Source organism: Mus musculus, chromosome X (assembly GCF_000001635.26).
Source record: "Mus musculus strain C57BL/6J chromosome X, GRCm38.p6 C57BL/6J".
NCBI classification, from domain to species: Eukaryota; Metazoa; Chordata; class Mammalia; order Rodentia; family Muridae; genus Mus; species Mus musculus.
Window position 1 is genome coordinate 157,795,207 of NC_000086.7, and position 576,716 is coordinate 158,371,922.

At 37.0% G+C, this 576,716-nt stretch overlaps 2 protein-coding genes and 3 pseudogenes across 8 annotated transcripts; 4 read left to right on the forward strand and 1 right to left on the reverse strand.

Moving 5' to 3' along the window:
* Positions 1 to 23,228: 23,228 nt before the first annotated feature.
* Positions 23,229 to 25,854, forward strand: Klhl34 (kelch-like 34). Its single transcript, NM_001081667.2, has one exon. The coding sequence runs from the start codon at positions 23,229 to 23,231 to the stop codon at positions 25,161 to 25,163; it is 1,935 nt and encodes a 644-aa protein (NP_001075136.1). The 3' UTR covers positions 25,164 to 25,854.
* A 369-nt stretch (positions 25,855 to 26,223) lies between these two features.
* Positions 26,224 to 249,252, reverse strand: Cnksr2 (connector enhancer of kinase suppressor of Ras 2). 7 transcript variants are annotated; one of them, NM_177751.3, is made up of 22 exons: positions 247,571 to 247,991; positions 201,315 to 201,478; positions 198,525 to 198,727; positions 194,902 to 194,989; positions 166,048 to 166,089; positions 150,091 to 150,210; positions 144,790 to 144,849; positions 139,434 to 139,502; positions 124,540 to 124,686; positions 114,911 to 115,044; positions 111,464 to 111,675; positions 94,877 to 94,966; positions 93,192 to 93,406; positions 76,899 to 76,947; positions 76,439 to 76,611; positions 71,385 to 71,458; positions 70,624 to 70,695; positions 65,363 to 65,430; positions 61,354 to 61,454; positions 57,889 to 58,429; positions 31,151 to 31,347; positions 26,367 to 28,630 (listed from the first exon to the last, which is right to left on the reverse strand). In NM_177751.3, the coding sequence occupies exons 1-22, from the start codon at positions 247,632 to 247,634 to the stop codon at positions 28,415 to 28,417; spliced, it is 3,099 nt and encodes a 1,032-aa protein (NP_808419.1). In that variant the 5' UTR covers positions 247,635 to 247,991; the 3' UTR covers positions 26,367 to 28,414. The 7 variants fall into 7 exon arrangements, with proteins under 7 accessions (XP_006528924.1, XP_017173996.1, NP_808419.1 ...); XM_006528861.4 differs by lacking the exon at positions 94,877 to 94,966 and having other exon boundaries at positions 26,224 to 28,630; positions 247,571 to 249,252; NM_001310719.1 differs by lacking the exon at positions 124,540 to 124,686.
* Positions 354,584 to 356,155, forward strand: Gm8659 (predicted gene 8659; annotated as a pseudogene).
* Gm15170 (predicted gene 15170) lies at positions 379,620 to 382,278 on the forward strand (annotated as a pseudogene).
* Positions 453,576 to 454,181, forward strand: Gm8662 (annotated as a pseudogene).
* Positions 454,182 to 576,716: the final 122,535 nt, after the last annotated feature.

The following is a 576,716-nucleotide window of genomic DNA, read 5'->3' on the forward strand; positions in this document are numbered from 1 at the left end:
TTTCCAGCTTCTGGCTATTATAAATAAGGCTGCTATGAACATAGTGGAACATGTGTCTTTGTTATATGTTGGAGGATCTTTTGGGTATATGCCTAGGAGTGGTATAGCTGGGTCCTCTGGTAGTACTATGTCCAATTTTCGGAGAAACCATCAGACTGATTTCCAGAGGAGTTGTACAAGTTTGCACTCTCACCAGCAATGGAGAAGTGTTTTGCTTACTCTACATCATTGACAGCATGTGCTATCCCTTGAGGTTTTTTTTTTTTTGCCATTATGATGGGTATAAGATGGATTCTCAAGAGTTGTTTGGATTTGCATTTCCCTGATGATTAAGGATGTTGAACATTTCTTTAAAAGCTCTTTGGCCACTTGAGATTCCTCTGTTGAGAGTTCTTTTTATATCTACACCGCATTTTAAAATTAATTAATTAAGTTTTACTTCCCAAAAGCTGCCCCTCCCAGTTCCCTTGTCATAAGTCTCTCCCTCCATCCCCTCTCCCTTTCCCCATTTTTAATTGGGTTATTTAGTTTGCTGATGTCTAGTTTTGTTGAGTTCTTTATATATGGATATTTTGGATATAATCTCTCTGGCAGCTATCTCCAGTAATCAGAAAAGACTTTCAGTGAAGGAATTAAGACACCAAACCAGCCACAAAATCTTCAACCCACAATTTCTCCCGTCTACAGGAGGTGCAGGGGTAAAGATGGAGCAGAAACTGAAATTCTAACCAATGATGGTCTCAGAGTGAAACCCATGCCATGACAGAAAGCCCACCCCTGATACTATTGCCTAGAGGCTTCACCCAGTAACTGATGGATGCAGATGCAGAGACTCACAACCAAACATTAGGCAGAACTTGGGGAATCCCATGGAAGAAGGGGAAGAAGGATAGAAAGAGCCAGAGAGATCAAGGACACACAAGAAAACCTATAGAATCAACTAACCTGGGCCCATATGAGCCCTCAAAGACTGAACTACCAACCAGAAAGCATGCATGGAATGGACCCAGTCCCTCTGCACATATGTAACAGTTGTGCAACTTTGCCTTCATGTGGAATTCCTAACAGAAGGAGCAGGGGCTGTCTCTGACTCTGTTACCTGCCTTTGGATCCCTTTCCCTAAATGGGGTGCTTTGTCTAGTTTCAATAGGAGAAGATGTGCTTAGTTCTACTGCATCTTGATATGCCAAGATGGATTGATATCTATGTAGCATCCCCCCTTTTCTGAGGGGAAAGGAAAGACTGGAGAGTGGGGAGAGAGGAAGGTAGATAGAAGGACTGGGAGGGGAAGAGAGAGGGAAAGCTATGATCAGGATGCAAAGTAGATAAATGAATTAATTAAAATAACTACTAGTCATTGTCAGTAGTCATGGAAGAAAGACCTGCCTGCTGAATATGATAAGTGATTGGCCATGTGGAATGAGAATCTAGGAAAGCTCCAAGGATTTGAACATTTTGTGTCAGAACTAGTCATGCAGATACTCTTCTACTGACATGTGCAAATGCAGGGCCTTTAATTTTGGGTTTTTGAGTTGCCCTTTGAGGTTTATACCTACAGAAGTTGAAGCTGTTCAGATGTAAGCCTTGTGTAAATTCTAAATATTCTCCTTGTAAAAACTAAGTAAATGTCAACTTGGAAGTTTCTGGCATTGCAACATTTTGTCTGAAGAAATGTTAAGCTTCTCATAAAAGGAATTCTTTGGAGAAGAAGAAACCCATTCTGTTCTATTTTGGAAGATGGCTGAGAGCTGTGAGAAGGATTTCATCATAAGTGGATGTTAGAGCATAATGGTATCAATAAAGAATCCCTTACATATATTTATGGCTTAATACATTGTTTCACCATGGAGGAGTAAATCAACTGAGAAAATGAAATGTATCAAACAAAGAGAATTATTTTGTAAAAAATCCCAGCACTCATATCAAAAGCATGGCAGATTTATGATAGCAGATGAAAAGTGTGTTCTTGTAACTAATCACTAAAGTATTTTGAAAATGTGATATACTGCCTGGAGAGGGTACCAAGGAGCCAGCCCAAGCCTCAGAAACCATTCTTTTGCTAAATTTGCTAAGTTCCACTATCAATTGCAAAGGAAAATTTGGATCAGTTTTCCCTTAGGCAAGGTCTCGTAGGGAATCTCAAGTCCCCACAGAATGCTCAGTGGCTTCCTAAACAGAGGACTAGCTGTCTTAGTTAGGGCTTTACTGCTGTGGACAGACACCATGACCAAGGCAAGTCTTATAAGGACATTTACTTGGGGATGACTTACAGATTCAGAGGTTCAGTCCATTATCATCAAGGCAGGAGCATGGCAGCATCTAGGCAGGCATGGTGCAGGAGGAGCTAAGAGTTCCACATTTTCATCTGAAGGCTGCTAGCAGAATACTTCCTTCCAGGCAGCTAGGGGTAGGGTATTAAAACCCATATCCACAATGACACACCTACTCCAACAAGGTCACACCTCCTAATAGTGCCACTCCTCTGCCCAAACATATACAAGCCATTACACTATCTCTAACTTCCTATTTGGTGGTAGAAATTAGTTACAGAAATCCAGATACTTAGTAGTTTTGAAAAATGTAGTCTTTGCATTAAACCAGTTCTCTAACATGCATTGCAATGCTCTAGCAATGATTTCTTCTCTGCTTTTGGGGGCATTGAAAAAACAATCCAGCTTACTAGTTAACATTAGTTTAAGGAATGGGCAGGTGGCTATTATTAGATACTGAGTCTGCAGGTTTCCCCTATGTAACAGGTCACTTGTCCAATCATGAATCTTTCATTGTGCCTCTCTCTTCCTATGTTGCTTTTTGTTGGGAGCCGCCCCCACATTCGCCGTCACAAGATGGCGCTGACATCCTGTGTTCTAAGTGGTAAACAAATAATCTGCGCATGTGCCAAGGGTATTTTACGACTACTTGTACTCTGCCTTTCCCGTGAACGTCAGCTCGGCCATGGGCTGCAGCCAATCAGGGAGTGATGCGTCCTAAGCGAAGGATAACTCCTCCTTAAAGGGGACGGGGTTTCCGCCATTCTCTCTCTTTTCTCTCTCTGGCTCTGGCGCCTGCTCGCTTGCTCCTAAAGATGTAAACAATAGAGCGCGCTCTGCGCTTTGGCGCGCCGGAGCTCTGGCTCCTAAAGATGTAATTGGGGTGGCTTTCGCTTTTGGGGCTGGGGGTTTGCGCTCCTGGCTCCTGAAGATGTAAGCAATAAAGTTTTGCTGCAGAAAATTCTGGTTTGTTGTGTTCTTTCCTGGCCGGTCGTGAGAACGCTAATAAGAGCTTTTAAGTAGATTCTCTCTCAAAACACAAGAAAATCAAGAAGAAGAAAGACCAACGTGTGAATACTTCATTCCTCCCTAGAACAGGGAACAAAATACCCATGGAAGGAGTTACAGAGACAAAGTTTGGAGCTAAGACAAAAGGATGGACCATCCAGAGACTGCCCCACCCAAGGGTCCATCCCATAATCAGCCACCAAACACAGACACTATTGCATATGCCAGCAAGATTTTGCTGAAACCCTGATATGGCTCTCTCTTGTGAGGCTATGCCAGTGCCTGGCAAATACAGAACTGGATGCTCACAGTCAGCTATAGGATGGAATACAGGGCCCCAGTGGAGGAGCTAGAGAAACTACCCAAAGAGCTAAAGGGGTCTGCAACCCTATAGGTGGAACAACAATATGAACTAACCAGTAACCCGGAGCTCGTGTCTCTAGCTGCATATGTAGCAGAAGATGGCCTAGTTGGCCATCATTGGGAAGAGAGGCCCCTTGGTATTGCAAACTTTATATGATCCAGTACAGGGGAATGCCAGGGCCAAGAAGTGGGAGTGGGTGGGTAAGGGAGTGGGGGGGGGAGGTATGGGGGACTTTTGGGATAGCATTTGAAATGTAAATGAAGAAAATATCTAATAAAAATTTTTAAAAAGTAGATTCTCTCTCCTGTGTTATTTTCATGTGCATATGCTATTTCTCACTCATTCTGTCAAATCTTTCTCTGATTCATTACTTGCTTCCTTCTACACACTACCTTTACCTATATTGTTAGGGATCAAGGGTATATACTATTGGTGTGTCTTATTCCAGCCAGAGCCACCATTCTCCCCCGTTTTAATATTTTTATAAAGGCATATTGTATAATAAATTTGTAGCCACATTTTTAACGACTGCCTAAACGTCTGTTTGCTCACTGGGTGATTCTCTAAAACCATGAAGGACACAAAGATAAGTCATCTATGAGGCTTGAATTAATGGTTCCAGTCTGTTGGGTATAACCTGGGCTAGCCAAGGGATTTAGGAACAAAGCAAGCTCCGTGGGTAGAGGTAGAGGTCTGATCCCCAGTGTGCAATGTTAGGGGCCATGTACAGGATTGACTCTCAGGCCCACAGATTTTTACCCAGAGTAACCCTGTCCTGCTCCCATGCCGTTTTTCCCGGGGGAAGGACCCTAGGGCACTCAACCTTCATGCAATCAGACATGCCTCTCAGAGACTGTCTAACAGCTTCCAGACTAATATCTGTGCAGTGCTTTAGCCTTAAAACTCTCACGGGCGACGGCTTCAAGTTCCAATTTTACGATGTGTCTAGCCTGGGATGACTGTTTAGTTTCCAATGTGGCGAGAACGTATATTACCATGTCGGAAGCACAGACTACGGCAATCTATAAATGATTCATGGCATGAGACTGATGGCCGAATTTAGGGGAAGGGGAATGATCTTACTTAAGCATTTTATGGAAATTGAGTCTCTCTCCCCGAGATGAGGGTGATGAAGCGGTATCCACGTCTGCCTCTTCTCCAGTAACCTGCTTGTTATCGCCAACGTCCAGCCGATGGTAATGAACTGAAACAGATGCGCTTGAAAGAGATGAATCAATTTGAGATTTAACAAATCGGGTCAATTTCTGAAATGCCCAAGGACCGAAGGAAATCAATAATAGGAGTCCCAATAGGGGCCCCAGAAGGGAGGGCAACAAGGTCGAAAGCCAGGGGGAGGTTGAAAACCAATTTTGATATCATGACTCTTGTTGTTCTCTCTCTCTTTTTCTTTTTTCTAAACTGGCAGTAACCTTGGCAATGCTATCTTTAACTAATCCAGTTTTATCAACATATATGCAGCATTCTTCCTTAAGTGCAGTGCATAAGCCTCCTTGTTGTAGAAAGAGCAAATCCAATCCCCTTCTATTTTGAAGGGCAACTTCTGAAAGGGAGACCAAGGAATCAGTAAGACCATCTAGGCCCCTTTTTATATTCTCTATATCTTGGCTAATAGCCTCATTGAGCAGGTGGTAATTGAGCACATTCTGTTGAGATGACACAAGGGCTGCGATTCCGGTCCCGGTCCCAGCAGCACTCAGGCCAAGAAGAACCACAAGGGTCACCGCTCAGATACGCTCTCTTTTGTGGCAGGATGGCAAGGAGGCACCTCGGTCCCAAAACTTCAATAAGTCATCTGACTCATGAATACTAAAATTTGGAAAAAGCTGAACCAAGATACAATAATCTCTATTATTTATAAAATCTTGTATAATAATGTACTGTGTAAGGCCTGTGGAACATGCCAAAAAGGTATCATTTGGGGCAAGAAGATAAGAAAACCCATTTTTATTTACTCTAAACGTGTTATTGCAAATCTCTAGCAAGGGCTGTGGCAGAAGCATACTTGGGCCCAACACACAACTTTCCATCCCAGAGAGTTCTGTCAAGGTAAGCTGAACTGACTCGAAAGGAAGCTGCCTAGCATCTGAAAGCAGGGTAAAATCTCCAAATAAGGCTATGCCCTCATAAAAGGGCGGGGAAGCAGAAAAGCACATCCAACAATCTTCAAATTCTGACGCATTATCTCTTTGTGTCTTATCCAACAAGGCTAAAGCAGAAGCATTCAATATAGACCACAGTAAATCAGTGGAAGAGGGGGGGCCCGCGGGGAGAGTGGGCTGAAACAGGGTCGTAGCACGCCCTGGGGCAGGAACAGGGGGGCAGGTACCTGGAAGTCCGGACTTGTTTGGGGGTTTAGGGTGATGTAATTGGGGATTAGGTCCTATGGATGCTTTATGATTGTTAGGGATGGTTTTAAGAAGCTGAACCTTAAAGGTCAGGCCATTATCATAGTTATCTTGATACAATCTTAGGCCCCAGGCGAGAGGGTGAGAACTTTTCCAAGCCTCTAAGTTCTTCCCCATAGATTCACAGGAAGACCTTTAACCACAAAGGGTTGAACAGTTCCAGTATTGTTTTCTTTGTCATTAAAATTCATCTACAACTATTACTCCTTCTTCCCTCCTAACTTCTGTCCTTTCTCAAATTCATGATCTCTTCCTTATTTATTGTTGTTATGTGTACGTACTTACATATCAGAATTGTGAGTTAATACTTTTGAAAAAGCCTGAGAAAGACAACCATTTCCCCCTTGATAGATTTTTTTTTTTGCTATTTTCCTGCATATTTAATTTTGTTTCTGGTACTTTTTTTCTGAGATGGGTTCTTTTGGTGTGTAGCCCAATTCATGATGTACTGTCATAGAATTCACTATGTAGCCCTTGAGCTTGTGGCAACCCTTCTTCTTGTGCCTCCGGAGTGCTGGGATTATTGGTACCAAGTTACATACAAGTACAGATTGCACTTGTGCGGACTCTTTCACCACTTCTCATTTCCCTTTTGTCACCACTTTCACTCCTAGGAGTTCCCTTTGTGTCCCTCTAAGTTTCACTTTTGCTTTCATGCTATATTATGTATCTATATAGCATCTAGAAGTCACAAATGAGAGAAACCATATCCTTTGGAGATAGGCTTAATTTGCTTAAAATGATTATTTCCAGTTGCATCCTCTTTACCAAAAATGACACAACTTTGTTCTTTATGGCTATAAAACCTTCCATTGTATGTGTATATTTCATTTTCCTTACCCATTCCTCTGCTGTTGACCACTAAAGTTGATTCTATAAGTTAGTTTTTCTAAATAGTGCTATAATAAAGATTCATATGCAAGTATGTGTGTGATGTGTTGACTTGGTTGTAAATACCCAGTAGATGTAGAACTGGGACATACAGAAGATCCATTTTCAGTTCTTGACAGCTCCCATACACTGACTTCTAGTGTGGCTGGATTAATTTACTTTCCGACCAGCATTATGTAAATGTTCCCCTTTCCCATCATTCTTCACCAACATTTGTTGTTTGCTTAATGACTGCTATTTACACTGGGGAGTAAGGTGGGATATTAATGTAGCTTTAATTTGCATCAAATTATGATTGACAAGTATGTCCAAAAACTAAAAACAAAGGACAATATTTTTCAACAAATATTTGTAAAGAAGGATACCCATGAGTTAAAAAAAATAAAATTGGGCACTTTCTACCAGGATTATCTTCAAATAGGTAAAGCTTATAAATTTAGTTACATCTATAAAAAGTTTTATGATCTTAAATTTAGCAATGATTTCTTAGATACAGCATCAAAAATACAACATATAAAAGAAAAAGAAAAGCTGAATTTCATCAAAATTAAAAGCCGTGTGCACCTAACAATGGAGTGCAAAGGCTGCACAGAGTAGGGAGAAATATTTGTAATAATGTATCTGAAAAGAATAAATATCCAGACAATAGTAAATGTAAGTAGTAAATAGTAAATTTCCAACCCAACCATAATAAGGTGAATAATGTAAAAAATGGTACAGTTAGCTGGGAGTGGTGGCACACGCCTTTAAGCCCAGCACTCGGGAGGCAGAGGCAGGCAGATTTTTGAGTTCGAGGCCAGCCTGGTCTACAGAGTGAGTTCCAGGACAGCCAGGGCTATACAGAGAAACCCTGTCTCGATAAACAAAACAAAACAACAACAACAAAACAAAACAAAACAAAACAGAAACAAAAAATGGTACAGTTATTCATAACATAGGATGTAGCGATTCCACTTCTGGGTATATATACAAAACTGAATGCAGGGACTGGAACAGATACTGATACTCCAATGTTCACAGCAGCATTATTCACAATAGGCAAGGTGTATTATTCAGAATTAGGAGGGAATACTGTGAATAAATGTTGAAAAGATTGTTATGTGGCTAAAAGCAGACACAATAGCTATAACATCCTATGAGTCACTTATATGAGATATCAGGAATAGTCAAATTAATAGAGATAGCAGAATGGTGCTCTGTCTGGCTGGGAAGAAGGGAGCATGAAAATTTTGAATGAAGATAGAGTTTTGGGTTCAGTTGATGATGACATTTTGGAAATAGAAAAATGTACTTAATGCCACTGGACTGTCTATTCTGTATGGTTAAAATGCTGCTGTTCATGTTATATATATATATATATATATATATATATATATATATATATATATATATATATATTTACATGCTCTATTAGGTTTGGCTAGGCAAAGCCAATTAGGAAAAAGAAAGCTGAAGAGCTTTAGACAGCAAAATGCCTTATGTTGTTGGGGTTTCTGGGATCAGTCTTAGAAAGAGGATGGTAGTGGCCAGTAGAGAAGAAGAAAGGAAAAGAGACAAGGCCAGGCCAGGCGAGGCCAGGCCTATAGATTCATTGTTTCTGTGGAGAATAGCCCAGTAATTTAAAAAGTGGTGCATGGTCCTTCTCCGATGGGCTGGCTCTGGAAGCACTGCTCTTGCTGTGTCCTCACATTCTGGGATTAGTGTCCTTTTTATAGGGCAGTACAGATCTGGTTCATTTAGTGAGACATGGCTCCTGCTTGGAATTCAAGCAGAGTCCTGAGTGACATCATTAACTGTTACTTGAAGAACAGTAATTCAAACTGTTATGGTATCATGACCATTGTTTGCTCACGATGATACATGTGTTTTAGTCACTGTTCTATTGCTGTGAAGAGACACTGTGATCACAGTAACCCTTATAGAGAAAAACATTTATTATTGGGCTGGCTTACAATTTCACAGGTTTAGTCCGTTATCATCATGGCAGCATGGTGGCACACAGACACAGTGTTGGAAAAGGAGCTGAGAGTTCTACATCTGAATCTGCAGGCAGCAGGCAGAGGACTGACTTTAGCATCTGAGACCTTAAAGCTCCCCCCGCCCCCCCCACCTTGACACACTTCCTCCAAAAGGGCCAGACCCCCTAATCCTTTCAAATATAGTCAGCACTCCCTGCTGACTAAATATACAAATGTATGATTATGGGGGGGGCATTCTTATTCAAACCACCACAACAGTATAACTCTTTTAAACAATTTCTAAAGAAAGAAAACACCAAATACCAGATTTTGACAAGCAACAGCACACGCTGGGGAGGATGTGGAGAAAGAAGAACACTCCTCCATTGCTAGTGGGATTGTAAACTGGTACAACCACTCTGGAAATAAATGTGATGGTTCCTCAGAAAATTGGAAATAGTTCTACTTGAAGACCCAACTATATCACTCCTGGGCATATACCCAAAAGATGCTCCACAGTATCAAAAGGACATGTGCTCCACTGTGTACATAGCAGCCTTATTTATATAATAGCCGGAAGCTGGAAAGAACCCAGATGTCCCCCAAAAGAAAAATGGATATAGAAAATATGATTCATTTACACATTGAAATACTACTCAGCTATTAAGAGTGAAGACATCATGAGTTTTGCAGGCAAATGGATTGAACTAGAAAATATCATCCTGAGTGAGGTAACTCAGACTCAAAAGGACATACATGGTATGTACTCACTGATAAGTGGATATTATCCAAAAAGTTCAGAATACCCACAATACAACTCACAGACCATATGAAGCTTAACAAGAAGGAAAGTCCAAGTGTGGATGCTTTAATCCCACTTACAAGGGGCAACAATATAATCTAGTCGAGGCAGGGGGAGGGAGGGGCCTAGGTGGGAGAGGGAAAAAGGGGGACAGGGTCAGGTATGAGGGAGAGACAGGAGAGAAGCCCAGAGGGCCAGGAGAATGAGTAGAAATATGCAGCAGTCAGGGGTGGGCAGGTGGGACCTCTAGAAAGTCCCAGATACCTGGGGTGTGAGAGGCTCCTGTGACTCAATGGGATGACCTAAGATGAAGTGTCCAACAGTGGGGAGGTGGACCCTAAAGAGACCACCTCCAGTAGATAGATATATCTCTCATTTGTGGCATGAGACCACCCACCTATCTTCAAAATTCTTGACCCAGAATTGTTCCTGTCTAAAGGAAATACAGGGACAAAAATGGAGCAGAGACTGAAGGAAAGGCCATCCAGAGACCAGCCAAACTTGGGATCCATCTCATGTGCAGGCACCAAACTCTGATAGTATTACTTATGCCCTGTTGTGCTTTCAGGCAGGAACCTAGCATGGCTGTTTTCTGGGATGCTCTAGCAGCCGCTAACTGAGACAGATGCAGATACTTACACTGATACAGTCAACCATTGCACTGAGGTTAGGGACCCCTATACAAGTGTTAGGGAAAGGACTGAAGGAGCTGAAGGGTATTGCAACCCTAAGAACAAAGAGCATACATAGGCTGGTCCATGGCCCCTGTTACACATGTAGCAGAGGACTGCCTTGCCTGGCCTCAGTGAGAAAGGACACTCTTAATCCTATAGAAACTTGATACCCCAGGGAAGAAGAATGCTAGTGGGGTGAGGTGGGAGTGGGTGGGTGGGGGAGCACCCTCTCAGGAGCAAAGGGGAGGGGAATGGAGGGGAACCAAGTAGGGGACAGCATTTGGAATGTAAATAAATAAAATAATAAAAGAAGTTAATGAGCTATAGTATGACTGTGTTTTACTTTACAGCTAATGTGCATTAATGAGTGAGTACATACCATGTCCATCTTTCTGGGTCTGGCTTATCTACTCAGGATGATTTTTTTCTAGTTCCATCCACTTGCCTGCAAATTTCATGATGTTATTTTTTTTTAACAGATGAGTAATACTCCATTGTGTAAATGTACATTTTCATTATCCACTCTTCTGTTGAGGAATATATCAGTTATTTCTAATTTCTGGCTATTATGAACAAAGCTGCTATGAGTATATAGGGGTTGGGAATACCAACCCAACCAAAGACCTTCAACCTACAGTTTGTCCTGCTTGCAGAGTGTTCTAGGACTGGAGTCTAGAAGAATCATCAAAGAGACCAGAGAAACTTCATTCAGCTACTGATGGAGGCAGATGGAGAGCACCACAGTAAATCTTTAGGCATAGCTCAGGAAGTCCTGCAGAGGAGGGGAGGAAGAATGAAAGGAAGCAGAAGGTTCAGGGACACCATGAGAACATGCTCACAGAATCAACTGACTAGGATCAGGGAGTCTGACCTAGGTCCTCTGCATATATGCTATGGCTGAGTAGTTTGGTGTTCTTGTGTGATTCCTAATAATAGGAATGGGGACTAGCCCTGGCTTTTTTTTTTTTTGCCTACTTGTAGGATCCTTTTCTGGGTTGCCTTTTCCAGCCTTGATATGATGATACATGCCTGGTTTTATTGTATCTTGTTATGCTGTGTTTGGTTAATGTCCCTGGAAGGCCTGCTCTTTTCTGTGGGGCAGTGTTGGGGGATGGATCTTGGTGAATGGGGGTTGGGGAGAGACTGGGAGGGAGGGGAAGGAGAAAAACCTGTGTTCAGGATATTAATATATGAGAGAATATAATAATAATAATAATAATAATAATAATAATAGAAGCTAATTAGTGGTTGTGAGCAAACTACCTGATTATCTTACCCTTGTTGGGGAAAACCATGCTTAGAAATTTTCCCTGTTAGTCACTGACCTGCATTATTAGAAAGGGGTTCTGAAAACAACCCCCTCATTGGTACTGCTGACACATTGGTCATCTATACAAAGAGACAGCTCAGGAAAGGGTATAGTGTATCCTTAGAAGAATAGTAGGGGGAAAGCAATTGTTTTCTTTCATTTATAGTTCCTAGATTTTATAAAGATACACAAAAACCATGGATGTAAATAAGACATGAAAGTCAAAGTGAAATTGTCTAGAACAAAAGGGACCAATTGGAAGTGGGAGGGACTGAGAATAGGGAAGGTAGGATACAAGGGTATATGATCAAACATATAATAATATACAGTCTTATGAACAAAAAAGTTTTGAAAGCATTTGAAGTCTTGCACTTGCTCTAGACTTCCAGGTATCAGAGGAGACATTTAGACTTTATGATTATTCCTGAGTATATGTAGTGGTTTGAATGTGCTTGACCCAAGGAGTGGCACTATTAGAAGGTGTGACCTTGTTGGAATAGGTGTGGCCTTGTTGGAAGTGTGTCACTGCATAGGTGGACTTTGAGGGTTCCTAGTGCTCAAGCTCTGCCCAGTGTGAGTCTCTTTCTGGTTGCCTGAAGACCAAGAAGTAGAACTCTTAGCTCCTTCTCCAGCACTGTGTGTGTGTGGATGCTGCTATGCTTCCCATTATGATGATAATGAACAAAACCTCTAAAAGTGTAAGCCAGTCCCAATTAAATGTTCTCTTTATAAGAGTTGTCTTGGTCATGGTGTCTCTTCACAACAATGAAACCCAAACTGAGATGATATATTTGTCTGATTGTCCACAGAATACATACTTAGGTGACTTCATTATATTATGATATGGTTAGAATATGTTACCATATTGAAAGATTCTTGAGAAACTGATGTTGAAGTCAAAATGATTTTTGTTGTTGTTGTTTGGTACATCTTTCTGAAGAATATCTACCCATCAAAAATCTGACAGGGGCCTGGAATAGCTGTTCCCTGAGAGGCTCTGCCAGAGCCTGACTAATGCAGATGTGGATGCTTGCAGGCAACCATTTGACACAGGGACCCCAGTGGAAGAGTTAGGGGAATGACTAAGGGAACAGAAGTGTATTGCAACCCCATAAGAAGAACAACAATATCAACTAACTGGACCGCCCCCTCCTCCAGAGTTCCTAAGGACTAAACCACCATCCAAAGAGTACACAGGGAGGGACCCATGACTCCAGATGCATATGTACCAGAGGATTGTCTTATCTGGCATCATTGGGAGGGGAGGCCCTTGGTCCAGTGGAGGCTTGATAATCCAGTCTAGGCGAATGCCACCACCAGAGTTTTAGGAGCTCTAGGTGCAACTGTAGATCTGCCTCTCTAAAAAGGTCTCAGGTGCTGCTCTTGGTAGTTAGCTGACTTGCTGACAGTACTGCCTTGGTGTGAGTGAGACCACCTGGAAACCCTGTTAAAAAGGCAGTCACCCCATTCCCACTAGGCCTAGGTTTCTGATCAAGTTGGGGAGAATAGGGCCCCAAAAGCTCCATCTAAGCTAGTTCTTCAGATTCTGGTGTCTCCATGACCATTGCTTGCTGTCTCAAGCACATCTCTAAGAGAACTGCCACTGATACATATCAGTCTGATTCAGAATGTTCGTAAAGTCTCAAAGTGACCCCTGGAAAACCAAGCCTAGCATGAAACTCAGTGCTGTATTGAACATACGTGAAGATAAAGCTTGAGGGACAGGCTTTTGTAAAGTGAAGAAAAATTCATGGGACCATTCCATGAATGCAGTGGGAACTATCAGATTCTAGTGGTAACTAGGAGAATCTGAGCCAGCTTCAAGCCATGTGAAGTATGGGGAGAGGCTGGGCTTGTGCAGAAAAAGCTCCTAGCCAGAGATGGATGAAAAATGATAGCAACTATGGACCAGGATTCTGGGAAAGAGGCTGTGACTATGAGAGCTAATTGCCCGATTAGAACTTCAATGTTGTAGAGAAGTCAGAATGTTATAAAGCCATAGTCAAATTATCTTGGGGTACCTTTAATTCCCTTAACAGCCATTTATTGTCCTCCTCTGTAATGTCGTTTGGTAAATCCTTTGGAATATATGAACAGAACCCTTGTTTCCACTAACCAAAGGGACAAAAATGCTTTCAGATAGTGTGCAAAGTCTAGAGGGTGAGTCCTGCATGGCTGCTGCAGAAGGGATGATGTGACATAGTTTCTGCCTCTGGAGCAGAGCTAGCAGGGCATGGGCCTCCATGAGTGTGGATTGTTGCTGTGGGTGTGGGGGTTCTTTGTATAATGTACACAATTTACTTTATGTTCCCCCTTTGGGAAATCTTCTCCCCACCACAGTTATCAGGGAACGTTCTCCCTGACAAGGTTAATGACTCCATGGTACTTAGAAGCAGCAGGAATCTGGGATTCAAGGGCATATCTATGTATCAGCAAAATGGCAAATATTGTAACCTTCAAGATAGCTCTTAAGTCTGTGGAAAAGAACTCTGAACACATGAATTCAAGAATGTATAATTTCTCAACTATGCAAATATAAGGATGCAATATGAATTATGTGAGGGGCTTCATGAACCTTAAACAACAGAGGTGGGGGTTGGAGAGATGGCTCAGTGGTTAAGAGCACTGACTACTCTTCTGAAGGTCCTGAGTTCAATTCCCAGCAACCACATGGTGGCTCACAACCATCCGTAATGAGATCTGATGCCCTCTTCTGAGACAGCTACAGTGTACTTACATATAATAATAATAATAATAATAATAATAATAATAATAATAATAATAGAACAGAGGTAGCCGCACTATGAGCCAGCATGTCAGGAAGATATAAAAGGAGATAAAGAAATTTAGGAAGTGCTGATTACAGGGCAAGATTCCACCCAGCTAAGTTTATTGTTTGTGCTTTTAAAGGCAGGCAGGTTCCTGAGACAGAGCAAGTTTAGGCTCAGGCTTGGTAGGAGCGCTGGTTTCTGAGTGAGATCCCACCCAGTTAGCATAATGTCTGTGCTTACAGAGTCAGGTAACTCTCTGAATTCATTTGTCACTTTGAAAATAAATGCACTTGTTGTCTTCTTTTAAGAATCAATGGGCTAAGGTCATAAAATGCTGATTCCTAGGATAATCAAAAGGGAACCTGGAGTAAATTTATTTGCATTGATATGCAAATAAAAGACTGGTCTTTGGTCTGTAAGAGAGAGCCACCCAGAAAGAACTGTGGAGAGGGAACACAGCTCCTTTAGAATTTTCCTATCAGCATTTCCGACTTTGGAAAACCCAAGTTTTTTTTTTTTTTTTTTTTTCTAGCAGTTTCCCTGACTTTCAGAAAAACTAAGTATTTTTTCTAGCAAGTTTTCTGACTTCAGTTGAAAAACCCATTTGTTATCCAGAGAGTTTTAGAATTTTTTCCTAGCAAGAGCTTAGCTGTCTGGAGATCTCTGGGAGAGCTATTGACAGCAGAACACAGAGCTTGTACCCACAATTAATTTCAAGTCCTTTTTTTTGCTGTTCCCCAACAACCCTTCCTCAGAATTCCTAGAGTAGAATTTTCCTTTTTGTTGAAACCCACCCACCTACCTACCTACCTGATGTGCCCACCAAAGTGTTCGGTCCTCTATCACTTTTTTTTGTTGATTGGAACTTGGGGAAACCTAAATTTTTGTACCTGGGCTGTGGTCATGCAGATTTAGTCTTAGATTCAACCATTTCTTCTAATTCCCCTCAGATTAAACCATCTCTTCGATTTCTTTTAGGCAAGAGCTGTTTCTTTCATTGACATAGCATAAATCAATCCAGTAGAAGAAAGACTTTAAGTAAATCATGCATATAGTACCTGTAAATAAGTCTTAAGAGAAAAATAGTGTCGTGTGCATCTGAAAATACTCGAGTTCATTTTGTCTTCTAGAATAGCACTGAAAGACTGATAGGTTGGGGAGAGAGAGAGAGAGAGAGAGAGAGAGAGAGAGAGAGGGAGAGAGAGGGAGAGAGAGAGAGAGAGAGAGAGAGAGAGAGAGAGAGATGCCTTTTAGTGTGAGGCTGTCTTGACTCTCAGGTGTAGGTGTGTCATTGGCTCCATATGCCTGCACAGATGGTATCCAAGGCATTCGTCTGTCCAGGGGATAACAGATGTTTGCCTCCCCCTTCTTCAAAGTTTCAATGCATCTTGGGTAGGGTTTTGTAATGATGTGTATTCTACCATAGTTCTGAGAAAGTAATTTAGTAGGACATAGTCCCAGAAAAGGGAGGTATGAGCAAGTGAGGGGAGGCAGAAATCAAAATCATGCGACATCAAGCATGCTCCCACAGAAAGTAATTATGGCTGAGTCCAGCAGGTGAGTTCAGGGAATGGTATGAATAACTTGCACAGGGAACTTTCTACATACTGACCACCGTCCAGCCTATCAATAGTTGAGGGTGGCTCCTGGGAGAGGCACAAACGAGGGGAGGGTTCATGTAGCCAGGGCCTTCTGCTCATAAGGGGATACAAGGAAATCTCTGGGATCATATGAAACCCTGAAGTGATAAAGAGATGGAAGAGTCACATATGTGGTTCCAACTAGATTTATGAAACTAAACTGTGTTCCCTTGGACAAGTTCTCTATGTTCTTCAAGCTTCATATAATCTACCTTATGGCTCAGCATTTTCTATATCTGTTTTGCGCCAATATTCTAAATTGTCATTAGGTTCTATAAGTATGTGATGGCAATGTAAAATCCAATTGCTAATTCTGCACTCTGGCCAGGAGATTATCTCTGCTTTCCTCTTGCTCTTCTGAAAGTTAAAATTCATGGTTATTGACTCCTAGGGGTTCTCTCTCTCGGTTTGAATCCTCTAGCTCCTTTACCTACTCCATATATGAGAAAAAATTCTTCCAGACCCGATATCCTTTGATTAGCTTCTTTGGATATTTAATGATTCATTCAAGAGCCTTTGAAAATAGGGCATCTAGATAGGAAATGGGGACTACTGCCAACTTCAGAGTTGAGAATTCAATCAAGTGCTTTTTACGTTATTTTACATGTGGGTTAATGGGTCATAATCTGCTGTGTCTGCTTATAATAATAAGGCATTATCAACACTGTCCTCCAGTGAAGATGAGAAAGGCAAAAATAAGAGCTCCTATTTTGAATCTGTATGACAAGGAGCAGAAGTCACTAATCTTTCTTCTTTGGGTTGGAGAACCTCTGGTCTTTACAATAAATGAGCTTCATCCCATATGGAGCCACCAAACCCAGTCACTATTGCTGATGCCAAGAAGTGCTTGCTGACAGGAGCCTGATATAGCTGTCTCCTGAGAGGCTCTGCCAGAGCCTGACAAATACAGAAGTGGATGCTCGTAGCCATCCATTGAACTCAGCACAGGGTCCCCAATGAAGGAGCTAGTGAAAGGACCCAAGGAGCTGAAGGGGTTTGCAGCCCCATAGGAGGAACAACAATATGAACTAGCCAGTACCCCCAGAGCTCCCAAGGACTAAACCACCAACCAAAGAGCACACATGGTAGGACTCATGGCTCCAGCTGCATATGCAGCAGAGGATGGCCTTATCTGCCATCAATGGGAGGGGAGTCCTTTGATCCTTTGAAGGCTTGATGCCCCAGCACAGGGAAATGTTAGGGTGGTGATATGGGAGTGGGTTGGGGAGCACCCTCATAGAAGCAGGGGGAAGGGACAGTCGGATAGGGGTTTTTGGAGGGAAAACCGGGAAGGGGGTAACATTGAAATGTAAATAAATAAAATAGCCAATAAAAAATAAATGAGTAACAATGTATTCATAATTAAAAATAAATGGGCTTCCTCCTTGCTGTGATTGGGTTGTCTCCATAGGTATCGGTTATTGCATATTAATCCCGATGGTGAAGTATGATATCGTGTTGTTGGCCAGATAAAAATGGATGAAGACAGCCCTCTCTGGGGAAAACATTGAAATCAAACCCAGAAAAACTTATTATTCAGAATAGTAAACTCAGGATATAGTAGAAATTTGGGACGACTTGTTAGACAGAACACAGGCCCCAGGCCTAGAGTTTCTAATGGGCTGAGAAGGACTGCTTCTTTTATCAATAGACTCAATTTATTTTGATTTTATGTGTATGGGTGTTTTGCCTTCACATATGCCTTACATGTGTACAGTGTCCAAGGTCAAAAGGGTTTCAGATCCCCTGGAAGTGGAGTTACAGATGGTTTTGAGGCATTATGTTGGTGTTGGGAATCAAACCCAGATCTTTCGAAAGATCAGTTAAATGTACTTACTCCTGAGCCATCTCTCGTGCCCTAAAATGTCTGGTTTTTAACTTTTTCTCATGTGATAGTGCAGGAAAACTACTCCTTTATTACATTTTCTTTTTTTTTTTTTTTAAATCTGGGAGATAGCTTTCTTTATTTTTTTCTTTTAAAAAGATGTTTATTTTACTTTTATGTACTAGGGTTTGCCTGTACATACACAGATACATGTCCAGCCAAGTACCAAGTGCATGCAGTGCCCAAAGGAGTCAGAAGAGGGAATCGGAGCCTCTGGAAGTGGAGATATAGATGCCTGTTAGCTGTCATGTGGGTGCTAGGAATTGGATTCTGGTATTCTAAAAGGGCAGCCAGTGCTCTTAACCTCTGAGCCATCTCCAGCCCTGGTACTGCGAGTTTTCATAAGGTTTAAGAGATGGAGAAGATACTTGCTTTACAGTATCACCTTTTTTTTTTTTTTCTGGAATTGCATATCACAAAGAAAACACATTTCATAGACACAAAAGTCGTTTCAGGAAAAAGGTGAAAACCATATGGGAGTTTTTTTTTTTTTAATTGCATGTGTGTTACTGATTGTTATTGTGTTTTTCCACAATAAACTTAGTGTGTCAATTTCTAATAATAGGCTTTCCATAGAAGTTGCCAAAAACCATGTGTTGCAAGGAAGCATGTGTGATTGAAAAGGGCCAGTGATAGTAAATGAGAAGAGATAACCTTTTAGTAACCTTCACATGGATGAATTGGATGGTATTTTCTATATTAATTATAAAATTATCTTAATTTCATCTTAAATTTGCTTCCTGAAAGATTACAGTAATATCTATAACATTTTGGTGTGTATGTGTGTGTGTGGTGTATGCATGTTTTTGTAGGTATGCGTACATACGTTTGGAGGCCAGAGGTTAATGTCAAGTTGCTTTCTTAATTGCCTTCACATTATATTTAGAGATAGGGTTTTTCACTGAACTCGGAGCTCACCAACTTAGAAAGTCTAGCTGCTTAGTGAGCTCTAGGGCTCCTCCTGGCTTGACATCCCAGCGCTATGACTTCAGGAACATATCAGCAGGGCTCGTCCCCGGGTTTTTGTTGGTTTTGTTTTTTGTTTTCTGACAGGTTAGCTCAGGGCAGTGGAGTGCTGGGGGTAAGTAGCACTGCAGCTTGAAGTGTGCTTGAGAAGGGTGCTTGAAGAACTTGAGCTCTCTGTTTTCTTACAGAGATGAAGATGGATGGAGCGAATTGGTAACAGCAGTTAACAGGCCTGCCTCGCAGTGGAAGGTTCAGAGAAAATAGCAGAGTTTCAGTGGGCATGCTGAGGAATGGAGCTAGGTTTTCAGTAGAAACTTGGCCACACTAAGTCCTTGGGGTACTCTGTCTCAGTAAGGTGGGCAGTAGTGCATGTGAGAGCCATGTAGGTTTGTTCTGATTCAAGGGTCGGGGCAAGAGAGCAGTACTAGGTGGTATACAAAGTAATAATGCCCTCTCAGAAGGGTCGCATCCACTCAGACTCCGTAGCCAACACCATCTGTGGTCACTTGTTTGATTCTTATGGCCTTACTGAGAAGTGTCTTGGACCACAGCTGTGCAAGAGGGTAGAGAGCAAAACCTTCAAGACTTTCTCCTCCCCTCCCCCACCACATTTGTTCAACACAACACTGTGGCAAAGACCAAGACAAGTTCAAGAAGCAGCCCCCACTCTGAGGAGTTGGTAGTCTAGTGCGGAGAGGACAACTCATGGTTCCTTTTTCAACTTCCCATCAGCACTGTGTGTTCAGGTTGGATTACAAGGCAAGCTTTTGGGAAACCCTATTGTTCTGGTCAGAATATATGTGTCTTCCCAAAATTCAGATGTAGGAGCTTAGTATTCCAGCATAATACCTTTGAGAAGGGTGGTCTCTGGGAAGTGAGTAGGCTACAGGGCTCTGCCCTGATGATGGGATTAATGCCGTCTGTCTTTCTGCCATGTAAGATACAGCAAGAAGGTACCATCTCTACACAGTAGAGAGTCATCACTAGACACTAAATGCACTGGTGCCTTGAATGTTGACTTCTTAGCTTCCAGAACTGTGAACAAGGAGTTCTTTTTGTTTATACAGTATCCCCTTTAAGTAACAGACCAAGATAACAATTTAAGACACACATCTATCACAATTTAAACACAGAGAGACTAAATTTTATTTAATATTACTTAATATTGCACAGAAATAAAAATACCAACACTATACAACTGCTACTTAAATGACAATGATTTTCTTGTGTTGACAGTTACATTTTCTAAACAAGATCTTACAAGCACACATAATGTAAAAATGTCTTCAGTTAACACACGCCGTCACATCTTCTCTGGCAAAACGTGTTAGGTTGGGCCAGCAATTAAACACAATATTTTTATGCAAAACTGGAATTTTGATGTTGAGAGTTTTAAGAGTTTCTACAGCATCTTTACTTTTGTAATGTGACATTTTGAATATCAATGCACTGTCATGGGCAGTTCTGATGGGTGGGGTTCAATACAGGTGGGAACAATGTGCTCTTCAAAAACCACTTGAAGTCTTTTAAGGTTAGTAAGAGGCTGAGTAAAGCATGTTGCAGGATTTGATTGTTATCATACATGAGGTCACATAATAGAGTAGAAAGGCAACCCTGGGTTCTTGGCCAAACTATACATCAATATTCAAGCCATCCAGACAAAGCATTCTTTCTTTGGAGCGCATTTGCCACATTTGTGTAAAAAGAAACCTGATTTTGGAGGAAAGGATCAAGGTTTGGTTTAACACTCCCCCAAATTCCTTCTAGCAAAATTTGACTAGGTTGAGTGAAGGGCATTTACATTTAAAATGGAGAATTGTGTGAAATAAACCATAGTCATATTTCACCTTTTATTTTGGATAGGATCTCACTGTGCAGGGTTGGCTGGCCTAGAAGTCGGTATGAAGACCAGGCTGGCCTCAGACTCAGAGATCCACCAGCCTCTGTCTCCTGAGTGCTAAAAGTAAAGGCAACGTGCCGCTGCACCAAGTTTATATTTCACTTTTGAACCACACATTTTAATGCCATCCTCCATCTCCATAGGAGCAACACTCTCCCTGAATCCATTTGTACCTCTAACATTAGGATTTTCTGTTGGAACTTTTTTTTTTAAGAGTACAACCCCAGCCCTACCTACACTCCATAGTTTGGCAATTTAAGTTATAGCTTAATTCTGTCTTTGGCAGCAGTATCACGTTTTAAAATATTTATTTTTATTTTATGTGTATGAGTGGTTTGCTTGTGTGTGTCTGTGCACCACTTGTGTGCCTGCACAGAGGCCAGAAGAGGGTGTTTGTTGGATTCCTTGGAAGTAGAGTTAGAGATGGATGTGAGCCACCAGGTGGGTTCTGGGAACTGGACCCAAGACCACTGCAAGAGGAGCAAATGCTCTTAAGTGCAGAGCTATCTCTTCAGCTCAGCAGAATTTTTTACTAATATTTTATGAAATTAAAAAATCATATGTAATCGGAGACCCGGCTGGCCAAGTAGGAAATGACAGCCTTTTTATCTTTCCTAGGACTGTTTTTGTTTTTGTTTCTTTTTTTTGCTTCTGTGAAATAGAACTTGGTCTGAAAGACTCATCTAGATCAGGACTGCTGGAGGGGCCACTTTCGAAATCCAGGAAGACAAACTCTAGCTGGAAGCAAAACAAAACTGAAGCCTGTAATTTGGCAAGAAAGAGGGCTTAATGAACTCCTAATGCGAGAGCAGGATTCGGGCAACCAATAGGGTGCTCTTAGTCACCATTTCTGTTTGGTGTTTCTTATAAAAATCACTTTGTAGGGAGGGGCCCCAGAAACCACAACTGTCCTGAGCCTTGCAACTTTACTGCCCATTGTCTTGTCTTGGCATTGAGAATGTGGCAGCCAGTCATTAGATCAGAGCATGGGAAAGCAGAGAGGAAACTAGAAGAAATTACATTTTTTTTTGAGGAGTTGTCATTCAAAGAAAGAAAACTCGAGTTAGTTATAACTTCTTTCTCTGCATTGCAAAGAGATGGTTTTCATAAGCGCAAGAGTACCCAAGAGAGCTAGCTCCCCTGGGGTCAGAGGGCAGGGGTTGGAATGTAAAACCAGGCAGCTTGGGAGACTCTGCCTGCCTTAGGAAGGGCAAGTGCCCCTGAATTTCACACAGGGCACAAGAACTTGGCCCAGAGCTTGGGGTTCTCTCTGGTTTAGCTCTTCCTAGAGTCTTCTCTGAGCAGAGGCCTCCTCTTAGGTGTCAGTGCGCAAAATTGCCTCTTAATCCCAGCTTGCTCCCGACTAATTAGAACTTCTTCAAAGCCAAAAGATGAGCCTGAGGCTCCTTTTCCCATGCACAGGGGCACCAAAAGGGCCTCCAGCCTAGCCAGGTATCCCTGTCAACACATTACCAGGACAAGAGTCCCAAGGGAATTGGGCCCTTCCTTAGCTTTTGCCACCCCTCCCTCAGCTCAGCATTCCAAGGGACGCCCCCTCCCTGCGGTTCCTGGAGGCCAGTCAGGTCACAGAAGTCATTGCCCTGGCTCAGGAAGCTTCCTGCTGAGCCTTTGTGCGCTTCGCAGCCAGCAGCTGGGACGCAGGGCGGGGCGGGTCGCCCGAGAGCCAGCCGGCCAAGGCGAGCACTATTCCTGTCGCTGTGAGCTACCGGCTTGTTATGTACAGCGCCCAATCACGCTCCCAATCCTCTAAGCTGACCTGCTCTCCCCCCAGTGCCACAGGCTTTGATTTGATCGTTCTCTCAGAACAAGCTCACCCCCCAGCCCCCTAGCCAGTTGTCCTCGGACTGTGCGAGTGTCTACGGAGCAGCCACGATCAGAGCCACCATCCTGCTGTCCTGGGGCACCCACAATAGGGCCACATCCACGCATCTGGCCTTCTGGAGATTCAGTACCCTCGACCTCTCCAGGTGATGGTGCGCGGCCACCGCCGCCCCTGGTGTGCAAGTGTGGGTTCCCCAAATTGTGTAGGGGAGGCGGCTTTGGGCAACGCGCTGTCATGCTCACCAGCTGAAAACAAGTCTAGCAATACCGAGAAGACTCCGAAATCCACACCCTCTGCTACTAGAGGCTTTTGGAAATTGTCTCTACATCTTACTTTGTCTGAGAGGGGCACGGAGCAACAGCCAAATCTGGATGAAGGAACCTTAGGTTTTAAGCTGAGCAGGCAAAAATCAGCCTTTGCTAGGGGCTCAGCAGCTGGACAGCGGAGGTGGGGGTTCCGTGTTATGGGATGCCTCCAGCCGCGCTGGGCTGGCTCCATCCCAGCTTCCCGCCTTGGGCATCATGAGTTACTTCCTGTCTTACTGCAAAACCCACGGCAGCTCTCTTCTCACTGGCTACCAGGCCCTACGCGCTGAGGGCTTCTTGTGCGACGTGACACTGGAGGCCGAGGGCAGTGAGTTCCCAGCACACAGGTCACTTCTGGCGTGCTCCAGCGACTACTTCAGGGCCCTGTTCAAGAGTCACACTCAGGAATCGCGGGCTCGCGTAATTCACCTGCGTGTGCCTTCAGCGGCCGGCCTACAGCGCCTGCTGGACTTCATCTACACTGCCTGGCTGCCCCTCTCCATGGACACTGTGGAGGACACTCTGGAGGCTGCCAGCTACCTGCAAGTCACCGAGGCCTTGGGACTGTGTGCCCACTACTTGGAACGCCAGCTTGCCCCAGAGAATTGCTGTTTCATTGCCAATGTGGCAGCTCGATTTGGCCTGGCCCGCACCCTAGGTGCAGCGGAGTGCTGTATTGTACGCCACCTGGGGGGCCTGTTACTGATGGGCACTGGCCCCTCGGGGCTGTTGGAACTCAATCCTATATCAATGAAAGCTGTGCTGGGCGCCCCTGACGTGGCACGGGTGCCTGAGACGCGGCTGCTGGGCCTGGCACTAGCCTGGCTGCAGCAGGAACCCAAGGTCCAGCGCCTGGCACATAGTTCAACACTGCTTGGATGCATCCGCTTTGGCCTGGTGCCTGCTGGTGTGCTGCGGCGCATATACTCGGGCTCCGGTCTTATATTACCTACTAGGATCAAAAGCCTCATCATCCAGGCCCTCAATTACCATACAGCACCCTCCAGCCAGCCGCTTCTGCAGGGAGAACAGACTAGTGTTCGGAGTCCCCAGACCCGTATCTTGCTAGTTGGTGGTCTCAGAGCTAGGGAGATGGTTACCGAGGAGATCATGGGCCTACCAGAGGTAGTTCAGAATCGGCACCCTGCACCTCAACCAGAGGAAGAGGAGGGACAGGAGGAGGAAGAGATGGAGGAGAAGGAGTGGGAGCTCACCCAGGATGTGGTGTCCTTCGACGTGTATAACCACAGCTGGCACAGCTTGACACAGCTGCCCACACCACTGCTAGGCCACAGTGTATGTACCACTGGCAACTTCCTATTTGTCCTTGGAGGGGAGAGCCTTCCTGGCAGCCCATCTAGTTCCCTGGCTGCCGGCTCAAGGTCAATCACAGCCTTAGTGCACCGTTATGACCCGCGCTTCCACACTTGGACACAGGTGCCTGCCATGCGAGAAGCAAGGGCCTACTTCTGGTGTGGTGTGGTAGGTGAGAGTCTCCTGGCTGTCGGAGGCCTGGGCATCTGTGGTGAGGCACTGGCCTCAGTGGAGATGTATGACCTTCGCAGGGACCGCTGGATGGCAGCTGGACAGCTACCTCGGGCAGTACATGGTCACGCAGGTGCTGTCGGGGATCATGGTGTTGTGTACATCTCCGGGGGCAAGGCTGGGAGAGGTGAAGGAGGCACAAGTAGCCTCCGGGATATGTACTCCCTTAGCCCCGGAGAGAGAGTGTGGAGCAAGAGGGCACCCATGGGCACAGCTCGCTATGGGCACTACCTTGTGGTGCTGCGAGGTGCAGTGTTTGCCTTTTTGGGGAGATATGAGCCCTTCTCTGAGATTGAACGCTATGACCCCTGCACAGACCAGTGGACTCGGTTGCGGTCGCTACCCTATGACCGCTTCTGCTATGGACTTGCTGTGGTGGAAGAGACAGTGCTGCTGCTGGGTGGTCTCAAGTGGCGGGACTCACGCCAGGTGCCAACCCGGAACGTAGTGGGCTATGACCTGGACCTGGACCGTTGGGAAGATATAGGCTGTGTGCTGCCCTGGGCATGGAGTGGCCTTCAGTGTGCAGTGCTGCAGCTACCCGAGGGTAGGGAGGAGACAAGGGAGGGAGAGACTGGAGAGGTGCCAGATTTAGTGTTGGATTGAATAGGTGAGTCCAGGCTTCAGAGGATCCAAGGGAAAGTTGTTCTTGACCTTGCCTGAAGAGCACTGCTTTGTTCCCTTAAGAGGACTTTTATAGAGTAGTTCTGAATGGTAAGGAGGTGAACAAGGCCTTGGCCAAAGAATAACTATTCCCCTTCAACTGCAAATGTCAGTCAGGAATGGTCAAATGCAAAGATATGAGCCAGCTTTAGTTAACTGAAGAGGTTTCAGAAAGACAGACTCATTCTGGCCTAGAGGTGGAATTTGAAAATAAAATAGGACCTTATTTCTCTCCATAAAGTGTTTTTCAAGTACCTGTGAATATTTTCATGTCTCCCAAACAATGTACAACTAATTACACACAAACCACAGAAAACTGTTGGCTACAATAGCTGTAATAATAGGCCCAGTAGACAGTATTTGATGAAACTGTGAAGGGGCGTGTGTGTGTATGTGTGTGTGTGCACATACACACACCTTCATTAAACAGTATGGAATAGTTGTACCGAGAAAAATGGTAAAAAAAATGAAAAAAATGAGAAAAAATGAAAAAAAATTATGGTGCAGAGCCATGGTTATAGTTCTGCTTTGACAGTTTCGTATTGACATGGAACTGAGGGAAAAACAAAACCCAGAAAAAGCATTTCTTTGAGGAACAACTCTTGGTTATTAATTTTTCTGTCCTGTCCTCATCTGCTTTTACACTGGCAGCTTATTAGTTTATATATATTTCACTTAACCACAATATACTACATTTGTAAGAAGAAAATTAGCTTGGTTTTGGTGGTTTCACTCTTAGTTCCCCAAAGGCTCACAGAAAAGGAATGGGTAGGTGAAGTTTTTAAGGTTAGGTCAGGTCAGTGGGAAGATAGCTTGAGGTTTCAAGGTTTCCGAGGAGACCTTGGTAAGCTCTGAACAGGTGTTACTTCTGGCTAGTGCTATCAGTGAGGTGGCAAAGTGAGAACTTGTGACTGGGGTGGTGGTAGTGAGGGTGGCTGGATGATTAGGTCACAGAGAAATGTGGTAAGCCCTTTGCATGAATAAAGTCGGTGCTTTACAGGGATTCATTAAGAGCTGGATTTATTTGACTTCAGTTTACAGTGCTGCCTCTCTCCTAGATTTGAAACTAATGCAATAAAATGTACAGATATATATTGTTAAAAGGTCTCTTTCATGCTAGGCTAGTCTTATAACTCACCAGTCTTATAAAATTCATTAGTTTAATTTTTTTTTTTACCAGTAAAACAACAGCTGACTTTACAAAAGTAGAAGCTGCATACTAGTAACAGAGCTAGCCTTCCCACCAACTGCCTGTTGTTTGCAGGCTGTTTGTCCACTGTATACGTGACGCATCCATCATGTACAAATAGTTTTAAGTGAAGATACACCACATTGGTCTAGTGAACATCAATATGCCTAAACAACTGTAACAAGCACACTTCATTTTATGACAAGAGGGGTTTTGTTTGTCTGTTCTTTCTCTCTCTTTCTTTTACATATACAAAATCCCACAAATTTAATGTTTGTCAATAACCATGCAGTAAATAAATGTTTTTACAAATAGGGTATTCTAAATGATAAAAATATTACACTGGACCCACAATTCCATACAAACATTAATGCATGTTTCTCATCCATTTTGACTAAAGATAGGATTACTGAAAATGTGCTGTAGAAAGGCCACTCTCCTGTACACTTGTGCAAAGTCTGCAAAACGATAGTGATTTAATGTGATTTCAAAAGCAAAGAAAAAGATCCCGCTGTGTAGTTTTTACTTTCTTCTCTACAGCAAAAATATTCACTGGCATATATCTGAACTCTTAGAGATGTAAATACATTCACTGAGCTGTACAGGCAACAGGATAAAGCTGATCAGAAGTAGATTTCAGGATATAGAATAGTAAAGGAGGATCTATCCCTCCTGAAAAAACAGCAAATTGTGACTTGTATATTATGCAGCCACACACTAAAAAGCAGCAAGTCACTTTCATGCTGTGGTCACTTTCCAAAACTAGACACATAAAAATGGCAATATGTCAAGAGGACTTTTTCATAGACTCCACCTATAAACAGTTCAGGATTCTAGGAAAAACCTCTAAGTGTTTGATCTCAGGCCACTCAATGTAATAACTCCCTGAATGACTGCCATCCTCTGCTCCTTAGTAGAGAAACCCATTAAGGTTTTTCAACATTATTTTCTCTACTGCAACTTCTATCTGCCACGACTAAATGCATTTTACTCCCTTGCCTGATGTATAATTACAGAAGTTTAGTTACAGACCAAGGGAAAATTGCAAAATGCCTGGAAAATGGACTCATTTCAGTGTATACCTTGTCTTTTAAGAGTTCAAAAAACACGAGTTTGGGCTGAAAGTGTGTGTGTGTGTGTGTGTGTGTGTGTGTGTGTGTGTGTGTGTAGCTGTTAGCTGCCTTTCTGGGTGAGTTAAGTCTGTTTTAAAAAATCCATTCTTAAATTCTTCTGTACACAATCAGCATTTCATCACTACAAAAATAAAGGAAGATTTAAAGCAAGAAAATAAAGCAGCTCTATGTTCAATTTTGGTCTCAGTTACAAAAGCATCTCACAAAGCTTTGCCCTGATACGCCGCGCAGTGCTCGCATGGGTTTGCAATCGTGCCTCCCTTAACCAGTCGGCACAAGTTAATAGACTCTTAAGACAGATATTAGACCTGAACTTTTCGTATGTTCATGCTCTTCTAGTTTGCTTAACTCTTTTATACGCACCTACATTTCATAAAAATAAAACTACAGCATTAAACTTTGTGCAATGTTTAAGAAAATTCTTAGAACATTTTAATAAATATAAAAAGGTTTAAATTCTTTCCCACCCACAAGGATGTCTGCACCTGAAAAAATTGTGATTTACGGTTGAAGTTTCATTATATATAAAATGAACTTAAAGGGAGAAGAGATGACCTCAGATAGAAAACTGCCTTTTTGTAGTTTTTCTACTTGAAGATCATCTGTTTTCAGAATTGTCTGCAAAAGTTAATTTAAGTCATTAAAGATAGTTGATTCTGCATATGGTAACATAAGCTGAGCACTGACTGCATATAAAACATACAAATGCTCTTTAAAGACAGTGGCAATGTGACCATGTATGCTTTGTTTCATATAGTTTGGTAACATTAAAGTAGAGCTTGTCAAGTATCCAACACACTGATAAAAAAAACTACCTTATCCACTGATTCAGAGTACCGTCAGGTACTAGGTGACCTCGAGGCCGAGTGCACTTACACATGTGTCTCAATGTATGAGTGAGTGTGTGTTAGAGAGGAAGTGAGAACATCTACTTCAGAAGAGATACTTAGTGGGTCATTTGAGGTGGTGCTTTGACAGATATCCAAGAAAAGGTCGAGGTACATCTGCTTCCATTGTTGGAATTCTTTAGAAGTCAAGTCTGGATTGTCTAGGACTTTATCAATAATGGCTACTTCCCCTTCTCTGGCCTGAAAAGCAAAAGAATTCAATAGTTAAAATGGGGAGGGATTAAATTTTATCAAAATTTAAAACAAGTGCCAATACATTCAGACGCCTCTAAGAAACAGATTTGTCGTTCGTTTGCCATCTCTGATTATGCAGACCTTCATGGTTTAAGAAAACCTCCCCCAACCTGTAAGATTCCTCAACCTTCAAAGTCTCTCATTTCTTCAACACCCTTCCTTAAACACTCAAAGAGAAGCTGATCTCTATCTGTTTCTGTTAATGTTCTACCATCGCCAACAAGTGTATTTACCACCGTCTATCTCTTCAGTTACTCTGGAACTTGTCCCGCCTCTCCTTCATGGCTAACTCCTCATGCTCCAGTGACAGAAAACAGGACCCCTGTTATTGCAAATACAGAATACTTGCCCTGTGACCATTAAGAATCCCATCCCATAGCACACGGGCCCTAGAATGAACAAAGCCTTTCCCTTCACACTGGCGGCTGCGATTCACCTGATGACTAAGCATCACTTTGGTATGACTCTCAGAAGCACAACTATCAACTGTAGAAGAAGAGAATTTCTTCTGTTGAAGGTAAAATAGAAAAAGGGTTAAGAGACTTTGAGAAAACCATTCTTTTCTTTTATGGATCTAACAAAGGGCTAAGAGAATCTTGGAAATGTTCTGCCAGAAACAGGAGGGAAAGAAGACAACAACCCGTATAAGAAGCGCTTCTGGCCAGTGAGGAGACAAGATATGAAATGGGTATGAGAGTGATGATGCTGGCAGTTGCCTATGGTGGGATCTGAGAGCTATTCTTGGGTGCATTTAGTTATTCTTCTGTAAAGGAAGATTTTATAACCTATTACTTTTCTAGGTCCCAAAGGACAGGGCTCTGTAGCTCCCCATCATTTTTTAACCATCAAGGGATTTTCTTTTTAGTGTTTTCTTTATCCTAGAAGACCAGAAGAGTCTAACAGCATGACATATTAGGATCCTTCTTGAACTCAACATTTACAGTGGCATTTCATTGTCATAGGACAAAAATATTGTAGGGTATTTACTGAGCATATAAGACAGGAAAAGAGAGAAGAAGAGGAGGAAGTAGGACTGTAAGGGAAAAGAAGAGGAGAAAGGGGGAGGGAGGAAACACAAGAAGCAGGTATTTAAGATATTCACATATGGCAAAGAGGTGAGGGACAAAAAATAAACACGGTATTTCTGCAGACTGTCTCATATTGCTTTGTTTTGACGTTTTTTGTCTTATTTTCTTTTGCTTATATATTTTCGTTTCAGATTTTGTGTTTCTGTGAGTTTGTGTGTTTCTTGTTTCTTTGCTTTTAACAGAGAGAAATGGTGTGGAGTTGGGTGGGGAGTATCTGGCAAGAGTTGGAAAAGATGAAAAGCAGGATCACAATAAGTTATATGAAAATGTTTCAACAAAAGAAGGCACAAAGTAAGTTAGAAAGCCAAGGATATCTTTCAACTAGAATGGATCAACAGAATTACTCTTATGGCTATTGTAGCTTCCCCCCTTGTAGACTTGTAGCATTAGCTACCAGTCCTTTAATAGTCCCATGGCTTCAGATAGCATCTGCACATAACTGACACCAAATACTTTGTTGTTATTACCTGAAGACATTTCGAATCATTGTTTTTTTTTTCTATTGTTTTCGTTTATTTAACACTCATCTCTATTCCAAAACTACAATTTTAGCAGGATGCCAAAACACTTCTCACAGAAGTCTTTTGATGTTTTGTGTTTTGGAATTACTGTGCTCCACCTTCTGTATGACAGTTCTTGTTTGTTTGTTTGTTTGTTTTGGTTTTGTTTTCACTTTTTGTGCGATACAGGACCTGCCCAGGGTGCTTTGTAAGATAAGTCTTATCCTCCCTTTCCTCATCCTCATAGTAGAAAATCTCCTGTATCAACCTCCTTCAACTTCTGCCTCTCTGTTCCCCTGTCCTTACCACTCTATATACCCAATCTGGCCATGGCACAGGAAGAATGAAAAGAGAGTTAAGCACTTACAGAAGTACATAATGGGAAAGTAATGTATGCATTAGGAACTGATGATGCAAACAGAACAACAGTTATGCCATTTCTACATGGAACATGATGACTCTAGCTTCACTCCACACGTTGTAGTTCATTCACAAAACATTTCAAGTGCTTTTAACATTTAACATACAAACCAAGGGCCTTTAATATCTTTTATAATTGTAGTACATGGTGAACGTCTCTTAGAAAGTCAAAAAAACTGAGGAGTAACACCAACCCTGCCCCTTTTAAAAAGAAGTCTTAACCACATCCTGATTTCTCCTAAGACTAAGTCATGTAATGTTTAGTCGGTGTCTTAGTAATTTCAATGAAGACCTGACCGGATTCCTTTGCAATCACCGTGCTGCGCGTTCTTCCTAGCTGCCCTTCCCTCCCCATAGCTCCCTGTTTTGTTCCACTCAGCCTGTAGTATCTGGAAATCTAGTTTCAGTCCAAGAATAAATCACCCCAAAGGAATTTATATGTTTGTTCCATAGCTTACCTTTAAAGTGCTTTTAAGAATTCTCAGCCTGTGCAGTTTCTCATTCATCACAGGATCATTACACCGTTTTATGAATGATAGTTTGTATTCCATCTTGGTTGAAATGCGATGTTCTCCTAGTGGTGACAGACTGGCTTCCTCCAGTGCCCTGTATAAATCTTGCAAGGAGTCTCCTAATTTTTCTTCCCTGTTTTCATCTGAGAGACAGAGGAGTGGGAGTGGGGTAAAGGATGAGGAGAAGAGAGGGAAAGAGACAGATATGCAGTTTAATACACATTATTTCTGCAGTTTGAAAACTCTAAAAATTGGATTGTCTGAAATATAGTCTAATGAATGATTAGGAAAATAGTCTAATACTTAAATATCTCTCAAAAATAAAACAAAACAAACAAAATACCTCACAAATTCTAGTTAGATGGGATTATATAATTATGGATAGCCAATTATTTTAAGAATTTGATTCAACAAATAGCCTCTTGAGAGAAAAATACTCACATATTTTGAATTCAATGAACTGAAGTATAACATGTACATAACATGAAAATTCTGCTTCATAATGTTTAGTATTTTAAGACAACAATTAAACACAGAAATGCTATTTAATAGAGTTCTCCTGGTTAATTAATACTTAATGATTTCCATTTTTTAAGATTTCCTAAGATGGAATGGTATTTGCTGGCATTTTTGATTATGATCGTCCAGTTATCTAATAGACTTTTAGATTTCATGCGACTGCTATAGCAGTGCCTAGTACATCAGCAATACAGGAACTGATCAGAAGTTATTATCAAAAATAATGTCTTTGAATTTCAGGCAGGAGCTCACTGTGTAGGCTAGGGTGGCCTGCAATTCATTATGTAGCCCAGGCTGTACCCTGCAACACATGAGGCTGGCCTCCAATTCATGGTAATCCTTTTGCCTCTGCTTCCCAAGTGCTGGGATTACAGGTATATAAGCCACCATGCTCAGCAATAATAATGTTTTAAATTAAATTAAAATGAATCACATGGATATATTCATAAGCAAATATAAGGACACTTCTGACATGTACGAACAGAATTGATAACATTTAAAAATTGTTAAGAAAATATTTCACTTCAATATTTTTGAGGAAAATTAAGACAGTTACAAGTATGGATTTTTGATCTAGATGATCAAATGAAGGTCTTATTTTACTTTAAAATTGTATGAATAATGATGTTAAATCAATTAGAAACATATCTGTTTGTTTGTCATAAATATAGTGATAAAAATGAACTGGATTCTTCTTTGGGTAGCAAGGGTCTTATTTGAGGAATACTTCTTAAACTAGTCCAAGGCATAAATATAGAACATTATTCATTCCACCATCGATCATGCAATATTAAGCTTTCAGATATAGTTTTAAAAGTAGATTCCCTAATTAACGACAACACTAATGAACATTAACTTGTGCCAGACAGTAGGGTAAATGTCTAACATACGTGATTTCATTTGATCTTCACATGATACTAAGAAATCTTCAATTTATATCAGGGGAGGTCTTTGCTCAAGGCCATAATCTTATATAAATGGGGAAATTAGAACTTAATTATTTAGTGTGCATTTAATTAGAGGTACCAGTTAATGTGAGACTCCTTCAAAATGCATCATTCTAAGCATTTATTGCATGCTTTGCATGCAATTTTTAATAGAAATTACTGTGCTTTCCACAGAAAAGGTTTTCAATGGGATACAAACTATAAACAGACTGTACGACTTTACTAAGTTGAACTACACAGAAATATTTCTGTATGCTCATAATCTGGCAAAGAAGATGAATGTCAGAGATAGAACACTTAAGGGGGTGACAAGTTATACCCATGATTTGTGTCAAGTATGACCTCCACCCCTTGGGTTATGCTAAGGATGCTCTAAACATGTTTTAAAAGAATACAGCTAAAACTGCCCCCAAAGTCTAAAATAACACCTTAATTTTTAAGGATTCACCTTTAGGATTAAAAAGTTGTTTTGTTTAAATTCTGTATTTAACTGAGAATAGTTATGGTCATTTGTTTTCACTAGAAAACCCCTTCTCATCTGTCAGCACATGCTATCAGTGTGTTCTAGAATGAGTTCTAATGCCTAAACATCTCTCTCTTAAAATAGGAAAATTCATTTAAATAAAATCTTTAAAAAATGCTCTGTTTCATCCATGAACAGTTTTCAGCACATAGAGGAGTTTGATGGATGGGTGGATGCAAGCCTATGAAAAGAGTGGATTTTCAAGTTACAAGCAAGATAGATCCATTATGGAGAACTTCAAATGAGGATGCCTAGGAAGAAGAAAGGCACAAAAAATAGTCACTTATGGTCACTAAATGGAGTTGTACAAATAAAGACACATTTGAACAGAATAATTCAATTTTATAAAATCATAATTCAGGAAAGGGCACTGGGAAATTATTTAATAATTATTCCATTTGCTTCAGGGCAAGATTGCATGTAGAGACAGATGCAATTTCTGAAAGTAGGGGTTTGGGTACCAGTAAGAAGCCTAACAGATAGGAATTATAGTAGTTAAGGTATCAGGTGGCATAATGTACTATTACTTTTTCAGTTCTAGAAAGGAGGTGAAAGAAAAAAAGGATCTAAATTATAGATTTACAATTTAAGGAGGGTAGACTTATTTTCACACAGTGAATTTTTAAAGAGAAATCTTTCTCATATTACCTAATACTGTAGGGCATATATATCTTGTTACAGTTTGATCTAGCCTGTTCTCTTTCTCTATTTCTTTGTGTCTCTGTCTCCCATTTCACTGCTGGGGATCAAATGAAGGGTCTTGTAAATACTAGGCAAACATTCTATCATTGAACTACATCTCAACCCAACCCCTTTACCTTAACTTTTAATATCGTGGACTACTGCAGAAGCTTTAATTTTATACAATATCAGTGAAGTTTTACTTTAAGAAGACTAAGCAAAGATTAAATATAAAAATATAAATAACTATATAAAAACAAAAAGCCTCTCCCCTGGCCCCTTCTTAACATTATTTGAGGCAAAAAGCATCCAACCAAAAGACAACATAATTCTACAAGGTATTTGGTTTGACAGTTGTACAAAAAGCCAAGCATAGGTCTAGCTGGGCAGCACGTCTGAACAAGGAATCACAATGACACAGAACATGGAAACATTTTGAAGTAGTAGTTGGATGGTGTGGCTCCTATCAGAGATAAGAAAGTCCCCACTTAGTCCTCTATACACCATACACATATGCAACACTTCACAAGACACAGTAGTGGAATGAGCAAGGACGAGGGACTGAGAAGCCAGGCTACCACAAAATGTCACCAATGATATAACATTCTAAGACTACACAAAGAGTCCTTTTATTTTCAAAAGAAGGGAGTGAGGGGCTGAGTCATATTATAAATCTGATTCACTGTGTTCAACAGTCAAAACAACACAGAACTCAACATTAAAGACAAAAACAGACCTTTATTTTCTTTTTTAGTTTTCAATTGGTTTTCTTGATTTTTCCCAGATGAATCTCAATTAAGTCTACAGGGCTACTGTTGCAACCGCAAACATGAAAGCACCTTTATTTTCTTCTCTCTTTGCCCTCTTCCTCTTCGTCTCCTTCACATTTCCCTTCAGGGTCCTCTCTCTTCTCAAACTTTGCTTTTTCTTCTTTTAGAAGAAGCTTGCCTTGGAAGATGAGGCAAACACTTGGTGAGGCCTGCTTCTCAACTGTTTTTTTTTTCAGTGTGGCAGTTCAGCCATTGGAACACTGGCTAAAAACCAGCTCGTTTGCAATTTGAGGGAATGTTTCTGAAAATTGGCAAAGTGTAGCACATTCAAATAGAAGGACATATATAGGAACCTTCTGTGATTCCCACCGAGGATGTGTAGCATTGCTGAAATGACATTTTAATTGGCGTCTAATTTATTCATGAAAGCTGGAACTATGAAGGAATAAAACTTTCCCCAAATTATATTTACATTTGTAGCATAAAAATTAGGTCTGTGTTAGATCACGCATTAAAAAACAATTCATTCCAGTAAAGCAAAGAGCACTTATAAGTTCCCCTTTTTATATGAAATTTCATTGACTGGTGGATTTGAAGGTCAAAATGAAGTAATCGATTTGCATTCTGTGCCAAGAGATGATCATATCTGGCTGTGTCAGAATTGGCAGGAGGGAAAAACTCCCCTTTGGTATCATTCATACATTAGGAATCTAGGAACACGGTGAGCATCATAGTAATTCATTGGTTCTCTGCATAGGGTTACCAGGTCATTAAACAAAATAAAGAAAAGCTCAAATAAAAGATTAGCTAATAAAAAATACCAGGTTGTTGCGATGTCTTGAGCAGATTAGAATGTATTCCTCAATTGCTCCAAAATTTTCAGTTAGTGAATTCTATGCATTTAGGTGCAGTGGTTTGTAAACATTTTTTCAACTGTTCACCCTTATAGGCTAAAACACTTGTGTTGTTCATAATTCAAACACATTTAGTAGTCTATCCATATATGCTATAAATATTCAGAAACAAACTGAAAAAGATGAGATATAAAGCTCAAGGAGAAAATCTAATTATTTTCTTCCTGTATGTTAATAGATTCTCCTTCAAACATCTATAACTGTGACTTCTATAAGGGGAATTTGTGTTACTGACATCTGCATTTTCCATTGTCTATCTACCATAATGCTTCAAAGGCTCTCAACAAATTCAAATGGAGTGATAGTTTACTTTATTAATAACACACTTCAAAGAAGATTCCCATTAGGTGACTGTGTGATTACTGTTCATGTTTCTTTGGTAGAAACTAAAGACAATAAAACCTCACTCTTGTCTTCTGATTTCCCTGCCACTGCAATGGCATTGTTAAAGCAGAGTAAAAGATGAAAACAAAACCAAGAAATACATCAATTGGACTCTGCAAACAACAATGGGGAATGGATTCTTGGTACTTGTTTGGGAAGAGAATTATATTCTTTTAAAAACTGGACAATGATGTCCCCGTGGAAACAGTTGTTTTTTCTACAACACAGCTGTGTAATGAGCACAGAAGGTTGGGAAAGGTTAAAGTACAGATGATAGAGAAGGCTAGACATAGTACTATTAGTCACCAGTCAGTTCTGAGTGGCAGTTGTTCTTATACAACCAGAAAGCACTTTGAGGCTTCTGGGCTAATCATATCAAGTATGTGGGACACTATTTTTGTCCCAAAGGGCAATTGTCATTTGCATCGAGACCACAGGACTATTTTTATGAATACTGATTTACTATCTTGTCACGGAGAACAATTTCTTTATGTGTAAGGTGACAAACTTTTAGTGGATTTACTATCTTTGTAAGTTTTATATTAAAGGTGATTAAATAACCTAAGGTTAGTACTATAACTCGAATTGTTTTATAGTTTAAAACACTAGCTATTTCAATCCAGGCCTTTATATTAAACAACTTGCTATATCTAATTTTGTAGAACTAGGGAGGAGGGGAAGGCAGCTTGTTGTATTAGAAAAGATTTTACAAGTTAGCTTTTAGTTTTTTCCTTTGCAGCCAATTAGTTATTTAATAATTAAAAACCATGTATTCTCTTTTAGGCAAAATAACACTTAAACATTACCATTAAGGCAACTGTTTCTCAGAAGGAAAAAAAATTAATTTTAACAAGTAAAATCCCTTTCTTTAAAGAGGACCAAGCAATTGGATATATCTACATTGATACAGTTTTCTATTCTTTTTAGATCAGGTAAATCCTGTACTTATAAATTAAGTGTGTCCAGTGGCTATAACTGTCAATTCTTTTACAACGGTAAAGCTTACTTCCATAAGGCCGTGATGGAAATACTTAAAGCTAATGTTTATTCTACACCTGTTTTTTTCTGAGTACTTCTGCCATATTCAGTAGTTTAGTAAGAACTATATGACAGTGGTTGTCTGTTCAGGATACGATAGATTTAAAAAAATTTTTTTTTCTAGTGATGAAGAGTTCAAATGACAGAACACTGGCCTCCCTAGCACTGCTTTCCTAAGCTCTAAGAAAGGAGGGTTCTTTGAGAGGCAAACACAGAAATGATTGACAGAATTCAGATTTACCCACAGAATTTAGAAAATGTAACCAATAAAAGTGGAAGTCTAAGGCAGAAATTTATAATAGGGACAGTTTCAAAGCCAAACTAAGGGATTTTATTTGAAAATTAATACATAGTCACCACACTCATTGAGGGACCCCCCTAAAATTCTCCAGATCATAAAGTTTTACTAGGATTTAAACAGGGAGCATGATCCAATAGAATTTCATTAATATTAAATGCCAATAAAATAAATATGACTTATTTCTATATACCAAGAACTACCATTCTTTAGTTATCCTTAAAACACATGAAAATGTTTGGAGAACAGAGGCAGTTCTAAGGCAGATCAATGTGATTTTTATTCACAACACAAATTTCATTTGTGAGAAATAAGCATAGATTTTTTTCATTAGAAAGATATTTGCTATCAAGCATACTTAGCAAATTATTTAGCTTTCTAAAAAGATCTGGTACCAACTGGTAATATTTTTATTTTTAAGCAATTTATATTTTTACAGGTATTCATATTATGCAATACCACACACTGCAGCAACAGGAAGAAAAACATTTCATAATACAATATTAAATTACTTTTTCACCGCACAGTATGAAATATCCATTAATTAGCATTAAAATCATTACAGTGTATCTTACCCAACTAAAGGAAATTTCACATCTACCACAGAAGAAAAATAAGCAATATTGAGCCACAGGGGGCCCAGTTACATAGTATTATTAAATAATATCTGAAGCTAGTTTGAAAGACATCCAGACAAAATACTTTTTCAAATATGGAAAACCACAGCCTATAGATTGGAATATTCTACAGAAAAAGAATAGCTCATTCCAGCTTATGAGGCAACATCACTTCTATGTAAGTGCCAAGGAAAAGGAGAAAGTTAGGAGTTTTCACTGAGGAATCTAATAAAGCCTGGCATGAGCAATTTCCTTCATTCGTGTCACTGAAAGCAGTCTGCCTTACACCTGAATATGCTTTAATAATAGAATAAACATAGTGAGTTTCAGCGCAGGGTGTGTACACCTTGCCTTAATAGATTACACTTAATTTAGTACAATACAGCATGTCAAATTTTAAAAATGCAAATACACTTAACACAGAATCTGCTTCCGCTGCTTTGCCTTAACCGTTAAGAGTCCATTAAACAGATAAATTATTAAATAAATAAATTAAATTATTGGTGCTGATCCCTCTCTTCCTGATGTCAGGAGAACACAACTGAGGTGTCGCCACAGAGCCCTTCCCCACGCAAGACCCTTTTACCCTCTGTTCTCCCATAAAAAGGGCAGTTTTCGGCTACCGTGTTCCATCTTGATTGGTTTTGATCTTATGCTAGTCCCACTGTCGAAAGCTCGAATTCTTCTTAAGAGTGGCCTGCCCCTCTTAATATCCCTTTATGGAGGCCCCAAATCCACAACACTTGATGATCTAAGCTTTTTACAAGTCTGTTTTCTGTTATAAACATCAAGGACGAGGCCATTTTAGTTGCTTGCAAGAGGTTGATGTTGAGTCTGCGCCGTGCCACCTCTCTTCCATCTAAATTCTCTAAACATTAGCTTATCAATCTGTGATTCCAATGGGTTGAGTGCCAACAGAAGTGGATCCGATTTGGCATGGAGAGGTTCTACCAACTCTCGCAGTGTATTAGCCTAATATAATAAAGCAGTGATACAATATGATGAAAGACCTGCGAGTGCCATTATTCCAAAGCACATCAGTATTTGTATTAGAAATACCATCATGCAGTACCCATGAAGAGAAACTAGAAAAAAATATGTCTAGAATTGCATATGGTTTTAATACTATAATGTCTTTCTGTTGGCATGCAAGTCTACTTGGTCATAAATGGGACCAATTTTGATTTAGTTTGTTTGGAATGCCAAGCTTCCAATCATATACAATAACAAACAGACAAATCTTTTCCCACCTCTAACTTGCACACACATACACACACATCTATGGTTTGAATCAGAAAAGTTGGCTATTCTCCACACAGATGCAAAACCATCAGTCTTTTTAAAAAATCCAAATGTATTTCTAAATGTTTCCTCCTTTTCACTCAGTCAGAAAGTATGAAGAAGGGTTTTCTGGTCTTTGACCAGAATGCTGTCTTATTACCTTCACACAAACGCTACTGTCTTGACTCAGAGGAAGTAGCCTAGCTAGTACTATTCTGATGAGGAGGCAACACAGTAAATGACACAAAGTGAAAAGAAATGAAAAGCTACAACAATAAGCATGACAAAAAGATGATTTTATATCTGTGCCTTAGCCACACACCAAGGAGTTTAGAAACTGGAAGAGAATAATGTTTTTGAATGATGGGAAAAGTGAGGACAAGTTCAGATATAATCTAGTCTCTCTTTTTGTTCATTTTTATTTCGTATCTTCAGGAATTCAAATGTCAGCAGGCACATATTAGCAATGTTTGTCATCTGTAACATAAGGTCGAATTTTATCTGCTGCATCGTGTCAATGTATTTAGATATATACCCAGAACAAAGGGAGAGAAAGATTAGAGAAAGCATTCTGTCTATTGCTACATCCTATAGAAAATGCAAAGGGGAAATAACTGATATATAGAAAATGAAAGAGTATATTTCAATAACCAGAAGAAGCAATTATTTATCACATCACACTATGTGCAGAAAGGGAGATGAGAACTAAGTAATTTTTCTATGTAGGTCAAGTGAAATAACATGTAATACCTCATCATTTAAAAGATTATAATGCTGGAAACCTATTTCTAGGTCCTATCACTGTTTAATAAGTATTGTCTGGTATGGGCTTTCAAGCTCGAAAAATCAGAGGCAATCTAACCTGGAGTATAAAGTCATATCTCAATTTAAACTGTCCTGAATTTTCTATATAATTATTTTCTAAGTTTTGGACACATTCATCATTTCCTTGTAGAAATAATATTCCATGGATATTTCATTCCTAGGCTATCCCCTAATGCACATTTACTTCATACTAAACTTAACTAGAACCCTAGTAATCAAATGGGGTTAATTATGCAATATTGTTTCTATGAGATTACTGGATTTTATACAAGACACTGAAAAATATCTCCCTAGTTTAGAAAAGATTATGGGGGAGAAGCACTATTTCACAATGGTAGGAGCTCATTACCAGTCTGTTAATATTAGCATAAAAGAAAGTAACTCCCTAAGGAAAGGTATCTATCTCCCCAACTATTTGTGGTACCCACCACTGACTAGAGACTCTTAAGGATGGAGGAGTTCATTAAGCACTCATTTCTAGGTGGTGCTTCTCACCTACTGGATCAGGATTTCAGAGTATGGAATGCTGGAATTTGCAGTTTACACAAGTGATGTCTTTTCTACTCACTGCAGTTTGAGATCTACTTTAGGACAGTTGGACTGGCACAGGGTACCAGATGGGTAGAATTGGTTGAACTAATATCAATGGCTACCCTATAAATACAAGTAGTTTCTAAGTCATGGGCCTTGAGGGGGAGATGTTATTAGCATTTAATTGCAGTCCTTCCATCAGTGGAACACTATCGCTCAGCTAAGTCAAGTTCAAGATTTTTGCTGAAGAAGGTGTTGGACATATCTGGGTCTCCTGAAATTATGAAAAACGAAAAAGGTCTTGATAAGCTTATTGAATAAATTCTCAATTGCTAAGATTTTTTTTTATAGTATAGAGTAGGGGAAGGGAGTCAAGAGGGGAGCAGAGGCAGGGGAAAGCAGAGACAAGGAGAGAGTAGAGAAGCAGAGGCCGGCCATGGCCACATTGGGGGGGAGGGAATGGGTAGAAAGGGGGAGCAAGGGGGCAAGAGGCAAGAGAACAAGGAGGAGGGGGTAAAGCAGCCCCTTTTATAGTGGGCCAAGCCTACCTGGCTGTTGCCAGATAACTGTGGGGAGGAACATACCTGGCTGCTGTCAGGAACTGTGGGGGTGGAGTTTAGACAGAATATCAACATTCCCCCATTTTGGTTTAGTTAAAAAAGAAAAAAATTAGAAAGAGGTGATAGTGAAGCAGGAATAGGGTCATTGTGATATCTGGCTGCTTCATGCTGGCATTGGGGCGACTTGTCTCTGGGGAACCTAGAGGAATGGGCATGGCCGGCGTTGGTCCAGTCTTAGGAGAGTTAGCTGTTTCCTTGCTGTCCAGGGTCTGTGGAGCCATCTGAAATTTATGTCGAGTAAAATAATTTCTATTTATTTTTGAGGCAAATAGAACAACTACAAAGATACTCCTAGACTCAGCCCAATTGAACCAATTGTATGGTTAGATATGTGCATTATGGATGTAAACTAAAAGCACTGGCCATCCAGTTCAACAGGTAAAGGCACAAAGGGCTAAAGGTGTGTGCCTCACCTACAAGCGTAACATCATCTCAAACATAAAAAGACCCACTTCAGAGTGAGACTACCCTATAAGTCTAACTTTGACACTGAGAAACATTGTGGTCTGAGAACATAGAACACATTATCAACTAACCAGGGATCATAGGGGCTCATAGAGACTGAAGCGAGAATCAGGGAGCCAGTTTAGGTCTGACCTGAGCCCTCTGCATATATGTTATAGTTGTGTTGCTTGGTGTTTTATGAGACTCCTAACAGGGAGTGGGGGCTGTTTCTGACATTTTTGCTTGCTTTTGGGACTCTTTTCCTCTTACTCAGCTGTCTAGTCTAGCCTTAATAGGCTATGTGCCTAGACTTACTGTAACTTGTTATGCCATGTTTGATGGATATTCTTAGGAGGCCTGCCCCTTTTTTGAAGGGAAACAGAGGAAGAGTGGATCTGGGGGAGAAGGTAGATTCGGGAGAGACTGGGAGGAGAGGAGGGAAGGGAAACTGACGTTAGAAGTAATATATAAGAGAAGAATAAATAAATAAATAACCATAAATGTGATTCCTCCATTATCATCTATTACTATTTTTAGATACTTCATTTGAGTAATGGAGAGATTTTCATAATTAATGAATACTTATTTTAAAATAAAGTCTTTAGTTTCTGCTGGAATCGCTAAAGTAGCATAGTGGCTAAATTGTGAGTGACGAACCCACTACATGGAAAGCAAAACTTCCTCGATACTTTCTAGAGAAGAATAATGTATATTTTAAATGTTAGAGATTTAAACTTTATAGTGACTTTATGTTTCTATCAAAAGGAAGTAATTAGATAATGTGATGTTTGGTGTGAAATAACTTAGTGATGAGAACTGAAAGTCTGGTGAATACATGAGTCACTCCACACTTTATGTGTCAACATGTATGGCTTTGCCAAAGTGAAAAAACTGGAATTATCAATATTTAAGTTTGTTTGTTTGTTCCTATTTATTTATTTATTTATTTGTCCTGGCTGTCCTGGAACTTGCTCTGTAGACCAGGTTGGCCACAAACTCAGAGATCCACCTGTCTCTGCCTCAGGGATAAAAGCTACTGCCACCTGGCTTAAGTTTGTTTCTAAATCATTTCATTTAATAGTTCCAGTCCTACTATGATACTTCTTTTTAAGACCTCATAAGTACTTTGAAATGAAGTTTTTCTTGACCTGAACTTCAGTCCACTTAAATGATCAGGTGGTAAAAATGTCTTTAAAGTCCTGATTACATTTTCATCTCAGAAGCTACTGAATATGACCATCGCACTTGACTTGGTTTCTCCAAGAAATTGCAGTAGGATAACAGCTAAGTTAACTGGGGAGATGGGGTACTGAAGTAAAATGTTATATGTCTTCTTTTTATGTTCTTTGACCAATTTGCTGATGAGATAACTTGAACTTTATATAGTAAATGTTGAAGCTGTGGAAAGCATAGCTTTCCTGCCCATCTTCATTAGTGGCAGTCAGTGGCTGAACTTGGTAATTATTCAAAACATAGTTTAAAAATAAAGGAATATGTTTGTCTTTTCTAACTCAACAGCAGTATCTTTCCAAGTACTATCTAATAGATATACCCTATAGCTATTTCTTTGGGCTCTCCTTCACCTCTGTGGCACAAGGACTGTATCCAGAGTCTCATGAATGGTAAATGTGCAGTCTACCTCTGAGCTACCTTCTCAGCCCGACTCTACTCTATGCTTATTCTCATACTGAATTTTAAACTATCCTCAAAGTTCTGCCATATGGTAAGAGCACTATTATTTTTAAATAATGTCATTCAGTGTCAGCTCCAGCATCATGTCATTCTAGGAAAGCAAAGGGCTGCAGGGGGAGGGGGGCACTTAATCTGAAAGTTGCTGAAATTGAACTTATTTTCAACAAGAACATAACAGGTGGTGGGGGGGCAGCAGTGAAAATATTGTAGGAGAGTAAGAAAAGCAGTTTTTCATACTCTTAAAATCTAAAGATTACTTCCTCTCAAACTACATGCTGCCTTGATTGTAGAACTTAGGAATGAGTTTTTGCTTACTGTTTTTGAGAGAGGAATTCTTAAAACATAGCAATATTGATTTTCCCTTTTCAATAACTTCTAAATGTTAATGCTTTATTAATAACCTCCTTGGCATGCCAGTCTGACATTTGGGATCATTTACTCATTAACAACTCTGGCAAGGAGATCAGCTGCTTTGGGGGCACTGCCAATTGAGTTTCAGGACCATCAAAAATATCTTCTCCAGCAAAGCAAGTGCCAAGAACAAGCAGAAAATTCAAGAACATGTCACTTTTCACTAATATTTTTCTTTACTTCAAATCTGTTATATAGCTAATGTAACATTTTCATATACTTTTTATATTCTAATCTATAATTATTATATCATAAAGCTCCTTTGTTTAAATAGTTTCACGATTCAACATTGAAATTCTATTTTAGTGATATGTATTATGTCCTTTCCATGAAACTATGTGGTAAAAATCACTGCGAAACTGTAGAGATAAGAAATGTACCATGGATGAAACCAATTAGCACAACTGTTCATCTTAATTAAAAACCTGAGTTAATGAGTATTCATATTCAATTTTATCTGTCTTAAAAATGAATGGTTATTAGATTTTATACCAGTAAACTCATCTAGTATTTGGGATAGAAAAGTACAGAGTCTAGCAACCTATGGGGAGTATTCCATTTAAAATATTACATTATATATGAGTTTCATTTCTCCTTCTGAACAATATTGTATAGAACTGCTCTTATAAAGAAAATTAAAGTTTACTTAAATGTTACAAAGATGCAGACTCTCAGTGTTCTTAGGTAAACATATGAATGGCTTTAGAGCTATTGTTTGAGGCTGCCATGCCTGTGTTTAACATTTATTATCACATGTTGAATTTTACACTCATCAGGATAATTACAGAAAAGTGGACTCATACATGAGCTTAACTAAGGTGAGAGTTCCTTTTATAAAATTCAAAAATTTGAAATGTCAGAAGGTTCTCCTAAACTTAAAATGTAATTTGTATTGAAACATGAAAGAAATTTAATCTTAGTACATTTGTTTCTTGTCTGTAAATTAATCAATTTTATAGTGGTTTATGGGGTTGCATGTAATACATTTCAAAAAACAAGAACTCTGTATTTCACTGATTTAAATATTTCTATGCATTAGATTTTATTTATAAAAGACTATGCTGCCTTCTCTAGCATAAAAATAGGCAACTATTAAGGAAAAAGGCTGTTTCAAGTCATTTTGTATTGCATAGGGATATGCAAAAAGGGGTGTTATTTGGGATTTCCAAATTTCATTTAAAACTTCATTACCAGTTGGTTTGATTACTTTGTGGGGTAAGGGAAAAGCAAACCAATGATAGCTATGGAGCAGTTTACCAAAGAACTCCATGACAGTGGTCTTATTTATTTTATGTGTCTATGTGTTTATGTTATTAGCATCATTATTATATATATAAATATAAAAACACACATAGGACTACAGTTTAAGAGTTCTTTGATACATATATACATACTACTATCACAAATGTCTGTATGTACACATATACACATACACATATATGAACACATTGTAAAACATACCGGTTTTTATATTTTTGAAGAGCTACTTCATCAGACATCAACATATGATGTTATATCTAAATTTATTATGAAATATTACATCAACCTCTTCTTAAATCCATGAATACTACTAATCAAGTTTCTAGAACAATGTATCTCTTGATTTGGTTAAGGGCACAAGTAATCTAAAAGACATCAATCTTGGATTTTGAAGCAATTCAGAAAATCTCAAACTTAATTAAAAGTAGCTTCAAACCACCAACAAGTAGTATATCAATCACATGTGCTTAGTACTATTTAGGAAGGCTGTCAAATAGTTTAAAGTAAGACATTATTTCTCGGCAATTGACTTAAGCAGAGTACACACCATGAATAGACATAAAACCAGAACCTGGCTAAAAAAAAAATATATCAGGATGACATTTTTTTCTTCCTTATTGTAAATCTTCAGTACAACACTAGAGAGCCCATTTTCCCCTTTGTGGAAAATCAATAGATATCTCAAAAGTATAAGTAGCAACTTTTCTTTAATAATATATTTTAATTAAAGAAGGCCTTGACAACCAAGACTTTAGTTTTAGCCATACTAGCAATGATTACTGATCTTACTGTGTGGGCAGATTGGTTACCATGGTGACAAAAAAGTCATCCTGGGAAGTATACACTACATTACATTGCTCCCCATAGAAAAAGTCCATCTGAAATCAAATGCAGCGTCTAGATTTAGTATGGCCAAACCTTGAAGTTCCAAAGAACTGATACTTTGCCTCAGGAGTTGCTAAAGCAACTTACCAAAAAAGGTGAGTTACAGACACCCACACCATATTGTCATTAAGATGTCAGATCTAGTCTTGTGTGGTGGCAACTATATGCAATTTCAGCACTTGGAAGGTGATGGCAGAAGGATCTCTGGACTTTTCAGGCCTAGGGTATGGTATACAATGAGACCCTGCCATTTTATTTTTAAAGACATTTCCCTTGGATAAAATTTCTCATTTGTGATGGATTCTCTTGATAAGACTTCTTCACACTCTTAAGCACGTGCCTTATGTGCTCTTTTCAATGTTTTAAAACTCTTGTCTGACCAGTGAGTACTGCACGAGATAGGTGCATATATTTGTTATTGGCATTATTTAAATGTCAAATACTAACATTCATGAAGTTTCTCACTTCGGCTTACTTACTGCTACCTGGCAGGCTATTTAATGAGTGCTATATTAGCTAACAGATTCCCCTAGGAGGCATGCTCTAAGCATACATTATACTGTTAAATTCTCATTCCCTACTTGTTGGTATTGGTTTTAGCAGGTTAGTTTATCTCCATAGATAAATGGTAATGTTCAATGGAGGGAGGAGCAGATCTTAAATTTAAATAATTAGAACAGTTTTCTAAATGGCCTCTCCACACTTATTCTTCTTTATCAATATATCTACTTTGCTGAAGAGGGGTCTTTCTGATACGTATATTGGATTATATTATATGTTTATATGTATCTACTGAAACCCTTATGTTCTTTAAGAGATCATGCAAACCTTCAGGCATGGCATGTTAGGATCTTCAGAATTTAGTTCCAAGACAATTCTTCTCATAGTTCTACTTGTCTATACTCCCAGGCCAAATGTCTCTAGATTATTTTTGTTTTATCTGTATCTATGTTTGCTGACAATATTTTAAACTTTTAAAATTATGTCCTAGTGTATATGTTTGTGTACATGAGTGTCAATGCTTGTTGAGGTCAAAGGATTTCCCTGGAGCAGGCAGTTATGAGCTACCCAATATGTGGGTTCTGGAAACCGGACTCGGTTTGTCTCAAAGACCAGTACACACTCATCTCCCTTGTTCCAATTTTAATTTTTTCAAACCACATAAAAAGATCCTTCATTTTCTTTCTTTGAGGTGAAATCATCTAGCTTAAATGTGAGGCCCTGTGTGTGAAATGTTACAGGGTAGAGCTAAATGAGCTCTTTACATTCTTTCACTGAAATTAAATTATTATTAAGTGCTCAATTTTAAGAATACTTGGGATACTATACTATTAGAATGTTTTTGCTTTTCTATTAGATGATAAATTCACTTTGCAATTTAAGGTTGATTTTCTAGTACTTGCTAGAGTAGAGACTTAGGACACGGGTGGGTGCCTCCAAAAATATTACTTGATTGTATTAAATTACCAAACTGTTTTCATTCAATATTAAAGGCCATGGGGTACAAGTTGTACATTAAATACCCATCTTAAAGTACTGCTTGGAATATTATACCTCAGTAGAATTTCAACTGAAGTAAGAAAATATGCTTTAAAATCTTAAATGTGAAGTATATGGCAGAAGTGAAATTTTGGGGAAGATAAGAGTCTGAAATCACAAGTGTTATTTTTGGTTTCCTATGTCAAGGAAGAATGACTTAGGTCTTATGTGAAGTAATAATATAACCACTACTATAGGGATTTCCTTTGAATGGACTATGGTGCCAAGTTATTTATATGTCATTAATATTAGGAATAGATAAAATGATAGAAGGCAAATAAGTTATCAATACAGCTCACAAATAAATATTCTGTAATGGCTCTTTCTTTATTAACAGAGGCTGATTAAAAACAGGAAATATCTTAAGTACATTGCTGCCTTGGGGCGGCTGTTGATAGGCAAATGCTTGATAGGGTAGGCTTATTGCTATATTTGCAACTTGGTCCTTTAACTAGTTTTTGAGTGGCTCCTTTCCCTTTAATGCTGTATGAAACAGGAAAATAGGTATCATTGTAACATAAGCATTAGTTATTATAAGAACTTTAAATGTCATAGTATAAACCTACTTACATCTTTTTTCCCCTAAACTACCATGCCAGACTGGATGTTGCCATGTTCATGCCTTGATGATAATGGGCTGAACCTATGAACCTATAAGCCAGTCCCAAATAAATGTTGTTCTTATGAGAAAAAAATGTAACAGAGTAGTCAAGTTTCATTCATATGTTTGAGCCATTTACTTATTCATTCATTACTTTTCAGTTTTCGTAGTATAACATGCTTTTTATAAAAATTGGGTTCAGATAATTTTAAGTCTACATTATCAGTTTTTAATCATTAATAAGATCTGATTTCTTATGTCACTGGTTCAATTACAGTTTTTCTAAAACTCCAATATTTTAATTAGCCATAATTAAAAAACCATAATAATTAGTATTCTTTTGAATTTAATTTTTTGCAATAGTACAGATAATTGCTTAAAAAGTGTTCACTAATGTGATTACAGAGATGGCTTAGTGGTCAAGAGTGGTTAAAATGACTACTCTTCCAGATGATATCATTTGGCTTCCAGCACCTGTATCAGAGGACTCCCATTCTCCTGTACTCTAGCTAAATGAAATACATTGTCCTCTTTTGTTCTATCTGGGCACCTTCACTTATATATACATATTCCCCCATATATACACATATGTGTAAAATATATAATAAAACTAAATCTTTACATAAAAGTAAGAATTCTTATTCTATAATACTTAAGCTTAATGGTCACTTGCACTTTGATTTAATTGGGTTACACAGTCACCTGAATTATGAGCTACTGGGGGTAATGCACAATTATGTCAGACAGTCTCAATTTAAGACAAGCTCTGGCTTTAGAAATCAAGCAATAAGCCGAATAAAAGTTTGGTCAAGTATATTAATATAACAAGTTTCTAACTGCAATGAAACACGTCATGATGGAAAACTTGGGAACACTATTCTTTTTCACATCATAAAAATTCCAGATTGCTCCTAGTGTTTACCGATAATAATTCTGCCATTACAGGAAAAAGTTTCATCATTTTAGTGCCTCCACACTCCACTGAAATAGTTTATCAACTGGTTAAAGATACCTTGTCTGATATCAGTGACCTTAATATGCAAAAAGTAGTTCTGAGTATCAGCAGTGGACTTCCTTACACTTTTCAGAAACTCAAGACAGATTTTGTATCATCACTAGAATACTCTAGGGTAACGTTTGGACAATAAATCATTTGTGTGATTTGGCTGTCACATTCCATTATCAGTGTTCAGAGGTCTTTTTATTAAACTGGAAGAATAAGAAAGTCATTTGTGAACACACTGCTAAATATAATGGAGGAAGTGCTAAGATTTACCAGAACTTTAAAGCAGTATTTATTTTATTTGCCTTTTTGATCACATAACAATTTATCAGAAACCAAATTTTGGAAATCTACATATTTCTTTCCTCAACAATATACACTATTATGTACATATAATTATACACATATATTATATGTATGATATTCTTTAAAATGATTTTATTTATTATTTATTCATTCTGGGATCTCTGACAACATATACACAGTTTTATACCCTATTTAATACATGCTTAGGGACTTAGGCAAATAATGTTTTGAAAGGCAGCTTTTTAAAATCAAGCTTACATGGTGATTTCTGACATCAGATAAGCTACATTAATAATTCAGTTGGAAAAGACATAACATTGGCTATGTTACGCAAGGCAGCTTAGAGTACAAGTATGTGCCACCAAATCTCATATCAGTCTCTGTCTTGGACTCCAAGTATTGAAAATCCATTAAACACGAGACCAGTCTCTTTACTTATGGGCAAGATAAAATTGTGTACCTTCCACCTACTGTGCTCTCTGGACTTTCAAAACTATCTTATTCGTTCTTCCATGTGACCAGATTTAAACAATTTGCCGTTTTTTCCTTTGAAATCTAATTTGCTCATTTCAGTTTCACAAAGAATATAAAATACTCAGAAATTTAAGTTTGTGTAAATACAAGGAAGAACTTTTAAAATGAAATGTCTTTTATTTTTGGATGCAGAAGCTCTGAAATCCTAAAATATTCAAACAGAGGCTTGATAATAAATTTTCTGAAATATAAAAGGCCTTTCTTTTTTTTTTTTGGGTGGGAAGGTGGATAAAAACTGTCTTAGAATTCTTAAACTTAATGGTGAGATAGTCATTATTTGTAGTTAAATATACCATGACATATTCTATGTTTACCTTAACAAAAACAACTAATGAGTTGAACCCTCCTTACTATAAATCATTTTGCAATGGACTCTGTAGTATTACCAGAGAGAAAAACTGATAGAAACACATTAAAAAAGGATACATCCTACTGATTTTCAAAGCAGCATTCAAAGTAAGTTAAAGCTTACTTCACTTAATTATTCAGCATTTGTATCGATTTATCTTTGGAACTGTAAACCCTTTCCTGCCTTCAATGCCGAGGCATGATTCTAATTAAGTTAACAAAAGCATATCATAAGCCTCAGTTCCCAAAATGCAAAAATCTATAGAAGACTTCCCAGTGACTATATACAGTGCACAAAGACAATGTAGTGCAAAAGTGAGGGATGAGGCTTGTTGTCAGATTTGCTAAACAGTTATATTAAACACACTGATTCCATGCTGTTCCTCTTTTAGGGGAAAAACATGTAAATGCCTGAATTCGACATAATTAAAGGACAATGAAAAATAGCAGACATGCCAAGGGGAAGAAGATAGAGAGTAAATTTAGCGACACTAAAATCCTAAGTTATTTTCTCGCACTAAGAATCACAGGGTACATGCTTTAAAACATCCATTTCACAGATCATAGGATAGACTTTGTGATGATAGGGTAAAGTATCACAAATTTAAGCAAAATTTGAAAAGAAAAGACATATAGAGGCATGGACGACAACATTTGGAAGGTCTCATATATTCTGTGGGTGATTTATCCAAAGGCAATAGCACAATAAAACATTAGATTTTAAAATTGTGGGTTAAAGATTTTAAATGGGGAAGAAAATTCAAAATCTTTAAAATGGGAAAGTTAAATGTTTTTGATAACACTATTTCACAATAATTATAAAATTATGAAGCATGTTCTTTCTAAATGAATGAAATATTTATCCATAGCCTGTAGAATATATCTGTAGTCTGTAGATTCTATCTACTTTATTGTGTTATACATTTGATTTGTAATTGATCAGAACCGCTGAGCAACCAGAATGCTTATTTCTAAGCCATGACTTTGAAGGAGTGAGCTAAACCAGACACAGATATTAAGGTAAACTCACCTCCAGTCTTGCAAAGTTTGCACAAATTATAAATAAATTAAAATGACAATAGACTACATTGTGCTATTTCTCTAAGAATCAATTTTGCAAAATTGTTAACTGGATATGAGAGAAAATTATTGGCACAAATTAAAAAATTCACTATGTATTTTGAATTACTAAGTTTTTCCTTTTATTTGATATTCCTCTTATTTGATATGTGAACAATAAATACCTATGAAGGAATGGGCACAAGTTTAGAGCTAGTTGGTTCATATATTTTTATAGTAAAGGAGAATTATAGGACATTTAGTTTATATATCAGTAAGTAGATCTAGACATTGAAATGTTATAGAATTCATGATTGGGAATATTAAATAATATGTAAATTATCTGAAATGACAACTTTAGCCACAGTATTAAATTACATTATAATTTCTGTGAAATAATTCAATGCATTTATATTATTGGCATACCTATATCTTGTGTTGGTATCAGAAATACATTTACATGAAACTGTCATATTATACTACATAGGAAAAAATTCTAGGATTTCTGAAATATGAAGCTTAAACATTATAACAAAGTGTCAACTTTACAGTAGAACATACACATATGGGCACTTGTCCTTTAGTGAAAAACATATTACTAAGAACCTTTTCCCATTAAAGGAGAATTCTCAGAATATAATTGAGGTGTGTGTGTGTGTGTGTGTGTGTGTGTGTGTGTGTGTCTAACTGAGAGAGAGAGAGAGAGAGAGAGAGAGAGAGAGAGAGAGAGAATGCTACCCATGGGCATAGTGTTTGTAGAGGCTGGAAGAAGATGTGAACTACTGGATGTGGGTTCTCTGGGGACTAACCTTGGGTGCTCTGGAAAAGCAGCAAGTTCTCTTAGACACTGAGCACTCTTTAGCACCCATACCCTTCTTAAGAACAAATCTTAGAATCTGGCCTGGTTGTTTTATCCCAGAGCTTTGAGATAAGCTGACAGTTTTAGAAAGTCTCCATAAAGAAGAGAAAAAAATTTAAGCCCTGAGGGATTAGATAAGCAGATAAGAGAACTTCTGATATATAAATTTAGGGTAAAGAAGGAAAAGCAGGCTGAATTTAAGGGGGGTTTCTGTACGACATGCTGGAAACTACTCCAATTGAGAAGCTAACAATAAGTCATTACTGAATTGAAAAGTCATTTGCTTTTATGAATTGTGAACATAGTAAGAAGCAACATCATGACTGAATCTGATTATCTATTTTGGCAAAAATGTAAATCATAACTTGTCTTAGCTATGATAATGGTAGGTTGTCATTCTGTTATGTGAGTTTAAATTTTACCTGGCTGCATCTTCTGCTGGTGTAACTGTGTAGCATGTAGAAGTCTTTTTTCCCCCACTGAAAACTGGTTTTATTACTTTGAACATCACTTTATTTACTAAACTACAAGAGTCATTATTAATACTTCCCCCAAACTAATTAAGATGGTACTAGGTGATAAATGACTTTTTAGGAAGACCCAAGGCTGTGAAACAAGCACACAGTTAATCTGAGTCGCCTCTTTCCATAAGCCATGGATTTTGTTGGAAGGACAATAGCCTAGAGGTGGTAAAAGATCTGTTTCTAACTAGATTATGAAAATGAATTAATCACTTCATATGTCACATAATTGTGACATTTATATTCGAAATGTAATTATACAGAAGAGGATTGTTTCACCCATAAACAATCATGCTCAATGTGACTGAAAATGGAGGGCAAAAGAGCTGTAATTCTAGTTACTAGCATCCCAGGATAAACAGGGCACACTCAACACTTGCAAATTTTGCCTTTAAGTAATGCCTAAAATAAATAGATGAACAATGTTTTGTTTTCTGGTTCATGTCTTTAGTGGTTAATAATTGTTTACAACATGTAAGGAAAAAGCGAGGCTTATGTGATTTAAAATGTACCCTCTATCAGCATTAGAATTCTAGACAGATTATTTTCCACATAATCACCAGTGTTTGTATTTCTTTACAGTTTTATACATCAGACAACATGGGATTGGGATTTCCTCCTAGATTTCCTGTGTTCTTTGCTTGTATTTACTTGTCTAAGCAGCCAAGGATGGTACCTGCAACTTTACGGAAGTGATATATTTAAACTGCTCTGCTATTCTTTGACCTTTTTCATGTTATTACTGTTTACATGTGTTCTTTGGATTTCAGCTGTAATTTCACAGATTATTTATGATGCTGTTCTTACCAAATTATTTACTTGTGTGCAAAATTTACATTAGTCTCCACTTGTTCCATCCTGCTAATCCTGCCTTTAATATAGGTTTGTATTCAAATTATATAATTTTCTTGCCTGCAAGATACCTGGATGCTCTTAAAGATAAAACATGCACCTTTGGAGCCTGACAATAACTGAACACACTGAGGGCATCTTCTCTGCACTGTATTAGTAGTCATGATCAGCCTCTCTGCCTAGATAATTCCAGGCATTGACTATGTAACTACAACATAACCTGCACAGCTCCAAAACTGCCAATGACATGCAAAGAATGTTATATTTTAAAATATAACTTTAGCATGTATTTTTTCAGAGGTTCTAGTTTGAAAAGCATAAATATTATACCGAGATAGCCTGATGTATATTGTAGTTGCATGGTAATAGATTGGATCTCTTTCTGCTCAGGCTGAAAGACTGAGATTTTGTTTTAGCTTTCTAAGACTCAGTTAATACATGTGTAAATTAAAGGAAAATGCTGATGGGTAATCTCCAAAATAGTGAAAAAGAGAGCATTATGAAACTATTAAAGAAATGAGTGCACAAAGAATGTGTAACTGGAAAGGCTATCTTATGACAGCCAAGAAGGAAATCGGCAGGATCAAGGGATAAATCTTTTGAAAATCTCACCTAAAGAACCTACCATTACAAAGGTGTAATAGACACTCTCAGCCAACTTTAAGCCCTATTAATCAAGACAGTCTTTTAGTGTTATAACAAATAATTTCTGAATTAAGTATACTTTTATATTGTCTTATACTTAAATGATTCATACCTCTTAAAAGTTGTAGAGGCTGACATAATTAATCCTTTAATTTAAGGACACTATTAAAGGCCCACACCTCAGTAAGCGTTGACAGCACTAATTGGGATAATAGGAAAGTCTTTTCCCAAATGTCAGTGAAGTAGGTCAGCATAATTAATATGCATGCTGACTTTTCAGTCAAAGGAAAACAAGACAGGTTTCATCTGTGTACTTTTAGTACCATCTATTTCAGACTAAAATGATTTCAACCTGAGAAAATTGTCACAGAATGACTCAGTTAAATAACTGAATTTCAAATAAGACAAAAGGTAGTTCAACCATGGGCACAGAGATTGCAGTCTGTTCTATGGAAGGCTAAATTTCACAACCAGGAGGAAATAAAAAATGGTTCAGGGTTATGGATTTAGGTACCTCTTGTTCCTTGAAGCTCACTGCAAACATGTATCATTACATGAGGTGAGACAAAATAAATGATATAAAAGGAGTTTGGTTAACAATACTTCCTCATGCTTAAGTTATAAAGCAGTTTATATTTTCATGTTTTCTATTACCCACTTTGGTCCCCTGCTAAGCACTTCCTATTTTTAAATTTTTAGGCAAAAGTAAAAACAAATATTTTGAGTCAGAGATATAATACCCACTTTCCCTGCACAGGAATAGCACACATTTCCTTTACTAGCTCAAGCTGAGTGCTGGCCCGGGGCAGGAGAGCACTGAGAGACTGAGTTTTGCGAGTTTGCTTTGCTTGTCAATCTGTGTGTCTACATAAAAGAGTGCTCTGTGTGAGAGTATATACATATATGTGTGATGCTGACATCATGGCCATGGCTTTTTGTTCTGTGCATAATTTCTGTTTCTGGCACAATACCCAGCAGTTTGGTTTGAATAAGCAGCCTTCATGGTTATTTCTAATGACCAATTCACACAAGGCATGATTATGACATTCTCAAAGTAGATCCTAAATAGACTGAGCCATTACACAAAGAACATACACAGGCTGGAACGAGGCCACCAGCAGACATGCAGCTCAGTCTCCATGGCTGCATTGCCTGACCTCAGTGGGAGAGGATGCACCTACCCTGGCAGACTTAATGCACCAGGGTGGGGGGATTCCCAGGGGGTCTGCTCTCTCAGAGGAGATCAGGATGGGTCTCTGTGAAGGGGGACTGGGAGGGGATAGAGTAAACAGAAAAATGGTCAAGTTATCTGTCTTCTAAAAGAAATAACTGATTTTAAAGTGAATCTTTTCCAAATGAAACATTTATCGTGTTATATAATTCTAAATATTTAGAATGCAACAAAAAAATCAGTCACCATGAGAAAGGTGAACATATATTGCACTGAATATGAAAAATCTTCCAGGCAAAATGGGATGCAGTGCTCCATACAGAACAGTTTGTAGTGCAGGAAAAAATTAAGTGAGGAGATTTACTGAGTACTCAGAAAGAAATAGATGGGGCCTCAAAAATACTACTTGACCATTTTTAGTGAGGCTAATCATAATGGAATTGCATGGACTGCCCCCACAATATTGAACTATGATGACAAAATGTGTAATATTAATTTTATTGACAAACTCATTCGAACTGTCCTGCCTTGCCATGTTTATTTTGCAAAGAGACATGGAAAACGATGGACAGCATCAAATAATTATGCAATTAATGCATCTGTAGCCCAAACTTAAAAAACGCCATCAACCTAGGGGTGTATCTGAAGAGAAATCCTATACAAAAACAATAAAAAGAGGACCCTTGACAAAAAAAAAATCAAAAGCCATCTAACTAGAGACGCTCTGTGGCTTTGGAAACCTAAAGAAAGGATCGGTCTGATCCCATGTTCTAGACATGATTACTCCTTCCTACCTCTTCCCCACATGATGACCAGGACAAAATAAATCACTTAAAAAAAGACAGAACTGTTGACTTTGCCTATAAAATTGATAGAAAGTTTTATGAACAGAATTCCTATTTCAGAATTTAATACTCTTTAATTGGCTGAGATGGAGCATTTTCCCTCCCCAGGGTTTACAGAATAATAAGCAAACCCTATATATTTATGTATAGCTGTTGTAAAGCACCTGGGTGAGAATAAAACAAGTTTTCGAACCAACACTTAAAACTGAGAAAAGTTTGTTAATTCTGCTAGTCATTAGAGTATTAAGCATGTATTAGGCTTGCCAGAATGCCTATAAAATCCTAGGATGAGTCTTAAATACTCTTTTCATAAGAGTCTGCTATAATGTCTGATAGATAAAGATGTTGGGTGGTTTGGCAGGTGATGGGTGCTAATTATCTTTTCAGCACTGACTGCCATATCTTTTGCAATGTTCTCATGGATACTGGATAATATGTACTTTATACAGAAAACGTCTAAATGTGAATTTGGTGACAAATGATTCTTATATTTTATTGGTGGAAGATATAGAATTCTCATCAAGTCATGTGAGCAGAAGAGGCTCCTTGCTAAAGAAACCAAGTGTCACATTGACAGAGCTCTGACCTGTTAGTAACTTGTAAGCTATAAGTTGTTGATTTTTCCACTAGTAGTGATGAATAACTTATGCTAATGTAACCTATAATCAAAGTCCCTTACTGACAGGGTGCATATTACATTTTATTTGTATCTTCAAAAAGAGGAGGCCAATCCATTAAAAAAAGCAAATAAATAACTGGTTCAAGCATTATTGGTTCCAGTCATCTATACTAATTTGCTTAATTCACATAATGTTATTCACCTACAATCTTTTCATTTTACAGTTAGGACTTAAAGCCAGACGTTTGACAATTTAAATAACTGAGTTAAGGCATTTCCCTTAAATAAATCAGGGTTCTGGACCAGTGTTTTATGGTAGTTATAAACAGAAGCTTCGTATTAGCATGTTGCATAACAAACTTGATAGCTAGTAAATATATTCAGCTTTTTTTTTTGAGACAGGGTCTCACATAGTCTGAATTAACTCTGAGCTTGCTATGCACCTGATGATGATCTCAAATTCCTAATCTTCCTGTGTCTAAATTCCAAGTGTCTGTGAGTGTGTGTATATGCACCACTATGTCTGTCTAAAAACATATTTTTAAGGTAAAACACCCCAGAATTACTAGAAAAGTGACTGAATTATCTTCTTTTCCTTTTGAGTTGATACCCATACCAATGTACATCAACAAAATAACTGGATTCTTCCAGCAAATTGGTTTCTAGAAAAAGCCAAGCAATTTGGAATGACATGCTATATGAAACTTCTTTTAGGGGAAAAGTGCCTTTTGAACTTTTTCCCTGACAGTGAGAGGAAAGATAGGAGTGTAAATGTTGGTATGCAGGTGTGTAGTCAGTTATGCAACCAGGGTTTTGTTGACACTCTACTCAAAACATTTATAATTTCTTGACCCAAACTCAGGGGACAATCAGTATGGACTGGCAGGATCTATGCATGAAAGTAAGAAGAAAGTAGGGAAGAGAAGAAGGTAAAGAAATGAGAACTATTAACCTCAAAAAGCAAGCAGGGAGCTGGGAGAAAAAGTATTTTAGTGGCATTTGTCCTGGCTCATAAATTAGGGAGGCCTAACTTCCTATCCAGCATGACCACTATTTTATTTTAAAGGAAAACAACCTTCAAATAAGAAGTTAAAAGTCTATTACTGTGTACACAGGCTAAGAATTTCCACAAACATACTTACTTTTCTCTCCAACGTTTTCTCCTGCTGCTTCCTCTTCTTCCTCCTCCTCTTCTTCCTCCACCTCTGGTGGCTGTATGTCATCTTGTGGGTCACAGGCACTAACTGGTGTGTTCAGACAGCAATGGTTGAACCCGCTATCTCGAGGCAGAGTAAAACTTCGAGGCTTGCCCCCATTGCCGTTTAACACTTGCATCCTCTCGCTCTCTGCTAAAGGGTATGGGCCATAATGATCCTGGAGGTGGCACTTCTGAGTTGGAAGAGTGGACTGCCGCCTGTGCTCAGGGGAGATGGCTGCTGAATCCGAGAAGACAGAATCTTCCAGAGGCAGAGTCTGAAGATAGTGTAAGCCTGAGCTTGTCAGCGGTGTCTCGATTAAATCCTGCCAGGAGCGGCGCTGACTGGCTGTCTTGCGAATGGGAGACACAGCACTGCTCCCAGTGACTTCCTGGCGGAACTCCTCGTGTGAAGACTGAGACTGAGAGGTCTCTGTGGAGGAAAGCCGGCTGTGTTTTGCTTCCACATAAGGACTGGCACAACTCATCTGTGGAAAGAAGCCCCTGATCAGTTTCCACAGAAATAGCAGACTATTCAGATTGTCAAATACCATTCTTTTTGATTTTTACCACCATGTATTTACTTGGATAGAAATCTTACACAGTCAAGTAACAATTGCATAGTTTCGCAGACATCTTTTTTTTAATTAGATATTTTCTTTATATTCAAATAAAGCATTTTATTTCAAATGCTATCCTGAAAGTTACCTATATACTCCCTCTGCCCTGCTCTCCTACCCACCCACTCCCGCTTCTTGGCCCTGGCATTCCCCTGTACTGGGGCATATAAAGTTTGCAATACCAAGGGGCCTCTCTTCCCAGTGATGGCCGACTAGGCCATCTTCTGCTACATATGCAGCTGGAACACGAACTCTGGGGGTACTGGTTAGTTCATATTGTTGTTCCACCTATAGTGTTGAAGACCCCTTCAGCTCCTTGGTTGCTTTCTCTAGTTTCTCCATTGGGGGCCCTGTGTTCCATCCAATAGCTGACTGTGAGCATCCACTTCTGTATTTGCCAGGCACTGGCATAGCCGCATACAAGACAGCTATACCAGGGTCCCTTCAGCAAAATCTTTGTGGCATATGCAATAGTGTCTGGGTTTGGTGGCTGATTATGGGATGGATCCCTGGGTGGGGTAGTCTCTGGATAGTCCATCCTTTCGTCTTAGCTCCAACTTAAAGTCTATAGGCCCCAGCTTACCCTTTAAGAGTTAGGAATTCAAATGCCTTGAGAAATAGATATAACAGTTGTCCATGAAACATCCATTGATACAATAGTACAAACCTGATAATAATGAAACTATTAGAAACTGTAAATGTTTATGTAATAAAGATTCTGCAACTAAACAATTTAAAAATGTTTACATCTTTTGAAATTCTAAAGGAACAGTCCCCATAGATTCTTATTTCTGTATTTTAAGCAGCTTAGGGGGTGAGAGAAAGAGAGAGGCTTTTGTATATGAGAAAAAATTGTCTATAAACAGAGTAACTTTTCTGCTTCTTCATAGGTAAGTGTCTATCTCTATGGGTCCCACAGAGTCTTGTGGTTTTGTCAATTCTATAATAATTTCCGGAGAACTGAAAATAGGGATGTGAGGGTAGAGGGACATCCATCCTTTTGGAGATGATGAGGAATGGGATGAGGAACTGTTGGAGGGTAGAATGGGGAGAATAATGACTGAACTGTAAAAAAAGATTAAAGATAAAAAAAGGAAAATATGGGTGGGATGAAATCATAGTTTGTTGGGGATTAGCATATAGGCACTATATAGAGTATATAAAAAGGACTATATTTTGTGTATGAATTTAACTTTGGGAAAATATACTATAGCATAAAAGACAAACAAGAAGAAAGACTAGCATCAATAAAATGCTGTAAAAAATGTACAGAACCACGCTCTACCTGGCACAAGCCTTACTCTCCAGCTCTAAAGGCTAGCAGGCTACCCCAGGTGCCTTTCTGCAAGTAGCTAAGCTACACTTATTAATCACTAATGGGGTTGAAGTGTCCCTAGAAGAAATTTGGCTGAGATGAACATGTCACCCCACTTGGAAAAGGAAGAGAAACTATATAGCATCATCCATGGGTAAATTATTATCTTTTAACATATTGAGTGGTATATTGAACTTAATAATATGAATAGTTTCTTTCCAAGATGCTACTGTTATGCAAACAAAAGAGGACACATTAAGCAGAAGAGCAGTGGAACACTGGGGGTGCAGAGGGAATACTGGGTATTGAAAGCTTTAAGTGGGGCTGAAGGCAGGAGGGTTGGGGAGAGTAGGGTTAAGCAAAAATAAGGATATATTTTAAAAGACACATGAAAACCTACTTCGTGGTAAGGTAATTAAAAATAATTAAAAAATAAAACATGGTTCTCCTCTTATCTTTTTAAAACATTCCAAAGGAATTATTCAGATCCTGGTATTTTTTTTCTAAGAAAGTGAAAGTATTAATTACTTGGAATAATACAAAGAGACTGAATTAAGTTGACCTGTGTTACATAAACTAGCTTTCTTTTTCCTTTGTCCCAAGATACAGAGAACTGACTACTTTGGTAACATTACCATTACATTCAATAGCTACACTGACATACTCTCAGTAACTCCTATGGGAAACAGACACAAGCTGGCAGAGTCTTTAAAAAAGTTGGATAATTATTTACCTCAGTAGAAGATTTATACATAAGGTGATTTATAGATTTAAGCATTCTGTAAGAATTCTGGAGCACCATAAACATATACATTAAAGCTGACAGCTTGGCGATATAAAGTACTTCAGCAAGCACTCACAAGCTAAAGTCATCTGGGAAGAATACCAATAGAGAAAATAACCCCATCTAATTGTCCTGTAGGCAAGTTTGTGGGGCATTTTCTTGATTAATGATTGATGTGGGCGGGCCCAGGACATTGTGGGTGGTGCCATCTCTGGGCTGCTGCTGAGCAAGCCAGTAAGCAGAATGCCAGCATGGCCTCTGTTTCAGTTCCTGCCTCTATCCAGGTTGCTGCCATGCCTGAGTTCCTGCCTTGGCTTCCCTCAATGATAGATTATGATCAAGACTTGTAAAACAAATTAGCCCTTTCTCCCCCAAATTGCTTTCAGTTTTGATATTTTCTTACAGCACTAGAAAGCAAACTAAGATAGCACAGGATATCTGTTACTGAGCTACACCCTAGCTCTTTTCTGTTGTTTTTAATTCCTTTTAATCTGGCAAACTCCTGCCAAAATTTAGGGTGATTGTTTACTTGATTAAATATTCCTTGTAAACATAAACATAAACATATTTTCCTCCTGATTTCGGATGACAATTTTTCTTTTCCCCAGGAAATCTTGTTTCACATACAATTTACGATAGGCTTCTCGTTCAGAGCATCTTGCTCCGTCCTGAGCACACTGCTAGTGAACTTACAGAGGGAGGCCGTGGGTATGTGTCATAGGGGGGCGGAGGGCTGTCTTGTTTTGGTGTCGATGGAGTATCTGCTTCTTCTTTGTCACTCTCGCTCCAGTAATCTGAAAATTTATACATTTTATAAGTACTTATAGCCATATTTCTCAAGAAAAGATAAAACCACTTAACCAAAAAGATTTACATTTCTTTACTACAGCATGTCTGTTATCATTGTCATACCCAAGAGTTATCAGTTTCATTTTGGAGAAGGACAAAATAACCTAATCACAATCTCATTCAAAATTAATGATAAATAGGAAGTCTTAATATGGTACTCTATAAGTCAAATCATGTTTAGGATACATTTGATTTGAGATCAAAGTACTCAGAATTCTTAATTAATAAATACCACAGGATGTTTCTTAAAGTATGTCCCATTGCTGTGGTGACTACTCAGAGAGAAAAGCAATATACCATATGCCGCTGTATAGCTATACCAATATAAACACCTCCAAAATTAATGTTCTAAATCCCCCCTTTCTGGCTTCAATTCCCTGGTTTTCTAACAATTGCTGCTTTCTAGAGTCAAGCTGACATACTCCCACCTCTCCTTGGAAAGACATGGCAAACCCTAAATCTTACCAAACACACACACACACACACACACACACACACACACACACACACACTGCATGTCACCTAAATTGAGCTACAAGTACCAAATTTCCAAAATTACCTAAAAGGTAGGAAATATAAGCCAGTAGACAAAGTTACTTAGCAGAACTGAGACAAGAGGGAAGATAAAGAACTCTAAGAGTTCTTTTGTTCATATTGTTAGTTAAATCCAACAAAAGACCAACAATCAGAATCACTTTTACTATATTAGTCATAACTGTTGTGTTGATTCTTTATGTGAGTTCCACACAAAGAGCTGGGGTGACTCCAATAGCAATTTCAGGTGAGATAATAGGTATAAAAAGCAGAGGAAATTTGTCTGAAAATTGGGATTCTAAAACAACCAGCACAAGGCTCAAGAAGTATTCAGATTCAAGTGAAAACCACAGTACATATTTTTGTAGGAACCCTTCTCTTTCCAGAAATTCTCAATTGCAATGTTTTTCCTATAGTGCTATCTAAAAGTGAGTACAACTAACTTTTTCAGAAATTGTTACATTCCATGTAGGAAATAATAGAGCTGGATTAAAACTAAGGCATCGCCTTGATCCAAAGCTCTGCAGATTAAATTTCTGGGTCTTTTGCTTGACATATCAAGAAGTTTAATGTTAAGTATAGTGAGGTTATTTAATCTCCCTTACCCACTTCTGAGTTTTAACTCTGGTTACTGTGAATAGAAAGTCTCTATCAATGGATATTGGATATAAAATAAACTGCCCATTCTATTCAGGCCTTAAAACTCAAGGATCCACTGAGGAAAAAAAATATGTCAATTAATCTTAATTAGATATCTGTTTCCCCCTCCCCTAATTAAAAAAAAATCAATGGGAAACTGGTCATGGGAGCATACAACGATAACTCCAATACTCAGGAGGCTGACCCAGGATTTAAAGTTTGAGCTAGCTAAACCCTACCTAAAATGTCCAGTGGAAAATAATAATGGAGATACTGGACAATGATTACCACTATAACTAAGGCCTCCCTCAAAGATTGACATAGATGCTCAGAAACAGCTAGTAAATGATGGTGGACAAAGCATGACTCATATTCAGAAGCAATTCTTCACTATACAACGTCACCAGACATCTATGGTCTTAGTGGCATTATTTAACTTTGTTGGGTCTATTTTATTATCTGTACAAGTGTAACTAATAATAATAACTGACTTTCCGAGTTGTATTCATGTGAGTACTAAACAAAGTAACATAGATGAAGCACTTTGTACTGTGACCACATTCAAGAAGTATTAGGAGGCATTTCTCTTCTTGGGTACATTTTAGATTTTATGCCAGGTCAGACATAGACCCCAAAGGCAGTAAATATCTGATGTTCATTTTTATACACACTCTTTTTTTTCTTTTGTAGCATTTTTGAACAGTGAAGAATGAAATCTAGAGTCCCAGGGTCTGTGCAGTTTTGTGAGAGCCTGAAAAATTCCTGGGAAATCAATGCTAGCATTCATCTCTCCACATATGACACAAAGTGAGCTTGCTAAGAGCTTTCTACCCTTATCTATCCCAGTTTCCGATAATGCTGTCTGAGTTTATCCTCAATGTTTGCATTGACACCTTGGGGTCTTGGTGCACTAATAGCTCAAGTGGTCCTCATTAGCACACTGGAAAAGAGATGATTAACATTTTATTCAGAGCTCCATAGCTGCTATCATATGTAAGAGATCTCAAGTGTTTATTTTTATTCCTCAAATTAGGAAAAATGCTAATATCAATTTGACATAATTCTTGGCTTGTTAAAAAGTAATAGCAATATAAACATTTGTTGGTTTGCTTAAGAAAAGGTGGAAATACTACTCTACAAATTAACTTCTTGTGCTAAGCTATGGGAAAGGGAAAAAACAATGATATAAAAAAAGGCAGCAATGAAAACTTACTCGACTCTTTGGGAACATTTGAACATGGGAACATCATATCTTAGTGGATGAAACTAATCTGATATTTTTCTAAGAGCCAATAGATTTTAGCTCTTAAAATTATATAGATATATATTTTAATGAGTCTTACAATGATAGAAAATTTTGTTATTATGAATAAACATGGCCATCATCAGAAGAAGGAAACTCCTTTTTTACTGTTTTATCTTGACACAAAGGACATATTTTTTCTCTTTTTTTTTAATTAGGTACAAAGGACATATTTTTAAAACTTGCTGTTATTTTGAACTGTTAAAGAAACACAATACAGGTCATTGACTTTTATGTGATTAAAGCTTTATAATGACCTTAAGGAATTATCATTTTTATGGTAAAACATTAAAATTCCTTTTTTCTAGATTTCTGAGGATATAGATTTATGATTTATGATCATTATCTCTATCCATCTTGCTGTCAGTAGTCCACAATAACTTTTACTCTTTACTCGTATCTAACTATAACTCAGTACTTGCTCATTACTTTGTTTACTACCCACTTAATTATTCATAGCCTTCAGTTACCACTACTCTATTTTTAACTTCAAAGAGCTGTATTTTGTATGAAACCTAATTTCTGTACTAAAAATTATACTCAGGAGATGTCAAATAGGTATAGAGGAGTGGATTTGACATACATATTTCTCAGTTCCCAGTAGAAGACCAAGGAACTTAATCACATATTAAGTAGGTAGTCTATTATGTTTCTGTGATATTTTTCTACGTATGTATTACCCATATTTCCAGCTCTTATGTCTTTAAGCAGCCAGGTAAAATAAGCTTTAAAGAGTTACTTAGTAGGTTTTCAAGACATGTGAAAGGGAAGGCTGATATATTTTTAGTATTCTTACCACAGAAATTAAGATGTAGAAATTGCACCAGGCATAAAGTTGAGGAAGTTAAAACACTAAGTCACATTTACTACATCATAGTCTTAGATGAGGTTTGCCTGTGCATAGTGATTTCATGAAGATTGCTTCTACATTATTTGTAGAATTGTGCAACCCGCTTCCACTCTGTAGATTAGTTACTGCCTTCAGTCCACATTATTTTCACTGTGCAGTTCAGAAAGCAGAGACAGACAACCAAAAGTCTTTTGCCATTCCCTTCCCGGGAGGATGCCGTTTATCCTCGTTTCCTGGAACCTGTTTTATGTTACTATGTTCATGTTCTCCATTGCACTAAAACTACCTTTTTGAGCAGAACCCAGTATAGTTGCTGGATAGGTGCTTACATTTTCACACAATGGTGCCATTGAGGGTTTTTTTTTTTGCCAAAATAATTCAATAAAATATTTTATCTTTCTGTCCGTTATCAATATTATACCAAAATTCACTTCAAAATAATTTTCTTCAAAAGATTTTGCCTCATTAGCCCTGCCTTTTTATGCAAAATGTGCAACATAATAATAAAATAAAAGGTATTTCTTTACCTTGTTCTTGTTTAATCCTCTCTCTTTCTGCATATCCTGCAGTCAGCATGTTAATTCTGTTAAGCCACCTGGAAAAATAAAGAAAAAAAATGACAATTATACTTGTCAGAAACACTTATTGTAAAATATCTTAAAAGAATAATCCTACATATAAAATATATTCTTTATTAAACTTGAAATAGTTTAAGTCTTCAATAGGCAATAGTCTACTGTAGAACAAATTGTTCCCACACTGAAGATGTAATTCCAATGGAACAGTTATTTAAAGCTGTTAGTATGTGCAATACAAAAGGTTTTGAAATGGCCAAAGCCCTAACAATTCTTTTCCTTCAAATGTATAAATACTTCAATTATGCCTGCTCTTCTTCTTCTTCTTCTTCTTTTTTTTCAGATAAAATGCTCCTTTGGAGACACTTATAATAGCCAGTCTAATTTATACAGATAGGAGAAAAGTTTTAGGACTTAGCTATAAAAATAATAGTTACCATGAAATAAGTCTTGATTACAGTAGAAACTGGGGAGAACTCACATTTCAAACTACCATGAATAACTTTGGAATTACTGTTAGAGTTAATGTCATTATATTGTGAAATAGTCTGATCTAGAAGTATTTTAACGAAACCTGTGTTTGACAATTTTTCTCTTAAAATCCTATATCCGTTTTAACCATAAAATAAGTTGGTTTAACTGAATTACATAATTAACAATTTTTCAAGTTGTGTTATGTGTATATCATATACCTAGTAAATTTTGAAGAGGGAAAAGTTGTATCTCTGATGGGCATCTATTGAAATCTAAACTGCAATTTTAAGAAAACATTTAAATACAAACCAGTTCAGCAAAACATATCAGGTATATATCATCCTAAAGAATATATGGAAAGTGAAGAGAAGACTGGAGTCCTAACAGTATAGAGTAAAATATTCACTAAAATTCAACAATATATATTATATTTTATACTCATATTCCAGTAGATTATAAATTATAAATCAAAATTCATGGTAAAGCCTTTGAAATGACTAATTATTAGGAAAATATTAAAATAAAATTTAATATATAGTTCATTTGTAGTGAGAAAGGGGTTGCATTTGTATTATAGGGTAAATCCAATTACTTTTGGGAAAAAGAGTAGACTGATGCTGTTAGGTAAAAAGGATGATGATAACAATAAAAATTCATGGACATTTAATCCACTACTATGCATTTACTTCTTGAAAAACGCCGAGCTTTCTATCAGAATTCTAAAGAAAATGAAGATTCTTGGGAGGTGAACTGAGAAACTGAAGTCTTCTTCAGTTTTTCAACTCATCGTTTATTAAATATCTATTTGTGTTTCTGAGATATGGAAATGTATAAGGCATAGCCCTTGCTTTCCCTGGCTCTAGATTGCTAAAATTCTTAAGACAACTTGGAATTTAAGCTATTACTAGGAAAAAATTCTGTTCATAATAAAAACTCTTAAGCGAGTGTATGAATATCTGCAGGCTGCTGTGTCCAGCCTAAAAAGAAAGAATATTGTATAGCTGTTGTTGTGTCTTGGATATTCTTGTCCTTAAGCTATAGCTGGGACAACCTAACTTACTGATATACTTGGTATCAGTATTATTAGTTGATCTCGTAGGTTGTTCTGAGAGCAAATATATATGTGTTAACTGAATCCAGAAGTATTTATTGAGAACCTGTATGTGTCAGACATGGTTCTAGACACACAGAATATATAGTATATAAAACAAAATACCTAATTTCATGATGCCTGAATCTTAACAATGGAGGCAGATGACAAATAGGGATACAAGTAAGCATCTATGAGGAGCACATGCCATTTTTTAAAGCAGCAAGAAAAGTCTAATTTAGAATGTTAGAAGTTGCTGGGGAGTAGGGGAGTCTATGTTAGTTTAGGAGGTCAGGGATACATAGATTCAATTTACAATCTTTTCGAGGACACTGATGTAGAAGATTTTTAATATTAATCCTATCTTCTGATGCTTTAGAACATGAACATATAAGTAAGGGAATATACTTAGAATGACACAGAATAATGCAATGAGATAGAAATAAGTTAAGAATCATGGTAGAAATATAGAATACTAGTTAAAAAAACAAATGAGTAATTTCTCACAGTTACAAGGATACACATACACATACTTAAAAATGAATATATCTGTGTACACAGACTTTATCAAAAACTGAATTTAAGGAATGCTTTTATAGCCTTATTAGTAGTTGGTCCTGTTACTACTGGATTTACATATTTTTTAAAATCTAGAATATATATATGTATATATACATACATATATATATTTACAAATTCAGCACTATGGTAAATTTAATGCAAAATAGAAATAATAGTGCCTTAAAGTAAAAAAATAATCAGATAAAGCATGTATTACCTATAATTATGTTTATTTAAGAATATATCCCATTGAATTAGGCATGCTTTCAAAGATAAACAAATATGTAAAGGGGTGCCTTTCCATAACACTAATCCTAGCTGCAGGTTTCTGGCACTGATTATTTTATACTGTTAACAAGTATTTTTTAATTTCTTATTGAAAGTAAATACTAGGAATAAGATTATTAGAGAAATAAAAACTAGGGTAAACAAAGATATATTATGATTCTATTATTAAATTCATAGTTTATGTCTGTAATTCTGAGATATACAGTATATAAGGGCAAGTCTTATATAAAACAAGACTTGTAGATGTATATTGCAGTGCTGATATTTTGGATTAGTTGTTTCTTTTCTTTTATCTACTACTTTAAGTAAGGAAATAAATGACATGGGTTTGGTTTCGTTTCTTCTTTTCTTCTATGGCATTTAGAACCCTAGAAGTATAAGGGAAGAACAGTGATCGCGAGATCCTTTTGAATATACTGTGAACATAGAATAGCAAACGAAGGCTAAGAAAGGTTTTACAATTGATAAAATGCATGGACAATGTCTAAGCTAAAATGATTACAATTAGCATGTACCAGGAATGATTAAATTATTTTAATTCTTACAGGGAGTCAAATGGTACCTAATGCATTCATCTTGTAAGAGCTACTCATTTATTTTTTAAAAATTTTTTATTAGATATTTTCTTAATTTACCTTTCAAATGCTATCCCAAAAGTCCCCTATACTCTCCCTCTGCCCTGCTCCCCTACCCACCCACTCCCACTTCTTGGCCCTGGCATTCCCCTGTACTGGATCATATGAAGTTTGCAAGTCCAAGGGGCCTCTCTTTCCACTGATGGCTGACTAGGCCATCTTCTGCTACATATGCAGCTAGAGACATGAGCTCTGGGGGTACTGGTTAGTTCATAATGTTGTTCCATCTATGGGGTTGCAGACCCCTTCAAGAGCTACTCATTTATATCAGTATTCTTTATTTGGTTTTAATACAAACCCTTCACATATATCTACAGGTAACTGAATTTCTTATCATTTGGCTAAACTATCATGGGCATAGAACTATAGAATTATAGGATAATTATAGCTCCAAAATTGGAACCTCAAGTCCTCCATTATATACAGGTGAATAAACATTTTTGCTTTTAGAGTAAGGAGAAAAATCTCTGAAAATTCTTAGTGCTGGTAAGAAAATTTAAGTATAGTAAATTATATAAATCATGAATGAGGACATTTCCTTTCTCTGCCACTTCCTTTTATACATCTCTTCTTTTCAAAAGCCATGACTGTACTTCCAGTTGTTAAATAATTGATTTACAAAAGTAGCTTAAGTGTTCATTTCCTGTGCTTAAGCGTATTCATAAAGCAGCACAATTTTTTGTGCCTTAAATATTTGGATACTTCTTTTTTGAGACATCTAAAGAAAAGTAAATGAGGTAAGAGAACAAAAGTATGTAAATATTAAAACTTATTGCTACTGAACTCTTACATAACACTTGAAACTTGAAAACCTCTACTGAGAGAGTTTTTCTCATTTTATAAAAGGGTCAATTCTTTAGTACAGAAAGGTCAAGTTTCTTGTATACAGTTACAGAGCAAAGAAGTTGGAAAGCTGGGATTTGTTTTGTCTAAAGGGCTACAGTGCTGATCACTAAGCTTAAGCTTTGCTGCCTCTTCCAAGTGTTGGAAAATTATATATGCAATGTGCATTAGTTTCTGCAATTATAACAAGGAGAACATTTTGATTTTTAAATCCAATTTCTATTTTATTAAACAGAGAGGGGAAAATGAAAGGAGCAAAAAAAAAAAAAACTAACTAAAAAATGGGTGTACTGGCTAGTTTTGTGTCAACTTGACACAGCTGGAGTTATCACAGAGAAAGGAGCTTCAGTTGAGGAAATGCCTCCATGAGATACAACTGTAAGGCATTTTCTCAATTAGTGATCAAGGGGGAAGGCCTCTTGTGGGTGGTGCCATCTCTGGGCTGGTAGTCTTGGGTTCTATAAGAAAGCAAGCTGAGAAAGCCAGAGGAAGAAAGCCAGTAAGTAACATCCCTCCATGGCCTCTGCATTAGCTCCTGCTTTCTGACCTGCTTGAGTTCCAGTCCTGACTTCCTTGGTGATGAACAGCAGTATGGAAGTGTAAGCCAAATAAACCCTTTCCTCCCCAACTTGCTTCTTGGTCATGATGTTTGTGCAGGAATAGAAACCCTGACTAAGACAATGGATAAGTCTGAAATGTGAAACACTGTGGTATATGAAGAGGAAAATATGTGTATGTTTTCCTTTAGCCATCCAAACCCCACAGAGCCATCAAATCAGGTGGCTATATAATCCTGTCCCATGACAGATGAAAGGAAGCAGGAGGGGTTACTACACTTGCTCGACCTAAACTATTGAAATGGATATTCTATTAAATATACTTCGTTCTTAAATAAGGCAGGTTTTTGCGCACCTTTTTTGGCATCTAGAAATACATGTTAAGGCATATTCCTCAAATTAAACATGTAAAAAATCTTTTTTGTGGTAATATTTTAGATTTATATGGGTTTATGGTACTTTTGATGTAAAACTGACAGTCAAAAGTTTGACTGTCAATTTTGTTTAAAATACACATTTAAAAATGTTATTCTTTATTATTATTTATCTATAAGTTGTATTATACATAGATGGAACTTAGAACACATATTAAGCAAATACTATTTTTAAAAATTAGGCATGATCACATGGGAATATAGTTGGACTAGTCAGCTTTTATTCAACTCATGCAGAATCTACAATAAGATTCCTTAAAGATTGCTGAAGAAGAGGCTGGGAGCTGGCACTTTAGGACTAGTTAACTAAGTCACTTGAGATGTCGCTTACCTGTTCATGTCATCAAGATGTTCAGCAGCAAAATAAAAGCTTTTGATTTTAGGATGGCAGGCTTTGAATGCACTGTGAACAAAACCACAACGAAAGTTACATTTATGTTTTTGCAAACCGGAAAAAAGGTTCTAATTCATATACCTTTCAAAAAATTATTAAAGTTGAGAGAGGGGAAGGAAAAAAATCAAAATATGTTGTATAAAAATTCAAGCTTTTAAGCTGGGTTTGGCACACACTTTTAAGTCCAGCACTTGAGAGGCAGAGACAGGTGAATGAATCTCTTGAGTTTAAGGTACGTTCTTAGACAGCCAGAGCTTGACAGTGAGACCTTTTCTATTTTTATTGGTAATTTAAAAGACATTCTATGCTGTTTATTTATTATTAACATCATCATCACTTGTGTTTCTATGTGTGTGCACAGATCAGAGGGGGGGAAACTGAGAGCTGATTCTCTCTATCCACGGATTCTAGGATTGAATTCAGATTATCAGGCTTCCAAGTAAAGTGCTTATCTTGTTGCCCCAAACTAAATTTTTATGGATAAAATTACTACAATGACTAACTTAAATTCACACATGTAATGCTTCTATCACAATGACAGAAATCAGTAAAATTTCATGTTATATCCTCAAAACTGCTTTCTTATAATGCCAGTTTGAAAGCACCACATAAACAACCTATAACATTAAAACTAGAAAATTACAAAATAAACTATCCAAACCCCCATCCCCCACACTCCCCATGTAAGATTAACTTACTATTTCTTGCGGCATTCACTGGCTCTATCGATTTTAAATTCAGGCAGACTGATGAATCCTTCTGCTTTTTCATCCTAAAGAAGCAAGATTTCTATTTAGTATATCATACCAAAGAGGTCTGAAGCTAATTATTCTTTGCAAGTATGGCTTAAAGATATTTCCAGTAATAAATGTATTGCTCATTTATTTTGTAATTCCACTTATGCTCCATAAATTCTACATACCCATAAAGCAAAGGAATATTTGAAAGCTTATAATTTTTAAAAATTAAAAAAATCCCTGACACTATTAATGATACTCTGTTATTCTTACAGATTCTAGCATAACTGTCCTCTGAGAGGCTCTACCCAGCAGCCAATGGAAACAGATGCAGAGACCCACAGCTAAACATTAGATGGAGCCCAGGGACTCTTGTTGAAGAGTTTGGGGAAGGATTGAGGGACCTGAAGAGGACAGGGACTCCACAGGAAGACCAACAGAGTCAACTAACTTGGACCCTTAGGGGCTCCCAGAGACTGAACCACCAACCAAAGAGTATGCATGGGCTGGACCAAGGCCCTCTTGCACATATTTACCAGACATGCAGCTTGGTCTTCAAGCAGGTTCCCCAACAGTTGGAGATGGGGCTATCCCTGAATCTGTTGCCTGCCTGTGGATCCCATTTCCCCAACTGGGCTGCCTTGTCTGGCCTCAGTGGGAGAGGATGCACTTAGTCCTGCAGTGACTTGATGGGCCAGGGTGGGATGATGGGGGTGGAGGGCTTCTCCTTTTCAAAGGAGAATGGGAGGGGAAATGGGGGAGGAGCTGTGTGAGGGGGAACTGGAGGAGAGGGGAGCTTCGATCAGGATGTAAAGTGAATAAATAAATTAATTGATGGAAAAAGAGAAAAAATATTATTTTATATTAAAATGGGAATATAAATAATTTTCAAAATAAAACATGTTTTATAAAAATTTTGCAGGCTATGGAAGTAGTTTAGTGGTAGAGTACTCATTTGTGCAGGATGTATTGGGTTTTCTGTTAGAATGTAAACAACAACAGTAACAAAACCAAAACCAAAAATAACAAAAAGAGGTAAAAGAAAAGATCATTTCAGGCCAGATATACAAAATAACTGAATATTTTAGTGTAAAATTTTCTATCATTTTAAAAAGCTTCATTTATTTCATGTCTGACTAATGGCAGAATGTATGTATGAGTATCATGCATATGCTTGTTGCCTAACAGAGGTCAGAAGATAGCATTAGATCCACAGAAACTGGAGTTACAGATGTTGTAAGCCATCATATGGGTGTTAGAAACAGAATAAATGCTCCAAGTGCTGAAAAACCTCTCCTGGCCCATTATTTATTATTTTTAATATTTTGATAAAAATATGGAGGAGGTGTTTACCAATTAAAATTTTCATTTCATTATAATAATTTGCTTATCAGTTTTGATTTTTGCTATATAACAATTATTTGGTGAATTCAATAGTTTAGAAATTAAGTATGTCAACTTGATTGTCGACTGTGTGGCTTCAGATATATCTCTCTCACTCAGAAACACACCAGTTTTCATTGGAAAAATTTAATAAAATTCATAAATCTTTATTTCTTTAATACTGGTTATAAAACAACATAGGGGAATTATCCAAAACATATTTGTCTCATGTTAAAGCAAGTATAATGTGATTTGTTGGCAAAACTTTCAGTTACTGTGTCCCTTACCTTGTTAATGACGAAGCTTGATAGACTTTTACTATTCCAAACTTTTTCCATACCTCCTTATTTATCAAATTTATGTAAGATTACTCCCCCTCTGCTGTATATGTGTTGGGGGTCTCATATTAGGTCGTGTAGGCTGCCTGGTTGGTGGCTCAGTGTCTGAGAATAGAAGATTCACCTAACCCTCAAGAGACCTGAGGCCTCAGGGAGTGGGGAGGTCTGGTGGGGTAGGGGTAAGGGGTGGGGACACCCTCTTGGAGATGGGGGAAGAAGTATGGGATGAGGAATAGTAGGAGGGTAGACCGGGAGGGGGAAACCGCCTAGATTATAAAAAGAGATAATAATAATAATAATAATAATAATAATAATTTAAAAAGACTATGTTATATGCAAAATGAAACCACAATACATATTTTTTGGTTTTGTTGTTTTCATATTTTTGTATTTTTATTGAGACTATATTCATATGTACAGGAATAAGAATAAGAATATATGTTAACTATATATATGTGTGTGTGTGTGTGTGCATATATACACACATATATATATTATATATATAATATATGTATATGTGTATATATCCTCATGTTTTTCTTTAGGTACAGGTTACACATACCTAAGGCATGTGAATGACACTCTTCTGCTATTTTGTTAACGTGACACAAGTTAGAGTCATGAGAGAGGAGGGATCCTCAATTGAGAAAATGCCTTCACAGAACCAGAATTTTTTTTTTTTGCCCACAATGTAATATTTTTATTGATTTTTTTGGGAGTTGCACATAATGCGCTTCATCACACTCACTTTCCAGCCCTCTCAGGTCTACCTCTCTGCCTTTGTTACTTCACCCCTCAAAAGAAAGGAAGAAGGAGGAGGAGGAGGAGGGAGACAGAGAGGAAGGAGAGTGGGAGGAGGAAGAGAAGGAGGAGGAGGAGTGGGGGGAAGAGAAGGAGCAGTGGCAGCAACAGCAGCAGCAGCAAGTTCAATTTTTGTCTATATAGTCACTGGAGCATGATCAAACTCCCAGTGGCCAGACCCTTAAAAGCAAGTGCTTCCTTCCCCACCTCTACCCCAACTGTGGAGAGCTACATTTCAGCATACTTGTGGCAATTTAAAAGAGAATCTTTGATGGCTTCCAGTCTAGGTTACCTTTTTTTGGGGGGGGGGGCAAAGAGGTACGGGTTGTCACGGAAGCCTTCTATGACTCTTTTTCTCAACTCTGAGTCTGCAGTCATTGATACCACTGCAAAGGAAGCTTCCTCGCCCTTTACAGTCTCTGGGAGCATGGATCACGGACTTCCACATGGTTTCTGGTGACTGCATGGACTACAGACATCCACATGACCTCCAGTGTCAGCAAATGCCATGGACCTCATGGTCTCTGGTGACAGCCTAGGCCACCAACATCAACACGGACCTCAGACGCCATCATGGTCTTAGAAGAAGCCCACCCAGACCATGGACATACAATACATCTTTACTGAATACCTTTCTACTTGATTTTTAGTCAGACCAAAATAAAAACAAAAAAGAAAATGGAGAAAAAAAGATTACTCTCCCTCTCACTATTTTGAAGAAAAGCACTACTCTCAGCTCTCTTTCTGTGTACTTGTGCGTGTGTGAGTATGCATGCATGTATGTATGTTTGTATTTTGTGCATCTGTGTTATTTCTATCATTAATGAACTATGCAAAACTTCTAATTTTGAACTTTAGACAGCAAGTGGAATTTGTATGCTAGATACAGAAGCACTCTACATTTTCCTTGAATGTTTTTCAGTGTGAAGCTCTATTCTGACTTCCACCTTATGGTACTCCTGTCATCCTCAGTTTCCATCTAAAATGTTTGTGGAGTATTATCTTTTCATAATGATGGAGCAGGAAATACTATATTTCCTCTAAAATAACAAGAAGGCTTTCCTGGAAATATATATTGCACATGGGTAACAGTAACAACAACTTGCCCAAGACTAAAATATAGGCACTATTTAATAAAACAGACAAAAGATTTTCATCTCTTATAGTTTGAAAGCCAGAGTATAAATTAGTGTACGCAGACTTATCTATAACTGAATTGAGATACTGCATCTTGATACCCCCTGATTAGCACAAAAATTTTAGTATATCTATTAAACAAAAATGTTTTTATATTTGTTTACTATAACTAGACAGGATATACTTACTGAAACAGATTTTATTTTATTTAACTCTATGACTGCCACAAAATATCAAAACAAAATAACTAAGTATATTGAAGCATATAGAAAATTATTAATTTATGATCTTCTAAACAAGCCTTCTATTAATGAACAGTAAATACTAAGCATTTTGTAAGACATGGTTCTAAGTTGTGTAACAGTATTTGATTCATGTCTAAGAAAGCTTAGTAAGATATGCATCATGACTTTCATTTTGGAGAGGAAGCTATAAGCACAGTCTCTCAAGTAGTATAATCCCTGAGTCTACTCTGTACTCATGATATAAGATAGCGGCATAATAGCTTGTTCAGGGAACATGAAATTTTCTAGATAATGTATGTTATAATCAAACGTCTAATAATGACAGTAACTTTTAGCAATTACTCTTCAAATGCAAACTGATTAATGTCTTAGGATACTATTTGTATAAAATCTACAAACCAATTATATATATATATATTTATATATTTATATATTTATATATTTATATATATACATACACATATATATGTGCTAACAGCCAAATTATTGTTTAAAAAGTCTAGTAAAGTGAAGTAATTGGTGTAACAATCAAGTCAAAGCAGTGTCAGGGGAAAACAAATCAATGAATAAATTACACATTGGCACATTTGGTGAGACATGATTTTGATTGGGATGATATGTTGTACCAAAAAGTAAAACCTTATACATGTCATAAGAACAATTAAAATACACTAAACATGCCCCTCCCCTCAAGCTGGCCAAAAGTAATGGATACTTAAAATTTTCAAAGTTAGTCTACTACTTATTTTTTTCTTCAAGAGAAACTGAAGTAAATTGAAACAATATTGAATTACTTAAGTTGCTAAGTTGTCCCCTCCTCCAAAACAGAATAAACCCTATAAAACTTTGAGTAAGAGTTTTTTAAAAAAATCTATATGATTTCTTTAAACTACTATATTAGTTATTTGGTATTTTTAGAAACAGATAACTTCACTATATTTTAAGTATGCCTAAGATATGTTGCTACATTAGAAAAATGGAGCAACCGTTCTTTCCAGAACTCTGAAGATAGATTCTGCATTGGCATGAGGGTGATATGATTTATAAGAAATGGCTCAGGTGTTGAGACTTTTGTTAGAGATGGATGAGAGCACCAATTGCTCTGTCTTACCTCTTCATTAATATACCAGTATAGGGATGCATCCTTTAGGACAAACCAGTACTTCTTCCATTTCTGTGAAAAATAGCTCTTTGCATCTTTCTTTTTCCAAAGCCATCCTTCACAGTCACCACGGCCAAGATCCTTGCAAGAAATTCTTCTTTTGCTCTTGCCTGATATAGCTCCTAAAGAGAGTGAGTGGTAATACTTTATACATTTTGGAAAATGCAAAGAATTAAAGAATAATCTGTAGATTCTGAAAGCAAGTCAGATACTTATTATTCATAAAAGTATCATTTCTGATTATGTAATCCTCATCTCAAGACTTTTTGAGACCATCTGTTATCAAAGATATATGCATGGCAACTGATCTAAAACCACGTTGACTTCAAGACAATGAGAGGATTAATGAAATGTGCTGGGGAATATCACTGTACAAAAGCAAGTTTAAAGGTTCATTTTCTTTTATTACCTTTGTTTTTCTTCTTTGATTTGTGCTGCAGAGAGGACTGTTGAAATGTCTGAAATGAAAGACAGGGGAGGTTAGTATGCTCAGAGTGTGATACAGAAAACTCATAGGGTTACAACAATGACTCTCAGTCCAGGTTAGAGAAGTCATTTTCCCATTAATATTTCAAACATTACTTTATTTTCCCATCTCCCTTGAAGCAGGAGAAGGCCTATGTGTCCTAATTTTGTTGGCAGATTCTAGAATAAGACACATTGTGAAACTAAGTGTTCTTAACCCCTCCCCCTGACACACATACACAACTGTTCAATTTGAGAGATTTATTGTGTTTCCAATACATCTCGTCGTATTCTCACATAATCTGATGAACTAGAAGGCAAAATGATTCTTTCTTGTTTATGTATCTAAATATATAAACACTTGGATCAATATCATGTCACACCTACTTATACCAGTATTATTGGCTAATCTTCATGTCAACAATTATCAGCACCTCAGCTCATCTCTTCTTTGAACATATGTACTTTCCCACTCCTCAATTACCTACCCCTACAACTATGTTTGGTATCTTGCCATTGCCTGTAGTATTTGTGGATTATAAAGCTTAATACCACTGTCCTATCAATGAAAAAATGTTATGTCATCTAAATCATTGACCATACCACCCAATTATCCTTGTATTGCTGTCCTACCTAGTTTCCATGGAATATCATTATAATTGTTCTTTTGCATTGTTCTCTATATCTATATGTATTTAACTGTTTACTATGCATTGAGAAAAAGCCAGAGCTGTAGTGATCTAACTTTTCAAATAGTGACTATAAATCACTGGTTCTACTCAGATAATATATTCATATACACTGTTCACTGGTATAATAAGATGAATTATGATTAGCTAATCAAGAGAGATTAGAGATTGCATGCGAGTTTTAAAGTCACAGACAAGTCTTTGAAGTGAACCTTCTTTGGAGTAACAGATTTTTCTTTTTCTACACAAACATATAATGGTTAAATAGATTTTCTTTATATAAAATTTTCTGATTTAGATGTAGAATAAATTCATATCACTATTTAATGTATTTCCTCCTTAAATAGTATATTTATATAAAACATTTTGTTCTTGTATGAGTTATAAACATCTAGTACATATAAAGATAACAGTAATCTCTTGATATAGTGTAATCTAGAAATAATAAACACCCAAGTTTCAAAGTACCATAAATATCTCTTTGTGTTATATTCATATATATAAACACACATGTGTAGATACACTTACATTATATATATGTATATATATATTATAGAAATCATAGCTATACAAATTCACAATTAGTTTTTGAGAGCATCAAAGACAAAATTTATTATGCTGTATGGGTAGTTCTGACTAGTGTTTAAGTATACTTAATTTACACATAATTATTTTACATATATTGTTTGCCATGAAATTACTGATATAGCTTTTTCCTTTTGTGTTCTCAAGCAATCATTATAGTTTTATAGTTCATTATTTTGAAACATGACAAAGATGAGAGATGCCTGTTTTTTTTTTCAGAAGCTATCTACATTAATAGCAGCTTATAAGAATTGGGTTATTTAGTGTGTTATATCTTTTACATTCACTTGTTTAGTTTATTATGGTGCTAGAGATCAGACATAGAGTTCTATCACTGGTCCTAGGTGGAGACATTACATTCCAATCTCTTCCAAGGAATATACTATTACAACCCCCTCCCTTTCCCATACCCAATGAAGTTATCTATAGACATTTACCGCTAAGCATGCCCATTTGTCTGAGATACAGTTTGAAGCTAACATTTTTTCTCTCTATTACTTCTTCCGATACTAAAGTATTTAAGGTAAACCTATAAGAGGTAAAGCTCAGTAAAAGCAGTTCCTTTTTGTCTCAAATTCAAATTATATGTAAATCCTTACATTTTAGTTAGCTTCAGAAAATAGTCACAGAACTATTTGTTTTTATTAAGAACAAATCACAAACAAATTCATATACATTTTACATAGGTCTGCCAATCATAACAGTTACTAGCACATAATGAATTAGGAAAGGAAGTACAAGAATAAAGTGTTCAGAAATTTCTTACTTAGCTAACTTTAGAAGTTCCAGGTGTCAGATTGTGGTTTTTGCCCCACTGCTATATTAGAAACAATTCTATGTTACAGCTGTCTCTACAGTGTACCAAAGTAGTAAAGAATATATTTTTTTAATTAGGTATTTTCCTCGTTTACATTTAAGAATATTTTTATGGTTACATAAATCATGGTTTCATTGTTTCTTTATCTCAAATGATTCAACAGAAACCAATGGCTCAATAAGAGTCCCCAAACTTTCCTGTCACATGGGAAATAGCCCATATAGTTCAATAGATTTTAAAATTTGCTTTTAAAAACCTTCCATATCAGCAAGGTCTGGCCAACAAATGGGATTATTATATTATAGGCTTGTTCATTGAAGATAACTAGTAACTCTAGAAAGTTAGACCTCATAGCTTGAATAAGTCAAGCCAGTTGCCCCCTTGAACTGATAGATTCCAATGATGAGGATTAAAATAGATATGTCTCTGCTTCAAGAAAGAAAACCGAAGCCAAAGTAGACCTAACCATGCCTTCACTAAAGCCTCTGACTGCAGAAATATCAGAGTGAACTTTCTTCACCTCTAAAAGAGCTTTCTTTCACAGTGGTCACTACGTAAGTGCTTCTTAATTATAATAGTTTTTGAGGCTGGAGAGCTGCCTCATGGAAAGAGTGCTTTTTATATTCATGTGGAGGGCCTGGCTTTGATTTGTAGCATCCACCTGATGGCTCATAACCATCAATAACTACAGTTCCTACGAGTCTGACATTCTCTTCTGACTTCTAAGGGTACAAAAAAGGAAGATAGTGTACATATATGCATTCAGGAAAAAGAAAACACCCATACATATAATATCAATAAATTAAAAACAAACACATAAAGCAATAATAGCCCAAAGAGCTTAACAAAAGCACCCCCAAAGACTAAGCTGTTTATCAAATGGTAACTGCTCTATAAGGTTCAAAAGAACCACAAATTCCTCAAGAACAACAACAACAAACAAACAAACTGAAAAACAAAACTTAAGGTGTACCAACTGGGGAGAAACTTCTCAAGTTTTTGAAGAAACCAAGACAAAGTCCAAATACTTGTTTTTTCTGCAAACAAAGTAAAGATAAAAACCAACAGACATTTAAATGTGGACAGGGAAAGCCCATGAATCCTCAACCCTATACAAATAACTATAGGAACCTGAGGAATGCTGGGAGCAAGAGAAAGTCTGCTCTAGGGAAGAGCACACCAACTGGCCATCCAATAATACCAAATGGTCAGCCTTGAAGGCATATATACAAATAACACTATAGAGCAGGTTTCATACATACACACACACACACACACACACACACACACACACACACACCAGCAATTCATGGAAAAAAGAGGCCATGAATTTGAAAGATGGCAGAGGAGTATATGTATGTTCTTTAGACCTTTCCTCTGGGAACATATGTCTTCTTTAGCATTAGTCGCACTGAGAATATCTTAGTGAATTTAACAGATTAGATTCAAGATGTGGTTGACCAAAGTACATTAAATCTGTGTTAAAAGATATTTATGCAAATAATTACATGATGAATTATGAATAGATGTGTTGAATTGTAATCCTATCCAAAAAATAGAATGTGCTAAAATAAAAAGCCATTATGAAAGTACTGTTGATCCTCTTCTTAACCATGGTGATGCATGCAATAGGATTCTGTTTGCCTATAAAAGATCCCTTTTCAGAATTTGCCTGAAAAGACCGTTTGTTTTTCATTTGCCCACAGATGTTCTCTTCAAACTCCATTCTCCCGTCTTTTGGATGAAGAAGTGGGGGTTGGTAATTTGGGTCATTCTTATCCTGAAAATTTCAGAAGTACTTATTTTAATTGTAGAAGAAAATGACAGTTTCTGTATTGCATTTTGAAAGCTCAGCTACTATTAAATTCTTCTCAAGTTGCAAATTACTGCACTTATGGAAAAATTTGCAATCAAAATACTCTCTTGTTGCAATATAGCAACTTTCTTTCACTGTAATTTTCCACAAAGTTCCAAGATTTCTTCGTGACTAGCCAAGCCAATACCATCCTTCATCTACATAAGAAAAGAAGGTGCTTAGCAATTTGAAGTACTTGGATAAATGACAACTACTTCTACAATTCAGTTTCTCAAATAAACAAATAAACAAAATTATTTGAAGTTTTAAATATTTTAGAAAGTAAAAGACTTTCTTTCTTACTAATTATTATATTTTGGCAGTAAAAGAGTATGAGTAAGTGGAGTATGAGCTACAAGTACTAAGCACTACATCAAAAATCGATCAGAAATTGCCCAGCACGTAACTGGGCTGCTGCTGGTGGTGATGCTCACTGATGAAATACATGAAGTAGAAGAGGTGAAACACAGGGAGTGGAAGATATAACGCTGACCTAACAGATGCTTCAGTTCAGCAGTTCTCTCGGCTGCTCATGAATCTAACCAGTTTTTACTTAATAAAAACTAAGTTTATTTGAGTCATTAATCTTGACTCAAAATCTGTGCTTTGAAAACATTATGAATGAGGACCCAGATAAGAATAAAGTGACAGTTGAGCTAAGTCTACATGCCCTTTAAAGTACTTAGATTAGGCAAAGTATATGGTTCCTAAGAAGAATAACTTGTTTTCTAGCTTCCACAGGAAAGAACGTGACTGAATCTTATGCAATATCCTACCATGTAAATCTTTTTTTTACTTATTATACTTGTAAGGTATGGAGAAGAGGAGTGATTAATGAATACTAATAAGAATTACCCCATTGGAAAATAGAAATCATTATTCTGCGATCATAATAGATATTTATCTACTGAGGGATTATTCTGTATTAGGCACCATATTGGAAACTTTCTGTAAGTTATCAATTTTCATTCTTAATAAAACTAAACAAAACCAACAACGACAACAACAACCAACTGTAAAGAGGTTATCATTGACAACGTAGTAAGGAAGAGAAAACGGAGACAACATGGTAGACTGCTTCTTCAGGATTACAAAAGTAAGGGCAGAGTCAAATTCAATTCTATGTCCGCCAACTCTGTGCTCCTAACTACCACACACATTACTGCCTTGAAAGTAAGCATTCTATTTAAAGGAGAAGAAAATTGTCACAAATGTCAGAAAATGACACAAGGCATTCATCTATGATTGCATTCTGACACATGATACAAGTTCACTGTTATGTGGAAAGAAAGGGCTTTTATAAATTGGAAAGGGGAATAATTTCATGTTAGTGGAGATAATTTAAATCGGTAACAGCTATATCCAAGTTTATGCTTCATCAATTTATTTAGAAAGTTACATTGCTCTGTGGGTCAGAAAGGATGACTTACACTTCTTTCACGACACAAAAGGTCATGTTAACATCTCAGTTTTGTAAATGAGACTGAACTTAAGGTATGAAAGGTCCTAAAACTCAGCCGAAGTAGACAGTTATGATACTGTAGCCACACTTGATCTTAAACCTATTAATTGTGTTAAACGAAATCTGCAGTTTAAAAACCTCATGCCAATACAGGAATGAGGACTCATAGATCCAAACAAGAGCCTACATTTGTACTAGTTCTTTATGCTGGAGAAACCTCTTGGAGTTCATTCACCATTATGCAATCTTTTCACTAGCGCCATTCCTAATTAATTAAAAATCATTGAAATTACTTGGTTCAGTGTCTTATGATGTATTTTTTTGCCTACTGTAGTACTGTTTATTAAGGCAGAAACCATTTGCTTTGGTCACTAATGAATCCTGAGCTACTCACACAGTACCTGTTAAAAACATGAATCAAATAGTTACTGGGCACCTGAGTGTGCAGGGAACTAAGTTACAACATTTCGCAGAAAATCTGTCAGTACCTTTTGACAACTTATCTTCAAAACATATTCACAGCTCAATTCTGTTCACGAATTTTACTTTAACATGTAGGCCTAAGCTACTCTCATTTCTCACTTGAATTGACCCCATCCTATCTTATTTTCCTACTTCAACTTTTGCCCTTGGTCCCTTCAGTCTAATTTCAATATACCAGCTGATGTGATACACTTAGAATATTTATTTTCATTAGTAATGTAATGCACAGTTCCAGTGGAGCAATACTTGAGAAGGAACCAGGACATCTGACTTGTAATTCTCCATATTGTAGTTACTATTTCTGCTCTATGACTACGGTTACATCATTAAACTCTTTAATTTTTTCTTTTTATGTGCAAGCTCAGGAATTTGAATCAGAGTCTCTTGGAATATTTCATAGACTATTAACTTTATTTGAATGTCATTTATAACTGAATGCAAATAGGAGCTAATTAGTCTCCATATAAATTTAATTACTGATGATTTAGGATTTATATACACCTGTTTCAATACCAAATGCTAGATGGTTCTTAAAAACCTGTTTAAGCTCCACTATACATGGAAATAAGACCAGCCATATTGGGTACAGTTATTCTTGGGCATCTCACTGATATGTACAGTTAACATGTATTTTATTCTGAAACAGAAGCAGAAAAACTTTAAATGGTACAAAGCAGAATTGGCAGCTCCTGTTCTTAACCCTTCTGTTACGAACACAAACGGCTGACATACAGTTATCAAAGAAATCAGGAGAGGCTTGCCAGTCTTTTGTGCCCCCCCCAAATGGGTGGGGGGAACCAAGTGATTTGACACCTTGGATCAAAAGACAAGGAAATAAGTTAGATATAAAAGGAAGTCCTCTTAATCTATGCTGCCCAACTCTTCTTTAGGCTTACTTTACGGTGTTGGTGTGATAAAAACCAAACTATGGCATCTCTCTCCATGAATGGATTGCAGATGGTGATTTTGATAACTTCAAAAAGTTTGCTCCCTTGTTTTCTTTAGAAATATTTAAAATAAATATTCTTATTTATTGGCTATTTTAATTTATTTTATTTATTTTAATTTTAATTTATTTATTTACACTGCAAATGTTATCCCCCTTCCTGGTTTCCCCTCTGCTAAAAACATATTTCTATTAAGAAAGAAACTCCAGATCAAGAAAACTAATGTCCATGGGACATTCATCAGGATAAGACCCTATCTTGGGCCATAAAACAAACTTTAATTTTAAAAGAAAAGAAATAATACAAAGTATACACTGTTGAACTTAAAAATAAAAAAAAGAGAAATCAGTATTAAAAGGAAATAAGTAAGTATCCAACTACTTGGAAAGTAAACAGCATACTTCTGAATAAACATTAGGTAAGAAAGGGAGTCTCAGGAAAATTAAACTGAATGGAAATAAAAACAGCATATGCTTAGAGGAAAAATTATAGCAATACATTCTTCTATCAGGCCAGGATATTGTTACACACCTGCAATCCTAGCACTTGGTTTCTTTTCTCTTTTCTTTTCTTTTCTTTTCTTTTCTTTTCTTTTCTTTTCTTTTCTTTTCTTTTCTTTCTTTTCTTTTCTTTTCTTTTCTTTTCTTTTCTTTCTTTTCTTTTCTTTTCTTTTCTTTTCTTTTCTTTTCTTTCTTTTACTTTCCCTTCCCTTCCCTCCCCTCCCCCCTCTCCTCTCCTTTCCTTTTATCTTCTTTTCCTTTCTTTCTTTTCTTGTTTTTTTTTTAATTTATTTTTTACACTCCATATTCCATTCCCCAGCCCTCTCTATCCACCCTCCGACTGTTCCACATCCCACACCTCCTCCCCACCCCCCACCCCATCTGACTGTTAAACTCCCTGGGGCCTCCAGTCTCTTGAGTGTTTGGTGCATCATGTGTGAATGAACACAGACCTGGAAGTCCTCTAATGTATGTGTGTTGGGGCCCTCATATCAGCTGTCCATTTGGTGGTCCAATGTTTGAGAGATCTCGGGGGGTCCAGATTAATTGAGACTGCTGGTCCTCCTATAGGATTGCCCTTCGCCTCAGCGTCTTTCAGCCTTCCCTAATTCATTCTTCTATTTTGGAACTCAATTATTTGGTATATTTAAATGCAATATTGTTGTGTATTCTTTGTAACTAAGTGATTTTTCTGCGGGTGGTAGAGGAGGAAAGCATGATTTTTCATGCTTGTTTTTTTTTTTTTTTCTGTTACAATAGGACAGGCATTGTGGAAAGGGTTTGTGTCATATTGGACTACCTCTTCTCTGGCCCACTGGTTAAAGAGAAGGCTTTTTTTTTTTGAGCCATATAATGTTTGTTCCTATTATGCTTTACAGGTGTCACAGAGTCATCTTTCAACTTGACACAAATCACCCAGGCAAAGAAAACCTTAATAGAAGAACTACCCCCATCAGTTTGGACTGTGGCCATGTGTAATAGGTATTTTCTTAATTGCTAATTAATTCAGGAGGGCTAAACTCACTCTGAAAAGTATTATCCTTAGATAGGTAGGCCTAAACTTGGCAAGCCAGTAAGCAACATTCTTCTATCATCTCTTCTATACTTCTTGTTTTGACTACCCTTGATGATGACCTATACCTTGTAAGCTGAAAGAAGCCTTCTTCCCAAGTTACTTTTGATGAATGTTTTATCATAGTTACAGAGAAGTAGACTGGAACACTATATTACAGGCCAGGTTTCCAAAATCAGGGCCAGTTTATGCAATAGGCAGGAAAAAATACTGAGAATATACTACTACACTCTACTTCAGGTTTGGAGGTCTCTAGCCTTCCCTTCCTTTAGGATTTCAAGCAGGTGAGCTGATGTATTTTTTCCAGGTTTTTTGTTTTGTTTTATAGAGAGATGAGGGTTGTGATTTCTTGGGAAGAAATGGATGTCTGAACTATATCTATTAGAATTTGTGAATCTTTAAATTCATAAAGTATTTTTATTCTCTAGTCTAACAAGTCCAGTTATAAATATATCAGTTTATGTACATAAAATGTGTACATAGGGGTACTTATAGGTATGGGAAAACAAAACCAGGTGTGGTAGCTCTGTTCTGTAACCTAGCTTTCCAAAGGCTGTTGCCAGAGGACTGCTACAAGTTCAATACTTGTAACTCCATAAAACAGAAACAACCAACAACAAAAGACAAGTCTAGAACCCTTCCTAGTATGGAGTCAAAACAATTGTTAGACTACCTGAGTCAGGGAAATACAAATAAGGTTTATTTTCAGATTTCTTCATGGTCTAGCATTCAATAAAACTGTCATATTTATAAACAATTACAGCCCAAATGTCTTTTCTCCCCCTTTAAAAAATATATCTACACCTAAGACAGTGAATCTCAATTATTTTTTTTTTCTGTGACCTGCTAAGACACATCAACAGATCCCTTGGGTCCTCATATCCCTGTGCCCATACTGTCCAGTGGGGGAAATAAGCAGTGTAAAGCAATGCAGTATTAATGTATAGGTACTGGTGTATGTGAATGCTTACAGCATCATCCTTAGACAACCGTCATAAACTATGAAGCACTACATATTAGAGGAGGAAGTTATTAACCTACAACAAACTCTAATTGTTAGTGAGGAACTCTAATGATAATTTATAATGGGAAAGAACAGCAACTAAAACAATCAGTAACTAAAAAATTCTAATGATGTATGAATGGAACCTTTTTCCTGAAAGCCATGCAAATCAGAACCATCTACACGTGTGCTTTGCTACTTTATCATGGTTGTTTGGATACCAGGTTTACAAAAAAAAAATCTCACAGAACTCAAATATTTAGGAAAATTTATTCAAGTATTATTTTATAATTTTCCAACTTAAATCTATAATTATACAGCAGGGAATGGAGGGAGGGTTCACTGGTTAAGACTAATTACTGCTCTTGCATAAGACGCAGTTTCTGTTCCCAGCATCCACATTGGGTGGCTCATAGCCACCAGTAACTCAAGTTCTAACCCCCGTGGGCCACTTACACACATGCAGGCAAAATATGTGCATACACATAAAACAAACCATGTTCTGAAGGCTAAACGAAGTATGTGAGTGTATCTGGTACATAAATAAATCTCATTCAGATTTGTCTATCAAGTTTAAAAAAAAAATCATCTAGTGCAGTGGTTCTCAGCCTGTGGGCCATGACCCCTTTGAGAATGACGTGAAAGAACCCTTTCACAGGCGCCTCACATCAGCTATCCTACAAATCAGAGATGTTTATATTATGATTCACAACAGTAGCAAAATTACAGTTATGAAGAAGGCAATGAAATAATTTCATGACCAGGAGTCACCACAACATGAAGAAATGTATTAAAGGGTTGCAGTGTTAGGAAGGTTGAGAAGCACTGATCTAATAGGTTGGTCATAGATGACAATGTTATATTTCACTTCTGCTCCTTTGAAACTCTTATTTGGTGCATAAACATAGAAAATTGAAATTACTAGTTGTCCATAAAAATCAAGGACAGGATTCTCATTTCTGGGTCAAACCCAAAGCATTAGCTCATTTCATCAGGGATAGCCCATACTTAGAATCACTGCTCTGAAGAAGTCGACTGCTGACAGATCTAGTTCTTACTACTGACTGTTGAATGAGGCTTTATCAGTTCTACTATAATTTGACTTAGTAAATATTTGGTTTTAAAATAACCAAGGCATCCATAGAAACCAGAATAAACACAAAAGGAAATATCATAATATTTAAAATAGATACTTCTCATGCTTGCATGATGCTTGGAAACCTGTCACAATTGAAGCCATTTTCTAGGTGAGTAAAGTCAAATGGAGTAAAATTAGTTGTAAACAACGGTGGGCTTGCAGATTGCTTCTTTGAACTAATCCTAATTGTCCTCTTATTTTAGTTACTGTGATCAGGAAACAATATAGTTAAGTAAGATAGCTACTAGGCAGCTTGAAATTCAGATAATTTAATAATTAATGCTTATATGCTGATTTTAGAAAACCATAGTTTTCTCTTACTCATTAGAGGACCTGTGTGAGAGGAGGACCAGGAGGTCAGGATGTGTGATTGGGATTTAAAGTAAATAAATAAATTAATGAATGAAAAATAAATTAAAAAGAAAATGGCTTTATTTACTTAAAGATTGGGATTTTAGACCCAACTCTGGTACTTTTTACCTCTATATAAAAAGATGACTCTCTGTACCTTTAGTCCTACATACAGAAATAGTATTAACAATACCAATATTATAGGGTCTATTTGAAGATTTAACAATAATCTATATGTTTCTGGTACATAAGTAATTAGGATATGTTAGCTACTATTTAGTTATAGAAGAGATAATGTATTTATCAGCTTCTCTATATTCTGTAACACTTAGACTGGAGATTGGTTGCATTTACAGATAGTGAACACTACTAGAATTGTTAAATTTCTGCTAAAGTTAGGTTTGTTTTGAAGAGTTGTTAAAATGCTAATGAAGAGTTAGAACACTGATGTTCAAACCTCAGTTCCTGGGATACCAACCCAGCCACAGAAACCTTCAACCTACAGTTTTTCCTGTCTGCAAGACATGTTGGAGTAATGGTGGTCTAGAACTTGTGGGAGTGGCCAACCAATAATGGTCCAACTTGAGGTCCACCCACAAGAGGGAGCTCACGCCTGATACTGTCGAGACCAAAGGCTGGACAGCCCAACCTAGGATAGATCCAAATACAACTGGCAAAAGCCCAATTGTCATTAAAGGGGCTTCATCCAGCAACTGATAGGAGCAGAAATAAAGACCTACAGCCAAACACTAGGTGGAGTTCAGAGAATTCCAAGGAAAATGGCAAGAAAGGGTTGTAGGAGCTAGAGGGGTCAAGAACACTACATACAGGAACATGGCTTCCATAATCAACCAAGCAGGGCTCATAGAGGTTCACTGAAGTGGCAGTCACAGAGCATATGTAGGTCTAAGCTTGGTCCTCTGCATATATGTTATCGTCGTGTAGCTTTGTGTTCTTGTGGGACTTCTAACAGTCGGAATGAGGGTTGTATCTGACCCTTTTGCTTGAGGTTGGGATCCTTTACCTCTTACCTTGTCCAGCCTTCATATGAGGATATGGGCATAGTTGTATTATAACTGTATTGGTTGATATCCTGGGAGGTCTGCTTGTTTCTGAAGGGAAATAGAGAAGGAGTGGATCTAGGGGAGAGAGGAAGTAAGGGATGCTGGGAGGAGAGGAGGGAGGGGAAACTGGTTGGGATGTAATATATGAGAGAAGATTAAACTAAAAAACTCAGGTCCATAATGTAACTACTTTTAGATATTTCTGCCTCGGCTTCTTAATCTGTAAAATGAGTTTAATACTAGTACATTCTTCATAGGTTAATGGGGATGAACTATTAATATTTATAAAGTGATTTGTATAGTGCCCTTTTCAGGTTAATTGCTTGTTAGAACGAAAGAAGAAAAAAGTAACAACTGTACACTGACCTTTTAGCTTTATAAAATATTTCCTCACAAATTTATCAGAATGGCTAAATCTACTTATTAGGAACAATATGACAGCTAAATGTTTACACATACATCTTGAAAAATAAGATGGATTACAGAAATGTTGAGATGTTAGGAAAGGACTTAACAGATTTTTAATACCTACTCAAAATCTGTTTAAAAAAACTATATTTAAAATTACATTATGAAAGTATACCAGCATGGTACATGGATACATAATCAGATTTTTACCCATTCTGGTATATGCATATAGATTTTAATTAATTAATTAAGTTAGTTAATTTGTTGCACTTATAATGAAGCAGCATGTTGTTATTTACATATTGTACTAAGCAAAAGTTTATACTCTGATTTCTTTTTGGGGGTGGGGTGGTGTAGTCCTGGCTGTCCTGGAACTCACTGTGTAGACCAGGCTGGCCTTGAACTCAGATATACTCCTGCCTCTGCCTCCCAAGTACTGGGATTAAAGGCGTGCGCCACCAGTGCCTGGCTCTGATTTTTTTCCTAATATACCTCACTAAATAATGCCCTTTGGAAAGGTAGAAACATTTTGTTCTCCTCTAAGATTGAAAGATGAGATTCAGGGCAATCCAATTAATCTTTATCTTCATAAAGGATTCTTAATACATTTAGATTTCATAATACATACAACCCTGCCTATCTTTCTTTGTGTGCTCTAAGATCAGCTAACAATGTGTGCATTTTCAGACACAGAATTTACCTAATTTACCTACAAGTAAAAATAATGTTAGCAATTAGAAAAAATGTTCAGCTGATGACGTGGGCATAGTGGGGTGTCTGTAATAAGGTAACCAAGCAGGGAAGAAGCAAGGACTGGATGGAACTAAAGTTCTGCACTACAGTATAAAAGGTATGGTGTGACAAAAACTCATCTTGCTGCCATCCCTGGGACTATAGTAATAGTACATGAGGAAAAGATCTCTTTCCAAGTTGAAAATAGGTGAAATGCACTAACATTGGAGTTCACTGTCACTTACTTATAAGTGGAGTTATTCACTACAACTTACAAGGTATTATAGTACTATAAAATTCTGATATAATCCTGCTATTAAATTAACACATTTTAAATCAGAAGGCAAACACCTTTAGACAGTATAGAATTCGTACTATAGCAGAGATAATGTTCTATGATACTCAATATTTAATCTTCCCCTTATGTTCTATTGTACCAAAAACATCCATGGTTTATAAGAATCAGGAAAAATGAAGATGATCATTTTGTCATGAAAGTGATTAAGTTACATATTGGTACTGACCTTGTATTTTTGAAGAAACTATAACATAAAGAAAATTTCTTTCATTTTAAAATGAGCCTCTAGAAATGGAATTACTCAACAAACAAATGCTCTTTGGAAAAGTGGCAACAATTTCTAAACCTAGGTAATATGCAATATTCTTAGCATTTTTACTTCGTTTTCATTGACTCCCTTTTGTCAATTCTTCAAAAATTCCCACCTTCATTCTTTATTTTCTTTTCCTAGTGCACACAAGTCTTTCCATGCAAAACATAAGGAACACACTATGTATATAAGTATGTGTTTGACCGATCATCACTCTTCTAATGCTAGATCCCAACTTCCTACCAGCTAACCTACTTGAAATCAAAGTGGCCTCTTGATATCCCTCCAGCTTCATCTCTAACTAACAATTCTGCTCATGAATAGGGTGTCTGTCTCTCATCTTGGGAACTTTGTATACGCTGCTATTTATAATTAAAACCAGACTGTTTAGGAAGTTCATTGATTAGATGGCTCTTCTCAATTGTGATAACAAAAGTGGACCCATTCACAGGTATCGAAGGATACTGTTTTTAGGTTTCCTTCAGATGTTGCTGGGAAGAATAATGATTTACCAGCTACTTAATGGGTTATGATGGTACATTCAAGTCTCTTGTACAGGAAGAGACATGGGATATGGACCTGGGAGAAAGTAAGTTAGGCACTGAAGCTAATGAAACTCTAATCAACATAATGAAAAACAGTTTTTCTAATCTAGTGTTATGAGAATAGGAATGATAACTCAAGATATTGACTCTGAGAAACAGTTCAAGTACAAATTTATTAACTCTTTCACATCTTGTATACTGAGATGGTATACCTTTTAACAATATTGTAGATTTGATACTTTGAACATTAAGTTCCATTTGTTCACCTACTAACTGAAGGTCTTGTAATCTTTACATGTTCATATGTGTACCCTTGTGTGTGAGCTTGTGCATGTACATCTGTAGAAGCCAGAGGTTCACTTTGGGTGGGTGTCTTCCTTTGTCATTCTCCCCCTTATTTTTAGAGGTAAGGCTAAACTAGCTGTAGCAAGCCAAGGAGGTCATCTGTCTCCACGCCTCCTCTGTGCTGGGGTTACACGTGTGCTTCACCATGCTTGACTTTAGGTGCTAGGGATCTGAACTCTGGTCCCATGACTTTAGTGACTGAGCAACCTCTTCAGCTTCGTGTGGTCTATTTTTAATGGTTCTTAAGTGGAAGCTACACTTCTATTGTTAAAAGCAAACTTTATTTAGCCAAAGTAGTAGAAGACATGTTGATGCTTTAAGAGAATATTATGATTAATAGGATTTTCAGCTTCCACATGGCTAATGTTCTGGTTCCTCACCATCCATCTGGCATGGATTTAATGGCCCTGGCTTTGACCTCTCAAGTAATATTCTTTCATTAGAAAGCTACTACATGCCAATGTGATCATATGTTTTCAGCTCAAATTCATCAATAAACTCTTGATTATTGTAGGAGTCTCAAAACTCCTGTGATGATTAGCATTCACTTTGTCACTCGGCTCAGCCGCTGCCCAGAATGAAGGTTTTTCTTAGTCTCCTTGAAGTGGAAGACTACTTTTCCTGTTGCTTCTATACCTTTTGCATCCTCCCATATATAACTTAAATTAAATTGGCAATCTCAGTATACAATGCTGTGCTTTTGCATATGAACTTGTGTGTGTGTGCATATGTATATGTCAAAGTCAAAGGCTGACTTCGGATATTTTCTTCTTCCTGTCTCCTCCTTAATTTAAAACACGCATGCATTCATTCATTCATTCATTCAATGTGGATGGTGTTTTGTGGGCACTTATGTTTATGTGCCATGTATGTGCCTGGTGCCTGCAGAGGCAAGAAAAGAGTATTGAAATCCCTGGAACTGGAGTTGCAGAAGGCTGTCAGCCTCCATGTGGGTACGAGGAATTTATGCCTCATTTTCTCGAAGAGCAGTCAGTGCTTTTGAACACGGAGATATGTTTTTAGCCCCTTCACCTTACTTTTGCAAGAAGGTCACCCAGTAAATGTGGAACAACCGATTCAGTTGGGTTAGCTAACTAGTCACTTCTGAGTATCCTCTCGTGTCTTCCTCCCCAGCACTAGGAATAAAGGCAAGCACCGCTATGCCTAACTTTTTCCTATGTGCTGGGGATGGAAACTTGGTCCTCACACTTGTGCAGCAAACCTGTTTCCAAATGAATCAGGTCCCCAGCCCCGATGCAGTCAGTTCTTTGTTTTCCCGGTTTTACTAGCACATAGTGGATGCTCCTTTTAAGGAAGAGTCATGAAATACTAAACATTCTATTTCTAATGCTGATTTCTAAAGCTGCCCAAGCACCGTGTATTAAAATACAAATGAGTAATTACCTAATTACTGTTCTCTGTTACTATTGTGCCTATTAAGTTATTTCAATAAGAGAGAGGTTTCTATTAAATATGAATATTTTGATCAAATGAACAAATCAATCTTCAATAATTTTATTTCAGTTTCTAAATTCTAATGTTAGAATATTTTATAAAAACTGGATTTTATGAACTAAAGTAATTTGCCTTGCAAGAAAGTAAATTAATTTAAAAACTTTTTGAGTTTACTTACATGGTACAGTGTGGTTTCTGGCACTGGTGTGCCCATGATGTCTTGTCTCAATGCATCCATTTGCAAACTAGGCAGCAATGAGTAGTGGGCTGGGCTATTACTCTTATCACCCTTCTTTTTTGACTTCTTCCCTGTGTCTTTTTTGCTGTTTCTCTGAAACATGTATTCTTCTTGAGCAATTTTTTCATTGCTCATGTATCGAAGTAGAGAGTTTTCTACATAAAAAGAGAAATATACTGATATAAATATGCAAATATTTGAAATGTACCATTCTTTCCAAATTGTGCTATAAGATTTCATTTCAGTACTTTAACTTATAAAATATGCAGTAACAATACAGTAGGACTTAATTATTTGGAACAAGACAATAAGACATATTTTTGGGTTATTTCTTCTGTTTTTCCCTCTGAAGATTTAACATCAAAATCACCTGTAGAACTTAAATTTGAATGGATGGACCTTACAGTTTGAAGCAAGTTTCTCAGAAAGATTTTCCTATACCTTAATGACAATGTATAGCCTGCAACATTTTAGGTAGCACTCTTGGAGAAGTTGAAGTCCATGTTATAAACTTAGTTCATAGATTCTTTCCTTAAATCAGTAGTCAGCTTTTAGTAGTTAATATATGAATTTCTCCCAGGATGTCACTATTATAAGAAGTCCCAAAGAATAACTTAGAGATGGCATATGATAAACATTTACTTTTTTTCTTGATTTATTCGATTAAACTATAATAAGATTAGATACTAAACTTTGATATGGAATTAACACATAAATGTAAAGAAAACTGAAAGTGTTCTTGAACTTCTCAACATTTTGGAAAGGCTCACTCCGCAAAACATATGTTAAGAAGACTAATGAAGCAGACATTAGCTTGCTTGCCTATGTGATCTGTGGATGTTTTACAGTTCACTGGGTAGAAATGATAAGTAAACGGCTCAACCATACCATAAAGGAAGCTTAGTCAACCATACCATGAAGGAACAATTTCGGTTTGGTTATCCATCTACATTTTATGGCTCTCTCCTGCAAGTGGAAGTAGCAGTATCAACAGCCATAGCTACACTTGGTTAAAGTCTACTAAGCCATGAAGATTTCACTTACTTCGGGTAGGTACTTCAAAAGTAGCCCAGTCCCGTGTAAGGGAAGAACAGTGAACAGCAAATAGAATAGAGAAAACACAAAGCACCCTTTCCCTCCACTTCTCTATGGTTACTGTTAAGAGTCACTGGTCCAGTTTCCATTATACATCTGCTTTACACCTATGTGCTTCAGTGCTCCTTACGAGATTTCATTGAACAACAGGGTTTCACAAAGGAGTAAGTTTCATTGCAGATTAATTGGGATTGATAACAAAACTGTTTTTTATTTATTGAACTGAAATGAATTCTTTTATGCAGTTTCACACTTCTGACCTTGTTTTCAAAATATGAACTTTCAATTTACAAATATATATTAATCTTTCTCTGTGTAATTATCTGCCCAGAATCTCTCAGAAGGCATACATGTAAGATACCTATTACTAAAGGGTCAAGAGTCAACTGTTGAACTGACTTCATTTATTTTTACTGTCAGTTAATGATGGAGTAAGTTTCTGCTGAAGCCATAATAATCTATTTAAAGAACATTTATATTTGCTTATTATTCAAATAACCCATCCTACACTGAAATTCTAGAACACTTACCTCTTCTACTATCTCTCTTCATCTTATTTGGATCTTCATAGTCCCCCACCCAATTATATTCCACTGGCATAGATATAGGTCGTAGCTTGCCTAAACACAGAGAACAAAGTTCACATCACATTGTTTTTCTTCCCCAGGTAGGCTTATACTTAAACTGATTTTCAGTTACAATATGCAAAACACACTCTCATATGCAACGTTATGGTTGGCATGTGTGGATGAAGAAAATGTGTGTTTTGAGCCAGAAGGTGAAACTGCCTCTGAGAACTCTCCAGATAATACTAGTTTAAGGTACTTATTCTAGATAATAAAGAGTAGCCCATGTTTGCTCTCGTTAGAGTCCTGGATAGAAAGGTATATAATATTTTACCAAAAACCATTTTTCATATTTTTTCATTTTATTAACTGATTTCAGTTTTATTCCCTAATGCCTATGAATCTTTCTCTTGCTAGTCTCTTTTAAGGTGACAGGCCCTTGCATTTAACCTTATTATCAAGGATCTTAAACTACTGTTTCATGGTATACTATCACAAACTAATTTAATTTTTTTCTAATTGATATCATCATGCATTTGAATACTACCATGTTGCAGCAATATGGGGCCTTAAATCTACTTGTATATAGTTTTTGATATAATAAGCATGTCTTGTTTATAGAATCAAGTATTCTCTTCTTTGTCCAATATCCTTCTATTTTCACTAAACATCACTTTGATTTAGCGAGCAGCAGCCATAGCAAAGGCTTTAAGTATAACACTCTGGTAGAGAAGTAATCAATTATTTTGTTCAACTTAAATTTCCTGAAGCACAGAATAGTCAATGAAAACCAAATAATCCAAGCTTTTAAAAATACACAACATCTGGTATACAACAAATAGTAGTATTTTAATAAATTCTGAATGAATGAAAACTGGGAATCTGCAAGGCCTAGATCATAAGAATGGCACAATACCCACCGCAATAAAAGTGCCTATAAGCACAACCTGTAGGACAGAGAACTTCCTGGAGTTTGATTACTATTGGATCATTAAATCCTCATGCTTATGAGAATTAATGCTTTTAGTAGGAGGAAACTGTTAAGTAATGGGCCTAAGGAAACACAGCTGCTCAATGCCTAATATCAGCATTCAAATCAAGGCATCTGCATGCCAGTTGTAAACATTTTTCATTATATTTTTATACATGCAGATAATATATTTGGATCATATTTGCTTCTGCATCCCTAGAAGCCACCTTTTTTTTTTCATGTCTTTTTAAATGTGTTGGTCAAAATGTTACAAAATTTTGTGGGAGATTTTAATTCTACTCTTAAGGAAAATATACCAAACGTATACTTCCTAATTATCTGCACAGATATAATTTATTTAGTATATTTTACTAGGCTATTTTAAAGTCTGAGAATAAACTACACATGATAGTAACATGTTATGATTTAATGACTTCTTTCCAAGGTGTGCAACTACCTTTATAAATGGAGATTTATGATTGTAACATTCTTATGTAATTTATCTCTCTTCTTTTTCACAAAAAGAATGAATGAGATGATGCAATTGAATGTATTCTGCCCACCACAGTTGGTGTAAGCATGTGAGGAATAGTCTCTGAAAAATTTCTATTCCGTTGCTTTATGAATCGGTTCTCCAAACTTCTGATTTTATAAGTGCTATATTTTCAAAATACCCACAAGTAATTATTTTAGAGTTTAGTTTTAAATATAAATTCCATGTTAGCATGTGCATCAAAACTAAATCAGCTAACAGCACCTTTGCATATCACCAAAAAATCTTTTGAAGAATAAAAATCTAATAAATAAGAATTATTCATCTATCAAAAAAACAGTCATTTGATAATTAAAAACGTGTTTGGTGGTTTTAAAAAGCATTAGTTGTCTGGAGCCGAGTATCTGCACAAGACAAGCAGAAATGTATTTCACAGATAGCATGGAAATACATAACTATTCATTGAAATTTGTTAATAGCTACAATTAGAACAGAATTAAGTCACTGATATAGGAACAAAACTAAATATGACTTTTTATGCTGATTTTTCTGGGCATCATCATTTAACTGTGCAATGTTAACCCAGAATTTAAGGAAAATTACAGTGACTTAGAAAAATGCTCAGAAAAAATAATTTATTTTTGTTTTTGGAGAAAATCATATGTGTTGGCTGGATTGTGTAAACTTGACACAAACCTAGACATATTTGAGAAGAAGAAAAAACTTTTTTGTTTGTGTTTTATTTTTCTGTGTGCAGCTCTGGCTATCCTGTGACTCCCTTTGAAGACCAGGTTTGCCTATAATTCATATAAATACCACCTGTCTGCCTCTGCCTATGGAGTGCTATCAATAAAGGCATGTGCCACCATACCTGGTGCAAGAAGAGAGAAATCTTTTTTCTTTCCTTTAAAAATTACCAAATATTTATTGGAGTTTTACTACATTTTTTACTAGTGTTTTACTTCAGCGGACAACTTCAGTGGGTACAATGAATGCCTCAGATTTTAAGTCAATCAGTCAGAAAGTTTATTCTTACAGAAATAAAAATGAAAAATATTAAATAAAGGTGAGGACAGAGCTAACCATTCACAGAAGCTGGGAACAAGTGTGGATCCCTCACACAAAACTGACAGGAGGCGAGAAGGTTCAGACTGATGTGCAAATCAAAACAGGAAAGTAAAGAAAAAACAAAACAAAACAAAACAAAACTCAGTTCTGTTCAAGCTACTGGTTCTTAAGAATTCAAACTTCAAACTCCCTAGCTCTCTCCCACCCTAAAGAGAGAAATCTAAATTGAGACAATGTTCCCAAAAGTTTGGCCTGTAAACAAGCCTGTTGTTTTTGCCTGTTTATTTGTCATTTTTTGTTTTTTGAGGATTGGTGTGAAGAAGTTCAGCCCACTGCCATCTCCGGGCAGGTGGTCCTCTGATGTGTAAGGAAGCTACTGTAGAAGCTACTAAGCAGCTTTCTTTAGTGACCTGTTCTTCCACCCCTTCTTCCAGGATCCTGCCTTGAGTTCCTGCTCTGACTTCTGTTAAAGATGGACTGTGATGGAGATAAGAAAACTGATCTAAATTATTTTCTACCCTCGTTCCTTTTGGTCATAGCGTTTAATCATAGCAATACAAATCAGGATTGTGCTATTAGAAAACAAATAAGGCATTGACACTTTTTACAAAGTTAAAAATTAGGTAGATCGCTGGCTTAGGTAAAATAAATAATTTTTGTTGTTGATATTACTACCACTACCACCACTACTACTACCTTACTACCTCTTCTGTTTTTTTTTTTTTTTTTTTGGACAGGGTTTCTCTGTGTAGCCCTGGCTGTCCTAGAACTTGCTCTGTAGACCAGGAAGGCCTCGAACTCAGAGATCCACCTGCCTCTGCCTCCTAACTGTTGGGACTAAAGGCATGCACCACCACTGCCTAGCCTTAATGCCATTTTTAAATGTTGCACTATGTTAAAATACTGAAGCAGATTTGTTTTCACGAGATAGTAAAGTTCAAGTGATAAAAGAACTTCATAGTTTGCTATTAGAGTGTTGGTGAAACTAAAAATAAAAGAGTATTGTAAGCATTCTAGTGTATGTAAATATATACTATAATTTATTACATGTATCTAAGCTCACATGACTTAAGAATTCAATAGAAACGTTGGTTCAAAAATTGAACACATTTGATCCACCATTATATAAATGTTTATAAATCTATGAAAAATATTGTGGAAATGTACTGACTTTACATAGTGATGCATGAATTTTTTTAGGTTGTTGTTAGTAGAATTTCAAGAGAAAAACTGACAGCCAAAACAGCTGTCAAGAAAAATGAGAACTATAGCTCTTCTAAAGTTTTTGTTATCTATTTCCTCTTAGAGTAAAATTTTGTTTCTGAAAGCTTAAGGCATTTGTTACCTCTAGAGTTCACTTTGAAATGTTATCCAGGAGCCTTGTAATATTTCCATGCTAATGCCTAAGTCTAAGCACTGTTTTGCTATTTAACTGTTTATATTTGTTGCACATCTGGAGTTTTCTGACTGGAATCATCATAGTAATGAAAAAAAGAAAGCATCTTCAATAAATGGTGCTGGTCTAACTGGCTGTATGTATGTAGAAAAATGAAAATAGACCCATATTTGTCACCTTGCACAAAGCTCAAGTTCAAGTGGATCAAGGACCTCAACATAAAACCAGATACACGGAATCTAATAGAAGAGAAAGTGAGAAAGAGCTTTGAACTCATCAGCACAGGGGGAAATTTCCTAAACAGAACTCCAGTGGCTCAAGGTCTAAGATCAAGAATTGATAAATGGGACCTCATGAAACTGGAAAGCTTCTGTAAAGCAAAGGACATAGTCAATAAGACAAATAGGCAACATGCATATTGGAAAAAAAAATCTTAACTAACCCCACATCTGATAGAGGGCTAATATCCAAAATAAATAAAGAACTCAAGAAGCTAACCACCAACAAACCAAAAACCCAATAAAAATGGGGTGCAGAAATTAACTGAGAATTCACAGCAGAGAAATCTTGAATGGCTGAGAAGCACCTAGAGAAATATTCAAAGTGATTGGAGAAATGCACATCAAAATGACCCTGAGATTCCACCTTACACCCATCAGAATGGCTAAGAACAAAACCTCAGGTGACAACACATGTTGGCAAGGATGTGGAGAAAGAGGAACACTCTTCCACTGCTGGTGGGATTATAAACTGGCACAACACTATGGAAATAAATCTGGAGGTTCTTCAGAAAATTGGACATAGAAGACCCAACAATACCACTCTTGCGGATATACCCAATAGATGCCCCACTATGCCACAGGGGCACAAGTTCCACTATGTTCATAGCAGCCTTATTTGTGATAGCCAGAAGCTGGAAATACCTCAGATGTCCCATGAGAGAAGAATGGATACAGAAAATGTGGTTCATTTACACAATGGAATACTACTCAGCTATTAAGAATGCGGATATCCTAAGTTTTGCAGGCAAATGGATGGAACTAGAAAATTTCATCCCAGGTGAGGTAACTCAGACTCAGACAGACATGCATGGTATGTACTCACTAATAAGTGGATGTTAGCCAAAAGAGGAAAAAAGAAAATACTCAAGATACAGTCCACAGAACTCAAAAAGCTCAACAAGCTGAAGGGCTCAAGTGAGGATGCCTCAGTTCCACTTGGGAGGGAGAAGAAAGCAATCACAAGAGGACGGAGGGACCTGGGATGGAAAGGGGACAGGGTCAGGGGTGGAGAGGGAAACATGTTAGATGGGGGGAGGGGAGGACTGAAGCCCTGAGGGCCAGCAGAAAGAATGGAAACAGGCAACCTCAGGGGCTAAGAGGTTGAAACTAGAAAGCTCTCCAGAATGTGCCAGAGACCTGGGAGGTGAGAGACTCTCAGGACTCAAAGGGAGAGACCTTAGATAAAATGCCCTACAGTGGGGAGAGGGAACTTGTAGAGCCCATTTCCAGCAGGAAGACAGAATATCAAGTGGTAGATGGCTTTGCCATCCCACAGTCACAACTCTGATCCATAATTATTCCTGTTTGAAAGAACTGCAGGAATGGAAATAGAGAAGAGCCTGAGTAAAAGAAGGTCCAGCCACGGACCCAAAGTGGGATCCAGCTCAAAGGGAGGTCCCAAGGCCTCACACTATTACTGAGACCATGGAGCACTCACAAAAAGGGACCCATCATGACTCCATTCTGGAAGACTCAACAAGCAGCTGAAAGAGTCAGATGCAGATATTTGCACCCAAACAATGGACAGAAGCAGCTAACCACTGTTTTTGAATTAGGGAAGACTGAAAGAGGCTGAGGAAAAGGGCGACCCTGTAGGAGGACCAGCAGTCTCAACTAACCTGGACCCTGAGATCTCTCAGATACTGGATCACCAACCAGGTAGCATATACCAGCTGATATGAGGCCCCCAACACACATACAGCAGAGGACTGCAAGGTCTGGGTTCATTCAGAGATGATGCACCTAATCCTCAAGAGATTGGAGGTCCCAGGGAGTTTAGAGGTCAGGTGGGGTGGGGCTAAGGGGACATCTTCAAACAACAACAACCAACCAACCAACCCCCCAAAAAACCCCACCAAAATTAAACAAACAAATGAAAAAATAACTAGGGTTTTCTCCATGCACTGCACCACCAAAACTCCAAATGACACCTTAGTTTTGTATTTCCATAGTTTTATTCCCCTTCCTGTCTTTTCCATCCATCCAACTTAGTGTATAACACTGATCCCCCAACTTTATTTGAAACAATTTTTAAAAAAATATTTCTTTATTTCTGTGAGAGTCTGCCATGTACATATATGTGTGGGTACCCAGGGAGGTGGGAAGACAGCTTTGAATCTCCCGGAATTTGAGATACAGGTGTCAGTGAGTATTCTACATTGATGCTGGAAACAGAACTCAGGTCCTCTGGAAGAGCAAAACTTGCTCATAATGGCTTATGAAAAAAAAAAAAAAGCCAAATTGAGCTTTGCAAAACTGCTTGTAAGTCAAGTCAGAACTACGAGTCCTATTTTCTGATTTATCTTCTAACAAGTTTCCATGAGTAGCAATCTGTTGAAACACTAGTGAGCTGTTTCCTTTCCAGTTTTCTCATTCCCCTTTCCAGCTCTCCATGCCAAACTCATTAGGTTTCAGCATAATAAATAGCACCTGTGTAGCAATAGTCCTTTCATAGTTGGCAAAGGTTAAGAAAACGGCAGGGAAAGTCTTCAAAAGTCTGACATACTATTTAATGCTCACAGAAAGTTTTCTCCAGAGGCTGAAAGTTACATATGTATGCATCTAAATATTTCAGCCAATATTTTGATGAAAATGAGTACAATAAGGAATGCTTGAGCTATAAGTTTGCTATAGAAACCCATGAAACTCCTCACATACCAGACAGAAAAATTACTTTCAGATGGTTGACTGCATCAGTAGGAAAACATCCTGGGGTCATTTAAGGTAGAGAGGCACACATTGAAAGATCAAGTAAAAGTGAATTAAATGTAAAGCCAGTACATTTTTGAAGGAGAATGGAAGTATATCTGGATCTAATAAAATACCTATGAGAGAGCACTTTCATCTTTAGTATCACATTTAAAGTTTTTGTTTTTAGGTAAAAGACCTTTAGAAAAATTGACTTGTAAATATTTCAATGGGCTGTTTTTTTTTAAAGAATGGTTTAGAAAATAATACATATAAACAACAAAAAGCCAATGTAAGCTGAATTTGTTAGTAGATTTATACTTTACAGTTTCCTTACTGAGAAACCAAAAACAACTGAAATCTTTTCTAAAAATAGGTTACATTGTGTTTGTGTTTAATCTTGCTTTATAAAATCATCTATACTTTAATTGAGGAATGATGTAAGTGTGGAACACAGGGTTAACATCATATGGTCATTTTAATGCTTGATCTCAAGGATAACTTTTAAAATCAAATTATTTTTTACAATATATATATAATATTCATGTGTGTATGTAATTAGTGAGTTTGCCATATATTTACATGAACTTGAGTGAAGTCAGTATTTCTTATCTTAAATTTTGCTGCTGTCCAGTGACAATCACACAATAATTGTGGAAAGAATGAGGAAGTATTAGGATAGATAGAAGAATTCTGGGCCATCCTTTCAAAACTATGGAGGGCATAAAAAAAAATTTGAGAAAATACATTTGCCTCTTACTACACTCAGCTTAATACAGACCTGATCAAGAAAGATGATATGGGCAAGCAACATTATTTGTTTAATGCCTTAAGTTAACTGCAAATTAAAGCAATTAAAAAATCTTAGTGGAAAAGTATATTGAAACCCCTATCAATATCTAGGAGGCATTTATGTTTCCTCAGAAAAGTAAAATGACTATCAATTTAAGATTCACATTTAAATACTAATGGCATCCTATAACAATTTTATAACATCGTTGTTAAATCCATCTCTTTGGAATCATACTCTTGAAGTTAGTGAAAAGGTTAGGTGAAAACCTGGCCAACTTTCTGACACTGTCTTAGGATTTTGCAGATAGTAGAATGTCCTGACTCAACAATCTCCTGTTCTTATCCTAGTGCTTTCTCCAACCCCCCAAATATCAAGATGCTTCAGTGACAGATAATTAGAGACCACATATGAAAAGAGAAATCGAGCTTGTTTCCTCTAAAACAATTTGTTAACTTGTGAGATCTGTAGTTTTTGTTTTAAGTGTCTTTACAGTGAATTTACAACTCTTACAAATATTGTGAAGGTTAGATGAAGAGTTAAAGAAGAATTGGAGCATAAATTGTGAATGAAGCTCTGTGATTTGTCTTAGACCAATGGTGAATATATTGACATTACAGGGCATGTTACCCATAAAACAATGACAGGTTATCACATTGACACTTTCAATTTGTCGATCATTGTTTTAATTATTTGCACTAATGTACTTAAGAGTCATTACATGACCAGAATATGACTTCTATCCACCTACTCCTGAAAAATATTGAATACAACACTCAATATTTTCTTTTCTATGATCTATTTTCTTCTATAATTTCTAAAATAAACCATTGTGCAATGAAATCAGTAACTCTGCAAGTATAGATTACAGAACGCAGTACACTGATCTTTCTACTTAGTTTTTATTACTTTGATTTGGCATTTTATCACAAATACAATTTATTCTATAAATAGATTTCATCTGTTTTTTCTGCAAAATAAAAATTAATGAAGACATCTAACAAGTTAACTGGGGCAGATAGCAACTTTTCTGTTTGGATTTTTTTTTTGTCTTTTGGGCTTTTTAATTTTTATTTATTCATTTATTTTTAATTTTTGCTCCCAGGAATGTTTGAATCTTAAAATACGACAAAATTTTTTTCATTGATACCAAAGATTTGAGGCATTTGAGCCAAATTACAAGTCTTTCAGTATTTCGCAAATATATTCTATAAGGTGTTTGTTAAACTGGAAATTGATACATATTTTGTGACCCCAAAAAGAAAGATTTGATGTACAAATACATTGCAGAAACACTGGATATAGTTCAAATGCAACACACATTCAATGCTCTTTGCATTTATCTACAAGAGGAGTATAAAATACATAGATACCCCAGGCTTATAAAATCACCTAACTTTTCTTTAATGGACTTTCAAAACCAGAGATCTGAAGAAAATAAGACAATGTTAGATTACTTAATTCACATTATGGTTTTTAAGCTAACACTAACAGCTCTATTTATCTGTTTACAAATGCTACTTGCTACATTTTCAATAAAAGAGAAAATGTATTCTAATTTCAACCAGGGAAATAATGTATCATATCTTGCTCCAGAGGATGTCATAGTTTATTTGTTTAATTGTGGGACAGACTAGATAATTACAGACAGTCACAATCTCATAACACCTATGCTCAGAGAATATACTAATAATGAAGAAATATATATATATATATATATATATATATATATATATATATATATATCCAGAGTGATAATTTCCTAGGTTCTTTTAGTTAAAAAACAAGACAACCATCTCTGTATTATATGAGGTCTCTACCTGATTCTTCCAGTATCTGTCTCTGTAAATTTGTTCTTAGGATAGTCAGGGTTTCTCAACAACAGAATTCTGGACATTCTTTACATTTGGACACTTTCAGTGCATTGCAAAATGCAGATTAGCAATCTTATCTTCTACCTGACACACTGGGTGCCACTAACACCCTGCATCCTTTACTCTGCCATTATTGCAATCCCATAAAAATATCCAAGAAAATGACAAATGTCCTCTAATTGGAAGGACTGTCTCCACATGAGAATTCTGAAGTAACTTCCTATTCTTAGTTTTTCCATTCTGTCTGTACTAGAGAGCACTATTTCATCTGTATCGCACCATTCCATTGAAGAAGTTGTGTGAAGGTTTTGTTGTTCTGATAAGTGAAGTAAACATCCAATCTGACATAGCCATCTTTACATCTTCTCTCTATACTAATACTCCACAGCCTTACCAAAAGTTCCCTTTCCTTTACTGTTTTCTCTCCTTGAATTCTTTCAGCAAAACCTTTCTTCCAAGGGTTGATTTATTTAAGAGTTTACAACACTTTTATTTTTCACATTATTTTATCCTTTATTTTTGTAGCAATTCATCTAAAACTTTAAGAAGGTGTGAATGCCAAGTCATTTTTGGATTTCTGTAAGTGACCCAGAATTCAACCTGATGTTTTCTACAGTGGATATTAAGCGTTGGATAAACACAGTTTGCAGTATTATTAGCAGTTTGCATGCTCTTCCTTTTTCATTAACAATACTTCATCCAAATTAACTAAAATGTTATGCTTATATTTTAATTGTTATACTTAAATAGGCAGTTACTGCTTTACTAGAGAGGCCAAACATGAATATCTAATTTTCCTCTTTTAATCATTTACTAGGTCCTGTGGAAGGAAGGGAATTAAATGCTAATATGATTTATAAGTAGTTGAAATTCTTTGTCACATTTGATTTATGAGTAGCAACCACTTACTATGCCATTACAGTACCATTTCTTAAGAACATCCTATGTGGTAAACATTGTGCTAAGTGATGATATATATTATCATGTTTATTCTTTATGGTTACAGTAGTAATAGATTGTCACTCCATTTTTTTCCAGACAAAACCCTGACTTATAAGTGTAGTCTCAATTAAGCTCAAGTGTTAAAAGCCAAGCTGTGACACCAAATTCAAGTTCATCTGACCTGAAAACTAATGCTTTTCTATTTTAACAATAAAATTGTACAAATTAAGAAAGAGAGCTTTCCCAAGATGATTACTCTAATTTTCACATTAATAATAAAGTTTTCTATTTTTATGTCAAAATATTGTTGAACTGCTTTCCCTTTAGTTACACAGTGCCTCATCACCATTAGCTCGATGTCAAAAACTATTTTCTGAAGCTAATCAACATACAGTTATTTACAAATTATTTTCAAAATTCCAAAAGTGTAATAATATGAGCAAAGTTTACATTTCATATTTCTGATTCATTAAATTCTATGATTGTTTCTTTGGGAACAGTTCTTCTTACTTGAATATAGATATACACTGTGGATGGTACCACGTTTTCTTTTCTCTCTAGGACAGCTAATGAATTAAACCTGGATTTTACCTGCTAAGAAAGTTATTTATAATAAAAAGTGACAAAAAGGAGAGCAGGCATCTATTCAGAAATGAAAGATGTGTAAGTATATTAAAACTTTTGGGAAATGTTTGAAAAATAATATTAATTATAATCCCACTTCCTCAAAGAGAATAAGTTTTTAAGGCAAAATGAACAGTAATTTGTTAGTATGCTAACAAACTTGGAAACATCCAAATACCATTTTTATTTCAAAGCTACAGAACTTTGCCCTTCATCATGGCAAATAGAACATTAAAGCCAATCACTGTTTAGGTGCATAAAGGGGAGAAAGTATTTGATTTTCTTTTACCAGTCAGCTTCGGAATGTCTAGGTATAATATTCTAGACACAAAATTTACTCACTGCATAGTATTTACAAGTAATACTTAGGAGAATAATGTTCCAAATACTACATATTTATTTATTTGTGTGCTTTGCTTGAGCTACTGGATTTTCAATCAAGCAGGAAAGAAATGGATTCCCATTTCCCAACTTACAGTCCTTGTGATACTTTAGATTGTTTCCCTGCTTTTCCTACAAAATTTGACAACTTGTGGCCACAAGGGGATTCAGCCTATATTTTAGCTGAATTTCTATGCATAAACATGTGCTGGAATGGTGGGCTGGAAAGGAAGAGGCAAGGAATGCACTAATAAAGGAAGCGGTGGAAAGAAGCACTGCTCTAAATTGAACCTTTGCATTTGAAGCCTGAGAAGATGAGACCACATTTTGGAAGTGATTTAATTTATTTTCATTTTTGTAATGACAATATTGAAAATTAATATTCAATATACTGGGTACTGAAGCAATTTACAGTACATTGTCACTAAACTCTCACCAAAACTCTATGAAGTAGAAATGATCTTCATTTAATAAATGAGAGAATTAAGGAATATAGTAGTAACTTGAGGGTCATTCTGGGGCCGTTAGATGATAGACAAGATCCATGGATATGGCTGATGCCACAGAGAATAATGGTAAACCCAAATCTACGCTGTTTCTGTAAATAGTATTTATTCCTGCAAATAGTCTCAAATTAGTTTTCTTTTTATTCTAGAAGAGTGAAACAAATTTTATCCTGGTTTAAAATGATAAAACATGCAGTTGTTCCTTACCTACAATATAGCAAGCATTTATTTTATTTTATTTTTTTAATTTAATTTAACTTTTAATTTATTTTTTTACACTCCATATTCCATTCCCTGCCTCACCCCCCCACCCCATCCTCCATCTGTTCCACATCCCACACCTCCTCCACACCCCACCCTGTCTCCACATGGATGTCCCCATCCCCCACCCCACCTGACCTCTAAACTCCCTCGAGCTTCCAGTCTCTTGAGGTTAAGTGCATCATCTCTGAATGAACACAGACCTGGAAGTCCTCTACTGTATGTGTGTTGGGGGCCTCATATCATCTGGTGTGTGCTGTCTGTTTGGTGGTCCAGTGTTTGAGAGATCGCAGGTGTACAGATTAATTGAGACTGCTGGTCTTCCTACAGGATCGCCCTTCTCAGCTTCCTTCAGCCTTCCCTAATTCAAAATAGGGGTCAGCAGCTTCTGTCCATTGGTTGGGTGCAAATATCTGCATCTGACTCTTTCAGCTGCTTGTTTGGTCTTTCAGAGGGCAGTCATGATAGATCCCTTTTTGTGAGCGCTCCATAGCCTCAGTATAGTGTCAGGCCTTGGGACCCCTCCTTGAGCTGGATCACACTTTGGGCCTGTACCAGCTTTTAAAACACTCTGTCAGAGTTCTATCTATGCAAATGAATGTTGATTCATATGTGAGTCGTTATAAAACAACATATAAACAAAGATATAGACCTATTTATACTTGCTTGAGATAAAATGTACATATTTGGAAGAAGTAATGCAATGTCCTGAAATTATTTTTTCTTTTTAATATTACTTTTATTATTATTAATATTACCATTTAATAACACCACTTTAAGGATCAACAGACATCCATGGATAATGAAGTTCAGCTCTACTACTTAGTAGCTGGGCAAATTTAATCCCTCTGTGTTTCAGAGTTTTCAGGTATGAACAGATATTTTATTTGTATAAATTACTCATTGTTGTTGGGATGCTTAAATGGGTGAATCTTGTAAATACTCACAACAACATTCAATAATTAAAAGCTCATAGGCATTATTAGTTTTTAGATGAGCTGCCCCCTGCCCATCCTTACGTATATGTACAGTTGCTTATGTGAATGCCTATATTTTTAACTCATTCATTTAAAATGACTGAGCAGATAATATAAGATGTTGACCTTGGCTAAGTAATTATGTTTTATACCATACAACTAGAAAAAGTTCAAATATCTGTCTCTAAATCTATGCTTGATTATCGCTGTCTGGGGCATTTAATACTATAAATTTAACAGGATCTACAACTATCTAAGAGACAAACCTCTGGGCCTGTTAGTACGAAATTGTGTAGATCACACTAATTGAGGTGGAGAAGAACCACCCTAAATGTAGTGGTACCATCTCCAGGGCTAGGATACCTGATTGAAGGAGAAGGAGAAATCGAGCCGAGCAGCAGAATGAATCTCTACCTCCTGACTGTGGGTGCAATGTGAGCAGTTGTCTCAAGCTCCCACCCTCATTCATTTCCCTTCATGATAGCCTGCACTCTCAAACTGTGAGCCAAAAAAAAAAAAAATCCCTTTCTTCCTTAGGGTGCTTTCATCAGATATTTTGTTGCAGCAAGGAGAAAAGTAACCAATATGATATAAAGAGAGCTCCCCATTTTCATATATACATGTATGATCCTTTAAAACACAAACGCAGTAAGACATATTCAACCAAAAGTACATCTGTGTTCTATGAACTGTGTTAGGTCTCTAAAGATTCTCCAAGTTCATGTGAAGTTTTCTGATGTTTTGTTTTATCTGAGAGAATGTTTTCCTAGGCTTACCCACATCCCCTGCTTTAGGCCCGGCTGAAATGGGAACTCCCAGTCCACATGCCTCAACCTCTTGGCTGTTGGGAGTACAGGTGGGCGCCATCCCACTCAGCCTACAGTCTAAGAATCATAACTGCTGGCTTAATTTACATACTTGAAAATGGGAGTATCTGTGACTAAGAATGAAAGTGAATATTCTCAGTATAAACAACTTATACAATACATCTGAGGTACCACACAAAAGCCAGTAAGTTGACTATCATTATTTGTTGAAAAATATGAAGTGCTCTGTATTGGAAACTTTGAGGTTTTGGCTTAAAGATTTATAGACACCCTCAGATTCTCAGGGTTTGAAAAGTACCATGTGTTTGGGCCTGACAGGCACTTAGATACCCTGGATAAGTGTTTAACATTTAAAATCAAATATAAATGTAATGCTTTTTTGCTAGACTTCCGTGGCTCCAATTCCACAGCTAACATGTTATATACATTCTTCTACTTACCTGAAGTTACTACAACTTTGATAGTGATTTTGACCTTGGGGTTATGCCTACCTTACAGGGAAAATTTCAGTTTTACTCCCCTCATGTCCCCAGTGCCTGGGTGACTTTATATGTGTATATAGCAAATATTAGCTGAGTCAATTAACTATGAACTAGTTTTGAGAAAAAATCGTGGAAATAAATTTCCTGTAACTGATAAGTGCATTTCATCACTTAAAATCTGGCCTTGAAAGAGGAAATACACTAAGCTATTATTTACTTGGAACAATCTTCGTGTTGTATCTGAAAAATCTCCATGGGACTATCTATAATTACCCACACTGAAAATATAGATTAAATCATATACAGTACGATTATAGTTTTGAAGTTCAGCAATTACAAAAAAGAACTTTGTTGACTTTCTTTCTCTTTTGCTTAAACATGTACCATTAATTTTTCTCAGCTATTACATATAAATAACAGGAATCTATAGACTAATATATAAAGTTTTTAAAGTTAAGGTATTTTATTTTATTGGGGAAGATGTGTTTTGTGGAACACGACAGAACCAGGTTCTTTAAACTGCAATGTGAAAGGAGTAACAAGTTGTAGCTATTGAAGTAAGAACTCATATTTGACTATATTTGGTAGTGATAATTTCCCCTTAAGTATATCATTTATCTAATTTGATATGTATATAAAATCCAAGGATGTGAGAAAATAAGATTAGATGTACTGAACAGCCTATCTAACAACTTTTGGTCAATATTTACTTCTGAAATACATAAAACTTTTATATCATCTCATGGGTCTGGATAAAGAGGGATAACAAAGACAACACACCTCTATACTTCAGGGTTAAAATGTAACAGAAACAAAAAAGGGTTCAGATGCGTACAGTGTGTGACAGCTCAACATAAGTGCAACCATAACAGTGTCGTTAAGATGTTATGTTAAAAATGACATACTTATTCTTATGATAAAGAGGCATATGCGCAAAGATGAACACAAATGAAGCTAAGTGCTCAGGCTCTTTTACTTTTTTTTAAATTATCATCAGAATTTGTGTACGTATGTGTGTGTACGTGTGTGTTACGTGTGTGGATGCCAGAGGCTGGCTTCAATGGGCTCCCGGATTATACAGCATGAACTTTTCTCTGTGGAGCTACCTTGCCCACCTTGGTTGCTATTCTTTAGGTTAAGTTTTGACAAAACTTAACATATATAATCGTGCCAAATAGTTGTAAGAAAATTAAGCATGTGTAAGAGGAAATGACTGCTGTTTTGGGAACAGAGGATGAAGCCATGCTGAAACATTCTATGGAATAATCTTGCCTTTCCCAAAGTATGTGCTTCTCACTCTTTACTTTGAAATTGGACAGGGAAAAGCAAAGTCTTCCAATGAAATCTATTCATTTTACATGTGAAGCACCTTCACGTGCAAATCTTAGAGATAGAGCATATCACTTTCAACCATTTGTGATTATGTTAACTTCTTGGTTATACATGAGTCAATAATTAAAAAAATCCTAACAAAGCAACTCAATGTTCATCTATGACCTAAATAAGCTTAGTCCTTTCTAGGTAAGAATTTCTTTTACTCAAACATAAGATCAATTGTACAACTTCTTAAAAGAATATAAAGCCTTATATATACTTTCCTCAGAAAAGACTACCTAAAATTGTCTTTACAAATCCTTGTGAATTAAGAAAATGATTTCATTTCAAAGAAGTCATGTTAACTATGAGTATTTATACTTATATAAAACTCTTGAATTATTTTATTTTTGTCCTCTGTCAGAGAAGATATACATGTGATTCTAATATTTTACATGCCATTGAATTAAAATGTTACCTGTTCTTTAGAATATCTAGAATAGTTTCTAGTATCATGTCTTAATTGTCGCTAGTCTACTCAGAAGTTCACAGAGTCACTGAAGAATTTGAAATAATCAAGAACAATCAAGTCGTTTTACAACTGAAAGTCTATGAAAGGTAATTGAGAAACTCATGGCAGACACAGCTTTTATAGAACATAAGAGAAGAACTCTCACCATAGGTTGGTGTGCTTTCCCGTCTTCCTTGACTACTTGATCGTCCCTTTTCATATTCATAGCAATATAAGACAGTATCTTCTTCAACAATGTTAAACCTCTTTCGATATTCTTGGTCCAGAAATGAATTTGGGGATTCAGACCCCTTATGAACTGGCTTGCCCACCATATGTCCTCTGAGGTCTTCACAAGGAAGGTTTCCTTTTTCATCCCTAAGGCAATGTGAAGGTAGAGATGAGCATATTATTAGGGCCATACAAAATTACAGGGGCCTTAAAATAATAACAATATCATTCCCTTATAATGTATCTTCAGATCTCTATAAAATTTCTTTGAGAATTATAGGATAAGCTAAAATTCTTATTTTCTTCCACATAATGTTGAGTCCAAATGTTTAAATAACTGGCTTCAGTGTCATAGAGATAACTGACAGCTAGAAACACATTGTACTGGCTAGTTTTGTGTCAACTTGACACATCTGGAGTTATCACAGAGAAAGGAGCTTCAGTTGAGGAAATGCCTCCGTGTGATATAACTGTAAGGCATTTTCTCAATTAGTGATCAAGGGGGAAAGGCCCCTTGTGTGTGGAAACATCTTTGGGCTGGTAGTCTTGGGTTCTATAAGAGAGCAGGCTGAGCAAGCCAGGGGAAGCAAGCCAGTAAAGAACATCCCTCCATGGCTTCTGCATCAGCTCCTGCTTCCTGACCTGCTTGAGTTCCAGTCCTGACTTCCTTTGGTGATGAAGAGCAATGTGGAAGTGTAAGCCGAATAAACCCTTTCCTCCCCAACTGCTTCTTGGTCATGATGTTTGTGCAGGAATAGAAACCCTGACTAAGACACACATCATGGAGCTTCTAACTTCTGTTCTAGTCCAATATTCACTGGGTCATGTTATAAGAGGAAGAACTATTTCAGCACATAGATTGGTTTTAGGTAAAGGATAGATACTAATGGCTATACAGAAATTAAACATTAGCAATGTTTCTTACGGAAAGAGGGTAGAAAATAAGGTAAAATATAGATATGGAATTTAGGAATGGGATTTGAGAATTAATTTTTTCATCTGCAATAAGGAGAAAATTTCTCAATATTTTATGAGATCCCTAAATCTTCTTTTAGCTATTGAAAAACATTTCTTTTCATTTTTTTTTGGTTTCTGTACAGTAATTTCATTTTACATTGTATTAAACACTTCCTGTTTGTTCAGTGCATTTTTATAATATCCATCCCTTGCTCTTGTGCTCCTACTTCTCTGTGTCCCCCCCTCCCCCAGTCCCCTCCAGTCCCCTCCACTGCTATACCATTTCTTGTTTTTCCACCTCTATAACCCTGTGGAAATTAATGGGTCGTCTGAGGTACAAGGCCATTTTTTAAAGAAAGTAATGGGTGACTGAGCTCATAACGAAAGCTTCCTTCTAGGATTAAGTAAAGAACACCTTGTTTATCGTATGAAATCTTTCCCTGGCTATCTGTGAAAATTTATTCTAAAAAATTGTCTACTAGATATGACTATAAATGTAAATGCAATGTTTTTCCTCTCATGAATCATTGTGCTTCATTGGTAATAGGTGTTCCTAGTTATCCTAAAGAATACCACAAATCAGCACTATCAAATATGAACACATTCATTTTATGTCAAAATATGACTAAAATCTTGAACTTGAAAATAAACTGAGTCATATTTTAATTATCTCCCATTAGACTTTATAAAATGGTGATGAATTTATAAAAATCTGTCAATTTAATAATTATGAATCTTAGCCTACCAAAAAATTGTATTTATCTATTTAAAAAGGAAATGTTGAAATGTCCAAAGTAGAGAACTATAATCCAGATATTTTAATGATGTAGAAAGCAATAAATAATATTCTCAATGTTGATTCAATCAGAAAGTTGTCTTATTAATGTATTTCCTCACAAGATAGCTACCATATACATAATCATTTATTTTTTTTTACCTCTTAAAACAAATATATTGTTTAGTACTGAACTATAAATATATAACTGGTCCTGAAACATGAAGAATACAAATATAAATCTCAATGCAAATTTCATTTTTAGTTAGCTGAAAGCTCTTCTTAAACTAATTGCCTGTTAGTTTTTCTTACTGTTAGCCCTCAATTGAAAAGAAATTGACATTGCAATTAGCTTGGAAACAGCCCTAGTGAACTCATGACACTAGAGGAAGGCTATGTTTATCTGTACAATTGCAGATTTCTCCATGAGGCTTGTGACATGAATACGAATGCAGCTTGTACCAGAAGGTGAGTCAGACCTATTAGTTTATCATGTTATATTTATATAGACATTCTCTATGAAAGAAATTTATAAGGGCTCGTATTTTCTATAATACAGTATTATGGAGAAGCAGCCTTTTATCAACAGGTCAGCTAAATTAAACGTGACTATAGTGACTATATGGAATATACTGAATTATGTAAAATTGAGAAATGTACCAAGGAAAACAAAAATGTCCAGTGTAATAAAGTAATGATATATACAAATATGTATATGTATGTATGCATTCATAGTATGAGTTTTCTGAAGAACTTGACGTATTCACTGTAATAGAAACACTTTCACTTTTCTTAAATTTATATGTGCATATGCAAACAGCAAATCTATAGTTATGCTCTAGATTTAAGGAGACAGATCATTGCCCTAGTGGATATTCTTTATAGTTAATGAGACAACTAGGTTTATGAATTAGTTATTATAGCTTAAAATTGCTTAAGGAGCTATAAAGTATTTATTCACACCAGAAAGAAAGAAATTTGGTTAAGTACAAAATATCACTTGCAGTGTAAGACTGTATATACAGTCAAAAGACAATCAATTTATGACTATTTTTTAAAGAGAACAAAGCAAAATTTCCCTTAAATGTTTTCAAATAATGTAGTTGTGTGAGAAATTTTAATTCAACTAGTCTGCCTTTTCCTCTTTTTTAAGGTAAGAAAGCATTTTATCATGTATAACTGTAATCAAGTACACAATGTATGTTCTATATACTACCAAAATTCCTATCCTAGGAAGGATTTGTTTATAATATTCCTTTAATGAGCATCTAAATTTTGAGATGGTCTTATTACAACTTTCCACTTTTATTTAAGAAAGTATAAGAAATATCTCTAAATTCTCCATTTAAATACATATGAAATGCTTTGTATGGAACTGACATTTCTAGTGGCTTCACAGTTTAAAATCCTCTCTAATTATTTACCTTGTAAAATAATCTTGGTTATCGAATATTACTCTCCTATTATGTGAGGTAACTGTTGTTATTAAGAAGAGCACATTTGCTTTCCTAAGAATTACTTTTTAGAATGTGTTCAGAATGCCTAAGAAAAAATATTCAAATTGTTCAAGAACTGACTTCATAGTGTAGAAGCTGTTAGATTAGTCTTTAGTTAGAAGCTGCCGAGAATAACAACCTGGATAGTTTCTACCTGGGAATATATGGTTCTGCAGGAGGAGGGGGGATGTAGAGATCCTGGAGAGCAGAACTGTCTCTTTTGGTGGGTGTACTGATGGTGCTGGAGGGCGTGGCAACGCTGCTTGTGGGACTTCTAGGTATAAGAGGCTGGTTAAAATGAAAAAGAAAATACATACGCACACAAACAACACAAAACAACAACAATGACACATAGTTATCATTTAAAAATTATCTGTTTGTTCAAAGTTTTGAACTTGGCTGAAATCAAGAAAATGTTATTTACTATATTGATATTCCTTTGGGTTTCCCCAAACGAATAATAAACAATAATGTTTGCCATGCAGTCCCCAACTCACCTTTTCTATGGTTTAACCAACCAAAAGCTATTTATAAAGGAAAAGTACCATTCAATGATTTGTAATGAGAAGAGTATGTCACTTAAAAATGAGAAACTATTTAAATTAAATTTGCAGGAATCCCATTTTTGAAAGCTAATAAAAATAATTCATAAAAGATTTAGCTTACTCGCATCCTGACTGACATTTGACAAACCATAGTTTTATGTTAGTAAGAATGTGACAGAGGTTCAGAGAAGGTAACAAAAAATAGAGATCAACACAGGAGAGTATTTTCTATGAAAATATAGTTCTTGTCAACATAAACACAGAGCTGTCTCTTCAAAGCCATTTTCTATTACATCTTCAAAAGTATAGCGATTAAGGTGACACAATCATTTGATCTTTCACAAGCACACGGATTTTTCTATTATTTAAAACTTATCTCTTGTTCCATGTCTATAGATCTCTTTTATTTAAGTATTAAATAGAGGTTGCTTTCTAAACATACTGTATAAACTGAATTAATCATATATGAGGATGTCTTAAGAGCATTCCCAATTCTAAGATTCACAGAATGTTAGAATAATCTTGTGGATGGAAAAATTATCCTAAATTGGAACTAAAGTTCACAATTTTTTATATTTATCTTACATATCTGATTAAGTATACATACAATTAACATTAAAATGTAACCCTCAATGCAATCTCAAACACAAACGTAATGATCACAAAATGAATTGCATCTTCCCATGACAAAACGGTGTTATTTTAGCCTGTATGAAACACATTTGGCATATCTAGATAAACTCACAATTCTACTACTTCAACATGCATTGCTGGACACTCAAATAAATGTATATTACAACTATTTCTATTGTAGCATTACTTTCATACAGAAAACAGAACATTTTTGAAAGCCAGGCATAAATACAATGGAAATTACAATGTAGGTCACTGGGATAAGCTACACAATTTGGGACTCACTTAATGATTTTGACCTTCCTCAGATCACAGCTAATCTTAATAGCTTCAAATCACACTTCTTCTCAAAAGGACAGTTAAGTTTAATGTATGTGAAATAAAAATAAATAAATAAAAAGAGAGGAAAAAGAATGGCAATGTATGAAATCTTAATTTTCTATAATATATGATGATTTAAAAGTGTCATAAACTTTACATATTAATTAACGAATTTTAGACATTATGACAGTATGTAATAAAGAGTTCTCTGTCTACCAATATTATTCTTTTTTGGGATAGGATGTACCTAATGTATGCCTGTCCCATAGAAACTAAAATCTTGGCAATGAGAAACTCTGAGAGTATACAGATTAGAGGAGTCATTTGTAATGATGAATGCCATGAAGCCCAAGATAATAAAAAATGAATTCTAAGTGCGTTTCCTGCCTCTATGATGTTTGAATGAAAGATTCAGAGATACATACACATGCACACACACTCACACCAGTATGTATTGCAATATGACAGCTTACAGTTCTTTCATTCTTTGGTGTTATATTTTGGCTCAAAATACAACAACCCTAATAGAAATGCAATAAAATAAGAACTTAATATCCAGTATATTAATTTCCGATACTCTAAAATCAATTTACTATGAAGGAAGAACAAATAATTGGTATGTTTTTCAATATACTTTAATTTTAAAATATCCTAACAGTAGAAATGAACTTCAAAACACTTTCAAATAATACAAGTTTTTAATAAAAAGTAATCTTAAATTTTATTGTTTTTCTTCTACTTTAAGGTTACTAATTATACTTTAACTTTGGTAATCTATATAGATTTTGTTTGTTTGTTTATTATTTACTTTCTTTCCCCAACACCTGAAAACAAGGAAAAAAGGAATTGCAGTCAACTTTTTACAAGAATATTTAAATATGCCTTAAGTACGAGGTAAAGACTAATAGAATTTTTATTTTTCATGAACAATCGCCCAAAACTGTGAATTTCTTTTCTAGTAGATTTAAGATTAGCTATGCCAACTTCCTTCAAATTTCTATTACCTCTATATTCCTATTTTCAAGAAGGAGTTGCTATTAATATCATCATTTAATGTGAGTTACTATATTGGAAAATTAATATAAGAAAAAAAGTGTATCTTTTTATTTCTATTTTCAACAAGGAGTTGCTATTAATAAGAGTTAATGTGAGCCATCATGCTACAAAACTAATATAAGAAAAAGGCTTAAAATGTTCAAATAGATATCAGGCTAGGTTATGTTACCCTGGTCCAATTAACTGAACTGCTATAAAATAGATACAACTTGTTCTTACAGAGCAAGGAAGAATGTTTCCATTACGTTGCTAAATTCAACTGTTTATTTTATTGATAAATAAACTAGAGGAAGTTCTTCAAGGGGTTTATTGTGTGGATGCTATCTGGCTTATACAAATTAAAGCTCATAGTACATATTCAATATATATGTAATATATTCTGTACTGTTTCTGCCATTATTGTCAAGCTAAGCAGAGTTAGAAAGAATAGATTTATTTTGAGAATCATATTAAAATATCAACTTGGTAGACCGGGAGGGGTATAAAATCTGGAGTGTAAAAAAAAAAAAGATTAAATAAAATTTAACAAAATTTCTGGTCAAGAATTGAAATAGCATAAAATTAAATGATTAAAAACATTTAAAAGTCATTAAGAAACTGTAGGAAGACGTGTAACAGAATAGAACAAATAATGAAATTAAGCTGAAATCATTGAAAAAATTTTAATTGTAAAAAGTTGTAATCAAATAATCTACCATTAGTATGAAAATACATGGGAAATGACAAATTTAGTGTTCTTTGATTACAAATTAAGGATATTTCCCAATTCAATTTAATTTTAACCTATATATGTATATGTATATATATATGTATATATATGCATATATGTTATCTTTTGACTAAAAACCTCAAATAAGATAATTTAATAAAACTAAACTATACCTTCTCTTATCTTAGAGACATTTACTGTAAATCATTTATTTATGATATAGCATCAGGAAAATAGTCATGGTTGTACCAGGAAGAATTTGCACTTTAAACAAAAAGTAGATTTATTCCTATTCTTTCTTTCATGACTTTAATATCTTTGGTAAAATTATTTGGCAAAAACTACTATCAGTGATTAAGGGTATTATTTTAAGGCTGCATATTATCCTAAAACTTCACTATAACATGGTGCTATGGCATGCTATTAAGTATGATTTAGATCCATTTTGAATTTGACTTCAAAGGAGTTTATTTGGAAGGACCTAGTCATATCACCCAATATTCATTTCTAAATGGTTATTATACCAAAAAAAATCCCCTTTCCACAAAATGAACAGCACTACATTAGAAAAGACTATTTGTATGTGTATGTGTGCATGTATATATGTATTTTACTCTTAGAAATCAAGTCTGATATATTATTATAGATTACTGTTATTTTTCTCTCTAAGTGTTAAATTCAAAATCATATACAGTTCTTTAATACATTAAATGCTTAATGAGTAGTTGCAATGGTCAACCAGACTCAGAAATCTTCTACTTAGAAGTCATACATGCATTTCAGTGTCACTTTAAAGTATATAAATACCTTAAAGACATACTCTAAAATATAGTATGGTATAAATCATTCTGAACTATGAGTGAAAACTTTAGCAATAACATATTACCCATCAGCTTACATATTGATGGAGGGTTGTAATGGTCAAAGAAAATTTTTAGCTTTTCTTCTTTGTGTCCTCTAATTCTAATATCACAATATCACAAACAAAACATTGGCAAAGATATACATCTGTGTATATATATATATATATATATATACATACACACACACATATATATGTATATATCACTTAAGAAACTAAATTTTAATTTTAAGTTTTACTTGAAATACTTTAAAATCTTGGTCAAGCATGTCTTAATTTAGTTGTCCTTCAGTTTAGTAACTGATCTACCAAAGTTAGAGATAGAAATTTCTTCAATGAAATCAATGACATAGAGGCAGCCCCAATATTGAAATGTTAAACACTGCAATAATACTATTTGTAAAAATCACTTATGTGAAATTCACACGAAAACTTGTTTTTCCCTTTCAGGTTGAAAATATCAAATGAGATACAAATGATTACATTAAGTATATATAACTTAGCCATTCATTTTATTTATTCTTAGAAGTAATCACAGACTTAAATTGATCACAACACCCCAAAGTTCTAGCATGGAACAGTATTTAAGTTCTTATACAGTTCAGGCACATTCTTATTAAATTCACAATACTGGTATCACTAGTACCAGAATATTGCTTTATATTAACAATTATTTTCTTGATCATCTCAACAAATGGTCCAGAGAAAATATATTATGGGTATTGAAAGAAGAATTTTCATACAATCTTATACATTTCTTGACCACATAGAAAATGCTAGCTATAATTTCAAAACATGATGTGTACATTTTTACTTGGCCAAGCCTTTTCTATGTGGATAAATTATTTGAGAAGAGCTTAAGCAAAATAATTGTGTGTTTAAAAAGTTCTCCCTCAGTTTCTCAGCTTCTATTAGAATACAAAGTTATAGAAACAAAAATTATGTTTTCTTCTATAAGCATGTAAATTTTCTGTTTTACTTACTAGACTATAAAGAAAACAAGCTTCTTTCAGACCATGGATATGATCAGGAGACCTTATATTCTTAAATTTAAAAGGCACAAATATTTGGACATAAAATATGTATGCTATTACACAATATATTATATAACATTTGGAGTCATATTACAAAATAGCTATTCCCACCAAATCACATTGTACTGATGATAAGACTAGTGTATGTAATTTTGTGCTGTTTGATCTTATGTGCACAATTAAATGACAATATTAAATTTGAAGTCACATGTCCCAAAATCTAGTTAACATTAATCTAAGATATTAACAGAATGAAATTAACAGAAATGGGATGTTGAGGTTTTACTTGAAACACTTTATTTTTAAGATTTTTGAAAAGCATTAAGCTTAGCTTAATTGCTGTTTGGCAATGTCTAACACCATATGCTATTATACATAGTGTTAAAACTAAAAGCATTTGGCTCAAACCCACAAATGTTATTTAGATTCTTCATTTGATTGCTTAAACACTGATGAACTTCAATGTGATATGATAGTTTCTTGCAAGTCACTTCCTAATTTGAGCATATAGAACATAGAAATGCCACTGTTGTCTAGCTAGCATAATTATATTTTTACTGAAAATTATACCTCAAATAAAAGGCTTTCCTCATAATATGTTTTTAAAACAAGACTCAGTAAAATGTATAAACTTTCACTAATGTTTATTTAATAACATTAAATTGTATCTAATTGTATCTTAGATACTGAAATAAAATGTATTGCTTTTGGTTTGACTTTTACATGACTTTAATCATTTAAGCATATTATTTTAAATTTAATGTGCTCGCCATTCTACAGTTGTTATACCAGTCTATATAAAAAAACTGACTGCTGTTGATAATTTTCTATTTCACATCTATTTAGTCATTACAGGACTGTAAACTTCCATCAATAAAGTAAAATTTAAGTACAAAAATCACAAACCAACACTACAGTATCAATATAATAGACTTATGGGGTAGAAAATAGTTTAGGAATATAATGCTATTCATATAAATTAGTGCTAATTTATATAAAATGTGTTGAGCAATATCTAAATTGGCATTAGTTCATCTGAGATATATTTCTCCACCAAAAGCTGTGTTCTTCAAGCATTTTAAATAATCATTGATTCCCAGTCATGATTTAAGGAAATTTCTTGGCAGTGTCCAGTTATTTCTTCCATACATCTCTTGTAAGAAGAAAATGATTGCTCATATGTTCTTGTTGTAATGCATCCATTGCATTTAGTACGACAAACGTCTAGTCATCTAATTGTGGTCTACCGAGCACTCCCTGGAATTCATTTTATTAATAGAAGAATGACCGTATGCAATCACCATGCTTACCCACATCCTGGAAATTAGCAGAGTGCCACTAAGGAGATGTTTTGAAAGCAACTCTTAGGAGGCAAGCCACCCCAGGTTACCTTAGAATAAAAGACTGTATCTCATAGACAGACATCTTTGCTACTGATGACCATATACAGATGACAACAGAATTCAAATTTTCAGACGTAATTAAATTTGGTCATTGTATCTAAGGGATCTTCAAGTCCTTCAGTTCTATCATCCAATGTTTGAGAAGATAGAATTTTATCCAAAGAGCTGCCAAGTTTCATGAAATGTGCTGATGAAATTGCTCTGTAAGCATGAAGTTGAATTGTATGCTTTTGCTTATTTGGGTATGAGTTCCAAAGAAATTCCAAATCAAAATCTACCATTATAATTTATTAATATTAAATGGTCCTATCATTTTAATCAGTTTAGAAGTAAAATACTTCACCTTAGGATACATATACTTTATTGGCATAAACAAAAAATCAGTACCATATTTGTTTAAATCATTAGGTATGGAAAATGATGTATACAATACTTTTGGCCTTCATGTTCAGTCAATTGATACTTTTATTTGAAAAAAGTTAGTAGATAGATTGAGCCTGGTGTAAAAAAAATAGAATACACATGCTGATTTAAATACACCAATTTCTTTGTATAGCTTCTAATTAAGCTAATTCTTATTAGATTACTGGTGTACTTTAGAAAAAGAACCAACATAATTAAAACTGCCAAGTTTCAATATTGATGATTTATATTTAATGCTTATGATTTAATAGGCATTCTGGTTCCAGCTAATCTGTATGGATACCAGAATTAAGAAAACAATAATAATGACACCTGTGTCTACACAAAGGACTGTTGGCTGCAATAGTTTTTGCGCTTCATGTGTGAGGCTGGTTCTCAGAAAATATGACCTCCAACAAAGCCATGGAGTAATCCACAACTGCCATCAAACCTCACCCTGCGATTTGACATTTCTTCTCTGGAACAGCCTGCATTCCAATTCTCCAGTTTGAAATCTTAGGGCATTACACCTTAACTTGAACTCAGTTTGTTTTCTATAAAAATTCTGATAGTTTCCATTAAGCTTCAGGGTGTATGGATTTTAGCACAGGCTAAAGCCTTAAGATCAATAAAGAACTCTATAATGATATCATTTCCAGTCCTCAAAATAGGTTATAAGAACACATGGCAGTCGGTAGTGGCGCTGTTGTAAAATTATAGAACGCATCCACCCTTAGTGTTAAGAATCAGTTTTAGCACCACTAGGAAGAATTTAATTAAAACCAATTTTCCCCCTTTTCTGTGTTAAAGTTTGAAGCAGTTTTCAAAGATGTTAAAAATAGTTTTGTTTTCCTTAACAGCCTTGCTTATCTAGAGATGGTGAATTTCAGATAATACATTTTAGGTTACCCAAATTTAGTTGAAATAGCAAATTTCCAAATGTGTTGATATATACACATGTACTTATTTAAATTATTTTCCTTTCTCCAAATTTTAGTATTATGAAAACATAAATTCACAAAATATTCAGCATAAACTAGTAAGTAATAAATATAATTAATAATTTGATAATATTTATAGCTTTTAAATAATGGACCTAAAATAGTACCTTAAATTTTTATAATTGTATTATAAGGATTGATGGAGTTAACTTTTAAAAGGTTTTTGTGCCCTAACTTGGAACAAATATCAACTGTATGTATAACATAAGTAATACTAATGTCTGGATTTCTTTACTTAGTTATGTAAGTGACTTTTAATTGCTTTAACATTAATTTTTCACTTCAGGTTATACTACTGGCCAAAGATCTAACAATGGAATAAATAATCATTTGAGTTTCTAGACATACTACTTCAGAGAATATGAATCAACAAAAACTAGGATCTTTTTGGTGTTTTAAGTTCCATTATGAATTGCTATAGAAAAAGGAAGAAATGTACACATATTTAAAGAGAACCATCTAATAACTGAAAGCATGGGGACTCTTCTATGTTCTCATTCCTTTAAGCTTTGAAAAAGGATCTTTGACATACAAGTGTCAATAGAAAATTCCAGAGTAGAACAAAGCAATTTATAATGCAGTAAGACAAAAATTATGTGATAGAGAATTTTGATCTGGTGACCTACTAAGGAAAATAGCCTATGGACTTTAGCAATCATTAGATATTTTTATATAAATAGATATTGTAAGTCAACTGCATTTAGACATATTAATATAATTTATTGAAAAATACAAAAATCTTCACATTAAAGATATAAAGTTATTAACATTGAAACGTTTTATGTGCTTTAACATTATCCAAATATAATTCCAACTTTGGACCTGGTAAGTGGTAAAGTTTTAGACACTGAAAAAAATTATAATTCATGAGACCAGTTTAATAGAGAACTTATTAGAAAAACATCTGTGACTTGTAAAAAGCATTAATAGATTATCAAATTTTACATAGGAGGGGAAATATTGAAGCTTTTCTTCTTAATCTGAAAAATGGTCAGTATTCTAAATTCACTGGTCATTAATCTGAAAAATGGTCAGTATTCTAAATTCACTGGTCAATTACTTAAAAACAACCAAACAACTAGACTTCTACAAAAAGGTAATAGTCGGTTGACTTAAAAATAGAAGATTTGTGAAAAAATTTCAATATCTTTTCAGGATTCTATCCTGATTGAAATAAAATGTACTATCTTTTTTCTTTGTCCAACCACAAAATTTTATATCTTTCAAAATAACTTTATATACTTTATTGCCATCTAAACTAATATTTTATAATGAAGTTTCATAATAAAGAAAAATGAAAAACTCCTAATGTAGCACTTCCCCTGATGGACAAGTGAAAAATGAAATATTCTGTGAAATAGATTAGTTAAATTTTAATTGCTAATTTGAAAATTAAATTCCCACTCTTTATAAACTACAAGTTTATATCTTGATTTAAAGTAGTTTTTTAAACTATCCACTACTTTCTTTCAGAAGTGCAGGTGATTACAACTTATAAAATATAAGGTTATAATACAAAAACAAACCTCTTACTTTGTTCTCCATATTTTGACATGGAATAACTTGTGAATTTTTAGAATTATGCTTAAAGTTTTTAAATGAAATTAGTGTTATTCTTTGGGTTTTAGTTATTGTCTCAGATTTCATCACAATTAAGTCTATAAGGATAAGAGGTGAAGAGATAATTTCACAAACAAATTTTCAAAAGCATACAAGATTAATTCATATGCTGCTGAGATGAGGCACAAAAAAGAAGCATTACTGAGATAATCTATGGCTAAAATGATGGTGTATGACTTATGATTAAGCTTCATTACCTGCAGAGCAAGGGGCTTCCATCTCATATTTTTCAGTAAAGCTGGTGCTGAGGTAAGCATGCTCTGAGGTCGCTTTTTCAAAGTTAAGATAACACCACTCGGGTCCTCTCGTAGTGCATTCACCAAATTTTTCAACTGCCACCCCACCTGGTAACCAGCAAAATCATTACAATAAAATTGAGGTACAGTACTCAATGATCTCATGTTCTCCCCCTTTAATAAGATTAGTTAGAAAAAAGAAATCACATAATTGGTGTATCATCCTACCTATTTTCAGGAGAAATATATTCAAGAAAAAGTTTTATATTTGTTGATTAACCATATTATTGCATTAGAGTCCATAAAATTATGAGACAACATAATGGACATTTACCATATCAAAGCGGAGACTAAAGTATTTCTTGTCATTCAAGTGATTTGGAATGTAAAGAAATTATATCACCATTAATACTGCTTAGCTGCTAAGCCTAGGTCCAAGCTGTCTTCACAAGTACAACGGAAAAGTCCACATGCCAGAAAACGAAGAGTTGGCAATGCCCTGAGCTAACAAACCACACCATATGCTTTCTCATCACCATCTTTTAGAGATGGGTGGTTACAAGTGTCTTTAATTAGACTGACACTGTGCTGCCAATAGCAGGTACTGACACACCAAGGAAACATTCTGATGCAAGGACAGCAGCATCAGTGAAATGAACCTTTTATCATATTATAAAGATAAATTTAAAAATGACATGGCAATGTTATTCCAGTGCAGCATCTACTGGAAAGGTGTTCCAAATGACCCTATAAACTTACTATATTATATGCTAAATATAATTAAGCCATTTTATTAAATACCTGCTCAAAAAAACTGGCTCAATGAATACTCATGATAAATTATTTCACTAATCATCTTTAAAAATTTTTAAACATAGAACTTTTGTTTGCTTTTAAAATGGATTAGTGGTGTAGTATCAGGTAACTAAGGTTGCAGTACTGGGTAGGTAAAACTGAGAGTTTAAAGGAAACATTAAAACTCATTTATTATTTGTTTAAAAATATATTTCATATTAATGTATTCATATTAATGTTAAAACAGAAAACCTTTTTATCTTAAGTCTAATGAAGCTGTATACAAATATAGTGGCTTAAAATTTAAGTTGGATTGAAAAAATAATTTACCAAATGTTCTAAATAGTGATGTAGTTATGTTTTAGGCACCTAAGACTAAAGAGAACAGATGTCTTTTGTGTGTTCTTCATCATGTTTTTGCCTAGCGTATATTACTCAAGCTGGAGAGAATAAACAATGCCATCAAATGAAGCAAAGATCTTAGGAGACTGTGAAGAAGTAACCGAGAATGTATCCATTAGAGTTTCATGACTGAGTTTTGGTATATTTGTTGAACATTCTCTTACTGATAAACTCAATTGCAGATGAATTCAGTAAAGACAAAAACCAAAAACCAAAACCAAAACCAAAACCAAAAAAAAAAAAAAAACCAAGACAAAAAAATGGGGCCAAGGTACTATGATGCACAAAATCATGAATATCTTGGCTATGAATCAAAATGACCACAATAATACTTAGCTAGTATAAATAAGAGGACGCTTCTTTTGAAAAAGAACATTAATGCAGATCAACTGTAATTATTGAACTGGCCATATGCCTCCTATCTTTATCTAAGAGGGGGTTATTATATATCTTACACCTACTCGGACCCCTCTGATAGCTAAGTAATATCCTGATAGCCATTTGTCCAAGCTAAGAGGTAACAAGGTGAAGGTGAATCTGGGTATTCATATTCTTGCCCTTAATGAAACCTATGATTGAATAACAAACTTGAAGAAAGGCATGTTCTTCATACAAAATTTATAAACAACTTGTAAATGATAACCATACCTAAATTATTAAATTAGCGATTAAAACAATCAATGAAGAACTGAGTTTTCAACAATTAATTACATTTATAATATAATTATAAATAATTTAATATATTTATTTACTTATTCATTTTTGATGCATGTGTTGCTATGTAGTTCTGGGTAGGCTTAAATTTATGAACTTTTGTTATTTTTGCTTTTGCATCTCATGTAGTTGAATTACAAGCATGTGACCAAGCTGGGTTTAAATTGAAGACTTTTAAAGTAGCTTGTTTTCTTGCGAAATGTTTAGTTCAACGTAATTTGTCCTTTTCTGTATATTTTTTTGGGTAAACTAACAAAAATAGAAATACTTGTCCACAAGAAAGTGGAATTGTTTCTGACAATAAAGTTAACTTGAATATACTTTAATTTTACCCCTGAAGGTTATTTAATAGGAGAGTACCTGGATATATAATTTAACTATGTTTTAACCAACCTGCTTACTATCATTTCACATAATGTCACCAATGCTTTCAACAAAAGCAAACAGACATTTATCAAGAATCACGTTTAGTAAATATGTCTGGCTCTCAAATTCTATTTTCAATATTAAAATTAAATGACAGGACAAATTGTAACACATTTGAATTAAACCAATATTGTAAATTATGTAAATGTTCATATGAAGGAATATATAATTATGTGTGTAACAAAATAATTCTCATGGTGGCAAAAAACTTGTTTTTGTTAAAAATTGATATAGTATTGAGGCAGAATGAGATGCAATATCATTAATGATCACTGCATTAAGGCGAAAAGTAATGGCATTGCATTTTTAAATGACTAGTGAAAGTAATTAGAAATTTATTAAACAGGTGTGTTCAATAGAAACTAGATTGCTTTTTTTACTCCATGACTGATTTTGAGTAAAGCATTAGGTCCATTTCACATAATAATTCTGGAAATGCTGAAATGGGAATGAAGTTTGAAGAGTAACTACATCCATGCCTAACCTTTTTCTTTTAATAAGAAAGGTAGGTTTTAGCTATAGCAGCTCTCTGTTTATACTTGCATACAGCTTCATTGTAACTGGATGGGTTATCATTTGAATGTTCCTTTCCTTGGTCTTTTGAACATCTTAATTGAGGTAATTTCAAATTATTCCCTATCTCTAGTGCCTATCACTTTATATTGTCATATTTAACCCTTAATTGTATCAGCAAATGTGATGTATTTGTACAAGTTTAGGCAAAATGATTCCCATATAGAGTTCTGTGGTATCACCACAGTCTTGCAGTCATACAATGAGGTACAAAGAATTGTTGAAATAGATTTATTACCCTTTACCTTATTGAGATACTTATAGGTGACAGATAGGAGAACATGGCTGAAGGTGTGATAAAATGAAGCATATTAGAGCACACAGCTCTAAGAAGGTTGTAAATATAAGTGTAAAAATGTCAAAATAGATAAAATACACACAGTGAAGGTAATCATTTTTTCAAGATTAATTTTCCATTTTTTCCTTTATGTTTCTGGCTAGGTTTAAAATGCCAAATACGATGGACTTAAGTGATGTAAATACTTAAGAGTAACATGGAAAAGCGATGGCATTCTTTCCATTGGTTTCTACATTTTCATGCAGTAAGAGACAGAGAATGCTTGAAGAAATGAAGGGGGATGATGACATCCTTTTCTCTGGCTTCTAAGTTTTCATGCAGTAAGAGACAGAGAGTCCAAAGAAGTGAAGGGAAGACATCTTTATGGCTAAAATTTTACCAACAGTATGAGCCACCAATGTGAAAGGAATCAAACTATAAAGTTTGGAGATACTATACTATGAATAAACATGGAAAATACACTAAAAAAATTAAGCTACCTAAAAAGAGATTGCTTGACTTTTGAGACAGAGAGCTCAATCAACATCAAGAGCTGTTTTCAGTAGTTTTGCACAGTTCAAACAATTGCAGAACTTCCATTTTAAAGCATGGAAGATGATAGTGACAAATAAACTTGTGTAGATGTAGATGGTCCTGCTGTCTTTCTTCTCAGTGTCTGCAGGAGCTAATAGTTCATGTTTTCTTCTTACAATAATCTCTTCTCTGTCAATAGTTTCTATTTGCAACTTCTTGAATAGGACCCTAAAGTCTTCCTAACCATTTCTGGATCCTATTGAGGGCTTCAGTCGTATACTCTAACAGTGGTGCTAATGCCTACTTAATAATAAAACATTCATATGAAATTGTTTTAATTTTTATTTCCCTTCTTACAACAGCTCAATGAAGCAAGGCATTGAGATAATTTTACATGTAAAGAAATGAAAATAAAAATTGATGGGTTGGGGACATGATTACAAAGATATTAAATGCCATAGATAGAATTTACATTTGAGTCTGTTCAATTGTACAGCAGAGCACCTCCATTTAAATATCTTCTGGCATCTCCAATAAAATCAGTATTAAAAACACAACTTTATTATCTGATTTTTTTTTTATTCATCACCACTACCAACAATTCCCATATAATTCTTTTAGGTTTGGAGTCACCTAAAGGTATGTCCCCCACTTTTAATCCATTTTTGCATCATAAAAAGATCTTAGCGATGAATCTTTCTTTGGATTGTTATATTTCTAGAGAGGGTGCTTATTTTCTAGAGTCATAACCTATCTTCCTTCTTCTAGTCTTTTACATTTCCATAGTACTACTATGTGCAAATGTTTTCTTCCTTTCAAAGTTTTCAAGGTTTTCCACGTTAGAGCTTTTCTTCTCCTAAGTTTGGCTCTCAAGGATGAGTTTATATTAAAATTAACTACAAAGGTAGCTTCAAGTAACATGGCTGCTGAATTTCACTCCAGAGATTCTGACCCAGCACTTCTGAGGTTGTGGCTGGACAATTAATGTGCTTTCTAAATCCAATTTCCATATGCTGATCACCCTATGGCTCTCTGTCTGGGCATCATATTTGAAAATTGCTATAATAAATGATGAGCTCCATGAAGGTGAGGACTTGCCAATGCTCAAATTTTTTATATGATCTTAAGACCACTCATAATAACTGAAGTTGTATTGTTTTGAGGACCTTAGAGTATGATTACAATAGCGTAGCACAATCTATGGACTGTTAAAGAGCATAATGACCAGAGGAAGAGATGAACACATGAACAAATATTTAGAATAACATGAAGGAAATTCTTCATTACAGCAAGTACAGCACTTTGAAAGTGGGCAACACAACCCATTCCATCCTTAGAGGTTGGTGGGGGAGTTTTTAATTAGTCTCACCTGAAATCTTATCATTCGGAGTGAACAGCACACAGAAATTCAGTGGGTGAAGAAATCTGTGCAACCAATCATCGTAAGTTTGAGCAACTTTCAAGAGTTTAATGAGCATGGATGACAGAACAGGGGAAAGAGAGAGAGGTAGAGGTAGTAGAAAGAAGCAGATCACTATTACAGGATTTTGAAAGTGAAAAATTATGTAAATATGTGTGCCTCAAGCTTCATGATTTACTCTTAGCTGTGTTTTGTAAAAACATTTGTCCCTCTGCTTGTACTTTTTATGTCACTTCTAAAATCTTACCTATTAATAAATGATCGTCTTCTTGCAATACCCATCATAATATGCCTCTTTTACAACCAGAGCCCTATTTTCTTCATGTGAATCTTGCAATACTGTATCTCACTAGTGAAATTTTGCCTTACTATCTTTCTCTATTTACCATCACAAGAATGGCTTTTGAGTAAAAAGCAGAGTATCGTGTTTAGATATACCCTTCAATAAATAATACACTTGACAACAAAATAGACAATTAGCATGTTAAGTTGATTGATGAGATGATATGGTAATATGAGAACTAAATGTTTCAATGACAAAATGCTCTGAAACTCCAAAAAGGGCTTAGTAATATTATAAAATCAAGATGTAGCATTAAAATTTTATTAAATATAATACACTTAAAATTTGCTATATAAAATAAAAGGTTAAGTGACCTTTCATCTAGAAAAAGTAATATACATGCTACTAACCAATTATAGATAATATTTACCCTCAAAGAAGCAATAGAATTTACCTCATAAATAAACATTTGAAACATTATTTTATATTAACTATTCTAGAATTACATCCATTTTAATGTGATTATGACAAATAATAGAATAGTGGTCAAAATTTTTACTTGTCCTGTAATATTTTACAACTAGAATAACCTTTTAAAATTATTGTATTTGTTTTACATAGCGTGTCTGTCTGATTATTAATATAGATAACGTTCACATATGTTGAACTAATGCCATCAATTTCATTGGACAAGTTCTGAAGAGTGGCTAATCTTATCTCACTGATTTGTAACCGACCCCTAACACATACTTCAAGGCATATTTTATGTACCACACAAACAAGATTAAAATTTCCCAAAGTCACTGAGATTCTGAGTATCAGAAGCCAGAAGTTCTGGTTTCTTGCAGAGGGAGGCTTTTAAGCAAATTTTCAGGGCTGAAGCAGTCAGCAGGTGTTCCTGGGTAAAAGAAACGTAAGTGGGGACGTTCTGAAGAAATGGTTGCGTGGAATGAGAACACAAATGTTTTTGGTGCTGTATAGACTAGAGGTTTTGATTCCTATGGGCACAGAGAAAATAAGTGGACTTTAGAATATTTCCTGGCCTATCAGTTTTTCAAACGCATGGTGAATAATTTAACCAAATTATGAAATGGCAGATATTATTCTTTGACCCAAGTAGTAAAACTTACAAATACTCATAAATTTAAAAATTTAAGACTATCATATCAATCTAGAGATTTTTCTTTTTCATGGCTGCCTGTGGAGTTACAGAGAAAGTATGATTATTTCTTAAAATAGTTAAAAAATGTTAGCCTTCAAAAAGAAAAAAGTTTCATTTTCAACATTTATATATGCGTGTGTACAATTCCATTCTTACCTCCCCAATGGTAATGTATAAATGATACCTTTACTCAAAGAAAATTTCAAATAAACTATATAAATATGTGATGTTAGGAGTTATTCTACAGTCAAATATCTTCCTATCTTTTGAAAAACACTGAGGAGACCAGACTCTGTACAAGTGATCACATGGTGACTAATGACTCTCAACCTTAGCCAATAATTTTTGTACTGATGTGTTTATTATACTATTGTTTCTTAGAGTTATTAACACATTCCCGAAGTATCTAATGATACTTTGTGCCAGTGACTTCCTTTTACTTTAGCAAAAGAAGCTCCTAGAGGAAATGTCATAGTAACGAACATTTCACAAGTGTCGAACTCTGACCTATCCTGTTTTCCAGAGAACGGAGAACCAGTAAGCCTGAATGCACACAACTCACCTTCACTCACACTTTCACAAACTGGGAATGAAAATCCCACAATTTTCAAACAATTGGAGATACTATAATCTTTAAATGTAAGTAAGGAATTATTCATGGTTCAAAGATAAACTAATGTGCATAACAGAATTAACAAAATATATTTATATAAGTGATTTTAAGTTCTTCCATGAACTTCGAAAGGTAAGTGAGAGCAGTCTGAGACATTCTAAGTTTTATCCATTCTAAATAAAACTTTAGTATGAATAGTTTACACAGATAATTAGAAAGATAGTCTTGGGATAAGATAAAATAAACAGATATTTGAAAATATGAATATGGGAATTAAATATTTCATTTTCATTAGGGGATACATCTCTACAATTTTATGTTTATTGAATAACTCTTCACTTTACTCCTCTATAATGCTAAAAGGCAACTCCCCAGTACGACATGAATATTTCAAGGCATATGTGGTTAGTATTCAAAAGGGCCTTTGTTTCCATGTGGCTTAATTTAAAACTTAGACTATATTAATTTACACATAATTTAAATGCATATACATATTTAATACTTAATATTTTCACATGAATTTTAAAGTCTTGTATGTAAAATATGTGTATATATAATGTGTGTCTAGATCTGAGTTTCAGTACTTAACAGGGACATTTCTAAAAGATAACAATTTCTTATTGCCAAGATAGAGGAAAAAAAAATAAAGCAAGCCAATGTATGTACTCTAAGAAGTTATAACTCCCTCATCTCTGCCCCTTAGAATCTGTTCACCAGTCATTTAGAAGTTCTGGGCTTGCATCTTGATTATGCAATTTGAAATTTGGATGAAGAAAATAGCAATTGTGGCTTCCCCCTTTAATGACTCTCCCACGCATTTCTATTTCTATAAAATATCACTTATATTAGGCGTACCCTTTGTGTCAGCATCTTTGCATTGGTAAGGCAATCCCAAAGCTGTGGATATAGTTCAGTATCTTGTACACATTGCTGTCTACCTATTCCCATTTCAACATGGCATTTGGTAATGTAGTCTCTGAAGGCCAAAGATTATCTTGGAGGCTTCATAGTATTCATGCATACATGCAATGAAAACTAAATCAAAGCAAAATTTATTTTCATTTCACTACCATTTGTAATGCCCTTTAAGTTCTTTAAATTGTAAAATTAACTGAGTCTAAAAAGTATTGCTAGGGAAAGAAGAGAAAGAAGGAAATCATGTTACAGAACACAGTGAAACTGTGCAGAGAACGTTTAACTATATAATACAGAACATTATTCCTAAAAAACACTTGCGTATTTTAAAGAAAGACAATAATACAGACCTTAAAATTTTTATAACAATATTTTTATGATTAAAAAAGTTCAGAACGATATTATGTCTACATATATTTGAAGTCATTCTGTTTCAGCCACTCCTTCCTATAGTTAAGTTTTCTTCTTAAAAATACAATGGAAATATTTATCTAAAATAAAGATAATACTCCCAATTACCAAAGTTAGGAAATTAAACAATACTTCATTATCTTAAAATCTCAAATTTTCATTTATGTATTTTTGAAAAAATACTCATACTCCTAAAAAAATCAGGCTTAAATTTAGTTTAGGAGCCCAAATATCAAAAATCAATAAAAAAGCAATCCAAACCTCTGTATTAGAAAGTAACATACATACAAATGTGTAACTGGTTTGAATAATTTTAAAAATGTCATTTATAAGTAAATACTTAAATGTATGACTATTTAAAAATATTTCTAACTATTGTAATATGTGTATATTACAATACATAATAAAGCAAGTGTATATGTGCATGTTTAGTTAACTAAATACCATTCTAAATATTTATTAGTAAAAGTTCTACTTTAAAATTTGCACAATGTAGAAATTGTCTTGAAACTCGTTTTTATCAGAACTCTTGACAACTGACACAAAAGTGGCAGCTCAGTGGCAGCCCTCCATTGCTGCCGTCATCTGTATACGCCATATATTACAATTAAAAAATAGCCTCCATTGCTGCCGTCATCTGTATACGCCATATATTACAATTAAAGTGGCAGCTCAGTGGCAGCCCTCCATTGCTGCCGCCATCTGTATATGCCATATATTACAATTAAAAGCAGCTTCTCCTGCCCACTCTGAAGAGAAAATGTAGAAAGAAGATAATGTGAGAGGAAATTAAAATAAGAAATAATGGCTGATCATATGTGAAATTTTACCTGCAATGATCAACAGAATTTACTCATGATACTGAATACTGGGGATAAATATGCTAAAATAATTTCCAACTAATGTTATTGTTTCTTTAGTTTTCTACGATCTGGTATTCAATGGTATTTTTTTTTCATGTACTAATTTTAACAGAAAGGGAAATGCTATCCAGTAATTGCCCAACCCTATTTTTCATAGGAAGGAGTAGATGAGGTTACTGTGACTGACAAGTTCGAAACGTGCTGAGAGTATTAATGCTAATTTGCAAATGGGATACACATTGAAACTAAGTATCTAGGGTATGTAAAAATATATGACACTAGATATATTTCAAGCATACAAAACAATTACTTGTAAGTAGATTAAAATTTCTTGTAGTAACTAGACTATTTTTTAACTGTACATTTGCACTTAAAGGTATTCTAATAATAAAAGGAAGTTATTGCAACCACTTAAATAAACAAGTATACTCTTCACAGAGAAGCTAGTATTAACTGTACAAATAAGAAAGTAACAAATCAGATGTTTGCAAACAAAAAATGGTTAATAGGAAGTTATCTTTATTAAGGCACAACATAATTAATTTCTTTTATGTGAGAATTTAATGGAATGAATTCTAGTTTTATAATAGAAAGACAATGAAATATTATGGTGGATGATGAAGTAATGAGTTGATTATTCAAAATAAATGATACAATTTATGTCAAAAAAGTGGCACTTTAAAACCAGTTTGTACACAATTTAATGAAGATGTTCAACTTAAAAGCTAATATCTTATAGACTACTATACAAGATGAATAACAAATATTATTATGAATAACAAATATTACTTTGAATAACTGAAATGTGTGATACATTGTTTAATTTTGTCTTGTATAAATTATAGCATTTCACTCACTTTGTTTTACAATACCTCTTCTGGAGAATCCCAATATTGTTCTCATAGGTTATTGTAAGATTTACTTATTCATGAATATGTTACATAACTTGCTAATATATTAATCACGATAGTCTAGTAATGTGTGACTATATGAATATTATATTGAAAATACTGCCTTTTGAGGGCTTAGTTTTCAATATTTTGGGGCATAAGGGATTATAAGATAACCTCCTCTGAGAAAGGGAATAAGAAGAGGCAAGAATAAAGAAAATTGAACAGAGCAAGAATGGAGGAGAAATAGTTATGTGAGAAGTGTAGTATTTAATGAAGGAAAGAAAAAGAAATGGGAGAGGAAGGAAAACTAAAACTATAAAGACAAAGTTTACTTAGAAAACTGAGGGCAAAGTACATCTAATGTTACACGGTATCATGATGATATACATGCCACTAAATGACATCCAGGAAAGTGGTTAGGGTTAAAGGGGAACTGACAGAATTTGAGCAATAATATATTCTCATTATATTGACTTCTTCCAACTTCAACAATGTTCTCTTTTTCTGTGTCTTAAGAACAAAAAGGTGAGCTAATAGCCAGAGATAATCAGAGAGGCACAACCACAATTAGAATGAAGTTCCCAGGTAATTCAAAAGTCATTCAGTCTGTTTCCTTTGCTTTAATCCCCCCCCCTTTTTTAATCCCCTTCTTTTTTTATTTACCAGACTCACTCAGTAATATTTACCATCTTGAGAATAAAAATGACACTATCTTATGTTTTTCTTCCATCTCTCAGTAATTGGTGATCATGATAAATCTATCGTGTGCAGTCTATCTTCTTGACATCTCAACCTGGTTATTCCATTTAGGTAGCTTCGATAACCAAATATATTGAACCACATTGGCCAAAATACTCATGAAATGCCAAGAAAACCTTTCACAATCACAATGAATATGTTTTAGTATTAACACAAAATTGAAGGAACTTTCCCCAAATGCTAGATCAGTTACCGTACATACCCCATTCTTTGAAATGTTATACCTAAAAAGAAAGTGTATGCTTTCAATATGGACAAAATACTTCGAACACTCATACCAACAAAAGTATTAACCTGTAGATTTGTTAGGAATGTGCCCAGATGTTTTTGAATAAGTACATTATCATCAGCAAAAAAACATGTTTAGACTCCATCATGAGGGAAGAGTTCCTAGTTCAAACGATGTCAAAGTGGTAAGGAGAGGGGGAGGAAGAGGGATAAGGAGAGTGAAATGGAGAGGAAGAGGAAAGGGAGACAGAGAAACAAAAAGGGGGAGAGAGAGCATTAGACAGACAGAGAGAGAGAGAGAGAGAGAGAGAGAGAGAGAGAGAGAGAGAGAGAGAACTAGAGACAGACAGAATGAATGTGAGGCACTTTCAGCAGCCTTTCAGAAGTTGATCTTCAGTGGCAGGGAGGACATGCAATAGGAATTCTGCTTTGCTTGGATGCTCATGAGTTTTTTCTTCTTCCTATCGGGCAGTCAGTTTCTCAGCCACAGAGGTATGCTGATGTGAAAAGTTTAAAGGCTTATAATGAAGAATACAGCAAGATGAAAATGGACATGTAACTTCCAGTTTCATTTCAAGTAACAAAATATTCATTTTAATAAAAGAACATAGGAGAATCACACACATCTAATTGGACATGCTAAAAAGATAAGAGAGGTAAGAATGTCAATTGCTATTGAGTATATGAACCACAATGGCATTCACATGCCCTTGTGATTCATTTATCTTTCATTGACCCTCATGGAAATATTTAAAATTGTTTTTCAATGAAATTCATATAAAGAACATGAGCAGATTTTTATATTGTACAATGTATTGTATACAACCTGCAGTAGTACGGTTTTAAAATTATAGAAAACTATTGATATAGTATCATGCCAAACAATAAGATTTAGCATCACCTTTTCCTAATTGTTGAATCTGGAATGGTATAGGCTAATTCTCATAATATCATCATTCTGGTAAATTAATGAATAGATTACATCATTTATATTATGTTTTTCAATCTATTACACTATTTATTGCACCATCATAGCCAAGCACTGCTCTCCATTTTAATGATTATAGAAGATAGAAGGGCAATTGCAGACCACAAATAATTCATGCTTATTTCAAGTAATTCATCCACCTACCCATGCTTTAGCAGTATGAAAACTCAGATAATTTTTATTCTACTCTCACATAGGTAACAATAAAAAAGAGGAAAGGGTAGTTTACATTAAATTAAAAACATCATGCATAAATAAGCCTTTTACTTCAGCACAAAGAAGAAAATTAGGTAACTAATCACACTATTAAATTGTTTCACAATCTCAATATTGCTTCCTTTTTCTGTTTTAATCCAAAACCCATTTGTTAGGTATAATAGCAGTCTACCATGAAACAGGACTCCAAGAGGTTCAACTACAGTATTAGGTAGAAGGATAGAAGAGAGGAAGGGAGGCCAAGTGCTATCAAGTGTCTAATGTGTACCGTCATTTGTGATAGGCATTTTACTTATTCAGTCTATCTGAAGGAAACGAGTTTCCTGAGAAATGGCAGTAAAGATGAGATTCAAACCTAATTCAGGAAATTTCAGGAAAACTGATTCACTACTCCAGTTATGTAAATTCTCTCTCTCCTCTTTCCTAATACATGGTTCCACTGAATGTCTCAATGAATCTTGAGATTTACTCACACGATTATTAACTTATTAGGATTCTTACTCCTTTGTCTGACAATTTTATAAGTTGAATTATAGAAAGGTACAATAAGATTGAAGTAAGAGTCTGGGTCTTGGAATCAGAAAGTTATGAGATGTTGATGAATTAAATACTTTTTCTGAGTCTCAATTTCTACAGCAGCTTTTCAGCAGGATTTATTATAAAGAATAAATGAAATATTAAATATGTGACATATTTGTATTTAGAGTTACATGCTAAGTTTCTGCTATAGTTAATATTTCTAGAAAGGTAAACTACACTGACACTATTAGTCACTTAAGGCCATAAGAAAATTTCAGAACACAAACTAGAACTATTTCCCCCAATCCTCATTCTGTGCAGTTTTCAAAAAATAAATTGTAATTATTCCTGTGATGAAAATGTGTATGCACATTCTCATAACATTTAAATGTCACCAATTCAGACAGATTTTATTAGATCTTCTGTAAATATTTAAACTTTGATATTCATTTAATGAATGTCAGATAGGAATACTCTTTAAACAATGTTTTTTCTTTACTAGAAACTAACTTCCATCTTAAACTCTATCAGGTAGAATTTCACACAGAAACAATACAAGAGAAGGTCTACTTGCAAAAGTCTCTGGTCCAGAAGGAACCAATATGAAGAAAAAGCTGCCAGGGTACTGAAATAGCTGCTTTATCCCCTTACTCAAATTCTCATTCTATGGGTCTAGAAATTTCTAAAGGGCAACCACTTTGAACAATTTTTTATAGTGTGAAAATACAGTCACCAGGCCTATCAAGGGATAGAAAGCCTTTGTATATTATTAGTACTTTATTGTTCAGTATCAGCCACGCATCAATATATCTCATTTAAGATTTTCTATCCACTTTTATATCAGGTAGACAATGAGCTCACTGAAGAAACATTTTAACTTTCATGAGCATTGGGAACCTTTCTAAACTTTCTTGATGAAAAACCAGTCTTCCCAAATTTTCACTAGGCCATGCAAAAGCAAATTTAGCTTATCAGCATGAGCAGGAAATGGTCATTCATCCTGAAGTTAGTAAATAGCGTAAAATGTTTGTTTGTTAAAAATCTCATACTTCTAAAGATGAAGACTATTATATTAATAATCTCAGATTATTTTAATTTCAAATTTCAACATCAGATTTCATGCTTGTCAAAGAGAAGAAACAAAGCAAATCATCTGAGGCATATGAAATAATCAGAAACAAATAGCATTCATTTCCTAAATCTTTGAAAATTTATCATCACATTTTTATTAGATATTTTCTTCATTTACATTTCAAATGCTATCCTGAAAGCCCCCTATACCCTCCCCCAGCCCTGCTCCCCAACCCTCCCACTCCTGCTTCCTGGCTTATCATCACATTTATCACAGGCTACCATTCATAGTTCTGTGAACAGATTTGTGAACTGTATAGGACAAGAAAGCTTTCTGAACTTATTTAACATAATATTTTTTAGAAGTAAAACTATAGTTCCTCTTGGCAAGCCAAGAACCAAGTTAGCTACTTAAAAGCATAATTTTTACAAAAATGTACACTTAAATTATGCCCAAATCTTCCACACATTAATAAGTCAGTGTTCCAGCAGATAAATGAATGTATGTTTATTACAATTATATATAATATATATGACATATATATTATATATATATAAGCTAATTCACAAACCTATGAAAATGAAAACGAACTTCCATCAGGAAAAGTCAAATTTGTAACCACCAATATTCTGCCATGTTTTAAACAGTCATGCCTTAAATTCCATCAAACAATTTGGAAGATTAATTATTCATTTTGAATAAGTTCTTCAATGGTCTTGTATAAACCCTGGTGTCTAATTCACGAGTCTCTCCCTTAGCGTCCCCACCGGCTCTTGAGGTGATTATACATACCACAGTCTGATGGTTCACTTGGATTACTTCATCACCAGCATGGATTTTCTTACAGCGATCTGCAGGTGACTGAATGTAACATAAAAGAAATAATATCAACATCAACAGCCTTTTCTTTTCTCTGGAAACATTGCAACAATCCATCTATTTAATTAGATTTTAAAAAATTAATCATAGCCTTCAAGTAATTATTATAATTGCTTACTGATAGGTAACACATGGATTGATTTCTCTATATAGGTAATGACAAATGAAATGCAAAGTAATAGATATTTACACTAGAAAACAAAAACATCTTTCTGAAAGCATTTAAGGGCAATAATAACTGCTACTAAACTTGGCAAACTTAATCGAGAACACCCTCTAAGTACTACTAGGCAACAGGCTTTTAAATATCTTTCACAAACAGACAAACTAAAAACAATTAACACAAAGCCAACAAACAAATAAAAAAGAAGTAGGAGAAAGACAAGGTGAGGATTTGGAAGGTGGAGAAGTATTGTATGAAGAAAATACTTCAATAAAAATGTAAAAATGTATATGCATATTTTATAATACTTTCACAGATTTACTTAGGTCTTTCCCATTTAATATAAATAATCCATATTAAGATAAATGGATCAATATTTTCAAGTATATTCGTATAATTAGCATTAAACTTCAAAGCCTGATATTTAAGTTGATAATTTATTTCACTATTAATAAAGCCTATTCTGAATGATACAGAAAAGCAAATTAAAACAAAGAGCAATTACATGAAGTCTGCATTATATAACATTCTAAGTATCTAATTACAAGAGCATATAGATGCTCTTAACAAACCACAATAGATGAAACAAAATGTTAACACTACAGAACATAATAATTCCATGACTTTACCCTTTTAATACAAAACAAAAACAAATAAAGCCAATTTGATAACTTAATATTTATAAAATTTAAAATGTATAAAGGAAACTAAAATAAGATTCGTAATGGAATCTTTTTAATTCTCCAGGTGTTATAATAGATTTTATATAGACTTATTTTCCTAGTTACCACTGATTAATAATTATATATATTTTAGGCATCTTTATTTGGCAATAAACTCTTGTACATTGACTCTACAGATGGATTTTTATAAAACGTTAATCTATTAAAATCATTTGCTTAGGCTCTGATACTACTCAGTACCATCTATTAAAAAACAAAGAAATTGAGTAGTGTGGTGACAGGATCAGAAAATAAAAGATTGCCTTTGATACCCAGGAATGGAATGTACTATAAAAGTGATTTCTAGTTATTTTGTGCTATTTTGTTTTATGTTTATGTGGTGTGTGTGTGTGTGTGTGTGTTTGCACATGTGTCTAGGCCAGGTTGACGTCAGGAATCTTCCTTAAATTGTTTCACCTTATTCACTCTTTCTTTTTAGACTGAGGTCAAGGACTCCAATGGAAGAGCTAGAGGAAGGATTGAAGGAGCTGAAGGGGATGGCAACCCCATAGGAAGACCAACAGTGTCAACTATCCTGACTCAGAGCTCCCAGAGACTAAGCCACCAACTAAAGTTCCATGGCTCCAGCTACATATGTGGAGAGGCCGGCTTTGTCTGGCCTCATTGGGGAGGATGTGCCTAATCCTGTAGAGACCTAAGACCCCAGGAAAGGAGGATGTCTGGAGTGGGGGTAAAGGAAGAACCCTTCTCAGAGGCAAAGGGGATGGGGAATAGGATGAAGAACTGTGTCAGAGTAGACCAGGAGGGGGGCAACGTCTGGAATGTCAATAAATAAAACAATTTTAAAACAGGGAAAGACATTTCATTCATTCATTTATTCATTCATTCATTCATTCATTCATTTAATTTGTGCGCAAGCTTGCAGCATGGTGCTATGTGTGGAGATCAGAACAAATTTTGTGAGTCACTTATTTTCTTCCATGTGGCTTCCAGGGGCAGAAATCAGATCATGCTTTGTGACAGTGCCTTTACCCATGTTACATGCCTCTTTGAATTTTATTTTTACATTTACTTGGTATGAGTGTGCATGGGGCAGAAGCATACACACACCATAGCATGCCTATGGAATTCAGTGGATAACCTTAAGGAGTTCGTTCTTTTTATTTACTGCACTGGCAATGGCTCCAGGGAATGAACTTAACCTGCTGTCAGGCCTGGCAGCAAACATCTCTACCTGCTGAGCCCTCTTGGTGACTGCACCACCTTGCCTTTTGAGACAGTTTCTCTAAGTGAACCTGAGCTCATGGATTAGGTCTCCTGACTGGCCAGCCAGCCTAAGGGATCATCCTGTCTGCTCTCCCAGCACTGGTGTTACTAACATTCTCTAGGGTACCTGGCTGGGAATCACATTCAGGTCCTTGCCTTTGTACCACAAACCCAGAATGTCATCAGGCCGGTTACTTTTTAAAAGCTCATTCCCAATTTCTAATTATTTTGAAAACATAGAAGACTTGAAACAATACTGGAATTTTTTTTTTAGCCCACAAAAAATTTGCCATAGGCTAAAATTCAAGATAAGATAATATTTCATGGAGTATACCATTATTTAATGAACTAACGATACTGTTAGGGATTCACCTGAGTTATGAACCTTATTCAAAAATACAGTATATTTCAAAGTATTTTTAGGAAGTGGCAAAATTACTATATTAGACCATCTGTATGTAACAATTCTGAAAGGATTATAAATCACTACTTTAATAGTGCCAGTCACTTGTACAATTTGACTCAAAACTGATCTTTTTAAAGAGGGATAGAAAAAAATCAATCATACAACTCTGGTCAGGATGTAAAAAAAAAAAAAAAGAATGGTTTGCACACTTATAAAGAAAAAAAAAAAGAAAAGAAAGAATGAAAAGAAAAAAAGACATGTTTTGCATAGGAAGGGAAAATCCAAGTAAGTCATACAAGTTATAGACGCTCCTTGTGGAGCTGGATCTCAGAGGTCATGTCCCCCCAGTCCTCATCTCAAACATAAAAACCAAAGAACTAGGGCACAGCAAGCAAAATATAACTTACCGACTTTAGTGAACAGCTTTACTAAGACTCAATTCAGAACTAATTACAAATTATGTAGGATTCCCAAAATATTAAAATAGTATTGAGAAGAAGAATCAAAGGATAAACAATGATTAGGTGATTGATATGTAAAACTATGGCCAGAGTCAAACAGTCCTTTGATGTATTTACGAACTTTCACCAAGTAAGTAAAGCACAGAAAGTGTTATTTTCACAAATGTCAGCTAACAGACATCCAGTCGTACAAACACATCATGAGACAGTTCAAAAGCACCATTTTCGTGATTTTTTTCCGATTTACTTGATCGCATTTATTAGCTTTTCCTTTGTTTAATCAAGAAATTCATAATACCTGTCCACATAGTTGAATCCCTACATATTCGCTATTTCTCAACAGACAAAAACCCTAGCTTATTATAAATGCCCTTGCAGTGCTCACTACCTTGTCTGGAACACAGTGGATAGAGTAGGGTTTGCTACATGACCAATGAGTATATAAGTCATCTAATGGATGCACAAGTAAATTAGAGAATGACAGCAAAAGTGTAGTGAATAGTGTCTTTCTGAATTTCAGATTATGAAATATTTCATTGCATGCATTTTGTTGATTTTAGATGTCCCTTTTAATGTCAAATATGATGTTACTATGCCATTCCAATAACAGTGTTTCATTTTCAATAAGAAACCAAGAAAAGAACTTGAATCAATAATTAATTAGTTAATAGGCATATTAATTGAAAATATTGATTTCAGAGGAGAAAATATTGGTAAACCACTGAGATCAATGATAATTAAAATTAACTTAATTCCACCAGAGTTTTCTGCAAAAGAACACAGCATACCTATGTAATTTCTCTGACTCTCTAAAAGAAAATAACAACAAAATCAAAAATTATCACCTGCTTATGTAAAAGAGGAGAGACCTGGGATAATTCATATTATGCTAATTATGTTAATGCATGGCTTAACATATGCATACTTCTATTTTTAGAGCACAGCTATAGTTCTGTGGGACATTATCTTTAACTTGTTTACTTGATTTTAAAAACAATCTAGAATGAGATGTACTACTGATAACCTTTTTCCAATTTATACTTAGAGTACCCATTAGAATACTTTTATTAATGAATGATTCTGGGTTGGAACCTGAGAATTTAAATTTCTAGCAAAGCTTTCAAAGTAGGTTGATGCTATTAGCTCAGGAATCTCAGTGTTAAAACCATTTATCTACACCTCTAATGGACTGAGCCAAATTATGCTGCAAGTATCCAGAAAGCCTGAGTGAGCTGATGTTTCTCATACCAGTTATGTTTCTTAAAATAACTAAACTATTTGACAGAAGTAGATTATTTAGTTGTCACAATAACTTGTCATAAGCTAGAAAGTATTTGTCAAATTAACTCTCTGGCTCCAAAAAGAAAATATACGATTTTTTTTTGACTGTGGTAGAGGGATAGGGTTGCCATCCCACAGTCAAAAATTCTGACCCAGAATTGTTCCTGTCTAAAAGAAGTTCAGGGACAAAAATGGGGAAGAGACTGAGGGAAAGAAGGTCCAGTGACAGGCTGAAATTGGGATCCAGCTCAAGGGGAGGCTCCAAGGCCTGACACTACTACTGATGCTATGGTGTGTTTACAGATGGGAGTCTAGTATGGCTGCCCTGGCCCAACAAGCAGCTAAAAGAGTCAGCTGCAGATACTTACACCCAATCAATGGACAGAAGCCAGGGACTCCTGTGGTTGAATTAGGGAAAAGCTGGAAGAAACTGAGGAAGAGGGTGACCCCATATTAAGACCAGCAGTCTCAACTAAATGCGACCCTCGAGATGTCTCAGACACTGAGCCACCAACCAGGCAACATACACCAGATGATATGAGGCCCTCAACACATATACAGCAGAGAGAGGACTGCCAGGTCTGGCCTCAGTGAGAGAACCCTAACCCTCAAGAGACTTGAAGCCCCAGGAAATGGGAGGTCTGGTGGGGTGGGGGTGGGGGATGGGGACATCCTTTTGAAGATGAGAGGGGAGGGGCGGAGGAGGGAGGAGGAGGTATGGGATGAGAAACAGTCAGAAGGCCGACTGGGAGAGGATAATGACGGGACTGTAAAAGAAGATTAAAGAATATTAAATAAAAAGTGTTTAACAATCAAAATAGAAAACATCTGAATTTCTCTAAATAACTATTTAAATAACTATTCTAAACTAAAGAGCAAAATTGTAATGCATCCAGAATCTACTTAGTATGTATTTTTATATACAGTGATCATATGCTATTGTAGTCAACATTTTACTTCAATCATGTGAAATGCACACAAATGCCAACTTAATTGTTTTCATACTTACATTTTCTGTGGTCCCGGTAATTACATGGAGGCCATCATATGTGGATTTAATATACATACCCTAAGAAAAAGACAGGGTCAGTAAAAGGGAAGCAACTGACTCATTTTCAAGCATAATATAATTTTATTCATGAGATAATAATGCTGAGTTAAAACTAGTAAAAAAATAATTACTATGTGTGAATGTTCTGGTTTCTTAAGGCTATCTAAAGAAGCTTATACTCAATCAAGTAACTACTTGAAAAGTGAAATTGCCATAAAGACATAAAATTCAGCACAGTATTTCAATATACTAAACATAGCTTAATTTTCTAAAATTCATACTAACATTACGTGGCAAATTTGTGTATATGTTTTAGTCACCTATTATACTGCTATAATTTTACAATTTAAAGTAGCCATCAATAGAAATATTCTATCTGCAATTAGCTTTTATCTGTAATTAGCTGGAGGTGAAACAGTAATAAAATCTTACTTATATAAACTTTCTTTTTTTATATTGTAGCATTCTGCATTTTCCTCCTTTATTTTGTAGTATTTGTAGTATTTTATATTTTCTTATTCCTTGTCTGATATACAAGAGATTTAACAATAACCAACACAATATCTGCAGAAAAGTATACATTTAAAATTATACAATGAAATCAATTTCTATATTATTTTCTCATACTTTTATGTTTACTATATAATGAGATACCCAAATATCCCTGTGATTTCAGTGAAAAGATAAAAGAAAAATGAAGCAGAAAAGTTAATGGTTTGGAATGACCAAGAAAATGACAAGGTAGTTCCTTCAATTTTAAAGTCATTTCCAAATGTCATATATGAAAAGCTAATAGTTCTGAAAACTGCTGAGCAAAGCACTAAATGGGAAATGAAATTAATGTTACTTTAAAAGAAGGTTGTTTACCAGTGAACTACAGTTTCTTAAATGAAATTTCACAGTTTAATATAAAATAAATAACCCAAACAAAAGTATTTATGGAAAAATATGGCCATAACAATATGGCAATCTTCAACCTTATGTTGGTGACTGTGTATGTCATATGCAGTTTTGAGTTTATATTCATCTCATTACTTATTGGGAAGCAAATAATATTAAAAACATCAAAGAAGGGCTGAAGAGATAGCTCAGTGGTTAAGTGCACTGACTGCTCTTCCAAAGGTCCTGAGTTCACTTCCCAGCAACCACGTGATGGCTCACAACCATCTGTAATGGGATCCAATGCCCTCTTCTGATGTGACTGAGGACAGCTACGGTATACTCACATACATAAAACAAATAAATCTTTAAAAAAGTAAAAAAAAAATCAAAGAAAATGATTGGTGCTAATGCTTCTACCTTAGCTAATAAAAAATTAATAAAAGGACTAAAACAATATTTGTAAAAGGTAAATATTACTATTTTGTTTTAGTTTTGTACATTAAAAGATTGTGAGAAAATAAAGTGGGAAAGGCAGCAAAGCCCCCAACAAACCATTATTTCGACTAGAAAAACAAATCATCACCATCATCCTCCAAAATCCATCCACCCACCCACCCATTCATCCATCCACCCATCCATCCACCCATCCATCCATCCATCCATCCATCCATCCATCCATCTATCCATCCATCCATCCATCCATCCATCCATCCATCCATCCATCCATCCATCCTCACTAATACTTATTACAATGTGCCAGGGGTTGTTTTAAGTATGTTACATTTATTTAATGAAGTCTATGTGGTGTAGCTATGACTGACCCTGTTTAGAGGTAAAGAAATTTGTCATTCAAATATCATTTTTTTTTTCTGAAAATGCGATGACTACTGGCTTTGCATTTCATTCAAACCATCTCTGTCATTTTTGTTTTGTTTTCCATTAGGAGTTAATTTTGAACAGCCCCTTCTCCCCTACTCAGCTTGCTCAAATGATCTTTGCTTCATTTAATCTCCAAACACCAGTTAAGCAATAATAGCCAAAGCCTCATAATCAAGATGGTAAAATAAGGCATATTTGGAGATCATACAGCTCACCAGATAAAGAAGCCTGGAGCCAAGAAGTTTCTCCAATGATGCCTATAGGTCCCTCTGTTCAACTCATTATCTCTCTTCTGTCATCCATATTTCAATTGTTCTAAAAGATCTCATTTCTACAGCTTTTAATTTTCTAAGTATTGTGTTTTTAAGCAAATCATGACTTAATTACAACTGAGCACACTTATTTGCAGTCTTTCCCATGCCTTTGCATTTTATATATTTAAGCAACTGCTTGTTAGTCAAATTTTCAAACTGATTTATTTTAAATATGACATATGAAGGTTATTCAAAAGTGAGTGCATTTTAAAATAGCATCTTGAATAACTCATATAAAGCCTCTAATCTTTTGCAAATTTGATATGAATCATAAGAGTCACCCTTAATTCTTTCCATTTATATTCAACATTTTAGATTTTTTCTCTCCCTGCGAAATATCAATTCAGTTGATATATTCTCACCGTTCTTCACATATGAGGTTCTTTAAGCAACTTCACATTTAGAAATATCCTTTTAAGCTGCTCATACCTACATTTAGTAATTCCAAATTTGGATATGAGCGACGTTCTGTGTATGTGCTGTTAGGTTGAGAACTTGGGAATCCCTGACATCATTGGGCCTACTTTTTACTTTTATTCTTAGATCCACCCTCCACAGATGCTGCAAGAAATGAGTCCAGTGGAGATAGGAAAGGAGGTCATGGGGCTGAATAGTTATGCTTCCTGTAATAAGACAGGAGAAATTTGATGAAAGCTTGATCTAAAACATATTGACAAGATTGAAGAAATAGGCTGTAAAACTGTTTCGGATGAAGACTTTTGAAATAATTAGATATAAAATATTGAAGGAAGCCTCGGATTTTTAAAAATTTTTCTTATCATAGACAGCTACAAAAACAGCTAATACCATTAACTGGGAAGGGGGAGATAAATATAAGAATTTGGGATTTCTTTTCTCTAAAGAAAGATTGATTGGAGAGTTCATCTTTTGTCAGTGTGACAGGATCTAGGGTCACTCAGAAGAGAAGCATCTGCGCGCACACACCTGTGCACAAACAGCCAGACTAAGGGTAGCCTCTGAGGGAGTCTGCTAGGTACGATTTCTACTAGATCAAGTGATGCGACTGGAGGAGACTATCTTAACGGTCAGGGGTTCATTCCCTCAGCAGGAATCTTGGCTGTATATCAAACATTGAGTAAATGAATTGAGTACTAGCACTCCTTGGTTTTTTTGCTTCTTGATTGTGAATGTAATATGACTAGTGGCCTCAATATCCTGCCTCCTCCATCTCCTGCCATGAAGAACTTGGACAGTGAGCTAAAATAAACACCCCTCCCCCCCAAAAAAGATATTTTTTAAAAAATGTCAGATATATTTTATTTAGATTTACCTCATAAATTCTTGCCTGGTTATTATTTGATACAAAATAATTATTAAAGAATCCATGGTTCTTTTCTTACTTTCTGACTGAGAAAATTAATACTTACTCTATAGGGCTGCAAAGAAAATACAAGGCAAACAGAAAGTCTTTCTACCACCCATCTTAACTTCTAATTTATTTTTCTTTGTCTTTGAACGACACTTTCCAAACTATTTAGATGTTTGGTTTTTACCATTTTAAGTTTATGTCTATTCTAAAAAGCTGATACAAACCTGTGTTAAGTTAAAAAAAAAAAGATCTCTCTCTCGGGACAATATAGTCATAGAGAAATAAATTGTCCCTAAAGCCCATGAGTTAACTGTGGCTCACTTCATATGTCTATTGTTTCCCATGCTTCTGGTGCAAATTAGTAAGAAAATTTAATTCTGATTCCCCAAAAATCTAATTTAATCTAATGTTGTATTAGCTCATTTTTTACTGTACACATTATGCTATGAAAATAACTTAAAGAGGAGATGAAGAAAAAAATAAAATACTCAATATTATGCATTGAAAAGTGTTTATATTTTAAAATATGAATTACTTTTGCAAAGGCTCATGCAGATGTGTTCTAAAAGCCTAGGGTATATCTGCAAGTAAGAACAGGATCAAACACTGTATGTCCTATGTATTATTTTACTTATACAACCATAAGTATGATGAATTTTCATTTATAAATTAAACAAGATTAAAATACCTAATAAAAACTGACATAATGGTTATATGAATACAATTTCTTTCTCTCAAAGTATCATATATTTTCAATTTAACAGTTATATGAAAAATTTTATGGCTTCTTCTTAGCATATCTAATTTGTTTGCACCAGTATTTATGCAGTTTGGGGATATTTATTGTAAGTTAGATGAGACTTGATTAAATAAAGTTCTTTTGATATCATGACTTTCAATTTAATAATCTCAATAGCTATTATGTAGCTAATGAAACCTACCCCATCCCCATTGTCACCTGCCATTCCTGGTGATGTTGCAGGTTAACCTTGGCAATGTGTACATTGTCCCTTTTTGCTTTTATTGGACAGTCAGTACTATAAAATTTGTTTTGAGTTTTATAACTTTGGAGCATTTTAGATAAGGTTGTGTTTGTACTTGTGTAGAGCGAAAGGAGTGTGTTGAATAAAAACTAGGATTAGAATGCAAAAAACCCAAAAGCCCTCAGCACACACATAGAATGTCAGGCATCATGGAGCCTGACTGCAATCAAGGGCTAGGAGAAATAGGAGGTATTGGGGTGCTTGCTCGCTAGTCTGTGTGTTGAGCTCCAGGTTTATTTAGTAAGATACTCTTGTTTCAACGAAAGAGAGAGCAACTGAGGAGGACACTCAATGTTAAAGCCTGGCCACAATGTGTACATGTACAGTCATGCCTGCCTGAACACACATATACACACACTATTATAATATACCTCAGAAGCACTCACACACAAAAATGTGACTTTAAATTAACTACCTACCCAGTGACAAAGAAGATCTATGAAACCAGAATAAATCAAAGTAAAATGAACGAAGAAAATACCTCCTTGGCAGCAACACTGTGCTACTGTAAAACTCTTACAAGTTCTTAAGCTAAGGAATTTTAATTGGTGAAAGAATGCAACTAATGATGAGCCAATTAAATAGGATGATTGAGCAACTGCCATTTTCCGTTCTCTCAATTTTTCTGGATCTGTCTTTTAAAGGTGATCTTTTTTTTAACACCATCCTACTACCTAGACTTGTCTAGGGAATGAGAATAAGGATGAGTCTCTGGAAATTCCGACATGTTGACATTCTGAGGCCGCTTCTTTCCCCACATCCCTTGCTGTGTGCTGATGGATGACGGCTCGATAACCATGCTATTCCTTACCAGCCCTTCACTTGGTTTGATATTTGCCAGCTGAATCACTTCCAGGTGAGCAGACTGTGAAACCAGAGGATCTGATGACAGGGATATGATGTGGTCACAGACTCCAGAGAGAGTTTTACACTGGAAGTGAAAGAGACAAGTTATGGTAAACATGTAAGTAAATACAAATCACCATTTATTATATATTTTAAAGTTTTGTTTTAGTTTTTAATTACATGGGTGCGTGAATATGATGTTGACACCCTCATAGGCATCAGATATCTCTATATCTGGATTACAACTTGTGAGCCACTCAATGTGGGTGCTGGAAACTAAAGTCACTCTTAATCTCTGGGCCATATTTCCAGCCCCTATTATAATCTTTTAAGGAGGGAAAAATACAGAGTTTAAGAATGTCACCTAGCATTTGATTCTTTAAACTTCTTATACAAAAGCTCACTAGGTACACATAATACACAAAATGTATCTAAATTTTTTATGTTATGGATATATGAACTGTATGTCTGGATGTTAATGCAAGGTATAGTTATGTATTATGTATATTATTTGAAGCATCATGTCTTTTATTTAATGATCAGAAAAGTAAAAGAAAAATGATCAAGGTCCTTGAAAGATATATCACATGTTTAGTTGGTTAATTCTCTTGTATTTTTCTCAACTTTCTGGATCAAATTTACCTTTGTATAGAACTTCCCATGTCCATAAGGCATAGCTTGCAACAGCTAATCTATTTCTTCACCCTTTTATGACCAGTCAGAAAGTTAACTTATTCTGAACCCTTCTGAGGCAAAGACCTTTAATATCCCATTCATCTCTAATTGTTCCCTGTACCCCATTTACTACTCACACCTTAAAACTGCAAATATACCTATATATGATATGCAAATATACTGCAAATATACGTATATATGAATAAGGAGGTCAAATAAGACAATTTTTCTTTAGTGAAAGAGTTAGAATTTTGTGGGAACCTACACTGTATTTTAGTTGTTCTCTGGTTACTACATTAGTCTACCTTGAAGGTGGTGATTCTCTTTGTTCTTTCTAGGCTCAGCTTTCCTCCACTATAGAAATTGTCAAGCTAGCAATCCCACCGGTAAGCATGTGCTTAGTCCTGATGTGACTTGAGGTGCCAGGGCAGGTTGGTATGTGGTGGGGTGGGGGGCTCCCCTTCCCTGAGGAGAAGAGGAGGGGGGAATGGAAAGAGAGGCATGGTAGGGTGGGATTGGGAAGAGAGGAGGGGAGGGGCTATGATCAGGATGTAAAGTGAATAAATAAATGAATAAATAAATAAATGAAAAAAGTAAAAAAAAAAACAAAGAAATTGTCAAGCTAAATTTGTCTCTATAATGGGACTCATGATTTTTGCATTTGTTTCTCAAAACTGCTCTTTAATTGTAGTTATCAGCTCCTAAGGACAGACATTAGTCACATAGTATCAATACCTAAAGAAAAAAAACTATGGGCCTGATATGAGGATAGATGTATGTAAGTAAATACCACACTGGCAATGACTTTGTCTGTATGCAAATTCTACCCTTACAGCTGTTTTCTTCAGATAGTAAAATATATGATGCAATGAAAATTGCCTTATAAGGTTTATAATTTAAAATATGACAATATATTTTAAAAGAGCCAAATATAGCTACTATCCAAGGATAATTAACAAATACTTGTCTTCCCTGTTGTTTTTCTTACCTATAAAGTCATCAGCCCATACACATGAGGCGAATTAACAAACGATTTTTATGCTACAGCTGTCTTATAATGAATAATAATCACTGCAGCAGTTCAGCTGCATAACCATCATAACCCGTTCACGCTCTCTGATATTAAGGTCTCAGTGCTTTGGATAAAATGAAGGTCTTTACCTTGATAAACTTCTACTTACAATTAATGATTTGTGTTAATTGTAGACTGGACAATCCAGAATCACCTGGGATATAGGCCCAAGGCCTATGCTTGTTGGTATTATCTTGATTACATTAATTGAAGTGGGATGACCTGCCGATTATGGCAGTACTATCCCCTGGGCAGGGGATCCTGGACTGTATGAGAATAGAGAAAGCCAGTTGAGCACTAGCGTTTATGTATCCATTGCTGTTTCTGATAATTGATGTGATTAATGCTAGCTCTGTGAGCTCTAGCTGCTGTGATTTTCCCCACAATGATGGACTGTAACCTAGAACACTGAGCTAAAATGAACCCTTTCTTCTTTGTCAGCCTTCCCAGTGCTTGTAATAAATTTGTGAACCATCACAACAGGTTTACATCATTACTTTAAAACTCAATCATATTAACACTACCCAAGATTGTATTTTGGAAAAATAATAGAGTAGGGTAATACATTGTAATTCTTATTTAATATTATTACTAGGAGAAATTATTTGTAGAATGCCTACAAATATTGTGCCAATGAAAAATACTTCATATTCATTCTCATTTATCATTCTACCTTCCCAAAGGAGTCATTAGTATTGTCAGCTGAACAGATGTGAGAATTAGGCTAAAAACCAAGCCATGGTTGCTGATTTGATAGAATGATCTGAATTCTTTGGTTTACTTTGATTATTAGTTATTAACTTGTTTTTAATAAACTTCCTTTTGTATTGCTTGGGCTGCATCAAATATGTGAGATAACAACTAAATAGTTTATTAACAACTAGTATAATAAAATTAAATCACATCTACAGACGTTTTGCAAGTTATAGTATTCCTTGGAATATGTCTTTTTTCAAAACCTTAAGGCAATTTTAGCAGCAAAAGAGCAATTCTTCTATATCTAGAAGATGACTGGTAAAACTTTATAAAGGGCATTTTTTCTTTTTTCAATATTCATTCCAAAGGATTTTGTATCTTTAGTTTTAAAAGAAAGACTAAAAACTTCTTAAACTATGTGTCAAAGAAAATGAAAGGCTGATGTTCCCTGATGGTTTAGTGGTTAAGATTCAGCATTCTCTCAGAAATCTAAAGGGAATATACAAGGACAAGAATTATGACTACCCTTTTGTATTGTCATAAGCTACCCAATATTCTGACAAAGAATTAATGCCTAAATAACAGAAAGATTTGTTATGATGAAGAACAATTTAAATATAAATAGTTTCAGGTTATTTTTCTATGGAATAGTTTATATTAATACTAAATATGAATTAATGTCATTTATAATTTATAATCATACAGTATAGATATATTCTTGTGAACCAACTTGTCTATTTTAACATATAAACTCTAAAGGGCAAAAGAAGATATGGGCACAGCATTTTTACTATAATATGATTTTAAAGGCAACATTTTAGTCACCTAAGGAAAGTTACAAAATAACCAATATTTTTGTTTTTATGAATAACTGTAGTACTAAACATAGAAACTAAAACTAAAAGAGAATTCTAATCCATGTGACCTCATATACAAAAGAAAAGAAAAGAAAAGAAAAGAAAAGGAAAGGAAAGAAAAGAAAAGGAAAGGGAAGAAAGGAAAAGAAAAGAAACGTCCATCCAGGCTTACTAGATAAAACAAAAGGCTTAATCAAAAGCAGCTTGCACTTTTCACTTCTATACACGAATACTAATTACAAAGTGTACTGAATGCAAAACTTAGATAAATTAAGAAATCAACAAATGGCATACATGTGAAATATATGATTTAATACACACATAGTTAAACATTATCATTTACATAGAAATGCACGAGTTTTATTGTAGAAAATGTTATTTTAGTTTAAAGTACAGAGTACACTTTTATTTAGTTGGGATATTAGAATAACTGAGCATAAACCTTGTCTGCACCTCTGTGTCATTTTTGAGATGAAATTTGTATTGTATTTGGAAAACAAAAGGTATGCTGTTTTATAAACTCTACATTGATTCAAATAATGAAAAAAATTCTAAAGGATAAATTTCACTTGGAAATATAATATTTAGTGTCTCATTCCTTGACAGGTTTTATCTTTGTTGAACTAGAAATTCTTCAGAGAAAGCGAAAGAGAGAGAGAGAGACACACACACAGAGAGAGAGAGAGAGAGAGAGAGAGAGAGAGAGAGAGAGAGAGAGAGAATCCATAGAGTCAATTCATGTATCCATGCATGTAGAAACCAGAGGACAACTTTTGGAAGTCATTTTCCTTCTTCCACCAGGGATCAAGCTCAATTTGTCAGCATTACTGCCAACCATCTGTTCCCACTGAGCCATCTCACTGTACTATTATCTACTATGCATCATTAAAGTATAAGGTACACTCAATCATGGAGAACACTGAAAAAATAAAGTTTTAGGAACAAAATTTAAGTTGGTATTTAAAAGTTTGATTTCAAATACATAATATCCAATACAGGAAGAATTTCTTATTCATATAAGTAAAGATGATTGAAAGACAACTTTTAACTTAAAAGCTAATGCAATAATCTATTGAATAATTCATTTCAATGTGATGTCAAAATTAGATTTAGGTCTAGAGAAGACTTTCAAATATCTTCAGGTATCAACTATAGATTAGAGCAAATAAAAGTCACATAAACCAATTCAACAAAAGCCACCAAACACTCTTGTAATCTATCTGTGTTTCAAAATAAGATAGTGGAGAAACAAAGGCAAAACAAAATGAAATAATCATTTCATAATCATGCCTACATTAAAGCCACCCACAATGTCAACAGTCACAGAGTACATGCTATGTGATTTAAATGCCAAATGCAATGCTTATGGATTCCACAGCCTGGAATATTGATTCTGCTAATTTATTCTGCACCATAAGCATAGAGCATGTTACACTTGTAGTTTCTGAAAAAGTAAAAGTAGTAACTCCTAAGACCTTCTTGTGAGTTAAAATTATTAATTCAAAGCTGACTGTACTCAAACCGTCTTACTTTCTAAATTATTACATTGAAATGTATAAGTCCTGAAAATTATCGATAGCATCTACCTTGTCATTAAAGCTTCTAATTGCTGAAATCCTCATAGTCATAGAATTTCAATGAACATAACTGAAAAGTTTTGTTCAGTCTTCCTAAATGGCATGTGGGCATGTATCCTGAGAGGTCAGTCTGTACAAGCTGACAGAGGGAAAGGCACAGTCAAAGCAAAACCCCACAAATCTTGATGCTCTATAAAGTATTTGTTCTCCAGTAACATGCTAACACTTACAAAAGAATAAGTTAGAGGTATAAATATAGTATTTTATATTTATGTTTATATTTATCTTTAAATTTAAATGACCAAAAGAAATGTTTCCATAATTAGTCTCTCTTGGTTATTAGTTGCTTTTATGCTTTATTTTAAAATTTTCAAGTTGTTTTGTTTGGTCTGGATCTAACTTTAAATTGACCATGTACATGGGATTGATACAAAAAATCACAAGCCCAGAGACTTAAAGTAACGCACTTATTATTTCTCAGTTTCTGTGAGCTAGGAATCCATATACTAGAGCCAGTTCTATTCTACAGATTATGGTTTTGCCAGCACGGCCAAATTTCAAAAGAGAGGATTAAGAAGGGAGAAAATCTGCTTCCATGTTCATTTAAGTCATTGGTAGGATGAATTTCATTGAGGCTGTATTTATTGAGGTTTCATTTTCTTTTTGAATTCAGGGATTATTCTTAGCTCCCTAGAGTTGCTCTCAGGTTTTGGCTATGTGGGATACTTCATAGGATACATTATAACAAGGTGGCTGGCTTTTGCAAGGCCAAGAGAAGATTTCTTGCCTTTTTTTTTAAAAAAGATATTTAACAAGGTCTTACAATGGTTAAGTTCACCAAACATAAAGAATTGCCAGGAGCCTGGACTTTGGTGGCCATCTTAGACTCTGATCTACCATAGAAGTAAATGGAAAACTATCAACAGAATGTCACTGTAATATTATGCATACATTTCTGAACCACAGAATTAGATCTGTGTTCTCACAGAAGGGTGGCCATATGAGAGTGATGAATAAGTTGAGAATGAAGTCCAGCTTACAGCTCACTAGCTGCATATTAGGAAAAACCCTTAATCCTTCCAAATATCAAAGTTCTGTCACACATTTTTTTTTTTTTTAAGAAAAAGACAGTACCTACTTCTCTGAATTGGGATGGGGTCATAGTATAAGCTAGAATCCACAACTAGATCTACTCTATTTACCTGCTGTATCAGGAAACAAGTGACAAAAAGCTTTGTGGTGGGTTCCCAAAGCAGATGATAGACTCAAGAGAGGATATGCTACTTTGTACGGTCAAGGATGACAACACTTTAGATGTATCAGTGACTCAGATGAGGTTATTATGGTGACATAAGCTTTGAGCACTCGATTCCCATAGAGCGAATGAGCTGGATGGGCTCAATAACTTGGAGGCTATTTCCTCTTCCCATATAGATAGAGTTTCTTTTAGGTAAATAAGGACCAAACAGCTGAAACTTCTGAACAATGTTTACACATATACTCCAGAAATTTAAAGGTGGTATGTATGGTTTTGCAGAGGTAAATGCTACCCATACTGTGACAGCTAGGAATTTATTAATATTCAGCTCTAAATTTACCCTTTAGTGCCTTTTCTATATATAGTGATGGACTGTGGGCTTATGCATTTCCTTTACATTGGGTACAATGTTATATCTTTTTGCCAGTAGAGGGCACTGGAGGGACACTGGAGGGGGAAAGAAGGCTTCTCTCTGGGTTCTCATGGACTACATATTAAATTTGTTTGTATCTAATTTAGGGTCTATTTGTGATGCCCAGTTTTTTGAGGAGACCAGGTAATGTCCTGCTCCAACCACATTCCAAGACCATTTATTCAAAGTTCTCAGCAAGCAGCCTTGTCTAGGTTCAGACTCTGTCATCTTGAGGATATCTTAAGATGCCCTCTTGAACTCTTACTACAGGAGTACTCAAAATCTTGCTATAAGATCTTCCACCATCATTAGTTGCCTACATTGTGAAAAACTGTCTCTCTCCAGGTCTTGGCAGCTAATGGCCAGTTTTTGTCTAGGCAATCCTATGCGGCTGCAACCATACTCTCTAAGCCCTGGGGTGAGTGCTCTGTCTATGTAAGTTATCTTTTACTGGGCACTCATTTCTCTTAGTCTTTAGGAATGGTTCAGGATTCCTTTTATATCACAATGGATATTATTCTAATATAGGTTAATAATTTTACCAAAGTTTCCTTGTTTAAGTTACTGCATACTTTCCATCTCTATTCTGATTCAAGTACAGTGGACATTAACTTTATGGCAATTTGCTGTACTTTTAAAAATCTAGTGTCTTTGATCACATACAGCATGGTACCAGATAAAGACTGTCCTCACTTTGTGTGGCCACTCTGCTTTCTTAGGATTTTTGTGAGCTTATCATAAAAGAACTGTGGCATTTAAACCTAAGAAATTACAGCTAGCCCAATTCCTCAACTTAATTAGAAAGGCTAATTTAAGCTTGTTCACAAATAGTAAGTGTCAAACTGAAGTCAGGACACCAATTTTTAAACTCGCAGCAGTGCCCTTTCTACTACATTATGTTAATACTTACTATAAACAAATACCTTATGAAGACAATGACTGTACTCTCAGAGTCAGTCTAAACATTAAACATTAAAGTGTAAACATTCTGCAATGTAAAATATGTTCAGCAAATATAACATCACCAGGAACACATATAAACACACTACTTTATACCGTCTATAACTATCATAAAAATAAACAGTAAAACCAATTTATGTAACTTGTATTATTATTTTTATTATTTAAGAATATAGGCTTCTCCTTTTTTCCTAGGAAAAGCAAACATATTCTACTTCTATAATATTATATTTATATTTCTCTTTTGTCTTTTTGGCATGTATAACAATTTTAGAGGAGTTAATTTTTTAAAAGATTTATTTATTTTTATTTTATGTATGTAAATGTGTGTGTGTGTTTGCATGTACATGTCTGCCTGGTGCCTGAGAAGTGCAGAAGAGGATGGTGAACCCCTGGAACTTAGGTTACAGATGGTTTACAGTGTAGGTGCTCCGAACTAAACTACAATGTAGGCTGGGAACTGAACCCCGATCCTCTGCAAGAGTAGCAAGTGCTCTTTACTGTTCATACATCTCTCCATCCCAGGGATTAATTTATAGTTAAATAGTTTTCAATATTAACAGCCACTAAAGTGTTAAAATCCAGTACAACACTTAAGAAAACAATTTCTGGTTCAGTAATCGTCTTAGCATATATCTTTAGGTTGACTACAAAGTCAAGTACGTGAAGGAATAGGTTGGGGGAAGAGGATTCAAAATTGGAAGAAAGAGGAGAGGGAAGGACACACACACACACACACACACACACACACACACACACACACACACACAGAAAGAGAGAGAGAGAGAGAGAGAGAGAGAGAGAGAGAGAGAGAGAGAGAGAGAGAGAGAATTGGAGAGGGAGGAGGGCATGGAGAAATTAAGGGAGGCAGAGAAGGAGCACATTTTTGAATGGTAAAGCACTTCATAACTAAGAAATCTCCTTAACACTAAAATAAAAAGGAAAGTATACATTATCCTTCCCATTCTGTTTACAAAGACCACACTGTTGGGTAAGGTAAAATATGTTATTTGGTATCAGATAAATTGATGTAAACGGTGTGACTTTAATGAACTACCATGGCCTGGGAATCTTTTAGAGTTTATCAGAGTTGACATGTCCTCCAGGCTTACAAATGAGAAGGGTTGCAACAGGCACAGGATGTCTGCCAAAGCCCCAAGGCCTGCAGTAGCATTTTCTAATGGGAAGATGGCAGTGAGAGGGGGAAGTGAGGAAAAAACAACAACAACAACAACAACAAACAAACAAACAAACAAACAAAACAAGAACAAAAACCCATGTAACAGAAGAAAGTTTCAAATTCTCTTTAGCCATTTTACGATATAAAACAAGGATGTTAGCAGAACAAAACAGATGGTCCCTAAAATGTCAATGAACATGTAAGGGCAAGCCATCCTTGAGGGAAACTTCAGACTTACTGATTTGAAGAAATGTAACACTAATTAAGTTTAGTAAATGATAACTCCAGTATATAGTACATTAATTATCTGCAGTGGGTTGCATGGTCTCACTGTTTTTTTTCTTTATTAAATTGTATATTTTCTTTATTTACATTTCAAATGTTTTCCCCTCCATCTACGTTTGTTCAGCATGTATTCTTGGTCATTCTGTACTTGTATCACTTTATGGAATTCCTAAGCTATAGTACCTTTCCATTCATGATCATTTCCTTCCTCTTGACAAATGATTCCCATCCCTTCCAGACAAAATGAAGATCTAATCTATTACAAACATCTTAAGTAATTTTCTTCAGTATAAAAATATTCAAATAGCCTGGTGAAGATGGCTTAGCTGGTAAGAGCACTGACTGCTCTTCCAGATGTCCTGAGTTAAAATCCCAGAAACCACATGGTGGCTCACAACCACCATAATGAGATCAGATGCCCTCTTCTAGTGTGTCTGAAGACAGCAACAATGTATTTACATACAATAAATAAATAAATAAATCTTTGGGCCAGAGCAAGCAGGGACTGAGCGAGCGGTGTTGACTGAAGTGAGTGCGGCCGACCTGAGTGAGCAGAGGTCCAAAATTCAATTCCCAACAACCACACAAAGGCTCACCACCATCTGTACAGCTACAGTGTACTCATATACATTGAATAATAAATAAATAAATAAATAAATAAATAAGACCACAAGGGGCTGGAGAGATGGCTCAGCTGTTAGGAGCAGTGACTGCTCTTCCAGAGGTCCTGAGTTCAATTCCCAGCAACCACATGGTGGCTCACAACCATCTGTAATGGAATCTGATGCCCTCTTCTGGTGTGTCTGAAGACAGCTACAGCGTACTTACATACATGAAATAAATAGATAGATAGATAGATAGATAGATAGATAGATACATAGATAGATAGATAAATAACTCTTTTAAAATATTCAAACAATTATACTACTATATGTGCCATTTGAAATTTGTTTTTATTACCTCACAAATCTCTCTCTCTCTCTCTCTCTCTCTCTCTCTCTCTCTCTCTCTCTCTCTCGTTTCTCTAAGAGAGGGTCTCACTCCTGGCTTGTCTGGGAATTAACTATGCAGAACAGGCTAGGCATGAATTCAAACTTCTGCTTGCCTCTGCTTTCAAAGTGTTGAGAAAAAAAGGTATAAGTCACCATGGTCACCATGTCCAGCTCTACTTATCCAAATCTTGTTTTTTTTTTTTTTTTTTTTTTTTGGTTTTTCGAGACAGGGTTTCTCTGTATAGCCCTGGCTGTCCTGGAACTCACTTTGTAGACCAGACTGGCCTCGAACTCAGAAATCTGCCTGCCTCTGCCTCCGGAGTGTTGGGATTAAAGGCGTGCGCCACCACGCCCGGCTCCAAATCTTGGTTTTAATCATATAAGAATATTTTATGTGATCCAAAATACTATAAAATATGAACTGCCATTCGGAGATGTATGATTTCTTCTTACTAAAGTATAATAAAAGTTTCAAGTGTTCTGTTATTTAACATTTGTTTAGTGGAGGCTGGGATGTCTGTGATTAGGAACCTAGAATGAGAAGTAGAATAATAACATGGCATAGAATCATTTTCTGATCCGAACTGACTGATTAATGTTATCAGTGTTTCCATCATTACCAGACAGGATGTTAAACTTCCCACTGGCTAAGGTATAGAGTTTTGCTGAGCAAACACACTATATTAATTTTGAAAGCTTTTTTTGATAGTGAAACAGCAATAGTAAGTGCCTTTAATATTTTAACAACTATTGTTTGTCAATTATTATTTGAACTTAGAATGTACTTTCCCCAATAATCTTCATTAGAAAATGTAGTATAAGAAATTCCATTAATTTTTAGAAGAAAAAACAAACAAAAATAAGACTTTATTTTTTAATGTTATATGTCTATTGTTTGCAGGATGTAGTTACTGGCATTTCTGGGTATCTTAATTCTTGTCTTTTTTTCTGTTCTTATCTTATTTTTTGAAAGTTTTAAACTATTAGTTTTTTCAGTTATTTGCAATAGCAAGTAACAGTATTTGGCATATGAAAAGAGAAGTGAGTAGAATCTACTATTAAGTTCAATTTATTAATGATATTTATTAAATCACTAGAAATTTACTTAAGAAATAAAGTTATTTTAAAATATAAATGATTATTATTCATTTTATTTTTAAATAAAATTTCAAGCATTATTTTATAGTCTGAAACATCTTATTTCCTTAGGCAAAACTAACTAAAATTAGACTTAGGAGATTTCATAAAAGAGAAATCTTGCAGTATTCCTTTATCATTTAAATTCTTTTCTGTTTGGGAAAGTGGGGAGATGGGAAGGATTTGGGAGGATTTAGGGGAGGGGAAAGTATGATCAAAATGTATTGTACGACAAAACTTTTTTTTTTTCCATTTTTTATTAGGTATTTAACTCATTTACATTTCCAATGCTATACCAAAAGTCCCCCATATCCACCCACCCCCACTCCCCTGCCCACCCACTCCCCCTTTTTGGCCCTGGTATTCCCCTGTACTGGGGCATATAAAGTTTGCAAGTCCAATGGGCCTCTCTTTCCAGTGATGGCCGACTAGGCCATCTTTTGATATATATGCAGCTAGAGTCAAGAGCTCCGGGGTACTGGTTAGCTCATAATGTTGTTCCACCTATAGGGTTGCAGATCCCTTTAGCTCCTTGGCTACTTTCTCTAGCTCCTCCATTGGGAGCCCTATGATCCATCCATTAGCTGACTGTGAGCATCCACTTCTGTGTTTGCTGGGCCCCGGCATAGTCTCACAAGAGACAGCTACATCTGCGTCCTTTCAATAAAATCTTGCTAGTGTATGCAATGGTGTCAGCGTTTGGATGCTGATTATGGGGTGGATCCCTGGCTATGGCAGTCTCTACATGGTCCATCCTTTCATCTCAGCTCCAAACTCCGTCTCTGTAACTCCTTCCATGGGTGTTTTGTTCCCAAATCTAAGGAGGGGCATAGTGTCCACACTTCAGTCTTCATTCTCCTTGAGTTTCATGTGTTTAGCAAATTATATCTTATATCTTGGGTATCCTAGGTTTGGGGCTAATATCCACTTATCAGTGAATACATATTGTGTGAGTTTCTTTGTGAATGTGTTACCTCACTCAGGATGATGCCCTCCAGGTCCATCCATTTGGCTAGGAATTTCATAAATTCATTCTTTTTAATAGCTGAGTAGTACTCCATTGTGTAGAACGACAAAACTTTTTAATAAAAAATAATTAATTTCTGTTATCCTGGATAACACAGGGTGGCATCAGATATTTTTTCCAAAATAAAGTTTGATATTTTCATGGCCCTCTATCAATTATTATTTTATATTTAATTACTTTGCAAGCACTGGAATATTGTTTTAAAATATGAATGTTCCCCTACTGGATCTATTCTTGTGCTTAATCAAATTACATCAACAGATGTAAAAATAGATACCATATTTACATTAAGCAAAAGAAAGAAAAACAAAGAGAAATCATGGCTATGAATGAGAACCTAAAATGAAGCTAATATATAATATTTCAATCTCATGTTTCTAGCAGACAATACATAGGGAAAATTAAATAGAAGTGTTTTGATAAAAATAAGAGATTATTCCTGAAAACCTGCATAAAAAGAAAATCAGGACACACACCGACCTCAATAAAAGCCTTGAAGTAAATACAATAAAGAACCCATAGCAATGGGTCAAAGTTTAAGTAAATTCAATAGTCTAGGAGGAACAGTCATTGTTGCAGAAAATTCAATGCCAATAAAACAGACACTCAACAGAAATAAAAATTGTAACATATAAAGGGTCTTTTCCTTTTCCTAATAATTGAAGCATGCATAAGTAATTAGTATCCCCAAATCCCACAGGAAATGGGACAACACAATTGGGAAGGCCTCAGGGAGCTGGAAGTGCTAGTAACTACTAAAGCTTAAAACCCACATGTCCATGATCTATGTTCAGAGTCAGCACTCCAATGTTTTAATATCTGCAGCCCATAGTTCCCTCTACTGTAAAGGTATGATTTAATGAGATATGGGTTGGGGATGTCTTATCAAACATGCTCTGCAGCAGAATCCGTTTGGGATTATGGATCGTTTTATTGTGGAAAATTTGCATACACATGATGGAACAACCTGGGAGTGTGATCCAAGTATAGAGACCAAATTCATGTGTTTTATATACCTTATATGGAAGTTTTATATATTATTTTAAATACTTTTCTTTTAAAAAAATAACTGTTTATGTACCCTGAACTATCAGAAGAAAATGGCGCCAACATTTTAGCAACTCACAAGAACCATAAGTGCTTACTCTAAGTTTATGTGATCCTGAAAAGCAGCCATTCCTCTGTACTTATTCACGCATAAGTACAATAGCAAAAAGTGGGATATACCATTGACAGTGGAAATCAATGCTCAGAGTAACAGAGTGACACAAGTTACATCATCAAAATACCTATAGCAGCTGTTATCCAGTAGCAACAGTAAACAACCCCAGACTTTCCGTCTCTGTGTTTTCATTAAAAGGTTACTGCAAAAGGTATTTTATTGTTTTAGCTACGAAGAAAGATTAATAGTGGCTCCCAACCTTCCTAATGTGGTGGCCCTTTTATACAGTTCCTCATGTTGTGGTGATTCCCCCAAACATAAAATTATTTTTGTTGCTACTTTGTAAATGTAATTTTGCTACTGTTGAGCCATAATGTAAAATTATAATGCAAATCTACATGCAAGATATCTTATATGTGACCCCTGTGAAAGGGTCATTTGCCCCCCAAAGGGGTTGCAACCCACAGGTTGGGACTGTTACAAGAACTTAAGGGATCAAGGAGTAGGTCCCCTAGGGAGAAGGGAGCACTGGTTAGACACATTTAAAACTGTTGCTTCCACAGTCATATACCCTATTAAAAACAGATTTTGTCTCAGAAGTCTCTCCTTGATCATATAAACTATTAATGATTTCTTATTATGTTATAAATGAACATTTCTCTATTCTTCCAATAAGCCCATTATCTATTTTTACGTGTCACAATAGGCATTTCCCTGCTGTTTTAAAATTTCCATCTTCATTGTAATTATTATGATGATGATCTAGATTCAGAACCATTTTGACTATTTTACCACCAGACAATGAATGAACAACTATAGTCTCAATGATGGCAAAAGATTCTTTCGATAACTACCAAATGCACATTTTCATTTTTCCATCAGTAGAAGCTTTATAATAACGCATCTTTCAGGCTCAGTCTTGTCCTAAACTTCTGCAACTAGCTTACAAAATACTCAGGTTCCCTTTAAGTTTCAATTTACTGAGGTAGATCTATTCGTTCATCATGAGCAGCATACTGAATGGAATGTCTTAATTACAGTGCAATGGGATTTTTACTTTTTAATTTATATGGGATTTTGTTCAGCATTTTAGCATAGTTCTCCAAAGAACTTCATTCTTTTCTTTCTTTAGGACAGGCATAGTGGCCTTCTACTACCACACTCTTCTTTAAGAAGTTTCATACTTACACTCCTTGTCCAATCTCTTCAATAGCTTACTTTTTCATCACACATCAATTCATCTTCCTCCTTTTTCACTGTGACATGTAAAGATTATCTATATACACTTTGGGGTGTTTTTAGGAATATCTTTTTATCACAGATGGAATAAGCAACAAATAAATAAACAAACAAGCCATGGTAATAGACAGAGATCTTATGAATAATCTGGAGTTGGCCGATGCACTCCTAATTTCATTACCTTTTTCAGGAATTCTTACACTAGATACATGAAAAAGATTTTTTTCATAACTTTTAATGAGGTCTGAAAGACTCATCTTTTCCTTGGCAATGTTGACACAGTTGGGTTGTGAGCATGAATTTTGAATGTGCCCCATCATATGAGATCAGGTATGGAATTTTCCACTTATAGTATCAGTGGCTTCACATATGTGGTCAAAAGTTTCTTAGATTTGGAGCTGGTGAGATGGTTAAGTTGGGAAAAAACATTTGCTGTGAAACCTGATGCCCTGAGTTTAATCTCTGGAACTCACATTGTAGGTGAGAGGCCACTTTCCACAATTTCCTCTGAATGCCACATGTGTGTAGAGTTACATGCATGTGTTCATATATAAACAATAAATAAAATAAATACAAAACAGTCTTATATTTTGAGTGAACTTCAGGGTTACTACTCAATCTATAATATGCTTATAGAATTTAAACTGTTGCTTGAAATATATATGTATATAACTTAAATAAAAATTATTTCCTTTCTATTCTCCAGAGCCTATGAATAGTTGGACCTAAAATGAGTTAAGGCTAGTTATTTTCCCTTCCTCGAAGAAACAGGAGAAGCATACATCAATTACTCCTTTCTGAGACCAAAGGTCATCACTGTTCCACAATGAGGGCAAGAACATTAACTCAGCATTGCTGCCATTCTGCATTCATGTTTCCTCCCCATATACTTAGGCAAGATGTTTTATAAATGCCTAACTCCTGAGATACAAAATAACATCTGTGTATGTATTCAAATAATTAATGAACCCCAAAGCCATGAACAAGAAAAATGGCATGGCACATAGATTGTAACTAACTAGTACACAATAACTGTAGTAGGCCCATGTTCTCTCAGCAGAAGTGAGGAAGGTATGTGAACAGGTGAGCATTCATAGGAAGTAGATTTACCAAAAATGAAGGAGGAGAAGAAGAAGAGGAAGAAGAAAAATATGAAGCAGCAGCAGCAGAAGCAATTGTTCACTGACAACAAAATACACCTTTTCACTGAGTATACTATAACCATAACTAATGTGTTTTGATTCTTGTATAGGTTTTCTAAAATATAAAAATACAATTAACTAATGTAGGTTAATGGTCTGTTTATTATAGATTATTTTCTGTAAGCCATAGCCTTTTAATTGTTAGTTAAATATTGTCTAATAGAGATAAAAGTATAGCCACATCTACTTACCACATGAAGAATTTTATTTTCAGTTTCATATACAGTGCAATCCTGAAAAACAACAAATATTATGTTAAAAATTAAACAGTCATGTCAAACTATGTTTTTAGGAATTGTACCAAGATAAAGTCTTCACATTTCAAGTGAAAACTAAGATAAGAGTAGAAAAACTCCGGGCTTTTTAGTTTCTTTCCCTAAGTAGTAACAATGGAAATGGTCAATGGTCAGTTATTTTCCTTAAGTATATTTTGTAATCTGCCTAGCTTTGAGCACATGCAACAAAGACCAGTAAACATTAAGACTTCTTAAGAACATCCACTTAGACCATTACCATTTATTGACGATGCTTTCTTTTTTTCATTGTTAATCCTACCAATCCATGAGCACAGGAGATCTTTCCATCTTCTGATGTTCTCAATTTTCTTCTTCAGAGACTTGAAGCTCTTGTCACACTGGTCTTATTGTTCTTATGTTTAGGTATGTGCCAAAGGGGTGTTGGATTTTGTCAAAGTCCCTTTCAGCATCTAATGAGAGGATCATGTGGTTTTTGTCTTTAACTTTGTTTACATGGTGGATTACTCTGATGGATTTCCACATATTGAACAGAACACCAATAGCTCAGGCACTAAGATCCACAAGTAATAAATGGTTTTATAATACTATTGAAACACAATACTATCTTCAGTAATTTTCAGATACATATTCATAGCAGAGGCATATATTAATATTGCCCAGGATGGCCTACTTGTCTCCCTCCCCTTTGGCATAAGTCACCATACCTGTTAGATTAGGACAAGGTTTTATGAGAAAAAGTTCAGGTTTATATCAGAATCTAAGCCTAATACTTAGAATTGATTCTCATGTGCTAAAAGGTGTGTGTGTGGGGGGAGGGGGAGAGGAAAAATGTCTACCAATATGGTAATTTCTGTGTCTGTATATGTTTAAAACAAAGTTAACTCTTAATAACTAGCTGTGAATTATGTATACAGAAAAGCCAAGGTAAGGATAATATATTCATATATGGAAATGCATTATAATAATATCTAAATTTGTAAGAATTTAATTTTACAAAAATGATTTACAAATTATATAATCTTAAAACTATTATTAACACAACTGCTTGTTGTTTGTAGGATTAGTGTGCTAAATCTGATCTATATGCTTTGTAATCGAAAACAAAAATATCATGTATTGTTATACCTGTGTTATTAATCTACATTATTTTATCAAGGGAAAAGGCAGATGCATAAATATTCCTAAAGTAAAACAAACTTTGTGTTTTATGTATATATGTATGTATTATGTACACATGCATGTATGTATTCATGAATGTACATAAATTTTTATTATATCTGCTCATTGAAAAGTCATAGGAACAAAGATCACTTTAGTAATAATTTTTCAGTATTGTGGTCTTGTTATAGCATTCCCCAGGCAATATTGGAAAATGGCTAATTCCAAGTCAGATTAGAAATCTACAAGAAAAGACTGGATCATATTTTGATTTAAGATAGAATGAAGCTACGTAAGATGAATAGTATTGAGCTAGGAGTCAACATGAGGAGATTCCTAATTCCTGAAGAAAATAATCTGAGTAATAAGAAGACAGCGCAGTGGACAGAAACACACTAAATACTGTGGGATACTAACTACATGAATGTGTCTAGTGCTTTAGTATGAAATTTAAAAAGTGTTGGTAGAGAGAATATATATGTAACAAAATAGTGTAGTGATATTATGTATGCTAAACCGACTGGACCATATAGATGTCTTTTCCTCTTGAATGAGCAACTACTAATCTTTTGTGCTAGGCACACTAAAATGAGTAAAATATGGTGTGTGATGGTTAAATTGTCAACTCGTCATGACCTAGAATTACTGGGAAGAGAATCTCAAGTATAGATTCACTCCACTGGGTTGGCCTGAGTCCGAGGCCAGGTGATTGTCTTAAGGTAATAAAGGAAGATTCAGATTGCTGTGGCTGGTGCCATGTTTTTGGCAAGGATCCTGAACAATAGAGGAACAAGACCATCAAGCTGGGCACAAATAAGCAAGCAGAGATGTATACATGAATTTCTCTAGTCTCCATTATGAATTCGATGTGGCCAGCTCATTGAAGTTCCTGCCTTGACTTCTTCACAATGATAGACTGTAACTGTAATTATTAAATGAAACAAGTGCCAAATGAAACAAATGTGCCAAACAATTAAATGAAACAAATGCGCCAAAGCTATACAGGAAATTCATGTTTTTACAACATCCAAAGTTTAATGTCTTTAGAAGTATATATGCCACAAAATTATGTGAAACGATAATTATTTTTTTTTTTAAAGTTAATACTTTTCTTATAAAATTCAATAAAACTGAATTATAGTATCCCTTGTTTCAGCCAAATTTCAAACTTGTAAAATTTTACACCAGTTGTAGTTCAGTGTCTGAGTTATTACCTTTATAGTTATAGATCTAAGTGTCTTTGAAAAATGAACTAGTGATACATGCTCAATGACTCTGATGTAATCTTATAAAAATGGAAGTCTAAAGAAATAGAAATGTCAGGTGAACAAGGTAGTTAAGATTTTCAACCAGAACAAAAAACATATACAAATGTTATAATTAAACTTACATTTAATGTAAGCATAGCGAAATGATTAAGTGAAATTTTAAGAAATGAATTTTCTTTTTTGTTAATTAATTAATTAATTAATTAATTTTACAGCCTGATCACAGCCCCCTCCTTTCCAGTCTCCACTTTACTTAGCCCCTCCCCCCATTCTTCATCCCATTCTCCTCTGATGAGGGAAGAAGCACCCACCAGGCATATCAAGTCACCATAGGACTAGGCACACCTTTTCCCACTGAGGCCCAACAAGACAACCTAATTAGGCAAACAAAATATGCAGGCAGGAAACAAAGTCAGAGGCATCCTCAACTCATTGTTGGATGGTCTGCACGAAGACCAAGCTGATATTTTCTACATATGTGTGTGGGTGTGGGGGGCTAGGTCCACCCATGTATACTCTTTGATTGGTGGCTCAGTGTCTGGAAGCCTCAAAGGATTCAGGTTAGTTGACTCTGTTGGTCTTCTTATGGAGTTCCTATCCCCTTTATGTCCCTCAATCCTTCCCCCAACTCTTCCACAAGAGTCCCTGAGCTCCAACTAATGTTTGACTATGGGTCTCTGCATCTATTTCTACTGGCTGCTGGGTAGAGCCTTTCAGGGTACAAGTATGCTAGGCATTTTTTTCTGCATGCATAATAGAGTATCATTAATAGTGTTAGGGATTGGATCTTACCCAGGGATGGGTCTCAATATGGGCCAGTCATTGGTTGGCCATTCCCTCAGTTTCTGCTTCATCTTTGTCCTTGAATTTCTAGTAAGTAGGAAAAATTGTGGGTGGAAGGTTTTGTGGGTGGGTTGGTGTCCTTATCTTTCTACTGAGAGCCTGCCTAGCTACAGAAGGTGGCCACTCCAGGCTCCATATCACCCACTGCTAGGAGTCTCAGCTACAATAATCGTCGTAGAGCCTCCCCTATCCCGGGTCTTTGTCATATCCTAGAGATGCTCTCCCCACCCTGCCCAATGCCTTCAATGGATATTTTGCAAGTTTTTAGATGCTTGTGTGTAAAGTTACTGAACCTTAAATCTATACCTAAACATTTGGGATTCCTTTGATTGGTTTAACAGAATCAATTTTAGGACTCAAAGAGCAAAAGAGGAACCAGACAAATTCTACCTAAAAGCAGTTAATAATGGTAGCCTTTAACTGGTAGCACACATAAAGGCTTGGTACAAGAGCAATGTATCTGCAGCTCAACACAATTAAGCTAATACAATCATTTTCAAATTTTAGCTTTCTATATAAGAAGTGCTCAAGATCAAATTAAAATGCAGTCACAGATTCATGCCTTATAATACAGATTCACTGGGCTCTCAAATGGAGAGTGCAAGATGATTTTAATTAATATCATATTTTTAGAAAAAGTTTATTTTCTAAGATTACTAAATGATAGAAGAACTAACCAAAGTAAAAGTACTAAATGTACAAAATTTACAGCTTGGTAAACTGATTTAAAACACCTGGTTGCTCAAAACAGCCCTCTATTCTACAGAACCATGTGATGCAGTTTCACATCCACACTATTGATCAGTTGTTGTTTTTTATTCACTAAACAATTTAACAGCTCACTGTCTTGAATAGCTCCATATATTTGTTTGTATATCTACCTTTGACCTAGATTGGCTTGTTTCTTATTGAAAGCCAGAGGCTATTATCAAGGACAAGGCCAGAGAATATTAATAACTGAATAACAAACCATAGGAGCAGAGTGAGAGAATATTAACTTGCTATCAGGGGAAATAAAATAAATGATAATATATTTTGTTAAACATTAATTTTATTTAATTTGTTTTATCATGGTAAATAAACAGCCATAGGTACTTTTTGGAAGATTAATTTTATTAGTAAGTTATTTTACTTCCATCCAAATAGGATGTTAAATACTGGCTTTTCAAAGTGTGGATTTTAATAACATGTTGGGCCAAATCCTTTCCTAATAAAATGTATCTCAAGTTTTTTTTAAAAATATTATTACATATAGAAAAATCTACATCCTTATGAAGATGTCAGTGCTACAGAAGGATACATCTCTTATGTTCTACTTATTTTCATGTTAGAATTACATTTATATTTAAAAAATTGGATTTAGAACAATATACATTTCCATAAATTCTTTTCAAAACCTAAAGCTGTCTTTTACTGTACATGTAAAATAAAATTTGCAGTTCTTCTTTATCCTTCTCCATATAATGCTTCTGTAAGCCTTGTGATTCAAATTTTATGAACTTAATTCCTAATGAGAAAGCAATTATAAAAATGAGGATTTTCCTTCATATATATATTAATCATTTCTTGTTTCAAAAAGCATATGCACAGAAGTGCCATTTTATCATAGATTATAGCCAATTATCCATTCAGTAAAAAAAATGATGTCTTTAAAATACTGAGCACAGAACACACAAAATAAATTCTATTCCTATGCACTACTAATGTTATACTTTTAAAATGGTCAACAAGTTTTAAGCACCAAAGGGTCATAATGCTATGAATAAATAGGACATCTCTTTAACCTATATGTGTATATACTCATAAGCACACTACATTGGTTACTAAATGATAAAAAGAAATAGTTTAGGTCTCTAGTACGATATATATTTGTACTTCATGGAACTGCATTTTTATAAATGCCATAGATTTTCATCAATCTAATTTTAGTGTTGATATCATATTTTTATAAACAATAATATTAGAAGTAAAATTTTAATTGATCCACTAACACAAGCCTTTGAATATAGTATATTTATACTAGACAATTTTACATAATTCTGTCATTAAGGTATTAAAATGTCTTTTATGTCTAAGTAATTTAAGCAACAAGTTTCTCTTTTGTATCTCTTTCCTCTATCAACAACTCCCTCCATTGAAGTCTCAGTTTGCCATACATAGTGCTTCTTGATATTTTTGAAATGTGATATCAGGCACATTTGGGTGAGTAAAGATACATTAAACTTAATCTTTGAATATCCTTATTTACTGGATGGAAACTCATAATAAAATGTAGACAACATAATGTTAATGCAAAGGTCCATCAAAAGAAAATAGATTATGATTGGTAATTCTGATTTATCTTTCTGGGAGAAGACATGGTATTTTAGCTGGCCCAAATGGCTTTTAAATCAGAAAACTGAGAAATCAGAGCAAAATAACATTTCAGGTTTTATATTAAAAAAAAACTGAGCAATAGCAAAATCAGTATGGAATATGGAGACTTATTTGGCTAGAATATAGAGTATATGCAGAGAATACAGTGGAAAAGAAAGCAGTGGGAGCAATGTGGAGTTATTTTATGAATATATTTAAAGGCTTAAGCTGTTATAAATTTTTGGTTTAAAAGGGAATAGTGGCCGGGCGGTGGTGGCGCACGCCTTTAGTCCCAGCACTTGGGAGGCAGAGACAGGCCGATTTCTAAGTTCGAGGCCAGCCTGGTCTACAAAGTGAGTTCCAGGACAGCCAGGGCTGTACAAAGAAACCCTGACTTGAAAAAACAAAACAAAAACAAACAAAAAAAAAGGGAATAGTGATTTTATTTATGTCAATGCTCCTCCAAACCAAGGGGGCAAAAATTTAACTAATAATTGATAATTTTTCTTCAGTTTCTTTGGGGAAGGGTTGAAGATGAAGCAGCCTACTTAAATAGTAAAGTCAAGAGCAAGCATGTAGAAGTCAAGTAGGCAGTTAAACAATAAAAATGCCAGGGGAACGCCAGGGCCAGGAAGTGGGAGTGAGGAGGTTGGGAAGCAGGGGAGAGGGGATTTTCTGAAATGAAACTAGGAAAGGGGCTAACATTTGAAATATAAATAAAGAAAATATCTAATTTAAAAAGGGGGGAAAAAAGGTCCAGAAGATACCGGAAAAAAATAAAAATAAAAATGTCTCATTTATCCATTTTCTTGATCTTTTTCCATGGCTTTTTAATGCACAAATGTAATTTTGGTGCCACATCTCAAATATAGGAATTCATATAAAGTTGTGTATCTTCTCAGATGTACCAGAGAGGCATTTTATCTTTGAGGATGCTAGTGGTGTGAACTTTACTTTTAATAAAACAGGAGTGTTTACATATTTGAATACGAAAAGCACATGGTTAAATTTAAGTCCTGGGGAAGAGGTTATGGGTTTTAAAAGGAGAAAAATACCAAGTTTTTAAATAAAATACTCTTGTAATACAGGCTTGCTCTGAGTGTATGAATGGAAGGGAGATGAGAATAGGTGGAAAAGACATAGGTAGCCAAAAATAAAAGACTGTTTGATCACATTCAAAGGGCAATGGGGAGGAAATAGTTAAATTATATGTCAAGGACTGAATCCTAAGCAAAAGGATAAAGAGAACAGTAGATATGGAAGAGAGTTTGAGGAGGTAAAAATAGTTCTATTTCGTGTGTGTGAAATTAGAAATGGCATAAGGATAGAACATGTAATATAAAACTGTCTAGCAAGCAGCTAAAAAGGCTGAACTGGTATTGAAAAATAGCCATATTTTTTGAGGTATTTACATTGAAGTGAAAGAGAAAGCCACAATAAACCAACAATTTTATCAAAAACAGTATTTATGATGGAAAGAGCTGTGGAAAAAATCTCAGACAGACACTTATTTAGGAGTCAGAAAAAGTGTTAGTCATTCAGAAATTGAGAAAGTGGCTTTAAACTTTAATATTAGTTTAGTAAAATATACAAAATGACAAAAAGCAAACTATTTCATTTGTTTTGGTATTCTATCATTTCCCCTTCCCTTTCCTTCTGCCAAACCCTTTCATATGCCCATACTCTATTCTTTTTCAAATTCATGGCCTTTCTTTCTCTACTTCACTTTCTTGTATGTTTTTCAGAGCTGACTACTTGGTATCAGGTAACTAAGTGATTCCCTTCAAAAGCCTATGTTTCCCTCTCAGCATCCCTTAGCTAGTTGTAGTTCTTTGTGTACGGTTGAGACCATGTTAGCACATCTGCCTTATTCAGCTCAAATTTAGAGACTCATTCTGATGCGATTGTATGTATGTAGCTTCTGTCGTTTCTAGGAGGCAGAATCCCACAGGAAACTCCCTGCTCCTATTCCTCTTACAATCTTTTGGCCTTCTTCCACCATCATCTCTGAGCTTTAGGTGCTGGAGTTTTTGTAGATATATTCAGGGGACTAGACCCCACAACACTGCATTATGATTTCTTGTGGTTTTCTGTAATGGTTTCCCTCTGTTGCAAAGAAAAGTTTCCTTGATAAATGGCAAGAACTATACTTATTTTTGGATATAAAGACAAATATATAAATTGCTGTTAGGGATTTAGTAAATTGTGGATTCTCCATCTATAACCATGTCTTTACTAGCACTGAATAGTTAAGTATGCTTCCAGTACTAGGCACCGTTTCCCATTTGATAATGGGTCTTAAGTCAAACTAGAGAGCTTTGGTTACCAACAAGGTACAAGGACTACTGCTGCTGCTGCTGCTATAATCTTAGTGTAATTGTGCCATGGTTGCTGATCTGGTTCATAAGGTTTTTAGCTGGGTAGGAATGTTGGTTGCCTCCCTCCATTTGAAACTTTCATGCTGACTTCTGCCGCCATGAAAAGCTAGTCCCCCAGCTAGGAAGGAAGGCACTGCTGCATTCTAGCTCTGGGCCAATCAAGGTCAATAGCAATAATCTGTGAGTTAATGAGAGTCTCCTGAATAATCCTGACCAACAGTTCAAATGTGGGCTTCTTGTGTCTGGTTTTGGAATTGTTGTTAGGTGGGTTTTGGCTGTTGGAGGGGAGCATTGTCAGCCCACACAGGACACTTTGGTCAAACGACATAGACTTATTTATACACAGAAGCATGCACATTATAGGTAGGTTTTCTTTTCTTGTTTGTTTGGGTTTTGGAGGTGGATGGTTTTGTAAATAGATAATACTAAGATTCCTTATAGATTTTTAATACATCCACGATAGGGATCTGATTGGACAAGTGGGAGGTGGGGATCTCTTAATCGAGGAGGGAAAGTGAAAGTAACAGGGTATAATTATCTGACCTGGGAGATGGGAAATGGGGGTTCTTCGGGGAGAGGGAAGGTAGCTAAATCCAAGAGGAGGATAAAGTAAGGATTGCTTCACTTTTAAAGACCAAAGCAGACCAACTTTTCATAGTGCAAAGAAAAATGACCATGGGTTAATACATAGGCATTACCAAAGCTATAGATTAGCTCTTTGGGATTTCATCCTAGATGACTTTTAGAAATATTACAGAAAGGAAAAAATCTTTTTCTCAACAATGTATCTACCATTTAAAACGCTTTGAGAATTTCAATATTCTTTGAATACACTCACCCCTCAGCTCCTTTCCTTATCACCCTCTCAATCCTCTTATCTCTTCCTACACAATTTTGAGATTACTGCTTGTGGGGTATTTTCTTGTTTTGCCACCAAGTCTAGTTTGTTGCACAACTATTCTTGGGATTAAGACTTGCTCTGTTATGTGGTCAGACTACCAGAAGCCTTATTAGTAAAACATCCCAACTCTCCCTTTCCCAGGAGCCATCAATGACTAATAGCCCCTTGGCTACTGGTAGGGTTACACATTCACCTTCATGCCCTCTATGCTGGGATTTGGTCTTCCTCAATTGCATGCAGGTTTTACTGCATACTATCCACCATTTTGACCAGCTCAGTTACTACAGTCTTATTTGTGTTCCTGCTATCATTATTTTGAGAAAGAGAATGGTCATCTTTTGAATTGTAAAGTGCCCAGTTAGTATCAGAATTTCCTAATATTTTCATTTGTTTATATGAGGCTATGAGTTATAATAGAGAAGTAAATACAAAAACAAAGGGAATATGTGGGTGGGCATAACCATAGTAGACAGCTATCATAGCTTGACAGAGAAAAAACAGAAACATAAAGTAAGTAAATGACTCTCATAAGTAGACAGCTACTTGGCAATAAAACTGTAACTATGAAATATCTGTCTTTCAATGTAGTTAATTACTGGATCTCTGTGCTATTATACTTAATGCCTCTAGCTTCGACAATCAGCTATACTCTACATAGCAAAACAAAACTTTTTCTTTTAGCCAGACAACCGTAATTAGTAGATTAAAAAATAATGGCAATGTTTATAGTTACCTCACAGAGTTGTCATGAGTATCATAATAACAGTTTGCCTATGAATATCAAGTGACTTGGAAATGTTGGTAAATTACAAAACATGTAAATGTTAGCAGTTATCATTATCCATAGACTAAAATTGAAGTAAATGAAATTAGATGACCTACTAAGATTCTTTTCTATTTAACAAATGGCACATTTCTGTGTTTTATTTTATTTTTTGCTTTTATTGTCTTCATATCTAGTCTTCCCCTCTATGACACATAGTGATACACTATATCCACATATTTAAATTATAATTGCTTTTACAGTTTAGATGGCTAAGAGATACCAATCAGTAATACCATGACACATTAAGGATGGGTATTTAACATAGTATCAGTGTCTCTTACTTAACTTTTATTAAGTAGTGGAATGTTCAGTTTTTACCACATTTCATGATCACTAAATTCTTTTTTTTCCATTTCATTTTTTATTAGATATTTTCTTCATTTACATTTCAAATGCTATTCTGAAAGTCCCCTATACCTTCCTCCCTCCCCCACGCTGTACTCCCCAACCCACCCACTCCTGCTTCCTGGCCCTGGCAGTCCCCTGTACTGGGACATATGATCTTCAAAAGACCAAGGGCCTCTCCTCCCATTGATGGCCGACTAGGCCATCCTCTGCTACATATGCAACTAGAGACACAGTTCTGGGGGTGGGGGGTGCTGGTTAGTTCATATTGTTGATCCTTCATAGGGTTTCTGACCCCTTTAGCTCCTTGGGTACTTTCTCTAGCTCCTTCATTAGGGGCCCTGTGTTCCATCCAAGAGATGCCTTGATCATCTACTTCTGTATTTGTCAGGCACTAGCATAGTCTCACAAGAGATAGCTATATCTATATCAGGGTCCTGTCAGCAAAATCATGCTGGCATATGCAATAGTGTCTGGGTTCGGTGGTTGTATATGGGATAGATCCCCAGGTGAGGCAGTCTCTGTGGTTCCTCAGAAAAATTGGACATACTACTACCGGAAAATCCAGCAATACCTCTTCTGGGCATATACCCAGAAGATGTTCCAATTTGTAATAAGAACACATGTTCCACTATGTTCACAACAGCCTTATTTATAATAGCCAGAAGCTGGAAAGAACCCAGATGTCCCTCAACAGAGATATGGATACAGAAAATGTGGTACATTTACACAATGGAATACTACTCAACTGTTAAAAACAATGAATTTATGAAATTCTTAGGCAAATAGATGTATCTGGAGGATATCATCTTTACTGAGGTAACCCAATCACAAAAGAACACACATGATATGCACTCACTGATAAGTGGATATTAACCCAGTCTATTAACTTAGACTACCCAGGATACAATTTGCAAAACACATGAAACTCAAGAAGAAGTAAGATCAACATGTGGATACTTTATTCCTTCTTAGAATGGGGAACAAAATACCCATGGAAGAAGTCACAGTGACAAAGTTCAGAGCTAAGACGGAAGAAAGGATCACTAAATTCTTATAAACATATTGAGTGATTAGACTAAGTCATATATTACTAAGTATTCTAAAGAACTAAATGCCCAAACCATTCAAGAGATAGAAAGGTAAAGTGGAGCAAAAAGCAATTTAAAATGGAAGAAGATATAATGCAAGAAATAAAACTTACACATTCATGCATATGATAAAAAAATGATGACCACAGAAAACAAAAGCAAAAATACCAAGTGGAACTACATCAATGTAAATGTCTGCACAAGAAAATAATTTATGAATGAAACATTGAACTAGCAGCACATGTGAATCCCTGGGTTCCATACTTAGATCTCACTGAACAAATTAAAGATGGGAGTAGGGGAGACCCTTGGTCCTTGAAGCCCAGCATAGGGGAAGGCTAGGGTGGCAAAGCGGGAGTGGGTGGGTGCGTGGGGAGCACCCTCATAGGGCATCTGCGGAGGAGAAACTGGGAAAAGGCATACCATTTGAAAGGTAAATAAATAAAATAACCAATAAAAACCCTGGAGTATGAGACAGGAAAAATTTACAAATAAAATATTCATAAGAAATTGTTACCTAAAATACACAAGAAACGTGCATGTTAATGACTAAAATTCCATAAAACATAAAATCCAAATAATCCAATGGAAATTGAGCAAAGGACCTCAGCAGACATTTTTTTTCCCAAAACAGATACAAATGGCTGATACTACAACTTAACATCAAAATGAGGTTTGATCAGCATTCTGACTTATGATGGCAATTATCAGATGTCAAAAATCTTGTCAGTGCCAGAAACAACTATATTTTCTTGTATCCATAAATATTAATAGATCCATATGTTTACATATAAAAAGGTCACCTAGAGCCGGGCATGGTGGTGCACGCCTTTAATCCCAGCTCTCGGGAGGGAGAGGCAGGCGGATTTCTGAGTTCGAGGCCAGCCTGGTCTACAAACAGAGAAACCCTGTCTTGAAAAACTCAAAACTCAAAAAAAAAAAAAAAAAAAAAAAAGGTCACCTAACAGTTAGGCTGTCTGATAACATTCCATACTATTTTTTGGTTAACCAAAATTAAGAATCATATTGCAATGTTTACAAATAATAATACTTACACATCTAGAAAATTACATAAACATGAACTAGAATATACATGCTAATGCTAATCTGTGTCTTTGAGGAAAAGCTCTAAGCAGAAATGGAACCTATATAAGGTTTTTTCTGACATAAGACAAAATTTTAAGGTGCTAATGTGAAGTGCTGGACCATGTGTGCCTGTGAACTGTGCTATGCTCCACTTCTTTCTGCCATTTAATGTTTTTAAAATTCTAAAACAAAATAGGAAAACAGCATCACCTATATTTTTCAGTGTAAGATACAGAGGCAGTAGTGAAAGGGACAAAATCGGCATTTCAAAGAGAGCACTAGAAATGGTATTTTATATTAACTGTAACATTGGCCGGCTCTCACTCATTGTCATTTACAAACTATTCATTACTTTAAAATACAAAAAGTAATTACACAAATACAGTTCTGAACTCTTTTGAGGCAATGGATTCCACAAGGAAACAATCATGAAGTAATAGGAAGGCTGAAAACTTCTTCTGGCAGTGAATATGGTTAATTCTTTCATACCTTATAAGATATTAGTTTGTAATAGTCTATGCCATTTCAGTCCAATAACACCATCTAAAATGAAGCCAAATGTAGCTGTAACCATTTTAGTTTTTTTACTTGAAAATGAAATACTAATGTTGCAGTAATTGGATGAGTAGATAAACCCTTTGACATATAAAGTTTATAGGGTGTAGAGAAAAAGGCTAATTATTTAGAAAACTAATCAGATCCCCCCAAACTCCAAAGGATTTCAAATTTTCAAGATGTAACTAAAATGACTAAAAAATTGATTATATTAAGACCATAATTTCTGTCATTGTAATATCTTTTATGGTCAGTCTCAGGAAGCAGTGACTTAATTTCCATAAGAATTATATTTGTTTATTCTGCATGTGTTGTCAATTCTTAACCTTTCCTATTAAACTATCAATGGTTTCAAAAAGGGGACCTTATAGACAACTACCTCATCCCTTTAATTTCTCTAGGTATCCCATTTGTTCTATGAAGTTAATTCACCTTATAGATATTTCATTATGCTGATTCTCAATGTTCACTTTCTATAATTAATGTTTTACAGATGTGATATAAGAATATAACTTTCAGAATCATTTGAAAACAAAATATGTACTCACCAAACTCATAGTACATTTAGTTTCTTCCCACTTCCATTTTATACAAAACGATTGTTTCACAGCTTTAAAAACATTCTGAATGTGATTTTGATTTTAAACTTTAATGTGCACCATCTCAGTAGACATTTATAATAAAAATGATTGAGCCTTTATCTTCATGAAGTTTTGTATTACATAAGAGATGTCAAGAAGTTTTATTCACACAGTGAAGGTAATATTTTTGTGATACAAAGCTTTTCTAGCTTCCAGATGTTCAAGTTACTTATAATAAAGACAGTCTAACATATCCTAAGGAAAAAAATTATAGGTTAGCAGTGCAAGAGATTTTTTTCCTTGTGACAGTTTTAACTAAATAGTTCAGGCAAAAATAAACATCATACACTATCACAAAAAAGATATACATTAAATATTAATTCTTCAAGATTTCTCACCTAGTTTGAAAGAAAACTGATATTAGTTGGTCATTAATGGGAGGAGGGGCCCTTGATCTTGTTAAGATCATATGCCCCAGTATAGGGGACTGCCAGGGCCAGGAAGCAGGAGTGGGTGGGTTGGGGAGCAGAGCAGGGGAAGGGTATAGGGATTTTTTGAGGGAAACTAGGAAAGGGGATAACATTTGAAATGTAATAAAATGTAAATAAAGAAAATATCTAATTAAAAAAGGAAAAAAGAATGTATTCAAATAAATTCCAACTATTAGTATTTAAAAAAACTCATTAACCCATATATCTTTTATCTATTTAAATTGTATTTTCTCAAAGTAAAATCATTTATTTTCAGTAAGTGCAGTATTTTAAAAGTACTATTTTTTCAGGTACTCTTAATAATATTCTAGGTTTATGAAACTGAAGACAGAACTGTTAAGTCCTAATAGAGCTGAGCAATAATAGAAGCCTAGTTATAGCTTACTTTGGTATGCCTTCTATACACCAAGGTTTTTAATACTCACATTTAATGATTGTGAGGTTGAATGTAATGCTTAGGCATAATTTAATAAGCCATTTATTTCCTAATAGATCACACTGAAACATTTCTGAACACTCAGTGTTTTTTTGAAACAGAAGAAAATGTTCTAGAGTGACTGGATTTAGTCATGCACATATAATATGTTGTGGCCAATAAACTGTGAGTTGATGTATAATGTCTTATTTTCATATAAAAGCTCTATGAAAAAGCACAGTTCACTATGTTCTATCTTACCTGCCATCATGGCCAGCAATACTGTACAAGAGGTTGTCCTCTCCCACCTGGGTCTGAAGTGAATAAATTATATAGTAGAGCTAACAATGCAGGGTGGATGTGGAATATGAGCACTCTATTGAAGCCACTAACACTTTAAGATTGCTACTGAAGCATAATCTAACTTATCTTGAATGATATAATCCCCCATCAACTACAAAGGAAAAATAAGATATGCATATGAATATACAACAAATGCAGTTTAATAAAAATAAATATGTCATTAAATTTCTAGGCTATTTTTTCATTTCAAGAAATATGGGTACAATCGTTTTCAGAGGTCCTGGGTCACCCTTCACAATGTAAAACACCATCAGGCTCAGATTACTGCTGCCTTCATTGTAGATGGCATTTTTTGCCATTTTGTGTTCATCAAAAGTTTAATCTCATTTAAAAAAATATTTTTATTAGGTATTTTCCTCATTTACATTTCCAATGCTATCCAAAAAGTCCCCCATACCCTCCCCCCCACTCCCCTACCCACCCACTCCCACTTTTTGGCCCTGGCATTCCCCTGTACTGGGGCATATAAAGTTTGCAAGTCCAATGGGCCTCTCTTTCCAGTGATGGCTGACTAGGCCATCTTTTGATACATACGTAGCTAGAGTCAAGAGCTCTGGGGTACTGGTTAGTTCAAAATGTTGTTCCACATATAGGGTTGCAGTTCCCTTTAGCTCCTTGGGTATTTTCTCTAGCTCCTCCATTGGGGGCCCTGTGATTCATTCAATAGCTGACTGTGAGCATCCACTTCTGTGTTTGCTAGGCCCCGGCATAGTCTCACAAGAGAGAGCTATATCTGGGTCCTTTCAGCAAAATCTTGCTAGTGTGTGCAATGGTGTCAGCGTTTGGAAGCTGATTATGGGATGGATCCCCGGATATGACAGTCTCTACATGGTCTGTTAATGGGAGGCAGGCGGATTTCTGAGTTCGAGGCCAGCCTGGGCTACAGAGTGAGTTCTAAGACAGCCAGGGCTACACAGAGAAACCCTGTCTTGAAATCCCCCCCCCCAAAAAAGAATAAGCAGGCAGATTAAAGTCCTGAACCATGTCACACTTAAGTTACATCCCTAACTTTGAATTTCCTTACTTATAAAATTGACTGAAGTGGAAACTTAACGGTTCTTTGGAAAGTTGGTTGGACGGTGTTTTGCTGGGGCAAACACATGAAGGAACGTTTCCTTAAAGTGGACACAGGTGTGAAAGACTAAGGCAGACTTGTGAAGGAACATTTTCCTGAAGCAGACACAGGAGAGAGGATGTTCTGCTAAAGCAAGAACATGAAAGGATATGTGATGAAAGATTATTTGCTAACGACATGCATGTATTGGTCAGCCTTACACTGTGTATTTGAGCTGCGTTTGTCAGGACTTCATAGAGAGAAATGCACCAAAAAACTTCTGATGGTGTGCTCCAGTTTGTTGCCACTTCCGAGGACTGGAGGATGGGGTGGGGTGATTGGATGCATGAGCTCAGGCTAGAGCTCTGCTGAGGCAAGGTATATGGAAAACCCGTGATGTCTGGAGGGTATAAATAGGACTTCATGGAGTGATGGAGACAGAGCTTGGCTTGCTGGTACAGCTAGCTGTGCAATGTTTGTGGGTCTGCCTCCCATCTTTGCTCATCTTCACTTCCCTGAGAGAGGCACAGCTAAGAACTTCTCCTGATGTTCCTCTGGGTCCCTCCTGCTGACTCAAACCAAGGCTGAGGTCTGGCTGTCTCTCCTAGGTTATGTCACTGCTGCTGTTGCTAAGCAGACTCTACCAAACTGGACTGTGTTTGCAAGTGCCACTGCCTGCTAATCTGTAAATTAAACTGCTAATTTCTAGACAACACAAATGGGAGTTGCTCCAAAAAATCTTTCTAAATAGGTCCACTTCCTTCATATCCTTTCTTTACTACAACCTCTGGTGGGTGGTGAGTTACAAGAAAGGTTAAAGTGTTTAAGAACCATCATTAAAAATAAGATTTTTTAAAAAGTTAAAGTTATAATTGCCAGTAACCAAGTGTAAATGTGTATGTGTATAATCCTAGCATTTGGGAATTTGGGGAAGGAAAATTATGAATTTTAGGGCAACATGGGGTAGCTTCTTACACCCTAGCTCAAACAGTGAGATAATAAAGTTGTGAAAACACCATGATAACTTCAAAATAGAATAGAATAAATATTATAGCCTATATATTAAATTATATATAGTCCTTTCCTTGGCAGTGATTGAAAACAAGAAAATCAGGAGGAATAGGATTTTCCCAGATGACAGGATATGAGGGAGAGTTTAAAAAGATATTAAAAAGTGCCCAGGAGAAAAAAATCCACTCCTAGTAGAAAGCTGAGGAACTGTCCAGAAATGGAGCATTTATGTATGCAATTTAGGTGAAAAGAACCACAGCATGTGCTGAATAGTCTTTGAGTTGAAAAGGGAAGTAGAAAACAGAAAGGCACTAAAAAGGAAATTAAAATTTGTTATGTTGTTAACTCCTGAATAGCATCACAGTAGATTAATACATATGTAAATCAGAGCCAATACAGAGTTAGCTATGCAAGATTCAGAATAAATAAAGATACTGTTATTGATATTTTGATCTCCCATACAGTTTCTTTTAAAACTCATATTGTATGCAGCATTGTTGAGGGACATTATATTTCATATTTAAGACAGATTTCCAAGTTTAATATGAGATAAAATTGTTGCTTTTAAGCTGTAAAACGATTCTAAGTGAGACCAGGAGTGCACACATGGATTTGGAATGGGAAAAAGAAGTAGATTGGACTATTATTATTATGAGAAAACATTTCCATAACTCCAAATCAAGTATCTTCCCTGAACCCTGGTCTTTTTCACAGTAATTCTTATCTTTTTCACTACCTGAGATCACTATGAAGGATGCTCATGTTGCTACCATTGTTTTTTAACTCTTCGCCTTAAAAGCACAAAGACTGAGAGGAAATGGAATAGGAATAAGCTACTGTAAAATATGTACTACCTCAAGACCCAACTACATAATTCCTGGGCATATACCCAAAAGATGCTCCACCATATCTCAAAGACACATGCTCCATTATGTTCACAACAGCCCTATTTGTAATAGCCAGAAGCTGGAAATAGCCAGATGTCTCTCAACCTAAGAATGTATACAGACAACGTGGTATATCTACACAATGGAATACTATCCAGCTATTAAAATTGAAGACATCATGAACTTTGCAGGCAAATGAATGGAACTAGAAAACACCATTCTCAAAGAGGTACTCCAGACCTAGAAAGAAATATATGGCATGTACTCATAAATTGATCTTAGCTATAATGTACAGGTAATTATGTTACATGTTACAATCCATAGACCTAGAGAAGCTAAGTAACAAGGATAGCCTAATTCACTCACTTGAATCTCATTCAGAATGGAAAATAGAATAGACATCAAGGGGAGATGGAGGGAGGGAACTGGGGGAGGGGTTGGAGAGGGAAGAAGGAATGATCAAGTCAGGGGAGGTCAGAGAGAATCAGTTGGGGGATGCATCTCTAGGACAAGCTAGAAATCTAGAGCAATGGCAACTCCCAGGAATCTCTGAGGGTGACCCTCGTTAAGACTCCTAGCATTGGAGGATGTGGAACCTGAAAGTGGCCCATCTCCTGTAATCAGAAAAGACCTCTAACGGAGAGGCTGGGACACCAACCCAGCCACAAAACCGTAGATCCACAGTTGTTCCTGTCTACAACATGAGCACGGATAAAGATGGAGCAGAAATAGAGATAATAGCCAACCAATGACACTCCCAGCTTTAGACCCATGCCATCCATTATAGGGAGCCCATCCCTAACCTTGTTAATGATATTCTGCTATACTTGTAGACAGGAACCTAGCATAACTATCTTCTGAGAGGCTTTACCCAGCAACTGATGGAAACAGATTCAGATACCCACAGTCAAACATTAAGCTGAGCTTGGGGAATCCTACTGAAGAGAGGGAGGAAGGATAGAAAGAGCAAGAGGAGTCAAAGACACCACAAGAAAACCTACAGGATCAACTTACCTGGGCCCATAAGGTCTTACAGAGACTGAACCACCAAAAAGAGAGCATATGTGAGATGGACCTAGCTAGGTCCTAAGCACATATGTAACAGTTGTGCATCTCAGTCTTCATGTGGGACCCCTAAGAATAGGAGCGCAGTCTCTCTCACTCTGTTGCCTGTCTTTCGATCCCTTTCTCATAACTGGGCTGCCTTGTCTAGCCACAATAGGAGAAGTTGCACCTAGTACCATTGCAACTTGGTTTGCCAATACAAGTTGATATCCATGGGAGGCCTCCCCTTTCTGTGGAGAAAGGGAGGATGGAAGGATGGGGTAGGGGGAGATTAGAGGGAGGAGAGAAGGAGGGCAAGAAGATGAGAGGGAGATGAGAGGGAGAAGGAGGGCAAGAAGCAATCAGAATATAAAGTAAAAAAAAGTGGTGCAGTTTAAACATTAAAGATAAAACACAAACAACTGAGAAATATAAAAAAAATGTACAAATCCTTTACCATGACTAAAATGCATTACACCTGCTGGAGATTTTGTCATGCCCAGTTAGACTAACCAAGATCAATAGATAAAATTGTGAGTGTAAGGAAAAGAAGGAAGAATGTATACAACTAACATTGGATGCACCCTAACCACCACAGACATGGAATGTAAAACTAGTATCTTCCCGTTAGTTCCCTTTCAAGTTTTGTTAGTATCAAAGTAGTTACTAAATCTAACTTAAATTTCTAGAACCTTCTTTTGGTGAATTTTTAAGAGAAAAGGTATGTATTTTTTCAGCAAACCTTTATGTGCCATGTACTAGCTACATTGGGGCCTTTTACTTTCATTAGGTCTGACATAGAAAACCCTTTTAAAAATGTATTGGTATTACTTTTGGCTTGAAATTTTAGAAAGAGTAATCACCATATGTTACAAATGGTAGCACACAGGGGAATATCTTCTGAGGCTTATTTTATTCTCCATGAGGGTCACGATCCATTAACATACTTTTCTACATCTGTTCACTTATGCCTAACATTCTGCATCTGTTTCTTTACACATAACATAAGCATAATGTTTAAAGATAACTCTTATGACTTTTGAGAAAAATTTAAAAGCTTTAAATAGGTGAATTATATAATATGTAACAAATCAGTTTAGGGGTTGAATGAAATGGAAGTACAAATACAATAAGCAAGAAAATATTTTGAGAAAATGGCACAATATTTCATAAACTATATAACTTAATATATGTGCTTTGTAGTAAGCTTAAATGTGGGTATACAATCAAATGTCCATCATCAGAAGAATAAATGTATTAGTGAATATGAACAGAGCACAATATTATATTCAGTGAAATGAACTACAAGTCAAATAAAAATTTAGAAACATATCAAGTAAAAAAAAAAACGTGAGATACTTAGTGATATTTTCCTAAAGCTTAAAGATAAGAATCATTAAATTTCTTTAGTGAAGAATTATATATGATTATTTAAAGACAAAAGTTCGATATGACAAAACCCATGAAAGAGGGTAGGCATACAAGATGCAGGAATAGCTCAATAATTAAAATGCTATTAGTTAGCACTCCAACTATTAAATTTACAAGATACATTTATGTGATATTTATTGTTATGTCTATAGCAAACATGTTATATATACTCTTTGTATATATGGAATATTGCACAACACTATAATACAAAACTTAACTATAATATATTAAATAACGGTAATGTCTGAGAACTAGTACACTGTCATTTCCCCCTCTAAGAGAATCTAACTAGTGCAGTATAAACCATCTATCTTTTTTGGTACAGATAATACTACAATCTGCACCTTTAAGTCTTTTGGCATGATGACTTTGAGAAATTCCTAGCATGCAAAATGAATTTACTCATCCTCTCATCCAAAGCCTTAGAAAATATGCAGCACAAGGGCTGGACCTAGAGCCCCCAGCACATTTGTAGCAGATGTGTAGCTTGGTCTTCATGTGTGTCCCCCAAAACCTGGAGCAGGGGGTCATCCTGAATCTGTTGCCTGCCTGTGGACTCTGTTCCCCAACTGGGATGGCCTCAATGGGAGAGGATGTGCCTAGTCCCGAGTGAAGTGATACCCATGGGAGAACTTCCCCCTCCTCAGAGGTAAAGGGGAGGGTGAGGGTGAGGCCATATGAGGGAGGACTGGGAGGAGAGAGACAGGCTGCAATCAGGATGCAAAGTGAATGAATACATTAAGAAAATATGAAAAAATGAAAATATGCAGCTCTTAATGAACAAAGATAATGAAACTTTCTTATGCCTGTGTACTTCTATCTATTCTAACATTCTCATTATACATAAGCCTTTGAAAGATACAATTGCTAGGCCCCGGCATAGTCTCACAAGAGACAGCTACATCTGGGTCCTTTCAATAAAATCTTGCTAGTGTATGCAATGGTGTCAGCGTTTGGATGCTGATTATGGGGTGGATCCCTGGATATGGCAGTCTCTACATGGTCCATCCTTTCATCTCAGCTCCAAACTTTGTCTCTGTAACTCCTTCCATGGGTGTTTTGTTCCCAATTCTAAGGAGGGGCATAGTGTCCACACTTCAGTCTTCATTCTTCTTGAGTTTCACAGTCAGCTAATGGATGGATCACAGGGCTCCCAATGGAGGAGCTAGAGAAAGTACCCAAGGAGCTAAAGGGATCTGCAACCCTATAGGTGGAACAACATTATGAACTAACCAGTACCCCGGAGCTCTTGACTCTAGCTGCATATGTATCAAAAGATGGCCTAGTCGGCCATCACTGGAAAGAGAGGCCCATTGGACACGCAAACTTTATATGCCCCAGTACAGGGGAACGCCAGGGCCAAAAAGTGGGAGTAGGTGGGTAGGGGAGTGGGGGTGGGTGGGTATGGGGGACTTTTGGTATAGCATTGGAAATGTAAATGAGCTAAATACCTAATAAAAAATGGAAAAAAAAGAAAGATACAATTGTACATATATTTAGCATACTATCAACTTTGCAAATTCCACTTTTATATCTGCATCCAGATAAAATCTTCAAGTTATTTTACTACTATCTCTAATACTTCTATTATCTGATTTTTGATCAGATAATATTATCAGACTTTTGATTAGGATAAACCGAAAAGATATAAATAATGCTTCTTAATAATTAAAGCAGCTGGAGAAAATTTAAAGGAAAAATATTACATGAAATGAATTAAATTATTAGTTTAAATAGAAAGGAAAATAGAACCAAATTTCATACCATCTGAGTATGCAAAGCTAGTATAATTCATATTGCTTAAAAATTATATATAAAGCTTGCCCTGGTTTTTGGTCTGAAATGCCCCAGTTTCTATACCAAGAGCTCCAATTCAATTTTCAGGTCACCTAGAATGTCTGATTCATGAAGGCTTAAACACTAACCCTGAGCATGCAGTAAAAGTATTTAAAGCTGTGATTGAAATGACTATGAGACTCCTCTGGCTTAGCTTTTCATGCCGTAACACTGCATGAACTAAAGAATATATTCTGCCTATTCAAGCACAACTTAGATGGCCATTTTATATCTCTACATGTATGTAATGAAAGTTTGATTTTTACTATCATCTTTAAAACACAAGTTTTATATGACTAGTATAAATGTACCACTAAAATTAATGTATGTGTTCAAATCTAGGTCATTTATAAATGTATGAGTGGCAAGTTCATATATGACAAACAATTTCTGCATTACATTTTAAGTGTGGATGTTTTAAGAAATATTCCAGAATACTAAGTATGTATATGTACATTAAAATATAAAGATGTCATAAATTAAACCAAATTATTTTTAATTCTTTTTTCAAGACAGGGTCTTACTACGTAGCTGTGGCTATACTGGAACTCACTATGTGGACAAGGCTGGCCTCAAACTCACACCTATCCACCTGCTTCTGGTGGCATTAAAGGCTTGTGACACTATGCCTGGCTTCCAATTTATTTTTTTAAATCACTCATTTTAGAAAATTTTAAAAATTTTCACGACTATTCAACAGCAAAATTAAGCAGAGTACCAGTCTTTTGAATTTCTGATGAAGCAAGAAACTAGCTCAGTTTAAGTGTTTTCAAAGTCTCTTTTGCTATATAATCCTAATAGCCATTTATTAAGTTGCTGTGAAATGTTCAAATGTTCACATAAAGCTCTGTAATAATCTAACAAGATAGTTAATGATACAGTTTTACAGATAAATAACATCGAAGATCTGAGGTAATTTATCCAAGTGTATATACCATTCTTCAAAAGCATATTTAGGACAATTAAGCTCAGATCTTCTTTCATGTCTAATCCTACCACAGTATTTTATTATAAAATATGAGAGGTAAGTTATAGAAAGTCTTCATGAAGAATATAAAGGTGGTGATTTCATGTACATGGAATATGATTAAGTAGACTATGACAGATATTGCTAATAATTTTACAGACATTTTTCCCTGAATAAATCATTGATATAAATTTTAAAATCAATTCCTAAGTACAATTTTTACAATGTTCTTTAAGTGTTTAAAAATGAATGCTCTAAAAATGTAAACCACAAATTATAATTCACTGCCATAAAAGTTATAATATTCTCACAAGCTTGAGTAAAATCCTCAAACTAAATAGATAAAAGTAGTTAAATTCCAATAGGAGTATTTTATAAAGATGTATAATTGACATGTTTGTTTATAATTTTTCTTTCAAAATCATAATTGTATAATAGTAAATATAAATTTTTAGTTTCATTTTTATATAAAAGCTATTGTAAGTTAACAAAATGTCTACAAAGCACAAATATGTAATTTAAGTGAGATTGCTTGGCAAAATAAAAACATTCTTCAATGTGACTACTTAAAGGGTATCAACAAAATAATACCCTTTTCTTTTCTTAAATATGTATTGATAATGAAGTGAATAACTATGCAAAAAAATCAGAAAACAATTCCAAGTAAAATCATATTGCCAGGAATTGAATTTTTAAAGAAAGTTTTCACTCCAAATTTAACAACTGAAAATGATTTAATGTGTTTTACAACACTTGAAATTATTCTCTCAGCATATAAATCAAATATAAGAGTAAATGTTTGCCAAGAAAACTAACAAACACGAATGGGAGAAAAATACTTGTAAATTTATGATTTTAACTGCAATTTTGTTATCTGTCTCTTGTCCAACCTCCTTTTAGACTCCTCTTGTTCTTCACTGGACACTGAGGTCCATGGTAAAGTCTCATCTATTTGATCCTTCCGTTAACTTCGAGCTAGATATTATGATTACAATTGTAGCAGCCATGACATGAATCATCCAGTATGGAATGATTTAACAGAGCTAGCTGGGTTACATTCCCCTGACAAACTGCTTTCATCCTTGTCCCTTGTTCCAAGTATTTTCAACCTCATCAAAGCGTTACCTTTCAAAATGACACTTCTGTGCTCATTTCTTAATTAGTGACAATCTCAGTTTTTGTGTCTCAAGTAGGGAATATTAAAATGGTACAGTAGAATTATTTTAGGTTATGCTGATACCCACGAAGACAGGCATCATGGCAATTATTTCAATTCTGACAAGAAGTGCGTGGGTACCTGTCTCATTTTTCAGATTCAGTTGCTGACAAGGCTCTGAAAGAAGCTTTAGTTCTTACAGTTAAGATTTTTTAAAACAAGTTCCCCCATTTTTTTGAGTGTTTTAATAACAAATTTCATGTTGGGGAAAATACCTTTAAAAGCTTCAAACATCCCAACTCAACTAAACACAGAATATGTAAAAAGTGACATAGATTATATTAGACTAAGTAAATACTCCAAATGGAGATTTCCAAAAGAAGAAATTTGCAGTGCCTTTTCTCCCTAATTTTAATATTATTGGAAATAGAAGTGACCAATATCAATAAGAATTTTCCACTTACTCCCTAGTACCACCCTTTTGTGTTAAAGTGAGAAAAGCCATTTGTGACAGTTTATTTTTAGATATTGATCATCTCATCTTGCTGCAAAGGGAATAAAAATAATTAAAGTTGAGTGAAAAACAATTTTAAGCACAGCATATTTCAAAGCATAAAACTGTTCAGATGAGATTTCTTGAAAGGCTGGTAATAAATGCATGCCCTAGATATTTTTTAAAGTCCATGCCTTACTTAGTCAAATTGCCTTTTTTAAGTGGCAGCAAAAGTTTAATATTTATGTATCCCATATTACTCCAAATAAAATTTTGATCAATATATACACATATACATACATGCACATATATATAGAATAGAAAATTAGACAATGTGTTAGATGTTAACTATATGAAACTTATTTTAAAATATAACTTCAGTGTTTATGATAGGTTCCTTTTCCAAATATTAATATCCCTTCAGTGTAGAAAAATTCCTTCTTTGCCGATAGCTTAAATTCACTTTTGGAATTTGTAAAATATAGAAAAGTAAGGTCTGCACATAGATTCACTACCAAGAAACAAACAATTAAGTATTTTATTTTATGATTTTATCTATCAGTCCACATTCCTATTGGTACTATGGGCAACAATAGAATACAGAGCTCAAAAAACATTAGATGGTATCACTTACAGTAGAAAAACAATATAGCATTTCAAAGATAATTTTTGTCTACTAATATATAAATTTTCTCTAAAACAGTGGTTCTTAACCTTCCTAATGCTGTGACCAACTAATACCGTTCCTCATGTTGTGGTGACTCCAACCATAAGATTATTTTGTTACTACTTTATAATTGTAATTTTGCAGCTATTAAGGATTATAATGTAAATATCTGATATGCAGGATGCCTGGCAACCCACAGGTTAAGAAGCACTGCTAAAAGATACATTTTGTTAGCATTAGGAATCTGCTTGGTGTTTCAGAAAAGTTTTTATGCTAGCCTGGAATATGGTTATGAGGATAAAATAATCATTTACTTTTCCTTTTTGTAGCAATAAGGACTGAAGAAGTGTCATATTCAAACACAACAAGTGCTCTATCACTGACCTATGTCATCAATCCCAACCATCTTATTGTAACTAATGAAGAGAAATTTAAAGTGATGGAAGTCTTTGAGTTCTTGTTTTTTGTTTTTTGTTTTTTAATATGAATAACAGGAACAGAATGGAAACATTCTCACAAGAGAGTTAACAAAAATGAGTAATGCTAATTTCCATTTTGGTTTTTCATTATCAAACTACAAATGAGCATAAGCTGGCCATAGAGATTAATTCTGCTCAGTCAATTTATTTTTAACAAATAGTATATATCAAATAAGAAAGACACTATTTCTATATTCAAGGACTTGATCGTGTAATGAAACTAAGATAATTGTTGTTCACAGAAGGATTTAACTGCCCCAGAAGATATGTGAAATGCTATGCATAGTGTAGTGGCTATTCCTGGTTGTCAACTTGACAATATTTGGAATGAACTACAATCCGGAATTGGAAGGCTCACCAGTGACCCTTATCTGGAGGCTTGGAGATCCTTATCTGGATCTTGGTTTGAAGATCTTGAGCCATAGTGGCTATGGATTCCAGAAGATTGAATCTCCGAGTTTAAGGAACATACCTTTAATCTGGGCTACGCCTTTCATCTGGGATTAAAGGTGTGGTGGGGCACACCTTTAATCTGGGCTACACCTTCTGCTGGAGACAATATAAGGACATTGGAAGAAGGGAGTCTAGCTCTTGCTCTTGCTCCTTCGCCTGCTTGCTGCGTGAGACTGAGTAACTGCTAGATCCTTGGACTTCCATTCACAGCTGCGACTGAACAATTGTTGGGAATTGGGCTGCCGACTGTAAGTCATCAATAAATTCTTTTACTATCTAGAGACTATCCATAACTTCTGTGACTCTAGAGAACCCTGACTAATACACATAGGAAGATGAGAAACTACATCTGCTCATGCAACAATGAATATGCATCAGAAAGGGGACAAGAGAGAATAATATAATTAACTAGTCTAATACTTTACAGAAAAAAAGGAAAACAACAAATATGTGGGAAACTAGAAGACCAAGAGCAAGGTGTTGCATTTTATTTTAACTATATCAGGAACAAAATTACAATAAAGATTCAATATACTGAGAAGACACAAACACCTGTAGGAAATCAGAAAAACTTCATAAATGAAGTAGCATTTCTCAAATACCTTGAAGGATAGGGTATGATTTTAATAAGACAGAGATCAAAGATATAAAGGGCATCTTGTGCAGAGTTATCATAAGACAAATGGCTAAAGTAAAATCTGTTTTACTAGTGATAGTTTATCGAGGTGAGTTAGAGTACAGTTAATACATATGGGAGTTCTTGAAGATAAAATGGAAGTTATGCTGGAACATTATGTTAGCTCCTTTGAAACTCAAAAAAGGAAGTTAGCAATTCATTTGAAAATAACAAAACTGGCTTATATTTGTAATAACTAATTCAATGGTGTTCAATTCTATACTTATAGAAAGCCTAAAACTAGATGTCATATCATTATTTATTAATATGAGTTTGCATTTGATGTTTCCTTTAAGGAATAATAGAGCTAAGTACAAATTGGGGCAAGAAAATAACCAAGAACAAAAGATCTTGTTCTGAAATAAAGATGACACATCAAACAGGACATGTGATGGGAAAATGAGAATCAGGTAAAAGTAGTTGTGACAAATGTCATGAGTTACTGAGTTTTAAAATACAGAAGTAGGTAACGTGTAAGCAAAATGTCCTAAGAGGGCACACCATTAACCTTTAAACAAAGTATATATGGTGGGTGGAGGGTACAGAAAGTCCTTCTGTGTTCTTAGTACATTTGGAGTTATTTCAGTAATTTTATGTTTGGTCAAGACAGAATGTACTTAAAGTTCAGCCTATGAATTAATCTCTTCTCTAGTCTACTTAATTTTTTCCTGCCTTCTCAGTAGCAAAGCTTAAACCCATCACTACCTTATAACGAGATGTTTAAAGAGTTGTTGAGCAAAACAACTAAGCTGCTGAAAATTTCTATTGAGAATACCAACAGGTCATTGAGGTCAACATGAGAATGCGTATGCTTTAGATAAAGTATGATGATGAGTCACAATATAACTGACTAGGCCATAAGTGAAAATATTAAGAACTTAATTTGTGAGATATATGATGCAAAATATCTACATGATAGAACAATAGTATATGAAGTTAATAACTGCATTAATAAAATGTCCTATTTCTTTGAGGAATTATAAACAATATAACAACCTGAGAGCTATGGGAGATAATCATGGACAGGTGTCACAAGGATACATTAGATCACAATTTCTTTAGTTTATCCAATAATTTTTGCATCATTATACATTGTCCCCTTTCCTTACACTTAAATCATTGGATAATGGCACCCCGAAAAAGAAGCAGTGGCAATAGGATGTCATCAGACTTATAGAGAGTTGTAGCTATACAAACATAAGATTTTCAAAACATACTTTATTCGGTTCAAATACGTTTCTGTTGATCTACTAGTAAATTTGCTTTAGTATCTGTCGTTTCGCATTGTTCTATAAAAGAATTGATTTAAACATTTATACTAGTGTTACACTCCTGAAGGCACTTGATTTTGGTATTTCTAGCTTAGTTTTCAGTGAAAAATCGCTCAGGCAATTGGATCATTATAAAAAACTGTCAGATATATTTATTTGTTTATTTGTACACACAAAGTGAAACTATTAATATCAGAGCAAAAATCTGAAATTGTTATCTGAAGTGAGTGATGTAATTTTGTGAAAGTGATATCAGTTTAGATATCCCACTGACCATGAGACTGATAAACATGGCATAAAAATAATGAAGGTAAGCATTGCAATTCATTTTATAACTTTTTGATTAGTAAAATTTAAGATACATTCATACTTTAACAATAAATTATTTGCTTTTAAAGAACCATTTGCTAGGGGGTTGAGAAATAGATCGGTGGTTAAGAACATGAGCTGCTCTTACAGAGGACTAGGGTTCAATTCCCAGCACCCACAAACATCTATAACTCTAGTTATAGACGGGATCCAACCTTCTTCAGCCCTCTAGAGGCATCAAGCATGCACATGGTGCACAAATATACACACAGGCAAAACATCCATACATGTAGCAATAAAGTAAAAATGAAGGTTAAAGAATTTGAAGAACCACTGGCCCATTTTTGAAATATAAAATAGCTAGTAATTTAACAAAAGAAAATCTTGTCAGTTAATACCTGTTGCACAATTGTTGTTAATTCCAAGCAGAGCTGTATGACGTTATTTCTTGTGACTGAATAGTCTGTCACAGCAGCAAATGGTGACCTACAAAAGGAAAAGTAAGGCTGTGATTAGTAAGAACAGCTTTTGAAAATCACCAAAATAAAATAGCATAGCATACTATTTTGAACAATAATGAAATGAATGTCAGCCAAGTCAGACAGTCTTATTGATCACAAATATCTATAGAGCTTACATATTTGGGATACATTTAAATAAAATGAATGAAATTAAGAATAATTAAATTTTAGAAATATAATATTTTCTTTCTATAAAATTTCTCTTTGTAAATTTTTTTACAGTTCTTTGATACGTTTTTCAAGGACTAACTACATTGAATAAAAAACAGCAAAAAAGAAAAGCAGTATTTTATTATTTACTTTACAAAGAAAGTTAATATCTTATATATATCTTTACTTGAAATACTCATAATTAAAGGCCATCAATATTACTAAACCAATGCTTTACTAAATGTAAATTACTATCCTAATTGTGGTGTACATACTAATTTAATATTCACAGTAACTCTTATAAAAGAAGAAAAATGAAGGCAGGGAAATGCTTAGTGACTTGTCTAGGTCACAGCCTGAGTGAGTGCAGAAGCTCAGGTTCACACCCAGAAGTCTGAGGGCAGAGTCCACAGTCACAAAGACCCTGATTTCATAATCTACCACAGACTTTATCCTCCTACCTAATATCTCAGCAACATATACCCATAACTATCTTTTTTTCCTTCAAATTCTTTGTTCCTTTGCTCCCATGGCACTACATTCATATAAATTCCTTCTATGCTGCTTACACTTCCATATTCTTTACACGAGCTAAACTTTCATTTTTGTTTTTTGAGACAGGGTTTCTCTGTATAATCCTGGGTGTACTGGAACTTTCTTTGTAGACCAGGCTGGACTCGATCTCAGAGATCCACCTGCCTCTACCTCCCGAGTGCTGGGATCAAAGGAGTGCGCCACCACTGCCTGGCATGAGCTGAACTTCTGTCCCTTTTTTTTAATTGTTGTTGATCCACAGGGATCATCTCTTATTCCATAGCTCTCCGTCCCCTTGAAAATCTCTCTATAAAATATAAAGTGCAGGCTGAATAGCCATGGTATCAGTGGGGAAAGTCGAAGAAACATCCTTGCTGTCTTGAACTACCTATCATGTAAAGAACAGCTAATAAGGACTAGTTAATAATTAAAGTCATATAGCATGTTATGAAGTTCTAAGTATTTTGAAAAATCAAGTGGGAAAATGACAATATATTCTAATATTTTCCTTCCATCTCCTATTCAATAGTCGGTTTGCCTACTTTGATTATTCACTGGGTCAGCCAAGTCAGACAGTCTTATTGATCACAAATATCTGTAGAGAGAACATCTTGTGTATTGTATGGAAGCATTACCTGTCATTTAAAAAGCCTATGGCATATGGCTTAGGCAGGAAATAGAAGGTGGGACTTTGGAGGAGAAAGAATTTTGGGAGAGATCGAGGAGGAGAGATGAAGAGAGGAATGCATGGTGCCTGAGCATACATAACCAATCATGTGGCAGAATGTAGGCTAGAAAAAATGGGATATTTTAAGTTATACCTGGTCAGACAAGAGCCGAGCTATATGGCCAAGGTGTTTGTAAATATATTTTGAGTCTGTATCTTATTTCTGAGAGCATGGGGCTGGGAGGAAGAGCAAGGGCCTAACTTCAACAAATATCCCCCAGTTGATGGCTCTTCGGCTCTTACTTGTCCCTGTGCAGTATTTATATACTCAAACAACTTAAACATTATTCTATTCTTATCATTGCTTCGCTAATTAAAAATATTATAACAGTTTGTATTTTAAAATAACTTGGTAGGTTAGCCAATGTCAAGTAGTTATTTCCAAACACACATACATTTAGCAACATTAAATGGACTCATCGATTTATGTGTGTGCATGTGTGATTAACAATACTTAAAGAACTCATAAAGTTAAGAAGGGCATGGAAAGAGTTGGAGGAAGAGTGTGGGGTAGAAATTATATAAGTACACCTTCAATATATGAAATTCTCAAAAAGATTAAAAATGCAATTACTTTAAACAACTGATCAATGTAGTTGATATAGATATAATTAGAACTTCATGTTATAGTATATTGAAATATACTTTATTTATTTATTTTGTCTCAAAAACTAAAATGAAACAAACAAACAAATAAATATATAAAACCTTTCTTTTATATATAAGATTTCATTTTTAAAAGGCCAATTTGTATCTTTCTAATGTTCCTTGGAGGAGACATTTTGGCAAGACTGTAAATTATCAGAAATTCTTTTTTTTTTAATTAGGTTTTTCACCTTCTATTTAAGGAAACAAAACCATATTGAAGAACATTCCCCAAATACTGAGGATTAGTTAAATATTATAAAGTCAGTCTTGGCATTAATGTCAGTCAACATAAGAATGAGAACTCTGAAGACGGAAAGCAAGCGCAAGTCAAATCTCTATTCTAGAATTATATGAAGTAGATGCTGCCCTCTACATTTGTATGAAAAATAAATTCCATAGCTATTACAATGGTTTTCTCATGCAACAAAACTTATTTGATCAAATAATCTTTACATTGTGATCATAGCTCTCCCTTTTTACATATTAATAAATCTTCATATACTTAGTAGTAACTGTAACACTTTAATTTCTAAAAATTAGGACAAGTTCGCCATCTATAGCTGTTATATAGGATTCATTTAAATAGACACAAATGCAAATCGAAAGGCAAAGGTTTTGAGATATGGATATTTTCAAATTTGCTACATAGCGACAAGTCAGTTCTCCAGACGTTTATATCCACACTGTGCCTCCAACCAGGAAGGGTTCTACACGTTCCCATGTCTGTATGACTGCCTCAGATTTTTTTTCTTGTAGAGTAAAATTGTAAAATGATATTTCATTGTCGTTTTGAGTTTTGCTTCCTGGATAGCCAGTCAATACCATGAATTAAGAAAAGCTTGGGGTATTCAACCACAACACAGGGCAATAACATGAGCTAAGAAAGCAGAGCACTCATTTAGTTTCTTTTTAATTGTGATCCAATTTCATGGCAATATTCAACCAAATAAAAAAGTGTTATGTTTACATTTCATATTTTAATTCTTATGCTATGTTATACACAAGACAAATGTACAAAACCAGGGTAGGGAAATTATCTACACATGCTAAAAAATGTAGTAGCTTCTACTTACTCCTTACTTATTAAATAAGATCATTAACACAGGAAGAAAGAAATTCAGGAGAAATCATTCATTTTGCTCTAACAGGCAATGAGTAACTTTGCTTATAAACCGCAAAAGTATTTAGTGTTTGACAGTGATAAATTAGTGATTGTATATTTATCTTGATATAAAATTTCATAAAACATTCATATCTACATGATGTTGACCCAAAACTATTGTGAATCATAATCAAATGTTATCATGGTTTATGAATAAAGTAAAAATTTATCATTTTTGCTTTTCTATCTGCCTAATATTTTCACAAGAAAATATAAAATAATGCTATTGTACAAACCGATGTATGTGGGGTTACTTATAAAACATGGAGAAGAGTGTACCTGTCCAACCAAGCAAGAAGACTCTTGGCTGCTCCAATCAGATCCACAACTGAGGTCAAAAAGTCATTTGGTAATTTTCGGCTGGTCCTCCCATCATAATGGCCGCTCCTTCTCCTTCCTGTTATGAAGTTTTGTAGATTTTTGGCAGATGCATTCAACTTGTGAGAAAGTGTTTTTAGATTTTCTGTTTCTAAGCCATAATTCTGAATAATAAAAGAGAAAAATACATCTAACATCAATATTTCCTTTATTTATTAAAAGCTTTTCATCATCCTATGTGATGGCAGTGGGACAATGTTAAAAATTACAAACGAATAAGATAGATTCCTGATTTAGTGGAGCCTATACTCAAATGCCTGATGCTGGTGGATTATAATAAAGATGTGCTAGCTAGTTTTTTTCCATGTCTTGTGTTTAACACAGTGTTTGATCCAATTTATAATTTTTATTCTCCTCTCATATATTACATCGCAATCATAGCCTCCTCTCCCTCCCTCCACAGCTCCCAGTTACTCCACACCCACCCCATCCACCTCCACTCTCCCCAAGATCCACTTCCCTTCCGTTTCCCTTTAGAAAACAGCAGGCTTCCCAGTGATAACAGCTGAACACTGCATAACAAGATGTAATAAAACAAGGCCCAAAGCTTCCTATCAGTGATGGATGAGGTAACCCAATAGGAAGAAAAGGGTCCCAAAAGCAGGCAAAAAAATCAGAGACACCCTCTCTCCCACGGTTAGGAGCTAGTTTTTATGTCAACTTGACACAAGTTTGTCATCTGAGAGGAGTAAACATCAATTGAGAAAATGCTTCCATAAGACCTGGATATATGCAGGGAAGTCTATAGGACATTTCATTAATTAGTGATCTATATGGAAAAACCTAACCCATTGTAAGTGGTGCTATCCCTTCGCCAGTGGTCCTGGGTTCTGAGGAAAATACCTAATAAAAATATTTTAAAAAAGAGAAAGTAGTCTAAGTAAGCCAGTGAAGAACAAACTAGTAAACAAGAGTCCCTCATGGCCTCTGCAGTAGCTCCTTTCCAGCTTTCTGCCTTGTTTGAGTTTCTGCCCTGAATTCTTTCAATGAAAGACTGTGATATGGAAGCAAAAACAAAATAACAGCCCTGCCCTTCCTAAGTTACTTTTAGTCAGTGTTTCATCACAGCAATGCAAATCCTAACCAAGATAGGAGTTACTGAAAGGATTTCTTTAAGAAAACATAAGCTTGTTCATGAGTTATTCTTAACTTCTTTCTTTGTTCTATTTTATTACCTCTATGTTCATATATTTGGCTACTAACATGGGTAAGGAACAAGTCATAATTTAGAACTAACACAACACAGTCTAATCTTAATGGATTAGAACTACATTCATGCAAGTCTTCTATTTTAATTATTTGCATGTGAAACGTTATGGATGAAAGAAATGAAGCAAATCAAGTTGGCTATAGCCATACTAGTGGTAAATTCTCATCTAATGAAAAATTCAACATTATCTCAATTTGAATGCACAAAATTCCGTATGTCTCAGGCACTACAAGGAGGTTACTGAGCTTAAGCAAACTATGGCTACAGTATAATGATTTGTTGACAAGTTATCTGTAACTAGTTTGAGATAATATTCAAATTCTGGTTATAAAATTACATACGTTGTCTTTATATCGGTATAATTGGAAGAATTTAAAACCATTCCGGTTAGTTTTACCTTAGTTAATCTGGAAAAAATCTATAACTATATCTAATATCAGAATGTCTAACACGTTACCATAAGCTTAGAGAAAGCTTTGTTTGATATTGATTTTTCTTGTTTTATTATGCATTGTTGGTTAACTAAAGAAAGTGACCATATAGTGTACTGTAGTTTATTTTTACTGATTATGTGTGGAAATAAAATCTAAATAATTTTGTTTACATTTCTTAAAAACAAGATTACTTAATATTTCAAATGTTATAAGCAGTGGATTTAACAAGTGACTACATATAATTGTGTATGAAAAGCACCACAGTTAAAACTTCCCTTAGCCAAAAGCTGGCTCTGTCCACTCCTGGCACTGGATGAGCTAGCCAAAGCAGGGCTACAAAGCTTGTGCCGGGGTGGTGTGGGAGAGCTGGTGAGCTGAGCAACTCGGATACCTCCCAGGCCCACACCCAGGGCTAGAAGTTAGCCCAGCCCCAACATCTACCCCATCTATGAACTGCTGGACCATGTGAAAGTGCTGTTCCTACAGATCCAAAGCTGCAGGATCTCCATGACCCAGGGCAACACCAGGATATCCCAGAGGAGTCCCAGTGAGGATCCAGTATTGATAGTGCAACAGCAGCCAGAGGCTGCAAACCAGATCAATGACTCCTTGCAATCAACATTTGCAAGCAAAAAGTGTGGACACACTGTGATACACTACAGCTTCCACAATGACATTTGTTTCTCTTAGGCAGGGAGGTTGTAAGGGTGGAGGGCAGGTATAAGGGAATTGTGAGATGAGTGGGGTTGGTGTGTATGATGTAAAATTCACAAAGACACAATGAAAAGTTTTAAGAAACCCCTTAGTTAAGCTCTAACTTGCTTTTCACATGGTGAAATGTAATATTACTATCTTTCTTTTAAGCCTCTTTCTCATTTAGCATGAATGTAATAAATTTATAGAAGTATACAAACAATATATGTAGTTAAAAATGACAATTTCTCCACCTATATCTAGTTTATAAAAGAAGAGAAGGAAAAAGACAATTAAGTGGCCAGTGGAAGAGGGACATTAAATCTCTCCTTGTCAGTCAGTTTCAGTCCTTACCAGTGCACACAAAAGGTCAACTGCTTCCAAGATCAGCTCCTGATGGCCAATACGGCTGACTCCCAGATCTTCTAGCTCCTGATGTGTAATGCGTAGCAGCTGGTCTCCACTGATCTTCTCTCTCTCAAAGTTCTTAATGTACTGCTGCAAACAGTCATCAAGACCTACAAAATAAAATTAGAAAGAACAGAATAGAAATAAACCAATCAATGAACAGATGGAAAGCAAGCAATAACTCCTCCTATGCCACAACCTGATTCCATTTGGACTTTTCAATCTGCATGTGGGCTATAGATATACTTTCATTGTTAGGTTCCCATTTTTATTTAATCTCTCCTGGTAATTTCTGAAAACCCTTATCTATTTTCTAAGTTTTGCTTTCAGACAAATATTGAGAATAATGAATATAAACAGCTACCCCTACTTTCAGAGTTATGTACATCAAACATTTTCTTTTACTTTACAACCATTTCTAGGGCGAGGGTTCCTTTATTCTACATAAGTGTAATGGCTCTGTCTTCCTATACTCTGGACTTCTGCTTCTATCACTATAGCACTACTTCACTAATTTCAAAACTAAATAGTCTGTTTCAGCCAATTTCTATTCATGGGTTCCTTTTATATTTAAAATTCCACTATCTTAAAGATTTAAGAAAACCTTTGATTTCCTTCATCTTATGTTTTGTGCCATCCTTTTTAAGCCTAAGTGTTTTTCTTCTTTTTTAAGGTGCAATGAATTCCTTATTTCATTATCATTTGGATTTAACTCAAGTTCAGAAGTATATAATCACACTGAATTTCATTTTCTTAAAAATATTTTTTCCAATTACCCATGGCAATTAATAAGTGACTGTTCAGGCTACAGACTGTGCTAGGTTCAATCATCTATGAAGGAGATTGGCACAGATGACTAATTGGAATAATATGATTTGGTCTCTAGAATTTTAGGTAACGATTATCAAGACAATGAAACAATTATCAAAAATTAGATGGTATTGGTTATATAAAAAAGGGAAATACTATTCCACAACAGGTTACATTTTAGCAAAAATATGAGTGAGTAAAAATAATAAGCAAGAAGAGAAAAAAAGAGAGATGGTTAAGTCATGTATACCGAAACAACCAAGTCCTATAATGAGGATACATAGCCCCAAGTGGAAAAAAATGTTAGTCCTAAAAACAGTTTGGTTCCTGACAACATTTAATTCTCTTTGTTTTGCTGCATCAAGTGAAACAATTTTAGCCCTTGCCAATATGCATATAGCAGTGGAGAAAGAAAGAAAAATACTATTGGAAAACCAAAAACTAACTCATTATTTAAAGAAAGTTTGACTTATAGTAAGGGACTAGCTCATGTTGCTTATGGTTTCTCCTTATGGGTGTGGTTTTCATGGTGGTGAAATAAGACAGCATTGAATGAGCTGAGGCATCTTCAAAGGAGAATATAGAGAAGAGAGCAGGAAGTGGATGCCTGGAAAAAAAATGGGGCTGTTTGGTTTTCCTTTGTTAAGATGTTGATGCTTGAAAATATATGTTGAAAAGTTTCATTCATCTCTAGTGAAACAGAGGGAATAAAAAAAGAGAAATAGAGGAAATAAGGAGACGGTAGGGGCAAATGCAGGTAGAATATGAGTGTAAGAAAGTGAGAGACTGCTAACAAACTATTTAAAGACTACTGTACCAATGTATATGAAGGGTCATTGGAAATTTTCAAAGTAAAAAGAAATCGTGTACACTGGTACTATTCATTACAAATGTATGTTAAGTGCCTTAAGATTCTATACTAAATGTGTGATAGTGTCAAAAAGAAAAATTGGATTTTTTGATGGCCTAGTCGTACATCACTGGGAAGAGAGGCCCCTTGGTTTTGCAAACTTTATATGTCCCAGTACAGGAGAATGCCAGGGCCAGGAAGCTGGAGTGGGTAGGTAGGAGAGCAGGGCGGAGGGGGGGGGAGGGTATAGGGGACTTTTGGGATAGCTTTTGAAACGTAAATGAAGAAAATATCTAATAAAAATTTGTAAAAAAAAAAACGAAAAACAGGATTTTTATTTTGAAAATGAAAATGTTCATGTCATCAACAGAGGGAAGATGAGGAAACTATGAGTCACACACATCCCTGAATGCTAGTGATAGAAAGGTAACTACAACAGTTCTTAGGAAATGTATTTCTTTAAAGGCTGAGATGAGTATGAAAAACGATTATTATAATTTGATGTATTAAGAAAATTAGTGAAGGAAGCAAAAATATAAATGGGTAGAACGTTCTGGGAAAAGAACATGAGGTCAAAGTTATAATGCACCAGATACCGGAGAGATAGCTACAGAAACTGCATTATAATGAGAACAAAAAAATGGTTCAAAGAGAACAGATAACAAAGTAGTTAGGAAAGACAAGTAGTAAGTGTAACACAGCATCCCGTTCATACAAGGAATGAAACTATCCTGTATTTGACCATTAAATCATCCGTGATTTTAGACAAAAGTGTATTAAAACAATAAGAAAAAGAAGCCAGACAGTGAGGAGGGATGAGTGGTAACTTAGAAATTAAAAGGCAAAGAGAATATTCTTCTAGGAGATGGTATGGTATTGGTGAGAATGGAGACTAGATAGGGAAGTATCAAAAAAGGTCAGGGTACTATTGTTATATCAGTTTTAAAGTTTAAGAAGTTAAAAAGAGCAAGGAGAGGGGAGAATGGGGGTGAGACTGTGTGAGGGGAGGACTTAGAGGCTGGGCAGTGATGGGGATGTCAAGTAGATAAATAAATGAATGGGGAAAAAAAGGAGCACGATTAAGTTAACTCCCTAACTATACACAGTAAGTAACTGACCAGAAAAATCAGGATGAAAAACGGGTCCCAGAGAATTTGAGGTTGGATCTGTTCTGACTCCATCGGACTATATCAGACTATAGAAGATAAAAACAAAAACAAAACAAAAATACAAAAAAAATTCCACCAATAAATTGGATTGCCTTCTTGTAAAAGGACAGCATAATGAGGAGAGAAACTATAGTTATTTATATGAGATAAGATAACATTCACTAACAGAACCATACTTTTTCACACAGGTAAAAAACAATGCTAGTCAAAACTATCGAAGTTAAATTCCATGCTGGCATATTTTCAGCAAATGAGAAAAACAGAAAGGACCTGACAGACACACATTCTAAAGCTGCATTCAAATAAATGGAAGGTAAAACTTTGTCCCTAGTCCTTAGACAACACTGAAACCAATACAATACATGCTGACTTTGCAAATGCTTCTTTATTTCAGTCAATGCCATCATTCAGTTACCCTTTTGCATAAACACAGTTGCTCTCAAACAAGGAACATATATTTCATTTTCACATGGACTCTCAAGAAAACTAAATATAATAGAAAGAGGACAACTTTTGTCTAGGCCTGTACCCAATTACTCTGTCCTATTTTATTTTAGACAAAGACTATACTTTCAATAGCTTTCTTTTATTTCCACAGAGCCAATGCTAAGGGACAAATTATATATATATATATATATATATATATATATTTGTGTGTTCACTGTGTACCAGGCAGTAATTTAAGTACTTTACAAATATTTTCTCATTTAATAATTAAAACAAACATTGTGTATCACTCTCTTGATTTTGTAACAAGAAATCGGAAAATCTGGGGCATGCCTAGGATTCTACACCTTATAAAGGGCAAGGTAGTGCCCTAAGGAAAGTTCATTTTCCCTGCTTTTAAATACTACACTGAATTGAGAAGGGAGAAAAAGTAAAAAATATTGCTTTCAATCCTCCAGAGCAACCATTTTGGTCATACCAGTCATTAATGTCAAAAACATTTCCATTTATAATGCTAAAGACCTTGTATTTCTATCAAAAGGATTAATTACATCATTTACATATGCAAAACTCACTAGGACCAGGAAAGTTGAAAGTAAATAACAAAAATATGGTTACCCATATAATGGGAGCTAAAATAACAGTGATACAAATTAGCATATATCAATGAAGAATTTAGATTTATTAAAGTATGCAAAGCACTCTAATATAGAATGTAATTTGTCTAGGAATTAATGTGAAGGGGATATGATTAGATATAATTTTAAGATATTCAATAGTTAAAAGCAAGTCTCTCATATAAGACTATCTGTTAACAAAAGGATTGGTTATTTTATTTATTTACATTTCAATTGTTATCCCCCTTCCTGGCTTCCCCTCCACAAACCCCCTATACCACACCCTCCCCCTGCTTCTATGAGGGTGCTCCCCCACCCATCCACCCACCCACTCCTGCCTCAGCTTCCTTGCATCCCCCTACTGTTCTGCTCACAAAAGGATTTTTGAAAAGAAATATATATTGTGCTCTCCATGTAGTCATAATTGGTTGTCATGTAGAAAAAAATGCATGTTTATATTTATTTCCTTTAATGTTGTTACAGTACATAAGACCATCTGATTCCACATAACAGCACATCAATAGAACTTATAATTCCATGGATAAGATAAATGGTAATAGGTGGATTCTATTTGAATCAAACTGTGAAACACTACATGTTTATTTAAGAAAATGAAAATTTCAAATAAAAATTCTTATTCTGATGCTTACTTTAAAAGGAAAACAATTTTTTATAGTGTGACATATAAATCACAGGTAACAAAAGAAAAAACACACAATTTTTACCTCATCAAAATTAGAGACTTTTGTATAGCAAAGGATACTATTAATACAGAAAAAAGAGAACCCACAAAAGGAAAAAAAACTCTTTGTAAATTATACCTCTAATAAGGCATTAATTTCAGAATATATAAATAATAGTAAACTCAATGACAAAAAATGATTAAAATGGACAGATAACTCAGGCATTTCGCCAAACGATATTTACAGATAGCCTGTAACATATGAAAATAATGTGCATCAGAAAAATGAAAATTAAACCACAGTAGCACATTATCCTACACTTCTCAGTTTGGCTATTATCAAAGCAAATGAAAACAAAATTGCTCTGTAGAGTATTGAAACCCTCATGGACTGGTGCAGCCACTGTAAAAAATCGTTTTGGAGGTTCTTCAAACAAAAGAGAGCTGGAAAAAGAGCTAGCAATTCAATTCTGGCTGTATAGTCAAAACACTGATAGCAGACACCTGAAAAGATAATTGCATCCCCATGTTCTGTAGCAGAATTATTTACAGTTGACAAAAGGAGTATGCAACTCAGGTAAACAGAGATATACAAATGGGTAAAGAAAATATGAAATGCTAACAAAAATTTTCAGTTTAAACACTAAAAGAAAAGGTAAGGTTATACATGGTACAATATGGATGAGAGTACTGAGAAGAACATTATACTAAGTGAATTAAATAAGATGTTCATAGAGGACAAATACATATACATATTTGGGGTATTTGGAAGAGTAAAATTCATAGAAACAAAACACAGTGGTGACTGTCATGAGCTGAGGAGACAAAAGAAGAGGAAATTGTATGATGGGTACAAAATTCCAATTCTGCAAATGAAAATAATTTTGAGAATGGATATTGATGATACTCACAGAAAAACATGAATGTGTACTCCTAAGCATGGTTATAACAATATATTTGGGCCTGGGAATATAGCTCAATAGTAAACCACTTGGCTAGCATGGATTCCAAGAACTGCTTTATTTGATGGTATATTGTTATATTTATATTTTAAAATATTTTAAAATGAAAAAGTATATATACCATAATAAAAAAACACAAATGAGCCAACACATTAAGTTTATAAAGCCTAACTTTGCTACTTGTCATTGTTAATGTCATTTGGGGCAGTCAAGAGTGGTAGGGAAGGGGCTGGAGAGATGGCTCAGCAGTTAAGAGCACTGACTGCTCTTCCAGAGGTCCTGAGTTCAAATCCCAGCAACCACATGGTGGCTCACAACCATCTGTAACAAGATCTGGCGCCCTCTTCTGGAGTGTCTGAAGACAGTTACAGTGTACTTACATATAATAAATATTTTTTAAAAAAAGAGTGGTAGGGAAGCCATTTAGTTTCCTGTTGCTGTAATGAAATATAGTGACAAAAGCAACTAGAGTGAGAAAGAACATATTTGAGCTCACGTTTTCAGGTTATAGCCCATCACTATGGGAAAGCCACAAAAAGTGGGAGCTCTAGAGAGCTGGTCACATTGTACCAATAGTCAAGAAGCGAGAGCACTGAGTACATGTATGCTAGTGCTCACCTTGCCTTCTGCAGTTTGTATCTCAGGGAATGGTCCAGCCCACAGTTAAGATCAGTCTACCCATACCTAATAACCTATCAAGGCAATCTCTCACAAGTATTCTAAGAGGCAAACTTTAATAGAGTTGATCCATCACAGGTATATTTGGAAGCCTAGCTCTAATGGAATAAGTTATTTTTTTAAATATTTTTATTGCATATTTTCCTCAATTACATTTCCAATGTTATCCCAAAAGTCCCCCATACCCTCCCCCCCCACATCCCTACCCACCCATTCCCATTTTTTTGGCCCTGGTGTTCCCCTGTACTGGGGCATATACAGTTTGCGTGTCCAATGGGCCTCTCTTTCCAGTGATGGCCGACTAGGCCATCTTTTGATACATATGCAGCTAGAGTCAAGAGCTCCGGGGTACTGGTTAGTTCATAACGTTGTTCCACCTATAGGGTTGCAGATCCCTTTAGCTCCTTGGGTACTTTCTCTAGCTCCTCCATTGGGAGCCCTGTGATCCATCCAATAGCTGACTGTGAGCATCCCACTTCTGTGTTTGCTAGGCCCCGGCATAGTCTCACAAGAGACAGCAGGTTATAACATCATTTTTACTCAGGCTCATTCATTCTGAGTGAAATAGATAATCTTGGCATAAAGTAACTGCAGAAACAAATGGTCTCATCCATTACTAAACTTAATCTCAGTATATTTTCCATGATCTTTCTTTAACATGAAGCAAACCTTATTCATAATTTCAGAGTTTGAAACTACATTCTCTGCTACACAAACTTTTCCTATGACAAGTGAATGCCAATATTATTACTATTCAATAATCTCATGGAGCAAACAATAAAAAGAAAAGAACCTGTGGTGTCATCATTTTTATGACTACGAAGCAGGTTCTAAAATCTAATGGCCAATTTTAATTTTAGTTAACATATATTTTGTTACTAATCACTAAACAATCATTTGTTATACTGAGCATTAAAACTGAAATGGAGCTATAAATATTTATTTAATAACATGTAAGAATATGTAATTAGAAAAAAAGCCAAATCAATCCCATAGCTATTCCTGGTAGAATGTTTAAAATATAAGTAGTGGTATTCAATTTTATATTTGTTTTATCTTATGTATTAGAAACAATATGTGATATCAAATAATTAAATTAGTTGCCAGATATTTTAGTCTATTACAGAAATAAGATATTTTGAAAGTCTAACTTCACCTAAAGTTTGTGAAATACCTTTAAAATAATTCTGATTACTCAAAACAATTATTCTTTCATTGTTCTCAAATAATATGTGCCTATATATAAAACATCTGGGCACCTGAGTAAACCAGATTCTTGTTTATTTTGTCTGGGATGGAGTCTTGAGATTTTTGCATTTCTATCACTTAGAAATAACAATAAATATAAAAGGTCACTTGTCCAAGGCAAAAAGAGAATTTTTTGGGGGGGATGAAATTATGTAATTAAATAGGATAATGATAATCACGAATAAAACTCTTAGACAAAATTAGGCTTACATTTCTAAGTACCTAGAAATTCTCATATTGGGCTGAAAATGCTATTAATACATATATAATGACACAAAAGAATAAACAAATATTTACTATAATAGTATGGACTACAAAAACCAGTTTTCATGTTATAAGCAGGATAAAACTATGGAGAGAAAAAAAGCTACTTCAAACTAATTGTGATTATGCTTACTTGTATAAATCCCTAATTGTATATTTTAAGGACATATATTAAAAACAAACAAACAAAAACACTAAAAGCCTGAGGAGAAATTCGCCATCCCAAATGAAGGATAATTTATCTCATCTTTCCCAAAACTGTTACTATCATAAACACTATAGTGGAAGGTCTTGAAAAACAGAAAATAAGGCACAAATAATACAAATTCATGTTCCTTTTAATCAATCATCTCTGACAAATCTCCCAAAATATGGGTCTTTCAATATTTCCCATAATTCCTCTCTTCTCAGTAAAGTTCTCTTATTATGTCAGCATATAATCACTGTCCACTGGAGAACCAAATTTGAAAGATGTCATTAGAAATGACTGCTTTCCTTGGAGATCTGGGAACCCTATAGAAGAGGAGGAGGAAAGATAGCAGGAGTCAGAGGGGATGGAGACCAGCATCAGAGCATGACCCACTGAATCAACTAAACTGGGCGCACATGAGCTCACAGAGACTACAGTGGCAAGCACAATGCCTTCATGGGTCTGCACCATGTCCTTTGGATATATGTTCTGGCTGTTTGCTTGGTATTTTTGTAGGTCTCCTAAGAGTGGGAGCTGGTCTATTTCTGATTCTACTGCCTGCTCTTTGGACTCTTTTCTTCCTATTGGGTTGTCTTGTCCCTACTCAATATGAGGGCTTTTGCCTTGTCTTATTGTATTTTATTTTGTCATGTTTGCTTATTGTCTCTTGGAAGCCTGCTCTTTTCTAAAGAGGAAATCGGGTCGGGGTAGTGGATCAGGGGAAGAGGGGAGGTGTGGAGGAGCTGGGAAGAATGGAAGGAATGGAAACTATGACCAGAAAAAGACATTACTGCTTTCCTTCCATTCCCTCTGGACTCCAAATTCTTTCCAATGGGTAAGAATAATAATTGTCTGATAATAAGAAAGGAAGGAAGAAACAGTTTTAAGAAGATACATATAGGAACTGGAGAGATGGCTCAGTGGTTAAGAGCACTAGAGTTCAACTGTCAGCAATCACATGGTCAGTAACTTACAAAGATCTATAATGAGTTCTGATGCCCTCTTCTGGCATGCAGGTGAACATGCAGATAGAGAATGCATATACATAAATAAATAAATAAATAAATAAATAAATAAATAAATACATTTTTAAAAAGAAGGTACATATAGTTCAAGCTGAGGGGATGGGTCCCGAGTTCGCTGGACTCCTATGGGGTACCAGCTGCTGTGGTTATTTGGGATGTGGTGTGCTTACAGACAGGAGCCTAGCATGGACATCCTCTAAGAGTCCCAACAAGCCTCTAACAGATGCAGATACTTTCGCCCAACTAATGGACAGAAGCTGGGGACCCATGTGTTTGAATTAGGGGAAGGATTGAAGAAGCTGAGGAGGGCAACCCCATAGGAAGAGCAGCAGTCTCAATTAATTTAGACTCCTAGCGTTCTCTCAGGCACTGAGCCACCAACAAGGCAGCATGCATGAGCTGGACACGTTTACAGCAGAGGACTCCTGGTCTGGCCCCAGTGGGAGAAGACACGCCTAATAATACAGATGAAATGGCAGTTATGAACCTTAGTTAATACTGTGCTATAGAAACAATCTAACTGATCACTGCTTCCCACAGAGGAAACACTGCCTCTTCAGCCACAAGTTGACCTCTGTAAAATGTTTCTTAATAAATTGTAATTGCTTGCTGAGAATTTAAGAATGAACTTGTATAGGGCATGTAAAGCTCTTAGTCATATTTTAATAGGATATTCCTATTGTTGGCCAGCAAACAGTTAATGGAGTTTAGCACTATTCTTCTTATTATTAAATTCCTACTAAAAAGCCTACTTTCATAAACAGTAGTTTATAAAAGAAAGATACATTGACATCATGCTTTGTTGGGATTCATAATCTAAAAATAATGGTTTAAAATATTACTCTAAGGTTACTTATTTACTTAAGTCTTACAAGACAGCAAAATATTTTTCAATTGTCTCCATAATACATTAAAAAATAAATAATCATTCCTCCTCAACAAAGAAGACTATGAAGAAGAGAAAGAAAGGAATGTGGGGAGGTGAGGGCAAGGGCAAAGATCAACATATGTAATGATTTTATATTTTATAAAACACCACTCAAGAAATTTCTGAGCTTGGCCCAGCAACAATGTATTCATTCATCCTCCTATGAGATTTTGGTCCTTGCTTGAAAGCAGCTGTACAAACAATCTTTTCATGAGTTTTTATTTCAGTCAAATCCCAGATTCTTCCATTGGTGAATTTTAATGAAAAGACCCTGAGGGGTATAAGATTTACATACATATAAATATAGTACCACTGCCTTCTACAGGGGCCTTTACTCAAAACAGTTGTAAAGGGACCCGTGAAAACAACAAAGAACTTACCAAGAAATATCTTGAGTAGCTACAAGCAAGTGCTTAAAAAAAAACTGGCTAGCAGATGTTATAAGCATAACAAGTAAAAGCAAAATTTGATACGTACAAAAACCAATCTTAGTGAAAGCTATAGAAAATATTGGTAAATATACTTAATATAAATTATATCAATATTGGCTTTTAAATTTATATTTGAATTGAATACTCCTTTACTAAGGATGCTCAATATTCATAATAATTTTAATTTTTAATTTTTGTGGTGCTGTGAATTGAAACTAGAGATTTATCCATACTAAATTATGAGCTCTATTGCTGAACTGTCTTTCCATTCCTTATGTCAACCTTAAGTGGCAGGCTAATGAACTCAAGGTATTTTTACAGGACTAGAAAACATTTTTAAAGAACTTACAATGAATCCATTTCATTTCAAGAAGGAAAATAAGAAATATACTAAAGTATGTAACAATACAAAAAAACTATAATTACTTTTCATTGTCAGCATCCACACTGGAAACATGTTCCCAATGGCTATAGCACCACGGATTAAAAGCCATTTAAGAGGAATATGATTCATTCAATAATAATTAAGGCAATTTTAAGTTCCTGTTAACATTTTCAAGTTCTGAATAATGTACTCTAATCCTGACCTCTCAGTAGTATGAGCTAAAATTGGTAAATCGTCTAAGGTACAACCTTGCTTTTTAATTCAAAATTGAGTCATGTCCTCCTAGAAAATGGTGTGTGTGTGTGTGTGTGTGTGTGTGTGAGTGTGTGTGAGTGTGTGTGTGTGTGTAGATGTCAAAACTTATCATGATGACTTTAAATCTCAAAAGAAGAAAAAAGTAACAACCAAAACTATTTCTGATTGAATTAAAGATGGTTTCAGGGTTATTGATAACTTTATGAGAACACTGTAAGAAAGGAAGAGAAGAATGAAGGAAGAAAGAGAGAAAGGAAAGAGAATAAGAGAGTAAAGGAACAAAAGTCAGTTTAGGAAAAATTTAGTCTATAAAACATAATCATTGATTTTGAGAAACTGGTCTTATGTCAAAAGAAGTATGGCCAGTTTGTATCTATGTTAATGTTCCTATAATGATAATTTCTAGCCCCTTTTTAAAAATTAAAACTGTCTTTTTAAATATTTCTTTTACTAAAAAGCTGAAGGGCCCAATTGAGGATGCCTCAATCCTATTCGGGAGGGAGAAAAAAGCAATCTCAGGAAGGGGGAAGGAGAAAAGGACCTGGGTGGGAAAGACAAAAAGGAGGGGGAGAGGGAACCATGATCAGGTATTTAGGGGAACAGGACTGAAGCCCTGAGGGCCAGCAGAAAGAATGGAAACAGGCAACCGGGGGGGGGGGTAGGAGGAGGGGGGACCCTCCAGAATGTACCAGAAACCAGGGAGGTGAGAGACTCTCAGGACTCAAAGGGAGGGACCTTAGATGAAATGCCCACCAGTGGGGAGAGAGAACTTGTAGGGTCCATCTCCAGTGGAAAGACAGGACATCAAGTGGAGGGATGGAGTTGCCATCCCATAGTCAAAACTCTGACCCATAATTGTTTCTGTCTCAAAGAACTGCAGGGACAAAAATGAAGAAGGGTCTGAGGAAAAGGAGGTCCAGTAGCAGGCCCAGCTCAAGGGGAGGCTCAGGGTCTGAGACTGTTACTGATGCTGTGGTGTGTTTACAGACAGAAGCCTAGCATGGCTACCCTCTGAGAAGCCCAACAAGCAGCTGAAAGAATTGGATGCAGATATTTACACCCACCCAATGGACAGGTCTGGTGACCCCTGTGGTTGAATTAGAGAAAAGCTGAAAGAAGCTGAGGAGGAGGGTGACCCTGTAGGAGGACCAACAGTCTCAATTAACCTGGACTCCTGAGATCTCTCAAACATTGGGTCACCAATTAGGCAGCATACACTAGATGATATGAGGTCCCCAACACATATACAGCAGAGAAGATGCACCTAACCCTTGAGAGACTTGGGGCCCCAGGAAGTGGGGAGGTCTGGTGGGATGGGAGTGGGTGGGGGTCATCTTCTTGGAGACCTGGGGCGGGGAGAGGTGAGAAATGTGTAACAGTTGGAGGGTGGACCAGAAGGGGGATAAAGCCTGCACTGTAAAAAAACGGTTAAAGAATAAATTATATATATATATGTGTGTGTGTGTGTGTGTGTGTGTGTGTGTGTGTACACACATATATACATATATATGAATATAAGATTTGTACTAAGGGATAAGATTAATATGCTTTGCATAATTTAAAAACCTCAAGATCACAAACTTGTATTTTGAATAATGATTTCTTAATCTGTAGAGGGATATGACAATGATTCATCAACTCCCATCCCTTTTTGTGTGACATAAAATAACATAAAGAAATACTGGAACTTTAATAGAGTAACATTTAGTGAGGCATGGTGATGCATGCCTTTAATCCTAGCACTAAGAAGGTAGAGGCAGGTAGATCTCACGATGAACTAATTCAAAGCCATCCTGGAATACATAGGGAGAAATACAGACTGAAATATCTCAAAAAACAAACAAAATAAGTAAACAAGCTCAATGCCATTTTTGTATAATTTTTGTCTGATATGGCTTTAGATATTTTTTATCATTTGTTTTTAGTTATTGAGATTTGAATATAAATATAACATTTCTCCCTTCACTTTCCTCTTTCCAAACGCTTCCATATATCCCACTCAGCTCTTCTTAAAATTCATGGTCTCTTTCATTTTTATGAATTCCTTTTCCCTAAATTTATGTATTTATATATTTTATATTTATATTACATATAAATATAAACCATTCAGTCAATTTAATGTTATTTGTATCAGCAGCTCTTTGCAAAGAATGGAAGAAACCAACAGTTTTACCAAGCTATGATGCCTACAAATTCCGAAGCTCTCCAGTATAGTACAACAACCCTTCACATAACTTGGCAGTAACCAACTGCTTTCTAATTGGACTTAAGACCCTCTCAACAAATTGGATTTCCATGCCTAGCATTGAAAACTCAACAAAACTACTTAGTGCTAGTGAACTCATGATTGTTGGAAGAGAATGTATAACCACTAATTTACTGTACCAGAATAATCCCTAACAGCAATTTATAAACCTTTGTCCTCGCACCCACAAACAAGTGTAGTCTTAACCTCTCATTAAGAAAATTCTCTTTACAACACATGGAGACCACTACAGAAAACTACAACCCTTCAAAATGCAGAGTTAAGCACCACTAAAGGCTCAGAGACAGAAGATCAAGAATTTTGCTGTGAGACCGAGTCTGTTAGTAACATCAAAAGCTATACCTGTAAAGTCTCACCAACATGGCTGCCCAAGCATGAGGTGAACAGGACTGGTACCAAAACAATACCATACTGGAAGGGGAAAAGCCCACAAGCCCACAGTGCTACATGGAGAAAAATAGGTAACTGAGGAAAGCTGAGCAAAGGAGAGGTATTCCAATTGGTTGTCCAGTGTGAAATGCTCAGCCTGAAAAACATACAAATTTCTTGGTTTAGTGGTCTTTTGCTCATATTCTATGTTCTTAGATTGTGTGTGTGTGTGTGTGTGTGTGTGTGTGTGTGTGTGTGTGTTTGTGCGTGTGTATGCTTACCTTAGTTTTGTGAGTTTTCTTTTTTTTTATTTTAATGGATTAACTCCCCCCCCCCTTTTTAAAAAAATTAGGTATTTTCTTCATTTACATTTCCAATGCTATCCCAAAGTCCCCCATACCCTCCCCCCTACTCCCCTACACACCCACTCCCACTTCTTGGCCCTGTCGTTCCCCTGTACTGAGGCATATAAAGTTTGCAAGACCAATGGGCCTCTCTTTCCACTGATGGCTGACTAGGCCATCTTCTGATACATATGCAGCTAGAGACACGAGCTCTGGGGGTTACTGGTTAGTTCATATTGTTGTTCCACCTATAGGGTTGCAGACCCCTTTAGCTCCTTGGGTACTTTCTCTAGCTCCTCCATTGGGGGCCCTGTGATCCATCCAATAGATGACTGTGAATATCCACTTCTGTGTTTGCTAGGCCCCGGCATAGCCTCACAAGAGACAGCTATATCAGGGTCCTTTCAGCAAAATCTTGCTAGTATATGCAATGGCGTCAGTGTTTGGAGGCTGATTATGGGATGGATCCTCATGTATGGCAGTCTCTAGATGGTCCATCCTTTTGTCTCAGCTCCAAACTTTGTTTCTGTAACTCCTTCCATGGGTATTTGTTCCCAATTCTAAGAAGGGGCAAAGTGTCCACATTTTGGTCTTCCTTCTTCTTGAGTTTCATGTGTTTTGCAGATTGTATCTTGTATCTTGGGTATTCTAAGTTTCTGGGCAGGAAATAATCAAACTCAGGGGTGAAATCAACCAAGTGGAAACAAGAAGAACTATTCAAAGAATCAACCAAATGAGGAGCTGGTTCTTTGAGAAAATCAACAAGATAGATAAACCCTTAGCCAGACTCACTAGAGGGCACAGGGACAGCATCCTAATTAACAAAATCAGAAATGAAAAGGGAGACATAACAACAGATCCTGAAGAAATCCAAAACACCATCAGATCCTTCTACAAAAGCCTATACTCAACAAAACTGGAAAACCTGGATGAAATGGACAAATTTCTAGACAGATACCAGGTACCAAAGTTAAATCAGGATCAGGTTAATGACCTAAACAGTCCTATATCCCCTAAAGAAATAGAAGCAGTCATTAATAGTCTCCCAACCAAAAAAAAAAAAAAAAGTCCAGGACCAGATGGGTTTAGTGCAGAGAACTATCAGACCTTCAAAGAAGATCTAATTCCAGTTCTTTACAAACTATTCCACAAAATAGAAGCAGAAGGTGCTCTACCCAATTCATTCTGTGAGTTTTCTTTTTATGTGAGAACAAGAAATGACATGGAGGTAAGGAGGATATGGGAGATAAGAAGGATCTGGGAGGATGTGGGAGAGGGGGAGAGAATATATTAAATGAAAATATGTTTTCAATTAAAAAATACCCTTTGGCTCCACTATTAATTGTCTAGTTGTCCCTATCCTTTCAGGTATGCTTTATGAATTTCAAGAAGAATATCAATAATAGTTTTCAGGAAATTTATAAACAAAGTCAGAATAGACTTAGATATCCTAAAAGTTAGGTAATAAAAATGTTACTGATAGGATTTCAAAATTTAATTAAGGTTCTTAAAGCTGAAATTACATTTTAATAGAAAAATCTAAAAACAAGTTACTAAATAATTTACAAAGTTTCATTAAAAATAAAAAATTCTGTATACAAATTTCCTTTCTAAAAATTCTGAAGAAAATATTTAAGACTCAGAAACTACACATGATAACTTGAATTAAATTTCCCTAACTGACTGGTTACATGAATAAGAGATACTCAGTTTTTTACTTATAAAACAATTACAAATGTAAGCATTGGTATCTCAATTAGTTAAGCCTTTTCAAAGGAAGAAGCTATAGTTAGAATAATTCACAACCATTATGAGATCTACAATGTAACACAAGAAGTAGTCTCAGTGATGGTCAAGAACCATTATTAGCAATAAATCATTGTTCATTTTGGTCATAATAAATGTAACAAAGAAATAAAATTACTAAGAGTTATGGATATTATAAGAGAAAATCCATCAAAAACATTATTATTAGAACTTAACTGAAAATAGAATAAACAACAAGTTCCTTGAGAGGAGTTTACAATAACTTCTTTATGGACAGCAAATTCAGTCAAAACTGGAATAAAAATTCCATTCATAATTAATAAAAACAATAAATATGTGAAAATTAACCCAGCAATGTAGAATAGTTTTAATTTAAAAGGTAGCAAATTTCTTTATTTGGATAAAGAAAATCCAAATAACTAAGAAAGCATATATCACAATTTGGATGAGAAAAAACAAGTATTTAGCTATTTTTTAATTAACATATAAATCCAGTTCAATCTCATTTAAAACCTTTGTGGGAAAGGACCCTGATATAACTGTCTTGTGTGAGGCTATGCCAGTGCCTGGCAAATACAGAAGTGGATGCTCACAGTCATCTATTTGATGGAACACAGAGCCCCTAATGAAGGAGCTAGAGAAAGTACCCAAGGAGCTGAAGGGGTCGGCAACCCTATAGGAGGATTAACAATATGAACTAACCAGTACCCCGGAGCTCTTGACTCTAGCTGCATACGTATCAAAAGATGGCCTAGTCGGCCATCACTGGAAAGAGAGGCCCATTGGTCGTGCAGACTTTATATGCCCCAGTACAGGGGAACGCCAGGGCCAAGAAGTGGGAGTGGGTGGGTAGGGGAGCAGGGCGGGGAGAGGGTGTAGGGGACTTTTGGGATATCATTTGAAATGTAAATGAAGAAAATATCTAATAAAAATTTAAAAAACAACAAAAATAAGACATTTGTGGGTTTTTAAAGCTGACATTTGACAAATCAAAATTCATATAAAAGGAAAAATAACTAGTATAATACCTGATAAAGCAAAACCTGAAGGTGAAGGAAAAGTTTTTGCTCAGATTGCAAATATTCTATTAGACATCAATCCTTTGAAATTGCCCTGAAAGAGATGTCTGTATGTTCTACTAGAGCAACTGGCTATACATTTGGGGGAAAGTAAAACTCATTATTTAAATTATATTTTTAATTAAAAATATAAAAGATTTAAATAAATGAACATATCATATGAACATGAAGGAAAAGATCTTTCCTAACCAACATAACATTACTGAGCACCCACAAAACAATGAAATGACAAGATGTGGCTACATCAAAATTAAAACATTTTTCTGAGTAAAGGGACTTTTAAAAATAGTCTATATGATCTCCAGCCTTCAACAGAAATCTCATCCCCCTTTTCTACTTAAGAAGTTATGCTTTAGTGAGCCACTCTTTCTTGTGAAAGTCTTTTTTTATCTTTATTTTTTTGCATACCAATCCTCAAGTTGGCTTTTTTAGTTCAAAGCCAATTTTATTAAAGATCAGTCATTTAATATCTAGGTACTTTTCCCTAAGCTATTCTTGTAATCTAGTATACTTTATGTACATGCTGTTGTATATTTGTATTCATGACACTAGAAGGAACAATAAAAGAAAGACTCCATGTGAAAAACATTGTTATAGAATGTAATGTTCTAGAAATATTTTTAAAGTTATTATGTAATCAACAATTTCACTACTGAAGAGCTATCTAAGCAGTTAAAAGCATCAGCTACTCTTCCAATGGAACCAGATTCAATTCCCAACACTACACGGTGACCCCCAACCATTTGTAACTCCAGTTATAAGACACCTGATGCCAGTTTCTAGCTTCAACAAGCCCCAGAAAAACATGTAGTGTACAGGGAAAACACACATACATGGAAAAGAGCAAAATAATAAACATCAGTAATTTCACCCTTTGTTCTGATAAGAAGAATGTAGATTTAGGGAAATATAGCAAGTATAATAAAAATGGAAGATCATACACTGTTATCAACATAACAACTCATATTTTGGCTGTTTCTAATTAGACAAGACAGGAAGGGTACTTCATACTCATTAAAGGAAAAGCCCACCAAGGCAATATGGCAACTCTAAACATTATGCACTAAACACATGGGCACCCAAATTCGTAAAAGAAAACACTACTATGATTAAAATTACATATTGGACCTAATACAGTGATAGTGTCAATAATGTCTCTCTTAACAGACAAGTCTTCCAGAAAAAATACTAAACAGTGAAATGGTAGAGTTAAATAATGTTATAAATAAAACGACAAATACCTACTTAATACCTCATCTAAACCTAAAACAATATATACTCCTCATGGAATTGGAACATTCTTCAAAATTGACCAGATACTTGGACACAAACCAAGTATGAACACCCTGTACCCTATCTGACCATGATGGATGAAAGGTGGATATCAGCAACAATAGAAGCAGCAGAAAGTATACAAACGCTGGGCGGTGGTGACACACCTTTAATCCTAGCACTTGGAAGGCAGAGGCAGGCGGATTTCTGAGTTCGAGGCCAGCCTGGTCTACAAAGTGAGTTCCAGGACAGCCAGGGCTATCTATACAGAGAAACCCTGTCTCGAAAAAAAAAAAAAAAAGTATACAAACTCATGGAAACTCAACAGTTCACTACTGAATAAAATTTGAGTCAATATAGAAATAGGAGAAAATTTAAAACATTTTAGAATTGAATGAAAATGAAAACACAACATACCTAAAGCTATGAGACACAATCAAGACATTTCTAAGCAACAAGTTCAAAGCATTAAGTGCTTATAGACAAAATTTGAGAAATCTCAATTTAGTAAGTTAGCAACACACTTGAAAGATCTAGAACAACAAGAAATAATACTTAAGAAGCATAGATGACAAGAAATAATCAAACTCAGGGCTAAAATCAGTGAGAAATTATAGAAAAGAAAGAAATACAAAGACTCAATGAAAGGAAGAGTTGATTCTTTGAGAAAATCAATACAAGATTGACAAACCCTTAGTCAAATTAATTAAAAGATGGATAGAGAAGACTCAAATAAATAATATTAGAGATGAAAGGTAGATATCACCATATGCCAAAGAAATACAGACACTCATAAGGAGATACTTAAAAAAATATGTATTTCACATAACTGGAAAAAGCTAAAAGAAATGGATGGCTTTACTTGACGCATAAACCTACCTATAAATCTAAATGGAGTAAACAATTTAAGCAAACCTATAACATCTAATGAAATAGCCATAATTTAAAATCTTTCAACCAAAAAAAGCAGGGGACCAGATGAATTCAGCCTAGAATTCTACCAGGACTTCAGAGAACTAATGTCAATATGCCTCAAATTATTTCACAAAATAGAAACTTAAGGAACATTTCCTAATTCTTTTTTGTAACCATTATTACTCTGATAGTTAAACCACACACAAAGCCCCCCCCCAGAATAAAATTATATACCGATATCCTTTATAAACAAAGATTAAAATTTTCTTGATGAAATACTTGCAAATTGAATTCAAGAAATTATCAAAAAGACTATTCACCATTATCAAGTAGGTTTCATTCCAGAGATACAGAGGATAGTTCAACATCAACAAATCAATAAAGACAATCCACCACATATAACAGACTAAGACATAATCAACATGGTCATCTCATTAGATGCAGAAACGGCCTTTAAAAATATAACATGTCTTCATGATAAAAGTTCTGGAGAGACAATGGGTACAAGGGATGTACTTCAACATAACAAAGGCAAGTCGCAGTAATCCCTCAGCCAACATTACCTTCAAGGGAAAGAAAAGCAAAGCATTTCCACTAAAATCAGGAGCAAGGAAGGATGTCCATTTTGTCCATACCTTATACAATGTAGTACCTGAAGTATTAGACAGAGCAATAAGGCAACTGAATGAGATAAAAAAGATACCAGTAAGAAAGGAAGAAGTCAAAGTATCTTTATTTGCAGATGATTTAATTTTATACATAAAGCCCCTAAGGACTCCACAAGGAAACTTCTATAGATGATCAACTCTTTCAGTAAAAGTATCAGGATACAAAAATAACGCACAAAAATCACGATCTTTCCTATATACAAATCCCACAAGCACACTGATAAAGCAATCAGGGAAACAGTGTCTTCCATAATAGCCTAAAAATAAATCTTAAAATAACTCTAACCAAGCAAGTGAAAGATTTGTATAATAGAAACTGTAGGATACTGAAGAAAGAAATTGAAGAAGACAGGAAAAGATGGAAAAATCTCCCATGCTAATGATCAGTAAAATTAGTATTGTGAAAATGCCCATTCTAACAAAAGCAATCTACAGATTCAATACAATACACATGAAAACTGGAATAAAATCCTTCAGACACTGAAAAAGAACAACCTTCAATTTCATATGGAAACACAAAAAATGTATGATAGCTAAAACAATCCTGAATAATAAAAGGACCCCTCGAGGATATCACCACTTCAGACTTCAAATTGTATTACAGAAATATATTACTAAGAACATGGTATTTAACCGGGCATGGTGGCGCACGCCTTTAATCCCAGCACTCGGGAGGCAGAGGCAGGCGGATTTCTGAGTTCGAGGCCAGCCTGGTCTACAAAGTGAGTTCCAGGACAGCCAGGGCTATACAGAGAAACCCTGTCTTGAAAAACAAAAACAAAAACAAACAAACAAAAAAAACCAAAAAACATGGTATTGATATAAAAGCAGACACGTTGATCAATGGAATTGAACTAAAGACACAGACATAAGTCCACACACTTATGAACACTTGATTTCTTCTACAAAGAAGCCAGAATTACACACTGGAAAAAGACAGAAACTTCAACAAATGTGATGCTGGTCAAGTTGCATTACTGCATATATGTGAATTCAAACAGAGCCATATTTATCATCCTGCAGAAAAACTCAAGTCCAAATAGATTAAGGATCTCAACATGGGACAAAATACCCGGAATCTGATAGAATAGAGTGGAGAGTAGACTTGAACTCATTGGCTCAGGAAAAGACAGGGCACTAACACCACAGGCATTAAGACCAACAATTAACAAATGTCCCATGAAGCTGAAAAACTTGTGTACAACAAAGGAGTATCATTTATGCAAAGCTGCAAGTTACAGAATTGGTATATTCCATGTTCTCTCCTATATGTGGATGTTAGCTTTAAATTTTTCAGTATGTAGGCTACAATCTAAATAACCCCAGAGGTTAGATACCTAGTAAGTACTGGGGGGCGGGGAGGAGGGAATGGCAGAGATAACATCTCCCAAAGAAAGGGTATTAAATACAGTGTTATAGAGAGATAAAGGGGAAACTAGATTAGAATTAAATCAGGAGGGCAAAAGCAGGAATGACTAACACTAAGAGCCATTTCAGGGTCATATGAAAACCTACTACTATAGAAGCTTCCTAAAGTACATGCATATATGAAAGGAATCTAAATAGTCGCTACCCCAACCAGATATCATATGCCACCAAATAAAACCTTCAGTAATAGGAATGGGTTACATCTTGTCAAATCATTGGCCAAAGGGGTACTGTGGATTGCTCCCCTCCCCCCAAGCCCCCCAAAAACCCCCTCAAGCTATTGTTTCTTCTTCATAATCTGATGGTAAAGCCTGTTGCTGAAGATAACACTTATGCCATTTAACACAGAGAAGTCAAGTTGATGCCTACTGACTAATGTTTGTGATGCTGGGAGGTACTCTGCATGTTCTCAGAAGAGAAAGATAATTCAAAAATAACACCCAACTACAAACTACAAACCCACAACAGTGACTTGCCTGCAAAAATACTTGTACAACAGTGGAACAAGTGTTATAAGTGACCAACCACTTTCTAGTTGCATTTAAGGCTCACTAAATAAGATAGAACCCTTAACTGACACTGCTTTGGTAACCTAGTCCCTGAGACAACACAGGACACAAGCCTGGGGGAAATCCTAATACTTTTATTTTGCTAAAGATACATGGCAATAAAATTACTTCTAATGACATACTGCAGTCAAACATCAGTGCCTCAATAGACCCTCAATGGAATCTAACTCAGAAACATAAAGCTGGAATATTTGCAGAGTATGAAGGACTTTGGAGCACTCAGCCCTAAAGGAGATGTCATCATCAAATTATTCCCATTAGTATGCATAGTACAGGCATAGGTTAAAGGCAGCCTGTCTTTCTGGATCAGGGTTACTTCACTCAGGATGATATTTTCTAGGCCCATCTATTTGCCTGGAAAATTCATGTTGTCCTCATTTTTAATATCTGAGTAGTATTCCATTGTGTAAATGAACCACATTTTCTTTATCCATTCTTAAGTTGAGGGACATCTAGGTTGTTTCTAGTTTCTGGCTATTATGCATAAAGCTGCTATGAACATAGTTGAACAAGTGTCCTTGTGGTAAGAGGTATGGGGAAGGGAATGGGAATGGGGATCAGGTGTAGAAAGGGGCAGGGAGGAGGAAGAGGGCTGGAAAAGAGATTGGAAATTGATGGGGGGCATCTCTGGGACAAACGGGAGACCTAGAACAAGGTAGGCTCCTGGGAGTCTATGAGAGTGACTCTAGCTGAGACTCCTAATAGCTAGGTATGTGGAGCCTGAAGGGATCACCTCCTATAGCCTGTTGGGACTTCCAGTGGAGGGACGGTGACACCAAACTACCCACAAAACCTTCAATAGCAAATTTGTCCTGCCTACAAGATGTGCAGGGATAAAGATGGAGCAGAGACTGAGGGACTGGCCAACAAATGACCAGCTGATCTTGAGGCCCATTCCATGGGAGAGAGAGCCAACCCCTGACACTATTAATGATACTGTGCTATGCTTGTAGACAGGAACCTACATATCAGTCTCCTGTAGAGGAGAGGCTTCATCTAGCAACAGATGGAAACAGCTGCAGAGAGCCACAAACATTAGGCAGGGTTTGAGGAGTCTTGTACAAGAGTGGGGGACAGGATTGAGTGAGCCAGATGTCAAGCAAACCACAAGAAGACAGAGAGAGAGAGTCCACTAACCTGGTCCCATAGGGGCTCATAGAAACTGAACCACCAACTAAAAGCATGCATGAGCTGGACCTAGGCCCCCTACATATTTATAGCAGATGTGCAGCTTGGCTTTCATGTGAGTCCCCTAACAATTGGAATGGGGTTGTCTCTGACTGACTCTGTTGCCTGCTTTTGTATCTCCTTCCTCTTGCTAGACTATCTTGTCTGCCTTAGTGGAGGAGGATGCACTTAGTCCTGCTGTGACTTGATGTGCCAGGGCATGTTGGTTCCCATTGGTGAATTCTCCTCTAAGGAGAAAGGAAGAGGGTAGTGGGGGGAGTGGTTTGTGAGGGTGGGACTAGAAGAAGTGAGGGGGATTAAAGTGAATAAATAAATTAATGAAGAAAAAATTTACCTTTTTTTTTTAATTTACCTTTCTTAAAGGATGGCAAATCTTGAAAACATCTAAAAATTAATGTGGAAAAGAAAGTAGCTCTAAAAATGACAGTAAATGACATTAGATAAGATGCTTGGAATAGAAATACAATGGATTTAAGTGGTGAAAGAAAAGGTACTATTCATTTTCACTTACTGACTCAATACTTCTCAGAACACAGAAGGTGAGTACAAATATGTAAACTTGAAACATCTATTAATATACTTATCACTATTTTCATATTTGTATTTAGTAGTAGTTACTTATTTAGCATCAATACACTCATTTTTAAATTACCAGAAGTGTCACTATGGTCAAATAATGTACATGCCTTATTAAACAACTGATAAATGTACATGTCACACTGCCGTAGTAACTCTCAATTTTAAACAAGTATTCTTTCAAATCTGTTATTCTAAATGGTGAGATTTAACTAACTCTAGGATATTAAAATGATAAATGAAAACAGTGTAAATTATGCAAAACCCACTATATACAAAGAGGTACTATATTCAAAATGGGTTTTAAAAGACACTATGATAATTAAATTCTCTGAAAAAAATTTAAAAGAATTTCTGCCATGATTTTTTTCAAATAAATTTTTGATATAGCAAAGACAGGTTATTTTTAGGATAATGATTTAGCTAAACCTTTCCAGTAGCATGATTATTATGACTTATATAATATACACGAGGATTATATGATAAAAAAGAACTATTACACACACTAATTTTAGATGTATGTATACTGCTTATAAAGTAGAAATTAAAGAAAATTAATTGCAATATATTACTTGATACAGAAAACAGCTGATTCTGCTCTAAGAAGACCTAAGAAAGTACTGTGTTCAGATATATGTTTAATCATGTAACACTAAACTATGCAACACTAATCTGCAAAACTTTATAGAGAATGAGATTTAAAATTATTGGGTCATTGGAGCCAGAGAGATGGCTCAGCAGTTAAGAGCACTGGCTGCTCTTCCAGATGTCCTGAGTTCAATTCCCAACAACCACATGGTGGCTAACCACATGGTGGCTCACAACCATCTGTAATGTGACCTGATGCCCTCTTTTAGTTGTGTATGAAGAGGGTGAAAGTGAATTCATATAAATAAATAAATAAATAAATCTTTAAAATATTATTGGATAATAACACACTGATATCAGAAGTCCACTTGGAAAAGTTTGCATCAGTAGTTACTAGCATTTTAATTCTATAAATGGGGTTTGCAATTATTGGAATTTCAAATTTGATAATGGTAAAGTAAAATCTACAATTCTTTATGAGGGTAATTTTCTATGAAATAGGATTATTGCCTGTTTTCTTAAATCAAGCTGGAGCTGAACTGGAAGGAAAAGTTTGCATCAACAGTTTCTAGGATGTTGGCTCTATACATGAGGTTTGCATTTTATTGGAATTTTATATTTGATAATGATAAAAGAAAAATCTAAAACAATTTTGTATGAGGGTACTGTTCTATGAAATAGGATTATTGCCTGTGTTCTAAAATCATGCTAGAGGTGAACTGGAAGTATCTTTCTGGCTGGTTAGCTTTCATAGTGCCAGAGGTGCTGCATAGGTTACTTGGGAAAGAAAAGTCATTAACAATTTTTGCCATCGAATGCAGTAGTGGCATATATGTTATGATTGTAACATATCATGGGTTGGATTTGGGGACAGATTCAAAGTAAGAAACTCACATCTGGTTCTGTAACTTGGATTATGAGATCATAGCTGTAGAAGTAATAGACCCTAAAGATAAGACTGCTACTGTTGCTTTGCTAATTAGTCATGTTATCAAACTGCCTTCTAAGTACTCATGTTTATACACATACATAAGTGATATGTCCAGCTTCCATCACAAATGCTTCATACTGTATCTGTCAGTGGTTAGTGCATAAACACCTAAATGATTAAAAGGCCTAAATGATTAAAAGGCCTAAATGATGCATAAACACCTAAATGATTAAAAGGCCTAGCATAACTGATGATGAGTGTCAGACATAAATGGGGAAGCTCTATCACTGCCCCCCCCAAAGTTCAAGGAATGTCATCAAAGAGGAAACACAGAAAGCAAGAACTCAAGGCTGAGAAGACATTCAGCAAAAAGATGTATCGGAGACATGGCATTGCAATTGTTCTCATGAATGCAACACAATTGTAGATTATCTGCACAAGACTTTTCACACATATGAGCCCATCAATATTTTTCATGAGCCATAGGAAGAGCCTATATGCTGCCCTTCCTTCCTGAGGCATGACTGATAGTGGTGTAGTCACGGATATATTGCCTTAACACCAGTGCATAACCTCCCACCCATATTTGGGCAAGAAACATTAATTCAATTCAGTAAGTAACATACAAAAAGAAGACATAAATATAGGAAGAGGAATTGTTGAGAAGAAAGATTTCACTAGGGGAGAGAAGAGGACAAGAAGAAAAAATGAAAGAGAAAGACAACTAAAATTAGAACCGAAAAAAAATAAGATTTTTCTTAGCTCTGACATCAACAAAGTGTTCATTCTTTTGTTTCCATAAGAGTTCATAATGATGAAAAGATTCATAGAAAATACTATTTCTGAGCTCTTGTAATTAGAGTTTTTGTCATACTAATTGTATTACTAGAAAGATAAAGGAGTTTAGACAACAAGTTCTTTAAGTTTTCTAGGCTCTGTTCTTTAAATGTAGTGATGGCAATATTCTAGACTCAGTTCTTTACATGTAATATGATGACAAATTAATGAGAGATTTTAAAAAGTTCTTTCTTCTTCTAGCTTTCTATCATAGCCTATACAGAGGACAAAGGTGTCAGTGTGGTGAGAAATGATGCAGGGTCTTTTCAGAAAATACTGTTAAAATAAAGATGTTTTAATTGTATTTATTTTGTTAAGAATTTAAGACAGATCCTTCACATTTTGGTTGTTGAGTCTAGTCTTTAACTAATGGCTGAATCATCTCTCCAGGGCTTTAAGTCATAGTCCTGTAGCAAAAGAGGAACAAAAGTAAAAAAAAGGACTGGCGAAATGGTTTAGTGGGAAAGGTAATTACTACCAAGTCTAAGGACAGAAGTTCCATCCCTGGAACCCCCATGGTTAAAGGAAAGAACTGACCCCTATATGTTGTTCTCTGACATCTACATAGGGACCTTGGCACATGGACTCACACACACACACACACACACACACACACACACATGCGTCAAATAAATAAATGTTAATAAAAATTGAAGATAATTGTTTTTAAAAAGAATGGAAAAAGGAGAACTATTTATAATCTAATATCTCAAGAATTTCCAAAACAATATTTGTAATGATAAGCCCACACTGGTGGTGGATGAATCATAGCTACATTAAATACAATGAAGGCACTCCGCTTTTGTTACACAGAAAGTGTTCACTAATGCTCATTTAGTTTTGTAATCGCTATTCAATTAGACACTAGAATGTAACTGAAATGAAAAAATTCCAAAGGACTGTTATCTCTGGGGCATTAAGTCAAATGTGGAAATGAATTCGTTAGCTTAGGACTAGAGACTTCAAGTTTTAAAGGACAATGCACTGTTCTGCTTTCTTTTTCATAGAAAAGAAAAAAAAATCCAAAGTATGTCATAAAAGTCCAGCTTCTCATCTTTATACTCTCATGTTGTGTTTTTCAATTCACTTACTTTAAACCAGTGCTTCTCAAACCTCCTAATGATTCAACCTTTTAATAGAGTTTCACATACTGTGGTGAGCCCCAGCCATAAAACTATTTTGTTGCTACTTCCTAACTGTAATTTTGCTACTATTATGAACCGTAATGTAAATATCTGATATGAAGGATATCTGATGTGACCCCCCCCAAGGTTGAAAACCTGCTGTTTTAAACGTAAACATGGTTAAAAGGTAGTTATGAATGGCTCAAAAATCAACCACTCCTGTCAAGAAAATGCAAAATACCTTTGTTTGAAAGAAAGTATAAAATACTGCATACTATCAAATATGAGCCTATCAGTTATCAAAATAAAACTAACAACAAAAGTCAAGAGAGGCCTGACTCTCAAATCTTTAAAGTCAACACTGTTAAACTGATGAAAAGAAAGATCGTAGTAAATTTCTACAGTTAAAAATACCTCCGAATCATGTCTGTGGATTGACTTTACTTATATAAGATATACGAATGTTAAGAGAGACAAAGCCATTTTCCCAAGGAAAACACAAATGGAAGCCACATCTAAGGAGCAAAACTAAATTGCTGGTAATGAAAGAAATTAAAAGCTACCATAAGATTTTTAGTAACTTTCCATCCACCACTCTGCACAACATAGAAACTAATTTGCTGACTTAATGTTTCTTAATTGTCCTCAATCCAAATAATACTTGTAACACATGAATGAAAAAAGGTATTGTTTTGCCAGCCATTCTCTCATTTTCAATGATTCAAGCTCAGAGGAAATAGTTCACTTGTTTCTTTTTCTCTTTTCTTCAGCATCGTCATAGTTCTTCATTTTTTTTTTATTTTACAATATTATAGTTGGGCAAATATGGCATTATTATTATTATTATTTAATCTTTTTTGTTGTTGTTTTGACAGTCCACTTGTTATCCCCATCCCGGTCTGCCCTCCTACTATTCCTCATCCTATTCCTCCTACTGTCTCCAAGAGGATGTCCCCACTCCCTCACCCCCACCCCAACAAGCCTCCCCACTCCCTGGGCCCCAAGCCTCTCAAGGGTTAGGTGCATCTTCTCTCACTGAGTCCAGACCAGGCAGTCCTCTGCTGTATATGTGACAGGGGCCTCATATCAGCTGTTTTATGCTGCCTGGTTGGTGGTCTAGTGTCTGAGAGATCCTGGGGATCCAGGTTAGTTGAGATTGCTGATCATTCTATAGGGTCATTCTTCTCAGCTTCTTCCAGCCTTTCCCTAATTCAACCACAGGGGTCCGTTGGTTGGGTATAAGTATCTGCAGCTGTCTCAGTCAGTTGCTTGTTGGACCTCTGAGAGAACAGTAGGCTCCTGTCTGTAAACACACCATAGCATCAGTAATAGTGTCAGGCCTTGGAGCCTCCCCTAGAGCTGGATCCCAATTTTAGCCTGTCATTGGACCTCCTTTCCCTCAGTCTCTTCTCCATTTTTGTCCCTGCAGTGCTTTTAGATAGGTGAGAGGTTTTGACTGTGGGAAAGCAACCCCATCCCTTCACTTGATGCCTGTCTTTCTACTGGAGGTGGACTCAACAAGTTCCCTCTCTGGGAACTGTTGGGCATTTCATCTAAGGTCCACTCTCTATAACAAGTCAATACACTCTTGTCATTGAAATGGCTAGGGCATATAAGTACCATATAAGTATCATATTTAAGGAGAGACTCTGGATTCAATAATTATGATCACTGTATATCAACCTGTCATGTTAAAATTCTAATACTTAATATTCTATCAAAGAAGTAAAATTTCAGTGATTATGATTCTTTTAATAAAATAAAAGCTGAGAAGCGCGAGCAACCTTTATATGTAGGGTCTCCTACTAAGAGGAGGTCTAAATTGATTCAAACTTAGCCAGTGATGGATGGCAAAGCCATCAACATCAATGCCTTAGGACCTTTGCACTAAGTCCCTCTGCAGAATCAGTGAAATATAATATTCTATTCATTAGCTGAACTGATTAAAGCATCAGCTCACTCAAGAAAAAAGTAATTTGGAGAGAACAGTACAACTGTACTCTTTGTAAAACTGTTAGACAAAGAAGTACATGTAATCAAAAATATACTATATACATATAAAATTATCAAAGAATAAAAATATGCTTTAAAATATAATGATTACACAGGAAACAAAAGCTAGTAAAAATGAAAGAGCATCTAATAAAGAGCCATCCAGAAGATACATTTTTAAATCAACAAAATTGCTTTTTTGTACCATACCTTAAAAGCAAGCATGTATTTGTGACATTCAATAAATTATTTCTAAGTTGGAATAAATTAAAATCAGTTTTCCTAAAGATCATTTAATATATTGTTAAGTAATAATCATTTTTCCACTGTTAAAATGTCACTCCATTTCTACCAAAGTTAGTAATTTTTGAATAATTATTCTTCTGAATTATCCATAAAGCACATTTTCATTATTTCTATTTTTAACTATAGCTTAAAAAGTAAAAAGTTGAGTTACATAAAGAAAAAGTCTGGTACATAAAAAAAATAGGTATTTGGGGTGAGTACATATGGGGAAAATTTCTGGCTCAACTCAATACTACTGATAATTTAGATTTTCTATAAGACACAGTGTTTCCTATTAAATATCCCTTTATTCTTTTGTCAGTTCTGAGAATAAATGTCAAAATTAAAGAAAAAAACATAAAAATGTGTCTTTTGAAATCAACACAGGAGATAACAAGTGTTTTCAGGACACTTGAAAGACATAACTGACATTTTGATATATGAATAGGAGCATAATAAATTCATGGTGGAATATAAGACAACATTTATAACATAATGATTCCTTGTAATTAATTTCATGGAAGATGCATGTTCACATGAAGTCTAGACAAGCTTCCAGGCTTACTTCATACATTTGTATTTCACAAGTCATGCAAATCATACAAATGGCTTCTAACACAGTCTCTAATTATTATATGACTGCCTAAACTATCTTTACTATCACAATAACCAGTATTAAAAAAAATCCAAGTCATCTCATGAAAAATATTACTGGGAAGGGTTTTTTCTTTAATTTTTAAATGTATTCCTCTTTCATATAATACATACTGACTACAGTTTCTCTTCCCTCCTCTCCTCCCAACCTCTCTTCTCCTAGATCCACTCCTCTGTTTCCCTTCAGAAAAGGCCAGGTTTCCCAGGGATATCAACATAACTTGGAATATCAAGTTGCGCTAAGACTAGTCACCTCCCCTCATATTAAAATTAGATGAAGCAACTCACTAAGAGGAAAAGGGTCCTGGAAGTAGGCAAGACTTAGTACAGGGGAACGCCAGGGCCAAGAAGTGGGAGTGGGTGGGTGGGGGAGTGTGTGGGTGAGTGGGTGGGGGACTTTTAGGATAGCATTGGAAATGTAAATGAAATAAATACCTAATTAAAAAAAAGAAAGTAGGCAAGAATTATTTAAACTCAAACTATCATTTCCAGTCATACCCTGTTCAAATATTTTAATAATCTTGATATTCACAGGATGTTTTGTTTTGTGGATATTTTCAAATACAAGGCTTACTAAAAGCAGGAAGATTTCAAATGCAAAACTCTTTTCCATTCTTGAGATCACAGTTTTAAAAAACTTTGTGCAAAGGCAAAGAACACTTCACTGCATATGCCTACTAATATATTCAGAGCATGAAGTCCAAACTGTTTTGCAGCACTCTAGCATATCCATATCAGTCATCAATATCAACAGAACTGCACACCTTTACAGAGATAAATTACTAAAAAAGTATCAGGAACTTGAAAGTGTCTTAATTGTATTTGGTTTGTTGTAGCAAGAATTTATAAGTTCTTGGTTGTATTACATTTAATGATTTCAAGAACAAAATTTCATTTCAGTAATCTAGAAAACAAAAAAGATTCTTAGTAAGAGAAAAACTGTAGGGACTAAACACAAGTATTAAAGTAGTTACATTTCAAAGTATAATATGATTTCTTGGGGATGTGATGACAGGTCTTAAATTCTAACCATCCTCCTAACCCAAATTCAGCTAAAAACATTCCACAGGCCTATCATAATAAAATAAGGTGTTACAATTAATGACAAAACCATTGCATACTTGCAGTGATTAGCAAAAAATGTATTTCAGTTTCAGCAAGTCTGCCCTAAGTAGATATGTGCCACTATTTATACACACACTTATATTTATACAGCTGATCAATTATTATGCACCACAACATTTATTTGCTCAAAATTTTCATGCCGTGTTTAACATTCCTGAACAGAAGTGGCTGTGGGAAACAGAAAGTACAATTAGAATGAGTGTTGAGAATGAGGCTTTGTGAACAATGTTTAGAATAGCACACTCTTCTGTGCAAGAGTCTAACTGCAACTAGTCAGCAGGTAAAATACAGGGAATAAGCTTAGTTTTGGTAGTTTGCATCCTACGTATATTAGGATTCTTTCCTATTCATATACATATTCCAGGATTACCAAAAAGCAATTTTAAAAAGTTAATCAAGTAAAAGGCTAATTTCAGTGGGATGGTAACCAAGTTCAGCATTCTTTTGCAAAGAAATTACCTTTAAAATTACTGTAGTATATATTCATAAAATTAAAATGCTTCTGAAGTTATCACAAAGGTTGGGTTGTTATATGGAACAAACATTCATAATGAAACTTCAAGTGATTTTTTCCTTTGAAAATGTTTATTATTTATAATTTTAGCAAGATATGTCAAAACTATTTCACATGAGATATTGCTCTTTTAAATTACCAAGACATAAAGTATGTTAAATTTGATTGTTTTCTTAAATGAACTTTTAATTTCAATATAGTTTTAAGGTTCACCAAAAAGATGAAAAAAATAGTATTAACAGTTTCCAGTTCCTATATACTTCATATTCCTATGGTGAAGTTGGAGCTAGAATTGATATTTATTGAACTCCCTATTTTATTAATATGTCATTGGACTTTTTCTAATGTACTGTTTTATGTTTCAGAATAGTATCAGTCTACTCTAATAACAATCATCATGTGACAAGATTGGAGGGCATTAGTCAGATACTTCTTAAAATATCTTTAAATTTGTGGTTTTCTAAATTTTGTATGGTTAGGGTAGGATTATAGGTTTGAGGGAAGAGAGCATAGAGAATTGTCCTCATCATATCTTATCAAGAATATATGACATAAAAATTGCATATCGATAATAACTTTGATCACCTGGCCAAGACAGAAATTGCTAGGTTTTTATAAAATTATCTGCTTGCCTCTTCCTACACTCTCCTATGTGGAAACAAGTTGATCACTAACAAGCACAATTAAGAAGTATAAATGTCAACCACCAGCACCTTAGAACTAAGATGACATATCAAAGGAGTCTGTTCTGTCAGTATGGCTCCTAATTGTCACTGTGACCCACCATCTCTCCTGTTTCTTTATGCATAGTATACTGAATGTCTTCACATCTTATTGTGTCTTTTAAATTCAGATATGCTCACTATATGTCAGAAAAAACATTTTCTTTCCCATATGTGCTGGTTATTTTTCTTTTGTTGTTAACTTGATAGAAACTAGTCATCTGGGAAGAGGGAACCTCAACTGAGAAAAAGCCTCTCTATCAAAGTAGTCTACAGTCTGTGGTGCATTTTCCCGATTAATGATTGATGTGGGAGGATACAGCCTACTGTGGGCTGTGTCACTCTCTGGGTATGCATGTCCTAGGAGGTATAATAAAGATAACTGATGAGTATGGAGACCAAGCTAGGAAGCAGCATTCCTCTGTAGTCTCTGCTCAGTTCCAGCTTCCAGGCTCTTTCCTTTCTTGAGTTTCCGTTCTGCTTTTCCTCAATGATGGACTGTGGTGTGGAAGTGTAAGGCAATCAACCCTTTCCCCCCCATATTGCTGTTGGCCACAGTGTTTGTCATAGCAATAGAAAACAAGCTAAGACATATAGATAAATTGAGTCTCTACATCGAGAAATCCATCTTATTTTATCATAAATATTCCTCTTTTTTATTATAGAAAAGGACATTATAGTGATTTTCTTAAGATGGAGTCTTACCATGTTACTGAGGTTCATTTCAAACTGGACTGAAACAATCTTTCTGCCTCAGTCTTTCAAGTAACTAAGAATACAGATATGTACCACAGTATCAAGAGTCTATTATACTAATCTTTTAAAATTAAAATTATGTATTTGTTACCTCCTATGACTATATTTCAGGATATGTATAGATTTAAATAATATGTATATTATATATACAATATATTGTATAGTTATATGTCTATATAATATATGTATATACAACTAAGTATATGATATATGTGTATATGATGCACATAATATATAATAGATAATGTATATAAAATATACAAATTATGTAAATATATTTAATCTGTTATATGAAAGTGTTTGGTTAAAAAAAATAAGGTTATTCTCCATAGAGAATTTACAACATTTATGAAACTAGAAATTTGGCTAATTGCATGCTAATAAAATTAAGAAATAAATTTTTGTTTCCCTAGCGGTTATTCTATTCAGTATCTTTGTGTGGTGTGGGGAAGGTGTATACACACATGCATATGATTTATCAGTATAAATAAAATAATTTACCTGGCAAAGTAGCCTTATTTCAAACTAACCAAAATTAAAAAATGCTGCATTTAAATACTAAATCAAAAATCTATAAAAATGAACTTGGAGATCCACAATATTATTGCATTCAGGTCTTACTCTTACCAGACTTCTTTTAAACACACATGTCAACCACTGTATTGTGAAAAGTGATGAACTGATTGAAAAAAATCCAAAAGAGAAAATTCATTGTAATTTGTGGGGATTTTAAAAGGTAATGTCCACTTTAGTAAAAAGATATGCTTTTTATATCAAGTGGACAGGGTCGAGTGAACTCCAAAATAACTGTCAGAGTTCAGTCATTTGCTTCAAGTGCTTAGTGTCCCACATATTGTGATGATTTCTTTAACAGCTGAGAGACTTCAAATTAATTCTTTCTACAATAACAACTTAAGTTGTTTTATTTGTTTAAAACTTTCATTCCAATCAGGCTTACTTGAATTCTATTAATAAAAACAAGGAAAATACAATGTATTATTTTGTTTTTACTCTTAACAAATTCTACTTATGTTGCCACATACATACTGGAATAGATGCTTAATGTATATATAAAGCTATATTTATTACTTTAAATATACTATACCTTCAGATATATTATACCTTAAAAATACATACTATACCTTTCATTAGTATTTTATTACAGGTAATTCACTGATCAGACATCTAGCTCAACTTGATCATTCCAAATTTCATACTCATTTCACCATTTTTGATTACATTAAATTTCCTGTAGTGTTTAATTTATTTTACTGATTCACTAAACCATCACATGCCATAATTTTAGACGAATAATACTTTTCAAAGAAAACAATTTTAAGAAACCAATTAACATCTGGTAGACATGTAAGGGCTTAAGAACTACAGAATCACAACAAATAGAATCTTCAGGGAAAGATTCTGCAGGTCCTGGGGAACTGACTTCAGGTTGGGAAGCTTGGCAGCAGGTGCCTTTACCATCTGAGCAGTCTACTGCCCCCTTACCTCATCTTCTAGGATTACTACTAGGAACTGTAAAGTGCATGAGACCTTTATCATTTGGGCAAATGAGAAGAACCAAGGTGTTTGCAAAAAATAGTTCAAAAGACTCAAAAGATTCTGTCATTACAGTAAGTAAAAATTTTAACTAAAATCACAAGCTAATTCTAGCCATGATATTTTCAGCGTAAAAATGGCTCCTAGAAAATAGGATGCTTAAGTCTGAGCTGAAAAAAAAAGATTAAAGAATTTTTAAAAAATACTATTTTTTCAGGTCAAACAACTTCTTTCCAAATTTATAGGTACTATGTATAGTATTTACTGGCAAACACAATCATCTTATGTCAAAAGCAATCTTCAACTAAAGCCCAAGTAAATGTAATCTCAAATAACAAGTTTTTGCCACAAATAAACTAAAAACATTATACCTAGGGACAAACTAGAAAGACAAATTAACCATACATATTCCACCGGACTCTATTAGCAACTTAACATCAAAATGATAGCACCTGTTCTAATAGCTTAAGGGCAAGTGAGCATGCTTCTGGATAAGAGAGGTTTGAATCATTGTCCCCAAAATGACTGCCACGAAGCTTAGCCTGCCACCAATATGGAGGGAATAGGAAAGAAACATCTGTCTATACCATACAATATAGCAGCAGTTCTCAACGTTCCTAGTGCTGCAACCCTTTAATATAGTTCTTCATGCTGTGATGATGCCCAAAATTATTTCATTGCTACTTCATAACTGTAACTTTGCTAGTGTTATGCATCATGATGTAAACAGCTGATATACAGGATATCTGATATGTGACCCTGTGAAATGATCATTCAACCCCTGGAGTCGTGACCCACAGGTTGAGAACCACTGCCATGTAGGCTCTATACCATATAAAATGTAATTTTATGTACATTCTAGTAGTATTAAGAGTTATAAGTGAGATTATTGAGTTTCTATATTTTAAGCAATAGCACCTGACCATTCTACATTGTGTGTGTGTGTGTGTGTGTGTGTGTGTGTGTGTGTGTGTGTGTGTGTTTGTGTATACAATCTTCATGGCTCATTTTGAAAACTACAATATAGCTAAATAACACAAAATTAAAACTTAAATTTTCTACTCTAGAAGGAGGGAAAAACCAAGAGAACCCAGTACATCTAAACTTTTTGAAAATAATACAAACAAAGTAAAAAATATCTAGCATAAGAAGTAAACTCTTGTATACACATATAGGACACATAAAATTAAACAAACAGATTCTGAAAAATCAACCATTCAGAATTTTTTTTTTTTTTTTTGGTTTTTCGAGACAGGGTTTCTCTGTGTAGCCCTGGCTGTTCTGGAGCTCACTCTGTAGACCAGGCTGGCCTCGAACTCAGAAATCCGCCTGCCTCTGCCTCCCAAGTGCTGGGATTAAAGGCGTGCGCCACCACGCCTGGCTCCATTCAGAATTATTTAAGGCCACTATTTAAAATATTTTTAATTGATTACATGATAATTATAACCATCTCATTAGAAAACAAATTATATGATAATTTTTGGTAAACAAAGTCTAAAACGTATGACTCTTCATATTTTCAGTTCGTTTTGAAAATGGGAATAAGAAATCAATAAATAAGCTCATTCTGAGAAACCTTAGCTACCATTTTAAAAATTAATAAATATTGAATAATAGTAGTGATGGATGGAGACCACATCTCTAAGTATTTCTTTTTTATTAATCATTTTATTCATTTACATTTCAAATGATATCCCCCTTCCCAGTTTCCCCTCCACAAAGTCTCCATCCATCCCATCCCCTTTCTTCCCCCTCCCCTTTGCCTCTATGAGGGTGCTCCTTCACCCACTCATTCACTCCTGCCTCACTGCTCTATCATCCCCCTACACTGGGGCACCAAGCCTCCCCAGGACCAAGGGCCTCTCCTCCCATTGATGCCAGATAAGGTCATCCACTGCTACATATGCAGCTGGAGCCATGGGAACCTCCATGTGTACTCTTTGGTTGGTGGTTTAGTCTCTGGGAGCTCTAGGTGGTACGGTTGTTGATATTGTTGTTCTTTCTATGGGGTTGTCATGCCCTTCAGCTCCTTCAGTCCTTCCCCTAGCTCTTCCATTGGGGTCCTAGGCTCAGTCTAACGGTTGGCTGTATCTGCATCTGTATTCGTCAGGTGCTGGTAGAACCTCTCAGGGAACAGTCATACTGGGCTCCTGTCAGCAAGCACTCCTGTCAGCAAGCATCAGCAATAATGTTTGGGTTTGGTGTTTGCAGGTAGGATGGATTCCTAAGTGGGACAGTTTTAGCCTTTCCTTCAGTCTCTGCGTTTCCTTTAGAGAGGAACAATACTGGTTTAAAATATTTGAGATGAGTGGAAAGCTCAATCCTTCAACTGGAGGCCGTGCCTATCTACTAGAGGTGGTCTCTACAGGTTCTATCTCCCCTTTGTTGGATATTTTTGCTAATGTTATCTTCTTTGGGTCCTGGGAGTTTATCGCTTCCCTGGAGTCTGGGACTTTCTAGTGGTTGCTCCCAGTTTCCCACCCTCCACTGCTACATATCTCTATTCGATATCCTGACCCTCTGTACTTCTCTCCTCTCCTTTCCAATACCTGATCCTGCCCCCTTTTCTCCTCCCCCTCCTCTCTTCCTCAAATCATAGCCAAGAAATCTTTTATTCACTTAAATATAAATGGAAGGATTAATGTTATTGCTGCTTATAATAAATTGCACAACTGTGCTACTAATAAACAATAAGAAAGTAAGATCCGGATTTCAGCTAGACTTCTATTGACTTGTAGGTATTATTTGGGAAAACATGTTGTAAAATGTTTTTGAAATAACAGATGCTTATTGAACAAAATTAAAAGTTCAAGCAAATAACAAAATAGGTTATTGAGCAATATTCTAAAAGGCAACAAACATAATATATTCCTAGGTATCACTATATCCAAAGATTATCCAATCTATCTGGAGAAGAGTAATGTCTAAAAACATTTATGTCAAGTAAACATACAACAGAAATGTATATTTTCAGCTGCATTAATGTTTAAGTAAGTTTTAGTTTACTTAATACTTAGCTTTTGAAAATTTTATACTGTGCCAAATATTACACAGATGAACATAAATGCTACTAAATTTAAATTTTAGTAAATCACTGAAAGTATTGATAAATCTTAATAAAAATGAGGAAGATAATGCAAACCTATATTAGCTTTGTTATAATTTCAATAAAAATCAAAAAGAAATACATCTTTAAAGCTTTAAATTTTCTATCACAGTGAGTGCATGCTTGCTTGTAAGTAGAGTTGAGATCCAAGTGCAAATCATAGTTCTGCAAAAATTATCTGCAACATTATGGATGACACCAGGGAAACAGGACTGATGCCCGTATGAACTCCCAGAGACTGTGGCAACACACATGGGGCCTTTACAGATTCAATGCAGATGGGGTCCCAAAACTGAGAGGGGGAGGTAGGCATGGGCTCCCATCCCTAACCAAGAAGCTATCTGCAGTTGACATCTGCTTGCCAAAGGAAAAATTAGTTTTCTCCAATGGAGTCTCACTGGGTATATTAAGCACACATGGGTAGGCCCTGTGACCAGCAGTAGATGGCCAACACAATTGAACTCAATGGGATTTTTATAGACTTTTTGCCTCATATTGCTTTCTTTGGGTGTTCTTTTGTCTTACTAGGCTTTTGCATGAATATTATGCTTTCCGATTTTGTGTATTTAGGGGGTTTGTTTTTTTATTTTGTTGTTTTGGGGTTGTGTGCATATGTTTCTTGTGGTTTTTCTGCAATGTTGTGTGTGTGTGTGTGTGTGTGCCTATTTTCTAAAGAAAGAGAAAGAAAATGCATGGAGTTGGATGGATGGGAAGGCAGGGAAGAACTGCGAATGGTTGGAGGATGGAACAGTATAATCAAAATATATTGTATGAATATTGGGTCTTAACAAAAACAAGCAAAAAGTTAGCATGCCTATGTCAAGGTCTTAAGAATTCAGTTATGGTAACGTATGCATTACCATCTTTAAATTGAGAGGAGAAATATTTTATTAGGAAACTCTCTAGTAGTGTCTATCTAGTAGCACATTACTCTCAAGAAATCTACATGGTACTCATTCATTCAACAAGCAATATTTTATATTGAGTCTTCTACATATGTTCTTACAAAATAGCCTCCAAATGTTAAACAAAATACACTTACATATAGTTTAAAATATTAAAATTATTTTTATCAAACACAGGAGAAAAGATAGAAAATTATAAAAAATATAAATTTAAAATTATCTTAAGTATATTAATTTCTAATAATAAAATATAAGTTCTACATTAAAATAAGTGATAATAATATGTTTAATTAAATGGAGTTTTTTTTCCAATTATTTCCTTAGTTAAGCCAATTGTATTTTCACTATGGAAAAATATATTTAATTATATTGTATAAACTATTATTAAGCCCTTATATGGAAATTAAAAACCCAAACAGATTCTATACCTCTAACAGTCTCCCATATGCTCTCAAATATAGAGTTCCTTCTGAAATATAAAATGGTGAAATAATCAAGATATTTGACTGAAGAAAAAGAAATGTTTAGAAAAGGTTTATTTTAATTGTTAAACTAAGTATTTGTTTATAGGTGTTTGTATATAGTACTAGTCTATTTAAATTAGAAAATAAGAGCTGTGTCATATTTGTAATACCTATGGCATAAACACCAGTGTCATCCATTCACTCATTGAAATTATTAATATTTGTTAACAAAACAATTCTAAGCCATGATTTAGAACTGTAAATTGGGTAGCGTCAACACAACTAAGAAGTATAGATAATATAATCCTCTCTTAATTTATATTCTGGCATACAGCATGCACGTTGGCAATGAAGTGTCTATTCAAACATGATAAGAGACTTTATGTACATGCCTTGTCATCTAGTAAAGCAGATTGGCTGGCAGATCAGTAACCTGAAAATAAATGTATTTATTCCTTAACTCAACAAATATTTTCTGATTGTATGTATTACCACATACTGTTTTATATCATTGTTACATAAAATAGATAGGGACCCTGCCATCAATTAGTACAACAGTTAGACATCAGTTAGATAATCATACAAATGAATGATAAAGTAAAAATGGCAAGTGGGACATAAGAGATGTAGGCTGTACTACAAGAACATACAGCTAAGGATTCTTATGAGTTTTGGGGAAGATGAGAAGACTTTTCTGATGTGAAGAATCAATAGAACTTAATAAAGTGAAGGAAAGAATCAAATACATATAAAGTACAAAGGCCTAGCTGTGGGCAAACAAAAAGGGCTAAGGTATCCAGTGTCTGGTGTCTGTCATGAGCCTTACCTCACAAAACCTTCATCAGGGTCTCACAGGTCACATTATGGACTTTGAACTTTAGCCTTAAACAATGAAAACCATTTTAAAAACCACCAAGGGAAGGGAGAGTGAGAGGATACGATTAGTTACGACTCATTCTTAAGGAGTTCATTGAGCCTTAAGCTTTATGGATCACACCAAATGAAGATACTATAATTATCAGGACCTTAAAAGAAAAAGGTCAAAGTTTGCCCTCTGTAATGATAGTAGAAAAGAGAAACACATAGTGCATTAAATTTACTTTTTCTAGAGCCAGTTTTCAAACTTTTCTACTGACATCTCCAAAATTGCTGAATAGAGTGAACTCATACACCAACGAGATCTGAGAAATGTAGCTTTAAACAGCCTGCTGCAAAGCCTAAAATTCTTTAAAATCATCCATTTTGTTTTCTGTATCATGGGTATATACTTGTTTGAATTTAAAATAATATTTAAGTTTTTCTTTTAAATGAACTATTCGGCTTTTGATGATTTGCCTGAGAAATACACCATTTTCAAAAGCACAGACCTATGCTACTCGTGAAAACTGTGTTCTCACTCACTGGATGTTGGACAACACAATGGTTCTGTATTTGGGACTATATTTCCTGTTTTGAGACACTAAATAACTATGAAAATCATGAAAAAAAGTTTTATACTCCACTTTTTTTTAAATTACTTGCTCTCTATTGTCTCCTTTACATTAGTTCAGATACACTAGCCTTCTACCACACTACAAAAATGAACACTGCATCTTTCAAAATAAGCCTGACGTGTGATGTACTGTTAAGAAATTATATTGAAAGCTAAAAGTCATTAGGAACAAATTAAGCTCTAATCCGGGATTGTGCTCCTATAGGTGAAAATGATAATTTAACATTGCTTTACGAACAGTACTGATATTCAAAAGCCTAGTTTCATTCTTCACAGAAGGATTTGGATCAGTAAAATTCTAAATATCAAACATAATGTTAATGATGTAATTAATCTTCAAAATAACTACTTTAACATTATTTCTAGATTATTCCTCAGAAACAGATTTTAAACAGCTGTACCAATTCAATACACATTCTTTGTGGGCTGATTTTTGGCAGCCAAAGTTTTAGAATGTGGTATTTATTTAAACTCAGGACATGAGGAGAGTTTTATTGTCTTGCTCATATGCAGATTTGTTCTTGTACTTTTTGTCACCTACTCACACTCCTCCCTCACTTTCCCTCCCCTACCCACTTTTCCCACTTCAACCAGACAAAGCCAGATAAACTCTTTCAGTTAACACCGCTATTGCACCTCTAAAATCTCTTGATGTGCCTCCTACATTAAGATACATTTCTTTTAGAATATAACTTAATTAAATAATTCAAATGGTTGCTATAACCCCACTCTCCCCTTAGATCCTCTCTTGGTTCACAAATCTATCATCTTTTTAAAATTGGTGTTTGCATGCATAACACGAATTTTTAAGCATGTTCTAAGTGGATTAGCTGGTTCCTGTCTTTTCCCTGGAAAACCTTTTTGTTTTTTGTTTCTTTTTGTTTTTTAATAGCATTGCTGTCTCTTATAGAAGAAAATGTCTTTAAAGCAGAGAATAATTGTGAAACTCCATTAAAACACTTTCCATGCAGGTGCACTGAGTAGTAAATGATCCTCCAGGAACAGAATATAAGAATATAAGATAATAAGAATATAAGAATATAAGAATATAAGGAGTTGCTTTCTTCCTAGTCAGGAATAAATTGCCAGTATTAGAAATCAAATGTCAATGGCACTATAAATCAAATGATTCTTGTGAACTACACATATACCAGAAGATAAATATCTTCTTTACATGAAATAACAAAATTCCCCATTAGAAAAAAACCTGTCAAATCCAGAGTAGATGGCTGCCGTGCCCATCTAGTCACCGTGTATTTGACAAAATATCGATTTTTCCCAAAAGTGATATAGACAATGTGATCAATTAAGTTTAACATCTTTCTCTAACATCATGTGCAGTTCCATGTTCGTAAACAAATATTTCTGATTTCTTTGCCTCAATTCAACCCAAAATTTTGACAATTTCCTTTATAAAATTAAGATACATTTCAACCTAAGCTCTGATATCCTATGAGGGAAGAAAAATAATTATTAACCACCTGTCCAAATTTGTCTTCTCAGACATAGTCTCTTCTACATCGCCTCACATTTACACTGAATAGACATGTAATCACTACCTTTCTCTCATTATGGGACTGTATTTAAAACATTACGGGTTTTTTTTTTTAATACCTAAAAGAAGGAATTTCATTTTCTATCCTCAAGATGGCTGAGTCATTAGTATAGAAATCAGAAGTCAGAGACTGCTTCTTGAACAAAATGGATTATTATGAGCAAGAAAGAGTAGAGCAGCTGATTGTGGAATAGGTTAAAAACTATTTTAAAATTTAGAGTTTTTTAAAGGGATCATAATTCTGTAAGATTGATTAGCATTAAGTCCCAGAGATCATAAAAAAACACCAGCAGAAGTAGGTCTGCTTCACTCTGCAGATGATAGTCATTTTATTTAACCCAGAAAGAGATTAAAACTCAATTGAAGAATGCCACAGAGGGAAATAAATAGTCCTGGAAAATAATTATCTTGATCATGTGGATAGTTTGCATTAGTCTCTAAGCTCAAAAACTTATGAAAGGAAGAGTGGAATTATTTGGTATAAGATGAACAAGAAAATTTAATAATAAAAATAATAAGAGGAACACTGAAGTGTTCAGAGGTTTTTATTATATTTTAGAGACTCACAGATTATGACATATTTCCAGGATTTTCAAATAAACAGGAACTGAGAAATAATATTCTAGAATAATAGGCTTAGTGACAAATTAGTTATTGGTTTACATTATCATCTATGACTTTTCTCAATAACTTACTTGCCTTTGCTGGTTTTGAAAGATGTTTTAAGATTATCAAAACTATAAGATGATTGAACATGCTTTCCACTTGAATGCTGGTTTAAAGTACTAAAAAAAAAATACAGGCTGTGTATATTTTCTCCAAAAGTAATTTATATATTTAATCTTTAATTAGTGTAAAAGTTTATGAGCTATCACCAAATATTCAAAACTACTATCAAAATAATCTGGAATAGAAATCCTTATTTTAGTGACTCATAAATGGATCATGTATTGTACATTTACTGCAACTAACAATGACAATGTGCCATATCAAATAAACATTGCTAGCAAAAATAAACCAAAAACCAAACCAAAACAAACAAAAAAACTGAACAGTGTTGCATTTACAAAGAGTGTATGAGCAGCTTATATCTTTGCTAATCATATACACATTTTATATCAGTATCTCCTTCAAATATATTTCAATAAATAGATCATTAATTGCCACATTAATGGTCCTTCATTAAACGAGTCTTGAATACACACTATGAAAGCCCAATAAATTTATTTTTATCCTTCATTTCATCCTTTGAGGACTTAGTCTCTATATAATTTCTAGAAATTTCATGAAATCATAATCATATGATCTAATTGCATTTTTCTACCTGGTAAATAAAAAAAGTCTAGAAATAATAAAGTATGTGCCTTACTAAAACAGTATAGGTAGCTATACTTTCACTGTAGCTGAAACCTATAAATATTAAGGATGATGAAGGTGTCATACAAATAACACACTCTGAAGAACTAGAATGCTACAACTATTCAGGAGCCTTACTCATGTTTTAGGGTCTGGGGATGTGGCTCACTTGATGCTTATAGGAAACATGATAATATGCTAGAAGCCCTGAGTTCGATCCCAACCACTGTATAAAACCAGGAGTGGTGGCTTATACCTGTAATCCCAATTCTGGGGTAGTGGACAAAGCAGGATCCAAAATCCTAGGTCATGACTGGCTATACAGGAAGTTCAAGGCCAATCTGTACTATATGATATCCCTTTTCAAACAAACAAACAATAAAATGTTGTTCATGCCTTAATACTGACTTTATAACACTATATATTTAAAAATCATTAAGCAAGGTCTAATCAACTCAAAGCTATAGGCTAAATTGGTAGTCGTCTTTCCAACATTTCTGTTACTGAGGAAAGTGAAAAACTATCTTTTAAATGTCATTTTTTAAAGTTTACTGGGAAAAATAGTAGAGAAAATTAACTAAGGTAACACTATAAAGAGCAAGTTGAGGAAATTCTCATCTCCTCCAACTATTTTTAGAAATCTCATTTTCTGATAGGATCTGAAATGTATATGACTATCACAGAAAATTTAACAATAAGCAGTTTAGGACTAAGCAGCTAACTGGGACCTGAACTTGATAATTAAAGCAGATACTCTCCTAGTCTTATTCAGTCTTTTGTTCTACAAAGGCATGTAAATTCTATCTTGGTTACCTAACTGATCTTCTTAGGTAACTATAAAATGTGTCACCAACAGGTACAAAAAACAAGTTATTCAACTTAAATATCATGTAAAGTTAAAATTACAGGAAATAATCTTTTCCAAAGTTCAAAGAAACTACATTTTGCACTGGAGAGATTTTTAAAGGACATCATATGCTGTGCTTGCTTCAGGGAACCTAAAACAGTGGAGAGAAAGGAAGCCGCAAGCATGTAACTGGGTACGAGGTAAAGAAGATGGAGTATGCAGTGCTCATTACAGGCATCATGGGAATTTCTAGAAGGCAATCCCATGAAGCCAAGACACCATAAGTCTGAATGTTGTTGCAGCAACAGACCCAAACTAAACTCACCTTTCAGAGAAATTCAAAGAAAGCGTTTTAATTCAACATTCTTACTTCCTGTGACTACTCTGTCATCCATGACTAAGAAACTGAAAAGACAGAATTTTCCTGAGGCGTGTGTGTGTGTGTGTGTGTGTGTGTGTGTGTGTGTGTGCGCGTGTGTGTGAATCCAGGAAGCTGGAATTTTAATAGCAAATATGGAAAGAGAACAAGCAGCAGAAAAGATGAGGCACTGTTAGACTTTGTCTTAGTCATCTTTATAACCCCCATGGCAACCAATGCACTGCACACAAGGGGCAGTGGATAAATAATGAATTAGGTTTAATTCAATTCACTTGCACTTACAGTGTGCTTCGCAGTTACAAAGCATTTTTCTTACATATGAGATGAGAAAATCAAAGTAAGTGAGAAGTAACAGGGCAAATCAGGGAGAAAAGGAAGCAAAACACATAAAGAGAAACCCTAGAAGAATAGGCAAATGTCCGAAATGGTGGGGGAAAGATTCGGGGAGAATTTATTTCTCCCTACTACCTTCAATCCCTTCCATCTTTGAGTATATAGAGCTTAGAAAGTCTGACTGCTAAGCAAGCCTTAGGAAAGGGGCTCCTTCCTCTTTGAAAGGGGCATTTTCACAGATAAGGCTTGAAGAATATCTTAAGTTTGCCTGCTCGGGTACGACCTCAAGCAAAACTCTCATATTTTCCAAGCATGTCCAAGAATCTTTTATTTCAATGTAAGCATCCCCTTTGCAGAGTTCAGTCTGGGGATGACTGGAGAGGTCCCCAACAAGCCCCTCAACTCAGACAACAGAGGGAGATAGTGAGACAGGAAAGCCAGGAGACTAGAGAAAAAGCCCACATTTGCGTCTAGGAGGAGGGCTAAGGTTTGAAACTGGTCATTAGAAATTGTCGGGTGTGTGTGTGGGGGAGCCTTCAATATGGAAGAAAGGAGAATACTTGAATGCGCATCACTTTAAACCCAATGTTGGACCCTTAACAAGAAGCCGCGAGAGGTTTAAAGCCACCGCAGACCTCAACCTAGGAAAGCAAAGGACATGCTGGGGTGCACAGGAGGGATCCCACATATATTAGCTTGGATGCTGCCCTAAGGGAAGCATGTTACCCTAAAGTAGCTCGCTCCCTTCCCGATCATCCTCAGCCCAGCATGGAGGAGGGGGTTCCCACCTTCCAACTGGAGCGACTGCATCCTGACCCCATTATGCGGGCTTAAAAGTTGCCAGGAGAGTTGGCGCTGGGGAAGGCACTTGGCAGGGCGAGACCTAGAAGGGGCCTCGGGTTTCCAGGAACAAAGGGGCTGGTGAAGGGGCAGCCACGAGAATAGGTCCCACGGGCTCCTCCCTTAGCCTGGAAACAGGGTCGCCGCGTCCTCTCAACCCGAAGGCGTCGAGGGAAGCGGGAAGCGGGGAAGCTGCGCGGGGATTCCACCGCCCTGCTTCCAGCTTCAACCAGGTGGCGCCCGCCGCCCTCTTGCTCCCCGCGCCCCTCCAGCTGAAGACAAAAGAAGTCTAGGGTCCCCGGGCCCCTGCCAGAGCCAGAGGACCCCTGTCCATCCCCAGGGAGGACCCTCAGCAGTTGGTTGGAAGCTCCCAGGACGTGTTATGCCCTAGCGGGCACCCCTCCCTCGTACCGGGACCCTGCGCCCCAGTGTCGCCTCGCTCTCCCCACAGAGGGCATTACCTTTCATCCAGTCCACTACTTGACTCGGAGACCATTTGCTCACCGGTTCCATTATCAGAGCCATGGGCGGCGGGGTCGGTGCCGCGTGGGACGCGGAGCTCGGACAGAAAGCCAAGTCCGCAGCCCGCTGCGCCCTCAGGTGGGGTCGGTGGCCGGCCGCAGCCTCCCGCGGTGGGCGGCGCGGAGAGGGTGGCTTTTGTGTTTCGGTCCCAAGGCTGGAGCGTCGGAGGTGGCTGCGGTGGGAGCGGCGACGGCCGGCCAGCTGGCCGGGGTAAGACGCCGGGGTCGGCTAGGTCCCAGCCCAGGCGGCAGCCGCAGCTGCGGCGTCCGCGGCTCAGCCCGGGGTGAGCGTCCCGAGGGGCTTCAGTGCATGGCTCGAGCCGCCGAGGTCGCGGCGGGGAAAGGAAGAGGCGCCGGCGCACGGTCGCAGCCAACTTGCCCGCTCGCTCGCCTGGCGCGCGGGAGTGGAGCCCCCGGCACGACGAGCCGCCCGGCGGAAATGACGAGGGGCCTCCTGCCACCCAAAATATCTCTCCGCAGCCCTCGGGTGCGGGGCGCGCGCTCCACGAGCCCCCCGCCCCGCTCGCCGCCGCGCGGTCCCGCCCCCAGGGCCGGCAGCCGGTGCGCGCGAGCCCTGTGCGCGTGCGTGGGCCAGCGCGCGTGGCCGCCGCCCGACTTCTAGCAGACTCGCGGGCCAGGTGTGGGCTGCTCGCGCTCCCGCCTTCCCGCCCCGGGGGTCGCACTCGGCCGGAGCCGCGCCGGGAGGGCGTGTGCGGCAGCGCCTGGAGCCCCGGAGCCAGCCGCTGCAGCTGGAGGCTCGCCCAGCCCCGGGGTCAGTTAGGCAGTCAGGTGCGGCGGCGGCAGGAGAGTGGCTCCCAGTGGCCTTCCAGGAGAGTCAGCGAGACGGGTCGCCCCACCAGTTGAACGGACAACCCGGGGTGGCGGAGGAGGGTACTATAGCACCCCTGTCCCAAGCTCTCCTCGCCACCAGGGGGGAGGGGACGCCGCAGAACTGCTGGGGTGACAATGGGAGTCCTGACTGTTCTCTCTGTCGCCCTCGCGGCTGCTGAGTTGGCTCCCGAGGTGACTCCTCCGGACCCTGCGGAGAACACGGGATGTGGGCTTCCGCAGATGGGAGTCAGGATCTAGCCAGAGACGCCCATAGGAGACTAGATGGCTCGTGCTGTCGGATCTACCCTGGGTGATAAAAGGAACCCGGGAAGTCAGAGATGTCAACTGCAAGAGGCTCCAGCCTCCAGAACCCACACGTGCCTCTTCCCAGGCTCTGCTTCAGTTGTCGGCCACCTCCTTCAACACAAGGTCCCCGACATCTATTTTACATGATGTCATTTTGTGTTCAGTCGTTCTTATATAAGAACGGAAGAGTAATAACAGGACTTAAAGTTAGTGACAAATTGCAAACATAATGTTTCACATATTGTTTGCTTCAAAAAACCTATGCATGCTTCTATGCAACGTTTAGAAATACACATTTTGCCTAAATGAGGCTTCACTTTCAATGACAATTCTAGAGCGTCTAGTAGCAAGCTCTACCACCATTATAGCTGGTTTGTTTTTTTTCCCCCCTCGGTATAATTCTTAAACAGTCACATTGAGTAAACAAGCAACTTCTTTTATTTCTATAATCATTTCAATAATGTCAATAAATCATGTCAGTTCCTTCGGTACCCATTTTGTCTAACTCAAGTTTATAAGATACAGAACACCACTTTCTTCAGTTGGCATGGCTTGGCAAGTTCTCCCCCAACACAGGAGAAGGCAAAACAGGAGTAGATAACACACTGATGTTTTTATGCTAGTGCTACAAACAAATACCATTTAAGAAGCTTGTGTTCAGACTTGTTTACTAATAACCCAAACTCCAAAATATACAAATAAAATTTTAAAAAGAAATTTACTGGGGACTGGAGAGGTGGCTCAGCGGTTAAGAGCACTGACTGCTCTTTGAGAGGACCTGAGTTCAATTCCCAGCTTCCATATAGCAGCTCACGACTATCTGTAACTCCAGTTCCAGGGGTTCTGATACTCTCACACAGTCATACATGCAGGTAAAATAAATGAAACAAATCTTTTTTAAAAAGAAATTTAGATTACAAATTTAGAAATTTAGATTATAAAACAAGTAATGGTATTAAAATATTACTAGTAATAACACACATTTTATTAAGCAAAGTGCTAATCACTTTGTTTTATTCTAGCCTCAAACTAGCTCGACTGTTAGCTACATCTTACAGCTGAGACTTTAGCCATTACATCCTATTCCCTAGATCTATTACACATAGTTACATAAATTACACATGTTAAATAAATTAGTATGTATGATTGTAACAGCAAGTTCATTTCAGAATTTCAACTTGGAAAACAAGCCAAAAGGTTTGTATCAGTGTCATTAAATGGACAGTTGTTGTGAATGGGAGGTCCGTTGAAGATCTCCTGGATGGACATCATCAAATTGTTAACCAAAAAGAAGTCTGAGACACACCATGAATTTCTCTGATCCCTATCTAACCAGAAATGGTGAGAATATAGGACATGACCAAATATGGCTGCAACAGCAAGATGCGGGCCTGGCCTTCTATGACAAGCAACTATACTGTAAATCATAATGCAAGCAAGTGAAAATTAAAGTATCACTTGTCTGATGAGCTGGATATCAAGACAAATGTCTCAGGCCAGGGTGTAGTCATATAGACAGATGATAGATAGATAGATAGATAGATAGATAGATAGATAGACAGACAGACAGACAGACAGACAGATAGATAGATAGATAGATAGATAGATAGATAGATAGGGTGTGTAGGGAAGATGGAGAGAGAATATAGATAAGGAAAGATAAATTAATTAAAATTATGTGACAAGACCACTGTAAAAGAAAATGAGAAAGTAATATTATAGAGAAATAAAAGAGAATTTTGAGGAAGACCCTATATTAGATTGAGGGAGTACATAGTCCCCTCCAATTTGTGTTACAGTTAGGCTTTTTTTGTTTTGTTTTGTTTTGTCCAATCATGTAAAATGACTAAAACTAAATATAAATCTAAGAATGAACCAAACTGTGAGTATAGATTCCTATTGTTTAACAGAGTGTACCATGGCCTTAAGCATTTTTCTTAAATTCTCCTCACTTAGGATCACCAATAAAATATAGCATTTGACTTTGACAATCTAATCAGCAGAAATTGTTTCAATCTCTTCAAAACATAACAGGCTCTTCACTTTCTGCATCCTTGACTTGGGCAGGGGAGAGAAAAGAAAGGATTAAGTCATCACTGCTCTTATTCTTTTATTCTTTAACTACAGATGACTCAGCTGAATCTTTGTGGTATTTTTCTTTCCCCAACTGTTTAAATAAGCTACCATTCATGTAGTCTGCCTCTTATTCAGAATTTAACATCTTGCCCCATTTTTTGTAAGTATAGTATAATGTTACTCTATAAAAGCCTCGTCAACTTAATATTGCCTTTTCTTAGTATACAATACAATTTTTAAAGATTAGGAGTAAAGAATGTTGTCGTAAATATATACAAAAATATAATGAACCAATTAGTATGACATCACAATTCTTCCACAGGCTAGATTTAAAAGCCAAACTATGAACCTTTGGAAAGAGCCTCAGATTCTTTTTTAAATTCAAGCAGAGTAGAAATATTACATTAATTAAGTTAATTGTATCTATACTTTTTGAGATATTTGCAACCATATCAAAATGAATCACTTGAAATAATCTTTTTTAGTGATGTCAATCCAATTTGTGACACTGGTTGATGCTTTGTCCCTATAGATTTCAAAATAAAAATGAAAATCCCTTAACCAACATACCCTCTGTTAAGATTTTAGAGTGTAATGTGCTCTTAACTGGCTTTAGATGAAGAATTTACACATAGTCCTCTAACTGGATCTTATTTTTAGGAATTCTATCAGCTAGGATGGGAGTCTTCCACTAAAGGAAGGACTTTTAAGCTTTGTCTCTTTGGAGCCAAAGAGAGAACTAACATAAATGTATTCCAAATTGGGCTTATAGGGATATGGACTTTTGCTTACCACTTATTTTGCAAAGATACATTGTATTACAAGATATACTTTAATCTTTTACTTATCTAAAAATTTACTTATCTGAAAGTAGCTCTGTAGTCCAAGGTGGCTTTGAACTCTTCACGTCTCCTACATCAGACTCCCAAGTGCTGAGATTACAGGTATGCACTATCATGCCCCAGTGTCTTGCTTTCTTAATAAGCAATGTTTTCTTGTGTGAATTTATCCCTTTAGTCTTTTTCTTTTGAATAATACTGATCACTAAAACATGGAGGGAACAACTATAAGATATCTCATATCTTAAAATAGAGAAAATAAGAGCCTCCCCTTTTTTATCAGTTTATCATAGACAGTACCTATAATATCAAAAGCAGGTGTATTATTTAGGCTGGCTCATACTCTCCCCCTTGATCATAAAAACTTCAACAATTCTGATAAAATTAATAACAATAAATGAAAGGACTAGAGGTTCCCAAGAATAATGTAAAAATCTTATTCCAGAGAAAGCTTAGTGAAATTTCTGGGATAATGTTACTTCCAGTATAACTCACCTAACAGCTATCAATTAAGAAAAAAGTCTCTCTGATAGCTACCTAAGTTCCCAGTCGCCCAAGAATCATATATGAAGTAACCTTAATTGTAAATAGGCCTCAATACACTTCTCCAGGCCATATCTCCCTTTAGATTTAATGGGGGAGAAAGAGCACCAAGAGACAATAATTCAATTAGTAGAATCATTTCTTTGTTGTTGTGCCTCCAAGCTAAGCTGTATTAAATCAAGTCATGTCCTTTTCAACCAAGATTTACAGCAATCCTTTCTAAGTGAAGAGAAATTGGCCTGAGTTTCAGTTGTCCCAGTGGAGGTGTTTAAGGGCTCTTTCCAATGCTGTCCCCAGCTGTATTAATCACAATCTAACAAAAACCCCAGAGCCCACCAAGATTAGTTTTCTTAATACATAAAGCCCTTGCCCACCAGGGAAGTATCTAATGTACTTGGCAGACATTAGTGAAGGACATATAAATTTGCTATTCAACATTTTTGAGCACTATCAAAAATGCTGGCTCAAATTATATAACCTTTGATGAGAAAAAAAATTATCTTAATTTTATATATGCAAATGGCCAGGATACTGATACGTTGGTAGGGGAAACTGAACATTTACAATTCATTTAATAGGATAATGTGATAAGTACAAAGATAGATATGCCCACAGCTATGCAAAGAGGAGAGGTTAACTGCTATGTAGAGAGAAGAGTTTAACAGCTATAAAGAAGACTACATGGAGGGCTGAATGCTCAATTTGGACCTTAAATGATGGCAGTTAAACAACAATGCAGAAAAAGACTTTTAAACAAACTGTGACCAAGATTACCTAGCATTCTATATAGGTCCTTGGGTAGTGGATATTAAAGAAAAGCAAAAAGTGACAGGAGATGAAGTAGAAATGGAGGGCAATAGCAAGATAATGGGGAAAATAAATTAAGATACATCAATTTAAAGATTAGGTGACTTAGAGATGTTTGTGTTCTATATAGACTACTCAGTGAGCAAGGGAGAATATGGATTTGAAAGGGCAGGATAGAAGAGTATCAATTCAAACAATGTAGCAATAGGCCAGTAAAGGAATGCATCAGGTCAGAAATAGAGCAATGGAGGTAGTTATCTAGAAGAAAGGATTAATAGAATAATTATTCAGAATTTGATTAAGTGCATGAGACGTTAGAAAAGGGGCGATATCAAGAATGGTTTCAGAATTCTAACTTGGGTGAATAGATAAATTATTTCTCTTACATAAATCATTTAAAACAAAAGGAGCTGACTTGAGAAGTGAAGATAATCTCGGATATTACTCATTTTTCTAAATATGAGGAATCTGAGACAGTTGATGAGAAATTTATATGAGGTAGTGGAAACAAGCTGTATGGGTAAATAAGAAGGAGAATGGGGAGGGAGAGAGGGAGGGAGGGAGGGAGGGAAGGAGGGAAGAAGGGAAGGACGGAGAAAGGAAGAAGAAACGAGGAGTATGCCATGTCATAACAGCTTAATGAACAAATAACTTCAGGTAGAAAGAAGTGAAAAATTATAAGAGGGCCACAGATAGGAACTGGTGGTGTTGTCAATTTAGATATCATTTATGGTCTGGTTTGAAATGGGGAAAGAATTTAGACATCAGAATGGAGAGGTTTCATAACAGGACATTAACTTCCCACAGGTTTATTTTTCTTTTATCTTTCCTCATAGCTTCCCTATGTATGTAATTTATCTAGGTAGCTGAAAAATGAGTGACTACCTTTCTCCAATTTATCCATCACCGCTTACATTACTCTGATTAAATCCCAGACACAAATAATGATACCTAATCTTGTCTGATTACATCTTTACCACTTAAGGAACAATGACATCCTTTAAAATTATCCACTCTCATCAGATTTTATAGATAGAACAGTTGCCATGACACTGTGGTTATATTATATATCTTCACAAAAGACATATAAGCAAGGATCAACCACAGACTAACCTATCACAGCATCATGTCATCTACTATTTGACCAAATGGATTTGGTATCATCCTTTAGAAATAAAGATGTGAAGAACTGAGCTTGCATTGCCAGCCATATAAAGTAATAAACTTGTGTGCTTGTTACTTCCCCACTGATTGACTATGGAAGTGTGACAATCCAACTTAGTAACTGTCACCATACTGCAGATTAGGTAATTTTTAACTACTTAGAATACATCTGATCGATGATGTCCATAAATAGTCCCCAAGAGAATGAGTTCTACTGAATCTTTGCCTAAATAAACTAGGAGAATTCACTTTGTCCTAGTAAATCAGCAGCAGCAGCATTAGCAGCTCAATTTCAAATTCGAAAAGACTACAGTTTTCTGAATCATTAGGTCTCCCTAAGGTTAATCTGTAATTAATAAACAATTAATTTGTAATTAATTAATTCCTGACATTTGAATTTTTATTTTGTCTCTTTCCTTTTATTATTTTTTGGGGGGGTGGTCGAGACTGGGTTTCTCTGTATAGCCCTGGATATCCTGGAACTCACTTTGTAGCCGAGGCTGGCCTCGAACTCAGAAATCTGCCTGCCTCTGCCTCCCGAGTGCTGGGATTAAAGGCGTGCGCTACCACGCCTAGCTGTTATTATTATTTTTTATTGAGAATTTCATACATGGATACTATATGTTTTGATCAAATTTACTACTATTCCCTGCTTTCCAATTACTCCCCTATACTCCCCTAACCACCACATTCCCTGCCAATTTCATGGGCTCTTTTCTTTAAATCTACTCAATCTACTTAGTATGGCCTGTATGTACATGGTGTAGGATCTTCCATTGAACCTCTCAGGAATACATTCCTGAGGAAACTGAATCTCCCTCTCCTTATTACTGTCCTTTGCCAACTCCTCAGCTAGAGGTGGGACTTAATGAGCCCCTCCCCATCTCTGCTGAGAATTTTGCTGCCTTGATCTTGTGAACTCACAGCCACTGTGAGTTCAAGTGTGCAAAGACCCTGCCATGTCTGCAAATACTGTTTTACTGCCAACGTCGCCCATCTCTGGCTCTTATAAACTTTCTAGCTCCTCCTTCTTAATTCATTATCTCTACAAATTAACCAGCTGTGTGTCTTTTTATTAATCATCATGTACAGCAAAAAAAGCTTCTCTAAAAAAGGTTGAGAGATGCAATAATATATGGATAAAATTATCAAGATTCAAGTAACACACAAGAAGGCAGAAAAAATAAAACTGAGAACAAACAGATAATTAAAATAAAAAGGTGCGCTTAAGCTCTGATGCATCAATTACTGTAGATACAAAAAATCTAAGGACATCAACTTAAAAATAGGGCAAAAATTGCAGAGATTTGAAGTGCCAGGGCAGGTTGGGGGGCATACCTAAGGGATACCACCTGCTCAGAGGAGAAGGTGAGAAAGAATGGAGGAAGAATTTTGGGACGTTCGTAGGGGCACAGTAAAATAATTGGTTGTTTAATATGAAAATATAAGGGCCACCACCTTAAAATGGAATAGTTTTTACTGGGAACATACTGTCTGCCCCCCTAGCAATTCTAACGGAACATATTTCACAATTACTCTTTTCTCCCTAATTTCAGAAAGAGTATCCATATGCTTCCTAAATCAGAAAGTTTATTTTCAGAACAATATGTTGTCTCTGAGCTTTTTCTTTTTTCATTTTTTCTTTTCCTTCCTTCCTTCCTTCCTTCCTTCCTTCCTTCCTTCCTTCCTTCCTCCTCCTCCTCCTCGTTCTCTCTCTCTCTCTCTCTCTCTCTCTCTCTCTCTCTCTCTCTCTTTCTTTCAAATCTAATCTCAGTCTGTAGCTCACACTAGCCTGAAATGCATTGTAGTTCAGGCTAGCTTCAAACTAACAGCAATTCTGGTCCAGCCTCCTGAGTGCTGGATTATAGGCATAAACTGTCACACCCAACTATTTTTAATTTTGACTAACAAGTGCATTTTCTACTTAGAAAAGATATGCTTTTCCCTTGTCATAAAACTATTTAATTCACCTAATTTTATGGGATTTGAAATTCAGGAGGAGAAACAAAATTCAGTTGATACTTGAAGCTGATGACAATTTCTTGATTCCTATGCTTAAATATTTTTATAAAAATTCCTGTATGGAAACATAATTATCAAGTTGTGATAGTATTGTCAAATCTACAGAATTACAATCACTTGAAGATAGGCCTCTGGGTGTTCCTGTGGGGGATTATCTTGATTATGTTAATTGATGTGGCAATACAAATCTTAATTGTGGATATACTAATCCCTAGACAGGAGATCCAGGACTAGGTAAGTGGGAATGGGTGCTGAGAAGCACTTCGCATTCATTATTCTCCTCTTATTGCAGATATAATATGAGCAGCTGCTTAAAGTTCCTGCTGCCTTGACCTCCCTGCCAAGATGTACTGACTATACCTAGAACTGTGGACCCAAATAGACCATCTCTCTCTTAAATTGTTTATGTTAAGGCATTTTATCTTGGTTAAACATTTATTTTATATCATGTGTATGTTTGTGTCTGTGTGGGTGTATATACACTGGAGTGTGAGTGCCCTCAGAAGCCAAAAGAAGTTGCTTCCCCTCGTAACTGGAGTTACAGGTAGTTATGAACTGCCCAACCTGGGTAATGGGAACCAAAGAATCTTCTCTGCAAGTGAACAAGCATTCTTGACTGCTGGGCCATCTCTTCTACCCTCTTATCAAAGTGCTTTACCACAGCAATAGTAAAAGAATTGAAGATACGAGTCATTTTCAATTATTTGACCCAAACAATATTATTTCTAGTTTATTTCATAACTGACTGTAACCTTCCAACGAAGTATTGTTATTTATTTCCTTTGATTGTGCTCAGACTTTTATATTGGTATCAAAGATTGGTTGTTCTAATATAATTACTGTTGAGGCACCAGATACCTACAAATTTTGACATAACAATTTAAAGCTTTAAAACTGCTTAGCTTTTAATTTGAATGTATAAATTCTAAAAGCAACATTAAGGTTATTTTCAGTAGCAAACTTTTTTCATCCAAGTATATATCCTGAAGAAAATTATCTCAGCTGCATAAATTATGCTTTTACAACTTATATGAAAATAGACACTGTATAAAATTATAAGACATATCACAAAGTCACTAAAATGTGTAAAAGTATAATATAGTATGCCTATAAAGAGAGCTCAAGGAACGACAACAGTGGGCTTCATGTCTAATTTCAAATTCAAGGATTAGCAATATTAGTTACACTTCATATACCTAGTAACTTCTAGTATTTTCATCTACAGTATGTAGGTTCACAGTTTTTAGAAGTGTCTTCAGGCTCAAATATAAAACATATTAACAATCATGGTAAGTTATACAAATGTAAACTAATGTTTTTAATTAAATTGTGTACCACAAATATCTAAATAGTATTCAGATTAGCAATTCTTTTTTGCTTTATGCATAATTTTAGTGGTCAAAATTCATTAGAGGATGTGTCTACCCAGTAAAGTTGATATTTCAACTCAATAACACAATTTTTACTTAAGTAAAAATTAACTATAAAATGACACTTTAAAAATAAGAAATTACTAGCCAGGCATGGTGGCTCACGCCTTTAATCCCAGCACTCAGGTGGCAGAGGCAGGCGGATTTCTGAGTTCAAGGCCAACCTACCTGGTCTACAAAGTGAGTTCCAGGACAGCCATGGCTATACAGAGAAACCCTGTCTCTAAAAGCCAAAAAAAAAAAAAAAAAAAAAAAAAAAGAAAGAAAGAAAGAAAGAAAGAATAAAAGAAAAAGAAATTACTGAAAGCAATGTTTTAGAAATTTAAACATGTTTTTAATTATAAAAATATCTCAAAGATGATTCTTTTGAATGTTTTTGAATGGCTAACTGTAATATATTATATCTCTTTTACATTTCTTACAAGAATTTGTCTATCTGCAATTTCGTAATATTTCTGTATATACTCCTAGGGTATTGTACCATAACCTCTTTAGTTAGCATTATCAAGTAAGCTCAGTCTAGAATCACCTGGGAGAAAAAGTATCTCAATTATGTATTATCCTATTGGTCTGTTGGCATGGTTTTGAGGGATTACCTTGATTTTTAATTGGGGTTAGAAAACACATTGTGAGTGCCATAGTTCGCTGAGAGGATGGTCCTGAGCTGTGTAAGGACTCTGGCAGAAAGCAAACCTACGTGTGCCAGAAAGTAAGCTGGGAATCAGCATTCCTCCACGTTTTCCGCTTCAAGTTTCTTCTTGAGTTCTTACCCTGCTTTCCCTCGGTGATATGATGTGACGTGGAAATAGCAACAAAATAAACCCTTTTCTACTCCAAGTTGCTTTGGGTAAGTATATTTAATCGTAGCACCAGAAAGGAAACTAGAATAGCCTTGACGTTTGGTTTAAGATACTGCTATACAAAAATATAAAATGAACTACAAAACAATCAAGCAAATCTATGTTTATAAAATGAAAAGATAATGGCATTCACTTTTCATACATTGTATTTTTCTGTGGGTATAAAACATAATGGAAAAATCAGCTCTTATGAACTATTTAAGATTGGGAGTTAAAATTGGATAGGAGGGAGGAGAATGAATTACCAAAGTAGCACTTCACTATCAACATATGTAAATGACTATTCATATGAAATAAAATTGGCTTACAAAATGAAACCTTTCCATTTTGTTTCCCATATATGGAAATACAATTTCTATGGGGTGGCTGAAAATAAACTGTGGCTCACAGAATCCTCATCTTAACCTATGTACCTATAATTTCTTCTTTTTAAATTCATTTTTCTTTCATTTTTAAAGAGAGGGTCTCATGCAGCCGAAGCTAACCTGGAACTCACTATATAGGAAAAAGTACATTAGACTCCTGATTCTCCTGCCTCTAACTCCCAATGTTGGGATTATTGATGTGAACCACCATGCCAAACTTTGTACCTGCAATTTCTACACAGAATTGTAGAATCCTAATATAAGAGGAGAGAGAGGCCAGGTACTTACTGTATTTATTTTGTCCAAAAATATTGAGCCATCTTGAGATAAAGTCACATCCTTTTTTTCTTACTATTTTTCTCCATTTTTATACTTTTATAGAAAACAAAAAATTTTATACAGTATATTCTGATCATGATTTTCCCTCTCTTGACTCCTCCCAGATTCTCCACCTCCCCACCTCCATACCTTCTTTCTCTCTTTAGAAAACAAGAAGGCAAACAAAAAGCAAAAAATACCAAAAGTAAAAGGACAAAAAAGAAAAAGAGCAGAATGAAAAACAGAAGAAACACACACTCATATAAAGAAACACACACACACAAAACTATAGAATCAAAAATCATAACGTACAACCAAAACCAGTAAGACAAAAATAATGCTCAAAGTGATATGAGACAAAAAGCCTATGGAGACAAAAAGCCTATGGAAATAGCATTGAGTTCATTTTATGTTGACCATTTTCTCTTGGGCATGGGCCTACCCTAAAAGTGTGGTCAATATATCCAGTGAGACTTCATTAGGAAAAAACAAATGTTTCCTTTGCTGGCCCATCTGACTTGAACCTGTGTAGGCCCTGTGTGTACTACTACAGATTCTGTGAGGTCATATGCATATGGCAGACACTTTCTGTGGTGTCTTCAATGGCCTCTCTTTTAAAATCTTTCCACCTCCTTTTTAGCATAGCTCCCTGAGCCCAGAGGGGAGGGCTTTGATGGAGACTTCCTATTTAGGACTGAGTGTTCCAAGGTCTCTCACTCTCTGCACGTGGTCCAGTTTGTTTGTTTGTTTGGTTGGTTTTGGTTTTTTGAGACAGGGTTTCTCTGTATAGCCCTGACTGTCCTGGAAATCACTCTGTAGACCAGGCTGGCCTCGAACTCAGAAATCCACCTGCCTCGGCCTCCCAAGTGCTGGGATTAAAGGTGTGCACCACCACCACCCGGCTGCACATGGTCCAGTTATGGTTCTCCATATTAGTTCCCATCTATTGTAAGAGGAAGCTTCTCCAGTGATGCCTGAGCAAAGTACTGACCTATTGGCATAGCAGAATGTTACTGGGAGGCATTTTTAAATCCACATCCTTACTATCATAACTTCTGCTATGTACAATATAATGAGAATAGGAAAAAAACAGCACATGAAAATGTGTTCTTTATGTAAAAGATGAAGTTGAAGAAACTTGAGAAATATTAGGATGATTAGGGACTGTTGGGTTAAATCCAGCATTTAGTTTAGAACTTTTATTCAGACAACAAGCCAGACACAGAAGGCTCCTGGCTATTCTTTAACCATACTACACAGTGGAAATACTTACATACAGATCAATTCTCCAAAAGAAGGCCAGAATCCTTTTGATAAACTCCTATATACTAAACAACTGAGAAAACATCACCATTCAATAGGGGAGGAATGGGACTGGAGAGAACAGGTAGCACTGGCTGCTTTTCTAGGGGACCTGGGTTCAATTCTCAGCACCCACATGGCAATTCAGAACCATTTATAACTCAACTCCCCTCATGGACTGCAAAGGGTGAGCGAGCAGACTGCAGAAGAAACACAGCTTCTGGGACAGGCAGAAGTGACAGAGCTTCTAGGACAGACCCCGTTTTGGGCTGCAGACATCCGGGAACCTTCCCCACCAGAGGAGAGGTGTCCGCTCCGGATGGCTCTTTCAGAGCAGGTGAGGGAGCCTTCTTGGGTTCTGGGTCCCTCAAAGACTAGTCTGCTCAGGTGAGAGTGTGGACTACAGAAGCGACATAGCTTCTGGGACAGAACACTTTTCGGGCACCAGACATCCAGGAACCTTACCTGCCAGAGGAGAGGTGACTGCCCAGGAGGGCTCTGACCACCAGAGCAGGTGAGAGAGCCATCTTGTGTCCCTTGTCCCTCTGAGATCAGTCCGTGCAGGTGAGCATGCAGACTGCAAATGAAACACATCTTCTGGTACAGACCTGTTTCGGGCCTTCATCTTCAGCCAGGAGGCAGGTCCAAATGCCAGATATCTGTGCACCTTCACTGCAAGAAGAGAGCTTGCCTGCAGAGAGTACTCTGACCACTGAGACTCAGTAGAGATCTAGAACCGCAGGTCTGCTGACAGAGGTTAACAGAATCACAGGAGGAACAAGCTCCAACCAGAGACAATTATAAAAACTAACTCTAGAGATTACCAGATGGTGAAAGGCAAATGTAAGAATCTTACTAACAGAAACCAAGACTACTCACTATCATTAGAACCCAGCACTCTGACCTCAGCCAGTCCTGGATACCCCAACACACCCGAAAAGCAAGACTCAGATTTAAAATCATATCTCATGATGCTGGTAGAAGACATCAAGAAGGGCTTTAATAACTCACTTAAACAAATACAGGAGACACTGCTAAAGAGGTAGAAGTCATTAAAGAGGAATCAAAAAAATCCCTTAAAGAATTGGAGGAAAACACAACCAAACAGGTGATGGAATTGAACAAAACCATCCAAGGCATAAAAAGGGAAGTAGAAACAATAAAGAAAACCCAAAGTGAGACAATGCTGGAGATAGAAACCCTAGGAAAGAAATCTGGAACCATAGATTCGAGCATCAGCAACAGAATACAAGAGATGGAAGAGAGAATCTCAGGTGAAGAAGATTCCATAGAGAACATGGACACAACAATCAAAGAAAATGCAAAATGCAAAAAGATCCTAACTTAAAATATCCAGGAAATCCAGGATACAATGAGAAGACCAAACCTATGGATAATAGGAGTAGATGAGAATGAAGATTTTCAACTTAAACGGTCAGCAAATATCTTCAACAAAATTATAGAAGAAAACTTCCCAAACCTGAAGAAAGAGATGCCCATGAACATACAAGAAGCCTACAGAACTCCAAATAGACTGGACCAGAAAAGAAATTCCTCCCGACACATAATAATCAGAACAACAAATGCACTAAATAAAGATAGAACATTAAAAGCAGCAAGGGAAAAAGGTCAAGTAACATATAAAGACAGACCTATTAGAATTACACCAGACTTCTGACCAGAGACTATGAAAGCCAGAAGATCCTGGACCCTAAGAGAACACAAATGCCAGCCCAGGTTACTATACCCAGAAAACCCCTCAATTACAATAGATGGAGAAACCAAATTCACACAATATCTTTCCACAAATCCAGTGCTTCAAAGGATAATAAAGGGAAAACACCAACACAAGGAAGGAAATTACACCCTAGAAAAAGCAAGAAAGCAATCCTTCATCAAATCTAAAAGAAGACAGCCACAAGGACCAGAATCCCAAGTTTAACGACAAAAATAACAGGAAGCAACAATTATTTTTCTTTAATTTCTCTTAACATCAATGAACACAATTCCCCCAATAAAAAGACATAGACTAATAGACTGACTACACAAATAGGATTCAACATTTTGTTGCTTACAGGAAACCCACCTCAGGGAAAAGGACAGACACTACCTCAGAGTGAAAGGATGGAAAACAATTTTCCAAGCAAATGGTCTGAAGAAACAAGCTGGAGTAGCCATTCTAATATTGAATAAAATTGACTTCAAACCCAATGTTATAAAAAAGAAAAGGAGGGGCATTTTAAAACTCATCAAAGGTGAAATTTACCAAAATGAACTCTTTTTTAAAAATATTTTTATTAGGTATTTTCCTCATTTACATTTCCAATGCTATCCCAAAAGTCCCCCATACCCCCCCAACTCCCCTACCCACCCAATCCCACTTTTTGGCCCTGGCATTACCCTGTACTGGGGCATATAAAGTTTGCAAGTCCAATGGGCCTCTCTTTCCAGTGATGGCTGACTAGTCCATCTTTTGATACATATGCAGCTAGAGTCAAGAGCTCAGGGGTACTGGTTAGTTCATAATGTTGTTCCACCTATAGGGTTGAAGATCCCTTTAGCTCCTTGGGTACTTTCTCTAGCTCCTCCATTGGGGGCACTGTGATCCATCCAATAGCTGACTGTGAGCATCCACTTCTGTGTTTGCTAGGCCCCGGCATAGTCTCAAAAGAGACACTCTATCTGGGTCCTTTCAGCAGAATCTTGCTTGTGTGTGCATTTGTGTCAGCGTTTAGAAGCTGATTATGGGATGGATCCCCAGATATGGCAGTCTCTAGATGGTCCATCCTTTCGTCACAGTTCCAAACTTTGTCTCTATAACTCCTTCCATGGGTGTTTTGTTCCCAATTTTAAGAAGGGGCAAAGTGTCCACACTTTGGTCTTCGTTCTTCTTGAGTTTCATGCGTTTAGCAAATTGTATCTTGTATCTTGTGTATCCTAAGTTTCTGGGCTAATATCCACTTATCAGTGAGTACATATTATGTGAGTTCCTTTGTGATTGGGTTACCTCACTCAGGATGATGCTCTTGAGGTCCATCCCTTTGCCTAGGAATTTCATAAATTCATTCTTTTAAATAGCTGAGTAGTACTCCATTGTGTAGATGTACCACATTTTCTGTATCCATTCCTCTGTTGAGGTGCATCTGGAATTTCCAGCTTCTGGCTATTATAAATAAGGCTGCTATGAACATAGTGGAGCATGAGTCCTTCTTACCAGTTGGGAACTCTTCTGAATATATGCCCAGGAGAGGTATTGCTGGATCCTCCGGTAGTACTATGTCCAATTTTCTGAGGAACCGCCAGACTGATTTCCAGAGTGGTTGTACAAGCTTGCAATTCCACCAACAATGGAGGAGTGTTCCTCTTTCTCCACAACCTCGCCAGCATCTGCTGTCACCTGAATTTTTGATCTTAGCCATTCTGACTGGTGTGAGGTGGAATCTCAGGGTTGTTTTGATTTGCATTTCCCTGATGATTAATGATGTTGAACATTTTTTCAGGTGCTTCTCTGCCAATCTGTATTCCTCAGTTGAGAATTCTTTGTTCAGATCTGAGCCCCATTTTTTAATGGGGTTATTTGATTTTCTGGAGTCCACCTTCTTGAGTTCTTTATATATATTGGATATTAGCCCCCTATTTGATTTAAGATAGGTAAAGATCCTTTTCCAATCTGATGGTGGTCTTTTTGACTTGTTGACTGTGTCTTTTGCCTTGCAGAACCTTTGCAACTTTATGAGGTCCCATTTATCGATTCTCCATCTTACAGTAAAAGCCATTCAGGAACTTTTCCCCTGTACCCATATCTTTGAGGTTTTTCCCTACTTTCTCCTCTATAAATTTCAGTGTCTCTGGTTTTATGTGGAGTTTCTTAATCCACTTAGATTTGATCTCAGTAAAAGGAGATAGGAATGGATCAATTCGCATTCTTCTGCATGATAACCACCAGTTGTGCCAGCACCATTTGTTGAAAATGCTGTCCTTTTTCCACTGGATGGTTTTAGCTCCCTTGTCAAAGATCAAGTGATCATAGGTGTGTGGATTCTTTTCCGGGTCTTAGATTCTATTCTATTGCTCTAACTGTCTGTCAATATACCAGTACCATGCAGTTTTTTTTTTTTTAATCACAATTGCTCTGTAGTACAGCTTTAGGTCAGGCATGGTGATTCCACCAGAGGTTCTTTTATCCTTGAGAAGACTTTTTGCTATCCTAGGTTTTTTGTTATTCCAGATGAATTTGCAGATTGCTCTTTCTAATTGGTTGAAGAATTGAGTTGGAATTCTGAAGGGGATTGCATTGAATCTGTAGATTGCTTTTGGCAAGATAGCCATTTTTATAATGTTGATCCTGCCAATCCATGAGCATGGGAGATCTTTCCATCTTCTGAGATCTTCTTTAATTTCTTTCTTCAGGGACTTGAAGTTCTTATCATAGAGATCTTTCACTTCCTTAGTTAGAGTCACACCAAGGTATTTTATATTATTTGTGACTATTGAGAAGGGTGTTGTTTCCCTAATTTCTTTCTCAGCCTGTTTATCCTTTGTGTAGAGAAAGGCCATTGATTTGTTTGAGTTAATTTTATATCCAGCTACTTCATTGAAGCTGTTTATCAGGCTTAGGAATTCTCTGGTGGAATTTTTAGGGTCACTTATATATACTATCATATCATTTGCTAAAAGTGATATTTTGACTTCTTTCTTTCTAATTTGTATCCCCTTGATCTCCTTTTGTTGTCGAATTGCTCTGGCTAGGACTTCAAGTACAATGTTGACTAGGTAGGGAGATAGTGGACAGCCTTGTCTACTCCCTGATTTTAGTGGGATTGCTTCCAGCTTCTCACCATTTACTTTGATGTTGGCTACTGGTTTGCTATAGATTGCTTTTATCATGGTTAGCTATGGGCCTTGAATTCCTGATCTTTCCAAGACTTTTATCATGAATGGGTGTTGGATTTTGTCAAATGCTTTCTCCTCATCTAACGAGATGATTATGTGGTTTTTGTCTTTGAGTTTGTTTATATACTGGATTACGTTGATGGATTTCCAAATATTGAACAATCCCTGCATCCCTGGGATGAAACCTACTTGGTCAGGATGGATGATTGTTTTGATGTGTTCTTGGATTCAGTTAGCGAGAACTTTATTGAAGATTTTTGCATCAATATTCATAAGTGAAATTGGTCTGAAGTTCTCTATCTTTGTTGGGTCTTTCTGTGGTTTCGGTATCAGAGTAATTGTGGCTTCATAGAATGAGTTGAGTAGAGTACCTTCTGTTTCTATTTTGTGGAATAGTTTGTGAAGAACTGGGATTAGATCTTCTTTGAAGGTCTGTTAGAACTCTGCACAAAACCCATCTGGTCCTGGGATTTTTTTTTGGTTGGGAGACTCTTAATGACTGCTTCTATTTCTTTAGGGGATATAGGCCTGTTTAGATCATTAACCTGATCTTGCTTTAACTTTGGTACCTGGTATCTGTCTAGAAACTTGTGTATTTCATCCAGGTACTCCAGTTTTGTTGAGTATAGCCTTTTGTAGAAGGATTTGATGGTGTTTTTGATTTCTTCAAGATCTGTTGTTATGTCTCCCTTTTCATTTCTGATTTTGTTAATTAGAATGCTTACCCTGTGCCCTTTAGTGAGTCTGCTAAGGGTTTATCTATCTTGTTGATTTTCTCAAAGAACCAGCTCCTTGATTGGTTGATTCTTAAAATAGTTCTTCTTGTTTCCACTTGGTTGATTTCGCCCCTGAGTTTGATTATTTCCTGCCGTCTACTCATCTTGGGTGAATTTGCTTCCTTTTGTTCTAGAGCTTTTAGGTGTGTTGTCAAGCTACAAATGTGTGCTCTCTCTAGTTTCTTTTTGGAGGCACTCAGAGCTATGAGTTTTCCTCTTAGAAATGCTTTCATTGTGTCTCATAAGTTTGGGTATGTTTTGGCTTCATTTTCATTAAACTCCAAAAAGTCCTTAATTTCTTTCTTTATTCCTTCCTTGACCAAGGTATCAGTGAGAAGAGTGTTGTTCAGTTTCCACGTGAATGTTGACTTTCTATTATTTATTTTGTTATTGAAGATCAGCCTTAGTGCATGGTGATCTGATAGGATGCATGGGACAATTTCAATATTTTTGTATATGTTGAGGCTTGTTTTGTGACCAATTATGTTGTCAATTTTGGAGACGGTACCATGAGGTGCTGAGAAGAATGTATGTCCTTTTGTTTTAGGATAAAATGTTCTGTAGATGTCTGTCAGATCCATCTGTTTCATAGCTTCTGTTAGTTTCACTGTGTCCCAGTTTAGTTTCTGTTTCCATGATCTGTCCATTGATGAAAGTGGTGTGTTGAAGTCTCCCACTATTATTGTGTGAGGTACAATGTGTGCTTTGAGCTTTACTAAAGTTTCTTTAATGAAAGTGGCTGCCCTTGTATTTGGAGCATAGATCTTCAGAATTAAGAGTTCATCTTGGGAGGAACGGCGGGAGCCATCTTGGTTCCGGGACTCCCCTAAAGGTAGTCTGCACAGGTGAGAGTGTGCACACAGAAGCTGACAGCTTCTGGGACAGGCGGGAGCCACAGAGCTTCTGACATCCTTTTCGGGCTCCAGACATCCAACCACCTTCCCGTCCAGAGGACAGGTGTACAACCGGCCCGGGAGGCTTTTGCCTCAGGAACGGAGGGAGCCATCTTGGTTCTGGGACTCCACTGAAAAGTAGTCTGCACATGTGAGAGTGTGCACACAGAAGCTAACAGCTTCTGTGACAAGCCAAAGCAACACAGCTTCTGGGAAAGTTCCTGCTTTGGGCCTTCATCTTCGGCCAGAAGCGAGGTCCAAATGCCATATATCTGTGCACCTTCCCTGAAAGAGGAGAGCTTGCCTGCAGAGAGTGCTCTGACCACTGAAACTCAGAGGAGAGAGCTAGTCTTCCAGGTCTGCTGATAGAGGGTAACTGAATCACCAGAGGAACAATCTCTAAACAGAGACAAGTTATAACATCTAACTCCAGAGATTACCAGATGGCGTAAGGTAAACTTAATAATCTTACTAATAGAAACCAAGACCACTCACCATCATCAGAACCCAGCACTCCCACTTTGCCCAGTCCAGGGCACCCCAACACACCTGAAAAGCTAGACCCAGATTTAAAAGCATATCTCATGATGATGTTAGAGGACATCAAGAAGGGCTTTAATAACTCACTTAAAGAAATACAGGAGAACACTGCTAAACAAATAGGAGACATTAAAGAGGAAGCACAAAAATCCCTTAAAGAATTGCAGGAAAACACAACCAAACAGGTGATGGAATTGAATAAAACCATCCAAGACCTAAAAAAGGAAGTAGACACAATAAAGAAAACCCAAAGTGAGGCAATTCTGGAGATAGAAACCCTAGGAAAGAAATCTGGAACCATAGATTTGAGCATCAGCAACAGAATACAAGAGATGGAAGAGAGAATCTCAGATGAAGAAGATTCCATAGAGAACATAGCACAACAATCAAAGAAAATGCAAAATGCAAAAAGATCCTAACTCAAAACATCCAGGAAATCCAGGATACAATGAGAAGACCAAACCTACGGATAATAGGAGTAGATGAGAATGAAGATTTTCAACTCAAAGGACTGGCAAATATCTTCAACAAAATTATAGAAGAAAACTTCCCAAACCTGAAGAAAGAGATGCCCATGAACATACAAGAAGCCTACAGAACTCCAAATAGACTGGACCAGAAAAGAAATTCCTCCCGACACATAATAATTAGAACAACAAATGCACTAAATAAGGATAGAATACTAAAAGTAGTAAGGGAAAAAGGTCAAGTAACATAAAAAGGCAAGCCTATTAGAATTACACCAGATTTTTCACCAGAGTCTATGAAAGCCATAAGAGCCTGGACAGATGTTATACAGACACTAAGAGAACACAAATTCCAACCCAGGCTACTATACCCAGCCAAACTCTCAATTACCATAGATGGAGAAACCAAAGTATTCCACGACAAAACCAAATTCACACATTATCTGTCCACGATTCCAGCCCTTCAAAGGATAATAACAGAAAAAACCAATACAAGGATGGAAACCACATCCTAGAAAAAGCAAGAAGGTAAACCCTCTGTAGGCTTTTGATTGTTGTGCCAATGTTCTCTCTGGACGGGAAGGTGGTCGGATGTCTGGAGCCCAAAAAGGATGTCAGAAGCTCTGTGGCTCCCACCTGCCCCAGAAACTGTCAGCTTCTGTGTGCACACTCTCACCTGTGCAGACTACCTTTAGGGGAGTCCTGGAACCAAGATGGCTCCCGCCATTCCTCCCAAGATGAACTCTTAATTCTGAAGATCTATGCTCCAAATACAAGGGCAGCCTCATTCATTAAAGAAACTTTAGTAAAACTCAAAGCACACATTGCACCTCACACATTAATAGTGGGAGACTTCAACACCCCACTCTCACTAATGGACAGGTCCTGGAAACAGAAACTAAACAGAGACCCATGAACACTAACAGAAGTTATGAAACAAATGGGTTTAATAGATATCTACAGAACATTTTATCCTAAAACAAAAGGATATACCTTCTTCTCAGCACCACATGGTACCTCCTCCAAAACTGACCATATAACTGATCACAAAACAGGCCTCCACAGGAACAAAAATATTGAAATTATCCCATGCAGCCTATCTGCTCACCATAGACTAAGGCTGATCATCAATAACAACATAAATAATAGAAAGCCAACATTCACATGGAAACTGAACAACACTCTACTCAATTCCTTGGTCAAGGAAGGAATAAAGAAAGAAATTATAGACTTTTTAGAGATTAATGGAAATGAAGCCACAATATACCCAAATGTATGGGACACAATAAATGCAGTCTTAAGAGAAAAACTCATAGCCCTGATTGTCTCCAAAATGAAATAAGAGAGAGCCTATACTAGCAGCCTGACAGCATACCTAGAAGTTCTAGAACTAAAGGAAGCAAATTCACCCAAGAGGAATATAGAGCAGGAATTAATCAAACTCAGGGCTAAAATCAACCAAGTGGATTTTACAAAAAGAACTATTCAAAGAATTAACCAAACCAGGAGCTGGTTGGTTTTTTGAGAAAATCAACAAGATAGATAAACCCTTAGCCAGACTAACTAGAGGGCACAGGGACAGTATCCTAATTAACAAAATCAGAAATGAGAAAGGAGACATAACAAAAGAACCCGAGGAAATGCAAAACATCATCAGATCCTACTACAAAAGGCTATACTCAACAAAACTAGAAAACCTGGATGAAATGGAAAACTTCCTAGACAGATACCAGGTACCAAAGTTAAATCAGGATCAGATTAACGATTTAAACTGTCCTATTTCCCTAAAGAAAAGAAGCAGTCATCAATAGTCTCCCAACTAAAAATACCCCAGGACCAGATGGGTTCAGTGCAGAGTTCTATCAGACATTCAAAGGAGACCTAATTCCAACTCTTCTCAAACTATTCCACAAAATAGAAACAGAAGGTACTCTACCCAATTCAGTCTATGAAGTCACAATTATTCTGATACCTAAACCACAGAAAGATCCAACAAGATAGAGAACTTTAGACCAATTTCCCTTATGAATATTGATGCAAAAATACTCAATAAAATCCTCACAAACCGAATCCAAGAACACATCAAAATGATCATCCATCATGAACAAGTAGGCTTCATCCCAAGGGATGCAGGGATGGTTTCATATATGGAAATCCATCAACTGTCTTAGTTAGGGTTCCTATTCTTGCACAAACACCATGACCAAGAATCAAGTTGGGGAGGAAAGGGTTTATTTGGCTTACACTTCCATATTGCTCTTCATCACCAAGGAAGTCAGGACTGGAACTCAAGCAGGGTAGAAGGCAGGAGCTGATGCAGAGGCCATGGAGGGATGTTCATTACTGGCTTGCTTGCTTCCCCTGGCTTGCTCAGTCTGCTCTCTTATAAAACCAAAACTACCAGCTCAGAGGTGGTTCCACCCACAAGGGGTCTTTCCCTCTTGATAACTAATTGAGAAAATGCCTTACAGTTAGATCTCATGGAAACATTTCCTCAACTGAAGCTTTTTTTCTCTGTGATAACCCCAGCTGTGTCAAGTTGACACAAAACTAGCCAGTATAATCAATGTAATCCACTATATAAACAAACTCAAAGACAAAAACCACATGATCATCTCATTAGATGCTGAGAAAGCATTTGACACAATCCAACACCCCTTCATGAGAAATGTCTTGGAAAGATCAGGAATTCAAGGCCCATACCTAAACATAATAAAAGCAATCTACAGCAAACGAGTAGCCAACATCAAACTAAATGGAGAGAAACTCGACGCAATCCCACTAAAATCAAGGACTAGACAAGGCTACCCACTTTCTCCCTACCTATTCAATATAGTACTTGAAGTTCTATCCAGAGCAATTTGACAACAAATGACATCAAGGGGATAAAAATAGGAAAGGAAGAACTGAAGATATCACTATTTGCAGATGATATGATAGTATATATAAGTGACCACAAAAATTCCATCAGAGAACTCCTACACCTGATAAACAGCTTCAGTGCAGTAGATGGATATAAAATTAACTCAAACAAATCAATGGCCTTTCAACAAAGGACAAACGGACTGAGAAAGAAATTAGGGAAACAACACCCTTCACAATAGTCACAAATAATATAAAATACCTTGGTGTGACTCTAAGGAAGTGAAAGATCTGTATGATAAGAACTTCAAATCTCTGAATAAATAAATCAAAGAAGATATCAGAAGATGGAAATATCTCCCATTCTCATGGATTTGTAGCATTAATATAGTAAAAATGGCTATCCTGTCGAAAGCAAACTACATATTCAATGCCATCCCCATCAAAATTCCAACTCAATTCTTCAGTGAGATAGAAAGGGCAATTTGTAAATCCATCTGGAATAATAAAAAACCTAGGATAGCAAAAACTATTCTCAACAATAAAAGAACCTCTGGGAGAATAACCATGCCTGACATTAAGCTGTACTACAGAGCAATTGTGATAAAAAGTGCATGGTACTGGTACAGTGACAGACAGTTAGACCAATGTAATAGAATCTAAGACCCAGAAATGAATCCACACACCTATGATCACTTGATCTTTGACAAGGGAGCTAAAACCATCCAGTGGAAAAAGGACAGCATTTTCAACAAATGGTGCTGGCACAATTGGCGGTTATCATGGAGAAGAATGCAAATTGATCCATTCTTATTTCCTTGTACAAAGCTCAAGTCTAAGTGGATCAAAGACCTCCACATAAGACCAGAGACACTGAAATTAATAGAAGAGAAAGTGGGGGAAAATCCTCGAAGATATGGCCACAGGGGAAAAATTCCTAAACAGAACAGCAATGGCTTGTGCTGTAAGATCAAGAATTGACAAATGGGACCTCATAAAATTGCAAAGCTTCTGTAAGGCAAAATACAATCTCAATAAGACAAAAAGGCCACCAACAGATTGGCAAAGGATTTTTACCAATCCTAAATCTGATATGGGACTAATATCCAATATATACAAATAGCTCAAGAAGCTAGACTCCAGAAATTCAAATAACCCCATTGCTGGTGGGATTGCAAGCTTGTAAACCACTCTGGAAGTCAGTCTGGAGGTTCCTCAGAAAATTGGATATAATACTACCGGAAGATCCACCAATACCTCTCCTGGGCATATACCCAGAAGAAGTTCCAAATGGTAATAAGTACACATGCTCCACTATGTTAATACCAGCCTTATTTATAATAGCCAGAACCTGGGAAGAACCCAGATGTCCCTTAACAGAAGAATGGATACAGAATATGTGGTACATTTACACTCAGCTATTAAAAACAATGAATTTATGAAATTCTTGGACAAATGGATGTATCTGGAGGATATCATCCTTAGTTAGGTAACCTATTAACAAAAGAAGTCATTAGATATGCACTCACTAATAAGTAGATATTAGCCCAGAGACATAGAACACCCAAGATATAATTTGCAGACACAAGACCATCAAGAAGAGGGAAGACCAATGGGTAGATACTTCATTCCTCCTTAGAATAGGGAACAAAATACCCATGGAAGGAGTTACAGAGACAAAGTTTGGAGCTAAGACGAAAAGATGGACTATCCAGAGACTACCCCACCCGGGGATCCATCCCATTTTCAGCCACCAAAACCAGACACTATTGCATATGCCAGCAAGATTTTGCTGAAGGGATCCTGGTATAGCTGTTTCCTATAAGGCTATGCCAGTGCCTGGCAAATACAGAACTGGATGCTCACAGTTTTCTATAAGAAGGAACACAGGGCCCCCAATGGAGATGGTAGAGAAAGCACCCAAGTAGCAGAAGGAATCTGCAACACTATAGGTGGAACAACAATATGAACTAATCAGTACCCCCCAGAGCTCTTGTCTCTAGCTGCATATGTAGCAGAAGATGGCCTAGTTGGCCATCACTGGGAAGAGAGGCCCCTTGGTATTGCAAATTTTATATGCTCCAGTACAGGGGAATGCCAGGGCCAAGAAGCAGGAGTTGGTGGGTAGGGGAGCAGGGCAGAGGTAGGATATAGGGAACTTTCGGGATAGCATTTGAAATGTATATTAAGAAAATATCTAATAAAAAAAAAAAAACTCCACTCCGAAGGGATCAAGCGTCTTCTTCTGGCCTTCTTGTGCTTCATTCATGCACATGATGCACAGAGGGAAATGCTAACAAAAACACCCATGCACATAAAATGATAAAATAAAATCTGTTAAATGGAAAAGCAGTGATACACTCATCCATTAATCTTACCATAAGCAGAATATTTTTGAATAAAGAAGAAAAACTTGAGTCTACATGAAAAAGCTTGGCTTTTAAACCCCTTTGCTTAGAGAACAGTAGAGAGATATAGAGCATCTGAGGATTTCCATCAAGCAGAAAGACAAGAAGGGTTGGAAGATTTCCATCCAGTATGAAGAACAAGGAGGAATGGTGATGGAGGAGTACATGCAAATTCTTCCAGACGCTACAACCCCTAGAATAAGATAGTTTCCAATTTTCCACTAGAAAGCGTCTAACTGCAAGCTTTCCCAGAAATTTCTATTGGTTCTGGACTCCAACAAGTTTATCTTTAGAAGCTGACAAAGCAAATAAAGAATAAATTGTTTGAGGGACTGGAGAGATTGACCTGGAGAGATGACTCAGTCAGTAAGTTGTTTACTTTGCAAACAGAAGAACCTGAGTTCAGATCTCTAACACCCACCTAAAAAACCAGATGCAGTGGCGAATGTTTGTAATCCTAGTGTTGGGAAGACAGAGACAGGCAGATCCCTGAAACTCACTGGCCATCTTTGTCAGTAAATTGGAAGCTACAGATTAAGTGATCTTAAAACATAAAGTAGAGGATGATGGAGAAAAACCCAGCATTGACCTCTTCACACACACACACACACACACACACACACACACACACACACACACAGACATGAACACACACATGGACGCACACACGTGGACACACATGGACACACACGGATACACGCACACACACACACAAACACACACACACACAGACACGTTCACTTGGACTCATACACCTCTCTTTCCATCAAAGAATAAATTACTTGATCATAAATGAGATGAGGAACACTTTTTTTCCTTTTCTTACTTGCTCTAATTGTAATTCTCACCCTATAGTTTCTCTGTAGAAAAAATAAATGGAAGTCTTTACAAGTAAGAATGAGAGGGATGGTACTCCTGGCTTTGGGGGTTTATGGCCTCATCCACTAAGAATTTACTCACTGTTCTTTGTCTTTGTAGTTGGAGATGTGATTTCTAAGATGCCTGCTCCAGTTCATCACCATACCTGCCACTTACTGTCATGACTCTCTGCCATGATAGATTCTTATTACTATAGAACTGTAAGACAAAATAACTCCAATCTGTATTGGCTATAATATTTAAAAGTAAATGATATACAACTGAACTTTTACAAAATTGAATAAAACTGTTCAACACCATACCAAATCAAGCAGGAAAGGATTATCAAACTTTTGAAAACAGTATGGAAATAAAGAATGAAGAGTCTAATGCAATACAACAATACAGAATACTAGATTCTTTGTCAAAGTACCAGAAGGAAGGGAAAGTCAGAAAAGGACAGAAAGCATACTTCCCAAGCGGCTATTTCATTGCTTATAATTGGGCAGATTTCATTAATGACTAAAGCAATCATCAGCAGTCACCTACTATTTTAGATTTGCTAATCTAGGAGCTCAGGAAGGAATGTTATATACACAAAGGAACCTCTACATAACAGAGCAGGGGGGGGGGGAGGGAGGAGGAGCAGGACTAAAGAGTCATAGTCTATCCTTACCAACTCAGGAACTTTGCTCCTCACAAAGTTCTTCAGAGGGACAAGAGACCATCACTACTTGTCTTATTATGAAGTAAACAGAGGCTCCTCCTCCTGGACCCGAGCCTCTACACAACTACACAGAGATTCAGTAGAAGGGGTTCCTATGTGATGTACTTATGCCTACAGATCACTTAATAGAGGAATCAACTTTAGACTAAGTGACCCAATGGAGGTGAGCATATGGAAAAAATTTTACACTGCTGTGGCAGCTGCATGTCCAATAACAATGCTCTTTACTATGGAAAAATAAAACATATGCCCACTAACAAAATTGCAGAGAAAACCAAGAATAAAACCAAGAAATTATTGTTGATTGATTTCCAACAAAGGTACCAAGAACCAACAAGAAGGAAGGGAGAGTCTCTTCAATAAATTGTGTTGAAAATGAAGATATCATTGCACAGAAGTTACAAAGATTAACTCCAAAAGAATAAAATGCTTAAGCCTAAAACTATGAAGATGCCCAAATAAATTAAAGGGGCAAAGCTCATGACATTTAGTCTTGGTATTGACATCTTGAGTAGGATTCTAAAGGTACACACACACACACACACAAACACACACACACACACACACACAAAACTAGACAAATTTGATTCCATCATACTAAAAACTCTTTGCACAGAAAGAAAATAATTATGAAAGTGATGAGAAAAATATATACTGGGATAAAAATAGTCGCAAGCTATATATGTAATAAAGGGTTCTATTCCAAATATACCAGGAGCACAAACAATTCAATAGTAAGTGGTATGCTTTGGATATGGCTTGAGTATGCACCCTTGTTTCATTTGAATTGAAATACTAGAACTTTTGAAGAGGTACATCTTGGAGGAAAATTGATTAAATCATGGGGTTAATGGGATAATATACAGTCTTACGGAAGAAGGAAATTTGATCATTCATGAAAACATAGAATCAGAAGAAATATTCTGTGTTAAATCAGCTAGACATACACAGGAAGGTTAATACCGTATGATTTTATGTTTTGTGTAATCTAACAAAGTTGACCTCATAGAAGCATAGAATATATACTAGAGGCTATGTACAGACAGGTTATGATGAAAGGGTAGTTTTTTCAAAGGTATAAATTCTGTGATTTGAACAAGGTCTCTCTCTCTCTCTCTCTCTCTCTCTCTCTCTCTCTCTCTGTATGTGTGTGTAAAACTGATTTGATGTCAAATGTCTTCTTTGATCATGTTTTACTTTATTTATTTTAAAATATTTATTTGTTTGTATATATAAGTATTTTTGTCTCTGTATCAGTTACTTTTTAATTGCTGTAATAAATACAGCATGACAATGGCAGTAACTTTTAAAAGAAAGTGCTTAATTTGGGCTTATAGTTTCAGATGGTTAGAGTCAGTGATGGCAGAGAAAGGCATGGTAGGAAGATCAGCTGAGTGTACATCTTGATACAAATGTAAGAGTCAGAGAGAGAGACACACTCAGAGAATGTTGTGAATCTCTTGAAACCTTAAAACCTGCCTCTAGCTACACACCTCCAATAAGACCATACGTCTCAGTCCTTCCCAAATAGTAGTACCACCAACTGATGACCAAGTATTGAAATGTATAAAGCTATAGGGGCCATTCTTTTTCAAACCACCATAGCATATATATATATATATATATATGTGTGTGTGTGTGTGTGTGTGTGTGTATGTGTGTGTACACGTATACACACACACATATATATCTATATCTATCTATATGTATGTATATGTATATGTATATATATATATATATATATATATATATATAGAGAGAGAGAGAGAGAGAGAGAGAGAGAGAAAGAAAGAGAGAGAGAGAGTCATAGTGATTTCTAGGCTGTTATATAAGTTCTGGGAACCAAATCCAGATGCTCTACAAGAGTGCTAAGTGCTCCTGATTTCTGAGTCCTCTCCCCAGCCCCATTGTACTTACTGGAACAGTCTTTTGCTAATCTAGGAGCTCACAAATTGTGGCTAGACCTGACAAAAAGCTCTTTCTTACAAATGCTGAGATAACAGGTAGCCCACCATGCCTTCCTACCTTTCACATAAATTCTAGAGACCCAAATTCTTATTTTCAGACTGTTGACTTAAGTGTGTTGTCTTCTTAGCCATCTCCACAGCGTTGGAAGAATAAGTTCTATTGATCCCTTGTAATGCATGATGACTTTAGCTGATATTTATGTGTATTTTAGACATCACTAAAAGTACAGTGGTAACAATAACACATGAAAATGGTAGAAGAATGAAATGATATTTCAATTAGGTTGATTGAGTATACAATCTATATATATAAACACACAACATCATAGGTCAAAAACAAATTATCAATAGAAGAGTGAAGAATAAGAGAGAGAGAGAGAGAGAGAGAGAGAGAGAGAGAGAGAGAGAGTAAGAGAGAGGGGGAGAGGGAGAGAAGAGGAGGGAAGAAAAGAAGAAGAGGTATAAGTGGACAAAGAGATAGAAGGGGGAGAATGGATAAAGGGAAGGAAAGAAAAAATAAAGGAAAACAAACCAAACTAAGTAAACAGAATGATTCCAAAATAATTTTCAGGACTCAGTTGTGGTCTTGCTCTTTTTTTTATACACAGCATATTTCTCTCTTACCATAATATGTACAATCATTTTTGTTTTGTTTTGAGTTTTTAATCAAATTATTTGCTTTGTTTGATTATTAGATTATATTAATGGTGTAAAGTTAGCCACCATGTGGTTGCTGGGAATTGAACTCAGGACCTCTGGAAGAGCAGTTGGTGCTCTTAACCCCTGAGCCATCTCTCTAGCCCCTTAATGGTATAAAGTAATGGGCTTATTAAAGCATTTTAATGTGCATACAATAAACTTTGATTCTATTTACAACTTAATTACTGTCCCTCATCCTTATTATAGTGATTATGACTGAAGTCAGATGGGCTTATTCAATATTGCTTAGATTTCCATTTCCTATTTTGCTTACTTCGTTATAACATAAATTTATGAAAATAATTTACCATTATTTCTCTTGAAAAATAATATAATCAAAGATTTCAATTAACAATTAATATACTTCATTTTCCTGAAAAATTCCAGCTCTCATAGTATCATAAAGTCATGTAGACAAAAATGTAATACTATTTCATTTATTTCACCAATAATAAGCAACCCTATATAAAATCCATAAAAGATTTCTATTATTTATTTTATAAGGATGACTCCAACTGATGACTTTCATTTATGGTGGTTTCTAGTTCTATACATTTAGCTATGAATATCACAATTACATATTTTTTAGCAGCTGAGTAATAGTCCATTGTGTAAACATACCACATTTTCGTTGTCTGTTCATCTGTTGAGGAACATCTAGGTTATTTTTAGTTTCTGGCTATTATGAATAAAATTGTAATAAACATGTCTGATTCAGTGTCCTTGTGGTAAGATAGAGCATCCTTTGGGTATATGGCCAGGATTGGTATAGCTGGATCTTGAAGTAGACTGATTCTCATTCTTATGAGGAACTGCCTCACTGATTTCCATAGTGACTGTATAAGCTGCATTCCCACCAGCAATGGAGGAGTGATCTCCTTATGCCATTTCCTCATTAGTATGAACTTGTCACAGTTTTTATTGATTTTAGCCATTCTGATAGGCGTAAGATGGAATCTCAACAGAGTTTTGATTTGCATTTCCCTGATAGCTAAGGTTATTGAACATTTCTTTAAGTACACCTCAGTCATCTGATTTTCATTTTGAGAATTCTGTTTAGATCTTTATTCCATTTTAAATTATTTTTTGTTGTTCTGTTGTTTATTTTTTGATGTTCAAGGTGTTTTAAAACATCCATATATATTTTGAATATTAGCCCTCTATTAGATGTGTAGTTGCTGTGGTCGATTGCATATATGCTTGGTTCAGAGAGTGGCACTATTAGAAGGTAAGGCCTTGTTGGAAGAAGTGTGTCACTCTGCGGGTATGCTTTGAGAGACCTTCCACCTAGTTGCCTGGAATACAGTCTTTTCCTGTTGCCTTTGGAACAAGATGTAGAACTCTCATCTCCTCCAGCGCCATGCCTGCCTGGACGCTGCCATGCTTCCTGCCTTGATTATAGTAGCAGTGAGTTTAGCTAACTGTTTTGGGTTCCTGAGTGCTCATACTCATACACCAGCTGAAGATATATCTGGATGCAGGAATGGAACATGCAACACGCACACACACACACACTCACACACACACACACACACACACACACACACACACACACACACACACACACACACACACCATTTAATTTTAAATATACCTTGACTAGCTCAGAGGCTGGGCAGTTCCAATCTTCCCTGTGGCTAGCACACATTTTCCCCAGGTACTATCCTAGCTTAACATCTTCTAATTCTAAATTTGGTCTTTGTTGCCCTGGCTCCTTCTGAGCAGCCTCTCTGTCTTGCTGCCTAGGATGCTCCTGGGCAGTCCTTCCAGGGGCTGCATTCCTTCTCACCTACATTTCAGATGATTTTTCCTTCTGCAGCTCTAAATCTGACCAGACTTCCTCTGAATCATGGAAAATCTCCCTTCCTCACTTCCAGTTCCTAGCCAGTGCCAATCTAAAAGTTCTCTCTCTCTCTCTCCCCAGCCATTGGCCTTTGATTCTTTTTTGATCCATCAAAAATCAATTGGGGACAAGGACTTTCAGTGTTTGAACACACAAATAACTTGATTTTCAGGGCCAGATTAATTCAAAACAATAGAGCCAATCCCCAACAGATGATAATGGACTGAGCCTCTGAACCTGTAAACAAGCCTCAATTAAATGTTTTCCATAATGAGTTGCCTTGGTCATGTTGTCTCTTCTCAGCAATGGGAACTCTAACTAAGACAGTTGGTAAATATTTTCCCATTCTGTAGGCTGCTGCTTTGTCTAAATGATGATCTTTGCAGAAGATTTTCAGGTTCCGTTCATGAATTCTCATTTTCTAATTGTTGATCTTAGTGCCCGTGCTAACAGTGTTCTGTTCAGAAGCATTTCCTGTGCCAATAAGTTCAAAGCTATTCCCTACTTTTCTATTCTATCATATTCAGTGTACCCAGTTTTTGGTTGAGGTCTTTAATCCATTAGTGAGTTTTGTGCAGGGTGCTAAGTGTGGATTCAATTGTCTTATTGTTCTAGCTAAGATTTCAAGTACTATATTAAATATGTATGTAGAGAGTGGATAGCTTTGTCTTTTTCCTGATTTTAGTCAAATTGCATTGAGTTTCTTTCCATTTAAATTGACATTGGCTATTGGATTGCTGCAAACTACCTTTAGTATGTTGAAGTTTGTCCCTTGTAGTCCCAATCTCTTCAGAACTTTTATCATAAAGGGGTGTTGGATTTTGTCCAAGGACCTTTTTACATCTAAAAGATGATCATGTGTTTTTTTTTATCTTTGACTTTGCTTATATGATAGATTACATCTATTAATTTACATATGTTGAATGACCCCGGCATCTTGGCCAAGAACCAAACTTCATTATATTGGATGATCTTTTTCTAGATTTAGTTTTCAAGTATTAATTGAGAATATCTATGTTCATAAGGGAAATTGGTCTGTGATTCCCTTTCTTTGTTGGCTCTTTTTGTCGTTTGGGTATCAGGCTACAGTTGTAGCCTCAGAAAACAAATAGCCAATGTTCCTTCTGTTTCAAATTTGTTAAATATTTTTGAGGAGTATTGATATTAATTCTTTGAGAGTCTAGTAGAATTCTGTGATAAAACCATCTGCCTTTCTCAGTTGGGAGACATTTAATGAATACTTCGATTTCATTGGGTGTTATAGGTCAGTTTAAATTGTTTATCTGACCTTGATTTAACTTTGGTAAGTGGTATATAGTAAGAAAATTATACATTTGTTTTATATTTTCCAATTTGGTGGAGTACAGATTTTGAAAGTTTGTTCTTATGATTCTCTGATTTCCTCTGTGTCTGTTGTTATACTCATCTCTTTATCTCTAATTTTGTTACTTTGGATTTCTTTTTGCCTTTTAGTTAGTTTGTCTAAGTTTCTGTCAATCTTATTGATTTTTTTCAGAGAACTAACTGTTGCAGTGATCCATGTTATTTTTCCTCATTTTATTGATTTTAGGCCTAAGTTTGATTATTTCATACTATCTTGTCCTTTTGGGTGTAGTTTCTCCTTTTTGTCCTAGAGTTTCTGGATGTGTTGTCACATTACTAATATGAGATCTCTCCAACTTTTTAATATCATTTAGTACTATAAACTTACCTCTTAAAATGACTTCAGTGCATCCTGTAATTTTGGGCATGTTATGTATTTATTTCAATTCAATTCTAGAAAATTTTTAATTTCATTAATTTCTGTCTTGACGCCTTTTTCTTTCAGTTATGAGTCATTCAATTTCTATGAGTTTGTATGATTTCTGTCATGTCTGTTGTTGATATCCAGCTTTAATCCTTGGTGGTCATAGAGAATGCAGAGTATTATCTCAATTTCCTTGAATGTATTGCAACCTGCTTTATGTCTGAGAATGTGGTCAGTTTTGGAGAGAGTTCCATCAATTGCTGAGAGGAAGGTATTTTGTGTGTGTGTGTGTGTGTGTGTTTGGGAGAAATAGTCTGTAACTATATGGTGGGTCCATTTGGTTTATAATATCACTAACTTCTAATGTTTATCTGTTTAGTTTTGTCTGGAGGACTTGTCTGTTGGTGAGAGTGGCATATTGAAGTCTCCCACTATTAATGTGTGAAAGTCAAAATGTGATTTAAGCTACTGTAGTATTTCTTCTATGGACTTGAGTGCCCTTGTATTTGGTGCATGTTGTTAATTGTAATGTCATCTTGGGGTATATTTTCTATGTATGTGTACAGTGTCCTTCCCTATCTTTTCTGATTAGTTCAAATACTAAAATATCTACACCAGTTTGTTTCTGAGGTCCATTTGCTTGGCATATTCTTTCCCATCCTTTTACTATGATGCGATATGTATCCTTGATGTTAAGTTGTATTTCTTCGATGCAACAGCAGTGTTTTTGCATCTATTCTGTTAGTCTGTCTTTTTAGTGAGGAATTCAGAACAGAGGAATTGATGTTGAGAGATATCAATTCAGTGTTTTTTGTTTCTTGTTATTTGGTGGTGGTGGTGGTGTGTGTGTGTGTGTGTGTGTGTGTGTGTGTGTGTGAATGTTTCCCTTTGATTTTTGATTTGCTGATTTCAGATTATTTGTTCTCTATGTTTCCTTGAGTGTGGTTAACTTCTTTAAGATAAAGTTTTCCTTCCAGAGCCTTTTGTAGGTCTGAATGTATACATAGGCAATTTTAGCATAGAATGTCTTACATTCTCCATATTGTGGTTGAATTTTTTGCTAGATATAGCAGTCTGTGCTGATATCTGTGGTCCTTTGCTCTCTGGGTGTTTTGTTCCTTGGATTCTGTTGTCCTCTTTGGTTCTTAGGCGGGTTCTTGTAGGACTAGTATAGAGCTGGTGAGGAGGCTACAGAATTGCCTTTGGAGGAGAGAAGAGAGAGTGCCAGTTTACTAGTTTACTTTGCTGGCCTACTTGCTTCTTTGGAAGGCTTGTCTGGAGGGTTCCCAGGGACTGCCTTCTGCAGTTGGGGGACTGGAATAACAGGGTGAGTCAGGATAAAGATTGGAGGAGAAAATGTTCATGATCTACTTGGGTGGTGGGAACAGAGCAGAGGTGTGGGCTATTGCATGTGGTTTACTAGAGTTAGGGGTTAGATTTAGGGATTGATTTCACAGAAGAGGAGGGACAGGTAAAGATTAGTTGTTAGTCTGACTTCTTTACTGGCTGAAGTGGCCTCTGGGTTCTCAGAGAATATCTTCTGGAAACTGGGACAATGGGATGAGTGGGTAGGGGAAGGAAGGTGGAAAAGTAGAACTCTAGTATCCACTGGAGGTCAGGGCAAAGTGGAAGAGGAGGCTGTAGCAGGTGGTCTTCTACAGATGTGGGGAGAAAACTGGGGATTGGATGTAGAGGAGAGGGGATGGGAGGATCTACAGTTAGCCTACCCAATTCCTTTGCCAGAGTCAAGTTTGGTATTTTTTTAAAAAACAATTCATTATTTTATTCCTTTCTTTAGAGGTAAAATAATGTTGGAAATAAGCTTAAGTATTTTTATTACTTTTATTAAATGGCATATCTATTTGTTTCATTTGATTTGATGATGTTCTGATCCTCTGTATCCTACCTTATTCTATTAATACTTTGACCTATGTCTTGTGTGCTGGCATCTGGTAAATCAAACTATATACCTTCCTGTTCCTTGGCTGTATATTCTTCTACTTTGATGAGTATTAATATAAGTGATATATAACATGTAGTATTATTAACAGTATCTCTTCTTAGTTTTGAAGGTTCTTAGGGAACCTTCAATCACCATCTCATGAAAAAAATTCAAAGACTATTTTCTGGTCCTTAAGTCTGCAGGACCTTCAGAAAGGCTTTTCATCTCTTCGATCTTCACCCATATTTCATCATATACTCCCTAATATGCTTAACACAAAGATTACTTTTAGCACCCAGCAAGGGGATTACAATATTCTTCTGCCCTGCAATACATTTGGCTCTCTCATTTTCTCTCTTCAAATACTTTTTTTCTTGTTTTGGCCAAAAGTTCTAAGGTTTTTGTTAAATCTTCAAGAGGATAAAATGGATTTGACTAACATGATTTTTTTCTGAAGTATAATTACAACTGTATAAATAAATATAAATATCACAATTATGCTATTCAGTTTGTACAAATACATGAACTTGTTCAAATGCATTGTTTTCCAATTCTATTAAGAACCAGAATGTTTGTATGATGATGGTAGTTTCCTTACATGTAGGAAGTTCCCTTTTGCCTCTTCTCAATGGAAATCTCTTTTCCCAACAAATATGATGTAGTTTTCACCAAGATAGGTTAATAGTTTTGTCCATTCTAAAACTTCATATATGTGGAATCATATAAAATGGATTTAATTGTATCCTGTTTATTTTACTTATCATAATGTTTTTGAGGCTTCTTTATTGGTTATTTCAAAGAATGTAATCTTATCACACATTATTGCATATGTAGGAAATTAGGATGGACTCTTGATGATTCAAGTATGATATTTATCAAAGAACCAGTTGAAGATTGCTTCAATCACAATTTTTATATTTTCCTTAATCATAAATATTAAGCTATGGTTTCATAGTTCAGTTTCTATTTGTGAGAAATCATTGATAAATATTGAGAATCAAATTGTTATATTCACTTGTTTAGTTTAGATATTGAATATAACTGAAGGCCTATTTATTCTGTTATGGTATGTAACTGAAAAATAAGAATGTAATCTTTATTGGATATTTCAAGGAATGTAATCTTATCACACATTATTGCATATGTGGAAATTAGGATGGACTCTTGATGATTCAAGTACGATATTTATCAAAGAACCAGTTGAAGATTACTTCAATCACAATTTTTATATTTTCCTTAATCATAAAAAAAACCAAATCCTTTAAGTAGACATCAGGAGAAATATCAAAGAGAAATATGCTGATATGCTCTGAAAAATTACAGAATAAGATGTTTTATAATAAGTTGTTATTCTTGTTCTAATGTATCATACTTATAAACATTAAAATGGATTCCCATGAAATTAGACATACTTCTTCAACTTCACTGGAGGATCCTAGCTTCAGTACAATCCTTAGCACTTCCTAGCTATTAATTTTATTTGTCCACAAATTTCACCAATTTAAAAATATACATTTATGTTTTAAAAGTTGATGTTGTTAATAAGCCAACCTGCCACTTCTCTTTATAGAAAAAAAATGCCTAAGGGCCATTATGTCTATACTACATACAGTTATCGTAAATATCCACTCTAACCCTGATCAGTAGATAATAGGCCACAACATCCTACATTAACCTACAAATACATGAATACAAATATTTTTTATTTATAAAATTCTACTGGGTACAAATAGGAAACATTTTCTTTCAAAATAGATTTTTAAAAAGTCTAATTCCAACAAAGTGAAGTAATGCCATGTCTTAAATGACCAGCTTTTTAGAGGTAAGAAGCAGCCCTGGATATAACGTTTCTATTGGCTATGGATTAAGAATTATAAGAAGCTCCTGGTTACATGCACCCCTGAGATAAGACTGTGCCACTGCTCTCCATACTCAAATCCCTCCTGGAGAGAGCTGGTCTCCCAGGGGTGCTGACACATTCAAGGTTGCAGGTGAGACCACCACTATTGCTCCAAAAGTCAGCCCAATAGAGATCCACCAGGAGCCCACAGGGTAGAGGAACCACAGAGCAGCCAGGGATAGGATCCTTCTGGTTTCCATCTGTGCCCCGAGACAAGCCTGTGCCACAGCTCTCTGTACCCAAATCCTGCCTAGAGAGAGCTGGTCTCCCAGGAGTGCTGACACATCATAGAGAACAGCTAGCTCTATGTACCCCATTGCTACCTGGTGAAAGCTGCTCTCCTAGGACTGCCGATACACCTAAGAACACAGGCTCACAAGAGGGACAAGCTCTAGTCAGAGGCAGCAAGATCAGCGAACACCAAAGATAACCAGATGGTGAGAGGCAAGCACAAAAACATAAGCAACAAAAACCAAGGCTACTTGGCATTATCAGAACTCAGTTCTCTCACAACAGTGAGACCTAGTTAACCCAACACATCAGAAAAGCAAGATTTGGGTTTGAAATCACATATCATGATAAAGGTAGAGGACTTTAAGAAGAACATAAATAATTCCCTTAAAGAAATATAGGAGAACACAGATTTTTAATGGCAATGACCATCCTGTTCTTATCTCATGGAGACTCTCTGACTGAGTGCTTCAAAATATCTCCAACCAGCTCTCTAAGTTCCCACTGGTGGGTTGCTACAATGCCAGCTCCATGCTTCAAATCCCCCATGGCCTTTGTGTTGCACATCAGGCAAAACCATGCTTTGCCGCCATACCTTTCTTGAACCCAGATGAGCCACCGGGTGAAGGAACACACAACACAAACTTAATTCAGAAACAACACTCACTCAATCATTGGGCACAGCAAGTAAAATACTAATCTTGTAAGCCTTATTAAATCTAAATCACCCGGTGGTGAATCTTGACAGCTCTACCATTGAAACCAGGAGGCACTAGTAGCTACAGCTTGTCCTCATGCTATCCCTGTCCAAAAAAAGACCCTATCTCTCTCCTCCTTCCTCTCTTCCCCTATTCAACCCAGAAGTCCTGCCTACTTGCCTAGTGATTGGCTCCTTTATTCATTAGGGGATGGTTCACAAGAAGTCACCTGAGTATATGACTCATTTCTTGTTCACAACCCCTCCCAAGAGAGTGGAATTAGCATCAAAATATAAGCAATCTCAGGGCTACTCACAACATCTTCCTTCCATTCTATGGATCTCATTAGAATTGGAGCATGATCCCCACCCACCCCCTTATCTCTACCTCACCCCCCCCAACCCTGCCTCACCCACAGACATCCCGGGACCTTCCCTGGGGCATCAAGTCTCTAGGGGTCACCAATCAACCTTCAAAATTTTTGACTTAGAATTGTTCCTGTCTAAAAGAAATGCAGGGACAAAATGGAGCAGAGATTGAAGGAAAGACCATCTAGAAGGGTTATTTTAACAGGTTTATGCTAAAGTATGGAAAGTAGAATGATTTACAGAAATAATTTATAGTTCAAAAATAAAGCACAGCAAAAGATTTGGAAAATTATCAATTGGTCATTGTCACATAACTGTAAAAACATGCTTGAGATGATAAATTTAACATGTGGCTGTGTGAGCTAAAGAGATTAGCACTTAGCACAGATAGAAATAAGATATATGTTAATCATCAGGATAAGGAGAAAAAGACCCCAAAATGTTTTGTAGATTGTGAGATTTACCTCCCCTTCCCACTGTTCATATTAGACCTAGAGTTCTATAAGGCAAGAATAAGTTGATAGATTATCTCCCTGTCCAGGACTACCTCAAGTCTTTGCTCCCCATGCATCATCTGTGGTTCAAATAACCCATTACAATTTATGCCACCACTTTAGATGTGTAAGCTATGGAACTAACCAACAACTTGGGTGATGATTAAATAGATAAGAAAAATTCCAGACATGTGCATGTTTGACAGCATCTGACTGGAATTGGAAGTACATTGTGAAGTATTTGAAATTCTAGATAGAAACCTACCACAGATACAGTCTGTACTACAGCATTGGATCATGTAATGTCTGTGTGGGCCTGTTGGGTTCCTGGAACTGCCAAGTAGATGGCAGTGTGCAATTGTGCTCTCCCCACAAAAAAAAGGAAGAAAGAAAAAGGGAAGAAGACAAAAATGAAGAAGATGAAGAAAAGGATGAAAAACAAAAAGATGACAATGAAGAAGGAGATGAAGAAGGAAGAAGACAAAGAAGACAATGAAGAATACAAAGAAGAATACAATGAAGAAGATGAGAAAGAAGATGAAGAACAAGAAGACAAAGAAGACAATGATGACAACGATGATGATGATGAAGATGAGAGAAACGCATTTGCTGTTATCAGTGTTCTTAACTCACAGAGCTGCTATATAAGCCAAATGTAGCTAAACTATAGAAGCAGGATTGCCTGAAACTTTCCAGGTCCAAACTGCAACACACAAGATAAAGTAATATTATTCATCATTAAGGCATATTTAACCTAGCAGGTTTTAAAATTTTAGGGGATCAAATAGTCCTTTATATTTTAGTGTATATGTTTCTTTTGGAATGGGATGCATACTCAATACCTGTCCCATCTTAAAGAAGAGTTAATGTTATTTTCACAAATCTGTATCAATTCTTTCAAAAATGAAATAGGCTAAAAAAATGACTCAGTGGTCAAAGTTTGTTTCCATAAAAGACTGACAATCTGAGGTCAATCCCCTGAATCTATTTAAAGATGGAAGAAGAGAACTAACTCTGTAATCTTTGTTCTCTGACTTCTACATCCATGCTTAGGCACGATAAAACTAAAGAAAATAAAGCTTAAAAGAAAATGAATTATTTCCTACAAGAATGTATTGTTCCAAAGTGTACCAGTCCTTTGCCCCTTTTCTCCCAGATAAACCTTTTTGCCTTCTACTGTCCTCCATGAGGCTCTCATCAGAAACTTGTGCTCCTGACAGAACTATATAAAAAGATGATAAACATAACTATATAAAAAGATGATAAACATTTTAAAAAGTAAGAGTACAACTATGTTATCCTGTTATAGGAAAATAGACTAAGATATTAGGCTTCACAAGTTTATGTAGAACATTCATCAAAAGAGACCATATTCTGGGCATAAAACCACCCTAATAAATTAACAAGAGTATAAATCGTTTAAACTGTTCTCTGTGAGGCCAGAATAAAATTAAAGTAGAAATGAACATATATATGGTAAATATTAAAAATCTTTGAAATTTAACAATATACCTCTCAAAAAAACCCATGTGCCAAGACAAAATCTTACAAGAAAATTTTAATGTATTTTTAATTAAATAAAAATTAAGATGCCCAATGACCTGCTGTGAGCCAGGGGTTAGTTATTTCTTTTTTATTCTGAGAATAGCTTCTAATTGGTGACAGTTTTAATGAACAAATATCTTTCTTTTTTCTGTTTTTTCCTTTTTTAAAAAATTTCAACTAATCACTTAATTAATTAGCTTTACATTCACACCAGTTTCCCCTCCCTCTTGTCCTCCCAGTCCTAGTCCCCCTTCCCTCACCCCACATCAACACCTCTTGCTTTGTCTTCAGAAAATGCGGAAGAATAGAACTGTGCCTCTATAGTGCTCAGTTCAATGGGTCAGCCTGGGTCATAGCCACCACTAAGTCTCAGTTCTTTCTTCAGGAAGAGCACAATTCTGGGACGTACGTAGGATGACTGGGGCCCTGGTTAACAGCTGCCTGGCAAAAACAGTCTTATTCTGTACTAGAACATTGTTACTCTGTAAATCTCCCCAATTGCCCAAACATCTAAACCTTGGAATTTCTGTCTCTGTGAAATATTTAATTGCTTTAAGTGTAAATTGGACTGTGAAGCTACATAAGCTAAAGGGATTTCTGCTCAGGGCTAGTTTGCTTTCATGTATTAGCAAGAACCATTTGCATACTTTTCATTGTTTGTTTGTTTGTTTTTTGACACGTTTTCTTTCTGTGTTGCCCTAGCTGATTTACACTTTGTAGAATCTTTATTACACTTTGTCAGGTTGTAGAGCAGACTAGCCTTCTACTAAGGGCTCTACCTACCTCAGCTTCCTGAGTGCTGGGATTAAAGGAGTACACCTCCACACCTCACCCAGTCACACACTGTTATTAAAGTTTTTCTTTTAAAAAATTAAAATGTCATTTAAAATTTGTAGAAGAGTTCCTTGACTACATAATCTACTCAAACCCAAAGAGAAATATATAATCTGAATGAGCATATGTCTAATAAGTACATTGGATTACTAACAAATGAACTCTACAAATAAAAATACCAGGCCCATATTATGTCAGTGGTAAATTTTACCAAACGATTTAAGAAAATGTATATACATGAGAAATAAGCCTTGAATATAAGCTCAATCTCATTAGTTTTTAAGGAAGTATGATTAAAACCGCAATTACATAATACACTCATTAAAATAGGTCAACTAAAAAATAATTGTACTACCAAATAGTGTAGAGTATGAGAAAACAGGATCATTTTTACCTTGCCGGCAGGAATGTAAAAATAGTACAGATACTTTGGAAAATTAGTTTGGTTCTCTTTTGTGAAATTAAGTATACAATCATCATATAATATAGAAATATCCCTCTTGGGTATTTTTTCCAGATAAATTAAAATTTGGCTTCATATATATATATATATATATATATATATATATATGCAGCAACTTTATTAGTAGTAATCAGAAACTCAAATCCTCAGTTTTCATTAGCAGTTTAATGGTTGAAAAACTGTGGTATGTACATACCAAAAACTATTTCTTGGCAATAAATGGATAATAATATATATATAACAACTCTTATGAATTACAATGAAAGTCTACTAAATGAATAAAGAAAACATGATTTTATTTTTATAATATCATTGAAAAGATATTAAAATAGAAAGTGGACTAGTGACTACCAAATATTACAATAGATATATATATTTAGAAAAGATCAATGTAAACAACCCTTGCATTAAAGGGAATGCTAAATGTCTCAACTGTGGTGGTATACACATGAGACTATACATATGATAAAATTGTATTACATGCACATGAATACACATTAAGCTGCTAAATCTGGGTAAACACTGTATTAAATTGAACAGATTGGTTACCATCACATGAAATAGGTAAAAGGCACAAATAGATCTTTATATTAGTTATAAACTTATAGAGAACTAAATTTACTTTTTTAAAAAAATCTGTCTTTCAAGGTACAACATCATGAAGCAGAGGAGATAGCCCTGTTGCTAAAGTGCTTCCCGCACAACTATGTCTAACCTCTAGCACTCTTAGAAAAACCTTAAGGTGGTGGCCCAAGTTTGTATTAACAGTGCTGTAGAGGCAAAGAAAGGTGGCTCTGTAAACTTTCTGGCTAGCCATTCTAGGTTAATCTGTCCCAATGAAATCATCATCTATGGTATGCAGTTGAGCTTAATTCTGGTCTCTGCATGCACAAGCACACACACACATAATTCAAAAGTTCCCTATCAAATAAAACCCCATGGCCTTATGGCTTTATTGCTAGGACTCATAAACTATTGAAAGAACTAGTAACAGTCCTTTTCAAATTCTTCCAAAAGTTAAATACATTATAGTCAAGGGTGGTGTAGGCCTTTAATCTTAGCACTCTAGAAGCAGAGGCAGGCAGATTTCTGTGACTTTTAGACCAGCATGGTCTAGATAATGACTTCCAGGACAGCTAGCGTTATGTAGAGAGACCCTGTCTCAAAATACCAAAAATAAAATAAGGAGAGAAATTAAATTTATTTCCTACTGTTTCTGTGAGGAGTGAATTACCTTGATATGAAAGTTAGATAACATGAAAAGTAAACTTCAGGCCAATATTCCAACTAAATGCAGATGCAAAAAATCCTGAATAAAATATTAGCAACCTAATTCCATAGCATATTATAAAGATTATTTACCATTATCAGTTGAGATTTATCCAAAGTATGTAACACTATCTTAGACATTATTGTTTATACACTAATAAATATGATATGCCATGTTAACAAATTTAAGATCAAAAATTGCATGATCATTTCAGTAGATGAGAAAACCATTTTATAAAATTCAACATTAATTCTTGATAGAAACTCTTTAAAAAATATATATATATATAAAGATTTGATCATCAGCACAATAAAGGTCACAGGTGGAAAGTCATTAATGAATTTACTCAATGGTAAAAGGTTGAACAACTTTAACATCAGAATAATGTCTATTCTCAGTGCTTTTGTTCAGCATAATCACAAGAGACCCAGCCAAATCCATAAGGCAAGAAAATAAATAAATTTAAAATATAAAACAATTCGGGGCAGTCATTGGTTGGCCTGTCCCTCAGTCTCTGCTCTATCTTTGTCTCAGCACATCTTGTAGTCAGGATATATTTTGGCTAGAAAGCTTTGTTGGTGGGTTGCTGTCCTTATCCTTCCCTGAGAGTACTGCCTGGCCACAGGAAGTGGCCACTTCAGGATCTATAATCCACACTGCTAGGAATCGTGGCTTGATCTGGGGCCTCTCCCCAGCCCAGATTTCTGGCACCTACTAGAGATTGCCTGCCCCAGCTGATCTCCCTTCTCTCTCCCCAGTTCTCCCTACATATGATCTCCCTCCTTGTGGCCTGCTCCCCTCATCCCCTCTTCCATCCAGTTCCCTCCTTCCATTGATCTCTAATATCTATTTTGTTTCCTCTTCTGAGAAAGATTCAAATATCCTTCTTTGTGCCCTTCTTGTTATTTAGCTCCTTTGGGTCTGTTGATTCTAGCACAGTTATTTTATATTTTATGGCTAAAATCTACTTATAAATTTCTATATACCAAGCATGTCCTTTTGGGTCTGGGTTACCTCACTCAGGATATTTTCTAGTTCTATCCATTTGCCTATGAAATTAATGATGTCCTTGTTTTTAATGGGTGAGTAGTATTCCTTTGTGTAGATATATCACATTTTCTGTAGCCTTTCTTCACTTGAGAGACATCTAGGCTGTTTCCAGTTTCTGGCTATTACAAATAAAGCTGCTATGAACATAGCTGAGAAAGTGTCCTAATGGGATGGTAGATTGTATTTTGGGTATATGCCAAGGAGTGGAATAGCTGGGTCTTGAGGGAGAAGTATTCCCAGGCTTCTATGAAACCGCCAAATTGATTTCCAGAGTGGTTGTACAAGATTGCACTCCCACCTGAAATGAAGGAGTATTATCCTTGCTCCACTACCTCACCAGCACATGCTGTCCTTTGAGTTTTTGCTCTTAGCTATTCTGATGAGTATAAGGTAGAATCTCAGAGTTGTTTTGGTTTGCATTTTCCTGATGACTAAGGAAGGTGAACATTTCTTTAAGTGCTTCTTGGCCATTCAAGATTCCTCTGCTGAGAATTCTCTGTTTAGCTCTGCACCTGATTTATAAATTGGGTTATTTGGATTATCAGTGTTTAGCTTCTTGAGTTCTTTCTATATTTTAGATACTAGCCCTATGTCAGAAGTAGGGTTAGTGAAGCTCTTTACCCAATCTGTAGGCTGTCATTTTGTCCTGGTGTCCTTTGCCTTACAGAAGCTTTTGAGTTTCATGAGGTCCCATTTATCAATTTTTGATCTTAGAGGCTGAGTCATAAGTGGTCTGTTCAGGAAATTGTCTCCTTTACTGACTAGTTAAAGGTTATTCCCTACTTTCTGTTCTATTAGATTAATTGTGTATGATTTTATGTTGTCCTTGATTCATTTGGACTGTGTTTTGTGCAGGGTGATAAATATGAATCTATTTGCACTCTTCTACATGCAGATGTCAGTTAGACCAGCACCATTTGTTGAAGATTCTCTCCCCTTTCCCCCTGTATGTTTTTGGTTTCTTTATCAAAAATCAAGTGTCTGTAGGTATGTGGGTTTATTTTGGGGTCTTTAATTAAATTTCATTGATCCACCTGCCTGTTTTTATACAAATACCATGGAGTTTTTATCACTATTACTATGTATTATAACTTGAGGTCAGGGGTAGTGATACTTCCAGAAGTTATTTTATTGTTTAGGATCTTTTTAGCTATCCTATGTTCTTTTGTTTTTCCTTATGAAGTTGAGAGTTTTTCAAGGTCTTTAAAAAATTGAGTTGTTTTTTACTGTTTAGTTTATTCCAATTAGCATGAGGTCCTCTAGTTCCATCAATAGTCTTGAAAATGACATTTTTCTTTGTGACTGAGTAATAATTGATTGTATAAATGTATGGTGTTTTCTTTATCTGTTCATCTGTTAATGAACACTTAGTCTGGTTCTGTAAATTAGCTACTGTGTATACAATATCAATAAACAGCTATGCAGGCATCACTTTTTCTACATGTTAATAGGGATAAAAACTAGGTAAAAATGTTTACCTTTTACATATTTTTTCTACAAACTTGGTTTAGAAGCTTGGTTAAATAACTGCTATCTCTTCATTTATATTAGCACTGCTATGAAGCTTAGGTGATCCTCTGTACAGAACAACATTTGCTGAGTACATTGTTTACCAACTGGGAATGCAAAGACAAACAAGGTAAGTCAAAGTAATTCTTACAGGAGCTTACACTTCATAGTAACTGAAAGAAAATGAGCATGTAATTGGATAGAGTCAGTTATTTTGACCATGAGGTAGAGAAGCAAGATTGATGAATTTTTATTTTGGTTTGCTGGGTTAAAATTAATCTATTTTTAAGCACAGACTCACTATAACAAATCAATGTATTGGCCAGGAGAAAACCACATTAGGGGATTGTGGAACAACCAGGGAAACTTTTTTAAATGTTCTGTAAAAAATGAGAGAAATATCAAGCTGGCATAAAAACAAAATATCCAAACAACCTTTCGACCTCGTGTTCTACAGAGGATGAATTATCACTGGCCTTTTAAGGCGAAGGGAAGCTCCTGAATCATCTGTGACCACTGTGGCAAAAGCAAAAGAAAACTCTTTTTGTTAATGAATAAACATGCATTACATGATTTACATTAGTAATATTAGAGACAGTAGTTTGATTTTCCAGAGTTAAAATAGCTGTCATAAACTCTATGTGTGAGAATGTATAAGCTGAATAGTTATGTGACTCACTTTCTTCAGTGACACATATATATATTCCACTCCATAGCAGGGCGTCAGTTTTCTTCGTATAGTCCAAGTCTCTGGAGAACAATCAAAACATGTATCCCAGGTGGTGGTGGCGCATGCCTTTAATCCCAGCACTCTGGAGGCAGAGGCAGATGGATCACTGTGAGTCCAAGGCAAGCCTGGTCTACAGAAGAGTTCCAGGACAGCCAGGGCTACTATACAAAGAAACCCTGTCTCAAAACAACCAAAGAAACAAAACCCCAGAAAACAAACAAAAGAAGTTTTGGGGCTGGACATGGTGGCACACACCTTTAATCCTAGCACTCTGGAGGCAGAGACAGAGACAGGCAGATCTCTATGATTTCAAGGCCAGCCTGGTCTACAAAGAGAGTTCCAGGACAGCCAGGGCTACACAGAGAAACCCTGTCTCAAAACAACAACCCACATGTCCACACATTTTGCCAGCAATCATTAAGAACAGTTGTATAATACCTTCATTTCCTAGTTTTCTGTTTTAATTTGAGGAAAATGAGTTTATTATATAGGAGAAAACTGTTATCCATGAAAAGAAAAATTTTAAATGATATTATTTAGGTCAACTCAATCTATTTTCATCAATAAACAACTTCCTTTGTATGCTAAATTTCATTGGATTATGCAACAAACTTGCAATATTTATTTAGTTACTCCAAATAAAACTACTAAGACTCTTTAAAAACACCTATATATACATATACATATATCTATGTATGTAATTAAGATAAGGAAAGGAGTTTTGTTTTAGCAACAAATTTCTGATCTTATACTCCTTATGCTTAAAGGTTAGTATTTGAATTCTTAATTGGTACTTTTTAAGTTCAGATGCTTAAATTAGTATCATAGTTTTAAGTCTTTCTAACAATTGCATTCTGCAGGAACTGTAGCTCTTTATCACTCATTCATCATCTCTTACCTTCATATTTCCTGAATTCCTGAGAGATATTATATTAAAGTTAATATGAAATATGTATATAGACTTATTGGATATTTTATTTATTTACATTTCAAATGTTATCCCCTTTACCAGTTTCACCTCTGCAAAACCCTTATCCCATCACCCCTTTCCCTGCTTCTATGAGGTTGTTCCTCCACTCACCCATCCATTCCTGCCTCACTGCCCTCCCATTTCTCTAGACTGGGGCATCAAGCCTACACAGGACCAAGGGCCTCCCCTACCACCATTGATGCCAGATAAGGCCCCTTCAGCTCCTTCAGTCCTTTCCTTAACTCCTCCATTGGGGTCCCTGTGCTCAGCCTGATGGTTGGCTGTGAACATCCGCATCTGTTTTGGTCAGGACCTGGAAGAGCTTCTCAGGAGGCAGCTAGATCAGGTTCATGTCAGCAAGCACTTCTTGGCATCAGCAATAGCCTCTGGGTTTGGTGTCTGCATGTGGGATGGATCCCCAGGTGGGACAGTCTCTGGATGGCCTTTTCTTCAGTCTCTGCTCCACTCTTTGCCCCTGTATTTCCTTTAGTCAGGAGCATTCTGGGTTAAAATTGTGGAGATGGGTGGGTGGCCACATCCTCAACTGGAGGCCATGCCTAACCTCTGGATATTGTCTCTATAGGTTCTTTCTCCCCTTTGTTGGGTATTTCAGCTAATGTCATCCCCATGGGATTCTGGGAGGCTCTTGCTTTCCTGGCATCTGGGACTTTCTGGTTGTTAGCCCCAGTTCCCCATCCCCCATTACTACACATCTCTGTTCAATTTCCTGACCCTCTGTACATCTCTTTCATCTCCTCCCACACTGGATTCTGCTCCTCTTTTTCACCCCCCCTCTTCTAAATAATAATAGGTGCTAGGTTTATTATCTAGTTTCATGTTGATATGAGAAATGATAAATTCTTTTTTTAAGTTTTTTTTAATTAGATATTTTCTTCATTTACATTTCAAATGCTATCCCAAAAGTCCCTTATACCTTCCCCCTGCCCTGTTCCCCTACCCACTCACTCCCACTTCTTGGCCTTGGCGTTCCCTTGTACTGGGGCATATAAAGTTTGCGAGACCAAGGGACCTCTCTTCCCAATGATGGCCGACTAGGCCATCTTCTGCTACATATGTAGCTAGAGACATGAGCTCTGCGGGTACTGATTAGTTCATATTGTTGGTCCACCTATAGGGTTGCAGACCCCTTTAGCTCCTTGGGTGCTTTCTCTAGCTCCTCCATTGGGGGCCCAGTGTTCCGTCCTATAGATGACTGTGAGCATCCACTTCTATATTTGCCAGGCACTGGCATAGCCTCACACGAGACAGTTATATCAGAATCCTTTCAGCAGAAACTTGTTGGCATATGCAACAGTGTCTGCATTTGGTGGCTGATTATGGGATGGACCCCCAGGTGGGGCAGTCTCTGGATGGCCCGAGAAATGATAAATTCTTAATAATTATTATTATTATAATAAACCCTATAAAGTAACTAAATTATTTTAGCTGGAAGATAATCCATGAGTAAGTGATACTTGATTTTCCGACTTTGGAAATATTGAGAAAAATTTATAGTCAGTACTCCTGCCTACAAATTGGTTAACTAATAATTGGTTAATTGGTTTGTCTCAGATTTTTTTGGTCAAGACTCTCATACTCTAGTGTAAAATTTGATGCTGCCAATTTTGATGTTTGTGATTAGACAAGGGGCTACTAAAATGGCTGAAAAGTTTGAAATGTCTCTTTGAAATGAAATTCACTTCAATTTCAGATATGCAGACTATGCAAAAATCTTGTGCTATAGAATTGATGAGCTTGACAGTGAATTTATCCTTTAAGCTTTCTGATAACCATTTTATCTGAAGTTGATGTGGAGTTAACCGTTTTTGAGATTTTCTTGGGGTCAACTTTGGTTCTTGAATTATATATTGCTCCCTACTAAATTATAGTATTCGGTATGATAATTTGCCCATACAGGTAGAATATGTTGGGCTGCATTGTGACTGTAAATGACAATTCTCAGGTTTTTTCCCACTTTTTCATGTAAAAAAGTTCAAAACTGGCAAGTACTTTTACTGTCCTTTCTCCATTTAGGTTTTTTTTTTTGTTGTTGTTGTTTATTTCATTTGAGTTCTCTCTCATATTCTCTAGATTTATCTTTTTCAAGGGACTACTTTATCCTGATGACACCTAAGTTCTGGATTCAATGTAAAAATTATTGACAGATATGGAAAATCTAGAGATAATAAATAACAAATTTTGAAAAGTTTTAAAATTAGGGAAATAGTTCCATGGCTTATATCATCATTTTGTTTTAAAGACTGATAAAATATTTGTATGCAATTAATATTTTCTGTGCAAGGTGACAAGTTCAATAATATGAAGTTTTTGTTTGTATTAATTTGAACTTATTTAAAACTCTCTTGGGGATATGTTTTGAGATGGTGACCAATTTAGGGTTGATGTTTTAGTGTTGAAAGTGGATATAGGAGCTATAGTAACAAAAATGTGTAATCATATTAACAGGGTTTTAATGGTACTGTAAAGGGACTGATATTGTAATTTTGAAAGACTTTCAAGAGTCTCAAAATACATGGAGAAACATTATTCAATCTGGTCTATTTCTCCAAGGAATGCTTGTGAACTTTCTGTGGCCTAAAATGATCTCTCCAAGTATGTCTACTAGAAATGACTGAAAAAAAATCTATTAGGAACACCAAAATCACTGAAAGACAGTGTGCAGTGTTCGGAAGAATGCTGTGAAGTTATCAAGAGGAATTCTGTTATTGGTAGCTGTAGCCACAGAAAATTGCCATTAGGCTAGGGTTCCCGAATCCTTAAACTATTTCAATAAAGACAGAAATTTGAATATAGATATTGACAAAAGAAAAACAAGAAATCTGATAAAGTGTTAGTATCTAGATTATATAAACTAAAAAATGGGGGGGGGGACATAAAGAAAACATATAACCCATGTAACCCTTCCTTCTCCGCAGGGACTGTTGGCCACCAGCCCAGGAAGACAAAGGGAGCAGGGGGGGGGGGGGCTAGGGTTCAGAGCTCAGACAGTGTGAGTACTAATGGACTGAATTCCAGGCTCAGCTTCAGTGAAATAAATCAACTTCATTCAGGGTGAACAAGAGCTATATAGATTTTGGGGAGTGAGTAAGGATTTCCAGGGCAGATATATATTATTGGCTAGGGTGAGAACTCTTCATTTACATGAAGAGGAATTCTAAGAACCTGCAGGCCAGGATCTTATTTGGAGAGAAGTTGAACCCTTAATCTGGCCATATGTGACTTTCTTCAGGGTTTTTGTTGGTATTACTGGTAGGCAGGGATGGTTGGTCACAACATAGTACCTAATTATCAAATGGTGGGAAGGGCTGAGCAGAACTTACGTGCTGAATCATGAAGCGCTTGCAGGAAACTCTGAGCAGGATAATCTAGATAAGATCAGGCACCGGGGCTTAGAGACAGTGTCTAGATAAGGTCAGATAGAGAAGAGGAAACCCCTCTGAGATAGGAAGTCCTTCATTTTGCACTGAACTCAGTTTATATGGGCATGATAGACTACAACCTTAATTAGGAGGGTTTTCCAACAAACCCAATAAAAATCACCAACACAAAATGAATTCAATGGTGGTTTTATAGATATTTTTGTCTCATATCTTTTTGGTTATTTTTGTCTTCCTTTTTTCTTAAACTTGTATATTATGGTTTCTGATTTTGTGTTGTTATAAGATTTCTATGTGGGGTTCCAGTGTTTTCTCTCTTAAAAAAATCTGTTTCATATCCTTGTTGTTTTTTTGTTTCCTTCCTTTTTTGTTTTCTAAGGAAAAAGAGAAAGAAAGGCTGAAGTGCAGGTGGAAGGTAGGAAGGATGTGGAAGGGGTTGGGGGAGGGTAAAACAAAATCAGCATATATTGATGACAAAATTATTTACAATAAAAAGAGGAGAAACTGGGGTACAGAACTATGGAGAGAATTCTCACAGAATGAAACACAAATGGCTGAGAAACACTTTAATGTCCAATATTCAGAGCCATTAGATAAAGGCAAATCGAGACTATGCTGGGGCCTAGCAAACACCGAAGTGGATGCTCACAGTCAGCTATTGGATGGATCACAGGGCCCCCAATGGAGGAGCTAGAGAAAGTACCCAAGGAGCTGAAGGGGTCTGCAACCCTATAGGTGGAACAACAATATGAACTAATCAGTACCCCCAGAGCTCGTGTCTCTAGCTGCATATGTATCAGAAGATGGCCTAGTCGGCCATCAGTGGAAAGAGAGGCCCATTGGTCTTGTAAACTTTATATGCCTCAGTACAGGGGAACACCAGGGCCAAGAAGTGGGAATGGGAGGGTGGGGGAGTGGGTGGCGGAGCGTGTGGGGGACTTTTGGGATAGCATTGGAAATGTAACTGAAATAAATACCTAATAAAAAATAAAATAAAAATAAAAAAGAAAAAGGCAAATCATAACTACTTTAAGACTTTATATTAGTCCAGTCAGAATGGCTAAGATCAATAAAATAATTAACAATGGGAGAATTAAATAGGGAGGGACATAGAAGAGATGTGAAAGAGGGACTGTGGTGAGGGACAAATAGCACTAAATGTCATTTGAAAAACGATGTGGAAACCAATTACTATAGAAGTTTGTCAAAATTACACATATATAAAAGGAACATAAATGGAGTTACCAAATAATAGAGGAGAAAATGCCCCCAAATAGCATGCAGAATCTCCAGAGCAAGGACTGGTTCACATGTTGCTGAGTTGTTGTCCAAAGGGATCCCAATGTAAAGCCACAAAAGCTACAGGCAATTTCTAAAGTTGTTTACTCTCTACAACCTGGTGATCAGATCCTATTGCTGAAGCCAATACTTACATATGTCATGGAATATGCAGAAATCAAGCTGGTGTTTAACTAGAAGCTTCACCCCTACTGACTAACATTCACGACATTGGAAAATACTCTATGCTACAGGAGGAGAAAGGTAATCATGTAATCATTAGTATCTCCCAGCTGCAATATCTGTAACCTACAACAGTGACTGACCTACCTGAACAGTAAATACTGGGGCAATAGTGACACAGATGTTATTGGAATGACAAAGCATTTTCTGACTGGATTTAAGGCCCACTTAATTCTTGAGATGGAGCCCATATCGGACCTGCTTGAGAGGCCAAGAACCTGGTAGTAGATAGTTTATGGGCCTAGGGAAAAACTCAATACTATAATTCTGCTAAAGGAACATAGCAATAAAATGGCCTCTAACAACATGCTGTTATACCCATACATCTATGCCTAACTCAGCCCTCAACAGAGGATCTTGTTCTTGCTGGGAAAAACTAATACAGAGACCAACTGGACAATCTACAGAGACTTTGGAGCACTCAGTCCTACATAGGATGTCTTCACCAAAACCTCTCCTTGGGGGTCAGGGATCCATGCAGAAGGGGAAGCAGAAAGACTGTAAGACCTAGAGGTGATGGATGGCTTCAAGGGAACTATTTTCTAGCCATAGGCATGATGTACATATGAACTCACAGAGACGGGGGCAGCACATTTAGGGCTCAAACAGACTGAAGCCAGATGGGGTCCATTTGCTGAGAGTGTATGTAGACATAGGCTCCTACACACAGACACATACACAAAGACACATAAACACAGACTCACACACCAAAGCAAACTCAAAATAACACTAAAAATAAAAAAAGGAAGACCAACACATGTGTTAGTATACTCAGGGAGACCTTTCCTTTGCTGTTGGGTATCAATAGCAGATAGACTATGGGTTAGCTCTAGGAGTCCATATCCACATCACAATAGAGAGGATTTTGATGGAATGTGAGAAAGGGAAAAATAGTCAAAACATAATGTTAAAATACTTTCCTGGCTCTAGTTTTGTTTCAAAAGTGTCTTGTAGGTGTATGTAAATGTTTCTCAAATGCAACCACAAATAACCTTTTTTGTTGTATTCTTTATTCAAAAAGCCAATGAAAGTTGAGAAAAATATAATATGCTCATATAGCACTAAGTCATAAATATTAAAAATATTTTAGTTTCCTGATAATAAACATACTTAGAATACTAACAGTTCTAGAGGAAATTATGTACATTGTCTCTCATTTTTCCCTCAGGAAACATATTTTACTAAGTTCAAATATGCATTATTTGTTATAATTATGATCAAAATCAATGATTTTTACTAATTAATTTTCTTCTAAGAGCTCTGTTTTTTCCTATCTTTTTTGGCAAGTTTGCTTGATGAACATCACAAAGATGAAAATTGAAAGATATAATTTATGTAAGAATATCAGCTAATACTGTACATTTTTGACTTGAGAAGGAATTATTAATGGAAGTAAACTTTAAAAATGGTGATCCTGGTTATTTCCAATAGTTTTATTTATCATAATTTCTTTCACTTTTGTCACAATGCTGGTATTATAAAGCAAATGTATATATATATGTGTGTGTGTATGATATATATATGTGTGTGTGTATGATATATATATATATATATATATATATATATATATTATAACTTGTGCACTTGAGCTGTTTAGTGACAGACTGTTAATATACCATGCACAAAGTTTTGAATTCAGTTTCCAGCTCTGACTCTGCCCACCTCCAAGATATTTAACATTCATAGATACACACTCTATAATAGCTCACTTTAGAAGAAACTGTACCAAAAATTCTGATTGAAAAAGACTTTGCTTTATGATTTATAGTATATCAAATTGTATACTATCCATTATAAACTTAGTATATCTATTATATTTTTGCTTATATGGAACACCTAGTAGAATCTGGCTTAAGAAATAATTCAATCACATGTGAGTTATACTTAGACATTGTATTTAATCACATATTACGTGAGTGGATAAAACTCACATATGAAACTTGGACAGTAAGCCACAAATTAAAATGGTGAAAAAAATGGTGAAATAGTAGAGTTGTAAAGTGTGAGGCAACTGATGTAGATAAACCTAGATTGTGACAATTACACCTGTGCAAAAGGGTTTATTGATGGCTTTCTTTGATCAGTATTGTTTGATTTTAGTCTTGATAGATGTGAGTGCACATAATAGAATCAATGCATTTTGCTATATTAATGTGTACTAAATGACACATTTTCCAAGGAATGAATGAAATGTTATATTTTTGAAGGTGTATTATTATGTTTATATTATAGACATAGATGGCTGAACTAGGCAATAAAAAGTAGTTTTTTTTTTTCAGAAAGAGTTGTAAATGGCAAAAGTCCTCTATTTGTCTCATACTAAGTTTTATTATACTTACAAAGCTTATAAAAATGTCTAATTACTTTTCCCATTGGACTGTACAAAGTATGACAGGAGAAGGATTGGTTATCATTTCTTTTGTAACTTACCATTTGTATATCATATAATCATATATATATACATATATATATATGCATATATCTTTAAAAGTCATTTATTTTGGCTGATATTTAAGTCTGTAGATTTTGACTGAAAGAAATACTACTATACATTTTTCAGGTATTGCCTTTTCCCCACATATACACTAGAAATAAAAAAAATAAATAAAAAACCAACAACAACAACAACAAAAAAAAAACAAGATCATCATTCAGTTAAAGCCTAAGAACATACTGATAGCAACAAAGTACATACCACTCGGTTGGCAGAGTACTTCTACCAATCTCCTTGTTGTCGAGTCTTTTTTTATTTTTTAGTTTGTACTACATAGCATCATTTTAGTTTAATGCTGTTTTAGGTGTCTTGCTGTAGCTTTTGGATAAAGAACAAAGAAAGGAAAGAAGTAGGCAAGGAATGGTTTTGGGGGAAGCTTAAGAAAAATCAGCCATGGGACCTACAACATTTCCAACACTCCACAGCCATTGAAGTTTTAATCAGTAAGGCGCTGAAGACTTGGTTTTCCTTTAGAAATTTTTCATAGTATACAGCACTACCCTGGCTCCTTTCCTTTCTAAAAAGGGTCTGTCTCATTCTGAAGACCAGCTTGTCCTTAAATTCATGCTGATTCTCCTGTCTTGGCCTTCCAAATGCTAAAGTTACAATAATAGCAACCATAACCAGCTCTTTTCTGTCATTTTCTCTCTGTCTTCTTTTTAAAAAATATTTATTTATTTATTTATTTATTTATTTATTTAACACTCCATATTTTATTCCCTACGGCACTGTCCACCCTCCAACTATTCCACATCCCATACCTCCTCCCCAATGCCCTGTCTCCACGTGGATGTCCTCAGCCTCCACCCCACCTGACCTATAAACTCTCTGGGGCCTCCAGTCTCTTTCGGGTTAGGTGCATCATCTCTGACTGAACACAGACCCTGCAGTCTTCTGCTGTATGTGTGTTGGGGGCCTCATATTAGCTGGTGTGTGCTGCCTGTTTGGTGGTCCAGTGTTTGACAGATCTCGGGGGTCTAGATTAATTGAGACTGCTGGTCCTCCTACAGGATCACCCTCCTCAGATTCCTTCAGCCTTCCCTAATTCAACAACATCAGTCAGTTGCTTCTCTCCATTGGTTGGGTGCAAATATCTGCATCTGATTCTTTCAGCTGCTTGTTGGGTTTTCCAGACTGCATTCATGCTAGGTCCCTTTTTGTGAGCTCTCCACAGCCTCAGTAATAGTGTCGGGCCTTGGGACTCCCTTGAGCTGGATCCCACTTTGGGCCTGTTACTGGACCTTCTTTTCCTCAGGCTTCTCTCCATTTCCATCCCTGTAATTCATTCAGACAGGAACAATTATGGGTCAGAATTTTGACTGTGGTATGCCCCCCTCCTTCATTTGATGCCCTGTCTTCCTGCTGGAGGTGGGCTCTATAATTTCTCTATTGCCACTATAGGGCATTTCATCTAAGGTCCCATTTGAGTCCTGAGAGTCTCTCACCTCCCAGGTCTCTGATGAATTCTGGAGGATCCACCCCCCACCCAACCTCCTACATCCTGAGGTTGCCTGTTTCCATTCCTTCTTCTGTCACTCAGGGCTTCAGTCCTTTTCCCTTACCCAATATCAGATCAGGTTCCTCTTCCCCCTCTTTCCACTTTCCCACTTTCCCTCCCAGGGCCCCCTCTCTCTCCCCACTTGTGATTGCTTTCTTCTCTCTCCCAAGTGGGACTGGGGCATCCTCACTTGGGCACTTCAGCTTGTTGAGCTTTTTGAGTTCTGTGGACTGGATCTTGGGTATTCTGTACTTTTTTTTGGCTAATATCCACTTATTAGTGAGTACATACCATGCATGTACTTTTGGGTCTGAGTTACCTCATTCAGGATGATATTTTCTAGTTCCATCCGTTTGCCTGCAAAACTCAGGATGTCCTCATTCTTAATTGATGAGTAGTATTCCATTGTGTAAATGAACCACATTTTCTGTATCCATTCTAACAAGAGAGAGAAAGAAAGTGTACACATTCAAATACAAGGAGAAGTAGGGAGTACCTGGGAGGAGTTAGTGAAGGGGAAATCATGAGAATCTACTTTATGAAAAATCTATTTTCAGTAAAATAGATATGTGATAATTAACTCAAATCCAATTATTTTATTAAAAAAATCCAAGAGAGGTAAATTTTTAAAAGACTTGACCTGCCTAAAACCTGTTTATATAGCTGTCACATTTGATAAGCTCTATGTAGAATTAAAACTAGAATGGATTTTCAGTGTTATTTTTAAAGATGATTTTTGATTATGTGTGTATAGGCACACATTTGTTCTGGTACAATCAGAAGTCAGAAGAAGGGGTCAAATCTCCTGGAGCTTGAGTTAGCTAGGTTATGAGCCACTTGGTGTTAGTGCAGGAAACCAAACTCCCATTCTCTATAATAGAGGGAAGCACTCTCAGTGCTGAATCATCTCTAGCCCATCCTGTGTTGTTTTAAGTAGAACAGTGACATTATCATTTCAAGGTTTTTCCAAGTTTAACATATTTTCTCTTAGGGAGCTGGAAAACACCCCTTTATCTTTAGTCTTCTAAAGTTACATGATATCTTCCTTTGATATGAGACTCATTTTTATGCTATGTACTTATGTCATAGTTTAGAAACTTGTGTTCTTTAATTTTATTTTCTTTTATTCTTTCTTTGATTATTTTTATCCTCAAATTTCCTTCCTTCCTTCCTTCCTTCCTTCCTTCCTTCCTTCCTTCCTTCCTTCCTTCCTTCTTTCTTTCTTTCTTTCTTTCTTTCTTTCTCCCTTCCTTCCTTCCTTCCTTCCTTCCTTCCTTCCTTCCTTCCTTCCTTCCTTCCTTCCTTCTTCCCTCCCTCCCTCCCTCCCTCCCTCCCTCCCTCCCTCCCTCCTTTCCTTCCTTCCTTCCTCCCTTCTTTTCTTCTTTCTTTCTTTCTTGGATTCTATTTTTCTGACAAACTTAGCATCAGATTTCTAATACCCTTATATTTTCTTTATCTTTTTCTCACTTTTGTATTGTTTCTATATATGTTTCTTTCATTATAAAAACAGATTCTGCACTTTTGGCATTTTAAAAGATTGCACATGATATTCATATTCTTCATAGTGCTCACAATATTTAAGTATTTTATTATATAAATACAAGATAGATTCATGAAGATTGTCTAGTTTTTCAAATATTTCTTTGATGTTTATCTGAGAAAATTTAGTATTGTGCATTTTATTTTTTTACAAAATTATTCACAGGACCTTTTAGTAGATGCTAAACCAAAACAGTATAAAAATGAATGCAAGAGTGATATGGGCACAGCTTACTTGACATTAAACCATTTAGTCATTGGAGTGAAATTAGGACATGACATTTGTGGTAGCTCTTAGTTCAATCAAAAGATAGCTTCTTGTATCTTTGGATAATTCCAGTTATCTGTTAACACATTACTGTTATCCATACCTATTTTTCTTACATTCGCTGCTATTTTGTTTCACAAGAAAGAAAGGTTTTTGACTTCTACTTTTAAAAGACACAGTTTTCTTTATGTCAGTTTGTGAACAAAATATGTAATACTCATTATCATAGTGAATCAATACTTAGATTTTTTTTGAACAGAGCTAATTAGGACCAATATTTTATTCTCTTATAATAAGAAGTCACTTTTTCCTTAAATTCAAGAAAAACAGAAGTGCATTTTATCATCATTATTAAACAACATTCAATCAAACTAATGATATTTTAAATTGAATGAAAATCTCATAGCATAACAAGATACTTAAATTTGTTCATATATCTTATATGTTAATAAAATGGTGACAATGATAGCCCTCTAGATTAATTTTAACATTAATTGGGATACTTAGGAGTTGTGGATAATGAAGAAATAATTATCAAAATATTGTTTCATCAAGATGAAAAAACATTCTAATTTAAATTTAATCAAAAAATTTGAGAGGAATTCCTAGGGAATGAGATAATATATCTCTTTTGTGAACACAAAAATCATCTTTCTTTTTGTGGCTAGTAATGCTCTAGCTAGACCATGAAATTCAAGAGATGACTCGAGGAAACATAGTTTTAGCAGCATAATGAAAGAGCAGAGCTTTTACTTAAGGACCTATAATTATAAAGACCTATAATCATCTTTCTAAATCAGGATAGGGATTTCTCAGCACCTCACAGTAATTATCAGGGAGTCTAAAAGAATCAAGAACACCTGGACACCCCAAGAATCTTCATGACCTGAGGCAAGATCAGCTTCATGAACATATGATATAAAGTTAAAGGGGGTTAAGATTCAGAAGGAACTTATATGTGTCTCAAGATTCTATTTTCACTTTCTTGAAATGCCTAATAATTTTAAATGGAGAGATGAAAACTTTTCAGTTTGCTCATAACCGTGAAAATGTATAGACAGTGTGGACCCAGGAACAACTGGGAGAATAATATTTGAATGAGGCATCTGAATAGTGGGAAAGAATCATGCTAATGTTCTTGTCAATTGGGTACACTGAGCAAACTAGAAAGAACAGTGAAGACATGCTTTTAAATGAATTTTTCAATTACCTTTCAAGAGCAGTATTTTAAAAAACATTTATAATTTCTCCCCTCTGTCATTATAGTGAGAATATAAACATTCATTCCCAGTATACAAGTTTTCTATTCATTAAAAAGTTCCATTTTGGGTCTACCATCTGCACATGCAAGACTGTGCACCGGTCCTGCTAGGAGAGATCTGTTCTTCAAGGAAGTGTTTTCACTCCTGGGCTTGGAGGTGAGATAGTCACTTTCTCTCCAATAACTATGTGGAGTCGGGCTGACCAGGAGGACATGGAGCGCATCAGTGGAGCAGCTGGACAGGATCCTTCCAGTCGCCATCTGCACCTAGATGTTCCAGAGCCCACTGTACACAAGTTCCACCAGGAGAGAGCTGGTATCCCAGGAGTGCTGACAGAAGATTACAGACCCACAGGAGGAACAAGTTCCAGCCAGAGACACCAAGTACATCTAAAACCAAACATAACCAGATGGCAAAAGGCAAACGCAAGAATCTTACAACAGAAATCAAGACTAGTTGGAACAATCAAAACCCAGTTCTCACACCACAGAAAGTCCTGGATTCCCCAACACACTGGAAAAGCAAGGTGTGGATTTAAAATCATATCTCATGATGCTGATAGAGAATTTTAAGACGGACATAAATAGTTCCCGTAAATAAATGCAGGAGAACACAGGTAAATAGGTAGAAGCCCTTAAAGAAGAAACACAAAAATCCCTTAAAGAATTCCAGGAGAACACATCCAAACAGGTGAATGAATTGAACAAAACGATCCAGGATCTAAAAATGGAAGTAGAAACAATAAGGAAATCACAAAGGGAGACAACTCTGGAGATAGAAAACCTAGGAAAGAGATCAGGAGCCATAGATAGAAGCAACACAAAGAGAATATAAGAAATGAAAGAGAGAATCTCAGGCGCAGAGGATCCTATAGAAAACATTGACACAACAAACAAAGAAAATGAAAATGCAAAAAGATTCTAACTCAAAACATCCTGGAAATCCAGGATGCAAAGAAAAGATTAAACCTAAGGATAATAGGTATAGAAGAGAACGAAGATTCCCAACTCGAAGGACCAGTAAATATCTTCAACAAAATTAAAGAAGTAAACCTCCCTAACCTAAGAGATGCCCGTGAACATACAAGAAGCCTACAAAACACCAAATAGATTGGATCAGAAAAGAAATTTCTCCTGTCACATAATAATCAAAACACCAAACGCACACAACAAAGAAAGAATATTAAAAGCAGTAAGGGGAAAAAGGTCAAGTAACATATAACACCAGACTTCTTGCCTGAAAGTACAAAAGCCAGAAGATCCTGGACAGATGTCATACAGACCCTAAAAGAACACAAATGCCAGCCCAGGCTACTATACCCAACAAAACTCTCAATTACCATAAATGGAAAAAACCAAGATATTCCATGACAAAAACAAATTTACACATAAGCTCTCCACAATCCAGCCCTTCAAAGGATAATGAATGGAAAACTCCAAAATAAGGAGGGAAACTACACCCTAGGAAAAGTAGGAAAACAATCTTCTTTTAACAAACCAAAAAGAAGATAACACACAAACATAATTCCACCTCTAACAACAAAAATATCAGGAAGCAACAATCACTTTTCCTTAATATCTCTTAATATAAATGGAATCAATTCCCCAATTTTTAAAAAAAAACATAGACTAACAGACTGGATACATAAACAAGACCCAAGATTTTGCTACATACAGGAAACCTACCTCGGTGACAGAAACAGACACTAACTAAGAGTAAAAGGCTGGAAAACAATTCAACAAGCAAATGGTCCCAAGAAACAACCTGGAGTAGCCATTATAATATTGAATAAAATCAACTTCCAACCTAAACTTATCAAAAAAGATAAGGAAGGACACTTCATACTCATCAAAGGTAAAATCTACCAAGAGGAACTCTCAATTCTGGACATCTATGCTCCAAATCTAAGGGCCTCGACATTCATTAAAGAAACTCCAGTAAAGCTCAAAGCACACATTGCACCACACACGATAATACTGGGATACTTCAACACCATACTCTCACCAATGGACAGGTCCTGGAAACAGAAACTAAACAGAGAAACATGGATACTAACAGAAGTTATGAAACAAATGGATTTAATAGATATCTACAGAACATTTTATCCTAAAACAAAAGAATATACCTTCTTCTCAGAACCTTCTCCAAAATTGACCATATAATTGGTCACAAAACAGGCCTCAACAGACACAAGAAAATTGAAATAATCCTATCAGATCACCATGGTCTAAGGCTGTTCTTCAATAACAACATAAACAATAGAAAGCCCAAAATACAAGTGGGAGATGAAGAACACTCTACTCAATGATACCTTGGTCAAGGAAGAAATAAATAAATTAAAGACTTTTTAGAGTTTAATGAAAATGAAGACACAACATACCCAAACTTATGGGACACCATGGAAGCATTTCTAAGAGGAAAACCCATAGCTCTCAATGCCTCCAAAAAGGAACTGGAGAGAGCATGCACTAGCAGCTTGACAGTACATCTGAAAGTGCTAGAACTAAAAGAAGCAAATTCATGCAAGAGTAGTAGACAGCTGGAAATAATTGAACTCAGGGCTGAAATCAACCAAGTGGAAACAAAAGAACTATACAAAGAATCAACCAAACCAGGAGCTGGTTCTTTGAGAAAATCAACAAGATAGATAAACCCTTAGCCAGACTCACTAGAAGGCACAGGGACAGCATCCTAATTAACAAAATCAGAAATGAAAAGGGAGACATAACAACAGAACATGAGGCAATCCAAAACATCATCAGATCCTACTACAAAGGGTTCTACTCAACAAAACTGGAAAACCTGGATGAAATGGTCAAATTCCTAGACAGATACCAGTTACCAAAATTAAATCAGGATTAGAATAATGATCTAAACAGTCCCATATCCCCTAAAGAAATAGAAGTAGTCATTAATAGTTTTCCAACCAAAAAAGCTCAGGACCAGCTGGGTTTAGTGCAGAGTTCTATCAGACCTTCAAAGAAGATCTAATTCCAGTTCTCCTTAAACTATTCCACAAAATAGAAAAGGAAGGTACTCTACCCAATTCATTCTATGAAGCCACAATTACTCTGATATCTAAATCACATAAATATCCAACAAAGAAAGAGAACTTCAGACCAATTTCCCTTATGAATATCAATGCAAAAATACTCAATTAAATCCTCGCAAACTAAATCCAAAAACACATCAAAACGATCATCCATCATGACCAAGTAGGCTTCATTCCAGGGATGCAGGGATGGTTCAATATACAGAAATCCATCAGTATAATCCACTATATAAATAAACTCAAAGACAAAAAAGTATCACCATCTCATTAGATGCTGAGACCCCCAAAATTCTGCCAGAGAACTCCTAAGCCTGATAAAAAAAACTTCAGCAATGTAGCTGGATACAAAATTAACTCAAACAAATCATTGGCCTTCCTCTACAGAAATTATAAACAGGCTGAGAAGAAATTAGGGAAATGAAACCCTTCACAATAGTAACAAATAATGTAATATTCCTTGGTGTGACTCTAACTAAGCAAGTGAAAGATCTGTATGGTAAGAACTTTAACTCTCTGAAGAATGAAATCGAAGAAGATTGCAGAAGATGGAAAGATCTCCCATGCTTATGCATTGGCAGAATAATATAGTAAGAATCGTTATCTTGCCAAAAGAAATCTACAGATTCAATGCAATCCCCTTCAAAATTCCTGCTCAATTCCTCACAGAGCTAGAAAGAATAATTTACAAATTCATCTGGAATAACAAAAAAACCTAGGATAGCAAAAACTATTCTCAACAATAAAAGAACTTCTGGTGGAATCACCATCCCTGACCCCAAACTGTACTAAGAGCAATTGTGATAAAAACTGTATGGTATTGGTACAATGACAGACAGGTACATCAATGGAATAGACCATTGACAAAGGAGCTAAAACCATCCAGTGGAAAACGACAGCATTTTCAACAAATGGTGCTGGCTCAACTGGCAGTTAACTTGTAAAAGAATGTGAATTGATCCATTCTCATCTCCTTGTACAAAGCTCAAGTCTAAGTGGATCAAGGAACTCCACATAAAACCAGATACATTGAAACTAACAGAACAGAAAGGAGCAAAGAGCCTCAAGCACATGGGCACAGGGGAAAATTTCCTGAACAGAGCACCAATAGCATATGCTCTAAAATCAACAATAGACAAATGGGACCTCACAAAATTGCAAAGCTTCTGTAAGGCAAAGGCCACTGTCAATAGGAGAAAGTGGCAACCAACAGATTGGGAAACAATCTTCACCAACCCTACATTCAATAGAAGGTAAATATCCCATATATACAAAGAACTCAAGAAGTTAAGCTTCAAAGAACCAAATAACCCTATTAAAAATGGGGTACAGAAATTTGCAAAACACATGAAACTCAAGAAGAAGGAAGACCAAAGTGTGGATACTTCACTCCTTTTTAGAATGGGGAACAAAATACCCATGGAAAGAGTTACAAAGTTCAGAGGTGAGACAAAAGGAAGGACCATCCAGAGACTGCCCCATCTGGGGATCCTTCCCATATACAACCACCAAATCCAGACACTATTGCATATGCCAGAAAGATTTTGCTGACAGGACCCTCTCTCTTGTGAGGCCTGGCAAATACAGAAGTGGATGCTCACAGCCATCTATTGGAACACAGGGCCCCTAATGAAGGAGCTAGAGAAAATACCCAAGGAGCTAAAGGATCTGCAACCCTATAGGATGAACAACTAGTATGAACTAACCAGTAATCCCCAGAGCTGTGTCTCTAGTAGCATATGTAGCAGAGGATATTCTAGTTGGCCATCAATGGGAGGAGAGGCCCTTGGTATTGCGAAGATCGTATGCCCCAGTACAGGGGAATGCCAGGGCCAGGAAGCTGGAGTAGGTGGGTTGGGGAGCAGGGCAGGGGGAGGGTATAGGGGCCTTTGGGAATAGCATTTTAAATGTAAATAAAGAAAATATCTAATAAAATAAAAAAATACATATTAAAAAATGGGGTACATAAGGTCAAATCTAAGTGGATCAAGGAACTTCACATAAAACCAGAGACACTGAAACTTATAGAGGAGAAAGTGAGGAAAAGCCTTGAAGATATGGGCACAGGGGAAAAATTCCTGAATAGAACAGCAATGGCTTGCGCTGTAAGATCGAGAATTGACAAATGGGACCTCATGAAACTGCAAAGCTTCTGCAAGGCAAAAGACACCGTCAATAAGACAAAAAGACCACCAAGAGACTAGGAAAGGATCTTTACCTATCCTAAATCAGATAGGGGACTAATATCCAATATATATAAAGAACTCAAGAAGGTGAACTCCAGAAAATCAAATAACCCCATTAAAAAATGGGGCTCAGAACTGAACAAAGAATTCTCACCTGAGGAATACCGAATGGCAGAGAAGCACCTGAAAAAATGTTCAACATCCTTAATCATCAGGGAAATGCAAATCAAAACAACCCTGAGATTCCACCTCACACCAGTCAGAATGGCTAAGATCAAAAATTCAGGTGACAGCAGATGCTGGCGAGGATATGGAGAAAGAGGAACACTCCTCCATTGTTGGTGGGATTGCAAGCTTGTACAACCACTCTGGAAATCAGTCTGGTGGTTCCTTAGAAAATTGGACATAGTACTACCGGAGGATCCAGCAATACCTCTCCTGGGCATATATCCAGAAGATATCCCAACCAGTAAGAAGGACACATGCTCCACTATGTTCATCACAGCCTTATTTATAATAGCCAGAAGCTGGAAAGAACCCAGATGCCCCTCAACAGAGGAATGGATACAGAAAATGTGGTACATCTACACAATGGAGTACTACTCAGCTATTAAAAAGAACGAATTTATGAAATTCCTAGCCAAATGGATGGACATGGAGGGCATCATCCTGAGTGAGGTAACACAATCACAAAGGAACTCACACAATATGAGATAAGTGGATATTAGCCCAAAACTTAGGATACCCAAGATATAAGATTCAATTTGTTAAACGCATGAAACTCAAGAATGAAGACCAAAGTGTGGACACTGTGCCCCTTCTTAGAATTGGAAACAATCACCCATGGAAGGAGTTACAGAGACAAAGTTTGGAGCTGAGACAAAAGGATGAACCATCTAGAGACTGCCATATCCAGAGATCAATCTCATAATTAGCCTCCAAATGATGACACCATTGTATACATTAGCAAGCGTTTGCTGCAAGGACCCTGATATAGCTGTCTCTTGTGAGACTAGGCCGGTGCCTAGCAAACACAGAAGTGGATGCTCACAGTCAGCTATTGGATGGATCACAGGGCTCCCAATGGAGGAGCTAGAGAAAGTACCCAAGGAGGTAAAGGGATCTGCAATCCTATACGTGGAACAACATTATGAACTAACCAGTACCCCGGAGCCCTTGACTCTAGCTGTATATGTATCAAAAGATGGCCTAGTTGGCCATCACTGGAAAGAGAGGCCCATTGGACACACACACTTTATATGCCCCAGTACAGGGGAACGCCAGGGCCAAAAAAATGAGAATGGGTGGGTAGGGAAGTGTGGGGGAGGGTATGGGGGACTTTTGTGATAGCATTGGACATGTAATTGAGGAAAATACATAATAAAAATATTAAAAATTTAAAAATGGGGTACAGACCTAAACAAAATATTCTCAACTGAGGAATACTGAATGGCTGAGAAGCATCTAAAGAAATGTTTAACATCCTTAGTAATCAGCAAAATGTAAATCAAAACAACCCTGAGATTCTATCTCACACCAGTCAGAATGGCTAAGATCAAAAATTCAGGTGACAGCAGATGCTGGCGAGGATGTGGAGAAAGAACACTCCTCCATTGTTGGTGGGACTGCAAGCTTGTACAACCACTCTGGAAGTCAGTCTGGAGGTTCCTCAGAAAATTGTACATAGTAGTACCTTAGGACCCATCTATACCACTCCTGGGCATATACTCCAACATATAAAAAGGACACATGCTCCACTATGTTCATTGCAGTCTTATTTATAATAGCCAGGATCTGGAAAGAACCCAGATGTCCCTCAACAGAGGAATGGATACAGAAAATGTGGTACATTTACCCAATGGAATTCTACTCAGCTATTAAAAATCAATGAATTTATGAAATTTTTAGGCAAATGGATGGAATTAGAAAATATCATCCTGATTGAGGTAACCTAATCAGAAAAGAACACGCATGGTATGCACTCACTGATAAGTGGATATTAGCCAAAAACCTAAGAATACCCAAGATACAATTCACAGATCATATAAATTTGCCTCTTTGTGTGTAGCCTTTCTTTCGTGGGTGTTCTTGTGAGAGTTAGTCATGTCCTATCTCTGACTCCGTCGATCAAATTTTTCTCTGATTGGTCCACTTTGTCTGCCTGTCAATTAGACATCACTTTCAAATACAAGTTCTTTCTTTTACAAACTAACTTTACCTTCATTGTTTGGGATTAGAGATCTGTACTAAGGGTGGACCTGTATTCCATCCAGAGGTGTTAAAGGCCTATACTAAGTTTGTGTCTGTATTCTAATGAGAGGGATTAAAGGTGTGTCATTCCAGCTGGCTCACACAGATCTAGAAGACCTTGGAATGTTACCCCTTCCCAGAGCAGTAATGTTGCTTGATTAAAATTACTCTTCAATAATTGTGTTTTAATTAAAAAAATATTTAAAGATATTTTATGATTATATTTTAAGATTTAAATTTTACTTCAACAGGACATTAATGGAAAAATATGTGACATTATATACTTTTTTGTCTTTAATATCAGACATATATTTTGAAATCTCACTATCTCAATTTATACTCTCAGTAGACTAACAATGTTTGGTTAATAGATACTGTCTTCAATAATTTATGTTTAAACCATATAAATTATGGGTAAAGAAAAAAGCCAAGTTCTGATATATTTAATATCCTATATCCTAATATTTGCCCTGGAATGCCTCCTCTGGTATGTAGAGCTCACACTGAAAATTATGATCTACAACTATGATTAGATTTGACATTTGCCATCTTTCTCAGAATAGGAATTCTAAAAGATGAAATTGTTATTTTTTTATGCCGTGGTTAAGAGTGATGCAATTATTTACACACACACACACACACACACACACACACACACACACGCTTATTGTTAGAGAAAGGAACATAAACTCTACCTACTTTGGTCCAGGAATTACCCCACAAACCGCTCAGACACAGATCTCAGTCAAACTGGAGTACTTTATTGAAAACATACACTGTGGACTGAACCATCAGGGACATAGGACAGACTTGGAAATTGAGACTATAACCCTTACGGTTTCCCAGGGGCAGCTTATAAAGGAAAAACCCGCAAAAACTCATAGCAAGCATAAAAACTTATACATAGGTATGGAAAATGTTGCCAGGCAGTTGGACACTTGGGTGGTTGGGTGGCTGGGTAGTTTGGTGGTTAGTTTGGGTCCAAACTTATTGTTGCTGACCATATAAAGCAGTTCTAACTGACCTTCATTGCTATTGGCCCTAAAGGAAGGTGAGAGTCTGGGTAAATTCCAGAAACACCAAAGCATAGAACTTAAGAAGATATGCAGTTAATGGTGAACTTGGGCATAAGAAAGGTCCTGTGTAACAATGGCTGACTACAGGCATAAAACAAAATGGCTACAGTAGTGTAAGAAAGGCAGTGGCTATCTAGAACTTAAAACTACCAATTGACAGGAAGATAATATTTGTTAACATTTAAGAACAATGTATGAGATATGCTCTTTGAGAAAATATAATCACAATCTTCTATTTTTCTTTTTTATTTACTATTATGTATGGCCGAATCTTTAGCAAACTACTGGTCTGATCCTTCTAGCATAGTGTTCCATACTTATGGACAAATGCATATTCTTCCTTCTATAACTCAGAAAGAATGCAAGAAAACTGGAACAGTAGCCAGAGTCCACTATGTCATGGAAAACTTGTATTGTTGACATACTGTAGAACTCAGATCAAATTTCATTGCTTTTTTTTTTTCAAACAAGAACTGAATATGGTCAAAGCTGGGCTTTAAAATAGATTCTTCTGACTGGTGAGTATGGACTTAAGAGGGGAAGAAAGGGTCAAGATCAAGCAGAAAGCAAACTAATGTACTATAGCAATGATCTCAGCTTGCTCACCAAGTCTCACGCAATATAGATGCTTGGTCATTAAGGTGTTTTACTTGGAACACTTGTTAAGTGATGTTCTAAGGATAGTAAGTTAGAATCAAGTCACTGAAAAGCTTGTGTTAAAAAGCTATGTGTTGAGAGACTAGACTGCACATTTGAGAGTGCAGATTACAGAAGCTACACAGCTTATGGGACAGACTCCATTTTGGGTTCCAGACATCAGAGCACCTTCTCCACCAGAGGAGAGGTGTCTGCCCCACCCAGGAGGACTTTGCCTGAGCACCTAGGGGAGCCATCTTGCATCCAGGGTCCCTCAGAGGCTAGTCTGCACAGGTGAGAGTGCAGACTACAGAAGCTACACAGCTTCTGGGACAGGCAGAAGTGACTCAGCTTCTGGGACAGACCCTGTTTCGGGCCTTCATCTTCAGCCAGGAGGCAGGTCTGAATGCCAGATATCTGTGTACCTTTCCTGCAAGAGGAGAGTTTGCCTGCAGAGAGTACTCTGACCACTGAAACTCAGGAGAGAGCTAGACTCCCAGCTCAGCTGACAGAGACTAACAGAATCACAGGAGGAACAAGCTCCAACCAGAGACAACTATAACAACTAACTCCAGAGATTACCAGATGGTGAAAGGCAAATGTAAGAATCTTACTAACAGAAACCAAGACCACTCACCATCATCAGAACCCAGCACTCTGACCTCAGCCAGTCCTGGATACCCCAACACACCTGAAAAGCAAGACTCTAATTTAAAATAATATCTTATGATGCTGGTAGAGGAAATCAAGAAGGGCTTTAATAACTCGCTTAAAGAAATACAGGAGAACACAACTAAAGAGATAGAAGTCCTTAAAGAAATACCGGGAGCCTCAGCAGCAGCGATCGCCATCTGGGTTCCGGGACTCCGCGGGACCTAGGAAATTAGTCTGAACAGGTTAGAGGGTGCGCCAGAGAACCGGACAGCTTCTGGGACGGGCAGAAGCACAGAGCCGCTGAGGCAGCACCCTTGGCGGGCCGCAGACAGCCGGCCACCATCCGGACCAGAGGACAGGTGTCCGCCTGGCTTGGGAGGCGGCCTCAGCCTCAGCAGCAGCGGTGGTCGCCATCTGGGTTCCGGGACTCCGCGGGACCTAGGAAATTAGTCTGAACAGGTTAGAGGGTGTGCCAGAGAACCGGACAGCTTCTGGGACGGGCAGAAGCACAGAGCCGCTGAGGCAGCACCCTTGGCGGGCCGCAGACAGCCGGCCACCATCCGGACCAGAGGACAGGTGTCCGCCTGGCTTGGGAGGCGGCCTCAGCCTCAGGAGCAGCGGTCGCCATCTGGGTTCCGGGACTCCGCGGGACCTAGGAAATTAGTCTGAACAGGTTAGAGGGTGCGCCAGAGAACTGGACAGCTTCTGGGACAGGCAGAAGCACAGAGCCGCTGAGGCAGTACCCTTTGCAGGCTGCAGACAGCCGGCCACCGTCCGGACCAGAGGACAGGTGTCCGCCTGGCTTGGGAGGCGGCCTCAGCCTCAGGAGCAGCGGTCGCCATCTTGGTTCCAGGACTCCCTGGAACTTAGGAATTTAGTCTGCACAGGTGAGAGTCTGCACCACAGAAGCTGACAGCTTCTGGGAACTGCCAAAGCAACACAGCTTCTGAGAGAGGCCCTGTTTTGGGACTTCTTCTTCGACCAGGAGGAGGTCCAAAAACAAGATATCTGCGCACCTTCCCTGTAAGAGAGCTTGCCAGCAGAGAGTGCTCTGAGCACTGAAACTCAGAGGAGAGAATCTGTCTCCCAGGTCTGCTGAGAGACGGTAACAGAATCACCAGAAGAACAATCTCTAAACAGAGTCAACTATAACTACTAACTCCAGAGATTACCAGATGGCGAAAGGTAAACGTAGGAATCCTACTAACAGGAACCAAGACCACTCACCATCATCAGAACCCAGCACTCCCACTTCGCCCAGTCCAGGGCACCCCAACACACCCGAAAACCTAGACCTAGATTTAAAAGCATATCTCATGATGATGGTAGAGGACATCAAGAAGGACTTTAATAAATCACTTAAAGAAATACAGGAGAACACTGCTAAAGAGTTACAAGTCCTTAAAGAAAAACAGGAAAACACAATCAAACAGGTAGAAGTCCTTACAGAAAAAGAGGAAAAAACATACAAACAGGTGATGGAAATGAGCAAAACCATACTAGACCTAAAAAGGGAAGTAGAAACAATAAAGAAAACTCAAAGTGAGGCAACACTGGAGATAGAAACCCTAGGAAAGAAATCTGGAACCATAGATTTGAGCATCAGCAACAGAATACAAGAGATGGAAGAGAGAATCTCAGGTGAAGAAGATTCCATAGAGAATATGGACACAACAATCAAAAAAATGCAAAATGCAAAAAGATCCTAACTCAAAACATCCAGGAAATCCAGGACACAATGAGAAGACCAAACCTACGGATAATAGGAGTGGATGAGAATGAAGATTTTCAACTCAAAGGACCAGCAAACATCTTCAACAAAATTATTGAAGAAAACTTCCCAAATATAAAGAAAGAGATACCTATGAACATACAAGAAGCCTACAGAACTCCAAATAGACTGGACCAGAAAAGAAATTCCTCCCGACACATAATAATCAGAACAACAAATGCACTAAATAAAGATAGAATACTAAAAGCGGTAAGGGAAAAAGGTCAAGTAACATACAAAGGCAAGCCTATCAGAATTACACCAGATTTTTCACCAGAGACTATGAAAGCCAGAAGAGCCTGGACAGATGTTATACAGACACTAAGAGAACACAAATTCCAACCCAGGCTACTATACCCAGCCAAACTCTCAATTACCATAGATGGAGAAACCAAAGTATTCCACGACAAAACCAAATTCACACATTATCTCTCCACGAATCCAGCCCTTCAAAGGTTAATAACAGAAAAAAACCAATACAAGAACGGGAACAATGCCCTAGAAAAAACAAGAAGGTAATCCCTCAACAAACCTAAAAGAAGACAGCCACAAGAACAGAATGCCAACTTTAACAACAAAAATAACAGGAAGCAACAATTACTTTTCCTTAATATCTCTTAACATCAATGGTCTCAACTCCCCAATAAAAAGACATAGACTAACAAACTGGCTACACAAACAAGACCCAACATTTTGCTGTTTACAGGAGACACATCTCAGAGAAAAAGATAGACACTACATCAGAATAAAAGGCTGGAAAACAATTTTCCAAGCAAATGGTATGAAGAAACAAGCTGGAGTAGCCATCCTAATATCTGATAAGATTGACTTCCAACCCAAAGTCATCAAAAAAAAAACAAGGAGGGGCACTTCGTTCTCATCAAAGGTAAAATCCTTCAAGAGGAACTCTCAATTCTGAATATCTATGCTCCAAATACAAGGGCAGCCACATTCATTAAAGAAACTTTAGTAAAGCTCAAAGCACACATTGCACCTCACACAATAATAGTGGGAGACTTCAACACACGACTTTCACCAATGGACAGATCATGGAAACAGAAACTAAACAGGGACACACTGAAACTAACAGAAGTGATGAAACAAATGGATCTGACAGATATCTACAGAACATTTTATCCTAAAACAAAAGGATATACCTTCTTCTCAGCACCTCACGGGACCTTCTCCAAAATTGACCATATAATTGGTCACAAAACCGGCCTCAACAGATTCAAAAATATTGAAATTGTCCCATGTATCCTATCAGATCACCATGCACTAAGGCTGATCTTCAATAACAAAAAAAATAACAGAAAGCCAACACTCACGTGGAAACTGAACAACACTCTTCTCAATGATACCTTGGTCAAGGAAGGAATAAAGAAAGAAATTAAAGACTTTTTAGAGTTTAATGAAAATGAAGCCACAACGTACCCAAGCCTTTGGGACACAATGAAAGCATTTCTAAGAGGGAAACTCATAGCTCTGAGTGCCTCCATGAAGAAACGGGAGAGAGCATATACTAGCAGCTTGACAACACATCTAAAAGCTCTAGAAAAAAAGGAAGCAAATTCACCCAAGAGGAGTAGACGGCAGGAAATAATCAAACTCAGGGGTGAAATCAACCAAGTGGAAATAAGAAGAACTATTCAAAGAATCAACCAAACGAGGAGTTGGTTCTTTGAGAAAATCAACAATATAGATAAACCCTTAGCTAGACTCACTAGAGGGCACAGAGACAAAATCCTAATTAACAAAATCAGAACTGAAAAGGGAGACATAACAACAGATCCTGAAGAAATCCAAAACACCATCAGATCCTTCTACAAAAGGCTATACTCAACAAAACTGGAAAACCTGAACGAAATGGACAAATTTCTGGACAGATACCAGGTACCAAAGTTGAATCAGGATCAAGTTGACCTTCTAAACAGTCCCATATCCCCTAAAGAAATAGAAGCAGTTATAAATAGTCTCCCAGCCAAAAAAAGCCCAGGACCAGACGGGTTTAGTGCAGAGTTCTATCAGACCTTCAAAGAAGATCTAATTCCAGTTCTGCACAAACTTTTTCACAAGATAGAAGTAGAAAGTACTCTACCCAACTCATTTTATGAAGCCACTATTACTCTGATACCTAAACCACAGAAAGATCCAACAAAGATAGAGAACTTCAGACCAATTTCTCTTATGAATATCGATGCAAAAATCCTCAATAAAATTCTCGCTAACCGAATCCAAGAACACATTAAAGCAATCATCCATCCTGACCAAGTAGGTTTTATTCCAGGGATGCAGGGATGGTTTAATATACGAAAATCCATCAATGTAATCCACTATATAAACAAACTCAAAGACAAAATCCACATGATCATCTCCTTAGATGCAGAAAAAGCATTTGACAAGATCCAACACCCATTCATGATAAAAGTTCTGGAAAGATCAGGAATTCAAGGCCCATACCTAAACATGATAAAAGCAATCTACAGCAAACCAGTAGCCAACATCAAAGTAAATGGAGAGAAGCTGGAAGCAATCCCACTAAAATCAGGGACTAGACAAGGCTGCCCACTTTCTCCCTACCTTTTCAACATAGTACTTGAAGTATTATCCAGAGCAATTCGACAACAAAAGGAGATCAAGGGGATACAAATTGGAAAGGAGGAAGTCAAAATATCACTTTTTGCAGATGATATGATAGTATATATAAGTGACCCTAAAAATTCCACCAGAGAACTCCTAAACCTGATAAACAGCTTCGGTGAAGTAGCTGGATATAAAATTAACTCAAACAAGTCAATGGCCTTTCTCTACACAAAGAATAAACAGGCTGAGAAAGAAATTAGGGAAACAACACCCTTCTCAATAGTCACAAATAATATAAAATATCTCGGCGTGACTCTAACTAAGGAAGTGAAAGATCTGTATGATAAAAACTTCAAGTCTCTGAAGAAAGAAATTAAAGAAGATATCAGAAGATGGAAAGATCTCCCATGCTCATGGATTGGCAGGATCAACATTGTAAAAATGGCTATCTTGCCAAAAGCAATATACAGATTCAATGCAATCCCCATCAAAATTCCAACTCAATTCTTCAACGAATTAGAAGGAGCAATTTGCAAATTCATCTGGAATAACAAAAAACCTAGGATAGCAAAAACTCTTCTCAAGGATAAAAGAACCTCTGGTGGAATCACCATACCTGACCTAAAGCTTTACTACAGAGCAATTGTGGTAAAAACTGCATGGTACTGGTATAGAGACAGACAAGTAGACCAATGGAATAGAATTGAAGACCCAGAAATGAACCCACACACCTATGGTCACTTGATCTTCGACAAGGGAGCTAAAAATTCCAGTGGAAGAAAGACAGCATTTTCAACAATTGGTGCTGGCACAACTGGTTGTTATCATGTAGAAGAATGCGAATTGATCCATACTTATCTCCTTGTACTAAGGTCAAATCTAAATGGATCAAAGAACTTCACATAAAACCAGAGACACTGAAACTTATAGAGGAGAAAGTGGGGAAAAGCCTTGAAGATATGGGCACAGGGGAAAAATTTCTGAACAGAACAGCAATGGCTTGTGCTGTAAGATCGAGAATTGACAAATGGGACCTAATGAAACTCCAAAGTTTCTGCAAGGCAAAAGACACCGTCAATAAGACAAAGAGACCACTAACAGATTGGGAAAGGAACTTTACCTATCCTAAATCAGATAGGGGACTAATATCCAACATATATAAAGAACTCAAGAAGGTGGACTTCAGAAAATCAAATAACCCCATTAAAAAATGGGGCTCAGAACTGAACAAAGAATTCTCACCTGAGGAATACCGAATGGCAGAGAAGCACCTGAAAAAATGTTCAACATCCTTAATCATCAGGGAAATGCAAATCAAAACAACCCTGAGATTCCACCTCACACCAGTCAGAATGGCTAAGAGCAAAAATTCAGGTGACAGCAGATGCTGGCGAGGATGTGGAGAAAGAGGAACACTCCTCCATTGTTGGTGGGATTGCAGGCTTGTGCAACCACTCTGGAAATCCGTCTGGCGGTTCCTCAGAAAATTGGACATAGAACTACCTGAGGATCCAGCAATACCTCTCCTGGGCATATACCCAGAAGATGCCCCAACTGGTAAGAAGGACACATACTGCAGTATGTTCATAGCAGCCTTATTTATAATAGCCAGAAGCTGGAAAGAACCCAGATGCCCCTCAACAGAGGAATGGATACAGAAAATGTGGTACATCTACACAATGGAGTACTACTCAGCTATTAAAAAGAATGAATTTATGAAATTCCTAGGCAAATGGATGGACCTGGAGGGCATCATCCTGAGTGAGGTAACACATTCACAAAGGAACTCACACAATATGTACTCACTGATAAGTGGATATTAGCCCAAAACCTAGGATACCCAAGATATAAGATACAATTTCCTAAACACATGAAACTCAAGAAAAATGAAGGCTGAATTGTGGACACTATGCCCCTTTTTAGAAGTGGGAACAAAACACCCTTGGAAGGAGTTACAGAGACAAAGTTTGGAGCTGAGATGAAAGGATGGACCATGTAGAGACTGCCTTATCCAGTGATCCACCCCATAATCAGCATCCAAATGCTGACACCATTGCATACACTAGCAAGATTTTATCGAAAGGACCCAGATGTTGCTGTCTCTTGTGAGACTATGCCGGGGCCTAGCAAACACAGAAGTGGATGCCCACAGTCAGCTAATGGATGGATCACAGGGCTCCCAATGGAGGAGCTAGAGAAAGTACCCAAGGAGCTAAAGGGATCTGCAACCCTATAGGTGGATCAACATTATGAACTAACCAGTACCCCAGAGCTCTTGACTCTAGCTGCATGTGTATCAAAAGATGGCCTAGTCGGCCATCACTGGAAAGAGAGGCCCATTGGACACACAAATTTTATATGCCCCAGAACAGGGGAACGCCGGGGCCAAAAAGGGGGAGTGGGCGGGTAGGGGAGTGGGGGTGGGTGGGTATGGGGGACTTTTGGTATAGCATTGGAAATGTAAATGAGCTAAATACCTAATAAAAAATGGGAAAAAAAAAGGAAAAAAAAAGAAATACCGGAAAACACAACCAAACAGGGGATAGAATTGAACAAAACCATCCAAGACCTAAAAAGGGAAGTAGAAGCAATAAAGAAAACCCAAAGTGAGACAACTCTAGAGATAGAAACCCTAGGAAAGAAATCTGGAACCATAGATGTGAGCATCAGCAACAGAATACAAGAGATGGAAGAGAGAATCTCAGGTGAAGAAGATTCCGTAGAGAACATCAGTACAACAATTAAAGAAAATGCAAAAAGATCCTAACTCAAAACATCCAGGAAATCCAGGACACAATGAGAAGACCAAACCTAAGGATAATAGGAGTAGATGAGAATGAAGATTTTCAACTTAAAGGGCCAGCAAATATCTTCAACAAAATTATAGAATAAAACTTCCCAAACCTAAAGAAAGAGATACCCATGAACATATAAGAAGCCTACAAAACTCCAAATAGACTGGACCAGAAAAGAAATTCCTCCTGACACATAATAATCAGAACAACAAATGCACTAAATAAAGATAGATTACTAAAAGTAGTAAGGGAAAAAGGTCAAGTAACATATAAAGGGAGGCCTATTGGAATTATACTAGACTTCTCACCAGAGACTATGAAAGCCAGAAGAGCCTGGACAGATGTTATACAGACCCTAAGAGAACACAAATGCCAGCCCAGGGTACTAGACACAGCAAAACTCTCAATTACCATAGATAGAGAAAACAAAGTATTCCATGATAAAACCAAATTCATACAATATCTTTCCACAAATCTAGCCCTTCAAAGGATAATAAAGGGAAAACACCAACACAAGGACGGAAACTACACCCTAGAAAAAGCAAGAAAGTAATCCTTCAACAAACCTAAAAGAAGACAGCCACAAGAACAGAATCCCAACTTTAACAATAAAAATAACAGGAAGAAACAATTACTTTTTTAAAAATTCTCTTAACATCAATGGACTCAACTCCCCAATAAAAAGACATAGACTAATAGACTGGCTACACAAACAGGACCCAACATTTGGCTGCGTACAGGAAACCCACCTCAGGGAAAAAGACAGAAATTACCTCAGAGTGAAAGGCTGGAAAACAAATTTCCAAGCAAATGGTCCGAAGAAACAAGCTGGAGTAGCCATTCTAATATTGAATAAAATTGACTTCCAACTCAAAGTTATTAAAAAAAAGACAAGGAGGGGCACTTCATACTCATCAAAGGTAAAATCTACCAAGATGAACTCTCAATTCTGAATATCTATGCTCTAAATACAAGGGCAGCCACATCCATTAAACAAACTTTAATAAAGCTGAAAGCACACATTGCACCTCACACATTAATAGTGGGAGACTTCAACACCCCACTCTCACTAATGGACAGGTCCTGGAAACAGAAACTAAACAGAGACATATGAACAGTAACAGAAGTTACGAAACATATGGATTTAATAGATATCTACAGAACATTTTATCCTAAAACAAAAGGATATACCTTCTTCTCAGCACCACATGGTACCTCCTCCAAAACTGACCATATAACTGATCACAAAACAGGCCTCCACAGGAACAAAAATATTGAAATTAATCTATGCAGCCTATCTGATCACCACGGACTAAGGCTGATCATCAATAACAACATAAATAATAGAAAGCCAACATTCACGTGGAAACTGAACAACACTCTACTCAATTCCTTGGTCAAGGATGAAATAAAGAAAGAAATTAAAGACTTTTTAGAGATTAATGGAAATGAAGCCACAATATACCCAAATGTACGGGACACAATGAAGGCAGTCCTAAGAGGAAAACTCATAGCCCTGAGTGCCTCCAAAATGAAACAAGAGAGAGCTTACACTAGCAGCCTGACAGCATACCTAGAAGCTCTAGAACTAAAGGAAGCAAATTCACCCAAGAGGACTAGTTGGAAGGAAGTAATCAAATTCAGGGCTAAAATCAACCAAGTGGATTTTACAAAAAGAACTATTCAAAGAATCGACCAATCCAGGAACTGGTTGGTTTTTTGAGAAAATCAAGAAGATAGATAAACCCTTAGCCAGACTAACTAGAGGGCACAGGGACAGTATCCTAATTAACAAAATCAGAAATGAGAAAGGAGACATAACAACAGAACCTGAGGAAATGCAAAACATCATCAGATCCTACTACTAAAGGCTATACTCAACAAAACTAGAAAACCTGGATGAAATGGAAAACTTCCTAGACAGATACCAGGTACCAAAGTTAAATCAGGATCAGATTAACGATCTAAACTGTCCCATTTCGCTAAAGAAATAGAAGCAGTCGTCAATAGTCTCCCAACCAAAAAAAGCCCATACCTAAAGATAATAAAATAATGTACAGTAAACCAGTAGCCAACATCAAACTAAATGGAGAGAAAGAAGAAGCAATCCCACTAAAATCAGGGACTAGAGAAGGATGCCCACTTTCTCCCTTCAATATAGTACTTGAAGTACTAGCCAGAGCAATTAGATAACAAAAGGAAATCAGGGGATACAAATAGGAAAGGAAGGAGTCAAAATTATCAGTATTTGCAGATGATATGATAGTATATATAAGTGACCCTAAAAATTCCACCAGAGAACTCCTACACCTGATAAACAGCTTCAGTGCAGTAGCTGGATATAAAATTAACTTAAACAAATCAATGGCCTTTCTCTACACAAAGGATAAATGGACTGAGAAAGAAATTAGGGAAATAACACCCTTCACAATAGTCACAAATAATATAAAATACCTTGGTGTGACTCTAACTAAGGAAGTGAAAGATCTGTATGATAAGAACTTCAAATCTCTGAATGAATAAATCAAAGAAGATATCAGAATATGGAAATATCTCCCATGCTCATGGATTGGCAGGATTAATATAGTAAAATTGGCTATCCTGCCTAAAGCAATCTACAGATTCAATGCAATCCCCATCAAAACCCCAATTCAATTCTTCACTGAGTTAGAAAGGGCAATTTGCAAAATCATCTGGAAAAATTAAAATACCTAGGATAGCAAAAAGTATTCTCAACAATAAAAGAACCTCTGGGGGAATAACCATGCCTGGCATTAAGCTGTACTACAGAGCAATTGTGATAAAATGTACATGGTACTGGTACAATAACAGAAAGGTAGATCAATGGAATAGAATTGAAGACCCAGAAATGAATCCACCACACACCTATGGTTACTTTATCTTTCACAAGGGAGCTAAAACCATCCAGTGGAAAAAAGACAGCAATTTCAACAAATGGTGCTGGCACAATTGGCGGTTATCATGGAGAAGAATGCAAATTGATCCATTCTTATCTCCTTGTACAAAGCTCAGGTCTAAGTGGATCAAAGACCTCCACATAAGACCAGAGACACTGAAATTAATAGAGGAGAAAGTAGGGAAAGCCCTCGAAGATATGGGCACAGGAGAAAAATTCCTAAACAGAACAGCAATGGCTTGTGCTGTAAAATCAAGAATTGACAAATGGGACTTCATAAAATTGCAAAGACTCTGTGAGACAAAAGACACTTTCAATAAGACAAAAAGGCCACCAACAGATTAGCAAAGGATCTTTACCTATCCTAAATCAGATAGGGGACTAATATCCAATATATACAAAGAGCTCAAGAAGCTGGACTCCAGAAATTCAAATAACCCCATTAAAAATGGGTTCAGAGCTAAACAAAGAATTCTCAAATGAGGAATACTGAATGACTGAGAAGCACCTGAAGAAATGTTCAACACCCTTAATCATCAGAGAAATGCAAATCAAAACAACCCTGAGATTCCACCTCACACCAGTCAGAATGGCTAAGATCAAAAATTCAGGTGACAGCAGATTCTGGAGAGGATGTGGGGAAAGAGGAACACTTCTCCACTGCTGGTGGGATTGCAAGGTTTTACAACCAATCTGGAAGTCAGTCTGGAGGTTCCTCAGAAAACTGGACATAACACTACCGGAAGATCCAGCAATACCTCTCCTGGGCATATACCCAGAAGAAGTTCCAACTGGTAATAAGAACACATGCTCCACTATGTTTATAGCAGCCTTATTTATAATAGCCAGAAGCTGGGAAGAACCCAGATGTCCCTCAACAGAAGAATGGATACAGAAAATGTGGTACATTTACACAATGGAGTACTACTCAGCTATTAAAAACAATGGATTTATGACATTCTTGGATAAATGGATGTATCTGGAGGATATATCATCCTTATTGAGGTAACCCAATCACAAAAGAAGTCATTAAGTCATTAGATATGCAGTCACTGATGAGTGGATATTAACCCAGAAACATAGAACACCCAATATACAATTTGCAAAACACAAGAAAATCAAGAAGAGGGAAGACCAATGGGTAGATACTTCATTCCTCCTTAGAATATGTAACAAAATACCCATGAAAGGAGTAACAGAGACAAAGTTTGGAGCTAAGACCAAGGATGGACTATCCAGAGACTACCCAACCCGGGGATCCATCCCATAATCAGCCACCAAACCAGACACTATTGCATATGCCAGAAAGATTTTGCTGAAGGGACCGTTATAGCTGTCTCTTATGAGGCTATGCCAGTGCGTGGCAAATACAGAAGTGGATGCTCACAGTCATCTTTAAGATGGAACACAGGGCCCCCAATGGAGAAGCTAGAGAAAGCACCCAAGGAGATGAAGGGGTCTATAATCGTTTAGGTGGAACAACAATATGAATCAAGCAGTACCCCTCAGAAGTCATATCTCTAACTGAATATGTAGCAGAAGATTTCTTGGTCGGCCATCACTGGGAAGAGAGGCCTCTTGGTATTGCAAACTTTATATGCCCCAGTATAGGGCAATGGCAGGGCCAAGAATCAGGAGTGGGTAGGTAAGGGAGCAGGGTGGGGGGAGGGTATAGGGAACTTTTGGGATAGCATTTGAAATGTATATAAAGAAAATATCTAATAAAAAATAAATAGAAAGACATGAGGACATTTTTTAAAAAGCTATGTGTTTGAATCTTGACTTTATTTGAATCTATGCTATACTAAATAGGACTCAATAGTCCTATTTCCTTCTTCTTTGCTACTTCCCCACAATTTTACATACAGTTTACTTATCTTAAGTCAAATATATGTCCTAGGAGGAGACATCTTCAGTTGCCTGAATGACATCTATATACTATCAATGCTTAGGGAGTTAGCTAAATAAAGTCAATTCATAGACATTCCACACCACAATTGTTCTATAGTTTTAAAAACTCCATATCAAAAATGTTTACCTGTTAAGGTTTATTCTATGTTAAAATGCATGTTAAAAGATGTAATAACAAAATCCTACATTGGATCCAAGATTTAAAAAAAAAACTTTACAATAATGAATATTATTGAAACCATTGCATACATTTTAAATGGACTATATGTTAGGTAATGACTTTGTGTCAGTGTTACCTTTTTAAAGCCAAGCATGGTTGCTCACACTTGTTATCTTAACAGTTAAGAGACTGAAGCAAGAGAATAGCTTCAATTTAAGGCCTCTCTCTCTCTCTCTCTCTCTCTCTCTCTCTCACACACACACACACACACACACATATATATATATATATATATACTGTCTAACAACAACAGCAAAATATGAGTGATGTACAAATCTATGGGCATAGCAATATGTCATTTGGAATCTTTTTAAAAAGTCAATCATCATATACACAAAAGAATATTCTGCTCCATTCACCAAAATAAATAAACAGAAACAATGCTAATTTTGAAATAAGTGATACAGTTTAAATTGACACTTTGTCTGCCAATTCTACTTTAATGCTTTGAGGTAAGCAGGTACCAAATTTCATTCTTCATAATAAATTCAAGATGTTACTGTCATTTTGGTGCCTTCCTGTGTACTTAGTTTGCATAGTGAACAATTTAGCACTTAATCAAATAAGGAAAGAGATTAAAATATTGGAATATTTCAATAAATATGTGTACCTTGTTTGAGAATGTTGCATGATAAAACCTTTAATGGGCTTTATATTTTCCAAAGCTCTAGATAATAAATGTATGTATCTATATAAAGATGTGAAGTGAATTCTTAAAATCTAAATACTTGTATTTTTTTATTAGGTATTTTCCTCATTTACATTTCCAATGCTATCCCAAAAGTTCCCCATACCCTTCCCCCCACCCCCTACCCACCCACTCCCACTTTTTGGCCCTGGTGTTCCCCTGTACTGGGGCATGTAAAGTTTGCATGTCCAATGGGCCTCTCTTTCCAGTGATGGCCGACTAGGCCATCCCCTGACACAAATGCAGCTAGAGTCAAGAGCTCCGGGGTACAGGCTAGTTCATAATGTTGTTCCACCCATAGGGCTGCAGATCCCCCTAGCTCCTCGGGCATTTTCTCTAGCTCCTCCATTGGGGGCCCCATGATCCATCCAATAGCTGACTGTGAGCATCCACTTATGTGTTTGCTAGGCCCCAGCGTAGCCTCACCAGAGACAGCTATATCAGGGTCCTATCAGCACAATCTTGCTAGTGCATGCAATGGTGTCAGCGCCTGGAGGCTGAAAATCTAAGTACTTGTATTTTTAAAGGTTTAAAGATGAAAGGTTTTCTTAAGAATAAGCTCTTTTCCATCTTGGTCACTCATTTTTTTTAATTAGATATTTTCTTTATTTACATTTCAAATGTTATCCCCTTTCCTGGTTTCCCCTCTGAAAACCCCCTATCCCCTCCCACCCTGCCCCTGCTCACCAACTCACTTACTTCTGCTTCCTGGCCCTGGCATTCCCTTATACTGAGGCATAGAACCTTCACAGGACCAAGGGACTCTCTATCCTTCCATTGATGACTGACTAGGCCATCCTCTGCTACATATGGAGCTAGAGCCATGCGTCTTACCATGTATACTCTTTGGTTGGTGGTTTAGTCCCAGGAAGCTCTGGGGGTATTGGTTAGTTCATATTGTTGTTCCTTCTATGGGGCTGCAAACCCCTTCCAGCTTGAACACTCTCATGGAAGAGTTGGGAAAAGGATGGCAGGCCCTGAAAGGTATAGGAACTCCACAGGAAGATCAACAGAGTCAACTAATCTCAGGGCTCTCAGAGACTGAGTCATCAACAAAAAAACACACATGGGCTAGTCCTAGGCTTCCTGTTCATATGTAGGAGATGTGCAGCTTTATCTTCATGTGAGTCCTAAATAACTGGAACAGGGGCTATCCCAAAAAGTTGTTGCCTGTCTGTGGGATATGTTCTACCTGGGCTTCTTTGTCTGGCCTCAGTGGGAGAGGAAGTCCCTAGCCTTGTAGATACTTGATGTGCCAGGGTTGGTGGGGGGACACAAAGGAGAGGTCTCCACCCTCTCAGAGGAGAAGGGGAGGGTGAAGGATTATAGGAGGGGATAAACTGGAGAGGGGCAGTGAGCAGGATGTAAAGTGAATAAATAAAAAATAATAGTAAGAGGTAAATAGAAAAAAAGACTAAACTTTTTTCCCATTCATGACTCCATACTTAATACCATAAAATGTTTATCTACCAAATAATTTTCAGAAATAATTCATATAAGATCACACATCATTGATGAGAAACAATCTCTTACTTTACCCTTATGATTTTTTAAAATTCTTGAAATTTCTGCCAAATTCAAGATATATGAAAATAATTATTCTAAAATTTTGAATTCTGTCATCAGTTCAATTATGAAACAGTTTTATGAGTATATGACATACACAATCCTTTGTGTTACTCATGAAATATAAGGGATAAATATTGTAAAATGGCTTAAAAGAGAAATGTGAAACATACCACAATGAATAGATAAATGGATTAAGAGAAAATGTATACCAACTTTTTAAAGTGAAGTTATCTGTCCTAATATATACTTTATATTCACATTTGAGAATTTCTTGTGCTGTTAACAATCCCCAGATACTGAATGAACTTAAGAGAATAAGATGGTTGTAGGAATCCCACTTAAGTCTTTTTGTAACACACAAACAATGTATACAAATTTCCAGAGTGATTTAGAAATAGCCAGAAACTGGAAACAATACAGATGTCCTTCAACCAAAGAATGGATACAGAAAATGTGGTTCATTTACACAATAGAGTACTATTCAGCTATTAAAAACAAGGACATCATGAATTTGCAGGCAAATTAATAGAACTAGAAAATATCATCCTGAGGTATCCCGGAACCAAAAGTGCATGTATGGTATGTACTCCCTGATACGTGGATATTAGCCAAAATGTACAGAATACCCATGATACATGCCACAGACCCTAAGAAGGTAAACAAGAAAGAAGGTCCAAGTGTAGATGCTTAAATCCCACTTAGAAGGGGGAAAAGTAGTCATGAGAGGAAGAGGGAGGGAGGGATCTGGGAGAGGGGAGTGGGAGAGGAATAGGGGAGGCAGGATCAGGTATGGAGGAAGACAAGAAGAGAGGGCAAGAGGGCCAGGTGAATGAATGGAAATATGCAGCCAGGGGTAGGGGTTGAAGGTAACCTCTAAAAAGTTTCAGAGAGCTAGGATAAGGGAAGCAGCTCCCAGGACTCAATGTGGGTAACCTTAGCTGAATTGCCCAACAATGGGGAGATGGAACCTGAAGAAACCACCTCCACTAGTTATAAAGGCCTCCCTGTGGAAGGATAAGGAAACCAATCCACCTACAAAAATTCCTCCTGTCTAAAAGAAATACAGGGAACAGAGACTAAAGGAATGGTTGACCAGTGACCAGCCCAACTTGGGATCCATCCTATGGACAGGCACCAAACCCTGACACTACTATGATGCTATGTTGTACTTGCAAACAGGAGCCTAGTATGGAGGTCCTCTGAGAGGTTCTACCCAACAGCTAACTGAGACAGATGCAGATACATCCAAGCATTAGACAGAGATCAGGGGATCCCTATGGAAGAGTTAGGAGAAGGATTGAAGGACCTAAAGGGGATGATGGCAACCCAATAGGAAGACCAAGTGTCAACTAACCTGGACCCCTAGGAGCTCCCAGAGACTATTCCACCAACCAGAAAGCATATATGCACTGTCTGTTATTTGCAGTAGATGGCTGCCTTGTCTGCCCTCAGTGGAAGAGGATGTGCCTAATCCTGTAGAGGCTTGATGTCTCATGGTGGGGGGATACCAGGGAGGGTCACCCTCCCAGAGGCAAAGGGGAAGGGGAGTGGGGGAAGAACTCTGGGAGGAAGGACCCAAAAAGGAGGCAATATTTGGGATGCAAATAAATAAAATAATTAATAAAAAAGAAAATATTTTTCTAGTGATTTAGACAATTAGGTTAGTTCATGAATATATGAAATAAATATACATAGTTATATTTATATATGTACATATACATATTTTACATATTCATAATATTTCTATGAAATACATTGTTAGAAGATTTAATTACTTTAGGAGCATCAAAGACGAACTTATACAAATCAAAATAGTACAATTGTTATAGTTCAATATTCATCTAGGCTGTTCATACTATGATGAACATCATATATGTGGCCCATTTCTACTGAAGCATTGTTATATAGCACATGATAATATAGGTATAATTTTGTTAAAGGTATAGATAAGTTAATCGAGTGCTTGCCTAGCTTGCATGAGTCCTGGATTTAATATCCATGACTGCATAAACTGGGTATGATGGAACATATTTGAAATGCTAGTACTTGAAGGCAGAGACAAGAATCAGAAGTTGAAGAGTTTGAAACCATCCTTGGATACATGAAACCCCAAAATTGGATAGAAAATATGCTTGGGTAGCTTTGTAGACATTATTTTACATATTTTCATTCAATTTTTGAAATATAGGAATATTTTACATCACTATAGAATATTAAAATCTGAAAAATGTGAATCACAGTTTTTAAGCTTAACAGAAAATAAACATGTCCATAAACATAAATGTGATAAATTCTGACTATAGAAATAATATCACAATAAATCATAAAAGTATATTATAGAGATTTTAAAATTAAAGTTTCTTATATTTCTCATTAATTATGAGAACAAAAGTGGTTGACTAAAATTTTTATTTATTGAATATATAAACTATTTTAAGGGGCATATTTCTAAGTATAAAATGTAGTAAGGAAGATGGCAGACTAGCAATGTCAAGCAATTTGTTATACCTCCATAAGACTGAAACAAATAATTAAGTTTGTGGTTACAGAAAGAGTTAATGGTGTCTTAGAAAGCCATTAGAGTATGACAGTAGTCAACACTTAAGTGAAGCACAGAAATATTAGACTTGAAAACTATAAAAGAATAATCCTAATAATATTAAATGTGTAACAATATAGAAGAGATACATTTGGTGGGGGATACCATGAGGGAAGTCACTTCAAACTTCACAAGGGCAGGATCTAGTACTTAGCAAAGCTAAAGTATAAACCAGAGCATTTGTTATCTTGCAGCAAGATGATGGTACAAAAGAGGTTTACATTAATTCCCAGCTTATCCACCAGTACTAAAAGTTGAAGCCATTTTATGAGGTCTCCTACCTTCCAACTTCACTGCCAGGTGAATCAGAAACCCCTGCATTTTCATATCGCCAAGTGTCAACAGCCTCTCCTCTCATTTGATGGCTACCCCAAGAACCAGTGTAAGCTAAGCCAAGTGACTATGACTTTCATACAGGTTTGTGGACACTAATTTACATGGTGTAGTCTGTGTTACAGATAGGGGGTGTGTTACAAAAGAAAAACAAGCTGGAGTTTACCTCTGAGAAGAGGAGACTTCTGAGAAGAGAGATTAAATCAAATGTGGATAGATGCATGCAAGGGACTAGGATTACTGGTCTGGCCAGGATTGCTATTCTGCCACTGATTATATCCAAAGCTTAACACTTTCTACTTCTAGAGAAGATTTTTATTTAGGCTATTAAAAGGGTAAAGGGATGTTTCTATGAATTATCTAATGCCCATTCTCACATGAAAGTAGTGTTTTGGATGTGATAGACACTTACATTATACTAACAGGTAATAACTACAGTCCCTGGGTCTGCTTCTATTGCACGTTGATGTGAATATTACCTGGCAGTTATGATGGTTTTGCTAATGCAAGCCAGCAAGCTGGGGTGAAGGTCAGCCTTGATACCATCCCATTAGTTTGGTAGATTTTAGTAGAACAGCAAAATGCTTGAACATTATTCTTGATAAACTCCTAAACCACAAACCCAAATAAGCAGTGAGAAGCATCCAAATACCATCAAGGAAAATTTTTGCCTGTCACCATCCTATTTTGATTGATGTTTGTGTTGATTTTGTTGCTACTAGTGTTATCCATTTTCCCAGAGTCCTTTCATTAATTCACTGTTTCTTATGTTGCTTTAGTGTGTGTGTGTGTGTGTGTGTGTTTATAAATTGGTTATTTTATTTATTTACATTTCAGATGTTGTTCTCCCTTCTAGGTCTCCCTCCACAAATCCCCCATTCCATCCCTCTCCTCGTTACCCCTAAGAGAGTGCTTCCCTACCCACTTAACCATTCCTGCCTCATCACTCTAGAATTCCCCTACAATGAGGCATCGAGCTTCCACAGGACCATGGGCCTCCCCTCCCATTGATGCCAGATAAGGCCATCCTCTGCTACATGTGCGGCTGGAGCCATGGGAACCTCCATGTGTACTCTTTGGTTGGTGGTTTAATCTCTGGGAGCTCTAGGTGGTACGGTTGTTGATATTGTTGTTCTTTCTATGGGGTTGTCATGCCCTTCAGCTCCTTCAGTCCTTCCCCTAGCTCTTCCATTGGGGTCCCAGGTCTCAGTCCTATGGCTGCCTGTGAGGATCTGCATCTGTCTTACTCCGATGCTGGTGCTTATTTTGCTTCTTATAAATATCTTTGTTTATTCCATGTTGTCTTTGACCTTTTCTTTTCTATTATTATTAAATGTATAGTCAATCCTTGAAATATATTTTTATTATACTTACATATCTGGTTTTGTGCGATGTTATTCTTAATCCAGTTTGTTTTGTCTCATCTCTGGGTTGTTTTGTTTGTTTTTCGACATTGAGTCTTCAAAAGAAAGCTGCTCACTAAGAATATCTTCACTTAAAAATTATAACATAAATGTACAAGTTGTACCATACAGACACAAAAAATATGAAATAGCAAAGTGCCATGAACCCAATAAGTTCACAGTTCTTCAATAACTTAAACAAAATACCAAAGTAGATTAAATATTGAACAAGAATTAGGACTCTAAAAAAAATTAGGAGTCTAATTTTAAATGACTACTAACTTCAAAGAGAATAAAAAACAAACAATTGAATGAAGTAAGAAGACAATGTAGGATTACAAAAAAATAAGCAAAGATAGAAATTGCAAAAATGGAAGTCTTAGAAATTAATACCTCAACAATTAAATTGAAAAAAATTCAGCAGATAGTATCACCAATATACTATAACCCATGGAAGAAAGAATATCAAGGCTTATTGGATTGATACATTATGTATTAAGATAATAATAAAGACAAATAAAAAATTATGATCAAATTTAATACTTCTAAGAGACAGTATTGAGAGAACAATTTTATGGATATGTAATATAAAGAGGGGTGCTGAAATTCAGACTAAATGAATACAAAAACTGGGTGGTATAACAGTAGAATATCTCCCAAATATGGAGATGGATATGGGCATTCAGTAACAAAGTAGCATTTAGAGTCTCATGTTGGCATGACCAGGGAAGAACCTTGATACTACCTGCATAGTGTAGTTAAAATGCAAAGAATACAGAAGAAAGTAAGAATATTGAAAGCTGCAATAGAGAAGTATGAAATCACTTACAAAGATAAAACTATTAGAATAAACCTACAAAGGACAGGAGAATAGAGAATGACATATATCAAGACTTGAAAGAAAATAATTGCTAAATAAGATTACTATATTCAGTAAGAGCATCAATAAGGTCAATGGAGATTTTCCACTGTATGCATAAAACAAAGCAACTCAAGGTTACTATGACAACATCACAGATGATACATATAGGAGTCCCACACAGATGGGAAAGACAGGTAGTCAGAATCATGAGTGGTCAGGAAGAAGTAAAAAAATCTCTCTAGAAGAAGCAGGGGGAAGGGGGGTGGGATAGGAGGTTTGCAGAGGGGAAACAGGAAAGGGGGATAACATTTGAAATGTAAATAAATAAAGTAACTAATAAAAAAGAAGAGTATGTTAGAAAGAAATATTAGGGAAAAATCAACTATTACTCTGTAAACTCATGCATGGGATGAATAAGTGAGAAAAATGTGGGCAACCAAAACAACCAGTAAGGAAGAAAGAGAGAGAGAGAGAGAGAGAGAGAGAGAGAGAGAGAGAGAGAGAGAGAGAGAGAGAGAGAGGAGGGAGGGAGGGAAGGAAGGAAGGAAGGAAGGAAGAAAGAAAGAAAGAAAGAAAGAAAGAAAGAAAGAGAGAAAGAAAGAAGAAAAATACAGAACCTAACAGAAACCTCTTAATTATAATCCTGAATGTAAATGGGGTTAATTTGCCAATTTATAGGTTCATTAATTGTGTTGGAAAACAAGAGCCACTAATTTACTGTCTGCAAGAAGCTTACTCTGCAAAGATACACAGATAAAAAGTAAACAGATATGAATCTACATTCTAGGTAAAAGGAATCCCAAATTAAGCTGCAGTAACTCTACTCATATTTGACAAACAGATTTTAAGCCAAAATTGGTAAAATGATAAAAAATATATCAAGCACATATAATATTTATAAATATCTATACTAAATGACAGTATAAATAACTTAATAAAATAAAAACTACTAGTCATAAAAGAAAAAATGGGATCAGGTAAAATAATTATGGATATATATAGCCAAAAATAAATTTTATTAAATGTAATAAAACATTTTTCTTAACTTTTGTCTTAACTTTTATTAAATTGGTCATTTGAAAATATAAAAGTAATGCTTGATTAAATGTAATTATACTTTTTATAGCATTCTTCTGTTTGTTTTAGTATTTTTATCTTAGACATGAAAAGTATCCCATTTAAAAACATTACCTTTATTATTATCTTGTTTTCAAGCTGCTATGATCCAATGATTTCAACAGTTCTACTCCAAAAGTTCAGAGTCAACTGAGAAAATGAATGTAGAACAAGTAGTGTTTATTTTCAAGTGTAACCACCATGAATTCATGAAAGAAACAGCAATATTCATTTACAAGCTTCAATTTCAGTGGAAATAAGTATTGTTAATGTAGAAAAAGAAATCTAGTGCTGTTTTCATTTCATGTTTTGTTCCATAAACCATGCTATTAATCAAATTACCTTTAATTGTAGTACACATGGATAGCTTTTCTTATTAAAAACTGTGAAGAATGCTGTTGCAAATATATTACTTAATGTGAAAGCATATTTGAAACAATGAAGAATTAACATTCATAGGTCAAATATTTTAAAAGTGAACAGCTCTTTCTTCTGCAGAAACACACATTTAAAAGCTCATGATTAATTAGAATTCAATGATTTTATACTAAATTAGTCACAAATAATTTTTGGGGGGTCATGATAAAAATAAATTTCTAAACACTTGGAAATTTCTATAAACAAACAATAAAATTGGAACATTTTACTCTTACCTCACTAGATTGTTCATTGCTTTCTTCCCTTTCTCAGCATGAGATTATTCTCTGGACAAGGTTCAAGGTCCATGAGAGTTAATCCTCATTACATCGTTGCCAAATATGGCTTAAAAGTTGAAAGGCTATGATGTAACGAATGCTGCCAGGGAAATAATCAAGTTGCTGATAAAATAGTTTGTGGATAGAACTGGAAACCTTTGATTTACAGAACCACAGCACTATAGTATGTAGATATTTTAGGGTTGGATGTGGACATTTGTTTTTCAAAATTCCTATGAACTCTTCCAAAATGGTCTCAATCCTTCACATTACCAAAACATACATTTATCGGTATAATTATTTCTTATACAATAAGACTTCCACTTCATTTTTATGTATACCTTTGCACACTTAAAAATCAGAAATTGGGAAATCCCTACGACATGCCAGAGACCTAGGACAGTGGGGGCAGGCCCCACAGTGTGTATGGGGGTGACTCTAGCTGATACTCCCAGAAGTGATGGATATGGATCTGATGTGGCCACTTCTTGTAGCCAGGCAAGACTCTAAGTGGAGGGATAAAGACAGCAACCCACCCACAAAACCTTTGACCAAAAATTTTGCCTGTTTACAAGATGTGCAGGGACAAAGATAGAGCAGAGACAGAGGGAATGGCCAACTAATGACTGCCCCAAATTGAGACCCATTTCATGGGCAAGAACTAATCCCTGACACTATTAATGATACTCTTTTATGCTTGCAGACAGCAGTCTAGCATAATTGTCCTCTAAGAGGCTCCACCCCACAGTTGACTGAAATAGATGCAGAGACCCACAGCCAAACTACATGGAACTTAGTGAGTCTTACGGAAGAGTTGGGGGAAGGATTGAGGAACCCAAAGAGGACAAGAGGAAGAACAACAGAGAAAACTAACTCTACTCCGTGGAGCTCCCAGAGATTGAACCACCAACCAAAGAGTAAGCATGGGCTGGACCTAGACACCCCCATATATATAGCAGATGTGTAGCTTGGTCTTCATGTGAATCTCCCAACAACTGGAGCACGGGCTGTCCTTGACTCTGTTGCCTGCCTGTGGATCTTCTTCCCCCAACTGGGCTGCCTTGTCTGGCCTCAGTGGGAGAGGATGTGCTTAGCTCTGCAGTGATGTCTGTATGGGATTGAGGTTAGGGGATGGGGGTGATACCTAGGGGGGCTTCCCTTTATCAGAGGAGAAGGGGAACATCTATGTGAGGGGGTACTGGGATGAAAGGTGGGGTTGATATTGGAATGTAAAGTAAATACATTTTTAAAACTTGAAAATAATTAATCATACCAAACAAAACTCACTTCTTATCATTTGAAAGCCACTAAAATATGCCATTTGAAATCCAGTAAAGATATTACCTAGATATTACCTAGGTGGTTTATATTTGAAAACTTCAATACTGAAATCATTTTTTAAAAGTTAGCTTCTTCTGTTTGAATTTGGAATGAATATGTAAGAAGAGGAATAAATAATCTAGTAGTCATATCTGAACTCTGTAGCTAGAGGCTATTGTTGACTACATCCACATCTGATTCTTGGATGGCTAAACCCAAGATTAGAGAAATCCCAAAGTAATTCAAAATGTCTGTCCTCGTTGTTATTAAGAAGCAAGCTAAGTTTCATGAATCATACATTAAGAGAACTTGCAAAATATCACAATAACTCATTTTTGCCATGTGACATAGACAACACAATGATAGTTGATAAAACTTGGAAATAGTCTATTTAGTATTATTACTTTGCCTTTTAGTCTCTTAGATTTCCTTTAGTTTCTTTTTTTTTCAACAATATTTGGCTTTTTTGTCATTGTGAAAATTCTTAATGCTTCATCAAGGTGTCTTTGAGGAAAAGTGAATGTCTTATCACTGACACTCAAAACTTGTAATAATACAAAAAAGTCATTGAAAATTAAGATGGCATAAGAGATCATTGCTCTTACCTGTGTTTCAGCTAAAATGACTTTCAATTCATGTTTTATGAATCTTCTGTATCAAATTTTGGGTTTTTTTCTTCACATTTATAAATGAATTCTGTGCTTCTCGTGACAATGGTGATGGTAATTTAAATCAAGAGAATAATTAACTGTCAGTTCTCATGGCAACACCTGCTGAAAATATTTGTGAGGGACCGCAATGTATACTACACTATTAAATGTTCATGTATGTTTAAACTTACTGAAAAGTGACGATGTCTCTCTTGTCTCAGACTTGGACATATTTATTTCTAGTATCCTCCAAAACTCTCTGTCCTAGGGTAAGCTGACCCTCTAAATCTGTGACAGGGAGAAAAGTAACTGCCAAAGTAAAATGCTGTGCCCTTGAGAACAGAGAAAAGGTGAATCATTTATAACAGAGGTTGTTATTTTTCCCACGGTGTAAAAATGCCTGCAGTGGAAAAGCCTGAAGCTCAGCCATGGGGAAATTGCTCTGCTCTGCTGAGCTTGGAAAACTTTCGGTCAGAAGCATGGCTATTTTAGCCTAGCTTCCTCAATACTTTCTGATGGACTTTGTAAGCCCCCAATCTCACGATGTTATTAGCTGCATTTATAATGTCTAGTATCCCCCACACAAGAAACCTAGAGTACTTTGATTAAGAGATCAAATAAAAGTAAATAAAACAAACCAGACAGCAAGCAGCTCATCTGTCATCATCCATCTGACCACAGCCTCCTCTTCCCCCTCTTCCTCCACTCCTCCCAGTTCCCTCTCCCCCAGATCCACTGCTCCTCAGTTTCCCAGCTGAAAGGAGCAGGCCTCCCAGGGATGGCAACATAACCTGGTAACCAAGATACAATAAAGACTAGGCACAAACCCTTGTATCAATTTTGCTTGCTACATGCTTAATGAACTCACTTATTCTAAACTGAAAACATAGCTATTGTAGATTATTCTCTATAGGACAGGGTCACACCTTCATCACTTTCTGGAGAAACAAATTCACAACAGAAAAAAGTTATTAAATTCTTACACATTAGTTATTGTTTAGTGCCCTGCAAATTATTTGAAATTAATGCCTTAACACATTTATTATCTCACCATTACTGTGAGTCTGAAATCTGGCTCACAGATTCTCATAAAGCTGTAATTAAGATGGTAGCAAAGATTGTGTCACTTTAGGCTCAACTAAGGAAGCATGGGCCTACAAGTTCACTCAAATAGCTCAACAACAGAATTCATTTTTCTTTTTTTGGTTTTGAAAAACTTATTTTATTAAATGCCCTATATGCTGTGTGTATACAAGTCTTTGAACATTTGAGTTATTTCTATTTGCCTAATACCTTTTTTATTTCCATATTTATTTTTTATTCACGTTAAATTCCAATCGCAGTCCCTCTCCCTCCTCTCCTCCTAGTCCCACTCTGCTCTGGCAAATCCCTCCCCTCATTGCCCCTTCCCATTCACCTCAGGAAAGGGAAGTCTCTGGATTCCAGGGACATCTAGTATCAGTAGGACTAAGCAATTCATTTCCTACTGAGGCTCAACCAGGCAGTCCAGGAATGACAGGGAACAGGGTCAGAGACATCCCCTACTCCAATTGTTAGGGGACCCACATGAAGACCAAGCTATGCATCTGCTGCTCTTTGATTGGTGGTTAAGTCTCTGTGAGCCCCTATGGCCCAGGTTAGTTGACTCTGTAGGTCTTCTTGTGGTGTCCTTGACCCCTCCACTGGCTTGTCTTTCTTTCTTTCTTTCTTTCTTTCTTTCTTTCTTTCTTTCTTTCTTTCTTTCTTTCTTTCTTTCTTTCTTTCTTTCTTTCCTTCCTTCCTTCCTTCCTTCCTTCCTTCCTTCCTTCCTTCCTCTCTCTCTCTCTCTCTCTCTCTCTCTCTCTCTCTCTCTTTCTATGCTACATTGATGGAATTTTTATTGGATATTTTATTTATTTACATTTCAAATGTTATCCCCTTTCCTGGTTTCCCCTTTGTAAACCCCCTATCCCCCCCCACTTCTATGAAGGTGCTGAGGAATACTGAATGGCTAAGAGGCACCCTCCAGTTTTTCTCATGCTACTGGATGAAGCTTCTCGGGAGACAGTTATGCTAGGCTCCTACCTGCAAGCATAGCAAAGTATCCTTAATAGTGTAAGGGAATGGCTTTCATGCATGGGATGGATCTCAGGTTGGGCAAGTCATTGGTTGGTCATTCCCTCAGTCTCTGCTCTGTCTTTATCTCTGCACACCTTTTAAGCAGGACAAATTTTGGGTTGAAGGAATTTTGGGTAGGTTGATGTCCCCTTCTTTACACTGGAACTCCTGCCTACCTACAGGAGGTATCCACTTCAGTCTCTATATCCTCCACATGTAGGGGTCTCAGCTAGGGTCATCCCCACACTGTCCTGTAGTGTCTGGATACCCCCATCCCAGGTATCCAGAGATGCCCCCCACCAATTTCTATTCTCACTCTCAACCCTTTCCAGCCCTCATTTCCCCATCCTCCATGCCCATATTCCCTCTTCAGTCCCTCTCCCACTCAGTTCCTTCTTTCCATCCACTTTTGATGACTATTTTGTTTCCCCTTCTGAGTGAGATTCACACATCCTCCCTTACGTCCTCCTCTCTCAGCTCCATGTCTATGACTACTCTTGAATGTCAATTTGACTACATAAGGAAATTAACTAAAACCAAAGCACCTATCTGGGTACACCTTCATTTTGATTCAGTCAATCATTTGGGGTCAGATAATAACCCTAAATCTGGGCCACATCCTCTGGTGGCAGCCTATATAAAAGGGCATGGTAGGATGCTTTTGCATTTTCCCTCATATCATCACTCTGGCTGGCAATGTTCATCTGTCTTGTTGCTGATACATTTCTTCACCAGTATTAGAGTCTATTTCTTCAGGAGTTCAGTGTATATTGAGACCCTCATGACTGAATCAGTATTGGATTATTATTATTATTATTATTTTACTTTTTATCATCAGGAGACCATAGCCTGTAAGCCATTCTAACAAATTCCCCATAGCTAATTTATTCTATAAGCTCTGTTCCCCTAGAGAACCCTAACTTGTATACTAAGTGAAGCTCCTCAATAGAGCATATCGCATGTGGCAGCAATCTTCCCTCAAAGCAAGCAAGCGAGCAAATGAAAAAAAAAAAAGGAATGACAAAAATCTATGGTCGTTATGTTAGTCATGAAAACCCATTCTCTTCCTATATTATATTTATAAGAAGTAAATCATTTAGCCTTACACATTCTTGAGGAGAGAATAAAAGAGGCAGAGATGAATGGCAACCATTAAGTTGTTTCCAATTGTTTGTCTTAATGGAAAGGCAATCTATCATTTTGAATTATACTTTTACTCTTATAACTTGATGTAAAATATTTCTTTTCATCTGATTAGGCTTATAGAGAATGACTCAAATTGTAATAAATTTTTTGTTTCAGAGCTGGGGCCACCTTTGATGATATAGAGCTAGGAGATTCTTTCAGGTCATCAATCAGTTTTTAAAAGGAGGTTTCTTTTCCTGACCTTTCAACCATTTAAACTTTATTATACAGCACCGAATAACTATAAATGTGTGAGGAGTCATAATTTTTTTTATATTTATAATGTTATTACTCTGTGATTTGTGTATCTGTTGCAATAGATAGCTTTTCCAGTTTTATGTTTAAATTCTTATTGACGAGTCTTATTGAAACCTCAATTAGCACTACTGCTCAGACATTAAAAACAGACAATAATAATAATAATAAAATAACAATAAAGACACTTTAATGTATCTTTAAAAATAGTTGGAAATAACAAGCACAGTTCCAATAAGGTTAGAAAAGAAAGGTGCTGGTATACTTATGAGATAAAGTAAAAGTTTAAAAATATTAAATGTAATTATTAATATTAAAATGTAAAATATTAATAATTTATAAATGGGAAAAATAGTAGAAATTATGAGAGAAAAAGTATAGGGGATAAGGTGTGCTAAATAAGAATAAGAAAAATCAAAATAAAATGAATTAGGAGAAGACAAAAGAAAGAAAAAGAAAGGACAAACAAGAAAGAAAGAAAGAAAGAAAGAAAGAAAGAAAGAAAGTGGAGTACTACTCAGCTATTAAAAAGAATGAATTTATGAAATTCCTAGGCAAATGGATGGACCTGGAGGGCATCATCCTGAGTGAGGTAGCCCAATCACAAAAGAACTCACATGATATGTACTCACTGATAAGTGGATATTAGCCCAGAAACTTAGAATAGCCAAGACACAAGGTACAATTTGTAAAACACATGAAACTCAAGAAGAAAGAAGACCAAAGTGTGGATACTTTGCCCCTTCTTAGAATTGGGAACAAAGCACGCATGGAAGGAGTTACAGAGACAAAGTTTGGAGCTGAGACGAAAGGATGGACCATCTAGAGACTGCCATACCTGGGGATCCATCCCATAGTCAGCCTCCAAACGCTGACACCATTGCATACACTAGCAAGATTTTGCTGAAATGACCCAGATACAGCTGTCTCTTGTGAGGCTATGCCGGGGCCTGACAAACACAGAAGTGGATGCTCACAGTCAGCTAATGGATGGAACACAGGGTCCCCACATGGAGGAGCTAGAGAAAGTACCAAAGGAGCTAAAGGAGTCGACAACCCTATAGGTGAAACAACAATATGAACTAACCAGTACCCCCGGAACTCATGTCTCTAGCTTCGTATGTATCAGAAGATGGCCTAGTCGGCCATCATTGGGAAGAGAGGCCCCTTGGTCTTGCAAAGTTTACTCCTCATTACAGGGGAATGCCAGGGCCAAGAAGTGGGAGTCGGTAGGTAGGGGAGTGGGGGGGGGGTCTGGGGGACTTTTGGGATAGCATTTGAAATTTAAATGAAGAAAATACCTAATTAAAAAAATAAATTAACCCCCCTCAAAAAAGAGAATCTTACCACATGTTAGCAAGTGTGGTTTTGATGAAATAAAACAATGGAGTAACAAAACCAAAACAAAACAAAAAAAGAAAAAAGGAAAAGAAGAAGAAATTACCCAGTGTAAGGAATTTTGGTGTGGGGCCCCAATTGAAATAAAACCTTTGCTTGAGACAAATGAAAGAAAGAAAGAAAGAAAGAAAGAAAGAAAGAAAGGAAGGAAGGAAGGAAGGAAGAAAGAAAGGAAGGAAGGAGAAAAGGAAGAAAGAGAAAGAGAAAGAGAGAGAGAAAGAAAGAAAGAAAGAAAGAAAGGAAGGAGAAAAGGAAGAAAGAGAAAGAGAGAGAGAGAGAGTGAAGAGAGAGAGAGAGAGAGAAAGAAAGGCCAGTCAATGTTTTTCTTTTTTTAATATTTTTATTACATATTATCCTCAATTACATTTCCAATGTTATCCCAAAAGTCCCCCATACCCTCCCCCCCCACTTCCCTACCCACCCATTCCCATTTTTTTGGCCCTGGCGTTCCCCTGTACTGGGGCATATACAGTTTGCGTGTCCAATGGGCCTCTCTTTCCAGTGATGGCCGACTAGGCCATTTTTTGATACATATGCAGCTAGAGTCAAGAGCTCCGGGGTACTGGTTAGTTCATAATGTTGTTCCACCTATAGGGTTGCAGATCCCTTTAGCTCCTTGGGTACTTTCTCTAGCTCCTCCATTGGGAGCCCTGTGATCCATCCAATAGCTGACTGTGAGCATCCACTTCTGTGTTTGCTAGGCCCCGGCATAGTCTCACAAGAGACAGCTACATCTGGGTCCTTTCAATAAAATTTTGCTAGTGTATGCAATGGTGTCAGCGTTTGGAAGCTGATTATGGGGTGAATCCCTGGATATGGCAGTCTCTAGATGGTCCATCCTTTCGTCTCAGCTCCAAACTTTGTCTCTGTAACTCCTTCCATGGGTGTTTTGTTCCCAATTTTAAGGAGGGGCATAGTGTCCACACTTCAGTCTTCATTCTTCTTGAGTTTCATGTGTTTAGCAAATTTAGTGAAGGGATGGAAGATAGAGATGTTTCAACTTGTTACCTAGGTCTATAATTTTGTAGCTTGCTTATCTGACTGAAAGATAAGCGTGTTAGACCAGACAAGATTATTTGCAGACACAGTCTTAAATTGCCTTCCTTTACAGGCATGCTACTATGGTCACTACTGGTTTGAATTCATGCCAGTGGTCTCCAAATGTAGGCATGGCAACATGCCAACTATAGAAGCCATCCTTAAGCTGCTTCTACCAGTTGAAGCCACAGACACCTGGTCAGATGCTCCCTAGAATTAGGGGCACTCTACCAGTTCAAGGTAATTTCCCATGTCCCCATCTGAACTGGTAGAGTGAATTCAGTTGAATTAAGTGTCTTTAGGACATTGAAGAGGGACAGAAAAACAAAGCCTTATGCAATGGAGGGCAAGTTGGGTTGATCATTTGTGCCCTGACCACAGTGATCTTTGTCCTAGACCTCTACTTATATTTATACTTACATCACACATCATCTCATTCTTATTCATAGAGAACAGTGGGAAGTTTCCAAATGTTGCCCTTCTGGACTTATCTCTTCAGTGAGTCTAGAAGTTCCCAACATAGAGTCCTGAGTTTTTGAGTCTGTATCCAAGTTACAAATAATTTTCTGGGGCCCGGATCTGGGGCACAAGTCCCTTCCGCTCGACTCGTGACTCGAGCCCCGGGCTACCTTGCCAGCAGAGTCTTGCCCAACACCTGCAAGGGTCCACACAGGACTCCCCGCGGGACCCTAAGACCTCTGGTGAGTGGATCACAGTGCCTGCCCCAATCCAATCGCGCGGAACTCGAGACTGCGGTACATAGGGAAGCAGGCTACCCGGGCCTGATCTGGGGCACAAGTCCCTTCCGCTCGACTCGTGACTCGAGCCCCGGGCTACCTTGCCAGCAGAGTCTTGCCCAACACCCGCAAGGGTCCACACGGGACTCCCCACGGGACCCTAAGACCTCTGGTGAGTGGATCACAGTGCCTGCCCCAATCCAATCGCGCAGAACTTGAGACTGCGGTACATAGGGAAGCAGGCTACCCGGGCCTGATCTGGGGCACAAGTCCCTTCCGCTCGACTCGAGACTCGAGCCCCGGGCTACCTTGACAGCAGAGTCTTGCCCAACACCCGCAAGGGCCCACACGGGACTCCCCACGGGACCCTAAGACCTCTGGTGAGTGGAACACAGCGCCTACCCCAATCCAATCGCGTGGAACTTGAGACTGCGGTACATAGGGAAGCAGGCTACCCGGGCTTGATCTGGGGCACAAACCCCTTCCACTCCACTCGAGCCCCGGCTACCTTGCCAGCTGAGTCGCCTGACACCCGCAAGGGCCCACACAGGATTCCACACATGATCCTAAGACCTCTAGTGAGTGGAACACAACTTCTGCCAGGAGTCTGGTTCGAACACCAGATATCTGGGTACCTGCCTTGCAAGAAGAGAGCTTGCCTGCAGAGAATACTCTGCCCACTGAAACTAAGGAGAGTGCTACCCTCCAGGTCTGCTCATAGAGGCTAACAGAGTCACCTGAAGAACAAGCTCTTAACAGTGACAACTAAAACAGCTAGCTTCAGAGATTACCAGATGGCGAAAGGCAAACGTAAGAATCCTACTAACAGAAATCAAGACCACTCACCATCATCAGAACGCAGCACTCCCACCCCACCTAGTCCTGGGCACCCCAACACAACCGAAAATCTAGACCCAGATTTAAAAACATTTCTCATGATGATGATAGAGGACATCAAGAAGGACTTTCATAAGTCACTTAAAGATTTACAGGAGAGCACTGCTAAAGAGTTACAGGCTCTTAAAGAAAAGCAGGAAAACACAGCCAAACAGGTGATGGAAATGAACAAAACCATACTAGAACTAAAAGGGGAAGTAGACACAATAAAGAAAACCCAAAGCGAGGCAACGCTGGAGATAGAAACCCTAGGAAAGAGATCTGGAACCATAGATGCGAGCATCAGCAACAGAATACAAGAAATGGAAGAGAGAATCTCAGGTGCAGAAGATTCCATAGAGAACATCGACACAACAGTCAAAGAAAATACAAAATGCAAAAGGATCCTAACTCAAAACATCCAGGTAATCCAGGACACAATGAGAAGACCAAACCTACGGATAATAGGAATTGATGAGAATGAAGATTTTCAACTTAAAGGGCCAGCTAATATCTTCAACAAAATAATAGAAGAAAACTTCCCAAACATAAAAAAAGAGATGCCCATGATCATACAAGAAGCATACAGAACTCCAAATAGACTGGACCAGAAAAGAAATTCCTCCCGACACATAATAATCAGAACAACAAATGCACTAAATAAAGATAGAATATTAAAAGCAGTAAGGGAGAAAGGTCAAGTAACATATAAAGGAAGGCCTATAAGAATTACACCAGACTTTTCACCAGAGACTATGAAAGCCAGAAGAGCCTGGACAGATGTTATACAGACACTAAGAGAACACAAATGCCAGCCCAGGCTACTATACCCGGCCAAACTCTCAATTACCATAGATGGAGAAACCAAAGTATTCCACGACAAAACCAAGTTCACACAATATCTTTCCACGAATCCAGCCCTTCAAAGGATAATAACAGAAAAGAAACAATACAAGGACGGAAATCACGCCCTAGAACAACCAAGAAAGTAATCATTCAACAAACCAAAAAGAAGACAGCCACAAGAACAGAATGCCAACTCTAACAACAAAAATAAAAGGGAGCAACAATTACTTTTCCTTAATATCTCTTAATATCAATGGACTCAATTCCCCAATAAAAAGACATAGACTAACAGACTGGCTACACAAACAGGACCCAACATTCTGCTGCTTACAGGAAACCCATCTCAGGGAAAAAGACAGACACTACCTCAGAGTGAAAGGCTGGAAAACAATTTTCCAAGCAAATGGACTGAAGAAACAAGCTGGAGTAGCCATTTTAATATCGGATAAAATCGACTTCCAACCCAAAGTTATCAAAAAAGACAAGGAGGGACACTTCATACTCATCAAAGGTAAAATCCTCCAAGAGGAACTCTCAATTCTGAATATCTACGCACCAAATGCAAGGGCAGCCACATTCATTAGAGACACTTTAGTAAAGCTCAAAGCATACATTGCACCTCACACAATAATAGTGGGAGACTTCAACACACCACTTTCTTCAAAGGACAGATCGTGGAAACAGAAACTAAACAGGGACACAGTGAAACTAACAGAAGTTATGAAACAAATGGACCTGACAGATATCTACAGAACATTTTATCCTAAAACAAAAGGATATACCTTCTTCTCAGCACCTCACGGGACCTTCTCCAAAATTGACCATATAATTGGTCACAAAACAGGCCTCAATAGATACAAAAATATTGAAATTGTCCCATGTATCCTATCAGACCACCATGGCCTAAGACTGATCTTCAATAACAACATAAATAATGGAAAGCCAACATTCACGTGGAAACTGAATAACACTCTTCTCAATGATACCTTGGTCAAGGAAGGAATAAAGAAAGAAATTAAAGACTTTTTAGAGTTTAATGAAAATGAAGCCACAACGTACCCAAACCTATGGGACACAATGAAAGCATTTCTAAGAGGGAAACTCATAGCTATGAGTGCCTCCAAGAAGAAACGGGAGACAGCACATACTAGCAGCTTGACAACACATCTAAAAGCCCTAGAAAAAAAGGAAGCAAATTCACCCAAGAGGAGTAGACGGCAGGAAATAATCAAACTCAGGGGTGAAATCAACCAAGTGGAAACAAGAAGAACTATTCAAAGAATTAACCAAACGAGGAGTTGGTTCTTTGAGAAAATCAACAAGATAGATAAACCCTTAGCTAGACTCACTAAAGGGCACAGGGACAAAATCCTAATTAACAAAATCAGAAATGAAAAGGGAGACATAACAACAGATCCTGAAGAAATCCAAAACACCATCAGATCCTTCTACAAAAGGCTATACTCAACAAAACTGGAAAACCTGGACGAAATGGACAAATTTCTGGACAGATACCAGGTACCAAAGTTGAATCAGGATCAAGTTGACCTTCTAAACAGTCCCATATCACCTAAAGAAATAGAAGCAGTTATTAATAGTCTCCCAACCAAAAAAAGCCCAGGACCAGATGGGTTTAGTGCAGAGTTCTATCAGACCTTCAAAGAAGATCTAATTCCAATTCTGCACAAACTATTTCACAAAATAGAAGTAGAAGGTACTCTACCCAACTCATTTTATGAAGCCACTATTACTCTGATACCTAAACCACAGAAAGATCCAACAAAGATAGAGAACTTCAGACCAATTTCTCTTATGAATATCGATGCAAAAATCCTCAATAAAATTCTCGCTAACCGAATCCAAGAACACATTAAAGCAATCATCCATCCTGACCAAGTAGGTTTTATTCCAGGGATGCAGGGATGGTTTAATATACGAAAATCCATCAATGTAATCCATTATATAAACAAACTCAAAGACAAAAACCACATGATCATCTCGTTAGATGCAGAAAAAGCATTTGACAAGATCCAACACCCATTCATGATAAAAGTTTTGGAAAGATCAGGAATTCAAGGCCCATACCTAAACATGATAAAAGCAATCTACAGCAAACCAGTAGCCAACATCAAAGTAAATGGAGAGAAGCTGGAAGCAATCCCACTAAAATCAGGGACTAGACAAGGCTGCCCACTTTCTCCCTACCTTTTCAACATAGTACTTGAAGTATTAGCCAGAGCAATTCGACAACAAAAGGAGATCAAGGGGATACAAATTGGAAAAGAGGAAGTCAAAATATCACTTCTTGCAGATGATATGATAGTATATATAAGTGACCCTAAAAATTCTACCAGAGAACTCCTAAACCTGATAAACAGCTTCGGTGAAGTAGTTGGATATAAAATAAACTCAAACAAGTCAATGGCCTTTCTCTATACAAAGAATAAACAGGCTGAGAAAGAAATTAGGGAAACAACACCCTTCTCAATAGTCACAAATAATATAAAATATCTTGGCGTGACTCTAACTAAGGAGGTGAAAGATCTGTATGATAAAAACTTCAAATCTCTGAAGAAAGAAATTAAAGAAGATCTCAGAAGATGGAAAGATCTCCCATGCTCATGGATTGGCAGGATCAACATTGTAAAAATGGCTATCTTGCCAAAAGCAATCTACAGATTCAATGCAATCCCCATCAAAATTCCAACTCAATTCTTCAACGAATTGGAAGGAGCAATTTGCAAATTTGTCTGGAATAACAAAAAACCTAGGATAGCAAAAAGTCTTCTCAAGGATAAAAGAACTTCTGGCGGAATCACCATGCCAGACCTAAAGCTTTACTACAGAGCAATTGTGATAAAAACTGCATGGTACTGGTATAGAGACAGACAAGTAGACCAATGGAATAGAATTGAAGATCCAGAAATGAACCCACACACCTATGGTCACTTGATCTTCGACAAGGGAGCTAAAACCATCCAGTGGAAGAAAGACAGCATTTTCAACAATTGGTGCTGGCACAACTGGTTGTTATCGTGTAGAAGAATGCGAATCGATCCATACTTATCTCCTTGTACTAAGGTCAAATCTAAGTGGATCAAGGAACTTCACATAAAACCAGAGACACTGAAACTTATAGAGGAGAAAGTGGGGAAAAGCCTTGAAGATATGGGCACAGGGGAAAAATTCCTGAACAGAACAGCAATGGCTTGTGCTGTAAGATCGAGAATCGACAAATGGGACCTAATGAAACTGCAAAGTTTCTGCAAGGCAAAAGACACTGTCAATAAGACAAAAAGACCACCAACAGATTGGGAAAGGATCTTTACCTATCCTAAATCAGATAGGGGACTAATATCCAACATATATAAAGAACTCAAGAAGGTGGACTTCAGAAAATCAAATAACCCCATTAAAAAATGGGGCTCAGAACTGAACAAAGAATTCTCACCCGAGGAATACCGAATGGCAGAGAAGCACTTGAAAAAATGTTCAACATCCTTAATCATCAGGGAAATGCAAATCAAAACAACCCTGAGATTCCACCTCACACCAGTCAGAATGGCTAAGATCAAAAATTCAGGTGACAGCAGATGCTGGCGAGGATGTGGAGAAAGAGGAACACTCCTCCATTGTTGGTGGGAGTGCAGGCTTGTACAACCACTCTGGAAATCAGTCTGGCGGTTCCTCAGAAAACTGGACATAGTACTACCGGAGGATCCAGCAATACCTCTCCTGGGCATATATCCAGAAGATGCCCCAACAGGTAAGAAGGACACATGCTCCACTATGTTCATAGCAGCCTTATTTATAATAGCCAGAAGCTGGAAAGAACCTAGATGCCCCTCAACAGAGGAATGGATACAGAAAATGTGGTACATCTACACAATGGAGTACTACTCAGCTATTAAAAAGAATGAATTTATGAAATTCCTAGCCAAATGGATGGACCTGGAGGGCATCATCCTGAGTGAGGTAACACATTCACAAAGAAACTCACACAATATGTATTCACTGATAAGTGGATATTAGCCCCAAACCTAGGATACCCAAGATATAAGATATAATTTGCTAAACACATGAAACTCAAGGAGAATGAAGACTGAAGTGTGGACACTATGCCCCTCCTTAGATTTGGGAACAAAACACCCATGGAAGGAGTTACAGAGACGGAGTTTGGAGCTGAGATGAAAGGATGGACCATGTAGAGACTGCCATAGCCAGGGATCCACCCCATAATCAGCATCCAAACGCTGACACCATTGCATACACTAGCAAGATTTTATTGAAAGGACGCAGATGTAGCTGTCTCTTGTGAGACTATGCCGGGGCCCAGCAAACACAGAAGTGGATGCTCACAGTCAGCTAATGGATGGATCATAGGGCTCCCAATGGAGGAGCTAGAGAAAGTAGCCAAGGAGCTAAAGGGATCTGCAACCCTATAGGTGGAACAACATTATGAGCTAACCAGTACCCCGGAGCTCTTGACTCTAGCTGCATATATATCAAAAGATGGCCTAGTCGGCCATCACTGGAAAGAGAGGCCCATTGGACTTGCAAACTTTATATGCCCCAGTACAGGGGAATACCAGGGCCAAAAAGGGGGAGTGGGTGGGCAGGGGAGTGGGGGTGGGTGGATATGGGGGACTTTTGGTATAGCATTGGAAATGTAAATGAGTTAAATACCTAATAAAAAATGGAAAAAAAAATAACATTCATAACTTAGAAAACAAAAAAAACAAAAAACAAAAAAAAAAAATTTTCTGGGGCCCATGGTACTTCTCAAGGTGACCTGTTGCTTTGCCCAGGAAGAGGGAAGGAATTTGAAGATATAGACATGCTGGACTTATCTTTCTTTTGTTCAAAATGATTGATTGTAAGAACATTTTAAAGATGGTTCCTCGTAAACAAATGTGGTTAATATTCCCAGTGAGTCTCCATTGGTAAGAACTAACTTTTTGTTTGGAAGTAGATGTCAGTTGGAGATCGCTTCTTGGTTAGGACTAAGAGCTTCTGTTTACTTCCCCCTCTCAGCACTGGGATCCTTTCAGAGTTAAACCTGTGCAGACTTTGTGTATGCTGCCACAGCCTCTGTGACTATGTTCATATGCACATCAGAGCTGCTGTGTAAGATTTGAAAAAGGGGGGAGAGGCTTCTCAGCATTTGCTCATGCTCAAAGATGGAAGACTTCTGGCTTAATACTTTTCTTAAGGTACCAGTAGAGGTTTTCCATTTTCCTTCTTTCTTTCCTTCTTTCTTTCTTTCTTTCTTTCTTTCTTTCTTTCTTTCTTTCTTTCTTTCTTTCTTTCTTTCTTTCTTTCTTTCTGTCTTTCTCTCTCTCTCTCTCTCTCTCTCTCTCTCTCTCTCTCTCTCTCTCTCTCTTTCTTTCATTTTATTTTAACTAAAAAACCCAACCAGGGAGATTTTTCTACTTCCACACACTGCCTAGAACCCAATGTTGATAAGAATTGTTTCTTTTACTAATCTAAAGTTGTTCTCTATCTACTCTTTGCTGTGATTTTCTAGGCTTCCCAACTCTCCTTGCAGCCATGCATCTTATTATTTGTTTCCAGATGGAAGTGATACCAGAAAGTACTAGGTATCTCTAATATGCCCCGGAATTGTGGCTCCAGGCAAGGGCATCCTGGCTGCAGATGAGTCCACTGGAAGCATTGGCAAGTATCTGCAGTCCATTGGCCCCCACCTCCATCCCTGCTGAATATGCTACGTTCTCTTGGAATGCATCACAGAACGAGGTTCTGGTGACCCTAGGCGTGTTCGCTCCTTAGTCCTTTCGCCTAACCACCGGCATACCCATCAGACACACCCCACCCAGTGCCAGGCAAGGTGATCCATGGCAATGCACAGGCAAGATGTGTCCAGGTTCAACATGACCCGCCTGTCCCTGGCTCTGGCTTTTTCCTTTCCCCCAGCTGCCAATGAGCAACCCCACTCTGGGCTGGAGAACACCCAGCAACAGATAGATTTAGGAAAGGAAAGTACTACCACCGGAACTATGCTCTACCCATACCCAGAACTGACCCCGGAGCAGAAGGAGCTGTCTGACATCGCTCACTGAATTGTGGATCTGGGCAAGGGCATCCTGGCTGCAGATGAGTCCACTGGAAGCATTGGCAAGCGCCTGCAGTCCTTTGGCACCGAGAACACCAAGGAGAACAGGCAATTCTACCGCCAGTTGCTGCTGACTGCTGGTGACCTTGTGAATTCCTGCATTGGGGTTGTGATCCTTTTGCATGAGACACTGTACGGGAAGGCAGATGATGGACGTCCTTTTCCCCAAGTTATCAAATCCAAGGGTGGTGTTGTGGGCATTAAGGTAGATAAGGGTGTGGTGCCCCTGGCAGGAACCAATGGTGAGACTACTACCCAAGGGCTGGATGGGCTGTCTGAACGCTGTGCCCAGTATAACAAGGATGGAGCTGACTTTGGTAAGTGGTGCTGTGTGCTAGAGATTGGGAAACATACTCCCTCAGCCCTTACCATCATGGAAAATGCCAATGTTCTGGCCCATTATGCCAGCATCTACCAGCAGCATGGTATTGTACCCATTGTAGAGCCTGAAATTCTCCCTGATGGGGACCATGGCTTGAAGTGTTGCCAGTATGTAACTGAGAAGGTACTGGCAGCTGTCTACAAGGTGCTGAGTGACCACCATGTCTATCTGGAAGGCACATTGTTGAAGCCCAACATGGTCACCCTTGGTCATACTTGCACCCAGAAATTTTCCAGTGAGGAGATTGCCATGGCAACAGTCACATCACTTTGTCGCACAGTGCCCCCTGCTATCTCTGGGGTCATTTTCCTGTCTGGAGGGCAGACTGAGGAAGAGGCATCCATCAACCTCAACGCTATCAAGTGTCCCCTGCTGAAGTCATGGGACTTTCTCCTATGACCGAGCCTTGCAGGCCTCTGCTCTAAAGGCCTGGGGTGGGAAGGAGGAGAACTTGAAGGCAGCCCAGGAGGAGTACATCAAGAGAGCCCTGGACAACAGCCTCGCTTGTCAAGGAAAGTATACACTAAGTGGCCAGACTGGAGCCACAGCCAGTGAATTTCTCTTCATCTCTAACCATGCCTACTAACCAGAGCTAATCTAAGGCTGCTGCAATCAACACTCCAGGCTCCTGCCTACACACTTGCTATTGAAGAGTGGCCTTCAGGCTCTTTTCCATCACTCTTGCTGCCCTCATGTGTGCAGTGTTGTCTGTGAAGGCTAAATCTGCCATCCCTTCCAGCCCACTGCCAGTAAACAACTATTTAAGGGAAAAAAAGAAATGTTTGTGAATGTACACAATTGTGTAAACAACAATTAATGAAAATAAAGTCCATAAATTTGAAAGGAAGCAAGCAGGGGCTTATGGAAGGATTTGAAGGGAGAACAGGTAAGGGAGAAATGTGATTATACTATAATCTCAAAAATACAAAATAATAAAATAAAACAAGAATTTGTTTCAGCTGAATTTGTTTCAATAATACTTATGCCATCATTTTCACCTTAAACCATTTATCTACTTGCCCTTATTCTCCTACTTGCTAAAATGCTGTAGAAGAGTCTGTCGTTGCCTATTAAGAGCCAAACAGTACTATCCTTCTGTTTATCCTACCATAAATGATAGTCTCCTAGAAAAAAGAGATTCACATCTGAAGTAAGGATTCATAAAGACAAGCCAAGGAAATTAAAAACAAGATGAAAGACTCGGGTTATCAGTCATATAGTCATATTTGTCAGTACTTGTTTCTGGAGTAGTGAATTAAAGCAATTCTCCATGTTGAAAAATAAAATGAAGATCAAGTCTGATTTTGGCTCATTTTATTTTCTTCATCTGAAAGCCAATAAAAAGTCATGATCATGGAATGACAAGAATGAGATAAAACAAGAGTTCATTATTGTATGATTAATGCATACCAGAGACTTATATATTATTATCAAGATAGTTTTGTGGATTAGGAACAGGTAGTCTTGCAGAGCTCAGTAACTTAATTAAGGACACACAAAAAATAGATCTAGAATATAAACCAATGTCTATGTCTACCTCTGCTAATATTGCCTGAATATTATCAAGCAACTCATGTGATTTTAAAAACACCATGGGGAAAAACCTGTAGTTGTGGAACTGGAGAGATGGGTAAGAATTTAAGAGTGCCCTCAGTCCTGTGAAGGTTCTATGCTCCAGTATAGGAGAATGCCAGGACCAGAAATGGGAGTGGGTAGATTGGGGAGCAGGGGGAGGGGGAGGGGATAGGGGATTTTCAGAGGGAAAACTAGGAAAGGGGTTAACATTTGAAATGCAAATAAAGAAAATATCTAATAAAAATGAAAAAAAGAAAACATTTCACAAAACAAACAAACATAGTGCTTCCTGCTCTTCCAGAAAGCCCAAGTTCATAACACCCACAACCTGTGGTTCATAGGTACCTATAATACCAGTTCTAGGGGACCCAACATCCTCTTGTAGCCTCCAAGGGCACCTGCACATATATAACATGCATTCATACAAGTACACACTTGTAAGTAAACAAAAGAAATTAAAACTCTTAAAATATAGTTATGTTAATTTTCCATTTCTGTGTCAAAATATTTGAGATTAAAAAGAGGAACCTTTTAATTGGCTTATGACTTCAGGGTATTAATTCCAGTTTGGTTGCTTCTGTTGCTTCTGTTCCTGTGGTGAGATAGTACATTGTGACAGAAAGGCATGGTGGAAAAAGCTGCTCACTCCTGGTGGCCAGGCAGTGGGAAGTGACAGTGTAGGGATATGATATTAAAGTTCACTTGACTCAGGACACTATGTAAAGCTGTTCCCCTCACTATCAATGTCTTCCAACATCACCTATTAATAACCCATTCTGCTACCAACCCACTAATGCGTTAATTCACTAGTGAAGTTAGCACACTTGTGACCCTATGAATTTCAATAGTAACAGGGAACAACCTTTCAAAATCTGACCCCTTTAGGGAGTAGTTCATGTCCTAATCACAACAGAGTATCTATTGGAAGAAGACTTAAAACAAAAATTAGTACACAAATGCCATTAAAGGTCATTTGCCAAGGACTATTTTACTAAATTAATAATTTACCAGAGTTAGCAATTCACCAGAACTTAAAGTTTGTGTTTAAAAACTATAAAAACTAAAAAAGAAAAAAATGAATGTACTTATGTATACATACATGAATATACATCTATTTGAGACTATCTTAGGGTTTCTAGATATTTTTCCATAATTGCATCTCTTATTAACATTAAAAATGGTTAGATTTTAAAAGGTTATGATTATCTATGCCGCTTAGGCTTGACTTAACATTCCTTAAAATATTACTAAAAATAGTATAGTTGTAGTATATATTAATGGGATATACTCAAAACTGTTCCTTAAGACATACTTATGGCATCAATGGAACTATAAAAATCTTATAAAGTGACCCTGCAAGTTTTAAGTTTTAATGTGATTAGAAACCACCCAGAATAGTCGCATGAACCTTAATCTGCAGCACTTAAGATCTTGTTAAAATGCAGATTGTATTATATAAATTTTTTCAATTTTTGGGTTTCTTTGAATGATGTAGATTCAGAAAATTTGTATGACCATTAAAAAGAAAAAGACTAGAGTGTCTTACATGAAATCCCAGCCATTTTAAATATAACCATAGTGTCATGTAGAATGAATTGAACTGGTTATATATTTAGTTCAAATTGCCATAATGTACACATTTATTTCCTGTTCAATGATTGTACGTGAAACCAGTTCAAAGACATAAGGTTCAAATAATAACTGTTGTCTAGAAGGATCTCAATTTGTTATAAAATAAAGAATGTACTTATAATCAGTACCCAGGTTTTAATGTATTTGGAATGTATGTCTTAGTCTAATTTAAATGCAAGAATTATGCGAATTTAGCATATGGCTCTACATGTAAGTAATCAAAAGAACAGGAAGAATTAGAAGCATATACATCACTTAGATTCCTGTATAAGGGCATATTCAGGAGGAATAAAGAAAAAAATTTATGTAAAGTCAGGAAATGAGAAAAACCATCATGCATGATTTAAATTTAGAAGTTTAGCAAACATTTTAAAAGAAAATCACTGGAATGCCATAACTCTATTGTAAACACTAGAACATCTACAGGGAGTTAAAAACTTTGTACAGTTATTCATGTTTTGTTATTTGGGGAAGTAACAAGTATTTGGATTACTTGAAGCTCCTCCAGTGTTTCAGAGATAGTTGCAAGGTTGATGCCTATTGCACTCAACAAAACCTAGAATTCAGCCGGATTAGTGACATATTTAACTGAACACGTAAATGAAAACCACTTTTCTCCAAGCAAAATTAAATACTATCAGCATAATTTAATATTTTTATAGCTGTAGATGGTGATATGCATTTTCTTTCTGATAGAAACAGTACATTTTATCAACATAAATTACATAAAATTTGTGGATATAAAAATAATGGATATCTCTATCCTACTTTCTGAAATTTTTAACATGAACATATTTAATCACATGAAATAAAAACAGGTACTTCAAGTTGTCATGAGTTGCCAAAGCTCCATTATTATGCAATAACTCTAAGTATTCATGTTTCTAACTGCTAAAAAATGTATGAACATATTTTATGCTGAGAGCTCAGGCAGACTTAGTACAGCAGATGGTATTGCTGCTTTCCTCAAACTGTTTAGATTAGTGACAAAATAATAAAGTATCTTTTTGCTTTTGTCTCATTATCGAAATCTGCATCTGTTTAAAGATTAGTTATATTAATACCTAAGGGAAATCTTACTTATACAGAATGTCTAAAACAAAGGTCAGTGCAATTTAAAGGGTGAAATGTGTCACATATGTGTGATTCTAATTTGGTTAATGGCATATCAACTTACTGAAAGCTACTTTCACATACATCCATACTCTTCACAATGTGGTCTGATAGAAAATCACTGACTTGGAGCTTGTTAGAAATGCACAATCTGAAGGGACGGAATCTGCATTTTAACAAGATCTTAAATGCTGCAGATTAAGGTTCGTGCGACAATACTTGGTGGTTTCTAATCACATTAAAACTTGCAGGATCACTCTATGAGATTTTATAGTTCCATTGATGCCATAAGGATACCTGAAGAAAGTCTTGAGTGTATCCAATTAATATATACTGCAATTATACTCTTCTTAGCAACATTTTAACACACACACACATATACACACACATATATACATATACATGCATATGTACACACATAAGATATAAAAGACATCCCAGGAGAGTAAACATCATGAAAGCACTCATGTGAATAATTAATTTGTATTTTCCCAATGTGACATTTGACTAATACTAATACTAATAAATTTAACTGATACGCACATGGTTTGGGGGATCTAACAGAATCTAATAGAGCATTTTCTCTCTGTGTATGTGCTGGAAATAGAACTCTGGGTTTTATAAATGACAGGCAAGTGTTCTACTACTGAGTTACATCTCTTGACCTCAAAAAAACTATCTTAATTCAGAGCCTAAAAAATCCTAAATATCTAGTTAAAAAGAAATAATACAAGATCAAAAATAGGAAAATAAAGTCAGAGAAAACATTCAATAACAGATAAGTAGGAAGAATAAAGTCCTAAACCAGGATTCTGTCTATGTCTAACTCGGTTAAATGCTGGTAATCCCATAGAATGAATTTTGTGTTGGAACACATACCTGCTATCTCTGATTTTTCTGAAAAGGCTTATAACATGCCATGATTGAGAAAGATCATGTCATTGGGAAAAGAAAGCGAGTGGAAAGGAGTAAAGCCAAAAAGCACTTTTAAAATGAACCTTTGTTTTTATTATTTTGTGTGTATTTGTGTTTTGCCTGTGAACCATGTGCATGCAATGAGCATGGAGGCCAGGAAAGGTAGCCGATCTCCTGGCACTGGAGGTAATGATTGTGAGCTGCCTCATGGTGCTGGGAACGTGGGTCCTCTGGAAGAGTAGCCAGTGCTCTTAACTGCGAGTCATTTCTCTAGCTACTCCTCCGCTCAAAGTACTTTTGGAAAAGACATACTCAAGAGAGTAAAGTGACACTTAAATTAGTGAACAGAAGATAAAGTAAAAATACATGAAGATTGCTTCATTAAATTTGATTTCATCAATTTTTCAGTTATAAATTGTTAATCAAGAGTTTATTTTGAGTTTTCATCAATATAGAGAAAAGATAGAAAAGAAATAATCAGTGGAATAGAGGTAGGTTCTCAAAATTATGAAAGTCAGTATTATTTTATGATACTTTGTGAAATTCTATCTACTAGTTTGAAGTATAAGTTATATATAATATACTAGTCATAGGTATGTCTTTCAAAAAGCATAACATTCCTAATTGTAATAGAAAGGAAAAAATAAGTAAAGCATGTTTTATAACACCCATGTCTTGATATGGTTAAAAATATTTAATGTCTTTCAAGAATATGTTTTAATATATATAACAAGTAAGTACATAGGTAATTTACAATACATTACAATAATTGTTTAGGTGTGATAGCAGTTTTATACTTAATGTTAACACCATACAATGCTGTGTGTATCCATTATTCAAAACATTATAAATATGGGTAGCTGCAGACTGACACAGAATTGCTTATTTATCTCTTATTCAAACACACATGCAACATTGCTTTTGAGATGTGACTTTCCTGAAAAGTAAACTCTTGGTGAGTTTACAAAAAGAGTATGAATCAAAATATTATATCCTTTGCTTTTTTTTTAATGGTGCCACTTCTTTTTTTTAATTAGGTATTTTCTTCATTTACATTTCCAATGCTATCCCAAAAGTCTCCTATACCCTCCCCCCAACTCCCCTAACCACCCACTCCCACTTCTTGTCCCTGGCGTTCCCCTGTACTGGAGCATATAAAGTTTGCAAGACCAAGGGGCCTCTCTTTCCAATGATAGCCGACTAGGCCATCCTCTGCTACATATGCAGCTAGAGACATGAGCTCCAGGGTGTACTGGTTAGTTCATATTGTTGTTCCACCTATAGGGTTGCAGACCCCTTTAGCTCCTTGGGTCCTTCAGAATATTGGACATAGTACTACTGGAGGGTCCCGCAATACCTCTCCTGGGCATATATCCAGAAGATATTCCAACTGGTAAGAAGGACACATGCTCCACTATGTTCATAACAGCCTTATTTATAATAGCCAGAAGGTGGAAAGAACCCAGATGCCCCTCAACAGAGGAATGGATACAAAAAATGTGGTACATTTACACAATGGAGTACTACTCAGCTATTAAAAAGAATGAATTTATGAAATTCCTAGGCAAATGGATGGACCTGGAGGGCATCATCCTGAGTGAGGTAACACAATCACAAAAGAACTCACATGATATGTACTCACTGATAAGTGGATATTAGCCCAGAAACTTAGAATACCCAAGATACAAGATACAATTTACAAAACACAGGAAACTCAAGAAGAACGAAGACCAAAGTGTGGATACTTTGCCCCTTCTTAGAATTGGGAACAAAACACACATGGAAGGAGTTACAGAGACAAAGTTTGGAGCTGAGGTGAAAGGATGGACCATCTAGAGACTGCCATACCTGGGGATCCATCCCATAATCAGCCTCCAAACGCTGACACCATTGCATACACTAGCAAGATTTTGCTGAAAGGATCCAGATATAGCTGTCTCTTGTGAGGGTATGCCGGGGCCTGACAAACACAGAAGTGGATGCTCACAGTCAGCTATTGGATGGATCACAAGGCCCCCAATGGAGGATCTAGAGAAAATATCATTTGCTTTTTGTATAGAAGTTATATTTCTAGAAAATTCAGTACAATGTGGCCTTAGTACAAAAGTGGCCTCACAAGGGCCACTTCTCTGGTATAGAGTAAGTTTCTAAATGTAAATACTTTTAAGTAGGATGTTCTCTGCATGACTGTGGGTCAAGAAATTAAAACTCATGAGATACGAGATACAAAACACTTTTTGTATGTCAGTGCCCTGTTCGTTGAAGGATATCTATTGTATTTCCTGTTAACAAGTGCAAGTATCATGGCAAAATCATTGTGGAAATTATGCTTTCTCAAGTTTTGAAAGTTATTCTTAGGGGCTACTCCAATTAGTTTTGTGCATCAAGTGAGTTCATATTGCTTGTGATACTTCCATCTGTTAAAGGGAAGAACCCAGAATAGGAGCTGCTTTTCATTAAAGGTATGGAGATGCTAGGGAAGGAGGGCATCTATTCATCTAGGAGTTTAAGAATCTTAGCTGTCAGTTTTTTGTTTTATTTTGTTTTTAGATATTTTCTTTATTTACATTTCAAATGTTATCCTGTTTCCTAGATCCCCATCTGGAAATCCCCTATCCCCTCTCTCTTCCCCCTGCTCCCCAAACCACCCACTCCTGCTTACTGGCCCTGGCAGTGCCCAGTACTGGAGCATAGAATGTTAGCAAAACCAAGGGTGTGTCCTCCCATTGATGGTGGACTAGGCAATCCTCTGCTACATATGCAGCTAGAGCCATGTGTCCCACCATGTGTTTTCTTTGATTGGTGGTTTAGTCCCAAGGAGCTCTGGAGGTACTGGTTAGTTCATATTGTTGTCTATGTCTTTTTTTGGGGGGAATTGAGTCTACTGATATTAAGAGATATTAAGGAAAAAATAATTGTTGCTTCATGTTATTTTTGTTGTTAGTTTTGTGATTCTGTTCATGAGGCTATCTTCTTTTAGGTTTGTTGAAAGATGACTTTCTTGCTTTTTCTAGAGCATAATTTCTGTCCTTGTGTTGGAGTTTTCCTTTTAATATCCTTTGAAGGACTGGATTCATGGAAAGATATTGTGTAAATTTTATTTTGTCTTAGAACAATTTGGTTTCCCCACCTATGATAATTGATAGTTTTGATGGTTATAGTAGCCTGGGCTGGCATTTGTGTTCTCTTAGGTCTGTATGACATCTGTTCAGGATCTTTTGGCTTTCATAGTCTCTGGTGAGAAATCTGGAGTAATTCTAATACGTCTGCCTTTATATGTTACTTGACCTTTTTCCCTTACTCCTTTTAATATTCTATCTTTGTTTAGTGCATTTGGTGTTTTGATTATTATGTGTTAGGAGGAATTTCTTTTCTGGTCCAGTCTATTTGGAGTTCTGTAGGCTTATTGTATGTTCATGGACATCTCTTTCTTTAGGTTAGGGAAGTTTTCTTCTATAATTTTGTTGAAGATATTTACTGGCCCTTTTAGTGGAAATCTTCATTCTCATCTGTACCTATTATCCTCAGGTTTGGTCTTCTCATTGTGTCCTGGATTTCCTGGATGTTTTGAGTTAGGATCTTTTTGCATTTTGTATTTTCTTTGATTGTTGTGTCCATGTTTTCTTCTTACACGCGTTCGCTACCGGCCAGGAAAGACGCAGCAAACCGGAATCTTCTGCGGCAAAAGCTTTATTGCTTACATCTTCAGGAGCCAGAGAGCAAGAAAAAGAACAAGAGCAAGAGAGAGCAAGAGTGCAAGAGCCAGAGCAAGAAAAAGAACAAGAACAAGAAAGCAAGAGAGAGAAAAAGCAAGAACAAGAGAGAGAAAAAGCAAGAACAAGAGAGAGAAAAAGCAAGAACAAGAGAGAGAAAAAGAATGGCAAAACCCCGTCCCTTTTAAGGAGAATTATCCTCCACCTAGGATGTATTACTCCCTGATTGGCTGCAGCCCATCGGCCCAGTTGTCATCACGGGAAAGGCAGAACACATGGCGGGAAAACTGCCCCTGCACGTGTGCAGATTATGTTTACCACTTAGAACACAGCTGTCAGCGCCATCTTATAATGGCAAATGTGAGGGCGGCTCCCCACAGATCCCCCTTTTCTTTTAATAAGAGCAATAGGCCACCCATATTAATGAGAGTGGAGATAGAGGTCAAATCCCCAGTGTGCAGGTAAAGGAGCCATGTACAGGATTAGCTCTTAGGCTCACAGGCTTTTACCCAGAGCAACCCTGACCTGCTCCCGTGTCGTTTTACCTGGGGAGAAGGACACTTGGACACTCAACCTTCTTGAAAGATGACATGTCTCCCTAGAATAGGCTCATATATGCCGCAGAGCCCTTCTACTGCAGTGCTTAGCCATGCAACTCTCTTGGGCTGCTGAAGCACACTCACTCTATCCCGTGCAATGAGACTAGCCTCGTGGGGTGCAAGAGCTGAATGGCCAGCGACCTATTGCTTAAGCATAGATAACCATATATCAGGGGAAGCACCATGTTCTAGAACTGCAAGTGCCTGGGCAATAACCACCTTGTCTCTCCTAGTTTGGGCCTTAAGCTTACAGACCAACCAAAGAAGCAACACTAATCCACAGCAAAGTGTATCTCCAAATAATCCCACCCATACCCATTCTTTAAAGAAGGAAAATGCTGAGGAGATCCAATTGGGTAATCCTTTGGTCAGGGACAGGTCCAAGCACGTGGAGTTGACCTGAATGATGGCAAGTCTCAATTCCCGAAGGGTCTGATCAAATTCAGCCGTCCAATTCTGTAACATATACTGAGAAAGACTTTTTAACAAATTAGCTGCCCTAGTAAATTTCTCATACTGAATGGAAGTAACGCATAATCCCAGAAACTTTTGTTCACATCCCAGCTGAGCTATTTGCCATAATACATCTAGTTGTTCCTGGACAAGATCTATGCGTTGATTAATTTCTGCCCATGGAGCATTTTTGGGATTGGAGGATGGCGGCTGCTAAGCCTGCATTGGTGAGAGGTCCCCCAAGCTCCCAACAAACCCTAAGCCAGTCTTGTAAGCCTTTGTTCTTTCTTGGGGCTATGGCCGCTCTGCATTCCTGCGTGGCTTGCTCATAAATGAGCTATTCTACCAGAGGTGCGGCTTGCTCTGAATCTCCAAAAATACGCTCTGCTGCCTCTGTCATTCTGGCCACAAAATCTGAGAATGACTCCTGAGGTCCCTGGACGATCTTTGTTAGTTGTCCAGTGGCTTCACCTGCTCCGGAGAGCGCCTTCCAGGCCCTAATAGCCTTTTCATCTGATTCAGAACTATTAAGAACTGGCTCCTTGAGCTCATCTAGTGATGAGTATAGGCTCCTTCTCCTAGAGACCTCCGCTAATTGATCTTTTTTCTTTTCCTTCCTTCTAATCTCTCCCCAGGTATTCTTACCTGACCTAAACTTTTCCTCGGGTTCAAGACCCGTGGAAAGGCCTGTATACTTATTTTGTGTACCATATTTCCTCTTTGCTCCTACTCTCTCTCCCCGCTTTACTTCTGATAGATTGCCCTGAATTTCATCCAGAATTTTCAGCCCTGCCTTAACCACTTGATAACATGTGAAAAGGAACAAAAAGGCTTCTAACACTAGAGAAAGTTTAAGGCCAAACATACCTTGTAAAGCTATTTCCCACTTTACTTCTGATAGACTGTCTTGAATTTCATTAGAAAGTTCAAGGCCAGACTTACCTTGTAAAGCTATACTTACGGGTACCCTGTTCCCCAGCTGAAGAGTTCTGAATTCACGCAGTTGAATCCTTCTCAACAGTCTGTGTTGTGGGAACACTTCATTACCACCGTTCCCCAGCTGAGGAGTTCTGAATCCAGGCTGGATCCTTCTCAACAGTCTGTTTTACGGGAACCTTTATTACCATGACCCGCAGTTCTGGTTCCAGAATGAGTGATCTTCCTTGTGCCGGTGATGGTAACCGTCCCAGGTTTTCTCGTCCCAGGTCTTCTCGTCCCGGGTCTCAGCACCAACTCTTACACGCATTCGCTACCGGCCAGGAAAGATGCAGCAAACCGGAATCTTCTGCGGCAAAAGCTTTATTGCTTACATCTTCAGGAGCCAGAGAGCAAGAGAGCAAGAGCAAGAAAAAGAACAAGAACAAGAGAGAGCAAGAGTGCAAGAGCCAGAGCAAGAAAAAGAACAAGAACAAGAAAGCAAGAGAGAGAAAAAGCAAGAGAGAGAAAAAGCAAGAACAAGAGAGAGAAAAAGCAAGAACAAGAGAGAGAAAAAGCAAGAACAAGAGAGAGAGAAAGAATGGCAAAACCCCGTCCCTTTTAAGGAGAATTATCCTCCACCTAGGATGTATTACTCCCTGATTGGCTGCAGCCCATCGGCCCAGTTGTCATCACGGGAAAGGCAGAACACATGGCGGGAAAACTGCCCCTGCACGTGTGCAGATTATGTTTACCACTTAGAACACAGCTGTCAGCGCCATCTTATAATGGCAAATGTGAGGGCGGCTCCCCACATTTTCTATGGAATCTTCTGCACCTGAGATTCTTCTTCCATCTCTTGTATTCTGTTGCTGATGCTTGCATCTATGGCTTCTGATTTTTTTCCTAGGATTTCTATCTTCAGAGTTTTCTCCCTTTGTGATTTCTTTATTGTTTCTACTTCCATTTTTAGATCTTAGATGGTTTTGTTCAATTCCTTCACCTGTTTGTTTTTGTTTTCCTGAAATTCTTTAAGGGATTTTTGTGTTTCCTTTTTAAGGGCTTCTACCTGTTTACCTGTGTTCTCTTGTATTTCTTTAAGGGAGTTACTAATGTTATTCTTAAAATCCTCTACCAGTATCTTGAGATATGATTTTAAATCTGAATCTTGCTTTTCTGGTGTGTTGGGGTATTCAGGACTTGTTCTGGTGGGAGTACTGGGTACTGATGATGCCAAGTAGTCTTGGTTTCCTTAGGTAAGGTTCTTGATTTTGTCTTTTGCTATCTGGTAATCTCTGGTGTTAGATGTTCTTGCTGTCTCTGGCTGGAGCTTCTTCCTCCTGAGAGTCTGTTATCCTCTGTCAGCACTCCTGGGAGACCAGCTCTCTTCTGAGTCCCAGGGTCAGAGCACTCCCTGGAGGCCAACTCTTCTCTGGCCTGGAAGGTGCACAGAGAATTGAGGGTCAGCTCTACCTCCTGGCTGAGGATGAAGGCCCAACGAAGACTCTGTCCAAGAAGATCTGTTGCTTCTTCAACCCACGTGCTCTTCTGTGTGGACTTGCCTCAGAGAGACCTTGGATAGAAAATTGTGATCACACTTGAGTCCCAGGGTCAGAGCTGAAGTCACATTTATTAATTGATTGCTGTTCTCTCCAGGAAATTGTCTCCTATGCCAATTCAGTCAAACCTATTCCCAACTTTCTCTTCTATCAGGTTCAGTATATATGGTTTTATGTTGAGGTCTTTGGTCCACTTTGACAAGTTTTTTCAGGGTGGTAAATATGGATCTATTTGCATTCTTCTACATGAAAACATCCCGTTAGACTAGCACTATTTCTCGAAGGTACTGTGTGTGTGTGTGTGTGTGTGTGTGTGTGTGTATGTGTGTGTATTTTGGCTTCTTTATAAAAAATCTGATGTCCATAGGTTTGTGAATTTATATCTGGGTCTTCAGATTAATTCCATTGATGGGTCTGTATTTTTTGTGCCAATACCATGCTTTAAAAAAATACTATAGTTTTGTAGTACAATTTCAGGTCTAGGATGGTAATAACTCCTGCATTATTAACTATTAATAATTGTTTTAGCTATTCTATGTGTATGTAAGTGCATATGCATGTTATCATATAAGCTGGAAATTGTCCTAATATCTGTAAAGAATTCTGCTGGATTTTGATGGGGAGTACATTGAATCTGTAGATTGCTCTTGGTAGATGACCATTTTTACTATATTAGTCCTACCCACCTATGAGCATAGGAGAGCTTTCTGTCTTCTGATAACAGCTTTAATATCTTTCTTCAATGTTTTAAAGTTTTTTTTTTAACCATACCACTTAGGAGTTTTTCCGTGTCCGGTTTTCAGAAGCTTATCACGTTGGGTCTTAAGACTGTAGGTTTGTTTTTGACACAGCTGTGAAGGTTTTGTCATTATTTCTGTTTCTTCCTTCATTATCTCCATTTTCATGAGAATTTATCATTGATTTTGACACATTTTATATGGGGAATGATTTAACATCATTCTGTAATAATTCCAGAATGTGACTTACTTCTATACCAGTGTGAATTAATAGTCTTCTATTATTGTATTTTTTTATTTCCTATGAACTTTTCATTATATACTAGATATTTTGTTGTTTTGTTATGACTCTTTGTGAATCTTTTTGGCTTTTAGCAGGTAGTCACTATGTTCAGTAATACCAAGGTCTGGTCTATTTTTGTGTGTTCTTATTTCCAATGACACTTTAATTTTCAGGGATTTTAAGTAATTTGCTCTGCTTTGCCTATATAGTGCCATCTGAGCACCAATTGACCCTTGTTAGTTTTGCCTGAGGGAGCATAAAGAGGTTTTTCAGATTGGAATGTTATATTTTCTTGGTAAGTGGAGGAAATCAGTCTTTAGGATAGAAGGTTATAGTCCTCTCAGGTTATATGGCTTCTGGAAAAAAAAATCTCTCTTTCAGACTGTCATAGTGAGCTTCTGGTGTCAACTTCACACAAATGTAAAATCACCCTGGGAAGACGAAACCTCAATTAAGGACATGCCTTCATCATCTTGGCTTGTGGGCATGTCTGGGGGTGGGGGTCTTAATTGCTCATTAATGTAAGAGGGCATAGCCCACTGTGGGTGCTGCCATCCCAAAACAGATGGGTTTGAACCAAATAAGCAAGGTAGCTGAGCAGGCCAAAAGGAATAAGCCTCCGGGCAACAGAGAGCAACTAAGGAAGGCACTGGCAGGGTATCCTCATATTTAGCCTACTTTATTTACTTAATTTTGTCATTTATTTTATTAATTTGTTCATTTATTTGGCAAGAAAACATTTATAGAAGATTAACCAGTGAAATAGTCTTTGTGATTTGCAGGAATTGTTGTGGTTTAAATACTGGGCCAGTATTGAGAATAGAGAATCTAAATTAATTCTAGTCAGATTTAAATTTAGCCAAATCTCAGACAGAGTATTTCTTTAGAGGTATAACCAAGTATAAAATGTATCTAGGGAAACACCTGATTTGGGCCTATTATTCAAATGTGTGGTTTAGATTTATTTTATACTGTCAATCTAAATTTTGATTTGTTTATTACACATTGCTGTAGAAATATTGTACTCATCTTTCAAGGCTGTAGTCTGTCTTTTCTTATTCCAACTGGGTTAGAACTTTTGTTTTATTATAAATTTGGTACTATGGCAATGTTCAGGCCTTCTGTGTTGTTATTTTGAAGTTGCTCTCATAAAGAAGCAGGGCACATATCCTTACCCTATGAATATCATTTGTCTTGTGACTTGCTCTTGTCAATAGGTGTCACTGGGAGTGTTAGTGAGCCAGCTTAAAGCTTAGAGTTTAAGAAACCTTGTGGATTTCATATCCTTTTATTTTCTTGGCTCCTGAGGAAAGTCAGAGCAGAGGAAAAAGTGCTTTCCATTAGGCCTTCACACACTGATCACCTTGCCAGGTTGATTGTATGTCTCCATCATCCAGTACACATAAATATTTGAAAGGTCAGGGTTGTTTATTTCACTTCTATGAGTCTTAGAAACTTTTAGGTATGTAGCAAGTAGATATCAAGTACTAATATAGGAATGAGAAGGAGGCAAATGATCAACATAGATGAAATGAAGCTCAAAGGAAGCAGAAACAAATGTTTTGTTAGAAAACCCCAACTTATTGCTAATATAAGATTAATTTTTCTTGGACAAAAATAATGCCAAATGTGATTAACATACAAGAACATTTAAAGTAAAGAAACAATTTTCAAGTTAGATTGAATAGGCACATGACTCTTTTTTTTGGGAAAGGCTTAATTAAAATTAAGTAATGACCATTTTTTATTTCTCTAAAGAGTACATTACACTCTTTAAATAATATTTGGAGAACAGCAGGAGAGAATGATAAGAATAATGGTTGCAAAATTTTGATTTAATGCAAAACCTTTGATTGGAAAATTTAATTTAGCACTGATATTATACTTTCTGAGTTATTTTTCAAATGTCCAATAATTAGCTAATATTAGCAATAGCCTTGTGAATTGCAGTAACTACTACCTACTTTGCACATTGGGTAATGTATTTAAGCACAAATAAGAACTTTCGGTAATGTAAATAGTTCTTACAAAAGAAGACCTTGAAGGTTTGCCATGATATGAGAAAAGACAGAGAGTGATGCCAATCTATTTCTTTTTTTTTTTTCTGAAAAATGTCAGTAGACACTTTCATTCCACTGTATTTTTGTTATGACAGGACTTAATTTACTACTGGCTTTTCTCTGGCACATTTCTGGGTCATTTCAGGAGCAGAGGATTATAATTTGGTGGGTGGCTGCAGAGGCCTTTTTTACTGTGTGAAAGAAAGAGGGTAATAGGAGTCAGAACATACTAATGAAGGGTTTAGTAATAACCAAGAGATAGAAAAGCTGGAGAGAAATTCTTTATTCATCATATCTCCTTTCCATGCACTCCATGACCTCCATATTTATTGTGTTCTCTGAAATGTAGTGCTACACGTGTAATTAAGAATGGGTTCTATGTGTGCTCTTTACTTGCAAACATGTGGTTGCTGCCATGGAAACAGCAAAGGAACCAGCAGAAGAGTCACTCTCTGATTAATGTAATTACACAGCAAGCTGTATAATACCCTTAAATACCATTTATTTCTGCATGAAGAAGACATTAAAATGGGTATTATGTTCAGCAAGTTAACATCTTTAAATTCTTTAGGAACACGTGATTTTTATGGCATGATTAAGATAATGTTTATCTTGGTCATTCAAGATCATAGCCTAGGAATAACTTTGTTGTGTTTTGGCTCAATTCAATTCTTCAGAATAATAATTGACTGCCAACTCTGGGGCACCAGAAATGCAGGCCTGTAAGTGTCACAACAATGTGCATGGTATGATCTTGGCTATTGAGGACCTGAGAGTTTAAAAGACCTAGATTATTAGCCATACAATATGAATTTTATAAGTGCAGAATATTGTAACAGAATATAAAACCACTGTTAACCTTTGTGAGTTTGTAGAAGGAGATGGCATTCTCAGATTTTGTAATCTGTGAAAAAGTTAATGAAGGCACAGTTTGCAACATGTGGATAGGACACAGGGACCACAAATTAGGAGGTACCCCCCAAGAAAAAGTCACTGTAAGATAACATGACCATTGAAGCGACAAGGGAAATGCAATAACTAGAATCTGGAGTGAAAACATTAGTTGATAGAAACTATGATTTTTCAGTTGAAGATGTTCCCATTGTGGTGATTCACCAAGAGTACTCAAAAGAATAAATATTATGATCTTTTCGTTGTTGCTGGCCTCTGATATTTTGCTGATATTCATTTCATTGTATGAATCCAATAGGATGTCAAAGGTTGAGGACACCTATTTATACAGTTTGTATGTTTCACTTTCCTAAGACACAAAACAAGTAGGAAAGAACACTGATTGGATTTAAAAAGAGGAGGATGTAGAAGACTTGACACAATTGCATACAAATACACATATTCAACATAGGCACATATATACACATATACATAAACATGTGTATATATGCCACAGACATGCATGTCTATATAGGAAATCTTTTGTTATATCAATATATTTTTACCATTTTACTAGATATTTTCTTTATTTACATTTCAAATGTTATCCCCTTTTCTAGTATCCACTCTGAAAATCCCCTATCCTCTCTGCCTCCCCCCTGCTCCCCAACCCACCCACTCCCACTTCCTGGCCCAGGCATTCCCCTATACTGGGGCATAGAACCTTCACAGTACCAAGCAGGTCTCTATACAGTTTTATATTATAGATGATCCATGCAGTTTGGGTTTCCTCTGGTGTCATAAAGGGATGTCTGCTTTCTTGACAATTACTGATTGTAGTTCTTTGTGTATTTTAGTTATTAACCCTCTATCAGATGTACATTTGAAAGAGATTTTTCTCTCATTCTGTAGACCACCTCTTCATTCAGCTATGTTTCTTTTTCCATGTACATAGCTATTTGATTTTATGAAGTCCCATTTATAAATTATTGGTCTTATGCCACAAGCAACTGGAATCTTATTCAGAAAGCCCTTTCCTGATCTTATATCCTAAAGTATAACCCAAACTCTTTCTTCTAAATTCGATGTTACTCAACCTCTGGATTGTGATCCCTTGGGGGTTGAAAAACCTTTCACAAGGGTCGAATATCAGATATCCTGAATCAGATGTGCTGTATATCACCTATCTACATCATGATTCACAGCAATAGCAAAATTACATTAATGACATAGCAAACTACTATGGTTGGGTGTCACAATAACATGAGGAATTATATTAAAGGATTGTGGCTTAAGAAGGTTGGGAAGAGATTAGAACAGCAATGGGTTGTGCTGTAAGATCAAGAATTGACAAATGTGACCTCATGAAACTGCAAAGCTTCTGTAAGGCAAAAGACACCGTCAATAAGACAAAAAGGCCACCAACAGATTGGGAAAGGATCTTTACCTATCCTAAATCAGATAGGGGACTAATATCCAATATATATAAAGAACTCAAGAAGGTGGACTCCAGAAAATCAAATAACCCCATTAAAAAATGGGGCTCAGAGCTAAACAAAGAAGTCTCACCTGAGGAATACCGAATGGCTGAGAAGCACGTGAAAAACGGTTCAGCATCCTTAATCATCAGAGAAATGCAAATCAAAACAACCCTGAGATTCCATTTCACACCAGTCAGAATGGCTAACATCAAAAATTCAGGTAACAGCAGATGCTGGAGAGGATGTGGAGAAAGAGGAACACTCCTCCATTGTTGGTGGGATTGCAAGCTTGTACAACCACTCTGGAAATCAGTCTGGCAGTTCCTCAGAAAATTGGACATAGTACTACCGGAGCATCTAGCAATACCTCTCCTGGGCATATATTCAGAAGATGTTCCAACAGGTAAGAAGGACACATGCTACACTATGTTCATAGCAGCCTTATTTATAATAGCCAGAAGCTGGAAAGAACCCAGATGCCCCTCAACAGAGGAATGGATACAAAAACTGTGGTACATTTACACAATGGAGTACTACTCAGCTATTAAAAAGAATGAATTTATGAAATTCCTAGGCAAATGGTTGGACCTGGAGGGCATCATCCTGAGTGAGGTAACCCAATCACAAAAGAACTCAAATGATATGTACTCACTGATAAGTGGATATTAGACCAGAAACTTAGTATACCCGAGATATAAGATACAATTTGCAAAACACATGAAACTGAAGAACGAAGACCAAAGTGTGAACACTTTGCCCTGTCTTAGAATTGGGAACAAAACACACATGGAAGAAGTTACAGAGACAAAGTTTGGAGCTAAGACAAAAGGATGGACCATCTAGAGACTGTCATATCCAGGGATCCATTGCATAATCAGCCTCCAAACGATGACACCATTGCATACACTAGCAAGAGGTTGCTGAAAGGACCCTGATATAGCTGTCTCTTGTGAGATTATGCCGGGGCCTAGCAAACACAGAAGTAGATTCTCACAGTCAGCTATTGGATGGATCACAGGGCCCCCAATGGAGGAGCTAGAGAAAGTACCCAAGGAGCTAAAGAGATCTGCAACCCTATAGGTGGAACAACATTATGAACTAACCAGTACCCCGGAGCTCTTGACTCTAGCTGCATATGTATCAGAAGATGGCCTAGTCGGCCATCACTGGAAAGAGAGGCTCATTGGACATGCAAACTTTATATGCCCCAGTACAGAGGAACGCCAGGGCCAAAAAGTGAGAATGGGTGGGTAGGGGAGTGGGGGGGGAGGGTATGGGGGACTTTTGGGATAGCATTGGAAATATAATTGAGGAAAATACCTAATTAAAAAATAAGAAGGTTGGGAATAACTGTATAAGTTTCAGCCTTTCAAATCTTTGATTCCTTTGGAATTGAGTCCTGTGTGTAGTGAGAGAGCTCCCCCTCCCTCTCCAATGAGTGTTTTGTTCTTTTGGAAGTCATATGCCTATACATGAATGCATTTATATCTAGATCTTCAATTTAATTCTGTTCCATTGATCTATACACATTGAACTAACTTCTTGATTTCCTTGAATACAATGGATATTAGCTCTCGATTAGATGTAAGTTTGGTAAAGATATTTTCCCAATCTGTTGGTTGCCATTTTGTCCCATTGACAGTGTTCATTGCCTTACAGAAGCTTTGTAATTTTATGAGGTCCCATTTGTCTATTGTTGATCTTAGAGCATAAGCTGTTGGTGTTCTGTTTAGGGGATTTTCCCCTGTGCCCATGGGTTTGAGGCTCTTTCCCATTTTCTCTTCTATTAGTTTCAGTGTATCTGGTTTTATGTGAAGGTCCTTGATCCACACAGAACTGAGCTTTGTACAAGGAGATAAGAATGAATCAATTTGCATTCCTCTACATGTAGACCTAAACTTGAACCAACACTATTTGTTGAAAATGCTACCTTTTTCCCACTGGATGGTTTTAGCTCCTTTATCAAAGATCAAGTGACTTTAGGTGTGTGGGTTCTGTTACAATGATCTACCCATCTGACACTGTACCAATATGATACAGGTTTTTTTTTTTAACACAATTGCTCTGTAGTAAAGCTTGAGGTCAGGGATAATGATTCCCCCAAAAGTTCTTTTATTGTTGAGAATAGTTTTCACTATCCTTGGTTTTTTGAAAATTGCTCCAACTCTATGAAGAATTGAGTGGGAATTTTAGCATCTAATGAAAAGATCATGTGGTTTTTTTTCTTTGAGTTTGTTTATGTAGTGGATTAAGTTGATGGATTTACATATAATGAACCATCCCTGCATCTCTGGGATGAAGTCTACTTGACCACTTTGATGTATTCTTGGATTCAGTTTGTGAGGATTTTATTGAGTATTTTTGCATTGATATACATAAAGGAAATTTGTCTGAAGTTCTCTTCCTTTGTTGGGTCTTTGTGTGGTTTAGACATGAGCATAATTGTGGATTCATAGAACAAATTGGGTAGAGTTCCTTCTGTTTCTATTTTGTAGGATAGTTTGAATACTATTTGTATTAGGTCTTCTTTGAAGTTCTGATAGAACTCTGCACTAAACCCATCGGGTCATGGGCATTTTTTGATTGGGAGACTTTTAACGACTGCTTCTATTTCTGTAGGGGTTATGGGACTGTTTAGATGGTTTATCTGATCCTGATTTAACTTTACTACCGGCTATCTGTCTAGAAAATTGTCCATTTCATCCAGATTTTCCAGTTTTGTTGAGTATAGGCTTTTGTAGTAGAATCTGATGATATTTTTGAATTTCTTCAGTTTCTGTTGTTATATCTACCTTTTCATTTCTGATTTTGTTAAGTTGGATATTGTCTCTTTGCCTTCTGGTTGGTCTGACTAAGAGTTTATCTATCTTGTTGATTTTTCTCAAAGAACCAGCTCCTGGTTTGGTTGATTCTTTGTATAGTTCTTTTTTTTTTCCACTTGGTTGATTTCAGGCCTGAGTTTGATTATTTCCTGCCATCTACTCCTCTTGGATGAATTTGCTTCTTTTTGTTCTAGAGCTTTCAGGTGTGCTGTCAAGCTGCTAGTGTATGCTCTTTCCGGTTTCTTTTTGGAGGCACTCATAGCTATGAATTTTCTTCTTAGGACTTTTTCGTTGTGGCCCATAAGTTTGGGTATGTTCTGCCTTCATTTTCATTAAATTCTAAAAAGTCTTTAATTTCTTTATTTCTTCCTTGACCACGTTATCATTGAATAGTACATTGTTCAGCTTTCATGTGTATTTGTTTTCTGTTGTTTTTGTTACTATTGAAGACCAGCCTTTGTCCATGGTGATCTGATGGGATGCATAGGATTATTTCAGTCTTCTTATATCTGTTGAGGTCTGTTTTGTCAAATGGAAAATTTTGGAGAAGTTACCTTGAGGTTTTGAGAAGAAGGTATATTCCTTTACTTTAGGATGAAATGTTCTATAGATATCTGGAAAATCCATTTGGTTCGTAACTTCTGTTGGTTTCACCATGTCTCTGTTTATTTTGTGTTTCCATGATCTGTCCATTGATGAGAGTCTGGTGTTGGAGTCTCCTACTATTATTGTGTGAGGTGAAATGTGTTCTTTGAGATTTAGTAAAGTTTTTTTTTATGAATGTGGGTGGCCTTGCATTTGAAGCATAGATGTTCAGAATAGAGAGTTCTTCTTAGTAGATTTTTCTCTTGATGAGTATGAAGTTTCCTTCCTTATCCTTTTTGATATCTTTTGGTTGAAAGATGATTTTATCTGATATTAGAATGGCTACTCCAGGTTTTTCTTGGGACCATTTGCTTGGAAAATTGTTTTCCAGCCGTTTACTCTGAGATAGTTTCTGTCTCTGTCACTGAGGTCCGTTTCCTATATGCAGCAAAATGCTGGGTCCTGTTTAAGTATTCATTCTGTTAGTCTACATCTGGCTTTCATAGTCTCTGATGAGAAGTCTGGTGTAATTCTAATAGGCCTACCTTTATGTTACTTGAACTTCTGCCTTTACTGCTTTCAATATTCTTTCTTTATCTCATGTTTTGAATATTATATGCCAGGAGGGATTTCTTTTCTGGTCCAGTCTATTTGGAGTTCTGTAGGCTTCTTGTATGTTCATGGGCATTTCTTTCTTTAGGTTAGGGAAGTTTTCTTCTATAATTTTGTTGAAGATATTTACTGGCCCTTTAACTTGGGTATCTTCACTCTCTTCTATACCTATTATCCTTAGGTTTGGTCTTCTGTTGTGTTCTGGATTTCCTGGAACTTTTTAGGTTAGGAGCTTTTTGCTTTTTGAATTTTCTTTGATTGTTTTGTCAATGTTTTCTATGGCTTCTTATGCACACGAGATTGTCTCTTCCATCTCTTGTGTTCTGTTGATGATGCTGATGATGCTTGCATCTATGACTCCTGTTCTATTCCTAGATTTTCTATCTCCAGGGTTGTCTCTCTGTGATTTCTTTTGTGTTTCTATTTCTATTTTTATATTCTGTTTGGTTTTGTTCAATTCCTTTACCTATTTGGTTGTGTTTTCCTATAATTCTTTCAGAAATTTTTGTGTTTCCTCTTTAAGGGCTTCTACCTGTTTACCCATGTTCTCTTGTTTTTCTTTAAGTAAGTTGTGTCCTTCTTAAAGTCCTTTATCATCATCATGAGATGTGATTTTTACTCAGAGTCTTGCTTTTCTGGTGTGTTGGTGTATCCAGTACTTGCTCTGGTGGGAGAGGTGGGTTCTGATGATGGGCCAAGTAGTCTTGATTTCTATTGCTTATGTTCTTGTGCTTTCCTCTTACCATCTGGTTATCTCTGGTGTTAGCTGGTTTTGCTCTCTCTGACTGGAGCTTGTCTTTCCTATGGGCATGTGAGCAAGCCTGTGATTTTAGGTGTGTCAGCACTCTTGGGGAGACCAGCTATGTCCTGGGTGTGGTTTGGCTTTGGTGCAGCCTTAACTCTGGGGTGCAGTTGAAGACCAGAAGCATTCTTTCCCCAGCCACTCCCCTGTTCCTGTGCTCTGTGTGCTCCTGATGGTTCCCTCTTTAGACAGTTATTTGAGTGAAAGTGTTGAGCTCACCTCTGGGCTTAGAAGTAAGAGCACTCCTGGGAGGCCAGCACTCTTCTGGCCCAATTTGAGTAAAGAGGGCTGTGGGACAGCCTTACCTCAGGGGCACAGATGGAGAACAGAAGCCATAAAACGCATTTTAGTTTATTTCCTGTTAATTTTAATTATCTTCTGAAGGACATTTAGGTTCATTCAATATCTTGGATCTTTTGAATAATGATTCAGTTAACCTAAGAGTGAAGCTATATTTTCAGTATACTCTTTATATTTCTTTTATTCAAGTACCAGCATTGAGTTTGCTAGATCATATGGTAGTTCTATTGTTATTTTTAAAGCAACTTTCCTCCAGTTTTCCTTAATGACTATACTAAATGATGTTCCTTCTAATGATTTATAAGAATTTTCTTACTTCTACATCCTAAATTGCAGCTCTCGCTCTCTCTCTCTCTCTCTCTCTCTCTCTCTCTCTCTCTCTCTCTCTCTGTGTGTGTGTGTGTGTGTGTGTGTGATTCTTCTCTTGCATTTACTTATAAAACGTTTAGAAGTCTTAATGTCTAGGTTAAGTATCTTACTCCTGTACTCTAAAGTGTCTAATAGGTCTATTGGAAGGTGGCCCATGAATGAAGCTCTGTGGAACTTCAGAGCCCTTTTGAGAAAACCCCAAGTATACAAGACAAAGTACTGTAATCTCTGTTCCTCCACAACATGGGTTGTTCTTGGAATATGCCTTTATGCCCCTCATGTGTGTAGTAATAGGAGAGGGTTTTACTTTAGATTACCACTTGTTATTCAGAATGATGTTTCCGAGCAAGAGTTGCCCTTGTGACTGTATAAACCTAAACTCATGTGATCTTGCCCTCTGAATTTATGCAACTTGAACTCATGTGAACCTTGAACACATGAACTTTCTTAACCACCAGAATGCCTTCAAAATATAAATCGTGTGATGCCCTAAATAATGACATCTATCAAGTAAAACATTTTAGTTCACCTAACTTGTAGGCTCCACCCTCTTGGTTCATGCAACCAAATAGAGCAGTAACATGCTACTAAATAGAGCAGTAACATAAACACATGACTAACAAATTTCAAGTAGTTTTTTTTTTATGGGACTGAAACAAGAAACAAGAAACAAGAGATAATATTGTAGATATAGGCAGGGTTAAAGTACTTATGTTGTTTCTTGACTCAGCTCTATACAGCTTATGTACTGCAACCCACCATGCTCTCAATTGATTCAGTGTTTTCACTTTAAGATATCTGAGAAGTATACTGTGGGTAGAACCTTTTGCCTTTCAGGTAGAAATTGCTCAACTCTTGTTCTTGTTCCTATTTGAACAAGGAAAATTTTCTTCACATATCTTGGATGAGATTCACTATGAGATGCTGACAGACCCTTCCAAGTCAGAAAGCAATAAATAACGAATAATTGACAGTATGCTCAAAGCCTCAAGACTGCATCTTGACTTTGGTATACACAAGCATTGGCATGACCAAAGTTGACCTTGTAGATAATTCTGGAACCCTTGCTAAGTCTGACACAAAAATTTTCATTAATGCCATATGAATTGAAAGACAGACAGACAGACAGACAGACAGACAGACAGAAAGAGGAAAAAGGAAAAAAAGGACAGGACATGACTACTCCTAGGTATGGTAGAGGAAAAATTTTATTATAGATAAAGGGGAGAACATAGCCAAATTTAAAGACAGAAATAACTGGGATAGCCCTGATTGAATATGATCAGATTGAGCTGGGCTACGTGGGGAGAATTGGAGGAGGAGAGAGAGAGGAAAGAGGAGAACCAGGTACAGGAAGATAAAGGTACAAAAGTGGTGGGTAACTAAAATGTCTGGAAATAGATAGATAGATAGATAGATAGATAGATAGATAGATTGATATAGATATATGAAAGACTATATATATGGAAGACTCTCTCTCTCTCTCTCTCTCTCTCTATATATATATATATATATATGGAAGACTACACACACACATATATATACATACATACATATACATACATATCCTCTGGGGAAAGGGCAGCCCAACCTCCCTAGGGTTAGAGGATGTGGTATGCCAGCCATACCCTGCAACAGATAGGGACTAGGGGATACTGGGACAACCTAGAGGCCAAGTTAGTTTTGATATGTTAAATAGGTACCTCAGTCAGTTGTCCTGGGTTTGAAACTCAACATCCTTCAGTCTGGTGCAGATATCTCCAGGACTGGATATATCAAACACCTCTAGTTTGGTGTTAGAGTTTAATCTGTTATCTGGGAACAAAAACCATGTTTGTTATAAAAACAATGATCATGAGCAGAAGATTCCTGGGAATCTTGTGCTGGTGAATCTTTCACTGTACAAGTAGACCATCATAAGCATATTGGCCAGGATATCAAAGTGATTCTTCTTCAACTGAAAGAAGACTGGGCTGAATATTAAGTGGAGAGGAAGGTTAATGAATATGTGAAGGACTTACAGCTCATGGGCTATTCTCTTACTCTATATTTGGAGACATAATGAAATAAAGAGATCAGTGATGATAAGGAAGATGAAAAGAAAGTAGGAGATGAAAAAGATGAAGGTGAGAAGCCTAAGATTGAAGATACATGATCAGATGAGAATGGTGATACTGGGAAAAAGAAGAAAAAGAAGGCAAAAAAGACTGAGGAGAGATACATAGGTCAAGAAGAACTGAACAAGGCCAAGACCATTTGTACCAGAAAACTCTAATGACATCATTCAGGAGGAATATAGTGGATCTTGTAAGAGCCTCACCAGTGGAAGAAAACACTTGGAAATCAAGCCTTCTCTGTAGAAGGTCAATTGGAAGTCAGGGCACTGTTTTTCATCCCTTGACAAACTTACATTGACCTTTCTGAAAAAGGGGAAGAATAAAGATATCAAACTCTGTGTCTATCATATGTTTATCATGGACTGTTGTGATAAGTTATAACCAGACTATTGCAACTTTATTCAAATATCTCAACAGAAAAAAATCTTGAAAGGCACCCTCAGGAACATTGTGAAGAAGTACCTGGAGCTCTTCTCTGAGCTAGCAAAAGACAAAGAGAACTAAAAGAAATTCTATGCAATATTTTATAAAAATCTAAAGCTTGGAATTTATGAAGATTTCATTAAATGGTGATATTTCTCTGAGATGCTGGTCTACTATAAATCTCAGTTTGGAAATGAGATGGCTTCTACCTCAGAGTATGTATCTTACACGAAGGAGACACAGAAGTCCATCTACTACATCACTGGTGAGTGCAAAGAAAAGGTAGACAACTCTGCCTTCATGGAGTATGTGCAGAGATGAGGCTTTGAGGTGGTATATATGACTAAGAATATTGACAAGTTTGGTGTATATGAATAAGCTTATTGACAAGTAGTTTGGTGGGAATAGCCTGGTCTCTATTAGCAAAGAGGGTCTGGTACTATCAGAAGAGGAGGAGGAGGAGGAGAGGAATAAGAAATTGAGAAGAGCAAGGGAAATGTTGAGAATTTCTGTTATTTCATAAAGAGATCTTTGGATAAGAAGTTTGAGAAAGTGATAGTTTCTAATAGGCTTATTTGTTGAACCAGATGAATTGTGACAAGAACCTTTGCCTGAACAGCCAAATTGGAGCAGGTCATGAAGGCTCAGGCATGTGGAGACAACTCTACAATGATCTATATGATGGCCTAAAAGAATATAGAGTTTAATGTGAAAAAAACAAGAAGACTGTCAAGGACTTGGTGTTGCTGCAGGGATTTGCTCTTGAGGATGCTCAGGCCCCCTTCACCTATATCTAGAGTCTGTGATTTGATCTATAATTTGATCTATGATTAAACTAGGCCTAGGTACTGGTGAAGATGGTGTGACAGTGGAAGAGTTGAGTATTGCTGATTCCCCGGAATGAGGGTTATAAAGATACATCTCACATGGAAGATTAGAATTCTCCCTGGGGGAAAAAAAAAAAGAATTCTCCCTGGAAAGCCTGTGCACTTTATGTAATTTCCACTATGGCTCCCCAGCATCTTTGACTGACCCTGATCCACTAGCCTCTCTGCTGATGTCAAGTGGTTATTTTCTTCATTTCTGTTCTTAGTATCTTCAAACAGAAAAGTCCCCTGCCCCACAAAACAGGAGGAGGATTGTTCTTTGCTTTGTTTTTATTTTGTTTTTTTTGTTTTTTTGTTTTTTGTTTTTTGCTTTGTTTATTTTGTACTGAAGTTGAAAGTCTGAAAAATAAAGAAGTGCCATTTTAAGAGATACCTATGTTGACAATAGGGAGACATTAAATAATTTTAAAAAATCATCTGTCATCTTTTCAAAAGCCTAATTGAATGTTTGGAAGGTGAAAAGATTAGAAGAATAAGTAATCAGAACGAGAAATAATGGATGTCCAAAATTATGGCTGGGTTGATTAGGAAAGTGATGCATGATCACTTGTGTAAGTTTGAGGTATCTCTTAATACATTCAGATGAAATGTTTATGAGCTGTTAGATTTATGAGTCTGGAACACTTGGGAGATACATGGACTTTTGATAGAGAAAAGGAAGTCTCTAGTTTTAGAGTCAATTGCTAAAACATAAGGTCATACCAAAAGATTATCCAGAGTGAAAAGAGAAGATTATATCTTCTTAGGAAGAGTGGAAGACATTTGTAGAGAAGATTCCAATGTTGTGATGTAAATAGAAAGAAATGCAAGAGTTGCTTTCTGTTGAGTTCTACTAAGTGGATATATCTGCTTCCTGAACGAATAAGTATCTCCCACAAATCTTTGGAAACACCCTTTGGAATTTATATTTATTTTCATTTGGTTAAAATAAATAAAGCTCAACTCCATAAGGCTTTGTAGTCATATTAAATAAGGCTAATTCTAGACAATAGTGAAATACAAGGCTGCTTCCTCCCAATTGGCAGTATGTATGACACTTTGAATCACAATTCAAATGGTTTATTCATCTCTGTAGTCCATGTACCCATTCTGATTCATTCACATGTTCACAGCATCCTCCCTCCTCCTAGCACTTATTTTTAAATAAACAAAACTGTGAACTACAAACCTCTACTAATAAAGTACATACAGCTAACATTATATGAACTCAACATATATCTATGCATGTGGTAACAATTATCACATGTCAGATTTCTCTATCCTCTGTGGGTTCTAGAGATAAAACTTAAGTATGTAATCAAATTTTCACAACAAGCTCTTTTACATGCTGAGCCATCTCACCTACCTCATACTTGGTTTTAAAATGTATAAACATTTACCTTTTTTAACTCAAACTCTGTTTACTGTAGAAAATACAGAAGATGAAGAACAGCATAAGCAAGTGAAATCACCTCTAATCACATTGTCCTCTTGCTATTTCTTTCAGTGAATATGCATAATTTAAAAAATCATCTTATACACGTAGAGTTTTATTTAATATTTAATTAATATATTATGTAAATTTACTCTTAATACAGATTGTTTGATACTATTTTAATGGATTCAGAAGTTGCAGAACATTGATTTGATACATGATATTTTCTTAAGCTTGGCTATGTAAATGGATATTTAAAACAACAATACAATATTGCTATTTAATTGCCCTATTTGGTATTGCAAATGACTGACAGCACCAGAGGAATAAATAATAATACACATGGAATCTATGAAAAGGCATAAAAGTGACTCTCAAAATGATTTTGTAAATGAACCAAGAAAGTAGATATACAGAAGACAAGAAAGGTGAAGAGGAATAAAGCTCTGAATTAAGTGAAGTCTTAGAAATGGATAGTTCTCTTCAACATCCTTTAAGTAAGGATAAGCACAAAGTGAAATTTCTGAGATAGTTGTGGCATTATAGTTTTTGTCTTGTTGACTATCCATTAACCATCAAAATGTTGAAACCTACAATATCTCAAAGTGCTCCTCTGACTCTTGTTTTTGTTTTTGTTTTTAAAGCAGGAAGTAGCATATATACTAGTGGATCTTAACAGTAAAGTTAGAAAATATATTCATATAGGCATGTAGTAGTCTGTACCCCACTGTGCTTTTGTCTTTCTTAGCAGACTGTAAGTTCTATATAAGAGTTGAAAAGCTATGTTGAGGGACATGCCTCAGTAAATCATTTACCACATAAACATGATGAACAGAGTTGAATCCCCAGAACAGAATCCACCTAAAAGCTGAGCAGGCATCGCAGCTTGTTGGTGATTATATTGTGTTGAGGTAATTTGGGAGCAAACTATCCAGATTATCTCTAGGTCCAGTAAGGGCCCTGACTCAATATATAAGGTGGAGAGTAAGGAAGACACCCAATGTTTATTCTATTTATAGGACATTGTAGAGGGCTGCCCTTTTCTAACATTTCACACAACCCAGAGGTTTATGTTATTTACCTCTCTCCTCTCTGCTATTTTCTTTTCCAATTCACTTGTAAGAATATTTTCATGTTGCTCTCATGCCCTCCCAAAACAGCACCATGCGGTTGCCCCCTGCAATGAATATCAGGCGCTATCTTTTTACTTGCTATAGAGAAAGTGAGAGGTGAGGTTTTACTCAGATTGCCAATGAAAAACAAAGAGTTTGTATAAACAATGTAATGATGCATTGGACATCTTCAATAATCAGACTGACTGGCCCAGAGATTTGAACAGTTGGGTTCTTTAAGGAAGCACACTGAGAAAATGTCACGTGTAAGAGATTTATTGAGATGTTTTCAGAAAATTAGTACCGGAACCCCAGGAAAGGAAGTCAGGCCAGGCAGAAGAAGTTGAATGTTAACACTACTCCAAACCAAGTATCAAATAACTCTGAAGTTGTCACAAACACTCAGGGTTGCCTTACTTTGCAGAACAGGGGCTATCTATGTCTTTATACTTTTCTAGAATGCTCACAGGATACAATTTGCGCCTGAGAAAAACATATAGCCTAAAACAAAGCAGCTATTTGCACATGAGGAAAATTTATGTGGGAGGCTGACAGCTAAAGACTGTCTCATGGCTACATTCCCAGAAGCTGGAGGAATGAGTTCTTTGGTCCTAAAGATGGATCTGGATGGCATAACACAGTGTCTACTATACTTAGAATGAATTTACAGACTTGTTCTATAGTTTGTATCAGAGCTGGTTGAAACATTTGATTTGAGATAGCAAGTACTTGGGAAGAAAAGGGGAACCAAGAGATACTTAAATGACCCTGTGTTGTACCATGTGACCTAGTATCCCCAGATGCCACAGACAAGACTAGAGGGAAGATTCATCTCAAAAGAAGCAGCACTACCATATATGCCTAGTGGTTCAGGAGGTAGTCTCTGTGTACATTATGTATCAGGAATAGTAATGATGGGTTGGATTAATTTGTTATCTTTCTGATACATACAGCAAAACCCCAAAATGAAAGAGAAAGATTTTAAAGCAATAGAAGTTGATATATATATATATATATATATATATATATATATATATATATATATATATATATATAAATGAGAAGACTGATAGTGAGGCCCTTGAAGCAAATTTGAATACAAACTCTAAGCATAAGGAACAGTATGAAGAAAGATGGAGAAAGTGAGGCCAGCATGATCATCAATGCCCGACATAAGCACACACTTTTAGTGACTAGTAAAGTATAAATTAAAACACTATTTAGACATTGTCTGCTTTAACAACAACAAAAAAACATCCCACAATGCCCTTCAAATTTCCCAGTGAATCAGAATCAACCAAAGAACTTTTAGAAAAACACACTGTTGATCCCTGAACTCACTTCTGAAAATTCTGTTTAATCCTGACCAGAGACCTTAAGTCCATATTTTAACAAGCTATGTGGGTAATTATTATGTAGGAAGTCAACCAACTGGAGTTTGAGAATCACTTTCTGAGGACGGGATTCCATACACCAAGTGCTGTTATTCATTTTAGACTCAGGCCTAGGAAGAAATCATTTTTACTATTCAACTGCCCAAAGTAACACCATTTTTGTCCTAGTTTTGGCTAACTTCACCCAACAGTCCCAAGCCCCCACTGACTACATCCTGCTGAGTAGAACATTCTCCTGCAGCTGCCTTTGCAACTTGGAGAGGTCCGTAGTTTTACAACATAAAACAAATCAACTGAACTGAAACTTGAGACCTGCTCCTTGGCCTGCCTCAGGTATGATGTAATTGTGGTTTGTGGATTTATAAACTTTACCCTGTCTCTTTCTAGGCTGGAGTGCAGAGCTCTTTCTGTCACAAGCCTGCTCTTGACTGCCAGCAAACAACGGACTTTTAATTTGACCTTCATTAAGTAGCATTCTTCTGTGTCTTGCGTGGGTACGCACTATGGTGACTGAGCAGGCATTAATAGGGATATCTGTATTACTAAGTAAGACTGAAAAGGAATGGAACTGCATTCATCACTGCTGCAGTAATTACTCTTTTTTTTTTTTTTTTTTTTGATGTGGCATCAAACCTCGAAGCTCCTGCTTAGAAAGCAGGCCATGCATTTTTTTTTATTGACTTGTTAGCAAAGTGATTAAGCTTTTATTGCATTTTGGTGATTTCTTAAAATATCTTTTGTAAACATATCTATCTATACATAGAAAATACTTATTCTGAAGTGTCTTCCAGAGAATGAAATCTTAGTGCTATTATGTCTGAAATTTAGGAAAAATATAGTGTATACCAGAAGATGGTCTACACATATGGATTGAATGTTTAATGGATTGACACATTTTAAAACTGTGTGGTATCTCTTGGATCTTTCCTATCTATATACCCATAAATGCTTAAGATTCTGTAAGTGTTCTATTGATTGATGGATGAATTCACTGATTGATTAGATTCTCAAATCAAAATCATGGTAATATTATTTGCTTTTCTTATCCACCTTTATCCTTTCTTCTGTCTCTTTAGACTCTAGATATTGTAAAAATCTAAGAAACCTTGTAGTTTTGAAGGCCCCAAGTTGGCCTGTATTTTAAAGCTTACCTTCTCAGAGAGGTGATAGCACTTCCAAGGAACTAAAACTGGTTTTTAGGGCTTTAAAAATAGGTATGTTGCAAGGCAACGTGGCACATGCTTTTAATCCAAGCACTGGGGAGGTAGAGGCAGGTGGATCTTTCTGAGTCTGAGGCCAGCCTGATGGTCAACATTGGGAGTTTCAGGACAGCCAGAACTATCAAAAAATACCCTGTCTCAAAACAACAACAACAACAGAAATAGGTATCTAACTGACTCAAGGCCCTTCTAAGGGTCACTCAGTTCATAACCAGTCATATGATGCAATTGTGGAATTGAGTTTCTGAGGGAAGTTTTGGAATAAATATGTAAATATATCAAAATATTGGTGAGTAATAACCAAAACAAGATTGAAAATACTTTTTTATATTTAAACTTTTAGCTTATTTACTCTGTTCCTCTCTGTCTCTATCTCTCTCCCCCACTTCTCTCTGTGGGGGAGGGTTATAAGGGTGGGGTTGTGCAAACATGCATACTACAACATACATGTAAAAGTCAAAGGACAACTATTAGGAGTCATTTCACCATGGGAGTCCTAAGAATTGAACTCAGGTCGCCTGGCTTGGCATCAGACCCCTTTAATTTTACCTTATGAGCCAACCTGCCAGCCCTGAAAGTACTTTTAATAGCTTTACAAAACTCTGAACTTCTAGCTAGGATCTGGTCTTTGCCTCACTGCACACAGAGATTGCTGTGAGCATTTTGAGTAGTAGACTGGCAGAATGAATCATTCAGGAGACCTGGCTTTCTGGCTAGCCATTAAAGACATCCTGGGTAACATTACATTAGCCCCCAAGTATTCTGTTTGAGGAGGACCTGAAGAGTTAGCACTGTTCAGAGGAGCTTGAAGAATTTAATTTAATTTAATATAGTGAACAAGATTTTAAGGGATACCTAGACTCTTTCTTGATGGAGGCTTTTATTAGTTACTTTGCTTTTGTGATCAAATATCTGATAGCAGTAATTAAGGGAGGAATTATTTTGGCTGGCGGTCCCAGAGAACATAGTCTACTGTGATTGGCTCTGTTGTTTTTGACATACATGTGGCAGAGCATTTATGGAGGAAGAAGCTGTTTGCTGAACAGTGTTAAGGAAGTGGAGTGAGCAGTAGGAAGGGGGCAGGGCCAAGATACCACTGCCAAGGACACTGCTTGAGGGGCCTGTTTTTCTCTAGCTATGCCTCACCTTCTCAACTTTCTAGAGCCTCCCCAAATAGTACCAACCAACATCACTAGGAGAGCCTTTGGAGCAAACATTTTAGCTCAGACCACAAGAAAAGACCCTTAGGGAGTCATCCTAGGGGAGATGGAAATCAAGTGATACGAATAATAATGGTATTATTGAAACGCAAAACTAACTGAATAGTTCAAAATGTTGTTCTGTCAAAGATGCCTCAAGACATAGATAAGAGAGAACAGGAGCCTAGAAGTTAGTGAATCTAAATATTATAACTAAGTTGAACATGCTAGATATAAAAGGCAAGAGATTTTAAAAAATCAAGATAGTGTTTGAGATCGTTTCTATTAGGAAATTGATGCAATATATCTCCATGATCTAGAATTAAATGAACTTGCAATGTTTTGTTGTTGTTGTTTTTGCTTTTTGGGTTGTTTGTTTGTTTTCCAATTCAGGGCATTTGCTCATATTCAGAACTAAACTAGTTCTGTTTATGTGAATAATGCATTAATTAAAGTATAGTTACTAAGTATATATGTGAACTATAGGGAAGCAAATCAGAAATACAAATATGAGTATCAAATATAGCATACAAAGTTATGCCTCTCAAAGTGTCAAAATATCAACTCAGAGCTTCACATTAGCCTCTTACAGAGAGTTTATTCTGCTCATATTCTGTAAATTATTGGCAAATGTCTGTAGCCTATTGAATATTGCCTATTGGCAAATTTCTGTAGCCTATATTTCTTGAATTTTTTTTCAAATAAGCACACAAAAATGCATCCAAAGTATTTATAAAATAGAGTATTGATTAAAATTTTAATGTATTTTAATTATTATATTTATATTATAGCATATGCTATATACTTCTATCCTTTGTGTTGTAGCATAAGCAATTCTTGCTATTACTTTAGAATGATATTCAAAAACATCTGACAATGTTTTAGGGCTTCTAGGCTGAATGTCTTACATACCAAATTTATTTACCATATCCTTAAGTTATTTTGCCAGATCCCCTGTGCCAGGAAAAACTAAACTGTAGAGATACCCACATAAGTTCCATTGTCTTGTGGTGTGTCAGGAGAGAGTACTTGAAGTAATAAAGAGTTGGAAGAGACTAAAAAATGTATCCCTTATTGCTTCCTCTGCATGATCATCAAAGCTTATTTGAAGGCCTCAGTTGCTAGACAAATGCTATATCACCATCAAGTGCTGGCATCTTCTTCTTTATTCAGGATTTAGAATTCTTGGTGTTGTTAACCTTGAGGCACTATTATCTCTAGTTTTATAAATGGTGCCCATTCCTTTGTAAATGATCCAATATTTGAATTCATATCAGTGATTCAGAGTGATTATTCTTTCTATTCTGTAGAACCCATACTAAAATTCCATTGTAGTTAATTCTGGAGTTGTGTCAGATCAGTGACCTTTTAATGGATTATGCTACATGTAAGCTAAATTTTTTAAAAAGGCATTTTTTTTCTCCTTCCCCCCACTCCCACGTTTTGGCCCTGGCGTTCCCCTGTACTGGGGCATATAAAGTTTGCAAGTCCAATGGCCTCTCTTTCCACTGATGGCCACTAGGCCATCTTCTGATAAATATGCAGCTAGAGACATGAGCTCAAGGGTACTGGTTAGTTCATAATGTTATTCCAACTATAGGGTTGCAGATCCCTTTAGCTCCTTGGGTATTTTCTCTAGTTCCTCCACTGGGAGCCCTGTGATCCATCCAATAGCTGACTGTGAGCATCCACTTATATGTTTGCTAGACCCCAGCATAGTCTCACAAGAGACAGCTATATCAGGGAGCCTTCAGCAAACGCTTGCTAGTGTATGCAACGGTGTCAGCGTTTGGAGGCTGATTATGGGATGGATCCCTGGATATGGAAGTCTCTAGATGGTCTATCCTTTTGTCTCAGCTCCAAATTCTGTCTCTGTAACTCCTTCCATGGGTGATTGTTTCCAATTCTAAGACAGGGCAAAGTGTCCACACTTTGGTCTTTCTTCTTCTTCAGTTTCATGTGTTTTGAAAATTGTACCTTATATCTCGCTATACTAAGTTTCTGGGCTAATATCTACTTATCAGTGAGTACATATCATTTGAGTTCTTTTGTGATTGTGTTACCTCACTCAGGATGATGCCCTCCAGGTCCATCCATTTGCCTAGGAATTTCATAAATTCATTCTTTTTAATAGCTGAGTAGTACTCCATTGTGTAAATGTACCACATTTTTTGTATCCATTCCTCTGTTGAGGGGCATCTGGGTTCTTTCCAGATTCTGGCTATTATAAATAAGGCTGCTATGAACATAGTGGAGCATGTGTCCTTCTTACTGGTTGGGACATCTTCTGGATATATGCCCAGGAGAGGTATCTTTGTATAGAGAAAGGCCATTGACTTGTTTGAGTTTATTTTATATCCAGCTACTTCACCGAAGCTGTTTATCAGGCTTAGGAGTTCTCTGGTGGAATTTTTAGGGCCACTTATATATATTATCATATCATCTGCAAAAAGTGATATTTTGACTTCTTTTCCAATTTGTATCCCCTTGATCTCCTTTTGTTGTCGAATTGCTCTGGCTAGGACTTCAAGTACAATGTTGAATATGTAGGGAGAGAGTAGACAGCCTTGTCCCTGATTTTAGTGGTATTGCTTCCAGCTTCTCACCATTTACTTTGATGTTGGCTACTGGTTTGCTATAGGTTGCTTTTATCATGTTTAGGTATGGGCCTTGAATTCCTGATCTTTCCAAGACTTTTATCATGAATGGGTGTTGGATTTTGTCAAATGTTTTCTCAGCATCTAACGAGACGATCATGTGGTTTTTGTCTTTGTTTATATAATGGATTACTTTGATGAATTTCCGTATATTGAACCATCCCTGCATCCTTGGAATAAAACCTACTTGGTCAGGATGGATGATTGTTTGAATGTGTTCTTGGATTCAGATAGCGAGAATTTTATTGAGTATTTTTGCATCGATATTCATAAGGGAATTTGGTCTGAAGTTCCCTATCTTAGTTGGATCTTTCTGTGGTTTAGGTATCAGAGTAATTGTGGCTTCATAAAATGAGTTGGGTAGAGTACCTTCTACTTCTATTTTGTGGAATAGTTTGTGCAGAAATGGAATTAGATCTTCTTTGAAGGTTTGATAGAACTCTGCACTAAACCCATCTGGTCCTGGGCTTTTTTTGGTTGGGAGACTATTAATGACTGCTTCTATTTCTTTAGGGGATATAGGACTGTTTAGATCATTAACCTGATCTTGATTTAACTTTGGTATCTGGTATCTGTCTAGAAACTTGTCCATTTCATCCAGGTTTTCCAGTTTTGTTGAGTATAGCCTTTTGTAGAAGGATCTGATGGTGTTTTGGATTTCTTCAGGGTCTGTTGTTATGTCTCCCTTTTCATTTCTGATTTTGTTAATTAGGATGCTGTCCCTGTGCCCTCTAGTGAGTCTGGCTAAGTGTAGCGCCTGCTCTCGACCAGCAAGAACGACGCGACCACCAGTCCTTCTAACAGCAGTTTATTCAGTCCTGATTCTTCTTGTTTATATCTCCCCCCAACCCTGGGCCTCTCACTCCTTTTATACTCTCTCTCATCTATGCACCGCAGGCCACGCCCCCTCGCCAGTCATGAGGCTTCAGCTAATCAGGGCAGCAGGGGCAAATCTCCACCAAATTGGATTCACCTGTATCCTGGTACACCTGCGCAGCACTCAAGATGTCTGTGTCTTATATGAGGAAGTCAGGTGCAAGTCATATGCCTTAGCTGCAGTCCCTGGCGCCTTTGGGACTGCCGCCACACCCGCTCCCCACAGCTAAGGGTTTATCTATCTTGTTGATTTTCTCAAAGAACCAGCTCCTGGTTTGGTTGATTCTTTGAATAGTTCTTCTTGTTTCCACTTGATTGATTTCACTTCTGAGTTTGATTATTTCCTGCTGTCTACTCCTCTTGGGTGAATTTGCTTTTTTTTTCTAGAGCTTTTAGGTGTGTTGTCAAGGTGCTAGTGTATCCTCTCTCTAGTTTCTTTTTGGAGGCACTCAGAGCTATGAGCTTCTCTCTTAGAAATGCTTTCATAGTGTCCCATAAGTTTGGGTATGTTGTGGCTTCAATCATTAAACTCTAAAAAGTCTTTAATTTCTTTCCTTATTCCTTCCTTGACCAAGGTATCATTGAGAAGAGTGTTTGTTCAGTATCCACGTGAATGTTGGCTTTCCCTTATTTATGTTGTTATTGAAGATCAGCCTTAGTCCAGGTGGTCTGATAGGATGCATGTGACGATTTCAATATTTTTGTATCTGTTGAGGCCTGTTTTGTGACCAATTATATGGTCCATTTTGGAGAAGGTACCATGAGGTGCTGAGAAGAAGGTATATCCTTTTGTTTTAGGATAAAATGTTCTGTAGATATCTGTTAAGTCCATTTGTTTCATCACTTCTGTTAGTTTCACTGTGTCCCTGTTTAGTTTCTGTTTCCATGATCTGTCCATTGAAGAATGTGGTATGTTGAAGTCTCCCACTATTATTGTGTGAGGTGCAATGTGTGCTTTGAGCTTTACTAAAGTTTCTTTAATGAATGTGGCTGCGCTTGCATTTGGAGCATAGGTATTCAGAATTGACAGATCCTCTTAGTAGATTTTATCTTTGATGAGTATGAAGTTCCCCTCCTTGTCTTTTTTGATAACTTTGGATTGGAAGTCGATTTTACTATATAAATGGCTACTCCAGCTTGTTTCTTCAGACCATTTGCTTGGAAAATTGTTTTCCAGCCTTTCACTCTGAGGTAGTGTCTGTCTTTTTCCCTGAGATGGGTTTCCTGTAAGCAGCAGAATGTTGGGTCCTGTTTGTGTAGCCAGTCTGTTAGTCTATGTCTTTTTATTGGGGAATTGAGTCCATTGATATTAAGAGATATTAAGGAAAAGTAATTGTTGCTTCCTATTATTTTTGTTTTTAGAGTTGGCATTCTGTTTTTGTGGCTGTCTTCTTTTTGGTTTGTTGAGGGATTACTTTCTTGTTTTTTCTAGGGCGTGGTTTCTGTCCTTCTATTGTTTTTTTTTTTTTTTTTCTGTTTTTATCCTTTGAAGTGCTGGATTCCTGGAAAGATAATGTGTGAATTTGGTTTTGTCGTGGAAAACTTTGATTTCTCCATCTATGTTAATTGAGAGTTTGGCTGGGTATAGTATCCTGGGCTGGCATTCGTGTTCTCTTATTGTCTGTATAACATTTGTCCAAGACCTTCTGGCTTTCATAGTCTCTGGTGAAAAATCTGGTGTAATTCTGATAGGCCTGCCTTTATATGTTACTTGATCTTTTTCTCTTACTGCTTTTAATATTCTATCTTTATTTAGTGCATTTGTTGTTCTGATTATTATGTGTCAGGAGGAATTTCTTTTCTGGTCCAGTCTATTTGGAGTTCTGTAGGCTTCTTGTAAGTTCATGGGCATCTCTTTCTTTAGGTTTGGGAAGTTTTCTTCTATAATTTTGTTGAAGATATTTGCTGGCCCTTTAAGTTGAAAATCTTCATTCTCATCTACTCCTATTATCCTTAGATTTGGTCTTCTCATTGTGTCCTGGATTTCCTGGATGTTTTGAGTTAGGATCTTTTTGCATTTTGTATTTTCTTTGATTGTTGTGTCCATGTTCTCAATGGAATCTTCTGCACCTGAGATTCTCTCTTCCATCTCTTGTATTCTGTTGCTGATGCTTGCATCTATGGTTCCAGATTTCTTTCCTAGGTTTTCTATCTCTATCGTTGCCTCACTTTGGGTTTTCTTTATTGTGTCTACTTCCCTTTTTAGGGTCTTGATGGTTTTATTCAATTCCATCACCTGTTTGGTCATGTTTTCTTGCAATTCTTTAAGGGATTTTTGTGCTTCCTCTTTAAGGTCTTCTACCTGTTTAGCATTGTTTTCCTGTATTTCTTTTAGTGAGTTATTAAAGTCCTTCTTGATGTCCTCTCCTGTGAGGAGCAGGTGTGGCCACAGTCCCAAGAAGGCACCAGGGACTGCAGCTAAGTCTTATGACTTGCACCTGAGTTCCTCATTCACCTGAAAATAAGCCACGGCCATCGTGCGAGCTGCACAGGTGCACCATGATGCTGGCTTTTTAAACAAGTCCATATTTGGTGGAGACATGCCCCTGCCGCTCTGATTGGCTGAAGCTGCAAGCCTGGTGAGGTGACGTGGCCTGCTGTGAGTGGATGGGGACTGAGAGTATATAAGAGTGAGAGGCCCGGATCAGGGAGAGAGAGAAAGATGAAGAGATAAAAGTTGAAGCGAGAGAGATGAAGACTGAAGTTTGCTGAATAAACTGCTCTTAGAAGGACTGGTGGTCGTGTCGTTCTTGCTGGTCGAGATCGGACTCGACACTCTACCATCATCATGAGATATGCTTTTAAATCCGGGTCTAGCTTTTCGGGTGTGTTGGGGTGCCCAGGACTGGGTGGGGTGGGGGCGCTGCGTTCTGATGATGGTGAGTAGTCTTGGTTTCTGTTAGTAAGATTCTTACGTTTGCCTTTAGCCATCTGGAGTTAGTTGTTGTAGTTGTCTCTGGTTAGATCTTGTTCCTCAGGTGTTTATGTTAGCCTCTATCGGCAGACCTGGGAGACTAGCTCTCTCCTGAGTTTCAGTGTTCTGAGTACTCTCTGCAGGTAAGCTCTCCTTTTGCAGGGAAGGTGCCCAGATATCTGATGTTCGAACCTGCCTCCTGGCAGAAGTTGTGATCCACTCACAGAGGTCTTAAGATCCCGTGGAGGGTCCTGTGTATACCTTGCGGGTGTCCGCAGATCAAGCCCTAGGTACCCCAGTGCTGGCTTGGAATGGAAGGGACTTGTGCCCCTGATCAGGCCAGGTTTTCTGCTTCCCTAATTAATGCAGTCTCAGGTCCCACACAAATGGATTGGAGCAGTAGCTGTGTTCCACTCACCAGAGGTCTTAAGATCCTGTGGAGGGTCTTGTGGGTAGCCTGTGGGTGTCAGCAATTTCCACACCCAAGCTACCCTGGTGCTGGAGGGGACCAGAAGGGACTTGTGCCCCTGATCAGGCTGGGTTTTCTGCTTCCCTAATTAATGCAGTCTCAGGTCCCGTGCGATTGGATTGGAGCAGCAGCTGTGTTCCACTCACCAGAGGTCTTAAGATCCTGTGGCAGGTCTTGTGGGTAGCTTGCGGGTATCAGCAGACTCCATGCCCAAACTACCCCGGTGCTGGCCTAAAAGGGCATTTTTAACTTTCTTTTATTCACTTTTATTAAAAATGGATGGTTTTCCTCAAATAATATAACCTAATTCTGGTATCCCCTCCCCTCTTCATCCCCTCCAGTTCATCCCTGTCGCGCCCGCTCTCGACCAGCAAGAACGACACGACCACCAGTCCTTCTAACAGCAGTTTATTCAGTCCTGGTTCTTCTTGTTTATATCTCCCCCGAACCCTGGGCCTCTCACTCCTTTTATACTCTCATCCACGCACAGCAGGCCATGCCGCCTCACCAGGCACGCAGCTTCAGCTAATCAGGGCAGCAGGGATATCTCCATCAAACTGGATTCACCGGTATCCTGGTGCACCTGCCCAGCTCTCAAGATGTTTGTGTCTTATATGAGGAAGTCAGGTGAAAGTCATACGACTTAGCTACAGTCCCTGGCGCCTTTGGGACTGCCGCCACACCCGCTCCTAACACATCCCCACTGCCTCTCTCATCTGGATATATCTCCTTTCTCTCTCTTTAGAAAACAAACAGGCTTCTAATGGATGATACGATATGACAAGGAAAGCACCCAGGAAATGGCATATGAAACAAACAAATACAGATACTGAGGTGCACTCATTTGTGCATTCAGGAAATCCATAAAAACCCTAACCTGGAAGCCATAATATATATGAAAGGACATGTAAGACTAAAACAGAGATTCCACTGAGTTCATTTGCTCTTGGGCATCTATAGCTGCAAAGCAATCTACCCTTAGTTTGTTTCATCAATGAGACCCATTTGGAGAAAACTCAACTTTCATTTGCAAGCAGTTATCAGTTGGAGATAACTTCTGGCTTAGGGGTGGGGGCACGTGTACATTTCTCCTTTTAGCTCAAGGATCCCAACTGAGGCAGACCTGTGCAGGGCCTATGCAGGCTGTGTCAGTCTCTGTGAGTTCATATGGTATTGATCATGTTGATTTAGAAAAGAGACTTGCTTTTTTGGTGTCCTTCATATCCTCCAGCTATTACATTCTTTCTGCCTTCTCTTCCATAGAGTTCCCTGAGCTTAGGTGGTGGTGGGGATTTGATGGAGATATCAGTTTAGGGATGAGTGTCTGAAGTCTCTCACTCTCTATATAATGCCTAGCTGTTGGTCTTTATATTTGCTACTCTCTCCTGCAGGAGGGAGCTTCTCAGGTGCTCAACATTTGTTGAGCAAGGAACAAATATATGAGTTTAGGCGAATATCATTAGAAGTCCCTTATTGGGACACTTCTTCAAACATGTTTACTGTTTCTCTATTCATAGTGGTAAGGAATTAGAAATAACCAAAATGTCTCTCAACAGATGAATGAATAAAGAACATATGGTACCAAGGAGCTAAAGGGATCTGCAACCCTATAGGTGGAACAACATTATGAACTAACCAGTACCCCGGAGCTCTTGACTCTAGCTGCATATGTATCAAAAGATGGCCTAGTCGGCCATCACTGGAAAGAAAGGCCCATTGGACACGCAAACTTTATATGCCCCAGTACAGGGGAACGCCAGGGCCAAAAAGGGGAAGTAGGTGGGTAGGGGAGTGGGGGTGGGTGGGTATGGGGGACTTTTGGTATAGCATTGGAAATGTAAATGAGCTAAATACCTAATAAAAAATGGAAAGAAAAGAACATATGGTACATTTATACACTGGAATATTACTCAGCTATTAAAAAAATTGAAACCATGAAATTCACAGGTAAATGTATAGGACTAGAAAAAATTATGTCAAGTGAAATAACCCAGACTCAGAAAGACAAATAGAGTATATATTGACTTATACGGATATTAGCTGTTAAGTCAATGATAACTAAACTGCAATTCATACAGCTACAGAGATTAGATATATAATAAGAGATAATGTGAGGTGGGGCACATGCCTCTAGGAAAAGAAATAGAATAAATAGCTATAGATAGATGGGGCAGGGAACTGGAACCAGATGGTAAAGTGAGGAACAGTAGGGGAGGTAGGAGTTGAGAGAGGAAATATGAGGAGAGACAGCCAGAATTGTTGTACATTTGAGACGTAGTATGGAAACTTAATAGAGTAGAAGATACTCTGTGTGTGTGTGTGTGTGTGTGTGTGTATGTTTTCTAAATGAAATTGCCAAATAATGGGGAAAGTCCCAATTGGTCATCTCTTGTCACCAAACAAACCTTTCAATACTTGCGATAGGTTATTTCTAATTGAGTTGTTGGCCAAAGGGGCCCCATGGAAATCCCCCAAACAACCCAGGCTGTTGCCATAAGTGTAGGTTGCTCATCATAAACTGATGACAAGGCCCTATTCCTGAAGACAACACTCACACAACTCATTGAACATGGAGAAGTTGCTCTGGTGCCTGCATACCCCTACATGTACTAGCATCTTTGGTACTAGAAGGTACTCTGAATACTACGAAAGGAGAAATGTAAACACCAACCCAATCTCAAACCCTTTGATCTACAGGGGTATACTACCTGCAAGATATGTTGCTGCAATGGTTACACAAACCTGTTGTGGGTTGCCTTGGTGCTGTTTGTATTTTGATGTTAATCCTGTCCCTGATCAGGACCAGATCATGTAATCAGGGGATTCCATGTGAACCTGCTCCCCATTTTAACTGGTCAAATAAAGGTTAAAGCCTGTGATTGGGCAGTGGAAGGGAAAGGTGGAGCTGGAAGTTTTAGAGAAGGAGAGAGAAAAAGAAGAGGAGGTAGAAGATGAAACAGAACCATGTGGCCTGGAGAAGCTGCAAGCAGCAAGGGATCTCCTGGCTGGGAAACAGAGTAGTGTAGTAGGAAATCTGCCCAATTTAGGTACACAGTTTATAAATATTATGTGTTGTGTGTTTTTTTGCATGGGCATATTGGGGTAGGATATTCTTTGCCCAGCAATTGTGCTATCTGGCTGATTTTAAAGTGTTAGAAATGTCTGATGTTTTTGTCAGAGACTCAGGTGGGCAGGAGAGAAAGAACACAGCCAAGGCCGAAATCGCCCAGGCTTTAGAATGAGAGGATTGGGCAAAGGACTGCGCTCTAGGAGAGAGGTAACTACAGTGGATTGTGGATTGGTGAGACAGTGATCTCAGAACCCTGGAGAGGCAAAGCCAGTGTTTGTGGGAGAGGCATTGGCTAGCAGGTGGGTGGATGCTGGTCCTATAGCCTACCCAGACCAGGCATGGGTTTTTAAAAATTACACACAACATAAACCTTGTAGGAGTAACTAACAAGTATCTAATTTGATTTAAGGCTCAGTCCACAAGATGGAAGCCATACCTGACACTGCATCAGCGAACAAGAACCTGACACTAGATATCCCAGAGACTTAGTGTAAAAGCAAATACTACTGTTTTACTAATAAGACACTAAAAACAAAAGTTTCTAAGTTAAAAATATCAGTAAATGACTTAGTTACAGCTCACCTAGAAAAGTTGGACTCTTTTGCACAGATAGTAACTATTCTGGTGAGGAATACAATTACATTCCATGTAAATCAAGTTGACTTATACTAATTTGGAAGAAGAGCTATTGGTAATATAAACCTTTTACTTTCAATTTGAGGCAAGCAAAATAAACAATGGATATTTCTAAAGGTACCACCACTACCAACAACAACAACAATATTTTACCTCAGAGAGCTCTGATTTTATTACTAAGAACAGTAACAAAATCAATTTCCTATGGAGACAAAATGTTTTTGTTATTCCCTTCAAACCAGAACTAATAATTTAAAATAGTTCAAATAGACTTAAAAGTGCCTCAAGCCTCATGTAGATTTAAATAGCAATTTGCATCTCTATCTCTCAGTGTATACGTTTTTAATTACAGAAAGTATAGGTAAATTGCTCCTTGATTTTGCATATATAAACAGCTCCAAAGGTAGCATACAAGTGATAATTTAGATTTGACAAGTTATCCCTAGGATGTGTGCATGGAACCATTTAGCATTGACTGCTTGAGACTGAAAAATAAACAATAAATCTCAGAGCAACAGAAGTAGAAACATGTCATCATTTCACTTTTGGAAATCCTGTACTTCAGCTTTGTTCCTTGGAAACAGAAGACTCTGCCATCTCCTCATTCTTTTCATTGTGAGGAGTGACCAGATTAATATGAAACTAGTTTCTAATCCATACGATGTGTCAACAATTTCATTCCTCTTTTATTTTTTAAAAAGAAATTTAAATGCAAAGTCTATAACCCCCACACACCCCGCCCAGCTAGGACTGTAATTTGTTAATATCTTTTAAATAACTTACTACAGAGAGCTTTATAAAAGGGGGGAGGGGCAGTACTTGGCATAGGTAAAAGCAGATCTACCAGACAGATGTACTTCCTACTCACATTAGAATTCCTCTAGGGTTGTATATGTCAACATAAGGCAGATGGCTCAATAATTACTTGTGAAGAGTTCATGAAGACCAGATATTCAGGTCAGTGAAGATGGTGGAAATTTCCATAGACATGAATACATTCCATATTAGAAATATAGGCAGAAGAAATAACTGTCCTTATCCCCCAAGACACACACACACACATGCAACAGCAGGGCCTAAGTCACTGTGGACACTTGAATTTAATTGAAGTGAACACTAATTGAATCATTGAATTCCCAATGAGGGAAGAAAAACAAGAATTATAGGCATGTTATGGACATGTGATAGTTTTTTGTTTCTTTTCCCCCTCAGACCCCAACTGAAGTCTAGGTTGGAAACCTAGTCATTTATTCCCACTGCCAGCCCCATCTGGCATTCATGTCAGGAGGTAAGCAGGGCCACCTTATGCTTTATAGTGATGGAGAATCTGGCACTGGATCCCCATGGGGCGCTTAGTCAGCAGACAAGTCCCTTGAGTAGATTTCCAGAGCTAGAGTGACAAAGAGCTTTGGCTAATCTTCATTTTTTCTCATTGGATTTGGCTGTTAGAATTATGGGACCAAACCACAATTTGGCATGCAAAAGACATAATAATGATTATTTTATCTTAGGCTGTTTGTAGATTTGAGATTCTCCTGTGGAGTATGAGAGTTAGAAAGAAGATAAGTTACATAACAGAGGGAAGTAAACACAGATTGGCTAACTGAGTAGTATTTGGGATTTTCATTGATAAAAGCAGAATATTTGCTGTGTAAAGAAAAGAAAGAGCACCTTTTCATTAATTTTATTTTGTCAGTTGTGCTGCAAGGTTTTTCTGCCACTAAAATAATTACACTGCCAGAATCGTATTTCTTACAAGACAAGAAGTATTTATATACATATGCATACCCTGCACTATCTATCTATCTATCTATCTATCTATCTATCTATCTATCTATCATTATTACTTTTACTTTATAATTCAAAATTTACCCTATTGACCTATATTTAACGTGAAAATATTTTAGACACTTCTTCAGCATGTTTACAGTCAAGCAACACTTACTACATATATTAAAATGTATCACATTATCTAGACACTTGATTCTGGATGATCTCTCTAAAGCATTTAATATCCTTATCACTTATCCATCCCTTTTATCACACAACAATCAAACAAGTTTGACATGAAAAAAGTATCTTTCTATTTTTGTAAGTAGTTGAAATATTATTTTCTTAAAAGTAAACAGAAAACATTTTAATCCATTCAATTATCTATTCTTAAAACAGGTGAGAAAAAAGCTGTCTTGGAAGTGACAAGGGACATTCAGACCACAAGATAACCATCAGGATGAAACCTTACAATCTTGGTGACATACCAAGACATCTTAAGAAGACTCAGATTAGCTATAAAGGCTGGCTTATAGTCACAGGCATATAGCTACTCAAAAGACTAAGAACTGGTTTCACCTTGAGGCAATTTACCTAGAGGGAATTAGAACTGAAGTGAGCCTACTCATAAGTATTGAATATCTTAGTCACTAATTCTCACCTCCTTCAGTTGTGAGAGATTACTTCTCAAAGTAGATTTATGAAAAATAAATAAGTAAAACCTCCAAATTAGTTAGCCCTCCATAATCAGTCCTTTTAAATCAGGCACAGGTACACCAAGGTGAGGCTGCCCAAACATATTTATTGTAGAAAGATATACACTATGCAATGCTTTGGGTCTACACTGAACATATCATGTCATCTCCATCAAAATTCAATTACTTTCTTACCTGGAAATGCGATTTAGTTTTGTTTTCCCAGCTGTGCTTATGAATATAAGCCAATGAAGAATACACTCTAAAAATGTACAGAACTTTAACTCAAATACTCTAATGTTGGTACATGCTGAATGTTTAAATAAGTGCTATAAAATTTTTACCATGAGCAAATTACATAGATCATCAATCTTTAATTGTATATATAAGCAGATATAAAGATGCCTCTGTAAGTATTTCCTAGATACCTTTAACTCAAGATGACCCAAATTGTAAAACATGATGATGAATGCTTATAATCCTAGAATATCAGGAACTAAGACAGAACATTAGTTTGAGGTTAGCTTGAATTACATAGTGGAATCTTGTCTTAAAGAAAAGTCACAAAGTCAACTGAATACCCGCCCTATGTCTCTGTGATTCAAATTTATACTCCCTTAACTACTTCTTTGTTACAGGATATTTGATCACCATGAAACCTAAGATAGTGCTATTTACTAGAAAAACCTGTTTTAGTTGTAGTGTGGCTCAGCCCTAGAACATACCTTTAATTCAAGAGTGTTCTGTTTATTGTAAACAGGATTAAATAAAGTCAACCACAAATCAAGAGGCAGAACAAGCAATCAGTTGACATGGAAAAACCATAGTAAGAGGAAAGTAGAACAGACAGAGAAATGCATAGGAAGTTTAAGGTAGGGACTTCCAGTTTGAGGGGGGTTTGAGGTGGCATGGAGAAGGAAAACATTTTTTTTTCCTTTTTGGATGTCAGCTGTGGAGGAAGGACAACTGGGTGCTTTCTCTGCCTCTCTTGAGTTAGTAGGTTTTCTGCCCAGCATCTGGCTCCTGAGTCTTTATTGGTAAAATCAAACTATCTAGATTTTATTGAAAACAACACTTCACTGTCTTAGATAAATATCATGAAGGTTGGAAATTAGTCCAAAGTCCTTTCTCTCAATAATGCCTAAACTTCTAGTTATTTCCCAAAACCAATTCCTCTTCTTCCTAGACATAGAGATAGACAGCATTGCCTGGCTTCACCAGTAAGTGTGGCCATGATACTGAGTACTAGAAAATTGAATGCTATGAATATTTCCTCACCGAAGCTTTGAAAATGAGGGCCTGCTTCATTCACATTGCCTTCTTCCTGAGACCATCAAGAAGTTTTAATGGAAAGTGGAACTGTAAAAATACAAGGGTGTTGTCGGGCAGTGGTGGCACATGCCTTTAAAACCCTGTCTTGAAACAAACAAACAAACAAAACACAGGGCATCAAGGAATATTTACTTCAACAGTTACATTAGGAAGAAATAAACATTTATGTTCACCAATCTATCATATATACTTGGATCTGTTCTGTACTGCAGTTTATTATACCTGAGAAATACACTGATATTTCTAAGCTAGCCAATTCTGTCTTGTAGACAGCTTTCAGATTTTTCCCACAACCTTTAGGCCAAGTTTCCCCTTCTTTTGTTCAGATTTTCACCCATCTTGGAGTAAGGCCCTTAGTCTCTTTTTCTCCATTTGGCATTGCTTCCCTCAAAAGCATTATCATAATGTTTCAACAAATACCTTTCCACGATGTTAAGAAATAATATACTACTAACCAAATCACCATCACCTATGTAAATTTTATTTTCTGAGTACTGAAAGGTATTCATACTCTATTCCCAGACTCATTTGTTAGGTCTACTTCTTTCGTATCATCCACCTTATACCCAGTGACCCACTGATTTATTTCCAGGTCCAAGAAGATGCTCATTGATGCCTTTTTTCTTAGAATTCACTTCTTTTGCCTCTTGATCCTCCAGTTTAGGGCAACTTGGGTCATTCTCTAGTTTGCCTCATACTCATACTCATTCTCTAGTTTGCCTCTCTGTTGCCGTGAGAAAGTACTCACTGAAAGTAACCTGGAGAGTAAAGTTTCATTAGCAAGTAAAGTCAGGGCAGGAATTCAAGGCAGGAACCTAGAAGTAGGAGCAAATCCAAAGGGCATGGACAAGTGTTGTTTACTGGCTTGCTATTCTTGGATCATTCAACTTTCTTTCTTATACAACCCAGGACCACCTGCCCAGGGGTGGTGCCACCCAAAGTGGGCTGTGCACTCCAACACCAATCATTAATCAAGACAATGCCCAATAGACATATCCACAGGTCAGTCTGATAGTGGCAGCTACTCAATTGAATTTCCTCTTTCTGGTGACTCAAATTTGTTCTTGTATGGTGATTCTAGTTTGTTTCAAGTTGACAAAATTAACCAGCACAACTCCTAAGGATAAGAGTATTGCTATTGCCAGGCATACCACCTTCACTTGGAGGTCTTTTTGAGTTCTTACAAATGGAAACTGTGCTCATGTAAAATTATTAGCAATGAAACTTGTATCAATAACTCAAGGAATAATTATAGGGATGACTTTTGTCTATAAAATACTGCACCTTTAATACAGTCTCTAATTACTGATTTGAATCATTCTAAAATTTTTCTTTGGGCACTCCAACAGTCAGGAAGTTCACGTCACAGATTATTTTCCTTAGGAAATCATAAAACATGTTATCATTTAATATACAGTATCCCACCCTCATTTCTGATGAAACGAGCAATCTGTGATTTACTTCTTTCAGCAGTATAGAAATTAAAGCCCCTTCATAATACTGTTTTTCTCTACTATGATGTTCTCATACCACCTGCTAATGAGATAAAATGTTTTCCCACACAATTTGTATATGTTGCTCAATTTGAAGGAGGCAAGCTGAGAAATTTATTGGAGAATGGAATTTGAGTGGGAGAATATAAACTGAACACTATTGAGATAACCATTCTTGTTTTACTTCCTTGAAAGAACATTAAGAATAATCCCATAATCATCTTTCTTTCTTCCTCTAGTGACATTTTTTCTACAGATTCTATTACTAATATCTTGGTTTTAACAAGAGTTAACATTTAAGGAGCTCTTACAATGTGTGATATATTTTCCTAGGAGATATCTATATATCTATATCTATACATATAGATAGATATAGATATAGATATATAGATATATAGATAGACAGACAGGAAATATTAAAAGACTATCAATATCCTGTGCTACACCAGGCACCAGCAGGCCACATGGTACTAGTGGGGTGTTCTCATCTCGGCAGACTCTCTGGCCTGATAGTTCCCAAAACGTCTCTACCCAACTCACTAAGTTCCCTCTGGTGGGTCATTTCCACACCAGCTCATGCTTCAAAACCCCCACAGCTTTTGTGGTGCACATCAGAGAAACCCACGCTTTACCGCTGGCTGTGCCTTTCTCTCTGGAACCCAGTCGAGTCACTGGGAGAAGAAAAACACCACACAAATCTAGTTCAGAAACAATGGTAACTCAATCTCTGGGCACAACAACTAGGATCTTAATCTTGTAAGCCATATTAAATCTAATTCCTCTGGTGGTGGATCTACCATAAACTGGGAGACACTAGCAGCTACATCTTGCCCTTTCGCTGTCCCTGATCCCAAGACCCTAATGCTTTCCTGCTTCCTCTCTCCCGTTATCCAACCCGGAAGTCCTGCCTACTCACCCAGTGATTGATCCCTTTATTCATTCAGGGAGGTTCACAAGAAGTTACCTGAGTACGTATGTGACTCACTCAGACAACTTCTAGGAGAGCAGAATTAACATCAAAATACAGGCAGCATAGAGCCATCCACAACATATGATATATATATATATATATATATATATATATATATATATATATAATTATCTTCCATTAATCTGGATATTTCTTTTTTTTTCAATCAGATCACTTTATTCTTACCATTTGAAAAAAAAGCAATTAAGGATATAAAAGAACATTCTAATGTCAGTTCTGCCTTTGGGCACATACACAAAGGATGCTTCATCCAACCATAAGGACACTTACTCAAACATGTTTATTGGTACTCTATTCATGACATCCAGAAATGGAAAACAACCTAGATATCCCTCAACAGAAGAATGGATAAAGAAAATGTGAAACATTTACAAAATGGAATATTACTCAGCTGTTAAAAAATGACATCATGAAATTTGCAGGCTTGAAGGAACTAAAGGGGATGGCAACCCCAGAGGAAGACCAACAGTGTCAATTGACCTGGACCCCTTGGAGCTCCCAGAGACTGAACCACCAACCAAAGAGATGTTCTGGGACGCTCAGCACATATGCAGCAGAGTGCTGTCTTGTCTGGCCTTGGTGGGAGAGCATGTGTCTAATTCTGTAGAGACTTGATGTACCAGGGTTGGGGGGTACAGGGAGGCATCCTCTCTGAGGTAAAGTGGGAGAGAGGAAGAACTCTAGAAGGGGAGACTGGGATGGGGGTTAACTAATATTTGGGATGTAAATACATAAAATAATTAATTGATAAATTGTAGGTAAATAAATCTCACACAAGAATTAACCAGACCCAAGGGCTATACAACTCAGTGAACTTCTAAACAGTTGGAATAGCCGATCAAAGTGAAAGTTGTGAAACTTCACATGGGATTTTATATTTTCACCATCAAATATATTTTATGATTTACTCATTACCACAAAAAAAGTAACAAACAAATAAGCAAAAATGTTATAACTGGTACTCATTACCTGCATTCAGTTCTCCCTCATCCCCTAGTATTTGTCCTTTCTTGTTCCCTTTTTCTATGTGTTATACTGTACATACACATATATTTATTTTCATGGGTGGGTATATTATTTGTTAGATTCCATATATGAAGAAGAATGTGAGCTTTTTTTCCCCTAAACTTGTATGACCTTGCTTAATACTATATACATTCTAGGTTCACTCATTTTCCTGATAATTTTTTCTTATATTTTTCTGTATAATTTAAATAGTATTCATAGGTATATACCAAATATTCAGATTTTTTTATTATCCAGTAAACTGTTGATGGACAATTAGATTGATTGCATTGGTCTTTTTTGCTGTAGTGAATAAAGCTAAAATAAAGAAGAGGTTCCATTCACATAAAACCAGAGACACTGAAACTTATAGAGGAGAAAGTGGGGAAAAGCCTTGAAGATATGGGCACAGGGGAAAAATTCCTGAACAGAACAGCAATGGCTTGTGCTGTAAGATCGAGAATCGACAAATGGGACCTAATGAAACTCCAAAGTTTCTGCAAGGCAAAAGACACCGTCAATAAGACAAAAAGACCACCAACAGATTGGGAAAGGATCTTTACCTATCCTAAATCAGATAGGGGACTAATATCCAACATATATAAAGAACTCAAGAAGGTGGACTTCAGAAAATCAAATAACCCCATTAAAAAATGGGGCTCAGAACTGAACAAAGAATTCTCACCTGAGGAATACCGAATGGCAGAGAAGCACTTGAAAAAATGTTCAACATCCTTAATCATCAGGGAAATGCAAATCAAAACAACCCTGAGATTCCACCTCACACCAGTCAGAATGGCTAAGATCAAAAATTCAGGTGACAGCAGATGCTGGCGAGGATGTGGAGAAAGAGGAACACTCCTCCATTGTTGGTGCAGGCTTGTACAACCACTCTGGAAATCAGTCTGGCGGTTCCTCAGAAAACTGGACATAGTACTACCGGAAGATCCAGCAATACCTCTCCTGGGCATATATCCAGAAGATGCCCCAACAGGTAAGAAGGACACATGCTCCACTATGTTCATAGCAGCCTTATTTATAATAGCCAGAAGCTGGAAAGAACCTAGATGCCCCTCAACAGAGGAATAGATACAGAAAATGTGGTACATCTACACAATGGAGTACTACTCAGCTATTAAAAAGAATGAATTTATGAAATTCCTAGCCAAATGAATGGACCTGGAGGGCATCATCCTGAGTGAGGTAACACATTCACAAAGAAACTCACACAATATGTATTCACTGATAAGTGGATATTAGCCCCAAACCTAGGATACCCAAGATATAAGATATAATTTGCTAAACACATGAAACTCAAGGAGAATGAAGACTGAAGTGTGGACACTATGCCCCTCCTTAGATTTGGGAACAAAACACCCATGGAAGGAGTTACAGAGACGGAGTTTGGAGCTGAGATGAAAGGATGGACCATGTAGAGACTGCCATAGCCAGGGATCCACCCCATAATCAGCATCCAAACGCTGACACCATTGCATACACTAGCAAGATTTTATTGAAAGGACGCAGATGTAGCTGTCTCTTGTGAGACTATGCCGGGGCCCAGCAAACACAGAAGTGGATGCTCACAGTCAGCTAATGGATGGATCATAGGGCTCCCAATGGAGGAGCTAGAGAAAGTAGCCAAGGAGCTAAAGGGATCTGCAACCCTATAGGTGGAACAACATTATGAGCTAACCAGTACCCCGGAGCTCTTGACTCTAGCTGCATATATATCAAAAGATGGCCTAGTCGGCCATCACTGGAAAGAGAGGCCCATTGGACTTGCAAACTTTATATGCCCCAGTACAGGGGAATACCAGGGCCAAAAAGGGGGAGTGGGTGGGCAGGGGAGTGGGGGTGGGTGGATATGGGGGACTTTTGGTATAGCATTGGAAATGTAAATGAGTTAAATACCTAATAAAAAATGGAAAAAAAAAAAGGAAAAAAAAAAAAAAAAAAAAGAAGAGGTTCCAAATATCTTTATAATAAGGTATAGATTGCTCTGGGTACCCAAGAGTTAAATAGCTTGATCATATGGCATTTCTATTTTTCTATTTTCTATTTTTAATTTTTTGAGAAATCTCCAAAAAGATTTCCACAATGGTGTATTAATTTTCACTCCCACTAACAGTGAGTAAGGATTTCGTTCTCTCTACATCCTCTAAGCATTTATTGTCAGATTTGTTGATCACACCATTCTGAATTGGTTATGGTGCTAACTCAAAATAGCATTAATCTACTGTTCTCTGATGCTTAGGATAGTTAAAACTTTTAAAAAATTGTACTGGTCACTGTCTGTCTGCCTCCCTCCCTCCCTCCCTCCCTCCCTCCCTCCCTCCCTCTCTCCCTCCCTCCCTCCCTCTCTCCCTCTCTCCCTCCCTCCCTTCCTTCCTTCTTTCCTTACTTCCTTGTCTTTCTGAAAACTGATTATTCTAATCATTTGCAATTTGTTGACAGGAAGTTTTATCACCTTTTTATTTTATTTAGAAAAATAACTAAATAAATCTGCCTATCTTCTATAACCTTTGGAGAAGGTTCCCATTTGATGAGACCTTACTCAAAACCATAACATTTTGGTTAGCTGTCTTAACATTGTGGTTAGCTATCTTACTAAGAAAAGTGAATTTAAAACATACAGAAGGGATTAATGAAGATTAATTTAAACTTGTGAAAATCCAAGGACATGAAGGTGAATACATAAAATATACAAGTATCCAGTAGAATCATATTAAGAAAAATTTTCTATAACATACAAAAGAATGGACTATTTTCCAAAACCTGGAGAAAAACTAGTGTTGACATTGAAATGATCTCCTTCTAGTGTCCAGAAAAAAATTGAATATCTTATGTTAGTGACAAAAATGTATCAAATAGTGTTTAGGAAACAATAAAGTAATCCTTTCAGATTTCTTATGAAAAATTATTGTTCAGCAATACTAAAACTTACTGTAAATTAACAACTAGACCATTTTAAGGGTACAGATAAGTATTGTTAATCATAGTTATTTTGTTGTATAGCCAATCATCACAATTCTTATTAGCAAATAGATTATCTGTATCTATTTAAAAATAACTTTTCTGTACCCATCCAGTCACTGGCAAACACTAGTACACATTTTGTCACCATGAATTTGACTAATTTATGTATCATAGAAATAGAACTATATAGTTTGTTTCATTATATATCTGACTTATTTCACTCAGCGTAGTGTTCTCAATGTTCATTAATATTGTAGTTGTGGTGGTTTGCATATGCTCTGCCCAGGGAGCTGAGCTATTAGAAGCTGTGGCCCTGATGGAGAAAGTGTGTCACCGTGGGCATGGGCTTTAAGACCCTCATCCTCACTGCCTGGAAGTCAGTATTCTGCTAGAAGCCTTCTGATGAAGATGTAGAACTCTCAGCATCTCCTTCACCATGCCTGCGTGGATGCTGCCATATTCCCACCTTGATGATAATAGACTGAACCTCTGAACCTGTTAGCCAGCCTCAATTAAATGTTGTTCTTATTAGAGTTGCCTTGGTCATGGTGTCTGTTCACAGCAGTAAAACCCTACCTAAGACAGAAGTGGATCAGAATTTCCTTCCTTTTGAAGACTAAAGTGTGTATATGTACCATTGTGGTTTTTTTTTTCATTCAACCACAGTCATTTAGGCTGCTCATTCAACATTTGGCTTTTGTGATTCTATGACACTATGATAATAGTGATACTAAGAATATCAATGTACACATATTCTTTGAAATTTGCTTTCAATTCCTCGCATATAGAAGTACTGTACCTTATGTCACTCATATTTTTCTTGTTTTTGAGGAGCCAGCATATTCTTTTCCATAGCATCTGCCCAATTTTATATCTGCCAAAAGTATGAGAGGTTTCTAATTACATTCTTGTTGTTTGTTTGTTTGTTTGTTTGTTTGTTTGTGTGTTTGATGCAGAGTACCTCTATGTAGCCCTAGCTGTCCTAAAACTTGTATGTAGACCAGGCTGCCTTGGTACTTGAAGATCTGCTTATATCTGCCTCCTGGGATTAAGGATGTGCACCACTATGCTTGGCTTCTAATTACATCTTTAAAAACACATGCTATTATCAATTTTGTGTTAATACATATCTTTATAAATATGAGCTGATATGCTATTTTGTGTTAGTATGTGTTAGTCGTACAAAGCCATGTGCTTCTCTGTAATTTTTATAAATGTTGTAATTTTCATATATAATACATTTTGTTTATATTTATATTTTATTCACCTACTCTTTTCCTTCTCACCATACTTGCAAGTACTATACAACTCCCCAATACACCCGCATTAACTTTATATTCTATAAAACAACCTAGAATCCATGTATAAGAAATAATAATATGTGATACATCTTTCAGGGCATGGCATAATTCACTTAACATAACAACATCTATTCAGGACATATTTTCATTGTGGTTTTGATTTATATTTATATTTCTCTGAATATTAGTCTTTTAATATAAGCAATGGCTACTTCTGTAAGCTTCTTTTAGTAAAGTGTCTAGTCAAGTCCTTTGCTCATGATTTAGTTAAGTTGTTTTGTCATTGTGTGTTGTAGGAGTTCTTTCTCTATTTCATAGCATTAAAAGAGAATATTTAGAAAACTTGCAAGTTTTAGGCCAACTTGGGTAAGAAGAGGCCATTGTCTAAACAGACAAACAAAATTAAAACTTCCAGGAATTCAGAATATCACAAATTCAAAAACTAGAAGCAGTGTGCTTCAGAAAACTATGTGATCCTTGCTATAGGATGTTTAAGATGATGTTATGCAGCATTTTTATTATTAAAAAAGAATCAAGAAAAATTACATTCAAGAATATTCTAACTCAAATGTGAGCCTTTAATGCAAGGTTCCATTTTAAGCAGTTGATAAAATATAAGAGACCCAAGTAAATCTTAGCAATTGGAGTAGTGTCTCACATATTGGTGTCAGAAGTTTTGTGATATAGAGCTAATTTTTCTCTATTGTCTAATTATGCTCCTTGGCTCACAGAAATACATTTATACCAATCATATCAGTATGGGTATATTTACAGTATTTTTGTCAGAATATTTTTTTAAAAAGTTAATTGTAGTAAAGGCACAGTTTGGAGAGGGACAATAGATATTGACAAGAGTGCATTTAGCTGAAGATTTTATCTCATACTGTGAATAGTCAGTAATTGTCAGGTAAAATGGAGCTGACTTAGCCTCATTAAAAACTGCAATAGAGCCAATAAAAAATAAAAGTCAAAGTCACATAGTAACATTTAGAAAATAAAGAATTTTATAGTATCCCATCTTCCATGGTAAAAAAAAAAGTTAATAACTTAATTTTATAAAGTATTAGAATGTAAATTATCCAAGGGGGTATTTGTGTACTCGTTTATTTTACAAATTCAGGTTCCTTGAGTAAAGTCTAGGTCTTCTGACAATGTGGCCAAATTATCTGCTTTTCACCAGACAATATGCTTTGCAAGCAACTACTGTACAAATAAAAATTTGAAAGCAACTGATTTAGAATATTGGAAGTGAACACCAGAAAAACACTAAAACTGGAAAGTACTCGTTTAGATTACTTTTTATATCAGTATAAAATAACTTGGAAATAATTTTTAAAAGAATCACAAACCATAATTATCTAGACCCAAAGACTATACAAAGTAATTAACTTGTAAATAGTAAGATGATAATATATCTTTTTTTAAAAAAGCAAACAACCATAACTTAAAAAGCCTTTCTACATATACTCTACCACAATAAGCAGACATTCTTTGAAAAATTGACTTAAGACCCCAATTAAAAGTTTGTAGAGTTAGCATCTAGAAATCACGTTTTCTGTAGAAGCAAGCATATGATTATAGAGGCTGGAAGGGTACCTGAAATAACATATAGAGAGGCCCATATATATTCAGTTGTATTTAAAAATCTAGGATAAAAATTGAACATAAATATGTGTGGTATCAGACAAGGCAGAGGCTTTTTCTGTTTTACTTTGTCTTTTCTTTCTTTTTTTTTCTTTTTTATTAGATATTTTCTTTATATACATTTCAAATGCTATCCAGAAAGTTCCTTATACTCCCCCCCTGCCCTGTTCCCCTACCCCCCTCCCACTTCTTGGTCCTGGCGATCCCCTGTACTGAGGCATATAAAGTTTGCAAGACCAAGGGGCCTCTCTTCCCAATGATGGCCGACTAGGCCATCTTCTGACACATATGCACCTAGAGACATGAGCTCTGGGAATACTGGTTAGTTCATAATGTTGTTCCATCTATAGGGTTGCAGATCCCTTCTGTTTGCAATACTAGGGAAACATGTCACTCTGGGTGGATATATTAGGTTGGCTTCATGTCAAATCAATGTTCATGTGCCTTGTGGCACAAAGTGGAAAGAGTGATTCAGTGTGTTCCTGAGCTGACACAAAGAGGAGTAGTCAGTAAGACTGCTCTATGACATTTTCTTGTTTTGCCAATACGATGTGAACTGAGGACATTCTTTCATGTTTTCTAGCATTCATACACAAGCTAATATACATAAGTAATCTACCCAATATTATGTCAATTCTTATGAATGGGTCCATCTGATGCAAGAAAAAGAAATTTTTACATAGACTAAAGTAAAGTAATGACCTAGAAAGTGATCTAATTTTTTTGATGCAGTGACTATGAACTATTATTTTTTAATTTTTAGGAGGCACTGAATAGGTTTGAGTTCTAATTTTGTCATCTGCACTACAAAATTAATGGCATCCACTTTATAATTTGATTGTGAGGATTCTATTAGTCATTGTCTCTAATGTTCTTAGTACTATGCCTCACAGATACCCCAAGCAATCAATATTACTATAATAAGAATTGATGTTAGCTACCTTTTATCATAACTATTCAACAATTAGTACCCATTATCACAATTTTATACATGTATATTTATCCAATAATTTTTGGTGTGTGTGTGTATATATATATGTATATATATATGCACTGAAATATTATTTTAAATAAGTATAATATAGCAGTAAATATGACATAGCAAAATATAATTATTATGTTCTTCAAGTAATAATTTATTATTATGAACAGACTAGAGAGGAAGACATGTGTTAGTCTAATATGATAAGATCCATTCACAGATGATATGAGTCAACTCTGGAATCCAAGCATTCCCTAGAATGCTTTTGAATATAAGCAATGATCAATTTGTGGGAACAGTGTGTAAGACACTTAAACATAAATGACTGTGACTGCCAAGTTCTCTTCTAGCTATGGACCCCATATTTCTATTTCCCGTGATATTAGCAATGGATTCCTCATCACTCATCAAGACCACAAAAGGGTTGGAAAAACTTCACTTTGAAACCTTACCGGGGAAGAGATGGAACAACAATACCCACAAGACTCAATTTTGATCTAATTGGTGACAGTTAACCTCCCTGGGGTGCCTTAAATGCCAAATATAGCTTGATCCGTTCTCTTTCTATTGGAAATTAGTTGTGTTTAGTTCCTTTTCCAAGCTAAAGCTTTTCAAGCATTTATTTGTAGATGAAATATAGCTCTATTGCTATGAGAAAATGAGTCAAAAAACCCACCCACACAATGATCATTCCTCTCCCGTTCTGGTTGAAATTAGCTGGGAGACAAAACAGCAAACTATTGAGCAAGAAAAAAATCCAAAGCTAAGTAACCTTGAGGTTGTTATTGTAGTTCCTCATTTTACCAGAGACAGAATGGATGATGAAATACTAATTTGCATTTCGATTAAGAAGTGCAGAAATGCATCAAAATGTTAACATGAAGCTAATTAACACTTAGGTGGTTTATAGTTTCACAGAAAGACATAATTTTCATTTTCATCACAAACAAAACATCAGTTATAATTTTGGCTAACTTGTTCCCATATTTTAGACCATTTATTACAACAACATTTTCAGAGCAAGTTTATATTTACTGAATCATTTTGTGGGTACTAAGTTCAAATGGGTAATCTCTAGCACTGGTTCTCTAGACCTGAGAGTGGTCTAGTACTTAAGAATTGAGACATCAACAAACAAGCAAACAAACAAAGAAAAGAATCAAGACTTTGGTTTTAGTTTTGATAGTGCTACATACTATCCGTGTAACCTTAAATAATGTCTTCAAAGTCCCTTAGCCTCAGTTATTTAATGTTCAAAAGGGGGAAGTACCTGTTTAACAGTATTGTTGTAAGTATGTAAAGATGAGATTATATAAAATCTAACATGTATGAAGTTAAGTATTTCTTTGTCACTTACTGAACAAATTATTCCACCTAAGCCTCAGTTGTTTTTATACATTAAGTAGTAGTAATAATTTTGTCATCTACCTAAGTTACCATAATGAATATATAAATCACAAACACACACACACACACACACACACACACACACACACACACACACACATACATACACACACACACTGTGTCCCCACCAATAGAATCATCTATGAAAGGCTTGGTTTCTAGCCAGTGATACTACTTTAAAAGGTTCTGGAATACTTTTGGGTAGAAACTAGCTAAAAGGAAAAAAAATTATTGTGAGTTCTCTTGGGACTGACATCTTGTCCCTATACTTTTTCTATCTTCTCTCTATTTCATATCTGCTGGAAAAGGGGGCAGCATTTGTAACATGATGCTCTTTCCATGATGTTCTGCCTAACCTTGTGCCAGAATCAATAGAGCTGATGATTACATTGTAAATAAAGCCTCTGAAATTATGAAAGTAATCATTTCTTTCTTAAGCTGTTTGAGTGAAGTATTTTGTCAAAAGTTTGATGAATACACCATAAGTATTAGAGATGCTGAAAAACAACTTCTCCAGAATGGTCTCCAAGATGTTTTCTTAATTACAGGCAGTTTTGTTTGGTGTTGAAATCAGAAGATGATGGAAGACAAGTGAATTTAAGTAGATATAACTGTTTTGGGGAACAGCCTGATCAAAGACATCAGGATGTTTCAATAGTAACCAACACCGGGTAATTATTCTCATTCTGAATTCTAGAGGACTCACTAAGTCAGACAAAGTAATTCAAGCTTAAACTTTAAAAAATAAATTTGTAAAATCTAATGCCCCCACTCCCTTTTTTTCCCTTTAAAACAGTGTTTCTCTGTGTAGCACTGGCTATCCTGGGACTCTACAAACCAGTTAAGGCTGGCCTTAAACTCAGAGATCTACCTGCCTCTGTATCCCAAATGTTAGAATGAGGGCATTTACTATCACCACACAGCTTCAAAGCCCCTTTAAAACCAATGTATTATATTCTGAGGCAAGTTTGCAAAATAAATATAAGACAATACCCAAACTCGACAGTTACAAAATGATCTAATACTTCTTAGCCCTCAAAATGGTTTGTAGGAATCAAAAACTACCTTAGTAGAAAAACCAATTCTCATCTGTTCCAAGAATTAGAAACAATGAAGCTGATTCAAGCAGACAGGGAGATTTCTGAATAACAGACCTCTCATTAACTTTGTAAAGTTGGGGGACAAATAAATGCAGAACCACTCCATAGGAACCAAAACCTGAAAATTATAGATCAAAGTATTCTGCATATCTCCTCCAAAGCCAATCAATCAATATGTTTTTCCTTTGGATAGTCAGTCCCTTGCATGCTTCTGAATATAGACCAGCTGTAATAATTCTTGGTTGTTTTTAAACATCAGCCTAAATGTGATTATGACTTAATTATTAAGAAATTGCCTCTGGTTTTGATTTTATGTTTCCTTTTTGTTCAAGACTCTATCATTTCTGAATGAATTCAACATTCAGGGTCTCAATTATCATTATCAAGAAAATATTACACTAATTTGCCCTATATCATGAATTCAACTATTGTCAGATTGTATAGAGAAAAGGAATTGGGTCATGAGGCATACTAACTTAAGGATTAAATAGTAAGAAAACGGTTAATGAAACAAAATATTCTTTGGGGATTTTGGTTCCTTATCAGGACAACATGAGCTATGAAACATGTAACCAGAGGTTTGTCTCACTCATAATGGTCCTCCAGATCTTGTTACATAGTAGGTATACAAACAAATTGTGTCAGTTCAAGTTCATCAAAACAGAACACACACACACACACACACACACACACACACACACACACACACACACCCTAGCTTCCTCGAAATCAATCTTCCACTAGCAGACTTCAGATGAACTCTTCTCTGCCTGTACCATACCAGCCTGGATGCTGCCATGCTCTTGCCTTGATAATGGACTGAACCTCTGAACCTGTAAGCCAGCCCCAATTGTTGTTCTTTATAAGAGTTGCCTTGGTCATGGTGTCTGTTCACATAGTGTCTGTTCACCTGTGTCTACCTGTACTCTCTTCAAAAATTCTCACAATAAAATCTCTCTCTCTCCCTCTCTCTCTCTCTCTCTCTCTCTCTCTCTCTCTCTCTCTCTCTCTCTCTCACACACACACACACACACACACATACACACACACATACACTGCTCCCTCCAGTAGCTTACTTATCCCCCCTCACGTATCATGAAAGTTGGGCATATCCTATTCTATCAAATGTTTCTTTGTTTCACTTTGTTACTCAATTGGACATCACTTTCAAATATGGCTGCTCTGTTCAACAAATTAACTTTACCTTCATTGTTTAGAATTAAAGATATGTACTAAAGGCATGGATGTAGCCATGTTGCTGGATTAAAATCCCTCTACACAAAGGCCTCAGAATATAGTAGGAGGATTCACCTGCCCCGGCTCAAAAAGACAGATTTGTTCTTCCTCTGTCTTCTGTTCTCTTCTGGTCCTTAACAGATAAGATGATGTCTGTCCAAATAAGTGAAGACACACCTTCTTCACTCACTCTATCAATTAAAATGGTAATGTCTTTTAGAAACATTGCTATAAGTCACAATGCGAAATAATGCTTTATCAGCTATTTGTTTATTCTTCTCCTCAACAAGTTGACACACAAAATAACCACAAGTCATACAATTGTTTACTGCACTGACATTTTAAAAGTGGGCTGCATATAAAATTGTTTCATCTCTTTAATACACTTAATGACATAGGTATACAGTTCAACCAAATGCCCAAGCCAAGTCTATAAGTTATTTACTATTTATTGTTTGAAAGGAGTGTCTCATATGGTTTAGAAGGTCCACCTTTTAAATTCTTTTTGGAGTATAGTCCCAATTTTATGTCCACAGCTAAGATTTTCTATTTAAATGGATTAACCCTTAAGAATAGTCTTTGTACTTAAATAGAAAAATCATTTAATTACTTATCCATTTTGTACAGTTTCCCCTTCACAACTGACCTATGAGAGAAATATTTTTATGGGCCAGAAAAATCAAGTCTATTTTATTATTTAATGCATCCTTCAGATTTATTTGACAAAATTATTATTAATATTGATTTTTCTAAGTTGAAAACTTGAATTTAAATGATTTAAATATATTAAACAATTTATTGTTATTTCTGTCTTCTGTAGATTATGTACCACTTATTGTTCAACTATTTTTCTGACTATATGGCTACTTTGGAGCCTCTATAATGAAACATATTTTGAGGCCTTTAGAATGATGGAGATTTGAAAACATCAAAACTTGTCATTAACTTCATCTAATTGCAAGGGAATAACATGATCTGTGTTCTTTAGAGCCCAGTGTATTTTAAACATCCAAGATGTAAGTTGTCTTTCCTGAGTTCATCACTTTTACTCACATATATCCTATTATCTTATTACAATTTAGAAAACACTTTTCTTATTTTAACCTGTCAACCGAAGCACCCATTCACTTTTCCTATAAAGCTTGGCACATTTTCAGTCTTAGGAAAGGAAATTCATTTCTAAAGAATCTTGCACTGACAATTTTGAACATTTTGAGTATTGTGCTACCAGATGTTTAAACTTTTTTCCATTTAATTGAACAATAAACCATTTACAGTCCAGACTTGCTAACAGCAACATTGTAGTATGCTTTTTGCTAGAGTACATTTTATCTGCATGAATTCTGAATAATATATTTTATGCAACTAGATGGAAAAAAAACTCTTGCTTTCTTTAACTTTCACCCTGGCTACCATATGGTAACAATTGTCCTGAGGTTCTTTGGTGGGTGACTTAATTTAATGTCTGCCTTTATATGTGCTTTTAGAAGTCTTCTAGAATGTCTATCTCACGGCAAGATCTAAATCTCTTTCCTCTCTTCATAGCTCTATGCATATAAAGCAACTAATATTTAGAGTGCCTTTCTGTACCAGCAGTTCCCACGGGTTAATGACTGAAATTACAGTCTATGATCTTGCCATCTGAGGATCTGCAAGGTGCTCCTTGATTTGTCGACCAAACACGATTAGTTAACACAAATAACACAGAATTTTAAAAGTAGAGAGGTTGGAATCAGACTCCATTTGCCAATTCTTTTAGCACTATTTTAAAGTAAGATGTTCCTGTCTACTGCACTCAGACAGAGGCCCCTTTTTTTTTTTTGATCTCAAGAACTTGCTAGCAATTTTTTAGTCTTGTTAACAGATAGTAGCAATGACATGTATCTGAAACCTGGATTCTTTTGCACATCCATGCCATTAGTTTCTTTAATTAATGATTTATAATTATAATGCTAATATATATCTATTGTATTTCTACATGTGTACCATATATATATATGTATATATATACATATATATATATATGTAAGAGAATAAGAAGGAAGTAATAATTTTAATACCTATAGACAAGTAATACTAACCTTTTATTCTAAAGTGTCATTTTTAACTTATAACATTGTTTCATAAATATATTCCCCAGCAGGAATATTTTAAAACAGTTGAGCCTTGATGGAGATGGTATTTTTCAAAAATGAATCTTTCTGGTTTTGTTTTGAGAGACAAAACTTTTACAACTAGAGCCCCTTACCTTAAATTACAAGTAAATTATACATTGTAGGAAAGATTTAAAGCACACCATGGTGGATTACTTGCCTTGCCATGGCTGAACAGGTTTAGTTCCTCTCTGCATTAGCTACTTCTATCACAGATCCATCAGACATGGTTTTTCATATTTTTTCCATGAGCTCTTGATAAATGATGAAACCTACTATTCCATTTCTTAGAATGCTTTAGAATATATAAAGTAAATATCTTATGATTTAAAAGGAAACCAATTATACTGAAGTATACTTATCAAGATGTATAGAAATAAATTTATAGTACAGAGATAGTTTCTTTATTAATACATTACAAGCCCAGGTCTAGTAGTAGGCTGCAAACTGTCATAGGCTTAGTGCAATGATAAGCCTACCAGTTGGAAAAACCTCTAACAACTATTCTATGTTATAAAATAGAAGCAGGGGGAGGGGGGATTGGATAGGGGGGTTTCAGAAGGGAAATCAGGAAAGGGAATAAGATTTGAAATGTAAATAAACAAAATATCCAAAAAAACCTGAGTTCTGATGATAACGAAGTCACGGATAATAATAATAATAATAATAATAATAATAATTAGTGTTACTATGCATTATTGTCTATATGCATATTTAAAGAAAACACTGAATTTCATCTAGTTGTGTGTAAAATTTTGTTTTATCACATTTATATTTGTGAAAAGCCTCATCCACAGGTTCCTGATGGCAAATAGAGACCTGATCTCAAAGTTCTAGTAGCTTAGGCGAAGTATAAAACATGATTTTTGTTTGTTTGTTGTTGATGTTGAGACAGGGTATCTCTGTATAGCCCTGGTTGTTCTGGAACTCTCTTTCTCTCTGTAAACCAGGTTGACCTTGAGCTCAGAGATTTGACTGCCTCCAGAAGGATGAGAAAAGAAATTCCTACTAAGCCACCTAGAATGCAGTAGGTTGTTATGGCAGCTCTAGAAAATTAACACATTCCTGAAGATTCCTCTAGGAATAGAGCCACTACATTGAGAGTGCTACTCTCTGGCTGATTGGAAAGAAACAATTAAAGTCCTGGTTGTGAGTTTAAAACAAAGAATTGAACCCAGTGTAGAACCCCAAGTTTGACTCTTATTTTAGAGTTAACTGCTCCATTAAGGAAGCCCCAATTTCCTCATCTATAAGCATAGAACTGGAAAGGACTTGCCTACAAGACTTTATGACAATGAAGCGAAATACTCTATTTAATGCCTTTAGATTAAAGTCTAAAAAGCAGTAAGTCCTTGAAATGGTGTTGAGAGTGATAAAGAAGGAAAATTAATCTTTCTCTCTCCTCCCTAAAATTCCTTCTTCGTTTAGGGAGAAAAGAGAGATGGGGAGCTCATTTTGCTGTGGATTAATATAGGACTTTGTCAGATTCTGACTTCACGAATATTTTTTTCTGTTGCTGATCATTAAGAATTTTTGGTTGTTTGTGTTTTGACAAGCTGTCACTCTGCAGCCTAGAGTAGATGGTAACTCAGTATGTAGCTCAGGCTGGGCATTTAGAGATTAGAGTACAATTTCAGGACTCAGTTCTTTTCTATTACAACGTGAGTCATAGGCTAGACCTCAGCTCCTTGGACAGGACTGCAAGCACCTAATCATGGAACCATCTCACTTTCCTTCAACTGTAATTTTTGCAAGGTACAATTTATTTAGCCAGGAGAAACAAGATCTGCCTCTGCTGATTCATGTGCAATGTCTTTAAATATCTTAACCTGGCAGAATGAGTCATTTTAGTCCCCTTTATATGAGAAAAATGAAGTCAATTAGTGAGAGGAACCTTGTTCTCATGGATAGTCTATGTTGCTTGGGGCAGTAGAAGTAGAATCAGTGGTGGAAGTTTCAGGGAGGCACCTTTTAGTGTTTATCTAATGAAGAACATTCCAACCATAGCAGCAATCATTCAAAATAAATCTGGGAACTGTAGCTTTATGCCTACAACTATTATGAATAGGTTTGAAGTTTACACACCAGTTTGGGGGGTAGATACTTCAGTTGATTCTGTACCTTGGAGATTATAGATAGTACTACAATAAACATGAGACTACTGGTACATCTTTAGCATACTAATTTCATTTCCCTTGACTATGTACCCAATAGGTAGATGGAGGAACTCCATGACAGTTCTACTTCACATTCCTTTCCCTTACTGTTTTTCACAGTGATTGTACTAATTTACATCCCCACCAATAATAGATGAGAGCTCTTCTTTCTCTACATCCTTTGCGATTTTGTCTTTTGGTTTACACTGAATTTGTCTTAACTTTAACATAATTTTAGCTTACTAAAAATAAAACTTAAAGTTGAAATATCAAGGAAACTTATGTTCAAATAAAATAACTTTAGAAAAAGACAGAAACATTTAAAAGAACATAAAATATAATATCTTTTCAACAATTAGAGATTATTAAATTCTGATGATTCTGAAAAAGTACATTGTAAATGTTTAAGAACAGGATAGAAATGCTACATTCCTTGGACTACTGTATATTTTCCAGGGGTCAAAAGGATTCCTATTGCTATTTTAATTAATTAGTTAGTTAATTAATTAGTTTAGTTAATGTGTTTGTGTGTGTATGTGTGTTTGTTGTATTGTATGTATGATATATACTTGCTAATATGGGTGTGGGATTACTCATACACCTGTATGTGAGTTCATGTGAAAGCCTGAGGTCTATACCAGTGTCTTTCCTTTATATCTTTTAGTTCTTGAGGCAAGGTCTCCTACTGAACCTGAAGGTCACTGATTTTCCCAGACTGACAAGCCAGTGACTTTCAGGAATCTTCCATCTCCATGCCCCAATGCTGATGTTACAGTAGCAAATCACCACACCCAACTTTTACTGTATCTCTCTAATCACATCTTCTACCTTTTCCTTTTCACAGAGATGACTACTATTACAAATTGTATCTTATTTCCTTACTTTTCTTTATAGCTTGTTGCCTACATATGCTAAAACAACCCATACTATTGCTTTCATAAACTATACTAGGAAACTTATTTATAACTTTATACTTAGCTAAAATCTGTTCTTAAAGGTCCTTCTTCATTTCCACAGATAAAGAAATAGCAGTCTGTTTAGAAAGTAAGTCTTGAGAAACGTAGATTGCATTAACTTTAGATCAGGAAATGAAGGTGTCAGCTATTGGATGAAAAGTAAACTTGCATACAGTGCCCATAAAAATTGAAAAGGATGAAAGAGATAAAGCTAGAGGTGGTTTTATCTGTTAAATGTGTTGTCATTCTCCTATGTGACCTTATGCTCCTTCATTTGTCTTCCATATAATCCATTTTTAATTATCATTTGTATATCTATTCAGATACAAAAAGCATGTTTGTTGAATAGCTATAACCTGTCAGGCATGGTTCTTGCTTGACAGATTGTATTGCTTAGCAGGGCAGATAGAATCTGGACAAAAAAGAAAAAAGAAACTTGGATTTGTGGTAGAATATAAAGAACATAAAGTGCAGCCCTCATTGTCCTAGCACATCTTGCAGGTAGTATACCATTGTATAAAGGATTTGTGGCTGTCTTAAAGTGTATGTTTCTCTTTTGATAGCGTACAGAGAGCCTTCCTGTACCAAGGACACTAGAACTTAGTGGTGAAGGCTCTATGTAGGCACAAGCTCAACATGTCCTTGTTTCAATGAGCTTTGTCTTTAGCAATGGAGCCTTGCTGTCAGTTTATGGAGAATAACGTATAGTCTTGGCAAGAGCCTGGATTGTTTAGTTTCCCAAGGGTCATCTTTGGCCAACAAAATCTCAACAAAGTCTTCTGTATTGGATTTCCATATTATTCTCAAAGTCCCTTAATTTTAGCAATCTCGTCCTGTGTTCCCTCCCACAAACCCCCTTCCCTCTTCCTCCCCACTTGATCCTTTCCATTCAGGCCCTCAATTCCATTCATATCTATTTATTCTATTTTCCTTTCCTAGTGAGATCTTTCTGTTCCCTCTAGTGCCTTACTCTATATCTAGTCTCTGTGGTTCTATGGACTGTAACTTGGTTACAATTGACTTAACAGCTAATATCCACATATATCTAAACATATACCATATTTGTCTTTCTGGATCTGAGCTTGGGGGAGTAATCAATCAATAACTTATTTGACTTAAGCCACATACCCCAAGATGAGACTCATAAATAACACTGCATGGGTGACTAAGAATATAAAACTAGATAGCCCCGGGACTAAGAGCAGAACCAAATACTACTGGTCAAAAAAAGGAGGGAAAGTGATAAAACAACAAATAATGCTATTTTGCTAAACTCAGATTAGTGCTTTGTTCAGCCATCATCAGAGAAGTTTCTTCCTGCAGCAGATGGAATCAAACACAGAGGCTCACAGCCAGATATTACATATTTCACAGGGAGTGAGAGACCTTGGAACACACTACCCTAAACAGATGTCTCCAACAAATCCCCTGCCTCCCTCAGAGCTAAGAGAGCCTCAAGAAAAGGAGTGAAGAAGAGTATGAAAGCCAGAGATGATAGAGGACACCAAAGAGAGAGAGAGAGAGAGAGAGAGAGAGAGAGAGAGAGAGAGAGAGAGAGAGAGAAGACTCTCTAAATTGACATGAGCAAAGCTCATATGAACTCATAGAGACTGAGGCAGTATACACAGGGTCTCCACAGGTCTGTCCCAGGTCCTTTGAGATTATATCATGGCTTTTACTTTAATATTTTATTAGATTCCTGAGTGTGCTAAGCAATAGGGTTCTTGATTTTTGAAAAAAAATTTATTATATATATTCTTCATTTACATTTCAAATGCTATCCCAAAAGTCCCCTATACACTCCTCCTGCCGTGCTCCCCTACCCACTCACTCCCACTTCTTGGCCCTGGCATTCCCCTGTACTGGGACATATAAAGTTTACTAGACCAAGGAGATTCTCTTTCCAATGATGGCCCACTAGGCCATTTTCTGGTACATATACAGCTAGAGACACAAGCTCTGGGGGTACTGATTAGTTCATATTGTTGTTCCACCTATAGGGTTGCAGACCCCTTCAGCTCCTTGGGTACTTTCTCTAGCTCCGACATTGGGGGCCCTGTGATCCATCCAATAACTGACTGTGAGCATCCACTTTTGTATTTGCCAGGCGCTGGCATAGCCTCACAGGAGACAGCTATATCAGGGTCATTTCAGCAAAATCTTGCTGGCATATGCAATAGGGTCTGGGTTTGGTGGCAGATTATGGGATAGACCCCCAGGTGGGGCAGTCTCTGGATGGTCCATCCTTTTGTCTTAGCTTCAAACTTTGTCTCTGCAACTCCTTCCATGGATATTTTATTCCCTATTTTAGGGAGGAATGAAGTATCCACATTTTGGTCTTCCTTATTCTTGATATTCTTGTGTTTTGCAAATTGTATCTTGGGTATTCTAGGTTACTGGGCTAATATCCACTTATCAGTGAATGCATATCAAGTGACTTCTGTAGTGATTGGGTTACCTCACTCAGGATGATATCCTCCAGATATAACCTTTTGCCCAAGAATTTCCTAAATTCATTGTTTTTAATAGCTGAGTAGTACTCCATTGTGTAAATGTACCACATTTTCCGTATCCATTCCTCTGTTGAGGGACATCTGGGTTCTTTCCAGGTTCTGGCTATTATAAATAGGGCTACTATGAACATAGTGGAGCATGTGTCCTTATTTCTAGTTGGAACACCTTCTAGGTATATGCCCAGGAGAGGTATTGCTGGATCTACTGGTAGTACTATGTCCAATTTTCTGAGGAACTGCCAGACTGATTTCCAGAGTGGTTATACAAGCTTGCAATCCCACCAACAATGGAGGAGTGTTCCTCTTTCTCCACATCCTCGCCAGCATCTGCTGTCACCTGAATTTTTGATCTTAGCCATTCTGACTGGTGTGAGGTAGAATCTCAGGGTTGTTTCGATTTGTATTTCCCTGATGATTAAAGATGCTGAACATTTTTTCAGGTGCTTCTCAGCCCTTAGGTATTCCTCAGTTGAGAATTCTTTGTTTAGCTCTGTACCTCATTTTTAATGGGGTTATTTGGATTTCTTGAGTTCAGCTTATTGAGCTCTTTGTATATATTGGATATTAGGCCCCCATCAAGGTCCCTAGAGGACAGCTTCTGAGGCAGACCGCATTTCATGCTCCAGACATCCAGGCACCTTCGCTGCCAGAGGAGAGGTGTTTGCCCTGCCTAGGAGGGCTTTGTGGGAGCTCCTCGGGGAGCCATCTTGGTTCCCGGATCCCTCCAAGACTAGTCTACACAGGTGAGAGGGTGGACTGTAGAAGCTAACAGCTTCTGTGACAGGTCCTGTTTCGGGCCTTCATCTTCTGCCAGGAGGCAGGTCTGAATGCCAGATAACTGTGCACCTTCCCTGTAAGAGGAGAACTTACCTACAGAGAGTGCTCTGACCACTGAAACTCAGAGGAGAGAGCTAGTCTCCCAGGTCTGCTGATAGAGGCTAACAGAATCACAAGAGGAACAAGCTCTAACCAGAGACAACTATACCAGAGATTACCAGATGGTGAAAGGCAAAGGTAAGAATCATACTAACAGAAACCAAGACCACTCACCATCATCAAAACATAGCACTCCTACCTCACCCAGTCCTGGGCACCCCAACACACCCGAAAAGCTAGACCCAGATTTAAAAGCATATCTCATGATGATGGTAGAGGACATCAAGAAGGACTTTAATAACTCACTTAAAGAAATACAGGAGAAGACTGCTGAAGAGTTACAAGTCCTTAAAGAAAAACAGGAAAACACAACCAAACAGATAAAAGTCCTTAATGAAAAGCAGGAAAACACAGCCAAACAGGTGATGGAAATGAAAAAAACAATACTAGACCTAAAAAGGGAAGTAGACACAATAAAAAAAAACTCAATGTGAGGCAAAGCTGGAGATAGAAACCCTAGGAAAGAAATGTGGAACCATTGATGCGAGCATCAGCAACAGAATACAAGAGATGGAAGAGAGAATCTCAGGTGCAGAAGATTCCATAGAGAAAATCGGCACAACAATCAAAGAAAATGGAAAATGCAAAAAGATCCTAACTTAAAATATCCAGGAAATCCAGGATACAATGAGAATACCAAACCTACAGATAATAGGAGTAGATGAGAATGAAGATTTCCACTAAAAGTGTCAGCAAATATCTTCAACAAAATTTTAGAAGAAAACTTCCCAAACATAAAGAAAGAGATGCCCATGAACATACAAGAAGCCTATAGAACTCCAAATAGACTAGACTAGAAAAGAAATTCCTCCTGACACATAATAATCAGAACAACAAATGCACTAAATAAAGATAGTATATTAAAAGCAGTAAGGGAAAAGGGTCAAGTAACATATAAAGGCAAACCTATCAGAATTACACCAGACATTTCACCAGAGACTATGAAATCCAGAAGATCCTGGACAGAAGTTATACAGACAATAAGAGAACACAAATGCCAGCCCAGGCTACTATACCCAGCCAACCTCTCAATTACCATAGATGGAGAAACCAAAGTATTCCACAACAAAACCAAATTCACACATTATCTTTCCACGAATCCAGCCCTTCAAAGGATAATAACAGAAGAAAAAAAAAATACAAGGACGGAAGCCACGCCCTAGAAAAAGCAAGAAAGTAATCCTTCAACAAACCTAAAAGAAGGCAGCCACAAGAACAGAATGCCAACTCTAACAAAAATAATAGGAAGCAACAATTACTTTTCCTTAATATCTCTTAATATCAATGTACTCAATTCCCCAATATAAAGACAAAGACTATCAGACTGGCTACACAAACAGGACTCAACAGTTTGCTGCTTACAGAAAACCCATCTCAGGGAAAAAGACAGACACTACCTCAGAATAAAAGGCTTGAAAACAATTTTCCAAGCAAATGGTCTGAAGAAACAAGCTGGAGTAGCCATTCTAATATCTAATAAAATCGACTTCCAACCCAAAGTTATCAGAAAAGACAAGGAGTGACACTTCATACTCATCAAAGATAAAATCTACTAAGAGGATCTGTCAATTCTGAATGTCTATGCTCCAAATGCAGGGGCAGCCACATTCATTGAAGAAACTTTATTGAGCTCAAAGCACACATTGCACCTCACAAAATAATAGCGGAAAACTTCAACACACCACTTTCATCAATGGGCAAATCATGGAAACAGAAACTAAACAGGGACACAGTGAAACTGACAGAAGTTATGAAACAAATGGATTTAACAGATGTCTACAGAACATTTTATCCTAAAACAAAAGGATAAACCTTCTTCTCAGCACCTCATGTTACCTTCTCCAAAACTGACCATATAATTGGCCAAAAAACAGGCCTCAACATTTACAAAATATTGAAATTGTCCCATGCATCCTATCAGATCACCATGGACTAAGGCTGATCTTCAATAACAACATAAATAATAGAAAGCCAACATTCATGTGGAAACTGAACAACACTCTTCTCAATGATATCTTGGTCAAGGAATGAATAAAGAAAGAAATTAAAGACTTTTTAGAGTATAATGAAAATGAAACCACAACATACCCAAACTTATGGGACACAATGAAAGCATTTCTAAGAGGAAACTCATAGCTCTGAGTTCCTCCAAAAAGAAACTGGAGAGAACACACACTAGCAGCTTGACAACACACATAAAAGCTCTAGAAAAAAAAGGAAGCAAATTTATCGAAGAGGAGTAGACTGCAGGAAATAATCAAACTCATGGGCGAAATCAACCAAGTGGAAATAAGAAGAACTATTCAAAGAATCAACCAAAGGTGGAGCTGGTTCTTTGAGAAAATCAACAAGATAGATAAACCCTTAGCCAGACTCACTAGAGGGCACAGGGACAGAATCCTAATTAACAAAATCAGAAATGAAAAGAGAGACATAACAACAGATCCTGAAGGAATCCAAACACCATCAGATCCTTCTATAAAAGGCTATACTCAACAAAACAGGAAAACCTGGATGAAATGGACAAATTTCTAGACAGATACGAGGTACCAAAGTTAAATCAGGATCAGGTTAATGATTTCAACAGTCTTATATCACCTAAAGGAATAGAAACAGTCATTAATAGTCTCCCAAAAAAAAAAAAAAAAAAAAACCAAGACCAGATGGGTTTAGTGCAGAGTTTCTATCAGACCTTCAAAGATCTAATTCCAGTTCTTCACGAACTATTCCACAAAATAGAACGAGAAAGTACTCTACCCAATTCATTCTATGAAGCCACAATTACTCTGGTACCTAAACCACAGAAAGACCCAACAAAGATAGAGAACTTCCCGTATGAATATCGATGCAAAAATACTCAATAAAATTCTAGCTAACCGAATCCAAGAACACATCAAAACAATCATCCATCCTGACCAAGTATTTTTCATACTAGGGATGCAGGGATGGTTTAATATATGGAAATCCATCAATGTAATCCAATATATAAACAAACTCAAAGACAAAAAACCACATGATCATCTCATTAGATGCTGAGAAAGCATTTGACAAAAATCCAACAATCATTCATGATAAAAGTCTTGGAAAGATCAAGAATTCGAGGCCCATACCTAAACATGATAAAAGCAATCTACAGCAAACAAGTAGCCAACATCAAAGTCAATGGTGAGAAGCTGGAAGCAATCCCACTAAAATCAGGGACTAGGCAATGCTGCCCACTTTCTCCATACCTATTCAACATAGTATTTGAAGTACTAGCCAGAGCAATTAGACAACAAAAGGAGATCAAGGGGATACAAATTGGGAAGGAAGAAGTCAAAATATCACTTTTTTCAGATGATATGATAGTATATATAAGTGACCCTAAAAATTCCACCAGAGAACTCCTAAACCTGATAAACAGCTTCGGTGAAGTAGCTGGATATAAAATTAACTCAAAAAAGACAATGGCCTTTCTCTACACAAAGGATAAACAGGCTGAGAAAGAAATTAGGGAACAGCACACTTCACAATAGTCACAAATAATATAAAATACCTTGGCATGACTCTAACTAAGGAAGTGAAAATTCTGTATGATAAGAACTTCAAGTCTCTGAAGAAAGAAATTAAAGAAGATCTCAGAAGATGGAAAGATCTCCTATGCCCATGGATTGGTAGGATCAATATAGTAAAAATGGCTATCTTGCCAAAAGCAATCTACAGATTCAATGCAATCCCCATCAAAATTCCAACTCAATTCTTCAAGGAATTAGAAAGGGCAATCAGCATTTTCATCTGGAATAACAAAAAACCTAGGATAGCAAAAACTCTTCTCAAGGATAAAAGAACCTCTGGTGGAATCACCATGCCTGACCTCAAGCTGTACTCCAGAGCAATTATGATAAAAAAAAAAAACTGCATGGTACTGGTATAGTGACAGACAAGTAGTCCAATGGAATAGAATTGAAGACCCAAAAATGAACCCATACACCTATGGTCACTTGATCTTTGACAAGGGATCTAAAACCATCCAGTGGAAAAAAGACAACATTTTCAACAAATGGTGCTGCCACAAGTGGCAGTTATCACATAGAAGAATGGGAGTTGATCCATTCCTATCTCCTTGTACTTAGGTCAAATCTTAGTGGATCAAGCAAATCCACATAAAACCAGAGACAGTGAAACTTATAGAGGAGAAAGTGGGGAAAAGCCTTGAAGATATGGGTACAGGGGAAAAATTCCTGAACAGAACAGCAATGGCTTGTGGTGTAAGATCCAGCATTGACAAATGGGACCTCTAAAAATTGCAAAGCTTCTGTAAGGCAAAAGACACGGTCAATAAGACAAAAAGGCCACCAACAGATTGGGAAAGCATCTTTACCTATCCTAAATCAGATAGGGGACTAATATCCAATATATATATAAAGAACTCAAGAAGGTGGACTCCAGAAAATCAACCCCATTAAAAATGGAGCTGAGAGCTAAACAAAGAATTCTCACCTGAGGAATATGGAATGGCTGAGAAAGACCTGAAAAAATGTTCAGCATCCTTAATCATCAGGGTAATGCAAATCAAAACAACCCTGAGATTCCACCTCATACCAGTCAGAATGCCTAAATCAAAACCACAGATGACAGCAGATGCTGACAAGGATGTGGATAAAGAAGAACACTCCTCCATTGCTGGTGGGATTGCAAGCTTGTACAACCACTCTAGAAATCAGTCTGGTGGTTTCTCAGAAAATTGGCCATAGTACTACCAGGTGATCTAGCAATACCTTTCCTGGGCACATATCCAGAAGATGTTCCAACTGGTTTTCCTGTCCAGCAGGACTCAGTTATTTATGGGTTCAAGGGGAACCACAAACCTGCAAGAGAAATGTTTGGGGAAAAAAAGAGGGAGACCAAGGAACATTCCTGTCAATGTCTGAATTTATTAAGCTGAAAAGCCAGGTTATGAGCACACAGTCAGGGAAAATAGGGAGGGGCTGAGAGGGAATTAACAAAGAACAAAGAAGTAGTCATCTGGGGACAAGAAGGCTAAATTCTGATAGCAGGCTGGAGGCACTCTGATTCTTATCTCAAGAATGTAGATTCTGCCTTAACAGCACAGGGTGTCAAGCTGGGCTCAGGACATAACTCAGGTCCTTGGAAGTTTTGGGAGTCAGGAAGAGATAAGGAAGAGGGGACTATAATTCAGCTTTTTAGGGTCTTTGGTGCCAGGAAGGGACAGGGAGGAGGAGGTGACTGGCTCCTTAACACAAGGCCATTTGGCTTATTAGGGTGGGAAACTGCAAAAGCCTTGCTTTCTCACAGTATTGTTTCTCAGTGGTAAGAAGGACACATGCTCCACTATGTTCATAGCAGCCTTATTTATAATAGCCAGAAGCTGGAAAGAACCCATATGTCCCTCAACAGAGGAATGGATGCAGAAAATGTGGTACATTTACACAATGGAGTACTACTCAGCTATTAAAAAGAATGAATTTATGAAATTCCTAGGCACATGGATGGACCTGGAGGGCATCATCCTGAGTGAGATAACCGAATCACAAAAGAACTTACATGATATGTACTCACTGATAAGTGGATATTAGCCCAGAAACTTAGAATACCCAAGATATAAGATACAATCTGCAAAACACATGAAACTCAAGAAGAACAAAGACCAAAATGTGGACACCTTGCCCCTTCTTAGAATTGGGAACAAAATACCCATGGAAGGAGTTACAGAGACAAAGTTTGGAGCTGAGACAAAAGGATGGACCATCTAGAGACTGCCATACCCGGGGATCCATCCCATAATCAGCCTCCAAACGCTGACACCATTTCATACACTAGCAAGATTTTGCTGAAAGGACCCAGATATAGCTGTCTCTTGTGAGGCTATGCTGGTGCCTAGGAAACACAGAAGTGGATGCTCACAGTCAGCTATTGGATGGATCACAGTGCCCCCAATGAAGGAGCTAAAGAATGTACCCAAGGAGCTAAAGGGGTCTGCAACCCTATAGATGGAACAACAATATTAACTAACCAGTACTCCCTAGAGCTCATGTTTCTAGCTGCATATGTATCAGAAATGGCCTATTCGGCCATCATTGGAAAGAGAGGCCTATCAGTCTTACAAACTTTATATGCCTCAGTACAGGGGAACTCCAGGGCCAAGAAGTGGGAGTGGTTGGGTAGAGGTGGGGGTGGGTGGGCATGGGGGGACTTTTGGGATAGCATTGGAAATGTAAATGAAGAATATACCTAATTAAAAAAGAGGGTACTATAACACAGAAGAGAAATTTTAAGAAAGGCATGTCTGAAGTATTAGGGTGGGTCTTAGTAGATGCTGATGCTGATAAAAGTATTTAATGTTCTTAAATCTCAATAGTTTCCCATGAAGCAAAGATTATAATGACAATCCAAAAAAAAAATTCAAGGCCCATACCTAAAGACAGTAAAAAGGAATATACAGCAAACCAGTAGCCAACATCAAACTAAATGGAGAGGAAATTGAAGCAATCCAACTAAAATCAGGGACTAGACAAAGCTGGTGACTCTCTCCCTACCTATTCAATTCAGTACTGGAAGTCCTAGCCAGAGCAATTATACAACAAAAGGAGATAAAAGGGATACAAATTGGAAAGGAAGAAGTCAAAAATCGCTATTTGCAGATGATATATAGTATACTTAAGTGACCCAAAATTTCCACCAGAGAACTCCTAAACCTGATAAACAACTTCAGCAAAGTGCCTGGATATAAAATTGACTCCAGCAAATCAGTAGCTTTCCTCAATTCAAAGGATAACAGGCTGAGAAAGAAATTAGGGAAATAACACCCTTCACAATTAACACAAACAATATAAAATAACTTGGTGTGACTCTAACTAAACAAGTGAAGGATCTGTACGACAAGAACTTCAAGTCTTTGAAGAAAGAAATCAAAGATCTCAGATGATAGAAAGATCTCCTATGCTTGTGGATTGACAGGAATAATATAATAAAAATGTCCATCTTGCTGAAAGCAATATACAGATCAAAACTCCCACTCAATTCTTCATGGAGTAAGATAGAGCAAATTGCAAATTCATTTGGAATAACAAAAAACCCAGGATATTGAACTATTCTCAACAATAAAAGAACTTTTGGGGGAAATCACCATCACTGCCCTCAAGTCCTTTTATAGAGCAATAGTGATAAAAACAAACAAACAAAAAAACAAAACAAAACAAAAACCCTGCATGGTACAGAGACTGGCAGGTAGATCAGTTTAACAGAATTGAAGACCCAGAAATGAACCCACACACTTACAGTTACTTGATCTTTGACAAAGGAGCTAAAACCATCCAGTGGGGGGGGGGGGAAAGACAGCATTTTCAACAAATGGTGCTGTTTCAACTGGAGGTCAGCATGTAGAAGAATGTGAATTGATCCCTTCTTATCTCCTTGTACAAAGCTCAAGTCCAAATGGATCAAGGAACTCCACATAAAACCACAGACACTGAAACTAACAGAAGAAAAGTAGTGATGAGCCTTGAACACATGGTCACAGGGGAAATTTTCTGGAACAGAACACCACTGCCTTATGCTCTAAGATCGACAATCTCCAAATGGGACCTCATAAAACTGCAAAGTTTCTGTAAGGCAAAGGACACTGTCAATAGGACAAAACAGCAAACAACAGATTGGGGAAAATATCTTTAAGAACCTTCCATATTATAGAGAGCTAACATCCAATGTATACAAAAGATTCAAGAACTTAAACTCCAGAGGACCAAATAACCCTATTTAAAAATGGAGTACAGAGATAAATAAAGTATTCTCAAATGAGGAATACCGAATGGCTGAGAAGCACCTGAAAAAATGTTCAACATCCTTAATCATCAGGGAAATGCAAGTCAAAACAACCCTGAGATTCCACCTCACACCAGTGAGAATGGCTTAAGATCAAAAATTCAGGTGACAGCAGATGCTGGCGAGGATGTGGAGAAAGAGGAACACTCCTCCATTGTTGGTGGGATTGCAAGCTTGTACAACCACTCTAGAAATCAGTCTGGCAGTTCCTCAGAAAATTGGCCATAGTACTACCGGAGCATCTAGCAATACCTCTCCTGGGCACATATCCAGAAGATGTTCTACCTGGTAATAAGGACACATGCTCCACTATGTTCATAGCAGCCTTATTTATAATAGCAAGAAGCTGGAAAGAACACAGATGTCCCTCAACAGAGGAATGGATACAGAAAATGTGGAACATTTACACAATGGAGTACTTACTACTCAGCTATTAAAAACAATGAATTTAGGAAATTCTTAGGCAAAGGGATGGATCTGGATGATATCATCCTGAGTGAGGTAACCCAATCACAAAAGAAGTCACTGGATATGCACTCACAGATAAGTGGATATTAGCCTAGAAACTTAGAATACCCAAGATATAAGTTACAACTTGCAAAACATATGAAACTCAAGAAGAACGAAGACCAAAGTGTGGACGCTTTGCCCCTTCTTAGAATTGGGAACAAAACACCCATGGAAGGAGTTATAGAGACAAAGTATGGAGCGGAGACAAAAGGATGGACCATCTAGAGACTGCCATATCCAGGGATCCATCCCATACTTAGCCTCCAAATGCTGACACCATTGCATACACTAGCAAAATTTTGCTGAAAGGACTCTGATATAGCTGTCTCTTGTGAGACTATGCCGGGGCCTAGCAAACACAGAAGTGGATGCTCACAGTCAGTTATTGGATGGATCACAGGGTCCCCAATGGAGGAGCTAGAGAAAGTACCCAAGGAGCTAAAGGGATCTGCAACCCTTATAGGTGGAACAACATTATGAAACCTAACCAGTACCCCAGAGCTCTTGACTCTAGCTGCATATGTATAGAAAGATGGCCTAGTCGGCCATCACTGGAAAGAGAGGCCCATGGGACATGCAAACTTTATATGCCCCAGTACAGGGGAACGCCAGGGCCAAAGAATGGGAGTGGGTTGGTAGGGGAGTTGGGGGGAGGGTATGGGGGACTTTTGGGATAGCATTGGAAATGTAAATGAGGAAAATACCTAATAATAATAAAAAAAGAATGTCAAGAAGAAGGAAGACCAAAGTGTGGATACTTCATTCCTCCTTAGAATAGGGAACAAAATACCCATGGAAAGAATCACAGAGAGAAAGTTTGCAGCTAAGACAAAAGGATGGACCATTCAGAGACTGCCCTACCCGGGGGTCTATCCCATAACTGGCCACCAAACCCAGACACTATTGCATATGACAACAAGATTTTGCTGAAAGGATCCTGATATAGCTGTCTCTGGTGAGGCTATGCCAGTGCCTGGCAAATATGGAAGTGGATGCTCATATTCATCTATTGGATGGAACACAGGGCCCCCAATGTCGGAGCTAGAGAAAGTACCCAAGGAGCTAAAGGGATCTTCAACCCTTATAGGTGGAACAACATTATGAAACCTAACCAGTACCCCAGAGCTCTTGACTCTAGCTGCATATGTATAGAAAGATGGCCTAGTCGACCATCACTGGAAAGAGAGGCCCATGGGACATGCAAACTTTATATGCCCCAGTACAGGGGAACGCCAGGGCCAAGAAGTGGGAGTGGGTGGATAGGGGAGGAGAGTGCGGCTGGGGGGGAGAGTATAGGGGACTTTGGGATAGCATTTTAAATGTAAATGAAGAAAATATCTATTTAAAAAAGACTTATTATTTACCACTTAATGCATTTGAATATAAGTTTTGTATACCATTTATTTTTTTTCAAAATCAGAATATCAAGTAATTGTATTATATTCAATTTTATCAGACAAGGTCTTGCTTTGATTTCTAATGTGCATCTCTGTGTAATTTCATTAGCAATCTTAAAGTTGATTTCTCTGCCTTACTACTTGATCAACCTGTGTAATCCTTGGCTGTGAGTAAACTCTATTATATATTTTCTCACATATATATGATCCTTACTTATTGTTTCAGAAACCCATGTAACACTAATGATTAATTACACTGAACATTATTTTGATGTAGTGTCAAGTGAATATTATTTTGCTCTTTGGGGTCTTTATTCAATTTATTTTTCTAACTTTCACAATCTCATTATTTTACTTTCCTATTACCTATCTTAGTCTTTTCCAATATAAAAAAATCTTTTTGTTCTGTTAACATCAAATTCTCACTTTTTGTGGACACCTTTGTCCTCCAGTCTACAAATATACCCATAGCTTTCAACTTCCCCAAAGCATTTTCTTAAATTATGTTCCTACTGACTAGCTACCTGTCTACAGACTCCGTTTACCTCTGTAATTACTGTGTAGAGTCTATTAGTCTCTTTATTCTGTGTCCACTTCTGACTCCCTTTTCATACAACTTCAATTTTGTATCCTTCAAATCGACATTTCACTATCCTATCACTAGCAAAACGATTTCATTCAGCTTTTATTGCTTGTTTACTGTCTACCCAGACTTAAGTCATTTCACTTCTGTGCAGAGATATCACCTATCAGGGTGATTTTCATCTATGACTATACATTGAAAACACCTAGGAAACTCTTTAAAGTTCCAAACCCAAAGTTTCTCCTCAGACCAGTTTTAACAGATGTGGGTAGCAGTTTCCGCACATTCAAGGTAATGATAAATTAGAACTGTGGCTAAAAACATTTTTGTTTTCTCTGACTCTTCCTAGTTTTAGAATCAAACAAATGCTATTTTGCATCCTAATCATACCACTTATTAGTTATTACTTTTAGAAATTTAATTAACTGCAATGTACTTCATTTTCCTTATCAAAAAGTCAAGATAACAGTGTCCAACTCCCTTTTTGTAAATATTAAATGATTAACTTGTATGTAAACATACCTTATCACTCTCTGATTTCTCCTTTTCCTTTTTAAAAAGATGCTGTGTGTACTGAGTAGTTTTATGTCAACTTGACACAAGCTATAGTAATCTGAGGGGAAGGAGCCTCAATTAAGAAAATTACTCTATAAGATAGGGCTGTAGGCAAGATTGTAGGGAATTTTCTTAATAATTACTGATTAATGGAGAACGGCCTAAACAATTATTGATAGGTCGTCCAGTGTTCTATAAGAAAGCAGGCTGAGCAACTCACAGGGAGCAAGCCAATATGCAGCAAGCTTCCATGGCCTCTGCACCAGCTCCTGCCTTCGGGATCCTGCCCTATTTGGGTTATTGTCCTGACTTCAGTGATGAACAGCAATGAGGAAGTTTAAGGCAAACTAACCCTTTCCTCTCCAACTTTCTTTTGGTCATGGGATTTCATTACAGCTACAGTAACCCTAAGTAAGACACTGAAAGTTCTTGCTTCAGTCTTTCCCACAATGATGACAACTTCTTCCTCCCTCTAGTCTCTGCTTATTTCTATATCTGTTTTCTCCCTTATCATTAGTTTTAACGGATGGTTGAATAGTGAAAATGTGGCATATATACACAATGGACTTTACTTAGCTCTATAGAAGAATGAAATTATGCATTTTTCAGGAAAATTGGATGGGTAAGGAAATTATTTTAATTGACCTAGAATCAGAGAGACAAAGATTATGTGTTCATTCTCATAAGTGGATTCTAAGTTTTAATAATATATGTATGTTTATAAGTGATATAAAGTAGATATAGATTGTGAACTCTAGTTAGGACACCTGGAAAGAGTGGGGAACAAGGGGATTGAAATCAGAATGAGGCATGGCAAAAACACATGAAAGTATGAAGAAAGCTACTGAAGGTAGAATGGGGATAGAGGATGGAGAAGAAGAAGGTTGAAAGAAAAACAACAAAAAGCAAATTTCATTTGAAAAATGTGATTATGAAACCTAATACTTCATGTGCTAATATAAAATAAGGAAATAAAACAATTATCAAATGATTCTGCTTTACCAATCTTGAATACAACCTTGAAGGAAACAATAGGGATACTTTCATACACACCCTCATTGACACACTATTCACAGTGGTCCATATGGAGCCTACCTATATGCTCATTAACAGATGAATGGATGAAGAAAATTTTATGCCAGGCTCAGCATGAGGGTCCCTAGAAAGGTGAGAATGGGAGCAACACTGATTTAATAATGACTTGGTGTCAGTAGTGGATGCAAGCTGTCAGCTCAGGTGTTCTCTCTTTGCCTGAGGATTCTTATCATACTTCCTTCTCCCATTTTTCTCATTCTTTTGCCTTCTCCTTTCTCACACTTTTGCCTTCTCTACTCTCATTCTTTAATCTTCTCCCAACCAGAGAGCCTGAACCCACTGTTTTATTGATTAAAGTTATATCAAGGCTTTGATCATTATTTATAATATTTTTAGAAAAATTTAAATTTACATAAATTCTATGAACCCTGGGTCATTAGTTCCAACCCCAGCTTCCTTAGAGCATAAACTAAACACATAGTAAAAGCACATTTCCTTATAGTCTTTACACAGCCTGTTCTTCACGGGTGCTGGGCACAGCTCTTGTGGTTTCCTGGTACAGCAGACAGCAGTCTTTAGTAACTCCTTTCATGTAAGAACAGAAAGGCGACAGACTACTAAGGTTGGAATGATTTCTTACAAAGTTTTAAAATTTATGCAAGTAAAGCAGCTAGCTCTCTCTAATATCTCTCTAGGCAGGGTCATCTCCAATTCTTCAAGTAACTAGGAGAATGAAGAACTTTTTGTATGATTATACATCATCTTTTAATTCTCTAATATTTGTTTTCTCATTTTAGCAATTCCATAGCCTCTAATACTATTGTTTCTTGATCACATATAAGCTTTTCTCCTATAAAATAAACCCATCTACCATTTACTTGTTTTCTATAAATTCTTTCTTTTTCTATCCATGCCTTGTCTTCTTGACTCTCTTTCCTTGATGTCCCCAAGTTCACCCTAGCTAATTAATGCAACAGTCATTGGACCAGAGGGTACACACATCTCCTCATAATTCCAAATCCAAAGCCAAGTTTGGAAATGAACTATTTCTACAAAGGACCATGTAGGTTTTAATGGTCTTTGTGGTTATGCTGTCTAGATCCTTTCCCATGGCCCTAAAGGTCAAGCAGAAGGCCTGTTCCTCGTCCTCCACAGCCTTATGACCATGACCACCTCCATTCCTTATTCCTGAGAACTGCATCTGTTTCATTTATTATGGAGTGATTAGCTCCAAGAAATGGGGGAAGTCTATTCACCAGAAAGAAAGAGTGAAAGTAAATTTGTAAAGACAGCAGATCAGTTTTAGGGCAACAGGAACCATCAGCAAATATGGGGATCGTGGGGATTAACAGCTTAGCAATGCTCCAGAGGCAGGAACTGTGTTACACTTCCTCTTAAACAGCCATTCCAGACTCAGCAATTTTACACACATTCACACACACATTACATTAGCATACAGTGGAGTACTATCCAGTCACCAAAAAAGGATAAAATTATGATACTTGGTAGGGAGAGAAATAGAACTGAAGATCATGATGTAAGCTAAATACAAACATTGTCTGTATTCTCTCATGTACATTATCTAGTCTAAAAAGACTAAAAGAAATTAAAGAAGTCCCACTTACAGGAAATGGAGGATCAGCAGGAGAAGGGAGAGGCTTAAAAGAGGGTGAAAGGGGTGAATATAATCAAAATACATTGTATGCATTTTGAAAATATGATAAGTTCCATTGTTTTATATAAATAACATCTGCTACTGTTTTCAATATTAACCATCACACCCAGTTATATGAAATGTACTGAAATAGTACCTCTAGAGACAGAAAATACAGTCATGATTACCAGAAATTATGACTAATGGGTTCAACAATTTTGGGGGGATGATAATATATAGTGAAAGTTTTATGTTATGTGAATTTTATCTGAGAAAAATACAAAGTATGAAAAATTGTCATTGGCTATCTTTCAAAATCCAAGTTCAAGCCTGCAAATAATCAAAAGCTTGAAGAGCTAAAACTCAGACCCAAATCACCCAGCACAGAAAGTATGGTGGTACTGCTGCTACCAGTAAAAGTTGGAGGCTAGAATTTCAATTAGATACTAGAATATACAGCTTCCCTTCTCTACTAGAACCATCCACTAGAAAAGATCATCTTGAGTGAGGTAACCCAGACCCAAAAGGACACAAATGATATGTACTCACTGATAAGTAGATATTAGCACAAAAGCTCAGAATACCCACGATAAAACTCACAGACCGTATGAAGCTTAACATGAACGAAGACCAAAGTGTGGATGTTTCAGTCCTACTTAGAAGGGGGGGGGGCAAAATAATCATGGGAGATGGAGGGAGGGAGGGGTCTGGGAGGGAGAAAGGAGGGGGGGAAGGGGGCAGGATCAGGTATGGGAAGAGATAGGAAAGAAGGGTCCAAAGGGTCAGGAAAATGAATAGAAAAATGTAGCGGTGGTGGGGGGGACGACGACTGGGGGGAGCCACTAGAAAGTCCCAGAGTCCACATTTTAAATGTCAAGAAATAGAAAATTCCTGGTATGGGCAGGTATCCAGGAAGAAACCACCATACCAATTTTAAGGGTTTGTGATTCACTAAAGAATGTCACCCCAGACTCAAATAGTATGTAAACGCAGAGTGGTTTATTCTGCACAAGTCCAGCATGCCATGATCTCCCCATTACCAAGATAAAGACACAACTAAAGGAACTTGCAGGCCTGATTTAAAGCACATTGGAATTCCAGGGTAGATAAGCTTTAGCTTACTCTATCTCTAGGCATTCATTCTGGAACCATTACAGAGGCGTGGAGGCTGAAAACTGTTGCTGAGGAATCCCAGGGTAGGTGGGCTTTCTCTTACTCTATCTCTAAGGACATTACTGGTTGTGGGCGCTGACTGGAAACTGCTGACCCACTGTCCTTGCTTCAGGCCAGGTGGTGGGGCAGTTTCTGACTAGCTGCCGGAAGCCTGGGTTTTTAGGCCTAATCTCCTTGAACTGCCAATTTGAAGCCTGTCATGGAGTCAGCCTGTCTCATCACAGGAAATCTGCTTAGTTTAGGCTGCTCTTGATCATGACTCTGACAGACTAAATTTCACCCAGACGGTAAAAGCTACACAGATATTTCAGCTCAGTATGTTAAGAACCTGAAATGGCAAAGAGATGAATGAACGATAACATACTCATTAAAATTTTAAGTTATCCTATTATGTGCTGTGTGATTTTGCTTCAAAAAACGAATAAATGGAATATTTCCCACTTCATAGTCTCTTTTTCCTTTCCCCCCATTGCCATCAGCCTAACCTATTCTACAAATGCTTTATTCCCCTGTGTAAATAAACACCAACTTGCCCAGACTTCCTCCTCTCCAGAGGTGGGGAAAGGGAATTCGTCAAGCTTCTGTCCATTCCATCCCCCTCCCTCCCACACTGATATTTAAAATAACTGCGGAGTCATTGTACCCGAGGCTCCCTCAGCCAGCAGGCTTTCATAACAGTCCATGTGAAGAACTGGCTTTTCTGGGGGAGAAGGAAGCTTCCCCGCTTACATTTTAACTACAGCCGTTTTACCATGTAAGAAAACCTGAGGCTACTCTGTGGAAGGTTTCTACTAATGTGTTCAGGGAATACATTAGCAAATGCTCATCTAGCCAAAATACTATATAAGTTTTGGGGAGGAAAGAAAGCATTTTGTGAAAAGAAAAGGTAGCCATTTTATTTCATTATTTAAATTCAACTGTAAGAATCTGAGCACTCAGATTAATATTGATTTTGCCTGATCTTCCCTTCATCAGAAAGAGAAAATGCTGAAGAGCTTTCTTGCACACTGGTCCCAATCAGCTTTGACTAGGGAAATAGTTGTTGACATCTGCTTAAATTTGAGAGTAATTTGTTTCTTATATAACAGAGCACTTCAGAAAGCACCAGAATAAGAGAAAGAGTGGGTTTCCCCCAAAGAAGGCTTTTAGTGTGTGAATAAATTATTTAAACACATCGCTTTCTGATGCCCTGAGGGGAAAGCTAAGGAGATAGAGGCCTGAGGAGTGAATGAAGTAGGCTAGAGATTGTTAAATCCCTGGGCCTCAATTAGAAAACACAGTCTGCTATTTTGGTAGTACTAGACTCTGATTTATAGGTAACATATAAGATTTATATTTTCAGTCTCGTAAATGTAATGTCTTCAAAGAACTCTATAGACCAGTGTTTCCCGCAAAGTAGCCCAAGAACAGCAACATCCAGTGACTTCAGCTGGGAACTTGTTAGAAATGCAAATGAAATCCTTATCTCAAACCTGATTAACTAGAAAACCCAGTTTGGAGATGGGTCCCAGAGATTTGTGGTTTTACAAGGAGAGAGAGAGAGAGAGAGAGAGAGAGAGAGAGAGAGAGAGAGAGAGAGAGAGAGAGAGAGAGAAGGTTGGAGAGGAGAGTTTGAGGATGAATAGGAACATACATATATGCAGATTTCATAATGAAGCCCATTAGTTTCTATGCAAACGTAAATCATTAGTTTAAAGATTGTATCCTTAAAAAAAGTGTGTGTGTGCGGGGGGAGTGGGGGGTTCTAGGTAAATTTGGTGTACCACTGCATGGATAGTTTTTCTAAATTGATTTATACTTTGGAATATATGAATAAGGTAATTTGCTTTCTTGTTTATAACCGTCACACATATTCTCAAACAAGGACCTTTGTAGAGTAATCAACTAGAAGGTAGAAAGTGATCTGTATAGAATGAGAGAAGATGGCCTACCAAATATTTTGTTTCATATCATTCATATAACAATAATTATGGAAACCTGAGGCAAGCACACCAGTTTACAGTCACAAGCATCCTTAGAGGATGAAGGACTTCCCAAAGTTCACCATCCAACATCTGTGCCTTTGTATGTACTGGGGGCAAAGACTGGGACTTAAGAAAATACGAATAAATAAATGAATTAAAAGGCACCTTTCTAATAAACAACTTGCCAGTGCTTAGGAAAAAAATGAGATGTTAATTCTGCTTTCAAGGTATTTTGTCTCCTCCTTTAGTTTTTGCTCATTAAAGAATGAAGCAGTCCAGCGATTACATCAGCAGTGCGCCGTGGTTCAGACAGTATTCAACAGATATGAACAACGGATTAATAGACTTCTAAGGGAGTTAATTTCAAATGACTTTATTCGTTTTTTTTTTTCTTGGAAATGTCATATACCCTGTTGTTTTATTCTACAGAACAGTATTCCTCTACATCAGCCTAAACATGTACACCAGGAATGTTTCACGGTTTTAAACAGTAAGAAAGGTAATGAATGTTTCAAAAGGAAGTTGAAGGCAGTAATAGATTCCTGTTACCTCATAAGGTGCTTGAATAGACAAATGATTAATGTTGATTTTTGCAAGCTAAATGGAATGAAGAAAGACTCTGCAGACTAATAAAAACAAAATTAAAGGGAAAGGCACAATTAGATGAGACAAACTCAAGAAATAATGAAAATGAATGTAGATGGCTAGGTTTCTCTGACTGCAATAATATTCATTGACTAGCATTGGAAATGTAAATGAGCTAAATACCTAATAAAAAATGGAAAAAAAAAGGAAAAAAAATATTCATTGACTAAACATGTTGGGAAAACTTTGCATGTTGGATACATAGAAATCATTTATCCAGTAAGTCCCCAAATATCCACACACAATGATGAGTTCCTACCACCCCTCTGCTTTTTTTTCCAGTTCTTCAGCTCTAATGGATTTGAGGACATTTTTCTTTCTATTTAGTATGTGTCTAAATGATAAACTGATTGACAAAATAGACATTAGTTGAGGACACTGTATATAAATACTAATGGGTAGGAGGAACAGACAATGTCATCTTAGAAAACCTGTTAAATTTAAAGCCAGATTTACAAGGTTGCCCACTGGTTGTTTTGTTGTTGTTGCTATTTTGTTTTGTTTTTGTTTTGTTTTTCCTGAAGGATTAAAAACCTGATTTCAAATGGAGGCAGCCTGGGTAACACTGTGCTAGTATTCACACAGAGTGAAACTACCAGAGCTTAGTATTTCCAGTACTCTATTGCCAATATTATAGACATTCATTCTTGCCAGTTTTATATTTAGATATGAGATATGTTTGTAGGTGATAAAAAGGAAACAAATAGGGGAAGAGATGGTTATGTTTAGGAAAAGAGAAAGAATGTGTGAATGCATACTGTGAAATATAAGCCCTACATTCTAAAGTTGCTGTGCAATTCAGCCACGTGGTTCTTATCATATAGGATACCACTCAGAGAAATTTGTTCAGTTAATTCACAGCCAGTTTTCTTACCCAATCCCCATCAAATGGCAGAAGAACTTAACTCCTCTCATCAAACATGGATAAAGAGACAGTTTAAACTTTCTACTAATTTGGAAGTATTTCAAATAAGAACATTTCATTAAATGGGGATATTCAAGCTAGCCAGGGACTGTTAGTTGTAGATGTGGTACATTTTGCAGTTTACTTATTTGCCACTACCGTATTTTTCTGTTATTTGTGCCACTCCCGGTAAACTGGAATATAAAGCTGCCCATGAAAATCAAGTTACTGTGTGTTCTGCAATGTTATCTCCTTCAGCCTTGACCACTCTCTTATATAATATATCAGAGAATTGAAAGTTGGAAAGTTAGCACACTGGTATTTTACTTATTCTCTAATATAATATCTTGAAACATATACAATTTTAATATATAGGCAGCAAGAGTTTATTAAATAGTAATAAAGAAGAGTTGGCAGAATATGAGGTTAGGGAAATGAGATTTGATTTAGGTTTGATTGCTCTAAATGTATGTTCTCATCCAAAACTTCCAACCAGTCACCTGTAGAATAAAAGACTTATTTATATGATTGTGTAAAATTGGTTGAATTTATTACTTAGTACTTGATCACGACAAAATGTGGATGCTCAATGACTTTACGGAGATTAGAATTTGATTTATTCTATGGTTTAGCCTGCCTAGAATACTACACATGTATTTTCTTTGCCAGCCTTATTCTTTCAGCTGTTTTGAGTTTAATTGGGGTCCTCCATAAACCATGGACAACTTTAAAGAATGTGACTGTTATTTATAGAGCATTGCAAACTTACACAGTATTTTCAATAGAGATTAAATTGGACTGAATCTTTAATGCTATCAGCCCCAGATTTTCTGAAAAAAAAAAAAAGGTTAAAAAAAATTCACTGTAACCCTCTTCTCTGGTGTTTATTATATTGGAAAGTAGAAGGAGGCTCTAAAATGTATTCTGAGTTAATGAAAAAAAAAAGGGAACAAGGCAAAATAATGGATTTTTACCTCTATGAAATTGAAGTATGGCTAAATTACACAGAACAAGATTATTGCATGTTCCTATATGAGTTGTTTGCAGGGAAAACTGAAGATTAGAGAATATCAAAACACAGAACTGTGCATTTTATTTTTCTTTCTTTTTCCTTCTTAAAAAAAAAAAAGAACCTTGAGGGTCAAGAGGATACCTTAGTTATGAGCTATGTTTGTAGGACTGTATGAAGAACAAGGAGACCTAAATGACATTTCCTGGCACGAGACTGTCAGGGAAATAAGACGTGGTAGAGTCCCAAATTGGTGAAGAAGAAAGAACCAAAGAAAATGTGGGCAGGTAAGAGAAGGAAGAATGAAGCTTGTCCACAGAGTGCACTGTAAAATCTGCTCAATAATCAGAGCAATGGAGCATTCTCTGTGGGGTAAGACATGAGACAACATGCATTTCATATGCATAAACAGAACTTTTCAACACGGGAGGTCTCTAATTAGAATGTTAGAGTTAAATACTTCCATGTACACCTGGGAGTAGGGAGTTGAAGAAATAAAAGATTCTAAACATACAGCTAAAGCCTTTTAGAGAAAAAGAGTATTCCTCATCTCCACTGAAAAATACTTTATATGCTCCTAGGTATTTCTAACTGCATCTAGTCCATGTGATTTAAAGCTCCAGAGAAGCCGCAACCAATTTATGTCTGGGTGAGAATAAAAACTAAATCCTGTGCTCAGGATCTTAATTAAATGTTGTGTTAAAGTGATGAATTTGAAACTTTTAAATATGGACCACTGGGCTTGCAATGAAAACTGACTTGGGGAAACCTTGTATTTAGCTTCCTCTGAAGCCTGATGATTAGCAATATGGTTCTCTCATCCTTTTACCATGTCTCAATAGGACCACTAGTTATAGTTTTATATATGAACAGGACTGCAGTTTAACCCAACTATTTGTCTGTATTCATTTCTTACTCTTTACCTCTCTCCCCTTCCCTCCCTCCTTTCCTTCCTAGACCCCACTTGCTAGATTTAAACACTCAGGATTTTCATGAGTGTATCTCAGAGATTTGTAGATTTTGATACCGGCATGATCCTGATGCATACAGACTAACCAGAGGTTTACCAATAGGATCTGTATTCTGTGTTGGTGGCTGAGTAATCACAGTTAACCGTTTAAGGGCAGCAGAAAAAGCACATCTGCCTCCAATATCTGCCTTATTTTTAGATTGGTCTGAAAAATACATTTTTAGATAAGGTTTTTAATTCACATCAAATGAAGACATTTATTTTGTACATTTTAATGTCCTACTGTAGAAGATCTATATAAAAAATTATTGAGAAAAAGTGAGCTCACAGTTAAGAAAGAAGGTACCTGATCTACAATAATGAAGAAAGGGGAAGACATAGCTAAATGTGAATAAAAAACATATCTTACCCTTTTCAGAATCCCGATAAGGGTTGAGCTTACTAAAACGTCAATAATTAGTTTTTAAATAGGGGATCTTAGAGTTGTTCAAAGACAAACAGATGGACAGGCAAACATAGAAAGGCTGGGGCCAAGAAAATGTTAACACTAGAGATAATTTGCAGTTCCATTACATATGTCCAATATTTTTTCAGACACTTAATGCAAAGACTGGAAAAATACCTAAATTCTTAAGATGTCCTTTTCCTAAATGACGGTCTCAGATATGACACAAAATGACTAGAACATAGCTGCCAAATAAATAAAAGATGAATTTGTTGAAAAAAAGCCTACGAGAAGGATAGATTACATTTACATAATGTTGTAAATTTGTACATAATGATAAAGGTAGTTCATTTTTTGAACACTGATAATGCCAATTCTTATGAAATAAGTAGTTTTATGTTAATTTCAAATTCTTCAAATATAGGTAGTTTCTTTCCAAATGAATAAGATTCCTTTTCTAATCTCAGAATATCACGAAATTAAATAGCAATAACATTCTTTTTTTCTCCCTATTATAACCTAAGTGCTTGTTATCATTGTTAAACCTTAAAATTAAAATTTTCACAAAAAGATTTCTATATATTTTACTGCAAATTGCTATGCCATTTATGACTTACAATTTGCTTTTATTCCTACTTTATAATTAAGAAATAGAGTCACAGGTAGGTAGGGGGAGAGAGAGAGAGAGAGAGAGAGAGAGAGAGAGAGAGAGAATGAATGAGAATATAACTCTATGCAGTGGCCAGAGAAAGAAACAGAACAAAAACATTTGAGAATAGATTTACGTAGTTTCACCATCTATCTTTGAACACACACATATGACCTTAGTTTAGGAAAGGAGACTAGATCAGGTAACTATTAAAACTTATTTATGGATTCTGAAAATACAAGATATATTTGTGCATGTGTTTGTTAGGATATATCCAGAGAGGTTTAGCTGAGGTGAGAAGACCATACCTGAAAGTGGGTAGTACCATCCCATAGGCTCAAGTTCTGGACTGATATAAAATGGAAAAATAAAAAAATTAGCAGAGCACCAGAATTATTTTTCCTCCTCTTTTCCTGTGTATGAAATGTAGCCAACTAGTCACCACTTATTTTTCCCATTACCATGAATCTTCACCATGACAGACAATGTCCCTTCTTAATCAATGAATTAAAATAATGTTAAGTTTATTATATTGGGTATTTACTCACAATAATGAGAAAAGAAGCTGAAAGAAAACATTGCTAACAAGTAATGAGCCCATTGCCGTGACTTCTAGATCATGTGGTTTGTGGGATTTTGAAAATGGTTTGCAGGAAAAATTGGAAGATTTTAGATCTATAGGTTAGAGAAGCCATGAAATGCTATGACTAGAACTTAATAGGACATTTAGGGAAGACCAAAATGCAAATATAAAATGCAAATGCAGACAATAAAGACTGTGCTAACAAGTTTTCAGAAAAGAGCAGGATCTACAGTCTACATTGAGAATTGTAGATTTCTTTTTTTATTTCCTCAGATTGAGAATGAGATGAGAGTCATACACAGTTTGAGCTGAGCCCAGATCCTTTCTTTCTCTGTTGTAAGTATCTTCAAACCTAAGCCTGGAAGCTTCTAGCCTCTATGCAATCTAATCTTCCAAGATGACTGATTCAAACTGGTTACCCTTGACTTCTCACTAAATTACTCTGCTTGGCCTCATACAAACTTTGGCAATGTCTTAATCTTCTGGCTCCTTTTCCTTCTCATTCTGTTTTCACCTGTGTCTAGCTTGTTCTCTCTGCTACCTGTCTTTGTAAAACTGCCCCAATAAAACTGCCACCACCTTTATTTTCTTTGCCTGCACTGCTCTAAAGGAGCCTTTTCATCATGTGCTGTTCTCAGAAGAGTTGGGCATATGATATTTCTCACTCTTTCACATCTTCTCTAACTCATCACTTCATCTACCCCTCAATTCGATATCACTTTGAAACTTGCTGCTTCCTTCTACAAACTAACTTTATCGTCATTGTTATGGATTAGAGTTGTGTACTGAGGGTATATCTGTATCCAGCCAGATCATACTGTAATCCAGAATGTGTCTGCATTCTAGCTGAATCACACAGACCTAGAAGGTCTTCTTTTGCCAGAACAGCCATGTTGCTAAATTAAAACTCCTCTACAGTGAATTGGGCTAAAGGCCATTTGTATTATATTCTGGCAAAAATCTGGCTACTTCCTGCCAGTGTCCTAAAAGCTTGAATGAAGCTGGTTTTAAAACTAATGAAACTAAATTGTTGGCAGAAGAAATGTAAGGACACCTGTTGCAGGATATTTGATCACACTGTGAGCCCCCAAGATTGTGTTTATTTACTGAAAAAGCTGTTTCTAATTGCAGTGTGGCTCAGCCCTTAGCTCACACCTTGAATCCCTCTGGTTAGAATTTAGCATTTGAATACATATCCCCACCAGAACAACCCCAGCAGACACCACAACCTTCAGGCTGGGGCATGGTTACTGCTCAGCACTATTAGTTAGATCTGTAGTGAAAGAGAATAGGAAGATACAAAACATGTGCAGCTAGGCATGGAAGAAAAACATAAGTTTAAAACTGTGGGTAGCAACAGTGCAGATAAAGCACTGTAATTTTTAAAGACATTAGCACCACTGTGTCATGGAGCAATTGGGTTACCCTGAGGGTAAAATTCTGCCCCTCAAAGGCTCCAGCTTATAAAGCTGTTAATGAATTTGAAGAAAAAGAAACTGAAACAAGAATTCTACTAAAGGGCTAACCAGATTAAAAAAAAAACCTAAAGAAGTCTTTCCCCAGATTCAGCTTCCAAGGCATAGGGTCATTATTGTTGTGGTAGAAGGGGAGCAGACTACATACTGAACTGGCAGCAGAACTTGGCAATATCAGCCACACAAATGCTTGTTTTTTGCACTGATGTGCAGTGTGCAAAATGTAAGTGTTATAAGGCCATCAGAGCTTTAAAAGTGCTGTGCTGAATACCTATAATCCAAATACCAAAGAAGTAGAGACTTCCAAACCAAAGAAGTGGAGCTTGGCAGACATTCAGTTCTAGTCAGGTAAATGACTTCCTGGTTTAGTGAGGTGTTCTTTCCCATAAAACAAGTTGGAGAGTGGGGAAAACATCAACATTATGGCCTCTACACATACAGGCATGCATACTTTTATGTGCTTATGAAAACACATACATACATACATACATACATACATACATACACATACACACACACACACACACACACACACACACACACACACACAGAGAGAGAGAGAGAGAGAGAGAGAAGGTTTGTAGTATGGTTTCAGAAAATTACTAAGGCCAAAAATGTTTGGCAGAGTCAGATTCTCTATAAAGAGGCCCTAAGATGCCACTGTGTGAATTAAGAGAAGCATAATTGTAATAGAATCTCCAGGGATGTTTGAGATACTAGGACTATGGAATGTCTGCAGAGAAAAGCTGGTCCAACCAAGAGGCTGTAAGTGCTGCAAGGGCTATCTACTGTTTACAATAATGTTATCAAGAGCCCCAGATGCTAGACATGAAGCTACAAAATTTGTTGTTTGCCCTGCTGGGTTTTTACCTTTCTTTAGTCTGGTTTTTTTCTTGCTATGTTTGTATTATTATTCTTTTGGAAATGGAATATTTCTTTTTTGATATTATATACTGGATTTATGTAACACAATTGTTTCTTTATAAGGGCTTACAGTTAAAACATTCTCTTGAATCTCAGACTTTTGTGCATGAGGGCCTAGGTACAGATACCAGGACCCCAAGTAAATCAAAGATTTCACTTTAGTAACCCAGGTATCTTGTTAACCACACTTGATTCTTCAGTCAAAACTACAAATTCTTTATCCAAAAAGCCAGATAGAGTCTTTGTTTCCCTCTGAAACTTCAAAAGCCAGGCCTCTGTCATCTGTACTGCTTTCAACATTCTTATCTTCTAAGATAAGAATGCTTCTAAGTAGGCTCACTGCATTCTAAACACTCAGTAACTTTTCCAGCCAAAAGTTCCAAAGTCCTACAATTCTCTCACAGCAATACCCCACTACCCTGGTATAAACTTGTCTTAGTTAGGTTATTATTACTGTGATGAAAAACCATGGCCAAAGCAACTTAGGGAGGACAGAGTTTATTTGGCAGGACCATCAGTCCAGGGGTTATACCACCCATAATGCATTGGGCCCTTCCCCATCAATCATTAATTTTAAAAATATTCTACAAGCTTGTCTACAGCACAATCTTAGGTAGACATTTTCCAAATTGAGGTTCTCTCCTCTCAGATGACTTTTGCTAATGTCAAGTTGACAAACACTAGACAGAACAATGTATATGACAGTAAGGATGCATGCTGATCTCTACCATAGCTGTAGAATATGAGCAATAGAGTTAGACTTACCAGGATTTGGTTCTTACTTCTTTCTCCTTATATTATATACTTAGACACTTGTATAGTCTCTTTGGTTCTGCTTTTTATATTCATTTATTTAATGCTGCACATATATGTGTATCATGGAATATGTAAAGAAGTTAAAAGACAGCTTGTGGGAGTTAGTTCTCTCCTTCCACCATATGGATTCCAGGGATTGAATTCAGGTCATAAGGCTTAACAGTCAGTATCCTAACCAACTGAGCTATCTCACCAGGCCTCTCTTTCTTATCTGCAAGTCAGAGATGACATAAATGCCTTACATGTAATTGTTTAAATTAAATAAGATAACAAATCTAAAAGACCTAACTAGTGGAATTAACTAAAAATAATATCTGTTGGGTCAGTGGTGAGGAAATGCCTCACCCAATGACCCAAATTTGATCCTCAGAGTCCATGTAAAATGGATGGCATACCTTTGTAATTCTAGTGTTCCAACAGTGGACTGGGAGGTGAAGATAGAAGAATTACCAGGAAGTATATGGGACAGCTAGCCTGGAGAATATAGAATAATAGCAGAGACAATGAGAGAGGTGTAGCTTCAACAAAGAGGAAGGCCAGAACTGACTATTGAAGAGTGTTTTCTGACTCTTTACCTGTGTTTGGAATATGTGTGTCTTCTCTCTGTCTCTGTTTCAGTATCTCTATGTCTCTTTCTCTCTGTCTCTGTTTCAGTATCTCTATATCTCTGTCTTTCTGTATCTCTACCTGTTTCTATCATACTAATAAAATAAATAAATGTAAAAATACAAATGCCTTTTAATATAAATATTGTTGCTCAGATATCAAAGAAGTTCATTTCAAAAATTAGTAAGATATTATTCAAGTGTTAAATGACTATAAAAGACCCTAAAGATTTCTCAAATGCTGCACAAAAATTTAAATTATCATAAAATTTATTCAGACCTTGAAAAGGCCAGATTTCAAGGAAATGTTACAAATATACTTCAATGATATCTTAATACTTGAGTACTTGTTAAATATTTGTTCCAAATGAAACAAGCTAAATTAGGATGCAGATAATATAATAATGTCTAATAATGTATTAGAACTAAGTAGCGTCTCTAAAAGATTGATATACAATTTTGCATTTATGAGTTACTAATCTTCACTGATGTATTTTTTGCTCTTTACTAAAGTACTCTTTGCAATCGTTTTAAAGATAATTTTATTTAAGTCCTGAGATCTTTATATCTATTCAAGAGTACCTCTAAATTCATGTCCTTTATGAATACTTTAGTTATTAAGAATAAAGTTACATCATTCTGGTTACATTTTGTTTTCAAATAAGGATTTTTGTCATTTAGTAAAGTTTGGTGTGCTTGTTAAGAAAACCCACAGGTTTTTCCAATAAAAAAAGCTTAATGACAACAGAATACAAGAGATGAAGAGAGAATCTCAGGTTCAGAAGATTCCATAGGGAACATGGACACAACAATCAAAGAAAATGCAAAATCCAAAAAGATCCTAACTCAAAACATCCAGGAAATCTAGGACACAATGAGAAGACCAAACCTACAGATAATAGGAGCAGATGAGAATGAAGATTTTCAACTTAAAGGGCCAGCATATGTCTTCAACAAAAATTATAGAAGAAAACTTCCCAAGCCTTAAAAAAGAGATGCCCATGAACATACAAGAAGCCTACAGAACTCCAAATAGACTGGACCAGAAAAGAAATTCCTCCCGACACATAATGATCAGAACAACAAATGCACTAAATAAAGATAGAATATTAAAAGCAGCAAGGGTAAAAGGTCAAGTAACATATAAAGGCAGGCCTATTAGAATTACTCCAGACTTCTCACCAGAGACTATGAAAGCCAAAAGATCCTGGACAGATGTTATACAGACCGTAAGAGAACACAAATGCCAGCCCAGGCTGCTATACCCAGCCAAACTCTCAATTACCATAGATGGAGAAAATAAAGTATTCCATGACAAAACCAAATTCACACAATATATTTCCAAGAATCCAGCCGTTTGAAGGATAATAACAGGGGAAAAAAAATACAAGGACAGAAACTACGCCCTAGAAAAAGCAAGAAAGTAATCCTTCAACAAACCTAAAGGAAGACAGCCACAAGAACAGAATGCCAACTCTAACAACAAAAGTAATAGAAAGCAACAAGTACTTTTCCTTAATATCTCTTAAAATTAATGGACTCATTTCCCCAATAAAAAGACATAGACTAACAGACTGGCTACACAAACAGGACCCAACATTTTGCTGCTTACAGGAAACCCATCTCAGGGAAAAAGACAGACACTACCTCAGAGTGAAAGGCTGGAAAACAATTTTCCAAGCAAATGGTCTGAAGAAACAAGCTGGAATAACTATTCAAATATTGAATAAAATCGACTTCCAACTGAAAGTTATCAAAAAAGAAAAGGAGGGGCACTTCATACTCATCAAAGGTAAGATCTTCCAAGAGGAACTCTCAATTCTGAACATCTATGCTCCAAATGCAAGGGCAGCCACATTCATTAAAGAAACTTTAGTAAAGGTCAAAGCACACATTGCACCTCACACAATAATAGTGGGAGACTTCAACACCCTACTTTCATCAATGGATGGATCCTAGAAACAGAAACTAAACAGAGACACAGTGAAACTAACAGAAGTTATGAAATAGCTTTTGCCCCATCTACTGCGAGGATGACGACCATTCTCAGCAATCAGACTGTGGACATTCCAGAGAATGTCAAAATCACTCTGAAGGGGCACACGGTCATTGTGAAGGGCCCCGGGGGGACACTGCGGAGGGACTTCAATCACATCAACATGGAGCTGAGTCTTCTTGGGAAGAAAAAGAAAACGCTCTGGGTTGACAAATGGTAACAGAAAGGAACTGGCCACCGTCAGGACCATCTGCAGTCATGTTCAGAACATGATCAAAGGTGTCACACTGGGCTTCCGATACAAGATGCGATCTGTGTACGCTCACTTCCCCATCAACGTTGTCATCCAGGAGAATGGCTCTTTGGTTGAAATCCGAAATTTCTTGGGGAAAAAATACATCCGCAGGGTTCGGATGAGGACAGGTGTTGCTTGTTCTGTCTCTCAAGCCCAGAAGGATGAGTTAATCCTTGAAGGAAATGATATTGAACTTGTTTCAAATTCAGCTGCCCTGATTCAGCAAGCCACAACACTTAAAAACAAGGATATCAGGAAGTTTTTGAACGGCATCTATGTGTCTGAGAAGGGAACTGTGCAGCAGGCTGACGAGTGAGGAGGCCTCAGTTCCTGGCTCCAGAAACGAGATTCTAATCACAAGAACAATGTGGGCTCTTTTGGGAGAAAACAAGACATATATATTTGAAAAAAAAAAGAAGTTATGAAACAAATGGATTTAACAGACATCCACAGAACATTTTATCCTAAAACAAAAAGATAAACCTTCTTCTCAGCACCTCATGGTGCCTTCTCCAAAATTGACCACATAATTGGTCACAAAACAGGCCTCAACATGCACAAAAATATTGAAATTGTCCCATGCATCCTATCAGATCACCATGGACTAAGGCTGATCTTCAATAACAACATAAATAATAGAAAGCCAACATTCATGTGGAAAATGAACAACACTCTTCTCAATGATACCTTGGTCAAGGAATGAATAAAGAAAGAAATTAAAGACTTTTTAGAGTTTAATGAAAATGAAGCCACAACATACCCAAATTTATAGGACACAATGAAAGCATTTCTAAGAGGAAAACTCATAGCTCTAAGTTCCTCCAAAAAGAAACTGAAGCGAGCACACACTAGCAGCTTGATGACACACCTAAAAGCTCTAGAACAAAGAGGAGTAGACTGCAGGAAATAATCAAACTCAGGGGCAAAATCAACCAAGGTGGAAACAAAAAGAACTATTCAAAGAATCAACCAAAGGAGGAGCTGGTTCTTTGAGAAAATCAACAAGATAGATAAACCCTTAGCCAGACTCACTAGAGGGCACAGGGACAGCATCCTAAAAACAAAATCTGAAATGAAAAGGGAGACATAACAACAGATCCTGAAGAAATCCAAAACACCATCAGATCCTTCTACAAAAGGCTATACTCAACAAAACTGGAAAACCTGGATGAAATGGACAAATTTCTAGACAGATACCAAGTACCAAAGTTAAATCAGGATCAGATTAATGACCTAAACAGTCCTATATCCACTAAAGAAATAGAAGCAGTCATTAATAGTCTCCCTACCAAAAAAAAAAAAAAAAAAAAAAAAAACAACCCAAAAACCCAAAAAAACAAAACAAAAAATAAACAAAAAACAAAACAAAAAAACAAACAACAACAACAACAACAACAAAAACCCCAGGACCAGAAGTGTTTAGGGCAGAGTTCTATCATATCTTCAAAGAAGATCTAATTTTAGTTCTCAAACTATTCCACAAAAGAAAAACAGAAGGTACTCTAACCAATTAATTCTAAGAAGCCACAATTACTCTGATACATAAACCACAGAAAGACCCAATAAAGATAGAGAAATTCAGACCAATTTCCCTTATGAATATTGATGCAAAAATACTCAATAAAATTCTCACTAACAGAATCCAAGAACACATCAAAACAATCATCCATCCTGACCAAGTAGGTTTCATCCCAGGGATGCAGGGATGGTTCAATATACGGAAAACCATCAACGTAATCCAGTATATAAACAAACTCAAAGACAAAAACCACATGACAAAGCATTTTACAAAATCCAACACCCATTCATGATAAAAAGTTTTGGAAAGATCAGGAATTCAAGGCCCATACCTAAACATATTAAAAGCAATCTACAGCAAACCAGTAGCCAACATGAAAGTAAATGGTGAGAAGCTGAAAGCAATCCAACTAAAATCAGGGACTAGACAAGGCTGCCCACTTTCTCCCTACCTATTCAATATAGTAATTGAAGTCCTAGCCAGAGCAATTCGACAACAGAAGGAGATCAAGGGGATACAAATTGGGAAGGAAGAAGTCAAAATATCACTTTTTGCAGATGATATGATAGTATATATACGTGACCCTAAAAATTCCACCAGAGAACTCCTAAACCCTATAAACAGCTTCAGTGAAGTAGCTGGATATAAAATTAACTCAAACAAGTCAATGGCCTTTCTCTACACAAAGGATAAACAGGCTGAGAAAGAAATTAGGGAAACAGCACACTTCACAATAGTCACAAATAATATAAAATACCTTGGTGTGACTCTAACTAAAGAAGTTAAAGATCTGTATGATAAGAAATTCAAATCTCTGAAGAAAGAAATAAAGAAACCTCAGAAAATGGAAAGATCTCCCATGCTCATGGATTGGCAGGATCAATATAGTAAAAATGGCTATCTTGCCAAAAGTAATCTACAGATTCAACTCAATCCCCATCAAAATTCCAACTCAATTCTTCAACGAATTGGAAAGGGCAACTTGCAAATTCATCTGGAATAACAAAAAAAACCTAGGATAGCAAAAACTATTCTCAATGATAAAAGAACTTCTGGTGGAATCACCATGCCTGACCTAAAGCTGTACTACAGAGCAATTGTGATAAAAACTGCATGGTACTGGTATAGCGACAGAGAAGTAGAACAATGGAATAGAATTGAAGACCCAGAAATGAACCCACACACCTATGGTCACTTGATTTTTGACAAGGAAGCTAAAACCATCCAGTGAAAAAAAGACAGTATTCTCAATAAATGGTGCTGACCAACAGGGGGTTAGCATGTAGAAGAATGTGAATTGATCCATCCCTATCTCCTTGTACTAAGGTCAAATCTAAGTGGATTAAGGACCTCCACATAAAACCAGAGACACTGAAACTTATAGAGGAAAAAGTAGGAAAAAGCCTCAAAGATATGGGCACAGGGGAAAAATTCCTGAATAAAACAGCAATGGCTTGTGCTGTAAGATCCAGAATCGACATATGGGACCTCATAAAATTGCAAAGCTTCTGTAATGTAAAAGACACTGTCAATAAGAAAAAAGACCACCAACTGTTTGGGAAAGGATCTTTATCTATCCTAAATCAGATAGGAGACTAATATCCAATATATATAAAGAACTCAAGAAGGTGGGCTCCAGAAAATCAAATAACCCCATTATAAATGGGGCTCAGAGCTAAACAAAGAATTCTCACCTGAGGAATACCGAATGGCTGAGAAGTACCTGAAAAAAATGTTCAGCATTCTTAATCATCAGGGAAATGCAAATCAAAACAGCCCTGAGATTCCACTTCACACCAGTCAGAATGGCTAATCAAAAATTCAGGTGACAGCAGATGCTGGCTAGGATGTGGAGAAAGAGGAACACTCCTCCATTGTTGGTGGGATTGCAAGCTTGTACAACCACTCTCGAAATCAGTCTGGTGGTTCCTCAGAAAATTGGCCATAGTACTACCGGAAGATCCAGCAATACCTCTCCTGGGCATATATCCAGAAGATGTTCCAACTGGTAATAAGGACACATGCTCCACTATGTTCATAGCAGCCTTATTTATAATAGCCAGAAGCTGGAAAGAACCCAGATGCCCCTCAACAGAGGAATGGATACAGAAAATGTGGTACATTTACGAAACGAGTATTACCCTGGTATTAAAAAGAACGAATTTATGAAATTCCTAGGCAAATAGATGGACCTGTAGGGTATCATCCTGAGTGAGGTAACCCAATCACAAAAGAACTCACATGATATGTACTCACTGATAAGTGGATATTAACCCAGAAACTTAGAATACCCAAGTTACAAGTTTCAAAACACATGAAACTCAAGAAGAATGAAGACCAAAGTGTGTTCACTTTGCCCCTTCTTAGAATTGGGAACATAACACCCGTGGAAGGAGTTACAGAGACAAAGTTTGGAGCTGAGAAGGATGGACCATCTAGAGACTGCCATACCTGGGGATTTATCCCATATTCAGCCTCCAAACGCAGACACCATCACATACACCAGCAAGATTTTGCTGAAAGGACCCTGATATAGCTGTCTCTTGTGAGGCTATGCCAGTTCCTGGAAAACACAGCAGTGGATGCTTACAGTCAGCTATTGGATGGAACACAGGGCCCCCAATGGAGGAGCTAGAGAAAGTACCCAAGGAGCTAAAGGGGTCTGCAACCGTATAGGTGGAACAACAATATCAACTAACCAGTACCCCCAGAGCTTGTTTCTCTGGCTGCATATGTAGCAGATGATGGCCTAGTTGGCCTTTTTTGTTAAGAGAGGCCCCGTGGTATTGCAAACTTTATATGCCCCAGTACAGGGGAATGCCAGGGCCAAGAAGTGGGATTGGGTGGTTAGGAGATTGGGGAGGGGAGGGTATGGGGGACTTTTGGGATAGCATTTGATATGTAAATGAAGAAAATACCTAATAAAAATATATAAAAATATTAATGATAAAAATATGCCAAATACCATAAAGGAAAAGAGAGATTTGACTGCACAAATTTCTATTTTTATATACTATAAATAAGAATGAATGCTAAAATATAAGTTGGAAATGCAACAAAAGACTGTTTTAGTATATACTGATATTGCAAATTTAAGGAAAATGTGTCTAATGGAACAAAGTAGAGTATAAACAAGTAGCAGAAGAGAGAAAACAAGAAATAATATAGTTATGTATAGAAACATATTCTCCATTAATTAAAAGAGTAGAGAGGTAATAACAGTTTTTACCATGAAAGTTTTTTAAAAAATTATCAAAGTTAATACTAAGAATAACAATGGTGGCTTCTGTAACAATTCTTTATAAAAGTGATTTGGCATGTATAATGCAAATTTTAAATATGTCCCAACCCTTTTATTGAGGTTCTCTACTTCAAAGAAACTATCATATGAAAATAGTTAAATACCATGGCTAATTTCATGTTCCCCTGATGTCTACTATTAGTAACACTTGAGGTCAGGTCTTGGAAACTCCTCTAGAACCTGTAATTTGTCCCAGCTTAGATTGATTAGTTTAGGTGCCTGAAGCCTCCCACAGGCTTAGCATGTTCTATTTCAGGAAATCCCATTGATATGTTGCTCAAGTTCTGATGTTGCTCACTCCATAATACTTCCAAATGGAATTGCATTCTGCTGCAAAGGATACCATTGGGCATCCTTTAAAGCACTGGCAACTGAACACAAAGAATATAAGTGTTGGGAATTGGTGTTTTTGATTGGTCACTTTCATTTCTCCTTTGGGAGCTTATTAAAAATATAAAAAGGGCTGAATGTCTCTCAGAACAGAGTTACACTAGCGTTTGAACAACACTGAACTTTCTTTCCCCAATTCTCATTCATCTAAAAATATCATCAGAAATATCTTCTACTACATAGACTAGCCTCTCATTGATATGGAAGGTCTTAATTGTAATTCTTCCAGAATTATTATTAAATCTACTTAGAGTCAGACTATTTTCTACAACTAAGCACTGACATCAAGAAAATGGGCTGAAATCATACATACTGAATACAGGATTTGAGGAAAAAGCCGTTTGTTTCATAAGTAAGGTGTTCTGTCTGTAATAATGACAAGTTATATTTGAGAGTTCACTACAAACCAGTGACTTAACGAAAATGATTACATATGTTGTCTTAATAACTTCTAACCATCCACAGAGGAAAGAAATACTAACTTCACAAAAGACAAAGTTCGAGTCAGTCATTGTTCCTGAGCAATGCTCACTTGCCATCATATCATGAGCTAAGAGTGAAACACAATGGAGAATATGGATTTGGGGATTACCAATCCAAGTTCTGAAATGCTAATGTCTAGTGTCCAGAATCTTTCTAGGAGCACATCATTTGGACTCATAGATCAGAACAAAACTGGTCACCCTCGCTGGTTGGGAAAAATTATGTTAAAACACTGAAACAAATGGCAGGATCATACACATTTCCTATGTCTTACTTGGATGGTTTATGTTCAGCGGGGCAGAAGATTCAGTCATAAGAGACAGCCCTCTTGCCATCATCCCATTCCTTCCAATACAAATGAGAACTACTACATCTTTCCCCCCTTTGAATTTATAAATGATCATAGAATCCCATCTGTATCTAAAAATTAATTTATGAACAATTCTACATCGAAAGTTGTCAGGATATTTACACTTGAGAGTTTTAAGTTTCAAGCTTCAAAGGCTCAGAGATTGTTTGGATAATATAGTAGGTTCTTTTGATAATATAGTAGCCCTTTTCTCACTCCTTATCTGTGGGGTATGTGGTCCAAGGCTCTAGTGGATGCCTTAAATTACAGCTTGTATGGAAAAAATATATTTGTTTCTTTGTGGGGAAAAACAAACACAACTAAATTAGGCAGAGAAAGAGATTGACAATAGAAAAAGATAGCTAGTATGATAATGCATTATAATAAAATTTATGTAATTATGCTTTTTTTCCTCTAAAATTGTTGTTCTATCAGTCTTAGTTAGCTACCTTGATATATGATTTTTGTTTCCTTTTATAAAAACATTAATCTTTTTGCTTAAAGCAACCACTTTATAGGTTCTCTTTGACATATCCAAATTTCCAGCCAGCATCACCACTTTTGAACTTTGGAGGCCTTCATCAAGTTGAATAAGAATTACTGGGGCACAAGCACTGCAATAGATGAACTGATGACTGAAATGGCTACTAAGTCACTTAGATGGGTGGTAGCTTACATTACCTGGATACACTAGAAAAACACGATTCATGTTCTGTTTGGTAGAGAATAGGATGATACAAGGTTTTCTCATAAAATTCAAAATGCCAAGCAATATAAGATTTTTTTTTGTTGTTTTATTGAGACAGGGTTTCTCTGTGTAACCCTGGTTGTCCTGGAACTCACTTTGTAGACCAGGCTGGCCTCGAACTCAGAAATCCACCTGCCTCTGCCTCCTGAGTGCTGGAATTAAAGGCGTGCACCACCACGGCTGGCCATATAAGATTTATGAGTAAATTACTTCTGAAATTGTCCAATTAATATTTTTAGACCTTACTTAATTATGGATAAATGAAAATATGTAGAGTGAAATGGCGAATTAAAGGAAGCAATTGCAATTATAACCATAATTTATCAAACACCTGGTATTTGCCCAACAGATGCATCAATAAATGATGTACATTTAATCTTTAAGATAGCTTAACTAAAGATGTGTGATTATCCTAGATTCTATACCAAGAGAATCAGAGACTCGGGAAAAATACCTTGCCAATGTTTCCAAGAACTAATGAACTTTTACTTATGTCTCTTTGATTTCAGAACCTCTATTTCATCTTTTTAAATTAATTAATTAATTTTTTACACTCTATATTTTATTCCCCCACCCCCACCCCTGTCCACCCTGTGACTGTTCCACATCCCATACCTCCTCCACATTCCCCTATCTCCACATGGATGTTCCCACCCCCAACCCCACCTGACCTCTAAACTCCCTGGGGCCTCCAGTCTCTTGAGGGTTAGGTGCATCATCTCTGAATGAACACAGACCTGGAAGTCCTCTACTGTATGTGTGTTGGGGGCCTCATATCAGCTGGTGTATGCTGTCTGTTTGGTGGTCCAGTGTTTGAGAGATCTCGGGGGTCCAGATTAATTGAGACTGCTGGTCCTCCTGCAGGATCTCCTCAGCTTCTTGAATTCAGCCTTCCCCAATTCAACAACAGGGGTCAGTTGTACATTGGTTGGGTGCAAATATCTGCATCTGATTCTTTCAGCTGCTTGTTAGGTCTTTTGGAGGGCAGTCATGATGGGTTCCTTTTTGTGAGTGCTCTATAGCCTCAGTAATAGTGTCAGGCCTTGGGATCTCCCCTTGAGCTGGATCCCACTTTGGGCCTGTCTCTGGCTCCTCTCCATTTCTATCCCTGTAATTCAACTGCTCTGAGTGCAGCAGGTACTCTAGGATCGATCAGGATATGATGTCTTCACTGGCGCAGGCCAGCTAGGAGTCTGCTGCACCAGAAAGGACCAGGCCTCAGAGCCTGTATTTCAAACCATTATACCTGTTGCCATGTTCCTCAAACTTTAATGTATGTACAAATTATTTAGAAATCTTATTTAAATGGCGATTCTTTTTCATTAAGTCCAGAATGGGGCTTGGGATTCTGCTCTTTTAAAAAGTTCCTGGTGTGCCTAATGCTTCTAGATCATGGTGTCAGTAACAAGGTTTTAACGATTTTTATTAGATCTTTTCTTCATTTACATTTCAAATGCTATCCCCTTTCCTAGTTTCCTCTCAGAAAGTCCCCTATACCCTCTTCCCTCCCTGCTCCCCAACCCACCCACTCCTGTTTCCTGGCCCTGGCATTCCCCTGTACTGAGGCATATAATCTTCTCAAGACCAAGGCCTCTCCTCCCATTGATGGCCCACTAGGCCATCCTCTGCTACATATGCAACTAGAGACTCAAGCTCTGGGGGGTACTGGTTAGTGCATATTGTTGTTCCTCCTATAGGGTTAGGGGTGCAGACCCCTTCAGCTCCTTGGGTACTTTCTCTAGCTCCTCCATTGGGGGCCCTGTGTTCCATCCAATAGCTGACTGTGAGCATCCACTTCTGTATTTGCCAGGCATTGGCATAGCCTCACAAGAGATAACTATATCAGGGTCCTTTCAGCAAAAATCTTGCTGGCATATGCAATAGTGTCTGGGTTTTGTGGTTGTTTATGGAATGGATCCCTGGGTGGGGCAGTCTCTGGATGGTCCTTCCTTCCATCTCAGCTCTGAACTTTGTAACTCCTTCCATGGGTATTTTGTTCCCCCATTCTAAGAAGGAACAAAGTAACAAAACTTCAGGTAATTTAGTATTTCAGATTAATGATTAAAAGGGAAGTTTTCCTTATTTTTCCTTATGAGTACAAATGCATTTTATATGTTAAGTTCTCTATTCTACATATTTGATGGCAGAGTTAGTCTGTAGGATTCCTTCAGGAATATGGTATAACTTTAGTTTTACATTTTGGGAAGATGTATAGTTTGTATTGAGCCTTTCTACCTTTTGTATGCATTTTAATATAAATTACAGTTAAATAATATTGCTCTAAACACTTTGCATGCTATATCTCATTTAGTCCACATGATGACTCCCAGGGGTAACTACTTAATATTATTCCTCTTCTTTATAGATAAGGAAAGATATCACAGAGCCCTCAATGCATAGGCCCTATTCTTGTTCATTTTCTAGGCACATACTTTTCAATGTCTGAAATTCCAGAATTAGATATTCATTCTCCTGTTTCTATTTTAATGGCTATGCAGGAGGTAATATAGTGCTGTATCATTTATTTATACCTTAGTTTCTCTCTTATAATGAAGGAGTTGGGAAGAGATAAGGTATAAAACATAGGAGATTGGATTCTTAGAAAAAGGAATAAAAGGAGTACAAAAGAGAGTAAGTCTCTAATGAAGTTAGCTACTATCTGCTTCACAAATTGCTATATAAGCCCCAGTACCTTCTCCCATGTGTGTCTTGTAGCGCTGAAGTCAGTGGTAATTTCAAGCTAAGAAATAAACTAACTTGTGGATTTATTAGCTATGTGGGGATCACCATAGAGATAACTAGAAGAAATCTCACCATGGAGACCTCTCTTTAGCCTTATTCTACCTAAAATTATCAGTATACAATATAAACAGATACAGAAATAAATTGAGGCTCCGGAAGACTACAAAGCAAGTAGGCCAGAGCTTCAGGATGGTGATGGAGTGACTTGTCAATCTAAAGGGAATTGCTAATGTTTATTTTTTTAAAGTCACATGTGCCTAGATATCGCACAGTTGGAAATAAGGAGAAAGTTCTACAACATAGGAAGAGAGCCGACTTGACAACCACTTCACTGTTGTATAAGGGTAAAATAAAAACTTACAGGAGACACTTTTTACTACAGGAAATTACTTGTGGAAATGTGACTCCCAGACAACTTCTCTGGGCCACTGACACAATAATGAAATAAAATAGTATTAGAAACCAGTAACCTTGGCAACATGAATTTTTGTCAAGCAGCTCTGACCCAGTAAAAATGTCTTTTCAGAGAGTAGACTCCACAAAATGCAGCAATTTACCCTCATTGGGTACTTATATCATTTTCCTCTACTTTGTATAAAGTGAGCATGGAAATAATTTTATCTTAAGTTCAGCTCACAAAGAAGCGGACTAAGATGAAGTTTAGCATATTATAAAGCACTTTTGAAAGGGCAGGAATAATGGCTGTGTGGTTAATGATTGGCTTCTCTACTCAAGGACCCAGGTTCAATTCTCAGCGCCTACATGACAGTTCACAACTGTCTGTAACTTCAGTCTCAGGGTTTCTCTCTTCTGGCCTCCAGAGGCACCAGATATGCATGTAGAAAACACACACACATGCACGCACTAAATAAACAAATGGATGACTGGATGGATATATGAGTAGATAGATAGATAGATAGATAGATCGATCAATCGATAGGTAGATAGTAAATTTAGAAAGAGGGACAAATTGAGGTACAAAGGCAGGACCAACAATAGCCATGGCAGGCTCTAGAGATAGCCCTGAAATAGAATGTCCCCTAAGTGTTTTTCCAAATTGGGTCAAGATTTGCAGGTTTTCTATCCTTGTGTTGACTGAATAAGAGTTGTGACAGTAGATCAGCCTAAGAAACCAAGAGGAGAGGTTGAGAGTTGAAAGCTACAGAAGAATAATGCTACACAATGTTTAGACAAGAAGTCCTTTACTGAGGAGGGATCCACAGAGTTCACCACAAATAAAATGTTTCCAAATACTAAAACTTTCAAAGTTAGATAAATAGGATTCAATATTTTTAGTGTAAGGGAGAAAATAATTTCTTATTAGATAAACTCTACTTGGAGTAAATATATAAGACAATCTGTTAAGTATGAGAAGTCATTTCATGCTTTTGGTAGCCATAAGATTAATAAAAATAAATGCATTTCATCATTTATTCTAGTAAAAGTAAATGTATTACTGACTCAAATTTTAAATTGTACACATGTGTCTAAATGCCAATATGTGTTTTTCTCCTGCCTGTTCACTGAGTCAGAAAAAGGTGAAAGGGGCTTTAAATAATGAACTGCCTCATGTGTAACATGTCTATTCATCTAGCAAATACTTATCAAGCACGTGTTATGTCACAATATTTTGCTAGTCACTAGGTCTTTAAAATTAGAAATAACACAGCACTTGATCAAATAATTGTGTTAAAATAAAATCTGAGAGAATGAAAGTGTGTCAGGAATATGTCGTAGATTTTAGCCAGAGGTTGGATCAACAAAAACTAAATAGTTCTTTATATCACAACTTCAAATAATATTTTATTTACTATATTTATACATGCCATGTAAGATAGAATTTTCTTTCCTTGATTAAATTTCCTGTGTCTTTGACCCAACTTACTAGGGCATCTTTTTATTTGATGTTACTCTACTTTTATTTTTATGAAAAAGTTTTAAAAACTATTTTAAGCTAAGTTATCTTTCTGAAAGGGTCTGAAAACAACAGCTAACACCGCTAGTTCTCTTTCCAAGGTTTACTGAAGTGCAGGTGAAAGCTGTACTGGATAGAGAATGAAAGATGATGAAATTTAGAGCTTTGGACCAAGAGCATTGGGATCTTCTGAGAATATGTAACAAGTGCAGAGTCTTAGGCCCTATTCCTGAATTTTTGAGTCAAATATTTTAATGATTAATATGCCTATTAAAATCTATGAAGTGATCATGAACACTTCCATGAAAACTATGAGTGCATATGTACATTTATGGTATACTAACATGATTTCTTCATATATATATATATATATATATATATATATATATAATGTATATTATATAATATATTATATATAATATATATATTATATAATATATATATATGTATATATATATATATATATAACCAGGAGCAGAATTATTTGGTAATTCTATTCTTAGTTTTTGAGGAGCGTTCTTATTGATTTCTACATTCTATATCAGTATCAATATTGAGTAATGGTTTCTTCTTCCTCATGTCTTCATCAGTATCTGTTGTTTTCTTAATGATAGTCATTCTGTCTAGGGTAAGATGAAATCTTGATGTTTGATTCTCTGAGTTTGTTAAACACTAGATGTTGATGTCCTGTTGGACAATTATCTGGTTAAGATTTCTTTTCCTTTCTTTTCCTTTCTTTTCCTTTCTTTTCCTTTCTTTTCCTTTCCTTTCCTTTTTTCTTTCTTTCTTTCTCTCTTTCTCTCTTTCTCTCTTTCTCTCTTTCTCTCTTTCTCTCTTTCTCTCTTTCTCTCTTTCTTTCTTATTTGAGTACTCTATCTACACGTGCACCTACATGCCAGAAGAGGGCATCAGATCACATTATAGATGGTTGTGAGAAACCATGTAGTTGCTGGGAATTGAACTTAGGACCACTGGAAGAGCAGCCAGTGCTCTTGACTGCTGAGCCATCTCTCCAGCCCTCAAAGTTACCTCCCCCTGCCCCAAGACAAGGTTTCTTATTGTAACCAGACCTGGCTTTCCTGGAGTTTCCCTGTAGACCAGGCTGACTTTGAACTCATAGAGATCCACCTGCCTCTACCTCCTGAGTGTTGGCATTATAGGCATGTGCCTCCATGCCCAGCTTCTGGAAAAGATTACAGTTCTCAAAAGAACAGAGAGCTAATAAATACATTTAAAATGTCCTTCATTCTTAATCATCAGAAAATTTCAAATAAAATCTACACTGATATTCCATCAAACCTCAGTCAGAATGGCTATCATTAAGACAATAAACAGCAACAAATGTTGATGAAGATTCAGAAAAAAAGGAAACCATTATGCATTCCAGTAGCTATGTAATTTAATCCAGCCCCCTGTGGAAATGAATACAGGAATTCTTCAAAATACTGAAATTAGATCTACTCTACCTTGGATGGCCCGGAATTCACTATATATACCACACTGGGGTTCACAGAGATCTGCCTGCCTCTGCCTCCTAAGTACTGCAGTTAACTACCACACCTCACCTGGACTGGTAGTTAGTTTTAATTGTTACATTAACACAATCTAGAGAACCACCTGAGAATGAAGTCTCGATGACAGGTTGACCACTTTGGGCTGGACTGTGAGCATGTCTTGGGAAGGGAGGGGGATTAAGTTAACTGGGACAGGAGGAACCACCCACTGTGGATGGTACAGTTCATATGCAGAAGATTTTGAATTGTATAAGGAGTAAAGAAAGCAAGCTGAGTCCAAACAAATATATATTAATGTATTGCTCTTTAGTCTTGACAGTGAATATAATGTGACCATTTTTGTCAGGTTGCTGTGTGACTTTTCTGCTCTTAGGTAGTGTAATCTAAATCTGTGAATCAAATAAATTCTTTCTCCCTTGGGGTTGCTTTTGTCACAACAGTGGGAAAAATAAGATACTTAGCACACTACAGAAATACCTGTATATTCATTTTTGTGCCATTTTTCATAATAGTCGAGTTATGGAATCATCCTAAATGTTTGCCAAGAGGATAATAGATAAAATGGACTTTTATCCTGACATAAAGGATGAAACCAAGTTGTTTATAAGAAAAGTAATGGAACTGGAGATCATTATAGTTTATATAAAAATAAACCAATACTGGCTAGTTTTATGGCAACTTGACCCAAGGTAAAGTCATAAGAGAAGAGCGAGTTTCAATTAAGAAAATGCCTCAATAAGATCTAGCTGTAGGGCATTTTCTTAATTTGTGATTGATGGGGAGGGGCCCAGCCTATTGTGGGTGGTGCCATCCCTCGCTGGTGCTCCCATGTTCTATAATAAAGTAGGTTGAGCAAACTGTGGGGAGCAAGCTAGTAAGTATTACCCCTCCATGGTCTCTGTATCAGCTCCTGCCTCCAGGTTCCTGCCCCGTTTGAGTTCCTGTCCTGACTTCCTTTGATAATGAAGGTAGCAATATGAAGTGTAAGGCAAATAAACCCTGTCTTTCCCAAGTTTCTTTGATCATAGTGTAACCATGACTAAGAGAATACCAGAGTCAGAAAGACAAATATTACATTTCCTCTCACATTCAGAAACTAAAAGCAGACAGAAAAATGAACAAGAAAATCAAAATCTGAAAGTAAAAGAAGGACCACTGATAAAAGATGAGGTAACCAGGGAAACGGTGAAAGTGAGAAATAATGGGTAATAGAGGAGTCGATATAATCATATCTATAGAAGATACTGAAGAAAAAGATAAACACACCAATTCCATGAAGTTATGGGCTAGGATAAACTATGCTGTAACACTAGGTAAGTAAATGAGTAAAGGAAATATACAACATTATAAAAATGACATAATGACAGAACTGAACAATAAAAACTCTGACTAGTTATGGTTTCAATTCTCCAATCCAAGTATACAGACTAGCTGATATGATTAAAAGCAGGAGCCATCTATGTGTTGCCTGCAACAAACATACCTTACTGTCAAAGAAAAACAACACTTTAGGGTAAAAGAATGGAAAAAAGCATTCCATCCAAATGGAATGAGAAAGCAAAAACTGGTGTCAGTATACTAATGATTGACAGAGTAGACTTCAAACAAAACTTTGTCAGAAAAGATGAAGATCACTTTGTATTGATTCACAGAACAATCTATCAAGAGGATACTTTAAATATACAAATTATCTATTTTTATAAATAAACACTACTAGATATAAAGAGCAACTTGATTACAACAGCAATAGTGAAGAGCTTCAGTCCCCCATTCTTGATGACATCATGACCAAACTCAACTAATATCCTTTTTAAGAGTTGCCATGGCCATGGTGACTCTCCATAGCACTGTTCTATTGCTTTCAATAATAACTAAAATAAGTGACCAAGATAAGAAATACCAGAGATAGTGACTTTATAAAATGGTCACTACACCAGAAAAATCTAATGACTTCCACATATCTAGGAATCAAATTGTAGAAATACACGAAACAAAATAGAAAGAATTAAATAGAGAAACAAATCCCAAAACATGGTGAGCTAGCTTAATCGCTATCTCAGTGACTTACAGAATACTTGTATAACACATAAAATGTATATAGATTTGTTGTGCCCACCTCGGCCGGCAAGGAAGACACAACACGGTAGGATTCTTCTCAACAGCCTTTATTGCAGGAATGCCTCAATGCTGCTATGGGGACCCCGGGCACCCAGGGAGGTCTGCTTATATACTCTCCAGCACAGGGAAAGGCTTCGTGGCCCCCTGGGATTGGTCAGTCTGCTGGCACCTAATTTGCATGCACCCGCTTGGGAGGGGTTGGCGCCAGACTCAGACTTACACCTGTGCTGATGTTGTTTATGACAACGGCCCACCTGGCACCTGGCGCCATCTTAGAGTTGGCTTCCTACATAGATTGTCTAGAGTCATAATTCAAGAAATATATTTCTCTCTAAGCCAAGAAATTGGAGGAGAAAATATCAATAATTTGTTAACTTTATCAATGCTTAATTAATTCAAACATTAATACAGTTTTTTCTTACTATGTATAATGTGGGTTACTAATTCAATGTAAGAAACCATAAGCATAAGCATGGCAGTGTATGAATGTAAACTTAGCACTTGGGAAGCAGAAGTATGGAGCTATTATAACTGCAAGATCAGCCAGACTCTCATAATGAAACCCTGTCTCAGAAAAATAAAATCATGAAGCATAACTCCAATCTGTATATAATGCAGAAAGCATCAAGCATAGTACCTTTTTGATAATTGTTTTTAGGCACAGTTAGAACACATTATTTGTCTCCAATTACTTTGTTTTTAATTGAGGATTTTTACCCTTCAGGTAAGAGGACCGCAGTCAGAAGTAGTTGAGGCTGTCAAACTGTTCATAAATATGGCTCACAGAGCTTGAGGAAGCCATCTTGCAATAGAGTGAAACTTATGGAAAAGCTGAAATGGAACTTTTTATTCATTTCCCTTTCAAAGGGTCTAATTGGAGAAAAATATCTAAAAAATATATTGCACATGCAAAAATCTTCAAAACAGAACCAGAGAAAAACATTTTGGAAATGGATTTAAAATGAGTCTGATAAAATGCACAAAACTTGAACTGTTTCCCCATGAAAAGAACACAGCTGGAGACAGCACTTACAGCTGGCAGGGAAGTTTAGTTAGTCAGGGCAAACTTGCCCAATCTCACATCAATTATTATTATTATATTATGACATTTAGAAAAACATTAAATGTTCTCTTCTGTATTCTTTTTTTTGCCATCTTTTCAAATATCAAAGTCTATTTTATCTATTTACCACAATATGAAATAACAGCCCTGAGATGTAATGTGAAAGTTGTTCATTATCAGCTGACCAAACAAGTTTTGCTCAAAGTGCTGGCGTCTCCTGTCTTCACCCTGAACTCAGGCATTCACTGAGAAGTAGAAGTTTTATGATAAATGATTATGGAAAGACTCCACAAGTCCAAAGCAGAGAGTGCCAATGGCTTGTCCTTGTTATGAAAGAAGAGAGGTGGCCTACTGTGCCTCCCAATTAAAAACAAACTAATTGGAGACAAGACACAGTAAGAGCTAATTTTCTAGATCCTACACTGAGGTGGAATGGAGGAACTGTCGTGTCACTAACAAGAATCCTATGTAGAAATAAAAGAAGCACTATAAATACAGCTGAATTAGAACATAAGGTTCGAAAATAGAGCATTCTATTCTAAAGAATCATGCTTTCTAATTGCAAATTATTTCACACTCTGCTCCCTAGCAAATTGGACAAAATTGTTATTTTTATTTTCTAGAAGAGAAGAACTTAAATGGCTTACCCACATTTGTACTGCTTATCAGCAAGAGCGACACAATGTTGAATTTTAGTGTTTCAACTTCCTAGCCATTGCATTGATATGCTTTTAACATACACATGCCACAATTGGAAAAACCTACTCTATTTTACATTGCTTACTGATTGTTCCAAATGTGCCTGCCTCCCTAAGTGGATAGCAAACACCTTGTGGATAGGGTGCAGGGTGGACTTCGGGTCTTTATGATAGCTGATTGATTAATCAACAAGAAAAGATGCAACACTTGTTAAAAGGAAACAAAAGGAATGAAATGTAATGCAGCTAAAGAGGAGTTTATAGCTCTCCAAACAACAACATTATAGTCATAGAAAACTATTGCAAAATATTATTGAGTATTACGTTAAGAAAGACCTCTGATCTTGCTTGGCCTTTAGTAATCTAACTATGGAGGGATACACTTTATGTAGCCCTCTTCTTTAGCCATTCAATTCTTTATAATGATGTGGAGTTTAATATCATTAATCATATTCACTAGCGGATGGATTAATTCAAATTATTAACTGTTCAGATACTATTTATCAGGCGCCTTTGTCTCAGCATAGTAGATGTCACAGACAAAGAGATGAAGAGACTTTCATATAAAGGCCAAATATGGATATTGTTGTTTTGGCAAACAACTGTATTCTAAATATTATTTTATATTTCATCTATCTTGTGTGTTTCTCCTGTGTTCAATCTGCAGCATCGAATCTTAGCATGCTCATGTGCCTGAAGCCACAGGTATTGGAAAAGGCACCGTGTTAGGTAAGCTGGTGGTTTCCAATGAGTCCTCACAAACCTTGCATTCCAGTCACAGATCCACACCTAACATCAAGGAAAACTGTTAATAGGTACTTACCTGCAGGCTGGGAAGAAATAAAGGATGTGGTAACCAGTTAGGGGTTTCAACCACCATACTTTCAATTATGCACATTTTCCAGACAAAGTAATTTATGGCTGTCTCCAAGGATCCTGCACAAGTAGATAGTATGACTTGGATTGTCTGACCCTAGAATCCAAATTCCCTAGTGCCTCTACTGTATAATCCTGAGAGAAGCATCACTTGGTAACTTGTTAGAAAGCATACTATTGGATATTACCCTAAAGCTACCGAGTGAGGAATTTGAGGGGTGGCCTAGAATTTTGTTTTGATAGACTCTCTCTGATTCTGACACACACTCATATCTAAAATCACTGTTCTATTATATCATATTATGCTATGTTGTACTAATTTACTTTTTAAATTTTATTTTATTTTTAAGAACTAAGGTATTCTTACATCATTTCTGCCTGTCCTGTTCCTCTCTCATACCCCTTCCATGTATGCCTCCATACTTCCTCATAAATTAATAGCCTCTCTTTCTAAAATTGCTATTGTGGCATATATGTATAAATGTATAGCTATATAAATGCAACCTGCTAAGTCTGTTTAGTGTTGTTAGTATGTATGAGATTTCAGAGCTAATGAATCATAATTAAGTCATCAATTAAGGCATTCATCTCTGGGCAAAACTAATTCTCCCTCTCTTAGTAGCCCTTGTTACCTGTAGTTCTTTGTCTAGGGGCAGGACCCCATATTACTTTACTTAGGAGCTCCCAGAGTTTTTTTCCTAGTTGTCTATTAATGTTGTCACTGACATGTGACAATATTAATGACTAGAAAAATGAACATTTAATAATTACTCCAAATACAGAAATATTACTTGTACTGCTTTAGTTTTAAAATAATGGCATTTCTACTGCCCCGTGGCTTTGTTGTGTTACTCTTGCAACTGTCTGTTTGCCTCCAAAATTTCCAAACATCTAGAATGCTCTTGTACCTTCCAAGGCCTGTAGTGATTTGTTTTCCAAATCATAGGCATTTAATAACTGCTGGTTTAATTGAATGAGAAAAATAATGTATAAGAATATAAATCAAAGTTATGCAGTGAGCGGTTTTAGAGACTACACATTTTAATCATGTTTTCCATGATTACTAAAAACTTCACAGAAAGGAAAATTCGATGTGTTTATTGCAAAAAGAGAGCAAGACTTAAAAATTACTATGTTCATGGTCTAGAGAGACAGCACAGTGGTTAAGAGCACTGGCTACTCTATCTGAGGACCCAGGTTCAATTTCAGCACCCACATGTCAGCTCACAAAGGTCTGTAATTCCAATTCCAAGGGGACCATATGCTCTTTTCTGGTTTCTTCAAGTATCAAGCATGCAAATGGTACCTGGGTATACATGCAGGTAAAATACCCAAACATAAAGAAAAAAGAATTAATTACTATTTTCAGATGTGAATTTTTTATAGTGAGATATTTCAAATAGTTACCTAAAGATTCATCGTGTTCTATTTCATTCTTTTTTTTTTCTATTGAATTTCTCACACCATTTATTTTATTTGCCCTTGGGAGTACAAACTAATTGAAATATTGGGTGTCATGTTGGTATTTTCAAACTATGTTAAACTTTTATTTATAGGCATTTGGAAATTAATTCTACAAATATCCTCCACCAATGTATACTGTTTTTTAAAAAGCAGGCACTAACTAATTTGACTTCCTAAACCCCATTTTTTTTTTAGTTTTCTCCTCTTTATTCAAATTAGAACCTCAGTCTGTGGGATGACATCGCCTATATTTAGGGTGAGTTGTCTTTATTTGTTTATTTATTTTTATTAGGTGTTTTCTTATTTTACATTTCAAATGCTATCCCAAAAGACCCCCATATCCTCCTCCCCTTCCCTCCCCACCCACTCCTACTTCTTGGCCCTGGCATTCCCCTGTACTGGGGCATATAAAGTTTGCAAGACCAATGGGCCTCTCTTTCCACTGATGGCCGGCTAGGCCATCTTTGATACATATGCAGCTAGAGACACGAGTTCCAGGGGGTACTGGTTAGTTCATATTGTTGTTCCACTTATAGGGTTGCAGATACTTTTAGCTCCTTGGGTACTTTCTCTAGCTCCTCCATTGGGTGCTCTGTGATCCATCCAATAGCTGACTGTGAGCATCCACTTCTGTGTTTGCTAGGCCCTGGCATAGCCTCATAAGAGACAGCTCTATCTGGGTCCATTCAGCAAAATCTTGGTGGCATATGCAATGGTGTCAGTGTTTGGAGGCTGATTATGGGATGGATCCCCGGGTGTGGCAGTCTCTAGATGGTTCATTCTTAATAAAACTTTCACAATTAGTCTATACATAAAACATATAATTTGTTTCCTATTACTTATAATTTGATTCAAATGTGAAAGCAATCTTGTGGGACAAGTGAGCCCTTAAGTTGGGGGTTCCTGCTTTATCTCCAGATAGATTGTTTCAGAATCTAAAGAGCATTAAATTCTATTTGCAGTACTGTATATTTCAAACAGCTCAGAGGTGTCTCAGAATAAGTGATATTGTCAAGTATGTACTTTGGTTTTTGCCCTTATTTCTTGGCATACAACTCCCCAGATCTTTGGAATCAAATGGTGGTTGATAGCAATGCCATAGCTTAAGGTTGGAAACTAGTGCCTTGGAAGAATGAAGCAAGCAAGATTAGAAGTTGAAACTTTAAGTCCCACCTACAACAGCCAGGCATGGCAGATGGGCTGAAGTCGAAGTTGATCACTAAAGAGCAATGATGGAACCAAGCATGCCCCAGACATGAAGCTACCACAAAGAACAGTTCAGATAGCTAAACACAAGTAGATTCCTGGAGGGTAACATGTTCCCAGAGAGAACATTGACTCTCCACACCCTCTTTTCTATAATTTGTTTCATGCCTCCCCTCATTAATTTCTATTGGAATACACCTTTATAATAAACCAATAAATGTAAACGAATTGTTTCCCCGAGTTCTGTGAGCTGCTCTAGCATGTTAGTTGAACTTGATGAGGGCAGAGTAGAACCCTTAACTTAGAGCAATCGCTAGAATAGATTGCTTCCTATTACTTATAATTTGATTCAAATATGAAAGCAATCTTGTGGGACCAGTGAGCCCTTAAGTTGGGGGTTCCTGCTTTATTTCCAGATAGATTGTTTCAGAGTCTAATTTGATTAGAGGACATCTGACTTGTGCCTACCCTAGAACTGCATGTTTCTTGATTGGTATACCGGGAGTATATTACTCCCACATGTCATCTCAGAAGTGTTCTGTGAGAGCACAGAAGGAGAAACCGAGTTCATTTTTCCTAGATAACTAAAGTAGCTTTTGATTTAGGTAACTATTAATTCTACACTGAGGTGTATATGTATCATGCAAGAGAAATACCAACTGAATGCTGTGTATGTGGTAGTATCTCCTGTTAATTTTACTGTTAAAATTAAAATCTTCAACTTTTCTTTCACTCACATGAATTAGAACACTGGGAAGATAGTGAGAACATGGCTTAATATACATACAAGTATCTCAAAAATATTGTTTTGAACATTTTTTTCAGGTTTTAACTTCAAATTGAAATCAAATGGAAGGCTGGGTCTATATATATTGTGTTTCACTAGTACAACTAGTGTTCCTCTCTAACTGAATTCCAACCTATTTGTATTATTAAGAGAGGTGACTCATATGCTGTTGGCCAAGTTTTGATGGCTAATTAGCAGCAGTACATTAAAACCCCCAGCAACCTACAGTCACTATTGTAGCAAAAGGAATTTTAATTAGCTCTATGAGACTTTAGTTAAATATATTCCTGTGTCAATTCATGTTTTAGTTTCAAAGCTCTCCTCCTAAGTTTTTGTTTTGGAACTTCTACTATCCAATAGCAATAATGATGATTTCTTGGTCTTTTACCGCCTTCCTTTATCCTGCTACCATTTTTCTGTGCTCAGTATCCTTTGTAGACTCTGAGATTGATCATAAAAAGTCTGATAATAGAACTAAAAGTTTTCAATTTCTGGGTGTCCCAAGTATATTGTTTTAGTCAGGGTTTTTATTCCTGCACAAACATCATGACTGAGAAGCAAGTTAAGGAATAAAGGGTTTATTCAGCTTACATTTCCACATTGCTGTTCATCACCAAAGGAAGTCAGGACAGGAACTCACATAGGCAGGATCTGATGCAGAGGCCATAGAGGGGTGCTGCTTACTGGCTTGCTTCCTCTGGCTTGCTCAGCTTGCTTTCTTACAAACCCAGGACTATCAGCCCTGGGATAGCACCCTCCCCACTTGATTACTAATTGAGAAAATGCCTTACAGATGGATCTCTTGGAGTCATTTCCTCAAGGGAGGCTCCTTTCTCTGTGATAATTCCAGCTGTGTCAAGTTGACACACAAAACCTGCCAGTACAATTGTCCCTTTGTCAACTTGACAAAGAAACACATCGTTATTAAGACTTAACCTTTACTTTCTTATTCATCCCCAAGATTTAAATAATTTTAAAAGTCTCACAATCTTTACAAATTCTTGCATATTAAATTTTCAATCAGGGCTGGAGAGATGGCTCAGCGGTTGGGAGTGCTGACTGCTCTTCCGGAGGTCCCAAGTTCAGATCCCAGCACCCACATAGTGGCTTACAACCATTTGTAATGAGATCTGATGCTCTTCTGGTGTGTCTTTAGACAGCTACAGTGTACTTACAGATAATAATAAATAAATGTTTAAAAAAGTTTCAATCCCTTTCAAATAGCCAACCTCTTTTTAAAATTCAAAGTATTTTTACAATAAACGTCTCTTAACTGTGGACTCTACTAAAATACTTTCTTTCTTCAAGAGGAAAAAACAATCAAAAGCAAAATCAAACTCTAGTCATATTATATATGGGATCCGGTTATGATCTTCTGGGCTCCTCCAAGAGCTTGGGTCACTTCTCCAGCTCTGCCCTTTGTAGCACACACCTTGTCTTCTAGGCTCCAGCTGCCTATACTCCACTGCTGCTGCTGTTCTTGGTGGTCATCTCATGGTACTGGCATGTCCAAAACACTGCTGTCTTCTGCTGCAACTAGGCTTCACCAGTAGTCTCTCATAAACTCTCTTCATGAACCAAGCCTTAACTCCTTTGCATCAGTCCTGGGCCATCAATTGCAACTGAGGTTGCACCTTCACCAATGGCCTTCCATGGCCTCTCATAGTGTCGAGCCTCAGCTGCTCTTCATGACCCCTTCATGCCTTCAAAACCACCATCTGGGTGACTCTTACACATTATCAAGTCCAGCTGCAGCACGAGGTATAACCTTGGATATCTCTGGAACACAGCTTCTTTGTGCTCTCAGAAGACATTTCACAGAAGATTTTGCCTCAGTGATGCTGGTCTCTTCTTTTTTTTTTTTTCCATTTTTATTAGGTATTTAGCTCATTTACATTTCCAATGCTATACCAAAAATCCCCCATACCCACCCACCCCCACTCCTCTACCCACTCACTCCCCCTTTTTGGCCCTGGCGTTCCCCTGTACTGGGACATATAAAGTTTGCGTGTCCAATGAGCCTCTCTTTCCAGTGATGGCCGACTAGGCCATCTTTTGATACATAAGCAGCTAGAGTCAAGAGCTCCGGGATACTGGTTAGTTCATAATGTTGTTCCACCTATAGGGTTGCAGATCCCTTTAGCTCCTTGGGTACTTTCTCTAGCTCCTCCATTGGGAGCCCTGTGATCCATCCATTAGCTGACTGTGAGCATCCACTTCTGTGTTTGCTAGGCCCCGGCATAGTCTCACAAGAGACAGGTACATATGGGTCCTTTCGATAAAATCTTGCTAGTGTATGCAATGGTGTCAGCGTTTGGATGCTGATTATGGGGTGGATCCCTGGATATGGCAGTCTCTACATGGTCCATCCTTTCATCTCAGCTCCAAACTTTGTCTCTGTAACTCCTTCCATGGGTGTTTTGTTCCCACTTCTAAGGAGGGGCATAGTGTCCACACTTCAGTCTTCATTTTTCTTGAGTTTCATGTTTTTAGGAAATTGTATCTTATATCTTGGGTATCCTAGGTTTTGGGCTAATATCCACTTATCAGTGAGTACATATTGTGTGAGTTCCTTTGTGAATGTGTTACCTCACTCAGGATGATGCCCTCCAGGTCCATCCATTTGGCTAGGAATTTCATAAATTCATTCTTTTTAATAGCTGAGTAGTACTCCATTGTGTAGATGTACCACAATTTCTCTATCCATTCCTCTGTTGAGGGGCATCTGTGTTCTTTCCAGCTTCTGGCTATTATAAATAAGGCTGCTATGAACATAGTGGAGCATGTGTCCTTCTTACCAGTTGGGGCATCTTCTGGATATATGCCCAGGAGAGGTATTGCTGGGAGTAAAGATTACTCCTTAATCACCACTAATTTCTTAATTGCAGCTAACCAGTATCAATAGCTCCAGTGATGCAAAAGTTCTGGTATCTTGCTAATCACAGCTGACTCTTCAGCCGCAGCTAACCAAAACCAGAGTCTCCACTATCAAAACAGCAACAGCCTTGATAAGAGTCTCTAATCTTTCCTCTGAAATTTCATAAGCCAGGCCTCCATAGTCTGCACTGTTCTCAAGATTATCTTCCAAGCTCCTCTAGTACATCCCACAGAGCTCTTAACACCAATGGCTCTTCTAGCCCTAAGTTCCAAAGTCCTTCCACAGTCTTCCCCAAAACATGGTGAGGTTGCTACAGAAATACCCAACTCCTGGTACCAATTTCTGTCTTAGTTAGGGTTTCCATTCCTACACAGACATCATGACCAAGAAGCAAGTTGGAGAAGAAAGGGTTATTCAACTTAGACTTCCACATTGCTGTTCATCACCAAAGGAAGTAAGGACTGGAACTCAAGCAGATCAGGAAGCAGGAGCTGATGCAGAGGCCATGGAGGGATGTTACTTACTGGCTTGCTTCCCCTGGTTTGCTCAGCGTGCATTCTTATAGGACCCAAGACTACCACGGCAGAGATGACACCACCCACAAATGGGCCCTCCCACCCTTCATCACTAATTGAGAAAATGCCTTACAGTTGGATCTCTTGGAGGCATTTCCTCAATGGAGGCTCCTTTCTTGGTGATAACTCCAGGTCTTATCAAGTTGACATAAAAAACCAGCCAGCACACTAACCTTCCCTCATATGAATTTCTTCAATGAATTTCTTCCCACCTGCTTGGCCCTCTTTTACAATGGAGTTTTTAAGGAAGGGCCATTTAGTTGTCTCAACTTGGAATTTCAGTCTGTAGGCTATCAACTACAATTCTGACTTCAATGTAAATTTCTAAAGTTTTACTCACAGCAAATATACATTGAACAAAACAATGCATTTGGAATGACTCAAAGAGGACTGGAATAGGAGTCATTAAAAAGATCTTACCCTTCTCAGCTTAAATTCCTGACTGCTCAGAAATATACCCAAGCTGAAATGGATACTTTTGTGGATGAATAATAAAGCTAAAATCTTTAAAATAGAATAAGGTCTGGATTGAGCTTAAGGTGAGTCAATGAATCATGTGCCCGATTAAATTAGCGTTGCCCAGAAGTGGAACCAGAAGGGGGGTAGAGTGTAACAGCTCTCTTCCCTCTGGGGTGATTTTTCCATCTGCACAATATCGGCCTGCTAACAGATAATAAATGGTGAGAGGTCAGGTTTGAACGTGACAGGTGGCAGAAGAATACAGAAGAATCCTATTAGCTAACCCCTACAATATATATTCTGGAAGCTGCTACTTAGGCTTTTTTTTTCCCTTAAAGAGTACCTATTAGCACAAATTAAATATAGAGATAAACTGCTCTCCTCCATGATGCTCTTTAGGGAACTGATGCATCAAAATAGTCATGGGGAGGTGGAAATGAAAATGCCAAGCCTATTTATTCATTCTGTATGTAAAAGTTTCTGGGAATTTTGTCTCGTGTTTACATCCCATGACACTGAGGGCAGAACCTGGTAAGGAGATCATGGCTGAGATTAAGCCAATTAGTATATCACATTTTTCAGGACCTAGTATTTGTTAAGTGATGACCCTACAATCTTATACAAATCTATTCAATACAAAGGGGCACTTTACAAGGTCTCTCGGGAAGTGATAGCTTTTCCTGCTTTGCTTGAATGTAAGAGTCTGGCTAGTACAAAAAGGAAGTGACTGAAAAATAAAACAAGAGGTCAGATCAGTAACAAAAGTCTTTGGGAGACCAAAGCCAACTGTGCCTGTGCTAAGCCCTTCCTTTGGAGTGCTTGTTTACATAAACCATTAAGTTCATTTAATTCTATTTTCCTTATACAAATTTGGCTCAGGTGCACTTTGCAGATTCAGTTATTCACCAATCAATGCAAAGTAAGTGCAGCCTTCCAGGGGAGTTGGTTTAATGGCCCAGAATTTTTAACTAACCCATAGACAAAGCTGCTGGATGCTATCAACTATCATTTGATTTGTACATAATTAAAACATGGCCTGAGTGCCTCACCAAATTCTCAAGATATTTTCTAGTGTTCAAATAAACAACATTATTCATGGGGGGTTATTATATAAATGTTCTTACAAAAATTGAAAAAGTAGCAGAATTATGACCTTTGTTTGATACTGAATAAAAGGAAAAAAAAAACATACAAAATACCAGCTCCCCCAAAAGTTACCTGTAAAATCTCAAGTACGTTACCAAAGGATCTAACAGGAATGACAACTACAACTAGAGGTTGTAGTGAGGGAATGTAGGGATAAATAGACAGTGCACAGAGGATTTCCAGGTCAGTGAACATATTCTGTATGTCATTGTAATGATGATACAACTCATAGTATCTTCTATACCACCAACAGTCAACACTGATTTAGAATATAGAATTTTGATGCTTGTTTCATCATCATGTAGGTTTGTCAATTTTTAATAAATGTGCCAATTCAGTTTATTAGGGATGGTTGACAGTAGGCTATGTTGTACCTTGTGTGGGGACAAGGGGCTATGAGAAATCTCTACCTTTTCCTTATTTAAAATTTTTTATATGTGTATAATATAATTTAACCTTATTCACCCCACTCCTCCATTTCAGAACCTCTCTAAAACTTGTCTCCCTTGTTTCCTTCAAATAAATGAGATTGTTAAGAATCTTAATGCTCCTGGTTGAACAGCTATGGATAGTTATTTTGTTGATGTACATTAATCTTCTAATATCTTAGATTTTTAAACTACAAATTTGGACTAACAAATGGTAGCTGCTAACATATATGCTTTTAGATGCTATAGTAATATTTATGAATTATAAAGTCTTCCTCTGTGGCATATGTTACAATAAGCAAAACTATACACATAAACACACATACATATATCCTCAGAAACACTGTGACATAGGTATGTTTAAAGTCTACTGTCTTCATTAGGGTTTTATTGCTGTGAAGAGACAGTATGATCAAAGCAGCTCTTATAAAGGCAAACATGTACTTGGGACTGGCTTACAGTTTAAGAGGTTTAGTCCATTATCATCATGGTAGGAAGCCTGACAGCATGCAGGCTGGGCATAGCTTGAGCATATATATGAGACTTAAGTCTGTCTCAGTGACATACCTCCTCCAAAAGGCTACACCACCAAATAGTGCCACTCTCTAGGGCTAAGCATTCAAACACATGAGTCTATGGAGCCCATATCTATTCAAACCACCATACCTACTTTTAATATATGAAGATAATAAGGCTCACAAAAATTATATATTTCAGGATTATGTTGAGTGTGGTGAAACTGAGATATGTACAAAAAACTAATTCTATAGGCCAGTGGTTCTCAACCTTCCTAATAGTGTGTGACCTCCTAATACAGTTCTTCATGCTGTGGTTCCAACATATTATTATTTCATTGCTACTTTATAACTTTATTTTTGCTACTGTTATGAATTGTAATATAAACATCTGATATGCAGGATGGCTGATATGTAACATCCAAGGGGTTTTGACCCAGAGGTTGAGAACCACTGCCACAGAAAAATTATTCCGACCCATTTAATGAAATAACCATTATAACTTCTAATACAAACAAACAATTGTGAACCTGTGCTTTGACCTAATCATAATAAATCCATTTAGGAGTGCTTGCTTAATTTTGCCAGTGTCCTAAATGGTTCAGAAATATGTAAAAATGAATTTTGTGCTAAGGATACCAACTGTATGTTTATTTGGGGCTGTAGCTTAGATTTTGTAGTTGTGAAACTGGAAGCAGCAGAGTAGAAGGTATAATGGCAGAGAAATGAACTGAAAAGCAGTGTTAAGACATGACCATGTTCATTCAGTAGTTGATAGAACTAATTTCTACTTGCTATAGAAAATCAAGGTCAGAAACCACAGCAAACTTCAGTGTGATATTAAAATGTCTTTGACCCCAAGCTTCAGGCAAAAGAAGATACTAAATGAAGTTGGAACATAATTGTAAAAGTAACTTTTATTTGATAGATGTAATTGTTGTCTTGGAGGTTTACTACTGAACAAATTCATCTTTTCTAGTTCTTTCTGAACTCTGGATGACTGGTTCAACTCAGCTGTTCTGGCTCAAAGGCCTCAGCAAGCTGACTGATTTAATCTGGCTTCTTTCAACTTCCCATTAAATTCCTTTGCTTGGGAATCTATTATCTTCTAGCTACTTCTTCTTCCTTGGCTTCAACTGCCTCTGTTGACCTACACTGAACTGAGTGAACTCAGGAACAAACTGAATTCCACTGCACTGCACTCATTGCACTGACTCCCAACTGACCACCTGTCCAAACAGAATTGTACAACTGTCAAACTGACTGAACAGAATTGTCTAAACTCCAATGAACTCAACTGCATTCAACTAACTGACCTCTCTATCTCCCGGCTGTGCTCTTCAGTAGCCTCTTTTTCCTGTGCTGTTCTCATAAGAGTTGTGCATATCTTATCTCTGACTCATTCTGTCAAATCTTTCTCTGATTGGCCACTTTGTCTCTGAATTAGATGTCACTTTTAAACATGACTGCTTCCTTCTACAAACTAACCTTACCTTCTTCATCTTTATGGATTAAAGGTGTATACTAAGGGCATGTCTGTATTCCAGTCAGATCATACTGTAACCCAGGGTATGTCTGTATTCCACCCTGATAACATAGACCTAGAAGGTCTTTGCATGTGATCTCTTGCCAGAGCAGCCATGTTGCTGAATTACAATTCATCTATCTATAATAAAAACTTGGGTTAATAGATCCACATATGACATGAAACTCTCATCATGTAAAATGTATTAACTCTGGTGCAAATATGTGCTTATTTTAATAGTTCTAGGATTTTATAAGTGATGATGTCTTGGTGAATCATAAATTCATATTGAAAACTGAGTGTCAGAATTTAGTTTAGCATGGGAATTAATCTATTTTTGGCCACCAAATTATGCCTTTGAAATATATGTTTGTCATATTTCATTACTTTATTTGTTACTGCCTATAGATTTTCAGTAAAATCTGGTTTAAAGAACTTATCTAATTAATCTATGATTATTTTTTATGGAGAGAAGTAGGTGTTGATGTGGTGTTAACATGAAAATAGTCCACATGATTGATTCTTTATAAGTGGATCAAAGATAGTAATGGCCAAAACTTTGAGAGATAGTTCTTCATATAGATGTTCTAGAAATCAAACAATATTTTATTCTTGGCATCTTAATTACTAAACCAGTTGTAGCTTTCAAATATAATTTAAATCTGTTAAATATTTGACTATGAGGAATTGTTTTTCCTTCTCAAAAGGCTCTTCTTGCTGGGATTCTGCATATCTTCATTTTCTGCCAAGTCATTTTCAGACTCCTTCATGAATTCTTCTTATGCCTAGTGTTTAAATACTGATTTTATCCTACAATTTTCCATTCCTTGACCATTTCTCCTTTATATATACATGTTATACATGCTAAACCATGATTATTCCATTACTAAGATCATAACTACTTAATTACACAAAACTATGTATTATCATAAGAAAGGTATACATCACTGGACATTTACATCCAGACACAATTTTACCATATTTTTCTCATACAAGAGATGAAGAATGTATTCTTTACACATATCTAAATTTTTCTGGTGACACTGCACATGTCCTGTGTGTATGAAGAGATTACTCACATAGTCATGCTGTATAATTTTATGTGAACTTGAAACAAATTAAAGTCATTTGAGAAGAGAAAGCCTCAATTGAAAAAAAAAATGCTTATATAAAATCAAGCTGTAGGCAAGCCTGTAGGGTGTTTTTTTTTTTTTTTTTTAATTAGTGATTGTTAGAGAAGGGCCCTCACCATTGTGGGTGGTGCTATCCCTGGGCTGGTGGTTTTGAGTTTTATAAGAAAGCAGGCTGTTCAAACAAACCATGATGAACAAGCCAGTAAGTAGCAGCCCTTCATAGCCTCTTCATCAGCTTCTGCCTCTAGATTTCGATGCTATTTGAGTTTCTGTCCTGATGTACTTTGATGATGAACACTGATATGAAAGTGTAAGCTGATTAAACCCTTTCCTCCCCAACTTGCTTGTTCTTCATGGTGTTTCATTGAAGCAATAATAAAAAAAAAGACAATAGTAAAAAATTTTAGAGGAAACAATGTAGGCTTTTAGGTGGTAAAGCAAATATTATGATTTCCTTGCATGGATAGACTTGCTCTTGAATGAGTTGAACTCTCTTCTGGAACTAAAGTAGGGAATATTCAAGCTTTCTTACCAAGTTTTTCAGGTTTAATGAGGGAGATGGTAAGGTTTACAAGTTTTCATCAATCAGACAGCAAAAGTAGAGTCAAGTTCCTTATTAAAGACTTGCTTCTTAAATCATCTTGATTTAAACTTGACCACTAATATATGTGAATGGTGAAATCTATAGTGTTAACCCACCATCTATGATGTCTAAACGATAAAATTTTCAGGTTGACACTTCTACTTGGATGTCTGGTAAGACCAACCTATTCAAAACTTAATTCTTATCCCAACTCTGTGAATGACCTCTCAATCTTCTTAGGTTTTAGAAACATGAGAGATATCCTGAAGATATTTTTCTTCTCATCCCTTCCATGCTCATTCCTATTAGGGAGAAAATCTTTGCTGATCCTTTATAGGTCACCATAATCTACCTCATGTTGTAAGGGTCTATAATTTGCAAAGAATGATACCCCAGACTTAAATAATATACAACAGTAAAGAACACCTATTCGACAGAGAACCTGCCTGCAGGTCCATCACACTTTAGGATGGAAGACTGAGATGGACTGTGCAGGGTCAGTTTAAAGACTGTTAGGGCGGGAGTGGGGGACTCTTACCTTTCTTTGCTTTGATAGTTTTATCTCCTTGATTGGTGGGTTCTATCTCCAGGGGTATAGGTGCCTTTGTGATTGGTTAAGGATCTGAGAGGATGGGGGGTGGGGTGAACTTTTGCTAATTAACTATACTTGGCTCAAGCTAGGTGGTAGGGCAGCTTCTACAGCTCTTCTTCTTCCCAGGAGGTTGGCTCAGGTTAGGTGGTGGTGCAGCTTCCTGATTGGCTGCCCGGGAGGTATGGCTTTTCCTAGAATTGACTTCTAGATTTTTCCAGTTCAGGGATATAGAAACTTAGCCAGTTTGCAGCCTGTCATGGAGTTGGCCTGGCTCTGGCTAACTCTGTCCTGTCAATGTCAGTCTCCTCTTGTCTCTTGTTGAAATAACCATTTTCTCATGACTACTGTGTGACTTTCCATGCCTACTACAATTGCAATCTTAATCTAAAATAAAAGTGTGGTCTGTCAATTTGATATGTAAAAGTGATTATTCTTTTTACTGGATATTTTATTTATTTGCATTTCAAATGTCATCCCCTTTCCTGGTCCCTCCCCAAAACCCCTATTTCACCCCTCTCCCCTGCTTCTATGAGGGTGTTTAACTACCTACCCACCCACTTCCACCTCACTTCCCTGGGATTCCCCTACACTGAGGCATCAAGCCTTCACTGGACCAAGGGCCTCTCCTCCCATTAATGCCAGACAAAGGCATCCCATGAGTCCCTCCATGAGTACTCTTTGGTTGGTGGTTTAGTCCCTGTGAGCTCTGGGGAGGTACAGGGGTTCTGGTTGCTTGATATTGTTCTTTTTCCTATGAGGTTTCAATTCCCTTCAGCCCCCTTGGTACTTTCTCTAACTCCTCCATTGGGGACCCTTTGCTCAGTCCAATGGTTGGCTGAGAGCATCTGCCTCTGTATTTTTCAGGTACTGGCAGAGCCTCTCAGGAAATAGCTATACCAGGCTCCTATCAGCAAGCACTTCTTGGCATCCTCAATAGTGTCTGGGTTTGGTGACTGTATATGGGATGGATCTCCTGGTTGGGTAGTCTCTGAATGGCCTTTCCTTCAGTCTTTTTTTCCACACTTTGTCCCCATATTTCCTTTAGACAGGAGCAATTCTGGGTTAAAAAATTCGAGATGAGTGGGTGGCCCTATCTCCCAACCAGGGGCCTTGCCTAACAATTGGATATGTTCTTTACAGGTTCTCCATCCACTTTGTTGGGCATTTCAGCTAATCTCATACCTATTGGTCCCTGGGAGCCTTTTGCTTTCCTGGCATCTGGGACTTGCTGGTGGCTACCCCTAGTTCCCCATCCCCCATTGCTACACACCTCTTTTTAAATTCCTGACCCTCTGTATATCATCCCCTTCTCTTCCCATACTGGATCCTGCCCCCCTTTTACTCCTTCTCCATCCTTTCCTTCTCCCAAGTCCCTCCTACTCTCTACCTCCCGGGAGTATTTTGTTCCCCCTCCTAAAAAGGATTGAAGCATCCACATTTTAGTCTTCTTTCTTCTTGAGCTTCATATGGTCTGTGAATTGTATCTTGGGTATTCTGAGTTTTGGGACTAATATCCACTTATCAGTGAGTGCATACCTTGTGTGTTCTTTTGTGACTGGGTTACCTCACTCAGGATGATATTTTCTAATTCTATTCATTTGCCTAAAAATTTCATGAAATCATTGTTTTTAATAGCTGAGTAGTACTCCATTGTGTAAATGTACCACATTTTCTGTATCCATGTCCTTTGTTGAAGGACATCTGGGTTCTTTCCAGCTTTTGGCTATTATAAATAAGACTGCTTTGAACATAGTGAAGCATGTGTCCTTGTTATATGTTGTAGCATCTTTTGGGTATATATGCCCACAAATGGTATAGGTAGGTCCTCACCCACATTCATAAAAGAAACTTTACTAAAGTTCAAAGCACACATTGCACTTCACACAACAAAAACAACAGAAAGCCCACATGTACATGGAAGCTGAACAGCACTCTACTCAATGATAACTTGGTCAAGGAAGAAATAAAGAAATTAAAGGCTTTTTAGAATTTAATGAAAAACTAAGTCACAACTTACCCAAATTTATGTGACACAATGAAAGCAGTGCCAAGAGGAAAACTCAGCTCTGAGTGCCTCCAAAAACGAAACTGGAGAGAGCATACACTAACAGCTTATCAGCACACCTGAAAGCTCTGGAACAAAAAGAAGCAAATACACCTAAGAAAAGTAGACAGCAGGAAATAATTTAATAACTAAACTCAAGGCTGAACTCAACCAAGTAGGAACAAAAAGAACTATACAAAGAATCAACAAAACTCTTCGAAAAAATCAACAAGAGAGACAAACCCTTAGCCAGTCTAACCAGAGGGCACAGAGGCAGTATCCAAATTGACACGATCAGAAATGAAAAGGGAGACAAAACAACAGAAACCTAGGAAATTAAAAAAATTAGCATATCCCACTACATAAGCCTATTCTTTTCAAAATAAATAAAATGTGGGGCTGGAGAGATGGCTGAGCAGTCAAGAATACTGACTGCTCTTCTGAAGGTCCTGAATTCAAATCCCATCAACCACATGGTGGCTCACAGCCCTCTGTAATGAGATCTGACACCCTCTTCTGGTGTGTCTGAAGACAGCTACAATGTACTTACATATAATAATAAATAAATCTCTGGGCCTGAGCAAGTGGGGCCACAGTGAGCAGAGGTCCTGAGTTCGATTCCCCCAGCCACATGATGACTCACAACCATCCGTACAGCTACAATGTACTCATGTACATAAAATAAATAAATAAATCTTTACAAAAATAAACAAAATCTGTTATTATTGATCAACAGATTAAGTATCACATATCTTAGAATGGGTAAAAGACATTTGTATTTAGCCAGCAACTTTTTGGTGTTGTTTTTGTCTACACCTCTGTACTTCCTGCCATTCTTTCACATTTACTTTAGGTTTAAGCAACATCAAAATTCTTGTGATTCTTAAAATGACCTAAAACCACTATTTGCCCTCATTCTTTTTTTATGTGGTACTCCTTTTATTCAAGATCTTTTATGCCTCTGTCTTCCAGATAATCCTCTTTATTTCTGTAGACAATGCCAATAAGCTTTCCTCTGTGAGGATTTCTTTTATTTTTCAGGCTGCATTATTAATGCAGCGCTGTATGTATAATGAGTATTGTTAGTATAGCATCATTTATTCTGTGCTTAATTGTTATGTTTCTTACATACAATTTAAGAATTTTGGGGAATTGAGTACTATGCAGTTCTCAGTCCTAATGAGACATCTCTACCACACACCCTGCTCCCAGTGGTCAGAGATCATTGTACAAGAGGGGGCCAAAAAGATTGCAAGAGCCCAGAAGCACTGGACAACTACAAAGACTCTGTTTTTTGAACAAGATAGTGCAGTTGCACATAAAAACCCAGTCACTATATCAGTATGCACAAGACCTGTGCAAGCTCAAGTCAGATAAAATTTTAGCACGGAGGAGGAAGGTGAGCATGAAGTTCCACCTTAGGAGCTATAGGCATTTGAAAGTTGCTGGGAGATCAGTCATTTTCTTTGAGTGCACAGCCCCTGATTGGTAGCACACTATAGTAGAAGGTCACACACCCAAGAGTATATAGGCAGCACTAATTGGACTTGAGGGATTTTTAAAATATGTGTGTGTGTGTGTATATATACATATACATATACATATACATATACATATACATATACATATACATATACATATACATATACATATACATATACATATATATATATATATTTATTTGTTTACAAAGTTAAATGGACACAAAATATGATCACTATGGGATGGAGGATGGATGTAGTAAGAGATGGGAAGGATATGAGTATGATGAAAACACAATGTATGAAATTCTCAAAGAATCAATAAAAATATTATAAAATAATTGAGTATTAATATCTGTATATTAAATACTATAGGATTAATATAAAACAAGCTGCAGTGAGTTACTAAGGATTACTGTTACCAAGTAGTTGAACTCTCAGTATATCATCCAAATAACAGTTGGTTTTATACACTTAATAACCTTTCTTTATAGTCACTTTATTGTGACTTTACTTATAGTCACTATTTTATTTATTTATAGTCACTGTTGTATTTCTTAGAGAAAACATAGAATAGAGAGCTTCACATATGTCTACTGTGTGATAAAGAGACTAGGATGTATGAGGCCAACACTGAACAAATGTCAAAGGATACTATAACATGGGTGTTATATTTGTGTTACAAAGTTAAATCAAGCAATTCTATTCAAAATCTGCATAGTTAAGGAAGGATTGAAAATAAAGATAAATTTCTACTATTTAAATACATATATGAGGAATGGTTGCTGCTTCTTAAAGACAATCAAACAATTGAAATGAAAACAGCATAAAAGATCTGTAAGCATCCTATTCCACAGCATCCAGGTCCACCACTTACATCTTGAATGGTCTATAAAGAGAAATGACTTTAGATTCTGCCATCTGTTCCTTGCATCAAGAATACCACAGAAAGCATTGAGAATGTGTTTTATGCAAGAACTGTCACACAAAGAGCAGAAGTTATGCCTAAAATTGTAGTGCTCAAACTGAGGCGAGCTGAACAATAGCCAAAGATGGAGAAATTCTAACACCTGGCAGGTCAGGGAAAGGAAGATAAGCAAATGAATCTTGCTGTTTAGCTAACATTCAAAGAGAAAGTCGTAAAGAGCATACAAGTTGTATGCTCCATTGTCAATTTGGAAGTGTCATTTTTTTTTTTTTGCACTCCAATCTTCTCATCTGGGGTCTCTTCTTCTCTATGAATCTTCCTCATCCTTTATGATATAGTTCAAATCCTATTTTGTGTGATGTCCCCAGGCACTCCAGTTAGCACTGGATATCTACCCTTGTTGCTTTCAAAAAAGCCTTATTTATATGTCGATTTAGCACTTTTTAGCTAGAATCGGAGCCAGGTGTGAGCTGTTTTAGCACAGAGAACAGTGTTGTTTTGTTTCATATTTCTATGTTCAAACCAACCATTCAGTGCAGGACTGAGCTGATGAGAGGCTCCCATTGAATGCTTTCTGAATTGAAATAGATTTGTAGAGATTAAGAAATGACTCAATTATAAATATTTTTCTTACCAAGAATGACTTGTTCCTCTAAGGACAAGTTTTACAAAATCAGTAAGTCTCAAATAATTTCCTCAGATCTTCTGTACTTTTTGTTTTTTGCTGAAATTTTAGCTCTGAATTGCATTCTTTGCTAGTAAAAATGACTCTGTAAGAGGGAAAGCTCAGATGTTACATGGAATTTTGGCTGAGTTGTGCTTTATTCTTCTTCGCCTTTCCCAACTGTCAACCCTGTTTCCAGGTTTCCTCAAAACTATCTGTTGACCATGCCATGTTTGCTACAGCTAGCAACAGTCTCTTGGCAAGTAAACCTTTGCTAGTTAAAAAAAAAAAAAGCAAAAAACAAAACCTGGAGATAAATTAGCCTAGAAGTGAACCTAAAATTCAGTTGTGTGGGAGAAATGAAAAAGGCATTGGAATAAGAAAAAAAATTTGAGAGGGGTAAAACTGATAGAGCAAGGCAGGAAATTCTCACTATTTTAAAAGTTTATAAACTTCCTGCATTAGCTTCTCTATTTTATACCCAATCATAGATATTTTCTTAAGGCAATTTTGAAAACCAGAAGAAAACAAGCAGTGTCATTGTGATATATGTTCACAGGGACCATGGCAAGTATCAGTTTTTGATAGGAGCTGCATCTTCATATCCATTTTAATGGTAAAGGCTGCAAGTAAGAGAAAACTTAAACCAACTGGCCTTAAGCAACATTGTACTTATTAATAACTGTGACACAACAGTCAACAACACTTAAAGGGAAAAGGCTTCATTTATTTTTGCAATTTGTTTTTTAAGTCAGAGAAGCAGGTGTTTAATGTAATATATGTTGGTTCCCTTCAAGGTTATAAGATGACTTCTGGTTTTATGCCATGAACCTTTGGCACATGGTAATTTAAAGGAAGAAAAAAACATCATAGGTATTTTGTTTCTGTTGAGGAGTTAAAGAAACATTTCTAGATTAAAAACTCACTGTACTACCAATCATAATGTTTTTCTTTTGAATTCTACTTGCTAGTCACTGAACAGGGTGTGGATGGTGCCTACCTGATGGAGAGAGAACTGAGCACCATGTAGAGGTGCCTTGTAATCCAAAGAGGGAGGGGGGCAAGTCTTCTGGAGTAGTAAACCAAATTGGATGCGATGATCTTTTTTTTTTTTAGTTCAAACTAAAATCCATAAAACCAGAAATGTTAGTAGTATTTAGAAATCTGGAGTGCAACATACAACACACACACACACTCATTTTTATTGCCACAGTTCTGAGGACGGATGTCATGCTTATGGATTATCATAGAAGAGGAAAGTATTCTAGGATGATGGGTTAAGGAGGATAAGAAAGGAACATGAGAGAGATACCAGTCTTGGGAGGATAAGGTAGAATTTTCAGGAAAGTGGACAGAGACAGGGATGGAGCAATGCATAGCATAATTAGCATCTTCAGCATAATGAATTAATGGCTAGTTCCAAACTCTAGTGAAGTACTGAACACATGTTTTAATGATAAGACAATAATGTTTTAAAAACAAAAAAGTACTTTTCACCCTAAAGCTCAAATATATATATATATATATATATATATATGTGTGTGTGTGTGTGTGTGTGTGTATACATACATACATATATATATATATATATATATATATATATATATATATATATATATATATATATATATATATCACCATCCTTTGAGGTATGTACATCCTGAGAAAATTAGGTATAAGAAATCGTATTCCAACCGTAAAAACTAATTCTCTTTCAGTTTTTCCACTCCACATTTTCTTCCAGCAGCAAAACTTCTTGTTCAGTCCAGATAGGATTTCATATGAAGCATGGAAGCTGGACTAAATGACTTTGAAGGCATAGCCAAGCATAAGTTTCCACATACATTATTTGCACCATACCTATAATCTAATGATTCTACCTCATTCTTTTTACCTTTCTGGAGGACCATTAAATTATATGCACTTTTCACTGTATAACTCTTATATCCTTTCTTATATCTTATATCCTTTCTGCAGAATAAAAATCTAGTAATATTTTGAGAGGATTTGAGCAACATGATTTCAGAAACTCTCAGAATTTTTCCAAGTGAAAATGCTATTTTTTCATTTGCTTGTTTGGTTGGTTGGTCGGTTTTGTTTTGTTTTTGTTTTTAACAGACACTACTTATACTGATATCCAAGCCAGAGATAGGTAGAGGTAAATAGTAGTCATATTTAATAGCTTTATATAGAACTAAGGCTAACTTTACTATGTCATTTCCTTTAGTACCTCCTGCTTCTATAAAAGATACTGTGTTATAGAAACTCTCAGGGAATTTTCTCTGTTTATATAACAGATCAGAGAGATCTTGGAACATATTTGCACTTACGATAGTGCAGGTTTCTTGTAAAAATAATACCATCTTCAGATTTATTTTTATTAGTTTTAGATATATACATGCAGATGTGGCTCTGTGTTGATATGTGCACATGAGTGTATATGTACCAAAAGGCCAGATGCATTGGATTCCCTGGAGCTGCAGTAATAAGGCAGTTGTGAGCCACTCAAAGTGCATGCTGGAAATTGAAAGCAGGTCCTCAGCAAGAACAGTAATTGGTTGCAACCACTGAGCCATCTTTCCAGCCACCATGGTCCCATTTTTTAACATGAGAATATATGTGTATTTAAAAATAATTAAATTTTATATCTGTAACTATCAATGAATGTAAATGACATTATTTACTAAAATATAAACAACTAACTGAATTTAAATGTTCATGAAATCCCTGTAGTTATATATCACAAAGTCAGCAAACTTGGGAAGTTACTCTCCATTAACCACTGAAATAAAATAGCCTGAGTCATGCCCTATGTTGTGGGAGGCCTTGCATTTCCTGATAATCATCAAACATCAAATGTAAAATGTCGATGAAAATGCACCACTTAGTGATGAGAATGAAGGTACACTAATGTAATTATGTGTTTAAGAAAGATTATCACTTATGACTAGAATGACAGAGGAGTCACCATCAACTCTCCCCCAGTTTTATGTATTAGGTATGTGAGTAATGAACAAACTTACTCACATAGAAAAGAAGTCAATACCGAGAGGAGTTTCACTGTAGCAATGTCACTCAGTCTTTTAGTGTCATCTATGAACTCCATACTAAAAGGTACAAGGAAGTTATTATCAAAAACTACTTTTATTGATATGTCCACCAACAACTAATAAGTCCTAGTTAATTCTGCTGAAAGCACAGAATTGGAAGTTGTGACTTGTCAAAGGACGTTACTTCATTGTTAGAACAAGAAGGAAGTTAATATTTTAAATTGCTCTCTTGTTTGGTACTATGAAATTTCTATATCTACAGAAATCCAGACTCAATTGTCCAGTTCAAGAAAGTTGATAAATATGGATTTTTTCTTTGAAAGTGAGAAATTGTTATTCAGCAGTCAAAAGTATGAAAAGAAAAGTACATTTTTGTCAGATAAGTTTTAAAACTTAAAGATCTGAAAATTGATTAAAGACAGCCATGCTTACATTCTTGTGAGGTAGCATTTTTATTTAAATAATTTACTTTCTGAGAATTTCAACACAAGCTTTGCATTTACATCATTTCCACCCATACAACTCCTCCTATGACACTCCTCAAATTCATAACCTCTTCTTTTAAAATTATATATATATATATATATATATATATATATATATATATATCTCAACCTTCTGAGTCCATTTAGTGTTGTTAGTAACTTCTCTTAGATGTCTTAGATGGCAGATCATGAAACTCGTCCCTAGAGAAAACAGATTCTTCCTCATCTGAAGTTATTGATTACTGGTAGTGCTTCATCTAGAGGTATGGCTTTGGGAAGTTTCTCCCATTGTTTTTCATGAAGTCCCACAGTGTACATTCCTTAAAGTGTAACACAAAGGAATCATTCTGTAATCCCCTAGCAGGCCCTGGCTTCCAGGTAAGACCCACATTCTATGACCCCACTCACCTTATCCATTCATTATTGGTGTCAGAGCTCTCATGATCCAACTGCAATGGAAGGCTATGCCGCTGAACAGTGCTATGTGGAGAACAAGTTTTCAGTATATAAGTAGTTGGAATTTATGTCTTTTTTAAGCAGAGATGAAGTACAAGGTCTTTTCTGTACTTATTTCTTAATTGCCTTTAGTTGAGAATATCCTTCCCCTAAAATAATATTTTGGGGATGGCATTTTGGTCTTCTACACTACTTTAAAAGTACTTTCCCTGGAGTTTTTTGAATAATATTTTTGATAAAATATGATTGAAGAATTCTTTCTTTTGGGTCTCTTTTCATCTATTTTATTCTCTATCTCTTATTCTTCTGGAGGCTACTTTTGAAATTTTTACTTGTATTTTAAGCAACAACTAAAGCTCCATATTTCTGAGCTTTGGGTAAAGTAGAACATGACTAAGTTAATAAATTTTGTCTTCTCCTTTTATTTTATCCAGGAACCAGACTGTTGAATGGAGCCATCCACACTCAGCAAGTCTCTCCATCTTTAGTTAATAATCTCTGGAAATGTCCTCATAGAAACACCCAGAAACATGCTTTACTAAAATCTTTTCTGGCACCTTTCACTATTTCTCATTTTGAATGATGAATAGAACTTTAAGTTTGATTCAACCATCTCCTTCCTCAGCTAATTATTTTCTAGTAATTTAGCTTTGTGATGTTTTTCAGTCCATCAGATCATAGCTTATTTTATAACCGAATTTTTATTATTTATACTTATGTGTTCATACTTACTCATCATTACTTTTTAAAATATATTTTAATAGGTATTTTCCTCATTTACATTACCAATGCTATCCCAAAAGTCCCCCATACCCTCCCCGCAACTCCCCTACCCACCAACTCCCACTTTTTGGCCCTGGCGTTCGCCTGTACTGGGGCATATAAAGTTTGCAAATCCAATAGGCCTCTCTTCCCATTGATTGCCGACTAGGAAATCTTTTGATACATATGCAGCTAGAGTTAAGAGTTCCGGGGTACTGGTTAGTTCATAATGTTGTTCCACCTATAGGGTTGCAGATCCCTTTAGCTCCTTGGGTACTTTCTCTAGTTCCTCCATTGGGGGCCCTGTGATCCATCCAATAGCTGACTGTGAGCGTCCACTTCTGTGTTAGCTAGGCCCCGGCATAGTCTCACAAGAGAGAGCTATATCTGGGTCCTTTCAGCAAAATCTTCTTAGTGTATGTAATGGTGTCAGCATTTGGAAGCTGATTATGGGATGGATCCACAGATATAGCAGTCTCTAGATGATCCATCCTTTTGTCACAGCTCCAAACTTTGACTCTGTCACTCCTTCCATGGGTGTTTTGTTCCCAATTCTAAGAAAGGGCAAAGTGTCCACACTTTGGTCTTTCTTCTTCTTGAGTTTCATGCGTTTAGCAAATTGTATCTTATATCTTGGGTATCCTAAGTTTCTGGGCTAATATCCACTTATCAGTGAGTACATATTGTGTGAGTTCTTTTGTGATTGGGTTACCTCACTCAGGATGATGCTCTCCAGGTCCATCCATTTGCCTAGGAATTTCATAAATTCATTCTTTTTAATAGCTGAGTAGTACTCCATTGTGTAAATGTACCACATTTTCTGTATCTATTCCTCTGTTGAGGGGCATCTGGGTTCTTTCCAGCTTCTAGGTCTTATGAATAAGGCAGCTATGAACATAGTGAAGCATGTGTCCTTCTTCCGGTTGGGACATCTTCTGGATATATGCCCAGGAGAGGTAATGCAGGATCCTCCAGTAGTACTATGTTCAATTTTCTGAGGAACCTCCAGACTGATTTCCAGAGTGGTTGTACAAGCTTGCAATCCAACCAACAATGGAGGAGTGTTCCTCTTTCTCCACATCCTCACCAGCATCTGCTGTCACCTGAATATTTGATCTTAGTCATTCTGACTGGTGTGAGGTAGAATCTCAGGGTTGTTTTGATTTGCATTTCCCTGACGATTAAGGATGTTGAACATTTTTTCAGGTGCTTCTCTGCCATTCAGTTTTCTCAGGTGAGAATTCTTTGTTCAGTTCTGAGCCCCATTTTTAAATGGGGTTATTTGATTTTCTGGAGTCCACCTCCTTGAGTTCTTTATATATATTGGATATTAATCCTCTATCAGATTTGGGATAGGTAAAGATCTGTTGGTGGTCTTTTTGTCTTATTGACAGTGTCTTTTGCCTTGCAGAAGCTTTGCAACTTTATGAGGTCCCATTTATCGATTCTCGATCTTACAGCACAAGCCATTGCTGTTCTATTCAGGATTTTCCCCCTGTACCCATATCCTCGAGGCTTTCCCCTACTTTCTCCTCTATAAGTTTCAGTGTCTCTGGTTTTATGTGGAGTTCTTTAATCCACTTAGATTTGACCTTAGTACAAGGAGATAGGAATGAATCAATTCGCATTCTTCTACATAATAACCACCAGTTGTGACAGCACCATTTGTTGAAAATGCTGTCTTTTTTCCACTGGATAGTTTTAGCTCTCTTGTCAAAGATCAAGTGACCATAGGTGTGTGGGTTCATCTCTGGGTCATCAATTCTGTTCCATTGGTCTACTTGTCTGTCACTATACCAGTACCATGCAGTTTTTATCACAATTGCTCTGTAGTACAGCTTTAGTTCAGGCATAATGATTCCACCAGAGGTTCTTTTATCCTTGAGAAGAGTTTTTGCTATCCTAGGTTTTTTGTTATTCCAGATGAATCTACTGATTGCCCTTTCTAATTCGTTGAAGAATTGAGTTCAAATTTTGATGGGGATTGAATTGATTCTGTAGATTGCTTTTGGCAAGATAGCCATTTTTACTATATTGATCCTGGCAATCCATGAGCATGGGCGATTTTTCCATCTTCTGAGATCTTTCATTTCTTTGTTCATAGACTTGAAGTTCTTATCATACAGATCTTTCACTTCCTTAGTTAGAGACACTCCAATGTATTTTATATTATTTGTGGCTATTGAGAAGGGTGTTGTTTCCCTAATTTCTTTCTCAGCCTGTTTATCCTTTATGTACAGAAAGGCCATTGACTTGTTTGAGTTAAGTTTATATCCAGCTACTTCATTGAAGCCGTTTATCAGGCTTAGGAGTTCTCTGGTGGAATTTTTAGGGTCACTATATATAGTATCATATCATCTGTAAAAAGTGATATTTTGATTTCTTCCTATCCAATTTGTATCCCCTTGATCTCCTTTTGTTGTCTAATTGCTCTGGCTAGGACTTCAAGTACAATGTTGAATAGGTAGGGAGATAGTAGACAGCCTTGTCTAGTCCCTGATTTTAGTGGGATTGCTTCCAGCTTCTCACATTTACTTTGATGTTGGCTACTGGTTTGCTGTAGATTGCTTTTATCATGTTTAGGTATGGGCCTTGAATTCCTGATCTTTCGAAGACTTTTATCATGAATGGGTGTTGGATTTTGTCAAATGCTTTCTCAGCATCTAATGAAATGATCATGTGGTTTTTGTCTTTGAGTTTGTTTATATACTGGATTACGTTGATGGTTTTCCGTATATTGAACCATCCCTGCATCCCTGGGATGAAACCTACTTGGTCAGGATGGATGATTGTTTTGATGTGTTCTTGGATTCTGTTAGCGAGAACTTTATTGAGGATTTTTGCATCAATATTCATAAGGGAAATTGGTCTGAAGTTCTCTATCTTTGTTGGGTCTTTTTGTGGTTTAGATATCAGAGTAATTATGGCTTCATAGAATGAGTTGAGTAGAGTATCTTCTGTTTCTATTTTGTGGAATAGTTTGTGAAGAACTGGGATTAGATCTTCTTTGAAGGTCTGATAGAACTCTGCACTAAACCCATCTGGTCCTGGGCTTTTTTTGGTTGGGAGACTATTAATGACTGCTTCTATTTCTTTAGGGGATATAGGACTGTTTAGATCATTAACCTGATCTTGATTTAACTTTGGTATCTGGTATCTGTCTAGAAACTTGTCCATTTCATCCAGGTTCTCCAGTTTTGTTGAGTATAGCCTTTTGTAGATGGATCTGATGGTGTTTTGGATTTCTTCAGGATCTGTTGTTATTTCTCCCTTTTCATTTCTGATTTTGTTAATTTCTAAATTATTTTTAAAGAGGGTGATATAATCATAAAGTCTTGGTGGCAGAAAATCAAGAATGGAAATATCTTTGCTAGCTATAAACAATGCTCAAAGAGCACGTGCTGTCATTAGGCAATCAGGAATTCCTGGCTTCAGAGTAACTACAAATATAAATAAGGATGCAAAAGTTGTCATTAATATCTCTATTGGAAAATTTTCCCTACTGATTCTCTACAAGGTTAATATTGAATTAGATTTTTACCAGAAGAATCCAGCAATTCCATTTGCTTTTCAAATGTATTATTTAGCCTGAGCCTTTTTCTCTGTCCTGCAGTGAATACTGGAGTTGGACTTAATTGATGGTAAAACAAATTCTCATTAAACCAGAGGGAAGTTACCAATTCTCATTAAACCAGAGGGAAACAACTTCTTAAATAAGTCCCTGCCTTCTTTTCTTTACAAGAGTTAGTGGTTTGAGTAATTTCTTCCTTTCTCTTGGTATAAATCTCTGATAGCAAATATCAGAAGGCACTGTCTACTATTTGTGCATCTTCTCTCCTGGAAAATTACCCAATCCCAGTGATAGGTAATGATAACAATACTCTAGTAAGATTTTACAAATGTTAAAATGTAATTCAGAGATGCATCTGCATGTGCAGACATTTTAAAAAGCAAATGGTGATAGAAGTGTCACTTAAAACTTCAGACAACTTTAATTGGAATGGAAAAGCTAAACTGAGATATTAAAAGGAAAATATAAAAAGCTTCATGAGCAATTATGCAATGTAGTCAGAATTAGCATCCCAGAAATAAATCTAAAATTGGCTATTTAAATACATAAGCAATAAATTAAAGGTGGTTTGTAAGTATAACACTAAAGTGACTACAAATATCAAGTTCTTTACAATTTCAAAGGTGTAACACCTTTGTAACACTCTTTTCTTTCATAATTTTGTCTGACTACTAATATCTGTGATACTGACTGAATTTCCAATAAACTTTCAAACTTAAGAATGGCAGAGATTAATTATCCACACATTATAACACTACAGCCAAAATACTGCCAGTTACTCACTCAGGGTATAATGACTAGACACTTCATCACGTTAATCAGCACATAAGTTTACTTTGTTATACAGAAAGCTTACTACAAGGAGGAAGTTTGCAAGATTTTAGTACAATTTTGACCTAGGGACTTGAAGCTGTCATTTTTCTTTCACTCTTGCATCCAGATCTGTTTTCAGGTACTGATATATGTTGCTCTTTAATTAAATGCTTCCTCTGAAGTTCCATATACACAGAGCAAGCTAAATCATGGAGAACTGACTCCCAGACATAGTCTTCAACGAACAATTATCTGCTATTTATGTAAAAACACCTCTGCTCCCTGAAAGCTCAAGTGGAAGAACTAGAGGGCTGGCTTCTGATTCCTCCTAGCCTTACTTGCTTATTTATACAGACTTCTCAATAACAATCTTTCCCTTTCTCATCCCCTTGCTCCTCTGCCAATGTATCCTGGCTTATAATGCACCTATATTTTATTTAGGAAGTATTATACTCTTTTATGAGCCTTACCAACACAGCAAGTAACTTGTTTCATTTACTTATAATTAATTCATGGGGAAGAAACATGAACAAATCTCGTCACTGTCTTCTCTGCTAAGATACTCTATCATCAATTGTGATGTTGGCATTTACTTCAATTTTGTTGGTACTCCTGAAATATACTACTTCCAGTGGACATTGTCATTTTTTAATTAGATACTTTCTTTATTCACATTTCAAATGTTATCTCCTTTCCTGGTTTCCCCTCTGAAAAGCCCCTATCTCATCCCCTCCTCCCCCAGCTTCTATGAGGGTGTTCCCCCACTTACACACCCACACCTACCTCACTGCCCGGGATTCCCCTACACTGGGGCATCAAGCCTTCCTAGGACCAAGGGTCTCTCCTTCCATTGATGCCAGACAAGGCCATCCTCTGCTACGTATGCAGCTGGAACCGTGCTTCCCTCCTCCTTGTGTACTCTTTGGTTGGTGGTTTAGTCCCTGGGAGCTCTGGGGGTTCTGGTTGGTTGATATTGTTGTTCCTCCTATGGGGTTGTAAACCCCGTCAGCTCCTTCAGTTCTTTCTCTAACTTCTCCATCAGGGACCCCATGATCAGGCCAATGGTTGGCTGTGAGCATCTTCCTCTGTATTTGTCAGGCTCTGGTAGAGCCTCTCAGGAGACAACTATATCAAGCTCTTGTCAGCAAGCACCTCTTGGCATCCACAATAGTGTCTGGGTTTGGTGACTGTATATGGGATGGATCCCCAGGTGGGGCAGTCTCTGGCTGGCCTTTCCTTCAGTCTCTGCTCAACATTTTGTCTCTGTAATTCCTCCCGTGGGTATTTTGTTCCCCCTTCTAAGAAAAACCAAAGTATCCACACTTGGTGTTTCTTCTTCTTGAGCTTCATATGGTCTGTGAGTTATATCTTGGGCATTCCAAGCTTTTGTACTAATATCCGTTTATCAGTGAGTGCATACCATGTGTGTTCTTTTGTAACTCGCTTACCTCACTCAGCATGATATTTTCTAGTTCTATCCATTTGCCTAGAATTTCATGAAGCCATTGTTCTTAATAGCTAGGTAGTAATCCATTGTGTAAATGTATCACATTTCCTGTATTCATTTTCTCTGTTGAAGGACATCTGGGCTCTTTGAAGCTCCTGGGTATTATAAATGAGGCTGCTATGAACATAGTGGAACATCTTTTGGATATATGCCCAAGAGTGGTATAGCTGGGTCCTCAGGTAGTGCTATGTCCAATTTTCTGAGGAACCGCCATATGGGGCCGTGATAGGCAGCCTATTTTGGTTGAATGAGGTTTGCTCTGGTGAAGCAAGCCATGTGTTCTCAGAGTCAGGTGTCTGACACTACAGAGCCCCACAACTCCATAATTCTGTGACTATAAGTCACACAGACAATGTCCCAAGCTTCTGGCATTCTGGCTAGACTACACCCCCACAGTTACCTGACTATAGCCAGGAATGTTCCTTCCCACAGCTCTTTAAGCTCTCACCATTTTTACTTTCTAGCCCTCCTTCTCTCTCTTCCCCCACCACGTGGCCACGGCCAGCCTCTCTCTTTCTACCTTCTCTCCTTACCCCTGCCTTTGTACAATAAAGCTCTAAAACCATCGACTGTCTCTGCTCATCAAGGCCCTCTATGCTTGAAACATGGGATAGGCTTTCTCAAACAAGCCGTGTCTAGCCTCCCACCAGAAGGCCTTCATGAACTCCATCCATGGACTGAACCAAGGGCTCCCACCCGCTTGAGAACCATTCAGAGCTTCCCATCTCTCCCCCTGCCCTTTCCTCCCTTTGGCCCCAGGGCTGACTGAGCTGCCCCTGGGGCCCCCATTCTGTTCTCAGCTCTTCCATGGTGTCCAGTGGTGTCTGGGATGCTGAAGGCTGAGAACCTGGTACCTAGGACAGCCCCTTATCCACCACCTGCCGAGCTGGGGTTTATTCAGCCAGACTTCATACAGCCAGACACCCACCATTTCTGTGTCTGACTGCCCAGAGCACCGGAACTCTGGCAGGACATAGGTTTTTCCCCCACTCCCTTTATTCCCCTGGCACTCACAGCCCAACACCTCCAGACTGATTTCCAGAGGGGTTGTACCAGTTTGCATTCCCAGCAGCAATGGAGGAGTGTTGCTCTTTCTCTACAATGTCACCAGCATCTACTATCACCTGAGTTTTTGATCTTAGCCATTCTGACTGGTGTGAGGTGGAATCTCAGGGTTGTTTGATTTGCATTTCCCTGATGAGTAAGGATGTTGAACATTTCTTTAGGTGCTTTTCAGCCATTCAGTATTCCTCAGTTGAGAATACTTTATCTTTGTACTCCATTTTTAATAGTGTTATTTGGTTCTCTGGAGTCTAACTTCTTGAGTTCTTTATATATATTAGATATTAGCCCTCTATCGGATGTAGGGTTGGGAAAGATTTTTTTCCCCAATCTTTTGGTTGCTGTTTTGTCCTACTGACAGTTTCCTTTGTCTTACAGAAGCTTTCCAATTTTATGAAGTCCCATTTGTCAATTTTTGATTTAGAGCATAAGCCATTGGTGTTCTGTTCAGGAAATTTTGCCCTGTGCCCATGTGCTCAAGGATCTTCCACACTTTCTTTTCTTTTATTCGTTTCAGTGTATCTGGCTTTATGTGGAGGTCCTTGATCCACTTAGATTTGACCTTAGTACAAGGAGATAAGAATGGATCAATTTGCATTCTTCTACATGATAACCTCCAGTTGAACCAGCACCATTTGTTGAAAATGCTCTCTTTTTTCCACTGGATGGTTTTAGCTCCCTTGTCAAAGATCAAATGACCAAAGGTGTGTGGGTTCATTTCTGGGTCTTCAATTCTGTTACATTGATCTACTTGCCAGTCTCTGTACCATGAAGTTTTTTTTTAAAATCATCATTATTGCTCTATAGTACAGTTTGAGATCAGGGATAGTGATTCCCCCAGTAGTTTTTTAATTGTTGAGAATAGTTTTCAATATCCTGGTATTTTTTTTGTTATTCCAGATGAATTTGCAAATTCCTATTTCTAACTCTGTGAAGAATCAACAAAAACAGGAGCTGGTTCTTTGAGAAAATCAACAAGATAGATAAACCCTTAGCCTGACTAACTAGAAGACATAGAGACATTATCCAAATTAACAGTCAGATATGAAAAGGGAGACATAACAACAGAAACTTAGGAAGTCCAAAAATCATTAGATCCTACTATAAAATCCCATACTCAACAAAACTGGAAAATCCAGATAAAATGGGCAATTTTCTAGACAGATAGCAGGTACCAAAGTTAAATGAGTATCAGATAAACCATCTAAACAGTTCTATAACCCCTAAAGAAATAGAAGCAGTCATTAATAAGCTCCCAACCAAAAAAAAAGCCCATGATCAGATGGTTTTAGTGCATAATTCTATCAGACCTTCAAAGAAGACCTAATACCAATACTCTTTAAACTATTCCATGAAATAGAAACAGAAGGAACACTACCCAGTTCATTCTTTGAGGCCACAATGAGGCTTATACCTAAACCATACAAAGACCCCAGATGTTCCTCAACAGAGGAATGGATACAAAAAAAATGTATACACAATGGAATACTACTCAGCTATTAAAAAGAATGAATTTATGAAATTCCTAGGCAAATGGTTGGACCTGGAGGGCATCATCCTGAGTGAGGCAACCCAATCACAAAAGAACTCACATGATATGTACTCACTGATAAGTGGATATTAGCCCAGAAACTTAGGATACCCAAGATATAAGATACAATTTGTGAAACACATGAAACTCAAGAAGAACGAAGACCAAAGTGTGGACACTTTGCCCCTTCTTAGAATTGGGAACAAAACACCTATGGAAGGAGTTACAGAGACAAAGTTTGGATCTGAGACAAAAGGATGGACCATCTAGAGACTGCCATATCCGGGATCCATCCCATAATCAGCCTCCAAACACTGACACTATTGCATACACTAGCAAGATTTTGCTGAAAGGACCCAGATATAGCTGTCTCTTGTGAGACTATGCCAGGGCCCAGCAAACACAGAAGTGGATGCTCACAGTCAGCTAATGGATGGATCACAGGGCTCCCAATGGAGGAGCTAGAGAAAGTACCCAAGGAGCTAAAGGGATCTGCAACCCTATAGGTGGAACAACAATACGAACTAACCAGTACCCAGGAGCTCTTTTCTCTAGCTGCATATGTATCAAAAGATGGCCTAGTCGGCCATCACTGCAAAGAGAGGCCCATTAGTCATGCAAACTGTATATGCCCCAGTACAGGGGAACGCCAGGGCCAAAAAGTGGGAGTGGGTGAGTAGGGGAGTGGGGGGGGGTAGGGTATGGGGGACTTTTGGGATAGCATTGGAAATGTAAATGAGAAAAATACCTAATAAAAATATTAAAAACAAAACAAACAAACAAACAAAAACCCCAAAGACCCAACAAAAGAAAGAGCTATTCAGACCAATTTCCCTTATGAATAGTGATACAAAAATACTCATTAAAATTCTTGCAAACTGAATCCAAGAACATATAAAAATGATCATGTATCATGATTAAGTAGGCTTCATCCCAGGGATGCAGGGATGGTTCAGTATACAGAAATTCATTATTGTAATCCACTATATAAACACACTCAAAGAAGAAAACCGCATGATCATCTCATTCAATGTTGAGAAAGCATTTGACAAAATCCAACACCCCTTCATAGTAAAAGTCTTGGAAAGACCAGGAATTCAAGGCGCACACCTAAACATAGTAGAAGCAATATACAGCAAACCAGTAGCCAACATCAAACTAAATGAAAAGAAACTTGAAATAATCCCACTAAATCAGGGACTAGACATTGTCATTTTAGTGTCCTTGTCACTGTATGGCACATTTCAGGACATTATCACACATAGAAACTCCAAGTCTCATTAGCACTATTACAAAATTGAATAGATTAAGACATTGATTTGGTGATCCTCAGCTTAGCCTAGGGAATCATCCCCTGTAGGTGCTCTGCTCAATATAATATAACTTGACCTGCAGGTTTTCTGACTTTTCTGACCAGGAATGTAACATTTGCTGTAAAACCCCAAATGTTGCTCTCCCTTCAAACATCTTCTCAGTTCCCTGGATGCTCAAAGTTTGTTAGCAGATTCATCCTTACCTTCCTATCACCTCGTCTTGTTTTTGAACAAATTCAATGTATATAGGTAATGTTGTCAGTCATATTGTCAGCTGAAGAAAAGAAAGTATGGAGTGCTGGTAATGACAGAACTTGGATTAAAATTATCCGTAAACTACAGTTTGATAGAAAAAAGAAAACTAGACTTGTTTCCTAAGGATTCTGGCCTTCAATTAAGTCTAGGGTGTGATTCTTTCATGAATCCATGGGCAATAGGTTCAACTATAAAGCAAGCTCTGAGAGAAGAGTAGGATCAAGGCTAAATCTGGCCTTCCTTGTTGCTCTGCCTGATACAAACTTCACTTACATTCTAGTAGGAATCCCCCACCAAAAACTGATTTTTGAAAGTGTTTCTAACTTAGCATGATACAAGCTTACCTTGAAAAATAACTTGACCCTGAGGGAAGGTCAAGTATCCCATAGCTTAGGCCAGTACAGTTTCCAGGACCAATTCAACATAAGCAGGGAATTTTGCTCTTTAGATTAATAGTATGACATCCTTTTTAAAGCTTCTGGTGTTTCCTTGCTTTCATTTCCCCCCACTAAAGCACAGAAATGTGCCATCTCCATCCAATAGATTGTACAAGAACATTTCAGAAAAGGTCTAACTCTTGGACCTAGAAAATTGATTTTAAGTATAGACAAATTAAAACATTTTGAGAGTTTCATTTCAAATCAGAATCATAATTACAGGATGAAACATGTTACATGAATAATTAAATGTATTTGCCAATCTTAGTAATCAGACCAAAACTCAAATGCTTGTTGCATCAAAATATTGCATTTCAATATGATTTTGTATCTGTGTAGTATGAAAAAAAAATCCCTTATAATTCAGTTAAAGCCATTAACCTGTTTGAAATCCTTTTATAGGTATTTCAAAGTGTGATTCCACATAATCTCTAAGGAAAAATACTAAAGTGTTTGTCCTATGACTCATCAAGTCCATTCTTTGACATAATCAAGAAAAATATGTGCACACGTCCAATCAAACAAAAGGATAATCATTATACCTGTATCCATAGAAGCTAAAAGCATGAACAAGGCAAATGCTGAGCAGGAAAAGAATGAAAAATTAAATGGTGATATATTCAAACAATGAAAAACTATATGGCTATAAAAACAATAAACTGCTCATTCACAAAACATGAGTAAAGGCTACATAGCACATTGAGTAAATGAAATCAGATACCAAAAATGCATATGTGTGATTCCACTGATACCAATTTCAGGAAGGGATGAAGATGAAGTAGTTGATTAAGGCAGGAAACAGAATATTGATTATGTAAGACTGAATATGTATGCAAATATATACTGAGAAAGTAAAGGAGGAAGCTTCAGAGGCTATTGGGAATATTCCATATCTTGATTTGATTCATGGTTATAGGAAAAGGGAGTTTGTAGAGGGATTTGTGTACTTGTAAGTTAAAAATTACCAGACTTTACAATTAAGGTTTGTGTACTTTAAGAGTTTACTTTATGCCTGTTGTATCTGAAAGAAAACTAACTCCAATATAGATGGTCATAAAAAACGTAGAAGCAATTTTCCTTAAGTCATTTACATTTAAATAGCTAAAACCAGATGTGCTTAAATGTCCAACACATGTGTGTGTCTAAAATGATCAGGCCCCGTAGATCTGATTGGTTGGCATAACAAAAATGGTTGGTGATTACATAGTAATCCTTTTGTTCAAGTTGTTCAAAAACTTTACAAGCTAAGCTCATGATCTGAACATTTATAAACAAGATAAGTCTAAATTATAAGAACCTATACCTTGCATTCCAAGAATGTTATTTCTAAGAGAAAGAAATTTTCAAGATTTAAAATCTGAATATAGATTCCTGTTTTTGTTTATCTTGTTGTTCTGCATAGAGTGCCACAGGGAATGAGAAAAACCATAAAAGGCAATCTAGCCTGTCATTAACATATTCTTTAATTTCCTACAAATATGACCTTGGGCAATGGCCTTTATTTAAGAATAATAGTTCCAAGTACTGAATATATCAATATGTTTATAGAGCTTAAAATAATTTCTGGTATATAATATGTGCTATATATGTTAACTCTTTCATAAATCATATAAGAAATCTAGAATAAATTTGACTAGCAGGGATATCTTCTTTACACTACAAAAAATCAATTTTGTTTTTTTGGAACATTTATATTGTTTTTTATAATGGTGATATTGATTTACATTCCCATTGACAATGTGTAAGGTTTCCTTTTCTCCACACCCTCACCAGCATTTCATTATTTTTTTTTCTTCTTTTAAAAATTTCATTTATAAAGAATTTCAAATATAAGTACTATATTTATATCATTTCCACCCAACACTCTCCTTCCTCCAACTTCTTTATTTCTGCTCCCTCTCAAATTCATGACAGTTTTATTTGTAACTATTGTTTAATTATTAGTGTTTTTCACATTAATATGTATTTAGGGCTGACTATTTAAGTTTAGATAACCTATCAGTGGCCCTATCCCTAGAAAAAACTGACTCTCCCTGTTAGCAGCCATTGATTGCCTCTAGTTCTTTATCTAAAGATGAGGCCTTGTGAATATCCCCTCCCCCAATTTGTAGTGTTCAATTGGTATTGTCATAATGCATGTCTTGTTTTAGCAACCATGTTTTTGAGATGTCATGGGTGCATCTTCCCTGTAATTTATAGAAGACCATTTAATAGCTATATGATATGAAATGTTAGGGTGGTTTGTTATATATAACAGTATGTGTCAATAGCTGACTAATATAGGTAGCTTGCAATCTAGAAAAAAGATTAGCAAACTGATTTATAATCCAGTTCTTGTCTGTGGCCTATTTTTTAAAATAAGACATGCCTTCATATTTTAAAATGTTGCTTACAAAACAAAGTGTAATGTGATAAAGATAGCTTGTATATTTTGTAAAACGTAAAATACTATTGTTTAGTTCTTTTTTATGGCACAGCCTAGGTTGTCTACTATGGCAAGATGAAGTCAAAATCTCCTTCCCAGCCTCCAGCTGTCAGAAAGTCAAGTGGACAATAAATGCAAATTTTGCACTCTCTATGAGGAGTACAGGGCCACAGAAGTAGCTGCTGATGCTTTGTGTGAAGTGTATGGTTTAAATGTTTTCAGTCTGTGGTGAGAAGGACAAACAAAGAAGCAAGTCTTCATGACTCACAGCAGAGAGTGCCTGTTGATGAAAAAAAGAATTCCTGCTATAGTTCAAGGAAAAATCAAGAGAGAAAGTACAAGTCTGTTCGCAGATATATTGTAGATCTGATATGAGTGTTCTCAACTTTGCTATTGGAAAGAAAGAAAGGAAGAAAGATAGAAGGAAAGACAGACAAGAATATTCATAGATTGAATGTTACTACTATGCCTCAGTGGTTGGGGTCCAAAAGGCCTAGCAGAATCCAAAACCTTTAATGAAGAGATGACTGCCAATATGTTGTCAGAAGGACCTTAAACAAAAGAATGTACCTTGTTATTCTAAGCATCCTACAAACAAATGATGACCTATTGTTCTGATGAACAATAAGAAAATAAGGAGGAATTTGTTGAATATGATTAACTTTTAGATAAGAGAATGAAGCCAAAGAAAAATGCCATAAGCAGTTTGCCAAGAGACATAAGCTGTCCTTGCTGAGAGTGTCTACTTTTAAATCTGGGTCCAGTCAAAAATAAGTTTTTAAGAGTAACAAATAAATTATCAGACCTTGAAAAAAAATAAACACTGTCACTTACAGAAAACATTTCTTGATCCTTGTTCTAGAGTGGTATTCTTTTTTTTTTCATTTTTTTATTAGATATTTTCTTCATTTACATTTCAAATGCTATCCCAAAATTCACATATACCCTCCCTAGAGTGGTATTCTTAAAAGATCCCATTGTTAATATAGAAAATAAAGAAAGAGACCAACAAAACCTTATAAGACATATAGATAGGGCATGATGGTTCATGACTTTAATCCCAGCCTTTAAGAAGTAGAGGCAGGAGGATCAGAAATTTAAGAATATCCTCAGCTACTTGAGACCTTGTTTTAGAAAACCAATTTTTAAGTTCTTTATTTCACTATACATAGGTATGAACAATTCCCAAACACCTAGCATATTGTCTTCTTGCAAAACTGTTTATATACTTGGTGCTAATTCATCTTCATTAATAGAACTGGTTCTCATTGGATAGCTGGCCCTGAAAACCAAAATAAATATGTTGTTCTATAAGATGTTGAGCATGTGTTAGTACATGTGGCTCTTAGAGTTTTTGTTGTTGTTGTCCACTTCTCCCTATGCCATTGCATAAGCAAGAAAAGGCAGTAAGATGTGATGAAGATACATTAAGCTGCATCATATTAATATAACCAAACAACATCCAACAATGAAAGTAATCACTGCCCGTATCCATATGACCATATGAGAAGACTAAACAGATCTCTATTTTCTACCACTTTATTGCTAGATGAAGATCCTGGAGAGGTACCCTAGTGCCTCTCCATTACACTACATTACATTACATTGCATAGATCAATTCTGATCTTGTAAAAAATATTTGGACTCAAAGCTGTCTTTGGTACTTCCTTCTACTAAAATATTATATGCAGGTGTTGCAACACCAAGCTAAGTCTTTATTTTAAAAATCTGATTATGTTATATATCATGTTTCATTTGACAAGAGTCTTCTAAATTTCAGTTTCCTAATGTGGCAAGGCAAGATAATACAGAAGCTCTTCCATCTTCTTCATTTTAGGTTTAACTAGATTTTAAATTCTTTGATGGAGAAGCCTATAGAAAATTACCCAACTCCATTCAAGGAAGCAAAGCCAAGATGTCTCAGCTAATTTATCTTAGCTTATGTTAAGCTGTTTGTGCAAAACCTCCCCCTATAGCTGGTATCAGGCTGTGGCTTTTCTCAAAAAGAACAAAACAAAAACAAAAAAACGAAAAACCTTTACCCTAAACATTCAAAGCTACACTTTGGTTCTAAATACCTGAGCAAGCTGGAATGAAGGCTTTCAATTGGCTATGAAGTGTGTCTGAGTGGTCATATCTGGTGAGCTCCCTATAACACTGACAAAGAAATTTAATGTTAGTTGCATATATATATATATATATATATATATATATATATATATATATAACCCCAAATCATATAATTTTATAGAAAGGACAGAGGACAGTTTGTCCAGGTCATACATGTTATTTACATCTGCCTGTCTGCCACGCTCTCCAGTTGAGTCAGTTTGACAAGTGGAGGCTTGGAAGCTGGCCATGAGGAAAAGAGTTTCAAGGAAACTCCCTCCTGGAGTCTGGCGTTTCCCCTAACCCATAAAATTAATTTTCCTATCCCCGTGTTAGTCTAGTGTATGGATCCACGTGCTCTCTTTTAGTATTATCTTATTATAAGTGTCTTTTAAGATTGAATTCTGACATAGCCAGAGCCTTTGCCAGTGTTCCAAGGTTACAGAAGCTGACAAGCTTAGAATCTTGTAAGAATGCAGTAAGGAAGTTACCTATTCAGTAACTAATTAAGCCAAAACAGCTCAAAGCTGGTCTGCAGAGTGTTTACCATGAAAGAGCCAGGGAATCCCACTGAGATAGAAATCTTCAGTATAGGCTACATTGCATATTAGAAACAAGTTGGTGAATTTTTTTGACAAATGGAGATTCTCTAGATACTTAAAAGTTACACTCATATAAGAATTTGGCAAGGCCTAGGAAATAGGGGGGTTGTGGTATTGCATTATTCATGAGAAGGTCTACTAAGAGCAGAACCCCCTGGTGCTAGCCTTCACAAGGCTCAAAGGAGTAGCACTAGGGTGTGAAATCCTTACCTGTCATTAAGCTGACCCTAGGCAGGACTGCTTTATCTTTACTGTTAATATTTACCTGGTTCCTGTAAGTCCCTTTGTAGTCATTCCTTTGTTTTGTATCAGGTAACTTCAATGTACTTTGCCTGCTGTGACTTTCTACCCCTTTTATTTTCTGTACTATATAAGATTGGTGTTCACTTTGTGACAATACATTTAGATTCTACACAACCTCTCTTGTGTGTGTCTGTTTGTCAATTTAATCCTACGCTTTACCCACCTGCTCGAGAGACCCGTTCCACGCAGACACAGGGACGCAGAGTCTGCTGCACCTGTCTATGAGGTCTCTCATTTCTATTATTTTGTATTTCAGTCTAACCTTTGCCAAGACTTTGATACTGCCAATATAGCACTTAAGCCTTAACATTTTTATAAATGTTTTCAAATCTAGAACTGTGTTCTTGATATTTGAAATCGTATTATATTCTTATGAGAAGAGAAGGAAACTTCACACCAATTATTGACCTAAATATATATTTATATATAAAAACAGATATATTTAAATACAAGTATTGTGTAGATGTTAACATCTTAGGGCAAGAGTGTTGTGTTTTATAAAAAAGCGCCAGGATATGTTTGTAGAGCCAGGTATGGTGAGGTGGGAGGGTGCCTCAGAGGGGACATGCTGATGCATCTTCTTCCCCCTTGAGGTACCAGCTATAGGATAGATATAGTGATAAAATAGTTTATTTAGTCCACGGGAAGAGGAATTGAGAAGTGAGTAGAGGTAGAGAATGACAGAGAGGTGGGGGGAGGAGTGGGGAGAGGAGAGGAGAGGAGAGGAGAGGAGAGGAGAGGAGAGGAGAGGAGAGGAGAGGAGAGGAGAGGAGAGGCTGCCATGAACACGTGGAGGGGGAAGTGGAGAGAAGGAGAAAGGGGTCAGGGAGAGAAGATAGTCAGAGAGAGAAGGGACAGAAAGCATAAGAGAATAAGGAGGGGGGGCAAACAGCCCTTTTTCATAACAAGCCAAGCATATCTGACTGTTGTCAGGTAACTATTGGGCAGAGCTTAGAAGGAATGTCAACGTTCTTCCGTTTGGGGTTAAAAGGGAAAACTATAAAGAGGAGATGGTGAAGCAGGAATCTGGTCATAGTGATTTTTAGTTACTTCCTGCTGACTTTGGGGCTAGAAAACATAAGAAAATGAGGATGAGGATGTTGGTCTTAGGAGACTTGACTGTTTCTAGGTGGACCCATGCTGAGGCATCCCTTGCCCCTGAGGTACCAGCTATACATGTATAGCATATAGAATAGAATTTATTTAGGGAGTGGAGAGGGGAGTTGAGAAGGGGGTAGAGGGGGTGACACAGAGGGCGAGGGGGAAATAGGGAGAGGAAGAGAGAGAGAACTCTGAGAGGGAGAGGCCAGCTAGGAACATGTGGAGAAAGAGGAGGGAGGGACAAGAGGACAGAGAAGGGAGAAAGGGGTCAGGGAGGGAAGAGAGTCAGAGAAGGGGTAGGAGAAAGTAGGAGAGTGAGGAGAGCCCAAGCAGCCCATTTTAAAATATGGGAAGCCTACCTGGCTGTTGCCAGGTAACTGCTGGGCAGAACCTAGAAGGAATGCTAACAAGGAGCATGTGGTTTTTTAGCCTGGGGCTGATGAAAAGTATGAAAAGCTTTGATATTGCCCCAGTCTTGTTTCTGTAGCTCTTGTCACTTTAGCTAATATTCTCAACTGTATTTTCCTATCAGATCTAACTCAAGCCTTTGTAAGGTGATATGAGTGAGTTAGCACCAAACAATCCCTCCATTCAAAATGGCTCTTTGTGCCCAGCATTTTTAAGGTAAAATACTCTTTTTAAGTTTTTTTTTTCTTTTTAGAAATTAAAATATAATTAGTACAGATTGAATTGAGGCCCTCCTGCACGGAAAGCAAACATTTAACTGACTAAGCTCACTTTCCAGCCCTTTTAATTATTTTTTGAAACTATATCAATTATCAGTACTATTATCAGTATGAGTATACAAACTCACAGACTGCAGATTTAGGAGTCATAAAAATATGTCCCGTAGGGCCAGAAACAAATATAGTGTATGAAGCCAGATGTGCTCTTCGTGAAGACGAGAGGAGAGGAACACGGTTGTTTTGCTGTGGTTTATATACACCCTAAGAATTGCTTCCCATTGCTGAGGCTTTCCTCAGGTGTTACCTTGTTTGTCCCAGAGGCTTCCAGAAGCAGCTTTGGAATGAGCAGTGTCTGTGAAGAGGCCACACTGAAAAAGTGCTTTTGGCTAGTAAAAATAAATAAATGGAGGCAGGTGGGGATGGAAAGAAGGATTCACCTTTCACCTTTTACCCTTGGCTATACTTAGCCTCCTCTTCCCCCCAGAAGCATTTTTTTCTGAGCATCTCTGTTTCATGTTGATTAGATAGAAGTCACTGAATGTTAATAGAAGCCCCTTCCTCTGGGATGGGGGATTGGAATTGATTTTTTTTGTCATTCTCTTAAAGCAGCTTTGCAAGGAGACTTGAAACTAAAACAAGAACCCTGAGGTTTATTCATGCATCACTCTTTTAGAGACCACCTTATTGAGGAGAGCAGTTCCCTGATTCCTTATTGCGCAACTCCTCCAGGAAACTATGGATTTGTACTGTTCACCTTTTCTTGCCCACCTGAATATAAATTACCCCAGGGCAAGGATTTCTATGCTTTGCTCACAGCTGTATTCTCAGGGTTGGCACAGAGAAAACATCCAGCCAATATGTATTTCTTGCATTTGGTCTGATTGTTCAGGTAGGGCTACAGGCTCCATTCCCACATCCTCCCTCTCAGTCCCAACCCTTGAGCGCACACCAGCTTACCCTTCATCTGCCAGCGATTGAATTTCTCCAGGGAAGGTTCTTCTTTGAATATGACTTCAGCCTATTTTGGTCTGTACCACGTGACAGGCTAAAGAATTAGCACTCTCTTGGAGGAACCCTCAACTCATGGCAGACTGACAGGAGGAGTTGCTGGTTACAGCTTCTACTTTCCCTTCTCATTTTGGTTTAACTCTGAGGTGAACATTCTACACTAACTTCCTCTGTAAAATTAAGCAACAGGGGCCCAAAGCGCCACTTTCTTGAAACACATATCTTGTATTAGCTGATTTCTTTTCCCTGGTGCATTTCCTCCCTTTCCTGGCATCGTCTCCCAAACAAACCATTTGCATGTAAATTCTTGTCTCAAGGACTATTCACAGCGAACCCAAATTAAGATAGGAAGTGTTCAAAAATGTTTAAACTAATTAATGATTATAGTCTCTTACTGCCTTTTATGCCTATTAAAGTAAGCAGCAAATAGGCAATCTGTGGTTAGGTTTTGCCTGAAAATGTGTGTGTGTGTGTTGGGGGGGGGGTGGGGGGGGTTGTGAAGGATGACAGCAACATCTGAATATATACATATATGTAGCATATACTCGACATTCACATATTTTCCTGTAACTAATCTCCTAACTACTGTATTATCTTCACTGATTAAAAGGGCTTTATTTCCTAGTTGGGTCCTATAAACTAGGATACTTTTTTTTTTTCAATAATGTATCAGATAGAAAATATTTTAGGTGTTACACATCCTGTACTGTCACTTCTACTCAATTCTGCCCTGTGCTGTGAAAGCCTTGGTAGGCATGCAAATAGGCAACCAGGTCCATAGGCCAATAAAATTTCGTTCATGGATACTACAATTTAAATATCATATATAAAGCCCCACTTTATAAAATATCATTTTTATCATTTTCCACTATTTAAAAAGGAAACAATTATTCTTAGCTCTTGGGCTGTACAAAAGTAGGCACTAGGCAGATATGGGCCATTCATTGTTCTGCATAGTTTGCCTATACCTTCTATAGGTGTTTAAATTGAAATTATGGCTTTGGAGAAAGTGTTCTTTATTTTTTTTCCAACCTCAGCAAGCATCTCAGCAAGCCTTACTTCTTTACTTGGAGGGATTACCTATACCTTTATTCCTGAAGAGTCTGGCCCATTTATTCCGGAAGAATCTGGGAGATGGATATATCATGCTGCTTGAATTGAATTTTTGTAGCTTTCCAATGAACTTAATCACAAGATGTGGTAACTTAGAGGTGGCACTTCAGACAGATTTCTCATTACTGCATGGTGGAATAGTAGTACAATTTCCCTGTGATAGTCTAGACCAATGATCCCTGATAACACTGCAACGTTTGTTCTACAGCTGGATCAAGGGTACCAGGTCAGCTTTAGTAAAAAGAAGCACATGCTAACCTACATTCTTGTCAGGCTTGCCCTTTGCTCATCAGCTCACTGGGTGATAACAAGAATGGACATGGAAAGAAGTTGGCTGGTATTCACAGAATAGATTAGCTTGTCTGCTTGATTACTTAAGACCTCCTCTGCTAAGGTAACTTTTTGGTCAGTATTTGCATGGAATATATTCTTTGTTATTTTGAAAAATCTTGACTACATATTCCTTCTACAAATTTCTTTCCAACCAATTTCCAATCATATTTCTTCCATTTCTGTAATCGTCAAGCCGAAACATTGGCTACAGCCTGTGAGTCAGTATGTAATCACACATCTGGTCATTTTTCCTTCCAAGCAAAATGTATGATCATGAGCTCTGTTTGAAATTATGCCCACTGCAAAGATTTACTTTCACCATTGTCCTTCAGGGTAGTCCCAGAAAGGAATTGTAATACTGAAGCTATCCACTCTGTCTGTGCATGAATAAAACGCGAAACCAGCTGCTGCAAACCAAGCCCCAGTGTTCTATTTCTTAGCAAACCATCATAATCCATAACCCCATGGCTTATACTTGGGGAAAGAAGGTATTGCAACAGTAGTATGGAACCATAGGCACTTAGGCTATTATTCATTACTTATTTGTGCATTCAGAACATTTTTTGGACCTTATGTATATACAATTTCTGCATAGCTGGTGTGAGAATCTAATTTATTCCATAATGGGTCAAATAACATCATGAACAGCTCAGATTACATGGTAACTTTGTTATCCATTGTCAATTGTTCAGTTTCTGCTAAGGGTCTATAGCAGGCCAAGAGCTGTATTACAAAGAGAAAATATATTTGTAGAGTTATTTGTAGATGGTAGCTCCAAAATACTAAGGGCTACTGCTACAATTCACCTAAGGGCCTTACCAGATGCTACAGACAAGTCCCCTATCTGCCACTGATATTTAAGTACTCTTGGGTTTGCTAGATGGTATGTCCCAAGAGGCACAGCAGCTTCAGCTTGTTACAGGACCTTCTCTTCTTCTGGTGCCTACTCAAATCAAATGGCTTTTCAAGTCACTTTGTATTCAATTCATGTTGGAAGGTCAAAGACACAGGAGTTTGGTGTCAGCAGAGGACAGCAGCAACAGGGATACACTCTCTCAGTAAGAAGCAAAGGCAATCAGGCAGACAAGCAATGCTGTTTTATCCTCACATGACTTTACACTCTGTCCACCTGCTGGTTGAGAGTTACTATCCATTCTGAGGGAGAACTGCCCCTTCATATGATCTTTATAAAGACATACCTAGAGGAGTGTTTCCTAACTGATACTAGATTCTTCCAAGTTGACAAACAAGATTAATCATCACTAGACTTCAAACCATGCATACACTGGTAAAAGCCTCTTCAATAAATGGTATAGGGAAAACTGGATATCCACATACAGAAGAATAAAATTAGGTCCATCCCTCTTACCACACCAAAATATATACAAAATCACGGTTTTGCATCAGAGATGAAAGATAAGGAGGAAGACACTCCACACGTGTGATTACAGTGGGATGGTCTACTGAGCAGTGGCAGTCCATAAAGAAAGTGGGAGGAGATACAGTGGATGGAGGCTAATGACGAAAGCAAGGATGATGCAGGGCTATGGCCCTTGCTCAAAGAAACAGGCATTTCCACTTCTGCTAAAGAAAGCCACTGAAGGATGCAAAGCATAAGAATAAAGTCGCCAGTTCTGCATTTTCGAAAAGCAACTGATGTGAATAGCATCAGCAGGAGATGCAAGCTCAATGTTTTCATCTGAAACGTCCCTGTAAGCTGCACCAAGTCACAGAACAACTGTGATAACACCCAGGTGAAGCACAGCGACCTCAGAAAAGGACCTAAACTTCTTTGTCATTAAAATTTTATCACCCCTCCAACCTCATGTTCTATTTTCTGTTCCATCTCATCCTTGGGAAATTTCTACACTGGGGGAGGGTGTAAGAAGTCTAAGCATGTAATTTTGATGGGGGAAGATGGGTCCTTATTTAAATCTAATTAGAGCCATTGTGAATGAAAACAGTAAGAATATACCGAGTAATTAGCTTCTCTAAATAATTCAAAGGGAAGGAAATTGGTCCTGGCAGGGAGAGTTCTCAGCTTGGTCACTGGTCATTGTGGAACTGGGCAAGTTCCTCAGCTTTCTGAGCTTTCCTTTTCTTGGTGGGAAGAACTCAAAGCTTTTAACTCTACTCCTCCCAGTTTCTCCCCTCTGGATCCACTCCCTTTCTGTCTCTTATTAGAAAAGTACAGGCTTCTAAGAGATAGCAACCAAATTTAACAAAATGAAATAAAATAAGATAAAAACAAACCCCATCACATTGAAGTTGGACAAGACAATCCAGCAGAAGGAAGAGAGCCTGCAAGAGAAGGCACAAGAATCAGAGACCCATTTGCTCACACACTCAAGAGTTCCATAAAAATAGCAAACTGAAAGCTATATATATATATATAGCTCTACTCCTCCCAGTTTGCATATATATATATATATATATATATATATATATATATATATATATACACACATATATATGTGTGTGTGTGTGTGTGTGTGTGTGTGTGTGCGCGCGCGCGCGTGTGCGCGCGCAAAGGGCCTGCTGTAGAACCTGGTCTCTTCCTTGACTTATATTTACATAAGCTTTCCATTGTTGTTTAGGCCTAGGAAATCCCTCTGCCTTTTTCCTTTCACATGCATCACAATTAGCTGCATGCAAGGTTTGTCTTGAGGTTACCACTTCCTTTATTCAGTTCAGCATCAGGCCTTTCTTTAAACTTTTTATGTACTCAAGTAAAGGACTTGACTCCAACATGACTCCAACATTACACTTCTTGGTTCTCATTTCTTCCTAAATTGTACATTTTGTATTTCTTTTGTTCTTTTTTTCTCCTTTTTATTGTAGATTCACCTAAGAGTGATCACTAACTCTGAAACCCCTTGAGCTGGGCACCCACAGTTCAAAATGACCTTAGCACCATATTCAGTCTTTCTCTCTCTCTCTCTCTCTCTCTCTCTCTCTCTCTCTCTCTCTCTCTCTCCCTCCCTCCCTCCTTATCTCCTGAGGATCAGCTTGTAAAGATTTCAGCTACTACTAAAGTGTCATGCCTGTCTGCTTCCTGCCACAATGATTTGGTGCTAACCCTCTAGAGTGGTAAGCCCCAGTTAAATGCTTTATAAGAGTTCATTTTGGACATAGGAATCACAGATGACAGAGAACATGAAGTGTTTGTCTTTCTGGGTTTAAGATTCCTCACTGAACATAATATTTTCTAAATTAGCAAATTATGGTAACTGACATATCTTTATAACTCTGTTTTTAAATACTGCTCTATTGAATATACTTTGAATGTGTGAATTAAACAGGTAAATACAGGTAAATGTTAGGGTGTAAGGGAAGACAAATTTGTTGTATCTTGGTTCTCAGGAAAAGTAAATATTTAGGGTTCAAATGAGGACAAACTGATGAGAGTGATAGATATTTCTTCAGTCTACAAAGCAGAGAGAGAATGTGTAGCAATGAATAATAATACTAAAAATTTATGGAGTATTTGCTATGCACCAAGTCTGGTGCATATTATACAGGCTGCTTTCATTTTGTTATTTTTGGTGTTCTAATTCTTCAAGGTAGTTGTTAGTACCTCTGTCTTGTGAAAGAAGAAAATGTAGTTCAGGATGATTTAGTGATTTATCCTGTACTACCAAACAGTTATTCCAGGCATAGAATCCAAATCTATGTCTGTCTTCATCCAAAGACTGCACACTTTCTATTATTTATCATGTAGTAATCATTGTAAACATTTGAATAAGGATTCTGTGTGCCATAATTCTAAGCGTTATGAACTTGGGTCCCTCCTATCACAGATTTCATTAACATCAATCAAGGCCCAAAATTATCAACTGAAAGACTCTAGAAATAAACAATTTGAATGTTTTTATTTATACTACCAGAAGCATAATGAGATAGTAAGTCATCCTACTGGACCTAGCTCAGAACATCAATACTTTCTTGTCTAGAATATTCATATTGTATATAGTACCTTATTGTAAGTGACCATGTAATCACTTACAATAGACTTATTAACTATCTTGGTTCTTAGATTGACTGTCATGGTACTATGGGGCTTCTCTTAGAGTAAGTTTCAAACAGAAGAGTAGTGATTTGGAAAAAAATAACAAGTGAATTTTAACCCAGAATTTTAGAATATCCAAGATACAATTTGCAAAACATATGAAACTCAAGAATAATGAAGACCAAAGTGTGGACACTTTGCCCCTTCTTAGAATTGGGAATATCCATGGAAGGAGTTACAGAAACAAAGTTCGGAGCTGAGACAAAAGGATGGACTATCCAGAAACTACTCCACCCGGGGATCCATCCCACAATCAGCCACCAAACCTAGACACTATTGCACATGCCAGCAAGATTTTGCTGACAGGACCCCAATATAGCTGTCTCGTGTGAGGCTATGCCAGTGCATGGCAAATGCAGAAGTGGATGCTCACAGTCAACTATTGATGGAACACAGGGCCCCCAATGGAGGAGCTAGAGAAAGTACCCAAGAAGCTGAAGGGGTCTGCAACCCCATAGGTGGAACAACAATATGAACTAACCAGTACCCCCAGAGCTCATGTCTCTAGCTACATATGTAGCAGAAGATGGAGCCCCTTGGTCTTGCAAACTTTATATGCCCCAGTACAAGGGAATGCCAGGACCAAGAAGTGGGAGTGGGTGGATAGGGGAGCAGGGTGGGGGGAGGGTATAGGGGACTTTTGTGATAGCATTTGAAATGTAAATGAAGAAAATATCTAATAAAAATGGAAAAAATAACAACAGCAAGGCATAAAATATGGAATGGTGAATTAATTCTGGTACTATGTAGCAAACAACACTGCTTGGGATATAGTAAGAAACAGTATCTGTGTGGTGGGGTCCAGTCAGCTGTTTTAGGCATCTGCTGAGTATCTTGGACAATATCACTTGTGGGTAAGGGGCAAAGCACAGTATTAGTTCATTTAAATTAAACCTTGGAAATTCATACGAAAACAACTGAAATATGTCACAGGCAGACTAATAAAGGATTTGAAAAATATTTTAGCTTAAGCTTAAGTTCATTAAGCTTCTAAAACCTGGAAAATCAGATAATGTCATTGTGTGTGAAATTGGAAGTTTCTTTGCCAGAATATTATTAGAATTATTTTCCTTATGAAAGATAGCTGGCATGGCTTGGGGGTGCTGAAATGTTGACTGCCTATAAATTACTCAAGTTAGCCAAGAAGCTATTTTTGCAATGTTTTGAACTTTATTTTATATCCAAAAGGCAATCATTGGGGTTTTATGAATATGGGACTGCAGTGACGAATCCTAGAAATATGACTCTATGTGAGCAATTAATCATAAGGTATCCTAGAGAATACCTATAGATATAGCACTTACATATTAGAACACTATTCCTAGTATGCTGCCGAACCAGGCTGCTAGCTATGACTCTGGAAAAAAAAGGCAAGACATATAAAATAATATGAATGAATAGGTAGTAAAAAGATGTTTGCGAGGAACTGCTGTGAGAGGTACCATGGATGATTTTGAAGTTTAGATCCTGGGAAACTATTCTGCAATTTTCTACTCTACAATAACACAAGGGAGTAAAATGGTAATTGGAGTGAGAGAAATCAACAATTACCTTAATATGAAATTCTAACATTATGTAAGCAAATTTGGTAAGGATGTGTATTGTCTTGGTTTGCAATCACAAGAGACCTATGCTGTAGTTCTATTCAGGATATATTTACAAAATTATTTGAGTGGTTAAAAAAAATCAGAGAAAGATAGACCTTTACAGTAGCTAAGGTCTTTGATGTCAAAATTACACCACCCCCCAAATGCTCATTGTGAGATTTCTAGAAACACACTGCTTCTCACCCAAGGCAGAGTTAGTTTTGTTAGTCTTCTAACAAAGGAGACATGGGAGAGAGGAGAAAAGCAGCAGAGATTTCTATTTGTTTCTGCACAAATTAGATAAGTTTGAGTTTCTTTCAGTACATTTTGCTGCTCATGCTAGCCAAAATTGTTTGGACAAGTGATACACTATTTATATGCTTCTTCTCTAGGACTTACAGAGCCTCTAAGCCTTATTACTTATTCATTTCCTTCTAAAAATTATTTTGTTAGATATAAGATAATAGATTATTCATTTAAACATAATTTGTCTGAATACTTATTTGTTCATTAGTTTTTAAAAGGCATTTTTAGAATTGATACCCCAGAAATATACATATAGAGATGTGATCACATATGTTTTTTTGGCATCATTAAAAAACAGCAGCCTATTCAACAAATGATGTTATCTAATCAATATATTTTTCTCACCCAGAGCTGAATTCAATTCAAAATGGAGCAAAGCAGTTAATTTACTAAATGAGCTGTTGAAACTAGAAGAGACAAAAACATAAGGAAAATCCTTCAAAATAAAGGCTTTCATAAGAATTTTCTGAATAGGACTTCACTATCACATGAAACCACCCCCAAAATTTACAAATATGTGTTTGTACAACAAAGGAAGCATAGGGAAAGAACAGCCTAGACAATGGGGAATAACATTTGCCCACTAAGACAGGTAAATACCAAGAATACATAACAAACTTCAAAACCTAAACAGTAATCACTAAATGGGCCAATTATTAAATGGACCAATGGCTAATGATTCTCATCAAAAGAAGAAATACAAATAGATATGATTTTTAAAAAATTAATGTATGAGTACACTGTAGCTGTCTTCAGTTACACGAGAGGAGGGCATCAGATCCCATTATAGATGGTTTCGAGCCACCATGTGGTTACTGGGAATTGAACTCATGACCTCTGGAATAGCAGTCAGTGCTCTTAACCTCTGATCCATCTCTCCAGCCCTAGATATGAAATTTTTAAAAGTTAAATATCCCCACGGAGCTGAAGGTATTTGCAGCCCCCTAGGAGGAATAACAATATGAACTAGCCAGTAACCCCAGAGCTCCCTGGGACTAAAGTACCAATCAAAGAAAACACACAGAGGGATGCATAGCTCTTGCTGCATATGTAGCAGAGGATGGCCTAGTCAGTCATCAATGGGAGGAAAGGCCCTAGGTCCTGTGAAGGTTCTATGCCCCAGTATAAAGGAATGCCTGGGCTAGGAAGCAGGAGTGGGTGGGTTGGGGAGCAGGGGGAGAGGGGAGAGGATAGGGGATTTTCGAAAGGGAAATGTAAATAAAGAAAATATCTAATTAAAAAAAGTTCAATATCTTTAGTCATTAAAGAAATGAAAACTAAACCTCCACTTATGATTCCATTTTCTTCCAGTCAAAATGACACTAATGAAAAAAACAATGGCAAGTAATGTTGCAGAGGGTGTAGAAAAAGAGAATATCTTACTTTCTGCAGGAGTGACAGCAGTATAAACAGGTACAGCTACTATAGAAATAATATGGAGGTTTATTTAAAACCTGAAAGTAGAACTACTGCATGATCCATATTTATAGCATTATTCATAATAGCAAAGAAATAAAATAAGCCTAGATGTTCATCAACAGATCAATGTGTACAAAATAATTTTATCCATCTATAAAAAAAACAACCAGATAAAATAAAATTTGGGCTTCTAGTCTCCATCTGTGCTTCGGAGCTAAGGCTGCCCCACAGCCCTCCAAACCCAAATCCTGCCCAGAGAATGATGGTCTCACCAGGAGTGCTGACACATTTAAAATCACAGGCTCACAGGCCCACAGGAGGGACAAGTTCCAATCATAGACAGCAAGACCAATTAGCAACAGAGATAAACAGATGGCAAGAGGTAAGCCCAAGAACCTAAGCAACAGAAACCAAGGCTACTTGGCATCATCAGAACATAGTTCTACCACCACAGCAAGTCCTGGTTACCACAACAAACTGGAAAAGCAAGACTCTAATTTAAAATCACATCTCATGATGATAGAGGACTTTAAGAAGGACATAAATAACTCCCTTAAAAAATACAGGAGAATACAGCTAAACAGGAAGGAGCCCTGAAAGACAAAACACAAAAATCCCTTGAATTACAGGAAAACACAATCAAACAGGTGAAGGAGTTGAACAAAACCATCCAGGATGTAAAAATGGAAACAGAAACAATAAAAAAAATCACAAAGGGAGACAACCCTGAAAGTAGTAAACCTAGGAAAGAGATCAGGAGTTATAGATACAAGCATCACCAACAGAATACAAATGATAGAAGAGAGACTAGCAGGTGCAGAAGATACCATAGAAAACATTGACACAACAGTCAAAGAAAATGTAAGATGCAAAAAGCTCCTAAGCCAAAACAGCCAGGAAATCCAGGACACAATGAGAAGACCAAACCTAAAGATAATAGGTATAGAAGAGAGTGAAGATCCCCAACTTAAAGGGCCAGTAAATATCTTCAAAAAAAGTATAGAAGAAAACTTCCCTAACCTAAAGAAAGAGATTCCTATGAGAATACAAGAAGCCTATTGAATTCCAAATAGACTGGACTAGAAAAGAAATTCCTCCTGTCATATAATATTCAAAAAAACAAATGCACAAAACAAAGAAAGAATATTAAAAGCAGTAAAGGAAAAGGGTCAAGTAACATATAAAGGCAGATCTATCAGATTTACATCAGACTTCTCACCAGAGACTATGAAAGCTAGAAGACCCTGGGCAGATGTCATACAGACCCTTGTCATACAGACCCCCAGGAGAACACAAATGCCAGCCCAGGCTACTATATGCAGCAAAATTTTCAATTACCATAGATGGAGAAACCAAGATATTCTATGAAAAAAAAAAAAAAACAACAACAAATTAACACAATACCTTTCCAAAATCCAGCCCTACAAAGGATAATAGTTGGAAAAAGCCAACACAATGAGGGAAACTACACCATAGAAAAAGAAAGAAAGTAATCTTTAAACAAACACAAAAGACAGTAGCCACACAAACATAAAAATGTCATCAAAAATAACAGGAAGCCACAATCACTATTCCTTAATATCTCTTAACATAAATGGATTCAATTCCCCAATAAAAATACATAGACTAACAGACTGGATACGTAAACAGGACCCAGCATTGTGCTGCATACAGTAAATGCACCTCAGTGTCAAAGACAAACACTACCTCAGGATAAATGGCTGAAGAAATGGTCCCAAGAAACAAGCTGGAGTAGCCATTCCAATATCAGAGATAATCAACTTTCAAACAAAGGTCATCAAAAAAGATGAGGAACGACATCATACACATCAAAGAAAAAAATCTGCCAAGAAGAACTTTCAATTCTGAACATCTATGCTTCAAGTGCAAGGGCACCCACATTCATAAAAGACACTTTACTAAAGATTAATGCACATATTGCATCTCACACAATAATTATGGGAGGCTTCAACACCCCACTCTCATCAATGGACAGATCAGAGAAACACAAACTAAACAGAAACACAGTGAAACTAGCAGAAGTTATGGACCAAATGGATTTAACAGATATCTGTAGAACATGTCATTCTAAATCAAAAGAATATACCTTCTCACCACCTCATGGTGCCTTCTCCAAAATTGACCATATAATCAGCCACAAAACAGACCTCAACAAATATAAGAAGATTGAAATAATCCCATGCCGCCTATCAGATCACTAAACATTAAGGGTGGTCTTCAAAAGCAAGAAAAACAACAGAAAGTCCACATACACATGAAAGATGAACAACAATCTACTCAATGATAACTTGATCAAGGAAGAATTAGAGACAGAAATCAAAGACTTTTTAGAATTTAATGAAAATGAAGGTGCAACATACCCAAACTTGTGGGACATGATAAAAGCAGTGCTAAGAGAAAAACTCATAGCTATGAGTGCCTACAAAAAGAAACTGGAGAGAATATACACTAGCAGTTTAACAGCACACCTGAGTGCTCTAGATCAAAAAGAAGCAAATACATCCAAAAGGAGTAGATGGCAGGAAATAGTCAAACTCAAGGCTGAAATAAACCAAGTAGAAACAAAAAGAACAAACCAGGAGAAAATCAACAAGATAGATAAACCCTTAGCCAGTCTAACCAAAGGGCATATAGACAGTATCTAAATTAACAAAATCAGTAATGAAAGGGGAGATATAATATTAGAAACTGAGGAAATTCAAAAAATCATAAGATCCTACTACAAAAGCCTATATACTCAACACAACTGGAAAATCTGGATGACATGGAAAATTTTCTAGACAGATACAAAATACCAAACTTAAATCAGGATCAGATAAACCATCTAAACAGTCCCATAACCCCTAAAGAAATAGAAGCAGTCATTAAAAGTTTCCCAACCAAAAAAGCCCAGTACTAGATGATTTTAATGTACAATTGTATCAGACCTTCAAAGAAAACCTAATACCAATACTCTTCAAACTATTCCACAAAATAGAAACAGAAGGAACACTACCCAATTAGTCCTATGAAGCCACAATTATGCTTATACTTAAACCACACAGACACCCAACAAAGAAAGACAACTTTAGAACAATTTCCCTTATGAATATCGATGCAAAAATAATAAAACTCTCTAAACCAAATCCAAGAATACGTCAAAGTGATCATTCACCATGATCAAGTAGGCTTCAACCCATCAATGCAGGAATGGCTCAATATACATAAATCCATCAATGTTATCCACTATATAAACAAACTCAAAGAAAAAAAGACCACATGATCATCTCATAAGATGCTGACAAAATTCAACACCCCTTCATGATAAAAGTATTGGAAAGATCAGCAATTCAAGGCCCATACCTAAATATAGTACAAGGAATATACAGCAAACCAGCAGCCAAAATCAAACTAAATGGAGAGAAACTTGAAGCAATCCCACTAAAATCAGGCACTAGACAAGGATGCCCACTTTCTCCCTACCTATTCAATATATTACAGGAAGTTCTAGCCAGAGCAATTAGACAAAGGAGTTCAAAGGAATGCAAATTGGAAAGGAAGAAGTAAAAAATATACTATTTGCAGATGACAGTATAGTACACTTGTGTGACCCCAAAAATTCCATCAGAGAACTTCTAAACCTTAAAAACAACTTAGCAAAGTGGCTGGATATAAAATTAACTCAAAAAAATCGGTAGCTTTTCTCTACTCAAAGGATGAACAGGCTGAGAAAGAAATTCGGGAAATGACATCCTTTTCAATAGTCACAAATAATATAAAATACCTTGGTCTGACTCTAGCCAAGCAAGTGAATGATGTGTATGATAAGAACTTCAAGTCTCTGAAGAAAAAAAAATCAAAGATTTCAGAAAATGGAAAGACCTCCCATGCTCATGAATTTGTAGGAATAGTAAAGATGTCCATGTAGCCAAAAGCAATCGACAGATTCAGTGCAATCCCTATAAAAATTCCAACTCAGTTCTTCATAGAGTTAGAAAGAGCAATTTACAAATAAATTTGGAATAATCCAAAACCCAGGATATTTAAAACTATTCTCAACAATAAAAGAACTTTTAGGGGAAATGACCTCATGGTGTACTACAGAGCAATTGTGAAAAACTGTATGGTACTTGCACAGAGACAAGCAGGTAGATCAATGGAATAGAATTGAAGACCCAGAAATGAACCCACACACCTATGGTCACTTGATCTTTGACAAAGGAGCTAAAACCATCCAGTGGAAAAAAGACAGCATTTTCAACAAATGGTGCTGGCTCAACTGGTGGTTAGCATGTAGAAGAATGCGAACTGATCCATTCTAATCTCCTTGTACAAATCTCAAGTCTAAGTGAATTAAGGACCTCCACATAAAACCAGACACACTGACACTAATAGAGGAGAAAGTGGGGAAAAGCTTCGAAGATATGGGCACAGGGGAAAAATTCCTGAACAGAACACCAATGGCTTGTGCTGTAAGATTGAGAATTGAAAAACAGGACCTCATATAATTGCAAAGCTTATTCAGGGCAAAGGGAAGGGAGTTAAGAGGGTAGTAGAGGCAGAGAAAGGCAGAGAGAGGGAGAAAGTAGAAAAGTAGAGCCTGGCCATGACCACATGGAGGTGGGATGGGGGGAGGGAAGAGGGAAGGGAAGAGCACAAGAGGGCAAGAGAGAAGCAAACAGGAAGGAAGAGGAAGATAACAAAGAATTTTCAACTGAGGAATATTGATTGACTGAGAAGCATCTAAGGAAATGTTCAATATCCTTTGTCATCAGGGAAATGCAAATCAAAACAACCCTGAGATTCCCCTTCACACCAGTCAGAATGTCTAAGATCAAAAACTCAGGTGATAGAAGATGCTGGCAAGGATGTTGAGAAATAGGAACACTCCTCCATTGCTGGTGGGATTGTAAGCTGATATAACCACTCTGGAAATCAATCTAGCAGTTCCTCAAAATATTGGACATAGTGCTACCTGAGGCCCCACTTGTCCTACTCCTGGGCATATACCCAGAAGATGTTCCAACTTGTAATAACGACACATGCTCCACTGTGTTCATAGCAGCCTTATTTTTTAAACAATTTTTTATTATATATTTTCTTCATTTACATTTCAAATGCTATCCTGAAAGTCCCCTATACCCTCCCCCATGCCCTGCTGCCCAACCCACCCACTCCCACTTCTGGGACCTGGCACTTCCCTGTAATGGGGCATATAATCTTTGCAAGACCAAGGACCTCTCCTCCCATTGATGGCCAACTAGGCCATCCTCTGCTACATATGCTGTTAGAGACATAGTTCTGAGGTACTGGTTAGTTCATATTGTTGCTCCTCCTATATGGATGCAAACCCCTTCAGCTCCTTGGGTACCTTCTCTAGGTCCTTCTTCAGGGTCCCTGTGTTCCATCCAATAGATATGACTGTGAGCATCCACTTCTGTATTTGCCAGTCACTGGCATAGCCTCACTTGAGACAGCTATATTAGGGTCCTTTCAGCAAACTCTTGCTGGTATATGCAATAGTGTCTGTGTTTGGTGGCTGTTTATGGTATGGATCCCCAGGTGGGGCAGTCTCTGCATGGTCCTTCCTTCTGTCTCAGCTCCAAACTTTGTCCCTGTAACTCCTTCTATCCGTATTTTGTTCCCCATTCTAAGGAGAAACGAAGTACCCACACTTGGGTCTTCCTTCTTCTTGAGTTTCATGTGTTTTGCAAATTGTATCTTGGTTATTCTAAGTTTCTGGGCTAATATCCACTTATCAGTTAGTGCATATCATGTGAGTTCTTTTGTGATTGGGTTACCTCACTCAGGATGATATCCTCCAGATCCATCCATTTGCCTACACATTTCCTAAATTCATTGTTTTTGATAGCTGAGTAGTACTCCATTGTGTAAATGTACCACATTTTCTGTATCCATTCCTCTATTGAGGGACATCTGGGTTCTTTCCAGCTTCTGGCTATTATAAATAAGGCTGCTATGAACATAGTGGAGCATGTGTCCTTCTTACAGGCTGGAACATCTTCTGGGTATATGCCCAGGAGAGGTATTGCTGGATCTTCCAGTAGTACTATGTCTAATTTTCTGAGGAACCGCCAGACTGATTTCCAGAGTGGTTGTACAAGCTTGCAATTGCACCAACAATGGAGGAGTGTTCCTCTTCCTCCACATCCTTGCCAGCATCTGCTGTCACATGAATTTTTGACCTTAGCCATTCTGACTGGTGTGAGGTGGAATCTCAGGATTGTTTTAATTTACATTTCCCTGATGATTAAGAATGTCGAACATTTTTTCAAGTACTTCTCAGCCATTTGGTATTCCTCAGGTGAGAATTATTTGTTTAGCTCTGTACCCCATTTTTTCATGGGGTTGTTTGATTTTTCTGGAGTCCACCTTCTTAGTTCTTTGTATATATTGGATATTACTCCCCTATGGGATTTAGGATTGGTAAAAATCCTTTCCCAATCTGTTGGTGGCCATTTCATCTTATTGACAGTGTCTTTTGCCAGAAGCTGGAAACAACCCAGATGTCCCTCAGCAGAGGAATGGATACAGAAAATGTGGTACATTTACACAATGGAGTCAGAAATTAGCTCAGAAACTTAGAATACTCAGCTATTAAAAAACAATGAATTTATGAAGTTCTTAGGCAAATGGATGGAGCTAGAAAATATAATACTGAGTGAGGTAACCTAATTGTAATAGAACACACATGATATGCACTCACTGATAAGTGGATATTAGCTCAAAAGCTCAGAATACCCAAGAAACAATTCACAGATCATATAAAGCTAAAGAAGAAGGAAAACCAAAATGTGGATGGTTCAGTCCTACTTAGAAGGGGGAACAAAATACTCACAGGAGGTAAAGGGTGGGTGTTGCGCGCGCTCAACTGGCCAGGAAGAACGACGCTGCTACAGGATCTTTCTGCACACGTTTATTCAGTCCTGTTTCTTCTTTCTCCATATATCTCCCTTGTTTATATCTCCCTTGTTTTTATATCTCCCCTGTTTATATCTCCCCTGTTTTTATATCTCCCTTGTTTTTATATCTCCCCCTAACCCTGGGCCTCTCACTCCTTTTATACTCTCTCTCATCCACGCACCGCAGGCCACGCCCCCTCGCCAGTCGTGAGGCTTCAGCTAATCAGGGCAGCAGGGGCAAATCTCCACCAAATTGGATTCACCTGTATCCTGGTACACCTGCGCAGCACTCAAGATGTTTGTGTCTTATATGAGGAAGTCAGGTGCAAGTCATATGACTTAGCTGCAGTCCCTGGCGCCTTTGGGACTGCCGCCACACCCGCTCCCCACAATTCCCCCTTTTTTCTTTTTTGGCAGAGAGAATGTCTGTAGATAGCCCCCCGCAGCCATGCCCCTTACCCGTCCTTGGGTGACAAACAGCATTGGTTTGATCCCTGTCTTAGGTTGGTGACATGCCCAGGGAGTCTTATCACTGACTACCTCTCAATCATGCCAAGCCACTCCTGGGGAGATTGTGTTTTGCTTGCGGCAGGTGCATCAAAAGGCCAGGATGTTGATTAATCTATGGCCAAATCTTAATTACTGCAAGCAAGCCTCATGGGTGAAGGTAGAGGTCTGATCCCCAGTGTGCAAGCATAGGGGCCCTACACAAAACCATCTCTTAGGCTCATCACCCAGAGAGGTCTTGGCCAGCTCCCGTGTCGTTTTTCCTGAGGGAAGGGAACTAGGACACTGAACCTTCATGCAATCAGACATGCCTTCCACAGGATGCCAACAGCAGCTATCCTCTGTGCAGTGCTTAGCCTCGCACCCCACGGCATAACGCAGCATAATTTCTTTTAGAGCGGCAAACCGAATCTGAGGAGATTGTCCCGCCTCCACTGCAGCAAAAGCCTACGCTACCATGGCGAAAGTGCGGGCCGCACACTCTGCACCTAACACATGTGCCAAACACAAAAAACACACACACTATAACAAGCATACATCCCAGGGCTCTCATCCCCGCTCATCTTCCCTGAAGCAAGGGATAGATAGCCAGCGGGGCTATCTCTTTAAGGGGAATTTAGGGATCAAAAAGCGTGGAAAAATTTGAATGTCATGTCGAGCTGGTATCGGCTTCTGGAATACCGAAAGGATCTCTCATCTCGGCTCCATCGTTTGTGCTTGTGGGAATATCCACCACATCCACAGGGGCAACTGGATCAGGAGCCTCATTCTTGCAGCGTCTCACCAATCTCTCCAGCACCCAAAGAGGTTCCGTCTGGTCCTGTGGAAACACACAAACAGACCCTCTCGCCCACGTCAACACCTGATCTACTCGATCCCCAGGGGAGATGGACACAATACCTCGTGGTGATGAGACCATAACCTCAATCACCTGTGTGTCCATCTGGGGAGTCAATATGAGAGTCAAGTTTTCACTAGCTTCCCCTCTGTTGGGCAATAATTTCCGTGCCCTTATGGCAATCTGATTCACCTGCTTAAACACCTGCACTGGATATCCTGTCTGTTGTTGTGCAAATCGACCTTGACCAAGCAGCATATCTCTATCCCATGCAAATTCAGCTTGATCAGTGAAAATAGGACATCCCAGCAAGGAGAATCTATCCTCTTTCCAGACCTCCGGACAGAAGGTCTGCCCATAGATGGCTGACGAGGAGGCATAGGGAGGGGGAGCAGAAGCTAATTCGCCTTCCTCCTCCGCCTCAGCTCTTTTATTTTGTCCTTTCTGTCCACCTGATAACACTGTGTCTCCTTTCTTTTTCCTTTTTCTTTTTAAGCCCTTCTCCTCTTCCGACATACTTTCTTGTTGCTCTATAAGGATTTTCTGACCTGTCTTGACTGCCTCTTGATTCAAACAGTAACAGAGTCCATATATCAGAACAAGCAAGACCAAAACTATCAGACCTACCCACAAAGGGTCAATGGGAGAAAAAAGCATAACTACACAGCGAGGATCTATTGATCACTACACTGAGGTTATCATAGTTCCTTAACTTGTCCCCAAACCGGGAACCTTAACTTGTCCCAAAGCCGGGAACCTTTCGTTACCTTGTGCCTGCTTCCTGGCAACTTTATGCTTGCCTCTATTTTATCCGAGGTCCTTCCCAAACTCCTGGGTTACTTTGTGCCTACTTCCTGGCAACTTTATGCTCACCTCTATTTTATCCGAGGTCCTTCCTAAACTCCTGGGGTCCCAAGTTTCACTCACCATGAACTTACCCTGCCAGCAACCACTGACTGCTGAAAGTTCTGAACTTGGTGGGGGAGTCGGTTCCCTGTACGGGCCACCAATTGTCGCGCCCGCTCTCGACCAGCAAGAACGACGCAACCACCAGTCCTTCTAACAGCAGTTTATTCAGTCCTCATCTTTCTTCTTTCTCTTCATCAGTACCGTTCCCCAGCTGAAGAGTTCTGAATCCACGCCAGATCCTTCTCAACAGTCTGTTTTACGGGAACACTTTATTAACCCCTTCTTCCCCGTTATGCAGTTCTGAATCCTCCCTGTAGCAGGGGGTCTTCACTCGTGCCTGAAGATGTTTCTTTTCCCGGGTTTTCTCGTCCCAGGTCTTCTCGTCCCAGGTCTTCTCGTCCCGTCCCGAGTTTTTCTTCCCGGGTTTCCGGCACCAACTGTTACGCGCGCTCAACTGGCCAGGAAGAACGACGCTGCTACAGGATCTTTCTGCACACGTTTATTCAGTCCTGTTTCTTCTTTCTCCATATATCTCCCTTGTTTATATCTCCCTTGTTTTTATATCTCCCCTGTTTATATCTCCCCTGTTTTTATATCTCCCTTGTTTTTATATCTCCCCCTAACCCTGGGCCTCTCACTCCTTTTATACTCTCTCTCATCCACGCACCGCAGGCCACGCCCCCTCGCCAGTCGTGAGGCTTCAGCTAATCAGGGCAGCAGGGGCAAATCTCCACCAAATTGGATTCACCTGTATCCTGGTACACCTGCGCAGCACTCAAGATGTTTGTGTCTTATATGAGGAAGTCAGGTGCAAGTCATATGACTTAGCTGCAGTCCCTGGCGCCTTTGGGACTGCCGCCACACCCGCTCCCCACAGGTGGGAGTGACTTGGGAGGAAAAAAGGAGAGATGAGGGTAAAAGGGGAGCAGGATCAGGTATGAGAGGAAAAGGGGATGATATACAGAGGGTCAGGAATTTAAACTGAGGTGTATAGCAATGGGGGATGGGGAACTGTGGATAGCCACCAGCAAATCCCAGATGCCAGGAAAGAAAGAGGCTCCCAGGACCCAACTGAAATGAGAGTAGCTGAAATGTCCAACAAAGTGGAGGGAGAACCTGTAGAGAATATAGCCAGAGGCTAAGCAAGGCCCCCACCTGGGGGACTGGGCCACCCACTCATCTCCAAATTTTTAACCCAGAAGGGTTCCTGTATAAATGAAATATGGGGACAAAGTGTGGAGCAGAGTCTGAAGGAAAGGCCATCCAGAGACTGACCCACCTGGGAATCCATCCCATATACAGACACCAAGTCTAGATACTATCATGGATGCCAAGAAGTGCTTGCTGACAGAAGCCTGTTATAGATGTCTCATTAGAGGCTCTACCTGAACCTGACAAATACAGAGGCAGATGCTCACATCCAGCCATTGGACTGAGTATAAGGTCCCCAATGGAGGAGTTGAGAAAGGACTAATGGAGCGGCAGGTATTTGTAGCCCCAACAGGAGGAACAACAATATTAACCAACCAGAACCCCCAGAGCTCTCAGATACTAAATCACCAAACAAAGAGTAGACATGAAGGGACCCATGACTCAAGCCCCATAGGTAGCAGAGGATAGCATTGTCAGGCATCAATGAGAGGATAGGCCCTTGGTCCTGTGAATGCTTGATTCCCCAGTGTAGGGGAATTCCAGGGTGGTGAGGTGAGAGGGGGATCATCCTCATAGAAGCAGGAGTCAGGTGATGGGAGAGGGGGTTATGAAGGGGAACTGGGAAAGGGGATAACATTTGAAATGTAAATACATAATATATCCAATAAAAATAAAATAAAATTTGGAATGAGATTCATTGATCTGCATATTCTTTATTTTTATTTCTTAAAGATTTATTTATTTTATGTTAATGAGTACAATTATAGCTGTCTCAGACACACCAGAAGAGGGTGTCAGATCTCGTTACAGATGGTTGTGAGCCACGATGACATTGCTGGGAACTGAATTCAGGACCTCTGGAAGAGCAGTCAGTGCTCTTAACTGCTGAGCCATCTCTCCAGCCCTGATCTGAATATACTTATAGCTCTCTCTCCTATACAGATGCTAGCTCTTAATTTTTATATTGTCTTTCTATGTGAGTATGTATAGTCATGAACCTAGAAAGGTGACAATGAGAAAGTAACAAGATGGCATAAGGATGATGGAGAGAGGGCAATAGACTGCATGTGACATGAAGGTAGAATGGGGACGTCTTGGCAGGTTACACATGGGATAGACAAGAGAATGGGGAAAGCAGATGAAGAGGATGGAGAAAACCATGTGTGTGAAAATGCCATAATGAAATCTACTTCTTTGAATGCTAATTAAAAGCCAAATGGTATAAAAAGGGAATAGGTAATAATGAAACAAATAAAAATAAAGCCAAGCACTATTGAACAACATTAGGAATAAAATCTTAGACAATAGCAAAGATGAAATAAGTCAGAAACGTTAAAAACAATAGATTTCACAATTGGCCTTAGAGTGCAGATAGCTGAAAATGTAAACAGAATATTCCTAGGAAATATAACTTATTAAAACTGAAACTGGAGTAAAACAAACTTTGAAGAATCCAAGTCAATAGCTGAAAATTCCCTCCTCCGCAAGCCAGCAAAGGTAGGCCTCAATGATCTTATGAGTGAATTCTACAAAATATTAAAACAACATTGAACTCCAACATTCCATAGACTCTGTAGATAATACAAAATAAATAACCATTCCATTTTATTCGGTCTTCTGTTAGCTTGAGGCCAAAATCATGCAGGGACATTTTAAGGGAGGAAAATTGCTAATTACTATTTAATATAAATGTAAACATTTCAATCTTTAATAAGATTTTAATAATGTAATAGCTATAAAAATATTTTCAATAAAATTTTACTTGGACGATATGCATTTTTAACATTTTAAAATACGTAAAATAGCCAGACTTATAGTGCCAGGAAAGCATTTTCTTCTGTAGCCAAATAAAAAAGCAATCAGTTATCCCATACTTGTCATAACTATAGTTCAAAAGGTACATAGCTGAATAAGAGTAATAACTCCCCCTCCTCCAGTATCCTACACATCACACTCTAGAACTATGAAAACTAACCAGCAGTGAGGAAGTTTCCTGGCCAGTCCCAACATGATTTGTCCATATTCTGTGAGCAAAATGTGTGGGCCCTTCAGCAATAGAGCCTTGTCATCAAGTTATGGTGGACAACCAAAATCAATGGCAATGGTTTGTGTTCTGTGGGGCTCAAGAACACCACTGATCAACAATTGAAGGCAAGGGGCTTCACACTCAGCATTGGGCTTCTTATTTGGCAATCTGTGACATCTGGGAGATATATTATCCTCTGCACATAACTTCAACTCTTTTTACATGCATATATATATGTATGTAAAATATATAATAAAATGGTAGTTTTCAATTTGGACTTTTCTCTCACCCTGCAGGGTTCATGGATCACATCAGCATGGGAGATAGAGGGATTGTAAGAGCCTGAGGTCAGAAAAGAACAGAGCAAAACAGTACCTTCTGGACAAGACAGAGATGCTTCACTAATAATGATACAGCAGTTGTGGTTGCCTGACCTTCACAAGATCAAGCCAGTCAATATCTTAGCATAACGTTATTTCATTGCTACTTCATAACTGTAATTTGTTACTCATGAATTGTAGTGTAAATACCTGTCATGCAGAATATCTGATACGTGACCCCCAAAGGAGTTGAGATCCTCAAGTTGAGGACAGCTGTTGTAAGGGTTTCTGAATTGAAAAAAAAAAAAAAAGGATAGGTGAGAGAAAGAAAGGTACATTTTTCATACTACTGCTCTCATCCAGTATCAACATTGTACGGGCCTTGCATATGTCTTAAAATCAGTTTTTTTTTTTATGGGATATCTTTGTAGGCAAAAAGGGACCGTTATGTCCTTCATCCCAAGAAGGATGGCAAACCAGTATATTGTGTCTCATGAGTTGTAGGTTACAGGTTATTTGCATTTAAGTGGTTCCTGTGAAATTCACTTTTCTAGAATTAAGGTCAACTAAGAAGGTGTCAAACTAACAAATATCCTTCTAACACTTTAGGTAAATTTTGAACCTTTTCTTACTCTCTACCTGTTTTTAGAAGTAGTGTTTACTAGACAGTCAACAATTACAAAAATCAGTTTGTAATATGTCTTTTAGAAGACCATTATTGTGATCTCACACCTTCCACTGTTTTGTAGTCTTTGTAACCTTGGAGTCTAACCCAAAATGAAAACAGAAGTCCATTTTTTTCCATTTTTTATTAGGTATTTAGCTCATTTACATTTCCAATGCTATACCAAAAGTCCCCCATACCCACCCACCCCCATTCCCCTAACCACCCACTCCCCCTTTTTGGCCCTGGCGTTCCCCTGTACTGGGGCATATAAAGTTTGCGTGTCCAATGGGCCTCTCTTTCCAGTGATGGCCGATTAGGCCATCTTTTGATACATCTGCAGCTAGAGTCAAAAGCTCCGGGGTACTGGTTAGTTCATAATGTTGTTCCACCTATAGGGTTGCAGATCCCTTTAGCTTCTTGGGTACTTTCTCTAGCTCCTCCATTGGGAGCCCTGTGATCCATCCATTAGCTGACTGTGAGCATCCACTTCTGTGTTTGCTAGGCCCCGGCATAGTCTCACAAGAGAGAGCTATAACTGGGTCCTTTCAGCGAAATCTTGCTAGTGTATGCAATGGTGTCAGCGTTTGGATGCTGATTATGGGGTGGATTCCTGGATATGGCAGTCTCTACATGGTCCATCCTTTCATCTCAGCTCCAAACTTTGTCTCTGTAACTCCTTCCATGGGTGTTTTGTTCCCACTTCTAAGGAGGGGCATAGTGTCCACACTTCAGTCTTCATTTTTCTTGAGTTTCATGTGTTTAGGAAATTGTATCTTATATCTTGGGTATCCTAGGTTTTGGGCTAATATCCACTTATCAGTGAGTACATATTGTGTGAGTTCCTTTGTGAATGTGTTACCTCACTCAGGATGATGCCCTCCAGGTCCATCCATTTGGCTAGGAATTTCATAAATTCATTCTTTTTAATAGCTGAGTAGTACTCCATTGTGTAGATGTACCACATTTTTTTTATCCATTCCTCTGTTGAGGGGCATCTGGGTTCTTTCCAGCTTCTGGCTATTATAAATAGGAGTTTAGGAGTTCTCTGGTGGAATTTTTAGGGTCACTTATATATATTATCATATCATCTGCAAAAAGTGATATTTTGACTTCCTCTTTTCCAATTTGTATTCCCTTGATCTCCTTTTGTTGTCGAATTGCTCTGGCTAATACTTCAAGTACTATGTTGAAAAGGTAGGGAGAAAGTGGGCAACCTTGTCTAGTCCCTGATTTTAGTGAGATTGCTTCCAGCTTCTCTCCATTTACTTTGATGTTGGCTACTGGTTTGCTGTAGATTGCTTTTATCATGTTTAGGTATGGGCCTTGAATTCCTCACCTTTCCAAAACTTTTATCATGAATGGGTGTTGGATCTTGTCAAATGCTTTTTCTGCATCTAACGAGATGATCATGTGGTTTTTGTCTTTGAGTTTGTTTATATAATGGATTACATTGATGGATTTTTGTATATTAAACCATCCCTGCATCCCTGGAATAAAACCTACTTGGTCAGGATGGATGATTGCTTTAATGTGTTCTTGGATTCGGTTAGCGAGAATTTTATTGAGGATTTTTGCATCGATATTCATGAGAGAAATTGGTCTGAAGTTCTCTATCTTTGTTGGATCTTTCTGTGGTTTAGGTATCAGAGTAATAGCGGCTTCATAAAATGAGTTGGGTAGAGTACCTTCTACTTTTATTTTGTGAAATAGTTTGTGCAGAACTGGAATTAGATCTTCTTTGAAGGTCTGATAGAACTCTGCACTAAACCTGTCTGGTCCTCGGCTTTTTTTGCCTGGGAGACTATTAATAACTGCTTCTATTTCTTTATGGGATATGGGACTGTTTAGATGGTCAACTTGATACTGATTCAACTTTGGTACCTGGTATCTCTCCAGAAATTTGTCCATTTCGTCCAGGTTTTCCAGTTTTGTTGAGTATAGCCTTTTGTAGAAGGATCTGATGGTGTTTTGGATTTCTTCAGGATCTGTTGTTATGTCTCCCTTTTCATTTCTGATTTTGTTAATTAGGATTTTGTCCCTGTGCCCTTTAGTGAGTCTAGCTAAGGGTTTATCTATCTTGTTGATTTTCTCAAAGAACCAACTCCTCGTTTGGTTAATTCTTTGAATAGTTCTTCTTGTTTCCACTTGGTTAATTTCACCCCTGAGTTTGATTATTTCCTGCTTGTCTATTCCTCTTGGGTGAATTTGCTTCCTTTTTTTTCTAGAGCTTTTAGATGTGTTGTCAAGCTGCTAGTATGTGCTCTCTCCCGTTTTTTCTTGGAGGCACTCAGAGCTATGAGTTTCCCTCTTAGAAATGCTTTCATTGTGTCCCATAGGTTTGGGTACGTTGTGGCTTCATTTTCATTAAACTCTAAAAAGTCTTTAATTTCTTTCTTTATTCCTTCCTTGACCAAGGTATCATTGAGAAGAGTGTTGTTCAGTTTCCACGTGAATGTTGGCTTTCCATTATTTATGTTGTTATTGAAGACCAGTCTTAGGCCATGGTGGTCTGATAGGATACAAGGGACAATTTCAATATTTTTTGTATCTGTTGAGGCCTGTTTTGTGACCAATTATATGGTCAATTTTGGAGAAGGTACCATGAGGTGCTGAGAAGAAGGTATATCCTTTTGTTTTAGGATAAAATGTTCTGTAGATATCTGTTAGGTCCATTTGTTTCATAACTTCTGTTAGTTTCACTGTGTCCCTGTTTAGATTCTGTTTCTACGATCTGTCCATTGATGAAAGTGGTGTGTTGAAGTCTCCCACTATTATTGTGTGAGGTGCAATGTGTGCTTTGAGCTTTACTAAAGTGTCTTTAATGAATGTGGCTGCCCTTGCATTTGGAGCGTAGATATTCAGAATTGAGAGTTCCTCTTGGAGGATTTTACCTTTGATGAGTATGAAGTGCCCCTCCTTGTCTTTTTTGATAACTTTGGGTTGGGAGTCGATTTTATCCGATATTAGAATGGCTACTCTAGCTTGTTTCTTCAGACCATTTGCTTGGAAAATTGTTTTCCAGCCTTTCACTCTGAGGTAGTGTCTGTCTTTTTCCCTGAGATAGGTTTCCTGTAAGCAGCAGAATGTTGGGTCCTGTTTGTGTAGCCAGTCTGTTAGTCTATGTCTTTTTATTGGGGAATTGAGTCCATTGATATTAAGAGATATTAAGGAAAAGTAATTGTTGCTTCCTTTTATTTTTGTTGTTAGAGTTGGCATTCTGTTCTTGTGGCTGTCTTCTTTTTGGTTTGTTGAATGATTACTTTCTTAGTTGTTCTAGGGCGTGATTTCCGTCCTTGTATTGCTTCTTTTCTGTTATTATCCTTTGAAGGGCTGGATTCGTGGAAAGATATTTTGTGAATTTGGTTTTGTCGTGGAATACTTTGGTTTCTCCATCTATGGTAATTGAGAGTTTGGCCAGGTATAGTAGCCTGGGCTGGCATTTGTGTTCTCTTAGTGTCTGTATAACATCTGTCCAGGCTCTTCTGGCTTTCATAGTCTCTGGTGAAAAGTCTGGTATAATTCTGATAGGCCTTCCTTTATATGTTACTTGACCTTTCTCCCTTACTGCTTTTAATATTCTATCTTTATTTAGTGCATTTGTTGTTCTGATTATTGTGTGTCGGGAGGAATTTCTTTTCTGGTCCAGTCTATTTGGAGTTCTGTAGGCTTCTTGTACGATCATGGGCATCTCTTTCTTTATGTTTGGGAAGTTTTCTTCTATTATTTTGTTGAAGATATTAGCTGGCCCTTTAAGTTGAAAATCTTCATTCTCATCAATTCCTATTATCCGTAGGTTTGGTCTTCTCATTGTGTCCTAGATTTCCTGGATGTTTTGAGTTAGGATTTTTTTGCATTTTGCATTTTTTTGATTGTTGTGTCGATGTTCTCTATGGAATCTTCTGCACCTGAGATTCTCTCTTCCATTTCTTGTATTCTGTTGCTGATGCTCGCATCTATGGTTCCAGATCTCTTTCCTAGGGTTTCTATCTCCAGCGTTGCCTTGCTTTGGGTTTTCTTTATTGTGTCTACTTCCCTTTTTAGTTCTAGTATGGTTTTGTTCATTTCCATTACCTGTTTGGATGTGTTTTCCTGTTTTTCTTTAAGGACTTCTACCTGTTTGGTTGTGTTTTCCTGCTTTTCTTTAAGGGCCTGTAACTCTTTAGCAGTGTTCTCCTGTAATTCTTTAAGTGACTTATGAAAGTCCTTCTTGATGTCCTCTATCATCCTCATGAGAAATGTTTTTAAATCTGGGTCTAGATTTTCGGTTGTGTTGGGGTGCCCAGGACTAGGTGGGGTGGGAGTGCTGCATTCTGATGATGGTGAGTGGTCTTGATTTCTGTTAGTAGGATTCTTACGTTTGCCTTTCGCCATCTGGTAATCTCTGAAGCTAGCTGTTATAGTTGTCACTGTTAAAAGCTTGTTCTTCAGGTGACTCTGTTAGCCTCTATAAGCAGACCTGGGATGGGTAGCACTCTCCTTAGTTTCAGTGGGCAGAGTATTCTCTGCAGGCAAGCTCTCTTCTTGCAGGGAACGTACCCAGATATCTGGTGTTCGAACCGGACTCCTGGCAGAAGTTGTGTTCCACTCACTAGAGGTCTTAGGATCCCGTGGGGAATCCTGTGTGGGCCCTTGCGGGTGTCGGGCGACTCCACTGGCAAGGTACCCTGGGGCTCGAGTGGCTCAGACGGGACTTGTGCCCCAGGTCAGGACGGGGTAGTCTGCTTCCCTAATTACCGCAGTCTCAGGTTCCGTGAGATTGGATTGGGGCAGACACTGTGTTCCACTCACCAGAGGTCTTAGGATCCCAGGGGGAATCCTGTGTGGGCCCTTGCAGGTGTTGGGCGACTCCGCTGGCAAGGTAGCCTGGGGCTCGAGTGGAGCGGAAGGCTGAAGTCCATTTTAAAATCATCTTTCAGAAGGTTAGTCTACTAATGCCAATTTTAGCAATGTCATTCAATGTAATAAAGAAGAAAATACCTATCTATGCTAATAGAAGCAGAATAATAATTTGATAAAATTCAAAACCTGTAACACAATTATTGGTAACCTAGAAAATCCTAATCTTATTAAGAAGTAATAAGATTAGGTGTGCCTGGTGTGGTAGTGCATGCCTTTAAATCCAGCACTCAGGAGACAGAGGCAGGGAGGTCTCTGTGAGTTTGAGGACTGATCTACAGAGTGAGTTCTAGGACATCAAGAGTTACATAGAGAGACCCTGTCTCACAAGCAATCCAACAAACAAATAAAGAAACTAAACCAAGGATCTACAGAAGTTTCTATATCAAACATCATATTTAGTGGAAAATCATAACAGGCTGTATTATTATTTTCAATGTGATATATGAACCAATCATTGACCAGAGAGATTCTCGTAGCCCCACACTTAAGAAAAAATTTAAAGAACATATATGTATATATTCCAATTTAAAATTAAAAATTGATAAATTATCGCATATTTATGAATCACCAGTACATGGTTATGTCTCAATGACATTTTACTTTTCATTCCCTTGACAATTCATGCTGTTGGGTGTCTTTTTCATATCTTTCTTGGTCATATATATGGCATCTTTGAAATTCTTCTGTGTTGGCCCTTTGCCTAGTTTTAAACTCATGTTCACTGTCTATGTATTAAACGGCTTGAGTTCTTGTACATTTTGGGCACACTTCATACCAGATGTACAACTTTCATATATTGTCTCTCCTTCCTAAACTGTCCCATCAGTTTCTTTCTTCACTTGCTGTGCAGAAACTCTTAAGCTTACAGTGGTACCATTTATCTGCTTTTCCTTTCTTGTTTATGTTTTGGAATCATAATCCACCTATCCCACCAAAAGTACAAGAAAAAATGTTGCCTAGATGATTGTTATAAAACTTTACCTCTAAGTTTTCCCCTAGTAATTTTGTAGACTCTGGTTTCATGTTTAAGTCTTTGTTCTTTTCAAGTTGATTTTTATGTGCTGTGAACTAAAGGTTCAGTTTCATTCCTCTGCATGTGGATATCCAGGGTTCCTGACACAATTTACAGAAGAGATGTAATTTCCCCATTTTGTGTTCTTGGCAACTTTGTCAGAAATCAATTGAGCATAAAGGCATGGATTTATTTCTGGGCTCCTTATTCTTTTCCTTTGATATCTACGTCTGTTTATATGCTAGTTTTATAAAGTTTAATTGGTAGAGTTTTTCAGTGTTTTTGATGCCAGGTAGTGTATAGCTTATAGCTTTCAGCTTTGTGCTTGTTGCCTGTGTCTTTGCTACACAGCAATTAAACAACTCCTAATGACATATAGCTATACCCATCGATCAGTGCAATGCTCAACCCTCTTCAAAAAGGCTCCTTCTTGCAGTAGATAGTAATTAACATATGGCACAATATGTACAGAGTAAGAGGCTTTTGAGTCTATCCCTGAATGAGATGTCTTTATCACATCTTTCCCCTCAGGACTCAGGGTGCTATGTGGAAGAGAGGGAGGAATGATTATGAGTCAGGAGTGGTAGATAATTTTAAGGAAACAGAATTTCCCAGACACAGCAGGGCAGATTCATATACACACTCATAGAGACTGTGACAGCATGCAAAAGATTACAAGAGTTCAAGCTAGACAAAATACTAGCACAGAGGAGGGGCGATAGACATGAAGTCCCATTCTTACCAAATTGATAGGTACTGTAGAGGGAAAAAATGGTTTTCTCAGCATACATCATTCACATTCCATGGAAGGCCCTCTGCTCAAGGGCATATGACCAACACAAAATGGACTTTTTGGCTTTTTAAAATTTTTTCTTTAGGAGAAAGAGACAAAAAATATGAACTTAGGTGGGTATGGAGAGGGAAGGATCTGGGATGATTTGGGGGATGGAAACTAATATGATTAAAAAAAACATACTGTATGAAATTCTCAAGGAATAAAGATAAAAAAGAGTTCTGCACTAAAGTCCTGAAAGAAGGGCTAATACCAACACTCCTCAAACTATTTCATAAAATAGAAACAGAAGGAACACTACCTAATTCATTCTATGAAGCCACAATTACTCTGATATCTAAACCACACAAAGACTCAACAAAAAAGAGCACTTCAGACCAATTTTGTTAATGAAAATTGATGCAAAAATACTCAATAAAATTCTCACAAACCAAATCCAAGAATACATCAAAACCATCATTCATCATGATCACATAGGCTTCATTCCAGGGATAGTAATCCACTATATATACAAATTCAAAGAAAGAAAATCACATGATCATCTCATCAGATGCTGAAAAGCATTTGACAAAATATAATACCCCATCATGTTAAAAGTATTAGAGATATCAGGAATTCAAGGAGGGCCAACAGAAAGAATGGAAACATGCAACCTAGGTAGGAGGTGGGGTCACCCTTTAGAATGTACCAGAGACCTGGGAGGTGAGATGCTCAGGACTCAAAAGCAGAGACCTTAGATGAAATGCTCAACAGTGGGGAGAGGGAACTTGTAGAGTCCATCTCCAGTAGAAAGACAGGGCATCAGGTGGAGGGATGGGGCTGCCATCCCACAGTCAAAAATCTGACCCAGAATTGTTCCTGTCTGAAAGAATTACAGGGATAAAAATGGAGGTCCAGTGACAGGCTGAAATTGGGATCCAGCTCTAGGGGAACCTTAAGGCCTGATACTATTACTAATGCTATGGTGTGCTTGCAGGCAGGAGCCTAGCATGGCTGCCCTCTGAGAGGCCTTACAAGCAGCTGAAAGAGTCATATGCAGATACTTCCACCCAATCAATGGACAGAAGCAAGACCCCTGTGGTTGAATTAGGGAAAAGCTAGAAGTAGCTGAGGAGAGGGCAACCCCATAGAAAGAGCAGCAGTGTCAACTAACCTGCACCCCTAAGATCTCTCATACTCTGGACTACATACTCAGGCAGCATACACAAGCTGATATGAGGTCCCAACACATATACAGCAGAGGACTGCCTGGTCTGGCCTCAGTAACAGATGATGTATCTAAACCTCAAGAGAACTGAGGCCCCAAGAAGTGGGGAGGTCTGATGGAGTGGGGGCATGAAGACATTCTCTTGGAGACTTGGGCAGGCAGGAGGGAGGAGGAATGCAATGAGGAACTGTTGGAGGTAGACTGGGAGGGGGATTATGACTGGATAGTAAAAAGTTTTTTAATAACAATAATAATAATAATTTTTAAAAGCTTGACTTAGCTTTGTTGGGTATTTTTTGTTTTGTTATGTACCATAGGACTTTTTTCTATTTCTACAAATATTTTATTGGAATTTTTACAGATATGGCATTGATATGTATATCTCTTTCGGTTGTATGAACCTTTTAATATTATTCAATTCATAAATCCAAAATAAATTCTATTTCTGTGTTCTTCAATTATTTTCACTAGTGTTTTATAATTTTAAAGTCAAAATCTTTGCATCATTGGTTTTATTCTAAGTTTTTTTTCATTTGAAGCTATTGAAGTTGGGGTGACTTTTTTGATTTCTCTTCTAAAAATTCATTCTTTGTATATCAACATGATACTTTTTGCTTACTGATTTTGTGTACTATAAATTTACTGAAGTTACTAATTCTTAGGGTTTTTTAGTCTTCATAATATTTTGGTCATAAAGTATGATCTTCCTTCAATGTAACATTTTCCTATGATCTCACCCAGCATGCTAAAGATGAAACTAAACAAAGTAGAGTTTATTAGAATGGGAAAGTAAATACTAAAATTAGAACCACTTAGAGAATATACAAATGTCTACCAGGTGTGTAAAATATTACAAAATGATTGCATGACATCATATACAAAGTTCATTTTATATAGTTCTTGAGCACGAATCTTATTGTAACTTGTAATGCCATATTTAATTGATACCCCTTGGAGATCTGCTTTTATCTGAAGGGAAATGGAGAAGTTGAACTGAGGAAAGGAGAGGTGTGTGTTTTGGGGGCAGACTGAGAGGAGTGGAGGGAGGGGAAACTGCATGCATGAGAGAAGATTAAATTTTTAAAAAGAAAAGGAATTGTTTGTTTAAGTAAGTACATAATGTTATATTGGGATGCATTCATAGCTGTCCTTGGCTGTATGCAACCAAAGGGCCACAGGATGGCTGAGACTAAATCCATAGAGAAAATATTCATAAGGACGATTCACAACATTTACTAAATACAGGACCTATTCACATACAACCTTTGCGTGAAAATCTATTGTATTTTTATATACTAGTAATACATTCAGAAATTATAAATTTTTAAGAAGATGTTATCTTCCAAAAATACTTAACAAGATGCCTATTAATAAATATCTAACAAAAGATATGTAGAACCTTTATGGAGAAAAGTAAAAACTGTTATCATATGAATTTGAAGAAAGCCCAAAAAAGGAAGAGAAGTACTATGTTTATGGAGAGGAAAACCCAGTATTCCCAAACATATTAAAGATACCAAAATTAATTTAAAATTTCAATATATTTTCACATAAAAGAGTAATCAATCAATGAACATAAATTCTGAAACAGGGGAATATCAGAAGGGATAAATGAAAGTTTCTTGTGTTTTCTAATACTTATTTCTTAAGATAGGTAGCTGATGCACAGCTCTTTGTTACATTCGTTTCTTTTTGTATTCTATTCATATTAAAATACTATACCTAGAAAAGGAATGCTGAGTGTATGATGTCAGCTTTAGAATGACATAAACCAGGATCTCAAGGTGCCAATTTTGCATAGATAAGAATCTACATGCATTTGGTTGCATAATTTGTTTTCTATTGCTTTCTCCCACGTAAATTGAAGCAAATATGCTGTTCTTATTAGCACTTGATTTTTTATAGTTCTGAAATGTGGTTATAATAACGATTTTAAAAATTATTAAATGTAACAATAGGGCAAAAGTGTGAGGAAGCTTCCCATTTCAATTGAGATTCCTTTTATTTCCTCTAACTGGAAAAATAAAACAACCCAAATTAATTGACACAATGGAACAGTAGGATATAAAAGACCAAGATTGAAATTCCAGGCCTCAGGAAATATTGCTGCACTTGCAATATTGGCTATAAAGGATGGTTTTCCTACTGTTCAAACAAAGCTGATTTAGATGCTCAGCAAAGTATGTTTGCTTCACATACTTTCCCACTCCTGACTTGACATGGACAAAACATATATGGTGGCTTGAATAAGAATGGCCCTAATAGGCTCATAGATTTGAATACTTAGTCACCAGGGAGTAGCACTATTTGGAAGGATTAGGAGATCTGGCCTTTTGAAAAGAACTTTGAGGTTTCAAAAAGTCCATTCCAAGCCCATAGTCTCTCTCTTCCTGATGCCTGCAAATCCATATGTAGAATTCTCAGCTACTTCTCCAGCACTATGTATGCCTGTGTGCTGCCGTGCTCTCTGTCATGATGACATTGGACTAAATCCCTGAAACTGCAAACAAGCCCCCATTCAGTCCATTCCTGAGTTGTCATGGTCATAGTGTCTCTTCACAACAGTAGATCACTGACTTAGATAATGTTCCAAGAACATCTATAAACCTTTCTCTCTTTTTAAAAAAATATTTATTTATTTATTTATTTATTTATTTATTTATTTTATGTATATGTGTACACTGTAGCTATCTTCAGACACACCAGAAGAGGACATCAGATCCAATTACAGGTAGCTGCAACCCATCATATGGTAGCTGGAAATTGAACTTGGGACCTCTGAAGCCAGTGCTCTTAACTGCTGAGCTATGTCTCCAGCTTCTATATAACTTTATTAATCACTCCAGCCCTATACACCTTTCTTAATCACTGAAGATCCTTGCAAAGTAATTCACTAGTCTGTGAAATGCTATATATTACAACAAATTGCTGTGCCTTCATTAAGAAGTAAGCTCTAACATTATATTGACTGTTCTACTTCTTAAAGCAAAACAACAGAATGATTTATTACACTTTTTAATAAAAATGTACAGTCAGAAAAGAAATATATTCATCTTAAAAATTTAAATGCCCTGGCGTTCCCCTGTACTGGGGCATATAAAGTTTGCATGTCCAATGGGCCTCTCTTTCCGGTGATGGCCGACTAGTATATAATCTTTTATTGATTTTTAAAAATATTTTAATAGCATGTCCTTTGATTATATTCATCCTGTCATTCTTCCTGCTCCTAACTCCTCCTAGATCCATCCTCCACATTACTACCCTCTCTCAAGCTTTGTGTCTATTTTTATTTTTTTTTCAATAAAATAATTGAACCCACTGAGTCCAATTTGTGTTTCCTATATTCGTGAGTGTTGGGCCATCCACTGGAGCACAATCAACCACCTAGGGGGCCTTACCCTTAAAGAAACAGTCTTTCCATCCAGAAGCAATCTACTTGCAATAGATCTTCAGTTAGGGGTTGGGGCTTGTGAGCACCTTCCTCTTACATAGTGGAGTGGCCACTAGATTGATCTTATTCAAGACTTGTGAAAACAATTACATCTTTATGAGTTTATGAGTACAGAGGTCATGTTATATCCAGAAGACCCTGTTTTTATTTTTTGTTTTGTTTTGTTTTGTTGGTTTATTTTTCCAGAAGACCCTGTTTTAATTGGTCCATCCCCATCTCTGGCTCTTAAATTTTTTTTTATCCCATCCTCTAAATTAGTCCTCAAGACTTTGGAGAGTGTGTATGATACAGATGCCCTACTTTTGGTTGAAGAAAACAAAGACATTTTGTCAGTTTATAGTAATCGTAGGTTCACAATTGGGCTTATGAACTCCTATTCATTGGTTCTTGGACAGATTTATAGTACCAGGAATCCATGTCTTCATATGCTGTGGATTTTAAGTCCAATGAGAAAGAGATTAGTTATCCTTGTAATATTGGTGTCAATATACCCATGAGCATACACACTGGTCATTATTGTAGCTCATAGGATTCACGGCTGTGTAAGACTGTTGATGACTCTTTGCTCCAGCAGCCAACATAACACCTTCCAGTACTACAAAAGCTATCTAATAATAGCCAGGAAACTTCTTGGTCAATATCATCTTGATTTCTCCATACCCTGTGAGCAAAGGTTTTAGTTTCTTCAACAATAAGATCTTATCATCAAATTCTAATGGCCAACTAAAAACAATGACAATGACACATATTGTTTTGTGAATCTTTGGTGCACCTCTGGCTAATAACTAAAGTAGAGGTATCCTATCCCTGACACTAGTCTTTTTAATTTGTATCCCAAGGATCATGGGAGGAGCATCATCTCCTGTCTAAGGTAATTATGATTAAAGTATTCATATGAATATAAGTATATAAGAATCTCTCTTTTAAAATTAGATACCAAAAAAGAGCAGCAATGACCAACTTGTTAAATTATACAATTTCTAGTTTACAGTTGTAAGCATTCATGCCATTTATAATCATATTGAATCCATAATGCAAAAGTCTGATAGAAGTTTAAAAGATGATTTTTTAAAATAGGACAAGGTATTCTTTGCACAAATTTCAGTTTCTTTCTCTGTGAGGGAAGATTGTCCATCTTGTTTGGATGATGGACATCAGGGAATCAATGACCTTTGAAAAACACTACAAAATTCTGACATATATAACTTAATTCTGTGAACTAGGAGCAGTTTCATTCAAAGATAACATGTCATATCTATATTATATACAACCACAGGACCATACGTGTATGAAAAGAATTTATAAATAATAATATTACACTTCATTCCTGGCCAAATCAGTCATTTTATTATCCACTAGCAGGCATTGTGGATATTTTATTATCTACTAGCAGGCAAAGTGCATGGAAACACAAGGAACACTATCCAATTTGTTCTATAAAGCCACAATTATACTTACACCTAAACCACACAAAGAACCAACAAAGAAAGAGAACTTCAGAACAATTTCACTTGTGGATATCAATGCAAAACTACTCAATAAAATTCTCACAAACCAAATACAAGAAGACATCAAAACTATAATCCATCATGATCAAGTAGGCTTTATCCCATGGATGCAGAGATGGTTCAATATATGGAAATACATCAATGTAATCCACTATATAAACAAACTCGAAGACAAAGACCATGTGATCATTTTATTAGATGCTGAGAAAGCATTTGACAAAATCTAACACCCATTCATGATAAAAGTCTTGGAAAGATCAGGAATTCAAAGCCCATACCTAAACATAGTAAAAGCGATATACAACAAACCAGTAGCCAACATCAAACTAAATGGATATAAACTTGAAGCAATCCCACTAAAATCAGGGACTAGACAAGGCTGCCCACTCTCTCTCCCTATAAAATATAGTACTCAAAGTCCTAGCTAGAGCAATTATTAAACAACAGAAGGAGGTTAAAGGGATACAAATTGGAAAGGAAGAAGCCAAAATATCACTATTTGCAGATGATATGATAGTATACTTAAGTGTCTCCAAAAGTTCCGTCATAGAACTCCTACAGTTGATAAACAATTTCACCAAAGTAGCTGGATATAAAATTAGCAAATCAGTAGCCTTCCTCTACTCTAAAAATAAACAGGCTAAGAAAGAATTTAGGGAAACAACATCCTTCACAATAGTCACAAATAATATAAAGTACCTTGGTCTGACTCTAACCAAGCAAGTGAAAGATCTGTATGATAAGAACTTCAAGTCCCTGAAGAAAGAAATTGAAGATCTCAGAAGATGGAAAGATCTCTCATGATCATGGATTGGCATGATTAATATAGTAAAAAATAGCTATCTTGCCGAAAGCAATCTACAGATTCAGTGCAATCCCCATCAGAATCCCAACTCAATTCTTCACTGAGTTAGAAAGTGCAATTTGCAAATTCATCTGGAATAAGAAAAAACCTAGGATAGAAAAGAACTATTCTCAACAATAAAAGAACCTCTGGTTGAATCACCATCCCTGACCTCAAGCTGTATTATAGAGCAATAGTGATTAAAACTGCATGGTACTGGTACAGTGACAGACAGGTAGATCAATGGAATAGAATTGAAGACCCAGAAATGAGCCCACATACCTATGGTTACTTGAACATTGACAAAACTGCTAAAATCATCCAGTGGAAAAAAGACAGCATTTTCAACAAATGGTGCTGGTTCAACTGGTGGTTAGCATATAGAAGAATTTTAATTGATCCATTCCTATATCCCTGTACAAAGTTCAAGTCTAAGTGGATCAAGGACCTCCACATAAATCCAAAGATACTGAAACTTATAGAGGAGAAAGTGGGGAAGAGCCTTGAAGATATGGGCACAGGGGAAAAATTCCTGAACAGAACACCAACGGTTTGTGCTGTAAGATCAAGAATCAACAAATGGGACCTCATAAAATTGCAAAGCGTCTGTAAGGCAAAGGACACTGTCAATAAGACAAAAAGGCAACCAACAAATTGGAAAATGGTCTTTACCAATCCTAAATCCAATAGGCAGCTAATATCCAATATGTACAAAGAACTCAAGAAGTTAGACTCCAGAAAATCAAATAATCCTACTAAAAAATGTGGTACAGGGCTAAACAAAGAATTCTCAAGTGAGGAATATTGAATGACTGAGAAGCAACTAAAGAAATTTTCAACATCCTCAATCATCAGGGAAATGCAAATCAAAACAACTCTGAGATTCCACTTCACAACAGTCAGAATGGCTAAGATCAAAAAACTCAGCTGACAGCCGATCCTGGTGAGGATGTGGAGAAAGAGGAACACTTCTCCATTGCTGCTGGGATTGCATGCTGGTACAACCACTCTGGATATCAGTTTGACGGTTCCTCCATAAATTGGACATTGTACTACTGGAGGATCCAGCAATACCACCCCTGGGCATATACCCGGAAGATTTTCCAACATGTGATATGGACACATGCTCCACTATGTTCATAACAGCCTTATTTATATTAGTCAGAAGCTGGAAAGAACCCAGATGTCCCTCAACACATGAATAGATACAGAAAATGTGGTATATTTACACAATGGAGTAGTACCCAGTTATTAATAACAATGAATTTATGAAATTCTTAGACAAATAGATGGATCTGAAGGATATCATCCTGAGTGAGGTAGCCCAATCACAAAAGAACACTCATAATATGCACTCACTGATAAGTGGATATTAGGCCAGAAGCTTGGAATACCCAAGACACAATTCACAAACCACATGAAACTAAAGAGGAAGGAAGGCCAAAGTGTGGATACTTTGATCCTTCTTAGAAGGGGGAACAAAATACAGGTGGAAGGAGTTACAGAGACAAACTGTGAAGCAGCGTACTAGTAGGTCATCAATGGGAGAAGGGGACCTTTGTTCTATGATGGTTATATTCCCCAGTGTATTCCTTCCTGCTTGAGCCAGGAAGCAGGAGTGGTTGAGTTGGTGAGCAGGGGGAGGCGGGAAGGGATAGAGGGTTTTCAGAGGAGAAAAAAGGTATAACATTTGAAATGTAAATAAAGAAAATATCTTTAAAAAAAAGAAAGAAAGGAAAAAAAAGCCCAGGGAGAAATGAATTCAACACAAATTTCTACTAGACTTTCAAGGCAGAACAGTAATATTCCTCAAATTATTTTATAGGAAAAGAAGGTACACTTCAAAATTATTTTTGAGACCAGTATTACTCTGATATCAAGAGGCAAAGGGCGAATTACAAGCCAGTCCTCCTGATGAGCATAGACACAAAATTTGTCAGTAAAATATTTGCAAACCAAATTCAAGAACATGTAAGAAAGATTTTCTTCCATAATTGGCTGAGCTTCAACCCAGAGAAATATTGATGGCTCAAAATGCATTAATCAATAAAATGTAATCTACTATATAAATAGACTCAAGGACAGAAAATATAGGATTATGTCATTTGAAACAGAAAAAGCCTTTTGACCAAGGTCTAAATTTATCCTTTAAATAAAAGTTCTGGAGAATATAGGATTACTGTGGACACATTTCTGCATAATAAAGTATACAACAAGCCTACAATCAACATCATGCTAAATGGAGAAAAACTCAAAGCAATTCTATCTAAACAGTGGTTCTCATCCAGTGGGTCACAACCTATTTGGGGGTCACATATCAGATATTTATATTATGATAACTACATTTATTAAGTAACAACAAAAATAATTCTATGTTTGGGGGGGGGGGTATCTGCATTAGGAAGGTTAAGAAACACTGCACCAAAATCAGGACCAATATCAGTACGTACTGTCTTTCTCTGTTCAGTATATTGTTTGGAGTCATATACCAATGAGAGGAGATACAAGTTATTCTTATTTGCAGATGAGATGATTCTTTCTATAAAAAAAAAAAAACAACAAAGGCTCCATCAAAAATTCCTACAGCTAATAAATATATTCAGCAAGGTAGCAGGATTTAGAATTAACAAATGAAAATCAGTATTCTCCCAATGTACTAGTGACAATCACACCAAGAAATAAATTAAGAGATCAATACCACTTATTACAGTCCCAAATAATCCTTGGAATAAATCTAATTAAAGAAGTTAAAGCCTTATAGAATTAAAACTTTAAGACATTGAAGAAAGAACCTGAAGAAGATACCAGAGATGGATGTGCTCATGGGATGATGAGATTAATATGAAAATGCCCATCCTACCAAAGCAATCTACACATTCAATGAGATGTCAATCACATCACAATTATAATGCAATTGTTTGTATGAATTTAAAAATAGTCTTACATTTAATTATATTTGGAAACACACACATACGTGATAGTAAAAACTGTCCTGAAGGTCTCACTATCCCTTATTTCAAGTAATATTCTAAATCTACACTAATAAAAACAGCATAGAACTGGCAGAAAAACAGATACATTGAACAGTGGAATGGAATTGAGGCCATGGATATAAATCCAAGAAGGTACAGTCACCTGATTTTTGACAAAGATGCCAAAAATGATCATTGAAAATGAGATAACATCTTCAATAAATGATACTGTTCCAATTGGATAACTTACATTTCAGAAGAAACCAGCCCCCTTTTAAAATATTTTTAAAATTTTACTTTTAATTTATTTTTTACACTCCATATTCCATTCCTCATCCCCCCATCCACTCTCCGACTACTCCACATCCCACACCTCCTCCCTACCTCACCCTGTCTCCATGTGGATACCCTCACTCCCCCACACCACCTGACCTCTAAACTCCCTGAAGCCTCCAGTCTCTTGAGGGTTAGGTGCAACATCTGTGAATGAACACAGACTCGGAAGTCCTCTACTGTATGTGTGTTGGGAGCCTCATATCAGCTGGTGTGTGCTGTCTGTTTGGTGATCCAGTGTCTGAGAGATCTCTGGGGTCCAGACTAATTGAGACTGCTGGTCCTCCTACAGGGTCACCCTTCTCCTCAGCTTCTTTCAGCTTTTCCCTAATTCAACCACAGGGGTCAGCTGCTTCTGTCCATTGGTTGGGTGCAAATATTTGCATTTGACTCTTTCAGCTGCTTGTTGGGTCTTTTGGAGGGCAGTCATGATAGATCCCTTTTTGTGAGCTCTCCAAAGCCTCAGTAATAGTGTCAGGCCTTGGGACCCCTCCTTGAGCTCCATCCCAATTTGGGCCTGTCACTGGACCTTCTTTTCCTCAGGCTCCTCTCCCTTTCCATCCCTGTAATTCCTTCAGACAGGAACAATTATGGGTCAGAGGTGTGACTGTGGGATGAGAACCCTATCCCTCACTTGATGCCCTGTCTTCCTCCAGCCCTTTCTTTATCAGGAAGTGGATCAAGGACTTCAACATAAGACTTGATATCCAGATTCTGTTAGAGGAGAAAGTAGAAGTAAGCTCTAACTTATAGGCACAAATAAAGTCCTTCTGAAAAGAACCCTCCATAGAACAGGCATTAAGACCAAGAATTGACAAATGCGACCTTGTAGAATTAAAAATATTTTGAGTGGCAAAAATGCCATTATTTGAGTGAAAAGACAGCTTAAATAATGGGAAAAAAAATCTTAAACCAGACATCCATCTGACAGAGTGTTTGTGTCAAGATTAACAGGTAGTCAACAATAAATACTTTTTAAAAACACTAAACACACAAAAATGAATATATCAATTAAAATTGGGGCTTGGAATGAAACAAATAATTCTTAAAAGAAGAAATACAAATTGCTGAGAAATACTTCAAAAAATTTTCAACATTCTTATCTATCAGGAAAAATGCAAGTTAAAACTAATTTGAGATTTGTTTTTATCCCAGTCACCATGGCTATGATGTTTTTAAAATTACAATAGATTTTGGTGAGAATGTGGTAAAAGAGAAATATTTATTCACTGATAGTGGAGATGAAAATTGTTATAGATACCATGGAAATTAGTGTGGGGTTCCTCAAAATTTTATGACTTTAGCTAGTGTATGAATAGCATGACCATTTATTAAACTAGGAAGTGCTGAAAAAGGAGTGGGCTTGAAGGAGGGGAAAACTAGAATTTAATTTTCAGCATGCTAACTCTAAGATCTCTTATTGGAGATACAAAATAAGCCGATAAATAAGAAAACACAGCTTAAACATTCACTGAAGTTGCTTATATTGTGTTTAAAAAGTGAAGTCACCTAAGGACAGGAGATAGACAGAAAGAGGTAAGTGTCTAAGGATCAATGCTTAGACATTGTAATTTATAGAAACATGGGATTAAAAAAAAAAAAAAGGCAATCCAGGAGACTCCAAAGTGGCAAAAATGGGGAAATGGAAAGCTGGCTTTGGAAACAAAGTGAAAACAGCATTTCATTGAGGTGGGTGGTGATGACCAACTTTGATTATTGGTATTGGATGCTCCAGGGGTATGAAAATAGAAAATTGGCATTGGATTAAGCAAACTGGAGAAGACCAAAAATGGTCCAAATTTTGATATGACACTAATAAGTATATAAACAATCTCTTCTCCTCTTCTCTCTTTCTCTCTGTGTGCAAGTACCCTTTCTTTCCTTATCTTCTCCCTTCCCCCACTCCCCTATGGCTTCAATCCTTGAGGCCAGTGAACTCACCTTAGAGCACCTTCCCAATAAATCCACCTTTAATATTAAAAAATATATATCAACCATATTGTAGTATATTCAAGAAATAGTTTGAGGGAAAGAAGTAATTGTTTAATAGTTCACACTTTCAAAGATTTTCATCATGATACCGAATAATCAAGTTTTGAATGGATATTAATAGAAAAAAACATTTAAGATTGGAATGATTTTGGCATCTTAGTATGTTAATGAAAATGATAGCAAAGTAAACACTAATAGGAGAAAGGGGGAATAGTTACAAACATCGTCTTTAAAATGATAATTAAGGGGGAGTGGGGGGGAGGGTATGGGGGGCTTCTGGGATAGCATTGGAAATGTAAATGAGGAAAATACCTAATAAAAATATATATAAAATAGAAATGATAATAAAGGATTTTGGTCTTATATGTAACCAGGCAATTGTGGCTATACTTTGAGTGGATGCAGCTATGGGACTGGAAAATGCGGCAGTTAAGGATATAGTAGAACACATTCTGATGGTTTGTGAATGCAATAAGTCAGGTCATCAGATAAACGATGAGCAGAAAAAATATACACTTTGAATCAGGGAGCAACAGAATGTCATAATCATTACAAAATGGAGAATTAGTTGACCATAGAGAAGTGTACTTGGGCTGTCAGGCAACTTGGAGGATCATATTAATAAATCTTAAATGAGCCCACTTGCACACTCCACTCTCAGTTATGTTCCAAAACCAAATTATAGGCATGCAGCAGTTGACAAAATGCATTTAAACTGAAGTTTAAGTTTTGCCTGTTACTTCAAATTCTTGGTACAGTTCATGACATTTCTTTTGAGACCACATAAAAAACAAATAGATCACACTAGGTGGAGTAGGAACACCTAAGTTGTGGATTTATGAACGTGTGGCTATAAATAAATTTGTAGAAATAAATAAGGATGATTCCTGGAAAGATAAGACCATCATTTTTTCTATTTTCCATATAAATTAGTCTTTGGATGAACAAATTTTGTGATGGATTTTGAGTACTAAGAAACAAGAGAGAAAGAAATTTGAGAAAATTCACCTGATGGTTTCATTCCTAATTCATTTATCCTTTGGTAAATCATATGCAGTAACATGTCTAAGAGTAAGAGTGGCATGGATTCATCATACCTGTACATGTGCTTAGCTATAACACAATTACTGATAGGGGAAGACAATCGTGTTAACAAACAAACCATGAAGACTTCGGTTGTTCACTAGAGCATATTGGCATACTGTCTCTTCTTTTTCAACTGGGACATATATTGATATTATATATACATATATATATATACATATATATGTATATATAAAGAAAACCAATTATACAAAATTTAAATATTCAAATGGATACTCTATTGCAGAAGACAGTGGCAGCTATAAAATTTTTACCTCATGATCTCCGTTTCAAAAGTTAGGATGGAAATGTTGTCTAAGTCTTTAAACAAATATGAACCAGAAATCTTATGTCTGTGGAAACATTTTAAAACTCTTAATCACTGCCCCTCCCTCTGTGTCCAGATTATTTTTTCTCTTGCTCTCTCACACTGTGCAATAAACACTGCAGCTAAAGGAGCTGTTGGTAACAGCTTATGACATCTCATCCCAAAATCATGTCCTACACACCCCAGTACAGTTTTTGTTTGTTTATTTGTTTGTTTGTTTGTTTGTTTGTTTTTTAGAATTCTCCAGTTAAACATACTCTGCATAAGATAGACCTTCTTTTCCCGACTTTGCACACAGGCAGCTGTTTGGCACACCAACAGCTGTTTCATTGAATTTTAAAATTATGTGAGTAGTGAGAGCAGCCTAAATAGCTATCCATGTTTCCCAGTTGTTCCTTAAGGAAAAAGAGAAAAAAAAATACCAGTGATTATTTGTAGAGCATTAGTTATTTGTTGATAAGCTCTAGGGGTTGATATTGAGCTATATCACAATGGACTTTAGAAAAAGATAACTAATACACTTGGATTCCCTCATAAAAGAAACAGCAAAAGAACAAATAATGGAACCCTCTTTTATTTTTGGCATAAGATGACATTTGTCTCTTTATCTTTCTTGGATGAATCTGTTGGGCTGTCCAGTTGGTCTTGCTTGAACTTACTCCTGCAGCAGCACTGCAATTAAAGGTTGGCTGGACAGGAATATTTTAGCCATATCTGGCATATTTTAGCCATGTCTGGCTGTTGGTGCTAACTTCTCATCTTCCATGTAGACATTCATCTTCTAGTAGAGAAAATTACTTTTCTTAGAGGGTAGATTCAGGGAAAGATCCAGAGGCAGAAATTTCAAGTTATATGGTGCTTAGCATCACTAATCATCAAGGAAATTCAAATTAAATCCAGAATGACATATCGGCTCACTCAAGATATAATAGCTATTCTCAAAAGATCAAAGACAAATTCTGACAAAGATATGGCTAAAAGGCAACAATGTTATATTATTAATGGAAATATAAATTGTTACTACATTATGGAAAATATGTGAAAGCTCCCTAAGAATTAAAATTAGAACTACCATAGAATTGCAAATTTTTACCTCTGGCTCTGTATCTACTTTACTTTAAAAGTATTTCTTATTTAAAACAATTATACTTGACTTTTAAGAGCATTTGTTTGTTTGTTTGCTTGTTTGCTTGCCTATATATGTATGTGGTGATGCACATGCCACAGGGTATGTGTGGAAGACAAAACAAAACAAAACAAAACAAAAAACAAAAAAACAACAATATGAAAGATTTGGTTCTCTTCTTCCACTATGTGGATCCTAGGGATTCAACTGAGGTATCAGGCTTGGAGGCTAACAGCATTACCCCTGAAACATCTCATGAGTCACTGGGTATATACACAGAAGAAATGGCATAGGTATGTTAGAGAGACATTTATGCTTCCACACATATAAGTGTTTGTTGGAACCTTCCCAGTAGCTACGACAGTCACTTAAGGACTTACCAATAGATAATCGAAAAATTAAAGGTATGAAATATTAAACAAACAAACAAAGAAAAAAACAGAATACTGTTCAGTCAGTCTCTAAATGGAAGAAATCCTTTCATTTGTGATTATATGAATAAACCTGGTGGACATTATATTAAGTTAAATGAATCAAGCACAGGAAGTTAACTACCATGTGGCTTACTGTGGGAACCGTGAAAGGTAGCCTTGTTCCCTCCAAAACCCCAGAGACCTTGAAGGGACGGTGGGCATTTTGCCTATTCCCAGGCACCAGGCCTCTGTCACTAGCTGGCCTAGATCTGTAGCCATCAATCAAGTAAGAGCAAGGGCCCAAGGCCCTCCACAGGTAGAGGACATGACCGGTGGTCATTCATGTAGGCTCAAGGCAGATCTCCATTTTAATGAGGTACCTTAAAGCCTGGAGGCTTAGCCAATAAGCTTTCCTTCCCAGACACTCCTCCCTGCCGAAGGTATTTAATCTCAGGCCCACCCTGAGAAGAGGGGTATGGTTTTACATATCTACTTTCTGCCATGACAATAAATGCCTTAAAAATACGGACTGCCTCTTTTCATTGGGATCCGCAGTGGGGAGCCATGAAGAATGCCTTTGCCTATAGAGCCACTGTCTAACCTCTCATAGGAGGCCTCTCTGCACTCCCAGCCACAGCCTTCACAAAGCCCAAGCCAAGCTCAAGCTAGGACTCTTCCCTTAGGACCAACCAGAGCTCCCCTGCTTCCTGCACCCTCCACCCCCACCTACCTCTCCATCTCAGGCTAGATCCAGCCTGCAGGCCCCACTCCATCCTCAGCTCTTCTGCCTGGGTGCCCAAGAGCCTGAGAACCAGATGGCCCAGGCTGCCTTGCAGGCCCGGGGACCCCTGAGCCAGCTCCAGCAGTCCCACACCTCAGACAGTGCTTCCCCACCCCAGGAGTGGTGTTCTGGGGCTGCCCTAATGGGGCTGCCAGGCAACAGCGTGAGGTAAGCACCTTCGAAACTCCTGTGTCCTGCCTCCCCAGTGGCCTAGCCCTGTGACAGAGCAGATGCAGGAACCCATATTCCTACAGCTTACTATGTAGAATTTCCAAATGATGAATTTGTATTGTAGAATTTTTGTCTATCTCAATGAAAAATGTTGCACAGGCTAACTTTATGTCAGTTTAGCACAAGCCAAAGTCATTTGATTAAAAAAAAGAGAGAGAGAGATTCTCACTTTAGAAAATTCCTCCACTAGATTGGCCTATGGGAAAGCCTGTGTTGCATTTTCTTGATGTAAGAGTTCCCTGGTCACAGATTAGGTAAAACCATCTCTGGGTAGTTCGTTCTGAGTAGTATAGAAAAAGTAGATGAACAAGTCATAAGGACCAAGACGGTAAGCAACACTTCTCCATGGCTTCTGCATCAGTTCCTATCTCTAGGCTCCTTCTTTTAGCCCCTGTCCTGACATCCTTCCATAACAGACTATAAGTTGGAATAAACACATTCCTCCTTATGTTGATTTTGACCATTCTTTGCTTTTTGGTTTTGTTGTTGTTGTTGTTGTTTGTTTTTTATTAAAACAAATGTCATTGGAATTCTGATAGAGAGTACACTGAATTTGTACATTTTAACAATATTCTAGTGCATGGTCATAGTCTTCCTTTCATTGTATCTATCCTGTCCCATCCTACCCTATCCCACCCTATCCTATCCTATCCTATCCTATCCTATCCTATCCTATCCTACCCTATTGTCCTAGTTAGGACATCATGACCATGGCAACACTTATAAAGGAAAGCATTTAAACTGGGGCTGGCTTATAGATCAGAGTTTAGTCCATTGTCATCATGGTGGGAAGCATCATGGCTTGTAGGCTGATGAGATATTTCAGGAGTGATGTTGTAAGCCTCCAAGCCTTATACCTGAATTTAATCCCTGGGATCCACACAGTGCTTGAGAATAGCTTGAGTGTTCTACATGTGTGGACAATAGGAATAGAGACAGACAACTAGGCCTGGCTTGAGCATTTTAAACCCCAAAGCCCACTGCCACCAACACACTTCCTCCAACAAGGCCACACTTATTCCAACAAGGCTACATTTCCTAATCCTTTCAATTAGTGCCACTCCCTATGAGCCTATGGGAGCCATTTTTGTTCAAATCACCATACCTATCCAACCCACATTTGTTTCTGTGTTTTAAGAAAGGGTTATACTTTGTAGATCAAGCTGTACTGGAAGTTGCTATGTATCCCATGCTGGCCTCAAACTCATTAACTTTCTGCCTCTACATCTTTCTCCATTCACTAGTTTCATTTGCAGTTACAATTTCATAAATGTTTTATAATTCACTTAGAGGATTATTTTTTCCTTTTATTGAAAATAGATTTCTTTTCTCACTAATATATCATGATTACAGTTTCTCCTCTCTTTACTCCTTTCAGGTTCTCCCCCTTTCCCCTCCTGTATGAATCCACTCTTTTCTGTCTCTCATTAGAAAACAAATAGGCTTCTAAGAGATACTAATAAAATATAGCAATGTAAAACACAAACTAATACAACAGAATGGACAAAACTAATGGACAGAAGGAAAAGAGCTGAAGAGAAAGCACAAGAATCAGGGACCCACTCATTCACACATTAAGGAATCCCATAAAGAAGCCAAACTGGAAGCCACAATATATGTAAAAAGACCTGGCCCAGAAACATCCAGTCCCTAAGCATGCTGTCTTAGTTCATATGGTCTTAGATCATGCTGACTTAAGGGACCTTGTTTTCTTGATGCCCTCCATCCCCTCTGGCTCTTACACTCTTTCTGACTCCTCTTTCTAGTGGATCTTTGATCACTAAGGGCAGGAATTTGATGGATACTTTCCATTTAGGGTAGAGTGTTTTAAGGTCTCTTACTCTTTGCATAATGTCTACCTGAGGTATCTGTATTTGTTTCCATCTGCTGAAAAAGGAGATTTCTTTGATGATGACAGTGATATACAAATATACCAGAATGTCATTAGGAGTCATTTTATTGCTTTTTTCTTTAGAAAAGTAGTAGTCGGTTTGACCTGAGATCCCTGGGTTATCTAGTCTCACGTTTTTGGTCATACAAGGAGGGTTGGGTATGAGGTACATCTTATGGAGTGGGCCTTAAATCCAATCAGATATTGGCTGGTTACTCCTATAAGCTTTGTGCCATGATTGTACTAGTATATCTTGAAGGCAGAATAACATTATAGATCAAATGGTTTGTTCTGGCTTGCTACCAGCAATGAATTTCTTAGTGGAGAAAATATTTGGCCTATGTGACTTAATTCCTAAGTATTTTATTTTAAAATTATAATTTAAATATAAATATTAAATTTCCTTGTATATTGCTTAGTCATAAATGTGTAGAAATGCAACTGATGTTTTTGTGTTGATTTTATGTCCTGTACATTTGTGGAATTTGCATAGTAGGTCCTATGTGTTTTAAGTACAAAATAATTGTTTTTATTTGAATCTGTGAAACATTCTCTGTCTGGTCTATTTCCTTCCCATCTTGTAGGACACAATGAAAGCAGTGCTAAGAAAGTCCATAACACTAAGTACCTTCATAAAGAAATTTGAGAGTAACAATTTAAAAGTATACCTGAAAGCTTTAGAAAAGAAAAAAGAAGAAACATACCCAAGAGGAGTAGATGGCAGGAAAGAATCAAACTTAAGGCTGAAATAAATTAACTGGAAATACAGAGAACAATACAAAGAATCAAGAAAACCAAGAGCTGCTTCTTTGAGAAAATCAACAAGATAGTTGAATTCTTGGCCAAACTGACTAAAGGCTGAGAAATAATATGCAAATGAATAATATGAGAAATAAAAATGGAGGCATAACAATAGACATGGAGGAAATTTGAATTTTCAAAAATTTGAAAAATCATTAAGCCTTACTTCAAAAGTCTGTACTTGACAAAACTGGAAAACCTAAACAAAATGGGATTATTTTCTAGATAGACACTACTTAACTAAGTTAAGTCAGGATCAAGCAAACTGTTTAGTCTCATAAAGCCTAAGGAAATAGAAGCAGTCAGTAAAAGTCTCCCAACCAAAAATAAATAAATAAATAAATAAATAAAAAAGACCCAGCACCTGATGGTTTTAGCACAGAATTTTACCAAAATTTCAAAGATGAACTAATACCAATATTCCTCAAACTATTCCACAGAAGAGAAACAGAAGTAACATTGCCAAACTCATTTTATGAGGTCACAATCACCCTGATACCTAAACCACACAAAGACTCAACAAAGAAAGAGAATTTCAGACCCATCTCCCTTTTGAACACTGATGCAAAATACTCAATAAAATACATGCAAACCAAATCCAAGAATATATCAAAAACGTTATCCACCATGAACAAGTAGGCCTTATCCCAGGGATGCAGGGTTCAATATATGAAAAAAAATCCATCAATGTAGTCCACCATATTAACAAATTGAAAGAAAAAAAAAACCCACATGATCATCTCATTAGATGCTGAAAATCCCTTGACAAAATCTAACACGCCTTCATGTTAAAAGTCTTGGAGACAGCAGGGATATAAGGCATATACCTAAACACAGTAAAGACAATATACAGCAAGCTGATAGCTAACATCAAATTAAATGGAAAGAAACTTAAAGTAATTCTACTAAAATCAGGGAAATGGCAAGGCTGCTCCCTCTCTTCCTATCTCTTCAATATAATATTTGATGTTCTAGCCAGAGCAGTAAGACAACTAAAAAAGATCAAGTGGATATAAATTGGAAAGGAAGAAGTCAAAGCATCATTATTCACAGATGATATGTTAGTATACGTAAGTGATCCCAAAAATTCTACCAGAGAGGGGGCTGGAGAGATGGCTCAGCAGTTAAGAGCACTGACTGCTCTTCCAGAAGTCCCAAAAACCAAATGGTGGCTCACACCCATCAGTAATGGGAACCAATGCTCTCTTCTAGTGTGTCTGAAGAGAGTTACAGTGTACTCACATATATAAAATAAATAAATAAATCTTTTTAAAAAATCTACCAGGGAACTCCTACGGCTGATAAACATCTTCAGCAAAGTGGATGGATATCTAATTAAGTCAAAAGAGAAAAAACTCAGTAGCCCTCCTTTATACAAGCTATAAGTGCTTGAAAAAAATAAGGGAGACAACACCCTTCATAATAGACACAAATGGCTTTATGCTAACCAAGCAAGAGAAAGACCTCTATGACATGAACTACAAGTCTCTGAAGAAATAAATTGAAGAAGATACCAGAAGATGGGAAAATCTCCTATGTTCATGGAACTGTAGGATTAACATAGTGAAAATAGCTATCTTACCAAAAACAATCCATAGATTCAATGCAATCCCTATCAAAATTCCAATACAATTTTTTACAGAACTTGAGAAAACAATTCTCAACTTCATATGGAAAAAAAAAAAAAAAACAGGATGGCTCAAACAATTCTGAACAATAAAAGAACTTCTAAAGATATCACCATCCCTGACCTCAAGCTGTACTACAAAGAAATAGTGATTAAAACTGCATGATATTGATATAAGAACAGGCAGGTTTTTCAATAGAATAAAAAAGAAGACCCTGGAATAAAGTCACACACCTATAGACACTTGATTTTTGACAAATAAACCAAAACTATACAGTGGAAAAGGGAGAGCATCTTCAACAAATGGTGCTGGTTGAACTGGATGTCTGTATGTAGAAGAATGCAAATTAATCCATGTCCAAGTAAATCAAAGACCATAACATAAAATCAGATATTCTAGATCTAATAGAAGAGAAACTGGGAAATAGCCTTGAATTCTTTGGTACAGGAGACAACTTCCTGAACAGAACACCAATGATTCGGCTACTAAGATCAACAATTGAAAAATGGGACCTCACAAAAAATTAAAAGCTTCTGTAAGTCAAAAGACATTGTTAATAGGACAAAACAGCTCTATATCTGACAGAGGTTTAATATCCAAAATATATAAAGAACTCAAGAAGGTAGGCATCAACAAACCAAATAATCCAATTAAATATGGGGCACAGAGTTGAACAGTTAAACAGAGAAATCTCAAAAAACAAAGAAGCCCTTAAAGAAATGTTCAAAGTCCTTGGTCATCAGGGAAATGCAAATCAAAAGGATCCTGATATTCCATTTTGCCAATCAGAATGGCTAAGAAAAAAATCTCAAGCAACAGCACATGCTGACAAGGAGATGTAGCAAAGGGAACACTCCTCCTCCATTGCTGGTGGGAGTGAAACCATGTATAACCACTCTGAAAATTAATCTGGGTGTTTCTCAGAAAGTTTGAAATAATTCTACATGAATACCCAACTATATGACACCAAAAGGTGCTCCACAGTACCACAAGGACATGTGCTCTGCTATCTTCATAGCAACTTTATTTGTAACAGTCAGAAACTGGAACAACCCAGATATTCCTCAACTGAAGAATGGATACAGAAAAAAAAATGTGGTTTATTTACAAAATGGAATACTATACAACGATCTAAAACAAGAACATCATGAGTTTTGCAGGGAAATGGATGGAACTAGAAAATATCATAATGTGTGAGGTAACCCAGACCCAAAATGACATACATGGTATGTCCTCACTTATAAGTAGATATTAACCATAAAGCACAGGATACCTAAGTTACATTTCACAAACAAAAAGATGCTAAATAAGAAGAAAGTCCCAAGTGAGAATATTTGTATCTTACTTAGAATGGGGAATAAAATAGTCATAGGAGGCAGACAGAGGGAGGAAACTGTGTAAAAGTGAGGATGGGGACAGGAATGTGTGGTGGGGGATGGGTTTAGGATCACATCTGGAGAGAGACATGCGAGAGGGCCAGAGGACAAGGAGAATGATTGGAAATCATTATGGAGGGTGGGAGTGAGGAGGGCATCTCTAGGATGTGCCAGCGACCTGGGATGGGGGAGGTTTATAGGAGTATATGGGGGTGATTTTAGCTGAGATTCATAGCACTGGAGATTGGAAGCTGAAGTGGCTATCTCCTGTAGACAAGAGCCCCCGGTAGAAGGATAAGGATACCAAAACACCCACAAAACTTTCTACCCGAAATTTGTCTTGTCTACATGAAGTTTAGGGACAATGATGGAACAGAGATTGAGGGAATATCTAACCAATAACTGACTTTACTTGAGACCTGTTCCATGGGCAAGTACCAATCCCTGACACTATAAATGATATTTTGTTATGCTTGAAGACAGTAGCCTAGCATGGCTGTCCTCTGAGAAGCTCTACCCAACAGCTAACTGAATCATGTGCAGAAACCCACAGCCAAACATTGGATGGAGCTCAGGGAGTTTTATGGAAGAATTGGGGGGAGGATTGAAGGCCCTAGAGAGGATAACAACTCCACAGGAAGACCAATAATGTCAACTAACCTGGATCCTTGGGGGCTGTCAGAGACTGAACCATCAATCAAGGAGCATATACAGGTTGGACCTAGGCCCTTGCACATATGTAACAGATGTGCTGCTTGATCTTCATGTGGGTCCCTCAACAAGTAGAGCTGGGGCTGTCTCTAATGCTGTTGCCTTTCTGTGGATCCTATTCTCCTAACTGGGTTGCCTTGTTTGACCTCAGTGGGAGAAGTTGTGCCTAGCTCTGCAGAGACCTGATGTGCCAGGGTAGGGTGATACCTAGGAGGGCCTCTACTGTTTCAGCAGAGAAGGAAAGGAGGTAATAAGGGGAGGGAGGGTGTGAGGGGGGCTTAGAGGAGGGGGCATCAATTGGGATGTAAAGTGAATAAATGTTAATGGGAAAAAAAGAAAAGCAAAATACTCATATATGATCTCTATAATATTATTTATAATAATAAAAAAGTAGAAAATTCTATGTAACTAACACCAGGATGGTCTAATTAATCTTTAGAATTACATACATAAGTAGATTGTGACAGATTTAAAACTTTGTATATCATATTAAGAGGAAAAACATTAATAGCTAGTATGTATAGTCCAATAAAAGTGCTTAAATAAAACACCCTAAAATCTGTACATAGGAAAACATTTCACAACAAATATACCTCAGCAGTGGTTTCTAAATCTTCATGTAAAAAAAAAAAAAAAAAACGTGCTTAGTATGGGAAACTGACTTCAGACTTTAGTCAGGATGAAAAATTCCCATTACTCCCAGGTTGTCTCCTAGATCTACAAATCTCTCTGCATACATAATGGAACTTAATGAAACAAACATGTACTGAAATAGCATAATGTGAGTTACATGATATTGCAAGGTCATATTTGGGGCACAGCTAAATCAGTACTCAGAAATACATGTTAAAATAAGAAATGAATGAGTGTTTCAAATCAATAACCTGACATTTTTTTCTCAACAAATTATAAAATAGAGTAAAATAAATCCAAAGCATATATAAGGAAGTAATAATTACAGCTACATTAATAAATGAAATTGAAAGTAACACAGAAGATTAATAAAATAAAAAACTGGAGCCAATGAAATGGTTCAGCAGGTAATGGTGCTTGCTATACAACTCTAACAACCCAGGTTCAACCCCTGGAATCCATATAAAAGAAGTAGAGAACCAACTCTACAAAGTTATCCTCTGCCCTCCATATATGCACAGTAACATGTGCACCTGTAAACACACTTCTTGAACATACACACATTCACAGACACATATATAAACATAATAGTAATAATCATACTAATAATGAAAATAAATTTAAATTTTTATAGAGCTTATTCTTAGAAAAAATTTAACAAAATTCAAGGCTGATAAAACCACCAATGTAGGAAAGGAATAAAGGAGGTGTTATTATATATTCAGCAGAGAATGCTATTAAAAAATTTATAATCATAAAAGAATTCTAAAACTTAGGAGGAAACATACCAATTCCTTAAAAAAACTACAAATTATCAAAATCAAGCAAGATAAAATAGATAATTTGAGTTATTCAATAAACATTAAAGAAGGTGGATTAATTATTAAAATCTTCCAGAAAAGAAATCTCTAAGCAAGTTTCACTAGAGAATTCTAGCAAATATTTAAAGAGAAATTAATGCCAATTTATACAGTCTCTTCTAAATAATAGAATATTTTACAACTCATATTTTGAGCCTAGTATTACTATGGCATTGAAATCAGTCATAGTATAAAAATGTGAGAAAGAAAAACCTATAGACATATAATTTTTATGAACATTGAGGTTAAAACCCTACTAAAACAACCAATAAACTTCATTCAGATGTGTATAAAAAGGGATTTATTTCAGATTTTGATGATTCTTTGCAACTTGCAACATTCAAAACACAGTCAATGGAATTCTCTATGTTAACAGGGGAAAGAGGATCATGTTAATTGTTGCAGAAAATATTCAACAAACTCTACCACCCATTCATACTTAACTAGAAACTAACTAGAAAAAGAGAACTTCCTTGATAAAAAGTATCTGCAAGTTCACTACAGAGTCCACTCTGGAGATCAAAAACAAGACAAGAATGCTCTCAACATGCACAACTTAATGGTGGAGCTTTTGGTAACAACTATACTTTCTATTTTCTGTGTTCCATATACCTAACCTTCTTGGGGACTTGCTGACTCTGGAAGAACTGATAAGGTTAGTCAATATGGAGAGGTAGTGAAGGATTCTTTTCCTATGCAAACAAACTGCAGCCCCAGTCATACTGTCATCAGTCAGAGTCAAGAACATCCTACCCTCATCAATCTTAGGACAAGCATCAGAAGACTAGGAATAATCCCTATGTACTTGCACCAACCAAAATCACTCAAACTGGTCAATCCTAAACTTGCCTATCATGCCTTGCACATTCCTTTCTGTGTCAACCACAAAAAAGGTTTTATTTTCCCCATGTCTTTTCTTTGTTCACCTACTGAGGTACTACAGCACATCTCTATGTGCTCTCTCCTTCATGAGCTGTGTATCCTCCTAGTGGATCTGTTCCTAGAAACTGTAGTTTGAATGGCAATCATCTTCTGATCTTTTGGCTTTACCATGGCTGAGTAAGAATGTAAGAGCCAGAATATAGGAAGAAGAGTTATGGAATGCTATCTTCTGATGTGAGATAGCCATTCCAGTAATGAACCCAGTACCATAAACTCAAAGCCTGCATTAAGCCAGGACAAGAATAGATCTTTCAACACCCAAACATGGGTGAGGGAGGTACTCAAGAAGCCCTACCATCACTGAGCCAGTAGCCAGTAATAAATTCCTGGAATTGGGGAATCACTTCCATCAGTTGAATGACTACTGTTGAACTTACCAAGCTCCAATAGATAGAGCATTCAAAACCTATAGTCACACAGATGTCTTGTTAAACCACTGGGTCTCAAAACAAAATAAACCACATGAATATGGAAAAAGAATTACGAGGGAAGAGAAAGGGTTTATAAAATTGTGAGAGAGACAAGGCAGGGCTGTAAAGGGGAAAAGGAAGTAATCAGAATGGACTGTAAACATGTATGAAAATGCCAATGAACAAGTTTGATTTAAAAGAAGAAGAAACCTGCATTTCACTCAAATTTTCTACTCAAGCATGACATAATCAGCTATACATTTTGCTTACTTCTTTATACATACATATATACATACATATATTTGTTGCTTTTTAAATTAAATATTACATCATTTTTTCCATTTCCTCCTTTCAATCCCTTCCACTTTCCTTGTTTCATCTTGATATTATGACTTTTACACAGACACACACACACACACACACACACACCCCTAATTATATAAATACAGTTTGCTACATCTGTTTAGTGTTTAGCATTACCAGTATGTGTATGATTTCAGGGCTGACCACTTGGTATTAGATAATCAATTTGAGAGTTGGGGGTTATCCCTGGAGAAGACTGTTTCTTCCACTCTCAGCATTCCTTAGTTGTTTTAAATCTTCATCTAAGATGGGCCTCCTTCAGATTTCTCAATTCCATGTTAGCATACCTAATGGTGTCATCTTTGTTCAAGTCTTGTTTAGACAGTCATACTGCTGAGGTATTAGGGGTATAGCTTCCTGTCATTTCTGAGAGATACATTCTCATAGGAGATTTCCTGGCACTCTGGCTGCCTCCTTGTCCATGTTCTTTCCTAAAACTTAGGTTCTGGAGTTGTGTTATAGATTCATCTTGGATCTGGGCACTTCATCACTCCATGACCCTTTATCATCATGTTCTTCCTCCTCCTCCTCCTCCTCTTCTTCCTCCTCCTCTTCTTCCTAATCTGCCTCTTCTTTTTCTGGCCAGTTGTGGTTTTGTGTAATTACCTCCATTTTTTACAAAGAAAATTTTCTTTGATGGAGGGTAAAAGCTACACTTACCTGTGGGTATAAGGATAAGTATTTGGAATGCAGTTAGAAATTATACTGAAAATTACCATATTACCTACATTTCTAGGTATTGCAATTAAGCAAAAATACTGTAAGGATATAATCTGGTGGTTCATTTACAAAGTTTCCTGGAGCACCATTACCAGCTACAGAAAAATAAATAAATACATACATACATACATACATACATACATACATACATATATAAATAAAAACACCAGACCCCTGCTAATGCCCATTAGTCTAGCTGTACCCCCACAAATTCTGCTAAGCTACCCACCCACCCCCCAAAACCTAGAATTTTAGAGTAGAAATCCACTAACAGTCAAGCTTGCCTGCATGGTCACTTGCACAAAAATTCCTTAAAACAAACATGATATCAAATATAAAGAAGAACCTATACAGGTATTTTTATTGATAAAAAGACAAGTGTACATTACAGAGAGAAAGATAAGACCAGGTGATGTGTAAAATTATTCTGAAAAAGTAAAGGGAGGAAGGGTGATGCACTGAAGTGTAAAGATTATTCTCTGAGATGCCCAGTCTGGGTATTTGTCATTTCAGGCAGATTCCCACTGTCTTCCCTTAACTACTCTGAATCTCTAGCGCTCTTATTAGGAAGCAGGAATCTTTGTTTCTCCTAAGTTTGAAGTAAAACGAACAAAAACAAAAAACACACACACAAAAAAAAAACAAAACAAATCCAAATCTCCTTATTCATAGATGATAGAGCTATTTAATAAATTTCTGAGACACCTTAAAAATTATATACAAAACCCAAACTTAAGCTCCTTATAGAACTAGTCAGTAAATTTAGAAAGGTTGCAGTATAAAAGATCAATACAAAAACATGAAAATTTAAAAAATCAAATGGCATTTACACTTGTTTAGTGAATAGAAAATATTTAGTTATATATCTACCAAAAGAAAAACCATCTGTATCCTTAAAATTACAAAATGTTAATGAAATAAATCAAACGGAACCTTTAAATTGAAGGGAATAAATTTTACCACGTTCATAAACTGGCAGATCCAACATAGTGACAATGTTAGTTCTCTTTGAAATTCACTCTTGAGTTTTCTGAAATTTCTACTGGAATCTCAGCAAGTTGTTTTTCTTAAAGAAACAGACAAGAATTGTAAAATTCATGGTAAGGTATTAGTCCTTGATGAACTAAAATGAAGTGTGAGGAATTATTCTCCTTGGTGTCAAAGATTACTACAGTATTCAAACACTGTGGTGTTGGTAGACTAATAAACACATAACTGCCAGTTATTAATTTTACAATTACAAGGATTTGTTATCCTATATATGATTTAATATCTGACATAATTTCAAGTAATATGCTAGTGAGTAAAAAAACTTAAGTTAAAAATATAAATATGTTTATGAATAGGAAAATGAGCTTTAGTCTGGTTTCTCTCTTCGGGTTTTGTCTAACAAAAAGTGTCTGCATTCTGTGATGTTAAAGGTAGAATATAGCCTACTGAATTTAGATATAAATCAAAGGTTTAAAAACAATTTAATGGGGGCAGAAAGATCGTCTTTCCAGCAAATTGTGCTTATAAAATTGGGCATCTATACACAAATCAAAACAAAGCACTTTAAAGAGAGGGAAGGCTTATTTTGATGAGATCCAGTTTATTAATTTTTCCTTTTATCTGGTATGCTTTTGTTACAAAGTGTTTTATTTCTTCTGTCAGTCTTCCAAAACTTTGATGTGTATTTTTATTAATAATCACAGGTGTCAGACATGGACTTGCATGATCCTTAAAGACAACAACAAGGGATCCAGATTGAAAGAAGAGTTTAAAAAACAGATTCATTTATAAAATACTTAATGTCAAACCAAACATGGAAGTAAGAACAAACAAACCCTTTGAAGATCAGGGCAAAGCTGTGTGGTGGACATGGTAGAGACCAACTATTGTAGTTAATGGTTCTGGGTATTTTACTCTATTTTCTTGCAATAACTTTTCAAAGATCTCTCACATTTTCTCTAAAATAGTTCCAGCATCACCTTTGCTGCTGACAGGGAAGGCCAATAACTACCTATGTAACATAACTAGCACAAAATACCTTCTTCATGTGTGGACCACCATCTCACAGATTTCTGCTTTTTTGTTTTGTTTTGTTTTGTTTTATTTTGTTTGTTTGTTTTTCGAGACAGGGTTTCTCTGTGCAGCCCTGGCTGTCCTGGAACTCACTCTGTAGACCAGGCTGGCCTCAAACTCAGAAATCTGCCTGCCTCTGCCTCCCAAGTGCTGGGATTAAAGGTGTGCACCACCATGCCCAGCCAGATTTCTGCTTTTAAAGGACACTCCTTTAAGCCTCTTGAGTCTTCCATAGCTTCTTATCTAAACACAGTATCATAAGTCCATTCAGTTAGCAAGCTATAAATTATAAAAAAGTATAAAAGAGCTCTTTTCATTTGCTTTGCTGAAATCAGGCCCATCCCCCACAAGAATTTTAGGTCATGCGCAGCTCTGTACAAGAGTTGGGAAGATCCATGGTAGCCTTTGCTTCTTCGTGGTACTATCAGCCCTCGATCCTGCTACTGCTAATGGCCCTCTTCCTCCCATCTGGTAAATAATCTCATCACAACAAGTAGGAGAATGTACTGCTCTTAATAGATTTCTCTGGCAAGAAAGGAAAGTTCTAGACTTCTTTACAGAAGGAAAAAAAAAGCACACCCTCAGCACATACTCCTTTCTGTTCCTACCGATATTTACCACCAAGAGAGGTAGATCCTCTTTGTTAAATAACATCTGAAGGGATAAACAGTATAAGCCTGGTGTCCAAGGAGTTTGAAACGAGTTATGAATGGTTGTGAGCCATCATGTAAGTAATGGAAACTGAACTCTACCATCCAGAGACAACTGCTAGTATTTCACCTGGAAAATAACTTTGGTTTTAATTGAATGTTATAAGAAAATAAACTGAAGTGGTGGTGAAGGAATTAAACAAGCAATTATTAGATTGAAAAGAGCCTCATGTATTTTCCTTTCCTCTTTCATACATTACATTCTGAATACTGTTTCTCCTCCTTTTTCTTTTTCTAGCCCCTCCCCCAATTCCTCTCTTTTCCCTGATCCACTCCCAGACTAAGCTACAAACCATAACATACATGCCGAGGGCCTAGGTCAAACCCATGCGTACTCTTTGGTTGGTGGTTCAGTTTCTGTGAGCCCCTGTGAGCCCAAGTTATTTGATTCTATCTTCTTGTGGTTTCCTTGACTCTCTCAGCTCTCTCAATCCTTTCTCCTCTTTTTCCGGATTCTGTGAACTCTGTCATGTTTGATTGTGAGTTTCTGCATCTGTTCTCATGGTTCCTGGATGAAGGCCCTCTGATATCAATTATGCTAGACTTCCATCTACAAGTATAGCAGAATATTTTTTTTTTGGAGGAGGTGGTTGTGTTTGGGCTCTCCAGCTTCTGGTTTCTGGCCCTGCAGTCCATATCAGGCATGGCTCCCTCTCATGGTGTGGTTCTAAACCTAGGCCAGTGGTTGGCCATTCCCTCAATTTCTGCTCCAATTTACCCCTGCATATCTTGTAGGCAGAACAAATTGTAGGTCGAAGGTTTTGTGGCTGGGTTGGTGTCCCTCCACTGGAAACCTTACATGGGCACTTTAGGCTCCATATTTTGCCATTACTAGGAGCCTTAGCTAGGGACACCTGCATAGATTCCTGGGAATTTTCATTATTCATGTATTTCTTAAGTTCAACCATCTCCTAAAACTAAAATAATAATAATAATAATAATAATAATAATAATGAGAAGAAGAAGAACAACAACAACAACAAAATAGAAATATTTAGGATATCCAACCAAACCTTAGTCATTAGCCAGTAAAGACCTTTTCATGAAACTAACATTTTTTTTTTTTGCCTTTTATTTCCAGACAGGTTCTCACTATGTAGCTATGTCTGTCCTGAAATCACTGTGCAGACTAGGTTGGCTCTGAACTCACAGAGATCCACCTTTCTCTGCATCACAGGTGCTGAGACCTTCTTAAGATGTCATTTTGTATAATAACTGACTTATGGGCAAACTGCATCATAAAACAATAACTAACTTTCATGCATAAATGAAGAGAATCATCAACAATGGACAGTGTTATAATTCACTCTAAAACCAAAACATGATGCAAAACTTAGAGGATCAGTTGACTTTCTCATCTAGCCTTAAATCTGATTATTAAAGATATAGTTTGTTGATTCTTATTATATGGCAATTTCATTTTAATCATACAACATTGCAATAGACCTCATTTTAAATTTTAAATTCTGTGTAAAATGTTGTTTTCTCACATATCCTGCTACCATTCTGTATTCTTAATTAGAGGTGTCAGATTTTTTCATCTAATTAACCTTGACCCATAGATGTATTTTCGTGTTCCTAATTATGTCATTAATTATCATAATTTGAGAGTTACATTAACATTTCACTTGAAGAAGTTATTTTACATCAGATTCTCCATCGGACTGGGATGCTAATGGTAGAATATTCAGTGATATCCCAGTTTACAGCTATGGACACTCTTCCCATTGTGGGGCAGTGGACCATGAGAAGAAGCCTGGTAAGGTTGAGCTAAGGCTTGAAGGCCCAAGGACCCTGAAGGGATAGACAGTGGTAGGAACTTCACCTGTCACATAGCCACAGTTCCCCCAAAGAGAGAATTGCAGCCATCTGTCATATAGAGGCAGCACCCAAAAGCCCCTCCTCATGTAGATAAGGCATCTCAGGCTAAGACAATAGGAATCACCTGCTGTCATACTCAATCCATCCCCAAACTGTATATAAGATCCTATCCAGAAGGAAAAGAGGTGTGTGAGAATCACTCCATCTTCTGAGAGCATGTGTCACAAGAGCTGTAACACTGCCTCACAAGAGAATACTCTCCTGAAGCTTTCACCGCCAGAAACTCTTTGCACTTCGCTTGCCAGCCAGCTCTGCTCTGTGCAGCCAGTGAAGCTTCTCAGAGCACCAGTGGCACCAGAGTGGCATCAGCAACACTGGAGGTGGTGGCGGCACTTTCCCTCCCTGCTCCTGCCCTTTCTCCTTCTGACGGGCAGAGACAGAGGTCTCTTCAGACAGCCTCCAGTATACAGGCGGATACCCAGTCCTTCCTCTCTGCTTGCTCTATGTTAGAGATTAGGCTTGGGAGATATGAGTTCAATTGTGAAACCTTAGGTATGCCATTTCACGTGGGTCATTCTGTTTCCACCATGCATGAGATTAGAGTATGACATTAGAACTGTGTGTTCCATATTTTATTATTACTGATATTACTGTTACTCATGCAACACACATTTTTAGCACATAGAATTATATATGAAACACAATACACAAACATCACACAGGGAATAGGTTTTTTTTTTTAAATGGAGCCAAATTTTGGCAAATGCTAGAAATCCCAAACAGTGCTGATTCGTCTTCTTCTTTTTACCCATGTGCTATTTATATACATATTTTAACACATTTTATTTTATACATTATTTTTAACTCTTCTCTACGTAGTGCAGATACATTGTGGAACAAAACAGACACAGACACGAGAAAAATCCAAATGAAATCCAAAGCCCAAATGGAACTTCCATTCTGATGAAGGAAAACAGAAAACAAAGACGAGAAAAATAATATATAGTGACATTAGGTAGCTAAAATTAATGGATAAAAGAATATCTTAAATAAAAATGAAGGGCTCAAGAGATGGCTCAGAGGTTAAGAGCACTGGTTGCTCTTCCAGGAAATCTGGTTCAATTCCCAACACATGGCAGCTCACAGCTTTCTGCATCTCCAGTTCCAGAAGATCTGGCATACAGTCATCTATGCATGCAAAATACCAATGCACCTAAAAATTAATAAATTAAAAATCTTTTTAAATGAAAGGAAAATGAAGTGAATATGTGTGTTTTTATGTATACGCTCTGGTGTGGAATACAACTTTAGGAACGTGTCAGAAAAGATATCAGTAACGTGATATTTTAAAAATGACTGATGGGCCTGGGGGGAGAGGAAGGAGTGGTCGTTGGGCACACTGTGTGTCAACCTCAAACACTGAGGCATGAGCAAGTTTGGTGTTGTTGAGAATACAGCCAGAAGGTGAGTTTAATTCAAGTCAAGTACTCAAGTAAAAGAGTAGGAGGGCATGGCAATAGAGAGGATCCATGGAATCAAATCCTACCTTTTAGGCATCATAAGAAATTCAGTTGTTATTCTTGAATAGCTTGGAAAGAACTGGAGGATTTGATGATGATGATGATGATGATGATGATGACGACGACGATGACGACGACAATGACTTAAAGAAAGTTGGAATGTGTCTCCCAAGAATTCCTAAAGTAGAAGATTGGACCCCAGTTTCACAATTCTGTGAGGTATCCTTTAAGTGGTAAGGCTTAGTGAGGAGTAACAAGACAGTCTCTTTTCTCTTGCTCTGGCTTCCTGTCTCACAATGTTCTCTCTCTCTTCCATGTGTACTCCTTTCATAGTGCCTTCCACCATGAGACAAAGCTAAGAGAGCTCTCACTTGAGCTGATAGTTTTCTATTTGGAATTTCAGTTTCCCCAAATATGGCTACATAAACCCATATTCTTTATAAGTTCCCAGCTTTGTGAATAAAGATTTGACTAGAATAATGATGATCTGTTTGCCTTTTATTTTAACAAAATCACATTATCATGTGGAGTATACACTGTTAAGGGGAAATGGCAGGTCTGGGAAGACCATTGTAGATATTATATGTTAAATATGTATACGGGTTTGTATGACTCCATCCAGAATGGTATCTATGGGAAACAGCACTGGTTTATGGATGTGAGTATGTGAGAAGTCAGATCCAGCAGACTTTGTTGAAGAATTAGGTAAGATGTATACACAGTAGTGTGACAGAAACATTTAACAATCAGATTAGATAAGGAGAGGTAGGGTACTCATAATGTACAGAGGTCATGGACTTTCATGATGTACATAATCCTATCATAACTAACTCCAATTGACCATTGTAACATCACTTGACCACACAGTTGGGAAAGATGTGCACCAGTAACTTTTATGTTTCAGTTTGAGCCAGCTCCAGGATGCCAGGAAAAGAGAGGTAAAGTATGGTGTCAAGGTGTCCCCTCTTGGTACCTGGAGAGATGATCATCACATAAACTAGGGGATACTGTGAATAGGTTGAAAGTTAAATGAGATTTAATACCAAAATCTCAATTTTAGACACACTTGTTGCCATCTATTTGGATATACCTTATAGGCAGCAGGGTATGTGCTTTTAACATTCAGACAAGGCATCTTGAATAGAAATATGAATAGGAAAGTCAAAAGCCTATAAGTGATATTTAAACCTGTGACACTAGAGGCAAGTTTGAGAGGAGTGAGGGGAAACAGTGAAGCCCATGTGCTGGGCACTTGAAGATTTAGAAAAAAAGCAACGAATTTGGGAGTCAGAGAAAGACCAGACAGGTCTGAAGGGGAAAACTGGGTGAGTTTAGTGATCTGCAATCAAAGTAAAGGAAGTGTTTGAGGTAGAAATATTGATAAATTGTTTCAAATGCAACTGCTATATCAAGAGAGATGATTGAAGATCATCTGTCATGAAAACCCACAGAGATTAGAGGTTGGAACCATTTTTAAAATACTGTACTGAAGGCTAATGACTCTTTTCTAATACAAATGTCTTTGTGGCTCCTACTTTTGTGGAAATTGTTGAAAAAATTTTCATCTGTGGTTATGTTCAATACTGTCATTAAGCCTGAATATTTGAGCTCTTGCTGTAGGCTTCCAGGCCCAGAGAACTCTAGTAACTGTGCTTCTCTGCCTCTCTCTCTCTCTCT

What these genes read in the sequence shown, in the direction of transcription:
- Klhl34 (NM_001081667.2), top strand. Translation starts at nt 23,229, where the DNA reads ATGAGTTACTTCCTGTCTTACTGCAAAACCCACGGCAGCTCTCTTCTC.
- Cnksr2 (NM_177751.3), bottom strand. Translation starts at nt 247,634, where the DNA reads ATGGCTCTGATAATGGAACCGGTGAGCAAATGGTCTCCGAGTCAAGTA. An exon ending in CAGAAACCACACTGTACCAT is followed by an intron (nt 76,948 to 93,191) that starts GTAAGTAAACTC and finishes CTTTCATTTCAG; the next exon opens with ACATTTCAACAGTCCTCTCT. An exon ending in CATACCCACGGCCTCCCTCT is followed by an intron (nt 58,430 to 61,353) that starts GTAAGTTCACTA and finishes TTCTTTCCACAG; the next exon opens with ATGAGTTGTGCCAGTCCTTA.